This window comes from Scardinius erythrophthalmus, assembly GCF_964197995.2.
Source record: "Scardinius erythrophthalmus genome assembly, chromosome: 2".
NCBI lineage: Eukaryota > Metazoa > Chordata > Actinopteri > Cypriniformes > Leuciscidae > Scardinius > Scardinius erythrophthalmus.
Genome location: NC_138222.1, coordinates 36,087,318 through 36,629,076, shown reverse-complemented (window position 1 = coordinate 36,629,076; position 541,759 = coordinate 36,087,318). Strand labels below are relative to the sequence as shown.

General features: G+C 38.3%; 13 protein-coding genes across 21 annotated transcripts; 9 read left to right on the top strand and 4 right to left on the bottom strand.

Annotated features, from left to right (window-relative positions):
• Window positions 1-12,862: 12,862 nt before the first annotated feature.
• On the top strand, window positions 12,863-20,415 carry ptpn5 (protein tyrosine phosphatase non-receptor type 5; the record flags this gene model as incomplete). The annotated part of the gene is made up of 12 exons (XM_081352767.1): window positions 12,863-13,030; window positions 14,032-14,142; window positions 14,283-14,360; window positions 14,544-14,782; window positions 15,232-15,418; window positions 15,511-15,595; window positions 15,702-15,781; window positions 16,173-16,310; window positions 16,781-16,891; window positions 19,239-19,399; window positions 19,962-20,075; window positions 20,322-20,415. 12 exons carry the CDS (start codon window positions 12,863-12,865, stop codon window positions 20,413-20,415), a joined length of 1,566 nt encoding a protein of 521 aa, XP_081208893.1.
• Window positions 20,416-26,456: 6,041 nt separating this feature from the next.
• Window positions 26,457-43,372, top strand: kiaa0232 (KIAA0232). The gene is made up of 8 exons (XM_081351486.1): window positions 26,457-27,129; window positions 33,814-34,361; window positions 34,794-34,934; window positions 35,413-35,482; window positions 35,586-35,673; window positions 36,082-39,394; window positions 39,602-39,710; window positions 39,896-43,372. The coding sequence occupies exons 2-8, from the start codon at window positions 34,128-34,130 to the stop codon at window positions 39,910-39,912; spliced, it is 3,972 nt and encodes a 1,323-aa protein (XP_081207612.1). The 5' UTR covers window positions 26,457-27,129; window positions 33,814-34,127; the 3' UTR covers window positions 39,913-43,372.
• A 2,094-nt stretch (window positions 43,373-45,466) lies between these two features.
• Window positions 45,467-74,940, top strand: tbc1d14 (TBC1 domain family, member 14). Of its 2 annotated transcripts, XM_081348882.1 has the most exons (15): window positions 45,467-45,711; window positions 45,999-46,125; window positions 51,633-52,341; window positions 54,618-54,744; window positions 58,422-58,540; window positions 60,355-60,437; window positions 60,795-60,912; window positions 61,402-61,508; window positions 65,849-65,935; window positions 66,140-66,234; window positions 66,325-66,396; window positions 70,929-71,057; window positions 71,150-71,259; window positions 71,363-71,621; window positions 72,401-74,940. In XM_081348882.1, exons 2-15 carry the CDS (start codon window positions 46,068-46,070, stop codon window positions 72,455-72,457), a joined length of 2,130 nt encoding a protein of 709 aa, XP_081205008.1. In that variant the 5' UTR covers window positions 45,467-45,711; window positions 45,999-46,067; the 3' UTR covers window positions 72,458-74,940. The 2 variants fall into 2 exon arrangements, with proteins under 2 accessions (XP_081205008.1, XP_081205009.1); XM_081348883.1 differs by lacking the exons at window positions 45,467-45,711; window positions 45,999-46,125; window positions 51,633-52,341; window positions 54,618-54,744 and adding an exon at window positions 56,743-57,142.
• Window positions 74,941-88,390: 13,450 nt separating this feature from the next.
• cfap184 (cilia and flagella associated protein 184) lies at window positions 88,391-90,976 on the bottom strand. The gene is made up of 2 exons (XM_081357594.1): window positions 89,717-90,976; window positions 88,391-89,388 (listed from the first exon to the last, which is right to left on the bottom strand). The coding sequence occupies exons 1-2, from the start codon at window positions 90,827-90,829 to the stop codon at window positions 89,047-89,049; spliced, it is 1,455 nt and encodes a 484-aa protein (XP_081213720.1). The 5' UTR covers window positions 90,830-90,976; the 3' UTR covers window positions 88,391-89,046.
• Window positions 90,977-91,117: 141 nt separating this feature from the next.
• tada2b (transcriptional adaptor 2B) lies at window positions 91,118-93,818 on the top strand. The gene is made up of 2 exons (XM_081357579.1): window positions 91,118-91,408; window positions 92,175-93,818. The coding sequence occupies exons 1-2, from the start codon at window positions 91,139-91,141 to the stop codon at window positions 93,360-93,362; spliced, it is 1,458 nt and encodes a 485-aa protein (XP_081213705.1). The 5' UTR covers window positions 91,118-91,138; the 3' UTR covers window positions 93,363-93,818.
• A 1,765-nt stretch (window positions 93,819-95,583) lies between these two features.
• grpel1 (GrpE-like 1, mitochondrial) lies at window positions 95,584-104,807 on the bottom strand. The gene is made up of 4 exons (XM_081357565.1): window positions 104,711-104,807; window positions 103,365-103,521; window positions 97,019-97,100; window positions 95,584-96,917 (listed from the first exon to the last, which is right to left on the bottom strand). The coding sequence occupies exons 1-4, from the start codon at window positions 104,782-104,784 to the stop codon at window positions 96,571-96,573; spliced, it is 660 nt and encodes a 219-aa protein (XP_081213691.1). The 5' UTR covers window positions 104,785-104,807; the 3' UTR covers window positions 95,584-96,570.
• A 3,696-nt stretch (window positions 104,808-108,503) lies between these two features.
• sorcs2 (sortilin-related VPS10 domain containing receptor 2) lies at window positions 108,504-321,064 on the top strand. Of its 4 annotated transcripts, none has more exons than XM_081358435.1 (27): window positions 108,504-108,885; window positions 182,072-182,139; window positions 227,095-227,194; window positions 271,744-271,908; window positions 272,928-273,001; window positions 290,060-290,124; window positions 293,719-293,837; window positions 297,325-297,414; window positions 302,558-302,737; window positions 303,102-303,248; window positions 304,877-304,979; window positions 305,940-306,016; window positions 306,411-306,502; window positions 307,358-307,465; window positions 308,463-308,583; window positions 309,135-309,268; window positions 309,433-309,561; window positions 310,827-310,998; window positions 311,165-311,351; window positions 311,647-311,780; window positions 312,069-312,192; window positions 314,398-314,510; window positions 314,621-314,743; window positions 315,396-315,495; window positions 316,280-316,382; window positions 316,905-317,050; window positions 317,744-321,064. In XM_081358435.1, the coding sequence occupies exons 1-27, from the start codon at window positions 108,526-108,528 to the stop codon at window positions 317,806-317,808; spliced, it is 3,399 nt and encodes a 1,132-aa protein (XP_081214561.1). In that variant the 5' UTR covers window positions 108,504-108,525; the 3' UTR covers window positions 317,809-321,064. The 4 variants fall into 4 exon arrangements, with proteins under 4 accessions (XP_081214561.1, XP_081214560.1, XP_081214559.1 ...); XM_081358434.1 differs by having other exon boundaries at window positions 316,905-317,062; XM_081358433.1 differs by having other exon boundaries at window positions 316,830-317,050.
• Window positions 321,065-321,948: 884 nt separating this feature from the next.
• Window positions 321,949-333,346, bottom strand: shrprbck1r (sharpin and rbck1 related). The gene is made up of 14 exons (XM_081351038.1): window positions 332,211-333,346; window positions 330,996-331,170; window positions 330,763-330,846; window positions 330,422-330,563; window positions 329,351-329,441; window positions 328,884-329,211; window positions 328,550-328,662; window positions 328,157-328,330; window positions 325,276-325,436; window positions 325,068-325,179; window positions 324,113-324,292; window positions 323,873-323,971; window positions 323,553-323,696; window positions 321,949-323,322 (listed from the first exon to the last, which is right to left on the bottom strand). Exons 1-14 carry the CDS (start codon window positions 332,478-332,480, stop codon window positions 323,242-323,244), a joined length of 2,154 nt encoding a protein of 717 aa, XP_081207164.1. The 5' UTR covers window positions 332,481-333,346; the 3' UTR covers window positions 321,949-323,241.
• A 100-nt stretch (window positions 333,347-333,446) lies between these two features.
• maf1b (MAF1 homolog, negative regulator of RNA polymerase III b) lies at window positions 333,447-339,392 on the top strand. The gene is made up of 8 exons (XM_081351051.1): window positions 333,447-334,037; window positions 334,675-334,759; window positions 336,821-336,952; window positions 337,035-337,197; window positions 337,526-337,647; window positions 337,782-337,901; window positions 337,984-338,079; window positions 338,251-339,392. The coding sequence occupies exons 2-8, from the start codon at window positions 334,677-334,679 to the stop codon at window positions 338,273-338,275; spliced, it is 741 nt and encodes a 246-aa protein (XP_081207177.1). The 5' UTR covers window positions 333,447-334,037; window positions 334,675-334,676; the 3' UTR covers window positions 338,276-339,392.
• Window positions 339,393-339,955: 563 nt separating this feature from the next.
• On the top strand, window positions 339,956-344,800 carry LOC308707696 (leucine-rich repeat-containing protein 14). Its single transcript, XM_081394312.1, has 5 exons — window positions 339,956-340,046; window positions 340,244-340,333; window positions 340,421-340,698; window positions 341,347-342,210; window positions 343,596-344,800. The coding sequence occupies exons 3-5, from the start codon at window positions 340,421-340,423 to the stop codon at window positions 344,167-344,169; spliced, it is 1,716 nt and encodes a 571-aa protein (XP_081250438.1). The 5' UTR covers window positions 339,956-340,046; window positions 340,244-340,333; the 3' UTR covers window positions 344,170-344,800.
• A 23,173-nt stretch (window positions 344,801-367,973) lies between these two features.
• Window positions 367,974-382,299, bottom strand: dync2i1 (dynein 2 intermediate chain 1). Of its 4 annotated transcripts, none has more exons than XM_081351978.1 (22): window positions 382,142-382,275; window positions 381,790-381,843; window positions 381,076-381,712; window positions 380,906-380,961; window positions 379,208-379,396; window positions 379,014-379,082; window positions 378,377-378,454; window positions 376,171-376,387; window positions 375,983-376,079; window positions 375,695-375,824; window positions 372,690-372,801; window positions 372,492-372,586; window positions 372,113-372,242; window positions 371,408-371,580; window positions 371,126-371,288; window positions 370,787-370,894; window positions 370,037-370,098; window positions 369,884-369,935; window positions 369,559-369,719; window positions 369,310-369,441; window positions 368,904-369,127; window positions 367,974-368,723 (listed from the first exon to the last, which is right to left on the bottom strand). In XM_081351978.1, the coding sequence occupies exons 1-22, from the start codon at window positions 382,154-382,156 to the stop codon at window positions 368,552-368,554; spliced, it is 3,126 nt and encodes a 1,041-aa protein (XP_081208104.1). In that variant the 5' UTR covers window positions 382,157-382,275; the 3' UTR covers window positions 367,974-368,551. The 4 variants fall into 4 exon arrangements, with proteins under 4 accessions (XP_081208104.1, XP_081208105.1, XP_081208106.1 ...); XM_081351979.1 differs by having other exon boundaries at window positions 379,062-379,082; XM_081351980.1 differs by lacking the exon at window positions 381,790-381,843 and having other exon boundaries at window positions 382,142-382,299.
• A 904-nt stretch (window positions 382,300-383,203) lies between these two features.
• Window positions 383,204-431,344, top strand: esyt2b (extended synaptotagmin-like protein 2b). Of its 2 annotated transcripts, XM_081355096.1 has the most exons (24): window positions 383,433-383,977; window positions 387,857-387,898; window positions 388,921-389,055; window positions 394,430-394,506; window positions 394,593-394,665; window positions 397,526-397,615; window positions 408,438-408,493; window positions 419,735-419,855; window positions 419,969-420,145; window positions 420,259-420,341; window positions 420,438-420,486; window positions 421,284-421,373; window positions 421,469-421,549; window positions 422,144-422,245; window positions 423,051-423,107; window positions 424,035-424,109; window positions 424,193-424,279; window positions 424,840-424,989; window positions 425,089-425,453; window positions 426,513-426,611; window positions 427,300-427,431; window positions 429,394-429,499; window positions 429,592-429,641; window positions 429,721-431,344. In XM_081355096.1, the coding sequence occupies exons 1-24, from the start codon at window positions 383,585-383,587 to the stop codon at window positions 429,764-429,766; spliced, it is 2,736 nt and encodes a 911-aa protein (XP_081211222.1). In that variant the 5' UTR covers window positions 383,433-383,584; the 3' UTR covers window positions 429,767-431,344. The 2 variants fall into 2 exon arrangements, with proteins under 2 accessions (XP_081211223.1, XP_081211222.1); XM_081355097.1 differs by lacking the exon at window positions 422,144-422,245 and having other exon boundaries at window positions 383,204-383,977.
• An 862-nt stretch (window positions 431,345-432,206) lies between these two features.
• On the top strand, window positions 432,207-451,188 carry ncapg2 (non-SMC condensin II complex, subunit G2). Its single transcript, XM_081347106.1, has 27 exons — window positions 432,207-432,273; window positions 432,602-432,692; window positions 433,024-433,212; window positions 433,621-433,735; window positions 434,265-434,422; window positions 434,552-434,686; window positions 434,781-434,875; window positions 435,076-435,232; window positions 436,375-436,467; window positions 436,621-436,746; window positions 438,647-438,826; window positions 439,318-439,470; window positions 439,631-439,853; window positions 440,006-440,100; window positions 440,517-440,690; window positions 440,826-440,896; window positions 441,298-441,451; window positions 443,814-443,987; window positions 444,423-444,533; window positions 444,919-445,047; window positions 446,198-446,297; window positions 446,488-446,678; window positions 446,846-446,986; window positions 447,299-447,402; window positions 447,488-447,588; window positions 450,019-450,121; window positions 450,236-451,188. Exons 2-27 carry the CDS (start codon window positions 432,615-432,617, stop codon window positions 450,303-450,305), a joined length of 3,420 nt encoding a protein of 1,139 aa, XP_081203232.1. The 5' UTR covers window positions 432,207-432,273; window positions 432,602-432,614; the 3' UTR covers window positions 450,306-451,188.
• The last annotated feature ends 90,571 nt before the right edge of the window (window positions 451,189-541,759 follow it).

The following is a 541,759-nucleotide window of genomic DNA, read 5'->3' as shown; positions in this document are numbered from 1 at the left end:
ATTTCTGCATTTGGCAGACACTTTTAACCAAAGCGACTGCATTCATTTTATCAGTAAAACAACCCATGACCTTGGTGAGGAGAAACTTTAAAACGTAGCCAAAATATTGATGAAGTGCAAATGAATAAGGATCTCAAAACAAGTGAGACTGAACAACAAGACCATAAAGTTGTTGTTAATGAGGGGAGGATGGAAATAGATTAGATGGAAGGGGGCTCTCTATTCATAAATGCAAGTGGTCATGGTAAGCATATGGCACTGTTTTGTCCACTGATTTGTTCCATTGATTTATTGACAAGTGTTGTGATGGTGATCAGAGATATTATAACATGTCATCAAGACTATTGATATCTATATTAGATATCAGAATGTAATCATTTGTGTAGGTGAGAATAATTACAGTAAATCTAAAAATCAAACCAGCTCCAAATTTCTGTTGTCTCCATCAATATTAAAGAGAGTAGAGTAGGTGATTTTTCTAGAAATCTTTTTTTTATGCTGGTTAAAAGTCTCTTCATATCCTGATAGCAATCAAGTTAAGTGGTCTGTCATCTGTGAGAGGCGTAGGACCATAAAATGTTTGTCCAATCATTGCATTCGGTCCGAATGCAACAATACGTTGTCCTACCTGCCTGTCAACGTATGTATTTTCATATCTCCGTGCATCCTGCTTGCGCAGACTTCACACGTCATCAGCACGTTTCATGCTATGCAGAGCATAACGCAGCTCTTCAGTGTGTTCATGTTTTCACTAGCAGACGTCTGATCTTGACGGATTGGACAGAAAAAATTAACTTTTGTGAAAGAAGGCAGTGCCTCAGCGCACACCTACATAATGTAATCGCCATGGACCAATGGTAGTACAAAGGTGTTTACCAGCTGAAGCGAACTTTCCCGGAAAGTTCGGCTTAGCAAGCTGTTTGAACTCCCAAAACAAATTCCAATCAAAGTTAGTTTTGGCCTGATTTTGTTTGAAATGACATAACATCAGTTCGTTCTTTGATTTCGCTTGAAGTATCAGGGCCTTTAGACAGACATCAGTCACCGAGCACCGCAACCTAAACAGCAGCCACCTCTTACAGTTCCTCCTGAACCAAAATAACAAGCTTATGCTGCGTTAATGCCATAACTGCTGCAATTTGGAAGAGATAAAATCCTGTGACGTTATAAGAGCAGTTTGTGACTCAGGTTGTTCAATGGCAACACTATCATTGCCGAAATTAATCTGCAGCAGTCAGGTGATCCAGGTCAGTGCTCTTTAAGTTGTTTATGTTCATTATTATTGTAATGCTATGTGCTTTGAGGGTGGCCATTTCCATAACACCAAAAAGGAGGACACTTTAGTAAGGCATTTAGTGAAGCAAGAATAATTGCATAGGACTCTGGTGTACTCGCAACTACAATACAATTTTGTCCATCATATCGATGGTATCATGATACAGTGATTCTGAAATAGTCTATTTGTTGCCAGACGATATATCTTGATGTAGACCTATGTGTAACAGAAGAGGCAAAAAAGTGTTTGTTCACAGTATTTGTATTTATTCAAGACTTTGTGATGTCTGTTTCAAAAACTGACCACTGAGATAAACCTGTCTTGAAAAGTGCACAGTGCCTGAAAACATAACATTTCTGGACTTCTGGAAATAACAGAAATACATAAATAAACAAAAAATGAATGCGAAAAATAAATAAATACACATTTCAGCTCTTAAAAAAGTTCAGCTCCTCTAGGGTCATCATGGCCAAATTCGTGCTCTTTTGTCCATTTCGGATTAAATGAGGTCTGATGTTTCGGCATGTTAAAGTTATAATATGACGTAGCCAGCACGTGGACTCCACGACGTGGAGGCTTGTTTACGTTTTTAACCAATGATATATCAGATATTTATTTGACACCGCTTTCAGCCAATCATTTGTTTGACCAGAGATCTTATGGCATTAGACGCTATGCTGCTGCGTCCCAATAAAAAGGCCGATTCAGCGCAAATCCAAAAAGGAGGACAAACGAGTGTCTGGCTTGAGGCTGCGCCGGACAGGGGGCTTAAATCTCGCTATAGCTAGTCTCTCCGAAAATTGCCTACCCTACCTTTTATTTACATATCAGCCTCCCCAAACAATTACTTTATGGACTGCAACTGTGCATGAATTGCTTTTAGAATGTGACAATACCACAACACTTACAAAGCCACAAAATAGCATCAACATCTTTAAGTCTTGCTATCAAGTCTTGCTTACCTTAGTTGTGCTTTGTTTGTAGTTTTAACAAACTGATCAGCTGTAATGTGAATTGTAACAATAATTTTGTTGCATATATAGTTCATTGTGTCACATTACTTATGTGCCCAGCATTTCAGCCTTCCTGTTTCTCAATTAGGACTGTCGTGTTTCCGGCTTCTAAACACTAGATTGAAAGATTACTTTTCCATACAAATACTACTATGTAAGTATTTACAGTAAGTAGGTCTTTGAATTGCCCACACAAGACTTTTTATTGGCAATGATGTGGAGCCGTTTTAAAAAGAAAGCTGAAAAACATATCAATCCAAAGGCCCTTCCAAACATCAGATCATATTATAGGAGCTATTCATGCAGAAATCCAGATAATCAAGAGTTTGCTAACTTTTTTCCCCACAACTGTAAGTTTTTATTTTGTTCATAAACAGTTTAGCAGCAATCTTGATGATTTGGTACATCTGCCCCATAACAGTGTTGTATTGTAAATGCTTGTGGGTGCAGTTTTCTCTGTTTCAAGTTTCACTGTTCTCTGTGTTGCAACAGTTTTTCTTTTTTGGGGGTGGGGTGGGGTGGGGGGTCTCAGTCCTGTTCAGTGCTATGCAGTCTCATGGGTAACAGAAAGCAAGAAAGAGTAGGGCAAATGCAGTGACTAAACAGGAAGTGGTCATACATAGAGATCTCTGGTGGATGAAACAGTGAAACTCTTATCTCCCCGCTCACAATGGAAGCTTTTTTTTTTTTTTGACTGCACTGATCATAGCACTAAACGCTTCTGAAAGCTGCAGTTTTATTTCCTTTGCTGAAAACTTTGCATATGTATAAATAGTCTATGGATGTTTGTAAATTAATTTTGCAAGTCTAAAGTAATCTTTTACATTTTCTTAAAATAGAGAAAGTTAACTTGCCACCACAATGGGTGTTGTGGGTGGTTGCCAGAGCATTATGGGAGTTTTTTTTCTTTCTTTTTTCTTTGTTAAGTGGTTTTAGGTTGTTGTTGGTTACTGTTTGTCCAAGTCAAAAACAGTTCAGTTTTGATATTCTGGTTCCTAGATATGGCTGGCAGTATTCATTCAATGTAGGCCTACATCTTTTTTTAATCTTTTTTTTTTTTTTTTTTTTTCAGGTAGGCCAATAAATATGATCATTTATAAAAGTAGTACCATCCTCCACAACAAGTCACAAATTTAAAGAATCACCTGTTTAAGTTTCAGCAAGTAAAAGGCCTTTTAGTATAATACCAAGAACGTTTCTCTTCAAGTCGTGGTACATTTCTTGTTGCTGTGAAATCTTTACTGATTTTTATAAATGTAAGAATAACTTTTATATTGTTAGTATAGTATAGTGGAGAAAAACCTATACCAAAATGTATTTAAAATACATTTATTTCATAATAAATATACTACAAATCCATTAACATATTTACTGACATATCGTTTGAGACTTACTGATATAAATATTAGAATTAAACTTTATTTGGAGTTCTTTATTGCACAATGCACATTTCTTAATATTAAGCCTAAAATGTGTTTAATATCAATATTAGTAAGGATAGTATGATCTCTGTATAATATCAGTCTATAAATGCAAGAGATTTTAAGTGTACCTATAAACTTGCAATAGTTCCACTTTAGCACAATCAATAAGTATTTCTTTAGTTGGACCTCAGCAACTAAAGTGCTGTCACGGTGTGGTGTAGGTTGAAGAAGACAACGAGGCCAATGGCTCCAATACAAACGTTTTACTAACTCACTCACATACATACAGGCAGAAGGTTTACATACACCAAACATGACGTAACTATGACTATGACTCTGACTATGACTAACCATAGACGAGAACGGAAAAGGACTAACTGAACTGAGAGAACTAAATACAGACACTGATGAACACTAATTACAGAAACACAGGCGGAACAGATAATTAACTAGACACAGGTGAATTAACTGAACTGATAATGATGGAAAGACAAGACAACAAACTAAACAGAAACACAACACTGACAAGTGCATTAAGTACAAAATGAGTTGTTCTAATTTAGCAGACTTTAAGTATACCAATTTAGTATACTAAAAGTACTATTGCAGGGTATTTATATTAAGTACATAAATATGTAAATGTATTTGTAGTATATAAAATAAAAGTAGGCTGTACATTTTAGTATATTTATTTTTCACAAGGGTAGCTGAAGCAACTTAGGTTTACTTGATTATCCATACATAATTTTTTAGTGAAAAAATCATGTTAAAATGTATCAAATGATACATTGGGATTTTGTGCATCTCTCAATCATCATTGTATTGCATTGCATTATATGTTTTGCTACTTACAATAAAAACTACAGATCTTTGATAAAACTAAGCATTTCAATGTCATCTTACTGACATTATTAGGAGATATAGAGTGACAACTGATATTTACATACAATTTGTGTTAGTAGTGTGCTGTTCTGTTATAAAGATCTCATTGGTTTACATTACAAACAATTATCAGAATTCCATCAATTGATGAATAGAATTTTCATCTATTTCATCAGTGTTTTTTCTTACTTAAGGCCTACTCAAATGATTCTCAACTAAATATATATATATATATATATATATATATATATATATATATATATACATATACTGTGTATGCAATATTTTTATATAATAATTTATATTTCTAAATAAAAAACATTCTCTTACATTAAAAAACTAGATTTTTTCATATGTCAGGTTTTACAGGGTTTGAAGTCAAACTTAAGCTTTTTGAACATATAAATAAGTGTAGAAATAAAATTGCCTGGGGTTTTGTTCTGTTTGGACAGTATTTTTTAGCAGCAGCAGCATCAGCTATAGCAGCTGTATCTAGGCTTATAGCACCCCTTCCACAGAAACAGAAGCCATAGCCAGCCTATACCTGTGCCATTCCTCCCACAGCCAAAGCTATGCCAGTATAACAGCGCTATAACAGCAGCAGCAACCACACCAGCCTCTGTAGAGAAATGCCACACAAACCACATAAATATTTACATGAGAAATATTTCTAGAGTGTGACAGCTAGTTATATACATCTAGATGCACATGGTTCTTCAGAGTCTCATAACCAAAGTGCCAAAAGTGTATTGTTACCCAGGTCCCCAAAACTCATGCTACGATTGCGTATGATGACCACGAGTGGCGCTGCTAACGTTGTTATTAATGCAGCATGCAGGCTATAGTTTAGCACCACTAGATGGAAGCAGTTACTTATGGAAAATTAAGTCTGTGGGTTTCCAATAATAGAAAATGATGAATACAGTTTTTTCCAATTGCTAACACACTAAAATGACATACACAGCACAATTATTTAAACTGACACACAGAGTGTCAGTGTGTGAAACCTCTTCTCAAGTCTCCAAAAGTCTAAACACATTTTCTGCTTTACACACATTTTGCCATTCAAAATGGCACTTTTTAAGACACAACAATCTGACATAAAGTCACATGTTTGTCATTTCAAAACACTACCATTCAAAATGACACTACATGAGCTAATTGGCCAATACATGTGCCACCTGGCCAAACACCTCAATGGTTAACTGTTAACACTTCAAACTTTTTTGTGAGCATATTTCAGTCCAGTGTAAATATATCTGCTGTGCATATGTTGCACTGATTTGTTTGGTGAAAAATAAAAAATGAAATGTTTCAAGAGTATGTGTGTGTATCTGCAAATATTTCTGTGCATGCAGTGAACAATCTGAAGAATTTTCTACAATTTGAACTATTTTAGTATTAGCCTATGGCAAAGCATAAAGATGAGAGTGCTTTTCATTATGCCCAACAGTGTGTAGTTGGTTAGACAAAAATCTGGTAATATGAATGAAGTGTGTGCCATTTCGTGCAAAAGTTTGATTTTGATAATGCTATATGTAGTTTTGGTTGCAGTGCTTCATTTTGCAGGAAAGAAAGAAAGAAAGAAAGAAAGAAAGAAAGAAAGAAAGAAAGAAAGAAAGAAAGAAAGAAAGAAAGAAAGAAAGAAAGAAAGAAAGAAAGAAAGAAAGAAAGAAAGAAAGAAAGAAAGAAAGAAAGAAAGAAAACATTTTCACGTGCTTTCATTTGCTTATCTGGTGCTGCTCCTGTGGTGGTCAAAAAATGTACTAATAATTGTTTTAAAGTGTGTTAAAAGTTGTATTGTGAAAATAAGTAAAAGCACGAATATACTTTTCATATATTTAAGGATAGTACAATTTTTGTTAGTATACTTGCAATGCACTATTGAAAAAGGGAATATATTTCAAGTACAATAACGTATACTTTTTTTCACTAGGGTTGATATCTCAAAAATGAGATTTTCTTTGGGCTCAGTACCAAACGTTTCCACTAGATGAAATTCGCTTCCTATTCGTTTCCAATGCGGCCATTTTTGACCGCGAACATTACAAGTGTGACTAATTTTTATTTATTTTTTTCAGGGCTTTTTCGAATCGTGATTCGTGTCCATTATTATTATTGTTTTATTTTAATTTATTTTTTGTTTACTTTGCAAGTGCCAAAAATGTTACCAAGTTTCGTACAATTAAAAATTCTTCACACACACACACACACACACACACACACACACACACACACACACACACACACACCAAAAAAAAGTTAAAATTTTCAGTCAAAAATGACCGGACAGTACCAGATGGTTATGAAAATGACGCTGTTGCTAATGTGATTGCTCACGGGACCGGAGAGAGCAGAGGGCACTAAATCCCTCCATCCCATTCTACCCCGAGATACGTTGCCTAGGTTACACCTCCAGCTGCCGCCTGAAGCGAAGCATCGCACCATCCGCCTCGCGAAAGACAATACCTCACACGTCAACACCTATTGAAAACTCTACAAAAGGGATCTCACGAAACAAAAATATACTCGGAAGCGAGAGTCAGAGCATATTAAGACACGCGCGCGCTCACGCACGCACGCACACACACAGACCCTCCTCATTGTGAGAGAGGCGGGCTCATATGGAGGGCCGCTTTTCGGCTCTGCAGCGACTGCAGCGTCTCCCGCTGCCTGTTCTTCCTCCGCGCGCGTCTCCGCGAGCGCTGTGATGTGAATATTAATGATGCTGCGCGAATCTCCGCGCTCATTTCCATCGCTTTCACCCATCTGAGAGGTAAGAGCGCATCCTTATTTTTCCGTAGACGGCGCGGTTTACATTATTATTCAGTGTCCATTTCATCCCGTGGAAGCGCGTGTCGTGTTTTTGAGGATGCTGAGACGCTCGCTCGACGCAGTGTTGGTATCAATGAAGAGGCGAAGCGAGTCAATGAGCGAGTCAGCGAGGCGTTTCAGTATGGTGCATGTACTCCTGTTTTTACGGGCTGTTTCGTTCTTTAAACAAAAAACTAGCTCACCGTTGGGATGTGTCATTCATTCTATCATAAGTAATGTAAACATTCGGTTGTCTTTGGTTGGTGAACACAATGACTGGTCGGAAATTGAAGTAAATGGTCTTCATGTTTATGATGATGAAGAACTGATTAATTTTATCAGTTTGTTATGTAGTGGATCATTTTACAAAGCCCATTTGGTGGGTGTTGGAAGATGGGGAGGAAGCATTTGGGATCCTTAAATGGCATTCAACAAGTGTAGACTATCTCATCCCTTTTGCTGTGTGACTGATGTTCTCCAGATAGACTGCCATATATATAGGCAATATATATATATAACTGATGAGTGTATGGAGATATGGGGGCTATATGCAGTCAGACTAATATATATATATTTTTTTTTTTTTGAGTGTTTGTTTGAATAATGCAGACTTTGGATCAATGTTATGACTGTTTGTGCAGGAATTAGTATTAAAAAGGGATGTTTGCTTTAAGTCAATTCATTTAGCCAGTGAGACAGACTATATTTCATGGGGAGTGAGATTGGTCTAAATAATCCCCTGCCCGTGATTTCAGACTCTTACGTTTTCTCTCGCTCTTTCTCACAAATGATTTGTGGCCCTGTCTTTGTCGTTCATTTCTGAAATGTATACAACCAGTTAATCGCATCAGCTATGCGTTTCAGAAATGGAGAGTGAGACAGAGAGGTGGGTTCTTTGGAAACCATGACAGCTTTCATTCATGGAAATCCAAAGGTGCAGCAGCACAAATATTGGGCCCAGTCTGAAGAACAAAAACACACCGATTTAACTCATCCAGCATAAAGCGTAATCCTCTCATACGAGCAAGCACAATGAAATACCGGCCTTATAGTGTAGGGATGCTATTAAGCAGGTAATCTCTCTCTCTCTCTCTCTCTCTCTCTCTCTCTCTCTCTCTCTCTCTCTCTCTCTCTCTCTCTCTCTCTCTCTCTCTCTCATGCTGTTTTCTTTCATTAAAACTATTAGCATAGAAAAAAGAATCAGTATTACCATTAGCTAATTATTTGCTGAGGGGAATTAAAAATGTTTATTTTATGGATATATAGACTTCGAATGTATCCAAAATGAATATAAATAAGGCCATGCTAAATTGCCAACAGTTATTACCCTCCATTGTTGTTGTTAAAAGGATTGCTGACATATTAACTTTGATTTAGTTCAGAATAGTGTGTAGGATGTAAAGTCTGCCTGATTGTACATTGCGGAGGTGTGCAATATGTCTATGTTTAGTTTATGCTGTTTATATGTGTTTGTATGTGTTTTGGTTAGGGTTGGCTATAGATTATGGCTTTAAAAAGCCCTATATAATGAGTTTGCATCTCATTAGAACTGTGGAAAGAGAAATGGATTTCATATTTGTTTCGAACACAATAGGCAGGAAATGTCTATGCCAGATGGGAACTGTGGTTCTCCTTTTATTCCACTATGGATTTTGTCTGCTGCATGATCCCTTTGCGTGTCTGTATGTGTGGGTGTCAGAGTATGTGTACCTTTGTGTGTCTGTGTGTGGAGGGGGGTGTTGATTGTGGTTCTATATAAACCGTTTGCTGCTGAGTGTATTTGTTTCCATGGTTACCCCCATGCCAATGTAGATCACGTCATCACCAGACCAGACCTCTGCAGCTATTGTTTACTGATCGTAGAGAAGACTGAGAGTGTGTTCGGGTTTTAGATACGTCTCCCACAGACCTTAAGTTCTTCATTGTTTTTTAGTCCTTTTGTCTAGCCTGTCGCCTGCACTGTGTTTGATTTCTGGACATCTTGCTTGGATTAATCATATCTTCTCCTGCAATATTTTGACCACCTGTCATTTTTCTGTGATAGACACACATGGAGGGCTATTCATTCGATACTGCTCAGTGACTCCATACTGTTGGTTGACTTGGCACGCAGTGTCTTCTGCTTGTATCGCCATCTGTAGCGCCCTGTACAGAGCTGCATGAGTAAGAATGATCATCTACTGCTATATAAATACGGCTATTTAAATTGATATTTTTAATTCTGATCTCACTGATATCTATTTCTCTTTTCCTTCTCACTACTCCTAGTTTGTTTTAGGTCCTGAGAGAGGCGTTTGTCACTGTCATGTGAGCCTAACTTTGCTTTTTTTTATACAGTAAGTGCTCTATTGTTTCTTCATGAAGTATGTCTGTTCTTTCTCTGAGAGTGAAGGGTATTTTTGATCATGCTTTGGTTTATGAAAGCAATGTGTTTGTGAGTCTTTTTGTATACACACACAACACTAGCATGCATATATATATATATATATGGCTCTCTCAAGCCAACATATTAATAAGATATAATTTCAATAATAAGTTCATTATTGATATGTGCTATGCAGCTCAGTGAGAAAGGATTTGAGTTTGCAAAGTTTTACATTTTGTGAAAATTAAAAAGTTTTAATAGAAGTTATTAGTCTTAACGGAGTTTATTTAATAAGTTTTAAGAGTTTGACCTTAGATTTGAATTCAATATTAAGTTACATTTATGTGTATATACACTACCGTTCAAAAATTTAGAATCATTAAGTTCATACTTTTATTTAGAAAGGAAGGATGCACTACATTGCTCATAGGTGTCAGTAAAGACATTTATAACAATATAATATGTTTCTATTTTACAGTAAATAAATGCTGTTCTTTTGAACTTTCTATTCATCAAAGTATCCTGATTTTTTTATCACTGTTTCCACAAAAATAATAACCAGCACAACTGTTTTCAAGTTTTTTTTCAACTGCTTACACACAAAATCCTTACTTGTCACACAATTTCTGAAAACTGACACTCAAACACCAGAACCACACGCCAAATCTGCAAAACCATACAGCCAAAGGTCAAGTTATAGGTTTTTCGGACGGTGTAATACTGTATTCACAACCACAAATGCTTACTGTAAAAAAATTAAATAAAAAATAGTTTACTGTGAATTTTTCAACATCTCTCTGCCAGTTACAGAAATTATAGAAGCTCATGAAAGAAGAGCTTTAGGTTTTGAATAACTGTGTGTATATGATATATCCAAAATATAATATTATGGCAAAGGTGTTTGATGTGAAAGAGATGTGAGGCATTTATTCTTGGATTTGTATTTAAAGTTTTGAAAAAAAGAGGCAAAGTTTTGAAAATGTGTGTAAGCAGTTGAAAATCCTGTAATTTGTTTCTTGAGCACCACATCATCATATTAGATTGGTTTCCAAAGGATCATGAGACACTAAAGACTGGAGAAATTATGCTGAATATTTAGCTTTACCATCACATTAATAAATTGTAATAATATTTCATGGTATTACTGTTTTTATTGTATTTTTAATCAAATAAACACAGTCTTGGTGAGCATAAGAGACTTTTTTCAAAAACATAAAAAAAATTGTACCAACCCCAAACTTTTCAATGGTCGGAAATATATGTAGTTATCATTGACAAATGACACAGATATTGTCAAATCGTTCAAGGACAAAAACATAATTTCCATTACTAAATAGTTTGTTTATGGCCCATTTAATCCTTGGTTTCATTCAGATACATGCCTTTCTCCATCTCTCCCTGTCGGACAGTTTGTTGCTGGGAATTGAATGCTGATTTAGCATGTGGCTTGAGATGATTATGCTTAGGTTTGATGAAAGACAATCTGAGAAGGGTGTGTAGTTGTGTGTATACGCACGCATGTGTGTGTTTCCTTCAACACAGCGATCTCTGCTCTTTATAGCTCATTCTCATAATTCAAGAGCATCCAGCTGCTGCATGAATAGAGTACAGGGATAAATAAATGAATGATATTCATCACAGAGGAGAGGTAAAAGAAAGGGGGAAGTAAAAATGGATAAAGGTGAAATGGATAGAAGGAGACCGTTCGAAGGTGAGGGTCAGAGGTATGAAGAGAGAGGGGTAAACATTAAAGAAAGATAAAAGAGGAAAAGAATAGAGAACAGGGGAAAGAAGAAAAGAAGAGAGAAATGCAGAGAAGAGAAGTAATGAGATGATGGGCAGAGGGAGATAAAGGAGTGAAAGAAAGGGGGATGGGTGTATTTTTTGCTGAAGTGACTGTTTTTCTTGTATATGCAAACTCAGTGTGTGTGTGTGTGTGTGTGTGTGTGTGTGTGTGTGTGTGTGTGTGTGTGTGTGTGTGTGTGTGTGTGTGTGTGTGTGGAGCTGGAGTATTGATCAGAGTGATCCACTCCAGCCCTGAGTGTTGACTCTGCACTAAAGGTGACACAGTATGCTCTGTCTGACTTTTGCTTGTATGTGTATATATATATATATATATATATATATATATATATATATATATATATATATATATGTATATATACTGGCTATGTGATTATTTGCTATTTCAACCGCAAAATTAACTAGTATTTTACACATTATTTGACAAGTTAAGCATTTTTAAATTTGTATCCAATACAATATTCATGCAAAGCAGTTTGAGTGAAAACTGGAATAAATTGGTGGCTAGGTTCCATTTTCTATTTATTTATGGATCATGGATTTAACAAAATGATATGGCTGGTTTATGTTTATGTATAAGTCGAAATGTCAACTCTATCAGCGATATTGTACACCTTTAATGCTTTTGAAAACTGATAGTCACTATCAGTGCACAGTAAGTGGTTAAATATTAAACACAGTGTGTCATAAGCATTTCTCCTATGAAAAAAAGAAGAAAAAAGTGATACATTTTTTATCGGCAGTAACTCTCACATGATGTGGGAATATTTCAGTTTAAATAAGCTGAATTGAGCTCATGCCTTAACATGCTTTGAAACTTGAAAATATGATTCCTTATTTGGTCAATGGTTCTCATGTAATGAATGAAAAATAAAGCCGTAGACTAACAGTAATCAAACTCAAAAATTTGATGGTGAATGTAATGTAATTAGAAACATTACTCACTGCTCCTCAAACCTTAAATATTTTCTTAATGCTGATCATTATGGATCTTGTGACAAGATTGCTACAGTGCTGTTCACACTGTAAATGGCATTAGCGTTATGTCCGCAGCACTGTCTCATTTGCATAGTCCACCTCTAAATGTGTCATTCCTCCCACAGCAATGCCATGAATTATGAGGCTGAGTGTACTACTCTCTGATTACATTCAGCTGCATTCTTGCTCCTGTTTGCTCTAGATTAGATTCTATTTATTCTATTATTTATTCTATTCTGCTTCTAGTAAATATGGTTTTGTCTGTGTCTGTTTCAGTTGTTTAAAGACAGGACGTTTCGCGAGCAGCATGGCAGAAGCCCCTGTTGGAGAGGACGCACCCAAAGAGCAGGAGAGTGCCACCTCACTTACTCACGATCCCCTGCCAGGGGTCGGTGGTGCTCTGTGGGAAAGGGTATTGAAAGCTAGTGTTACAGCTGGAGCTTTCCTCCTGTTGTACACACTGTCTCAACTCACAGTGAGTTCATGCACATGCTCTCAAATAATGAAAAAATAAATCCTTAATACACACATAACACACTTTATGCAGTATGCATTGCACACCATTGACTGTCTACTGATTTTGAATCGCTGTATGTATGAGAATATTTCATTTATTCCCATGTTCTGGCTTTGTCTAAAAGTGGCAAATTTGGCTTTAGCTAAAATTAAACAGTTGATAATGATGTCGTGTAGCTGAATCATTTTTGAAACCAGGAGTGTTTTAAATTTATAATGAAGGCTTTTGTCATGTAAACGGCTATAAAACAGTTGTTGTGGTGTGCCTGTCTATCTGTGTGCTTGAATATCCTTCTGTTTGAGTGTGTTTGTGCATAAGTATAGAAAGACAGGCTGTTCCAGGGTCTGCTGTGATCGACCCTGTAGTCAATAACTGCACCACATGCTTTCCTGTCTGACAAACCAGCAAACAGCTGTGTGAGACGGATATATATAAACTACCATTTTAAAGTTTGGGGTCAGTTTTTTAAAGAAATTGATACTTTTATTCAGCAAGGATGCATTAAGTTAATCACAAGTGACAGTAACAACGTGTATAATGTTACAAAAGATTTCTATTTCAAATAAATGCTGTTCTTTTGAACTGGGGGGGGGGGATGCATCAAATATATAGCAAATATATTCAAATAGAAAACGGTTATTTTAAAATGTAATAATACTGTTTCACAATATTACTTTAGCCTTGGTGAGCATAATAGACTTCTTTCAAAACATTTCAAACATCTTGCAGACCCCAAACTTTTAAACGGTCGTATATTTAAAAAACAATATTCTTTTATTCATTTGACATTAAACTTACCGAAACGCAAATGACAGTTTCAGACAAATTTTGTGATTCAAATAAAACATCTCATATCTTTCTTTGCCATCCCTAGTTATGTAGGCTTGGTCACTTTTACCTTTTGAAGGGTTTGTGTGTGTGCATGTGTAAAAATAAATGTGTTTTGATGATGTGTTCAGGGTTTGTGGGTCCTTTACATGCTGAATGGATACAGGGCTTTTCCAGCGGCACATAAAGTTTTGGATCTCCTTCAGTACCTTCTCTCCACCAGTGATGCCTATGATCAACAGGTGACGGATCTAGAACTGAAATGACTGAATAAAAAAAGATTGATGTGACAGAATAATATTGTAAAGGAATTCACTGCTGCATGTCATTCATTTTTTGAAGTGACAAAATAACAAAAAGACATGAATGCACTTGTCTGCAGATGGAGATATGGAGGGTGGAGAGCGTGTTGCCCCTCATAGCCACACTCTTCTTAGGTGTAGTCATCCTTGGTACTGGAGTGAGTATTTTTTATGTTTTTGCCTACTCAGAGTTTTAGTTGACAAACCTGTTTATACAATAACTTGTGCTCAAGATAAACTGTGTTGCAGCAGCTGATTTGAACCCTACATTGTTTAGCATGCACTCATTCCTTTGTGTAAAGCTTGGACTTTCCTTTTTTCCCCTTTTGCTGTCACAACAGACGCTGTTCTGCATTAGAACCCTGGTGCCTGGCAACCCATCTTGCTTCCCTGACGACCGTCGTCAGTCCATGAGCAGGCAGCCCTCCTTTACATATTCAGAATGGACAGATGCTAAACAGGAGTATTTCTACGAGCTGGATGCTGTTCCGGAGACGCCTGTGTTCGACTGCTTTATGGACATGAAGACCGAAGCTGACCCTGCCACTCTCACTGTCAAACCTGTTGGCTTGCAGGAAAGGTAATAAAACGGGCTATTTTTTCTGGATGCTTCACATTTGATGTATTGTACGTCTCATAAATAATTTGTTGTTGTTTGCTGTTAGAATATTCTATGATGGCTTTGTTAGGTAAGTTGTTAATGTGACAGTGTGCTAAATATTTCAATGAGGAAAGAATAAATGCAGAAGTGGTGAGGATGGAAAGGCTAACCACTTGTGTCATAATTAAACATTAAAAAGCAATTGTTCAATATTTAAAAGGCAATTTTAAATAAATATTTAAACAACAGATGAATTCCCACTTCATTTATGCAGGATTATATATCATAAAGTGCATAAAACAGACTCTTATAAAAAGAAAAGTAGTGAAAATAGTTTTAACTTTAACACTTGAAAAACTCGTGAAATCTGAAATCAGTTGTGATGTGAATGATCGCATCGCACAAACTCTGTTGTGATTTTGTGACAGGAGAGGTTCTAACGTGTCGCTGACGTTGGACATGTGCACCCCTGGCACTACAGAGCCCTATGGAGCACTGCTGTCCCCTAAAGAGCAGGGCACACAGGAATACCTGCAGAACGCATCCAACCTGCTCACCCCCGAGCAGCTGCACAAGCGCGCACTGGACGACGCTGTACTGCAGGCGGAGTTCTACGTGAGTATCATTCACAGTAACAAGCATATACACAACAAAACATTGATCGTAACGTGATGTCACTGCTCATCTTGGGATTCTGCTGGAAACAGGAGACACCCATGAACTTCGTGGACCCAAAAGAATATAATTTCCCCGGCGTGGTGAGGAAGAATCGCTACAAAACCATACTACCAAGTGCGTATAACACTCTGTACACAGTTATATGTGGAAAAGTCTAATGAGGTTTGTTCTTGATATTGGCATACCTTTGTATTTGTAAGGTCTTATCTCTAAATTGCAGACACACATAGCAGAGTTTGCTTAAAAGCAAACGAGGAAGGTGATTTTCTCAGCACCTACATCAATGCTAATTATTTGAAGGTGAGTCTGTGTTAGCATCAAATTGTAAATGTTACTTTGCTGGTTGATATAGTATTTAAGTTGTTTTAATAAAAAAATGACAAAATAAACAAGTTTGTAGTGTAACGTTCCATTTTTTTAAGGTTGTTAATCATTTAGCATTTTTGTGAGGGCTCTAAATATTGCTTAATTCTTGCAACATTTCTGTAACATTCTGTCATTTGTCCTCAAATTTCAGCTAATAAATATATGAGCCCTAAATTATATTTAGGAATAGACAATTATGGAGTTAGCTTTTTATTACATATATTATGGGATCACAAACTACCAAAAGTTTTTTGTGTTTTTTCTCAAAATAGCCATTTAAAGTTGTTTGAATTTACATCTTTGTTTTTATCGGATGCTGTTTTAGGGCTATGGTGAGAAAGAAAAGGCTTACATCGCCACACAGGGTCCCACTGTAAACACAGTGGGGGATTTCTGGAGGATGGTTTGGCAGGAGCACTGTCCCATTATCGTCATGATCACCAATATTGAAGAAAAAAATGAGGTCTGGCTATATCTACAGTACACATATACCATATGCATACTATGCGCACACGATTGGGATGAATCAGTCTTTCATGCTGAGTGGTTAAAAATCCTAGATTATTCAGATGGATTTCCTCTTTAAGTATCAGGGTTTTGTAAACTTGAATCAACACTAAATTGCTCTTCTTGTCCAACCTCTGGTGCTGTCACTATTTAATACTGAGCAATAACTCGGGATGAAACCACATTCCTAAATGTTTACTTTGTAAATTTGTAGCTTAAGCCATTTTGCAGTCGTCAAAAAGTTAATAAAGGCGCCTGTTTCAGGTGATGGTGACTCTTTACTTGCCTAGAAATATTTCAGTGAATTAGGTGAATTTCAATGAGTCATCAGGAATCGTGAATGGATTTTTGTCTGAATGGGTTAAAATGAGCTGTGCTGGATATCAATATGAATTAAATAAACATATTTGTCTGTGTGACCCACAGAAATGCACAGAATACTGGCCAGAGGACAGCGTCGTCTGTGAGGGTATCGAGATCACTGTCAAACAGGTCATCCAGGCAGATGACTACAGTCTAAGGATTTTCACTGTGAAGGTCTGTTTGGTGTTTGAGTGTGTTTTGGTAAAATAACTGACTTGCATTTATATTCATTTATAAGTGAACTAATGATTGATGGACTTTTAATGTATTAACCGACTTAATTAACATTTACATTTGTACCAAAACTTTGAGAGAAATTTTATATTTTCTCATTATTACTTTATCTGGCACACTGATACCAACTGAAGGGTTAGCATTTTGAGACAAATTGTGACTAAACAAAGTTAACAATAGCAAAGTATAGGAAAGTATCAGGAAGTATTAAGTATATCTTAGTAATGTTTTGGTCTATTAACAAAATGTAGCATGTCATTGTCACGTTACTGAGCAACTTGACCAGCCCACAACACGTCATTTTACTGACGACCGCTTCTCAAATCTCTGAGTTTAACGCGGGATTCGCAAAACGCTTGCTCTTGAAATATGGGTTAGTACCCAGTTTATTTGGACCAGCTTGCTTCTCAGAATCACAACCTGTAAGTATGAATAATTATTGATGCATATATTTTCTAACGGGTGTTCAAAATATGTAGTTTTGTGTTTTATATTGTGTAAGTTTCCGGCTAACTGGCTAACTCACGTTATTACTGTCTTACTGAAATACTTCTGCTAATCAGCTGTGGGCCACTATTACTGTGTCTATTGATGCAGATTGTCTGTTGTTCTCACTACTTTGAGTAATGTTAAAGGATGGAAAAAGATTTGTTTTGCAAACTTTAATCTTACAGTCATTCAAGTTAGTGCTTGGCTAACATATGCACTGTTATTGATACAGTTCCTGCATGTGCACCGCAATAAATTAGAAATATACACACACACATGGGTTTGTTGATGGACATACACTTGTTAATGCTGATAGTGAGGAATTACAGTTGCAACATCTCATAATGTACCTCAAACTGAGTAGCGTTTCACTGAGAAACGTCCTGCTCAAGTCGTCCTTGCGATGAGTGTTCGGGTTTAATAAGTTCTTCCAATGTTTTATCATCAAACTTGTACTCAGATTAATTTGGTAAAATCAGCGTCATTGTTGTTGTCTTTACAGTGTTTACATCATGGAATCATGGAACAATGTGGTGATGTGCAATGTATATTATGAGAAAATGAAAGTGCTTTTTGACCTTCGATGCATGTAAGCCTGTTGTAGGAGACCTCGAAAAAAAATGAGGAAACTTTAAAATAGCATAATAGGGGCACTGTAAATAATTTCAAAACCCATGAAAATGAGACACATTACTGTATCATATTTTGCATCCTCTTTTCAAGTAGAATTCCCCACAAACCTTGAGAAATGCAGATTAATTACTGTTTAAAAGCCATCACTTTTTTAAAGAATTAGTCATTTAAAAGTCAATTATAATATAACTTAATATAATGTAATTAATAAAGACTAGTCCCATATTTACTGAAAAGTCTAACCTCCTAAAAGTTTGCATGAAAGTGGAGTAGAAAGATAATAGGGACAGAAAGTGAGAAGTCCATGTTGAGCGCAATATTTTTCTGCTTCTAGGTGTGTTTTCTGCTGTTTCCTCTGGAGGCATTGCTGTCATGGCAACAAATATTCTTAGCAATGCAGTGTTTCACATAATTGAAGGAAATGTATTTAATCACAAAATCTGCATATATGATATCTTAAAGAGATAAATCAAAGAATGTGTGTTTGTGTTAGTATATGGGCAACACATGAAGCAGCTCTTTAGTGCATGTGCAGCTTGTAAACGAGCAACACGCTCTGTACTGCAGGTAAAGACAGGTCATTTTCTATATATCTAAAAGAGGAACAAAAAAGAGTATCAAAATAAAGGCCAATTCACAACGCACAGATTGATGGCAATAGACACCTCGTCAGATTTTGTCGTATCGGAGTTAGCCCTGACAAATCTGTAAGAGCTTGTTTTCACCTATTGATCATGCTGAATAGGAATTATGCAGAGTTCATACTACACAATATCAGCCCAATTTGGCCACAGTGCATTTGACGTGGTGATTCCTGGGCTGCAAAAATCAATCGTTTCATCCCGTATAGTGTGTCATATTAGGCGACAACCGACACCGCATCTGTGATGCTTCACGGCGTCACAACAAGAATTTAGGAGTCAAAATCGCATAATCTGACACAGTGACTACCCAGCATTTGAATGTCTGAGAAGTGATGTGCTATAATCTGGTCACTGCCGCCATTGGTAAGCGTCTGTCTGTCGGTGTGGTGTGAAATGGCCTTAAGGGGACACTTTTGTAATTGGGCTGTGCCCCAGTACTGATTAAAAGGCTAGAAACACACTTGTGTATACATGTGTGTTAATGAACTGCAAATGTGCAATGTGAATGTTTGTGTGTGTAGAGTGAGGGTGAGGAGCGCACTCTCAGACAGTACTGGTACACATCCTGGCCAGATCAAAAAACTCCAGACAAGGCCCCGCCTCTCCTGGAGTTAGTTCAGGAAGTGGAGGAAGCGAGGAAACAGGCTCCATCCAAGAGTGGCCCTGTCATTGTCCATTGCAGGTAACACACACGCACACAAACACACATACATATAATATAATTTAGAATATATATATATATATATATATATATATATATATATATATATATATATATATATATATATATATATATATATATATATATATATATATATATATATATATATGAGGTATGTGCGCATTGACAAATTTTAAATGGAAGTTTTGTAACCGACTATAAGTAAGAAACCCTCTAAAGACTTGTGTATATATGATCTATTCTTAATCTATTAATCAAACAGTCAAATCCCATAATAAATGCTGCACACTTGGCAAATAAAGCTTTTTCTGATTCTGATGCTCAGTTATTTTTTTGGAGTTGAAGTGAATATGTGATGGGCATTTGCTTGCTTCGGCTATCACACCGACCTACGTGCATGTCCTGAATATGGTTATTCATGGCTCTAGTGGAATTATGCCAGTTAGAAATGGCACAGCTTACATAAAATGTTTCTGTTTTATTTCATTTGTCTTTTGACTGGTCATCTCTGTGCTCTCCGTGACTGACACATTTTTTTAAACACCATTTCCTCTACTCTCAGTGCAGGGATTGGACGCACTGGCTGTTTCATTGCTACCTCCATCTTGTGCCAGCAGCTAAGCAATGAAGGGGTGGTTGACATCCTGAAGACCACTAGCCAGCTACGCTTGGACAGGTAAAATATATTCACTGTGTGTTCTATTAAACATGAGTGTCAGTTTTGAGTACTGAGACAGCAGCAGAATAAAGATGGGCTCTTTGGCCTCAGTGGTATCCAGGCCACCCTAAAGTCATAGATATGGTGTTATAATAGTCTCTTGTTAAGTTAAGTGCTATAAAAGTGGACTGCTAGATGCTATTCTGTGGATGACGTATATTAACAGTTGGTCTCCTGCTGTTGTTGATGTTGTTGTGTGTTTAGAGGTGGGATGATCCAGACAGCGGAGCAGTATCAGTTTGTTCATCATGTACTCAGTCTGTATGAAAGGCAGCTTCGAAAGACCTCAGAAGAGTAAAGCCTCCATGAGCGCACAACCTTCACATCACTCCTCAGAGCAGTTGACCTTCATCCGAACACATGGGGCAGGGACTGACCCTCAGTTCCTCAAGTCTCATGTATTCAAACACAACAGAAGTTTAGGCTGAACCGTCCTTTTAGAAGCAGACCCAATATTACATTTTAGCCGACCTAAATTCAACATCACGACACCAATCAGTTATTAAATATACTTTTTTCTTTATTCTTTACCATAACAGTAACACACCAAACACAAAGGGATCATATATATCATAACACAAGTGCTGCCCTCATAATGACGTTCAGCAGGCCATCAGTGCTCAAATATGACAAAGTTTATATGCGTGTGTACTTCATATGTGGTGGGATGAACACAATAACAAGCAGACACCAAGGCCTCCATTTATGATGTACACTTAACATTAGGTTTAGGGACCTCTTCAATTTCCGAGCCTACAAATACAGCAATTTTCCTTTTACGCTAAGACATTTTTACAGGATTTATAACTCAATGTAACAATGAGATTTGTTTTAAAGTGTGTACATATAGGGGTCTCACATGTTGAAAGATCAACCTCTTGGCAATCTGAAGTGTCAGTATATATGTGTGTGTGTGTGTGTGTGTGTGTGTGTGTGTGTGTGTGTGTGTGTGTGTGTGTGTGTGTGTGTGTGTGTGTGTGTGTGTGTGTGTGTGTGTGCGTGTGCGTGTGCGAGTGTGTGTGTGTGTGTGTGTGTGTGTGTGTGTGTGTGTGTGTGTGTGTGTGTGTGTGTTGCAGAAACAGAAGAAGAGAGAGAGAGATAATGTTTACGTGTTACATCGTGTTGATAATCATCGTGTTACGATGATTATCAGACTTTAACTCCGGATGTGTGGTTGGTCTCTAGAAGAGGTTAGCCTAATACATTTAATACAAAATGGCCTTAATATGTGTCTTTCTGTTCGTACCGGGGTCCGTATGGTTGTTTGTAGATGTTGTCGGGCAGATCTAAACGCAGCGTGGCGTTACAGCCTGTCGTAAGTCTCATTCAGTAAGACTGAGAGAGGCTGATCTCCGTACAGAATGATGTACATTTTCCCTCAGCATACCTTTGCCTTCTTGGTTTGCGTGTTGTTGGACGCTATATAATGCGAAATGGTTTAGTTGGACTCTTAAAAGCATTGATGCTGCACCTCAAGGTTTTATGTATCAAAATGCCGAAACACTGTATCCAACTAATGTTAAATTTGTAAATCACAGCTTGTATCAATAGCAGAAATCATGACAATGGGACATATATAGTTGTGAAGTTTTTTGCTAATTTCTATTTATTTTATTAGCTTGTTTTACTCTGGTTACATTTAACATTGTTTATATGTGGGTCTGCATATCTGATTAGTTAAGATGTATAATCAGTATTTGCCCGAATTGGCAGCTCGTACAGCTTTGCTGAGACTTGCAGTTTGCATGAGCAAGTACATTTTGAACTTCTTTTTAATTATGAGCAAGGAAATGTTTAAGTTACAAGCAGACATCTGTGTGTGATTATGTGCAAAAGCTTCTGATACGGCAGAGTCTCTGTCTCTCTGCTGTTGGAATAAGCATCTTCAATCAATGATCTCATGTGATCCAGCTGGAAGTACCAATGCAAGTTCTCCTCTGAATTTCTTTAGACAGTACCGCTACCACCCTAATTGTCTCCAGTTGTTCTCGATTCAGTCATATGTCCTCAAAACGATGTTTCCTTCCAGGAAGTTTACAGAAGCTTGAAAACACCACCTTGTTACACAAGAGATTGTACTGTTTTTTTTTGTTTTTTTTGTTTTATATATAAGTGTTGTTAGTTGAAAGCCTCATGATGATAGTTTGCAAGAAATGAGAATAACTTTCATTCACATGCTTTAATTGCTGCTGTATAGTCTTTTTATTATTGCATAACTGCTTTCGTGTTTTAGTTGGTACTAAGTGAATTTTATTATTTGTTTTTAATGAACTGACATATTCGTCATATTTATTGAAAGAGTTTTGTCTCTATGTTTTTGTGCTGTTATCACACTGCCAAAGACTGTAGTGATTGGTCCATATCGCAAAACCTGAACAATCCTAATTCTATATTTACTTGGAAACCCTAAACCAGTTTTAACACCAACATGTGAAATTGTGTATATGTATGAAACCAGAATTTATATATTTTTAACCCGTTTTAAAGGGAAGAATCTAAATTTCCACAGTAAAACCTGTTCTCTCACTTACCCAGCCTTTTCTAATAATGAATTAATTAAAGTTATTTGGAAATGCGTGATTTGCAAAAGATCTTTATTATTTTTTAGATTTAAATTTAGATTTAGTTTTGTGGATTTTATCGTTGTTTTTATATTATATATTACCATTTAAAATTTGGGGGTTGGAACTTTTTTTATGTTTTTGAAAGAATGCTAATGCTCGGTCTAATGCTCACCGGGGCTGCATTTATTTGATCAAAAATACAGTAAAAACAGTAATATTGTGAAATAATATTGCAATTTAACAGTTTTCTATTTTAATGTTTGTTTGTTTTTTAAAGAGTAATTTAGAGAATTTTCAGTATCATTACTCCAGTCTTCAGTGTCACATGATCCTTCAGAAATCATTCTAATATGATGGTTTGGTGCTCAAAAAACATGTATTATCAATGTTGAAAACAGTTGTGCTGTTAAATATTTTGTGGAAACCATGATACATATTTTTTTCATCATTATAAAGAGCATGCGAGGTGCAAGTGAGTGAGAAAACAGGTTTTTATCCATAATGATCTATTTACTCGTTTAGGGGAATGTAAATACAGGCTCTATCTACAGCATTTGTCAATTATCAAAAATATAAATCACTAAAAACAGAAAGCAAACAGTTTTGTGTGAATCATGGACTAGAGTAACAAAATCGTTTACTGACAATCTTTCAGTGACTGGTACAACCTGTAAACTCATTAACTTTCAAATGTCACGTGTAAGCATGGAGCAAACTCCACTCTTGGCATAAACAAAACTTCATCCACCTAGAAAAGTATTTTCTGTGGTAATCAATATAATGGCACAAATGCTGTGGACAGCACATAAATGTATTCAAACCAGGACATTTCTTAGAGGAATCATTTTTAAAATGTTGAACCAAATGTGTGTCTGTTACAAGCTGTTTGTCATGGCCATTTACTGGTTTTGTACATTGTTTGAACCTTTCCAAAGTCAGCAAACTTGTCATTTTCAGGACTTTACTGTTTTAGGACGGTTGTTATTCAGTGAGTATACCCACAGGAAATCCTATTTAAAAAAAAAAAAACATTGTTGGATTAGTGTAAAGGAGGCCGTTAGTAGCCTTAATCACCAGTGATCACACAAATAAATACTGTTTTCATTGGGTGTACCAATTTATTATTCCGATGCATGCAACAAATGTGATCAGGGTAAAATAGTGTGATTTCATGTTAGCTGAATAATCTTTCGAATCATAATGTCATAGTTCAGACTGAGAGAAGGGCCGATATTGCAGTTTAGAGAAGTCCTATCCCTCCTCCAACTCGCTGCCCACTCACTCTCAGTCGGACCCCACTTCCTGAACACTCCATCTGTCAGACCTTGTCTGTGTTGCCAGAGAAGAGTAACAGACACACAGGCACCAGCAAATGAGGATATCATTATATCATACACACAAATTAGATCCTGGGCCAAACTAGCTTGGATTATATCCATGTAACCGTGATTTTAATATATTTAAAAGCGAGTGTACTGTTTTATGTTTAAATGGATATTAATTTAATCATAATGAATGACTCACTACCAGCATAGTATGTCTTTATGCACTAATGTACAAAGCTAAAACAAGCACAAAGATGAAATACTGATTTTTGAATGTGAATGCAGAGGCCTGTGCCTCGGCTGTCTTAATTGCTCAAATATTTCAATGCCACCTGAGTATTTGACCTTTTGCTTCTTCATCTCACTCAAATATTTTCAAGATTTGTTTTCAAGAAACCATGCGTTGATCAGTGTTTTGATATTTTATTCTTATTTATTGTCCTGTGATTTTGGTTGAAATGTTTGGCACAGACCCTTCAATCTAAAAAAGAAGAAGAACTGTTTTGGTTTCATTTTAATACTGTTCTATAGTGAAATAGATGTGGTTTGAAAAATACAATTTGCCTCATTGCTTTTGTATTGTTCCTCTGCTGTTGAAATCCAAATAGAATGTAACATGACTACGTTTACAATATCATGGCTTGTATTATTGGTATAAGCTTTAATTTTGAAATAAAAAATATTCTTCTGTTAATCAGGACTATGGGGTGATTGGACTTTGATTGCCATCTATGGAACCAGGTTTTACCATGTGTTTTGCTCAGTGATCATCTCAAACATATAATATTTAATATTGACCAAAAGAAAGGATGAGTGAGTTGTGATTTGGGTGACTACAGTATGCTTGGAATAGCTTGTGTAAATAGTGAAGTGACGTGTAGCACAGTATGGTGTCTCATACTTGGAATTTGTGCTCTACATTTCACCCATCCAAGTGCACACACACCATGAACACACACCTGGAGCAGTGGGCAGCTTTTTTTTTTTTTTTTGCTGTGGCACCTGGGGTAGGTTGTGGGTATTAAGAGAGTGCTGTTCATTCACTCCCCCACCTACATTTCCTGCTGGTACTGAGACCTTCGGTTTTCATTATTTATTTTGTTGAATGTGTAGTAAAATGTGCATGATAAAACCAAAAATGTTTTCGGTTGTAAATGAACACATTCTGGCTTTATATATATATATATATATATATATATATATATATATATATATATATATATATATATTTTTTTTTTTTTTTTTTTTTTAGTTGACAATAGGGGAATAGAGAGTCATAAAAAAACATTTGAATCTATTAAAAAATTATAAATAAAAATAAAAAAAATAAAATAAAAATAGATCACTCAATTCAGGATTGAAGGATGGCGTATATCATTTTTTTTTATAAAAGTCTGAAACAATTTTGATATTCTCTCATCTGATACAACAGTAGAGATGAGATTATATGTATACAGTGGGGAGAACAAGTATTTGATACACTGCCGATTTTGCAGGTTTTCCTACTTACAAAGCATGTAGAGGTCTGTAATTTTTATCATAGGTACACTTTAACTGTGAGAGACGCAATCTAAAACAAAAATGATTTTTAAATAATTAATTTGCATTTTATTGCATGACAGTATTTAATCACCTACCAACCAGTAAGAATTCCGGCTCTCACAGACCTTCTTTTTCTTTAAGAAGCCCCCCGTTCTCCACTCATTACCTGTATTAACTGTATTATATATATATATATATATATATATATATATTTTTTTTAAGAACCAGATTTCCAGATTTAAAGGGATAGTTACCCAAAAATGTCCTAATTTAATCACCCTCAAGTTGTTCCAAACCTGTATGCATTTCTTTCTTCTGCTGAACACAAATGAAGATATTCTGAAGAATTCAGAAGAAGAAGTCAATGGGGTCCATCAACTGTTTGGTTACTGACATTCTTCAAAATATCTTCTTTTGTGTTCAGCAGAAGAAAGAAACACATAGAGGTTTGGAACAACTTGAGGGTAAGTAAATGTCAGAATGACAAAAGAAAAAAAAAAAAAAAAAAAAAAAAAAAAAGACAAATCACCACCTATAGTCTAGCCTTAAATATGGTAGCCTACTATTTGAGGGAACAGCCATTTGTAGTGGTGTGACGAAACCATAGTGTTCTCAGATGTAGTTTCGTTCTCAGATGAACTACTACTAGACGATGCCGCTAGAGGGCTCCAGTCGTCCGTGTCATGACGGTCATGACAGGGAGCTCGTGTGGTGGGCAGCCTGCAGCCCAATCGAGCCCAAAGCCAAAAAAGCTGCTTGATGACACTTACTGGGGGAGATTTAAAAAATAAAAAATAAATCTTAATATTACGGAGTACGGTGATGGAAAAATATTTTTTCTGAATGCTCTAGAAATGCCATATTTCAAGCACTCGATTAACTCAAGTAACGTTAGGCTTACTGACAGCACATGCTTTGCTATTTTCAGTTACCAATGACGTGCAGTTATTATACCCTGTATACGCTCACTAAATGAGGCTTGTAGTTAAGATGTTTGCAATCTAACTCTAATCTAAGGGATGACAATAGAATTATGTTTTTATTTTATTTTACTTAATTTAATTGTACGTAAAGTTATAATCAGCAATATTCGAAATAATGCTGGTTGCAAACATCTGCTTTTTATAGGAAACAGTGTACGCTGTACACTTTATTAAAGGGCTGCTAACCTAATGGTAATAATTATTTAACTGTAAATAGACCGACAAGAACTCGGTCGTTCTGATGCAACTTCTCGCGGATGGATATTAGCCATGGCGACACATTTGTAATCTGTCTTGTTGCCTAGAGATAAGTAAAATGGAGTCTGAAATCGCCTTTAAAGTCCTTCCTTCTCAGCCATGTTGGCTCAACCGGAACTGTCAGATGATGTTTGGAGACATATAATGCAGGTCCACCTTGATCCAAAATGTCGTCAGCTGCGTCCTAACCCGAGCTAAGGACGTAACATATTTTTACCCCGCGCCTGATATCTGTGACGCGATTGCGACGGACCCTCGGAGCTCGAGCTCGGAACGGCAGCGGGAGAGAAGTCATCGCTTCTCCTGCTGCTATTTAGCACACTGCGTAGGGTTACAGCAGGTAAGATTATTTCACCATGTTAAACTGCATTTCAATATGTTGCGTATTATATATATTGGTAATGCTCCACATTTACGACTTGAATTGAAAGCTGATGTTTTAGGCCGTCTTGTCAAGTATTACAAGCGTCTGTAGCCAGGCAAATCAGCCGCGCCTCCTCCCCGGTTTAGCTACAACGGTGCACTAGCCTAGCTTAACGCTACCTCGTATTATTTAGGTTACTCCCGTCCTTTTTCCTATTGCAGACATATGTGCTTTTGAATTGAATCCACGAAGCACTCATTTGGACCGTTTCATGGCGGTTGTTGTGAAGCAAAAATATTTACGTTGCCTGTAGTTTTCGAGGAAGTGATAAACCGGGACTACGTTAGCGTTTCACTCTTGCGTAAAATGGTGTCCGAGTTAACCAGTCAACAACACTGTATGAGCGGACCGGTCATCTGTTTACATCTCGAATGCGTTAGAATGACACTTTAGACGACGATAACGTTGGTTTTGCCCGCTGGATAAAGCCGAATCACGCGTTTCATAACATGAAAATGAAGCTTATTGTGCATTGTGAGGAAATCGTTGCAAGGAATCACTTTGTAACGTGGGCTGGTTAAGGAGCAGAGCGGCAGCCCGAAAGTTACTTTGCGCAAGATTATATCTTGCACTTTCTCAGTGTCGTTTAGCAGCCGGATAACATTAATGTTAGCTGAATCATGCTGAGTAAGGGAAAGCGGTTTGTGCTTCACTCATAGATGATGGCCCGTGGAGAGAAACCTTTATTGAAATAATAAACTGTGTGTCCTCCTTGTTCATTTATTGTATCGTTCGGCTTACTGAAATGACAGGGAGATATAAACGTGACTTTGGCATTCAAATTCTTCAGTATTCAGTTTTCTGGTCTCTGGTCTCTGGCTTGAGTCATGTGATGGTTAGCTCGTAGCTAGTCAGCTGGCGTCCTGTCATTCCGCTGTTTTCCTGTCATTGTCAAACAATGCGTATTATTTTGATGTCGTTAATATTCTTTAAACAGACATTATAGAGACATCAGGGTCCCTGTCGCCTTCAGGTGGTCGTTTATACATGACTATAACTAATCGTAAAGCTTGCATTCTAACTTGATTAACTTAAGCCATATGAAGGGGCAAACGTCAAGGGCACACTGCAAGTTTGCACTGCGATCCTTTAAGGTTATTCAAACGAACGATAAGGTGCATGATCTGGATTGTCCTAGAGAATATTGCTGGTGCGCAGTCTTGTCAGACTTTTTAAAGAGCCATTTGTATGACTTCTGCGTCCATTTCAGATTATTAAGATAGCCGTCATATGAATGTAAACATTGAGGCCTCCGTTACTAATGAGGGCTGAAAGCTAAACTAAAGTGTGTTTCTTTCTGGTCGGTGACAGTCAATGAAAGCGCTGTTCAATACACTGACACTCAGCACTCACTGTAAATGACGAGGAGTGACGACAGAAGATGGGCGTGACGGACCTTTTTCAGTTTCAACTGAGTGGAAACAAATGTCTTGTCTACTCCAACACAACAAATGTATTATGTCAGACAGCGAGAGTTTTTTTTTTTTTATTAGGTTATTTTTTTCTTATTATAATGTCCACATTTAGTTGTAGCATTTCCAAACTTGGATTTTCTGCTTATGGTGAGAATGAAATGCTGGGGTCATGCTTTGGGAACAGATTAATCTTTAACAGTCTGAAAGTGAAAGTGCATTGATAATTACAGTGCTTGCGTTTTTTCTTAGGCATGTAGAGTTTGTCTTATTCAGAGTGAACCTGTGTGTAGAAGGCATAAACCTTGTTATAAGTTAGGTTGTGGGGCATAGTGTAAGCATTTGATAATTGTCTCGAAATGCTCATCATACGTAGTCATGACATGTAGGACCTGTTTCTTTTAAACTGTCTTTTGAAACTCATGTATTGTCTTGCATAACAAGAAGAGCAGAAAAACTCATAATTAAAGTGGCATTCCAGACATGCTGATCATTCTGCTCACGGGCAATACCAAAATGGTTCACTCAGAAATGAATATTGTCAACTTCGTTCTCACAAATAAGGGAGATTTTGAAGAGCTGCTGTTTTTCATTCAATGAAAGATTTAAGATTGGGATTTTTACTTAAACTTGCGCACGTGGATAAAATATCATAATTAGGGCTGGAACTAGCAAAAAAAAAAAAAAATTCAATTGATTATTTTTCCTGGATAGATTGATTAATCTATTGTTTATTTTCAGAATAGTCAATTGATCCTTTGGTTAATTTACCAATAAATAATAACTGGTCCGTAACTAATCTAGGCCTATGTATGAACTTTTGCCTAATGATATTATTTATGACAAGATTTATGCAGTTTAGGCCTAATTATTTAAAGCTACACTGTGTAATTTTTAGCATTGATTGATTGTTTGCAAAAAACACTTTGTTCTTTCAAAATGATATGTGCTCATTAATGTGTAATTACTTTTACCAACTAATCAAGTATTCGCGTAAGCGTAGAATCTGCCATTTATAATACATACGAGCGAGTCGCTCGAATGGCGGCAGCCATGTTGCGCCTCCATCTTGAAAATACATTAGCCAAAGAGGGACATACCTGGAAATTCAAGCTTCGCCTTTCACGTTTTCACACTCAGTGGCACCGTGACGAATGCGAGGGGGAGATTACTCACGACTGCCGGCAGATTTGATATAATATGCCACCGTAGGAGTTAAAACGCCCTCGGAATGGGAGGGGCTCCAAAGTAATATTCATTTGGTAGTCATAAACAATTTCACCGCTAGATGGGAGAAAATCCTACACAGTGTAGCTTTAAAGTGTAACTATGGCAGCGTTCACAGTCACTTTATGGGATTTACAGCAGCAGTAAGATTGCTTAGATTGCCTACAAGGGCTTGGGTTAGGATTAGGCAATTAGGTACTGACTTCAACGAGGGGGGTAATAATTTGGCAGGGGGTCGAAATTCGGCACAACACCGGGATGTTTTCTTTTTTCTTTTACAGCCTCGATGCTGTAGTATACGCGTTGGTTTTCATTTATACTTATGTGTCGTTATCCGGGTTGACGTGCAATTATACATGCAGAGGGAGCATGAGAAACCCGAGGGAGGGGTTCTAGCAGACCAATCACAGCGCTTGCGTCCGTGTAGAATTGACGCGTTGTTACATTTTTGGAGATGTGCACGTCAGGGTACCCCGAAGGGTACGCGTGCTACACACAACCTACGAGGTAGCTACGGTGTGAGTTCGACGCAGAAGTATAAATTGGGCTTAATGATTACGTTGACGCATCGTTCCAGCCCTAATCATAATGCCTTTAAAGTTATTTTTAGAATTTAAATTGTAATGTATTGGAAGTGGTTTGTGAGTTTTCAAAATGAGAACACTATTCATTCAAGCTATTCTTATTACAAAACACATCTTAATAATTACAAAATGCATATTTCCTGTCCTGGTTTACAATTGGTCAATACATCATGCCAGATGTGCTAAAATGAACAATATAGTTACAGCTACAGGGGTGATTTATTATTAAATGAAACCAATTCAAAGATAAAGTGATGATAAATGATTAACAGATAAATAGATGCTTCCATGAGAGCTTGTTACTTCCGTTTGACAGTTTCCACTTTCTGGTCTCATTTAAAATAATTGGTGAACCTTTCACACACAACCCATAAAGGATTTTTTTTATAATGTTGAAGTTATTTGTAAGCAAGGAAGTATTTTCTATAGGAAACTTCTTTGATATGTATCTTGCAACAAAATATTTTTTATTTTTTAAAGTCAACCATGTTCAGGAAAAGGAGGATAAAATGAAATTCACACAAACTGATTCACAAACAGAACTCTCCTCAGTGCTCATTTGTAGAATCACATGCATTTATTTGTGGACCTCTTGTAGGGCTGCATGAGATATCATTTTAGCTCGATATCGCGATGTGCGCATCCAAGATAGTCACATCGCGCAGAATGTGCGATGAAAAGTATAGGGATACGCGATCTGTACGGACCAGGCACCAAGGTTCAAAACGCACTAGCCTAATTCTGATTAATTGCAGAGTTTATTCATCATAGAATAGAAGTTCATCATGTGCATGTGTTTTAGGTCCTGTCAGTTTAAACATTCAAGCGTTTTTAAAACGTTGAGTGCACAAAGGGGCTCAAAAGTGCACAAAGAGAACTCAATTTGGAACTTGTGTGCGAACACCAAATTATGTTCTCTTTCTCGTCTATTTGTCCTAACGAACACACACACAAAATTGTCAATTCCCATCCCGGCGAGTATCCTCGTAAACACAGTCGCTTATGGCTTACGTGAACGTAAACAATTGAAAAAGAAAATGGATGCATATCATTAAATTTATAGTTTTCAGTCACGTGAGCGATGTGGAACCCTGGAGGGCAAAACATCCATAGAACTGCAGCACAAGTTTGTTTTAAGCCACACATATTTAGATCACAAAAAATATCATGAATATCTGAGCAAAATGCATGCATGTTTTGGGCACTTGTGATCCACAGTACCTGCTGCAGTATTCAATCACTAAAAACAGCGGGACATTCTAAAACACCTATTATGTGAAAAACACTTAAAGTGCTTTTATGTACTAAAACAGTGATATTAAAAGATCAAACTCACTCACCTTATTGATGATGATGCATAATATATGCGAGCAGATGAGCTAGAATATGAACGCAACGGGCTACATGTTTGTTTTCTATGGATAAACGCTTGATGAGAAACTGTTGCGTTTATATTCTGGGTTCATCTGCTCACTGGCTTATAGTATGCATCATTAATAAGGTGTAAATTGGATGTGGTCTCTAATACAGTAGCATTGTCTTACTACATTGGTTTTTAATACAAACCTGGTAAAAATGACTGACGGGCAGGAAAGCCTTGTTTTTGCCCTCCAGGCGGGCTTAACTTTAAGGATGTGACGTAACGTGAAAACTATGAATTGGATCCCTTTCAAGGAAGGTCTGTTCACTCTGCGGCCATATTTGCAACACCTCCAGGCAGCTATTTCGGTCATCCAAGTCATATGTATTTGAATGGGGGGAATCCTGAAATCTCAAAAACTGCTTACCGAACTCACAATCAAGTAACATATTTCAAATCAGCAACAAACTCTGACATTAACTCTCCCATAAATGACATTTCTTATGCTCAAATAAATAGTGTTAAAGGGTAACTCTCGCCAAAATGCAACCTAGGGTTAGCAATGCACAGATCCAATCAAAGACTATAGATATAGAAAGATGGTTACTTATGAATAGGAGTTACTGCAACACACAATATGGTGAAATGCGTCCCGCCTACTAAATAAGAGCCAATTGCTGATTGGTAAAGTCATTGTGTCACTGCAGCTGCCGTTAAAAGCTCCGTTTCCCATAGAAACCTAAGACTCGCACTTGGGACTGCACAAATGCGCATTGGCTTGTCTAGCCTGAAAAATACGCTTTTTTTAAAGGGTAACTCTCACCAAAATGCAACCTAGGGTCTTTTTGTTAATCTACCTGAGGCAAACTTTCATTTAATAGCAAATAAGAATTTTTTTCAAACTTGAAGCTTGTCAAAGTTATTTCAAACTTTCAGACAAGGCTTTTTCAAGCCAACCTCAAAGTTTAAGAACTTTACTCATCTAGTTATTATTAGTAGTAGGCTATTATATGATTAATAATACAGGATGTTACAATTAAAAGAAATCAGAATCACAGAACTATAGAAGAAAGGCATAGTTACAGGATACTAGTGTTTTTCAAAAGTACTGACTTCGGTACCAAGTCGGTACTGAAATACAATGATCAACGCTTTAAAAACATGTTAGGCTTGTTCGACTTGAACTGGCGCTGCACAGACCGATCGGTGAACGACATCAAAGTACCGTGAGAGCGAATAGAAAGTAGACGACTCCTTATGCTTTTGATTTGCTCTCGCGTTACTTTGATGACATAAACCGATCGGTCTGTGTAGCGCCGGTTCAAGTAGAACAAGCCTGTTGTGTTCACTGACTTGGTGCTGAAGTCAGTATTTTTGACAACACTACAGGATACTGATACTCTCGTCTCATTTCATTATCAATTTTGGGTGGATGCTTCCAATGTTATGCTCAGCTACAGCACACACTGGAAATGAAGCGCTGAATTTATTAATTAAAACAACTATTGCAACACGCAACATATTTTTGTTAAACTTGACTTTTTAAATATAAACATATAAATATATCAAATATCATGTGCATTAAAAGTCTCAAAATATCAACATGCATTATTATTTTGTTTTAAATATTTGTATTTTCCTTTGAATGCCATGACACACTTAGTTTCAGAAAGGGCTTTCTGGGTACTTTCATAACACCTAAAGAGTTTAGGTTTGTCCCAAAATCTACACTGTGAAAGCACCTTGAAATACTTTGCATTATGGACCACTATCTATTTTAATGTATTGTCTTCATAAGTCTTGTGGTCTAAATTGGTTTATCAGTTTTTGCCAAGAGCCTGTCGCCAGCTGAAGTTCTGAACACTCTTTGCTGCTGTGATGATTGACAAAGGTCTTTTCTAGACTAATATCTTGAAAGACTGTGGATTAGGCCTATAATAAGACTTGGTATATTAATTGCTCTTGAGCAAAAAACATTTAGTATGAAACTAAATGCTTTTTTTTTTTACTCTCTCAGGTTGAGCCTGGAACCAGCTGTCCTCCAAGATGAACCCTTATGAGTGAACGTGAGCCTATTCAGTAAGCTGTTAGCTTCCAGTGGTCAAAGCCATGCCTGAAGATTAGAGCCTCTCTCTTGCTTACAGCAATACAAATATACAGAAGAATCTACATGACTCTTCATGTAGACCTTTCTGTGTTTGTCCTGCTGGATTGAGTCCTTCCTCCCCTACTATAATATCAGCTCTGTCCTTTTCATACCACTCCGTCTTGCACTTTCATGTCCACCTGGGAACATGCAGCTGCATTTAAGAATGGCTCCAACCTAGTCTCATGCGTCCAATGAGTGGAGAGTCAGACGGCCCTGCTCCTGAAAGAGTCTCGCGGGCCTTCCCTTTGACAGGCCCTGTGTCCTCCTCAGAGATGTCCTCACTGCAGTCACTAGGGCCAGTGCAGAGCTGGCTGGGTCAGGAGTTGGAGAAATGTGGCATAGATGCAATGATCTACACCCGCTATGTCCTTAGTCTGCTACTGCACGACAGCTATGACTATGACCTGCAGGACCAGGTATAGTGAAAACGAAAAAATTTGTTCTTTGTTTTTAATATTTTCAGTGACTTGTTTTGTATTTTAAGCGACTACAATTCTATTAAAATATCTTTAAGCATTAGTTTACCCAAAATTGTAAAAGTGTATAACAGGTGTGCAGTATTTTATGAAGTCATACAATATATTTGTTTTTAATGTAAACCAACTTTAATGAAATCATTCTAGCAATTTTTTTGAATTGTGGTTGATCAGTTAATACAGGAGCATTTAATACATTTTATGTATTTTGTAGTACCAGTAGTTCTCTCACTTTTAATTTTTTTGCATTCAGTTTAAGGCTTCAAGTAACAAATGTTTTGATACTCTATTAATCTGTAGATTCTTTCTGCAATTATTCAGACAAAAAAACACCAAACCACATGTATACTAAGCAACTTTCCTTGTGCACAGGAAAATGACATCTTCCTGGGCTGGGAGAAAGGAACAGGGAAGAAATGGGGGAAGAGCAAGAAGAAGGGAGGGCCTGATCTTAGTCTTGAAGAGATGAAGAAACAAGCTGCTGTGCAATGTTTGCGTTCAGCATCTGATGAAGTAAGACCTTTACTTCAAGGAATTTATCAAATGTGTTGTTTTGTATTCCTACAACCTTTTTCACACCACTGTTGTGAGTTTGTGTTGTGAGATTAGTGGAGCAAAGAATGGTTAAACATCAAGAATAGAAGACTACAAAAATTCCACTTAGGGCTCTAGTAATGTGGCTTTGCACTCATTACTCAAAGCCTTTAACAGTGATTATGCTTATTTCTGTAAAAAAAAATCACCAGAACTAGTTCACACAGGTATTCAACAATGTGGTTAATGTTATCGTTTTCTGTATATTTGGAGCTTTCAAATCAGAGTAATTTTTTAAACAAATTTTATATTTAGTTCCTATTTTTTTATGAAAACTATTCCTTTTTCTGTGATTTTTATATTTATCTATTTATTAATTTTTATAAATCACACAGAAAGGTGATTTGTATAATTTCCCCTGCAACTAAGTTTAAATTACTGTTTTGTTCTCCTTCAGAATTCTGGAATTGAAAGCTTGGTCGAGGAGCTTTGCTCTAAACTCAAGGATATTCAAAATAAACATACAGGTTGGTCTCATGCAGGTTATGCAAAAATTGCATTGTCCAACTACAGTTGTAACCGTGTATCACAGTGATTCAATTAAATTGCTTTGCTATTACTGTCTTACAGAAAAAGAAAAGCAAGGAAATAAAAAATCTGATATATCTCAGTCTCCTGAACCAGATGAATCCCTTTCTTCTAAGGACCAGGTTGAGATGTAAGTCAAGTCTGTAATTAATAATGTGGATTGTTGCACAGCTGGGGTTATGATCATTATGATCTTTATGTAAATAATGAATAGTATGACTTAATAGCAATGTAGCCTTTATTAAACCAGAAAAGGCTGTGATTAAATATATAGTCTGTGTGCTGCATGCTTCAAGTTAATGGGCAGTGTTTTATTTTGAGAACCTAGTGAGTGTACTTGCATAACATAATAAATAAAGATGAGAAATTTCTGTTGTTGTATGATTACAACAGCAGTCTCAAATAGTAACATTAAAATGACCTAATGTAGTATTTGAAGTTATTGCTCTTATTTAATTTTCTTATTATGATTTATAGTAAAATAATAATAATTGTTATTGTTGTTATTATTATTATTATTATTATTATTCCCTCATAGGTACTATGAAGCCTTTCCACCTCTGTCAGAAAAATCTGTTTGTCTCCAAGAAATTATGACAGTGTGGAACAAAGCTAAAGCCTGCGCATATTCCAGCTCATCATCATCTGCTGTCCCTCAAACAAGCACAGACACATCCTCTCCAAAAGACTGCACCAGCGAAGGTGAAGCCTTTAAAGACCGAACAGTTGATGCACCCAGTTCCACCTTCACAACCAGCGAGAGGGCCCAGCAGCGACGCATTAAGAGGGAGAAGGAAAACCGATTCCATGGAAATGCAACAGGAGTGCCTGATGATCAGGTTGCACCTCATAGTAAGAGGCAGGCCAGACACCGATCTGAGGGAAGGTTCCGTCCCAGATCATGGTCATCTGGCTCGAGTGAGGCTGGCTCAAGCTCCAGTGGTAACCAGGGTGACCAGACCCCTAGTTGCAAAGCAGTCCGCATAAGACACAAGTCTCGAGAGGTCAGCAGCAGAAACAAAAGAGGCCGCAGTGGCAGTGGACAGGTCAAACTGGCCCTAAAAGTCATCGACAAAGAGGAACGGAAAAATGCACGTGGCAACGTCAGTACCACTGGAGGCCCACCTAAGCAGCAGCACTACATGAAAAAAGGCAAGAGACCTCTGAGGGAGATCCGCAAAGATGCTAATCTAGTTGAGGCACAGGAGTCAGGAGGAGAGGCTAATAAAAAGGAATATATGGAGGAGCCTCTTTGGTACACAGAGCCCATCTCGGAGTACTTTGTCCCTCTCAGTAGAAGTAAATTAGAGACAAAGTATCGGAGTACAGAAGACTCTTCCAATGACTTAGCTATGTCCATTGATGTGGACTGTCTATCGGAGAGAATTCAAGGAATCTGCATTGCAAATTCTTGTTTTCAAAGGGCATACCTTGCAGCAGGCACTTTTGTGGATGGCCACTTCATTGAAGTGCCCGGTGAAGGTGACGAAGAGGCTCCTGAACTGAATGGGATTCCAAGCTGCCATCCTCCTGAAGATGGTCAAGATTTAGATGATGAGCATCTGTCTGAATTCACTCACTTCTATGAAGTTGATCTTTATCAATCCATATTGGATCCTAGTGCCTCAGATGCGGTACAAGAAAGTCGAATCCTGAACATGATTCGACAGAAGAGCATTGAGCGAAAACACTTTGAAGCAGGATGTGTAGTTTTAGATGGCCTTGAGCTGCAAGGGGAAAGTGCAATAAGGGTTGATTCTCTGGGAGCTTCAGAAGCAGATGTTTCTATCACTCAAGATATGGAAAACATTGCTCAAGTCTGGGAGTGCTGTTCATCTTCTAGCTTGGAGGATTTGGAGGGAGAAAGTTGTCCTGGTGACTCTCCAGTCAGGCTCTCCCCAGTGTTGGATAGTGTTCCATTTAATTTTAGCAAACTATCTGGAGCTTTTGTAGGGCATCATCTCCAAGAAGCCAGTGGTAGCATCTCTGACCTAAACTCCTGCTTTTCACTTTTTGAGTTGCAGTACGATAGCCCTTCCTTTTCTTTTCCCTGTGACTCTCTCACAGCAGGTCAGGACAATGTAGATTCAAGTAGCTGTTTAGATCCACAAAGAAACAAACAATCCCGTTTGCTAATTTGGACCAAAAACAGTGCCTTTGATGAAACAGAACACTGCTCTAACTTATCAACGAGGACCTGCAGTCCATGGTCCCACTCAGAGGAGACACGGTCAGATAGTGAGCAGATCAATGCTCTGGCAGATGAATCTGTTTTGTTTGGCAATGAAGAGGTCAGTTGTATCTCCCTTATCCCACCTTTATGCCTAGAGGAGGAGCTTTTAGATTTATTTCAAGAGAACTCGAGTCACCAGCAGGAAGAAACAAATATAGGCGCAGAGTCCAACCAGCCCTTCAATAAGAAATCGAAATTGGAGTCTGTTTGTGGCATAGCATTAGAGCAGGATGAGAGTAAACTCTATAATGCTGTTGTGTTTTCAGATGTCCCAAATCAACAAAGTGATGAATACACCTCAGGGATAATAAAAGACATTTGGATGGCTATTGGAGACAGAGACTGTGTCTTAACACTTGGGGTAAAGAATACAGGGGAGCACTTCTTTTCAGAGGAGGCTCCTGGCTACCAATGCAGCTGTCTTGACAAGGATGTAAAAGGTGAAATTATTCAAAAGAAAGCTGTGCCGTGTTCGGAGTATCATCTTTGGGATGGGCAGAAAGAGGATGAGGGACTTCCTAAAAACAAGCTCTCTAAAATAAATGATGGGGATTACACAACACCGGCCAAGCCCTGGAATTGTAATTCGCAGGACAGCACCTCATTCATCCTCGGTGGGGTTTATGGAGAACTGAAGACTCTAAGTGGCGACAGAGAATGGGCTATGGTTCCACCTGGTGATGCTTGTGGCAGTTTGTTGCAGTGTGCAGCAGCCGCATCTTCTGACATGGTAACCATTGCAGGAGCGGATGTGTTCATGAACACGAGCAGTCGCTTTGCTCCTGGCCACAGGCCGTTGTGGAGACCTCTTGTGTCCCTTGGTCAAAATGAGCAGACTTCCAAGGGACCAGGGGATGGTTTGAATAAGGGATTTTCTGTTGTCTTCCATGAAGATTTACTGGGATCATGCGGAGGGTTCCGTGGAGAAGAGTCAGGACTAGATTACCCATTTTCATCCTTTGATTTAAACAACCCTTTTTCCCAGGTCCTGCATGTGGAGTGCTCCTTTGAGCCAGAGGATATGGCCTCGTTCAGTCCGGGATTCAAGCCAAAATCCATATTATGCTCAGACAATGAGCCCTTTTGCCCTTGGTTATATGGCATCAATCGGACTCAGTATCGGGCCATTCGAATTTCCCCAAGGACCCATTTCCGGCCAATATCTGCCTCTGAACTGTCACCAGGTGGGTGCAGTGAGTCAGATGTAGAGTCTGAGAAAGAGGAAGCAAGTCTTCCAGTTGGTCAAGCAGACCTCTTTGATGACCCACAGGCTGACCTCAAGCCTCTTGAGGAGGACGCAGAGTGTGAGGGCCCTTACTATGGGAAATCTGAGCTGGAGTCTGGGAAGTTTCTACCAAGATTAAAGAAGTCTGGCATGGAGAAGAGTGCCCAGACGTCACTCGATTCACAGGAGGGTGGGAGCACCCTTTTGCCGATTTCTGAACAAGAGATTTGCGTACATTGTGAGGCGGCAGTGGTTTCGACGCCATGTTCTCATGTGCAGTCCTCTGTTCAACAAGAAGAATGCAGCAAAGAGACAGAGTCTTGCAAATGTGCTGCAACTGATCAGATTCCTAAAACTGGGAAGTCACTTGATGTTGCTCAAGATATGCATGAGGTAAGTGACTACAGAGCGAGTCTATGACCAAACTGTCACCTTCAGATACATGCATATGGACAATTGTACAATAGATTAGCATGTCTTTAGCTGTTAATATAGACATTGGTATCACCTGCACTTACTGAGTTCACATATACCATGACTGTACTTGATTTTGTTTAGTGATTAAAAAAAAAAACTTACTTTGTCTCCTTACTTCAACAGTTTCCTCTGTTGAATTTTGGAGAACAGTGCTTAACTAATATGCAGCAAGAAGAGTGCTGGTGGCAGAGTACTCTATGTTCTCCTTTATTTCCAGGTTCTCAGTGTGGAGGTAAGAAGAATACAGCATTGAATTGTTTTAGATACTGGGAAGTTAATTGTACTCTGCTTTGACAAACCCATTAAGTTATAATAGATAATAATCATGATCAATTTAAATGTAAAGTTGTAGACACTACATTGAATGGAATTTGCATAATACTAGATGTTGTAATTTTTCTTTTTTTTTGCTTTTAGGAAGCGGTAATGTATGAATCTGCTGCTTGACGTGGAAGCATACCAATGCTATTCCTCCTATCACTTTCAACCATAAACCAGAGGAGGGATAGGAGGAGCCTGACAAGAACAGTGAGCCCTGGGCCTGCAGTGGGTTCTTACTTAACCACCCTGTCCTAAGCCCTATTATTCCTCAGTTCATCTAAAATGGTGTATCAGCAAGAGGAAAACATGGCAATAGGTTGAACATACAGATAGATGATTCTGGTCAACAGCATATATTATAGACCTATTTTGAGTCTGTTAAGTCCAAGGTTGATCAATTTTGAAAAGAATAAAAGGCATAGTTAAGCATTAAGATTTGTTCTTTATTTACCCCTTATAGATTTTAGCTTCACTTTTATGTTTGATCTAGGATACACTATAACTGTGGTCCTACTGATTGTGCATGTGCTTGTGAACCTAGTCTCAGTCCTTCTAATAGTCAAAGTTTCTGTGACCGAACTATGAATACTCAGAAGTCAGGTTGAAAGCACTACGATTGCAACACCCCCTTCCCCTGCCAGATAATTTTGCTTTTTGTCTTATTTTTTCCTTCTAAATGACTTGTAGAGGATAGAGTTGTGTGAGGTTTGGTGTGTTGAAAGAAAATTGCTTTTGTCCCCTACCATGCTGCTTTGAAAGCATCTTAAAGAAATAAAGCAGGGTAATATATAGAAAGTGTAATAAAACAATAAGCAAACTGAAATAATTAAAACAGAAGGTTAATGTAAAAACAGAGCTTTGCCCTTGAAATCTGAAGTTGCTTTCTTTGCTTGAGTTTCCCTTTTAATACAGCCATTTTGAAAAAGGTTTAACAATTTGCGAGGTTATTTTTTTCACTTTAGGTTTAAACATTTAAAAAAAAAAAAAAATTGTCAGTTTGGTTTGATTTGATTTGTGAAGTTACCTTTCATAAAAGTTAATTTTGGAGAGAGTTGTGGTGTCAAAGAATAGTTTACATTTTCCTGAATACAAGTATGGCAAGATATCTGGAAAGCATGTAAAATATAAATGCTGCAGATAATGGAAAAATAGTTAACAGAATATTTTGACCCAAATATATAATTTCAAATAAGTTGTTTGTCTTTAAAAAATATATTACACATTACAGTTGATAGTGTATATCTGTTGCAGTTTGGCATTATAGCCATAACTTTGTATTGTTTCTTTAAGGTTAGTGTAAATTTTGTGCTTTTAAGTTCAATTTTTTCCCCTTTCTTTAATCAACAAGATTGTGACCACTGATTATTCATATAACATGGCTTGATTACTTTATTTTTTTAACAAGAAAATTGATCATTTCCAGTAACAGCATTTGATTGCTTGAAGGTTGTTTATTTCATGTTCTTTACCTCCTACTTGTTTTAGAAATCTGTGGCTGTTTCAGTGTGAACTTAGGCATCATACTCGTGGCATGGGCAGTGCCTATAGCAAGATCTAATATGAAGAGGGGTTTATAAAAAAGCAATATAGTATTTTGGCACACAATAACTCTACAACCTTATGATATTGATGTATTTTTGTGTTTAAGTCTAAGAGGAACATACATGGGGTTTATTTTTGAAATGTTACTTTAATTTAATCTCATTCCCCTCTGTTTTCCTATGAAGAAGGCCCAAATTACTTTTCCTGCAAAGTTTGAAAGGTTGCTTGCCTATTTAATTTTAATGGCTGTGGAATGAAAGGTGGAATTGGGGTACGGTGTAACGCTTTTATGTTCATAATGCAAAATCCAGTCCATCCTAAATTTGTTTTGTGATCTAATACCATCTTTTACACCTGTGACTTATCTATTCCCTTTTGTCTGCTTCTTGACCTTAACAGATCGAACATAGCTTTAATCTGGCCTGGATGATTCAGTTTTGTGTTTTGTTACTAATGTTACAAGTGAGAAAGTACAAAATTGACATTTAATTTTTTTTTTTTTTTTTTTTTTTTTGAAAAATGTTAGTGTGCTTTTTTTTTTCTTCTTTTTTTTTTTTTCTCTCTCTCTCTGTACCAATGTGGGAAACTTTGTTTTAAAGCATTACTTGTTAAATATTTTCAGGGGGAATTTGAATGTGACAATGAAATGGGAAATAATAATGCCCCATCAGCACTAACTAAAAAATTCCTTTGAAAAACCGATTCCTTAATTTGGCACAAGGATTGAAGTTTTTAAACTTGCTTTGGCATCAATTGTCCAAAAAATGCCCCTTTGCAAGAGAGTTTATTTTGTTGACCTGTTCTGAGATGCACTTAATTTAATTTGCAAAAAAAAAAAAGTAGAGTTTTATATATTGGTGCTAACATTCATACACCATGTCTAAGATGTAATCTTTAGATGTGTATAAGAAAATTGTCTGCACTCTTAGTCCTTCTAAAAGATTTGTGCTTATTTTAACAGAAACAGGTCTAAGGTTTGAAGTGTATGATCCTAGACTGTATGGAAATGGCTGTAGACCATAACCTTGGAGAGATGATTTTGTATGACCCAGTTTGAAACGGCTTGTGTGTTTGTGTTTCCCCACATTATTTCCTCATTGTGGTTATGGGAGTGTGATTATTGTTTTACAAAGAACCTAAATATCCAGTTGATAAGAAATGTTTAGTGGTAGAAAACAAGGCACTAAGAAATGATTTTACTGTATGGTGTAACTGGGTAGAGCAGCACCTGGGTGCCTTTATTGGATTTAGTTGACAATTAACATGTTACAATTCACTTTCATTTTTCAAATTTAAAATACTGTCAGAGATTTCAAAATGTGCAAAATGGCATCATTTTTGGCATCACTTTCTCTAATCAAAATCTAAATTAACTCTCTTGTTCTGTCGAGCCCTTGGAGTGAAATGTTGCCATCCTCCAAAGTTGTTTCTTGTATTAGTTGGACTTTTGTTCATTAAGAAACTTAATTGTTTATGGTGGGTGGGTGACAGAGGACAAAAGCATTTTTCAAATTTAAGCATTTTGAGAAGATGCATAAATATTATAGTGAATGTGTGATGGTGAAATATAACAAAACAGCATAAGCAGATTATTTAGTTACATAAATTTGAATCAGTTCCTCTTTTAGTTTGAACAGACTCATTTTAATATGAAAAAAGTGACATACTTTATCTTTCAAGTCTAGTTCTGTGTGTGAGGTGGCATGATTGCTGGAGAAAGTACTCATGTCTGTGGGAGAAATTGAATTATTTGCATTCTTTTTCTTAGGTTTTGGTTTGGTCAATACATTTGGAGAGGATGACTTTCAAGTCTGTACTTGCAGGTTTAAGTTTTGATTGCAATGTTGTATAATTTCATATCTGTAACAGCTCCTTAATTGGAGCCCAAACCTGTATTTTTCCTCTGAATACCTAAAATGAAAGTCACCGAACCCAAACACAGACAAAGTTGGTTGCATTGTTCTAATGCCATGTACATCTGAGTACATCATTTTGTTTCCATTGTGAAGTTCTAAACCTTTAATAAACATCAAAAAAGTTCATAGTAGTTCTGTTTCTTAGTGACGGCTAGAGATATTTCTGAAAAATACTGATTTATACAATCAGTAACCAGGTAGCTAAATGTTGAATTGCCCTGGTTTTCTAGGTACACATTAAGTTCTGAACCTGAGCCAACCTGGTTATGGATCCCTGACCTTTCCGATACGACTTGTCACAGAAAATGACATTACAAACTAATTTGCCTTTTAAAGAATATTCATACTATTTTCTCTCAGTGCTTTGAGTAAGCCTAATAAATTGTTATAGCCAGCAGGCCCAGCACCATGTTATAGCCTAGGTGCTCCAGAGGTTGAAAGTTTTGTAGCACAGGCCACACAATTGTAGCACACGTATTAAACATCTGTTCCCATCTCTGAAAACAACCACAAGTGCAGTTCATCACTTAAACAGGCATGTGACGGACAAAATACATGAATGTTCCATACAGGGCACACAAAATCCAAACCTTAACAAGAAATGTTTTCAGCCAAACATTGACTGACTGGCAGACTGCCCTTGCTTAAAATTAAATCAATTTTGTTTTTATATAGCCCAATATCACTAATCACAATCACAACAACACTCATCATTTTTGGCCGAGTATCGCTTTTTCCTATAAATCATTAGAAAGGTCTAAAGTTTTATAAAAAAATTATAAAAAAAGATCTGTGATGCTAATTTAAAAAATTGTATGCATCCACAGAGAAATAAAAAAAACTCCTGCACACTTCTCTATAATAATAATAATAATTTGTTACATGTATATAGCGCTTTTCTGGGTACTCAAAGCGCTTTACATGGAAGGGGGGAATCTCCTCAACCACCACCAATGTGCAGCATCCACCTGGATGATGCGACGGCAGGCATATTGCGTCAGAATGCCCACCACACACCAGCTTACTGGTGGAGAGGAGACAGAGTGATGAAGCCAATCAGTATTTGGGGATGATTAGGAGGCCATGATGGACAGAGGCCAATGGACAAATTTGGCCAGGATGCCGGGGTTACACCCCTACTCTTTCCGAAGGACATCCAGGGATTATTAATGACCACAGAGAGTCAGGTCCTCGGTTTAACGTCTCATCCGAAGGGTGGTGCCCTTTGACAGTATAGTGTCCCCATCACTATACTGGGGCGTTAGGAGCCACACAGACCACTGGGTGAGCGCCCCCTGCTGGCCTCACTAACACCTCTTCCAGCAGCAACCTGGTTTTCTCAGGAGGTCTTCCATCCAGGTACTGACCAGACTATGATTTATCATTTATTTTTCTTATTCTGTGAATTGTTAACGAGTTTTGATTTTTGAATGGATTTTGTTTTCATGAAACTGCTGGCTAACAATAAATCACATTTAACTTATCTTAATTGTCAAATTAATTTGATCTGATGTATTAAAAAATTATGTAATTTGAGAGTTAGGCTTTGGTCCACCCTATTTCACTGGGTCCACTCACTTTAAAATGTGAGGCCTCGCCACTGTGTTGCACTGTACAGCCTGGGCCCCTGGTATGCTGTACCAGCCACAATAAAATCCAGCTACAAATATTTGCATGTTCCAGATGTATTAATTCATAAGTTGTCACCTGGTAGTGGTGAAATGAAAGTAAAATTTTAAGGTCTGTCAGTAACATCAAATGCATTTACGAGCAAACAGCGGGCTCCTAATATTGCTAATTCTTTCTGAAGTAGCCTAACTGTATTTTAGATACAGTAAACAGTATTTAGACAGTACAACTGATGAAATACTGTTATTTTCACCCAATGGTCAGACGTTTTCATTGTAAAGATGGTGTGAGGAATGAGGGACGTTCACTTTAATCAGCCTGATGCAGGTTTGGGGGTTGTTTTAGTTACTATAGCAACAGTCTGTCTACTGGATACTGATAAAACACCACCTACTTGGATTTATTAAAACTAGCATTAAACCGTATCTACGCATAAACAAACTTTAACCTCACGCGAGGCGACAAAACCATAATCACTCATGGAAGATTGCTATATGACACTGTAAGCAGCTGCGTAGATGCAGTTCTATCGCGTCGCGCAGTGTGTACAGTGTTGATAGGGCACTGAAGGTCACTTCCTGATTTACTGACTGTCGCATTATGTCCCAACACATTCAAAACGCTCTGCCCCTCTTTTAGTGACGTTTTGTATCCCTGAAACGCGACATTACTGCTACAGGTGGAAATAGCCAGTTTTCTTACTTTATTTGAGGCAGACCTGCACCTCATTCAGTCAGGGCAGGTGAATTTATCGACTCGTATGCTTTCCTGGCACGTTTATATCGGCGAGGAGGTTTTAAAATGGCGGTGGCAGCGTCACAACAGGTAAGATACTTTTCATTAGCTTTTATAACGTTAGCGCTTTTAGCGTTACTCGTGCGCAAAAGTTTGAATAAAGTTTGAGCTCTTTGCAGTCAGTCACTTGCCTGTAAAAAAATGTAACGTCTCCTGAACCGAGGAAGTGTAATGTGCACTAGCAGCAATGAGAAAAGTTGTGGGTTTGAGTTAAGTTTAGAGGTTAGATGAAAAATGAAATGTAGAAGTGTTCGTAAGCGGACAGTGTGATGTTATAATCATAATAATAATAGTATTTGGTGTATTGTTTGTTGGAGGGTAAGGACTCTGGAGTGAAGGTGAGGGGGTGATGGACGCACATACATCCCTTCACCTGCAGCAGGAACATGGCTGAAGCAGAGCTTACGAACAGTGAAAGCAACACAAACTGTCAGAACAACGATGGTGAGTTCAAAGTAACTTTGTTGCCCTGTGTATGTAACAGGTAGCCTAACATACTTTTCCAAGCTGTTTGTTTAGGGTCTTGAATGTCAAAATGGTAACAGCATAAGTAGTATTATTACGGTTATGTAGTTGTGCATAAGAGAAAAGGTGTTTATATCACAGAATTATTTTTGATTTGATTTGTCTGTTTAACATGTTCAGATGTGTTTTAGAACACAGAAGATAAAGCATAACAGAAATTATTGACAAATTAATAAATGTAGCATGCACCTCAATGAAAGAATGAAATGAGAAAAACTGATTTTCAGAGCCATCAATTGAAATGTAACCAGTAAAATAGAAAACCTTGTGATATTGGTGGTGGAGGTTGCTATCAGATATGTAGCTACAATATGTTTACAATAACATTACGATGTCCAGAAATCAATTGTAGTAGGCTACATTGGGTTTAATTGTCATTTAATGAGATATGCAAATATATTGTTAGTGCTAAGACTTTTCACATGAATAAATCCATAGATCCGCAAACTATTCTTGTGTAGTTTAATGGTCTAGTAGTATAACTTTTGCCGAGGGTGTCAGAGGTCTGAGTTCTAATCCGTACTCGTATCGTTTTTTTTTCTCTCTCATCAAAACCGAATGTTCATCAGTGGTTATATATCAAGCAGGGACATGTTTGTGAGCATTTTGTGTTGTGATTTCACTGGAATGAATAGAGAGTCTCTGCAACAGTGTTTAGCGATAGATTGAACCACACGTCCGAGTAAAGGCTGTGCTCGAGCCACAAGAGAACACCGTATCCATGCCACTGATAGCAGTGTAAAAACAACACATTTCAGCGCTTATTTAAAAAACTTATGAAATCAGTGCTCTTCTAGTTAACTGGAGATGTTTTATTTATTTCTATTAGGTACATCCGTGCCGCAAGATGTTTTAAAAGTGGTGGGGACAATAACGACCCTGGCAAAAAGTGGTGGGGACATGTCCCACCCGCAAATTACTCCCATGGGTACAAGTACGGTGGCCAAGAGAGCTCAATGCGCTGCAACTGAAGAAAACGCATGCAAATAGAAAAAACACCCGGCAATTAAGAAAACATCTTCATCAGTTTCACAACACATGTTCATCAGTTCACAACACACGTGTGCTCCAAATACACAACCAAATAGAGAAACGTGCTGCAAACAGCACAGACCACAACAGAAATGTATCCAGGGGACCCCAAATAAATAACGAACCCGGATGGGACGTGCCTACAGCTCAAAGATTTCTTTTTTTATCTTTTTGCAAAACATACAGAGATGGCATGTTAAGGACATACAACTTTGTATAGCCTACAATATACAAAATTAGAAATGAGCTGAAAACTAAAATAAATAAATAAAAAGATAGAGAAAAAGAACATGAGGGAAAGATATTACTCTATACATCAGTTAATTAGGAATTGTCTTTTTTTGCTCCCTTCACCAAGTGCGTTCCAAACGGCTACATAATGGCACTAGGCCTGTCGCGATAGTCGATAAGTCGATTAATCGCACGATAAAAAAAATTTTCCGGCCGCGATAATTCCATTTGCATGCTTGTTTGTTTTCCTCGTCTCTCTCTCTCTCTCCCAAAGAGACTGGATGACCACTCTCGCTCGGAGGAGTGAACCCTCTTGTCAGTTGCATAGTCTTTGTGTGGGGAGGCGGCGCCGCGGCGCTTGTCAGTCACATGGTCTTTGTATGGGAAAGTGCCGGCGGGACTGTGTGCGGCTACTGCCGGGAGAGAGAGAAGACGCTAGTCGTGAGTTGCGACAGCGAGCCCGATCACATGAAAATGCGTATCTATACCACGAATGTTATTTCTCGTGCCATTTATACACCAATAATAGTTTTTGCGTGCATATGATACGCTCTTTATGGCGTGTAATACGCACGCACTCCTCACCCCTAATCCTAACCAAGTATTTTCAGTGCGTAGCATGCACGCAATAAAGTGCGTCTCCGGCTTCCCGACAGTACACAATCACTTGACAAAGTAACAGGAGGACAAAGTAACAGGAGTAACAGTGCAAAATTGTGTGATATGGCTTGAGGCTTTTTTTTTATTTGTTTACAAAGGTCCTAACTGTCAGTTTTGCCTGTTATGGAATGTATCACTATTTAAGCCTAATGTCTAAAGCCTAATGTTTAATATTTTTTGAAGTGCAATTTTGTTTACATCCATTTTATTTATTAACAGACATTTATTTTGTTAACAGACACTAAGAGTCCATTGCTTTCATTGTTTTTGGTTGTTTTGTTCATTTTTTGGATATTTAAAATGTTTTCCGTTTTCAATGTTTAATATTCTTTAGAAATAAAAGTTTATAGATCGTTGAAAAGGTGTACCTGCATTATTATGCCATTATAATTATATTAAATGAAAATGGTCTCAGAACGACAATATTATCGTTTATCGCGATAATTTCTTGGACAATTTATCGTCCAGAAAAATTTGTTATCGTGACAGGCCTAAATGGCACACAAGTGCCGTGCTCACTCCAAAGTCCCACTTCAAGGGCTCTGCCGTCTGCCCTTCGAAGGGAGTAGGGCATAGGGATGCTCACGAGCAATTAGCACGTCCCAGCCGGGTTCGTCACTTATTTGGGGTCCCCTGGAAACATTTCTGTTGTGGTCTGTGCTGTTTGCAGCGCATTTCTGTATTTATTTGTGTTTTGAGTATTTGGAGCACACATGTGTTGTGAAACTGATAAACATGTTTTCTTAATTTGTGGCGTTTTTTCTATTTGCATGTGTTTTCTTCATTTGCAGCGTGTTGAGCTCTTTCGGCCACCATATACAAGACTCTAACCACTTCTATGAGGGAATAAACTACAAACACACGAACATTTACAGTAGGGTCAAGACTGCAAAGTACAAATGGACACTTTTGTTCATTGTTATAAAAATGTTGTAGCCTGATGTTAACTTTTGTCAACATATAATCTCTGACATGAAATTGCAGTTCCTTAAAAAACAGTTTGTCTTTGGTGCTTTTGAGAAATTTAGAGGATGCTGATTGCCTTATGAAGGATTTCATCAGAGAGCAACAGTCTCATTTTGCAAGCATTAACAGCACATGAGGTACTTCATTGCTCTTTGGTTGAAAAAGCTAATTATTCACTTGGAAATTTAATCTTAATTTGTTAGCCAGGCTATTTCTCTGTGACTGCAGGAACACAGAAACCTTAAAACACAACGACCAAAAATAATTCTTTGTATTTGAGAAATATGTGGGCTGGGTCACCATTGAAATTGTGAAAGCATTGTTATTGTTTAAGGTGTGTATTGTTGGGCAATTAAACTATTATTGTCCTGTCAAATGCAGCAGTTACTGATTGCACTTTCAATTGAAGATTTCACAGCTTTGTTAAGGCATGTTCTGTCCACAATCGAGTATTGGCTTGTAGATTATTTGCAATTTTTTTGTTTCTATTGCAGTAGATGAGTGGCTACACACACCTGTGATGCACACTGAACCATATTCAATTGGGGAAGAAGAACCTGTAGAGCTTGTATTATTCGTTGCCTTTCCCATTGTATATTTTGGATCCTTATTAGGCACAATATAAACATTTTGTTTGTCATAGTGAGCTGATGCTGCTCTATTTTCCACTTTGTTTTTGATGTGCTTTTGATGTGCTACTGTGCTGTCCTCAGGCCCTCCACTCTCCAATCATTCATCCTCTATCCTCATTAAGTCAAAGAGCTATTTTGGTCAAATTTTGATGGAAGATATTGTCCGGTAAATTATCAAGGACGTTTGAGGACAGCTGTCTCATAGTTTGAGGGAGTGTTGACGTGATGTCTTTGGGTCACGTTTTTAGTCTGGTTTCAGCTTGCTTTCTCTACTCCTGGACAGTTTTCATGTCACTCTATTATGTGGAGATAAGCTGGTCAATGGGGTGTTACGACTAAAGGAGGATAAAGGTTGTTGTACTGTTTTACTCAGGCAAGACTCAGAGAAGTGTTTACCCAGCCACACACATTGAGTCTTATCACTCTTCAGGACATATTTACCTGGAACATTGAGAGCACAGACCTGTCACCCAATGGAAAATCTGCAGTACAAAAGTACATAAAAATAGGGTACAATCATGTACTGTGGTAATTTGAAGGAATTTTCCGGATTGATTATTGCACAGGTGTTTTATCCCTATTTTTGAATTGCGCATTGTGTTGTGTTTCGGGGTTGAAGGAAAGTCTGTAAGATTTCCTGGCTGAAAATTACCAGTACCCTACCGTTTTTGTTTTTCTATGTTTTTTTTTCATGCCATGTAGGGTGTTATGTATAGAGAGATGTTGATTTTTTATTTTTTTTTGATTAGGAATTATTTCTGTCCAATTGACCCTTCGCTAAGCCACGCACAAAAACCGCCACAGGCCAATCGTGGCTTAGCAACCGTAGGACTAGGCGCTGGAGGTCTGGCTAGCTTTCGAGCGAGGGAAACATGCCGAAGCGTTGTGCGTATGGATTGTGCAAATCTGATACCCGGTATCCTAAAAGTTTGGACCAGGGGTGGAATTTTTTCCTTTCCTGAAACTTATAACCCAAAGGGAGAAATGCCGGGTGTGGATCAAGCAGTGTGGAAAGCCCAATTCACAACTAAATGTCGACGGGATTAACAAAAACACCTACGTTTACTCCATGATGTGTGAGCAGTAGCCTGGCTTGCTAAAAATATAAGCGGGAGAATGTTATCATTGCAAATTGGTCAGGCTAATGTCTTGTGTTTATTCCACACGATTTATGGATAAGCTGTTTGATTTATAATTATTAGATTATTTTCAAATTTCACTTACCCTGCTGTGCATGAACATAGCTGTTCTTCAATTTGTGTGTTTCCCATTTGAATGGTCGGCGTATGAGGCAGCTGCTGCTTGCGCTGAGACCTATAGGCTTTAGCTTCAATTTTGATGAAATTATTCTCTAATCGGTTGCATATTATGTTGTGGATATATTTCTCTAATTCATACTGCAGTCCCTTTTGTCTTGCTCTCTCAGATATTTCACCTGTTCGCCAAAAATTACTAATTATCTCCTTGGTAATGCATACTGTAATAGACGTGCCAGGCACAAAGGCTTGTCAGGCATAGCAACAGTAACTATGGAGGGCGGGGCTTAGCGAAGGGTCAATTGACCCTGAAATATGTGATGACGGCTAAAGTCAAAAGTAGAGATGGTATTTTTTGCACAAACTGCCTCTAACCCTAACCCTATGCATAAAATGCCTTTTATAAAATTAGAATTATCAAGACAAAGCAGTCAGCCATTTTCTTCATCATTGTCATTTCCACCACAGAATGCTATCAAACACTATATTGTATGTAATTTGATGTAGTGGAAGTGACATCTGTTAGCTTTAGAAAAGTGTCAGTTTATTTTCTAAAAGGGAAGAAACACCCATATGACTTGATGCTTACAGATATTTAACAGCTTTTTACTTGTAAGGACTGATCAACATTTGTAATTTGCCTTTCTAGATTCCCAGGTATCATCAATAATCAAGACTTCACAGTGTTTGCAGAATGTCCCCAAGCCTCTCACCCAAAACTATGCCAACCATTTTATGCCCTCATGCTCTCAGCCCCCACATGTCTCTCTCGGCTGCAAATTATTCACTCCATGTAACGGCACTGGTGATGAGGATCGCAGTAGCCTGGCCTCTCAGGACTCTGGTATCCCCACCCTTGAGATCAACCCACCTGAGCACATTCATGCTCGGGTCAACACAGCTGAGCTGGTGGTTCCACCGCCACTTGATGATAATCCAGCAACACTTAACTTGGATATTTCAGATAGCTCCTTACTCAAGTCTTCCACCTTCCCCCGTTGTGACTTTGATTTGGTACGTCTCTACGGTGCAAGTGGGCTTTCCAGTGCGGCAGGCAAGGGTACATTGAACCGCAGTGATGATATTTCAGTGTGCAGTGTGTCCAGTTTAAGTACTGAGTTTTCTGCCACATTGTCAGTCAGTAATGAGGACTTCCTAGATTTCATGGTTACATCCGAATCCAGCGCCGTTGTTACATTTGAGAATGATGATGTCCTGCACCGTTCTGATAATTCACTCTCACCCCCTACTAACCTACACGGCAAGCTGAGCAGCCCACAACGGCAGGCAGTGGGGGTCTCTACGCCTCATGAGGCTAGGCCCAAGAGACTGGGACCACTCGCCAACTTCTTCCACAGGTATTGTAGCATTTGCATTTGTATTGTTGTTAAACTTACACAAAGAAACCAGATTGGTTCAGTTATATCGTGATATGCCTGTGCAAGTTTATCCAAATGTTGCCTTTCAAATAATGTTGCATTAATTTTATTCAACAAGCTTCAAGCTTTGTTCCTAATTTACCATTTTTGATTGCATTTTATTTTCTTGGGTACATTTGAAAATCTAACAATGCTCTTGGCAATAGATGTTTGTTTGTTGTAGATACCTTTTCACTTTTCACATTATCTAAGCTCTTTTTATCATTGACTTCTGTGGTTTGTCAAGGGGTAGCACCCTAAAAGTATTTTTTTTTTCTGTTTTCTGTTTTTAAGTATGTTTTTTTTTTTCTGATTCAGCCTTTATTTTAGTATAACAACACCTACAGCACAAGTTGAAATACTGCAATTGCTGCAAGTGGTGTTTCCTTAAGAGTGGAATATACACAACTTTTCAAACCTGAACAGATTTTAAAACACTCGACATCATACACTTGCTGATTTTGTAAATGGTTACAGAGGGAAAAGCCTTTAGTGGAACTGCCAACAAAAACATTCTGAGTGTACTTATGTGTACATGCCAAATTCTTGCCAACATCCCTTTCTATCTGAACTTCCAATTATAGAGTATCCAGAGTATCTTATAGAGTATCCTCTCAAAAACAACAATCTCTTGCTGCCTCAACCCAGTGCTTATTTGACTATAATAAACTTCAGATCTTGGCCCCATAATATTCCATATCACCATCTTCCACTAAATCACTCCGTTTCAATGCTGCTGAAAAGCTCATGTATTTGTATCACAATTCACAATCATTTTGGAACCTAAAAAATGAGTTGTTGACCAAAAGTGTTGTGAAGCCACTGAGTAGTGTGGAGTAAAGGGTTCAAAAGGTCTTAAGTGACTTCATAAAGCTCGATCACTAATGACTCGTTTTCTACCAAACAGTACAGTACAGTAGGATTCAGGACTGTAAACCCTGATCCGGCTTGCGTTTCCACCGCCAACAGTACCCTTACTTTATAGGTTTGGTGTATGCCGGAAAGTAGCGAACTACGTCATTCTCGTGCAAGGAAGAAAACAACAACTTGCGCACAGTAAACAACAATGGAGGACATACAGCAGTTCTTGTTCTTGCTTCTCGGCATGTGGCTCCTTGTCACAAGACCAAAAAAACAACATTGTGTTGCAATGGTATTGTGTCATATTAAAAAATGGCGCCTCTTGTGTTGTCATTCCCGTTGTAGCACACGCAAGTGACAATTCTCTGTCAACCAATCAACGTTCTGCATTGAGTCTAGCTCCAACCTTTAGGTACTGGACTACTGTACTAGGTACCTTAACGGAAGGGTACCAAAAAAGTGGTACGGAACGGTTCGGTATTTTGGTACCATTCACAACTTTTGACAATCGAAGCAGAAATAATTGTGTACCGTACTGTACTATACTGTACCATATTGCTCGGTGGAAACGAGCCATAACTGGACCTTGGCTTGTTCTCTAAGATTAAATACTGTCCTCTATGTCCCCATAACAAGATTCTGCACTGTGGGTGATCGCGCTCATCTTATGACCCATGTCTCAGAATTACCTGCCCTTTATTCATTGTGATGTGGACTGTCTTGAAGCTCTCAAGAGATATCTTAAAACAGCTCAAATATTTTTCCTTTCCCTTAATCTCCACTATAGTGCAGTATTCAATGAAAAGTGCTATAAGTAAGAAATAAGGTACGAGAGGCTGTGCTGTATCGTGAATAAGTCACAACTGAAGACGTCGCAGAGCCCTTCAGCCCTGACTTATTCATGATACAGCACTAGCCTCGAGTACCTTATTGCTTTTATAAAACGGTTACCACACAATACAAATATTAAAGCCGAAAATCATATATCAATGCAACTTTCATGAAATAAAATCACTAAGCCCTTTTTCCGCTGGAAAAAATAGTCCCTGACTGTGAACAGCAGCAGAAGTTACATTATTTCGCTATTAGATGGCGGCAAAGACTGTCTTTATGAGTGAGTCAGTCAGTAGAGAAGACTTTTATATTGAAAGGACTGAAGCAAGACGCAACTGACAAATGACCAGTGGTCTATTAACCAATCAGAATCAAGGACTGGAACGAACCGTTTTCTAATAATAAATAAATGTCTTGAGTTCATATTGCTTAAAATATAGGGCCAAATTTGTTCATTTTCTGAACTGTTCATTTTCTGAACTGTTGGCTCAGTTCTGTTATTTCTTTTCAATATTTGTAAGGAGTCTTTTTGCTAAGAGGATGAAGGACACGGGTGCACTGGAAGAACAGCGAGAGCCTGGGTGGAAACTGTTTGGTAAAGTTCCACATAAAGAACATTCAACCAAAGACTCCAGGAAAATACCAAAGGTATGTTAACTTTACACACCTGCACTCATTTTTACAAGACTTTAAAAGACAAAATGTGCAATGTACTTGCTTTTTGAGTGGTTTTGTATGTAGTAAGGTTGAACTGAAATTATGAAAAAATAGTTTCTGTATTCAATGTCGTCATTAACTCTATTTGTAAAAAGTACCCTTCACTGAGCATGGCTCTACTTATTTTGAATATTTAGTATCTCTGAATTTTTTTTATATTTAGTATTAAGCAAGTCATATGAGGTTTAAAACTAAAGGCTGGAATATTCTACACAACTTTTGCCCCTATTTTTGCTTCGATTTGCAGTCTCAAGGAGTCAACATTTGTTGTTGAAAGTCAGATCCAATCTGAGTCTTTCGTTACATCCAGTTGGATGACATCAGATATGTTTCATATTTATTTTAAGTAAATTTGTTTTAGAACTCATTGTTTTAATTTGTCATACATCTCCTAGCAACGTTGATGTTAAGTTGATGTTAAAAATGTGCAGGGTAACACTTTCCTCCCATGACTGCTGCAAATATGAAATTAGATATTAACCAAGAAATAGCACTTACAAGTGAAATATTGATAGGCATCCCATAAAGAAATTATTAACTGTCAAGCTATGCTTTAGAATACGTGAAGTTGCCAATTTACCCAGGAAAATTGTCGAATGTGTTTTTAATTGTTGATTTCTGTTTTTAATGTATGTGAGGAAAGTATTTACAATAGCGTTCAATTTAACAATGAAGTCATATAGTGCTACAAAAACAATGTTTATTTAAGTTAAATCAAATGGAGGTTTATAAAATGTGTATTTATGCACATTTATTAACTATGTGAAATAAGGTCAAGAAGTAGTGTTCATACTTTGTCATGTCTTAGTGTCTGTATTGTTCATGTTTTGGCTTAAAGTTTAAGCAAACTTGCAAAATGAATGAAACTGGTTTCCCAAAGCTTCCCCGATCAGATGTAGTCCCGCCCTAAACCCACGCCATTGGTTGAGCTGTTTTGGGGGTATCAACGTGTGAATTCAAGTCACCATAAAAATGCAGTCTCCATCAAAATTGGCAAAAATAGTTTTTGTATGGAATATTGTAGTGTTTACTATAAATTATTTATCAGTGCATATTTTTTAATTCATGTGGCATCGTAGTCTTCAGTCAAAAGCTTTACCTTCCTCTCCTTCTCACAGCAAAGTCTCTTCTCTAATGATGTGTGCATCGGCGTAAGGGCAGGACGACAATCCCAATAGCTAAAATATTCTCTGCTTGGAAGAAAGTACTTTAACAATGAAAAAAAAAATCATGTTTAAGGATTTGTTTATATTCGTTAAGATTTTTCTTTTTTTAATTGTTACGCATGAATCAATCAAATGGCTTTACATTGCAGTCTTCTTATGACATTGTTGTGAATGGGGCTTTGTTTCCTATGTACAGAGAGACAACAGGCCTGCAATGTGCTTTAGGTAATTTGAACCCCCCTGATTCAGCCTCCCTGTGTCCATCTAGATTTCACCCACCTCCAACTCCTGCCTTTATCTCTCGTTTTTGTTCTCTGCAGCTGTAATGGAAGATTGAGGTATTGGGTGACTGGTTTAGAGTTGCTGTTTTATTTATGCTCTCTAGCAGTGGCTCCTTGGAAGAGATGAGTTAAGATGAACTTAATATTACGTGCTTTAGTCCTGACTTTAAACATTGCAGTATTCTACCTGCTACCATTACTTGTTTTATTTGTAAAGTCTTAACAGACTAAAAATGTGTGGGATTGTCTGACAGTGTGTTTTGGATGTGTTTCTTTATATTTTATTTTAATCAGTGGAAGCTCATGAGAACTGATGACACACAGTAAAACAGATTATGCATCATCTTTGTACATGACTCAGGCATGCACAGTGGAACACAGAGCGCACTGATCGCATGAAACTGCAGTGCAGAGTGCCCTGTGCTCCTAATAGCTGGAATCAATTAGTATGGCTGCCTGTAAATCATGGATCCTCTCTCAGCACTGTGATGACGAGTAACATTAGCATGCACACACGCATATGGACACAACAGGAGCAAGGGACAAGATCGGATCCTCTGCATCCCTCTGATGTAGGCCCTCCCAGTTTGGTGCATGTTTGTTTGGACGGAGTTATAGAGAGAAAGAGGGCAAGGAAAAACAGTGTCAAGTAACTTAGCAGGAGTGAGACAGCAATAACAGCAGAGGAGCAGGAGAACATAAGTATCATGCTACTGTTTCTCAGGGTGTGTCCCATATTCCTTGTTGTCTTCCTCTGCTACTGTGCCTTGCCTTTCTGTCTACAAGGCACTTAAGCTTATAGTTAGGAAAATACTGCAATGGTAGCGTGTAGTGTCTGAAACGCTGGATTCTGAATGTCTCAACAGCACTGCAGCGTTCATGGTGAGTTCATGCCTTATTCATTTTTTTCTTTCCCCCTCATTGTTTTCCGTCAGATAAATAAGAAAATGTGAGGGGAACGAGAAGAAAGAGAAAAACAAGAATTTGTGGGGAGGAAATGACGTGGAACGAGAGATTCTGTCGTAGCAGGTGTACCTGGTGTGTGAACACATTTGTGTGTTGGTGAATTATATTTTCATTGTTTTTTTGGCTGTCCCACATTTACTCTTAGAACTAATTAAGAGTTATCCGTCTCATCTTACTTAATGTCCTTTTCTTAAACTTATTTGGCTCATTGTTGGAATGTAGGTCATTTTGTCTCGTTATCTCTGAGAAAGTGCAGTGTGGGGGCAAATTAAGTATTGATATTCACTCAGTTCAGTGTGCAATAGTGTGTGCTTTTTAACTGCATAAATAAAACAAAACATATTCCTCTATTATCAACTTGGTTGGATATACAAATTCGACCGAATATAGTCCAAATCAGAGAATTTAAAGATGGATGCAATGCAAGATAGCACAGATTTCTATTCAGGCAGGGTGCACAGTGTATAACATGAAACTTTGTAAAGGAAACTCATACTGTAACAGTAGCAAGTTGTTCTGATTTCATTTGACCCGTCATGACATATTGTGTTCTGTTAAGACATTTATTATTTTCAGTTCCTGCTGGTTTGAGAACTTCTGCTTCCATCTGTGCAGGTTGTGAAGAAAGTATTGTGTGGCAAAAAAAGCTGGATGTTAAAACATTCTAACATGTGTAAGAATGAGTTCCATCAAGTTGTCATGCCTAAAGCCTTGAAATGTATTATTTAATTATAATTTTAGGGTGATTAAGCCTTGTTACCATAAACCCAAAAAAAAAAAAAAAAAACTCAATACTCTAATATAAAAATATATGTGTGTATATATATAATATCTTAATTGTAAAGGGATATACGTAATGGTAGTATTTGTTCTGTTGCTTTTCTTATGCAGATTTCAATGAAATACAAAAAATGGTTACATTAATCAGAGGTAAATTAGACTTTTTATTGAGAATAAGGAGAATTACAAAAAACTTAACATTACAGTAATGGGCGAAAAATGTGCAGTATTGTCATACAAATAATGTCACATTTCAAAAACAATTTTAATAGACCTCAAAACAGCACTGTCAAATTTCATTTACTGTTTTTTGGTGAAAAGTGACTATCAAAATTATTTTAAAAACTACATTATTATTTATTATAGGTTATTTATTTATCTATTTATTTATCTATCTATCTATCTATTTTTACAGGAATATGAAAGCAGGAGTGGACACACAAGCAATTCCACATCTCCCAAGAAGAATGTAAGAAAGAACCTGGACTTTGAGCCACTTTCAACCACAGCCCTTATACTGGAGAACCGTCCAGCGTGAGTGTTTTTGTGTGTGCCTATGTCTCTGTAAATGTGTTACATTTATCCCCTCCTATCCTCAAACTTCTTATTCCTGTATTATCGGTAAAAGAAAAAAAAATATGAGGTACCATCAGTGGTATGCAGTGGTGTTTTAAAATGAGCCATCAAAGTCCTCACTTTTTTTATATATATAAATCAAATGTAAATGTATGTCCCTGTTACACTTCATTTTCCTGGTTAAATAAACATTGCATAAAAAATAAAGACCAAATATAATTATATTTTTACACTAAATGTAATTTAAAACCAAGTATAAATCATCAAGTTTGGTGTTTGCATTTTTTAAAAACATTATAACTAAAGGCAGTAACAATTTAAACAATTTATATTATTTGCGAACTAATATTCAGCTTTTCTTTTTAATAGTCAATTTTCAGCAGTCATCAAGCTTGTAAACACTGGTCACAGACACGAAGTACCACCTTTAATTTCACCAAGCTGATTGCTCACTAAAAACCCCACAGTCATCATGTTTTCAGGCCAATTCAAGTTTGATTTTGAAGCGATATAAAGTGGTGATATCTAAATGGCTGAATTGTTTACTTGCTACATTTATGAGAAAACGCTTCCCTACCATTGACGACTGTTTTTACATCTTTCCTCGTTATTACTATTATAAGGTAGGGGGCGCTATTACTCATCTCCTGAACGAGTACAGTTTCTCCAAATCAAAAAACACAGGAAAAGAAGCAGCAGAAACGAGCAATCTCATATGTAAGCAGATGCATATTAAAAATAATGCTAACTATAAACAGCATATAAATCAAAATGGCCTAATGTTACTGAATGAAATGTCAACCCAGGATGAGCTACAGGGCTGTACAAGCTTTGGGGGTGTTGATGGACTCGAATCTACTCCGTCTATGTTTTGATCATCTTACAGATTCTGATCCAGACGCAGTCTTTGACAAAAACGCGATTTCCTCAGCTTTTTACTCAGAATGTTGCTTTTTTATGAAACTTACCCGTATTCAAGTATTGATGAAAAGAGAAGCTAGAAACTAGCTAGAAGCAGAGGCTCTGTTCTTTCTTTTGATATTGCATGTTCAGATATTCATACAACAAAATATTCTGAAAATTACCAAAATGTTGCAAGCAACTTTTTTTTTTTTTTTTTACGCTGGTGGGAAAAGAGTTAACAGGCCAATTTGGAAGTGCACACAAAAACAAGGGGTAAGATCTATCACACGAAACAATCATATCCAATTATAACCGATCAGATCCAATCATAACCGATCATATCCAATCATAGCGCGATGGAGGCATTGCCTCCTCTCACGTGGCTTTCCCCCATTCATTCTCAATTACACCCCATCAAACATTAGGGTGTCTGTTTTATGTCAATGGGGAAGCCTCCCACTGTAACTTTACCTGCGAGTGTTGCTTTTGGGCAATGTTAATTTAGAGAAACAAGTGACTTTTACACTTTTTAATGTCATGTTTTGTAATGTGTGCATTGTTTTATTTTGCAATATCGATTATTTTCTCATCTTGTTTTTTTGAGGAGACGCTGCTTCCCTTGCCTGCTCCAAGGAAACGCCCCTACATAGCACTGTCCTAAAACAAAAAGAAATCACCTCTTATCTTCCATGCATCATTATACCATTCTCAGACAGCAGCACAGGAAATGTTGCATACTAGTATGGATTAAAGCATAGGGATCATTAAGATCAAGAAATGAGTTGATAGATGTAAAGTTTGACAGAATGTGACTCTCACAGGCAGTAATGTAAACGTGAATTGACAGTTATTTTTTATCTATTGTGTAGGAATCTTCCTGCAAAGCCTGAGGAAGAAGCCCAGAAACACAGACAAGAATATGAGGAGATGGTGGCTCAGGCCAAGAAGAGAGGTGACTTTCTTTTCATGCATGTGTTTGTTGTTTATGTGAGCGCAAGGTCCACGGTTAATATGCATGCAACAACACATCTGGAAGTAAAAATATTTGGAGAGTGTATAGGAATAATATCTTCAACCATAATGATTAAAAAAATACTGTTTCATGGCTGGTAAGAAATATTTATGGCCAGTAAATATTGTCAGTTCATCACTGGCAGATGTTGCAAAAAGTTGGATCTTATTTGAACTTGACAGCTTGATTGTTTATGTCTTTAGTTTTGTGTGCTCTAGAGGGCGCTGTTGTAAAAGAGATAGATTTCCATTTCACTACCATTCTCTCTCTCCTCACACTGTGTGTGTTTCTGTGCAGAGCTGAAAGAGGCCCAGAAACGTAAAAAACAGCTAGAGGACAGGTGTAAACTAGAGGAAAGCATCGGCAATGCTGCGCTTACCTGGAGTCAAGAGATATTACCCAACTGGCAAAGCATGTGAGTCAGCACACAAAAATCATTGACACACTCTATAGCAACATAAACAAATGTCACTTCTTGATATTCCATATAATTAATTAACAGTCAATAGATATAGTAGCCAAAAAACATTCTAAAAATAGTAATGTTTGGCAAGAGGTGTATTGTCCAATGTAAGGTTAGTGAGAGACATGGATTAGAAGTTAGTGCATGATATTTTGTGCTGATATTTTGAGCTTAGGTGCTTGTGCAAGCTATGTGAGTTTGAATTTAGCTTGCAACATTTTCAGCTCCAGTTCTTATACTTATTAAATCCTATAATCTCTCTTCTGTCCCTATAAATAAAACATTAAAATGTCTAAAAGTCCAAAAATGAAATAAACAATGTAAGAATTAAAAAATGTGCTCAGAGAAACACAGTAACGATATAAACACAGTCACGATATATACACAAATATCTGAAGAGAAATAACTTAATTCACTCTGTCTTTCTTTTCACCATTTTAGGTGTTCATCTAGGCGGGTGAGAGATTTATGGTGGCAAGGTCTGCCACCAAGTGTGAGGGGCAAAGTCTGGAGTCTAGCGATAGGAAATGACCTGAACATCACAGATGGTATGAATGTGTGTTTTGTATGTTTTTACACACAAAACCCATGCATACCGCATATAAGCACATACAGGAAAAGACTAAAAAAGACTTTTACACTTTGGACAATCACTTTAGATTTATTTTTTAATTTATGAATGAAAAAGAATACCAAATCTAAAAAAAAATTTAAATGTGTATTTTGTGGCTAATTATATAAATCGCTTTGCATTAGGGCTGCACGATATATCGAAATATCGCAAATGTACATCACGATATGCATATCGAAATGGCTTACAATAACTGAATGATTTTAATACTTCAAAAGATGATGAAAAGTCTAAGCTTTAGGTCAATGCAGACAGCGGAGAATAGACTGGATACATGACTGTTACATACGTGTGACATGCTTAACGTTAAGCGCTATAAGCAAAGTACTCATGCGTTGTAGGAAGATGCCTATCGGTCTGGACAGAGCGTGATGCTTAATTCAGTTCTCTTTCACAGTTTATATGAAAAAATACACAAAGTATGTCAAAATGCCTGTCTTGGCGAGTATTCACGTCAACACAGTCAACTATGTCTTAAGTGGAGTAAATAGTTGAGAAAGAAAGAGCGGATGTAACAGTATATTGGATCCGTGCAGCTCTTAAAGTGACAGCAGCCTACAATACCGCGGGAAGTAGGGGTGCTGAGGGTGCTGCCGCACCCCCTGGCGTAGAGCTCAAGAAAGAGTTAAGTTTTTTTTTTTAATTTTAGATATTTCCTTTTCTTGAAACAAAATTAATGCTTAATTCAGTACTATTCTTAATGAAAAAACACAACAACAATAAAATAGTACAATGGCAAACTCGCTTATATGAAACAGAGAACTTTAATTAACAAAACACATAAGACTGATGACATGGTATGCCCACTTTGTAACACAAATAAATGAAAGGTCTTTGGATTTTCCCCTTACTTTAAAACGAATACTTAGTTTGTGGTTCATTATTATCAATAAAAACACATCCACAATAAAGTAGTACAATGTCAAATTTGTTTATAGGCCTAATAAACATAGACATTTATGATTTTGTTAATTCTCTTGAACCTTTTTTTAACTGACAAAAGTACAAAGAAAAGTTTTCCAATGTTTTCACTGACCAACATAATTGTATTTTGTAAATTTAAACAAATGTGTATATTGATGGCTGCAACACACTACAAAAAAGTTGGGACAGAGGCAAAATAAAAGTGAAAAGATTATAAAGGTTAGATTATCCAACTCTTTTCCAACAATTATCCAACAGTCCACAATGAGTAGGTGAATTGGTAATAGGTGAGTGAATCGTAATTGGGTATAAAAGACCTTCTCGGTCTTTTCAAGCAAAGATGTGTCATGGCTCACCACTTTGTGCCAAATATCACGGAGAGAATTGTCAAATAATTAAAAAATCACATTTCTCAATGCAAGATTGCAAAGAATTTATGTATTTCACCATCTGCCATGCATAATATTGTGAAAAGATTCAGGGAATCCAGAGAAATCTCAGTCTGTGTAGGGCAAGGCTGGAGACCTCCGTTGAATGTGCGTCACCTTCGAGCACTGCATGAGAAACCCTCATGCTACTCTGTTAAATACAGCCACATACTCGGGAGTACTTTGGAAAACCGTTTTCACTTAACAGAGTCTGACGCTGCATCAAGAAATGCCACTTGAATCTCTGTAACTCAAGGAGAAAGCTATACATCAGTTATATACGGAGATGCCAGCGAGTTCTGTGGGCCCGAGCTCATCTCAGATGGTCTAAAACACAGTGGAAATGTATGCTGTGGTCAGATGAGACCATGTTTCAGGTTGTTTTTTTCAACAACGAGAGGGACCAACCAGACTTTCATCAGTGACAGGTGCAAAGGCAAACATCTGTCCTGGTATTGGGGTGCATCTGTGCAAACGGCATGGGTGACTTGCGTTTGTGTGATGGTACCACTGACATGGAGGCATATATTTGGATTGTACAGAGACATAAACTGCCATCAAGATGACATCTTTCCTGGGAAGCAAGACAATGCCAGGCCTCATTCTGCACATTCTAAAACTGAGTGGTTTCTACACACTCTTTACCATAGAAGGGATGTGCCTGACTGCCTGCCTGCAGTCCATATCTTTCTCTTATTGAAAATGTATGATCACCCATCATGAAAAGGAGAATCAGACAGTGACGACCACGGACTGTTGAGCAGCTGTCTTGTATCAGGCGAGATTGGGCAAATATTCCACTTTCAACACTTCAACAATTAGTATCCTCAAATTCCCAAATTATTAAGAAGTGTAATAAAAAGGAAAGGTAATGTGACAGTGGTGAACATGCGTCTGTCCCAACTTTTCTGGAGTGTGTTGCAGCCACCAAAATCAAAACGTGTTTATATTTACAAAATAAAAATAAGTTGGTCAGTGAAAACAATGGAAATATTTTATTTTAAGTTTTTCATTTGTCAGTTAAATATAGGTTCAAGAGAATTAACAAATCAGAGATTCTTGCATCTTATTGCATTTTACAAAACGTCCCAACTATTCTGAAAATGGGGTTGTAATAAAATCACATCAACAATAAAAAAGTACAATGACAAAATTGCTTATTTTAATATGACATGATATTGCTTTGGATTTTCTCCTTACTTAAAACGAATGCTTAGTTTGTGTGTGTGTTTTTTTTTTTTTTTTGTTTTTTTTTATGAAAATACATCAACAGTAAAACAAAGACAAACTCACTTATATTAAAGGAAGAAATTCTACTTTTATTAACAAAAATGTTCTTGTGCTTTTGCCTCCGCTATCGTCCTGTCAGTCATCACGCATCACTTTCGTCACGTGACTCCTGCGGCACTGCGCTGCTTCTCTTGCTCTATGGAGCAGAAGGGCCTCACTTTGCGTCCGTTGTCCAACCAAACTAAATTGTTTTTATTTCTATAAAAATGCAATACGATGGTAGGGGCGGTGGTCAAGTAATGCAATCACCCTGCCTCTTTTTCTCAGCTCCCCCTGCTCAAATTATGTTCCCACGGCTATCAAATAATCAAACAACAAAAGACCAAGAGGAAATCACTCGCTGCTCTTGATGCGATAACTTTTGTAGCTTTAATAAGAATCAGTGTATATTTAATTCATACAGTGAAAACTAAGGAGTCTTTTATTTTTAGATGTGATTATTCAATTTCTGTTGTTAAATAAGCCTAATGTAGCCTACCTGAAAACCTAAACCACCTGGTTTGCACTGACGTTAAAATGACACTTACTTTTATGTAATGCTACATTAAACCTCTGCTGTTCAGTTTCAGAAGTTGTAGGGATGCTTTCTTCTCACAAAAAGAATGTGAAACATGTATGTTGGTTATATCACTTTCAGTTTTTAAATATATTTAAATATAATTTAAATTTATTTTACACACTTAAAGTATTATTGTAGCGCATATTGAATATCATTATTTAATATTGTATTTTCTTCAAAATCGTGCAGCCCTTCTTTGTATTTTTTTTTTCATGGTATTTCACAAGCAGCATCCTGTGGTTTGATTAGTCTTTCATTTGAAACTTTTCTCCCACATTACAATTGCCCCGTTAACAAAAACCCATTGCATGCGTAATTTATATCATAAATTGGCAAAACAATTTATTTGAACGCTGCATTGACATCATATGGTAATCAAAGCAGCAGTAACAATGTTTTTGTGGGTGTTTACTGTGAGAACTGTGTTGTGGTTTTAATGGGGTTTTTTTTGCAACAGTCATTGGTTGTAATCATGAGTGTTGAAATAAAGAAAGTTTAGGAGCTATAATGTTGAATAGCAAATGATTCTTGATGAGGACAGCTAGGTAGTTATGTTATGAGAACTTAGTTTTACATTATTGTTTATACATTCCCTGTATTTAAACAATGCACTTACTTTTTTATATTTAGTCAATAAACACTCATAAATCAGAAACACTCTTCTAGTCATTTAGATGAGAGCAAATTTTATTCATAAAAAGTTACATGTAATAACGTTACTCTATCACTAAGGCCGGGCGATGACATCATGGTTTTCTCCAAAGCAGCTATATATATGAATTGCCTAATTTTTTTACAACAAAAATGAAACCTCACTGAAATTACTTAAGCTGGACTGTGATGCTATTTTCTTTTGGAAACAAACTTTGTTGCATTATTTTTTTTTATCTCTGTAAAGCTGCTTTGAAACAATCTGTATTGTAAAAAGCGCTATATAAATAAATGTAACTTGACTTGACTATGGGGGTCTAATTAGAAAGCAAATAATGATTTCATATTTACATTAACATTTAAATAACACATACTTTTTTCTACGTTTGTGTGTGTTTTAAATAGAGCTGTATGACATCTGTTTGGCAAGAGCTAAGGAAAAGTGGAATGCCTTTGTAGCCCCAACGGCTGCTGCAGAAACAGAGATTGAAGGTGATTGTTATGCATTTTTCTTTTTCAGTTTTCCATTATTTAAGCTTTGTTTCTCTCCTTGCACTATTGCTGGAATTGCTTCTTTTACCTCATATAAAGCAATCTTTATTATCCTCTTTTATGCTATTTTGTTTTAACTTCTTTCTGTTAAACTCTTTTCCAGCTCTTATGTTCTTTTGTAACTAATAATTGCTTAATTTTTAGATACAGGTTTGTCTCATGCTGATCGAGAGGCCAGTCTAGAACTGATCAAGTTAGACATTTCCAGAACCTTTCCCAATCTCTGTATATTCCAACAGGTAGGGTGCATTGCTGTTTCTGGTGTTTTATATCATCTGCTGACGAATGTATCGTATTTTTTGTTTGTTTGATTTTGCGTTTATTTTCAGGGAGGCCCATACCATGATGTATTGCACAGCATTCTGGGAGCTTACACTTGCTATCGTCCCGATGTGGGATATGTAAGTACACATCTTGTTTACTCAAGTAATGTCTAGTTTTTAAAACCACCAATGCACCACTGCACTGTTTACAAGCAAAACCCCTTCTTAACCTTAGTTTGCTTGAGTATTGACTCATATGAAGAGATCTTTACAGAGTAAAACAGAAACTGACATAGATGTTGTGTTGTACAGCTGGTTTGCTGGGGTATGATGAGCAATATTGTTCCAGCTATTACGCACATTATTCACAGAACCCTAGACCTTATTCTGCTGCACAACGCCACAGCAATGTGTGCTGCACAGCTCTCTTACATCCTGCTCACATCCTGCTCACTGCACCACAATATCATTAGTTTGGCCAAAGTGCTCTTGCACTTACATCTCGACTTAGAAGCTGGGTGTAAAGGTCACATTGTAAAAACTCTTTGTCATACTCCCAAAAACACCTCCACTGGTATGATGCAACAATTTAAATGAGAATGTCTGTAATATAATTTAGCTGCCTAGTTTAGTACTTCTGCATTAAGAATCTTTTGAGAGAAAAAATCATTTTCATTTGACCCTTTAAACAACACATACCTGTTGAACAAGACAGTTATCAGGGAACAGTGTGGTTACTCTGCGTTACTATGCTTGTTATCAGGTTGAATATAGAAAGGTGGCACTGATCTGACATTTATGTAAGGAATAATTGACGACAGGCCATTGAATTATTAGAAAAATAATGCACACCCGAGGTGGTAATACGGTCACGCCGTGAAGCGGAGTGGCCGTTCACCTCGGGTGTGCATTATTTTTCTAATAATTCAATGGCCTGTCGTCAATTATTTGAGCCACTGATAGCAGACTAATGCTGGGCACACACGACTAGCTGACACATTCGTGACTGTTTTCATCGCAGCATATTTTAAACACCGACTTTGAACACAGACTGAACGCGCTGAACACGCGTTTGGGCATGATCAGTCATCAAATTACATTCATAACCGGCCTTAAAGTGTGTCCTCGGCTCGGCTTTATGCAATTATTAGAGAGAGATGTTGCAATAATGAGACAGAAAAGCATGTGCGTCAATATTATTATTTATTTATTAATTCAATTCGTTTTAATTAATTCGTTCATTCTTTTTTTTTCTATTATTGACAGATGACAGTAGACTAGTCAAATAAATGAAAAAAAAGCCTTTTAACAAGTACTAAGGCCTATCAATAATTATTTATTTGTTATATTATCTGCAATAAAAATCCGTGCTGCAGGACTATCCATTTATTTAGCCTATATTCAGTTTAATTTTCTATTGATTATAGATAGGACTATATACTTTATTTATTCAAATTAAACTGCATGTTTCCATTGATTGTGAAGCTAGACATTGAAAATTGCAGATCAAGCGCATGGGGCTAAATGTTTTTTCTTGTTATGAATTGTATCCTATTTTCCGTTATTACGGTTGACTACGCGAAGTGATATGGAACTGTAATGCGGTCAAGACCTGCCTGGAACTACTTTAGCCGTGCGTTTCCCTGAAAATAATGCACACCTTAAAACGTTCGTCAACCAATCAGATTCAAGCATTCAACGGCCCTGTAGTATAAGGGGTAACGTGTGTGGTTTTTTTTTATTAAGAGTAGATGCTAGGAGTGTAACGATACCCTCATGTCACAATTCGATACATATCACGATACTGAACACACAATACAATATTATTGCGATACTCCAAGACATATGGTAAAAGTTTAACAAAAAATGACCTGTTGATTAAAATACTACATTTGGTATTACATTGGGGGTGGAAATGAATAGGCTTGGATTTGGTGCTGGTAACCCAATGCATAGGACAATAGTGACACCAAAATAAAAATATTTATGATTCTGATGCTGAAACCAGAATTATTTTAGATGAATATGCTTGCACTCTTTCACTGACTAGATATGTTTAAAATAATGTAGGCCACTTTTTACTGGTAACATAAGACTTTTTGCATTATAATGTATAATAATGCAATTTGGCATTATCAGGACCCACAAATATTCCCCCATTGCATTATTATACAATATATTCAACATTTATATATAGTAGTTTAATGTAGTACTGACATTACTCTGTAAACTTGAAATTTTTCACACACAGTAATTTTCATTTTGGGTGAACTATTCACAAAACATTTTGTCACTATCCACGATACATATTTTTGCATTTTTGTATTGCGATATATTGTGACACGATACATTTTTACACCCCTAGTAGATGCTATTTTTGAGCTGATAAACATCACTCATTTATCAGCTCAGCATTAAAGTCACAATGAAATCCAAATGGACAATTCCTTTGTGTTTTTATTGAATATTGCAGTGTCTGTTATAATTCATTTTTTTTTTTTTTTTTTTTTTTTTTTTTTATTCATGTACACTCGTAATCTTAAATCAAAATAACCCCCTCCCTAGCCTAGAAATCTAGATGCACCCTAGTGGCAGCAAATTTTATTTTGCAGCCAGGGTGGTCTAGCAACTCTCCGTTGGCTTTCGAGCTGGAAAAACCAAACTCTAGTCAGGCCAATCACATCATGTATAGAGTTGGCGGGCGGGCTTAACATAATGACGACAGAGTTTCGACGGTTCCCTGCTACTTGAAAACAAAGAATGGCGGCTGCTGCTGGCGAACAGCGGTCTCTCAAATCGGCTTTGGCCGCGACTCTGGAGGACTTGGAGTTAAGCTTTTCTTAGAGAAAAGAACAAAGAACGGCAATAGCAAGCTACAATAATCCAATCAATTCCCAATGGACAGAAGGGACAAATTCTCACCCTACATTTTTTTTGTTTTCATGTTCGATAAGCCACTTCACTTATACAGTGAGGAAAATAAGTATTTGAACACCCTGCTATTTTGCAAGTTCTCCCACTTGGAAATCATGGAGGGGTCTGAAATTGTCATCGTAGGTGCATGTCCACTGTGAGAGACATAATCTAAAAAAAAAAATCCAGAGATCACAATATATGATTTTTTAACTATTTATTTGTATGATACAGCTGCAAAAAAAGTATTTGAACACCTGTCTATCAGCTAGAATTCTGACCCTCAAAGACCTGTTAGTCTGCCTTTAAAATGTCCACCTCCACTCCATTTATTATCTTAAATTAGATGCACCTGTTTGAGGTCGTTAGCTGCATAAAGACACCTGTCCACCCCATACAATCAGTAAGAATCCAACTACTAACATGGCCAAGACCAAAGAGCTGTCCAAAGACACTAGAGACAAAATTGTACACCTCCACAAGGCTGGAAAAGGCTACGGGAAAATTGCCAAGCAGCTTGGTGAAAAAAGGTCCACTGTTGGAGCAATCATTAGAAAATGGAAGAAGCTAAACATGACTGTCAATCTCCCTCGGACTGGGGCTCCATGCAAGATCTCACCTCGTGGGGTCTCAATGATCCTAAGAAAGGTGAGAAATCAGCCCAGAACTACACGGGAGGAGCTGGTCAATGACCTGAAAAGAGCTGGGACCACCGTTTCCAAGGTTACTGTTGGTAATACACTAAGACGTCATGGTTTGAAATCATGCATGGCACGGATGGTTCCCCTGCTTAAACCAGCACATGTCAAGGCCCATCTTAAGTTTGCCAATGACCATTTGGATGATCATGGGAGAAAGTCATGTGGTCAGATGAGACCAAAATAGAACTTTTTGGTCATAATTCCACTAAACGTGTTTGGAGGAAGAAGAATGATGAGTACTATCCCAAGAACACCATCCCTACTGTGAAGCATGGGGGTGGTAGCATCATGCTTTGGGGGTGTTTTTCTGCACATGGGACAGGGCGACTGCACTGTATTAAGGAGAGGATGACCGGGGCCATGTATTGCGAGATTTTGGGGAACAACCTCCTTCCCTCAGTTAGAGCATTGAAGATGGGTCGAGGCTGGGTCTTAATGACCCGAAGCACACAGCCAGGATAACCAAGGAGTGGCTCTGTAAGAAGCATATCAAGGTTCTGGCATGGCCTAGCCAGTCTCCAGACCTAAACCCAATAGAGAATCTTTGGAGGGAGCTCAAACTCCGTGTTTCTCAGCGACAGCCCAGAAACCTGACTGATCTAGAGAAGATCTGTGTGGAGGAGTGGGCCAAAAGCCCTCCTGCAGTGTGTGCAAACCTGGTGAAAAACTACAGGAAACGTTTGACCTCTGTAATTGCAAACAAAGGCTACTGTACCAAATATTAACATTGATTTTCTCAGGTGTTCAAATACTTATTTGCAGCTGTATCACACAAATAAATAGTTAAAAAATCATACATTGTGATTTCTGGATTTTTTTTTTTAGATTATGTCTCTCACAGTGGACATGCACCTACGATGACAATTTCAGACCTCTCCATGATTTCTAAGTGGGAGAACGTGCAAAATAGCAGGGTGTTCAAATACTTAGTTTCCTCACTGTATGTCACAATAGGGAAGAAAAGACTATTCTGTTTCATGTTGACTTTAGAGATAAATCCTCAAACATGTCTGTTATGTATTTGTCATTTTTTTTCCCATCTGTTTTCTTGTGTAGGTGCAGGGAATGTCCTTTATAGCAGCAGTGTTAATTCTCAACATGAACACTGCTGATGCCTTCATTGCATTTGCCAATTTGTTGAACAAGCCTTGTCAAATGGCTTTCTACAGAGTGGACCACAGCCTTGTGAGTTTTATGAGCAGTTTTTTAAGATGTGCAATCAATAAGATCGTAATTAGAAAAAACTCTGTATATGCTCCTTTTTTTATCTTCCCTAGATGTTGACATACTTTGCAGCATTTGAAGTGTTCTTTGAAGAAAATCTACCAAAGCTTTTTGCACATTTCAAAAATAACAATCTGTCCTCTGATATTTATTTAATTGACTGGTGAGTTACTTTGTTTCTTGAAAAGTTCAGTTCATAAACGTACCCCTGAGTCTTGTGAGGTATAGATTTATTTATCAGAGGTCTTCTTTTTTGGTCTGTGTAGGATCTTCACCTTGTACAGTAAATCACTCCCACTGGACATTGCGTGTCGTGTGTGGGACGTGTTCTGTCGTGATGGTGAGGAGTTTCTCTTCCGCACTGCACTGGGTATCCTGCATCTTTATGAGGACATCCTCACACACATGGACTTCATCCACATCGCTCAGTTCCTGACACGCCTGCCGGACTGTATCTCTGCTGAGGAGATCTTCTCCAGCATAACCACCATCAACATGAACAGCAAGAACAAGAAATGGCCACAAGTATGCATCTTTTTCTAAACAATCACACATAAACACGTCACATGCATTGAAATGATTGCATATACACTGAATTATGCAGAATGATATATATATAGTTACAGTACTACCATTCAAACGTTTGGGGTCTGTAAGATTTTTTTAATGCTTTTGAAAAAAGTATCTTATGCTTCCCAATGCTGCATTTAATTGATAAAAATACGGTAAAAACTATAATATTGTGAAAATATTACAATTTAAAGTAACTGTTTTCTATTAAAAAATATTTTAGAGTGTAATTTATTCCTGTGATGGTAAAGCGGAATTTTTAGCATCGTTACTCCAGTCTTCAGTGTCTCATGATCCTTCAGAAATCATTCTAACATGATGGTTTGCTGCTCAAGAAACATTTCTGATTTCTGACTTGTTAAATTGATGTTGTGCTGCTTAATATTTTTGTGGACATCTTGATACATCTTTCAGGATATTTTGATGAATAGAAAGTTCAAAATAACAGTATTTATTAGAAATTGGAATCTTTGTTACACTACTTATGCCTTTACTTTCGCTTTTAATCAATTTAACTTGTCCTTGCTGAATAAAAGTATTTCTTAATTTAAAAAAAAAAACACATTTTATGTTATAGCCTTATGCGAAAAACAAAAATGCTTTTAAGAAGTTTATTTAACATTTTAACAAATATATATATATATATATATATATATATATATATATATATATATAAATGGTCAATCTGATGGGACTCTACTAGTCTTTTTTTTTCTCCTCGTTTGTTCCTCTAGGTTCTTCAGGCTTTGCAGAAAGGACAAGACCGGGGCAGTCCACTACTGAAACGCTAAGGATGCATCCTCGTGTGTTCTCTTCCACCTTACAGAGACTAAGAGAGAAACCCATGTTGACTGTGCATTGGTATTCCTGCATACCTCTGGTACCTCATCAGAGAATATCAGTTCCAGTGGCCACTCTGTGTCCTCTTCCATACAAACGGATGCTTGGGAATACAAACTGATCTCGCAGGGCTGGAACGGAGACAACACATCACATGAATGTACACTCCATCTCTCAGTTAGGTGTGGCAATGTGAGCTTGTGAAGCTCTAACTATTCCATGTCTCTGTCCACTATTTACTCCTTCACCCTTTATCTTTGGCTTTATCCTTTTCTCTCGCTCAGCTTAAACGTGGCATTTCCATTTTAAGCGAAATAAAGTAATATATATTTTGCTGTGTTTTTCTGAGATTGTTTTTGTTTGTTTGTTGGTGTTGTTTTTAATGTGTGGAAGCATACTGACTTCAAATTACCTCCGTGTCCTTAAAAATCTTGGAGTCTCAAAGGGAGTTTTATGTGGTAAAAAACTGGAAGTGCTCAAAGCATGAGGTTAATTTGTTTTGCTAGGATGCAATGTCAGTCAATCCCACACACTGTTTGTAAGGCTTTTTGCTCACTTTTTTAATCTAAGTTTCTTATCAAGAACTATCATTTATTCTACCTCTTACTCCTTCTGTCCTCTATCTCACAAACGTCTTTATTCATAGATTTGAGTGGGTACTGAAAGATATTAGTGTGTTGTGGTATTGCTATTGGATTCTTTCTCCCTTTTCTTTCTTTTTATAGAAAATACTGTGCCAGTTTAAAACCAAACATGCTGTTTCTGATACACCCATTTCTGAAGTTTGGCTTCGTTCATGCCTACACAACAGGAATTTAGTGAGATGAATGTGGCTTTAACATTGCGGTGCATAGTGGTTGAAGTGTTGAGTAGAAAGTTGATGAAAGATTACGTAGGAGAACCTGTTCAGAGATTCTGTCATCATTTACTTTATGTTTGACATATTGTCTTTGTTAATAACAAAGAAACTGCAGTAAATTATTAATGCATTATTAAGATTCAAATCAGGCAAAACGTATTATGAATACAAAATAGATTTTTAACAAATAGAGTACTTCATGGTCTTGTTTCATGTAAATAACATGCACTAAAACGGCCTAATTTATGGGACCACAATGTAACAGCAATAACAGCGTTTTTCACTTTTTTAAGTTTGTCATTTTTGTGAATATTTTTCATTGAGAATTTTATGGAGAAATGTTTTGGTTTGACAGTATAACGTTAAACATCCAGATGCTTATTTATTTTGTGTGAGAAAAAGATCTTAATCCCCTTGGAAATTGTGTATATCATATGTGTGCAATGCATGTTCACATGTACACACAGTAATATGTAAACAATCTATGAAGGCACTGCAAAGAATATTGAATGGCACGTGTTATCTTGCACACTCTGTCATAAGTTTATAGATATTATCAAGATAATGTGGTGAGATTTTGCTGCTGTGTGATCACTGTGATCAAAGGAAAACCTCCCACATTTTTTGTGGTTTAAACCAAACTACTGCAATAAGCTGCTTTGCACAATTTTTTTTTTTTTTTCATAGATTTCATAGGTCTTTTATACTATATGCTCTCTGCTATTTCATGTTTTGTTTCTTGTTCATTACCAAATAAGAACCCCAGGAATTAATTTCATGTTAATGTTGGCTGTTTGCATTACCAGCAATCTGATTATTCATTGCCCTCAACTTACGATATTAACAATCTATGTATAACAATTAAAAAAAAAACTGTTAATAACAACTTGTACATCTGGGATCAAGCACCAGGAGTTGTTGGCTTTGTTAGTGGCTTTTTTCTCTCTTTCCCAATCTTTGAAGTAACTTATGAAAATATATACATAACTCAAAAAAGATTTCAAAAGACGTCATATGTGTCTGGTTGTGCAATCAGCTGCTTATGACTTAATGTACAATAAAAAAAAAAAAGTCATTACAATCTTAATTGTAATGACAGAGCTGACTTGTGTGTATAACCAATGTCATGTTATGTTGTGAGTACTTGAGTGCGTACATCATCATGAACAATTCATGTTTAGAAGGGCATAGGGCATCCAGGAACACGGGAAATGTTGATAATGAAGTGCAATAATGTATTGTGCATTGTATTTGTTATGTTCATGTATTGTTTATGTGGGAATTAACCGAATCGGGTGGTAAGATGAAGACAGCAGAATGTTCAGTGTATCTATGCCTATGTATGAATAGTTTGCCAGTCAGAACTAGCTTTTTTCCCCCATCCATTTCAACACTGTATGAGCATTCAAATGCAGACTGTGTGCATGCAACCCCACACTTGAGGCTTTCAGATGTTATTTGAGCATGCATTGATGCAGCTCACACAACACGTTTTGACTATGTCCTTTTGTCATATAATCCTGCCTTTGCTTTTGTTGTGTCAATATAGAAATAAACTTATATATATTTATGGTCCATTGTCTCATCACCTTATTAATGTTCACATTGAGAATAATGGCACTATAGACTTAAAATTAAGATGGTGAGTCATGTGAGCTGCAGTTGTGCTACATGAAATAACCGCATAACTGTTTCCTGTGAGCACTCTTTTTTTCAGTTATGATTCGCAGTGGAACATTTTCTCACCTATAACCTGCCCCCTTACCAAAACCACACTCGCCCCCTCCCCTTCTCCCTTTAAAGTCCATGGTGAAGTGTGTTGGCCACTCTCCTATTGTTATCAGTAATATCTCGAGAAGCAAAATCTGCAGTCATGCGTCATTATTGTCTTTGTCTTTTTGTTGGACTTCTGGCGGTTGCATTCCTCCAGTCTGGTGTACTGGCCAACAGTAAGTCAAACAAATCCTTCATTATCTGGTCAATGATGTGAATTAACATGTATCGACAAACATTTATTTGTCAGTGTGAAACTCTTTTCTAAGAGTGAATTAGTGATGCAATGTTTTTTTTACTATGTTTATATTAACTTAGATGATTAATGTTTATGAGAAATCAATTTATTACATAAGTAAATTACTTTTTTCAACACAGATGCCAATATGCCAGACGAATGCTGTTTTCAATATTATCAAAGAAAAATCCCCATCACTAAAGTTATTTCCTACACGGAGACGAGAGTGGATTGCAATAAAGCTGGAGTCATGTGAGTTTTGCCAATTGCCTGTTTTAATTTAAATTCCTCTTTCTGTAAACAATAGAGGCAAATAATTGTACTAAACTTTCATAATGTGTAATTTGTCATCATAAATATTGCGGAATAGAAATGAATAGTTTTGTGTATGTTTGTAAACTGTGATCTTTTCTTTCCAACAGTCTTGTCACACAGAAGGGTCTTCGTATCTGTGTGAACCCTGTGCTGAGCTGGGTGAAGAGTGCCCTTAAAATGATCGATGATCGTGACTTATAGTGATGCAGTTGTGGCAATGATCTGCATACTCAAAGGAGTGATTTAACTTGATTCTTAACCCAAGAATTAACTCAGTAACCTTCTTTCTATGATCTGTCATTTTTTTCATTATTATCATGCGGCATCATGAAAAATTTGTTCTGCCTTGCTACTGTAATGTTACTTTTACCGGAAAGCAATACATGTAAAAAGACAACATGATTCATGATTGTTCATTTTTTTTAACATGTTTAATTTTTAAGAAATTTGCATTAACAATTAAGCTGTCTTATATGATGCTCTTAATTCTAATAAAGTAAAACAGAAGACAAATCCCCTTGTGATGAATCTTTGAATCATTTCCCCTGTTGTACATCAATTTAAATGTATCGATTTAAGTGTCAGTAATTATTAATCTCTTATCTTTGTTCATAAAAAAAAAACTTTTCCCGGTTTCACAGATAAGGCTTAAAGTAGTCCCAGACTAAAATGCATGTTTGAGCTGTTTTAACTGAAAGCAACTTGCACTGACATATCTTAAAATATGTGCCATTGTTTTGTCTCAAGATGTACATCAGTAATGCTTTTTCTAAGGCACATTTGTTAAGCTACTTGAACGTCCTAATTGAACTAAAGCCTATTCCTGGCTTAATCTAAGCCCCATATATAAACCAGGCCCTTATATATTACATTTTTACTGTTTTGCACTCAAGAACAATTAATTCAACAATATCCTTTAGAGTAGAGGACAGTATTCAGTAAAGCAGACACAACACCACACATCACAGACAGCAGAGACAGTAAGTGTAGTGTGACTTAAAGTATTAAAAAATACTGCAGTTTAAATTGAACCAGGAGAAAAGCTTTAGACCGGAGTTCCAGTATTTACGATTGCAAAATAAATGCATTGCTCATTTTGCGCACCTGAAGTCTTTTAGTCAAAAAAATAATAATAAAAGAATACTAGTAAGAGGTTTAAGTTAAAGACAGAACCAAAATATGTTCCTTCTAAATACAACCTGTCAATGAGTTGTCATTTTTATGAGAGATCATTAATATGGATCTCTTATAAGTTTCTTAGAGCTAGTACAGTAGACCTTAAATGGCTCCCTATATGAAGTTACTGTGACTGTCAGCACTAAAATAAATTCACATAGTATTAATAAATTACTTCTAAAAGCAAGATCATTCATAATAATAATAATAACAATAGTGATATTCATGCTACTACATTAGAACCTCCTGTCAATGTGAATTCCAAAGTAAAAATCATACATGATTATTAAAGCATGACCTCAAACAAGACAGACTTATCAAATGGAATACTGTAAGGGTGACTCAGATACAAGCCTGTTTTCTCTAATAACTCTAACTTCATATTAGAAGAACAGCACAGTATTGCATAACAGATTTTATCTTTTACAGAATGCGATGATGGTGTTGTCTTATAATAGCACTAGTTTCTCACCTACATACAAGGTGTCACTAGAACATAACACCTAGTCAGCGGAACACTTGAATTTGTGGTTGGAGGCTTATGCCCATGACCCCTAACACCTCTAAATGCATTTCCTATCGAAGGCCATGAGCTGTGCATAGTTTTAAAAATAGATTGTGTAAAAAATAAAAACATCACCTATAATGTGAAATGGAAAACATTTTTCTTTAGTAATGGAATCCGGTCTTGTAAAAATTCTTTGAATGTTCCAGCATGAACTACAGCAACTAGCAATAGCAGGGAAAATATAGCTGAAGCACGTTTTCCATCTGACATGCATGCAAAGTCATGTGCTTAAACTGAAACGTTCTTTGTTTGCTGAGCACCAACCACTATAAGAACTTGTTTGATTCAAATAGACTCACAATGCCATGAAATCGATTTCTTTGTTAGACGAATGAGACAGAGCTGGTCACCTTTGCTGACTGTCGGCCATCTGCCGGCACTGCGACAAACCATTCAAATATAAAGACTTTCACTGTTTCGCACATCCTGTGGGAATAAGTTCCATAAAAAATGAGCTGCATGAATATAGAAGTGCGAGTTCGAGGGAGAACAAAAGTAAGTGCAGAAGATGATCTTACAGTGTGTAAATATGAAGAAGGTCAGATAAGTATGAAGGGGCAAGATTATTGAGTGCCTTGTGAGTAAGAAGCAGCTTATGATATTTCAATATGATATTTAACCAGGAGTTGATTCAAGTGTTGTAGTATGGGAGTAATGTTCAGTTAGAGAAGTTCTGCAAATAATTCAAGCAGCTGAATTCTGTTCTAGCTGGAGTTTTGCAGAGAAGCTTTGAAGGCAGGCCATAAAAAAGAGTGAAACAGTAATCAAGGAAGTGACTAAAGCATGAACAAGAATCGCAGTGCTCTTTACTGAAAGAGCTGTAAGAAGTCGGTTAATATTACGTATGTGGAAATACACTGTTTATATGTGCTTCGAACAGCGGCGGTTTCTTCATTAGGGCGATCGGGCGACGCACCACCAAAGTGTGTAAGGGAGTAAGGGACTTTTTCAATCACTATCTCATTCAACCACAGAGTTACGCTAGCAGTCACTCACTGTTGTTCTGCCTCTGGATATAGCAGCTAGTCCAATCAGCGCCGAGTCACGTTCTGTGGAGTACCGCCTCTTTTTGGGCGATTTCACTCTGGCTGAGAATCGCCCAGAGTCTTCCCATAGACTTACATTCAAAGATTTTTTTTTTCGAACTGCAGGCACTGCAATGCATTCTCTATGGGTTCCGGGAGGGCTCGCACTAACGTGCTTTCGTCATCATACGTAACCTTATCTTGTGCAGCGATTGGTGGAAACAAATGTTCCTCTAATAGTATTTAGCCATAAGCTGAAGTGACATCCAATAATTTCCTCAGTGCATAACTTACATTTCACGGACATATTCTCCATCTGTAAATGTTAGAAAGTCCAGTTTGCTGTCATGAGTGGGCGAGCTTTCTGCAAGCTATACTTCCGTGAACGAGCGCCCCCGCGTGCATGCGCGCCGAACAGACGGAGCGCAATAGAATAGGAGCGCAATTATTCTGACTAAAATATACATTAGCACTAAATTATAAATATATTTAGCTAAAACATTTGTTGTTGAATATTTGTTGTTGTTGGTGAACATAAATGTGCTAGAGAATTTCAAACCTACATGTGTATTTTTATGATATTAGCTTTTTTTTTTTTTTTTTTGGTTTAGTAAATTTAACTACTTTAAAAAACATTATTTTGTTTTTAGATTGTAATGTTGCAATGTTAGAATGTAATGTGATTTGACCCCTTTTTTGGATAGACTGCAGATAGACAGCAAGGTTACACTATGTTTGTTTTTATAACCTTCAATATAAACATTGTTTGTAGGACAATATCGATCTGGATATTAAATATTAAAAAAAAAAAAAATTAAATACAGGTTTTTTTTTATTCAAATAGAAAAATAATAATTAAATACTCAGATTATACTATACATCGCCATTTAGCCCAAAAATTCAGATTTATTTGGCAATTGGCTACCCTACCGGCTGAAGTTTTAGCTAAACTTTAGGCTAATGATAGCTACATTATTATCACTGTTAAATTGTTATTTAACAATAAGCCTACATTCAGTCCTGAATTAAAAATTCAGTTTGTTGTGCCCCCCCAAAAATTTTTAGCACCAGCCGCCACTGGCTTCGAATGATAGAGTATTGTCAAAGATGACACCCAAACTTTAACCTGTTTAGAAACAGACACTGGAAAGTTATCAATATTCACAGAGGAACATTTAAATTGGGCCAGATTGGTTTTTGAACCAACAAGAATAATTTCTGTTTTACTGCTGTTAAGTTTATGAAAAACCACTCTTTAATCTCTGCTAAACAATCTGTGGGGACAGATGGAGGAAGAGTAGAGATAGCAGCCATATCAGCCTGTAGCCCAAGACTGGTTGCCCACTGAAGGTAAGCAGGGCTGAGCCTGGTCAGTACCTGGATGGAAGACCTCCTGAGAAAGCCAGGTTGCTGCTGGAAGAGGTGTTAGTGAGGCCAGCAGGGGGCGCTCACCCAGTGGTCTGTGTGGCTCCTAACGCCCCAGTATAGTGATGGGGACACTATACTGTCAAAAAGCTCCGCCCTTCGGATGAGACGTTAAACCGAGGACCTGACTCTCTGTGGTCATTAATAATCCCAGGATGTCCTTTGAAAAAGAGTAGGGGTGTAACCCCGACATCCTGGCCAAATTTGCCCCTTGGCCTCTGTCCATCATGGCCTCCTAATCATCCCCACATACTGATTGGCTTCATCACTCTGTCTCCTCTCCACCAATAAGCTGGTGTGTGGTGGACGTTCTGGCACAATATGGCTGCCGTCGCATCATCCAGGTGGATGCTGCACATTGGTGGTGGTTGAGGAGATTCCCCCCTTCCATATGTAAAGCGCTTTGAGTACCCAGAAAAGTGCTATATAAATGTAACAAATTATAGGTTTGGAGGATAGGTAAAGTTGGGTGTCATTTGCATAGCAATGGAATTGAATACCAAATTTCCTAAAAATGTATCCAAGGTGTAAAATATACAGTAAATAATAAATAAAAGAGGACCAAAAACTGAGCCCTTGGAACACCCATATTGATGTACGAAGGCTTTGATCTAAACTGCTTCAGCTGTACAAATTGAGTATGATCCATAAAGTAGGATCGAAACCAAGTCAAGGGGGTACCAATGATTCCAATAGACTTCAATCTGTCTAACAGAATGCTGTGCGAGATAGTATCAAATGCTGGACTCAAAATGAGCAGAATAAGTACAGATAAAAGTCCAGAGTCAGCAGCTGACAGTAAGTCATTAGAGATCTTAACTAATGCAGTCTCAACACTAAGATGGAAACCAGAATGAAATTGCTCATACAATTATCAGAAAGATGATCCCCGACCTGGGCTGCAACAATCCTTTCCAGTATTTTAGAAAGAAACTGTAGATTTGAAATGGGGTGAAAATTATCAAAGCAACGATGACTGGAGCGGGAGTGTAGAGAGAGCACACACCTCTTCACAGGAATATGGTGAATAGACAGGTACGGGTAATATTCCAAAGAGTAGCTTTACAGGAGATTACTGGAGTATCACAGGGAGATCCAAAAGGAAAGTAGAGTGGGTAAGTAGTCTATTGTCCGTAATTGAGACAAAGAGTGAGTGTGAGTTGTGTTCTTACATTCTGGTGCAGATTGAAGTGCTGATGGGAAATAGGTGTGGGTGATGGCCGAGTGAGTGCAGGCGAGGGACAGGAGGGATGCTGGGAAATGTAGTTTCTGATTAGATGTCCGGGGTGTTGAAGATAGGCAGATAGGGAGCATAATTATGTGACATTACCAACCACTCCTACCAAGTGGAGGAACCACTCAGCCACAGTACGTATTCTACATATCGTTTAAGGGTACAGTTGGTAGTTCCCACTGGTAGATGTTTGAAGAGATGAGCATCCAACCCACTCCAGAAGACGGTCTTCAGAGTGTCGTTGCTTCAGGACACCAGGTGGGACAGCTCGAGGAACTCCTCCACATGGTCTTCTAGACTAGAGGGCGGCCAGCTTATGAGAGGGATAGGAGCAGGTCACTGGGGTGGACAGATGAATACCCTGATGGGTTCATGTTGGTACAGTCTGGTCTTCTGTCAGGGAACACCAGACTCGGAGACAGCGATAAGGTTAAAGCCAAACAGGGTATTTACTGACAGTGATGAATTTACCAGCTGGCAGGTGAGTAATGGAACAGTCAGAATAATGGTGAGCAGATGAATATGAACTAATTAAGTCTCTTTTCATTTACCAGGGTGATAGCGGACGGAGTAATGATGTCTGGTGCTGGAGTGTAAAGAGAGCACACACACACACACACACCTCTTCACAGGAGTATGGTGAGTAGACAGGTACATTAATGTAAGACACGGATCTCTAATTTCACGGTAAAATGCAACGAACTTGAGTCACTTTACTTTTGTTATCAACAACGTATTTCACTTCAGGGAAAAACAATCAAAGAAAACATGCCCCTACCTTCTAGTGGTCATGATATACACAAAGGAAAAACTGTAAACCCTACATGAGATTGCTTTATAACTTAACAGCTTTAACTAAAAATATAAACAAGCTAAACAGAAATTGTTCTGATAAGAGTGTTTTCCAACAATGATATAATGAAACAGTGATAATTTGAGGTTGAAGGGAGTAAAGCCTGTGTTTAGGCTATTAAAGAAATTTAATTTAGCCCAAGAAGAACTTTTATACATGACAATCTGGGGCTCAGGTCAGGAAGCAGACTGACTGGCTTAACCGACTGTCTGCTAGCGGCCTCGCGTCACCAAGGTCAGATAAATCCCATCACATAGAGCCTCTTTCACCTAGCTATCATCATATAGAGACTGTGTCTGTTCCCCGAATTTGGAAATCCAAAAAACGTTTAAACCCAACTAAGGTTAAAAATTTTATTGATGTTCAACAAATAAAAAACAGCTATAATACAGATGAGCAAATGCTAAAGCTTGGGTTGCTGAATATTCGATCGCTTACTTCAAAAGCACTCGTTGTTAACGATATGATTTCAGATAATAACCTAGATGTGCTGTGTTTGACAGAAACCTGGCTAAAACCAAACGATTACATTACTTTGAATGAATCAACCCCGCAAGATTACTGTTATAAACATGAGCCTCATCTGAAACGCAAAGGGGGTGGTGTTGCTGTAATTTATAGTAATAGTTTCAAAACCACTAAGAAATCAAGTTTTAAATATAATTCTTTTGAAGCATTGGTGCTTAATGTAAAAATATATAGTGTAAACGATAAATCACGTTTGAGATTTGTGCTGGCTACTGTATACAGGCCACCAGGGCACCATACAGACTTTATCAAAGAATTTGCGGACTTTCTATCAGAATTAATATTGACTGCAGATAAAGTACTAATTGTTGGTGATTTTAATATACACATCGATAATGAAAAAGATGCATTGGGATTGGCATTTAAAGACATTGTAAATTCAATTGGAGTTAGACAACACGTGTCAGGACCTATTCATCGTCGTAATCATACTCTAGATCTAATATTATCACACGGAATAGATGTGGATGCCGTTGAAATTCTGCAGCAGAGCGATGACATCTCAGATCATTACCTAGTCTCGTGTAATTTGCATTTAGCCAAGGCTGCAAAGCCGACTCCGTGTTACAAATATGCGAGACCTATCACTTCTGCTACTAAAGATTGCTTTATTAATAATCTTCCTAATCAGTTTCATCATCTCAGCATCTCAGATAGCTTAGAAGAACTAGATATTACAACAGAAACGTTTAACTCTCTCTTTTCCAGCACTTTAGACACAGTTGCTCCGTTGCGCTTAAAGAAGATTAAAGAAAATAGTCCAACGCCGTGGTACAACGAGCACACTCGGGCCCTTAAGAGAGCAGCCAGAAAAATGGAGCGCAACTGGAAGAAAACAAAACTAGAGGTATTTCGCATTTCGTGGAAAGAGAGCTCAATTACTTACAGAGAGGCTTTAAAAGCTGCTAGATCTGCTTATTTTTCAACCCTATTAGAAGAAAATAAACATAATCCTAGGTATTTATTTGAAACGGTGGCTAAACTAACGAAAAATAAAGCTTCAAGCACCGAAGTTTCCAAGCAACACAGCAGTAATGACTTTATGAACTTCTTCAATTATAAGATTGATAATATCAGGGACAAAATTATAACTATGCAACCGTCTACTACAGTATCACATCAGGCAATGCATTGTAGTCTCCCTGAGGAAAAATTTGATTCATTCGTTGCTATAGGAGAGGAAGAATTTACTAAACTCATTAAATCATCTAAATCTACAACATGTTAGACCCTATACCGACTAAGCTACTGAAAGAGATGCTTCCAGAGGTCATAGATCCTCTTCTTAATATCATTAATTCGTCTTTGTCTCTAGGATACGTACCAAAAAACTTTAAGCTGGCTATGATTAAACCGCTTGTTAAAAAAACGCAACTTGATCCTTCAGAATTAGTCAATTACAGGCCGATCTCGAATCTACCTTTTCTGTCAAAGATATTAGAAAAGGCAGTATCCTCACAACTGTGTTCCTTTCTTGAAAGAAATGATATCTGCGAGGATTTCCAGTCAGGTTTTAGAGTCACAAATGATTTGCTCTTATCATCCGATCGTGGTTGTATCTCTCTATTAGTGTTACTCGATCTTAGTGCTGCATTTGACACCATTGACCACAACGTTCTTTTAAATAGATTAGAACATTATGTTGGCATTACGGGAAATGCACTAGCATGGTTTAAATCATACTTATCTGACCGTTATCAGTTTGTAGCAGTAAATGATTAGATGTCTCATCGATCACAAGTTCAGTATGGCGTACCACAAGGCTCAGTACTAGGACCGCTGCTGTTCACTCTGTACATGCTACCATTAGGAGATATCATTAGGAAACATGGCATTAGCTTTCACTGTTATGCCGATGATACTCAGCTCTATATTTCTTCAAAACCTAACGAAACTTATCAATTCACAAAATTAACGGCATGCATAGCGGATATAAAAAATTGGATGACTTGTAATTTCCTACTTCTAAATTCTGAAAAAACAGAGTTTCTAATTATTGGACAAAAAACTTCCTCACGTAATAATCTAGAATACTGTCTAACACTTGATGGCTGCTCTGTTAAGTCTTCGTCGTCGGTTATGAACCTGGGTGTGCTCTTTGATACCAATCTTTCATTTGAAAGTCACGTGTCCAGTATCTGTAAAACTGCATTTTTCCATCTTAAAAATATATCTAAATTACGCCATATGCCCTCATTGACAAATGCGGAACAATTAGTTCATGCGTTCATGACCTCAAGGCTAGATTATTGTAATGCTCTACTGGGTGGCTGCCCTGCACGCTTAATAAACAAACTACAGCTGGTTCAAAACGCAGCAGCTCGAGTTCTTACCAGAACCAGGAAGTATGACCATATTAGCCCAGTTTTGTCAAAACTGCATTGGCTCCCTATTAAACATCGCATCAATTTAAAAATATTGCTGATTACTTACAAAGCACTGAATGGTTTAGCTCCGCAGTACTTGAGCGAGCTCTTAACGCATTATAGTCCTTCACGTCTATTACGATCTCAAAATTCCGGCCAGTTGATAATACCTAGAATATCAAAATCGACTGCTGGCGGTAGATCCTTCTCCTATTTAGCACCAAAACTCTGTAACAGTCTTCCTACCATTGTCCGGGAAGCAGACACACTCTGTCAGTTCAAAGCCAGATTAAAGACACATCTCTTTGACCTAGCTTTCACATAATACATTATAGACTTCTATAATTTAATGTTAGGCTGCATAGATTAGGTCAGCCGGAACCGGGAACACTTCCCAAAAATCCTGATGTACTCGTTACATCATGAGAAGAATGGCATCTACGCTAATTTTAGTGTCTGTGTTTATCCCGAGGTTTTTCCTGCAGCCTGCCGGATCCAGGCCGTATCCAGATCTGACGAAGGACCTTCGCCTGGACCGATGACAACGCAGTGCTGAAGTGTCAACTAGTCTCTCCCTATGGAGGATCCCTCTACCACTATACAGATAAGGCGTTGTCAGGAAAATTCGTCTCGCGGTCCTACCCCAAAGCAACAAATAAAATAAAATTCCTTATCAAAATTTATAAGGAAAGACAAGTATTTTGTTTAGGCTTGGCTTGTAGGAATTCCAAACCTGTGTATATTCAAACGCACATAACTATAGAACCCATTCTAAATGCGCATGTGAACGCCATCAGCGTTTCTCACAGGTTCGCGTTTAAAGTCTGTGTAGAGGGAATGGTGTCGTCTTAGCGGCCCCTAATTTAATAACATATGATCGTTGCGACGGAAGCAAATCAATTAAAACTAACTTTAGATGGAAAATAACTTAATTCTGCTGGAAAGCCGAAACAGTCTCTGTTACCTTAAATTATACGCTTATCTCTGTAAAGCTGCTTTGAGACAATCTACATTGTTAAAAGCGCTATATAAATGAAGATGACTTGACTTGACTATTTTAAATAAATGTTCATTTAAAAGCAGCCTACTTCAGTGTGATTATGTAGGGGATCATGTAGAGCGAGGCGGTTGTTATAGCCAATACAACCCTGACAGGCTGTTCTTGAATCAGCCTGAAGGGGTTGTATTCGCTATAACAACCACCTCGCTCTACATTATCCCGCTTATTACATGGCTACCTACCAAATAAATAAATAATTTGACACAAAATATTGATTTAAAAAGGAGTTTATTGATTTATAAACGATTGTATTGCTTCCACTAAAGAAAATAGTCCATTCTGTCTACGATTAGAATCCTGCGTCCATAGCAACGCTCTGTTTTTCATGGCAACGGTGTGTCATACTAGGAGCGGTCTGTTATAGAGAGCCTAAGTCCCGCCCCTCCGCTTCCGGCTCATGGGACCTTACTTCGGAAAAAATATGTATGGAAGTCAATGGCGAGAGATAACTTATCTTTTTATTCCGTCTGAACTGTGCCCTGAACTACACATATGATGTTTGTCAATTTAAAAGGTAATTATGAAAGTCAAGAAAGTCGCAGTTTGTCATAAAACAGAAGAGTAACGTTTAGTTTTATGAAAAAATCGCTCAATGAACTACATCTCTCGTCTCGCACTATGTACGTCACAAGATCCGTTGCTCGTATGTGTGTATTCTGGCTCAAAACACTCAGGCATGACGGCGTAACGTTACGATTATAATGTAAGACTATAGAATAAAATGACAGACGTTAGCTTCAGTAAAGTTAGCTTCATTCATTGAGAGAAAAGGTATGACGTCGCATGTGCGCCTTCTGGGTTTGTAGTCTTTGTAATTACGTATTTTCACAGTCTTATACCTCAGCAGTTTTACATCAAGCTGCGACTTTCTTGACTTTAAAATGTATCTTTTAAATTGACAAACATCATATGTGTAAATCAGGGCACAATTCAAACGAGATCAAAATATTTGTTGTCTCTCGCCATTGACTACCATACAATATTTTTCCGAAATAAGGTCCCATGGTGGTCGACCGGAAGGGGAGGGACTTAGGCTCTCTATTGTCAGGTATTAATGGACGACGGCGAGGCGTGAACTGTCCGACGCGCAGCGGAGGACGGTTGCCTCCGCCGAAGATCAACTAAGTTAGTTAGGGGTAATCGGTCTTACTGTTCGGTGTCATTAGACCAATCTACGTTTTTATGTTACTGACTTTAAAAAGTTATTGACAGTCTTAAAGAATAAAATTGGATGACTAACTTGTAAGACTAGTCTTAACAGTTTATGCAACTGGCCACAGATGCAGATATCTAAATCAGAGAATGTCATAAATTTGAGCAGTTGGCGGGTGGATGATTTATTTTTAACAGCGGATTCAGGTGACGTTAGAGCTGATCTGCATGTGACAGGTTGAGAATCTGTAATGTTCGTTTTGGCTCTTTGGAAGTAGCAGTAGGTAACTTTTAATGGCTGCGTATATTTCAAATGGCAAGACACGCCCACTGGCGTTGAACCGCAGCTTGATATTTAGTGCACCTGTGCGGCGCAATCATGGAGGTGCGTCAGGTTCTAGTGGCGTGATAAAAAGCCTGTCTACGTGGAGCATCGTCATTCTACTCTGAGCTGTGTGTAGTAAACGGCTACCCATTTCGATTTGCGTTGCCCTCCCTGGAATGTGTGTGCGCGTGAAGTGGCGAGCGCAGGTAGCATAAAGTTCACTATAGCTTAAGAAGTTCCCTTACGAGGTACGGCCCAAGAGCGCTAGCTGCTGGTTTTTTATATCTGTTTGTGTCACTGTTTCATTGTCCTGTTCGCACGACTGACTGCAGCGGACGTTGCGGTTTCGAACCGCTGTATCTACCGAGCTCTTTAACGAGCCCTGCTCGGTATGAAATGTGTTGAAGCACTGGACATGCGTGCTCTATGGGCTATTATATCAAACTAACTTGCTGGTAGCTGGGTCCATTTAAAGCAGCTTGAACGATCTTATATTAGTATTAGTTGTGATGTTACATATTATGTCATTTTGACTGTCTGTGTAATCTTTTTTCTTTTCTTTGTTTTTCTTTCTTTGGTATTACAAAATTATTTGCTAGTGTATATCCACATGTGACTACTTGAACTGTGATATTGAAGCTTAACAGAAGGGGAGAGTGTATTTGTTTTCTTTTGGTAGGCCTATTGTTTTTTTTTTTTTTTTTTTGTTTGTTTACTTGTTTTAAGAAGCTTTGTTCACTGATTTGCTGTGTGGTTTGTCCTTTTCAACAATCTAATTAACTTATTGTTAAATAACTAAAATATTTGCTTGTAAAAAGTGGTTTCTTCTCCACCTCATTTTGAGCCATGAAAAACCTTGAATAAAGTATTGTGCATTGTCTGTTAGTTTTAGCCTAATGTGGATGTTGAAGGAGTTCAAGGCAGTAGGATGTTTAATATATCTGTGTCCAAGTAATAATTGGCCACAGTGGCCAGTCAGACTATATTACCTTTTGGTGATGTTGTTTTTATTCATCTATATCATATATCTGGATATGAGCATTTAAATACAGACATGTTATCCCTAAATTGATGCGTTCAGTTATTAGAGCATGCACTAATGCAGGTTGCAAGTTATACACATTGAAGTAAAATCTTCTCTGACCATGTCCATGTTCTTACTGTCTTTGTACTTTTGTCAAATAATGCTGCCTTTGTGAATTATTGATATGGTAAATTAGATCAGAAAGGCCATTTAAATTACTTTTGCTTTGCACCGAAGAATCAAGAATTCAACAGCATCCTTTAAATTAGTCAGTAGTTAGTCATGTGCATAAACCAAAACTGGCATCCATTGTTTGTTGACCACAAACCTTTATAAGCACTTGTATCGTTTAAATAGGCTTAAATATCAACAGATGCCAAAATATCAGGTAGTGATATCAGAACACATAGACAATTAGCTGGCAAGGTAAATATCGCCATCTGCTGGCACTGTAACAATCACAATAAGAAAACAACTTAGACTTAAACTTTGAATGCTAAGATGACAAATTTGATTATTTCTTAGTATTTCTCACCAGACATTTTCACTTTTGTTTATGTTACTTTGTCAAGTTACACATTACATTTACAATTTAGGGGATCGAAGTGCACATGTGATGTCACTGGGACTCTGGTTTGCTTTGCTCAATCTTCTGCTTCACTCCGGCACACTTCAGTGTGAGCTCAGCGTGACGTCTTTTTAACATCTCCAGTCTCTGCTGCAGGCATTCAGAGGTGTCTACCTTCTCCTCAAAGTCCCGCAGTAGTGTGGTGTTTCCCAGCAGGCCACAGCGCTGCTGCAGCTTTAGATTGTCTGCGCGTAGGCCGTCACGAACCTGTCGGGTACGTGTCAGTACTTCACGTTTAAGAGCCACCAACGTGTCTTTCTTGGCGAGTTGAGTGTGTTTGGCCTTATTCTCCATCTGAATGAAATGCAGCTTCTCTTTCACATGAGAAATGCCCTGAGGTTGTGGGACAAAAAAAAAAATGTGTAGAAATTACATTAAAAACTTCTAAAACAACACAGTTCGCTAAAATAAATACTAAGAATAGCTTTCTATACACAACAACATTTCAAAAGACATGCAGTATTATGTGTACAGTTGTGCATTTAGCTGCTTAGCTATATTTGAAATAATATTTTATTTATTGATATATAATTCATTAAATATATTCATTTTTTTAACATCCTGATGACCACAAAAACTAATTTCACTCCTCAATATGAGTTGACATAAAGAAAGAAAGATGTTTAGGTGATGTTTTCAGGAATTAAACAAAGTGATTTACCTGCACAGAGCAGGCAACCTTCATTTTTAGAATACATAGCTCCTCGTTACGGTCATTCATTTTGTCTTTAAATGTATTGTTCTCTGCTTTGAGATGCTCAAAGTCCATCATCAGCAAGCCATCAGCCAGCTCCCGTTTGGATCTTATTGCCATCTCAAATTGCCATATTTTGTTCTTGAGCTTGACACTGTTGAGACGCACACATGCCAGCTTGTCTTCCTGCTTCAGCCCGTCAGCCTGCAGCTGCTCCACCTTTGCCAGGGCTGCCTGTTTGTCCACCTTACCAGTCAGCGCTGTCATGGCAGCCTCATATTTCAGTGCAGCAAATGATCTCAACTCCTGCTTCACCTGGTTCAGTTTCTCTAAGCTCTGCTGGCGGAGCTCCTCAATCTGCTGTTGGTGGAGCTCTGAGCAACGGTGGTGCTGCACTCTCAGGTCCTCCATGAGCTCCACGTACTTTTGGTACTGCTCCTGTTCTGAGATATCTCCTTCCAGTTTGGCACTTGTCTTCTTGTTGAGGTATTCTGCAATTTTGGTCTGCAGCTGAACATTTAGCTGTCTAAGCTCTTCATTCCTAGCCTGTAGTTCATGTAGCAGATCCATATGTTCCTTATTGTTGATGCATAGGCCAAACTCTTCCTCTTCTGCAGGAGCCAGTGATTCATTATAAGGGCTGGTCCTCTCATTTTTTGGGTCAGGGGTTGGAAGTCTCTCTTCCTCCTCCTCCTCCTCCTCAGTGTCCTCACGTGATAAAAGATCATCAATGAAATGTTCTATTTCAGGACCATCAGTGTCCTCCGAGTTCCCATTTATAAGGAGTTCTGTTTCATCCTTTTCTTCTGTTATCATATGTTGCCTAGACTCGGTTTCTTCCTGCTGTAGTCCACTTGTCTCAGCACTGGACGTGTCTTCTGTGAGGACGCCCAATGAGAGGTGTGAACCCAGCTCGACCACATCATCCTCAACAGCTTCTGAAATATTAGGAGGTTCAGTGTCTTCAATTTCTTGTGCACTTGTTGCCTCTGTTCTATCCTCAAACGTTTCAGTGTTTTCCACCGGCGTGTTATTTTCGAAAACAAGGCTTTCTTCATGATCTAATGACCCCTCTTCCATTTTATTTAGCTGAATTTACACACGATTTTTTTAAAGTAATATTTTTTTATTCACCTAAAAAATAATTACCTGTAATTTATCTAAAATAACCAACGTTTATCTCACGAAACAGCGCTTGCCTCAACTATTTTGTGTCTGTATGGAAGTGCGTGTGTGTTGCCATGGACACCCAGAGCGAAAGCCAATCACAAGCATTTGCTGTGTTACTGTTAATATTAATGAGACGCAGCGGCGTGACCAGTGATACTCCACTGCGCATGTCCCCCCCCGCGCCACTGCTGCTTCCAACAACAAGCGGTAGTAAGCAATATGGCCGACCTAGGGAAGAAGTACTGTGTGAACTGCCTGGCAGATGTTACGAATTTGCGGATTCGCTGTGCCGAATGTCAAGATATTGAACTTTGCCCGGAGTGCTTCTCCGCGGGTGCCGAAATCGGCAACCATAGACGATGGCATGCCTATCAGCAAGTTGACGGCGGGCGCTTTTCGCTCTGGGGTCCCGAAGCAGAGGGAGGATGGACTAGCAGGGAAGAACAGTCGCTGCTCGATGCCATCGAGCAATATGGATTTGGTAACTGGGTACGATTCTCTATTGAGTCCATATTGAGGGGTTTTAAATAAACGTCCATGTATTGCCAAGTGTGCACCTCCACACAAGTAGTCTGATGCATTGCAATGCAAACAAATGATGCATTGCTCAATGAAGAAACTTAGAGAAAGTATTTTTTTAAAGAACCTAGCAGATTCCCTAGGTCTGTGGTGCATTACAGTTTTTGTCATTCATAAGATATGAATTTATAACTTAATATATACATGGAGAGAACAAACTGTACTGTGTGTGCACTTGTACCGAAAGCAATTTTGTTGATTCAGTAATATTTGCATTAACTCAATAGTAATATTTATTTAATAATTTATAAGAACTATTTATGTTTGTGTTTGTAACTTTCACATTATTATGACCTGGCTCAAATTATACTTAAAAAAAGTAATAATGTAATCATTTACTTGCTCCTATGTTGTTCTAAGCGCATAAAACTTTTGTTCATCTTCAAAACACAGATGAAGATATTTTAAATGAAACCTGTGAGATTTTTGCTCCTTCAATGAAAGGAAAGTCCATGTCATCAAAATTTATTAAAAATGTTGCAAACGTATTACACATGATTCGCCCTCTTTAATCTAAGTCTTCTGAAGATACAAAGTCACCTCATCTTTACTTAGCCTATGTTTTGAAGATGAACGAAAGTCTTATGGATTTGAAACTACATGAGGGTGAGTAAATGATGACGATTTTTCCTTTTTAGATGAACTAACCCTTTAACTTTGATTATTTCTGTGTTAGGAGGATATGGCAGCCCATGTTGGTGCATCGCGCACCCCTCAGGAGGTCATGGACCATTATGTGAGCATGTATATCCATGGGAATCTGGGCAAAGCCTGCATCCCTGACAGCATCCCCAACCGCGTGACAGACCACACTTGCCCGAGTGGAGGTCCGCTGTCTCCTAGTTTGACTACCCCGTTGCCCCTACTAGACATATCTGTGGCGGAGCAGCAGCAGCTTGGATACATGCCGCTTCGGGACGACTACGAGATTGAATATGACCAGGAGGCAGAGAAACTCATCAGTGGGTTGTCTGTAAACTACGACGATGAAGATATTGAAATTGAGATGAAGCGAGCCCACGTGGACATGTACGTGCGGAAGCTGCGTGAGCGCCAGCGCCGCAAAAACATTGCTCGTGACTACAATTTAGTGCCAGCCTTTCTGGGACGGGACAAAAAAGATAAAGAGCGAGAACGACCAGGTGGAACAGGAGGGGTTGGAGGTGCAGGTGGTGCTCTTGGATTGGGGGGCGTTACTACCATCATTCCAACAGGGCCGCTGGGCTCCTCTGCAGCAGCAACCCCGAAACGCAAAATCACCAAGGAAGAGAAGGAGCAACGGACCAAACTACGTGGTCTTTGCCAGTTCATGCCACAGCGTGAGTTTGAAGAATTCTTCGATAACATGCATAAAGAGCGCATGCTGCGGGCGAAGGTTCGGGAGCTTCAGCGTTATCGGCGAAATGGCATCACGAGACTCGACGAGTCGGCCGAGTATGAGGCAGCACGCCACAAACGGGAAAAACGGAAAGAGAACAAAAGTGTTGCTGGCTCAAAGAGAGGCGGCAGTGGTGGTGGAGGAGCGGCCGGGCTTGGAGGAGGGGTTGGAGCAGGAGGTGGGCTTGGCGGCGGTGGAGGAGTCAGTGCCATTAAAGAGGAGGGAAAGGACAGTGAGTTCTCAGCTATCGAGAACCTGTCCGGCTTTGAGCTGCTGTCGGATCGGGAGAAGGTACTGTGCAACTCTATGAACCTTAGCCCTACGCGCTATCTGACTGTCAAGACTATCATCATCAAAGATCACTTACAGAAACGGCAGGGCATTCCCTCGAAAAGCCGCCTACCCAGCTACCTGGACAAGGTGCTGAAAAAACGGATTCTGAATTTTTTGTCGGAGAGCGGCTGGATATCCCGAGAAACCTCTTAACGACACTGTCCAAAGATTCGGCTGTATGAATAATGACTGTAAATATATTTTTCTACTGTTTTATAATGGATCTCAGAAAAGCCTGTGAGAACAAAAGGACTGTAGGTGCCACACTACTGGATGTGGACCTTCAGTCAGTCTAACATGTCTGTCTTTGATCTCAGATCTCCTCCATCATAAACATAGGGACATTCCTGTTATAGAAGGTACATAATCAGTATCCATCATAGGGAACATTCCAGTATGTTGTCCTCCTGTGTAATACATCAGAATATAACACAAAACCCATTGCCCCTTGTTAAAATGGCTCAGTTTTGAATGTGATTTTGAGTGGCACTCGAATGTTCCCTGCCAATAGAGTTTCAGCAGAATGCTTAACGTTGTACAAAGCAGATATTTGGTTCTGAGTTTCTTGTTTTGTCATAAGAAGGAATTTAAGACAGATCATTGCTTGACCACAGCTTGCCAAGTCTTATGCTAACCTGAATTTGCCTGTTTCAGTTGGATATATTCTGTTGTCAATGGTGGGAATGTGAGACACATGAAGCATGCTCGATGCTATCTTAAAAACAGCCGATGTTCATGTTTGATTATGATTTTTTTTTTTTTTTTTTTTTTTTTTTTTTTTTTGGAGTTGACCTTTGTGAGGTTGTTACTATAGCTGTTTATTGAGCATGCTTCAGAAGCTCGGGTTAAAAGGCACACAACCAGGTTATATAAAGTATTAGCTTGATGAGTAAAGCAACAAGCTCTGAGTGAGAATATTTACCATAATGCTCCTGTTTCAAGAGGGTATTATTCCTGTTTGTTTGATGGATAAAGCTAAATACAGCATCAAGGGTTCTCATCTCAAAGTGTACAACAAAATTTGTAAGCTGAGACTGTGTTAGTGTTTCAACTACATACTAAAGGTTTTTTTCTTTAATTTTCAAATGCCTTGACAAAATCGTCAAGCGATACCAAATCTTAGATTACAACTGAGACGAACATATTTTTCCATGATTTTTAATGTTATTATTGCCTGCTCGTGTCTACCCCAAAGCTGTAGAAAACTAAGAAAAGCACTGTTCAAAGAGGCAAATGCAAAGGTTTCAAATTTTTACATAGTTTTGAAATGATTAATATATTAAGAGTCAAATAGAATAGATACAGTATAACTTTTAGCTATTGTTTTTTTTTTTTATGTATACGATATTGGAAATAACTGTTTAGTGTAAATGTGTTGTAAAGGCCAAGGTGGTCATCCACATACGTTGGTTTGTCATTTTTTGCCCCAGACATTGGTACATATAAAGTCAGTCATGTTTCAGTATGCTCATGTAGTGTGCCTTGAAGCATATTTGCCCTGGTGGATGGTTTTTATCCCATTCCCTTTAAATTAATATTATATTTTAATCTTAAATTGTACCACATCAAAAATGTACAAAAGGTTATTTAGGTGTCGGTTTGATCCTGTTTTTTCCCCCCATATTTCTATGCTAGACATAATTGCCCCACACAATATTTGTGTCGTCTTATGAGTAAAGCCATTAAAAGTAGATGTGCAGTTGCACTGGGAGAGAAACTCACCAATGGCATATGTGAGATGTAAATTGTCTGTCTAACCATTTGGTAAATATAATTGATGAATGTAGGTCTGAGGACACTGTGACTTCATGGTTATAAGAAATAGGATATTTGGTCATCTTTTGGTTCCCAAGCCATTCTTCAAGTCTAGTCATGCTCACCAACATTCAATTGTTGAGAAAAAAATAAGTGACCGGTTCATTTAAAGCTTAATATTTTCACTGTAATATTCATTCAATATGCTATTTCAAAGAGTATAATTATTTTTTTAAAGTAACTGAAAATGTGAGAGGGGATATGATTCTGAAAATGACATCTTCACAGAAAGACACTATCTTAAGTATGTTTTTAGATTTTTTTTAAAGACAATGTGACATTTAAAAATGATGAGGAGACTTTTTTTCTGCTTGGTTGTGACATGTTCTCTGGTCAAATAGTCCATTTTTGAAGGATATTTGTCAAAATATTGAGTATGTGGAAAGTATTTTATTGCATATGTCATGTTCTTTCCTACTTTGTATTAAAGTGTTGAAATATACTATTGTCTGTTCTAAAATGGAAAAAAAAAAAATGCCCTTGCTTACATTTCAAGATGTCAAGACTGAAATATCAGAAGGCGTAATCTAAATAAGATCTGTAAGAAAACAACAATTTAGGCATTTTAAAATATTAATGGGTTTTATTAGTATGAAATGCCATTTAAAAGAATATGCCCACGTATTACACTATATTCTTTTATTCAACAGTAATAACCAAAATTAAGTATTAAATTTACCATTGTATCCTTAGTTGAACTCTTGTCCTGACAATTTCGACAAAAATTAACTACAAACTTATGGAAGATGTAATAATGACAGAGATCTACTTTGAAAACGGTATGCGATTTATTGTCTGCTTGTTCACATGGATGGAAAAGTTTATTCCAGATGTAAACCTTTAAATCTGACAATCTCATATTTGTATGTTCGCTTTTCATCATTCTACCCATATGGCCACCACCATTTCTAATGACTTTGTAGGACACATCTCTCTCAGAATGCTCGCCCCTTCCTCTCCCCAAAACTTCACAGAAACTCATCAGTTCTTATTATAATTTCTGTTGACTGATGTGATATTTCATCAGGTCTGCACACTATGAAAATAATAGTGAAATAGTAGGAAGTACAACTGCTGTTAATTAAGTTATTATAAAATTATACATATTTTATTTTTGAACAAAAAACGGAAACAAAACAAGTGGAATTTAACAACTGCTGTCAACACATCATACATGTAGGGGCCAAATTGGTAACATTTCTTCAGTAAAGTATTTAGTGTAAGAGCAAATACGTATATTGACCAAAGATGTCCATCAGTATAATGTGCTGCAGTGTTTCTTTAAAAGATGGAATGGTGGTGGTGATTCTCAAAGGAATAATGTTGCATCCAATCCAATATTCAGTAAATCTTCTACTGCATACGCACTCAACTCTTATAATATACTCTTGTAATATTTATGTTGATCATTATTAATACATACAGATTAGTCTGGCATTGTCCTTCAGTTGTCAACATATTGGACTTCGCCTCTCAGAGGCACCTTTAACAAAAAAGCTGTGGAGCCTAAGACCAGGCAATGACCCACCGTAGAGTGTACGAGTAGTTAGGGGGCCTTGACTACACCCACCAGAGCTGGCCGGAGGGTGCGGCCATGCAGCTTATAGCCTACTTTAGTAACTACGGCTACGGTACCCGGCTCCTTGCCCTCCACAGGTGCGTGAAAGACAGCCTCGTGTTCATAAGGATCAAATTTCTGACTATCAGGATTAAGCTTAACAAGGCCGTGTTTTTTGAAGACCTTTTGGATCTGCACCTCAGTCATTACAAGGCCATCGTAAAGATTTTTCAAGTGAGGATTTGCAGCAGACACTTCTGTTTTCGGTACGCTTTCTGTTGCCTTCTCCAAGATGTCAGCCACCTCCAAGAGATCTTTACAGAAGCCCTGAATTCCTGAGAAAAAACAAACAAACGAGTGAACACATTAAACAAAATTAACTAGATGCAGAAATGTCGGTTAATAAAACAGCTTATAAACTAATATAATAGCTTACCATATAGCTTAGCATCATCAATCATCTTTTGACTTCTTTGCCTAAGGTTCTCAGTGTCTGCTAGTGCCCGCTTGTATTTATCCTGCAGCAAAAGGCGATTTAAAATGATCAGACAAACTACAAACAGCATGCTGAGTTCTCTAATCAAATTACACACAATATTTAAACTGCTCCCCTCAAAAACACTTCTGACTCTCAGAAGATTTATGTTGCACAGAAATAATACTGTTTACAACGTGCTGGATTCACGGTATTGATTTATCCGAATGCTTCAAAGTAAAAAAGGTCAAAGCTGAGGCCGACACTCAAAGACACATTTAAGCCGGGTTCACACTGTGTGATTTATTTAATCTTTTACGATTGTTCCTTGTCAGACTGTACGAACATGATCCTCGCTGTAAGCCATGTCACAGTATAAGATCTCAGTTGTCATTAATGTCAGACTGTAAGAGTCAAGACGCGTTAAAAACGGACGCACGCAAGAAAACTGTTCCGGAGTTTTACATCAATCAATGACACATTCGGTGACAGTGAGCTGCATTACACGCAGGATTGAAATGGTGGCTACAAAGAAATCACTAACGGTCATTTTGGTCATGGCTTCTCTTGAAAAACGAAGACAATTTGAAGGTCGTCGTAGCAGAAGTCACACTGCAGGACTGCGAGTCAAATCTTCTGACACGGACAGAATTTTGTCGGAGGTAAAATTTGACCGCAACGGTCATTAATCGGCTGTCACTGAACGTGTCAAACTAATGATCAAATACTTCAGAATGTAGCCAAGGATCAGGGGAATCTTTTAGGATTTGCAAAATGTGGCCAAAATCGCACAGTGTGCACCCGGCTTAGGTCTGGGACACTTTACAGCTGATTTACAGGCAAGTAAATCCTCTGAATATCACTAATCTGAAACATGACCAGCTCCAGTTCCTACAAAACTAGTTTTATAAACAAATATAGAACAAGTGGATAGTCCTTGGGGTGTCCTTGAACTGTCAGGCTGTGCAGGAGGAAATTACATGATTTGGTGAACCGCAAGAAAAACATTTACTGTTGGTACATTTTAATCTCTGTTTAAGTGAATTTTTGAGTGAACTTCTATACTAGGGTTGTGCCAGTAGACAATGATATCGTGTCTCATGATAGTCAGTGATATTGCAGATGGGTGATGCCTTTAGAGATATCAAGATGCTAATTGGCTTGTTTTCACATTGACGTATTAAATTATCGTTATTATTATTTTTATAAAATCAGGCTAGAATTTAGGGCTGGTCCGAATACCATTTTTTGAGCTTCGAAGCTTCGGTAGTAATGAACATCGAATATTCGGCGCTTCAGAGAGAGGGGGCTGAACATATTCTTCTCTTTAATAAAGGCAGTATTCTCAGTGTCTGTCTGTCCGTTTGCATTTTGATTATTTCGAGAGCCGTTCATCCAATCGACTTCACAGGGAGTGTAGTGTCGCATTTGGTAAAAATATAGATGGACACGGGAGACGCGACACGTTCAGAATTAATAAACTTTTAGTAAACTACAGAACAGCGCGAGCGGGAAGCGACGCACCTCACGCGGGCAGGGCTTATATGCTCCTAACGGACACTGCACTAGTGATATAAAACGCACACACACAGCAGCAAAATGCGATTTAAAATGATCAGACAAACTATAAACAGCATGCTGAGTTCTCTAATCAAATTACACACAATATTTAAACTGCTCTCCTCAAAAACACTTCTGACTCTCAGAAGATTTATGTTGCACAGAAATAATACTGTTTACAACGTGCTGGATTCACGGTATTGATTTATCCGAATGCTTCAAAGTAAAAAAGGTCAAAGCTGAGGCCGACACTCAAAGACACATTTAAGCCGGGTTCACACTGTGTGATTTATTTAATCTTTTACGATTGTTCCTTGTCAGACTGTACGAACATGATCCTCGCTGTAAGCCATGTCACAGTATAAGATCTCAGTTGTCATTAATGTCAGACTGTAAGAGTCAAGACGCGTTAAAAACGGACGCACGCAAGAAAACTGTTCCGGAGTTTTACATCAATCAATGACACATTCGGTGACAGTGAGCTGCATTACACGCAGGATTGAAATGGTGGCTACAAAGTAATCACTAACGTTCATTTTGGTCATGGCTTCTCTTGAAAAAGAAGACAATTTGAAGGTCGTCGTAACTTAAGCAATACTTTTAAGGTAGTCTAATATTTTTCTGACTAACAAATTACTGAAACAGTAAAGGGTAGATTTAAATAAATAAAAACGAAAATTAAATAAAGAAAAAACGTAATTTAAATAAAGAAAAACGAAATTTAAATAAAGAAAACGAAATTTAAATAAAGAAAACGAAATTTAAATAAAGAAAACGAGATTAATTTAGATTGATAATAATGGGTAAAAAGGCTAATAGCTACATTTTGTTTCTATTATTCCAGTTTCCACAATGTCAAAGCATCGCAACTTAACCCAAAACACAAGCTCAGGCATGCACTTCTGTCCACACACACTCGGCTGTTCTGCGCTCTAGCCAGAGAACACTCCCGTTGCTGGAACACTTTTAGGCGTCGGTTCTATTTCTAGCATGTACGCGTTTTCGTGTCTCACGCAGGCAGTGTGCAAACTCCAACCTGTTAACATGGGAGCCGAATCAAATCGAATACCAACCCACCGAACGAATATTCGACTATTCGGGTCCAGCCCTACTAGAATTATTATCAAATTATTATAATAATATAAAACAGACTACAAAAATACATCCCACAACAAAATGTAATTGCAAGGTTATTATTCACAAGTTGTCAAGAATGCTGGTTATTAAAGAGAAGCATCATTCATTTGAGCCTAGGCAAAAAACGGCATCTGTTCGTCAGCATTTTGTTTTGTTTCCATAGCACATGACATTAACAAAACATTTTAATGACGCTAATAACAATACAATTTCAAATTATTATTATAAATAATAATATTATTATTACTAATATATATATTATACATATTTTTATTTTTATTTTTTTTTATTTTATTTTTTTTATTATACAATAAGTCTTTAGGTCCAGACACAGCACAATAATAATCGATGGTCAATAGTCATCGCTGAAAATCAAAAGCAGCTTCAAACACCGACTTTAAAACAAAACAAAACTTCTTTAACAGGAAACATTTTTTCTTCTCATTTTTTCCACTATCATTAACGTATGGTCCAAAAGAGAAATATTGAGCCAATAATGACGGCTCACGACAACATACTGTCAGACGACGAGTACAGTCAGTCGCAGATGATCCACACTCCAATCTGTACATAACTGTTTCCGCTGTTATAATGAGACAATTTTTTCTTTGGAAGTCTCATTACTTCAGTCCAGTGATGAAATATTTGTGTCCTGGAAACGGGAAGCCTCAGGTGCTGCTTCACTCGCTGTTTCCTTGTGGAAAGGTGAAGTAGACTCAGATGACTCAGACGGTGCTTTTTCTCCTTCTCGCTCATCTTTCTATGATTTCTCCTTGGAAAAGCGTAATATTGAACTTTGTGCATCCGCCTTTGCCACCGCATGTAAATGAACTCCCACGTGCAAAGAAAACTAATCTCTGCACAAGTTTTATTTCTCATTATTCTATTTATTTTGTACTTTTATAAAACAAGAGATACTTTTCAGTTTTGTAGCTGATTGTGACCAAATACCTTATGTTTTTTATTAGCCCTACAAAAAAATATGACCTATGCAAGAGTGCATACACTAAAGGAGGCTGTACTGTACCAAATAAGGGACTAAATGCCGCTAGGTGGAACAAACTGTAATTTGAATTACTGTCTGTTCAGAATAAATGAAAAGAAACCTAGCATTGTATATTTGTTGCTTTTTTTTCACCCAAAACATGACATTTCTGTCATTAATTACTCACCCTCATGTCGTTCCAAACCCTTAAGATCTTTGTTCATCTTCGGAAAACAAATTAAGATATTTTTGATGAAATCCGAGGTGTTTTTGAACCAGCCATAGGCAGCAGCGTCATTGCAACTTTCAAGGCCAAGCAAGGTTGTAAAGACATCGTTAAAATAGTCCATGTGACTACAGGGGTTCAACCTTAATGTTATGAAGTGACGAGAATACTTTGTGTGCACAAAAAAAACAAAGACTTTATTCAACAATTTCTTCTCGTCAGTGTCAGTCTCATACGCGTAGTAAACACAGCGCAGCACTTCCGGGTTCTACGGCAGATCGCAGGCTCATTATTGGCCGACGCTGGTCACATGAGCACTACGACACATTCGTGTGATGCTGCCGCAGGAGCTAGCCAATACTGAGCCAGTGTTCTGGTGTAGAACCCAGAAGCGCTGCACTGTGTTTACAATGTGAACAGCATCAGAGACTGACACGGAAGAGAAGAAATTGTTGAATAGTCATTATTTTTGTGGGGTTTTTGCACACAAAAAGTATTCTAGTCTTATGGGTTTGAAATTACATGAGGGCGAGTAATTAATGACAGAATTCTCATTTTTGGGTGAACTAACCCTTTAAACATCCACATTTTTTATATCCAATTATCAGAGAAGTAGAGGTGGGCGATATATCGTTTAGACGATAATATCCAAATTGTTGTCTGGACGATATGCAAAATTGGGATATCGAATATTTCATAATTTGTACAATCCGACCCCCCAAACATGAAACGAGCTGAAAGAAGTTAAAGAGAAAACAAATAACGCACACAATAACCTTCTAAACAATTATATGTTGCGATTTTAAATAATGTACAGTAGGGCAGTACTATTTGCGGAAGCACCCTCCGAGTGGCCCAGCCCATGGTCCCGTCCCGTGTCGTCAAAAACTCATACGTAAATTCGAAATAGTGCGCGCAGAAGCACATGCGCAAAACCGTTTTTAAAATGATATATGATTTATTTTTATTTTATCATATGTCATTTTACAAAAATACATTTTACAAACCGTTTGCGCATGTGCTCCTGCACGCACTTTTTCAGTCAGAACACAGCAATCAGAGGAGGACGCGCTGAAAACTGTAATGCTGTTCTCTTCCTTCATAACTCGTACTGAGAAGGTTTGAGTTGCAGAGGAATTTGTGACTGTTTCACCTGTTCAACCACATCAAAGTTTCGTAATTAGTAAGTCCGTGCTTTTTCTCTTCTTTTTTTCTTATGTGCTGAAGGGCCGCTGTGCCTTGGTGAAACGTTACGTGAAGAGCTCTTTTCCAAAACGCCATAAACCTAAAAAGCTGCCTCAAAGATCCACCAAAAGTAATGATTATGAATATGTAAAATATTGCAATAAGACATTTTAATTGTTTATTAATTTCTGTGTCGGCTGCAAAGATGAAGTTGACGATAGGCTATAATGACTCGCGATCTTCGCAGTAGGCTGTGAACGCAACGGAGAAATGCACATTTATTAGGCTACATAGTTTTGTTTTGTTTTGGATGGTTTTGTTTAGAACCAGTTTTCTGTAAATATATTTCACATTTTTTAGGCCTGTGAGGCGAGTAGGCTACGGTTCGGTTCATGATGATATAATCTCCAGTTCAAGCACGGCGCCTTATGTTGTGATAGCTAGCCTATATTTATATTTAATTTTAATGTATTAATCCAGGAAATTGGTTAATGAAAAAATTATTAAAATTAAGATACAATTAATACAAAACGAAATTCGTCTTAAAGAAAGGCTTTGTGCTTTTTGTTTTGGTTTTTGTTTGGTTGTTTTGGCTTTTGTTCTGGCTTTTTTTGAGGTCTCGGTGAAAGTTTGAAAGTCTTTAGTCTTTTTGCCGCTTTCAGAGCACTCGCGTCCATAATGGAGAACTGACATGTAATATTGTTTTTTCCTCATAAATGCAAACACGAAAAATAAAAGACAAAAGAATTTTTTTAAAAGACAAACCATCAATTTTTATTTGGGGGGGGGATGGATGGATTTATAGCGTTTTGGGGAAAAAATTGATGGATTTATAGCGTTTTGAAAATATTTTTTTTTACTTTGAATTTATCATCAACAATATTGTTGTTTGATTTAATAATCACTGTTGCAAAAGGTGCCTAGTTCCGTTTTTTTTTTTTTTTTTGTAAGTGGAAAAAGATAGGGGCTTCCTCAGATTCTGTTTAGTTAGCTCCTTTATTGTTTCTTCTATAGCCTACATAGGTCAAATGCAGCAAGTCAAAAGACCAATTGGACCTTCTTTGCCAGTTTGCACACATGTCTTTGAAGGATGGCAAAAATATCGTCTGAATATCGATATCGAGATATTGGAAAAAAATATCGAGATATCCATTTTTGTCAATATCTCCCACCCCTACAGAGAAGATTGCATCCTTCTGAAAATGAAGCATTACCGTAACATCTTTCAGCTGTTCTTCCAGTTGCATCTTTTCTTCTGTGAAGGCTTTCTCAGCTGCACCGGGCTCTGGTTTCTGAGCCCCATTCTCTTCTTCGGATCCAGTTCCTGAGCTTTTCTGTTGGGCTGCTGTGCAAAGGAGGCGTGGGGTCGCCCTGAAATGTTAAAAGATGGGAACATTCACCAATACAGCCTTTGCACTATGGGCAAAATAAACATTGAGATTACGCAACCTGTCTTGGATAAGAGACGTTATGCCTTTTTCTTACATAAGGCATGATAAAAGAGTTCACCCAAAAAAATTAGTCATAATTCTTTAAAAAGAGGTTTACCAGCAGAATGTTATTCTTTAGCATTGATCTCAGCGGCTTCTGAAAATCAAACTTTTATCCTTTTTGGAACTGAAAGTCACAATGAAGTGAAAGCAGTGACAGATCTTTTCTTCCATATTTTGATGTAAAAGAAAAAACAATGTCAGGTGGGAGTGGGCCTTGCTTCTATGCATCTGTTGTTGATTGGATGTGAGATGTGGGAGTTGCACTCAAAAATGGATGCAGATGAACGTGAGCTTGCAGGATCAGAGTTTAAGCGGAGTTTTAAGTCCTGTACATGTCACCAAAGACAAGTCTGTCATGAATGATCACTGTATGGAAAGCAAAGCAGCCTTAAAAAAGACAAGTTCTATAAACTAGTTAGTTGATTTAAGATAACTGCTTCTTTATGGGTAGCAGTGAACACTGAATGGGTGATGAATGTTTTACTTCTAAAATAAAATAGGTTTATCATCTTAACTGCTTAATTCTTTGTAGGACATAACCTTTCGAATGACATGGGATTCTAGATAACTTGACATAACAAAATAGTTAAGAGTCCAGTCTGCAACTAGTTAAGAGATAGTCTAAACCAATCAAGAGGTGAAACAGAGGCAGTACGATTAGCCTAAACTTCAGTAAGTCTTCAGAACTAGCAAGTGTCTGAAAATGAGTCTGTCATTGCAATGCCAACGTACGAACACTATTTTTAAAGGCTTAAGGAGATCGAAACAAACATCCTGAACTCAATGAAACACATTTTCTGTCTGTAACGACAGAAAGAAGCATCGATGATCACACGTAACAAGTATGCACAGTTATAATGTTTCTGGATGTTCATATGACAGGACAACAAAGCTGTCTAACGATACTGTCATCTGAAGCCATAAGTGAGGGTCCTTAGGACATCAGAAAGAATCATTCATTTCTAAACAGCTTACGCAACGGAAAGATTATTAATTTTCATAAAACCAAAATGTTTACCCAAGCTTGGACACCAACTATACACAATAACTCTGCCCGGAAAGCCTACCTTACAAGTGAAGGAGACGCTATGATAGAAGAGCTCTGTCTGATCACGCGCACACACCAGTTCGCCATCTTCATCTTCACTGCTGATGTCCACGCTGAGAGACACGCAGAAAGAGCAAGTCTCATTCAGCCAATCGCAGCTTCTGTTTTTACACGGTTGTCTTACACGACCAATCCTCGCTCTAGTCAAAACTGACGCAATTCTGTAGTTTGGTTGAGAGAAAGGTCGAAACATTTTGTACGTAATAAAGGACGGCGTCTTTTCTTGGCCAAGTGAAGGTTACCGCACACTTTTATTACTCAGCTACGCCGAGCTTTTACATCACTCCAGGTTCACCAATTCAGACAACACACACGAATGAATTTAAAATATGTTGTTTAAAATTGCATTTAACCGGCATTGGAAGACAAATATTGGCAAAATGCTTGCCTTGAGTAGGTTAGTCAGAGTTCACTTCATGAGTGATGGAAATTCTCTATAATAGGCTCATAAAAAAAAAGCCCACATTTATCTATAATTATCACAATTTGAACTTTACTGTTTCTTTGTACTATAATCAGTTTATTATATATTCAGAATCAAAGTAGGAAATGCGTTTGTGATTTTTTTCTTTCCAGACAGCTGACAATGTTTAGCCTACTCTTTAAATTTAGTCCAGTAATCCTCTGACTCTCAGTCAGCCTAGTGTGTCTCTTGGACAATAAAGTCATCTGAGAGGTTGAGGTGAGGAAATCCTAACTTGTATCTTGATTTAGGCTCAGAAACAGTTCCTGCTTGCATAAGGATTTTGGCCCAGAAAGGGTCTTTGCTAAGCCTGTTCTTTGACCTGACGAAGACCTTGTCTGGGTCCCTAGAGGTGATAAAATCCTGCTATGAGCAGTCATATGTGTCACCGTTCAAAATGTTTGGTTCAGTAAACATTTTTTTAAAAGGAATTCATACTTTTATTCAGCAAGGATGCATTAAATTGATCAAAAGTGACAGTAAAGACACTATAAGTTACAGAAGATTTCTAATAAATTTTGAAAAAATAATAAATAAATAAATGTTACAGGATATTAGAATGATTTTCTTAAAAAAAAATTATGTGACACTGAATACTGGAGAGTAATAATGCTGAAAATTCAGCTTTGCCATCACAGGAGTAAATCACATTAAAGTAATATTAAAATAGAGAACAGTTCTTTTAAATTGTAAGAATATTTCAATCTTTACTGGGGTTTTTTTCTGTATTTTTGATCAAGTCGAGTCACCTTCATTTATATAGTGCTTTTATCAATATAGACTGTTTCAAAGCAGCTTTACAGTGATAATAGGAAATTAAAGTAACAGACAGTTTTGGCTTTACAGCAGGATAAAGTTATTGTCCAGCTAAAGTTAGTTTTGATTGATTCACTTCCGTTGAAAAGATCATTAGTTATTAACTTAGGGGCCGCTTACACGACACCATTCTAACAGAAAACCTTTAACACGCTCCGGCACAACAACAGTGCATGTTGGCTCGAGAATGCAAACCTTGAAATAGGGTCCAAGGTGCAAGCCTTGCAGAAGAAAAAAATATATATATTATTATTATTTTATCTCTGCACAAACTTTAAAAATGCAAACCTGTGAAAACGCTGACGTGCACATGCACATTACGTGTTTAGTCTTTAGGTATTCGCGTTTGAATATGTGTGCAGGCGTGTAGTCTTTCTTTACAAATTGACCTAAACAAATTACTTGTCTGGCCTTAAAAATGTATAATACAGAATTATTTATCGCTTCTGAGTAGCCATGTGAACCAGAACTATTTTGACAACGTTTTATCTAAAGGGAAGGAAAGGAGGCCTTCACAGGGAGACTAGTTGACACTTCAGGACTGCGTTGATCAAATAAATGCAGCCTGTGTGAGCATAAGAGACTTCTTTTACAACTATTTAAAAAAGGTGTAGGTGTGTTTCACTGCCGTCAGCATGAGCTTCAGCGTTGCCCTGTGACGAATTTTAGAACTCAAAACATATAATATTTTTTAACTCTTTTTACAAGTCTAAAGGTGTTAAATCAATTGCAAAGTTCTTGTTTAGTGTTGCTTGTTTGAGGAAGGATCTGAAAATGAAAATCTACCTTTATTTATTAGAAAACTTGGACAGCATGATTCAGTGACCACACATCAGCTCGCTTGAATGTAACTTGAAATACTTAGCTGTGCATATAATTTTCATGCTTCATCTTCTGAAATTCTAGATTTTTTAGATTGATTTCAACTGAGTTAGCTTAGTGACACTGAATAATTGGTCCATGTTGAATATTTTAAGTTAAAGGGAGAAAGATAAAAATGAGAAAAAAATATGCATATATTTACACACACACACACACACACACACACACACACACACACACACACACACACAAACAGGCGCACATATCTTTGTGGGGACTCTCCATAGACATAATGGTTTTTATACAGTAAAAACTGTATATTCTGTCCCCTTACACTAACCCTACCCCTACACCTACCCATCACAGAAAACTTTCTGCATTTTTACATTTTCAAAAAAATATCATTTAGTATGTTTATTAACCCATTTCCCTCATGGGGACCGCTGGCTGGTCCCCACAATGGAGGTGATCTCAGGTTTTACTATCCTTGTGGGGCCATTTGGTTCCCACAATGTAATATAAACAAAAACAGACACACACACACACACACACACACACACACACACACACACACACACACACACACGCACACACACACGCACGCACGCAACAAGTACACAGGGGTATCATAAAATATAAAAGTTAGATTAAATTAGATTAATTAGATTAATGTCAGATTTCCCCATGCAGGAGCCCAGCTAAAGTGATTTGCATACCTTCTTTAAAACAGTTTCAAAAAAGGTTTACCCCTGGTTTCACAGACAAGGCTTAAGCTAGTCCCAGGCTAAAATGCATGTTTGAACTGTTTAAATTTATAACTGGCCTTATATTTTATTCCTGCTAACAATTGTTTAACCGGTACTGGACAGAGTCAAAACAGCTTGAAGGCAAATGGGGGAAAAGAGAATTGATAATCCAAAAAAACAACAACCATTGTTTCATTTAATATAACAGTTCTTTAAAATCTATTTTGTAAATCCAAAGTGTTTTCCTGCTCACAGATGTGACATTTTTCCATGCATTGTGATTGTGGTTTATTTAAAACAGAGCAACCTTAATAATACTTCAACAATAGGCCATTTAAATATTGTAGGCTAGGCTATATCAAATAGTAATTGTGCATTTGAAGTAGTTTACTTGCAACCAGCTCTGGTCATGTGACTGTTTACACTAGCCATGCAAAAAAAAAAAATTCCCAATTCTTAATTCCCAAGACTTATGTACATATATAGTTGACACAAAAATATATTGATTTAATACATTTATGAATTAATGAATAAAATGCATCAACACTTTTAGACCCTTCAAATTTTAGTCACAAATATGGGGGATTAAATTGAATTAACTGGATCTTAGAAATGAAGGAGAGACTTTTTTTGTTGTTGCATTATTTGATATGCGATATTAGTACAAACATAAACTTTTCTAACAAGCAAACCAACACTTGGCTCGTAGCTCCACTAGGTGGCAGGCAAATACGGCTGATCTTCTCATCGGTCTCGGCTGATTTGTATAGGTTACAGCACATGAGCGCGCTCGGTGTGTAGCTCTGTTTTCCCCACCCTCTTCCCATCTCTCTCTCTCACTCTCTCTCTCTCTCCCTCCCTCCCCCTCTCTTACATTAGAGCTTTCCATCTTTCGCTTGCATCGCACACTCGCTTTGACAGTGTTAAATGAAGACGCTCATCATGGCAGTTTTTGCGCACCTGTACCCAGCTGTGTTTTTCGCCTGCGCGTGGATGTCACTGTTCGGACCGATTTCATGTCACAGCGGCGTTATACAGCAGATAAACGAGCAGGACCGAGAGCTTGACAGCCGCGGTGGGCATGTCATTGGCAGAGATGAAACGCTTATCTCAGCACACAGCCGCGGAGATTACAGCGGGGACCCGGGCGGACCGGCCATGGGAGTTCCCCGAGTCCGGAGGGCATCGACTCCGGAGAAAGTCTCTCTACTCAGCAGCTCTTTCGTCCTTAAAGGGGATGCCACCCACAACCAGGCAATGGTCCACTGGACGGGTGAAAATAGCAGCGTGAGTACCCCCCCTTCCCCTGTTCTCCATTGTAGTTGTCCCAAAAACTCACAAGATTGAACGTTGAGTTGTTTAATCTGCCAAGTGATGTCATAAGGTTCGTAGATGCTCTAATAATTTATTTCGGGTTTGAGCAACTGGTAAATGAATATGAAGCATGCGCGCACAATGTTTGTACGGCAGGTAAGGTAACATAACGCCCAGCATTCATCATCACACAAAACACATCTGCATTGTGTATTGAGAGGTTTATAGGTTCAGTGTTTACCAAACCATGTAATGTGAGTCAGAATGACAGCTGATGCCGAAACGCTCCGACGGTGCACCATGCACCTGCACGCGCCTAGCTGGCAGAAGTTCACTTCAAGTCTTCGTTAGTATAAAGCTGGGTGACGCAAAGTTTGAAGTGTGACTATGTTTACTTGTGCTTGGTCAATTATATAAACGATACAATGTGATATAGTTGTTACAAAAGCGATCAAACGAACCAGCGAATCCTCGAGCGCGTGCAGCGCGGATGCGCTCTGAACAAACGCGCGCTTGTCTGTGTAATAGTTTGGTGAATTGTATCTTCAGGAGATGTCTCTCATTCACAAAGCTGCCAAAAGATCTCATGAGATGTTTACAGAAAATAAAAGCGCCCTGATAACTTTTGAATACCTGTTAGAAGTATCATAGGATTCTGTAACCTACTTTTTTTTGTATTTTTTTTTTTATTCAGCTTACAATGATATTTAACATTAAGCATAAGACAAACAGATATTTGGGAAAACATATAACAGATTTTACATTGTTCAGAGTAAAACACACAATTTTACAAATTATTTTTTTTTTAGTATAAGAGATGTTTTTTTTATACACTTGTTATTTCTAGTGATTTAATTCAATGAGTCATGGAATATTTTAAGATATTTACAAAGAAAATTAAAGGAGGGTGTTATAGACATTACTTTAGCTTTATGTATATGAAACTTGGAAGAATTATTCACTTTAATGTGCTATCAATTATATCGGAGCCAGTATTACCGTCCAAGAAGAAGATCATAGCCTCATCTATTCTGATTATTTTGTAGAATGTATCAAAAACCAACATCGGCTACCTGCTTCCAAAAGTCTTCCGAGTATTTACAATTACAAAATAAATGTATTTGAGTTTCAGATTCATGATTACAAAAACAATATTGTGATGAGATGTCTTTTTTAAACTTATCAAGAAATGCATTACACAGAAAATACCTGTGTAGTATTTTAAAATTATTTTCCTTGACCTTATTCGGCAGTAAAAAATTATTACTTGCTGACCAGATTATCTCAATTGAAGATATTGAAAAAAATTGTTTACACTTCAGAATTGCTTTTGGGTAACAGCTGATAAGACACTTTCTGATGTAAGAGTTATTACACTTCATATCCAAAATAGGAACTCCTCCAATAACAAGTTTAGGAGTCTGCCGGAGTTGTGAGTTGTAAGATGCGCTTTCACAAGCTGAAGCAATTAAATGGAGACGTTTTTAACAACCATATGTTAATCTCTACATGTAGATTCAATCCCTGAGAGAGCAAGAAATTGTTACTTAACCTAAAGTTAAACGTTTAGAACTGAGAAAGATTATTGCTCAGATCTTTCATAATTTGATTAGTTAGTTTTAACTTCATCTCAGATGTTTGTCCTCAAATTGTTGTCAATAAAGAGTGTAAAAAATGTTTAGATAAGTTGGTTTTTGATGAATTTGATGAGAATTTTTTTTTTTAGAACTGTATTCTCTGACTTTTGATTGTAGACTTTTGGTATCTTGGCAAATTTGAGGGTAGTTTTGAAACGTTGTTAAGTTGTCTCTTGTGTAAAAGGAGCACATTTTAGCATGCTTTTAAAAAGAGTACTTATTGAAATGATATAGCCGATACTTGAAAAGAATATGCTTAAGTGAACTGAATGTAATGTTTTCAGACACTTAATTGCAATTCAATGAAATGCATTATAGTTTAAATTTGTTAAATGCAATTTGCTGAACTTTAGATTGACCCTCTTAAGTAGGACAAAAGTATTCAAAGTAAACTAAAATATACTTAAAGTTTCTATTGAAACTTGCATGCATTTACACATTTGTAATTATAAAGTTGCAATTTAGCCTAGTACATATAAAATATAGTAATTTTAAATGTAATGCTAAATAACACACTAGGCTGCAATCACAATAGAACAATATAATCAAGTACTTTACGGCCCAGTTTCACAGACAGGGATTAGGCCTTAGTTCAATTAGGACATTCAAGTAGCTTTTTATAAATGTGCCTTAGAAAAAACATTACTGATGTGCATCTTGAGACAAAACAATGCCACTGACATATTTTAAGATATGTCAGTGCAAGTTGCTTTCAGTTAAAACAGCTCAAACATGCATTTTAGTCTCGGACTGCCTTTAGCCTTACCTGTGAAACCGGGGGTACAGGTTTTAGTATGTTAGTCAACACATTAAATGTGTATCTTTAAATCAAAACAAAAAATGATTTAAAAAACAATTGAATGTTCTTTTTAATCTGACATTATTACAAAGCACAGGTGTGTTAAGAACCATAGGCATGAAAGTGTATACTACAGCAGCAGCCTTTAAGTGGGCTTTTATTTTATTATATTATCTGCAGGTACCGTTTAAAAAAAATATATTTTACGGATTTGAAGTATACCAAGTGCACATTCAACACAATTAAGAGTCTCACAAAGATGAGAAGCAGGAGACAAGTGAAAGTCTCGTATTGAGATATTAAAGAGTTCTCATTTTCCTCTTAACCACGGATCCACTGTGTTTTGTGGAGATGTAAGATGTAAGTGTATGTGGTCTTGTTGCTTCTTTCAATTACTTTAGGACCTTAAAGTAGCTGATTGAATTGTGCAGGTCATGGCTGCTATGTCAGATGTCCTACAGTGAGGAGAGCTGTAACCGCAATTGAGCTGAGCAACAACAGACATGTACTAGATAAGCACAGAGATCAACAAGCACTGATACAGCTGCATATGGTCGTTTGAGAGGTTTGTTATGAGACTGCAAAGGATTTTACCAGAAGCACTGGTAAAGATCTTTGCCTTTTATTTCAAGTCCACAAATCTCCAGTCCGTTCACAACAGGTTTACTTCACCATTTAGTGATTGATCAGAATAGATTGACCACAGTGCCATGTGGGAATGATGACACACAAAGGAACTGACGGCAGCAAGTATTCTGTGTTGTGAGAATGCAATGTGAGACTGTTTATGGGAAGTCTCCTTGAAATTGTCTTCAACCTGAGACACTTGGTTTTCCATAAATTCACCTTACTGACCTAAATTAAAATAGTCAACACTCTTAAAAATAAAGGTTCCAGAAAGTTCTTTTTTTTTCAGTTCCCGAAAAAGTTTTCACTATAAGAAGAACGATTTTCTTCTTAGGGTGAAGAACATTTTATTAATAAAAAAAAAAAAAAACGTTTTTCCACTAAAGAACCTTTTGTGGAATAGAAAGGTCCCATGGCTGTTTAAGTTTCATCATGAAATCATCAATGCCAGTAAAGAACCTTTATTTTTATGAGTGAAGGCAATCCACTGCAGATGTGTGTACCGATTTTTATTATTTATAATATCATCTGCTGTTTTAGGAGGACGAAGAATCCATGTTCACTCTCAGTTCAAATGGATAAGCAAATAAGAGGAAGAAAGATATCAACAATGTCACAATCCCTCATGCTGTATAGAGATTCATAATTAAGGATAATTCTACATGTGTTTTGTTAAAGTCTAATTTTAGTTTTAAAATAGTGAGGCACAAATAAAGAGAGGCAAATATTTCATGTGCTTCAGGTGATGTGTAGAATAGACTCTAATAAAGGAGAATCCATCATTAACACCAGAACCTATAGTTGTCAATTCCTGAAAGCTAGTCCTGGAGAACGATACTAGACTCCTAGCATATTGCCAGCATTAGAGCCCATGTGCTGAATGGGTTTTTCTTTGTGTTTTCCGTTCTACTGCGCTTGTTCTCCCTCACTTTCTCTGGGGAGTGCGACCATCTTGATTCATTTATTTCGCCCTCCTGCACTTCTGATGACATATCTCTTTTCTGTAAATATGATGAGATATAGTCATCTATCTGGTATTTAGCAGCAGTCTCTGCTGTTGTTTGTGTTTGCAGTGTTGCAGGAACCATCCATCTGTTTGCCTGCTGATAGCTGTTTAGTTAAGACAGACAGAGAGAGGAGGGGAAAATGACAAAAACAAAACTAAGATACTGCATTTGAGAAAGTGATAGATAGACAGACAGACAGACAGACTTTATTGATTCCCAAATGGATATTCCGAATAGAGATACATAGAAAAGGAGTCTAAGGGAGCAATGGTAGAAAGATTGATAACAGTCTCAGTCTCATTTTGCTGAGTGTGTGCATGTTGTTCTCTTGCCTTCATGCTATTAGCAAATCTGATAAAATGAAAGACACATGGCTCACTGACATGTGCACTTCCCTCCTGAGTCATAATTTTCTTGTTTTCCAAACCCAGTAGAGGGATCTTAATTTAAATATAACATATGATGCATACTCATAAATAACATGAGAACGTTGAACTCTAATACATCAGGTACAGTTGAAATTTGTCTCTCTAAACTTTCTCAAATACTTGTCATGTGATGTGGTACATGATTTTGACATTGTGGGAATTAAATGGCCATATGTTTTGTACACAGTAGATTATCTACACACGCAGATACAAACACACACCAACACTTTTTCAGTCCACCAAAATATGTGTTCAAGTGTTTAAAAGATGGATGAGCCATTTAAGGTAGTCCCTGGCAGCACATAATTAAAATATGGCTTTCTTTGCATGTCATTTAGGAATAGTGTAAGAAAATTGCCATTAATATACAGTACATAGCAGGTCTGCATTATTTCTATCTCCTTGTCATGTCTTCTTGAAGGCTTACTTCATGAAACAGGCATTCATTCATGGTTACTTAACAGACAGTTTATTTGGCCTCTCCTATTGCATAATTGTTAGCACATGTCTTGTCTGTCTAAATACATTTTTTCTAGTTGTTTCTGAATGTTTCTGTTTTGCAATGAGTCAGATTTGGCTTTCAAACATGTGGCAGAATGGACAAAGTCCATTCCATCCACATTTTTAAAGCCTCTCCAAATCCAGTTTTCCCATTCCAATCTTCTTTTAAATATCAGTACTGATTACTGGCCTGCCATTGGTGGTTTTGCTCTTCTCAGCACTGAGACTTTAGTTTCTCTACTTTTTCATTCCGCCCCCAGTGAGGATTTCTTCCTTTGTTTTCTGGGAGACCTCATCAGAATCTGGAAGGACAGCTCAGGCAGAGTTCATGTGCAGCATGCAGAATATGTTTTTGTGTATTGGCCTGCATATGTCGCACATGCCCCTATACATTGGTGTTTTTACCCACACCCATGTCATTCTAACTTTGTATTTGTTAGTTTTTCTATGAAAAACAAAATTAGGTGAATGTCTGAACTGTTTTTTGTTAGTTTTTTCACCATAGAATGGATGTGGATTGTGACTTATGTTGAAAGTAGCACTGGACTGATACCATGTTCTGGTATCTTGATATTGATACATAAGGCAACAAAAACAGCCTTAGTTAAAAACATAGTTAAACAAGTTATATTTAGAAGAACTTACTTGATGAATATTATGTTTTGCCCTGTGGTTGTCTTTTTACACCATATCTGAGCGGATTTGACAGACTACACCAGCTGATTCTACACCAGAAGTATTGTATTTTGGCTTAGAAATTAACATGTGGCACGTGTGGAACGTACAACAAGTGCTTTTATGCTCACCAGTGGACTTCAGCAGACAGAAAGTGAACTGTTACATAAGCGAGGTGATGGATTTTCATTATGAAATTGATGCATTCATACACCCCTAAACATAATCTTTGCTTTAACATCTCATGTCACAGTTCTAAACTTTGCTGAATAACACACAATTAACATTTACAGTTCTCTTCGCCGTGGTACACTGTGCAACTTCCAAGCTCCAAAATGTCCCATAAAGCACCATATAGATATCATGAAAGTAGTCCATTCGATTTGTGCAGTTTAGTCCAAGCCCAAGTCTGAAGCTATCCACCTTATTCCTACGCCCCATGACGCTTTGCGCGAATTATGGGTGTAACTTCCGTTAAGCTGTACACAATCAGTGAAAGGCTCGCTCTATGAACGCAATTCGTTAAAAAAAGTGTCACAATGAGATGACATTAATCTACTCACCCTTCAACCATCGAACATTAAAAGGAAATTTAAAAGTGTAAAAGCATCAACAAGGTACTTTCAACAGATCAAACAACCCTAAAAGCGCGAGTCTTTGGTTAAATATCACTGTAGTAATATATATCTGTATTATGAAACTTATGTTGCCTTAATCAAAAATGTTCATTAACTTCAGCATTACGTGATACTATTTTTAAGTGATTTCCGTCATTTTGACTGATAATAAATTGCATTTACCTGGGAAAACAAACCTGGAAAGAGACGTGAGGATTTGAGGAGAATAACGAGAGATTCTTCATGCATTCCAGTAAATTATTAATGGAATATATTGTAAATTAAATTCGGGAGAACAGACCACAAATGTGCAGTATATGTTGTCCTTTTTCATACTTTTAAAGCGGATTGCAAAGGGAAAAAAGAAAATGATCATGAGGAAAAGAAAGCAGCGACTGCCATAGATATTCTTGTTATAACGTCACGTTAAAATACCAAGTATAGCGTTATTCTCATGATGTCTGAAAATAAATCATGAAGGAAAATTGACAGGTCATCCAGACAAACTGACAGATCAGCTTTATTTGTAGGGCAACCTTATGATTTGAAATGATTAGTTTCAGCCTTTTTGAATGGAAGTTCCCCAAACCGGAAGTGACGCCCATAATTCAAAACGCAGTAAACTCGTCAGGAATAAGGTGGATATGATAGCTTTGTGTGAGGAGGAGACTGAAATTTAAACCGTTATTTACTGATAATCGTTCCCAGAGAGCTCATCAAAAGAGCTCCCAAATCTTCCTTGTATGGAAAGCAGCTGAGACCTTCTGCCTACAATCTTCTTTCATATTTCACAAAAAAAAAAGAAAACAACATTGTGGATTAGAACAATATGGGTTGAGAAAATGATGACAAAGCTTTATTTTTTGGGTGAACAATTCCTTTAAAGGGGCTATATGCAACTTTTTCCCCAAAATAAACGTAACAATAGCCTTTTTATTTGACCATGTATGACTCAAACATCTCCTGATGAGCATACTGACACCTTGTCAGCTCACAGTGGGTGCACCTATAAGCCTGTATCCTATTTTTCCTATTTTCTGTCGGGTCGGATTTTTCGCGCGCTGTCTGCGGATGTGACGTCAAGCGCGTTCATGTTAAACGTTTCAGATCACTCTGCCACCACCGCTAGTCAGCAAACAAACGTAGTTTCTCAAACAATATATGTATTTGACTGTTCTTACCTCTGTAAACATAATGTTGACTTCTTTGCAGCGGATGACTTGTGAAGTGTGCACGTATGAGAGCGAGCAGAAAGGAAGAGCAGTTCCGTTTTTTGACCACAGGTGTCAGTCGCGAGTTTAAATTTCAGAAAAAAGCATATAGCCCCTTTAAAAAAAAACCCACACAGATATGGACTTGCTGTATGAACTCATTAAACAGCAGCTATGAATGACAGTAGATGTCTGAAGCATGTTCATAGAGCTCAGTCAAGCAGACATCTGCCATCACAGCTTTAACGCTAGGCTACAGTGAACTACTGGTAATAAGACATCTTTATTGCTTTAGTCCTCTAAACCTTAAATGGACCTTGTAGGAGAAATTACTCTGAGAATGAAATAATTGGTATGATGGTACTGAAGCGTGTTTTCTCTGTTGGAGTGCATCTATGTCATGATGATTCGGGTATACATTCTCTTATATATCTCTCTCTTCCTCCCTCTCTCTTAATCAGTGTGACTGTGCTTTAATGAAGTCTGTTCGTAATGACTCTCTGTCCTCGTCTCTCTAACCTTCAGCTCATACACAGACAAATATAAAGGATGATGTCTTTCATATGTAATTTTCAGCAGGACTGACAAGTACCATGATGAAGGTTCTATAAGCTCTATCAATTTTAATTAGAGAGGCACTCAGATAGTTATTGGGATCGTTTAGGTCAGCCAGGATGGCAATAAAATTCACACATGGGATGTCAGTCACTATATATATACCTCGCACTTTTTAATCTTGGTCATTTTAAATACTAATAAAAATTGAATATAGACGGCATGCTTGATTTATTGCCTACCGTCTGGATAGGCATATGAAATAAGAGTGTTGTAAAGATTTATGCATAAAGACCAAACTGACCCCCAGAGGAGACCAAGAACAAAATCTTGATGCTTCTTTTCCATTCTGATCTTCCCTTAACCTCATGTCACCAGGAATAATCCAGCTGTTATATAATAACTGGAGGAAAAATTCTGGGAGCAAAGGTTGACACTGAACCTCATTTATCATGCATTTTCTTACTGAAAATAGTACGCTGTTAGAAAACAATCTGTAGTAAAACGGATAATGTCCTGCAGAAAATGACCTGTCCTGTACCTTTTCCGTCAGGTTTACGGACATTTCCTTCAAGCATGCAATACATCATTCAAAATACTCTACTACAGCAAAATTCCTTCATATTAACACTGTAAATTGGACCGTATTTTAATGGACTTTTCTTATAGTGTTGATGTTCATGTCTGCCTCACTTTCTCATTTATTGAGCTTGCGATTAGTTGTTCAAGATTGAAATATTGTTCATTCGGTCACCTTCATTTAAAAACTTTGAATGCCCTATTACTGGCTACATGGGAACAGAGACATTATATCTGCACAATAATGTACTCTCTATGCAGCAAGGCTATAGGATGATGGTCTTTAGGAAATAACAATACACTGCCATTGTGAAGCAAACAAAGACTCGCTGAACTCCCATGGATGCATCGTCACTCTCCATTTATATCTCTCGTTTGAAGGTCAAATAATATCTGTGTGCTAGGCTACATTTATGATTTGATGCGTATAGGTTTTTAAAGTTTATACAATTAGCATATGCTAATTTAAATCAATTAGCTGTTATTGTCTGCCTATGGGGCACAGTTACATAATTAGAACTATAATCATAATCATCATTATGTCTGTTATCATCTGACTGACTGGTATAACCAGGACTACTTTTAGAAAAATTCTATCTAAAAAATATCCAGATTATATTCTAAAATGTAACTATACAATTATATTATTTATAATATAAATATAAAGGATTCTTACAAATGTACAAAGTGTTTCTAAAGCTGTAAACACTATGTTCTAAATGCTGTAAGTACATTCATAGTGTATGTTTCATTATATTTCCAAATGTACAAAAATTTATACAAAAGTAAAGTACAAATACCTACTATTACAAATGAGATCAGGCTGCACAATCATCAAAGAGGACTGTGAATGTGTTTCAATGATCTGTTGTCACTAACCTGGCAAACCTGGGTAAATCCATTGGGTAATTTTTCCTTAAATGTGCTCAGCCTTGTGCTTTTGTAATCTTAACTTTGTTTCAGGAGGTCTGTTGCACCACAACTGCTGTAAAATTGTGTCGGAGGAGCCAGCCAATCAGATTAAGGCTTGCCAAATTGAGAAAATGCTTGCCAGTTTTGCAATATCAGACGGTCATAATCTAATTGTGGGCGGTCTGTGGGTGTGCCGTCTGAGGCTGAGACTAGTACCACACTAACAGTTGGATTGTTAGCATTGACTAACATGCAGATAGAGGTTTGTTTTCTGGCATAAGAACGAAGAAAGATAATTGTCTTCCTGTTTTCGACATTACACTCTTCAAAACTCTCACAGGAAAACCCATTCAGCATTCTAACGTGAATTAATGATTTAATATATAGTATTTCCGAGCATTGTAGCTTTTCAAAAGTGCTAAACGATAGTAAATGTATTTTGTCAAAATTCTTCACTGGTGTGTGTGTGTGTGAATGAGAGATACTATATCGTGGTGTAAGTACAGTGTCTACAATGTGTGGGTGCGTCGTCAATGGCGACAGATTACATATGACTGCAGATTTACAGATTTAAATGTTTTTGTTTGTTTTTTCACAGTAAGAAGCCATACGCTGATTTCACGCAGCCGTTATTTTGAAATCGAAAGCGAGGCTCCGGTGGGAAGAAAACCGGAAGTGTCGCCTTTAATAATAGGAGAGTCTTGAATGCGATGGCGTATTGTTGTGTTAAATGATGTTGTGTCAATTCTAAAACTGTACATACATTTCTTTAATACTTTAGACTATATACAGTGAAATTCATTTATAAATAAAAATATATTTTTTATATAATTCAGAAAGTAAAAAAAGAAGCAGGAATGAACTATATACATATCCTATATTGGATATTAACATCCAAAAGTGTAAATCGCGGCAGCAGCTTCAGGTTGGTAGTCCAAAGGCATTGTTGTTTATCTTTACTTCCGGGGGTTTTCCCACCGGAGCCTCACTTTCGATTTCAAAATGGCGGCTGCATGAAATCAGCGTATACAGCTCTGTTATTAGTTTATATAACCTGATGTTAATGTAGAGAAAAGCAGATTCTCCATTTCATTTAATTTATCTTTCAGTTCTTGCCAGTGCCACTTTACTATAATCTTTTGTCCAGTGTTATGTCTTTGAGCCCATTTTAGTTTAAGATCTAATCTGTTGTGCTTTGCAGACTCATGGGGCGTTTTGGATTACAGGCGAGCAAAAATTTAATTTCCCTATGAAAACATGATTGACTTTGATATGCTTAATGTACCCATGATTGTATGTTTATCATACTGAGAGTGTTGCACACAGAGCAGGATAGTGGCAAAAATACCCGTGACCAGCTGCTTGCATAGAGAGGTCAAGACCCTGGAACACACACACACACACACACACACACACACACACACACACACACACACACACACACACACACACACACACACACACACACACACACACACACACCGTTATGTCATACCATAATGCACAAAAGTATCACAGCCATATGTCTCTTGTTTTCAAGTCTTAGTCATCTTATGAGTGTATATTTGCACCTTTAGCTGTTGCCATTGTATGTTGTAAAACATTAAACATAATTACCCGCAGAACTGACTGTTTGGTGTGTGTATGTGTGAATCTGATGGACTACATGAGTCACTCTCTCTCTTTCTCTCTCTGTCTGTCTGTCATGTGAATCCCACAGACCTGCCCCCTCAAAGCCACCAAATGCAGCTTCACTCCATACATCATCCTCCATATATTAATCTGCTATTTTTGTCTGTACTCAATGCATGCGTCTCTTCTGTTGTCTGTTTTTTTTTTTTTTTTGGGGAGTGCTCATAATAATACTGTATATGTAATGTATGCATGTATATGTATGTATGTACTGTGCTTGGGAACTGCTTTTTCTCTCTTTTCCTTTTTCCTGTCTCTGCTTCTCTTTCTTTGAATTCAGTGCTTGCTTCCTCAGGATTTGTAAAAACTCAGCTCAGATTGAGTATGACTGAAGAGGGAGGCTTTTGGGTTTGGTTGTATAATCTCTTGTCTTGATCAGTTGTTGGGTTGTGGTAAAGAGGGCTGCTTGTCACAGATCCACTGTCTCTCTCTCTCTCTCTCTAAAGCAGACCCATTTATATATAGCTGCAATGCACAGAGCTGACAGGGAATATGACATGGGTAATTCAATCAATGGAAAAGAAGGACAAAATTCTCTCTCGCTGACTTTATCTTCCTCAAAGTGGTTTTCCTTTAACAGTGGCACTTAGTTCCCAAATTAACATTTTGAGATCTGTCTTTTCTGCACTAATTAAATGTGACCAGAGTCAAATCTAAACACTAACATTAAATTTGGTACAGTATGTGCAAAAGAATGTATTTTCAAAATCAACTCGGTGGGTTATCTGAATGACTGATCGATTAATCTATCTTAAGGAATCCTTGTACACACTGTAAACCCCAATGTTGTCATTAATAAAGAAATCAAGTTATCATAACTTAACATTACTTATAATAAGTTTAAAAAATCAAAAATTAAAAAGGTGTGTTTAATGTACTAATTTGGCAGCAAAAATCTTCCGGATTAAGATTTTAAGTGTAATGAACTCAAAATTTCAAGTTATTTAAATGATTAGCTATGTCTCTGTTTAATCTGATTGGTTGTGCCTGAAATTCTGCCTTGACAACATGCTGATTGGTCAATACACAAGGCAGTAATTTTTTTGTTTATCGTGAATTTGCTGATGCAGGCTGCAAGCCAGAGGTACTGACACTGCATAAAAACAGTAATTTCAGGGTTAAATCTGAGATTGAACATTTCAGTGAAATTTATGGTGTATCACCAGAGCCGGCCCATCCATCACGTACGGACATTTCAGACCTCACATTTGGAGCTGAATCACAGGAGACTTTCAATTCCTGACGCCAAATGGAATCTTTTTTGAATCGACTAACAGTTACTGTCTGGACTCTCGAGCCTGTTCTTCCCCTCCCCCGCAGCCTCACTGACTCACTGCAGTTCTTGCGCACGCAAAGAGCGTCCGGTATTTTCTGAGGCTGAGAAAAGAAAACGTATATGGTAAGTGTGAATTCATAAAACTATTTTAAATAACATGTTTGCCAGAACATAACATAAAAATTTGTTCAATGTTGTAACAGTTTTTTAACTGTATTTTCTAGCCCGACGTTGTTTTCGAGCTGTTTATTCCCAGTCCTGCTCCATTCAAATCTTGCGCACTGACACCGTCCGGTATTTTCTGTGAGATTTACATCAGACAAAGGTAAGTGTGAATTCATAAAATCATTGTAAATAACATATTTGCCATAACACAACAGCAAAGTTTTTCAATGTCATATTTTTTCTGAACCGTATTTTCTAGCCCACAGCCTTCAGTTACTGCATGCGCTGACAGCATCCTGTGTTTTCAGACATTTATATCCGACGAAGGTAAGTGCAAATTCATAAAGCCTTTTTAAATAGAGTATTTACCAAAACATAAGATTAAGTGTTGTTGATTTAAATTAAGTGTGTTAATGTTGTAAAATTAGTCTAGCTATCTTAGCTTGTTTAGTAACTGCTAACTGGTACGTTACTTAGCAACTTCTACATACATTTATAAGAAGTTAGTCATTAGTTAAATATTCACGTTTATTAATTAATGTTAGCCTAGCTAGTGTGCTTGAGTTGTTAACGTATTCTCCTTTGACAAATCAAAGCCCATAGCCCGGCCTGGGATGCAAGATAGCCTTAATGTCGCCTGGAGCAAACTCCAGGCACCCATGAGATATAGAGAGCGCCTGAAGGTCTCCTACTCTCCTCAGAGAAGTAATGCCTAATTAAAAAAGCTACCTTGAGGGAAAGTATCTTGGCCTCATTCGACTCCAGAGGTTCAAAGGGGGCCTCGACCAGGCCTTTGAAACCACTGCCAGGTCCCATGTGGGAACTCTGGTACGAGCCGCAGGTCTCATCCTCTGAGCCCCACGGAGGAAACGTATGACCAGCTGATGTCTCCCCTGAGGCCCATCACCCAGAGAAGCGTGGAAAGCCTTAATGGCAGCCATGTACACTTTGAGTGTGGACTGGGTAAGACCAGCCGAGAAGCGATCTTGGAGGAGCTCCAGCACTGAAACCAACCGGGCAGTTAACTGGGTCCACCTCACGCTCTCTACACCAAGTGGAAACACATTCCCCATACAATCTCCTCGTGGAAGGAGCTCTGGAATTGAGTATGGTCTCAACCACTCCAGCCGACAGGCCAGCTTCTAGGTACTGAGCCCCCTCCGTTTCCACAGGTCTGGTCGAGGTTGAATATTGAGCCCCCGGCCTGTGGAAGCAGGTCCCTCCTCAAAGGGATCTGCCAAGGCTGGCCTGCCAGGAGTGCTATGATGTCTGAAAACCATACCCGGGCCGGCCAGTACAGGGCAACTAGAAGTAAGCTGATCCCGTCTCCAGAACTCCCGGGAGCAGAGTGATCGGGGGAAAAGCGTACAGGCGTAGCCTCGGCCCGTCTGTACCATGGCATCCAAACCCAATGGGGCTGGATGGGTGAGAGAAAACCCCAGTGGACAGTGGGACGTCCCTTGAGACGCAAACAAATCCAATTCCACTGGGCTGAACCTCTCGCATATCGTCTTCACCACCTCGGTGTGAAGTCTCCATTCCCCGGGCCTCAGCCCCAGCCTCGAAAAGATGTCTGCTCTCTGATTCTGGTCCCCTGGGACGTGCATTGCTCTGAGAGATAACAGTTTCCCCTGGGACCACAGGAGGATCTGATGCGCCAATCTGGATAGAGGGCGAGATCTCAGAACCCCCTGATGAATCAAGTAGGAGACCACCGACACATTGTCTACGTGGTGACCCCTTAGGTCTGGGAGGAAGCTCCTCAAAGCCCTGCCATCCATGACCGCGCCCCAGCCAGTGAGGGAGGCGTCTGTCGAAACGGCTTTCCGGCGACATGATGCTCCCAGCACGGGGCCTTGGGACAGAAATTAAGCTTTTTTCCACACACAGTAGATAGGGAACGAAGGCATCTGCGCGTAACCCTGATCATGCGAAACGAGTTCCCCTTCAGGGAAAACCCCTTGGTTTTCAACCACCACTGCTGGGCCCTCATGTGCAGCAGGTCGAATGGAATGACTTTGGACGCTTCTGCCATGAGCCCTAACACTCTCTGAAAATGTTTTACAGTGATGGCTTGGCCTAGCTTTATCCTGGTCACCGTGGCCAGGATGGACTCAATCCGTGCAGGAGACAATTGTGCCTGCATCGTGACCGAGTCCCACACCACTCCCAGGAACGTGGTTCTCTGGGCTGGTGCCAACACGCTTTTTTTCGTGTTGAGTCTCAACCCCAGGCTCTGGATGTGGGCAAGGCTCTGGATCTCGATGCCGAACTGCCAGCTCTTGTGACTGGGCCAGAATCAGCCAGTCGTTGATATAATTTAGCACCCTGATACTCTGAAGCCTCAGCGGAGCTAAAGCTGCATCCATGCATTTGGTAAACGTGCGAGGGGAGAGAGCTAGGCCGAACGGAAGAACCCAATATTGGAACGCTTCGCCCCTGAAAGTGAACCTCAGGAACTTCCTGTGAGATGGAAGGATGGATATGTGGAAGTATGCGTCCCTTAGATCTATCGTGACAAACCTGTATTGCAAAAATTCTGTATTAGAATGTAGACCTTTAATCTACGCGCTGCCTCGGCAAACGCAAGATCTGGGCCACTATAGATTCTGTATTGCAATGCAGACCTTTAATCTACGCGCTGCCTCTGCAAACGCGAGATCCCAGCCACAGAATTACAGCCGTCACATGTTACCTCATGACGCAGCACCAATCTGGATTGGATTAGTTTCATTCATACTTCAGCGTTCCCCAAAGTTTCGTAGTCGACGTAGTTCGAGTTCCCTCAAAAGGGAACTGCAGCTGACTTTTGATTCATGTGAGGCAGACAAGGCAGAAAAGGTGTGTTTTAGCAACATACTTATATATATCATAATATATAAATCATATTTGTTAAAGTGCAGTGTAAATTTCGCTCCTTTTGTTTGTTTCAATTTTCTAGTAAGTGTAGTACTTAGTTTTATTATGATGTAATTTACTGTGTATATATACAGTATAGGATTGTTTTTAGGCCAGGTGGTAAATGCTGCCATTCTTCTCGAATACTGCTGCTCTTCAAAGAACAGAGTCATCAATAAGGTAACGCACACAGAAAGAGTTTTTGTTTGAATACCATTCAGTTTCCCAAGTTATCTTGTATTTTATTTAGTTACTGAAACAACAAGAAAGCACTTTGACTTGCTTTGATTATTTCCATTCTTGTTGCTGTCCAACTAACAAAATTGCTTTGTATTGTTACATTTTTATTATTATATGTCATGTTGCATCGTGCTAACCTGTGCTTAAACAATGAGAACTGTACAATGTATTTAGAGAAAACGTGTCTTAATTAATTTTTTTAAATTTTAATCACAGGATCCTCCGTTCCCAGCCTCAACCATTCATCTGAAGGACTGTGGCAATGAGAACCCTTTGAACCAAAAGTGGCAGTTTCCACAGGATGAGATCTCACTGATGTTAGCCTGCAGTACTGACTCTATCACACACATACAGTTGTGGTCAAAAGTTTACATCACATTGCAGAATTTGAAAAAACTTAAAAAAATAAAAAAATAAGAGGGAGTTGATGTTTTTTAAGTACTGCCCTGATGAAGCTATTTCACTTAACATGTTTACATTTTGTCAAAATTATAGCTGAATAAAAAAATAAAAAAAAAGGATTTAAAAGTGACCCTCTTCATTTTTTTTTAAATTTTCATTCTTAATTCTGTCGTTACCTGGATGAGCGACGACTTTTCGACTGAGCAGTTAAAGTGCACTGTTCTTAAGAAAAATCCAGGTCCTGTAAATTTTTGGGTTTTCCAGCATATTTTGAATATTTGAACCCATTCTAAAAGTGACTGTATGATGTTGAGATCTATCTATTCACACCGAGGACAAGTGAGGGACTCGCACACAACTATTACAAAGGGTGAAAATAAAGTTAAGTTAAAGATAAGTTAAAGTAGATGACAAACATGTCTGTTGTTGTTCATTACAGTGTGTTTTTAATTGCTCTGATCAATTGTTCTGATCGGGTCAATTTCACTTTTAAATGATCGATTTCTAAATAAAGTTTTAATCAATTGATTTAATTTACTGCAAGTATTTTAATTGTATTTTTTACTGATTAAATGTTATACGATGTTCAGTCAGTATGCATTCTAGAAGTTAAGACATGTAATGTTACCCTAATAAAGCTGTTGATGTGAAAAACAACTTGGTTTAATGATTTATAATTTATTTAATAATAAGTAAACAACAAAATATAAACTGGCAAGTTTGAATTTAGTCCATTAGCCTTTTAAGTTATCTTTACTTAAATATTTAAGTTAATTCAATGAGAAGACAACATTAGGTCAACTCAATTAATTGAGTTTTTGTAGTCTCAACTTATTAGGGTTTTGACTGTTTTCAATCAGATCTGTTTCTTAGGGGTGTTTTATGTAAAACACATTCTTGCATTTAAAATCAGCTAGACAGGTTGCAACAGAATGAAATGTAATTGGGAAAATGATTGGAATAGAAATGGAATCATTTTGGTAAAAAAAAGTCAAGTCAAGTCAAGTCAAGTTTATTTATATAGCGCTTTTCACCACACAGGTTGTATCAAAGCAGCTTCACAGTAATAAATTAGAACAATACATCAATGTTTGTTTCTAGTGGAACGTCTACGTTTGGTAATGCTGATCAATAGTATCGTTGATTGATTAATTCAATTAAATATCCCCAAATATCCCCAACTGAGCAAGCCAAAGGCAACAGTGGCAAGGAACCGAAAAACTCCATCAGGTGACCTAATGGAGAAAAAAAAACCTTGGGAGAACCCGGGCTCAGTCGGGGGCCAGTTCTCCTCTGGTTTTTATGAACTAGAGGTCGGATTTAACTGTAGGATTAAAAGTATTATATGAATGCCTGGCTGAAGAGATGCGTCTTTAATCTAGTTTTAAACTGGGAGAGCGAGTCTGAGCAACGAACAGTATCCGGAAGACTATTCCAGAGTTTTGGTGCTAAATGTGAAAATGCTCTCCCTCCTTTGGTGGACCTAGATATCCTAGGTATGACCAAAAGCCTCGAATTTAGTGACCTTAAAGAGCGCGATGGATTATAGGGCGATAGAAGATCCGTTAAATAGACTGGAGCTAAGCCGTTTAGGGCTTTATAAGTCAGTAGCAATACCTTGTAATTAATACGGGACTTTATAGGTAACCAATGTAGAGATGATAAAATCGGTGTTATATGATCATATTTTCTTGATCTAGTTAGAACTCTAGCGGCGGCATTTTGGACTAACTGTAGCTTGTTTATTGAGGATGCAGGACAACCGGCTAATAACGCATTACAGTAATCTAGTCTCGAGGTCATGAATGCATGAACTAACTTTTCTGCATCAGAAACAGATAGCATATTACGTAGCTTAGCAATGTTTCTAAGGTGGAAAAAGGCTGTTCTTGTAACATATGAAATATGATTTTCAAAAGACAGGTTGCAGTCTAATATAACACCCAGGTCTTTTACTGTAGAGGATGAAGTAACAGGACATCCTACTATGTTAAAGTTGTATTGTGAGAGGTTTTGTGGGTGGTATTTTGAACCGATAAGTAGTACCTCTGTCTTGTCTGGATTTAATAAAAGAAAATTATGCGTCATCCAATCTTTTATATCTTTAACACACTCTGTCAATTTGGATAATTTAGCGTTTTCATCTGGCCGTGATGAAATATAGATTTGAGTGTCATCAGCATAACAATGGAAACTAATTCCATGTTTCCTTATAATATTTCCAAGTGGCAGCATATATATTGAGAATAATAGAGGGCCTAACACAGATCCCTGCGGCACTCCATAGTTTACTGGAGTTATGATAGATTTTTCTCCATTTAAATAAACAAAATGGTAGCGGTCAGATAAATACGATCTAAACCAGCTTAATGCTTGTCCTTGAACACCAGTATAATTTTGTAGTCGATCTAAGAGTATTGTATGATCTATAGTATCGAACGCAGCACTAAGATCAAGTAAAACTAATATTGAGATACAGCCTTGGTCAGAAGCTAAAAGTAAATCATTTGTGATTTTAACGAGCGCAGTTTCAGTGCTATGATGCGGCCTGAACCCAGACTGAAACTTTTCATAGGTGTCATTTTCTTGTAAGAAAGAGCCCAGTTGAGCGGACACAACTTTTTCTAGTATTTTAGACATAAAAGGTAGATTTGAAATGGGTCTATAATTTACTAGATTATTCGGATCTAATTGTGGTTTCTTAATGAGAGGTTTTATAACTGCCAGTTTAAATGTTTTTGGAACATAACCTAAAGATAAAGACGAGTTAATAATATTGAGGAGAGGCTCTTCCACTACAGGTAACACTTCTTTCAATAGTTTAGTTGGTATAGGATCTAGTAAACATGTTGTTGTTTTAAATGAAGTAAAAAGTTTATTTAACTCTTTTTGTTCTATAGTTGTAAAGCACTGTAATTGTTCTTGCGGGGTGATAATTGAGGCTGAATTATAAGGCGCGATTGAGGATTGAACGTTTACAATTGTGGTTCTGATGTTTTCTATTTTCTCAGTGAAGAACTTCATGAAATCATTACTACTAAACTGTAATGGAATATTTTGTTCAGGAGACATCTGTTTATTTGTTAGTCTCGCCACTGTGTTAAATAAGAACTTAGGATTGTTATGGTTGTTTTCTATTAGTTTGCGTAGATGCTCAGCCCTGGCCGCTTTTAGGGCCTTTTTATAACGTGACATACTGTCTTTCCATGCGATTCTAAAGACCTCTAAGTTGGTTTGTTTCCATTTACGCTCTAAATTACGGGTTTCTCTCTTTAGAACACGCGTAGTATTGTTGTACCATGGTGCTTTACTTTTCTCTCTGACCTTTTTTAATCTAATGGGCGCAACAATATCCAATGATCCAGAGAGAATGGTGCTCATAGTGCTAGTTAATTCCTCAAGTTCATCTGTTTGTTTGGGTTCACTGAGCAGCTGAGACAGATCCGATAAGCTGTTTGAAAAATTATCTATGGTGGAAGGAAGGATTGTTCTGCCTAATCGATAACGCGGCGCAGCATGATATATTACAGGAGTACGTAATATGCAAGTTACCATGTAATGGTCAGTGACATCGTCACTTTGTGGAATGATATCTATATCGGTTGGATCGGTTCCATGTGATATAATTAAATCGAGTGTATGATTAAATCGATGAGTCGGTCCGGTAATGTTTTGCTTGACCCCAAAGGAGTTTAATAAATCAGTAAACGCAGCCCCTAACGCATCATTTTGATTATCTACATGGATATTAAAGTCTCCAACAATTAATGCTTTATCGAAGTTAACTAATAGGTCTGAGAGAAAATCTGCAAACTCTTTTAGGAAATCAGCGTAAGGCCCAGGCGGTCTATATACGGTAGCCAAGGCTAGAGATAATAGGGATGTTTTTCGAACATCTAAGAGCGTAACATTTAGTACAAGTACTTCAAATGAAATAAACTTATAACCCGTTTTCTGAGTAACATTGAGAAAATCTCTATAGATTGTTGCAACACCGCCGCCACGACCATTCAGACGGGGCTCGTGCTTATAGGAGTATCCTGATGGAGTAGACTCATTTAAACCGAAATAATCATTTGGTTTAAGCCAGGTTTCAGTAAGGCAAAGTACATCGAAGCTATTATCTGTGACTATTTCATTTACAATAACTGCCTTAGGTGTGAGTGATCTAATGTTTAGAAGACCTAGCTTTAAAAATTGTTTTTGATTACCAATAGCAACATTTTCTGGTTTAATAACAATTAGATTTTTTCTAGATCCTGCAGTAGATTTATGATTTGATCTCACTAAACGAGGAATAGACACAGTTTCTATGCAATGTTCTAAACTATTTATATCAGTTAAATTGGTGCAGCAGAGACTATGATTTGGACTTTTGGTTACTAGTCAAAAGGTATTTAACATTTTGGAGATGTTATCTGACAGAAGATCCGATCCGAATCTGCTTGGGTGTAAGCCATCAGCACGGTAAAGCCTAGGACGCTCCCAAAACAGATTCCAATTATTTACAAAGAGAAGTTTCTGCTCATTGCACCATGACATTAACCATTCATTAAGCGCAAATAATCTACTAAACTTTTCATGACCTAGTCGGTACGTGGGAAGCGGTCCTGACACAATAATCGTTATATCAGGCGATGTGCTGCGTACCGTATCGATCAGATTCCTGAAGTCTTTCTTCAGAACCTCCGTCTGGCGCAGTCTGATGTCGGCCCCTCCCGCGTGCAGGACAACAGTTCCGACGCGCTCGTTCAAAATCTCGGGAACGTGAGCAGCGATTTCAGAAACACGAGCACCAGGAAAGCAGTGACTATGCACCTTACTTTTATTTAACGTAGCGTGTACGTGTCGAACGATGGAATCGCCGATGATCACAGCATCGCGTTCTGTTTCGCGAAGAGGGGAGAAGCGGTTTTGTGTGGATATCTCGAAAACCGGGAGGGTCGGAGAGAGTTTTCTTGGTCTAGACCTGGCTCGCGTCTTCCGCTGCGGAAAAATCCAGGCTTCGTGATGGCATGTTGGAGCCGGAGTGAACGAGACCATGGCTGATCGCGACCTCGACGTTCGGGACCGATGTTGAGGAACGCACGGAGTAGACGAGGTCGGAGTCATCGGGTTAGTAACGTTAGTCTCTGATTTGTGTGCCTCGGCACGTGATGTTTCAAGAGCTAACCGCCGGTCTATCAGCTCGGCTTTTCTTACTAAAAGGTCGTGGATCTGTTTCTCAACAGCTTCCAGCTCAGACTGCACCGCGTGCAGCTCAAATGTGTCCTCACCTGCACCAAAAGGTAGACTACTTACATTTGATATATTCGCCATTTTAACAGATGGACAGTAAGTTAAGTTAGCAACGACGCTACCAATGGTGCTATCAATATTAATACTAATTTATGGCTTAAGTCTTGGATATAATCCGTCTTTTCAGTGGTATGGGTGTAGAGTAGACGCACGATAGGCGAAAAAATGTTTGTTTGTAAATGAGTGCGGAGAAGACGCGTTCAGCCGTGATCCACGGACGTAACCTATAAGAGTATCCAGCGTTGGATCACTAGGCTTGAGACGCGTCTGCTCAACAATCCGCGTTATAACTATGAGGTGAGGAAAAGTAGAAAATGTTCGTTGTAAGTGAGTTTAAAGAGAAATCAAGAATTATAAATCAATCGATGGAGCTCCAAAGACAACAACGCGCTCAGACGCGACGCATGCGCATTCGAAACAGGAAGTCCCCTGTAAGGTAACTTTAAAAAAAAAAAAAAAAAAAGCATCTTTAAAAAATGCAACTGATGGCACAAGATGCACAGAAATATTGTAACTTGCATATTTGCTTACGTTATTTGTAACTATAGTATTTGTATGGCTGTAGTGACAGATCCATTAAAAAGAATGAATTTAAAGATGCAAGTTTTCTGAAGTTTTAAACTGTCTAAAAGTAAAAAAAAAAAAAAAAAAAAAAAAAATAGTAAGAAAGAAACTTTTTTGGTCTGGTTCTCAAGGGAGCACCACTTATCTTACCAGCTGTCATCATCACTTTCCTCCTGACTGCTCCCCTCCCACACTATAACACTATTTGCTGTGTAATTAAATATAGATTCATCTCTGTTAAAGCTCTGTTTTAACTTTATTAAATGTGACGTTGTCCATTTAACATTTATTAAATGTTATGCCCCTTTTCACAAGATGTAATATAAATCTATGGTGTCCCTAGAATGTGTCTGTGAAATTTCAGCTCAAAATACCTGATCATTTATTATAGCTTGTCAAATTTGCCCCTTTTTGGGTGTGAGCAAAAACGCGCTGTTTTCGTGTGAGTCCTTTTAAATGCAAATGAGCTGCTGCTCCCCTCCTCCGTTCAGAAGACAGCGGATCCTTTACACAAGCTTCGGATACTCCGGCAACAACAAAAAACGCGAATATCAGTCAAATCTCAAATAACCAGTAGCAGAGTGCAGCCTTACGGAAAGAGAGACTCAGGAAGAGGTTGCAACTTTTAGACTGCACCTGAATGTTTTTGAATGGTTAGTGGATACATTTATGTAGTTGTTGTGGAGTTACATTGATTAATCTCATTGACTTGCATGTACCGTCATGTTTAACTTTTACACAAGTTGACACAGTTCCCTGAGTTTTTTAAGACAACTGTGGCATTTTTTGGTCAAATAGTGTTCTGTGCTCGTCTGTGCACCCAACGACAGAACAGTTTTGATACTTTGCTCGAACTTTTGCCATTGCGGTAGAACTGGTTACACTGTTGTCGCTTGCGAAAACCAAATGATGGTGCCATGGGTGGAAACGTGCAGATTAAGGGGTAATATTATAATAAGATCCCCTTCCTACGTCAGAAGGGGACAAAATCTGATCATTTTATTTTTTGACATGCTTGTAGAGAAAGGCTTACCAAAACAAAGTTACTGGGTTATCACTTTTCACGTTTTCTGGGCTGGTAGATGCACCGGGGATCCGATTATAGCACTTAAACACGGAAAAAGTCAGATATGTCCCCTTTAACATTAATGACACAGACAACAGCAGGGATATTAGGCTGCTGTCACTTTAAGACCGAATGCACAGACCGAATATACTGACACACATCCGATTTCTTTCTCAACTGTTCACTTGTGACATAACCGAGAGAATACTTGCAGAGACGGGTATTTTGACATCATTTTGTGTGTATGTGTCCATTCAAGCTCAAGTAAATGCGAAAGAGGAATCAATTCGGTGTTTGAGGGTTGTCTGAAACATGCCTCTCTCTCTCTCTCTCTCTCTCTCTCTCTCACTCTGTGCGCGGAGATGCGTATAGATAACAGCGCAGGAGTCCCGATTTTCACCTCTTCTTCCGTGTTTAAAACCATTTGAATGTGTAAATTGGCAAGACAAAACGCGTCCAAATGATGAACTTTTACTCTATGATGGTTAAAGTTCGCAGTAAATTCTCGAATCACATCATCATCATGATTGCTATCTTACCAGAGATGGAGAAAAATCCTACTCCAGTAGGTAACGTGTCCCTGTCCCCAAAAATCCCCCCAAAAATACTCAAAAGCGCTTCCCTCCACATTTTCTGCTGCGCATTGTTTATTTTTACCACACATGCACACCTGTGCATCAGTTATGTGCACCCCTGATTATAACCATGCCTACCTTAGATATTCAATATTTTAAATAATATTTTAAAATCATGCCTATTCTTTCTCATCAAATTGCCCTAAAGGGCTGTTCATAAATCATAGCCTCTTGATAGCCACAGTTCTCCAAAGCTGTTGTTGTTACAGTTGCACTTAACTGTTAATAAAGCGTATGAAGTTTGTGTCATGGCCTTGCTGTAAAATTATTTTGCAAGAATTCAAAGAGTAAACTTTTATCGGGAGTGAGTTACTTTCAGTTTCTAGTGAAGGATCCAGGGCGTTGTAGGCAGTGACTAAAGGCTGCAAAGAATCATAAATATGGAGAGAACCTGAAAAAACTGGATGACCAGGAACTCAGTGTTTTAGGCCAAATGGAGGGGAAAACACTGAAAGAAACTGCCATTCTGTCAGTTCCGCCCAACCAAGCAAAACACCATTGGGTACAGAAAGAAAGCTGTTGCCATAGTGTTCCACTTTACCATAATGCTGTTTAAAGAGTATAAGTATGATACCTACTCTTACAATAACTGTTCTGTTAACAACCTTCTGACTATCCGACTATCCAAAGACTGGGATACAAAAATGCGCAAGTAGATTTCACAAAAGCCCAGAAGCTGTCAAAAGTCTGCTGGTGTTGTGCTGAATTTTAACTCCCTCGTTTAGGTCGCTACCTGATTGCCTAATCCTAATCCCACCTGCACACCTAATCCTAAACCTATACTCAGGAGTCGGAACTCAGGGGGAAATAATCTGGCAGGGGTCAGAATTTGGCATAACACCTGATGACACGTTTTGTGTCATCCGGTGGACTTTTGCTGACAAATAAACGTGAATTTCTAGGTCCAGGTAACACAAAGAACTAGTAAACATTGTTCATAGATATACTACTAAGTACGACATTGTAACAATTGTAGCGGGTTGAAAATCAGCGAAGTTACACTTTAAGAAGATAAACATCCATTTGTGAATTCTTTCAAAATTCATATCAAGATGTTTGATATGTCTGGTGTATTGTTTTGTCATTGGGAAATGCAATGTTTGATAAAACGTATCACAAGATATAATTCACAAAATTTGAATTTTGCATTGCATCAGTTGTTACTTAAACAAACCTATATGATGCTGAGCACCTGCTGACTTTTCCTTTGCTTTAAGAAATTTATCTGGTTTAAAAGAGTTGTGCTTAATGTTCTCACTACATTTGCCCATGGCTTCTGTTGTGGTCACTGATTCCCTCTGCAATGAAGAACATCTGTGGTAATTGTTGACTGTATTCAGCATGCATGCATCATGTTCATCTTCTGGCTGAAAACTGATCAGTCAAGCCGAGCAAGCATTTAGACTTTTGCAAATCTCAAATGAAAGGTTTATGTAAACAAAACATTTTGAGTTTTTACATTTTGATTGGAGCTTTAAAACTGATTTTTATGATATGTGTGAGCGGAGAACTGACAGGGCTGGTTATCTGGCTTTGGTTTGGTGTCATTTCTTGCACATTTTTCCACTCATATTTTAGAGATTAGCCGTCTTTGATACTTCAGACTGTGAAATGTAGCTCAGCCTCAGCATGTTTCTGAACCATTGACAACAGAACCAGTTTTACCTGTGAAAAGGAGATGCCCAAACAGTTGTGATTATCTGATAATGAAATGCAGCAGAATGACCTGGGAGAGGGTTATTGTGTGGCCCACAGCATGACCTCTGTAATACAATTGTGTTCAGGCTACAGTGGAGATATGTGAGTGCTGTGTTCAGTGCACTAAACTGTTGACTTATTTAGAATAGACAAAAAAAAAAACCTTCCTCATTCAAACTCTCAATGGGATGATCATGTCATAAGTAATAAATGGTGACTTAGCAGAATCAGTAGAAATCCTAAAAACAAATTTTCAACTAAAGAGACTAAACTAAAGGCAGATTAAACTAAAACAAACAAATTTTCAACTAAAGACCGATCATGTCTGATAAAAATCTTTTTACAACAACAAGCATTCTGCATCAACTAATGCTCACTTTTTTTTCAATGTGCATATATTTGCATAATTATTAATAAAAAAAAATTTTATACCTTAAAATAAAATATCCATACATTTCAGCAACAAACTAAATGACATCAAGAGAAAATCTTACTGCTACAGAATCAACCACACTATACTACAGATGCTTAAAATAGCTACACACAGAAAAGAGTCAGGAATCAAGAATCGTGCTCTCCTGTGTGTGTGTGTGTGTGTGTGTGTGTGTGTGTGTGTGTGTGTGTGTGTGTGTGTGTGTGTGTGTGTGTGCTGCTCAAGGCTCCTTTTTGTCCTCGTCTGGTAGAAGCTGGACAAAGGCCCTCAGCTTTCTATATTGTTGTCTTCGCCTGACTGATTCCTCTGCAGCAGCACAGGGAGACATTTTTCTCTTCTTCTTACTATGTTCTTTTTAGCCGTTTGTTTCTCTTTCTCTTTTCTTTCTATTTATCTCAGCGTATTTCTGTATCCAATTATCTTTTCTACTTTATTGTTTCTCTCTGTTTTAAGCTAGTTCTCATCCCTTCTCTTTTTTTCCCTTTTTCTAGCCATATTTTCCTCTTCTCCCAAGATTTTATATTTTAGGCAGTGGTGTCTTGTGTTCTGACTGAATCTTGACCTCAGTCATTCTCTGAGCTGGGCAAATAACTGAGACATCCTCTTTCCCTGGAGCCATTCCATTTTTTCATTCCCATTCACACACAGACACACACATTCTCCCTCCTTCCCCCGTTTTTCATTCTTTCTCTCCATCTGCCTTTTTCTTATTTTCTTTTCAACTCCCTCTCTCCATTTTGTTACAACAGTCTGGGGAAAACCACAAAAATCCTGAAAGATTCTTTTCTTCCACTTATTTTATTCATTTAGGCAGTGGAATTTACAGTAAATCTCTCTCTGTGTTACTGCACCGCATTGGCTGTAATCTCCTTTCAATCTTTCTCTTCTCTTTCCCCACCCTGATCCCGTGATCACAGTGATGTTCCAAGTCTTAAGTGGAGCTGAGCGTTTGTGTAATCAAATTCCCAATGGTTTACCACATCACTGCGGTTATAGTCAGATGTACAAGCTCATGACCCGTGACCCCACCTTAGATTTGGGACAAAGCCAATCACAGAGCAGGGTCACCCATTGGCCATTACATTTCTCACAAGCTTTCAGCTCTGACCTTGTGTGTTTCTCTAAGAAGAGAATTGTCTTCTGTTCTTTTAGAATAAGTGTGAACATGTTGTATGTCAGTGCATGTTTGTATTTCTATAGTGAGTCATTTATATTAAATTTGATTTTAACTTTTCAACTTGGCTTTCGTTTCATTCAAAACTAAATTCTCTCCAAAATTTGTATTCATTTGATGTGCTGGAAGTGCTTGCTTTTGGATTTGGATTCCCATTCCCAGCAGGTGGAAAGGAGTGAAATCTGACTGATTAAGTAGAAAATTGTAATCAATGAGCAGTGTTGACTCTTTCCTTAGTAGTTCCCTTTCAAGGGAACTCGAGCTGTGTTGAAACGCTGTGGGAACGCCCCTGCGTGATTGCGTCATGAAGCACATATGGAATATGTCCAATGGCAAGACGGAACGTCATAGGCAGGTGACATCATCGACCAGGAAAATATAAAGCACCCCTGAATCACAACAGTGCTAGCTTCTGTGCCTTCAGCAAGCACTCTTTGTGAATCATTGTCTGAAAAGTGTTTTTTTCTGTCCTTAGATGATTCTAGGCAGGGGTTTTGTCACTCTTCGAGTAGGGTGGTTTGGTTCGCGCTCCTCACGGCTTGGGTACCTTCCGCCCAGGCTGAGGCCCCGGTACTGCAACTATCCAGTTCTGAGGAGTTGGATGTTGTTAGTATCGGTACAGGAGATACTGAAGACTTGTCACCTCAGTCTCCTGCATGTGAGGAGCTAGTGGAGGTGCTCACGCATGCGGTTGAAAAATTAAGCATAGTGGCCAGCTGATAAACAAGAGTCATGGCAGAAAAGTAAACTTGATGAACGCTTTCTGCCTTCCCGTATGCAGCCTCCACGCCGGTGCTTGCCGTTTCTCCAGACCTCCACACAGAGGTGTCGAAGTCCTGGATGTATGGGTCTAAACAGCATGGTTATGGATGATCCCTAATGCGGAAGAGACGCTTGCGAGCCATCTCTCCCCTGATTCGGCATTGTCTTTTAAAGCACTGGCATTACCCTCCAAGCCACTCAGAAACACCTCGGCTTTGGTGGGTAAAGCTTATTCGGTGGCGGGTCAGGCCGCGGCATGCCTGTGAGGAGGTCAGCAATTACGTCAGGCAGCAGATTTATCTCTCTGTGCCACCAAGGAGACAACCAAGTCAGTGGGCCGTTCTATGGCAGCCCTGGTGGCCATGGAGAGGCATGTATGGTTGAACCTCTCAGGAATGAAGGAGAGAGAAAAGACCTTCCTTCTGGACACCCCGCTTTCCCCTGCTGGCCTATTCGGTGACCCAGGAAATACGGTCATCGATAGGTTTCAAGAAGAGAAAAGGCGTTCCAGAAATTCCTGCCACTCTGCGTTCATATCTCAGGGACTGCTGGGCAGGTGCAGTCCCGGCCATCGACCAGCTCCTCACACTGGGCGCAGCAAAAGCAGAGTGTCGCGTCTCGCACTCCCCCACAAAAAGAATGGGACACGGCACTCTCAGACGAAGTCTTCTAAGGGCAAAACGGATCTGAGGACCGTTATTGTTGCGAAGAAGGCTTTGTCTAAGAAGAAGTCTTGAGGCTTCTGAGGGTAGTTCCCGCCGAGAGAATACTGAGTTCACCGCATTACATGGTGCCCGTTCTCTCTCGGTGCCCTCAGGGGACCGTTCTGCCAGCCCTGCCTTTATGCCGGGGCATAGACAGTCCCGAAGAGCGTTTTCCCGAGGGGTGCTCACTCCTTCCGAGGAGGGGCCTAGAGCAATCAGACCAGTTGTTCCCTGCCTGTGTGCCGTTAAAGGGCACTGTGTCTGCTGCTCGAAATACTCCAGAGGCCAGTCTCGAGAGACTGGTACCTTTAGTAAATTTTCTGGCAAAGAATGGAAAAATCTTCCAAATATATCTCAGTGGGTCCTGCAGACGATCGAAAACGGTTATACTATTCAGTTCAGGTCTTGTCCACCACGATTCAGAGAGGTCCTAAGCGTACCAATATCATGTTCTTCCATTTGGTCTAGCTTTACCTTCCCACACGTTCACAAAATGTATGGATGCAGCTCTGGCTCCGCTGCGACTCCAGGGCATCCGCATTCTGAACTATATCGATGATTAGTTGATTCTAGCTCAATCGGAGCATCAGGCGGTCCAGCATCGAGATGTCGCTCTCGCTCACATCAAGAAGTTGGGGTTGAGGTTGAATGCCAAAAAAAGTGTGCTACCTCCGGGGAATGGGGAATGGAGAGAGGTGGTGGAGCTCCTGTGGAAGAGTTTCGGTCATGCCGAGGTAGACCTGTTCGCTTCCAAGGAGACATCACAATGTCCACTGTGGTTCTCTCTCAGCCATCCAGCCCATCTGAGGTTGGACGCTATGGTGCAGGTGTGGCCAAGGTCATGTCTGTGCGCATTTCTCCCGATTGCTCTGCTCCCAGGAGTTCTGGAAAGGGTTCGCCGAGACGGGGTCAGTCTACTGTTGGTACTGTTGTCACCCCTTTCCAGAACTGTGGAAACTGTGGGTTTGGCCTCTGAGGGGGCCTAGTTCATGTCTCTCAACCGAGGTTGTGGAGACCATCCTCCACTCCAGAGCTCCGTCCACAAGGAAGTTATATGCCTTGAAGTGGAAATTATTCACTTCCTTGTGTGGAGAGCACCTGTTGAACCCGGTTAACTGCCCGGTGGGTGCAGTGCTGGAATTCCTGCAGGAGCGCTTCTCCGGGTTATCCCCCTCCACACTGAAGGTGTACGTGGCGGCACTAGCTGCTTATCACGTCCCTTTGAGTGGAGTTTCTCTGGGGAGACACCCATTAATAACATGTTTCCTCTGTGGCACTTTGAGGCTGAGGCCAGCAGTCTGCACGAGGGTGCCAACATGGGATTTGGCTGTTGTATTAGAAGGCCTCTCCCTAGCTCCGTTTGAGCCCATTGAAGAAGTTTTTGAGAAATAAATTACTCTAAAAACTATATTTCTTCTTGCTATTTCGTCTCTTAAAAGAATTGGAGACATTCAAGCACTCTCGGTTTCTCCCTCGTGCCTGGAATTCTCGCCTGGCATGGTTAAGGCTTTTCTTCATCCTAGGCCAGGCTATGTTCCTAAGGTCCCTACTAATATGTGTAGACGAATAGTACTGCAGGCTTTCTGTCCTCCTCCTTTTTTGACGTCAGACCAAGAGTAGCTAAATCTGCTCTGTCCGGTTAGGGCCCTAGATGCTTATGTCCACAGAGCTGCCCTGTGGAGGAAATCTGAACAACTGTTCGTTTGTTTTGGGTCACCCAGGAAGGGGTGTCCTGCATCTAATCAGAGGATGAGCAAGTGGGTGGTTGAGGCTATCTGACTTGCTTACGTGTCGGCTGGTCAGCCTTCACCTTTGGCTGTACGAGCTCACTCGACTAGGAGTATGGCTGCTTCTAAAGCTTTATGTCAGGAGTTTCCCTACATGATGTTTGTGATGCGGCAGGCTGGTCCTCACCGCACACATTCATGACGTTCTACGATCTTGACTTCAGCTCCACTCCAGGGGCGTAGGTGCTTTGGTCCGAATGTGCGCTCTGACTTTACACGGACGGACATATGCTCTTATGGTCGATGTTGGTATTAGCGTTCCCGCAGCGTTTCAACGTAGCTTGAGTTCCCTTGAAAGGGAATGTCTCAGTTACGTATGTAACCCTAGTTCCCTGAAGAGGGAACGAGACGCTGCGTCACCCTTCCATACTCCTGGCATGCCAGTGATCGACTTGCTTCAGCCTATCAGAAGCTAGCGCTGTCGTGATTCAGGGGTGCTTTATAGTTTACTGGTTGATGACGTCACCCGCCTATGACGTCCCGCCTCGCCATTTACATATGTAACCGAGACGTTCTGTGCTTTCTTAGGTAGTTAATTCATTAATTAAGTCTGATTTCTTGATAACCCCTATTGCCACAATTGTTTTGCCTATTTATGGACTACTTATATTTGATTTGTGATTCGGACTCTATAATGAACTTTGCATGTTTTTATTTTGAGTACTCTGGGGCGTGTGTGGGACGGGGCGTGTCCATCATGGCAATAATGAAAATATTTTAATTAAAACACTGTTACGAAAATTAATGTTGGCAAATGAAAAAATATGAAAATATGACTAGAAAAACACTGCTAGATCAATAATGCATCAATGTTTTTGAAAAAGAAACATCTAAAAGAAATATCTGATAGGTGAATAGGTGAAGATAAAGAGTGAATGAACATCAGTAAACTGAATTACATATGACACATCCTATATGACATTAATCAGACATTCTAGATACACAACATAAATGCAACATTACAACGTGTACTGTATTTGCACAAAAGGATGCAAATGCAAGTGAACTTGTTGTTACGTGCTGCTAACCAGAATGTGTTACTCCAGTTGTGGATGTGCTCTTCCACACATTCTTTTACAATCGTGTTCTCATTATAATATTATGTATGGCAGATCGGTGCTGTAAATCTTGCACTTAACTGTATTTCATGATCAAAGTGATTCCAGGCATCACTGCATTCACATTCATAGTTCACAATGAAATACTAAATTCAATCTGTTCATCATATAAAGCGACCGAGTCTCTTCAGAAAATTTGGACTAAACCACTCAATTCATATGGATTAGTTTTGCGATCTTTTTATTAACTTTTTGAAGTGTCAAAGTGTCAGTTGTGTTGATGGTCAATGGAGGGACAGAAAGCTCTCAGATTTAATCAAAAAGATCTTCATTCATGTTACAAAGATGAAGGAAAGTCTTACGGGTTTGGAACAACCTGGGGGTTAGTAAATGATGACAGAATTTTCATTTTTGGGTGAACTAACCCTTTAAATGTTCTGACTCTCATTGCATCCTAATAAGTAGGCGCTATGTGTATTGCATTTCCTTACTCATACTAGAGGAACCTCGAGTACTAGTCATGAAAACTTTAAGTATCAATGAACTGTAGATTTATCTGGGCCAAAAACACGTGTCATAAAAGGGATGGCCACTAAGCCATGATGAAAGAGTGAGATCTCAATCAATGCTGCAGAAAAAACTCTCTCCTGTAACAGACTAACCAGCTAGAATGAAAGATCAAAAGAACAAACATGTAAGTTGAATACAGATAAAAAGGGACTCTTTTGCATAACCATTTATCATTATGTAGCTATTCATCCATTACTAACAAATCAGCATTAAGTTAATCTTAGTGTAAGAATGTATCCATTTGGATCAACAATGTCAACGATCGAGCAGAACTCAGTGCTGAACAAAAACTCTGACGTTTTGAGCGGTGAGTGGATTTTGATTTAAAACACCTCTAATTTGGCCATTGCGTTTAAGAGATCAACAAACATGTCTGTGACTGGCTACATTGCTCACCGCTGCAAAACACATTGTAAATTGAAACATTAGTTAGTAGCAAGTAGGCCTAGCTAATAATCACATTGACTGTATCGTACATCCACGTGACTGCACATGGAGCAGGTGGATGCATGGGCTTTTATTAAGCTGTTATTGTAATAATCTTTTAAAAAACAAATATATTTAAATTAGACCTTGTGATGTTCATTTTACTAATGTTTTAATTTTCTAATAAAAAATGATTTATGATTAAATTAATTGGCGGACCCCCGGTTGAAGACCCTTACTTTAATGCAGCACAATCTCTGTGCAAATGACTAGCTGTAGATGATCCTCTAGGATTCTTTTAGCAGGGTCAATTTTCTAGAAGAGAGAGGTCAACACAGGGCCAGATCAAGGTGAATGAGTTCAAGAGAACTTGTATATGATGGGGCAGAACTGATTTAATGTTTTGACTGCAGCTGTCACAATCAAAAAGCAGCCAGGAAGCTCATTAGTAAGAAGTCAACACAATATGCCATAGTTTGTTATACAGTTGTAGGCTTTTTCACTTTTTTTTACGATGACTTCCTTTGTATGATCTCCAACCCAGCAGCACTGTAATTAGTGTGACTGACCCCAGGGTCACCAGAAGCAGGCCTGTGTTGATAGCACCTGGGCAGGTAACTGAGGACACTCCATCAGCACCCTTTCAGCTTTCATCGAGCATTGCGCTTGATGAGAGAGGGGTATGGATTGCGAGCGTTTTACTGGGCACTCATATTAAGGGTCAGTGTGGTTTGCCAGGGCTGTTAGTGCAGGAATTTTGATCTAGTCTTGCCAAATGAACACTAAATGCCCCTTTTAGGGGACATAATTCCTTTCTGTAGCATCACCTTTGGCACATCGCCTAATGCACCCTTGCCCTCTTCCATCTAGAGTGAATTCATGAATTTCTGTAATGTAATGAGGCCAGTCTGAAGTTAGGATGTTAGGATGGAGTTCAAACACAACTATTTTTTTTGGTGTTTAGTAAGGTGGAATTTACCATTAAACAAAGGCTAATAAAGCAGGTTTTCCTGTGATCAGAAATTTGATTTTGAGCTCACAGATTAATCAGGGCTCAGACACTTCTCCACCACTAGAAATATTGATATTATTAAATAATATCTCCACCTCTAGTTTTTGTTACGATGCCTATGAAGGGAAACTTTCAGAATACAAAGCATTTCCATTTGGCTTTGAAAAGAGTGTGAAATGCCAGGCACCTCTCCGTCTAAGAATAGCGGAGTGTTTGACGTCAAACACGACTTCACATGTAGAAATGAATAAACAGTAAAAGGCAGAAAGTGCTTTTGAGAAGTTTACTCATCCAATCTTTACAGTGACTTTCTATTCCTGGCACGAATTGAGGATGTGAAGAGCAAGGGGCATGTAGGCAGATTTTTTTTTCCTGTTGCAAAAAATAACAAAGATATATATAAAAATCTACACTACTGTTCAAAAGTTTGGGGTCGATAAGCTTTTTTTAATGCTTTGGAAAGAAGTATCTTATTCTCAACAAGGCTGCATTTATTTGATCAAAAATACAGTAAAACCAGTAATATTGTGAATATTATGAATGATCATATTTGATTATATTGTAAAATGTCATTTATTCCTGTGATGGCAAAGCTGAATTTTCAGCATCATTACGTCTTCAGTATCACATGATCCATTAGAAATCATAATAATATGCCGATAGTATATTTATTATATTATATAAATTATTTTTGGATGGCATTTAATGTTTCTGCAATGAATCTAAAGTAGAAGAACCTTTTCTTCTTGACTGCCCATATTTGCAGTGCTTTAGTGCTTTAGAGGATATTTCAAAGAACCACACATAAAATATTGTGTATTTCAATTTAGAATCTCATTGGCATGATGGGCACTAGACATCGGAATGACAGGAATAGAAATTGTGCTCACTCAGAGCCTGTGGTGAAGGCTGGGTATTCAGACTCTGATTGGTTGTCATTGTGATTGGATGGTCATGTGAATACATTTGGAGTCTACAAATGTGAATGCATATCATCCCATGCATATCAATGGGTTAGTGGTTAGCCATCCACAGTTTGCCATAAAAAGGACAGGTAAAAAATCTACACAACTTTGATGGGGAATGAGAAACAGACAGAGACCAAGGAAAAAATTGTCTAGAATGCAAATTGCTGTGCTGCATCCTTTGACCTGAGAATGACCTGTCATTGTGGGAATTGAATGAATATGATAATAGCCGTTAAAGAAAGCATCTGTCTTCCTGATGGTAAAACTCTACTAAATGCAACTCTCTCACACTGAGATGTGCTGTAATTGAAAAGCTCAAGCAACTGGATCAGGAGCTTTTCAGCAAGGGGGTGTTTACACTTGATTGATTGATTGATCTGATATATGTTCATGAAAAGACCAATATTTATTTGTGTAGACCCTTGTGGAGACTACTGTCATTTGAGCTTTAATTACTCACTGCCCTCACAGTCATACAATCAGGTGTATGGAAGGAAACGGTGCACCTTGAAGTTGCAGAGGAGCTCATCCAACTTCCACTGTTCCCCAGAACCTTCCATTCCGATACATATACATGATTATTATTGACCCTCAATTTTTGAATGGTAGTGTTGGTTGAAATGCTCCTTGGGGAATGGGAGTTTCTGGGGTGCAGTGAAGGTTGGAACTGAAGGCAATTTAGCAAGGATGCATTCAATTTTGAACTGTCTATTCATCAGAGAATTCTGGAAGAAATGCTTCACAGTTTCCACAAAAATATATAGCCACATTGTTGTCAACACCAATGATGATGATAATAATAATAATAATCATCACAGAAAAAATTTGCATTGTAAAATATATTACAATTAAAATTGTTTTATATTGTAATAATATTTCACAATATTACTATTGCAAAACATTGTGTTTACTGTATTATTGTTTAAGTAAATGCAGCCTTGTTGAGCACAAGAGAAGCGTTTGAATAATCTTACCGGTTTCAAAATTTTTAACAGGACTGTGCAACCTGTTTGTTTTTAGTCATATCTATATATGTTTACTAGAAAGCAAAAAAATAAAAAATAATAATAATAATAATATTAATGTAGCTCTGTTGTCTCCAGATGGCTTGTTGGCATAGTGATATGATCAGCCATAAGAAGAGTAGGCAACACAGGTTCAATCCCTGCCTGCATAAAGATTTTCTTTAAAAGCTGCAATTGTATGTTTCCTGATCATTTTTAATGTTTTAAAGGGGTCCTATTATGCTTTTCCACTTTTTCATCTTTAGCTATTGTGTAGCCTAATATTGCTGTTTGAGCATAAAAAAGATCTGCAAGGTAACAAAGCTCAAAGTTCACTCCAAAGGGAGATATTTTATTCAACAGAATCCTCTTTTCAAGAACTACAACTAATGGCTCATTTGGACTACAACGCAATTTTTTCGGATCTTATGAAGTCACAATGTTACTCATTCAAATAATCAGCACCCACATAATACGCAAAAAAAGGGGCCAGAGGCCTGTCTGAGCTGCGCTAGAGAAGACGAAGAGACGCTTTTTTTTCCCCACCCCGGTTCAAAAAAAACTTTGTTTGGCCTTTTTAACACTGTTCTTAAACATTATAACCCAACATTTATCTGTGCGCTACACATTTTATGGAGAATAGCTTGTTTTCTGTTGCTTTTGTAAGCTCTTGCTTTTGTAAGACGGTTCACCGCTCCTTGGGAAAATTAAACGGTTTTGTTACCGATTACCTTAGTTTTCTGACAAAAATCACGATTAAATGGTGGATAACATCGTATCTATAGGAAAAATATACCACCCTGGAACGTCCTGTGAAATCCGTGCTTGCAAAGTCTGTGCATGAAATCTGTTTTGCACATTCCTCTTGTTAGTTAACATTGTCAGGGTCTGAATCTGTAACAGTCACCAGCTGGAGTGCCCTCGAGAGCCACCAGAGGGCACTCCACATCAGACTATTGTCACTCCCTCACAAACTACATTTCCTATAACTCCCTGGAAACCGCCAAGGTAAACGCACCCTCGAAGAGCACATTCATATTTTAGAATAGAATAGAAAAACTTTATTAATCCCCAAGGGGAAATTGCAGTGTTGCAGCAGCAAAATTGACACAGAATACAGACCAGACATATTACATAAACTGACATATAATGTCATGTAAAAATTTTCCTTAAAAAAATGAAATAAATAAATACAATATATTTACAAATAAAGAAGTATACACAACTGCAACAGTGCGCAAGGATGTGCAGTTTAGTATCACATGCAAATATTAAAAGTGTTGAGAATAATGTTAACAATAATGTGATGTCCTTTATCATTCACGTGTCATTGAGGGGCTGTTTACACCTGTCCACTTCATGCGTTTTCTCAGATCGGATAGCTATCCGATCGTGAAAAGACCAGGTGTAAATGCCCTCCGAAACGCATTCGAGACGGATTTGAATCCGATCGCTCAAACCACTTCAGGAGGTGGTCTGGGCCGCATTCCAGACGAAACTGGACAAGTGTAAATGCATCTGGTTGTTGAAACCACATATGTAAATTGTACTCCTCCCAAAAATGGTAAAAAATAAACGTGTGAGAGCGTGTTATAGGCTATATGTAATGTAATAGCCAGATATGACGACGCTACTGGAACACTCGCGTCACCGCAGATGAGAAGCAGAGCATCTATTCATTAATCCAACGTGCAAACTATCGCAAATCAAAGTGAAAGTAAGTCGCAGATGCTTAACACACAATCATCATCATTAAAATTAAAGAAACGAAATGATCTTACCAGGGCTGTTACTGCTCTCTCTTATTGCGGTCTTTGATTTTTAAATTTTAGCTGATGATCAAAAAAATGCAGCTCATATCTGTTGCTTTCATGACGTGCACTCCATTAAATCTGCATATAGCGCGGGAATTGAAGATCGGATTTAAATCCGTTTCGCAAAAACACATTTATGTGACCAGGTGTAAATGGAATCGTTTTGATAAATCAGATAGCTATCCGATCTGAGAAAACACATGAAGTGGCCAGGTGTAAATAGCCCCTCAGTCTCCTCAATCCCATATCCCTACCCAGAGAAGAGTTGTTGTGTATTGTTATGGCAGTGGGTAGGGGAGTCTCCAGCTGAATACACTCTGCTGCCCGACCAGCATGTTGTGCAGCGGATGTGAAGTGTTGTCCATGATGTTAAATAGTTTGTGTAACATTCTTCTCTCCACAACCAACTCCAGGGGTTCCAGAGCAGACCCCAGCACAGAGCCAGCCTTCTTTATTAGCTTGTTCAGTCTCTTACTGTCACTGGCTCTGATGATGCTGCCCCAACAGATGGCTGCAAAGATGGCTGCGCTTTCGACAACAGACTGATAGAACATATACATCATCCTGCTGCATACATTAAAAGACCTAAGTTTCCTCAAGAAGTAGAGTCTACTCTGGCCCCCTTGAAGATGGCCTCAGTGTTGTACTTCCAATCTAGTCTGTTGTCAAGGTACACACCCAGGTATTTAAAATTCTCAGCCACCTCCAACTCCTCTCCCAGAAGGTGAATGGTGTTTAGTGTTGTTGTCCTGGTCCTCCTAAAGTCCACTACCAACTCTTTCGTCTTTGTCACGTTTAGGAGGAGGTGGTTTTTCCCACACCACAACACAAAGCGGTCAACCGGATCCCTGTACTCCGTCTCATCTCCACCGTTAATACACCCAACAACTGCAGAGTCATCCGAGTATTTTTGGAGATGACAAGACTCTGAGTTGTGCTGGAAGTCTGAAGTGTTCAACGTGAAGAGAAATGGTGAGAGAACAGTCCCCTGTGGTGCTCCTGTGCTGCTGACCACCCGTTCAGACACACCACCCCTCAGTCGCACAAACTGTGGTCTGTCTGTCAGGTAGTCCGTAATCCAGGAAATTGCGGAGGTATCCGTCTGCATCTTCTGAAGCTTCTCCCGCAACAGTAAAGGCTGGATCGTGTTAAAAGCACTGGAGAAATCAAAGAACATGATCCTCAAAATGTTGCCAGCCTTATCCAGGTGTGAGTGAGCTCGCTGAAGCAGGTAGATGATAGAATCCTCCACACCAACCCCAGGGCGGTAGGCAAACTGCAGTGGGTCAATGTAGGTGGTCACCTGTGGTCTCAGATGGGCCAGAACCAGTCTCTCCAGAACCTTCATGATGTGAGATGTTAAGGCAACTGGTCTATAGTCATTGAGGGCAGATGGAGAAGACTTTTTTGGTACCGGGACAAGGCAGGATGTTTTCCACAGCAGTGGGACCTTCTCCAGTCTCAGACTGAGGTTGAAGAGGTGTTGTAAAATCCCACATAGCTGGTTTGCGCAGACCTTCAGGACTCTGGGGCTGATACCATCCGGACCTGGAGCCTTGTTCTGGTGCAGTTTCTCCAGCTGCCTCCTAACCTGACAGCTTGAGACAGACAGGGGGGCGGGGGAGGTAGAGGGGGGTACGGTGCTTTCTGCTGGGAAGAAAGATGTTGATGTTGAGGGGTGGGGGGTGGCACCATGTGTGTCACCAGTCCTAATCACTGAGGAGGTTTGAGAGGGGAGCAGCTGAGGGGTCAGGGAGGATTTGGGGCCCGTATGACAGGGGGCAGGGGAGGGTGCAGCTGAGCTGAACCTATTGAAAAACACATTCAGCTCATTAGCCCTGTCCAGGCTTCCCTCAGCCTGATTTCCGTTCACCTTGAACCCTGTGATGGTCTTCATTCCTGACCACACGTCCCTTGCGTTGTTTTGCTGGAGCCTATTCTCCAGCTTCTTCCTGTACACCTCCATGCTCTCCTTCATCCTCACTTTCAGCTCCCTCTGCACAGTCCTCAGTGACTCTCTGTCCCCCTCCCTGAAAGCTCTCTTCTTCCTGTTCAGCAGCTCCTTCAGGTCGCTGGTTATCCATGGTTTGTTGTTGGGAAAGCATTGCACTCTCCTAGTGGGTATAACAGTGTCTACACAGAAACTAATGTACCCCGTAATGCAGTCTGTCATGGAGTTTATGTCATCTCCATGGGAATCACAGAGTACATCCCAGTCCGTGGATTCAAAGCACCCCTGCAGAGCCTCATCCACTTTCCGTGTCCATCTCCTCACAATCCTAGTGGTAACTGGTAGCCTCTGAACAATAGGTGTGTATATGGAGATAAGAAGTACCAAATTGTGATCTGATCTGCCGAGAGGGGGAAGGGCTGTGGAGCTGTATGAATCCTTGATATTTGCATAAAATAAATCCAAAGTTTTATTGACTCTGGTGGGGCAGTTAACATACTGCTGAAATGTTGGGAGAGTAGCAGAAAGAGACGTGTGATTAAAATCTCCAGAAATTGCAATAAAAGCATTCGGGTGTTTTGTTTGTAGTCCAGCAGTAACTGAATGAATGACGTCACACGCTGCGTCGGCATCAGCTGATGGTGGGTTGTAAACAGCCACAATAATTTCGCAAGTGAACTCCCTCGGCAGATAGTATGGACGCAGACTCACAGCTAACAGTTCGATATCTGGGCTACAGAAACGCTCCTTCACAGTAATATGTCCGGGATTACACCATCTATTGTTTACAAGCACTGCAATCCCCCCTCCTTTCTTCTTACCGCTCAGACAGCGATCTCTGTCCGCCCGTACCGTCTGGAAGCCGGGGACAGTGGCGTTGGAATCGGGAATAGGTTCCTGCATCCATGTCTCTGTGAAACACATAACACTGCACTCACGAAACTCCCGCTGTGTCCTCGTCAGCGCGCTCAGCTCGTCCATTTTATTTGCCAAAGACCTCACATTCCCCATTACAATAGAGGGGAGAAAAGGTTTATATTTTCTCCTCCTTGTTCTCTGTAATGTGCCGGCCCTGCATCCCCTTCGTCTCCTTTTCAGTTCGACGGGGATCCGGGATCTCGCTTCGGGCTGTAGTAGTGTGGGCCTGGAGAGCCCAATCAGCTGATCGCGAAGGTAAACAATAGGCCTACCTCCAAGCCCGTTGGCAAAGTGACCCGGCACAAGAAAAGTTATATGTGCCAGGAAAAAACAGAAAAAACGGTAACTCCACAAAATATCCATTCCACTATGATGAGTAACCAATATAGTTTTACAAACAAAAACGCGACAAAGCAAAGTCTCAGCCTATTTAAACCATGTACACTCATTCATTCCCTGCGAAGTCTTGTTTAGTGTCTCTACTGCATTTCTGAGCATGTTTGTATCCTGTTTCTCCCGTGTCCTGGTTCTCTTGATTCTCTGCCTTTTCCCTCTGATTTCTCTATTTGCCTCGGCCCTGATCTGTTATTGTTTGCATTGTTTGTGTATGACCCTTGCCTGTTATCTGGATTACGTCTTTAGATTACCCTGTTCAATAAATACTGCATTTCCTCAATATTTACATTAGAGAAGAACTCGCAGTTATGGAAGGGCGGGACATTTCCCGAACACACGCTAAGCGCTGCCAATCACAACACACTGGGCCAACTAACCAATCTTAGAACATTTCTTATTTCGGAAGGAGGGGCTTCATATAAACAGGACCTAGACGGCACATTCGAGACAAACTGGGGAGAGGTGCTGTAATAATGTAAAATATGTTAAAAAAAATCGTTTTTTGAACAATCAAGCATGAAAACATATTCTACACACCTAAAACAAAATCAAGACTTTGTAAAAGGGCATAATAGGACCCCTTTAACTCCTGTTTGTGTGTGAATAAGTGGCCGGTGCATTGTGGATGAGTGTGTGTTTAATGCTAAAGGTATAGAAAGGCAGCCTCATGAGTGAGTTGCAGAGGGGACTAAACTTCACCTTCACACACAGAGACTGTTAGAACGTCCTGCTGTGAATCTACTGCTGAATCTGCTACACAAAGATGTTCTCACTCTCTCTTTCTGGCTATCTTCTCATTTGATGGGGGATTAAAACACACACACACACACACACACACACACACACACACACACACACACACACGTGTGGCCATGTGGCATCTGGCTATGGTAGATAAGGCACCTGTTGATTAGTGCTATGAATGTCATCTTTGACAGGGAGCAATGAGATGAGGGTCATAGAGAGACATGGTGACTCTGCAGTCTGACTCTAGCAATCTCTTTCTATCTCTCACTTTTTTTAAATTAAAAAAATCTATATTGGCATGATTGTTTACAGTAGATATATTTGACTGCTTGACATGTCCTTTGACAAACTTTTAAACACTGTTTGAATCCCACTGAGTCACAAGCTGAGATTCTCAAATAAAAGTAATTCTCAATTTACTGTAATAACAACAAATTTTCATCCCAACTGTGTTCATCATCTTGCTTAGACTTGTGACTAAGTGAATGAAAACATCCTGCAAAGTTTTAAATCTGAAAGTGCACCATATATAAAGTTATTGTCTTTCAAAAATAAGAGTCGACTCTGAGTCAATGAAATGAATTATTTTTCAAACGAGTCATAAGCCGTTTCATTGTGACGTCAAGCCGAAACATTAGCATATTGCCCGCCCACTTATTGCGCGCGCAGACACCAGGGAAAACTTGAACCTCAAACACTGCAGCTGATTCCTGTGGATACTGGATAGCATCATGTCGAGAAGACGCTGTGCTCTACAATGTGAAGGTAAAGCCATTTTTTTTTCACTGCTCAAGGACGAGCATGTGAAGAATCAGTGGTTAAAATTCATCTTTACCACGATACCACAGCAGTATAATCCTAAACTTTTGCTGTGTTCTCTTTATTTCACTGACGACTGCTTCTCACATCTCAGAGTTCAATGCAGGATTCGCAAACCGCTTGCTCTCGAAAGATGGTGTTCAAAATACTTTTGAGTTTTATATTGTGTAGGTCTCCTGCTAACTGGTTAACTCAAATTATTACTGTCTTACTGAAATAATACTGCTAATCAGTTGTATATGGAGGCAGAATAGTCTCAATTATAATTCACGCAAAAAACATGATTCACATATGCGTAGACAATTTCACATGCATGAAACCGAATTCACGTACACACAAAAAAAATTCACGTGCCTGAAAAAATATATATTCACAAAAAGCAATTCACATACGCAAAATTAAATTATATATTCATAAAATACATTTCACAAATGCAAAACACAATTCGTAGATATACAACTGTGCACAAAAACCTTTGAATGTTTAAAATGAGTTTACCCTTGAATGTGAATGTGCAAATCGTCATTCACGTGTGAATAGCCTTGGATTTGTGTGTGTGTGTTTTTGAGACTTTCCTGGCAGTGCTCTCCTCCTACACAGATGAGTCGTACTATTTAGCCAATCACATTTAAGCTTATCAATCGACTAATCAGTATCACGTGAGGGCTGGCCTACCTGCATGTTACGTCATCAGCTTTCGACCACAGTTCATGGCTAAGCAGAGGTATGTGCAGTTGAATGGTTCATTTCTGTGTTTACTGAAGTTAAAGAATACAAAAAATATATATTTTTTGTGTGTACGTGAATTAGGTTTCATGCATGTGAAATTGCCTACGCATGTGTGAATCATGTTTTTTGCGTGAATTATAATTGAGACTATTTTGCCTCCATAGCTGTGGGCCACTATTACCTAAAACTGTGTCTATTAATGCAGATTGTCTGTCGTTCTCACTACTTTGAGGAAAGATTAAGCATGGAGCTTTATAAACCAACGTTTATGTTACATCAGTCATTCACGCTAGAGCTCGGCTAATGTATGCACTGTTATTGATACAGTTTCCACATGTTCACCGCAATAAATTAGAAAAATACTCTGTAAATAAATAAGTACAAGTAAAATAATTGGTTTGTTGATGGACATGCAGTTGTTAATGCTGATGGTGAGGAATTACAGTTGCAACATCTCATAATGTACCTCAAACTGAGTAGTGCTAGAAACGTCCTGCTTGAGTTGTCCTTGCGATGGAGGTTTGAGTTGAATAACTACTACTTCCAATGTTTCATCATTGCACTCGCACTCGGATTGATATGGTAAAATCAAAGTCATTGTTCGTTACTGTGTTTAGTTTATGGTGTAGGAAGCCTAAGGACAAGCAGAGCTGACGTTGTTATAGGAATGGGTGTTTTTGTTTTCGACACGGAAGACCAATCACAACAGACTGAGCTGTCTGGCCAATCAGAGCAGAGTAGCTCGTGGAAAGGAGGGATTTAAAGAGATTGATTAATCTGACGAGTCGTTTGAGAGTCGTTTTTTGACCTTTGATGCATGTAAACCTGTTGTAGGAGACTCCAAAACAACATTAGGAAACTTTAAAATAGCATAATAGGGGCACTTTAACTTAAGATGAATGTGATGCTTTAGAGAGCTATAACAGTGGCTTGGTCCATTAGTACCTAGTTGTTTGACAGAGACGGATTGAGAGTGATATAAATTTTATTTTGATTCATTTTATTTTATTTTATCTTATACTAGAGGTTTGTATGTAAATGTGTGTGTATGTGTATATATTTTACTTATGCTTTGGCAGTGTACGGCTTCTTTTCATTGTTCCAATAAAACTCCTCTAATCTGAATGAGCGAGAAAGAGACGGAGTGTTTGTGTGTGTGTGTGTGTGTGTGTGTTTGTGTGTGTGTGTTATTACCTGTGTCAGTTGCGGCTCTCAGCAGTGTTGTTGATCAGTAGCTCCGCTAAAAAATAGTGAAGCTATTAGTTTAACTATATTTCTCTCTCGAGATGATGATAGTGTCAGTATTTCTAAAATAAGGTAGCTTTCCAGAAGCAAAACTATATTATTGATGTCGAGCAGCAGCACTGGCAATAAGGTTCTATGTGTGAGTGAGAGATGAAGCATTTGACTCTGAGCCTTACATAAAGATTATTAGGCCTTCATATTATTACAGTATGACTGGACAGTTGCCCTATTTAACGTACTCTCGGCTGCAAAATTGTCTGTACTTTCCAAAAATACTAACTAAATTATTAGATTTTTATTAGATTTGCAGAAGTTCATGGGGCCCTATCAAGTGTTTTTTGCTAGTTTCAGCCTGACGCAGTTATCATTTTCACGTCCTGCGCCACGTTGTTTAAATATGTTGCGCCCATGGGCGTGCTGGTCTGAAAATTAGGAGTGTTCAGGCGCATTGTTGGAGCGTTGCTATTTTGAGGAGCGTCGCAATATTTTTTTTGTTATTTAAAGAGCGCGTTAGTAATGTGTGCCTAATAGGCGGGTCCACAATGCGCATTACACGCACAGGGATGTGCAGCAACACACAAACATGCCAAATATTAAAAATAAAAGGATTACAATGTAAAAGATTAATATTGTGTACATAAAGATATGGTGGAATTCGGCTTGTCCCATAGATGGTCTGCTTGCGTGCTTTAACCTTGCGCACAAGCTGATCCGCTTGCTCTCTGGAGACGCGTTCAGCAAATCTGCCATGTCACGAGCACCACTGGCTTTTAAAGGGAATGGGAAATTACACTCTGATTGGTTTTTTGCATGTTACGCCCAAACCACACCCATTTCTTATTAATAAAATAGGGACAACCCTTTTAGACCATGCCGACCATTTTTCCCGTCGTTAAACTAGCAAAAGTGGATTCGGACACGCCCTAAGTGCACCTGCGCCGTGCGTTTTAGACCATGCGCTTAGATTGTCAAAATAGGGCTGATGGAGTTTGTTGAAGTGAAGCGAAACTACTTCATAACTGTGCTTTTTTTCCCCCAAGTGTTCAGTAGTCCTGCAGTGCAAGTTTTATAATCAATAATTACAATTTTAAATCAAGTGATATATAGTTATGGACTCTTATTTTGATATTCTGTTATGTTTCCTTCAGTTTCTGTTTCCCTGCTCTGTTTTGTTTCGGTTGCTTTGATTTCTGATTATGTCCTTGTTTGTTTCTGTGATTAACTAATTATCATCAGCTGTATCTTATTTATCTTTATGTATAGTCTCTGGATGAACTAATTGACTCTGTTATCTTTTCAGTTAGACATATTTAAAGTTTTTCCTTGTTGAGGTCAAAGATTCCTGGCGTCAGGTATATCTAACAACATGTGTTCCTTGATGTTACATTAGAGACTAACCTGCACTCAGCACCAGGAGTCAGATCCTCTTCCAGGGCTTCAAAGAAACAAGAGTGTGCTTAGCTGCATGAGGAGACTCAAGCCTAGAAGTCAAATCAGATCTCACTAGCCCTGGCCAAGACTTGTGGGTTTGTGTGTCTAATAACTTGGAAAGTGACAAGTGAAATTTCGATAAATAATAAAGAGCATCATTCATCTTTATTGATGACAAACTGTTATCTTCATTCTTCTCCCTCATTGATCTTTGAAGATCAGATGCTTCACTATAAGATACATGGTGATGCTATGGTGTAATTTCTCCTCTAATGCCAACTGATTTGATAAAGTCATATTTTCTATTTTTTAGAAAACCCATGACTTTTTTTTTTTTTTTACCCATGACCGTTGTTTTTGTTTTTAAGGTTTATTGGGTTGTTATCCATCTGCTCCAGTTTAGACTTCCAGATGGACCACAGCTCAAAAAGTCTCAGCGCTAAACAATTGTCATATACAATACAATACAATACAATACAATTATTTTTACAGAGTAAGCATCAATTCAGAAAGTAACAATGGCTATTTCCAGACAAATCTGTAGACTCCATTCTTATGAAGCACTCTCAAGGAATACTAACTGTACTGTGTCATATATAGCCTATAGTATTTTATAGTGTGATTCAATGTTGAAACATTTCTCCAAACTTGCAGCCAACAATGTGAGCAGCTTGTGTCAACCTTTAATAATTTTTTGAAACAAGATCATTCTTCTTTCCAAAACCTTAATTTCCCCCTTTAGAGCAGTATAGAAATACAGGCTGCACTATAGCAGTCAGAAATTCCATGCTTTCACTAACTTCCCTCCCACACTTAGGTTTGCTTTTCCAAAGCCATCTCCCATTTTCCAAAGATATCTTCCCTGAGGATCATTGTGCCACATTCCTATAAGGTAGCCATTGGTGTCCCTATAGCATGCTGTGCATATAGTGCATGATGATCTATTGTGGTGATACAATTTTTATTTATTTATTTAGAAGAATATTTTCAGACTCAAACTCTTACAACTCAGTTTGTAGACTACCTTTCAAAAGTTTAGGGTTGGTAAGATTTTAAATGTTTTTGGAAGAAGACTCTTATTATGCTCACTAAGGCTACATTAATTTGATTAAAAGTACAGTAAAAACAGTAATATTGTGAAATATTATTTCAATGTAACTGTTTTCTGTTTTATTATATTTCAGTTATTCCTGTGATGACAAAGCTGTATTTTCAGCAGCCATTACTCTTTAGTGTCACATTATCCTTCAGAAATCATTCTAATACGCTGATTAAAAATTTTTTTTTCAGGATTCTTTGATGAATGGAAAGTTTAAAAAAGCAGCATTTATTTGAAAATATTTTTTTTGTAACAATGTTAAAGTTTTTACTGCCACTTTTGAGTGAATTTAGTGTGTCCTTGCTGAATAAAAGTAGGTATTACAGGGTTAGTTCAGCCACAAATGAAATTCTGTCATTAATTAAGTCACCTTAATGTCATTCCAAACCCGTAAGTATAGCTTCATAAAATTGAGGTTAAACCACTGAAGTCACATTTATGATGTCTTTACTAGCTTTTTGCAGCTTAAAAATGGAGGGACTGAAAGCTTTCAGATTTAATTAAAAATATCTTCATTTGAGTTCTGAAGATGAACGAAAGTCTTACTAAAGGGTTTGAAACGACATGAGGATGAGTAATTAATGACAGAATTTTCATTTTTGGGTGAACTAACCCTTTAGTAATACCTCTCCCCCCTGACCTCAAATGTTTGTAAAGTAGGATGTCTCATTCGAATCTCTTTATTGCTTGGAAAATAAAAAAAAAGCTCTTGTCCAACAAAAGACAAAAATCAGAGCGTTTACATTTTCTGTTAATTCAGCTACAGCTATAGTGTGATGCCCATAGGGATTTCCTGTAATGATGTGTGTTGTCTACTTCTGCTTATGACTTTTTTTACTTTGGAGTTTCTGCAGGAGAGCGCCCTCTGGCTTTTAGATGGAGCAGCATTTACCACTGATTACAGAGTGATTGCTTTACTGACAAGCTGCACATCAAATAATCACAGCCTTTCCCAAATCACGTGCGGTTTCATTTGGATTAATCGTAAAAATATATATATGTTAGGGTTGCATGATTATATATAAACAATTTCATTATAATATTTTTTAAACGGTTAGACAACAAAGGAAGAGCTCGAGTGAGCAAACTCTCATTTTAAAATCTGCATTTTGATTGACAGTTCGTCATGAGCTGCAGTTGTCACATGAGGTCTAAGTGTGTGTGACTAATCTACCTGTCAATAGATGCACGTTTATTTTACCATTAATAGACACTGTGGCTTCCACGAGCCAGTATATGTATGCCCTGTCATGATGAAGAGTGTGCGAATGATGTGTATGTGTGTCTGAGATTTTGACTGTTTTCACTTTAATGAGCACACATGAATGCCTGCATTTGACCTTCAAAAGAGCTGCTGACAGATTCATCTCTGTCTCGCTCTCCTGCTCACACACTGACACACAGGCAACATTTACAGAGGCTTGACACATTTTACTTGACACAAACTTTACTGATCTTAGTCCTGCATGTTTCCCAGAGGGAGACTAATGACTATTTGAATGTTTTATAGCTATAGTTGAGATGGTTTTTGTTTTTCTATTTCATATTAGAGCATGTCTTAAGCATTGATTTATTTTTATTTTCCAAGCACAACTTTTCAGTGAGGTTCACAGCAAAAGGGAATGTAACAACTTTTTTGTACAAAAGTCCCCTGCCAGCAACTTGACTGTTAACTTTTAATATTTTTTGACTACTTTGGACTTTCACTGTTGCAATGGTTCTTTTTGTCCCATGGCAACAATGATGATTCCCAACTTCCCCAAATTCCTAAAAAAGGGATAATTAGATTAACCTCATTGAGCTTATTTATTTTCAAGGAGCTTTCACTGTTTCTTTCCCTTCTCTCATAAGTCAAAAGATAAACTGATAATATCATCGCTTTAACATGTGATTTGGATTTATTTTCTACATTACAACATTATATATGAATGCATTTAACTATCAGGGCCTGTGTGAGCGTCATCGACTAGCGCTTACATCCTTTCCCATCCAATTATCCCATTTTCTCCACAAAAAAATCACGAAATTGAGCAATTTATGTAACTTTGAAAATGCGTTTGTCTCTGTTGTATGATAGCCTAATGAATCACTTACCGAAGACATCAAACTGGCACCGTAACAAAGCTTCAGGATTTTTATTTTTTGACGGTTTTGCTGGAATAAACCAGTCATTTTCATTTTAGGTGTAGCCTGCTTCTTGAAGACATGCTGATAGATATTGTTTTGTTTATATATGCCAAGTATTTATAGTAAGAGTTTATGCTAATATGTCAGATATTGAACATATCACGACAACACAAGAGCGCCTGGCCAATGAAAACAAACCAGACGCTCTACAAAAACACACTGAACAAGAGACAAACCATGAATGTCCGAACCTCGACACTGAACTGAAACCGAACTAGACAGAAGTGTCGGGATCCGAACACCATACATGTGCTCCGCACATACAACACGCGGACGAAAGAGCGTATGGCCCGAGCGAATTTGGAACCTCAACGTCAAGACAGTAGGAGTGTCAGGGCTCTGTCACCAAACTAAGAATAAACCAGACCGAAGTGACAGAACCCTGACAGTTTTAGTTTTAGGTAACAATACCAACACTGATCATTAATAGACATTATAAAAAAGAACATTATGAACATTGTGAATCAGAATATTTAACTGCGTGAAACCAAACTCACGGTATAAAACAGCCAGGCTCTTTGCTCATGTTATTGACAGCCCACCTCAGACTCCATAATTACCAGAGGGAAAACTCCAGCACACCACTATCTCACACCTGAAGCCCCCACGTGCCCCCCTTTAACAGACACTAATGAGGAGATCATTAATTAAGGCCAAAACAAGCATCTCTGAGCTCTTGCACCATGAGGAAATCAATTAAATGCTACACACTGGTTTAATTAGGCTGTCGAGCACAGGTATAGAGACACCCACTACATAGGCCTCTGGAGGTAATAAAATGGGGGTCGTCTTTTAGCCAAGATGTGCATGTGGTGGGGGTGAGAGGAAGACTTGTGTCACTCCTATTTAAAGCCCATCTTCGTGAAGAGATTAAAGCACACTAACAGTCCCGACCCGCTGCTGTTGATGAAATCTTGCCACCCACTTATGGGACCTCCACATCACTGATTAAACATGGAAGACGGGGGATCAATTAATTGGCTGTCTGAAACATTTCTCAGTTATTCCCTGTCACATTTTGATAGCAAATCAATGTGAAGCTCATAAAACAGTAACAGTGCACCTAGGGCTATATTATTATTACTATTTTTAATAAAAGTAAAATGAAAACTGAATCTTAGTAGATATATCTTTGGAGTTTGAGTTACTTGTAAAGTGCTTTTGTCGTTCATTCCTCTCCCATTTCGACTGGTGAGAGGTGGAGTGTGCATCTTTGCTTATGCCTGGCATGTACTGCAGCCAAGACATTATATATTGCTGGGATTATGATTAATGTTAATATGCCATACTTTCCTCCACTGGGGCCCTCTCTCAGCGTTGGGTCCATGGTTAAGACTCATGTAAGCCTGTGCTTTAGTCCGACCCTTTCCACACCACACAAAGCATTGTAATCAGTTGAACTGGGGTGCAATCATTGTATTCCTATTCCATAATAATATATGGAATACATTTTGACCCCTTTTGTGAGACGTGTGTAGATTAGTATTTTCTGTTTTGATCTGCATGCAGGGCTTTCTGCAGGGTCTACAGAAAGCCAGGCTTCATAAAGCATTTTGATGTATGTCTGCTTCTGTAAGTTAAAGTTGGGGTTCAACCTCATTTGTCGTAGAAGTGCCACATAAATGATCACAGTGTAAATGTCTTCTGTACAAGTGTTTTTGGAGGATGTCCTGGAAGACAAGGACAGGATAAGTCACAATTTTCAAAGCAGAGAATTGTCATTTCTCTTGTGCAATCTTTCATAATTGAAAAAAATACACAAAAACACATGTTATGATATTATTGACACATTCCATAATTATGAAACATGTTCCATGGCTATAATGCTTTAGAGGCACAAATGTCATGTTTTTGTTGTGAGACTATATGTTGATAAACTATTATCTAACACACAACCTACCTGCTATGAAAACTAATTGTATGTATTATTTATTTATTAAATTTTGGTAAGAAGATTGCATAAAGCTCTGGAGGTTGTGAATCTCACAGATAATGAATAGCAGATAAAACAGCTCATACATTTTATCTGACCTCCTGAGGATGATGATCAGCATTTCCTGAAGGTTAAACTCCTCATTTCAGTCCACTCGTTGCAGATACTTATTATTTAATTTGTTGTGGAGAATGCCTTTCATCTTTAACAATGAAGACCTCTGTTAGTAAGGCATGTTTGTTGATATCATTTACAAAATCCTGAATACTGAAGTTGAAGTATCTAAACAACCCTGTGAATAATTTTCTGTGTGTGTGTGTGTGTGTGTGTGTGTGTGTGTGTGTGTGTGTGTGTGTGTGTGTGTGTGTGTGTGTGTGTGTGTGTTAATTACATCATATCCTAAAGCTCTATTATGTAAAATGATTCTTTTGTTTTGCAGAAATGCTGAAATCCTTAGATTCCAACAGCCTCATTTCAGAGAACAAAGAGAATGTACAGTATTGTCATGTCAGCAGCTATGATTTTTAGGGTCACATTGGGTTAACTGTCCAGTGACCTCTGACCTCCCTGACGGTGAAAGATTAATGCTGAAAGACAGTGGTTTTCTCCATTTTTAACTCATCCTTTCATCTTATTTCATCTCCTCTTGTACACGCCTCCTTTCCCTCTATTGGGTTGGGGCATTTTATTTTTTACATTACCTTTTCTTTCTGTGTTTTGTTATAGTTCCTCCTGCTCCACAACACTAAAATGCACTTATTAATGGATTTCAGAAGATTTTCAAAGATATCTTTGTTCTTTGTGTAAAAGACCATGCAGGTTCTTTTTTAATCAATTATGCATGTGACAGTATGCAATCACAATCTTGATGAAGCTGATGAATTATGCACGCTCATCTAATTAAATCTCTCTCTTGTTTCATCTTTTCTAGCTCACTTAATCTTAGTTTATTCCAATCTCTTGACATCTTTTTAGCTCTTTATCATATAGCCTTATCTTTTCCACTGTGAGGGAGTGGCTGAATCTTTTGTTTATTAGAGCTAGATATCTTGCATGGGCTGTTTTGTCTTGAAATTAATTAAAGAAAATAATTGTTTGGTTTAATGCAAGCTCTCCGTCTTATTTAACAGGAACATAAGCAGAAAGAAAGTCCCTAGAGAAAGGAACTCCTTGACATTCATAATGCTTGCCCTGACTACATTCATACATTTATTAGGAAGGCCTTCTTTTTAAAAAAAGATTAAGATATGTTTTCTTAGAAAATAGCAGGTACCCATGCGGTGAATTACAGAGATTTCTGCAAGCGCTCTGAAAGTGCCGATTAGACAAAATGCGTGAATTTGTGTGTCAGAGACTTTACTTGGACAAATTAAGAACAAGCTTCCTCACGTCTACTTTAAAGCAAGTAAATATGTTTCTGATTACAAGGAAGGATTCAAGTGTTTTTTGTGATTACACCTGCATGCTTTTTTTTGTTGCAGACACTTCATCTGGGTGTAGCAGCTCTTATGATTTCTCTCTTTTTCTCTTTCAGCTACTGTAATCAATAGTAACATCTGCAGATTCTGTCTGGCATAAAAGGATAAACACAGGCTGTGATGGTCACTTCAGTCTCTCTTTCTTTCTCTAGATATGTCATATATTTATATATTTCCACCTATCTATCTCTCTGAGCTCCCCTTTTTGTAAACTTTATTTCATTTTTAATCTGCCATTCCACCTTTTCAGTTCTTATTTGATTAAAATCTTTTCACACATTCTTCACACTCCTTTATACTTTCATTTTCATTTGTCCTCATTCAGCATTGCTCTTAAACCAATTTGTTTCCTTTCCTTTCCCATTTCACCTTCATCTCTGCAGTTTTCTACCTCTGTATATTTGATTTGATCTATTTGATATGACTGTTTTCTTTTCATGTGTGTAGCATTTCTTTATACTGTTTGATACCGCATGTTTTAGGGCTAGATGCTTTGTATTTTAGTTATTCGTCTCGTTTGTTCCTTGTAACATTAGTTTCTTGTATTTTTAGTCTGCAAGCCATATATACAGTATGATATTTATAAATACTGTATATAAATAGTAATGGAAGAAGTGGCAGAAGGATGGAGAAAAAAACATAAATTGGCATCCAATTATCTCTCTTTTTTATACACTTTGAATATCTGTGAATTGGATCTTTTAGTGTAGCATTAATGAACTAGATTTTTTTAATCGATTTTTTTTAATGAGTGGTGTTTTTGCATACATGGTTCAGATTGTTTTTTTTGTCTTTTTTTTGGCTATACTACGCAGATACTTACTGGCCCCTAGATAAGGTTCAGGTCCCTTTTCAATTAAAGTCAATGGATTTATTTTATTTTAATTATTTTCCATAACCAAAATTTTATATTTAATGTAGGGTTAGGCGTCTGTCTCTAAGTGTGATCTAGTATTACTGATGCTACTAATAAATGTCTGCAAGCCACAGAGCTGGAGCATATGCAAACAGCAGTTTTCAGATGTAACATGATGTGGTGTTTCTTTCTCTCTCTGTCACACATACACACAAATAGTTTCCACTTGCTTGTGATCCACACAATAGGACATTTTATCAATGCAGCTGATGTCGACAAAACTCTTGTTCCTTCAGCTCACCTACAGCTGCTATTGACCTCTGTTAAATGGATTCTCACACTGGAAGTGCAGTATTGTGTGATTTCCTATTGTGTAACAAATTGGTTGGAGTCAATGAAAGATTTTATTTTCACTTTATGGCATCTGGATAGAAATACTGATAAATATTGATAGTAGTCTTCGTCTCCTGTGCTGCAAGATGCTCTGAGATACTGGTCTAAGGTGGGTTTGCATGGCTCACTTTAGTTTTTTTCTGCAGATTCTTACATGTCTGAGGTTGGTTTAGTTGCTATAAAATGAGTAAACCTCTCAGGGAACAACTGTAATAAAACATAAACTTGCTGTAGATCAAAGCTGAATGTCCACTAAAAAACATGGTCCAAGTATGAAATAAGATCTTTGTAAAGTAATCCATCCAAAGTTTTAAAGGGCTTGTGTAGCTGGAGAGCCAGATGGAGCGAATCCAATAAAGAATATGGACCTCCTCTGTAAATTTTTAATAATGTGGAAACAATCACATTCACAGGCCAACAACAGCCTCCAAGAATGCGATAACTCCCATCACGGACATCCACAGAGTTAAACCAAAAATAATTAGACTACTTCATAAATGGCTCATTTGTTATATGCTCTTTTCCACTTACACATAATTTACAAGCTAAATATGTTTTATACAAAAAAACAAAAACAAACATTGTTTAGATCAGTTAAAATGAAAAATTTTACTTTCAGTGGTCATTAGTGGTCAAAGCAAGCTTTCCAAGACATCTGACAGCTTTGACCGGTGACAGAGTGCCAAACTCATTACATAGTGAGAAAAGTGATCATTAAAAAGGAAGTACAAAGTAAAGAATGAAATAAAAGCCAATATCAATAACATTGTTATTCCAAACAAAAACTAAATTAAAATGAGCATTTTCCTTTTCTTTTTTTCCCCCCACTGTCTCTACAATTCTTTTGGTTTCAGCCAAGAATTAAATGCATCAATAATTCCATTTAAAATGGCTAATTATTTGGCAACTATCTACAGATAGTCAATGTACTATATTATTGGCGAAATAATAATTTGTTCTCATCATTATTAAGAAATGTAACTATTTATTTGTCTTTTATCAAATGGCGGTAACCAATAAGCAATATGATGTGTTCTTGGCCCATGGTGACTATTTCTTCAGTCTACATCTGTTAATCAGATGTAGAATACACCCATTGTTTAGTAAGTTAGAACTGTAGATTATTAAATTGTGTCTCACCGGGAAAAAGCACAACATTGAATTGCTCCAATTTAGTTTTACTTCCAACTAGCCTTCAATTTCATTACTTACCTAGATTTATGGATTACATTTTTCTCCTGGGTGTTTATTTTTTATCTATTATTTCTTTTTGTTGTTGTAATTCCGTGCGTCTGACTTTTTGTAGATGATAATTGTCCGATGTGTCCTCAGCTTACTGCTCTCATCATACCGAGGCCAGTTGAATGTGTGTTTATGTACATCTTACAGGAAGTCATTTTTAAAGACGGGCTGGTGTAGTTGTGTAAATTAATCTGGCTGATTTATAATATTTTGACACAGCAATGCACAACATAGCCCACTGAGTGCTACTGGTTTGGACGTCCTCCCATTAAGAGTCTCACTGAGGCTGTTTCTCTCTGTAAAAGCCCTGTAATAATGTCTTCTCTCCACTGGTGTCATATAACAGATTATGGTTGTGTTAACCTGAATCGCCATGGGAACATTTCGCCTCGCTGACCCAAGATCAATCATCATTATCTGTGGAAAGTTAACACTGGCTAAGAAACACAATATAGAGCCTCCTAGTTATGCAACCTGCAGACCATTTCATGTGGTTTTGTTTTCTGCCATGGTGATAGAATTAAGTTTATATAGTTAAAAAATGTCCTTATGCTATACGTCATTAAAAGCAAAATATGTGAATTCATCATCAAATAAGCCACGAATCTGATTACTTTCCCTGAAAGCAATTACATTTGGCAGTGAATATTTATAAAACCAGCCATTAATCAAATTTCTGTGTAAACCTGGTGTCTTTACCGTATGTGCCATCAGTCCTCTTTAGTGGATGAAAAGAATGCTTGAGGATGCAGTTTCAGCTAGATGAATGTCAAAAAGGTTTAGCTACAAAATAAACCAAAGGCTCTCTTTTCATTCACCCCCGCATGATAAACGCAGTGTAGTTTTCAGTAAGCATTTAGCCTGCGAGATACACACAATGTTTGTGTGATACTCTCTCATTGCGGCCGTGTCATTAAAGTTCACTGAGTAAGGCAATGTGTTCTGCTTTTCAAATGAGAGTCATTATGTAAGGCCTTTGGAAGGCCAAACTCTCACCCTCTGCCTATTTTTCTGCCCTCTTTCTCATTTGTTCACTTGCTCATTCATTTGCTCATTCACTCAGCTGGAGTTTCTCTTTTTTTCTTCCTATCTGTCACTCTCTCTCGTTCTGTCTCTCTTGTGCCCTCTACTATTTCATCTGTTGGAGTAATGTGTTCTCTCTCACAGCACTGACACTGACATACTTACAAGAGTTTGTAGATCAGTTGTGGGAAACTGTGAAGTTTTATCAATTTTGCACAGTTGTGTCCTATGTCAAGTCAAATACACCACTGTTCCAAGTTTGGGGTCGGTAACATTTTTAATGCTTTTGAAAGAAGTTTCTTGTGCTCACCAAGGCTGCATTTATTTGATCCAAAAGCACAGTAAAATAAAAACGGTGAAATGTAAATGAAATGAAAGCTGCATTTTCAGCATCATTACTCCAGTCTTCAGTGTCACATGATCCTTCAGAAATCATTTTAATATGTTGATTTGCTGCTCAAGAAACATTTCTTATTATTATCAATCAAACACTATGTGTTTTTTAAGCTGTGATACAATTTTTAGAATAACATCAGCATCCTTGCTGAATAAATAAATATATATTAATAGTTCTCCATCAAACCTTGACTCACTCACATATGCAAACATGGTGTTTATGTTTAGCACTGAAAATATCGTTACTTCTTGCTTCTCTACCACTGAAGTCCTAACCAGTAACTGACAGGCTCAGACCTTTGCTTCTTTTTTAAGCACTGACAGCACTTCTCTGTTTGTTGCTTTTTTGATAAGGTCAGCACTGCTTGGTTCTGGGGCTCTTCCAGTGAATGTCAGCGTTATGTTTTGGCTTTAAGTCATGCAATCTTCTGATAGCATAGGGGTTGTCCTTTTCATAACTTTATTAAACTAAGTTAAACTTAAGATTTGTTGTGAGGGTTATGAGGGTGGTCTGTGAAGAGGGTGGTCTATAAAGTCTGAACCAGGTTTCTTTTATGGTAAATGTGATGATTTTCAATGTGGTGTTGTTACAAGGGGAAGTAAAGCGAACCTGTCCATGTGCTTATATATTAACAGATGATTTCAGAGTATATTTTTATGTTATACAACCTGTGTGGCATGTTAGGAGGGTTATGCTGTAACATCATACAGAATTTCCATTTTAGCCATGAGGAATTGGGGAAAAAAAGTGAAGTGCACATCTGAGGTTTAAATATCTGTGGATAGTGATGATCTTTTCTTTGGTTTACTGTATGATTCACTTGGCTGTTACTCAGCATTGGCTGACATGGATTTCTTTCATATGAGAAACTTATTTGATGTCTACTTTATTATGTCTTTTATCTTTATATGATGATGTTTTGTGGTTTTGTGCATATTAAGTTTGGGCTCTTCCTAGAGATGCCTTAAAGGGTTAGTTCACCCAAAAATGAAAATTATGTCATTAATGACTCACCCTCATGTCGTTCCAAGCCCGTAAGACCTCCGTTCATCTTCGGAACACAGTTTAAGATATTTTAGATTTTGTTCGAGAGCTTTCTTTCCCTCCATTGAAAGTCAATGGACGGCATACTGTCCATGTCCAGAAAGGCAATACAGACATCATCAAAGTAGTCCATGTGACATCAGTGGCTCAATCTTAAGTTTATCAAGCGACGAGAATACTTTTTGTGCACAAAAAGTAAACAAAAATAACGACTTTATTCCACTATTCATTTCCTTCTCTCTAGGCCTCGAGTGAGTTCACGTAGTGTTTTTGCGTAGCGCGTCTGTGTTGTACGTCACACGCATCACACATGACCAGCGTCGGCCAATAGTGAGCCTACATGTGACGTACAACACAGACGCGCTGCGCAAAAACACTACGTTAAATAGCTCGAGGCCCAGAGAGAGAATGAAATGAATAGTGGAATAAAGTCGTTATTTTTGTTTACTTTTTGCGCACAAAAAGTATTCTCGTCGCTTGATAAACTTAAGATTGAGCCACTGATGTCACATGGACTACTTTGATGATGTCTTTATTGCCTTTCTGGACATGGACAGTATGCCGTCCATTGACTTTCAATGGAGGAACAGAAAGCTCTCGGACTACATCTAAAATATCTTAAACTGTGTTCCGAAGATGAACGGAGGTCTTACGGGCTTGGAAGGACATGAGGGTGAGTCATTAATGACATAATTTTCATTTTTGGGTGAACTAACCCTTTAATTCATCACCAGTTAGAAAGGCACCACTAGACCAACTGCTCACACTTAACATAAAGGCCCATAAGTGCATTATGAACTGCCTGCAATCTTTATTCTGTTCCTGTAGAATAGCTGTAAATTGTTTTCAGATGCTCATTTTGCTATCAGTGAGATTCATTTGGAATAGAAGAATTGAGAAGCCTTTTAAAGAGTTTTAGAGTAGAGATCAATAATCTGTTTGACCAATACTTTTGACCAAAATCATTTCTTCTTCTTGTCACAGTTGAAAACAGTTTTTTTTCAACTTTCAACATTTCAGTTTTGTAACATTTTTGTTGAACCCATGATTGGTTTTTCTTTCATTCTTTGATGCGTACAAACTTCAAAAGAGCAGCATTTATTACTTTTAATCAATTTAATGCGCCTTGCTGAATAAAAGTATTCATTTTTTTTTTTTTTAAATCTTACTGACCCCAAAATTGAATGGTGGTTGTTGGATAATTACTCAACATTCTGAACGACAGCCATTCATTTTCAAGTGAGAAATCTGTAAAGTATACTAACAATAGATTTGCTCCAAAATATTTATTGAAATAAACTAAAAGATTTAAGCCTTAGTTATTTTTTTTCTGTGTCTCATGCTGCAACAACATGATCTCTGTTCCTGTTAGGGTATTGATCCTTTTTGTGTGCTGTGATGCAGGATGAATTCTGGATGAATTCTGAGTCTGTGTGAAGACTGTTGTGCATGAGCTCAGTGATGGGTGCTGCTTCTTTTAGAACTCACCACCCTTTCTCTCTAATGAGAGCAAATGAGAGCTGTTTTACCTAAGACGATTTTCTTTCACAATAGAAAAATGACTAAATGAAAGCAGCAAAGTACCTATTAAAAATGGACATTATTACATTGATTATCACATGGACACTACAGTAGGTATATTTGGTTTTGTTTTGGTCTTTTAACATTTGTCTTGTATTTACAAATGCTGACCACCTTGAAACATACTGGAAAAAGACCTTACAGGGTGGTCCCACATTTACAAAGCACTGCTTGCCAGTAAACATTCTCCAGCCTGTTAAAAAAAATATCTATCACCATATTTCTTTCCCTGCCATATGTTATAGAGGCCATGATAGGAGATTGCATAAGGCTATAATGTGAACAAGCTATAAACCAAATCTCTAGCTTTACACTGTAAAAAATTTGCTGTAGTTTTGCAGCTGTTTGCCAGTAACTTACTGTAGATTTAAATTTATGTTATTTACTGGCAACAGTTTGTTCAAAGTTAAATGAACATTAAACATTAACAAGTCTTTGTCTTTAAAGAATAAAATTATAAAATAACAATCTAATGTAAAGCATTCTGGGAACCAGAAATCTTCATCAACCTTTTTCTGTTTTTTTCCTTCAGATTTTGGTTCCCAGAATGCTTTGCATGAGGATGTTATTTTAGTTTTATTCTGTAAAGATAAAGACTTGTTAATGTTTAATGTTCATTTAATTTTGAACAGTTTTTGCCAGCAAATTGTTGCCAGTAAATAACATCAATTTAAATCTACAGTAAGTTACTGGCAAGTAGCTGCCAGTAATACTGTAATTTCTACAGATTTTTCTAACAGTGTAGGAATAGAAGAAAGTTAAAGGGACAGTTCACCAAAAATAAAAATTCGATCATCCTTTACTCACCCTAATGTTGTTTCAATCGTGTATGATTTTTTTTTTTTTTTCTGTGGAACAAAACAAGATATTTAGAAAAATGTCCATGTTTTTTGGTCCATACAGTAAAATTCATTGGGGTTCAATGATACTAAGCATGATATTTGGATGTGTTCATGCCGAATAAAGAAAGTTTGGAATGACCAATTTTTTATTATTTTTTTGGGTGAACTATTGCTTTAAGAAATACCCTTTACATTTAATAAATACATGATTTGTTTATGTGGATTAGTCTTAAATGGATTTAATTGAATGATTTTGTAGAGAACCATCAGGCAGATGCTATGAAAGAATATGAAGAGGAAAAATTGAGTGAGAGGAAAGTTTTTGGGGTGAGAGTGCAGCAGTGAGGTGCTTTACTCTTGGGAGTCAGACAAGCTCGTGTGCACAGTTTAATGGAGTGATGAGGCCAAACAATACTTGATTCAATTAGCCATGAGAGCATTAGGCTGAGCTATAGAGATCTCTCTATACTCAACATGTTTACATTGCTCTCCTCTAAACCTTGTGTGGCCAGTATATCCCTCTTAATTACTCTCTCATCATCAGATGGATTCCTTTCTAGTGGTCAGTGTAATTTCCCCTAATCCAGATAAAGGCTCACATTAAAGTAATAGTTTCATATGTGCACGGCCAATCTAGACTTCTTGAGGCATCACCAGTCCACATCTAAGACGACTCCATTAACTGAGGCAATGGCTTTTGCTTTGTTTGGAAAAGATTAGAGGTTAAAGCAAACACTGTGGGTTTTTAAATCAGAGGTTTTGTGTTTTCTCATGTCATCTGAAGCTTTTTTTTTAAATATAGCTGCATAATGAGTTTTTTTGTTCCGTCATATTTCACACAGTTTAAATATTACTTTTGTTAAACCCAAAAGAAATGAAAACTTTTATTCAGGAATAATCATTTATTATGTTACAAATGATTTCTATTTTAAATGAATGCTATTCATTTTAAATGATTTTTTTATTCATCAAAGAATGCTGATAAAATCACAGTTTCCCCCAAACTAAGCAGCACAACTGTTTTCAACATTGATAATAATAAGAAATGTTTCTTGAAATGTTTAAAAATATATTTTAAAATATATTAAAATATAAAACAGTTATTTTAAATTGTAAAAATAAAATAAAATCATATAACATTTATTTTACTGTATTTTTTATAAAAAAATAAATGCAACCTATAGGTGAGCATAAGAGACTTCTTTCAAAAACATTAAAGAAAATTACCAACCCAAACTTTTGAATGGTAGTTGTATGGAATGTTGAATGGAATGGTTGTAATTTGATTAAATGGTGTCTTAAATCTGGCTTTTGCTTTTCTGGACCAGGTAGGGTACAATGGGGCTGACAGGCGCATTTGACTTTATTCCCTTTTAAACCACTAGATGGAAAAAAAATTCAGCTCAGCACTTTTCTTAACCGCTTTTGATGATGCACATGGAAATTTTGCTGATCCTTGACGTGATCGCAGACAGCAACGCAAAGCTGATTCTGTGCTAAATTAATCTAATATTTAATATTTGTTTAAATGTTGTAGTTTTATGTAGCAAATGAGAATCTATAAAATTATTGTCTATATTTTGAGACAAAGGTCTTAATGTTTTGTTCAAGGTAATTAAAGCAGCAGCTTTTCAATGACGGAAGAATGTGTAAAAGTATGGTGTCTGCTGTTGATGGCACAATAATTAACAGCTGGCTTTTCCATTAGTTGACATGACATGGTTAGATTCAGATATATATAACAAGTTGGGTGTCCAGCTTAGAGAATAATCACCATATTTATAATGAAACCATCATGTTTAAAAATGTGATATTAATCATATAATTGTCACTGTTGAGCTGAATACAAAGGTCTAAAGACAAAGATGAACAGTTCAAAAGTTCATTTAATAATATCCACAGCGTAATTCCAGGCGAAGACAGGCAAATGGGACCAGACAAAGGTGAACTGAAAACACAGGACTTAAATACACAGGCAAACGAGGTGATTAACGATAACACAGCTGACAGTGATGACAAATCAAATCATTAACCATGATGACAATTAGTGGCAGGAAATGGTGCAAACTGAGTGCTAACAGGTTGATATTGTGACAATCATATAATAAAACATCATATTTATTTGTTACTACTGTAAAGCTATATTCAATTATTATGGGATCTCATTCAATGTTTTGTTGGGTCAGTGGTACAAATGTTTAGACACAAGTGAAATATCAATTATTTATTCCAATTTTGATACTACAACAAAAACTACAGTAATCAATCAAATGTGAAAAAAAAACCCACTGCATATTCATTACTGTATAAATTAAATATAGATGGATCTTTTTATTTAGTCAAGAGCAGTGAGTCATTTATTTGTCCTTTGTTTGATTGAACATTAAACAATGTTTGAACATTAAAACACAGCAGCAGGTTTATTAGACTGCTGCCCCTTTAAGACCGAACACACGCACTCCATTTGAATATACTGTCTACTTTCACTTGAGATGTAACCGACTATGTTTACTTGGATACTTGCCAAGACAGACGTTTTTACATAATTTTGTGTGAATTCGTCCGTTCAAGCGCAAGACATAAAAGACAATTCAATTCAGTATTCGCCCGCTGTCTGATACGTTGGTTTTTAAGGGCGCGCGCTTTGGATGTTTGTGTTGGAACTTCTTGTATGTGACACTTCTTGGCCTGCAAACACCCTGTAAGTAAAAATGTAGTTACACATTACTCGTTATACACAAACAGGTAACAGTTCATGTTTTACTTACATATACAATTTAGTTTTAATCTAAATAACACGTGCTGAGTGAACGATCAGCAATCAAAAGCATTCAACAGAAGTTCTCTCTCTCTCTCTCTCTCTCTCTCTCTCTCTCTCTCTCTCTCTCTCTCTCTCTCTCTCTCTCTCTCTCTCTCTCTCTCTCTCTCGTTAACGTTAATAAGATACATGCCTCGTTTTACTTTCTTTGCCATTGATATCCGACTGAACTACACTCTTTTCATTGATGTCTGTGAAAAAGGGATGCGCTCGTCCAGCTCGTGCGTCTGTGCCGCTGCGCGCTCAATCCATTGCACATTTTTCTCTTATCAGCTCGTGCACCACCGCTATAGGTGTTCCTAATATTCCACTTATAAGATACATTTACTTCATAGACAGCCTTCTTTTTTATCCCCATTATACTCTGTTGTAAGTGTTTCTTTGTCTGGAGTGGACACGTGTACAAACGCTGCCTGGTCTCGGTTGTTGGTATCAGCATTTTTACAAGTAGGCTACGAGTAGCCTACATGAGCTCAGTATCGGCCCGATACTGCTTCCCTAGAAAATAGTGCAAACTTTGCTAAAGTTATTGTTTTGAACAATTATTAACTTCAGATATGATTAAAAACATATTATTTTAGCTGAGGTATTTGTATAAACAATGTGTAGCCTACCTTTTGCCCCATGCTGGTGAGCCTTTTACCCTGTGTGTGGTCCACTTGCCACCTCATACATTTATACGATTTTTAAAGAGACAAACAAAACACTTCTATGGTTTATTTCCACACAGAATCTGTTTCTCCATCAATGTGCAATAAAAAAGTACTTTTTTCTGTCTGCAATCATACACCATGGGAGTACTGAAAAGCAAAAAAAAAAAAAAAAAATTAAGGTGTGCGTTTATCCTCATTGTACTCTTTAAATATCAGTAGGACCACCCTGGTTAAAGGTTTAACAATAACTATATTGAATATCATCTCTTTTAAAGATTGACATCCATTTTTTAGATTGATGATTGCATGATTGAATCTTAAAAACTGTGATTAACTAAAGTGTGAATTTACAGTCAGTATGGGTATTGAAAGTCAAGCAGCCCTTCATCAACATATACCAATTTGCCATAATTTAGTTAGTATTTTTTAAATTAAGTGAATATTAATTATTTTTTAAATAATCTATTTTGTTACATTTCTGTCATCCTTTCTCTTTCTTTGTTTCTCTTTCCCTTTGTTAATGTCTTCCTTGTTCTGGTCCCACCCACAATTTTAACCCCATGAGTTTTTGTTTCTTTGACCTTCCATGGTTTCTTTGAATTTTAATTGTTCCATTCCAGTCATTATTTGTGAATTTATATGTTTGACTGGAACCTGGTGATCTGCAAACATTTTTGTTAAGCAGCGCCATGGCACATCGCTTCAGTGGAGCATGCAGCTTAATGCGGTCCGCCTTAAGGGGTCTCAGACGGAATGGGGTTCACATTCCACTGCTTCTTAAGACAGTCAGTTTTCAAACCAGCACGCAAAGCTTTGTTGTCGAGTCTGAACCTTTAGTATTTATGCACAATGTATTACAATCCCTTTTAATTCGATCCAGGTTTAGTCCCACAGCTTCGGAAACTCGTCCTTTGTATCCAAGATAAAAGTTATCTGCCCTCTGTTCACTCCACACAAGTACACAAATAAGTGAAGACAGATAACATTGCCAAATTTGTCAGGATGATGCTTCAGGCTCTGAATGCTGATAATGAGACAGGACAGTTTCAGTGGAAGAATGATATTGGGATCATGTCGAATTTAAAGAATGTCAAAAAGAAATATAGATGGAAATGTATCGTCAAAAAGGAATTATTGCCATGCAGAGATAATAATCTATCAAAACAAGAGAGAGTTGAGGGTGTGGGAGGGGTAGATACAGACAGAATAATGGAGAGATATGGGGAATTGGGAATTATCACAACATAAAGGCATGATTGAGAGTAAAGGATTACTGTGTTGCAAAGGTGACAGCTGTTATGCCAGTAATAACAGCTGTGTCCACTATGAGCCTCTCTCACTGTGTCTGGCTGAGAAAAGCCTCCACTGTCAGCGTGCCAGGAGGCCTTGCCAGATCTTCTATCTGCAGAGTTCATTATAAGCCTACTTTTCCTCTTAGTTCATCAATGCACCGCTGCAGGCCATTCAATCAGGTCTCAAACGCATGCACACCACACTCACAGTTAGACCATCAAATTCAACAGTCTGGCTGGATTTCCAGAGAGTGGTGGGAAAAAATTCATTGGGAAGAAACAACAGCTGGACAGTGGGTTTGCGGTCACTCTTTTCCTGCTTTGCCTGTATCAGCTGTTTTTATGTGTCACACACATGCCGGGCATTTATTGGCAGTCAGTACTTAGGAAATGTAAGATATGTTGTGTTGATGCCGTACAAGGTATGTGTCAGAAACAATAATACAAAAAATCCAGTGAGACTGGTTTTTAAATGATTAGGTGTGACCTTTTTGTGTTCACTTCATGTGATACGATCTGTACAGAGTGGATGCTATATGGCAAAACAAACTTTGGACATAAAGCTATAGTTATCTTGTAATTCATTTATTTATTTATTTATTATTTTTTTTAAACCAAAATTGAGTAAAAGAGTTTCAACCATTGTGCTCATTTTGGACTTGCACTGCAGAGTCGCTGTATTGCAAATACATGTAATTAATTGTTATGGCAGTAAGAATAAATACAGTGAGAAAAATAAGTATTTGAACACCCTGCTATTTTGCAAGTTCTCCCACTTAGAAATCATGGAGAGGTCTGAAATTGTCATCGTAGGTGCATGTCCACTGTGAGAGACATAATAAAAAATAAATAAATCCAGAAATCACAATGTATGGTTTTCTAACTATTTATTTGTATGATACAGCTGCAAATAAGTATTTGAACACCTGAGAAAATCAATGTTAATATTTGGTACAGAAGCCTTTGTTTGCAATTACAGAGGTCAAACGTTTCCTGTAGTTTTTCACCAGGTTTGCACACACTGCAGGAGGGATTTTGGCCCACTCCTCCACACAGATCTTCTCTAGATCAGTCAGGTTTCTGGGCTGTCGCTGAGAAACACAGAGTTTGAGCTCCCTCCAAAGATTCTCTATTGGGTTTAGGTCTGGAGACTGGCTAGGCCACGCCAGAACCTTGATATGCTTCTTACAGAGCCACTCCTTGGTTATCCTGGCTGTGTGCTTCGGGTCATTGTCATGTTGAAAGACCCAGCCTCGACCCATCTTCAATGCTCTAACTGAGGGAAGGAGGTTGTTCCCCAAAATCTCGCAATACATGGCCCCGGTCATCCTCTCCTTAATACAGTGCAGTCGCCCTGTCCCATGTGCAGATAAACACCCCCAAAGCATGATGCTACCACCCCCATGCTTCACAGTAGGGATGGTGTTCTTGGGATGGTACTCATCATTCTTCTTCCTTCAAACACGTTTAGTGGAATTATGACCAAAAAGTTCTATTTTGGTCTCATCTGACCACATGACTTTCTCCCATGACTCCTCTGGATCATCCAAATGGTCATTGGCAAACTTAAGACGGGCCTTGACATGTGCTGGTTTAAACAGGGGAACCTTCCGTGCCATGCATGATTTCAAACCATGACATCTTAGTGTATTACCAACAGTAACCTTATTGTGATTTCTGGATTTTTTTTTTTTAGATTATGTCTCTCACAGTGGACATGTACCTACGATGACAATTTCAGACCCCTCCATGATTTCCAAGTGGGAGAACTTTCAAAATAGCAGGGTGTTCAAATACTTATTTTCCTCACTGTATGTAGCTGCAGGCCATTCTCAAAAAATAATTGCATTTTAATTGCACATTACATGTCTAATTATACTTTAACATGAACTCTACAATGTAAAGTGTGACATTATGTTAATATTCTTGTCAGTTTCTTTTGTTATTAAACATTGCCTGCATGCTTTTGATTAGTGGACCTCCTTGACCAAAGCAGATCGTTTTCTACAGACACATCTTTACAGTAATCCTCTCATAATCTCAAATTCCTGAGATTACCTAATCAATCAGCCTAGGATACTGTAGATCAGCATGTGTCACATTTTAAACTGGATTTCTCTCCAGTTAATGCTGAGGAACATAAATTAGACTTGTTCATCATTCATTGGTATCCCCATTCGAACCGATCAGTCGTTAATTTGAGAGACAAGATGCAGTCATTTTAATTGTGAATGCCTTTCTATGTATCTTTTTGTATGCGTGTGGTCTCACTGCATCCGACGTGTTAGTTGAGGGATCGTACATTTTTGCAGAGTGATTCATTTCCATGTCTGGCTTTATAAGAATGACTTTCAGTACAGACTTGGTGAATTATTTTCCCTCTATCACTTGATTTACTGCCCTTCAATGAAACGCCAAGTTCATTGGAATGTCGAATAGTCAACTGAAGCCAGTGCTCTGTGCAGTCACAGTTCACATGTGGTATGTTTGCCATGGTGCTTTTTTCAATGGTGCCTCTTGTGGCATTGTGTTTGTTCATTCAAGGCTCGTCACAGGCTGGTTGACTTTTCCCTAATAAATGTCACCAACTGGTTGAGAAATGGCATTCTCCCAAAGCTACAAATAGAGAGCTTTTTCTTGGCATTTTTTGGAGCAAATTTCAGGGAAAAACGTGCGCTTTTTTGAAGGATTGTCCTCTCTTTCCTCTTTGGGTTTTGAAGCACTTCAGGCATGAGAGAATGAAACATGCAACATAGCCAGTAGGAGGAGGAAACACAACCGCAGACAGACATGGGAAAGTCAGGCGGTTCATCAGTGGCCCCCCTTGTGTCCTATTTGAATGCATCCCTACAGAAACATCATTTATTCAAAGACTCTCCTTTTAACAAGGTTAGAATCTTTTCAGATGTGTCTTTTTTTTCAAGGGCAAAACAACATTAACATCAACACATCCAAAGAATCGACAGAAAACTCTAATATCTTCAATAAAATGTAGTCAGTAAGAGCAAATATTGCTTCCCTAATTTATATCATCTTTTTTATTTATGATTCTGCACTCTGTCTCGCCCTCTAATTAGTACCAGATTTATGGTGTCCATAAAAGACACCCTGCAGAAGCCTGATGTGGAGGCACTGTACTTGCTGTCTTTCAAGCAAATTGCATTTTTTTCCCAGCATGTGATGTACTGCAGATATTTCTAGACTAAGATTTAGATGTAGCTAAAACCAGTTTGCCAAGCTGATATTCTGGGATGAGGGCCAGTGTGTTGGTATGAATGCACTGGGATCACAGCTCTTTCCCTCCGAAGGTCTCCGTTAGAGAGCCTGTCTGTTGCTGTGCGGTGGACTGATTGATGGCTACCTATCCTCCTGCTTCTATCGCCATTACTCACAGCAGCAGAAATCGTTCTCCCCCCAGAAGAACTGTGACCCCTCGTCTCACAACAGAACAGATGGAGAGACAAACTGTAGACCTGCCTTTTCTTTAGTGACAGCTTTTTCATGTCACTAAAGAAAAAAACATTTTGACTTATGGATAAATGATTTATGCGCAAAGGCTTCTGCGCCGCTGCTGGAAGGGTAGAAGAGGCGCTTTTATACTTTTTGTATCTTGGCAAGCCAAATCTGTGTGTGTGTAATGCTCAAGGCATTTATCTGCTTTTATGCAGGACAGTGATAGTGACAAATCCCAGGGATCTCTGCTGAGGTTTGAGAAAAAGCTCCAATCTTTCCTTTATCCTTTTTTGAAGCGCACATAGTGCCGTTGTTGAGCATATTGTACCGTCTCAAGTGGTGTGTATAGAAGAGAACTGATTTTACAATCACACTTTTTCCCTTTTCACCCTGTGCAGCTTCTGCTCTCATTAATCCACTGGAAAGTTGACATTTTCTTATATAAATGATGTATTGATATTATATTGGTTATTGGGCAACATTAGATATTTTAAAGGGGGGTGAAATGCTCATTTTCACTCAATCTCCTGTTAATCTTGAGTACCTATAGAGTAGTATTGCATCCTTCATATCTCCAAAAAGTCTTCAGTTTTATTATATTTATAAGAGAAAATAGGCTGTACCAAGTCTTTCCGGAAAAAAACGAGCGTCTGGAGGCGGGCCGTGTGGGCGAAGCCAGAGCCATAGAGAGAATCCGTCGATCTGGGCTTTGTTTATAAAACATTCATCGTCGAAATGCAGGGAACAAACAGTCTACACAACTCGTTTCTGCATCCACTGTTCCTAACGCTGGGTTCTTTGGTAAGCTTTCCCTCACCAAAAACACTTTGGAGACACTATGCAGCGCTGCCGATGATTTCCTGTTGAAGTGCGTTGAGGTGCGCGGTCCCGCTTTTCCGGGAGAAATGCTCATATAAGGAGTTCCACTCTGGTCTACGTCATTAGATCCACGGTCAAAAAAAAAACAGCCGAAACTTGTACCAACCCGGAAGTAAGATTTTCGGCACAGAAATTCTCCGTTATTCGTCCAAAATATTTTTAAAAAACTTTGGCCATGTTAAGCATGAGAATCCATCTCTTTAACACTGTAAACAACTCTGAATACATGAAATACCATTGTACCCCCCCTTAAAAGTTGGCATGAAATGAAAATTCATTCATTTTATTTTGTAAATGCATGTTATAAAACTTATTCTGAACAATTCACCCATTCGTCTTTGAGTGCAACAGCCATATCTCAAAATCCAGTCAACAACTGATGCATAGAACCAAGTCCCACCCTACTTTTTTCCCCTTTTGATAATCTGTTACACTCAGATGTGTCATTTAACACTCACTCAAAGTTAATCTTAAAAACAAATTATTTAATTACACAGGCAAATGTGATCTTTAGCTAATCTCAAAAGGAATATCCATTTTATACTGTACATTTTAATGCGGTGATACCTAAAACCACCTAATGCAATTAAAATTATTGATATTTTCAGTGTCTCAAAACAGAATTTAAATATCAGCCAGAAATTTAATATTGGTCAATCTCTATTTAAAATATATTCCATAATTGTACTTTTTGTGTTCTGGATCACTCTCAATAGCATGTGTAGACTTTACTGTTGTTTTTCTCCCTCTTCATCTTTTCGTCTGCTCTCTCTTCCACTTGATAAACTGATAAACTGAGAGGCTGCCACCAGAGTGTGTGTATTAAGTCACTTCCCATCATTCTCAGCTGATGTCAGCTTTGTTATTGCTCAAACTAAATGATGTGAAGATTATTCTCTGCATGCTGATGTCAGTAATGAGTTCAGTGGGCTTTGCTCTAAGCTGCTGATCATCAGTTGTTCTTTTCTGAGTGAAAGGCTTTGTTTCCAGTGGTTCATTAGCGTTGTGCTGCAGACAGCTGGGTGCAGACAGATTCTTTCCAAAGGCCACCATCTGACGCCTGTGCGGGGGCACTTGACCCCCTGGGTAGACTGGGAAGACTGTTCGCTGTGTAGCCTGATGCCGAAAGAGCTGCAATGTTCTGCGGCTAACTAATACGTTTGATTAGCTTCAGCTTAATTAGTTCAAAGAAATTGTCATAATGGTGTCTGTGTTGATGAATAGGGCAAATTCAAGCACAAATCCAACTGGCTTGATGGGTGAATGTAGGCCGCCTATCCACTGTTTGATGAATGTTTTATTCATCACAGGCCTTCAAAAATCATACGTAGAAAAATTTTCTTGGTTATTCTTCCAGATACAGCTGTGTTTGCAGTAACAGTAAGCCTAATTTTCTTCAGTATTCCCAGAGAGAAAGGTTCTTTAAATTAGTTACAGATCACATCTGGTAAATAGTTATATTCTTGACAAATTATGGCATGAATTGCCAAGAGGGTGTTTGGGGTGCCTGATGCCTGAGATGCTTTTCAGATTTGTTTGGATGATGGAAGTTGATGATAGACAAAGAGAACAGGACCAGACAGAGAGAGAGAGAAAGGAAAAGAACACGATATGTGGAATAGTAAAACACAAGAAGCAGACTCTGTTTTAACAGTTTCAATAAAGGTCAGATTGCTCACAAACAAACCAAACAAACATTACAGTGTTGATTCACACATACTATTTGCACAATTACAGTAAAGACAAAATTATTGATTTGGTTTGTTTATCTCTGGGGATTCATCAAAAACAATTAAACATATTAAGCAGCACAACTGTTTTCACCGTTGATAGTAATAAGAAATGTTTTTTGAGCAGCAACTCAGCGTATTAGAATGATTTCTGAAGGATCATGTGACACTGAAGACTGGAGTAATGATGCTGAAAATTCATCTTTACCATCACAAGAATAAATTACATTTCAAAAAATGTTTTAAATTAAATAAAAATTATTTAGCAAGATTTATGTTTTCACCATATTTTCGATTTGATCAATTCAGCCTTGGTGAGCATAAAAGACTTCTTTCAAAAACTTTAAATAATCATACCGACCCCAAACCTTTGAACGGTAATGTATTATTTTTTGTATTATTATTTATGCTATGAATGATTATGAATGTGGAACCTTAAAGAATGATTACACTGACTTTTGTGCTCAAGCTCACTTATATTACTAAACTATACTAAAAAAGTTCATTTAAGTTTATTTAAATAAAAAATGTATTAGAACAAAAAATATTTGGCCTACAAAACTTCTTGTAAAGTGCATTAAATACTGAATCTTTGATTTCAATGAAAAAAAAAAAAAAAAAAATTCATTCCGGCTTGATTGAAGGCACTTTTGAAAAATATATTGAAGTGACTGCAGGAATAATTTATTTTTTAATGAACTGGCTTTGGGTACAGCAGTTCAGTTTGAATCCTGCTATAAATCACTGTAAAAGCTTAAAATAGCTTTTCGCCCATACACTCCATGCTATTAAAAAACCTTTGCTTTTTGGCCCCTGGTCGTCTACAGAGAGAGGGACAAGCTCAGGACAATAACCCTATCAGTCGATCCCCTGAGCAATGCCCAAGGCTGGCCCGGTCCACAGGCTTCCTTCCACATTCCAATACCGACCTGTCAGTCACCCTGCCAAGGCCCTGAATCTCTCTGACCCTTTTTCCTGGTGATGCTTTTCCAGTGGGCTTTGCTGTCAGAGACCCAGTGTGTGAGGCAGCAGAGAAGATAAAGGAGACACACAGACACAAGTCATCCTCCTTCACTCACATTCTACTGATTTGTTACTGCAAACTCAGGCGTCCATAAATAAAAGATAGGATTGACTTTAAGGGATACACCTGACCCTGGCTTTTATACCTCAACCAGAGGAAGGCATTGCATGTGTGCACACACGTGTCTGTGAGGTATTTCCTTTTAATTCACAAAATCTTAATGCACAAAATATAAAGCATTTTGCGTCCTTTACACAAACATAGTAAGTACTGGAAATGAAACCAGTTTTATAGAGAAATAGTGGTTTCATTGTGAAAATACTTCAAGGCAAGTAGAATCACATTGCAGAAAGAATCTTTTGGTGGAGCTACCTTTGCGCTTGCTAAAATCCCACAACACAAAAATACATAGAGAAAGCCTACAACATAAATTATAATTATCAAGATGTCATTAAGTGCTTTTTCAGAGCTATCATTCATGTTTGGATTAAAACATACTAAAATGCAACTGATGTATGTATGGATTAGCAATACATATACATATACTGCTTGTTAATACTGTTGTCACCCTACTTGCGTTATTTCATGTGATTTTCAATACAATTTTATTACACTCGTTTTATGAGAAACACCTCATGAAGAAAATATATTTAAAAAATGCACTTTGGTGATGTCATCACAAAATCTGACTTTAATCTGATCTTCATCATCACCAGCTGGCACTTTAGTGACGATTCTAATCCAAACCAGTTATGAAAGTATTATATTGTTATGAAGTTACAGGTTTTAAAATTGGTAACCTGTTTTAGATAAAATTCCAATCTATTGGTCGTCACTTTAAAGGAGAACTCCGGTCAATTTTAACATTGAGCTCATTTTTTTGTACATTTGGAGTGCTGTCAATACAGAGAACAACGACAAAAATCGGTGTTGCCTACACCGTGTTATCCTCTTTTTAAAATTTGCACCCTGTTGACTTCAATGGGGCAAGTACTAAACCTGCTTTTAGCCTCTTAACATCCTTGATGTGTCATTACAAGTGCACAGAAAATGTGAGTGATTCCTTCAGAGTGAACACGAGTGAATCTGACTGCAGTAGATGTGAAAGATATGTATAAAAATGATGTTATTTAAGCCAGCGCAAATACCTGTGTTTACATCCTGTTTTCAGTTGAAGTCCAAAGTAATCGATTGCCGAGTTCACGCGCGTGATCATAGGTAACTAAACCTATGCGCGAGAACTCGTTGTTCTCTGTATTGACAGCACTCCAAATGTACAAAAAAATGAGCTCAATGTTAAAATTGACCGGAGTTCTCCTTTAAGTTATCTATGTTTGATTGCAAATGCATCACAGGCCAACAACTTCTGTCAGCTCTTTACTGCTAACTACTTGCTGCCAGTTGAAGACAGTAACTTGGCATCATGCCGATGCGTTCATCAATACTATAGCAACTGCTTGCAGTGCAGTCAGTCCTATAAGAAAAAAAACAGTAAAGTTATTAGCATAAGTTAGGAAGATGATGTCCAGCAAGTGGTTAAAGTTTGATGGATCTGTCAAATGAGGTTAGCATATGTCGTTTTTAATACCACAAACACATCATGTCTCTGTGTATGTCTGAATAACATTTTCCAGCAAAGAGAGTCTTTGCCAGACTAAAAAGCATTCTGAATGTGTTCAAATTGCTCCATCTCACATACATTTTTTTTATGGAATTTTTGGACAGCACTATATTTTTTTAATATGTGATAACAATTGTGAAAATATTTCAATTAATGTTTAATGACACTTTTTTTCTCTTTATAGGTCATCCTCATCCTCACTAAATATTACCATGCTGACTCCAACAAAGTTCTGGAGAGTTCCGTTTGGAGGTAAGTGACACGAGATTTTTCTTTCCGATCAAATTTTGGTTAAAACGGTTCAAACCATACAGACTCTGAGACAAAAGACTTCAGTCGCAGTAGGAGCAAGTTTTTTAATAATGATGGATTATTCCCATTCCACAAATTCCCTTGTGGCAAATTTAAGATGACAACAGTAAATTTGTTATTCATGTGATTCTCCCTTGGGATTCCCCAGATAATCTTTTCAAGCTTTTCTATTTATTTATTTTATGCCAAATTTAAAGATTTCTTGTGGAAAATATTAAATGCTTGCCTTAGTCAGATCAAGTTAAGCTTTATCACTCTTCAACCACATGTGTGCATTTTGTGGGGGAACAAAATATTGTTAATCGTATAGGTTGTGCTGCTAAATGCATAACAATTGAAGTTTTAAATTGTATGTCTAGACATGTACTTTACAGTATGTACAGTTTGCTTTACTTTTTTTACTTCCAAATTTAGATTCTCTATACATCTTCGAACATATCAATTTATTCTCAAAAAAATTAAAAAATAAAAAATAAATTGTAAAATAACTTTAGAATGTATTTAATATGATCTTCAGCTAAGATTAGGAAATACTCCTTTAGCTACTGCATATGAATATCTGGGTTTCCAAATTGCAAATGATTTGTCAGATATGCTAATTTAAAATGCTAGTAATTAGTTATAATTTGTATTTATTTATTTATTACAATTTTCAGGGTGGTTATTAACTGCAGTGGTTCTTGCTGTATAGGGCTGGAATGACTAAAAAAAGGTTAACAGTATGATGGTATAAAATGGCATTTCTTGTCTATGACCACTTCTGCTGCTTATTCTGTACAAACAACGGAAATAAGCATTGCTAGATATTGCCAGTAGACGTCACGTTTTGAAAGAAAAAATGGTAAATTAACGTGACTGCTCAAATGTACTTGATCACAAATGTGTTTGATCAAATGTACTGATTTAAATGGTTACATAGATGAAATTATTCTATATATATATATATATAGAGAGAGAGAGAGAGAGAGAGAGAGAGAGAGAGAGAGAGAGAGAGAGAGAGAGAGAGAGAGAGAGAGAGAGAGAGAGAGAGAGAGAGAGAGAGAGAGAGAGAGAGTCATCTTATACAGCATGAATGATTAATCAAAATAAAGATGCATATGAACAATTTCCTGAGTGAGAGAGGAAGTAAAAGAGAGAGAGCGCAGCTTCGACACATGGACTAAGTGGCATACAGCTCAGAAGAGAGAAAGCGAGATGCCAGTGGGGGCTGCTGTCTGGCCGGCCTTTAACACAGTTGTCCAGGAAGACAGAGCTCAGGTAAAGAGGAAGAACATAAGGCATGAGCAGATGCTAGTGAAAAGAGAGCTTCTTTTATCCTTTCCTTCACCACTAAACCACAGTTCAAAACATTAAAACTGACCATCAGCAGACCACAGCTGACCCTCATTGTAAAATATTTCACTCAACAGGCTTTGACTCTCAGCGAGCTTTAAAGTAAAACACTAACCAAAAGGTACCTTCTGGAAAGGAAACGGTTGTAAGACGTAAATAAGCTCCTTTGTTCTTTTTAAAGCATGCAATTTTACAATCCAAGAAACAAAAGTTCAAAGCGAGTACATCATTAAGAAATTACCATTGTTTGTGCCTGGATCTCTCTCTTGTGTTGGTTTCTGCTGTCCTCTTGGGTTTGATAAGAGAGTCCATTGCCCTAGCAGTGAACTTAGAGATGACTTAATTAGGCCTGCTGAGGGCATTTCTGGACCATGTGCTAATTGCCTCACACTATCCACTTATTAGCAACTAACCCTGACTGTATAATGACCGCCAGCCAGGTCTTTGTTTGTTTTGCTTTGTTTGGGTCTTTATAAACCTTTCTGGGTTATAGGCAAAGTTAGGCTAAATTACCCGTCTATCGTGAGAGAAACGTTGTTGTTTCAGTTTTTTATATTAGTGTTTAAAATTGAGACCACTGAAGTGTGAAAAGAAGATGGAGCTAAAAATATAGTGCTGCATATGGAATAATTGATGCCATGTTTGTTCCAATGCTCTCATTAGCCTGTCTGTCTGAGGTTGATACGAGGTTGGCATTAATTTTACATTTGGGCACAGAATATATCAGTTGCACAGCTGCCTAATGACCAGGTGGAATGCTAAACACTGTCTTTTTCCCAGCTAGAGCTACAGCATTTAACACAACCCATGTTACATGCAGGCAAACATGGCATAAATGTGCACTAGAGGAGATAAAGAATATGTTTTGAAAGAAAAGGCTCAAGACTGTGCTTGACATGTGTTTGGGCAGGTAGGGTACCTCTATGGCCATCTGGAAATTTCTTTATGGCAGGAAGGCAAAATTACAGTGTACTGTTTCATCCTTTTTCCAATTCACGATGGTACTTCAAACATCTTCATGCCCTTTTTCGTACAGTTATTTGAGTCATAAGGATATCATATTACTCATCCCACCTGGGAGTTCTTTTTATTTCATGAAAAAGACTCACTTGAGTTGCCTTTAAATTAACACATGGTGTTTGTCCGGAACAGTTGGTGAGAATGGCCACTCCACTCTCATACCTCTCATGCAGGAATATGTTTCAGTAACACAGATGACTGTCCTAAAAAAAAAATCTATGTTCTAGAATAAATGAATTGAATTAGTAAAAATTTATCTTAATTTATTCATTATATTCAGAGCTGCCGAATACCAGACTTCAAAGTCCAGTCCATCATTAACCAGACAGACAGTCTTTCTCTTCCAGCCATTGCATAAATTATGTAGAGTTTTCCGTGTTGATGTTTTAATTGTTGTTCAACTCATAAATTATGCACTGACGTAATGATGGAGCGGTCTGAATTCAAAGACACAAGGAACAGATAAATCGAATTAAACTGGAGATTTATGTTCAGTTCAGGCAATGCGGCTTCCCATTTGTCGGGTTAAAGGCGAACATCATCTGCAGCATCGAAGAAAAGTGTGTGAAAACCTTTCGGTAGCTCAGTTATGAAGTAGTTTATTTGCTTGAATAAATTAGAACACAGATACTGTCTTTTTAGACATTATATGAAACATTATATGATAGAGTTTCTGGCAGGGCTGTTGATGGAGGGTTATCGAATAAAATTTTACTAAACTAATAACAATAAATCACATCTATCAATATTTGCTGTGAAAAGCCCCCTAATAAAGATTTGTTACATTAATATGGCAGATCAGAAAATCATTGAATAGGCAGTCACCTTACAAAATGTGGCTGATTTACTTTAATAACATCTGATTTACTTTAATAGCATTGAACACAAATGGATAGAGTAGCCAAAATGTAAATTCTGTCATCATTTACTCGCCATCATGTCATTCCAAACCTTCCTTCCAAAAATATCTTCTTTTCTTTAGAATGACATAAGGGCAAGTAAATGATAACAGAATGTTCTTTTTTGGCTGAACTGTCCCTTTAAAACATCACAGTTTATCGGTCTGTCTGAGCTATTTTTTAATGATCGATCTATATGTACTTACAAAAACATGAAGGTGGTACTTCAAGCTTGAATTGCTCAGATGGTAGAAAAATTCCCTATTACATTGTCAGGGGCATGAATAATTGCATATTTTTATTACATTATTATTTTGAATAATTAATCACACTAAATTAAATTGACAGCATTAGTTTCTGGATGTTTTCTTGATATATTAAATTGTCCTGTTATTAAAGGTCTGTGGTTGTTACATGTATATTGAAGGTGCAGAATCTGGGCCATCAGGGTGCATACATTGTAGCCTTTCTGTAGCTCAAACAGTAGAGTGTTGGCGCTAGCAACGCCAAGGTAATGGGTTCGATTCCCAGGAAAAGCAACAACTGATAAGAATTTAACTGTGTACCTTGAAATGCGATGTTAGTCGCTTTGGATGAAAGCGTCTGCCAAATGCATAAATGTAATGTATAATGTAAAAAGAAAGACATCAAAAATACCTAGAGAGGCACCTTAAAAATTCATGATAGCACTCTCAGTTAAAGGGGTCATGGCGTGGATTTGTTTTTTATTATTTTAATTCAATGTTCCTTGATGTTCATTTATAATGTTAATAAAGTTTTTTGCACAAAAAACAAATATATATGTGGAAAAACCTTCATTCTGACCCTGTCTAAAATAATACATTTTTAATTGGCGGCTCCTTTAAGGCTTGTCAGGAAACGGCCACTGTTATGAGTGGCTGACGTCATTCATTGCATAGGAAACAGTATCAACACCCACTCGCTATTGCATGCAAGTAAGTGTTTTGAAAATATTATCCATATGAAACGTAATTGACAGAAAAAGCATCATAAAATCGTTTACTTATGATTTGCGATGCAGCTGCTGTCAGATCCAATATAGCTGACTGCTACATCTGTCAACCAAAGTCTCTTTACAAACTCTCCATTACACTGTGCTTCCTTTTCAAAACAATCTACGGTCAAATTCTCTGTGTAATCATATAATCCTCAGACGTGATCCAGGATGCCATTAAAAATAAACCATCCAGTTGTTCCTGAGTATCATTACTGGTATTATTCTGAAGACTGTACAGAGATGCAAACAAGCTTTTTAAACAGGACATGTCAAAACTTTCCTTTATGCTTCTATTTACTTTTTATTTATTCTTTGAATTTCCATTTGTCCTCTTGTCGGCAGACTCAAGTACGTGTAGTAAAGTAAATGGTCTCTGTATATTGCATTCAGTGTAGACAGCGTCAGTGATTATGATGGGTTCTATTTGCTTTTGACGTGACGTGGCGCTTGCATCTGGTGTGTGTGCCGTTAAAGGAGAACTCCGGTCAATTTTAACATTGAGCTCATTTTTTTGTAAATTTGGAGTGCTGTCAGTACAGATAACAACGACAAAAATCGGTGTTGCCTACACCGTGTTATCCTCTTTTTAAAATTTGCACCCTGTTGACTTCAATGGGGCAAGTATTAATTAAACCTGCTTTTAGCCTCTTAATATCCTTGATGTGTCATTACAAGTGCACAACCATGTGAGTGATTCCTTAGAGTTAACACGGGTGAATCTGACTGCAGTACATGTGAAAGATATTAATCAAGTCGAAGTCCACAGTAGTCGATTGTCGAGTTCACGCGCGTGATCATAGGTACTAAACCTATGTGCGTGAACTCGACAGTCGACTACTGTGGACTTTGACCGAAAACAGGAAGAAAATACAGGTATGTGCTGGCTGAATTAACATCATTTTTATTCATATCTTTCACATCTACTGCAGTCAGATTCACCCGTGATCACTCTGAAGGAATCACTCACATTAGCTGTGCACTTGTAATGACACATCAAGGATGTTAAGAGGCTAAAAGCAGGTTTAAAACTTGCCCCATTGAAGTCAACAGGGTGCAAATTTTAAAAAGAGGATAACACGGTGTAGGCAACACCGATTTTTGTCGTTGTTCTCTGTACTAACAGCACTCCAAATTTACAAAAAAATGTAAAATTGACCGGAGTTCTCCTTTAAGCGTCTGAATGCCAGTAAGCAGTGCTTAGGGTGCGATGATGTAAAACTAATTGTCAGTGTCTTGCTCTGGGTGCAGACATATGGAAATGTATTTGCCCATGTGACATCACAAATACCACAATATACATAGAGCTTGATTAAATAAATTCTTTGTTTATAATGAGGAGGCTTTAAACTTTGTACCATTAAAAATTCCTCTTATATGTCGAAAGATCAAGGCAAATTTGATTTCTCATGTCATAATCTCTTTAACACTAGTGTTTGCAGACTCAATAAACCTGAAAATATGCTCTCAAAATGGCAGTGAGATCAATTTATTCATTAAACTTTATTTGTATGATGGTGTAATTTGTACTACTCTTACCACTAGGATGTAATAGGGCAGGTTGGAGTGGAGGAAGGTTTCTGGAGGAACTGACATCGCATTGCATTGTGACACTTCATTTTACTGATGTCGTCTTAGCTTAGCAATTTATTTTTGTTTCTATTCCACTATAGCATCTTTAACGCAAGCTATTTTTTTAACGCACTCTGTTTGTTTCTACACTACTGCTCTTTATTTGTTGTTATTGACCTTTATGTCAGTAGAGAGAGGACAGAGAACACAGCAAGTCCCAGTGATCAATGAATATGTGATTATGTGTGTGTGTTTCCTCTGTGGTCTTGGCTTCATTGAGCATGATCCCTAGAGCAGAAGAGATGTTGATGACAGCTGTAAACCTCTCCTGGGGTTCTTTACTGTGTTTGAAAATGTGTGTCTTAAATTATTCTCTCTATAAGGTGCATTTAGTATTTATTGCAACATTCCTTTTTTATCCACCAGTCTATCCAGTCTTTCTGTACGTGATACTAACTCATATCTAAATTATCCCACTCTGAAGTGGGAATCCTACTCTCTTTTGAACTCAACTTTAATGCAGAGTCAGCAGCTAAACAAGCGTTTCTCAACCAGCAGCCCACAGCTGGCAATTTCTGAATTGTGTTCCCTAATTTAACCTTTTAGCATTGATGGTGTTTCATCTCTGCTGGTGCTTTCACCAGTGCACATGTATGGGATGATGATGATAAAGGAATATTTGTGTATTTTTGCATTGTTAAAATACTATCTGGAAAGTATTTACTGTACTTTCTTAATTAAATTGACAGCTATGTGAGAATAACACTGAATGCTTTTTCTCAAAATTACACTTCTGTATTAGAATAAAATACTGTTAAGTTACCGATATATGGTTAGTCTCACATGGCCTGACCTTTGACTGACAGCATACTGGTCACTCTGGCTTTGGCTTTGACTGGTCTGAGCTCTATAGGCGCGTCAGTTGGCGAAAGACTCCCCACTTAGGTAGGCAGAGGACATCTGACTGACATGTAAAGTGACCAATAACAGTTAGTTTTGTTCAGTGTGTCATATAGGGGCAGGTAAATGATGCTAGCCTACAATAACAGAATAACAATAACGCAACCTTACACACTTCATATTGACAGGAGAGTTCTGAGAACAAGCATTAAAGTTTTTCCAGTTCAGTGTACCATATGCATCTGATGTTTAGCAAATGGAGTGAGGCTGACACTAATATCTCATTAATTTTAACAGCCCTAAAACAATTTGTAATATCTTTTTTTGGACCCCTTAGCACCCCCTTGTGGCCCCCTGGGGAACCCAGTTTGGACTACGAACATAGTCAACGTTCACACAGCATTAGATTCAGGAGTGACGACTGCATTATAAAACTATATAAATATCCAGGGCTCATTTTAAGGGTGGACAACTAAGCTGTGTTCTAAATGGCCCTATACCCTTATTCACTATCATTTGAAGGAGTGAATGAAAACTAGTGAGCGAATTCGAACACAGCGTGCTGGAAGGGCTGGCACTTTTGTATAGTTTGCGCTTGCTGTTTAATGGTAGCTCCAGTAGTAATGAAAATATGTATGTTAAACTCTGTCATGGAAACGATATGTATAAACCTTAATTAAACAATTTAATAATTAAAAAGGAATTTATACCTGTAACCTGTGTGATATTACGCTGTATCCACATTAGACCAGCAGTGGATGGATGGATTGAGGATTCAGCTGCGGGTGCCTTCTTCTGGTGAGACGGGGGATTTCATTCGGTGTGACTCTCATGGTGCACAATGGGTATTCTCTAACTGTTGAGTGTACATCGGTTGTGTCACGGGGCGAGTGAGCGAGAGACGAGGATTCAAGTGCAGAGGAGATTTAATTAACAAACACAGACAAAAATACAGAAAACTCAGAACTCAGATAATCAACAGACAGGAACAAAGACAGGGAACTCGGACAACGAACCAGCCCAAGACTACAAACACAAGGAGGCTAAATAGGGGAACAAACAAAGGAGGGTAACGAGACAGACAGGTGGGACAAATTAACCAATAATCACATAACAAGATGGGAGGGGCTAGACAATAGACAGGAGAGCACATGGCACAAAACAACAAACACCCATGTGCAGCACAAGACTGGACAGACATGTGACATTACCCCCTCCTTAAGGAGCGGCTACCAGACGCTCCACAAGACTCGGACGGGACGGGAGGGACAGACCAGGGCGGGACGGGAGGGACAGACCAGGGCGGGACAAGGGGAATGGACAGTTCAGAAATCCAGGGCGGGACACAAAGTTCGGGAGTCCAGGGCGGAGACGACCCCTCGGGCGGCCAGGGCGGAGACGACCCCTCGGGCGGCCAGGGCGGAGACGACCCCTCGGGCGGCCGGGGCGGAGACGACCCCTCGGGCGGCCGGGGCGGAGACGACCCCTCGGGCGGCCGGGGCGGAGACGACCCCTCGGGCGGCCGGGGCGGAGACGACCCCTCGGGCGGCCGGGGCGGAGACGACCCCTCGGGCGGCCGGGGCGGAGACGACCCCTCGGGCGGCCGGGGCGGAGACGACCCCTCGGGCGGCCGGGGCGGAGACGACCCCTCGGGCGGCCACGGCGGAGACGACCCCTCGGGCGGCCACGGCGGAGACGACCCCTCGGGCGGCCACGGCGGAGACGACCCCTCGGGCGGCCACGGCGGAGACGACCCCTCGGGCGGCCACGGCGGAGACGACCCCTCGGGCGGCCACGGCGGAGACGACCCCTCGGGCGGCCACGGCGGAGACGACCCCTCGGGCGGCCACGGCGGAGACGACCCCTCGGGCGGCCACGGCTCGGGCACTGGAACTGGCACCACCGTCTCAGGCACTGGAACTGGCACCACCGTCTCAGGCACTGGAACTGGCACCACCGTCTCAGGCACTGGAACTGGCACCACCGTCTCGGGCACTGGAACTGGCACCACCGTCTCGGGCACTGGAGCTGGCACCACCGGCTCGGGCACTGGAGCTGGCACCACCGGCTCGGGCACTGGAGCTGGCACCACCGGCTCGGGCACTGGAGCTGGCACCACCGGCTCGGGCACTGGAGCTGGCACCACCGGCTCGGGCACTGGAGCTGGCACCACCGGCTCGGGCACTGGAGCTGGCACCACCGGCTCGGGCACTGGAGCTGGCACCACCGGCTCGGGCACTGGAGCTGGCACCACCGGCTCGGGCACTGGAGCTGGCACCACCGGCTCGGGCACTGGAGCTGGCACCACCGGCTCGGGCACTGGAGCTGGCACCACCGGCTCGGGCACTGGAACTGGCACCACCGGCTCGGGCACTGGAACTGGCACCACCGGCTCGGGCACTGGAACTGGCACCACCGGCTCGGGCACTGGAACTGGCACCACCGGCTCGGGCACTGGAACTGGCACCACAGGCTCGGGCACTGGAACTGGCACCACAGGCTCGGGCACTGGAACTGGCACCACAGGCTCAGGCACTGGAACTGGCACCACAAGCTCCGGTTCAGGAACAGACAAAGACACAGACAAAGACACAGACAAAGACACAGACAAAGACACAGACAAAGACACAGACACAGACACAGACACAGACACAGACACTGGCTCCGGCTCAGGAACAGACACTGGCTCAGGAACAGGAACAGACACCACCGGCTCAGGAACAGGAACAGACAAGACACCACCGGCTCAGGAACAGGAACAGACACCACCGGCTCAGGAACAGGAACAGACACCACCGGCTCAGGAACAGGAACAGACACCACCGGCTCAGGAACAGGAACCACCGGCTCAGGAACAGGAACAGACACCACCGGCTCAGGCTCAGGAACAGACACCACCGGCTCAGGAACAGGAACAGACACCACTGGCTCAGGAACAGGAACAGACACCACCGGCTCAGGAACAGGAACAGACAAGACACCACCGGCTCAGGAACAGACACCACCGGCTCAGGAACAGGAACAGACACCACCGGCTCAGGAACAGGAACAGACACCACCGGCTCAGGAACAGGAACAGACACCACCGGCTCAGGAACAGGAACCACCGGCTCAGGAACAGGAACAGACACCACCGGCTCAGGCTCAGGAACAGACACCACCGGCTCAGGAACAGGAACAGACACCACCGGCTCAGGAACAGGAACAGACACCACCGGCTCAGGAACAGGAACAGACACCACCGGCTCAGGAACAAGAACAGACACCACCGGCTCAGGAACAGGAACCACCGGCTCAGGAACAGGAACAGACACCACCGGCTCAGGCTCAGGAACAGACACCAACGGCTCAGGCTCAGGAACAGACACCACCAGCTCAGGCTCAGGAACAGACACCACCGTCTCAGGCTCAGGAACAGACACAGGCTCGACGGCGGCCATCTTGTCAGAGGACACAGGCTCGACAGGTGTGACGTGGACACTCTCGGTGGCGGCCATCTGGTCAGGGGACACAGGCTCGGCAGACGTGACGTGAACACTCGCGGCGGCGGCCATCTTGTCCAAAGACACAGGCTCGGCAGGCGTGACGTGAACAGGCTCGGCGGCGGCCATCTTGTCCGAAGACACAGGCTCGGCAGGCGTGACGTGAACAGTCTCTGTAGCGGCCATCTTGTCCGAAGACACAGGCCCGGCAGACGTGACGTGAACAGACTCGGCGGCGGCCATCTTGTCCGAAGACACAGGCTCGGCAGGCACCACCGGAACTGGGACCACCGGAACAATTATGGAGGGAACCCTTCTCCTCCTCCTGTGTCTTGAGACCACCGGAATTGGGACCACCAGACTCGGAACCACCGGAACTGGGACCACCGGAACTGAGACCACCGGAATAGTCACAGAGGAGGTCTTCCTTCTCCTCCTCCGTCTCCGGACCACCGGACCACCTCCTCCGATCTGATCACCGTCTGACATGGTGCTCTCCTCCTCCAAAGTCCTCTGAACACATCTGGAGAAATATTCAAATAGGGAAATGGAATTTCCCTTCTCCTCCTCTGAAGAAAAAATCTCACTCCGCTGAATCCACATTTTGGGCTGGTTCGTTCTGTCACGGGGCGAGTGAGCGAGAGACGAGGATTCAAGTGCAGAGGAGATTTAATTAACAAACACAGACAAAAATACAGAAAACTCAGAACTCAGATAATCAACAGACAGGAACATCAAAGACAGGGAACTCGGACAACGAACCAGCCCAAGACTACAAACACAAGGAGGCTAAATAGGGGAACAAACAAAGGAGGGTAACGAGACAGACAGGTGGGACAAATTAACCAATAATCACATAACAAGATGGGAGGGGCTAGACAATAGACAGGAGAGCACATGGCACAAAACAACAAACACCCATGTGCAGCACAAGACTGGACAGACATGTGACAGGTTGTTCACTCGTTATTGCTTTATGCATTATGGGATTGAATGAGTGTACTTGAAAACATCCACTGTGATTTCGGACACCAATACAAATGGCTGTTCCCTCAAATAGTGCCCTATTTAAGGGTATAGGGGGCGATTTCGAAAACAGCCCTTGTCTCGATTAGACTGTCTCCATCTTTGCTATTTACATCGATCACTGTTGCTATAGTTATTTACAGGCTTTGCAAGAACAGAAAACTGGGTTTGACTTTGTTATTTGTTATTAAGATGTTTATGAACAGGACAATTGAAGAGTCACACCTGTTGTCAGTCTCAACTGACTGTACATGGCTCTGTTAAACCGACCAAAAGATGCCTTATTTGAAAACCCCTTGTTGCTTTGTGTAGCTTTTATGATGATAAGAATTTTGTGCTCCACTTCAAATAAATAAATATGATTTCTGTCAGGCTTGTAGAGGAGCCAGTTGAGCTTTCTTTATTGATTGCATTTTTCTTGATGTATACAAATGACCGCTTCTCAGAGTCTCTTTAGCAAACTCCCAGTCGCGCGGAAGCTGATTGTGCAGTTTTGAGAGCACAGACGCAGGCGGCATGAATACATTCTGATGTGTTTATCTGGAGTGCGCCACAAATAACAGGAGTGTGCGAACGGAGAACTGACAGGGAGCTGTTGTGTGCAGGAGTACACCCACATTTACACGCTGGAAGCGGAGCAGCACTTCCAATCACACCTTTCAAATGCATTTTGTGTTTCACACTCTCTCACACATACTCACACATGTCTTGTGCAGATGGGATTTATAATTCATGTGTTCTTCACACATCTTTTGAACTGCTTAAGAAGGAAGCCAAGAGACATTCCCCCCCATCATGCCTCACACACACACACACACACACACACACACACACACACACACACACAATTCACAAGGGGATTCACTCCTCCATAAAACATGAAGAGATTCTCCAGCATCCCATCAACCCCCACCCCTCTGACCCCCTGTGCCTCCGACAAGTGTAATTAAGGGTCCTTGGGGGAGGAAGAGGGAGCGAAATGAAATCACTTCAGGCAATGCCTCCCGGGCCACCAGTCAGCACTGTTTTTTTTTTCAGAGACTTTAAAAACTGAGTTTAGTATCTCAATATCCCAGCTGTTTATGTTTTCTCTTTACCCTTTTTTTTATTACCAGCTTTGTTCTACTTGCATTTATCGCAGCTGCTGCTTCTCACCATCTCTGTATCTTTGTTCATCCAGTCACCCATCACTCAGCCCACACAGAATCAGCACTGAAAGCTCTGCAGATTTCCACACAATTGGAATGTCTGTCATTCACAACAGAGTTCTACACATCATCCCGCCTCTTACATGTTTGTTTATTAAATATTTAGGCTATTTTGATTATCAAGAGTGTACTACTGTAGGTTTCTCTTTAGTCTTAAACAGTACTTTAATAGTTAAAATGTTAAAACCCTTGCTTTACGCTGTACTCCTGTACATTTTTCTTTCATGTGTTTCTCAGTGATTGAGATTTTCTCTACTTCAGTTTGTAAACTTTGTACTCTTCTGCTAGACTCTTCCTCTTTTTTCCTTCTCCACAGACTCATAGTTGTTAAATAGTTAATACATGCTCTGGCTCTTCTCCTGCATGTATATTGATTAGTTATGGGTCCTGTGCACTAGACTGGTGTTTCTGCAGAATCTTGGAGAAAAATAAGATCTTAAAGAATATCACAAACTGTAGTTCTGTGTCTGTTAGGGAGTTGCACCAAAACCTCGAGCCAGAGACCTGTTTCTGCCTTTCTCTGTTTCTTACTCTCACACATGCACATACACAATAAAGGGGGGAAACATGTAGAAGGCTAGAAAATATGCCTTGGCGAAAAGGGGAGAATAGTCCATGGAGGTAAAATATGAAGTGTGCCGTTCTCCACTGACAAAACACCATGAAAAATATGTTCTCAAGAATGTCAACGAACTGACATGCTTTTCTGGCACGTCCTAACTAACGCATGTGTCATATGGGTTTAAAGCAGCAGTTGACAAGTGACTCTATTAACACCTCAGAACTGCTAATGATGATGATGGGAAAAAAAACAGACAAACAAAGAGAGTAAAATACTAATGCGCATGTACATGTTGTTCAAAGTAATTTAATATCAATACCTCTGTTGTGAATATATATGTGTATGCATGAACAATCTTTGGTATGATTTGTGCAATATACCATTGTTTATTATGACTATAAAGCTTCTTTGAGTCTTGAGAGAGACTTAAGATTGAGAGAATGAAGTTTAGCAAAGTATTGAGTAAATCACTCCACACTCAGCTAACTGATAGACTGTTATTCAACATCATTTTAGTCCTATAGCTGATTTCTTGCACTTTTCAGGTGGTTTTGCATTCCCTACATTGTCAAGGCTGCTGACTCATAAATACTTTCATCCACTCTGCTGTTTCTGTTGCAGTGGAAACAACAGGGTGTGAGGCATGACAGAGGGCCCTATTTTAACGATCTGAAACGCAAGTGTCAAAGCGCAAAGCGCAAGTAACTTTGTGGGCGGGTCTTGGCGCTGTTGCTATTTTCCCAGCGGGATAAATGACTCTTGCGCCAGGCGCAAATCTAAAATGGGTTGGTCTGAAGCAGCTTCATTATTCATAGGTGTGGTTTGGGCGTAACGTGAAAATAAACCAATCAGAGCGACATCTCACATTCCTTTTAAGAGCAGGCGCGCTTGTTGTAAAGCGGATTCCTATCATAACGGCGGATTTGCCAGGCGCGCGCCAGGAGCGGTTCACAGCCGAGGAGAGCAACGCTCTCGTCAGGGACGTTGGTGATGGAGAATCCCACCCTATCTATCGTAATAATGTATGATTTGCAAAAATGAAAACTGCTGCTTCTGTGTAGATGAGAGAATCAAAGTGTATGCGCGTTGTGCACACGCTACATTGATTATGGCCAAGCATGCGCCCTTAAAATAGCATATGAATAACATGCGCAACGCGCCACTGACTTTAAACTATTTTTTTCCTGGTTAGTGCCGCAATTGTTTTCTAAACCTGCAAAATAGCATGAAGGAACGTTTGCGCCGGAACACGCCTCCTTTTTTGCGCTGAACCGCCCAGGGAGCGCAAGTTCATTCCCTAGTTTAGCGACGTGCTTCTGTAGAGGGAAAAGCGCGCTTTGCGCGGGTGCAAAATAGGAATGATACATGCGTCGGTGTACAAAGTCAATTGCGCTGGGTGCAAGATAGGGCCCAGATAGACAGAGAGTCTGATAGATTGTTCTCTGAGACAAAGACCGATATGATCTAATCAAGTGAAATATCAGTTAAAATGTTGGTTTAAAGGGGTCATGACATGTATTATATTATTATTTTAATAGGTTCACATATAATGTTAATAACGTTTTTGCACTAAAAACAAACAAATATATACGCAGGAAGTGTCTCAGGTTACGAATGTAACCATGGGTCCCTGTGATGCGGAATGAGACACTGTCCTAGGACGCTTATGGGGAATGCCTCCGGCGTGACCGGTGTCTGAAGTACGCACGGGGGATATGGGGACAAATACCCACTCCGCCATGCTGAGGGGATGAATGCCATAACAGCTGACATAAATCCAATGACTCAACGGAGCTAGGTCCAGAGTCACAGCTGTCGTGACTCTATTCCTAGGGTCGGAAACTCTGGCTACATACCCCATGGGCAGAGCTCAGGCCCTGGCAGAGGCCTCAGCAGAACGAATCTCTAGAGCGAGAGGAAGCCTAGCAACGCCCACCTTGAAGACAGTTAACCAGTGAGGCTCAAAAGAGAGCCTACAAGCTAGTTCACAGCTTACGCAGAGCTCTCAGAGTTGAGGCTTCAGCATAAGGACTGTAGGCAAGAGGAAGCCTAACTACACTCTACACTAAAACACCACCTCACCAAGGAAGTCTAATTACATTCTACGCTAAGGACTGCTTACTAAGGAGGCTTACAGAAAACTCGATACTGCTATCCAAGCGGAGCTCTGGGAAACAGAGGCCTCAACAGGATGACTGTCTAGAGGAAGCCTAACAACACTCCACTTAAAGGAACACGGCGACTTTTTGGGACTTTAGCTTATTCAGCGTATCCCCCAGAGTTAGATAAGTCCATACATACCCTTCTCATCTCCGTGCATAGGTTAGATGGAGCCGTTTACCTCCAGTCTTTGTGCTAAGCTAGGCTAGCGGTGGGTGCGTCAGACAGAGTTACGGCACACACGGAGATGAGAAGGGTATGTATGGACTAATCTAACTCTGGGAGATATGGTGAATAAACTAAAGTCCCAAAAAGTTGATGTGTTCCTTTAAAGACAGTTCCACCAAGGAGGCTCACATAGAGCCATACCACTCGATGTCACTGTCTATAGTGGAATGATGCTTAAGTCAGAACGAGCTCATAACAGGGAGTGTAGGACCTTGCCCATAACTGGGAAGTTTCTACTCCATGCTCATCCTAAATGACCAATGGGAGCTAACAGCTAAGGGTAGCTATACCATTGTAAAACCTGTAATATGAATTGGTCTCTATAGCTCACTCCGAGTTGCCATACAACCGGAGAGGTTTGCTTAAGGCGAACAGACCACTTCCTGTTGGAGTCCAGAGACCAGAAGACGCAGAGCCTTCCTTTGTTGCAGATCACAAGAAAGTATAAGGGGGCTAGGCAAAATGCTACCATTATAAATGCTCAACTGAGACTCCAATCTTCAATCAAACCCAAGGAAAAACAGGCTCTCTAGACTCCAATACATACAAAGGTGCCTACAACTAGGAAAGGTTCACAAACTAGGGCATCCGGTGTAGGCAAGTGTCAGCTGTTAAGTGAGTGAATGCTAAGGGGCCTATGGTGCAATGATGCAAAACTGTTTGTTGATGTCTTGTTTTGGAGGCAGTCATATGAAAATGTATTTGCTTGTGTGTCGTCACAAATCCCACAATATCCAAACAAGCCATTTTTGGAGTTTGATTAAATAAATGCTTTGTTTATAATGAGGAGGATGTTTTAAGCTCTGAAATTTGCAGGATGTTTTAATGGTCCAAAAAGACCTCTTATATGTCAAAAGATAAAGGCAAATTTGATATCTCATGTCATAACCCCTTTAAGATTTATAGGTGTGAAAATTAACTTTTTAATTACCGAGCCATATTTGCCCCCTTCAATAGATTTTTAAAGACATCTTTTTGGCCTTAATGGCATATTTTTAACCTTATATAGAAACATGTAGTTTGCCATTTATGTTTAGATACTTAAGCCGTATCAATAGATTGAAATAAATCCTCAATCTGAGCAATTATGAACAGTCTATTTCAAGATAAAATGCATCATTACAACATTCAACAACACTCATATGACAGCTGCCAGTCAGTAGACAGTATAAACTCAAAGCTTGAGCAGTGTCATATCATATATTAGTAAAAATATAACCCAAAAATACTTTGTGTTTCACAATGAGGTTGATTTGCCTCCACATTTGAAATAATCAGAGATCTTTTTGTCCCTTCCAGTGGCATTTTTGCCCAGAGCCCTAGTTAGTTTCTGACCGTGGTGTGAACATTGTCTGAATGAAAGATTATGTGAGCAAATGTACTGCTTTGAATATGTGCATAAATTAATGTATGTATGTGTGCCAGTTTGGGGACAAAATTGTCCATAGAAATGAGCTGAATCAGCGATTCATAAAGAAAGTACTGTATATGTTTTAGTTAGCTTGTAATCATTATAATTCACTTTATATAAAAATAATAGAAGTGTACGGTTTGTTCTCGTTTAGATATCTGTGTGTGTGTGTGTGTGTGTGTGTGTGTGTGTGTGTGTGTGTGTGTGTGTGTGTGTGTGTGTGTGTGTGTGTGTGTGTGTGTGTGTGTGTGTGTGTGTGTGTGTGTGTGTGTGTGTGTGTGTGTCTGTGTGAAAAAGGTGAAAAGAGAGAGGAAAAGACATGTAAATCTGGAATGTGAATGGTTTTCGAACTAGCTGAATGGAGTCAAACGAGTTGCCATCTGGAGAGAGTTTCGCATTTCTGTGGACATTCCTTCAGTGACGAAAAACAGGCCTGAACTAAATTATAGGCAGCTGCTGCTCTGAGAAATGCATAGGGTAGTGAAAAGAGGAAGAGAGAGTGAAAAAACAAGTGTCTCCACTGAATTGTTCTTAATTTGCTGTTGAGAAAACTGTGAATGCTTTTAGAGCTTTAAAAACAATGACGCTTCTCTTTCCTCTCAAGTTTTCCTATTTACCCTCTCCAGTTAAAGCGCTTGGCTCAACACCAGCAGGATTTCACCCTCTCTTTTTGTTGCTGAAGTGACCGGACCTCACAGCTCAGGGGCTAAATGGTGCTGACAGAGCCTCAGTAATTACAGGACACACGGGAGTTGTAGTTCTCTGGATCTTGCCCTGCTGCGTCTGAAATGATCTATAGGTTTGTGCAGGTTAAGTACTTTAAAGCAGAACCATAAAGACGTTTCTGACAGGTGATTAAGAGAAGATCTTTCAGGCATGTCTTTGTGGTGTAGACATGTGTCTGTAGCTGCTTAGATATGCATATGCACACACTTTTATTTCTTTTCATCAATCCCCACTGCTTTTCTCTTTCCTCTTCTCTCTCCTCTCGACATGAATAATACATTCCTTCATTTCCTTGGCCCGCTCTCTGACCACACACAAGCTCACCACTGACCGTAACAGTTTATTTCATACCAGATTACTCAGATCTCACCAGACCATGTTTCTGTAGTGCACTGCACACGTTTTACAGGTTTCAAAAAAACTGTTATCGTGCTATCTCATGAAGTGCACTACTAACCATCGTACAGTTTAAGGCTATGTTGTGCTCTGATTTGAGTGGTCTCACACAGGTCTGGCTTTGAATCCAAGCTCTCAAACACAGACACAAGTAATGCCAAAGAGTGAGTATTCAGCACGTTTCAGATGCGAGTTTACCATGGTGCTGTAGGCTCAGTGGGGAGCTCTGAGGATATACAGTCACACAACATGACACACCACAGAGACTATCCATCTCTCTTCATTTCCAACAGACAACCTGCTGCGTGTGTGTCTCTGTGTGTGTGTTTGGCAAAGGTGCTTGGCAGGCAAGCCCATCAATGCTGTGAAAGTGTTTGCCAGGCTTTTATCAAACACCTCTGCTGGAGCTCATTGATTCAGCCCGGCAGGGTGGTCAACCGAAAGAAATCCTTGGTTTAACTTCAGTGCATGCGCTGTGCTGGTCTCTTGTATAATGACATGCTGTCTCGGACTGGTTTTTGTTTAAAAAGAACAATGTAAGACATAGTCAACCTCCCTAGCGATACAAAGCCGAACAACTTCTGTGATAGAATTAGATTTTTTTTTCTTTGAGAACTATTTGAGAAAAACAAAACATTTTTATAGAGGTTCTGAATGTGAAGAAACAATGTTGTGCTGACGAACACAGTGTACTTGGACAGCGGCCTAGCTTCAGGCACAGATGCAGAAGCTAACTTAGCTTTGATCTCGTTCTCTCACTCCTTCTCTTGCTTTCTTTAAGGCCAACACCTACACACACTTGTGCACAACAAGATGGAGGCTTGTGCAATCAAAAAGGACAAATTCATGGTGGTTAAATGTGGCTGTAGGGAGCAGGACGAGGCTGAGGGCCGTGGGAGAACGGGGCGAGGCCAGTGGCGTGATTGCTAATGCGCGACAACTGTGAGACGCACCGGTCTCGAATCTCTCACGGACAGTGGAGATCGAAAGAGGAAAGGCTTGGATTTTATTTGTGTTTTGTTATATGTGACAGCAGTCGTCCATGAGGGGCTGCTGTCTGTACTTTAATTTTGTATTTGTTTATTTTATTATTAAATTCTTTAAATGTTCACCGGTTCCCGCCTCCTTCTTCCCATAACATCTGAGCTGCGTTACAGTGGCATAGCACAGCAACAGTTATTTAGAAAAAGTCACAATAATATTGCACAACATATCAGGTGCCATCTTTATTTAAAAAATATTAATTCAACTTTCTTATTACATAATACAAAGACATTTTTAATTGTGGCTTAAGTATTGCCACTGTATATACAATGTATTTCTCTTTTTGATATATTTAAAGCTGTGGTTCTCAATTGGTTTGGCTATGGGACCCATATTTTCCCATGGTCATTAAGCTGCGACCCAAATTTTTCAGTCATTTGAATTTATTTCTCAAAAATGGTTAACACACACACAAGTACCGTCCCACTTTACTTAACATACACATAAACTAAATATCTCTAACACTGATGAATAAACAGTATTATAAGATAGGGCTATTAAATAGCAATCCCAAACTAGTTTTTTTATTAGTAAGTTGGTATGAGCCTCCACAGTCATCAAAAATATAGAATTGAGGTTAAGGATACCGAAACTACAGTTACCATGGTAAATACACAATACTAACATGAAATGTGAATAAAACAGATGGACACTGATTTTGAACATCATGCCTGCATGCAAATCCTTCCCAGCTAACACGCAACGTACCAGTTACATAATTTATTGGTACTTTTTGGTCATTTTGGTACGGAAGACATTGTATGCTGTGTGAAGCGGTCCCTAACAAGTTACAAAAATAACATTAGAATAATGACAAGTTGAACTTCTTTTAACCCTTAAACGCATACCTCGGGTCTTTAGTGACCCGAGTTGTCAGTCGCTACCCTCCTCCTCATTCATTTTTTAAAGTTAGACCTTCTTAGTATCAATCAATTTATTATAAACAATATGACAATATTTTTTTTTATAAAAGAATGCCTGTATTCCCAGTCAGTTTTTGTAAAAAATTGTATAGGGTCGCTAATGACCAGAGGTGTGTAAAAGTGTAAGTGTATTTTTTTCTGCAAAGCAATAATTGAATAGGAACTATCATCAGCAAAACTTAAAATGTCTCAGTGATTTACTGCAGAGCAAGAACTGAACGCAATCAGATATTAGTGTCACTGTCACTTGATGGTGGAGAAGCAGTCAGCAATCAAAATATTGATTTTGAAGATACTGAAAATTATATTTTTAAGGATGAGCCAGATGCTGAATGTATGGGAAATGAGCGAGGATGAGGATGATTGTACAAAACATCTGCTCAAACTAAATCCTTCCAAAATCCAAAAGGAAACAAAATATGCTTTATGCTATTCTTCTGTAATTGCTACTCTAATATCAGGAGAGTTTTATATTATCGCAACAGGTAGAGATCCATCCGTGTTAGATATAGATCCGGGTCGCTACAGATCCGAATGTGTAATAATGCTTGGCGTAAAATTAATGCTTTTAAGGGTTAGCTTGAATACTTTTAAGAACTTTTTATATCTCACAATTCTTCTTTCCAAACCCCCCCATTTATAAAGTTTTCATACAATTTGCTTATGCCCCACTGAGGATTAAGTTTACGGTGGATCCATCATGCTTAGTCCCCCCCCCCCCCTCCTTAAAAATCATGCATTTTCATATGAATCAATTCATTCGAATTCATATGAAATTGTGAGTGAAATGGGGTTCGATATTCATGTTCAAAGAGATCATTTGGTCTCTGTTATACATATGAGCTCAATTTGACAAATTATACTGCAAACATAGCATGATATAGTAAATAAGATAATAAATTAGTCACATCCTGTATACTGTAATTGAAATGAACAAGTAAAAAGAGATTATTATATAATAGCTCATTTTAATTTCTCTGAGAAAGCACTTTCTTATCATACAGGCGCAATACCATAGAGAGTTTGCTGTTTCATTCAGAAACGCTCGCTCCGATTCCGTGAACGACTTCAATGGTTTAGAACCCAGCAAAACTTTCAGTTACACTTTATTTTAAAGTGTCATTGTTACACTGTAATTATACATTTATGTACTGAGTAATATTAAGTAACTTCAAATACTTACTATAGGGTTAGGATTAGGGTTTGGTTTTGTTTAGAGTTTGTTGCATGTAATTTGGTTATTACTATAGTAACTGCATGTAACATATGTAACAATGACACAGTAAAATAAAGTGTTACCAAACCATTTCCCCCTTAAACAATGGTGTGGATGACCTCCTGTGATCCTTCACAATTTCATTCCAAGCCACAGCGCATTAAGAGAAAGACAGGGATGAGGAAGGAAATGGAAATTTGGGAAGAAATCCACACTGAAAGCATTGAAGAGGCTTCTTAATTAAAGCAAAAGTGGCCAACACAGATGCTGTCAATCTTTGCCAAGCCCCTGGCCTCCTCCTCCTCCTCCTCCTCCTCCTCACTCATTCCCTTTCACCCCCACTATCCCACACACACTTCACACTATGGAAGCCCATGGGTTGCAGGGGAATGAACAGTCCTGCGGAAGTTCTGAAGTATAGGAAGTCCTAGAGAGAGCCAAGTGTGCTGCTCTCTCGCTAGCTGGTTGCTGTGAATGTGCTGGCACTCTGAACAACAGACAGTCAGTTTGGGGCCTAACATGGAAATCAGACTGACCACACCATAAATGAACACCAACAAGGCACACATTCATTAAAATGCTTTCATTACTCCTGAATGCTGTTGAGGAAGATGCACAATGTACAATGCAGGTAGAAGAAAACTGAATAGATATTGCATGTAAAACTTTTAAAACTTTCAATTGGTATTTTTTACTTCTGGGGCACATATTTTCGTAGACTTAATTGTAAATTCTGCAGCCTGCCATATTTGCCCTAGACTTCAAGAATATTAGCCGGTCTTATCAAGCACTGCGTGCTGCCGTCTGATGATTCAGCTTGTCTGGGTGTATGTGGCAAGGCAAACCAATGAAGACATGAATACAGACCCAAGGAGACCTTGACTTTCGTTGAGAATAACTCAATGGCGTACAGGTTCAGGCATTGAAATCCGGCATCACAAGCAGTTTAGGCAGCTGAGAACCAAGAGGAAGACAGACCACATGATTACTGAGTTACCCATCCAGAAAACAATCAGGGTTTCACTTCAGCATAACAGGGCTATCACATAATGTGGTTAATGTTGTAACATGTGGGCATATTAAGTTAATTAGTCCTTAAACTGTAAGATGATTTAACCGTACTGAGCTGTATGGCATGTAGAGGGAGAGAATAGATTGACTGTATCTATCTCCCATGCTCGTTTTATTGCGTTGTTAATGACTTGCATTATTTGAATATAAACATAATTGATAAGATGTGAGAGATTATTATTGAATGTAAGGTATTTATGCTCATTATATTCTTAATGCTACTTTGTAGGCAAAACCAAAATTAAGTTTAATCACATACATTTTCTGAAAATTTGGAGTTTTTTTTCTGGTATTTTGGTATTTCAGGTATTGTCTCAACCTGTTTCCATTTACATTTATCGAGTTTAAAGCTCTCGGATTTCATCAAAATATCACCTTAGATAAATAACGTACACCCGACGGACAACGGCCGCTCCAATTCGCATCCTGGCAGCATTACCACCTTGAGTGTGGATTCTTTTTTTTATTAATTCATTGGCCCATCGTCAATTATTCCTCACTTCGAACACATGACAGTAATTACTATAAATAATCCTAAGAATTCACAGATGGCTGTGGCATATTCAGTATGCATTACATACAGGGCCAGTCTGTGTTCTACACCCACAGCATCAAGCGTGTTATCCTCTTATTATTATGAAAATATTATAACATCCGAAGAAGAGCCCTCTGTCCATGTGATTCTATATTTAATCATAATTTCCAGACACACTGTACGGGCACACTCAGCAAATAGACCGCACACTGCCATAGCGCTAATCCTTTTAGCAGATAGCTTTGTTGTGTCCTGCTGGGTGCTGAGAGGAGGCCGGTGAACGAGGCCGCTGTGTTGCTGTTGACCACTGCGTCCTGGTGGGGAGGGGAGATGCTGGCTGTTTTAATTGAGTAATTGATACCTGCTGGCTCAGAGTGCGACTGATGGCATTACTCAACATCATAGTGCATGCTTAGGTATGCTGTGAGTCCAGTTCTTACTGGCCCATTTTACGGTTCTGTAATTTGCTGTCATTTCTGTAATCCCTGTTTTATTTGGAATTGTATTTCAACACTGAAAGGATTAGTTCACCTAAAAATGAAAATGATGTCATTATTTAATAACACTCACATCGTTCCAGACCTGTATGTTTCTTAATTTCGTGGAAAACAAAAAACATTTGTAAGAATTTTTATGCTGCGCTTTTCCATACAAGGACAGTTCAAGCTCCAAAATGGACAAAAACACCATTAAGATAATAAAGACAGAATTTCCCTGAAGTGGAGAAATGGTGATGAATCTTGCATAGTAGAAATTGTAACAGCAGGTTTTATTTGTTTAAGATTTTACTGATGTAATATTTATAAACGAAAATCTAATAAAGACTAATTTTATCCCGCCACTTATTGAATTTCATTATTGAGTCTCATTAAGTCTAAACTCGTAGAGAATGTGTTGAAAACTTAATTGAAATTATTTAAAGTGCCAATTATAAACCAATATATGTCATGTTAAATCAGAGAAACTTTGGGTGAGAGAGAGAGAGGAGCTGAAGACGATAAACTGGATGTGTGCCAGATTGAGCTCCCACTGTTGTGTAGGGAATATGAAATTTAGGTAGCTTAAGTAGGAGGTGTCATATTAAAGTGAGAAATATGGCTTATGGCTTTTTCTTATTAACCATGGAGTTATTGAATTGTGAATTCATGAAAACAGTAAGAAATTTGAGAATTAAATGAGAGAAGTAGAGGAGGACCATCGGAAAACTCTTTACCCAACAGCTCGTGTCATTTCTTAAAAGAGATATAAGAATATGTCTTTCTTAATGGCCCTCGATAGAGTATCAGGGAATTCCCACAAGACACATATTTGTCTTTTTATTTGTTGATCAAAAACAAGAAAATACAGGCAATGATTGTAGCTAATGTGATTGGCTGTTTTTTTTTTTTTTCTTCAAGCTCCATATTGACAATGTGGTTTCTGCCATTTATTTTTCATTGTGTGGTTTGTCTCCTTCATATCTATTAGCCATGATGTGTTCAGTTATAAGTGCATAGATACAATTGATTTCTGGCGTAGTGGCAAGACATAGTCCACACGTTTTTCATACTTTTGACATTATATCAATTTAAAAATGTAAAACAAAACAAACCCAAAAACAGAGAAATGCGAAACATGTTTATTTTCTAACAATGAATAATGTAGTAAAATCTCACACTTGAACATCCTGAAATTAAGAAACTGGGAACTATAGCAGAATTAAATTTCAGTGACAGGAAATGAATGGGCTTTTCCATAAATTACCCCTCAGGCCATCTGGCCCTGGGGTTTTTGTTAGATTTCATTTCTGCGAGGCAAACAGCAATCTAACTCTCTGTTTGTATGGTATATTAATACATGAGAACCCAGCAGCTGATCTACAAACATCACCATCATGACTGACGGGAATAGTGATAAAGCATCATCCTCATTTATATTATTCTGTAATTATTCTTTCCTTCCCATCAGGCCCACACAGAATCTGCGTTCACCAGAACAGGAACATCCCCCGGTCTTGGCATGTTAGTTTATTTAATATTGTGACTAATTTGAATTTATGCTTTTAGCTACCAATATAAGTGTAGTATTTCCAGCTACGATTAACGCATATAACCATGTTTAAATCCATTCCTCTGAAATGCAGGAAAGTCTGCCTGGACCTGCTTCCCATCAATAGACTGTATATACAATGTCTGTTTAGCAGTTTCTGTAAAAGTTCTGTTCTTCCAGTTATTACCCTTTAATATGTCCCTATTATGCTATTTTAAAGGCTCCTTATTTTGTTTTGGAGGTCTCCTACAACAGGTTTACATGCATCAAAAGTAAAAAAACGAGTGTCATTTTCTCATAATATACATTGCACATCACCACATTTGTCAATGATTCTCAAATGACTCGATGGATGAATAAGTCTCTCTAAATCTCTCCTTTCCGTGAGCTTGCTCTGCTCTGATTGGCCAGATGGCCCAGTCGAGATAGTATTTTATTTTCAGGAATACATGGCCTCTCGGCCCATAGTTCCAACGTTACAATAGCATGATAGATGCTCTTTTTTTCATTCCATGATATATGTACAATGCTAATCTCCATGCATGCTTTGACTCACAAACCTGTGACACATCAACACAAACATCACCAACAAGTGTGAGATCACTCAGATATTTCTTACGCAGATCCATATACAGAGAACAGTCATACAAAAAATGCTTCTCATCTTCAATCGCAAAGATATTAGCTAGTTTACAATAACTACAAATTCTTTCTGTCATTGGTGTATTACTCCATCTACCCGTTTCAATAGCCAAACAGTGTCCAGAGCATCTGAATAACAACAGAGATCGTAACAACTCTATGTTATATACAGATGCAATGTAGCTCTCCTGTACCACCGTTGACTTGCATTGTGAATATATATTCAACTTATTATTATCTAAGACTGATGTGTACCATGCATTCTGTGCTCTTTCTCTTAATCGTTGGTTCAGAATAGATGTAAATATTCTTGTATCACCTACACTTTGGGCCTCCCAAGCACTAGAGAAACCATTGAGATGCAAAAAAGTAAAAAAACGAGTGTCATTTTCTCATAATATACATTGCACATCACCACATTTGTCAATGATTCTCAAATGACTCGATGGATGAATAAGTCTCTCTAAATCTCTCCTTTCCGTGAGCTTGCTCTGCTCTGATTGGCCAGATGGCCCAGTCTGTTACGATTGGTCTACAGCTGTCGGAAGCTACACGATGATTACCATAACTGAACCCGGAACTGAACCTCCGGATGCTTCCTAAAGCTCAGCGATTGTACACACTCGGTGTTTCTCAATGTCAAGGATACTTCCTTGGCAGGACTGGTCCTTCCAAGTCACTTCCTTCAGAGGCTATGCGAGGCTCCTCTTTAGCATTCGGAGAACACGTAAATGGAACAGGCTTGCAAGTGCACGTCAGTGCGTCATTACGTCAGTGAAAATGAAAAACAGAGCGTTGCTATGGACGCAGTTCTGTTCACTCAGGCAATATAATCGTTTTTAAATCAATAAACTCCTTTTTAATCATATTGATTATTTGACTGTCAAGTGTGTTTAAACAGTGCGGGTCAATTTGATCCATAACATAATGGATGTAATTATTTTTTTTAAACAAATGTTTGGTAACGTAAAAATATTTACATTTGAAAGCATATTGACCCGTTAACGCTACGACTCCGTTAACGTCCAACATTTGAATTTTTTGAACAAGATAGCAAAGCTGCGCGCATAGGATTGTGGGTGATTTGAGAGCGCGAAGAGCGCGAAGGCTACACATATGCATCCTTTCCTGTATATGGGATATTTTTCGAACGAAGGACTCAGTCCTTGGTGGAAATTCCGAGGATCCTCGACATTGGAACAGTCCTTAGACGGATGTCGATGACGTAGCATCCTCGAAATTCTGGCTTCCGAGGATCCTTCCTTGACATTGAGAAACGCCTACTGTAAAGATAGTAAAGATAACGTTGATTTTACCATATCAATCCGAGCGCGAGTCTAATGAACGGTGAACATGCAGGAACTGTATCAATAACGGTGCATATGTTTGCCCAGCACAAACGTGAATGACTGATGTAAAACAAATCTTGCTCCATCCTTTTTCTTTACTCAAAGTAGTAAGAATGACAGACAATCTGCATTAATAGACACAGTTTTAGGTAATAGTGGCCCACAACTGATTAGCAGAAGTATTTCAGTAAGACAGTAATAACGTGAGTTGGCCGGTTAGCCGGAAACTTACACAATATAAATCACAAAGCAAAGTATTTTGAACAGCCGGTAGAAAATATATACTGACTCATCTTTCAAGAGCAAGCGTTTTACTAATCCCGCGTTGAACTCCGAGATTTGAGAAGCAGTTTTCAGTGAAATTACGTCTTGTGGGCGGACAACATAGGCGGGCATTATGCAAATGTGTCTTCTAGTGACGTAGAACCGTAAAGCAGTAGGACTCGGAACAAAAATGATTTGTATAGGCGGTTCAGAGTTTATTCTTTCTTTTGGGAGAAAGATTTGATTCAGAGTTTGCGTCATCTGAAGTCCTTGCAAGAGCTGGCGCCGTCTCTTCACAGGTGTTGGGGCATCTGAAGTCTTCATAAGAGGATCCAAAGTGGAGCTGACGTACTCTAGTTACCTCGGAATGGGCATCCCGAGATAAAACAGAAAAGCAAATGGAAAATAATTAGCGTAGCTGCTGTTCATAACATTAAGCACAATATGTATTGGATCTGATATAACTGGAGTACGGTTATGAGATGCATTATGTGAATGCTTGACTAAATAGATGCGTCTTTAATCTAGATTTAAACTGGGAGATTGAATATTATCTGAAATATATATATATAATTATGACAGAATTTTAATTTTTGTCAGAACTATCCCTTTAAAGCTAGGGAAACACAGATGCAAATGTACATATACACTGTAGTTTTTCATGTCCATCAAGTCAAACTCATTGATTTCAAATATATTGCTGTTTAATTTTTAACAGTTTTAATCATTTTTATGCAGAAAATATTTCGCGATTTGCACCATCATAAATCGTTTCCTACCAATGTTTAAAGCAGGCTAATCTTACTTTTTCTTGTGCACGTTGCATCAATCAGAGAGTCAGAGAGAAGACGTCTGTTCTCTGTTCACTTTTATTTAATCAGGTCACACATGAACTTCCCTTTCTACTTGCTGATCCTGGCTCACCATGTGCTGTGCTTTGAGATTGATCAAATCTGACCTGATTTCCCAAGGGTACGGTGGCATGCAGTTTAAGGAGCATCTGCTACGTTTCCAAAACACTGCTCAAGTGGACAGGAACAACAGAAAGTGCACTTAATGAACTTCTGCTGTGTAAACGGGTGACTTGACACATCATATCCATGTTTATATTAAAGTCAACTTTTAGGAATGTTTTAGATTTCTGCCGGTAATGCAATTGACAACAGATTGATTTTGAGTTAGGTGCATGTTGATTCAGAGTTTGCGTCATCTGAAGTCCTTGCAAGAGCTGGCGCCGTCTCTTCACAGGTGTTGGGGCATCTGAAGTCTTCATAAGAGGATCCAAAGTGGAGCTGACGTACTCTAGTTACCTCGGAATGGGCATCCCGAGATAAAACAGAAAAGCAAATGGAAAATAATTAGCGTAGCTGCTGTTCATAACATTAAGCAAAATATGTATTGGATCTGATATAACTGGAGTACAAGGTTATGAGATGCATTATGTGAATGCTTGACTAAATAGATGCGTCTTTAATCTAGATTTAAACTGGGAGATTGAACATTATCTGAAATATATATATATATATATATGGCAATAAGCTTATTGTACAGCTTATTTCCATATGTTCATAAAGTACAGTAACTTTAATAGCAAGTAAAATTTGTAATCTTGTGAGAAGTGAGATTAACATATTTTCCCTTCTGTTATGTCTCTTGCCATCAGTCTGAGTGTGGCTGGAAATTGTTTTTATAAAAACATGCTTTTTGTGTAGTACAGACTGTCTGTATGCTTCTACTGATATTTACTGGTTTGTGAGTTAATATAAAAATATATAAACCATTACGTCTATGACATCTCACTAATGTAGTGAAACTAACGTGTGTGTGTGTGTGTGTGTGTGTGTGTGTGTGTGTGTGTGTGTGTGTGTGTGTGTGTGTGTGTGTGTGTGTGTAAGAGTGTGTGTTTGTGTGTGCGTGACCTTCCTGTCACCCCTTGTCTAAGCCTAATCCAACCTGACACATAAATGTGTGTGTGAGTTCTAATGGATGCCTTGCTTTGCTTTGACTGCTAGCTAACAGAGACCCCCAGGGATCAGAGTCACACACGCGCACACACACACACACACACACACACACACACACACACACACACACACACACACACACACACACACACACACACACACTCAGATGCAAGCAATACTGTGGGTCAAGTGGAGCTGAAGTAAAATATCTCTTGTGGAAATTGTAGAGGTCATTTTTAGAGACACAAACCTTGTACACACAACAGTTACACCATTGTCTGACCTAAAAAGCAACTGAATATCCTAATTTGTACTTAATATGATATATTTTGGCTATGTCCGAGTTGTAAGCTTGCAGTATTAGTTGAATGTGAATTAAAAAGGCAGGGTTGGCTAAAATAAAACAAAGACACAAACATATAGCACAGTGTAGTCTGGTTCACAAGTTAATGATTTTTAAGGCCGTTTATTTTAAATTAATCAGTCTAAAAGGTTTCAGGAGCTCTGAGTTCATCACAGTGGTTTTCTGAATTAACAACTGACCTACTTACTGAACCACCATGTCAGAACCTAACTTTTTTTATTAAGGGGCAATATTTGCACCCTGCAAATGATTTTCAGGTGGCTTTTTTCAGTCGAAGCTAGAATGTTATCGTGTTATGTGTACTTAACAGTAATTAACTTAAATGGTGGTTAAGTAAAATAAAAACATTCAAATATTTTACAAAAACATATAGCTTTACAAAACGTCTACTTACACTTGGTCTGTAGTCATTGCACAGGATGTAAGTCAAAGCCATTTTCCTTCAGTGTTTACTTTGTTTCAGATCAGGACGAATCAAAGAAGCCGTGAATCTCTTGATGTGTTGCGTTTCAGGATAAAACACAGTTCTTTTGAGGATGGATCAAATAATGACGAAAGTGAAATAGATCACTCCTCTCTCCTAGTTAGGGACTATGTATTTCAATTATGTAAAGTGGACTGCTGATTAGATTACCTGTCTCTAGAGAGAGAGAGAGAGAGAGAGAGAGAGAGAGAGAGAGAGAGAGATTAGATGGAGATGTGTAAATGGTTCTCAAAAGCCCCTCTCAGACAAGTTGTCAAGTGTCTTAGTACCCGCTAACCCCAACCATCACAAATACATTGATTACCTCAATGAGGCTTCATATTTGTATCTGATTAAATTTCATTAATGGATAGACGCATGTATTTCTTCCTTTTTGTGTTGCTTTTAGCACCATATGAGACAAAAAAGAGAGCAATGCTGCAAAAGAGCACCCTTGTTTATCTGCCGTAAACTATTGCACTCGCAGACCAGACAGCTATTGATGTGTGTTGTTTCAAATTCATAAATATACATATATAATACTGTATATGCTTTTGTATATACTGTATATACACATACACACATATACATATATGTTCCTTTGTATAAACCATTAGAAGTATACAGTATGTCCTCACTTAAATAGCTCAGTAAACGTGTGTATTTGTTTGTTTGTTTGTTTGTTTGTTTGTTTGTTTGTTTGAGTATGTGTGTCTGCTTTTTTAATGTGAAATTTTGACGAGAGTCCCTAGGGGATGAACAGATGTACTTGTCTCTGAACTAACAGCCTGTTGACAATGTGCAATGTCTGGTCACATGTGGGCTCTGTCAGAAAGAACACACACACACACACACACACACACACACGCACACGCACACGCACACACACACACACACACACACACACACACACACACACACACACAGAGACCTTGTAAAGACATCCTCTTTGGCCCTTAATTGGATTGTTTATGGTCTTCAGAAGTGTGTGTGTGTGTGTGTGTGTGTGTGTGTGTGTGTGTGAGAGAGAGAGAGAGAGAGACAGACAGAGACAGAGACAGAGATGCTCCTAATTGGGTGTATTTGTGACTTGTGTACGATGAATGTTTTACATTATAGTCAGCCCTCATCAAGTGTTCTCTCTTTCTCGCCCTCTCCTCCACGCTGATACCAGTGTGTCTTATTGGAGTGAGTAATAATGGTAATTTTACTAAAGTCCGCGTGAACCGGAAGTTGCAAACGACTTTTCTCCTATGTTGTGACGTATTTCCCAGTGAAAAGGAATATTGAACAGAGGGCAGGGTTTTACTCTAGCGCTCCTCCTCTCCATCTCTGCTCATAGCAGACTAACGGTTTGAGGGGAGTGGTTAAGCGTTTCCCAAACCAAGCCGTCAAACCTACGTCATCAGGGAAGGTCCTCAAATGCAGAGGGGAGGGGCATTTTCAGATTTTGATTAAAGATTCCGAAGCCAAAAAAATTTTTTGTGTGGATTGACTTGCATGGATGAATTGTTCACCACAAAACAATCAATTTAGGCAAACAAAGTAAATATGGTCAATTTTGATTTCATGTGGACTTTAACCCTCAGAGGTCGGCAATCACGCCGGCGTGATCTGCTCGCTTTTTTCCTTATGAGTTGAATTGAGACCCGAAATACTCTTTTGACTTTGATTTTACAAAACAAGTTTCATACATCAATCGATTCTGTTAAATGTGTATTATTTTTGTGTATACTCACAATAAAAACAAAGTGTTGTGCTTTTTGCCAAATAAAGAAAAATAAACACGAGGCGAGTTCTGCCTTCTCTCTGCCAGTGTAGTCCATTCTGAAACGCGTCCGAAAATGAACAATAACTCAGCAAATACTCAGTCAAACAGACATACAGACGCACAGGCATGAAGCTTGAATTCTCTTCTTTTAAATGAAGTAATTTATATAAAAAACAAATATTCTCATCTTGTGAAATCTGTATTAAAAGAGAGCGATTCCAGTCGAGCTAATTACAGCTGATTCTGATGTAATGTGACTCCGCCCACGGAGAGCGTGCGCTATTCAAACGCAAATGGCTGAAGCAATCCGCACAATCCTGTGAACGCCCACATATCAGCTCGAGAAAACACAGAAGTTTATTCAGATCATTACTTGTTTACACCGTCTTGCAGCTGTGAGGAATAATAATAATGGAAAATGTCCCTCAGAAGTGCGGGTATATAGCGGAGCGAGCTGAGGAATACTAGTAAGTTTTTTCCTTCTCACGTGAATTTCTTCACGTGGGTTTCTGTTTATGAATGAATGAACGGCAGAGATGCGCACTGTTTACCACAGCTGGCAAAGACAGTTTAAATTTAAATCGCATGTGTGAATGAATGATGATGTTTCAGCAAACTGTATTGCTATACTGAGATGAATAAAAATCGACTGAAATATGTTGAAATAAAATGTAGGCTATTTGTATAAGCAACGTATTAAACTGCAAATTAACAATATGCCCTAATATTTCATGAAAACAACGTTACAGTCAGGCGAAATATGAAAGTAATGAATACATAGATAAAATGTAGGCCTATAATCATTTTTTTTTTTACCAAGAAAGAGTACACTTGAAATATTGTTGAAATTGTAATTATTTTTGTAATTGTAACCTTTTTAATAAAATAGCAAAACATATTTACAAGATAGATGTAAGCAAAATCTCAAATGGTCAATATAAGTCTTCTTCTAAATATATCTTTTGTCCTTGCATTGTGCCTCAGTCAGTGTCACACCTGAATGAATGGCTAATTATGCAGAGTCATTATGCAGAGTGGGTGGGACATTGTATTCTAAGGTGTAAACCACTCCTCGTTCACGCCCCCTCGCATATTGGCTTTCCAAGCAAAACCTGTTTTACATCAATTTAAATCAATGTATGGTTTTATGTGAACGATAAAGCAAGACTATTTTCACATAATTTTGAAGAAAAAACACTAGGTGATGACATCCATTAGTCAAAAGTCTTATTGACACATATTTATGTGTTTTGTGGCCTTATTTCAGAAATTTTATTTTTAATTTTTTTCAATAACCATGCATAAACATTACTCTCTCAAAAATGAAAACATGTACATACACGTGGCTCACATAGCCCTGTTTGTGCTTTATAGATTGAATTTACACCTTTGCCATTAATATGTTTAAAAGCAACTGAAAAAAGCACAAATGTCAGGGCATGTCAGAACATCTCAAGGGCCCCAAAAACAGCCCAGACCCCAGAGGGTTAAAGGTGGTATCAGTGATTTCAGGCCCAAAAATATTTTTATCACATTCATCTAATCTTTCCTAACGATCCGCTAGCTGAACGCCCCATAAGCATGCCGTCAAAAAACTGCGTCTCTGTAGGCAGCCTAGGCTCTGAGATCTGCACACAAAAACAAATGGTTTAGCCAAACACTCAAAACCAAAACAAATCCAATCACCGACAGGGGGAGGGTGTTGTGAGGTTTTGAGCCAGCTTTTTCTTCAGCTCTGACTTCGCGTGCAGCCGTGCACGAGCACAAAACCTCACAACACCCTCCTCCTGTCGGTGATTGGTTGGAACACTATTTGTTTTGGTTTTGAGTGTTTGGCTAAACCATTTGTTTTTGTGTGCAGATCTCAGAGCCTAGGCTGCCTACAGAGATGCGTTTTTTGACGGCATGCTTATGGGGCGGGCAGCTAGCGGATCGTTAGGAAAGATTAGATGAATGTGATAAAAATATTTTGGGGCCTGAAATCACTGATACCACCTTTAAGTCTTATATCCAGTTGTCCTTTGCTTTGTTAGTGTATGGTGTTACCACATAAATATAAGCTCACATCAAATGATGGCACGTTTGATGATGGGCCAAAAACTGTTTTATCTCTTTCACATACACAGCCCAGAAGCGCCAGCTGTCGGCAAATTTAGACATTATGAGTCTAGTATAAAAGCAAGTGTGCTTTCAATGCAATTACATAAATGAGCAGCCTTTTTAAATCACACCCAATAAATTTCACACTTATGAAAGACAAGCTTGTGACAGAATGAGGTTTTCAGTCCAACTATGCTTTCAGCAATCTCCGTTTTCAAAATGGGCAGCACTGTTAAATGTTAATGGATGCTATAATGTGCAGTAGCTAATGGACAGCTACAAGAAGCTGCTGGGCTGTTTCAAAGGGCACATTTCTTGAGTGTTCAGTAGACGCATGTGGTGATATAGCAGGGTAGATATGAAGACCATGTCATTTCAGTTCATCATTCAATCACATTTATAATATTTATACTCAGCAAATTTATTCAGCATCAAAATGTCAGAGGCAGGGGAGATCAAGTAGTTATATGGATGATTACACAGTTACTTGTCATGTTTGCTATCAAAAATGTATTTGAAACCATAGAAAGAAGGCAGAGAGATACCAGATGAATCGTATTGTATTTCTAGATACTTTATTTGTGAATTCATGTTGATCCCATGCATTGGAAAAGTGAAAAAGCTTTACGATTGCGATATATTTATGAGCCATTTCTTTGAGCCAGTTTATTTTTTGCTCTGTTTGTTTCTATCACAGCTTGTTTGAAACAGAGCTCCTTAAGCTTAGTTCCCATTAGGTGTTCGTGTTTTCCTCTCAGATTAGATAAATTGTGAGGAGTGTTACAGATGATACATTGTGGATTCCTCAGGCAAACAGAGAGATTTGTGTCAGGGTACTTCTTCGTAAACAATTACCAGGGAAATAAACAAAGGACACAATCAAACACACACAGTTAGTATAAAGTATCTCTTGCCTTCTAAGCATCCGTCAAACTGAAACACGAAAGCTTTGACTTGCTGTTAACTGCTTTCTCATCCGTCGCTGAACCTGTCATGTCTCCTTTATTTGAAAGATTGGTTCCTAGCTGTCCAGTGATGCCCTGATGGGGAGTTTTCCCTAGCGAAATGACCCTTGAACCTATAGCACACAAATAGTCTTTTAGATCCACCATCAGTGGTCAAAGGTCAAGTAGCATCTCTGAGATAAGGGAAACAGAGATTTAGTTGGATTGGGCGGTAGGTGATGTTAAAGGTTATGGTAGCTGATAAAAGAAGAATTATGTTGTATCACAGAACAAGCTTTTACTTGACAGATCAATAGCATCTTAAGGAGGTATAATGTAATATATAAAGAGAATAAAGAGAACAAATACAGCATTCCACTAAAAAACTTCAATTTTCTTTTTATGTAAGGCAAATTACTCATGTTATTGGATGGACTATGAATTGATTGATTGATACATGTATTAAAGTACTGCTCAGAGGACAAACACTCTTAGGGTAATATTAAGGTTTCATTTGTCACACGCAAATTACAACAATGGCAGGGAAATGCTTTTTCTCTTTGTGATTCTAAAGAAATTATATATATAAAAAAAATAGATTTGATGTATTAAGAATATTTAGAATACATGTTAAATGTGAAGTGGCGTAAATTCTGAAAATTAAACCATCTGCAAGTGTTTGTATTTTCATGTTCATGCTTTTTAAATATATACACTGAAGCAGCTTTATTGACCAATTTCTCTGTAATGTAAAACAATAAAAAGCTCCAGCTTACCTATTACTGACCATAAATCAATATATCATGTCATTTTAATGGTTTTAATGTACATTTGATTTTGTAAAGATTTGTCTTAGATGAAGGCCTAGAGTGAGTTCATAAATGTTGCTATATACAGTATTACATATTCCTTCATTTACATTATGTCCATAAAAATACATTTAAAAAAAACTCTAATACTATCTGCATAGATATATGTGAATTTAATGTTACTTCAGGTTAGGTTATTGTAAGTATGAAAAATTGAATAACTACATTTTCTGATTTAAAATGCAATTATAATGGCCTAACCCTAACCCATTTTACTGACTTGTTGTTTTGTTGCTATAATTTTCACAAAAATCGTATGTTTCCTGTCATATTTATATCTAATGCAGGAATACAAAAGTGTAGTGAGAGAAAGAGAGTATAAATAAAATATGTCTCTGGTGTGTGCTGAATTCTCAGCCTGGTCCCAGTGGTCCTCATGAGGGTGTCATTTAGATAAATGCTCCCAATTACAGCACTGCTGCCCCGACTCACAGGCACAAGACTCTTTCTGTGTTTCTGAGGGTGTAAATGAGGGGTTTTCCCTTTGTGTGTGTGTGCGCCTGAGGGTGTTTATACACAGTATTTGAAGTCATACATTTTTATAAATTAAGGTTTCTTATTGGCATCTGTGGTTCCATGAAGAACATCCAATGAACCTTTTCATTGCGCAAAAGGTTTTTTATAGGGCAAAAAGATTATTCTGTAATGTTCTTTACATGTAACATAATATTGTTTTTTTTTTACACTGAAAACTTTTCACTGAAAGGTTTTTTGGGAAGCCAAAAGGCTTCTTTTTTTGGCATCCCTCCAGAAACACCCTTTTGGAAACTTTATTTTTTTCGAGAGTAGCATGATTTTTGTTTCAGAATGTTTATGTGCTTTGGTTGTGTCTGTGTCTAACCAAATTGTTAAATAGTTGCACGAGTCAGAATTATCTCTGTGTTCCCAGCCTCACGCTGGCAGCTGACCAGGCCCCCTTGCAGCATTGAGTCTTTGAAACTATAGATACATATTTTTCTAAAATCCAACCAAACAGATCATCCCTAAAGGTTTCTGATGACTGTTGAGCCATGTTTCCCTCTGATTCAGCTCTGCTGTTGTAAAAAAAAAAAGTCTGTGTGATAAGGATAGGACAAAAACCTCAGTCATAAACACAACGTGGTCAGTTATACTCCCTTGTCCACACCACTAAAATATGGTCTAAATATTTGAAGTCCAAGAAATAATCATTATTTTCCTTTTTCTTTACTCTATATTTACACTACTGCTTAAATGTTTAGTCAGTAAGATTTTTTGTTAAGAAATTAAATCTTTTATTCAGCGAGGATGCTTTAAATTGATTATTTAAGCTGATTATCATTAAATGATTTCTATTTCACATAAATAAATTCTGTTTTATAAAGTCCCCCTGCAGTCAATAATTGTATCCCTTTGATAATCAAAATGACATTTAAACTTATGTATTTATGTATCTAAACGTAATGGTAATTGATACGATTAGCCTTTGGCTTGACTATGTTATCAAACAGTTAATAATGTGTTGCTAATGTTACACAAACCATGTTCCCGTTCATCAGACACAGCTGCCTTCTAAAAATCCACACACACCAGACATTTAGACAACATTAAAATCTCAGCGGGTTTCACCACTGGGGGTCTTTAACTTTCTATTCATCAAGGAATCTTGAAAAAATTATCACCGTTTCCACCCACCCACACACACACACACACACACACAAAATATGTAATCAATAAGCACAACTGTTTTCAACATTGATGATAATAAGAAATGTTACTTGAGCAGCAAGTCAGCATTTTAGAATGATTTCTGAAGGATCACGTAATGATGCTGAGAATTAGCATAGGAAACTTCAAACTATCCAATCCTACTGTCTCCAAACTTTTGAACGGTAGTGTTGGTTCAGAAATAAATGTTATAAAATAATGTATTGTACTGTGAAGTATGACAGTTGTCACGAATCCCTTGAGCTATTTGTAAACAAAATAAGCGTTCTGGTTAGCTTGAATGTTGTTATGCTATTTACAGAGTAACAGTGAGGTAAAGCCCCTTGGGAGGATTGGAAGGTGGTGTACGGTTTGAGAGAGATGTCAGAACTAATCAAGACAGATGTTGTGAGTCATTTTAACTTTCATGAACATGGATTCAACTAGACTTCTCTTTTTCTCCCTCTACTGGATTCCTTCAAATGAAATCTCCTTTTAGTAGGTGAACCTTCCCCTTCTGATTGCACAAACTGCTGGTTTGCTCACTCTACGTGTCGGCCTCTTCAGGTAATAAAGACTCAAGACTCTCAGATGTGTAGCGTAGGTATGTGGACTGGCTAAACTGCCCCTCAATCAGATTGTAGGCGATCTATTCATTTAAAGTCCGCGTGAACCGGAAGTTGCAAACGACTTTTCTCCAGTGTTGTGACGTATTTCCCAGTGAAAAGGAATATTGAAGAGAGGGCAGGGTTTTACTCTAGCGCTCCTCCTCTCCATCTCTCACTCAAAGCAGACTAACGGTTTGAGGGGAGTGGTTAAGCGTTTCCCAACCCAAGCCGTCAAACCTACGTCATCAGAGAAGGAACGCCATTCCAGACCGGAAGTAACTTTTCAGACTTTGATTAAAGATTACGACGGCAAACAATTTTTTTCTGTGTATTAACTTTCACGGATTAATTTTTCACCACAAGACTAGTAATATGTGCTAACAAAGTAAATAGGTACAAATTTTGATTTCAGTTGGACTTTAAATGGTTTCTTAAAACAAAACAAAAAAGCAGAGCAATCTTTTCGGTTGACCAAATGTATGGCACTAACCTAATATTTAATCTGAACACACAGATTCCTGAAAAGCCAAACGACAAACAATCAATTTACAGGGAATGATGTGCCTTAAAATAATAACAGATTTGAGTTATGGAGTCTGATGATCTTTTCCTGCTCTCTGTGCAATAAAAGCCGTATGATATCCTTTCATAATAGTAAGTGAGAAGGCATTAGTGAAAATTAATTGCCCCCTGGCAGTATAATATGAGGGGTGTACATTAATCAGTGGCTTAATAACCACCTAATGGATTTCAGGTATATATCTCTGAATGGTGTGGGCATTTCTTTGAGTTTAGATCAATACACACAAATATTGTAATAGGATAACTTGCATTTATTAATCTGCCACAGTTTGTTTTGTAGCATCGGGTTCATGGGTGTTTTCTTGTATTTTGAGACATTATTTATGTTTAATTCTGTTCACGACAAATCCATGAACAGTTGCTGCATTTTGAAGTTTATGACATGTTAGATTTACTTTACACCGATCACTGTGATTTGGCCTAAAATAAATCTCTGTCTCATTTGACTACAACTCATATATATATATATTTTTTTTTTTGCATTCAGACATGCTTTCCCATTCTCTGCTACTGAACATTCAAAGTGATATTTTTGGCCGGTCTATGGCTTCTCTCGCAAGTCTCCTTGTTCGTGCCGAGAATTTTGATAGACGACCTTTACTAAACTGAGTGGTTTGGTTTTGCTTCCACTTTCTGATATTGGAGCCAACAGAGCCTACTGGGACATTCACACACTTGGAAATTACTTTTTCCTAATTTCAGCATTTGTTGTGTTTATTTATAATTTGGTATTCTCTTTAGAATTCATTTGAGTCTTTGAATGCTTTAACTGTTGGGGTTTTTAGCCAGAAAATGATTTTAATGATCACAGGTGGAAGGCAATTGAGAGGCTGTTGTGTACTTTCAATTGTTTTTCTTTGTTTTGTTTTCTCTGTTTGATTGTTCAAATGGAATATTTTCCTTTTGTTAAGAATATCATAAAGCAATGTCATATTAAAATAATGAATGTTTGATTTAGTGCTTAGGAATAAATAACACAGCGAGCTACATTTCTGTGTTATTTGCATTTCATTAAAATGGGTGAATTCGGCCTAAATACATTTTCAAGGCACTGTGTGTGTGTGTGTGTGTGTGTGTGTGTGTGTGTGTGTGTGTGTGTGTGTGTGTGTGTGTGTGTGTTGTGTGTGTTGTGTGTGTGTGTGTGTGTGTGTGTGTGTGTGTGTGTGTGTGTGTGCGTGCGTGCGTGCGTGCGTGCGTGCGTGCGTGCGTGCGTGCGTGCGTGTGTGTGTGTGTGTGTGTTGTGTGTGTGTGTGTTTTTCTATCCCGATGGGGACTTCAACCTAAATGCACACAGACTCATGGGGACACAGTGGGGACTTAAATTGAGGTCCCCATGGGTACACAATCTTATAAATCATACAGAATGGTTTTCTTTGGAAATGTAAAAATGCAGAAAGTTTTCTGTGATGGGTAGGTTTAGGGGTAGGTTTAGTGTAAGGAGATAGAATATACAGTTTGTACAGTATAAAAAACATTAAGTCTATGGAGAGTCCCCACAAAGATAGTGAACCAGACGTGTGTGTGTGTGTGTCACCTTTGTTTTCAACATCCAGCACCAGAGCATCTTGTTTCTTAAATGCTGGAGAACTAAAAATACCTCTCTTTTTCACAACAACAAACATTGATAATGGAAAGCAGCATTATTAGGTTATTGTGAGGATATCTGAATGGTGGCACAGAAGCCCCTTTTATTATTGAAGCATTGGAGTAAACACTTCACAGATCCTATTGATTGCTGATACCTGGCTCCTCACAACCTACTTTAACATTTTTGTGTTTCTTAATGATATTCTGTGTGGGGTATGATAAACTGATGCAAAGATGAATCAGCAAACATGTTGGACCCTATTGAATTGTTCATTCAGGGGTCCTGAATGAGTAATTAATCAGTTGTTGTTGTAATATAGTTCATAAAATATGTTGAATATGTTGTGTAAATGTTCAAAAAATGCCACATTAATTGTAATTTTGCCATCCAATGGGACGAATTCATGGGCACTTTTTCTGTTACACTGATGATGATTTACTAGTAGCCAAGATATTTTGATTTACAAACTGTCATTTATGTTATGAAAATTAACAGTCATTTGTGCAGATGAAAAATATTTGCTTAAGCTTTCATACTTTTGTTCATATGTTCATATGAGTATACGCATACTGGTTTACATGTATGCATTTGGCAGAAACTTAACTTGCATTCAAGGTTTAACAAACTGTCTCATCAATTCATGCATTCCCTGGAGGTCAAACCTATGACCTTGAGGTTGTTAGCACCATGCTCTACTGTTTGCGCTGCAGGACTGCTGCGCTGCTTTAGATTTTCAAATGTGGGGGAAATGTTTTTGATTTATGTAAGATTGGTTTACCTTTGATCTTATTTACATTGTAAATTTGGAAAGTGCTAAAATTTACTGCAGTGGCCACATAACCTTTGAGTACCTGGCTTATCATAAGCATATTTGAGCAACTTCACAAAAGCATTTTGGGAAATACTGTACGTAATTTTGTCACTGCATTGGACAGTGAATATGAAATGGTGAATGATGCTGAAGTGTCATCAAACAATACAAATGAGATTGATTTAGTTTGGAGTATTGGATCGAGATGTCTTTGCATACATGCATACATGATGACTTGTCTAAAAACATAAAAGAAACAATACTTTACTGTTGCTACGGTTAACTATCTGAATTATTATACTGGATGTCTTTGTTTTTGTCATGTCTATTGCAGTGAATGACATTTTCTCCTCTGACATTTCATGTTAGCAACATATCTCTGGAGGAGGTGAACTTGTCGTGACTTCACAGGAGGAAAAAAATGATTCAAAATATTCCTTGCTTAACTGCAGATGAAATTTGGAAAAATTCAACAACAACAACAACACAAATTCACTTAATTATTATTATTTTTTTTTAAATAACAAAGAGCATGCCATTGTCAGATCACCAGGACAAGATAAATTGCCTGTTTAAAATGCAGGGAGTCTATTAAAAGTGATGGTCATGGCCAGTGTCTAATTTCTGGAAGACCAGTCAGAGAATATTTATGACACCACTCCACATAAATTATGTTTGATGGTAATGCTAACACGCCGTGTCTCTAGTGGTGGTCTGAAGGATTTTACACAAGCACAGAAATCAAGTATGTGTGTCAAAGTATGGGTTATTTTCAGAAGAGATCCATCAACAAGCAAAAAAGAACAGTCAAGGACATGTTCAAGGCTTCGGAAAATAATGTGCGCTTACTTCGACGCATTAATGCTTTTGTACATTTTTTGATCTTACTGTTTTCCTTCAGCGATTCCCTCCAAATGCTTAGACTGTTCTCCTTAAACCGTGATTCAATGTGACAGTGAATGTCTGCATGGAGTATGACTCATGATCCCAAATCAATACAGGAAGTCACAATGTTTTCTGTTCATTTCCAAACTTGGAAACTTTCCTTTGTGGCAATAATTTGATTTATTCTAAGATTTAGACTTGCTAATTTGACTTTATACAAGCTTTATACATAACCAAAGGCTGTGAATGATTTACTATTATCATTAGATTGGCAGAAGGTGATGATGGGGTTTCAGTCGTACACCTCATATTCTTTTTCTGTTATTTCATTTAATATGGGTTTGGTTCATACAGGGATAAAAAGTACCCCATGTGTAAAATGAAATACTCTGCTGTATCTTTAATGCTGTGGGCCTAATTTTCTGTCAGAGGTCCTGGACATCTTGTCCAGATACATGGCATCATGGATTCGACCAAATGCCAACAGATAAAAAAATCTAAACCTGACAACCTCTGCTAGAAATCTTTCAGTTCAGGTGGTTCAGGGGTTTATACGCCATTCAAAAGTTTGGGGTCAGTTAAGAATTATTATTTTTTCTTTTAAAGAAAAACTTTTATTCAGCAAGGATGCATTAAATTGATCAAAAATGACAAATACGTATATAATTAAACATGTATAATGTTACAAACGATTTCTATTTCAAATAACTGCTGTTCTTTCGAACTTTCTGATCATCACCTGAAAATTCTGTTTTTCCATTACAAGAATAAATTACATTTTAAAATACATTCAAATAGAAATAGTTATTTTAAATTGTAATAGTATTTTACAAATATATAAGAAACGTACTGAAAATACTGACCCCAAATTTTTAAATGGTAGTGTATACTGTATAGGTGGAAGAAGTCATTGACTGGAAATCAATTAGATTGTTTTTAAGTTCAAAACAGATTATTGCCCCGTTCTCATTCTCCATCTTTTCTTCCCATCATGTTTCTTTATTATCCACACTCCTTCGTCACCGTCGGCACTAGTCCTGTCAGCTAATCAGTGGCATTAAATGAGCCATCCGATTAAGTTAGCATCATTAGCGAAACGTTTGGCAACCGAAGCGCGGCGTGCCAAACAATCCTCCAAATTAGCTTTATTAGTTACATAATGTTCCTCTGAGGCCTCTGACATTTTACTCTCCACGAGAGGATTTACTTAATGAGTTGGCTGTTTCTTGCACTCGCTCCACCAACTCCGCTGATGACCTCTGCCGAGTTTTACTACTCTTTGGAGACGCTGAACACCGTCATTGTCTGATTGTGTATTCTAATTAACAGACTCGACTCTTCTGAATGAATGGCATGTATTGTGAATTTAATTCTGATTTCAAATAATCATGGCCTTTTCTGTAATCAATTCCATTTTGAGGACGTTTGGTAATAATCAGGTTATTTTTAAACAACAATAGTAATACAAAAAAAACACTGTCTTGTACTTATACATCTATCATGTTAGAGTGGTACTGGAGATTGTGTTAATAATTTTAGCAGATTTTAGGACGTTTGGATAACAAACACAAGTGGCCTTAACACTATGTAATGATGACATCTCTTTTTTTCTGATATGGTCTATTATCATGATTATGAGTGGGTTAACAAGCATTTCACATTATTCCCGTATTAACATGCTGCTTTGCTCATAAAAATGAAAAGAAAACTCTCAAAAATTGTTTTGTTGTTGTTTAAAATGTGCTCTTTGGAAAGCACAACCCGTCATGTTCACTATCGTTGTGCTTATAGTTGATACTGTTTTTAGTATGCTATTCCTCAGACCTTTAGTTCCTCATCCTGCCATGATACCTCTGTGTGATGTCTTGGAAACATGGCGCCTGGCATAATGATCACCTCCCCCACCCTGCCTTGCCTTGCCTTCCCTCCCGCTTTCATTTAAACCTCTCGAGCTGAAACACCTCTGTTCTGCTCTGTTCTGTCAAGCAAGGAACAAAAATGTGAGCTCTGCAGGAGCTCCAGAGAAGAGTTCTGTTCACTTCTGTTTTTTAATTAGTTCTATGGGGGAAGTCTTTAGCGCTGTATGTTTGTGTTGAGGAATAGTCTTTGATCAGGCATTTTGCACACTCTATCTGCTGCCAGCAGCAGTATGCTTTCCCTCAGCCTGACTGAGAGGTTCACACTGTGTGGATGTATCGTTTTGAGTTAAAAGAAAGTTGACAGTCACTTTAAATGTAACCCTGAGACCTTGACCTTGTTCTCAAGCGCATTTCTCATGTAAGTGTGTTGTGTGAGAATGATTTGTTCTGACAGTGTCAGGCTGGTTTAGGCCACAGCTCTCTGCCTGATTGATTTTTTGCTAATATTTCCACACCTGTGATGCTGCCTTGTCATTCCTCGTATCTACAGCAATTCAAACTAGTCTCTGACTAGTTTACCTCACACCTGAAACATCATCTGCTGTTGCGGTCAGAATCAAATCTTTTTGTAAGGTTGATATTGTTTTAATTTAGTTTGTGTGTGTGTTTATCTGTTTCTCTCTTTCTGTCATTTCATATAATAGCAGTCGTTTAGTTTGCTGCATACTGCTAAAACACAATGGCATGAACATTTCAGAAAGGCTGCTCAAAAAGCATTCTTCTCTACTTGTGAGTTTGCAAATGTCAGAACTGCACTACCATCTTTCCCAATGCAGCTGATTTGCAGAGTTGTGAAGTTACTTTTATTTATTTTTATTTTTTTTTGCTGACTGGTTCTGCTGACTCCAATTCAGTCAAAAAACAGTCAACATCCTCATGAGATCACTTTAGCAATCAGAGGCCAAAAAACAGTCTATTCTGAAAATTGTTATTTATTTTGTGCTTGCTGTGAATATTTCAAACCCCAGTGTTGTTATTATTTATGGGATCTCAACACAGATTTGAGGTTAAAAAGACATACGCTATGCCATGTTCATGAACAGTATCTTAACATTTAACATCCTATAGCAGTTCAAAGCAATTCCAATATATGTACAAGGTACAGTATGTCCTTTTATTTTGCTGAAAATATTCTGTTGGAATCTCAGAAATAGACATGACAATACACAGTGAGTCATATGTTAATGTTGCCTCTCAGCTCTATGAATAAATCTAATAATCTGAGAATGTGATTCAATCTAGATCTGTATTATATCCCGTCACATCTTTTCGTGTGTGACTTAGTAATTAAACAGAGAGATGATATTAAGAAGATGACATTTCTCTCTCTTTCTTGCTCTTTCTTTCATGCAGATCCAGTGATTATGGGTCAACCTACACCAAGCTCAACCTGATGCCAGGGACAACCATCATAGTCACAAACTTCTACATTTGTCCCACCAATAAGAAAAAGGTAAGAGGACCATAAACACTTTTCTAAATCCTTTTACAGATCTCCATTCTCACTAGAAAAGGAAAGTTTAGATGGTGAAGCAACAAATCTACCAATTCCTTTTTGATTTTGCAAAGAATTGCATACTCACTTTCCCCCTTTTTACTGCCATTTGAGTATCGAGATGTGTGCATTTGATTGTGATATAAAACAAATTTCACCACATATGTTAATGAATATGTGAGTATGGTTATTAATTATCATGCACAGACATTATGCAATTAACACTCAATTATAAGTTATTGGCAGCAGTGGATGTTTAAGCACATATCAGGGATTTACAAGACTTGGTACTTAAGAGCTCCATATGGTTCTTCTCACTTGATATTAGAATGTATTCAAATACATCTAATAAATATGTCCTGTGAGTGTGTGCAAGTATAATTAAATGTGTGGAGTTTAAGGTCATGTGATTTTTTTTTTCCCTCCCTTATGGAGATTGATGGTAATGATCACCCCAGAGCAGCTATGACATGTTCAAGCGTGTCAAAGTCATCCTAATGGAGTTTACAGGGATCTCCTGCTCATTAGTAATCTCCTCACAACCTCTTAAACATGAACACACACAGACGTCACAGCTGAATAAGTGCTAGCTGTCTGTAAAAGGCAATTTAGCAGAGACACATCAAAGCTTGTCTGCTGTCCTCAGCTCTATAGTCACAATGCACAATACTAATAATTAACAGGAAAATAATTCAAGGAAAGTTATTCAAAATGAGATGCAGTATGTTTGAGGACATGGCTGTGTTTTGATGTTTGTGTCGGTGAAGTGAATTGCACATGAAGTAACAACTGTTAGTGTTGACTTCAGGAGACAAAAGGAAATGTAACTCCACAGTCACTCCTGATGGAATCTCTTTCCCATGTCAGACTCCTTTATCTTTAAATCTCGGACGACCGTACCTTGACTGTCGATACAAAGAGCGTTTTGAACGGGGCCGGACAATGCATGCACTTTCTGCAGTGTCTGGGAAAAAAGTGGCTTTTGTGAAAACAGACACTTTCAGGCTTCTAAGGAACAAAACTTGAGTGTCCTCATTGATGGCGCTGCCGTCTGGGCAATTTCAGTGAGCCGCTGGGAAAGCCTCTGTTTGCTGTTAGCTGGCAAAACATTTCAACTCTGCTGGACAGTGGTTGTCATATTACGATGCTATTCATCATAATCACACACTTCTCACAACTCTCTGCTTGGCTTTATATCATTATGATGCTATTATCTAAACACACAGAAATGGTAAAGTGTGTGACACAAATTTCCTGTAGCTCAAACAGTAGAGCGTTGGCGCTTGCAACGTCAAAGTCATGGGTTCGATTCCCATGGAATGCAAGAACTGATAAGAATGTAAATGTTTACCTTGAAATGCAATGTAAGTCGCTTTGGATAAAATGCATAAATGTATAAATGTAAAATGTATAAATGTAAAGGCATCTATAAATATGTATATTTTTGGATCCCTGGGAGATACTGTATGTTGAATATTTTGATAATAGTATAAAACTAATCAACTAACCTGGGAAAACCCAGACAACTTTCGGCAAATTTAGATTTTTAACATGTATTTTTATTATGTATTTTTGAAAACACTCTTCCTGTCTTGCATTGGGTGGACAAAACAGATAGTCCCGCCCTAAGCACCATTGGTTGTGTTTAAGTTCCTTTCTGGATCGTTCTGGATGCTCAAACAAACAAATGCAATGTCTGATAACACATAGGACCACAGTGTTTATACTTCAGCTGTATTACTTAACCCTATATGGGTGTGTATTTATAACTAAAAATGTGCGTCTGGGTTTGTGAGACAGAGAGAGAGAGTGATAGTGAATGCGCTGCTACACCCCACAGGTCACCGTACAACTACAAAATGTCAATCAGTGTGGCGTTAGACAGGGTCCCAGCGTAGAGGAGCAGGATCAAACGCCACTGATCCAAAACCAAAGCGTCTGGCCCCCTCATTTCTACAGCGCGGAGCTCAACCGAGCGTGAATGAAAGCAAGAGACAGAAAGAAAAAAAAAAGCGTCAGAGGGAAAAACAGAAAAGCAAGTCCGAAAGCAGTTGCAAATAAAGCTATCCTTGCCTCTAATATATCTGACCTCCATTAAATCACATTTCTAAGTCCCTTAACGAAGATGAGCAGTATCTTTTCTCAGTCTCTAATTAAAAATATTCAGCAGTGGAATTAACAGCAGCTGATTCTGTAGTAATGGATTCATTGGAGTTCAGTGCCGCCTGCCTTCATTTTGTTAATAGCTTGCGCGGTTCAGACAAAGAGTTTAGGCAAACAGTTTAATTTCAAACGGCATAAATTTCACTTCCTTTGTCCCAAGTTATCTCTTGCTGGAACTCCAGCAAGTAATTACTCTGGAAATAATGTGTGATTTGTCCACTCTAGAGATACGGAGAAAGTTCATTAATGGGAAATGGCCATGAAAATGAGAAGGCAGGATGTTTCTATTTTATCAGAGAAACAATGTTGTTATACTGTACTTTGATGGTTTTTTTCCGATTCTGCATTGCTTGAAGCATTTACATATTTATATCCTATACATTTTCAATATTATTAAAATTGTCTTCATTGCCTTTACCTGCTGACTGTCATCCAAACTGGATGCTTCCATGATTTGAAGGTCATAACAATTTTTGTGCTATAAAACTTATATCATTTTACATTATAGTGTTTATGTGTTCAGCTAAATGGTGTAACATAGTCTTTCCAGATATAATTCTCACCCAGTGCTGTGGTGCGTGTTTTATGAACGCTTGCAGCAGAGAAGTCCTCTCACATTCTCAGGGACTCGTTCTGTTGGAAAAACTCCCATTACTTCAGCAGCTGTAGTCAGAGCATGAGGCCCGAGATTAAAATCTCCTTGCTCAGTGTCCTGAAACCGAGCTAAAACAGATATAAAAGACAGTGGCTATTTCTGACATTTGGTAGTTTAATACATGCATTGGAAAGTGAGTGAAGCAAAGCAGTGTTCACACCCTCCACTCGGGAAAGCAGAAAGGAGTGAGCCACAAGCGTGACTGACTAATGGAATGATGTTCCTCTGGGTGAAAGTTCTCATAGAGCCGGGAAAGAGGGAGAAGAGATAAAAGCCAAGAGATGTTCACTTGTTTCTCATAGCTGCTTTATCTTTAAGAATTTAGCAGGATTTTCTCACATTTTCTCATTCTTTGGTAAGGGATTTTTAATTGTACTATCTGGGTTTATCCAGACATGAAGCTCATAGACTGTGAGACTTTACTGTAAATTGGCATGCTAATCCACTGTGATACAGTAAATGAAGCGCAGAGGGATCTTGATCTGTTGATCATGGTTTTATAAGAGAAAAACGAATGTTGAACTATAATTCTTTGAAAGACTGTTTTATAAAATGAGAGGTAATTCCCATTTATTCATTATTCGAACATGTTATTATTTTTATTATTAGTAGTAGTAGTAGTAGTATGCTAGATCTTACATTTCAAAATATGAACATTGGCATTTCTCCATAAAATCAACTGAAAATCACATTTTGTCAATTATTAACTACAGACAAATAAACACCCTTTTAAGCCTTGACATGTTAAAGCTTTTTTATTAATCTTGTCCTCAAATGCTGAAAACAACGATTATTTATTTATTTACTTTTTCAAGCTTTAAAAGATTATGGAGTCAATTAAGTAGTCCATAGTTTAGCCAAAAAGAAGTATTACAAATTGCTTCTTTGGTCATGGGCTCTTTAACTCATAATGAGCTTCAGGGCCAGATTTGCTAACTGCTTGCTCCAGCGTAAACCCTCTTTTGGCATTTTAAAAACTACTGTCAGGATTTACTAAAGAAACTCTGTGAAAAATTAGCACCGAAAAGGTATGGACAGGGTTATTTTTGCGGCTGACCTTATTGCATATGCATTTGTAGGCGTTTTCCTTTTAGACGCAAAATTTATGAATTATGCAAGGTGATTTACTAAGGTGTGCGCTAGTCAATTTACTGGTATTTGTGCTGTTATTTACCACTCAAAAAAAAAAAAAGCAAGTTCTTAAACCAGACGCTAATTTGCGCTGCTCTTAGTAGATTGCGTTGGTCATTAAGGAAAAGTTCCGGCTGTGTCTGTGTATCCTATTTGCGCGTCGTCAGTAGGTCATGCGCAGAACTTTCCACTCCCATCATGCTGTTTTGAAATTGCGCTCTCGTGATAATTTGTGCTGTTCTGTGCAGTGCAAATGCCATAAAACATGTTAACACACACACACACACACACACACACACACACACACACACACACACACACACACACACACACACCACTACCTCTTTAAAAAAAAATATATAATAATATATATATATATATATATATATATATATAGTTGTGTGTGTGTGTGTGTGTGTGTGTATTTATTAAAGTAAATAAACATAAGATGTCCAAAAATGGGGGAAATAAAGTGTTAAAGGGGATCTGGTGTCCTCGTTGTGCCAGGGAATCGTGAAGGATGGGTAGTGAAGAGATGGAATGGGTCCAGGTTAGGGGGCAGTGTCGCATGCACTTCTCTCTCTCTTTGGTCTGAGGCACGGCGGCTTCGGCATCGCTGCTTGTCCTGTCTAGCCTCATGTTTCTCCATTCCGGGCCGCGAGTCCGGCGACTCACATAATGATGTTTTATTAACAAAGTTCGGGAGGAGCACGTTCAGATAATTAAACCTAATTAAACACATGTGGAGCACATTCAGACAATCAAACCTAATTAGACATGAGTGGACCACACTCTGTTAATCAACCCAGTCAACGAGGTAAGAGGTGTATATATACTGCAAACTTACCTCCGTTCATTGCCAGTTTTCACAGCACCCCACCACCCAATCTCCTCACTTCTAGTCCTAAACACTCTTACAACTACGGGGGAGTACTCTGGCTTCGGGCAAAATTTCCGAGCCTGGAGCCCTCTCCCAGACAGCACGCCAAATACGCATAATTTTACTCTGTTTAATTGATGTAAGGGTGAACTCCCTTCCTGGAGCCACGAGGACACCAGTGTGCATGCACGGGGAAAGAGACCGGTCTCTAACAGCGGCGGTAATGAGGCTTCATTCTCGTCAGGTGTGCCTCATCACACGCCGCCAATCCTCTTCAGCGCCCATCCTCTCCAATCACACCCACTCGTCGGGAACCTGGCAAAGGGCGGCGATAGGGACGGGGTGGCGCTGATTACTAGGGAGAGGCAGTCGATCCGTCACTATATATTATATATATTTTTCCTTTAATCTTCCCTTGTCTGGCTACTCTAAGCAATGCCTGAACTTTGTATTTTGAGCACTTCTTGCGTTGTTTTTGCCTCTTCATGATGACTGCCTTGCTGTAGGCTATTCCTCATTTCTAAGTCACTTTTGACAAGGGCACCTGTAAAAATAAAGAATACTTTCTTACACCCATAAACCAACACACTCAGACTTACTAAAACACACTGCTTGAAATTTTGAATTGGATCTATTTTCTTGGATCACTTCCGTAATCATGCAGTCGATGCATGAGAATATCATCAGACCCTATAATAAAGTTGTTGATGTCACAGTGACCTTGTTTATGCTCCTGACATAGTGTAGAGATCGATAACACTGATAAATGTCGCTGATTTATTTTCACCCGTTACATGGAATTTGTGACCTGATTAAATGGATTGGTTTGACCTGATTTACCATATCCAGTCAATAAAAGACAAAATTCAGTACCTTCACTGCATTACAGTGTCTGATTCTTTTCATGCTAAATGGAAGAGAATGCATGTGCCATTTCAGCTTTGGTTTATTGAGGGAGTTTTTCTTCATCTATTTATCCCCCTTGTGCTCAGTCTAGGTATCAGACTAAAAAGTTGCTTTGAGACAATTCCTGCTTGACACAATTCTGCAAACTAAATCAGAACTGAAAGCTGAAGTGTTCCACTTCTGTAGCAGTAGCCTCACTAAACATATGCAAAAAAATAATTTTGTTTTCCTAAACACTTCTCTTGGTCAGACAGACTTTTTTTTTTTTTTAAATGTCATCATCCCCCACTAACCCATTTTTTGTGTCTGTCATTAGTTTGCTTGGTTTTCTATAATTATCTGTTGACATTAGATAAATGCGTGTTAATTATACCCACAACACTTTAAAGGTCATGTGTACACTTTTGAGTTTCATTTTGTGGCTCTGATTCGTGAGAGCCTTTATAAATCACACTGCTGAGTACAAGCCTGTAGTATGCAGAAGAGCTTTAATTGGATGCAGTGTTTATGAAACTGTCTTGTGTAGAACAAAAATGTTGATTTAAAACGTAATATATATATATATATATATATATATATATATATATTATATAAATTAGATTTGTTTGTTACTGTAATTTTGTCTTCATATACACATCATAATTTTATTTGAAAATGTAGAAATTGTCTGCATGAGGTTTTAAATGAAAGCCCCCCCCCCCACACACACACACACACTCACTCACACACACTCACTCCCCTTGATTCATCATCCCTCATTAAGATTCATTTCATTTCATTTACGCTATCCTGGCATCCTGAAACGGCAGCACATCGTTGAAGATCTGCCAGCCGTGTTTTTTTTTTTTTTCATGCTAAGAATCTGCTGATGTTTTTGCTTAATGATGCATGTAATAAAGTGTACAGTAGTTAATACGTTTGCCTTTTGCATCAGTATCTGTATCTTTATGTGTTAATGTATTAGCTTAAAATGCATTGCAGACTGAATACAATAAATAAACAGGTCAAATTAAATAGGTAAAAAAAAACAAAGCAATATGATTCATGTAGTAAAAAGAAAGACAGGAAACTTGCAGGACACTGTACTGGAGCTCTTAATTTATTTAAAAAATATATATGTTGTGTAGTCTGGTAGTCTAACCTCAGACCGTCAGATCAATACAACAGTCAGTTTGATGCACAAGAGCACCCACAAAAGCAACATGTAACACATTTTGATTCAGTGTCTAACTATTGATTCAGTGTCTATACTGTCTATAAGTGTTTTAGTGTCTCAAACTATAATACTCTCTACTTTCTTACCTCACTTTAATTTCTAAGCTTAAAGTCTTACAACCTCTGCTGGTTGGTGCTCATGTGTATGACAGTGATAACTCAACCCCTTTGGCTCATTTCTAATTGGTTAAACTGACAGTGTTACTGTATAATCATGCCCATTCTCCCATACACATTAAAGGAACATAAGATGCACTCTTTGAACATACACTGAAAATAGTAGACCATCCAGGAATTTTTCTAATTCTAATCTCAATACTTTTTTAGGATGGATTGTATGCAAATTGGGACCCAGGGACAGTTCTGAAATATTTGATTGATTTATTCTTTTCTGAGATAGATTGACTGTGACTGCACTCTGAAATAGTTTAATCACACCTGGATAGCGGCCAAAGTGTTTGAGGATAAAATGATTGTAGCTATAAAAAAAAAGAAGGTGATGGAGGTTAGAGATAAATTCATGATGACGTGGAGTGTCTTTGAGGGCTTACAGATGGATTGATTGTGTCTGCTCTCAGCTGATATGGAATTTTGGCTGCAGCGTTGAACTGAACCGTCTCCTCTAGTGAAAGGGAGATGGATGATGAGAAACGTTTTAATCATCTTGCAATGACACAGACACACACACACAAGCACACACACACACACACACACACACACACAGAGACACATCTGAAATGCATATTCAGTGGGGTCCAAAAGTCTGAGACCACATTACAAATCCTATTTTAAAGTTAATGATTCATAACGTTTTATATTTAAACCATAAAGGATTTTAAATGAAAAATAAGCAGATTTTGCCCTATTACTTGGTAATTAATCCATTTGTGACATGGAGACTCGTATTGAACCGGGTTCTAAACTAGTTTTTTCATAGTGTGAAGAACATTTTATTAATCTGGAGGAAAAAAACAACGTTTTCCTCTATAAAGAATGTTTTGTGCGATGGAAAGTTTCTATGGATGTTCTTCATGGAATCATAAATGCCAATAAAGAAGCTTTATTTACTGTGTGTGAAATAAAAGATGACCAAAAAACAAACACACACTTTCTAACAACCTTCTTTGTGAACATGTAAGACATATTTCAGAACTTTGCAATGTAAATTGTAATAGAACAACTAAGCATTTTGACTTGCTCTCAGGCTTGTGGATCACACTGCCTGTTTTGGCATTAGCATGAGTGGATTTGATTTGCAATCCCAAAGGATTCCCTATAGACCTCGCTAATACACAAATACTTGCCATTTCTGCTGAGTTAACAAAGAGGTAATTTTCCTCTTTTGCATGTCATGACACAGGAATCCCCAAGCCATTTGTTTTGCGAGTGCTTGAGCATCCTCTTTCTGATGTGCACTCTCATTTCCTGTGACAGATGGTTTAGTGCTAAAGTGCATTTAGGTCACTTTCAGTTGATTGACAGTTTGTGATTGTGCTGCTGTGTTGTTCTCTGACATCCCCACACTGATTTATGACATTCATCTTTTGCTTTTGTTTCCCTTGTTATCGCCAAGTTGATGTTTGAAAAATGACAGCTTGATGGCAGGAGTCTACGTGTGCGCACTCATCTTTGGCAAATGATATTTTCTGGCAATCTGTTATTATTTTTACAGATGATGTCAGACAGAGACAGAGAGGGTTTATCTGCTATGAATGTGCCATACACTCATACATTCACCAGAAAGCTTGTATGAGAGGATGAAAGAGAGTGAGACTGCCAGAGGCAACATATCCCATCAGAAAGATTCAACTCTCTCTCTCTGTCTCTCTCTCTCTCTCTCTCTCTCTCTCTCTCTCTCTCTCTCTCTCTCTCTCTCTCTCTCTCTCTCTCTCTCTCTCTCTCTCTCTCTCTCTCTCTCTCCCTCCCTGTGTTAGGATAGTTCAAACATAATGCAGGTGTGCTGATGGAAGTCCACAGACTTCTGTTGCATTTTGGTAACTTAAAATACATGGTGGGGAAACTAAGGTCCTCTTATCCATTTTAGGCATAACTATACATGTTTAAAAAACGTCTATGGTGTCAATTCTTCTAGATGTCCTATGTTGTAATTTTATAGCTGCTAGGTTGAAGGTCCCAGCTGTGACTGAAGGTGACAGTGAATGCTCTTTCATGTCCTGCACCACAGGTTTACACGCTGATTATTCCACCCCTTTCCTCTTTTGCTCCTGGCTCCATTTTTTCATCTCTTCCTCTCCTCACAAGAGGAAGACAATTTTATTGTATGTTATTTTGGGTCAAATCCATATGTAACTGAAACACACACATGCATATAACCTGTCTGTTAACTCTTTCAGACCCAATGTTCATTCCAATGTTTTTTCAAAGGATTTTTGTGTTGAATGCTGCATAGTTAAAGTCAACTAGTCAACTGTATGAGCAACATATCGAGACAACAACAAAAAATCTTATTTTGAAAAGCATGGTGGCCTCTGAAACAATTAAAGAATATGGTATAATTTGAACTATTATATTTATATCTAGTCACACAAATTGATAATTAAAGTTCAGTAATGGACAGTGGTGCAACCCTCAGATAGACAGAAGACGAAGATGATTATAAAATAACATAAGATTTATTACAAACTCAGAATAACAAGCCAACATATGAGACGGTGTGCACAATGCATAAACAACAATTGACAATGACCAGCACAAAGGGAGGAACTTAAATACACAGTGATGAAAAACTAAAAGACAAACAGCTGTGATGATTAGTGTCAGTGTCCATGGTGACTGATCAGTGGCAGGAAAACAAACAAGAAGTCAATGAACTCAACTAAATAGAACATAACGGTGACAAGTGGGTCTTTATGTAGCATATGAGGCAGCCTACTCTATATACAACATTAAACACTAAACTGCTTCATGGGATTTCAGTAATAATCCTCAAACAAATTTTGTCCAAAAAAATGCTGTTACTCTTTGCCAACTTTTTATATGATAATAAGCTATTTTAGTTGTTATTATAATCGTGTATAATTCTAACAATGAAATTGAAATATAAAAATAATAAATAAAAATATATTATTTTGAAAGTTAATTATGACTAATGTATAATTTTAAGAAATCATGTCTTAAAAACAACATGAAACTACATGATACCGCTATAATTTTGCTAATTTGTTTTCTTAAAGCAATTTAGAACAAATCCATGTGTTTAATAATGAATTAATAATAGTGAAAAGTAAAGTGTGAAAGTAAAGATATTTATAATGTTTTTCAAATAAATTCTGTTCTTTTGAACCTTCTATTCATCAAGAAGCCTGAAAAAAGAATTTCACGTTTTCCCCCCCCCCAAAAAAATAAAAAATTAAGCAGCACAACGGTTTTCAACATTAATAATAAGAAATGTTTGAGTATCAAATCAGCATATGATTTCTGAAGAATCATCTGAGACTAAAGACTGGAGTGATGGCTATATGAAAATACATTTTAAATTTAATACATTTTACAATATTACTGTTTTTACTTTAATCAAATAAATGCAGCCTTGGTGTGCAAAAAAAATGTTGTTGTTTTTTTGTTTTTTTTATTGTAGAAATGAAAAATGTCCCTATATTTGTGTCCCTAGAATTTAACTCTGTTCTGAAAGGTTTAAGAATCTCAGTGCCAGACCACTACTGCCCCTAATTGGACTTATACACACACACACACACACACACACACACACACACACACACACACACACACACACACACACACACACACACGTCTCAACAGAGGTACAGAACAAACAGACTCAGTTGGAGACTTGTCCTCTGCATCTCTCTTTCTCACACACACACACTGATACAAATGCAGTGGAAGCATGTGTCATTTGTGTAGCTTCCTGTTGCTCTTTCCCATTACTGTGTTCCATTACCCAGCATGCACCTCTTTTGTGAACATCTGAGGAATTTTAATGTCTCCCTTTAAACTTGTTCTTTCTGGTTACACATTTAGCTTAAACCAACTCTGTCTCATTCTTTACAAATTAAGCAGCAGACTAGAAAGCTGATTTGGGGAAATTGGCTTGGGACGGAAGCGCTGAAGTATGCTAATGATGGTCTCTGTGTGTGTGTGTGTGTGTGTGTGTGTGTGTGTGTGTGTGTGTGTGTGTGTGTGTGTGTGTGTGTGTGTGTGTGTGTGTGTGTGTGTGTGTGTGTGTGTGTGTGTGTGTGTTTGTGTGTTTGTGTGTCTCAATGACAGCTGGTTCATATTCCTCATATCCTTTATTCCTTCAGTCAGTAAGGATTCACTGATTCAAAGAAGAGTGGAAAACAATGTATCCCCAGAGTTTTTGCTTTCAGAATAATGAAGATGATCAGAAAGACTCTGCGACCTCCAAACCCAGTTGTTTATGTTTGCATGTGGTTATATGTGTGTGTGTGTGTGTGTGTGTGTGTGTGTGTGTGTGTGTGTGTGTGTGTGTGTGTGTTATGTTGAATATTTGATGAACTTCTGTGCAATTGTTTGTTTAATGCAAATGCGTGCCTTGTTCCTTTCTTGTGATGAATGCAGTTGCACTTATTGAATTGAGCCTGCTGTTCAAATCTCACATTCTCAAGCCCACATAGGCTGCATGTGTATATATATATATATATATATAAATGATGGCACACATTTACACATCAGTGTCTTCTAATACTGTAGGGCACTGTGCAGTCAAACATGTCCTTTGCATTCTCATATCTTAAAGCTAGTTTGTGTGCATGACAAATTGTTTGGCCTTGAATCTTGCTCAGCTCACTGTATCTTGACAAAACGACTGAACATTAATGCCCCAAATTCATCTTCCAAAAGCTCCCCCACATACACTTGGTCTCTCTCGCTCTGACTGCCAGAAAGATAAAAGTTTGGATATGAAATTAATGTGATGGCCTTGGCTTTGCTATTTATTGTTTTGTCATCTTTTTATAATGTACGTTCACCTTGTCTTTGTATGCACTGTCTTAAATAAGGCAAATCCAGCTGTTATAGAATAGACTACAAAATACTGTAATATGCTATTGCTCAGATATCAAATACATTTATGTATGCTCTTTAATTAGAAGGGTGTTTGTTGGGATTCGGGAATGATTAAGTTTGGTTTTGGAAGAGTACTTTAGAGTAACTTAGTCGATTTTCAACCATACAGTTAGTAGCCTGTATGTAATTAAAAACTGCGTACGCTTTATTTGTCAGCAAAAGTATGCCAGATGACGCAAAACACACTTTTGACAGCTTCGGGGGTTTTGTTTAAAAATTACAGATCATACTTTACTGTATTTTATATCCCCACTCACAATTGAGGCCTTTGCATAATGTGTGTTGAAGTTTTTCTACGTTTTTGGTAAAAAGGAGTGCCACCGCCCATTTTCTTTGATTTATCTAGTGGTGTAGCACCAATTTCACCTGCAAGCTCAGTTTTATTAAAAGCCTATCTTGCAAGTGTTGAATTACCCTTTTAATACACATTCTGGGCTTTTTTTTTTTTAGTAAAGCCCTAAATATTTTTATAACTTTGTCTTTCTAACTAGTATTTCCATGTCTGGTATTTGTCACAATTAAAATCATTCCGAGCCGCACCTGCATAAATAAGACATAACATCATGCATAAATGAACCTCAAATTGTTGTTTATTCGGCAACAAACTCTCATTTAAATGATTGTTTTTTTCAAGCCATAGGAAACTTTAAGGTTTTATTGCAAAAAAGTCAGTTAACCTTATATAATATAAAGGTTTTTTGCATGGGGTAGTTAGTGGAAACGTTTTGTATTATCTCCAGTGACATTTAAACATTTAGATTTTTCACCTAATTTTAAACTTAACATTTCAACATGCATTTAAGTATATAATATTTTAATATTTATTTAAAAGATCCCTGAATATCCACTGCCTATAATCATACAAACAAATCCAAAGTTTCCACATCATCCCACAGTCATGGAATCCATTTTGACTGGACAGTAGAAGGTGTTTGTTCACCTTCATCTTTCTCTCATTCTTTTTCTTCATCAATCTTTATGCATTAGCAAAATACCATCAGCTTGATTTAGACCTGGAATATGTAAGCACTTTCCACAGAACAACATCCGCATCTTCTCAAGAAAAGTAACAGCGATTTGACTGAGAGCAGGTTGTGTGTGAACATGAGCCGGATCCAAACAAGAGTTGCGTAGTTGTCTCTTCAGTCTAGATGAATGCTTGCTACAGTCTGAAATCTGAAAATAAATATAAAAAGCTTAAATAGATGAGGCTGCCAAGGGGCATGCCATGAAAAATTGTCCAATTTGTTCCTGAACTGGAATCATTGTGCGTGTCTGGGAGGCTAGAGCCCGCCCTGCTCCCGTCACTCGTCTTCCCTCTCTTTCATTCACCATCATTCTCTCGCTCTCCCTCTTTCTCTGTCTACCCTGTTTTTACTCCACTATCCTCCAGGCTCTCTTTTAGTGCCTATCCCCATGTTTCCCCATGTTGCAGTAATTTTTTATATCACAAGCTTCACAGACAAGAATAAGAGAAGGCTATAACTAACAGCAAAAGAGGCTTTAACAATGTAGTGATGTTGCTTTTATAAATGATCACAATTAAGTGAATAACGGAAACATTTAACAAGTAACAGAATTAATAAAAGCATGCCATGCATGTCCATGTTATGGAGGTGAATGAAAATATATTTTTAATGAAAAGAGCTGTAGGAGGAATGAGAAGGAGAGGCAGAGGGATGTAAGAAGGGAAAAATCAGTAAAGCAGGTTTAGTTTCTGACAAGCGCTCTCATTATTCTGTTAAATGTCACATGCTGAACTTCAGCATGTCTGTTTGAGCATGTTTTTTTTTAACATACCAGCATATGCCCTCCTTACTGGTTACTTCGAAACATGCAAGAGTAATCCCACTGTATTTACACATTTCTGGAGCATTGGAGACAATCCTTTAGATATACTGGAATAGATTCATTTCAATAGATTTTTAGAAGAAAAACAAATTAAGGTCCACCCCTAAACATAACCCTCAGTAGAGGGTACTGTAGATTTTAAGAAAACATATAAGTGTTATCATGCAAATTCCTCTCCAATTTGCCAAAATAGTTACAAATTACCATGAAAGTGTGTTGGATCACTGCTATTTATTTGTTGAAACATGTTAAGCAAACTATCATACATCATGTTCAAGAAGTCACAATAATGGCCAAAATAGTCAAATAAATCACAATCAGCCTTACAGCTTCTGTTTCATCAGTAGGGCGGCTATAAACAATATCTGCATTTACCTTCATTTGCAGCTCCATTTGCATCAATTTCTGTCACGTTTATCACTGATGTCTTCTGGCCTAAAGGGAGACAAAATGTCAGCTTTAAATATGTCCTGTCTGCAGTGCTGCCATTATGTGAAACTCTTTCCATTCTGTCTTGATCCACAGTCTGCCTTTGATTCTAATGGTCAAACAGAGGCTAATGTGAAAGGGGACTTTATATTCATCAAGAAAGCAAACGGTTTTATTGGTTCATCCTGATAATATAAATACTGCTTTTTAAAAGCTCCACTGAAATCCTAGGGCTTTTATAAAAACACAGTTGCAAAGTTTACATTTATAAGAACTAATTTTCTTCATCTCAGACTTCCTTTTTTATCTGTTTGCTAGTCATTGAGTTTTTCTCTCTTATGCCAGCAAGTTAATGTAACAGTTTTTTTGAGTTTCTTCATAGAGTGGATTTGTCTTGGAATCATGTGCACAAAGATGAATAAACTGGAAGTACAGTATAGAGAACAACAGTCTTCAGTGTAGACATTTGTTTTGCTCTCTTGAAATTCACTTCCAGTGTTTGTTGTGATATCTGCATACAGTATGAAATTATAGATCATGTAACCAGTGCTAGTGCGCAGGCATGGGCGGACACAGACATATTGCTTACCTCTGTGTATCTTGCATTCATATCAATGTCTGTTGTTAATAATGAGTTTGTAATTCTGTTAGTTTAGATTTCCAGATTCAGACTTAAAGACAAATTAAAAAGAAAAGAAAGAAATTCAATAGTATTTTCACGGAGCTCTTTTATCACTGAATGCTATCAATTTTCCCTGTTGAATATTTGATCAAATGTGTGGAAGGATTTCTTTGGATTCCTCCTGTTTCGAAAACCTCTTAGTGTGAAATTCCTGTACGTGTTTAATGACTTCTTGGACCTGCAGATGAATCTTATGAATGTTATATGAACATGATCATTGGATTGCGTGCAGAGGGTCTTTTGATGTTCCGCACATGCTGCAGTGAGCGCTCTCTCTCTCTCTCTCTCTCTCTCTCTCTCTCTCTCTCTCTCTCTCTCTCTCTCTCTCTCTCTCTCATTTTGTGTAACATTTTGTGCAGGAGATACAAAGTCTCCATGCTCCATCCAATGGCAAGGGGTCTTTTTTAATCCTGTTCAACTTCAAAAGGTCACACATTTATTTTATTTGAATTAATATTCATTTTATTAATATTATTGTAATATTTCCTGTTTCATTCTAATAATTGTATTTTCAGATTAATGTCACATGTCTCACATTTGGTGTAACCAATGGCACATTTTCTTAATAATTAGCTCTTAATGTTATTCCTTAACCTTATAGTGCAGATCATTTCAATTAGTTCTTCCTTTTCTTCTGAGTTTAAATGTGTTCAAGAAGTGTCGTCGAACCTTATTGGAGACTCTACACTCTCTATAGTCCAGACCTTGTGGCGAGTGAAGACACAATGCAACCAAACCGTTTACATGCAACCAAATAATCCGTTAGTAATCGGATTGAAGGCTCAATCGGACTGAAAAGCCAGGGGCATCGGACTGGGGGTAAAACCAGTATTACCAGGGCCCCAAGGGGAGAGAGGGCCCTTGAAAAGTCTGGAATATATTTTATTTTACCTGGATATTTTCATTTCCTAATTAAATTTCACAATGAATGTCAGATGAAATGTAAAGTTGGTGTATTCGCTGAATAACTTGGTTGATTGCATGACTGGTCCCACCCCTTGCTAATGCGCCAAATGGTTTAGTCTGCACGCATTTTGTTTATGTTAGTTAGTTGAGCATCTGGTGGAGCGCAAACTTCTGCTGTAGAAATGTCTTTCTCAAAGAAAGCCAAATCAGACCACCAAAAAAGAAAGGAAAGACAGGAGAAGGAAAGAAAACAAAATGAGGGGAAACAATTGGTAACTGACTTCTTTTCAAAGAAAGGTGAGCACAAACTAGATATCAAAATCTATAATGCTAAACTGCTTGAATATCTCCGCGATCGTTAAAGCTAAAAATGAACCGAGACAACCCATTGAAAGAGCAGAACATGCACTTTCAGATGATAATTGGTTATACATGTAATCTGAGGTAAAAGCTAAATAAATAAACTGTACACTAACAATGTTGTTTGCATACAACACACCATTATAATAGCCTAAATTGAAACCTGTTTAATTTTAAATTAATAGGCTATAATATCGATAATTAGCAATTTTATAGCCTACATTGGTGTTATATATACAATCTAAGGAACATTGGGGCCCATCAGGACTGCCTATGCATAGGGCCCGGGATCCTGTGCTACGCCCCTGTGAAAAGCCTTCATGTAAACACCTTAATCAATCCGATTGAGCTCGATCCGAATTAAATTTCGATCCGATTGAAAGGGGTGGTTTATTCCTTCTCTAATCCAATCGAGAGAACATGTAAACACTTGATCAGATTGAAAACCGAAACTGAAACTGCGCATGTGCACGTGCAATGACGTTGAAATAGCATAATGACTTATGACGCGCGGAGTGAGCTGTTCTTCCTGTTGAATAAAGTGTAATATAAATGAGTGTTCAGTCATTCTAAAATTCTCCTTTCCCTCAGCGTCTGTGAAGTGGAGCAGGACAACGTCCCACCAGTCCTTGTTTTGGATTCCCATCCACAGACGACTGGTTTTGGGCATTTTTACAGCGTTATAGCACAACGGTTCATAGGCTATGCTCATTGTCTCCAAATTATGACCAGAAATTGATAAATATTAAGTCTGCTATTTAAAACAAATAAAGAACCAATGTAGGAGAATGGTTATTATGGGCAAACAGCAGGAAACTCTGTATATTCGTGCAGTGTGCGAGGCAAAGTAAAAAAATCTGTCCCGATTAGAAGCTTGTGACATATATCCTTAAGGCGCACATCAACCCGATCACGTTTAGCGTTCATGTAAACACTACATTCAGATTCATCAATCGGAATGAATTCAGTCCGATTGAAACAAAAGTTGTGCATGTAACTGTAGCCAATTGACACAAATACAATACATTAGGAACAAAATAAATAAATAAATAAACAAATGAAGGGATGTGGGTGCTGGTGGAAGTGCTGGAGTTGCTCCAGAAAGGTGGGGGTTGTTTCTTCAGATATGTTGCATCAGACCTGGCCTTGAGGACACCTGATTCACTCTGGGAAGATCAGTCTCCACAAAGGAGAGATTTAATGCTGGATTCACAGCAGTAGTGACAAGGCACAAGGCTGGAAGCTTCAGCACAAGGCTGCTGTCCTGAGGCTCACTGACTGCTGTGCAGAGTGTTGGAAAAGAAGGGCAAGTGCTTTCCTGAACTCGATTTTTCTTTCTTTCATTTTTGGTAAATATCGGAGATTTTTTCACAACATACAGTGTACTGGTCTACTGCTCTGGTCGATAAGATTTTTTAAAATGTTTTGGAAAGAAGTCTCTTATATGCTCACCAAGGCTGCATTTGGTAAAAACTACTGTAGCTTTCGGGCTAATTTGGGTACATTTACATTCACGAATGTTGATTAATGTACACTGTCCCTTTTCTAAATAAAAAAATAAAAAATGTAATCAATCAAAAACATAGTAAAAACAGTAATATTGTGGAGAATCTTTATATCTGAATGTTTTTTTTAAATGTATTTTATCCCTGTGATTGCAAAGCTGAATTTTCAGCATCATTGCTCCAGTCTTTTTTGGTCACATGATCCTTCAGAAATCATTCTAATATGCTGATTTGCTGCTCAAGAAACATTCATTATTGTTACCAATGATGAAACAAGTGTGCTGCTTAATATTCTTTGTTATTTTATATTATTTAATAAGTAGAAAGTTCAAAAGAACAGCATTTATTTGAAATACAATTATTTTTATTTATAAAATGAAAATTAATAAATAATCTGCATCTGGTATGCTGCTATTAATTATATTTAACCTTATTGGAGTAACATAAGTGTACATAAACCAGTAGGCCTACTGTAACAGTTTTCTACTATTAAAAGTCTGTTTCTTTAGCATTTGCATATTCATTCTTATTTCCTTGTCCCCTGAGAGCCAGATATTAGCATAAACAAGATATATGACAAGATGTATGTCTTGGTTTAGACATAGCTTTCTGCAGAGGACTTGGCTCTGGCTCCCTAAGGCTTTGCTCCTGAGCAGTACATATAAAGCTCTTAAGTTACAAGCATTTATAATAATGATTTTAGGAATTTTGAAATGTAAAAAATATCAATAAATGACAGTTTAACACCTTCATTGTACATGTCTTTAATTTCCCATAAATCTTTTCTCAGCCAAGAGTCAAAAGCCTGAATCCCTTCAACCAAGTATGAAATAGTCATTATCTGATCTGGCTAAATAGAGATAATTCTGATGGTTTGTAACACTCTAAAACAGCCTCAGACTGACCTTGACTATTGTTTATGGCTGTGGACTCGGACACGACTCCAGTGCAGCTAAGCACGCTTTACACCAGTTCAATATTTCAGCAGTTCCAAATTCAGACGAATCAAGAGCGCCAAGCAAGATGAATTATTACTCATTTCATATTGGACTGGATACACACACACACACACACACACACACACACACACACACGCCACACGCATCAAAATCTTTTGTGTCTACATGAATATTCACCCTCTTACTCAAATTTGCACATTCATCTGGCAATCAAGTTAGCCTGTATGTTGTTATTGATATTTGTAACATCAGATTACCGTCGGCACCCCATACTGTGCTATACACCTTCATTATTCCACTACCTGACGGAGGTACAGCCTACAATGACACCTTGTGACCTGTCATAACATGCCATAGCCTCCTTCCTGCTGTACACCATAATACCACCGCACCTGCCATAGTCTGGCGAAACATGCCTCTCATGCATAATGCATATGCAGCTGTCTTACTGACCAACAAACTACACATAGGGAATATGCATAACAGAGAGTATTAGCATGCAGCGCGAGACGCCCCACCAGACGGAATAAGACAGACCACACGTGTGCTTAGACACAACTATGTGGATGTTTTCCATAACAATGCTATGCACTGGCGCATAAACCAGCATTTCAACATGTATTTGTGTGTGTGTGTGTGTGTGTGTGAGAGAGAGAGAGAGAGAGAGAGAGAGAGAGAGAGAGATGTGGCTTTTGCCTCTGATGAACAAAAGGAGGATGATGTTGCAGGAGCGGAAAAGAGAGCAGTAGGGAGAAAAGTGGGATTTCTGGAAGGTGTGTGAGGGATAGGCTGAGAGACTGAAAAGATAAATTAATAGCAGAGATGGGTGCTTATCTAAACTCATTTATTTGTAACTAATCTCTCACCAGAAACAGCTAGACATGTTTGTTTTGTGAGAAGATTGATGGTTTGGGCTTTTCACAATTGTTTCTGCATAGCCTATATTAAGCATTCCACTAACTCTTTCAGGGTAAATTAAGTGTAAACTTTCTCTTTTAATTACTGTGCATAAGTGTTTTTATTTTGTGTGCAGGTTTTGTACATTTTCATACATTTCTACAATAATATAAAATGTTTGAATATTTTTGTTATGTATGTTTTGTGCACTTTTTTGTACATCAACTGATTTAGATTTAATTTTAGTTATAGTATAAAAGTGACTAAAATAATAAAAATTACATGACAAAATATTGACTAAATTTAAAAAATATAATCATCAAAAGAGCAGATATGTAGACATAGTTCATTATACGTGTGTGTAAGAAAGGAAAGAAATGCCGTTTTGCAGTCTATTTTTTCTCCATAAATCAGTTAAAGGGGACATATCATGCTAAATGCACTTTTTTAGCCCTTAAATGCATTTTGTTGTATATTTGGAGTGTTTAGAAGTACAGAAAAGATTAAATTATTCTCTTCAGGTGCTTCGTTGATATCTTTATATTCTGTTTTGGTCATATTTTTCAACCGGTTCAGATTTTTCTGTTATCTATGACGTTTTTTGAACTATCACGTCACAGTATTTGCAGCGGAACTGCCAAATAAGGACATTGACTTCCGGCCCAACACTTCGAGCAATCCGCCATTATTATTTCTCGCTGCAATTTTGTAGTCCAAGCTAAAGGATGCAGAAGTTACGAGAGGGTAAGTTAAAATGTTCGGTTGTTGGATGTAGTAACCCACACGCTTCATTACACCGTCTAATTTAGATGAACTGCCGCGCTTGTGACAGGAGCATGTTTAACTGAAAGAACGAGCAGAGAGAGAGACCCGGTCGCGCGCGCGCTCACTCTCTCTCTTCAGAGCCAGGCGAAAGTGTAAACAAGACATCACCGTCTCCAAACTAGACGCTGTCTTGCTCTCTCTCCCTCGCACATATTAATTAAAATAAATCGACACGGTGGTAAAAGGTCGGAAGACCAAAGTTTCATGTGTAAATACAGTACACACCATTGCGATACATCCATATGAAGACGTTGTTCTGCAGGTTCGTCGTCTTCATTTTCATCTCGCTCCGGCTCTGGCTCGAACATGTAAGGCTGGCTGGACAAGTCTTCCGTTGTTGACATTTTGTTAATAACGTGTGTATAAAAGTTTCTGTGCGCTAGATAATCCTATCTCTGCTACCAGACTACAAAAATGGCCGAACGGGGTGGAGTTGAACCGAGTGTCACCGCTACAACCTGGAGAGGGGGCGGGGTATGAAGTGTCTCAATATTATTTAAAGAGACCGCACCAAAACGAGTTGCTCTCAGAAGCACATTAGAAAAGGGGTAAAAAAGGGGCCTGTGGAGCTATAATAATGAGGAATTCAGACCCAAGCATTGCAGTTCCGCTTTATATAGACTACAAATGTATGATTTATATGTAAAAAGGAACAATTTAAAAGCATGATATGTCTCCTTTAAAGCTCCAGATCCAAGCCAACCATCTGAACTTCCCTTTGTGAAGCATATGAAAAACATTCTCTGAAGTTCTTTTCTCATGCCTCCCTTTCATATAAGTTGTGAACATGACTCAATCAAGTTTAACAAGCCTCTTGAGAGCTGAGTCATGTTTTGACTTTAATGAGAGCAAATATTGTCTTGAGAATAAGCCTGTCAAGCCTTAACGTGGAAAATATTGCATCATTTCCAGTTTTAGTGTTTTCATTTGTAGTCAGAGAAGCACTAAGAATGGAGCTGTATGCTGCATAGTTATGATAGTTCTGAAAGTGGTGTGTTATATGGTGGTGTGCTCCACTGCCAGACTTTACTTTGTTTTAGTGCGCTTAAATATGTTTCATCAATCCTCTGTCACCATCTTAATTAGCCTATTCAAACTGCATGACAGCCTCTGCTGACCTGAAAAACAACTCATTATAAAGGCCATGCCACCACCAATTATTCTTTCATTTTATTTCCTCTTCTCCACTGAATCATACATTCACTTTTCCAAGTAAAAACTATTAAACTTTTTTTGTCCATTTTTGTGTCCTACCATGATATAATACATTTCTATTTTTAGCAACGTATCTTGGTGTCAAAAAAACATATTTATATTTTCCAATAAACATTTTCTTTGAAAAAAATATGTATTTATAGTGAAAGTTACAATATAGCTTTACATCTCAATGACATTCACATCTGCGAAATTTGACGATGTTCAATACAACATAAAAAGTCCAAATGTTTACACTTGCAAGTTATTAAAACACGCAGATGAAAATAAGATATTGCGAAAATGCAGAAGTGGCCAGATGGGGATTCTTTTCATTTTGATGAGCCCTGTTAATCTCAAGACAACTTTTGTCTGCTCTGTTGCCTCATAAATGAAATCCATTTTAGTGGGACCAACAAGTGTCTTTGTGTGTCTATCTCCTGCTTTCTTTTCAGCATCAGGCTCTTGCTTATTCATTTACAGTTTAAAGAAGCATAATTTTATTATCTGCGTAATTAAACATTCAAGAATAATGTTGTTCAATTGAATGCAGTTCAGATAGTAACCTGCAGAGGTGGGTAGAGTACCCAAAAACTGTACTCAAGTAAAAGTACAAGTACTTATAGAAATATTTACTCAAAGTAAAAGTAAAAGTAATAATCTTAATAGTTACTTGAGTAAGAGTAAAAAAGTATCCAATGAAAAAACTACTCAAGTAGTGAGTAACTAGTTACTTCGGATCATATAGGCCTATATATATATATATATATATATATATATATGAAGACTTCATGATGCAAAAGCCTCTGAGTGCCATCTGAAATTTTCTTCTAAAACAATTATTTGTATCAAGCTCGTATATTTAAGGTTAGTAATTTCACTTTAATGACAATTAATAGGTAGGCTACTTTTCATTGCCATTTAAGTGTGAACATAAACATACAAGCTTGATAAAAATGCTCTTTTAGAAGAAATTTTCAGATGGTACTTAGAGGCTTTTGCCTCTGAAGTCGTAGGCTATATATAAAATGATATATTTAGATTTTGTTTATTTAAATGACTATTATTATCAGCTATCTTTGCAACAAAAACAGAGGAGAGACATAGCCTAAGCATTATTTCTGCCATCTGTATAGCTCGAAAATCATTGCCTGTCCTCTGGTTTGTAGAATATTAACTTATACAACTACATTTGGATTATTATAAAATTTCGAAATAAAATGAATCTGCAGTGTTGCATTCAAAGGTATTTACAGAGAAGAGTTAAAAACTCTTCACATGTGCTCGCGCTCATGACTGCTACTGAACATCTGAACACACACACACACACACACACACACACACACACACACACACACACAAAAAAAGTACATCGACGGTTCTTCTTCTGACTGTTCTCCAAAATATAATCAAATGTATATTTCTGCAAGCATGTGGTTTAAACTGGTTAACTGTCAACGGCAGGCAAAGGCATTCGTTTTCAAGTCGAGTTCGCACGCCACTGCGCAACAATACACACAAACTACCGCGGGATGGCGGGTGTTCATTAACTGTGAACAATGGTAACTTTATTTAATGTAAATTAATTTATATGTCCAAAAAACGGGTAATGTCATACTTTCTAGTATCGTGGCGTAGTAATCTGTTTGGTTGTAAAATGTATTACCTGAGTGAAATGAAATCGAATAGCCTATATCGTCCTGTGGAATCATTCATTCACAGACAGCTTACGAAGATGTTCAACTAATAAAGATCTTCATCGCTGGCAAAAAGTTGATGCATTTGAAGATTTGCTCTCACTTGACTGTAGCTAGTAGCTACTGTAGGTCCACTGCCACTTCATCTAACGCTCTTGATGTGCTTAAATCTTCCTGTTACGAATCCGAGTCGAGTGTGAATTGAAAGGGCTTCAGATGATTCAGTGCGTGCAGGAACTGAACAGATCATTCAAACTGATTCGCGAACCGATTTATACAGATCTGCCAACTTGTTTGACGAAGTCTTTGAACAGAATCGACTCAAAAGAGTCATTCATTTGTGAATTGAGCATCGCTCAAGTCCAGAAAAAAGATACAGCGCGCTTGGAATAAACTACGCATTTAACAACACATATTGCATTAAAATAAAGTAACGAGAGGAACGTCGCCCAATGTAACGAAGTAAAAGTACAGTTTTTTCATTAGAAATGTACTCGAGTAAAAGTAATAAGTACCCACATTCAAATCTACTCTTAAAAGTACAATTTTTCTAAAAAAGTACTCAAGTAAATGTAACGAAGTAAATGTACTTCGTTACTACCCACCTCTGGTAACCTGTTGTAGGTTATCCAACTAAAATTGTCGTGCAGTGACTCTACTCTTTACTCCTTCTAGATGTTCTTAGTTTGGCCCTTGTTTTGAGTCATTTATGAGCAGTAGTACATTTTCACTATGAAGAACTGTTGATCACACAGGTATATTTTTAGGCTATGAGTAGTTCATGTAATGGTTGAAGACAGAGGAACATGAAAGTTGCAAAGTTCCCTCTATTTCCTCTCACTTGTGTTTTTTTTTTTACCTGCTCATTTAAAATGCATTATAAAAGGCAGGAGGTGAAAAAGGGAGATGGTGTTAAAGAGAGTGCTGAGGTGCTTTAAAAGATCGCCTCTATAGCAGTCTAAGTATTTCAGTTAAGATGGTCCTTCTATAACAGCCGAGCGACTAAGACACACAAATGCACTTACTTGCGCATGTAGAGGTGACACTCAATCTTATGTGATACTTGACACATATCAGTATCACACCGCAGCACAGCTCTGTCTCTCACTACATGCTTCCAATCCTCTTATTCCTTATGTGATGTTTCTCTGAAAAGCAAATTCAATATGTCACAATCCAGACTATGACAATACGTGATAGATAGATAGAATGGATCCTCTGTGTGTGCATGAAAGATATGAGGGATGTGCAGTAATCAAACCATAATCACAATCATAAGGTGTATTATTGTTTGTTGAATATCTCCATTCACTACAATATTTACCAGAACAACAAATTAATTTCTTGTGTGTTTGTTTGAGATGAAGAAAGGGGGTGGTAATGTTTCGATGTACATGAATGGACTTGCTGACTGTGTCTGACCCATTTATTAAGAGGTTTGGTCTGCTAGCCCTCAAGCTTCTCACCTCATTAAAGATCTACAGGCCTTGAAGGACATTACTGAAATAGCTCTCACAACACCTACTAGATGCCTCATTGGGCTTCAGTCAACGTTTATAATGGCTAATGTCTCTGGAAGATTAAGAGTCTGTTAAAACGGAGAGGTAGTTTGCATTAGCTCACTAAAGCAGGTTTGCAGAGAAGATTTCAACCAGTGTTTCTTTTATTATGGGGACAGATAAAATAAAAACAGAGACAACAGCCATCCAATGTAAGTAGTGCTTGTAGCTAAAGCTAATTTGCAACTCTCTTAGCCACATAATAGCTACAGGGAAGAAATTAGTGTGAAATTACACTTCTAAAATGTTCAATGAACTCAATGAATATTAACTCAATGAATAAAGCCTGTGAATAAAGCGTGGGATTTTTTTTGTATTTTTTTTTTTTTGCAAAGTTGAAACACAACATCTGAATACATAATTATCCCAAAGAAATGCTGCACATTCATTTTTCAAAATTAAAATTAAATTAAATAAAAAAAATAAAAAATAAAATAATTTAATTAAGGTTAATCTGTTCAAATATACTTATCCATACAAAGAGCACCAGGTCAAGAGCATTGTGTAAACTATTAATGAACCTTTGTATTCCCCCTCCTTTTATTTTTTCAGAAATTGATTACATGCAACAGTGAGGATGAGGGATTAGGAAGATTTACAGATAAACAGCAATGTTGGCACTTTCAGACACATTTAATTCAGCAAAACATTTGTGCAACACCAGCAAGCATTAATGCAGCATTACCCTGAGAGAGAGACATGTTCTGTTCAGACATCCTTGGCCAGCAAAGGGTCAAATGAGGGAGGAGGGGACGACTAAAAGAGTGTAGTGTTACTTAGAGTTAACCCTTGTACTGCATAGTTGTTGTTTTTTCTTAATTTGGAGAGAAAGGCTAAATAAGGCTGCTTTCTCTTTTAGTTTTACATTTGGTCTATAAGTATTTGCATTGTAAAGCAAATTCTGTCTGACTGCTAGCTGTGTACAAGGTGTGTGTGTGTGTGTGTGTGTGTGTGCGTGCGTGTGCGCGCGTGTGTGTGTGTGTGTGTGTGTGTGTGTGTGTATGATGCATATTCAAGTGATCAAGTTTATACATGCAAGTTCGCCTACTGTGTGTGCTGTACATTTATCTCTACTTGTGACTGGTACGTTTTGTTCTCACTCTGTTTTTTGTGGCACAATCAGGATTTTTCCCAGTAGTATTGCCCAATATGGTCTCTGGCAATGCAGCACTGTACTATTCCGGAAATCAATAATGAACAAAGGATGAATGAGGCAATTATGATGACAAAAAAAAAAAGAGCAGAACAACACGGCCTCCAGTGGGCTGCTTTTCAGGACTGGCTGGGAGAAGATAGAAAAAGAAAGTACATCATTCAAGCACACTCACTGAACATGACGTGACTGACATATGATTGACCTCAAACAACTTTATATATAATCTAACAATATCTACTATTATAGTGTCTTCAGAATTCCTGTTTTGCCTTCAATTTATTGTGCATTACTTAGTTTTTTTGTTTCTTTCTTCTTTTTTTTGCATGTTGAAACACACACTCTCTTCACTGTGAGGATTGTTCCCTTTTATCCCTGAGCTATTCTGGGCTCATCTTACTGATCTCTTAATAACCCCCTCTCATTTTCTCAATGGCAGATTCAAAGCAGAAATCAGAACAGTAATCACACTGAAACATGTGGAAAGACAAGCATCATACTTATAGGAAAGTGTGTGTGTGTGTGTGTGTGTGTGTGTGTGTGTGTGTGTGTGTGTGTGTGTGTGTGTGTGTGTGTGTGTGTGTGTGTGTGTGTGTGTGTGTGTGTGTGCGTGCGTGCGTGCGTGCGTGCGTGCGTGCGTGCGTGCGTGCGTGCGTGCGTGCGTGCGTGCGTGTGTGTGTGTTTATTTTCATGTGCCCCCCCTGCTGCTGTCCCTCCAAGTACTGTCATTTTCACAGTGGGTTGCTGGTGCTATGGAGGAAAAGAGGACAGAAATGAAGAAGAGGGAAACCAAGAGATAGATACAAAGAGAGCATGTGAAAGAGAACCTGATAAGAAAAGCATGGTGGAAAATCACTGATAGCAAATAACAAGTTGTTATTCTTAACTCATTCCCACAGTGGTAGACTCGGGTATGCATTTGTGTGTGGAAAAAGTCCCACACAAAGAAATCTTTTTCATTTGGGCATTTCTCCAGCTTAAGCATAATGCACACTGTATGATTTTGGCCACAATTTTGCTGTCTAAGACAAATTTCTGCAATCATAAAAGATTTCTTTCAGTGTATGACAAAACTGTACTTATTGTGACATGTTCACCAACATCTGATTATTTTGATAAGCAAAATTGTGTATAAATGGAAAACTATAAAAATACATAATGTTTATGTGAGGGTTGTGTTCATGGGTGAGCTATAGATATATCATTTAGTTTAGTATAAACACGATAGAGGTCAATGGAAAGTCCACACCGTGGCAAAGATACAAACGTCTGTGTGTGAGAGAGAGGTTTATGTTAAAATGCTGATACTAGCTCATAAAATATGCAACACAAACATCTCATTATTCACATTACTATTGAACTATCAGCGTTACCTTGAATCTGCTCTGAAGAATGATCAGCAGTTCAAGACTATAGTTGCCCAGCCACATAATTTCTTTTTTTTTATTTTCCAGGCAAAACATTGCTAACAAAGACAAAGACTTGCTTGGGTTTGTGCAGTATAATTTCACATGTAAATGAGAATGTCAGAATGGATGTGGACCGTGACCTAAAATGACCAGTCAGTGCTGTCAATCTGAGCGAAGTCCTAGTTGTTGTGCAATCTGACAAGCTGTAATTTTAAACAGGAAAAAAACTGACATTAACAACTGGCTTTAGCTGGTTAGCTAACTTGAGAAGCTGCCCCTACCACGAGGATAACATGGAGCAGCATTAAACGTCTTATGTTATGGCATGATAAACATTGAAAGCTGATTTGCTGAAATATATTCTAGAAAATGGGCCCTATTTTAACGATCTAAGTGCATGGTCTAAAGCGCAGGGCACAACTGCACTTAGGGCATGTCCAAATCTACTTTTGCTAGTTTAAAGACGGGAAAAATGGTTGGCGCGCGTGGCGCATTGCCTAAAAGGGTTATCTCTATTCTGTTAATGGGTGTGTTTTGGGTGTAACGTGAAATAAACCAACCAGAGTCTCATCTCCCATTTCCTTTAAAAGCCAGTTGCGCTTGCGCCTTGGCGGATCGCTATTTACATGATGGAATTTGCAAGTGAAAAGACTGAACGCGTCTCCAGAGTGCAAACGGATCTGCTCGTGCGCAAATAACAAAAAAATATTGCGCCATTGACTTTAGACCAGGTTTTTGTTGATCTATTTCAGTTGCCTCAAAATAGCACGCACCAACAATGCGCCTGAACACACCTTGTTTTCAGACCAGCACGCCCATTGGGGCATAAATAGGCTTAAATGCAGGACTTGAAAATGATAACTGCGTCAGGCTGAAACTAGCAAAAAACACTTGATACAGCTTGGCGCTGTATTGCGCCAGGTGTATGATAAGGCCCAATATCTGTAAATCCATGCAAAATTGCAATTACTTTAATTCACTGGAAACATCCAATGGACACAGATGCTACCAGAGACAATTTTTGAAGATCGAAGGACATTGAGTAAGCTAATTTTAAGTTTGCAAAATAGCTTATATATCTAAAAAAAATTGTAAATTGTAATGACACTGGGACACACCTCTTGAAAGCGGGACTGTCCTGAGTAAACCGGGACATCTGGTCACCAAGGCCTTTAGGCTCCTGTCAGCCTAATTAATCATCTGAATGAATGAAGCATGAACTTGTATGACATTTTCTGGTCTGCAATGCATGCTATTGCAGCTGATGTGCAGCATGAGCAGATTGAGAAAGTGGAGTTTTAAGGAAACTAAGCAATATTTCTGCAGTGATCAACATGAAATCAGCTTCAGACTGGAGGCTGTTGATATAGTTAAACAAATGTGTATATGCTGTAATTGATACTCTGTGCAGAGTGAATGAGATGAACGCAAACATACAGTAGCTTCACTCACGACCTTAGCACCATCATCTTGACTGATTGATTCCCGGCTTTCTTCTGTAATACCACCATTGGTGTTGTGGTTCACTGCATAATATTGTTAGTGAAGCAAACCAAAGATGACATGCACCAACATTAACAGAAATGAAATGTTGCTGCATGCAAATTTTGATCTCAGTTTCCATTTAGATTTTTCCGGTGGAAGCCAAACCAATTGCATATTACATTACGGCTAGTGATTTAGCACTTAGTGTTTGAGTAATGCTGTTATGTTGTGTCCTCAGGGGTGCTATTTATATACTGATCTTTCTCTGTCAAATAGACAGTAAGCTGTTTCAGTCTTGCTCGGTCGTCTGCTCACGGTGTGCTGGGTTAATAGGTGTTTTTACTGTCACAGGTTATGATGGCTATTGACAGAAGCCATCACCCCATTGTGGGCGATTTTCATCATGTCATGAGCTCTGTGCGATTTGTCAAACCATTGTGTTGTTGTAAAAGATCATGTCACAGAACAGTGTGTTCATCCAAAAATGAAAATTCTGTCATCATTTACTCGCCCTCATGTCAATCCAAACCTGCAGGATTTTCATTCTTCTACAGAATAAAAAAGAAATTTTGAGATTTTTTTGTCCAATGGCACAACATTTTTTTATGTTCTTCAAAAGGAATAAAGTCATACAGGTTTGGAACGACATTTTTTGAGTGAGCTATCCATTTCATGTGAAAATGAGGACAAATTGTTCAGTGTTTGGCACGGAAAAATATCAGGAATAATGAAGACAAGTATTCTGTACTAAATTATCTGTGCATTTCAAATCTTAACATTTGACTTTTTTTCCTCTTATGTATTTGTTTAACTATTTTCATATGTTTTAATGTTGCAGATGCTTATGTACGCAGTGAGATTTTATGTTTTATATGAAAGGTCCAATATTTAAATGAATTGGTTAATTTACACGGAGAGTTACTCTATTTTAGGGAATGGACTGGATTTGACTTCACCTTACCTCACCTCCTTTTCATTGTATAAATCATAGATGTTTTCTCTTCACTGAGTCACTCCATACCATCGTAAAACAACAGCACTTTGGTATTCTTTCAACTAATAGATGTTCTTGTGTACAATTCAAGAATAGAAAGCAGAACTCTTCATAATTGACTTGCCTTAAACAGCACCATGTGTGCGCTCTGCAGTTGCATGAAACATCCTAATATTCACTTCTGTGGAAAAATGCCTCTCTCCTTGGACTCTTTCTCTGTATCTGCCTGTGTGTCTGACTCTGCTTCTCTCGTCCTCTCGGTCACCTCTTCCAGACACTGGCAAAAGTTCCTCTACCTACTTTTTTCTATTGACATCTTCTAATCCCTTTACAGCTGTGAAAATAAAAAGAACATTTACCATATTTCCCTCCACATACAGACATTAAAAAATTTATGAATGGAGAGAGAGTTTGGCTAATGATGCTTCCACGTGAGCTAAATTCCCCATTATTGACACAATAGGTAATTATTCCACCTATTCCTCTCCTTCAAAATGAGCAAGAATGTTTGAATTGGGTCGTCTCCCACTCACTTGACTGGTGAAGAGTGCCTGAGGACAGCTGTCTCCACGGAGACCACATGGTAACCAGGGTAACCTGGCCTTTGACACTAGATCAGCTTTCAGAGGAAATGGGATGAACCTTTGGGGCAGAAAGGAGGGTCTCTATTGCCTCTCTTAACTGTAAATCATGTGTGGTTAACATCACTCACATTAGTTTAACTTTCAGCATCGTCTGTTTTGAGTGTGTCTTGGACCGTTATTCTGCCCGCAGTCCAACACAGAAGCCTCCTCTCTTAGGGTGATTCATTCAAGTGCATCCTCGCTTTCTTTTTCAGAGGAGCTCTGAACTCTACTCCTCATCTTCTCGTCATCACTTGCCCTCTGCCTAAAATGGGAACCAAAAAAGTGCAAGAGGGAAGGCACAATTGTAATAATGCTCATTGTTCTTATTAGTAGGCTATTGTAAGATGTTACAGCTCAGTCCAATCAGGACACAGAAAGCATATATTTCATGGAGCAAAATGAAGAATTGTTATTTTTATTGATTTATTTAAATGATTTAAGCAAAAGACAGAAAATCAGGAAATGTCCCATTAAAGACAATTCTGTTTAATTGTACAGTTGTTATGTTTTGGGGTAACATCCTCTGACTTTTTATACATCCTCTCACCATGAGACAGAGTGAATGATTCAATTGAATGAGTAATTGTTCTGGTTCACATAATACAGCATGAGGAAATAATCCCATTTTCTCTTGCTTTCTGCCTCCCTTCTCTGTAAATATATGCCTTCCCCAGTAAATATATGTCTCTTCAACCTCTCTGTTTTCATTATTGCCCTGTCTGGAAGTGGAATACAGCAAAATAATCTCGCCATTCTCAGGTTTTAACATGATGGTTCAATAAAAGCTAAATGAAATGGAAAAGCTTTTTTTTTTTTTTTTTTTTTAAATAGAGATTTGCTGATACATCAAGCAAACAGCATTCTATTTCATTTTGGGGAGAGTGAAAGGTCAAACTCTCATTTACTCCATCTTCTATTTACTCATCTCTTTCCTTCTCTCTCTCTCTCTACTACCGCAGTGTTATTCCTATATTCTGTGTGCAACCATCAGGATTCAAATTGACCGTGACTACACAAGTCTGTGGCCTCCAAAATAACTGCCACATTTATCCATGAATCATCAGAGTCGAATAACAGCAGCCATTTTATCATTATGAGGATCCATATCTTGTCCTTTGAGACAGAATTAAGCAGTTGTATTCATATTTTACCCATTTTGAAACTATTTGTGTCAGACAAACAAATTGAAATGACATTTACTCATGCAGCATAATCCTTAATGGATGATGACATTACGAGCGCAGCTATTCAAACGTGTACTTGTGAATGTGCAGCCATTTGATTTCACCCACGGTGAGTGCTTGGAATATTACTGGCAAAGTTTGTGTGTGCTTTTTAATCCCCAAAATACTTCAGAGGAGAGAAGTCCTGCATTTACGATAATCAATCAGACATGCTGAAAGGTTTGAGCATGCACAGCCCCGTCCAAAAATATTAGCTAGTGTGCTTCTCTGCCAACACATACAGACTCTGGTCTTAAACTATTTGCTCAATGCCTCTAAGATCAGCGCAGCACAGAAAAAGGTGTAAAACATTTCATGATGGGTATTGTGTTGTACAGGGAGAGGTTAACTAGACCTCATTCGCTGCAATATTTTATGTTCACTTAAATCTTAGCAGTAGTTTTGATAATAGGCAAATGGTCACAGAGGGCTACTCGCATGTAGTTGACCTTTTGTGATCAAGTAGTCCTGTTCTTTTATAGTTGTGCCCTTGAGCAAACCACACTTGGTGCTACAGGAGCAGCCTACTGTTGCTGTAATTAGTGTAGCTGACGATGAAAAATTTTCTGTTAAAGGGCAAAGTCATAATCTCTACCTAACTGAGCTCTCAGTGTGTATGGAGTAGGACTCAGAACCAATAGCATGCTTTTTATCAGAACAGAATAATTTTCATGACGTTTCATTCTCGCACAGGCATTCCTCGCGTTCCCTATTACTTAGAGAAGGACTCTTATGAGCAGGTTCTTTTTAGTGAATCACAGATGCTAATGAATCAGTTGGAGCAGTTTCTCAATTAATTTAATTCCCTTAATGAACCGCAAGTCATTAATGTATTTAATAAAAATAAATGAGTTCATTTCTTCTATAAAAAAAAAAATGTATTCATTGTTATTGAAATGATCCCATCAATTGGCACCGGAATTGCATTTCTGTTTTCCAAACATCCTTAATGGAACCATTGTGGAACTGGACTTGTAAGAGGAATCATAACCAGATCATTAAATTCCTTACAATTTCCATCCCTAATAATTAATTTAAAAGGACTGTTTGACTTTTATTTCAAGCTTTAAGAAACGTTGGATTTTTTTTAACCGATTTCCATTTGACTCTTGCAGTTGGTACATTTATTCATTTAGGTTATATGTGTAAAATTATTCTAAAATTAATTTAAAATTGAAGGGCCAAACCTTTATATTACGTTTGAACAGTGACTGCTTAGAGTAGCAGCTTTTAAACGAACTGCTGTTTTAAAATCCTTCCGTCAAAGCTGCTGTAACGTTGTTATCATAGCAGAGACAAAAGCCCAGATGGTGCTTTTTGCACGTTTAAAGTGGTAGGCTGAGATTACTCACTCAGATCTCACTGGAGTCAGAACCAGAGAGTCCCTGCAGAGACGGGGAAGGAGATTAAGCTTTCCCTGTGGAGAATCTGTGCCGTTTTGACCCAAACAAACTGTTTGGAATTAGTGGCTATGGAGAAATTTCCACATTCGGTCCGTCCTACTGTTTTTTGATAGACAAAGGTCCATTAGGTCATTGAGATTATGTGATAGTTCATCACTACTTGTTATAACAGTAAGTTTTAAAGCTGCAGGTCCACATGGACATCAACAAGTCCACGAGTGCACAGAACTCATATTTTTCCATATCTATTTTGGCTAATTTGATTATATTTTCAATGATCAGAAACAGTGTAGTACAAAGCTCTGCGCATGACATTTGGAATAATTTGTTTTTATTATTTTAAGTATAAAAAAATAATTTATACTTATTAATTCCTTATTGATTATTCCCTTGTTGTAGTTAAATGGCCACGATATCATGAAACAGAGTATTTGTTTTCAGTATTGTGCATTTAAAAGGGGGAATCACTGAATCATCCAGTGTAATTTCTGGCTTCTTGCTTATTAATGAAACAGAAATGATTGATCCCACTGTTGACTCTAAGTGGCATATATCAGTGGCATTAATTAATCTACCTACATAATTCAGCAATTCCTAAATGCCCCAATTCAACTTCATCTCTAGCTTTTAGAGATGGGATCTAAATCAGGGCCGGAACCACCAGAGACATTAAAGGCCCTGATATACTTCAAGCAACATTGAAAAATGAACTGATGGGACGTAATTTCGGACCAAATCAAGGGAAACCGAACTTTGTTTGGAGTTTGTTTTGGGAGTTCGAAACAGCTTGCCAAAGCAAACTTTCCGGAAAAGAGGAGGCTCCGCCTTCTTTCACAAAATCTCCTCTGGCTCATTTCTCGAGTTGTGTTTTCACTGTTTTTCATGTTTAATACGATAAAGCTGCTTGATTTTAAGCTATCAATCTATTGTATAAAGTGTTATATAAATAAAAGTGACGTGACTTTACTAGAGTGCCGAATTGCAGAGCTTGTCAAACATCCAGATCGCTATGATCAGATGCTTTTCTTATGCTTTATTAAAAATGCTTCTCAGTTTTGTTGTGTGTTTACTCGGTTATTGAAAGGAAAGCATGCGTCTAAAGGCTGCTCTCAGCTGCTCACATATTTCGAACTTCATTTTACCCCTAAACGAAGAACGAAAAAGAACTTTGCCGTGAGTAAACAGGGCCTTAAGGGGGATAAGTCTCCCCTAATATTTTATATTCTTGATGTTGCTCTGCTGCACTGCACATTACGCACCGCTCTGTTTAATGCAAGGATGACAAGACGTTTAATTTAAAAGTTACATTTTTAGGCCTCAGCAGTGCTCATCAATGTCAAAATGATCAAGATGGCCAATCAAATCAAAGGAGGCAGGCCTTACTGAGTGCAAATTCCAACGCCCCGCTAAACAATTCATATTTTCAGCGACCGACAGTAATATCCACCAGTGATGCAAACAACTTTTTTAATGTAATTTCACTGGTTTCAATTGAACATCTACAGTATCTCCAGGAACACATCTACATCAGTGATTAGTTACAGTATAACATTTATTTTGAAGAGACTGTTGTGGAATCACATATATAGACATGACTTTATTTTGCAAATTTTATTATGAGTAGCATAAGTAAATTCAGTTTAATGGGATTGTTTCCCACCAAAGTAAACTAATATGATGTATTACTGACTAACTAAGAGACTGAAGGCTATATCAATACATATTGATAATCATATCAGCGAACTGTTCCCATAGCTAAAATGTGATGGATTATCTTGATATAAAAATAGTTTAGGATGAGACACTATTTCCAGGATGTGCTTTCCGAGACCTACTTTTCTTTCAAATATTGGTCCCTCAGAAACTTTGATGTAATTTGATGTACTGTAACTGTAGTTAAGAGTAGACAGCCTTGAAAGAACATATATCAAACTTGACCTTAATACCAGTTTCAGTCAAGTCCAGGTTTGATATGTAAAAAAATCAACATAATAATCATGTTTGAAGAGCTTATGGTCACAAAGACATCACTGATTTTTTTTCCTAAAGACATGCTTTAATATGATCAAAGACAATTATACACATTATTAAGCAAAACGATGTAAAAGCTATCTCAGTGTAACTATTTTTCTCCAGTTATCAGCTGTGACCGTGACAAGCAACAGGACATTTTGTTGATCACATGGTTTCTATTCACGCAGTGTCATGCTACATTGTTCCGCCCAGTATGAAAACTCATCAGTCCAAAATCACACTCCTCATAACTGTTTATTACAGGGATGTAACAATAGATTTATTTGAATCAATGTATCAATCAAATGACTAACAATATGATATATAGATGCTATGCATAAAAAAGAGGAATATATATTTTTAAGATGAACACTCTCATGTTAGCCACATCTGCATACATTCTCCTAAAGAAAAACTTCTCGAAAGAGATCAAATTGATTCAAATGTCAAAGATGTCAAATAAGTTTTAACAAAGTTTATTTTTTTTTAAATAAATGTATTTTTTCAACTGTTAGGTTAATACCTTATTTTATTGTGTATGTACTAATGCTGATACTATAATTGTACATTTTAGAGGGTCTCAACGTCTTTCTTGACTATTGTCATTGCTTATCAAAAGCCACTGATGAGCTGTCATCAGACAACTGATGATCTCATGTGCATCTTGATTACTTATTTTTATATATTATTTAAAAGACTGAAGTGTATTTTTTGCTGTAGATTTTCCAATTTGGACAAAGGATTTGTATATCTAAAAAATGTAAAAGTTATATTTTGGTTGCATTTTTTGCAATGTGTTAATAAAACTGTAACTGGTTGTGAAAATAGGCACATAATATCGTAATATTGATACATCGATCAGTGGCCACTGAATCTAATCAAATTGTAATTGTATTGCGTTATGTTTTGAAGTAGGCCTATTGTCAAATATTATATCGATGGCTAAGAGAATCAATGTCCGATTGTATCGTGATGAAACATCCAATTTACACCCCTACTCCCCTAGTAAATTGAACATTGAATATCTTCTGATTGGCTGAGATTGTGTCATGTCTTTTCCTCAGGGTAGACAAAGTGATTGTTGTTGTATAGAACATGGTGTAGTAAAATGTATCCATTGATCACCCATACAATATACATATTAACACCACTTAACAGTTTAACACTTAAGTCTAACTGTCATGCTTATGATAGTTTTTACCATTCTTCTGCCAACAGTCAAGGTGTACAAGATTATACCTTCCTTAGGTCATGATCAGAGAGCCAAGAAACAGCATATAGCCAAGAAACAGCACCTACAGAGCAAAAATAAATAAATAGTTACATAGCCTTAAGCGCAAAGCTGTGATCATGCTCATAGGGCGAGCATTGTAATGCCTCTTTCCTTTTGTCCTCAGTGTTTTCATGGGTCCTTGTCCCTGGTGTAGGTGTTTGATGTGTGTGGGCTGTTCTTTAGTCTGAGCTGAGCCATTATGACAGGCAGGAGGGACTTAATAACAGTGCTTTCACCCCAAGCATGCTCCTGACAAATTACCTGTGTGAGACCTGGATTTAGAGAAGGGTCAGTGGAAAGATCACGCATACACACACACACACACATGCACAGACAAACACACAATTCCTTTGTCTCCCTTGAAAAGGGAGTCTCTTCACTGGCCTCTGCACTTTCACGCTATCACCTAGACATAATAGATGCTTAATGCCTATTCAAAGTGTTTGATGTGTGTGGGAGAATATTTCCATATTCCATATGTGGAGAGAAAGAAGCAGAGAGGGAGAGTCTCTGTATGTGTGTGATGTCACAAGCTTGCCTATTGGCAGTGGAGCTATCTTAAAGGGATATTCCATCCAAAAATGATTTACTCACCCCTTGCTTATTTTGCAAAAGGATGTATTTTTCACATGTTTTTGGCCATACAATGATGAAACAGTGATCATATCTGAATACAGTATATATCTCTCATTCGCTGTATTTAAATACTTTTGATGTCTTCCAATAGCTTTCTGAGGATGCAAATGCATTTAAAAGTCAAGTGGAGTCAAGTCACTTTTATTTTTATACAATATAGATTGTTTCAAAGCAGCTTTACAGTGATCAACAGGAAAATAATGATTCAATGATGCAAACATAGATCAATTTGACTGTAAAGCAGCTCTAAAAAGAGAAAAAGTTCAGTGTTGATTCAGTTTCATTGTAAAGAACATCAATTATTGAAGTATAGTTTAATTTGAAGCAGCTCTGCAGAAAACTCATTGTCATTGTCCGGCTCAGTTCAGTTCTCATCAGTGTCAGTGCAGTCAGATCAATAATATTGTTGAATATTAAGTTTCCCACACTAAGCACGCCAGAGGCGACAGTGGCAAGGAACAGTAACACAAAAATAATACAAATAATACAATATTCTAGCCTCGAAGTCATGAACGCATGAACTAAATATTCTGCATCTGACATTGATTTTACAAATACTAGAAATGTGGTTTTCAAATGAAAGATTGTTATCAAATAGACACCCAGGTTCCTAAACGACGACAAAGACGTACAGAGCAGCCATCAAGTGTAAGAGAGTATTCTAGATTATTACTTGCGGAGGTTTTGGTCCAATCATTAAAAACTATGTTTTTTCAGAATTTAGTTGTAGGAAATTACTAGTCATATAATATTATATCAAACATGCATTCCGTGAATTGGTACATGTAGAATGTAGAGCTGAGTATCATCATTGTAACAGTGAAAACGAATGCAATGCTTCCAAATAATTTATCCACAGACACATCTAAAACGGGAAAGAGCTTTGCGATTGACTGTACAACTAGATTTCACAAGAAACCGGAGGTATATTTTTACAGACTGCCGAAAGCTACAGAACAGAGAAGCAAATGGATCGCTGCAATTCTTAGAAACAACTGGACTCCAGGCAGCGAAAGGTGGATTTGCAGTTATCATTTTGTGTCAATATGCTAAATTAAGGGGTAAAATCGTACCCTATATATTGTATTGTTGGATATTGTATTGACAACTCATCAATTAAATATTTACCATCGATATTGCATAATTGGACTTTTTATAATAAACACTGTCAAAAAACTATACAAGTTTTAAGGCTGAACGATATGACGATATATAACATTGATATTAGTGATCACATGGATTTAAAGGGTGTGACGAGAGACTTATCTCATGAGAAGAGACATGAGATTGGGTTCACGAGAATGAGACGAGATGAGATTTTTGCACAATATTTTACTGAAATCCTCAATGACAAAATTCATGACTGGAAAAATAGTCTGCAGGTGCATTTTGAAATGTTTTAACTAATAATCTTCTAATGAATGTCATTTCAGTTGTACTTTACGAGTGCAAATGCATTGAAAGACAGCAATATACAAGCACTGTAAAAGGTTTTTCCACAAACTCAACTGACTGGCTTTTCTCCTGTATGATTTCACATTAGTCTCTTCAGACCTTACTGTACATGAATTATGAGCTTCCAGAACTTCTGATTGAGGCTGTGTGTGACCTAATTAAACTCATTTCCACAAATTGAACAGCAATAAAAAAAATATAAATAACAGTTTTCTCTTAGTCTTATTAAGTGCAAACAATAAGTAAAAATGCACAGACTCTTTATAATTGTTGTGAAATTGCTGTTTTATTTTTCACCGGCAGTTATATGGCCCTATTTTAACGATCTGAAACGCAAGTGTCAAGCGCAAAGCGCAAGTAACTTTGTGGGTGGGTCTTGGGGGCTGTTGCTATTTTCCCGGCGGGATAAATGACTCTTGCGCCCGGCGCAAATCTAAAAGGGGTTGGTCTGAAGTAGCTTCATTATTCATAGGTGTGGTTTGGGCGTAACGTGAAATAAACCAATCAGAGAGTCATCTCACATTCCCTTTAAGAGCAGACGCGCTTTTTCCATAGCGGATTGCTATTGTAACGGCGGATTTGCCAAAAACCGCAATTGCCAGGAGCGGTTCACAGCCGAGGAGAGCAACGCTCTCGTCACGGCCATATAAGAGAGAGAAGTTACATTGAAATGGAGAAACCCACCCAAATTAACTTCTGTTAAACAGGCGTATGATAATTTGGGTAAATGTGTAAGCTAGATGTATGCTTTTATAATAAATTGTCTATCTATCTATCTATCTATCTATCTATCTATCTATCTATCTATCTATCTATCTATCTATCTATCTATCTATCTATCTATCTATCTATCTATCTATCTATCTATCTATCTATCTATCTATCTATCTATCTATCTATCTATCTATCGTAATAATGTATGATTTGCGAAAATGAAAACTGCTGCTTCTGTGTAGATGAGAGAATCAAAGTGTATGCGCGTTGTGCACACGCTACATTGATTATGGCCAAGCATGCGTCCTTAAAATAGCATATGAATAACATGCGCAACGCGCCACTGACTTTAAACTATTTTTTCCTGGTTAGTGGCGCAATTGTTTTCTAAACCTGCAAAATAGCATGAAGGAACGTTTGCGCCGAACATGCCTCCTCTTTGCGCTGAACCGCCCTGGGGACCGCAAGTGTATTTCCTAACTTACCGACGTGCATCTGTGGAGGGAAAAGTCCGCTTTACCAAAATAGGAATGATACATGCGTCGGTGTACAAAGTCAATTGCGCTGGGTGCAAGATAGGGCCCATAGAGTTAATGCGGCGAGTTCGGAAAAGGCTGGATAGAGAGCAAGTGAGTTAGGCTGGTGCGTTTGTGTACAGTTGTTCTTGCGTTCCGATTAAAAGTTCAGAAACGGAGCCTCCCTTGTCTGTCGTTCTTCAGACGTTACAGTACTCTCTCAATATTCAAAGTACAAACAGAGACCAAAACAGAGACCAGAGCCACAACTGCACGGTCCAGAGATAGTTTTGATATTGGGAGACAGACTAGTATGCAACCTAATTTGCGCGCATCAGGGAGCTCCAGTTTCACTTTCGGATTCGCGATCGCACGTAGGCTACTCTGTGTAAAGGGAGCGGCGGTGCTGAACGTGCATTCTACAAGATAAGACATTATCATACGTCTAGGCCAGGGTTCACCAATCTCGGTCCTGGAGGGCCGCTGTCCCTGCAGAGTTTAGCTCCAACCAGCTCCAATACACCTGTTTGAAAGTTTCTAGTATGCCTAGTGAGACCTTGATTAGCTGGTTCAGGTGTGTTTAATTGGGGTTGGAGCTAAACTCTGCAGGACAGCGGCCCTCCAGGACCGAGATTGGTGAACCCTGGTCTAGGCTCTGTTGCGCAACGAATCATCCGCCATCGTCATGCGATCAGTGAGCCGTGATTCCTTCTTTACTGTGTGTGACACGCGACTCGTGCTGGATGAGCAGAGCAGACGTTTAATAGTTTACAAGTTTTTTTTTTTTTATGAAAACATCAAAACGACAGTGAAGGCGGTGCCGCGGTAGGCATCATAATGTAATGGGAATTGTGATTGTAGCGGTGTCATATTCTGTGCTAATTTCACCCTCACCCTCACGTCATGGCGATCATAGACATAATAGAGAGTAGATTTGATTTGATTGGTCTACTCTCTATTCTGTCTATGATGGTGATATTCACTCGACGAGAAATCTCGTCACATTTTAGTCTCACGAGATCTCGTCACACCTCAGACCTACCTATATGTGACCCTGGACCACAAAACCAGTCACATGGGTCAATCTTTTTTAAATTGAGATTTATACATCACCCGAAAGCTGAATAAATAAGCTTTCCATTGATGTATGGTTTGTTATGATAGGACAATATTTGGCAGATATAAAACTATTTGAAAATCTGGAATCTGAAGGTGCAAAAAAATCTAAACATTTACGATTGTGTTGCATCCACTCACAAAAATAAATATTTTATTTATTTACGGTAGGAAACTTGAAAATATCCTCATGGAACATGATCTTAACTTAATATCCTAATGATTTTTGGCATAAAAGAAAAATCAATAATTTTGACCCATACAATGTATTGTTGGCTTTTGCCACAAATATAGCCTACCCGTGCGACTTGTGACTGGTTCTGTGATCCAGGGTCACATATTGTATTTATAAAAAGCGTTCACAGGCAAATTTGCTATGTATTTCCCCAGCGTCGAAATCAGGCATATTAAATGTCAGGAAACATGATTCCTGGCTGTATGTCAATATCCATGGATCACTGGATCTTTATTAAGTTGTAAAGAACAACCAACCTTTAGTTTAAATCTTTAGTTGTCAATATTAAATCTTAAGTATGATTATGACAATGAGTGGGCCCTCACACATGTTGTCTAACTCCAATAGAGTTTAGAAAGTCTATAAATCTTTTTCATTTTCTACATATATAATTAAATTACCAACAATTAAGACATTGCCTGCAACCAGTACTAACTCTGACAAAAAAAAAAAAATAATAATAAATTCTGAAGATTCTTTGATAAAGTCTGTATGGTGGCCTGTTTACTGTAGTTAGAACAAATGTCAAACGGGATTTATCGTTTCAAATATGAAACTTCAGGCATGTTGTTCCAAACTTGAATGATTTATTTTCTTCTGTGATACATAGAAGATATTTTAAGAAATGTGTAAGTAAAAGGTAACCAAAAGGATTTAGTTACCAGCATTCCTCAAAATAAGTCATTCAGGTTTTGGAATCACATGAGAGGGAGTAAAATATGACATTTCAAATGTGGGTGACCTATCCCTTTATGATAATATTCATTACAGTGAGCTGTTAACTTGAAAACCACTGAGTCTGGATTCAGTCGGAGAGTTGAACTTGAGCATTGGGCAGATTTGTGGATGAATCAGTTTTTAAAAACCGTTTTATCAACCGGGTTTATTGGTTTAAAAGGATGATAAAAGTTTCTGTTTAGAACAATCTGAGGTAGATTAAATGATGACAGAATTGTGATCTGCCTTTCATCTGTGCCACTGACATTTGACCTATCTCTTCTAGGAGAATCCTATCTCTTTCTCTCTTTGAGGGGTGCATCAGGGACAGCTACGCTGGAGTGCAAAGCTGAACAAGTCTTGGAGAAGCTTTCAGCATTCAAACAGTCCTCCACAATTCTCCCCTTGGCTTTGTTTGGTTGAGTTTTGAAAATTTGCAGTTGCCGCAGTCAGTTTTCTTCAAATTTGTCTTTTGTTTCAGTGGCTGAGCTCAGGTGCACAGAACAGACCTCTCTCACTCTCTTCCCCTCTTCATCTCTTTATGCTTCCCATTTTCCCACTCAGCACAGACTGGATATCAGAACTGCCAATTTGCATATGAAATTGGGTGGAAAGCAAAATTAGTCGAGCTGCATTGAGTAAAAGCAGTTACACACAAATTTGCACACAGACATGTTTGTCCTTTTCACAGACTGTTCTGTTTACAACAATTTCATACCACATGATCCATAGGGCAGAAAAGTTTCAGTTTTGTTTCATCGCTCCACAGAACAGAATCCCAAAACCTCTGTGGCTTATTTATATGATTTTTAGCAAACTGGAGCCGCCTTTTCTTGTGCTTTTGGGTCAGTAGTGGAGTTCTGGCATGGAAACTGCATGTGTTTAGTACGCGCCTTACTGTGCAGGCTGAAACCTCAGTGCCTGTTCCCACCAAGTCTTGCTGCAGGTCTTTTGCAGTCACTCAAGGGTTTTTCTGAACCTGCCTTCTCAGAAATCTGGTTGCAGCCGTTGATAGCTTCCTTTTTTTGCCCCATCCAGGAAGTGTAACCACTGTTCCTTTAACTTTGAACTTGAGAACTATGCTTCCAATGGTGTCACTTTAGGAATATTTAGCACCTTCGCTATCTTTTTGCATCCGGTTCCTTGTTTGTGAAGGGCGATGATATCTTCTTTTAACTTTTTGGACCATTCTTTTGACTTATTTCTAAGATGCAGTCAAACGTGACACTCTCCAGCTCAGATATTTCATGTGACCTAGCTCAAACACACCTGGTGCAACTAATGAAACTGAGCTGAGCCATAATGAAATGTAAAATTTGCAATGGGGGTCAAATAATTTTGATTACAACTGTAGCACTTTCAGAGCAATAAAGAACGGGATGATTGTTCTCTCATTTAAATCCTCCAAGCTGTCCACAGTGTCTCTCATCCAATCATAAATGGACATACAGAGCTTAATTCTTAATGACACTATGTAACTTGCATATTGTGAGAGAGGATCCGGTTGGAGATATTTAAGTAGATTATCTCATAAACGATTACATGACCTGCAGACATTGACTAAAACCTCATTACAAAGTGGCAGTCAGACATCGTTGAAGACTTGTGATTGCGCTTTTAAAGTGCCATTGACCACTAAATTCTGCCCCATGTTATTGTACTGGCCTCTATAGCCTCTTCCAGCCCTGCCAGCTCGCCGTACTCCTCTGGGACAGGCGCAGGATGTTGTTTGATGGCTTTTATCCACAGACCACAAAGGAGGCTCTGTGCTAAACTCTGCGAGTTATTGCTTTAAGAGGGAAGTTTTACAGAGAGGAGATTCTTTCCTTTTTTCCCCCAGAGTCTTTGTTTTGGGATGGATAACTTGTTTCACAGGGATCCCTTTGAGGGTCTCTCTGTTTGGCAATCCCCATGAGGATTCCAGCTTGTTTTTCTGTGCTGGTAGCAGGTAGTGAACTTGCCTCCCGTTAGAGACACTTCACTGCGCAGATGGTTAAACAACAGCGCCACTCAAAGGTGTTTGAAGGAAGTGAAGCTTACAAAAAAATTCAGGCTGTTCAGTGAATTCGCACAACTTTGGGTCATTCAGGGGCGTAGCAATCATTTTAAATGCTAGGCTATCGACTTCTATTGTGTCTTTATGTCTCTTTATCTGTTATTTATAGCCTACATGTTTTGTCTTAGGCTATATGTGTTGAGCTAAATAAATAAAGGAAAACATTAATGCACTTTAAGAAGTGTCTAAAGGCCTTGTGTTGGTTAAATTCGTTGTGTCAGTAAAATATCACATACTCTACAGTAAATTGATGATCTTGACTGGGATTGGGTATATAATAATATCTAAACTATAGAATTATTGATGTGAATCTTGTCTGTTTAACGTTTAATACAATATTTCAAATATGTAATATCTAAATATTATGTGGCAAATAGCTGTATATTTAAATTGTAAATGTACAAAAATGTTGTTTATTAAAAGGTTTTAATGCGTTTTAATGCTTATTTTTTTACTTTTATAGTTTATTTTATTTTAGTTTTTTTTTTTTTTCTCAGACAAATCTGGGTCCAGGCAACCATGCTTCATTGTCTAATATATGTAAACTAAATAACCAACATACATCTTGACATGTAGTCACTAAAGATATTGTGTGTTTTGTAGGTGATCTTGGTGAGCTCCAGCATCAATGAACGTGACCAGATGCTCTTCATCAGCACAGATGAGGGTTCATCCTTTCAACGGCAGCCTGTCTCCTTCACCGTGGAAACTCTCCTCTTCCATCCATCCGAGGAAGACAAACTTTTGGCTTACAGCAAGGAGGCGAAGGTCAGTCATGAAAGTGGCGGCCAACACAGAATAATACAGTCAAGAAAATGACTATTAAAGACACCAATTGAAGTCCGTGTTTTTTGGCAGCTTCAAACCGGTCGCTCACAAGATCATAATATATCTTAATGCAGCTGCATGTTTGTAGCTTTTCTTGTCAGGCTCAACTGCCTGAATTAGTCTTTGTGGTTGTTTTAGTGTTAATGATTTAGGTCTCGGCTGGATGACTTGACCAACTGTTCTCAACACATTTCTCACCCAGCTGTGTTTATGGTAATGCTTTTTGCTCTCCAGCATATTGGCATCCTCATTATTAGAGTTATGAGCAGCACTGTTTGGCCTTCAGGCCATGGTTGTCTCTCACTAAAGAGCATGTTTACATTGTTAACGGCTGGGTGAGCAACAAGGCAAGAAACACTCTGTGTGTGTGTGTGTGTGTGTGTGTGTGTGTGTGTGTGTGTGTGTGTGTGTGTGTGTGTGTGTGTGTGTGTGTGTGTGTGTGTGGGTGTTTGTGTGGGTGTTTGCGCGTGTGTGTGTGTGTGCGTGTGTGTGTGTGTGTGTGTGTGTGTGTGTGTGTGTGTGTGTGTGTGTGTGTGTTTGCAGTTGATGAATTGCTAAAACACTTAGACACTGCTTGCAACATGCTGCATTTATCATCTCTGAGATTAAACGGAAAAGACAATGAAAAAGCACATCATGGCAGGTTGGCTGTTTTGGCTATGAGTGTGTGTTTGTGTTGTTATGGTGCAGTTTGGTGTGTATTTTCCAAGCAAGTGGTGATCAATATAATCTCATTATAGAGATGATCAATTAGAGACAAATGCACACACACAAACACCCTCAACATTTGAATCGCTTTATATGGACAGTTTCCCACAACCTAATCGTTATATACATTGTACAATGAATCGCTTATCTAATTATCATGATCCTGAGAATTTGCAAAGTGTGCTTTAATCTAATCCGGCCTGAAAATCAATGTGTAACTTGTGATTTATTTATGTTTCTCTGTTTTTCAGCTGTATATCTCCACCGATCTGGGGCACAAATGGACTCTGCTACAGGAGCGTGTTACTAAAGACAAAGTTTTCTGGTGACTTTTTTTCTTCTTCTAAAAGACACTGTACACTTCTTAAAGAGAACCTCCTGTTGTTTCAAATCTGTATCTTAATTTTGTGGAACATCAAATCAGATGTTTAGCAGAATGTCTGAATTGATGTCTACCATACAATGGGACCAGGGGCTGTAAAGCTCCAGAAGCACCAAAGAAACATTGTAAACATGGGCCTGTATGGTTTCTGACGCCATATAGAGAACTGTTATTCACTGAAAATATTGCTTGATGGCTGTGATCGCCATTTACTTTCATTATATGGAAAAGAGCAACTTGGACATCCAGCAATTAATAACTTATTTTGAATTCCACGGAGGAAAGAAAGGTCTTTCTAGGAGTCAGTACTGGTTTACTTGCCCTCTAAGACTTTCTCTTTAATCTTTTCCATTCCCTCTTTCTCTTCATCCTTCAACCTTCTTGGTGGAATTCAAACCCTTTTTTATTTTCCACTTCTTCACTCCTTGGTTATGGTTCACTGCTACCACAGCTGGGATTGAAATCCTGGACAGAAGTGATTTATTTCTCCACCCCATCCAGTCATTCTGTCTGACCCTCTCTTTCTCTTTTTTGATCTCTCCTTCCTGATCTTTCGCTCTCTGCCGCTTATGTGCCATCCTCCCAGCACACTTTACCAGATTCACTTACAAAGCAGTAACAGTTCTGTTCAGTTTGTGTGTGGCTGATAGTGATAAAAGATGAAAAAGTCAGCTCCCTGTCAGCATCTGCCATAATAAACCCCATCCAGCACGTTTTATTTGGCTGGAGGTTTTACAATGACACTGTAAATCTGAAGCTGTTCTTACTCTATTCCTCAGCTGCAGGGGGTTTGATAAGGGTCGTACCCCTTCCCTCTCTACTGTCTCCAAACCTCTTTAAAACATCTTAGAGAATTGCCTCAGAAGACGTGACAGAATCAGTTCATATTGAAGGTTGCGTCTCTCTTGTCCTCCCCGTCTGCATGTCCCCGGTCTGGAGAGGAGAGAGCATAAATCAGTGTGGCTTTAATGGACAGGGATGTTGTCTGGGAGGGTGGTCAGTATCGTGTGGTCAGTAATATTGTTGAATATTAAATGCTAAATGTCCCCAACTAAGCAAGCCAAAAGACAAAGGCCTAGGCAAGGCAACCAAAACTTGCTATTACTATAACTAACTATTAACTACTACTTTTGCCTCAATAAACTCCTAATTACTGCTTATTAATAGTTAGCTGTAAAGTTTAGGTTTTGGGAAGGATTAAGGGGTGTAGAATATAGTCATGTAAAATAAGACATTAATATGTGCTTTATAAGCACTAATAAACAGCTAATATCCTTGTAATATGCATGATAATAAGCAACTAGTGAGAATTAAACCCTAAACTAAAGTGTTATTTTTTATTTAATTTTTTTCTTAAATGCTTTAATTTTTCTCTTTTTTGTTAAATAAATTCTTGTTAAAACACTTGTAAGATAATGTAGCTGTTGGGGAGGATTACTGAGCTAGAACTTCACTAAGCAGTTTAGTAACTATTTTCTTTAACACAACTGGACACAAAAGTACACAAAAGGACAGTGAGCTGTCTGCATTCCTTGAAACCAAGAACTTTTGTGTGTGCGTGTGTGTGTGTGTGTGTGTGTGTGTGTGTGTGTGTGTGTGTGTGTGTGTGTGTGTGTGTGTGTGTGTGTGTGTGTGTGTGTGTGTGTGTGTGTGTGTGTGTGTCTGTCTATATGGCATCATTTATACACTATGATTTATGACTATTCTTCTATGGAACACAAAAAGCGAATTTCTGAAGGCTGTCAGAGAACAGTCTGAAATATAAGCTGTTCACTGGTCACTACTGTATGCGATTAAAATAATGGCAGTTTTAAAAAGCACAACAGCACAATAATATGGAGCTAGAAGAGTCTCAATAAAGATAAATGCACAAACTGCATTCACATATGCACACACAGGATACACAAATGCACACACATGATTCATAAATACACACACAGGATACACAAATGCGCACAAAATTCACAAATGCACACACAGAATTTAAAAAGCACAGAAGATTCACAAATGCATACAAAATTCAGAAATGCACACAAAATTCATAAATACACACACAATTCAGAAATGAAAACAAAATTTACAAATGCACACAAGATTCACAAATGCTCAGGACAAGATTCAGAAATGTATTTCTGATGCACACACAAATATATCTTGATTTACAAACTGCTTGCGGTCTGTGAACTTCACTGCATTTGTGTGTGAATTTTGAGACTCCCCTGACTTGGCTCGACACACAAATGCCTTTTTTTTAAACAGGGAATGACCTGTGACCAATCAGATACCTCCCTTGTTTTAGCCAATCACAAGAACGCACCCCACGTGGGGGATTGTTTACTTGTAAGCCAATCACATGAAGTGTGGGCGCGAGCGAGCGAGGTGGGTGGAGTTCTGCCAGTTGGTTGAGACCATTTTTTACAGTCTATGGTTGAGGCGGTGGGCCGGACCTCGAAATTACGAATTTAATACTTACCTCTCAGCTGTGTACGTTTTTTTTTTTTTTTTTTTTGCTGAGGCCATGTAATAAAATCGTATAAGTAGCTACTGCAGACATTGTTTCCAACTTTGTTGTTTGCACATTTGACGCAAAATGTCCTTACAAACTCTTACTTTTTTAAACCGGCAAGTAAGCAGGAGTACTAATCATAACGTTAGAAAACCTCCCGTTTCCTTGACAACCAATAAATAATGAACACAGTTTCTACAGCGGAGGCAAAGTAATCTTTGTCAGTGACCAAGAAGCTGCGTTCTTTAAATTTTAATTTTGCTTTAATCTTAAAAAATGTAATTTTAGTAATGTAGTTCAGTAATACTGAAGTAAAAATGAGGTGTTTTATCCGTTTAGCCTCAAATGTAAAAAGCCCTGTAACTCCTTTCCCAGACAAGTTGGGCAAAGTCTGTTCAATGTAGCCTAGGCTACACACAAATTATTTTTATTAATGCAACTGTTGCCTATGGCTTGCTCAGTTGGGGATATTTAATTTAATTAATCAATCAACAATAATATTGATCAGCATTACCAAACGTGGACGTTTTCCACTAGAAACAAACATTGATGTATTATTTTAATTTAATACTGTGAAGCTGCTTTGATACAATCTCTATTGTGAAAAGCGCTATATAAATAAACTTGACTTGACTGTAACGGCACAATGCACATCCGTATGTCATATTTTCCTAATGTCTGGTACTGTTAAACATGTTTTCACGTGAATGAATAATGATATGCAAGTGATGCATATGACATACCCCCCCCCAAAAAAAGGTTGTTGCTCAGAAGTCATTCTGAATAGACACATAACCAACATATATTTAGAAATCCAACCCTTGAGAGTTTACATTTCAAGTCTCAAAATTAATATTGATATATATATACACGCTTAAACACAAACAAAAACAACAAATATTAAGAATATATTTATTAAATGTATAAAAATTTTATGTGAATTTAGGATTGCAACTTATAACCACAACTAAAACATGGGGATTTTTTAAAGACAATCATCCCGCACATCCTATTCTATAATAAAATCAGCTAATCGAATATTTGAAAATCGTGCCTTATCCCTAATTAATATAGTATTATTGTGTAAGTGCATGACATGACAAGTAGCAAAGGCAGTGTAAGTGGGGTCAAATGTTCATAGCAAATTTAAAAATAAAACAATGTAGCAGCATCATAGTGTAAACTACCAGTGTATTTGTGCAAGAGTCAATCAGCTGCCCTTAGGTTACTGGAGGGTGGGGGTGGAAGGAAGAGGCTCTCTATGATTCCCCTATAGAAAGTTAAGAGGATGGATTTTTGAGAGATGAGCCTTCCTCGACTGTGGGAGGAAGTGCAGAGGCTTTTGGAATTTCTTGGCCAGGTTCTGTTGGTGGTGTCGATAGATCGAGATGGGTCATCTGTGATGTGGATACTAAGCAACTCTGTGATCTTGACCTGCTCCATCATGGTGCTGTTGATGTGATGATTGTCAACGATCACCTCTGTAGTCATTTGGGTGTGGAGAGATATGATGTTGTCCTGTCCGTGTTAGATAAACAACTGAATTATATTCAGATAAATAAACACAGAAAGCGCACATTACTATATAATATTCAATCACATTTTTCATCTTGACATTTGTATTAAGACTACTGCAGTTCTGACCACAAATAATTTTGTTAAATAGCTCAAAAACAGCCATCTTTAACTAAAATATTTTTCCACCATATTCCATCTTATACCTGTTCTGTTGTGTAGGTGAAGCCCAACCACTGACAGATGTACCATGCACAGAATTGTGTCATTGTATAAACTGACAATCAACCATAATTGGCTTAAATAACTCCATGACTACCACTATAAAGTTGATTTGAAATCATTCTTTATTTTGGTTTGCACTCTTTTTAGCTGATAATTAGTCTAGCTTACTTGTAGCCTAGGTAGCTTGCTGTAACCAACCTCGACATACCCTCCCGTTTACCCCGTGATTCTCCCTTAGTCAGACTTATTTCCTGCTGTCTTCCCGTTTAAAATTTTTCCCGTAATAATCCCGTATTTGAAAACTCTTTGCTTAGTTTATTGTGTATGTACCGAATTATTATTTTGGATTAGCCTAAGCAGCATATAGACCTAGCTTTACTGCTCCACTTACCAACATTCTTTCGTGGCTAACGTTACTGTTCTCATCAACAACAACCAGTGATGCGCGGGTTGATCCGAAATGAGCGGGTGCCTGCGGTTACGAGTCATCCAAAAATATTTTTAATGATATTCGGATCGCGGTCGGTCGGATCGTTTGAAATAAAGATGCCAATTAAACCTTTGTAATTGATATAGTTCTAGACACAATTTTCTATGAATACGTTTTAAATTTAATTTACACTTTATTGGCTGAATAACTGGCGCGAAGATGACGCACGAGCTCAGTCTGCAGGTAGAGATGGAGGCGGCAAGAGAAAAGGTGAAGACTGGGGAGTGGAAGCTCCGCAAATACACAAATAGAAAGAGCAAAGTGTGGGAGACATTTGCCGAAATAATGAAAGATGATGACCAAAGTGCTGGCTTTGTCATGTGTAGGCTACTTCTTGCGATGCTATTTACACATTTGATAACCACAAAACTGGCACGACCAACCAGGCACGGCGCCAGGATTCCAGTTTTGGATAAGCCAGACCAATTGTGGGTGGGCCTTAAATTAAAAACGTTAAATAAAAATAAAATAAAAAAACGTTATCCAATCACTGAATAAAAAAATATTTACTAATATAGCCTACTGTTATATTATCTGTGCGTATACATAATATAGATTGTAATAGCTTGATGCTCTTTAAATATTGTGTTGCATTGTAAAAGTAAATCCGCGATCGCTCTCCATGGTTCTGACCAAAGAAGAGAGCTTTGGAATCTCCATTATGAATATACCTGGGCTGCATTTTCCGACAACATTGTCTCTTAGCGCGCTGCGATAACTTAACTAAAGGTATACTACCACTAAAGGTACATCATTGCTAGGCGTCTTCAGGGCTATCATCCACTCGCGAGGCAGAGGCGCTGAGAGGCAGAGGCGCTGGCGCCCTCCTAGCAACGGCGCTGTTTTTGGTAAAACATGATTTTGACGACTTCATTAAGTTTTGTTTTATAGAAAACTCTTTTTAAAAGATTTTCGTTTTGTATAAATTGTATCTTAATTTTGATCAATGTTTTATCAATCAATTGCCCGTATTTATTAAATAAGAAGCATATAGCAGACAAAATAAGGCGCCGGTACGCGATCACTGCATGTGAACTGGAGGGCGCCGAAACTCAACTTGTGCCTCACAGATTTGATAAATATAGGCTATATATTACAGAAAGCTTGAAATGTCTACTTTTAAACGAAAATATTCAAACCAAAATAAATAGGCTATACTCTCTGATTATGTAGGCTAATCCATATGAAATGTGCATTTCTCTCTGGCGTTCATGGCGAGTCGGCAATCTCCGCATTGTCAACTTCATCTTTGCAGCGACACAGAAAACACCAGTTTATTACTAAACAATTAAATGTCTCCTTGCTAATTTAGACACATTCATAATCATTACTTCAACCGGTTCTTTGTGGCAAGCTTTAAGCGTGCGGTCATTACGCGTATTCCTGTAGGCTAGCCTTTAAGTAATTAATTTAATATAAAGGGGCGATTTGTCCACGAATGGCTTAAATGAGCAACTAGTCGACAAGAAAAAAAAAATAGTCGGAGGCAGCCCTTATTCCACATATTTTCGAACCAGCAGGCCATCTGGGTTGGGCGAGCGACCATGAGCGGAGCGGAATATTCAGAAATGCGCTCTCCGCTCACGAGCTCTGATCGGAACAAACCCGAACCTGTCTGCTGAACTTGCGCAGAAACATCAAAATAGACAATGCCAGCTTTTTAAAATTGTTTTTAAAACTAAACATTTAGACTATTTTAGTTCAAATTATGAGCTTATATTGACGATTTTTTATAATTCTTGACAAAATTAGAATATTAAGTTATATTAATAGCTACGATGAGCATTATAGCTACTTAAAAAAAAATGCGGGTCAGGAAGCGGGTCGGGTACAATATTTTCTTTTTCGTTTTTTGCGGTCCGAGTTGCGGGCGGGTTAGTTGAAAACGTCGGTCGGGTGCGGTTTGTTTACATTGACCCGCGCATCACTGACGACAACACTCACGGCGAACTATAGCTTGCAGTCTTAAATACAACTTATATGAAAAGCATTAAGATATAGGGGTGTATAATCATTGTAAAACAAATCTTACCTTGACGTTGTCTTGCCGAGACACACCGGTCTCTTCACGTTGGGTTGTAGACTGTACTAGACTCAAAACTGACGCGACGTCGGTTCAACGAATAACGTGATTGGCCAAATCTATTCAACAAGGTAACAACACAAGCGTTGATTGGATCTCACTCCGGCCAACGTTTGTGATCAGCTAGCGAAATGAAATCTATTTTTATACTTTAATGTGCAACAATTGGCGTTGGAAACAATCATTAATCTTTTTGTGAATTATTCATACAGACAAAAATGAGCCACACAGCTGCTGAGTAACTGTCAAATCAAAAACTAAACGAGATAGACGGACTTGGCCCACCGCCTAAGAAGCCGGTCTAAACCAACTGGCAGAACTCCACCCACCTCGCTCTAGCGCTCGCGCCCACACTTCATGTGATTGGTTTACAAGTAAACAATCTCCCACGTGGGGTGCGTTCTTGTGATTGGCTAAAACAAGGGACGTATCTGATTGGTCACAGGTCATTCCCTGTTTAAAAAAAGGCATTTGTGTGTTGAGCCAAGTCAGGGGAGTCTCAAAATTCACACACAAATGCAGTGAAGTTCACAGACCGTGTAACAGAGACAGGGGTGCCACAAAGAGGCCCCAACAGCAGCAGCACCACTGCTCTGTATGTACCGGCAGATGGAGGCGAAAAAATGAAGTGACGTGATGATGAGGTCAAAAGTTCAGTGTTTAATCCAATAGGTGCAACTGGTATTTACAGTGAAAATCCAAAGAAAAAAAAAACTAATCAAACAAAAATAAATAAAATAAACTGTTTAAAGTTATCTGCACACAAAATTTGGCTATACCAGTAAATCGGCCCAAAAACAGAGCAATAACTCCCAAACACTCACTCTACGAGCTTCCTAATCACACTGAGGCGCCTTCTTAAAAAGGCTAAGCCCCTCCTACTTGGACCAAACCATTTGGTAATTAAAGATAATAAATGACATTTAAAGAAGACAAATCAAAATAGATTTAACAGTAACAAAGAGATAAGCAGTTTGAATAATATAAAAATATATAAACATTGAAAACAAAACAACTCAATTAATTATTAATGTTGAACAACATTTATCAAAGAATCAAACAGAACTCCAATCTCCCCCTCACACATGACAACAATTAACTGTGCCTATAGGCGGGAAAGAGACATTCAAAATGGTGGCAGTTCCTGTGACCGGGTTTCGTCTGTATGGTAAAGTAAAATGTTCCTATACGTAAGTATGACAATTTATTATTATGTAAGAGGTTAATTGAAATCAATAAACATATAACATGGTTACCGGTCTTGTTTGAGTTCTTTACAATATATAAATCAACAACGAGAAATTAATAACTCAGTAAATGAAAAAAAAAGGCATGGTGAAGACAGGTACAACACGAAACAATACACAATCAGTGACACACATATATCTGCGTTAACTGGTGTAAAACTGCGCAAAACAGATAATAGCTGTGTCCCAATGTTGAAGGCTGCATCCTTCGAAGGACGCAGACTTCAAGGATGCAGCCTATGCGTCCTCTGAAGGACGCACCATGTAGCCTTCCTAGGATTTCCTAATTGTGCAACCAGGTGTTCCCGATCACCGCTCCTGGCGCCAAGCAACGGTGCGAGAGGACAGCTGCTATCCTGATCATTCATTTTGATAACTGAGTAAACAGCTATGGAACCAGAATTGGCTATTGTCATTTTTATGTTTTATATTTTACTGGAGGTCATGGTGTGCCCCGGCGCTGCCGGATCATGTATTTTCGGTTTAGCCCTGTTTGAATACAAAACCCAATTTAATATAAAAAGTCCAGTATTTCTCGCGCTCGTCATCTGCAGCTGTCACGGTTGCCAGGCGACAAGAACAATCCTCGTAGGCTAGACCGGTCCAAGCGCTTCAGATGCGCCCTTTGATATGGGACGCTGCTGTAGTTAGCAACAATTTGTTAATATTGTGACAATAAGCCTACATTTTGTTACTTTAATTTTCGGAACTGCATATTTCGCTAAGTATTCACTTACAAATGTGAAGTAACCTGAAGTACTTTTTTCCCTCACATCACAATGTGATTACATTACACTACACAGAAGTATATAATGTAACAACCAGATATTACTGTATATTGAAAATATACAGAAGTAAAATGCAACATAGCCTACGCAGTAATGCAGTAGTAGCCTAATATAAATGCAGTAGTTATTAAAAGTACTTTTTTCAGAAAGGCGTCGATTGAATCAGCCCTGCAAACCTGTTGGTAGACAACTTAGTGGATAGTGGAAATATGCACTTAAACACTCTGGAGACCATCCCAGATGATGTCCCACCAGCAGGAGGCATTACCAGGGGCAGCCCATCCCGGTCCAGCAGCTCCAGCGTCTCCCTGCTCAGCTCAATAGAGTCTACATCATTTTTTTCTTATTTTATGTATTGTAAAATTAAATGTTTATGTTGATTTTGATGTTTAACGTATTTTGTAAATAGTTGGAAAAAGTACTTTTAATGTAGCCTAAAGAACAAATTATTTTCATTTACCAATTTTATTTGAAAAAATAAAAAGGTATAGAATTTGTTTCATGCAGAAAGTATTACTGTCATTACAAAAATAAACAATGTCCAGAACAATTCATTCTCTTTTATTTACACAAATAAAGTTGCATAAAAATAAATGTACATAATTTTTCTTTTAAAAAATAAAAGTGAAAAAAGTTAAACAAGAACATGTAGAAAATATATATATATTTCAATCATTCTCTCAAGAAGAGAAAACAGCCTGTCCATCCTCTCCCTTCTTTCCTGTGCTCTCCTCGCCTCTGCCTCCCTCTGTAGTTGCATTTCTTCTCTGATCAAGTCCAAAAACTCGTCCTGTCTCGCCGCCTTCGTGCTGGTGCTGCTGCCCCTGGCTCCTCCTCACCGTGGGCACCCACTGCTGAACTCGGCCCTGTGTGTCCTCAGAGATTGAGGCGATGAGGACAGGGGGGTTGGTGCAATGCATCTGTCCCAACACCTCATCCATGAGGACAAACCAGGGCCAAGCTTCAGCAGTGGGTTTCCCACTCACACTCTCTCCTGTCCCAGGACACTTGCAATCCTAAAGGCAGAGCAAATGAACCATGGCTTGTTAACAACAACAGGACAATACATTTCAGCAAAGATGTGTGTATTACTTCTCTTTATATATATATATATATAGACCCATTTTTTCCTGAATTGTTCTAAAAAAGCAGAAAAGGGTACTTAACACAGAGGAGCAATCTTAAGTGCATTGTTAACACTGCAAAATATGACACATCAAGACATGCATACAAAATACTTAAGAAATCATATTTCTGTATACTAAAATTTGGTTAAAACCACATATCTTGCATGACAGCACTACAAAAACACATGAAACCCCATTGCCTTATCTACTGCTTTTCTTATTGTTTTGGGCTTTATTGGGTGAGTGATATTTCTTATAATACACAAGTGCAAATATTACAAATAGGTCGTTAAACTAATAAGGTTATTACCACAAGTTTTGCCTAAAACTACCTGATAAATGAAGCCACGCGATGGTGACAAAGGAGTTAAGAAGAAGTTTATAAGAAAATTTAACTCTGGTTTCGCTAGCTATTTGTATGAAAACATAATACTTACATTTAAATGTGAATTTGCTGTCCACCACGGATCTTTAGTCTCGGCCGCCTTTAAAAATAAATAAATAAATGCTGTCGTCAACGGCGCGCAATGACTTATGGGGTAGAATAGGCCGCTAAGTGTCCATTTATGTATCCTTCTTTTCACGGGGAAACGAAGGGTGCATTTGGCGTCGCTTTTGAATCAGGGAAGCCTTCGTCGCAGCGCGATGACGCCAACCGGCCTTCGAATACGGCCATCGAAGGATGGAGAATTGAATTGGGACAGCCTTCATCGAGCCGCGGTGACGCAATCGGCCTTCAAATGCGACCTTCCAAGGATGCAGCCTTTGAATTGGGACGTCCTTCGTCGCGCCGCGGTGACGCAATCGGCCTTCAAATACGGCCATCCGGCCTTCAAATACGGCCTTCGAAGGACGCAGCCTTCACTTTGGGACACAGCTAATGTGTTAAGATGTTAGTGTGAAAGTGTCTGTATGTATGCATTTTCTCAGTTCAGTGTCATACTAAGAGTCTTTTCCAAAATAAGAGTCTCTAGTCACAGATCCTCACTGTGACATTTCCCCCTCCTTCTCCAGACACCGCCTATGGTGTCCTCGAGAGAAAGTCTGCAGTGTAATTTTGTGACCCTGATCTGTACAGCACCTCAAAGTCAAACGGCTGCATGGCCAGAAACCACCTAGTAATGCGAGCATTTGTGTCTCTCATGCGGCCTAACCAGGCCAATGCTCGGTGGTCAGTTTCCAACCGGAATTTTCGTCCAAGCAAATAGTACCTTAAAGAGTCCAGGGCCCACTTAACAGCAAGGCACTCCTTTTCCACAGTGGAATAGTTTACCTCTCTGGGCAGGAGTTTCCTACTAATGTACACAACTGGCTTGAGTTGACCTTCTTCCTCTTGAAGGAGTACAGCACCAATGCCACGTTGTGAGGCATCAGTCTGCACTGTGAAGAGTTTCCCAAAATCAGGACTCTGCAGAACTGGTTCCTGACATAATGCATCCTTTAAGTCTTTAAAGGCCTTTTCACAGTCCTCCGTCCACACTACATTGTTGGGCTGGCTCTTTTTTGTCAAATTTGTTAGGGTTATTGCCCTGGCTGAGAAATTTGGAATAAATTTCCTATACCAGCCAACAAGTCCAAGAAACGCTCTAACCTGCTTTTTTGTCACAGGCCTTCCTGCTCCTTTAACGGCCTCCACCTTCCCCACCTGAGGTCGGATCACACCGTGTCCCAGTACGAATCCAAGATATTGGGTTTCTGGTTTGGCGAGGGCACATTTATCAGGACGGATGGTTAGTCCTGCAGCTTTGATGCGATTCAGCACCTCCCTAAGTTGCTCCAGATGCTCTTCCCAGCTTTGGCTGAAGATTATGATGTCATCAAGGTAAGCTGCAGCATAGTCCTCTGTACCATGGAGGATTTTATCCATCATCCTTTGAAATGTTGCCGCGGCCCCGTGGAGCCCGAAAGGAAGGACTCGGAACTGAAAGTGGCCAAAGGGAGTTCTGAAGGCAGTAAGCTCCTTACATGCTGGTTTCAGCGGTACCTGCCAATATCCCTTGCAGAGATCCAGCGTACTCAGGTACTTCGCCCTTCCCAGCCTCTCCACCAGTTCATCCACCCGTGGCATTGGATAAGGATCAAATTTACTTACGCTGTTCAGCTTCCTGAAGTCTAAGCAGAACCGCAGGGTACCATCTTTCTTCGGCACCAGCACTATGGGACTGCTCCATTCACTTGACGATGGCTCAATAACACCCAGTTGTTTCATGGTTTGTAATTCCTCTTTCATAACAGATAGTAATTTCTCTGGGACACGATACACCGACTGACGGACAGGTTTAGGGTCTGTGAGGATGATAGAATGTTCGACCAAGCCTGTTCTGCCAGGGGTATCCATGAACAGATGTTCAGGTATACATTCCCATAGTTGATGTCTTTGCTCTTCACTCAGGTGCTGTAAATTCAATTTGCTGTCACTGCGACAGGTCGGTAAATACTGTTCTTCTACTTCCTCTTCACCCTCTATGGCTCTCACCAGCATAGCAATGTCATTGCTCTCCTCTGCTTGACCTGGAGTTCGATGCGTATGCCATTTTTTCAGCATGTTCACATGAAATGTTTGCAGAGGCTGGTTTCTTGAGGGGATTTCGATCTGATAGGTCACCGGACCTACCTTCTTCTTTATCTGGTATGGGCCTTGCCACTTCGCTAACAGCTTATTGTCGGAGGTTGGAAGCAACAACAGGACTTCATCCCCTGGTTCGAAGCTTCGAGATCTAGCCGTCTTGTCGTACCAGTGTTTCTGCTGTAGTTGGGATCTTAACAGGTTTTCTCGTGCCAAGGCAGTACTCTGTTGAAGTTTCTCCCTCATTTTCATCACGTAAGTGAGGATGTTCGTTCTCTTTGGATTGTCTGTCGCCTCCCAGCTCTCTTTCAGGACATCTAGAGGACCTCTTACTTGGTGGGCGTATAGCAATTCAAACGGAGAGAATCCTGTAGAAGCCTGGGGTACTTCACGGTAAGCGAAAAGGAGGTACGGCAGCCATTTATCCCAGTCTTTGCCAGAGTCTGAAACAAACTTTTTCAACATATTCTTTAGAGTCTGATTGAATCTTTCAACAAGACCATCAGTCTGAGGGTGATATGGGGTTGTTCGTACTCTCTTAATGCCCAATAGCTGATAAACTTGTTGTAGTGTGCGACTCATAAAGTTAGTGCCCTGGTCTGTCAGAACCTCTTTTGGTATGCCTACTTGCGAAAAGAATTTCAACAAGGCTGAAGCTATCTGCTTAGCAGTAACATCTCTCAAGGGATATGCTTCAGGGTATCTCGTGGCATAATCTGAGATTACTAGAATAAACCGGTTTCCTGCCTGACTTCTCTCAACTGGTCCAACAACATCCACTCCTATTCTCTCAAAAGGTACGTCAATCACAGGCAAAGGGATTAGTGGTGCATAAGCAGGAGTCCGACCAGTAGTGAGTTGGCATTCAGGGCATTTTTGGCAGTATTCTTTAATGTCTGTGTACATTCTGGGCCAATAAAATCTTTTAGAGATTCTCCAACATGTTTTTGCGAACCCTAAATGACCTGACCATGGAATGGAATGACCTAACTGTAACACCTCACTTCTTTGTGCATTAGGTACAACAAGTCGAAGATCTCCCTCTTTAGTCTGCTTATACAGGAGTTCATGTTTCAACACAAAAGCATCCTCAAGTAATACATCAGAGTCTTTCTTCTTCTTAACCTGATCAAAACATGTGGCTAGGGTTGGGTCTTCCCTCTGCAGCTGGGCTAGACCATTCGGAATCACAATGTCTGACTCACATAACTCAGGTTCAGCAATATCCTCGTTAGCCTGTTCTGAGGTGCCCAACAAGTCTGTCACCCAATCTCTACGCTGTTGCAACCTGTTGTCTTCTGTTGTTCCTGACTCAGTCTCAATATCAGCTGAACAAAAAGGCAAGGTTTGTAAGGGATCGTCTAGGTCTGGGTTGTGTGTTGTCTGCACTGCCTGCTTTGACTGAGCCCTTGTCACTACCCCACACCATTCTGTGTCCTGTAGTAATTCAGCCAACACTGGCATATCTGTGCCAAGGAGGATAGGATAGGGAACAGTCTCAGCAATTCCAACCTTCATCAGATAAGACTGATTCAAGACTTCAATATACACTTCTGCAGTAGGCAATGGAGTGTTGTCACCATGTACACAACAAACAGTAACTGTTTCTGTGTCATTCCAGTCTTGTCTGGGCACATATCTGCTCTGCACTAGCGTATATGTACAACCAGTATCTACCAAGGCTAATACTGGTCTACCATTTAACAAGACAGATCTAATTGGCTGTGAGTTGCATTTCATGGGGGATGACTGAACTGAATGAGGAACATAACAAAGGCTTGCCGTTTTCGGTTTCTTCAGGGGGCAAAGAGGTCTAGTATGGCCTGGCTGTCCACAATGATAACAGACAACATCCTCCTTAACTACACTTTGTGAAGTTACATGCGGAGTAGTGGCTTTACTTTGTGTGAGTCTTAGGATTCTATCTTGAGAGTTTGAACAGCTCCCCAACCCCTCAGACTTACCCCTGGCCGAAGGGAGGATTCCTGCATAGCGGAAATTTCCTGCTCCTTTACGGGCTGTGATATATGCCTCTGCTAGTCTTGCAGCCTCAGCAGCAGTCGTTGGATCACGCTCCTTGACCCAAGTCCTCACGTCTGGGTACAAAACCCGTAAGAACTGTTCCAGAACAAGGGCCTCCATAATATCATCTTTATTGCTGCTGGAATAGTGCACCCACTTGCAAAAAAGGTCCTTCAGTCTGATGTAAAGCTCCTGTGGCGACTCGTCGACCGGGGTATTTAGGTTACGGAACCTCAGTCTATAAGTTTCAGCATTGATTTCATACTTTTTCAGTATTACTGTCTTAACAACATCATAGTCTTGTGTATGTGAAGGGTCCATTGCAACAAACGCAGCTCTGGCCTTACCAGTTAGCAACGGTATAAGGTGAATGGCCCAGTCTTCTTTAGGCCACTGGTACACCTCTGCCAGTCTCTCAAATGTCAGCAAATAGTGCTCAATATCATCGGAGTCCTCCAGTCTCGCAAGCCGTGGCTCCCGGTCTATCACCCTTGGTGCTGGTTTGTCGGAAACTGCTCCATGACTGATACGTTCCATGTCAAGTTGCATCTGTGTGACATGGTGACTGAGCACTTTAAAATTTTGTTCTCGTCGGACTGTCTCTCTTTCTTGTCGATCGTCTCGATCCTTTTGATATTCCATAAAGGACTTGAACATCTGCGCCAGAGCAGTAACAGCAGTATCAGCTCCAGCCCCAGAAACCATTGTAGACTTTACTCCTTCATCTGGATCCTCCTCCACTTCACTCTGTTCCACATCCGGCCTTGTGCTCTCATCAGGCTGATTCCTTGTCTTTGGTGGCATTGCATAAAAACAAGAATGTCCACGTCACCTCAGCGGTACAAAAAACTTCTGACACCAACTGTAACAGAGACAGGGGTGCCACAAAGAGGCCCCAACAGCAGCAGCACCACTGCTCTGTATGTACCGGCAGATGGAGGCGAAAAAATGAAGTGACGTGATGATGAGGTCAAAAGTTCAGTGTTTAATCCAATAGGTGCAACTGGTATTTACAGTGAAAATCCAAAGAAAAAAAAAACTAATCAAACAAAAATAAATAAAATAAACTGTTTAAAGTTATCTGCACACAAAATTTGGCTATACCAGTAAATCGGCCCAAAAACAGAGCAATAACTCCCAAACACTCACTCTACGAGCTTCCTAATCACACTGAGGCGCCTTCTTAAAAAGGCTAAGCCCCTCCTACTTGGACCAAACCATTTGGTAATTAAAGATAATAAATGACATTTAAAGAAGACAAATCAAAATAGATTTAACAGTAACAAAGAGATAAGCAGTTTGAATAATATAAAAATATATAAACATTGAAAACAAAACAACTCAATTAATTATTAATGTTGAACAACATTTATCAAAGAATCAAACAGAACTCCAATCTCCCCCTCACACATGACAACAATTAACTGTGCCTATAGGCGGGAAAGAGACATTCAAAATGGTGGCAGTTCCTGTGACCAGGTTTCGTCTGTATGGTAAAGTAAAATGTTCCTATACGTAAGTATGACAATTTATTATTATGTAAGAGGTTAATTGAAATCAATAAACATATAACATGGTTACCGGTCTTGTTTGAGTTCTTTACAATATATAAATCAACAACGAGAAATTAATAACTCAGTAAATGAAAAAAAAAGGCATGGTGAAGACAGGTACAACACGAAACAATACACAATCAGTGACACACATATATCTGCGTTAACTGGTGTAAAACTGCGCAAAACAGATAATGTGTTAAGATGTTAGTGTGAAAGTGTCTGTATGTATGCATTTTCTCAGTTCAGTGTCATACTAAGAGTCTTTTCCAAAATAAGAGTCTCTAGTCACAGATCCTCACTGTGACAGACCGCAAGCAGTTTGTAAATCAAGATATATTTGTGTGTGCATCAGAAATACATTTCTGAATCTTGTCCTGAGCATTTGTGAATCTTGTGTGCATTTGTAAATTTTGTTTTCATTTCTGAATTGTGTGTGTATTTATGAATTTTGTGTGCATTTCTGAATTTTGTATGCATTTGTGAATCTTCTGTGCTTTTTAAATTCTGTGTGTGCATTTGTGAATTTTGTGCGCATTTGTGTATCCTGTGTGTGTATTTATGAATCATGTGTGTGCATTTGTGTATCCTGTGTGTGCATATGTGAATGCAGTTTGTGCATTTATCTTTATTGAGACTCTTCTAGCTCCATACAATAAAGTATCAAAAATAGTTATGCACTATATTTGAGGTCTTTGTGTGAGAAGATAGCTTTCAGAGTTTCCCTTTTGTGTTAAATAAAGTCATTGAAACAGCATGGGGGTGAAGTAATTGATGACAAAGTTTTTGGGTGAACTATCCCTTTAAGGTGTCCTTCTGTGTGTGAATCAGTCTTGTTTGATTCTCTTAGAGTGTTACTAACTGTATGCTTTGTTTAAGGGCTGTGACGGGGGTGGATGTGGATCCTGATTTGGTTCATATGGAGATTCAAGACATCGGCGGTGGTAAGAGAGGGCATGCGTTTATAGAACAGTGCATTTTCATTCAATTCTACATACCTTAACAAACAACTACGAAAGAGGGCAGATGGGATGTTTTGAGGCTTTAGTTTTGCCTCATTCACACAAACCTCTTTCAGTAAATTCCTCCTAGCTGAGCTGTTTTGTGATGATTGTGTGTTTGTGTGTGTGAAAGAGACCAGCCGTACAGACGCAAACTGTTGTACAGAGCACACACAGTCACATTGCAACCTACAAACATGTACATTCAAACCCTAAGGGAGGTGAGAGTTGCGTCTAACCAGTATAAAAGATCACACTGGACACATACATCCAGCCCTTCTCCTGATAAATGAACTTTCATTTCTCTATATTGGTTGGGTTTGTGTCACACAAACAGATGCAGACCTCAAGTGTTTTTGCTTCAGCTCAGTGGCTATGGGGTGAGATTTCGGTCACAATTCTGCGCGCGCAAGATCACATTTTGAGCGTGCAAAAGGGCATTTCGCACGCGCGTGAACTGAGTTTTGCGGAGAAATGTTCGTCTCGCAGATAAGAAAATATTGCGAGGAACGAAAATCAATTTTGCATTTAAAATAAGTATTTGGATGTGCGCGGTCGTTCTCTTTCGCGTGTGCAAAGTTTCACTTTCTTGCTCCTTTCATACCAGCCGTGAGCGCTCTCTAAGCCCAGACGGCTCGCTTGCTCAACACAACCCAGCGTTACAATATGCCATAATTCCAGCCAATCAGAGATAAGACTGCTAAATTCTGATTGGCTGGCTTGAAAACCAATCACAAGACTCCCTGCAACACCGACTGCGGAAGAGAACTAGTGCAGTTGAGTTTATTATTTATGAAAAATATTCAAAAACTTCACTGTAATTCAATGTATTGTTGGCAAATTCAGTTCACACATCACCGCTGTCCTGATGGTTATACTACAAGACTTATTTTGTATAAATATCGTTTTGCGTATTTTTTACGATTATTATTTATGAAAAATATTCAAAAACTTCACTGTAATTCACTGGCAAATTCAGTTCACACATCACTGCTGTCCTGAAGGTTATACAACAACACTTATTTTGATAAAATATATATTTTAAATTGTATATACAATTGTACTGTAAATGTATAATTTTTATGATTTTTTATGAAAAATATTCAATAACTTTACTGCAATTCATTGTATTGTTGCCAAATTCAGTTCACACATCACTGATGTCCTGATGGTTATACTACAACACTTATTTTGAAAAAAAAAAATAAAATAAGTTGTAAATACAATTGTAAATTTATGATTTTTTTAAATGATTTTTATGAAAATATTCAATAACTTTGGACATCAGTAATGTGTGAACTTAATTTGGCAACAATACAGTGAATTACAGTTATGTTATTGAATATTTTTCATAAAAATCATAATTATACATTTACAATTGTATATACAAATTAAAATATATATTTTTCCCTAAAATAAGTGTTGTAGTATAACCATCAGGACAGCAGCGATGTGTGGACTGAATTTGGCAACAATACAGCGAATTACAGTGAAGTTATTGAATATGTTTCATAAAAATCATAAAAATTCTACATTTACAATTGTATATACAATTTAGAATATATATTTTGCCTAAATAAGTGTTGTAGTATAACCATCAGGACAGCAGTGATATGTGAACTGAATTTGGCAACAATACAGTAAATTAGAATATTTTTCATAAAAATCATAAATGTACAATTGTATATACAACTTAAAATATATTTTCCCCAAAATAAGTGTTGTAGTATAACCATCAGGACAGCAATGATGTGTGAACTGAATTTGGCAACAATACAGTGAATTACAGTTATGTTATTGAATATTTTTCATAAAAATCATAAAAATTATACATTTACAATTGTATATATAATTTAAAATATATATTTTTCCCAAAATAAGTGTTGTAGTATAACCATCAGGACATCAGTGATGTGTCAACTGAATTTGCCAACAATACAGCGAATTACATTGACGTTTTTTTAATATTTTTCATAAATAATAATCATAAAAAATACGCAAAACAATATTTATACAAAATAAGTCTTGTAGTATAACCATCAGGACAGCAGTGATGTGTAAACTGAATTTGCCAACAATACAGTGAATTACAGTGAAGTTTTTGAATATTTTTCATAAATAATAAACTCAGCTGCACTAGTTCTCTTCCACAGTCGGTGATGCAGGGAGTCTTGTGATTGGTTTTCAAGCCAGCCAATCAGAATTTAGCAGTCTTATCTCTGATTGGCTGGAATTATGGCATATTGTAACGCTGGGTTGTGTTGAGCAAGCGAGCCGTCTGGGCTTAGAGAGCGCTCACGGCTGGTATGAAAGGAGCAAGAAAGTGAAACTTTGCACACGCGAAAGAGAACGACCGCGCACATCCAAATACTTATTTTAAATGCAAAATTGATTTTCGCTCGCTCGCAATATTTTCTTATCTGCGAGACGAACATTTCTCCGCAAAACTCAGTTCACGCGCGTGCGAAATGCCCTTTTGCACGCTCAAAATGTGATCTTGCGCGCGCAGAATTGTGACCGAAATCTCACCCCATAAGTGGCTTCCTCAACCTCTCATAAGATGCTCCATGTGTGTGTGTGTGTGTGTGTGTGTGTGTGTGTGCGTGCGTGTGTGTGTGTGTGTGTGTGCGTGCGTCTGACCTTGTGTGTCAGAAGACAGAAGCAAAGCGCTCAGCCATTCTAATTGCTTTTTAATGAATTTCTCTGCTGTACTGCTTTGATTAACCATTCGTCCTCTTCACTGAAGTAGTCTGCCCAATTGTTTGCCTAAAATTATTATAAAAAAAAAAAAACCACAGAGAATGAGAGGAAAGCACTCACTTTTTTAACTTTTGACTTTGATTTTTCAGAATTTTTTCATTATTTTCCAATTGGTTGTCATTTTTTATATACATTTAGAGAATTGATAAATGTGTTTGTGTGTGTACATGTTTTTCAATCCCAGTGAGGACTTCAACCTGAATGCACACAGACTCATGGGGACTTGTGTCACCGTGGGGGCCTAAATTGAGGTCCCAATGAGGAAACAAGCTTATAAATCATATAGAATGAGTATTTTTTTTAATGTGCAAATGCAGAAAGTTGTATGTGATGGGTAGGGTTATAAGGGGATAGAATATACAGTTTGTACAGTATAAAAAACATTACATCCATGGAGAGTCCTCACAAAGATAGTAAACCAGATGTGTATGTGTGTGTTTTTGTAGAGGTTGCTGAGCCAGCTTTTGTGTGAGATTCTAAACAGAAAGGCCACGTCAACTGGGCACCTCAGCACTGTTTTCCCATAATTAATTTTCTGCCATTCTGGAGCAAAGCAATGTGTCCTGTGAGGATCAGCTTCAGCTAATTTTGTTAAAAGCTCCCTTTTTTTTTGCAGATATCTTTTGCTCCATAATCACCTCTGGAATGGGATCCAAACACTCACTTACAAAAGCCATATGATTAGACATAGAAATAAAAGTTCCTTCAAACTTTTGAAAGTCAAATTTCTTCTAACCCTTTTTGTGTGTGTGTGTGTGTGTGTGTGTTTCCCACCAGGATACCTTTATGTGACGTGTCTCATCCAAAACTGCTCTGATAAAATGGTGACAGCACAGTTCTTGGGGAAGATTGACCACAATTCCCTCTCAGTGCAAGATGAATACATATTTGTAAAGGTAAAATAATGTGTAAATGATGGTGTGAAATATTATTACAATATGTGACCCTGGATCACAAAACCAGTCACATGTCGCACGAGTATATTTGAGGCAATAGCCAACAATACATTGCATGGGTTAAAGTTATCGATTTTTCTTTTATGCCAAAAATCATTAGCAAATTAAGTAAAGATCATGTTCCATGAAGATATGTTGTAAATTTCCCAACATTTATTTTTGTGAATGCAGCACAATCGCAAACGGAAATGTATAACTTTAAAGGCGATTTTCTCAATGTTCAGATTCTTTTGCACCCTCAGATTCCAGATTTTCGAATAGTTGTATCTCGGCCAAATATTGTCCTATCTTAAAGCAACAACATGGAACTTTTCCTCTGCGGTCGCCCTACAGGTTGGAAGCGGAATTGTCCATTACCGCTGTCGTAAAATGATTTACGGTTACTGTATATGAAGCATGCAGGTTTTTTTCATATGGGCAATGACAATATTATTAATCTTCCCCCTTTCATAATTTATACACGTTTAGTAGACTAAACATTTTAACTCAAACATTTGCGATTTGCATGTCGATTGCAATGCTCAAATCTGAACGAGAATGATAGCGATAGCATCCTAACCATCTAAAACTACCATGTTAGTGTTTACTAGCTACCAGATTGATAATTCGCTCATCTACTAGCTGATTCATGAAGATAAATGGAGGACCAGATAGTTTCCGTAACGTAGCCAGGCAGACAACAGATTAGAAAAACTAAAGATAGTATGCAAGCAATTTACAGTTACTTACTAGTTCAACAGCATGACGGCCAAGTCAGCATCGGTCTGGTAACTCTCCTCCTCCATAAGCTAACGCCAGCGAGCAAACGCTCGACCCATATTGATCCTCGTCCTGACTTTCAGTTTATCACTCGCCCTTTTCCTCTTCCGACTCTACTTCGACAAAACCTTGGACTTCTTACGTTTCGCTGCTGCTTCAGCCATGACGAAAACAGACGTACGAAAACAAACGCGCTGGTTGGCCACATTTGAGGAAGTGGTGGGGCAAAGTGACATATGCCGTAAAGCAGTCGAATTTTGTAGTTCTTTTTGAGCGCTGGTTACTACCTGCACCCCGAAGTTACATAGTGCCAGTAAAAGCGATACAGACCCCGTCAGGCTCTGGCAGACGTCTCATTCAACCTATTGTAAGTCGATGTACTATCACAAGGGTCTTGGAAATATATTATGAAGGTTGAAAAGTTACATGTTGTTACTTTAACAAACCATACATCAATGGAAAGCTTATTTATTCTTTCAGATGATGTATAAATCTCAATTTAAAAAAACTGACCCATGTTTTGTGGTCCTGGGTCACATATAAAATATCTGTTTTATATTTAATATATTCTATTTCTGTTAAGCAAAGATGAATTTTCAGCATCATTACTCGTTACAGTCTTCAGTGTCACACGATCCTTCAGAAATCATTCTAATATGCTGATTTGCTACTCAAGTATAGCATTTCTGTGTTGCTAAAAGTGTTGCTAAATATCTTTGTTTTTTTCTGGATTCTTTGATAAATAGAAAACTCACATTTTAAAGGAAATTAATTTGTTGATTTATAAATGATAAATTAATATTATAAACTGTTTTACTGTCACTTTAGATAAATTGAATGTGTCCTTGCTGAAGAATATACAGTATATACGCACATGTAAGGCATAATATACTTTTAGCCAGGCAAAATCAACCCGGGTCAGGGTTTTATATTACCCTATAAGGTTTTATCTTGTGATAATGACCTTCTGAATGCACATTATGCCACTTATTACACAACCGCTTGCCAGATAAAAAATGGACATTGAGTTATTATTAACGAGCACAGCCAGAAAATCTGTTGCCAGGGACAATAGTCAGTTATCCAGTTTTCCGATTGTTATTCATAAATAACTGCCTGCAGTATTGACCGATTAGAATAAAAAATTCCAGCCAGCCATACGTTGTTACCAGATGATGAAGGTGAGTTCAAAAGGGTTCTTTAAGGAAAATGTGACAAATGACACAGGCCAGGCAATGTTGCCGTCAACGGGCAACCAGATGAGACACAGGGCCCACGACCGATCTAAATTATCCAGATAGAAATGTATTGCCCATTTTCAATGGGAAAGTGCCCAAGCAACAATCGTTCGGCAAGATTGGCCAGCAACATTGCTCAAAAAGTTGCCCTGTGCATCATCACCTTAACAGCATGTCTACATGCACACACAAACACAGAGTGAAGATAAGGTGATAATGAGGAGATAACAAACAGGTGTGATGATCTGATGAGTGTCCATGACAGATGATGACTGGCGGGAAACTAAGACAAAGAAACACACATGACATGACTGCTGAAAAAAAAAGAAAGTCCATGAAAACACAAACTAAGAGCAACCAAAAATGAGTGTGTGTGACAACAGTGTAATTTATTTTACACTGCAAGGACAATCAGTGCACCTGGAGGACTCTGGGTGTTTAACCAACATTAAAAGCATGACCATCAATTAGCCTTGTCCCTTTGGCTGCTATCGAAATAACTGTTAAGTGATAGACCTCATGGGCAATTCACAGCTCAGTAAATGTTTTCAGAAGTGCAGAGCTGGGCTTTTTTCTCAAGAGCATGGCAGTCTATTTTCACATGTATAGACTGATGACATCTCTCATTTCTAAAGCAAAAGCAGCCACAACTATAGCATTTCAAATGCTGGGTGATTTTCAGGCTTTCATTTTGCTTTGGAGGAAAATTTCTCACCAGAGTGCTGAAGTGAACAATACACTTTATTAAGTTTAGATGTGATTCAAGATTTGATCGATTAAATATGTCTAGACATTGTTTGTCAGGATACACAAAATTATGTATATATAATATGACTAGCTAATTTGCAGCATGTCCACAAGATTGGCAATGTTTTTAGTCTCACGTTCTTTATTTTGACTTGATATCTTGTATTTCCATTCTTTCTGTGTTTTTTATTTTTTATCTCCATTCATTTTTTTTCTGATATTTAATTCCCTTTTCTGATCTTTAATAATTAGACAGTGACTCAAGGACATTTGCTCTTGTTCTGTATTCATTTCTCTCACTCCCCCACCCCCTTTCACCTGTTCAGTTGTTGTTTCTTTGAAGGGATTGCATCTGTTAAAAAAGGAATTCAGATATGCCCTTGAGAAACAGGACTGCAGTGTGTGAAATGTTTGTGTTCGGTCAGAGGCACGCTGATACAGACTGGACACAGTTCATGAGAACTATAGAGTTTGTACAAGAAACCAACAGACTAGTGCTTGTAGAGTCTGAATCTATTGGGATAATACCAGCCAGGTAAAAACAACAGTGTGAATTAGCAAAAAGAAAGAGTGGTTTGTCTCAAAATTGCTGACGACGAAGACATGATTCCACCATTGGGATAGTGAAATGAAAACTGCACTCGTAACCAAATAAACACACTGTCTTTCTTTTCTTTTTTTAGGTAACTACAGGAAATCGCACCAAGTATTATGTCTCACACCGGAGGAATGAATTTGTTCAAATGAGATTCCCTAAATACGCCCTTCCAAAGGTACAGTCCTCAAAAATGTGCCTGTTAAATGACCAATATTTACTCTCAAATGCCTTGTGCAGTTTTGGGTTGTATTCTTTACAAAAAATATTTGTTGTATGTTTAAGACAAGAAGAAACTTTTGACCTCAGAATCATAGTGTATAAAACACTTTTTGTGCTGATTATACTGCGCAGCATGATTGCAAGTGTGATATTGCTTTTATACTACAGTTCAATAAACCAGAAGTTGATATTGAGTACCTTTTGAGTAATATTTTAGAATAGCTGAATCTCCATGTAACACAGAGCAGTGGTGTTTCATTACTGATTGAATAAGTGTTTTTTAATTAATTGGTTGAGTAAATGATTCAGTGACTCTCATAAAAACAGTCAATTGATTCATTGCTGAATGAATCAGAGAGTTTAAATAATTCAGTTGAATTAATTATTCAATGACTCAATCACGAATACAGTCACTTGTTGCCATCTACTGGTGTACTGATGTAACCTGCAAAAATAGTCACTGAAAAATCTCCACTACTAATGCACAGACTGACAGCATGTGCATACAGGCGGAGTGAAACAAACAGTGAAACAGTCTGTGTTACATAGTAACAGACAGTAACAAATAGTGTAGCAGTATCACGTGCGTGTATAGTTGTGTGCTTGAAGTGACTGATTTTTTATTTATATATGAGCTATGTACTAACTGTGAATTACTGTTTGAGGGTGGTTATTGTTCTTTTATCAACTGCAGCTGTTGAGGATTTCACTTTAAAGCCAGAGACTGACTATGACGTATTGCGGCAATATGTATGAACCGAAGAGCACAGTTGGTGTCTAGCACTGAAACACTACACCATTACAACCCAGATGTGGGTTTAACCTACTGAGGAGCCGTGATGTATGGCAGTAATATGCTGGTAAAAGAAGACAGCTGGCTAAGGGTTACAGCTGATGACTGACCAGGCTGTCTGTGGCTCTAGCCCCAAGGGAGTGCTTCAGTAAAATGCTGGCTGACTGTAATTGAATAACATTGATTAGAGTGGAGGCCAGGGGGGCCTGCTTCATGTATATTTCACCTCAGAGAGAGAAAGGCAGGGAAAGGAGAGAGGCAGTAGGGCAGCTGCTGTCAATGGCATTTGTAACTATGCCAACCACTGATTCACTGTGACAGAGTGAAAGAGAGAGAGAGAGAGAAAAGTGTAAGAGAAAGAGTATTACTAAGAAAGATGCTCCAGATTACCAGGCATTCGCCTTAATGGCAAACGATAAAAGCTTTGAATGAATTACTCTAGATGTTGAACACGCTATAGATTTATTCTCTCAGTGCCTTCAAGCGCATATGCAAGGGCTTTTGAGAATTTTTAACGGATATATTTGTCATTTCCCTTACGTGGTGTCATTTTGAGGGTTAAAGCAATATTGATGTTTTTCCCATCTCAGACCCTCTTGTGCTCTTTTAGCCGTGTTTCGCTTGACTGAGCAGATGGGTCAAATTTTAGACACCTAGTTCAAGAACCCAGAGGAGAGCTGGAGTGTGTGAGAGAGAAATGGGGTTGGCTGATGTTGTGCCCATATTTTCCACAGTGAATAATTGAAAACCTTTTGAAAAATGCAAAACCCAATTCCAGTATGCAGTCTCAGATCTCCTCTTTCTTTACGTTATGGATTAATGATGGTCCTTGTCTCCAGCGGGATGATTTGTTTGTTGTAACACACCTATGGCACTGAATGGCTAAGCGCCACTAAACTTTCTACATCTTCCTCTCTTTTCCTTCTCTCATCCTTTGTCTTTCTTCTTTTAAAGCTCATCTCAATGATTTATTTTTTATTTTATTTTTATGAAATTTGCGAGAAAGTAAAGCCTGCTATATCTAAAAATTAAAATCTGAAGTTTAAGGGAATGGATAGCCAAGAATTTGTTTTCAAGAATTGCCAGAATGTCAAGAATGTTGGTGACTTGTTTTGGGTACCATTGATTTCTTAAAAAAATGAAATCCACAGGATAAAGAAAGTCTTTGGAAAGGTTTGGTAGTAAATGATGACAGAATTTTTCTTTTTGGATAAACTATATGGATGAAAGCATTTAGCACTCTATGTTTTAGGATGACTTTCATTTTAATCTCAAATGAAATCTGAGATGATAATCTAAAATGAAAAAAAATCAGAAGGCTCATTTCAATCTTCTTGATCCCCAATCATTAATTGAACTTAAAAAACTATATAATTCCAGAGAATTTAACTGTATGGCGCATCTATAATGTTGTAGGCCTGCTTTAAATGTTTTAGCCTTGGTAAATATTGGTATTGCAGTCAAATTGCAATCCCTCCAACCACACAAAATCACTTAAAAAGGGCCCAGTGTTCTTTTACTTGAAACAGACTGTGAATAGAAACAATACTATTGATTTTGGCCAATTAAGACCTGTTTCTCCGCTTCAGGAATGGCAGCATGACCAGAATTCAAATGCACCACTATTGGAGCACAAAGAATCCACCAGACACAGAGAAATTGTTTTTTTCCACCAGACACTTTTTTTTTTTTATATATATACAAATAGACTTTAAGGATAGCATGTCTGTAACCCATACCATCCTTTTTTTCTTATACATAGACACTCAGCCAGCCTGCCAATAATACACTCAGGGATTGTGGCTGTAGGCAGAGACACAAATGTCCTGCAGCTGTGTCATGGCTGATAGGGGTCCTGTGCCTGCTGTCAGAGGATAGTGCTGTCTTAAGTTCTGATAGTGCTGTTATCAGTACTATGTCCTGTCACACAGCATGATAGACAAAAGCAGGACAGATCCATCCATTCAGTGTTTTAAAATATAAGATCTAAAACTAAAAGTGCTTTACAGCGTTTTCCGTTTTAATCCTATTACTCTTTTGTTCTTGTTGCTGTTGTGATGATTTAGATGATCTAATAATCCACATTTAAAACTTCCACTTTCTCCAGGGAAACTTTCAGCAGCTGTGTTTCACAGCGATGACTTCACTGTCTTGTGTAAGCCTTGGTTGAAAGATGACCTCATCGTTAAAATTTTAATTCCCAACTAACTAAAAGATGTTGTGCTGTTCATATTTGACCCAAAAACAAACAGACAGGAATTACATTGCGATTCTAGACAAGAGGCGTGTTCAGTACCATCTCCAAATCTGATTGAAAAAAATCAGTCTCTCAGCTATTACAATTTGTGATAGATTGTTTCCAGATGTTATCATGAACCTCATGACAACTAGGATCAGTAAAAATAATGCCTCTATTCACTTTTACACTCCCCTCTATATAAGTGTAACATAACTGCTCCGAGACTCGAGGTTTGAGGATCCAAACACTGTTTAATGTTTAATTAATCCACAGACATACACAAATGCCAGGCAAAGGTCGGAACACGGATGAGCAGTCCAAACAAAGACAACGTCCAGAGCTAAGGCAAAACCAATGAGAGCCGGGGAACAAGGCTCAGAAATGCAGTACTTACAGACTAACAAGACCTACTGAAGAGTGACTGAATTAACCAGGTTTATATTGGCAGAAACTAACAAGCAACAGCTGAATACAATCAAGGCTGATAGTCTGGGCAGTGGGTAATGTGTAATGGGTAATGTAGTCTTTGCTAGAGTGATAATAGTCTGAGTTGGAGTACCCTCTGATGGTAATCAAGGGGCACTCTCACTGGTGATCGTGACAATAAGAGCTTCTCTGAAATTAAATATTTGCTTTTATTTCATCAGAATAGTCAATTGGTACATTTCAGAATTGTTTGCATGTGGATATAGGAGAATATTTTAGGAAGGAGGAGACCATAGGGATGAATCAGGATTAGAAAACTATAATGGTGAGTTGGAAGAGTTTTTTTTGTGAAGTTCTCAAAAGGTGTAATTGTTATTCATTTTTTAATTTAAGCCAAGACTTTCTGAGTTGGGTGTTTGATCATAATAAGTACCAATCTGTTTGTAAGCATTTTGTGTAGTGTTGATACAAATTGTGATAAAGCTTGACAGAGCAAACCACATACCCCGTCATGCTCTGTGGCACCACAAGACTAATAAATCTAATGTGTATTAGGCTATAAAAACTTCCAGCCTTTGTTGGGAAGTGAAAAAGACAAAGAAATATGATATTGTCTGGCAATTCTATTCAATTCTGACTAAAATCACTTGAATAAATGTCATTTTTATGATTTCCAAATTTCCAGAATTTCAGATATAAGATATACTGCATATGTAGAGTGGACTTATTACTCATAAAGCCTCTCTTGCAGTTTTTTGTGCCTAACATAATTTCTTGCTGCATGTACAATAATGTTAGTTGGTCCAAATGGACATGCGCACACACAAGTTACCGTTGCTCTTCAAGCGTGTTACTTTATCCTTAGCGTTCTTATTCTTATTCCTATAATTCTCCCAGCAAACAAGTGTTGTGTAACTGACCTCTCACAGAGGGGGCTCAGTGCCTCTAAACTGCTGTTAGTGGGACATAAGTGAGAAATAGAGTTTGGTCTCTGAAGCACATTAAAGCTGCTCAATGCTTCAGGGACTTTACTCGCTCTTCACTTAAGTTCTTATGAATGAATTCAGCTGGGGGCATGAGCTTGTACCCTTCATCTTTGTGCCTAAATTAATGCGACCCACTTTCACTTTATCGGCAAGAACAACATGGTTGCGAACTCCCCCGTCCTGACCCAGTCTTTGCCACAGCACCCGGATGTATGCTGCTAAGCTACCAAAACTCAGGAGCTTAGTGTTGATTCTGTATTTTAAAGCAAACCAAAGGATCTAATTATAGGGTGGATTTATTAATTGTTCATGCTTTCATTTCATCTAAATCTGTCTCTGCCCAGTTTATGTTCCAACTCAGTTCTTCACAGCAGCTCAAAAGAAACTTTTCATTTCAAAGCAACTAAGTATAATCACTATGGAATTATATGCAGCACTGTGTTTGTTGTTGTTTTATGTAAGCTCCAGTGAAAGCATCAAGCTTTTCTGTCTCTATTCACACAAAGACACACACTCAAAAGAATCGCTGTGCTAATTATTTGTACCTGCTAAGAAAACTGAAACTGCAATTTGCATTAAATTTATTTCATTTTTACCCTTACATGTTCTAATCTCCTTGTGCCATATCTTTCTGCTTTTCTCTCTTTTTGTGCAGGATGTGCAAATCGTGAGTACAGACGAGAATCAGGTATTCCTGGCTCTTCAGGAGTGGTATCAGACGGACACGTACAACCTCTACCAGTCAGATCCGCAGGGAGTCTATTACTCCATTGTGTTGGAGAACGTCCGCAGCACCAAGCAGCCTGAAGAGAATGTCCTCATCGACATCCTGGAGGTCAACATTTCACCCGACACAGTCCCTGTGTAATACAAGGCAGTGTGGGTTTTACATCCCACTTAATGCGTAATGAACTGAAAATAGCTCAGCTGTAGTAAAGTTTACATGACTGCATTCACACTGACAGAGACCTTTACCACTTAAAAGTGGAGGTGTTACACACATAAAAGTGCTTGTGATGTCTAGTAAGTCTTCAGGCATATTCACTCACTCATTATTCATAGCCAGTAGCGTGCTTTAATAAATAAGTGATTCTAGGAAGCTGATGTCCCTGTGCTACTAAAATAAGCTTGATCTAACACATATTACAGGATCTAAGTGATACTGAGTAGTGCCAAAATATCGTTTGTGTATTTTTCAGGTTCGTGGCATCAAGGGCGTATTCTTAGCCAATCAAAAGGTAGATGGAAAAGTGACGACTCTTATCACCTACAACAAAGGCAGAGACTGGGAACCACTGGCTCCTCCCACAACTGATATGAACGGCAAACCTGTCAGTTGCAAGCAGGTAAATATATCTGCTCACATTTCAAATGGCTTTTTGCATTGCTGTTTATCTATCAGTGCTACATTAACTTTAATCAAATACATTTTTTACAAATACACTACAATTCAAAAGTTTGGGGTTTCGAACATGACAGTAAAGACTTTTACAGAAAATATTTATTTAAAATAAATGCTGTTCTTTTAAAATTTCTATTGATCAGAGAATCCACGGTTTCCACCAAAATATTAAGCATCACAACTGTTTTCAACATGGCCAAAAATAAGAAATGTTTCTTGATCAGCAAATCAGCATATTAGAATGATTTCTGAAGAATCATGTGACACTAAAGATTGGAGTAATGACGCTGAACAATTCATCTTTGCATCACAGGAATAAATGACATTTTAAAATATATTCAAATAGACAACCGTTCTTATAGTGGTTTTGTAATAGGATACTATTTCACAGTATTAGTCTTTGATCAAATAAATGCAACCTTGGTGAGCAGACTTTTGGTAAGAGACTTTTTTTCAGAAACATACAAAAATCTTACCTTTCCCAAACAAAATAACATGCCTACAAACTAAAAACTAAGATACAAACACCACATTTGATTTAAATATAGGTGTGCTGATGTAATTTTACCAACAATTCATACCAACAAAATCAAGACTTTATTTCAATATACAGCTACGGATATAAATCCAGCCCACACTCTGCTTTTTTTCCTCTTCAAGATGATTGTACCACAACTGTCTCAGACACAGACGTGAAGTCATTGACCCCTCGATCTGACTCATCTCCCGCTGTTTGCGGTTGTGGGTTGGTGGGCAGAGCAGGCACTAGTTCTGCTGCTTTCTCATGAGACAAAAAAGAAAAAAAATGATCTGAGTCATCAATCTACAGACACACATACACACACACACACACACAAATCCACAGGGCTTACTCTTTACACACACACACAGCCAGAGATAATATGTAATATATGATATGAAATGTCCATTTTAAACACCTGTAACTGGTAGCTGGCCATTAATTAAGACACAGATTTGGTTTCTGGCAAACACGAGACGAGATACAAATCAGAAGCCAGCAGAGCTGAAAGGACATATATCGACTTCTCTCTCCTTTCCTGTCTGTCTAGCCACCCTTCTCACATCTGTCCCATCTCTCAGCCCTCCTTTTGACATGTCTTTTTTCCTATCGTTCTCCTCTCCTGCTCACTCTCTCTACCTTCCTCTCTCATTTTTATTGCTCATCTCCCATTTTTAGCCATTTCTTCGTCTTTTTTAATGCCACCCCTTTTGAGGTTTTCGGCACCTTAAATATGCTTTATATTCATGCCCTGATCCATCTTTTATCCCGGACGTTGTGTAGTATGACTTGTGAAGTGGTTTTAAATTATGGACTCCTTACTGTAGAATTTAGACTGTTATTTCTTTGTTAAAGCAAGGTGGTTTTGTGTGTTTGTCAGTGAGTCCAGATTCTCTACTAAGTGCAGACATTATGTTAAAAAAAAAATGATGGCGGTGCATCTGTTGGGTAATCACATTGGCGTGATTGCCAAAGTGTAAAAAAGTCGGAGCCTATACATATAGATACTAAAAGAGAGTAATATTTTTCTTTGTCTCTGCTCTTCTTCCTAGCCTGACTGTCACCTCCATCTCCACTTGCGCTGGGCTGACAACCCGTATGTATCTGGAACCGTCCACACTAAAGATTCTGCCCCAGGCCTCATAATGGGTGCAGGTCAGTCTCCATGACAACTATAACCCTTCAGTATTGTCACCATAGCGGTGAGGAGCCCAAAAACTCAAATCAAATGAAGCTCTGTACTCCTCAACTTTTCAATTACAAGAAATAATTATAGTCCAAATCCAAATCTGCACTGCAGCATGCTTAGGGAAATTATGATAGTGTGTACAAAGCAGACTATTTCTTCACATAAAAAAAAGGAAAGGAATGCTAAGAAGTGTTTTAGGGGGAAAATTTCAATGTGATGTACCATAAAAATAAATAAAAGAGAAACCTTGGTTTTGATCCGGTTTTCCCCATTTCTGAGTGCTGTGCAAAGCTGATGAGTCCACACTGAGGCACAAAAGGAGGCAGGCACAGGTATATGAAATATTTCCTCTTTATTGCCCCAGGGTTCATGGGGAATTGAAGAAGACAATACATTAATGTTCTTGATTCCAAGGCTAGAGCTGTTGCCAGTTTACAAGGTCAAAATGTATGTCTATTCCCCCAGGGCTAGAGACATGTACACACACACACACAAACACAGACAGTGTCACGCTGACTTATTCACTCTTGACTTATTTCACTTACTAACAAACATGAGTAGAGCCCTTCAGCCTCTGGATTTAAGAGTCATCAACACATTGCAGCTAGTTTTCACCATGTAAATGTATGTGTACATACACTGCAGAGACTGAGCACTGAGTCTCCAGATTTCTATTGCTATTATTGTGCACCCTCTCCGTAAAATGTTCAGCTCTAACTAGTTCTCAGCCTTTGATCCCCTGTAGCCTCCAGTTTTCTCACAGTTTCACTCTTTTTAAATGTAGCTCGCTCACGCTTACTCCTCCCTCTCTCTTAAAATCGAACAAAGTGAGGAAATTGCTGCTTTGCCTCAAGTTAAAAAGAAGAAAATTAAAGATTCTCTCTTTGTATTCATGTGAAGATATTCTGTGTGCATCTTCTCTTCAGGTAACCTTGGGTCTCAACTGGTTGAATATAAAGAAGAGATGTACATCACCTCAGACTGTGGCAAGACCTGGAGACAGGTGAGAATGAACACGGAGAAGAGACTAATGATCTGCAAAGATGTTTTACAACGATTATTCGGTCTCATAAAAATGCTTCATCATAGATTCTTCTGTGACTGTCACAAATCTTTAGATTTGCTCTTTGTATTCAGCACCCTCCAGATCTCTGTTCCTCTTGTTGTTCCCATTCTGCCCAATTTCATTTGACACCCTCTCATTTGCTGCCGTTTCACTGCTCAGTATGTGGCAGACTCATCTCTCTGTCTTAATGTCCTTTCAGTGATTTTCAGGATTGTTGCTGCCTCTCATTTGCTCGACTGCAGTTTTCTCTAACGACATTGAATCTTGATTCTGATATTTATTATGATGAACTTTTTTTTATTATTATTATTATTTCATTTTAACACTCTAGGTTTTCGAAGAAGAGCATCACATTCTCTATCTGGATCATGGCGGTGTCATTGTGGCCATTAAGGACACTTCAATCCCTTTAAAAATACTCAAGTAAGATCATTAGTTTCTGTAATGTATTGTCTGCATAAATGTAATCATTAGTAAGTGTAAACTAAACACAAATGTACCCAGTTGCGGACATGACAAAGACTGACAGAAGGACTTAGAAAAAGAGAAGAAGAGTAGTAGTAAACACTGAGTCAGACTAGTGTGAAAAACAAGAATTCAAGACTTTCCCTCCCTGGCTTTTGCTGACCTGATTGTGTTGGTAATCCTTTGAGTGAGTGCTTTAAGAAGCTCATTTGGCTTTGGAGGGCTCTTCAGACCACCCTGAGTTCTTGAGCAGCCTAAATCTCTTCCTCTGCAAAGGGTTGGTAAAAGCCAACCCTTAACCCATATAATATAAAGTGATTCACATGCTAGATGTCCAGTTCACCTTACTTCACAAATGTATGTAAAAGGGAAACCTATGAAGATCAAAGTGAAAATCATTACCATCTCTCACAAAAGCCTTGAAGCCTTTCATCGGCGTTGAGTCTTGGCAGTACAAACAACCGCCTCTGTCAGGAAAAGACTAAGAGCTTGTAGTGCTTATGCTGGCTTGTAGCCTTCAAACTGTCACGTTCACACTGAGAATCAACGGCAACTGAATGATATTTTTACATAACAGGATATTCACAATGTTTATAAAAGAGAGAAATGAATGATGCTTCGCGCTTATAATACATTTTAGAAGATTTTTTTTAAATGTGAAAACGGATCATTTTCATATTTGGTTAACAAATGTCTCACCTCAAAGCAGAGACTTATACAATAAGTCACATGATGTATGATATAATATACAACTCTCTTATATGAGTGATCTATACTGCTGATACAACATCACATCAAACATTTTTGTCTTAGATTCAGCATAGATGAAGGACAAACGTGGAGCGTCCACAACTTCACCAGCACATCAGTGTTTGTGGATGGACTTTTGAGTGAACCTGGAGATGAGACACTGGTTATGACGTGAGTATGTCCTCTGAAAATTGAACTGATTATTAGTCCACCTTAAAGGGATAGTTCACCCAAAACTGAAGATTCTGTCATCATTTACTCACCCTCGTGTTGTTTCAAACCTCTATGACTTCTGTGGAACATAAAAAAAGATATTTTGAGGAGTGTTTTGGGGTCCTGTATTGTTTTGGACCCCATTGGCTTTAATTGTATGGACAAAAATAGCCATACAGTTTCGGAACAATATGAGGGTGAGTAAATCTTATTTTTTGGGTGAACTATCCATTTAGGACTGTTTTATCCTGTGTTGGTTTTATGGCCCTTAGGACCAAATATAGATTTTTCAGTCATTTTGTTTGTGCTGTTTGAGCATGATCCCGACCTAAAGGTCAGGCCTTTAGTCCATCAAAATTCCTTGCAGAACTTAATTTAACTGACGGAAGTAGATTTATAAATTTAGACACAGCCCATACTTATGGTAAAGCAAAATGTAGAATTTCTTCTGTCTCAGATATGAGTGCTATGCCAGATGATCAAAGCATTTTTACTCGTTCATGACACCCGTGCACTGATTTCTCAAAAACACAGATACAGGGTTCATCCTTGTGGTGGTGAACAGTGCTTTATTTGGGATTAAGTGGAGAGCATCTTCCCATAGACGCCAAACAGCAGGTGGTCTCTGTATTATAAAGAGGCTTCGCTTTTGATAAAGGCAATGTGAGATTCAATGTCCTCAATTAAAGAGGCCCCTGCTCATTAGTAACACGCTGCTGATGAGCGAAACCATGTTTCTGTCCACTCGTTTGCTCCATTCCCAAGATGTGTAATTGTGTAATTTGTGACTTGAAATCAAGGTTACACTCCAATAGTCTCATTTTTTGGTGAAAGGGATGAATGGCCTTTATTTCAACATTTGCGGTTTAAAGGATAATCAGATGTTTATAGATGGAGGGATGGATTATTGGACGGGCGAAGGATTATGTTTATTTATGTTTACTGTTGTGGACAGGGTATTTGGCCACATAAGTTACCGTTCGGATTGGGAGCTGGTGAAGGTGGATTTCCGTCAGTCGTTTCCCAGACAGTGCACAGAAGCTGATTATGACTCATGGAAACTCACTGACCTACAGGTAACATCAGGCTGTTTTCTCTAGTTACGGCATGCTCAAAAACGCTAGAAGTTGAATCAGAGTGCTGTCTGTACAACTCATTTAAACTAATGAGAAGAAATAATAAGAAAAGATATGAAGACCATTTAAACAAAACAAAATAATAATAAGAAAAGACATATCTACAGCAACAAAAGCAAAGGAAATATGATTTTTATTTGTGAATCAATTTACCACTTTGGTAACACTTTACAATAATGTCCCATTAGTATTAACTAACATTAACCAACATTTTTTACAGGATTTAATCTTTGTTAATGTTATTTAATCAAAATAAAACTTTTCATTGTTAGTTCATGTTAGCTCAGGTCCATTAAATAATATTAACAGATAACATCTTTTTTTTTAAATGTATTTGTAAATGTTGAAACATTGACTAAGATGAATTAATGCTTAAGAAGTATTTTTCATTGTTAGGTCATGTAGTTTACTCATGTTAACCAAATCAACTTTATTGTAAAGTGTTACCACTACTTTTCAAATGGAAATGCATGACACGTCTTCTCCTACAGGGAGAGAAATGCATCATGGGCCAGGAACGATTGTACAGGAGGAGGAAAGAGACATCGTTCTGCATTAAAGGGAAGAGCTATACATCAGCTCTAACAGCTAAACCTTGCCAGTGCTCAGAGAAAGACTTTGCCTGGTACGAAACAAAGTGATAACCTTTTCAAGCCAATTGCAAATATACACATACGTCTTTGATGTAACAAGACACTCTTTACTTCACTTTCAAACCCCAGTGCAGTGAATTGTGCATTTAGATCTGGGGCTAAAAATAGAGCTTTACGTGCCTCTGTGTGTTCTCAGCGACTACGGCTTTGAGCGAGCTCCCAGCCTCAGGTTAGAGGGGGATCGCTGCTATCCTGACTTCTGGCATGATCCTGACGCTCCACCTGAAAGCTGCCATTTAGGACACAGCTATAAGTCCAGCACAGGGTAATACACACACACACACACACACACACACACACACACACACACACACACACACACACACACACACACTGCAGAGTGTTAGACAATGTAGGGTAAAATCACCACACCTATTGAATATGTCAGAAAACACCCACTCATTCATGCCATAGACACTTTATATGAACACACCTTTTTTCTTTTTCTTTATTCAGACAGCCAGATAAGATCAGTATCACATCCACATATGTTTTGAAATCAGATCAGATTTCAAGTACTGTTTTACATCACATATGTAAATGTCATAGTGGACGATATTTACCAGGAACTGTCCCCACGTTCATTTTTCACCATATCTGCTTGTTAAGTCGTGACTTATTGAATACTGTTTCTGGGTATTCAATAGGTTCTATTTTGTTTCAAGTGAGAATACTCAACAACAGCCATTTATGAGCACTATTTATTTATAACACATCTTTAAAAAAATAAATGTAAAAAAACTCACAGTTTACACTACAGATTCTGGACAGATGAATCGCTGTCTGACCAACTGAGATTTCGATATGGAGGTAAAGGTTCGGATCGTGACGTTTTGGTAGTATTACAGCACACCGTGTGTGTATATTAGCTCTATTTGTGGACTTATTTTGGCATTTGATAAAGCGGTTGGATCCACAAATGTGTCACGTCAGGCTTAACATCCGTATAGCAAACTATGTGATGATTAGCTTACTATGTGAATAGTGAATGAGTGAACAGTTCGGTGGTTTTGCAATGAACGTGTTACTTATGTTGTCTCATGCTTTGTGAACACTTAAGATGGACAGAGCAGAGGCAACATTTTCAGTTTCCATACTGACAGATACTCTCAATTATGACACTATTACTATAGCAACCAAAGCAGATATGCTGTATAGAGTACTGACTAGATTGAACAAACAGATCAGATTTCATTGCTTGCAAAATGATTTGTCGAAAAGATTCGATTTGTAAACCAAATCAGATTTGTGTCCATCAAATCCATACTGAGCTGTGTTAAGTAGAGCAGAACCTCATTCAGAAAAACCTCAGCTGTTTTTCTATGTTTCTGAACCAAGACATTTCTGAACATATTATACGGATGTTTTAGCCACCTCTTAGTTCGGTTATTTAGGAATGTATTGTGCCTTTTCCACAACTCTTCATTATAACTAAGAGTTTAAATCCAGGCAGCAACACTACAAGGATTTGTCAGTTTAAGGCAAGTAAAAGCAAGTCAAGGCTAACATGTTTTGTGTTGTCTGTTGAAGTTACCGGAAGGTCATCGCTAATGTTTGTGAGGGTGGCTTGAATAGAGAACAGAGCGCAAAGCAGCATTCCTGTCCTCTGCTGCCCCCTAAAGGCCTGCAGCTGGGCATCAAAGGACAGATGTTGGCCGTGGCACCTGGTGATGACATCACCTTTATAGTGCATCAGGAACAGGTGAAGTGCATGGATTATTTACACTACTTGATTGCTAAAATGTTAGACAACTGGAATGATATAAATATATTAGATTCCGTGTGCTAAAGATTTACAGGCAAATAAAAACACTGCTAATTTTAGGCATCTTTAACATTGATTTGTTTCACTGTATTTCCCTCCTCAGGGTGACACCACCAGCACCAGATATCAGGTAGATTTAATGGATGGGGTCAGGGCTATATATGAAAACCTGACTGTCATCGACGAACCCATTCAGCACCGTTATGAGAAGCCAGGTGTTTACCGTGTGAATGTGAAGGCTGAAAACTCTGCTGGACACGACCAAGCCTCACTTTACATTCAGGTCACAGGTCAGTGAAATATTCAGATTTGAGTGAGAGTGAACTTTTGGAACATAATGGTTAGTATTATCTATAATACTGTGAGATTGAAAGGGTTTTACTGAGTCATAACCAATAATCAGGCCCACATAAAAAACCTGAACAAAAAGAACTCCAAAGAAAACTAATTTCAATATGGACGCTCATTATTTACAAAGTTGTACGCACACCTTACACCATATATAAAGTTTGTATATCTCAATACCTGAAAAATAGACTTTTGATTTTTTATTTATCTCTGTTTTGTCCTCACTTTTCGCTTCAGCTCCTCTACAGGATGTCCATCTGGAGGTGGTCCCGATCGCTGGCAGAAATCAAGAAGTAAATCTCACAGCTATAGTGCTGCCCACTGAGGCAAACCTTACCGTGTTTTACTGGTGGATTGGAGATAACCTACAGGTACTCTGTGGTCATTTATAACTATACACATATTAATATATGTTTTTACGGCGCTGCTTTAAATGCTTCCTATTGCAGACGCTCATTTTCACAATGCTCACGTTTCAGTTTCATTTGTTTTTCTGTTTTATTATAGCTGTTTGTGTGTTTATTTTTTAAGTATTAAAGTCATTGTGCGGACTTTAACAAAAACAATAAGAAAACATTTTTTAGATGCTTATGCTTGAAGATTCAGGTGTGGCTGTTGAAGTGTTGCCTTTATACAAAACGTGTCTTTCCCCTCGACAGCCAAAGCTGACACTGGAGAACAGCCTGATTACAAGGTTCTCTGAGGAGGGCGAAGTTCCTGTGACAGTTCAGGCTTCTAATGGTCGCTCCATGGTGCAGGACAGCAAGACTGTCATTGTTTACGGTAAGATAAAACATCCCATGAAGGTGTTCAGCATCAGGGGATCAGGGGCGGACTGGTGGGCTGCTGGGCAATGAGGGCCACAACTGCTGCTATACAAATATATATATATATATATATAGAATGAATGATAGTTACGTATCCTTCCCTTCAGCCCAGGCCTGGCCTACACGGCCAAATTTTTGTAATTTCTATGAATTGATATCCAGTTCAATCATATCATGTTTAGACCCAGTGCATTGGTCTAACACTGCTCGTCAAAATTTTTGAGCTGCCCAATCAAATCAAAGGAGGCAGGGTTGACTGTATTAGAATAAAAGTATTATTTGTAAATAGTTCAAATGCATTATTCTATAATAAATAAGGACTATTTTATTTTATTATTACTATTATTATTATTGTATTATTTGAACAAGGAAACATCTAGTGTCTTCTTTCAGAAAAGACCATGGTTCAGTAAATACAAACATTTTATTTTTGTCCAGGCATGTCCATGTCTGGTCTGTGCTTAAAAAGAAGCAGCCAATTAAAGGGACAGTTCACCTAAAAATAAAAACTCTTTCATCATTTACTCACCCTTACTTCATTCCAAACTCATTTGGTCCAGTTTTTCACAAAACATAACAGAAGAATGTTTACACGGTGTTCCACAAAAGGAAAGCATGGTCTGTCAAGCTCCAAAAAGGACAAATAATACAACCACTAAAAGCACCATGAAGGCAGTCCACATGGCTCCTGTGCAACATTCAAATTATTTGATGGACTCATTTTGGTATAGTTAATCATTGGTGATAATTAACTGAACTGTGTAAAAACTATTTTAAATTCTATTTGCCTGGTAGCACTAAGAAAGACTATACAAATTATAACTTGTATGGCATAAGTATGCCAGTTGTTCATTACTGTAAGTGATGAGCACAAAAAGCAAAAATAGCATTTATATTATTGTGTTGTGTTTTTATGTTAGTAAGTGATGTTAAATTGCTCTAAACATTGTGTACCGGTGTGTTGTGAAACGGGGACAGAAAGTCCAGGACCAATTTTTGAACCCCAGTCTGCCCAGTATGTGTGATGAATAATCCAAAACCACAAGGATTTTGTGACAACCACAGATAGTAAATGATTAACTACACACATACACCCTAAGATAACCATCATTCAGAGGAACAATATATCAATACTACAGAGTTTGAAACAGATTGAGAACAATCAATGTACTGGTACTGTTTCATTTCTTGATTTGTGTGACATTTAAAATCTTTCTAAACCATATTTCTTTCTTGTTAAATAGAAATAAAATATTCATGTGATTCCCGAGCTGGATTGAATATTTATGAGTGTGGTGTGATAGGATGAGGTCATGCTTGGAAAGCAGAAATGACAGTCTTCCTCAGAGACAATGTTCAGCTTGAATGCAGAATGAAGAACTGTTGTGCACAACTGTGTCACTTCACTGGTTCATATTGTTTGTCCTCAAACTCAAATTGAACGTGTTGGGTTACGTAATTTAATAAATTAAGTTGGATGACATTGCAACCTAAATGTCTGTAGACAAATGACTTAGCTGTAAAATTTTCAATGCTTTTTTTTTTTAGATCACATCTTTTTAACTGGTTATGCGATTCTTTTTTACAGAATGTTTTTCGGGTCAGATGAAAAATCATCCAAAAATGTCAATTATGTCATTATTTATCTACTTAAACACCTTCATGTCATTCCAAACCCATTTGCTTTCCTTTGCTATAGTAACAAAAAAAAAATGTTGTGTGTAAGAGCCTGACTGATTGACAGTGAGAATACAGTATAGAATATATATAAATCTTCTGGGTGTTTTTGAACATATCAGAACCCTGTTTGTTAAAATAAAACTGTTGTTGTATGGCAAGATTCTTCAAAAAATGTTTGTGTTCCACTGAAAAAAATAACAGCATTTGCGTTTGGAACGACATGAGGGTGAGTAAATTAAAAATTGATTTTCTTGGTTAAACAATTCCTAACTGATTTTGAAACTGTTGCTGTGCTGTTTTTCTAGTCTTAACATAGAACCTGTCCTTTGTTTTTGATTGACAGCACATTTTTAGTTGCCATGATTCATAAAACATCTCTTAAAAACATCTCTTACTTTATACAGCCTGATTTTTTTTATTTTTTTTAACTGCAGTATTAACTTTTAATGTTCATCATGACACCTTAAACGTCTCTCTTCAGATCATTTCCAGGTCATCCCATTGAGTTTCAGTCGCAATTTGGACCGCTTTAACCCAAACATCCCTGAATGGAGACAAGATGTGGGACAAGTCGTAACCACGATTCTTGCTAAGGTTCTCGCTTCAGTCATTAACATACACATACACACACATTAGAGCTCTGTTTGTTTTTTATGTAAAACATTTTACATTGTACTCATCATATCGAACTCTTTGTCTAATAGCTCACAGGGGTTCCTCAGGACTCTTTGGTTACCATGGTAAAGCCTGGTCTTCCCACCACTGCAGACCTGTATGTTCTTCCTCCAGTCAGCACACCAGTGAAGAGGAGTGTGTTTGTGGATAAGGTAGGTGTTTTATGAAGAAGCCACTCGAATGAGAAGAGATAGATGCTCATTCAACAAAACATTAGTCCAGCAATAGAATTGTTGATACGGTGGCCTAAAATGGATATCCGCAACTTGTCAGAGCCTGGAGATACTATCAGGAATAAACATGATATAGAGTTTATTGAATCGAATGTAAACAGAGAGAACATTTTGATCTTAAAACTGTAGTCGGAAATTTTAAGATTAGCATTAGCTAAGATTAATAAATGCTGTAGAAGTACAGGGTGGGCCATGTATATGGATACACCGTAATAACATGGGAATGGTTGAAAACAAAAAGTCCGAAACTTTGTTTCCGAAAACATCGGAAACAAAAGTCCTGTTTGTGGCACATTAGTATATGTCATGGTCACCACCCATCTTGAGGAGTTTGCCCCCTCACATATTCTAATGTGCCACAAACAGGACTTTAATATCACCAACCATTCCCATGTTATTACGGTGTATCCATATAAATGGCCCACCCTGTATTGTTCGTTCTTATTCATGTTAAGTAATGTAGTTATCTAATGTTAACATATGAAACCTGATTGTAAAGTGTTACCAGTCATGAGTATTGAAGTGATGTTTGTTAGTATTAAACTTGTGTGTGTATTCTTCATTTCTGTAGCGTGTTCCCACCATAAAGCAGGTTCTGAGTGAGAACAATGTGAGCTTCATTGTGAGAGGAGGGTTACGAGTGTTGGTGACTCTGGCGGCCTCCGATTCAGGTGAGCAAAATAAAACAGATTCCACAACCTTCAACAACCAAGAGTCACTTAATAATTATAGTTTTACAGCAAGCCCTTCATCAATAATTACTAAAGCATACAATGTATTTCTAAGGACCTATAACTAGTGAAGTGTCTGCCAGCACAACAGAGACTGGTGCGTCACATTTACCTCTCGCTTTTAGAAGTGTCCTCTTCACTTTAAGATTATTGTCTTGCTAATGCAGAGTTAGAAAATAAAAGGGAAAATAATGGAATAATGTCTTGCTTCTGTTCTGTTTTCTGGTCTAGTCTTTACGTTGAGTTGACTTCATTTACTCTTTATGCATGCTTCTGTTGGCTTGCATTTCTGTTTGAGTTTTGAGCTTGTCAAAGTCACAGTGCTTCTTAATTTTAATAACACATGCATGTTTGAGTATTGTTTTTTTGTAAACTTTCCTTTAAAGATTTTTTGGTAATTTTGTTGTTGTTGATGTTGTCTGTATCACAGCCACACAAATGGCTTCATCCACACAAGGTGTGTACATTTGTGTGTGATTTGTGTGATTTTGGTTCTGATTTTGAATTGGTTTTATTTGTTTGTTTGTTTTTGAAGTGTTTGGTAAGTTTATAATAAGTGAGTCAGGTGACGATTTAAAGGATAGTTCACCCAAAAACGAGATTTCTCTCATCAAGCGTAAACTGTGCCTTTAAAGTGGTAAAAATGGGTATGAAATGAATGAGAAATGTGAGCAAGGGTTTGATAATGCTATATATGCTGATGACTGAAGCTGGTCTCCTGCAGGTTCTCGTCTGGCTGCTGCAGGTCCAGGTGTTTGGGCTCTCGCTGTCTTTCTCCTCATAAGCCTGATCTCTGCTGCAGCATTCATACTCTTCAAGTTTAAAAGGTTTGGCAGTTACTTCAGTTTTTTTTATATTCATAAAATACAATTCATTTACATTTTGAAAATGCTACAATTTTGAAAAGTATAGGCTATTTCACATATTTAGACAACTTTCCTGTCATTGCTGACGTGGGTTATTAGGACAAACATTTTATTTACTCAATAAATCCAATTTCCAAATGAATGGAGTGAATACAGCTGATATAACTTCATATCAGAGCTGTCTGTTTTGTAGGTATAACATGCACACACCCATTGTGTCTTGCTGCCCATCACTGAATTGCATGCTACACACATGCACAACCACATCCACAATGTTTTTTAGAGAAGCTTTAATCTTTCAGTTTCACTGTCCTGTCATACCCCATCACAGAAGAATGCATGCTCAGTCCCCCTGTCTAATTGACAGCCAGCTTATATAACAGAACATGAACTACAAAACTGTGACAGGAAAAACTACAAAAACCATGGTTCCTTGCTGAGGCCAGAGGAGAGCAGCCTAACGCGTCCCTGGCTGCGTTTCAGAAAACTGCCAGGGCGAAACGTCTACGCCCAGATGCGCAATGAGAAGGAGCAGGAAATGACCAGCCCTGTCAATCACAGTGAGGACACGCAGAATATCATTCAAGGCGAGGAGTTCATTGATGACGACCTTGACTCGCAGACACTAGGTAACACTGGAGGTAGAAGCAAATTCACAGTTACCCTAGACTAACCAGTCATTACTAACAAGAAAGGAGAAGTTGTGATCAGTCTAACATCAGTTATTCAGAAATGATGCCATTATTTGTTTTTTGTTTTGGATAACATTTCACAATAAGGTTCAATTTGTTCATATTAGGTAATGCATCAGGTATCATGGACTATACATTTAAAGCATTTATTAATTTACGTGAATGTTTATTTATATACAATTATTATTGTTCATTGTTAACTCATGTTCATTCATAATACACTAATGTTAAACGGAAAGCTTAAAAATATTGTATTGAATATGAAGAACTATTTTTATGTATATGTAGAAATTAACAATAACCAATATTCACAGTTCTTAATACATTGACAAATGTTATGAAATGTAACCTCATTGTAAAGGATTGGGTAAAGAGGCTTTATCACTTTTACCCAACATAAAAATTCATATTTTAATATTAAAAAAAGAATTATGCATATCATTACTATTTATCACATTGCTGGATTAAAATCTACACAACCCAAAAAGACTCAATTATAATTGATCCAGTATAATCTGTAGGTATTGTTATTAAATGTGTTACATTGTTCAACAACCTTGAGTGCATTTTTTTTTTTTTTTTTTCACCTGCTGTTTTAACAAGACCTGTTTCTGATGTTCTTGTTGCCAGGCAACCACTCAGGGGTGGTGTTGAGCATAAACTCAAGGGAGCTGCACAGTTACCTGACCAGCTGATGACCAATGTGGAGGTGCCAGTGATGAGCACAATAGACTATGCCTTCCTGTTCTCTCCAGATCTGACCCTTCAGAAGAGAGAGAGCAGAGACACACCTGCACCAAACCTTCTCCTCCTCCTCCTCTCTCTATCTTCTCTCTGTCTTTTCCAGCCTCCGTTCCCTCATTCCAGAAGGTGGATTTTGTAGCCTTCTGCTGATGACCACGTACGCTCACATATATTTCCTGTCTGTCTCTCATTTGCTCTTATCACGGGAGCACTTACTTATGCCCAGGGAGAAACTCGTTGACAAATGCTTTATTTTCCATCTTTTTCACTGGCTTGTTTTGTGTCCTCTCCTGTGTTTTTTCTTTCGTTCCAATTAGTGTTTTTTGACTCTCTCAGGCCACTGAGTTGTCGTGGTCACTGTAAAACTCAGATGAGACTGAAAGGTGAGTGAAGGCCGAGCAGATGTGCTGCAGATGTGCTGCGATGCACATAGAGCAGGATATGATACACATTTAATTCAGGGGAAGCAACGTTTGTTAGATATAGCCAAAGGGACACTTAAGATATTCTCCATCACCTTCTTTTTATTCTGTTGTAAACATTTTTTAAAGAACTTTTAGTTGAACCCATCACTTTTCATATGCAATAACACATCTTTTGCTTTAATTAATAACAAAATATATTATTTTGCCCTGTGTCGTGGATATGCTATGCAGTAAAGTAATTTTTGTCTGTGTCTCATCTGATTCTGCAACATGTTAGTCATACATCATTAATAGCTATGGTCAAATTAGTCATTGTGATGATGAACGATAACTGATTACTTTGCCCAAGAAATGCAGACATACATGTTTTGCCCTTTTTAGCAAGCAAGTAATGTCTAGAATTATGTCTAAAAGGCAGGTGCGAGAAATGAGATTCCAGTTACTGCCGAATCAGCACAGCTAGAATCTTGGTGTTTCTGGGAAAACCTGCACCAATTATCAGGGTCGGCGCTTACGTTTACAAGGCCCAGGGCTGCATCCGAAATCACATTCTTCCCTACTATATAGTAGGTGAAAAACAGTACGTGACAAAATAGGTATGTCCGACTTCACAGTACTAAAAGATAAAGGAAAAAGTACCCAGATTACCTACTACTTCCAACGAGATTGGCCCTGTCCCAAATGGCACACTTCATATGTACTTTCAGTCTTGTGGACTGACAATGGCTGCCACGTGCGTGCGTCCGTTAAATCCACGAGACCGTAGTGTGTCCCATTTGTCATTTTAGGTCTCAGAAGTGTGCTCGCGAGCGCCCCTTTGCGGTTGATTTGTGGCCTTGATGCGCACTTTTGTCGAGCCCGCACTGAAGCGAGCTCCGCGGTAGACTTCTTCCCGACAGTCAAAGCAGCGCTACGTCACAAAAGTGCAGACTCAGAGGAAGACCATGAGTGTTTAGGGTGCCATTCTGAAATGTGCAAATGATTGACACTTTACATGAGGCCACGGGAGAGGATTTGTGAATGGCAGTGAAGTGGTCACATGATACCTTGGCAGGATGGCGGATGTAGTACGTCCGGATTACACTCATACTACATTGAACGTACTTTTTTAGCAACAGGAAAATAAGAACCTACTCAGTTGAGCACGCAATTTCGGACGCAGCCCATGACATCTTTTTTGTGGGTGTCCCTACGATAGGGCCCGGGACATTGCCTCTGGAAATAGTCAGTTTGCCCCGGAGGCCTATTCCTGTCTGTTTTCTCCAAGAACTGCAGTGCCAAATATTCATCCTTTTAGATTATAGTCCATCTTCTAAGGCATCTTCACTGCATAATGAAACATTATCCCCTAAAAAAAAATCAAATCCCATTGTTCATCGTTGAAATCCTTTGTGAACGCTAGTTAAATTCATATGCTTGTTTATTTATTGGATTTTACATTTCCTCTAGCATCAGCCATCGGATCTTGACAGGGAGTCAACAACACAGGATGATTCACGGCGTAGCGTGCGCTACCTGTCAGGTGTATTGTGTGTATAAGCCTATATTAGGCGTAGAAGGAAGGACACAGTTACGTTCCCTATCGTTTGGCTTGTATATATAACAAAGTGTACATAGATCCTTCTGTATATAGCCCCTCCTAAATATGACACTTTCAATAGACCAAAATGTGCACTGTTTTCTCCCAAATGCCTCGCACTGGGTTTTCTTGAATTCAGGAGTTCTACGTGGACGTGAAATGATCACTTCTGCATCTTTGTCTTTATTCGGCGTTGTTTACTGAAGGGTATTCTTAATATTTCACATCTATATCTATAACATTCACACTCACACGACTAAAGAACTGTGTGAAAAGTGGTGCGCTCCGTCTGTGTGCATACTGATTTTGTTTCGTCATTTCAAGGGTTCAGCTATTTAAATCAAGGTGTCTGTCTGAACGGACAGTTTGTTGGAATCACTAGTGTTTTATGGATTAGGGTCTCTCACTTGCACTAATCACAGTTAATGGCTTGTACAGTGTTGTTCAGGTGGGTTCAGGGAACACGTCATTTTCAACTGAGAAAGACGCTGTGCATCTTACATCACACTACATCAGAGAGAATCAGTTCGGGAAGTCCTGACCAAATATGAATATGATGTGCAGGTTCACTGTCTCTTTAATACATTCTGTTTGGAGATTGAGCAGCCTATATTTTTCCAAGTTTGATTCAAACATTGACAATGTTTATGACGGTCTTGGGTCAATGGATTCTCTTAGCATAAACCAAAAAGACAGCATCTCTACACTGATCAGTTTATGTATATCAATTTCACAAGCTTGTTCATTTCTACACAATGCAAATGGTGTGGACTTATTGCACCAGAAGCTGAACTGTCTTTTTTAGCCTGTGTATGAAAAGTTATTTAGTGGCGTCTGGTGTGTCATCTATCATGAAGTGAAAATCATTGCTTGACTGTTATTGGAGAAACATCTCTTATTCAGAGATGTTTCTGCATCAGTTTAGCTTTAGGAATGGCACTCTCCAGCAACAAGGACACTTCATAAATGCACACCAGGATCCTTTCTGAAATTAAGACTCAAGTGTGGTGGAGAGACACAGTTGAACTGATTCTGTATTTTGTTCAATTTCATTTGTTCTTGTTCCTTTATAATGTAAATGTTTTTGACTCCACTGCAACAAGTGAAAAGCACTTAATCAGCGTGTCTGAATACAAACACACTAACTGTAAAGATTTGTTTTGTTAGTTTGAGCTGTTTAATAAAGTTTTAACATTATTCATTAAGCTGATACCTGTTTTTTTTTTCAGTCTATGGATTGAAACGTACATATATACAACCTTTGATGTTGATGCCTCCAACTTCAATTTATTTTATTATTATTTTTTATTAGTTTACGCATTTCAATTCCAGCAGTGAATAAAGAACAAAACAGTTGAATACAATGCAGTTTGGTAATTTTTATTTTTTTAAGAACCAAATATGAAGCATGTTAAATTAAACCAAATATGTAATGAGAATTTCTAAACAGCTTTAAATATTGTAACGACAGGTTCTCAGTACTGTAATCTGTAAGGCACTTTTAAGACTTGCAAACCCTGAGGTCAGATTATTCTACTGAATTAAAGTGTTAAGATTTCTGCAGATGCATGGACCTTTTCTGTCGTTTACTTTTTCTTCTGTGTTACATGCAGGTACACTCTACTTGAACTTCATAGTGCACATATTTGAACATAAGCAATTTATTTCACAGTACATGCACTTGCGTGTACTTACAGTGTACTTACCTAAGAACTGGTTAATATAAGGTAACTACATGGGTTAAGGTTAGGTGTAGGGGTAGGTTCAGGGTTAGTACCTAGTTAATACCCCTGTTATTGCAATTACTATAATAAGTACATAGTATGTACATGGGGAACAGGACTGTAAAATAAAGTGCTACCGAGGTTCTTGATCATTATCATGAGAACGGATGTACAGGCCCCTCACTGTTTTGCAATTGTACAAACACACTGCATACTTTCATTGGATTCTCAGTTACAATGTCAATATAAATGCTTTGGGGGTGGGGGGGGGGGGGGAGTAAACCAAAACCTTTGAGATATATATATGATATATATATATATCAATTTTTGTTGATGTTTCAGAGAATGACTTTGACTCATGGAAACATTCTTGAAATGTTCATTTAGTTGCATAAGTAAATGCTTTGGGTGCTGACATTTTTTTTTTTCAGTGCATAGATTCAAAGCTTTGAAAGTGACATCAGTCCTTTGGCTTATATCAGGCTTGTGAACTTCCCACACAAGCCTCAGGTCCCTGCTCTTGACCATTACTACTACTCAACTTAGCATAGCATTGAAATGTAACAATAAAACAATACTAAATAGCCGGGCTATTAACCACGTCCAACTTACAAACAAACTATTACATCTTAAAGAAGTAGCCTGTACTCAATTGTGTTAAACTTAATGAACAAATGTGTAACATACAATGCACAAAATACAATATCTCTTGGTTTGTAGGAAATGTGGAGGGAAAACACTGCACACACACATTATCCTGGATCACAAATCTACAACAACAGCAACATACAGTACATTATGTAAAATAATAATAATAATGTAACACTGCAAAACGATTGCTAATGTTAGTGGTTACATCACTTTGAGACAAAAACAGGCAAGAAAAGGCACTTTCAGTAACACGTCTTAACAGTGTAGTATAGCTTTAAGATTAAGATAAGACAAAAGTATTTGTGTAAGTGCATTGTAACGATTCCCTTGTTTTCATTTTCATCGGCAGCTTCAGATAGCTTTATTTTTGTCCTTCGGGGATCATTTGATCAGATTGGTAAAAAAAGTTTTTTTTTCTTTTAATTAAGAGATTAAAAAATGTTTTTTTTTTATTAAAATATATATGGTTTAGTTAATCACAATGTTTATGATTTAGGCTGTGTAGAATGTTCAATTCTGTGTTGCTTAAAGTTCCAATCTGCCACCCACATCACAGTTTTACATGAGTGATTTACCAGTGATCTGTGAACCTGTTGACTGAATCGTTAAAAAGAATTGGTTCGAAAGAATAATTCATTTCCAAACGCACCCTAATTCAAGTAACGATTCTGTCTCATCTGAACAGTTGTAGCTTGGTAACACTCGAAACGTTTTTGCAGCCGATTCGAAATAAAATGCTTTCATAGTAGTAGAGGTGATATTTGTTACGTAACATACAGTTGAGTGAATTTAAAGCTTTTCTGTGAATTTTTTAAATAATTTGCAACATTTGTTGTACAACATACCTACACATTTTTATATTTCAGCATCAGAAAACTGAACTGAAAGCTTACACAGGAGGACAGTATATGTCAGTTCACACTCAAAAGTGTGTGTCTATCATGATATAGTACACTTCGCTCTCTCTCTTACATGTACCTCCTTCTCTGTCGGCTACTCATCCCTTTAGTGACAATTTTGACATTTTGGGTGGCATCTCTGTTTGTTCACATTGCAGCGGCAGCCTCCACTTGTGTCTCCAGGACCCTGAAGTGAGAAAGACATGAATCTCTGTCTCCAACTATTAGATATTTACAATTAACAATGATTCTTTGAAATCTATAAGTCATGGTATTTATTGCCTTGTCATGATAACCGTCCATCGTGGCATGCTTTTTTAGAAATGAAACCTACATTACACACTATATGCTTGCTCTTGTTTTCTGAGGGATGATACCCAATGGAGCCAGAGAGTAAAGCTTATATCCCAGTCTTACTTTAGGCCCCCAGCGTGGTCCTCTGGTGACCCAGCAGATCTCGGTGTGGCAGACAGTACAGCGGAGCCAATCGCAGCCCTCCTTCTTCTGCACAATGATGCCGCACTGAGGGCAATGCATCGCCTCTCCAGAATTAACAAGAGTCTGTTCATGTGTGAGTGAGGGGACAGAAGACAACAAAAAGAGAGATGAACATTTAGCACTTTCAACTGCAGTAATGCAGTGGGTTTAAGATGATGGCATCTGAAGAACATGCCAAAGGACCTTTCTTAACATGAGCTTTGATAAAAGAAAAGGATCTGGATTAGTATGTGTTTGACCTTCAGCAGGTCTCTTGTTCTCCGAGCTGCAGAGTCATTGATGGCGCGAGCTGCTAGATCATCCTGATATTGCTTACAGTTCATCCCTTCATGAATGGCCTAAGTAAAGGAAAAACAAAATATGTTTTAATGTTTAATATGCCAAAGTCATTCACCTCCTATTATAATGAGAACCTAATAGAGAAACAGAGTAAATTGTACGCATAATTATTTCAGTGTGCATTTGACATGCAGACATACCTTGCAGAGCAGGCAGTTGTGTTTTTTGCACACTGGGCAGTGGAAAGTGTTGACAGTATCTTCATAAACACACCAGCCAGGACAGTCTGCAGTAGCACAGTGATAACTGCCCTCACATCGAGACTCTGCAACAGACAGACCCCTCTGCAACCAGCGCTCATAATCGTCTACTGACACCAGCTGTGTGGGAGAGAGAGCGGAGGGAAAACACGTGAGGCAGAAATTGGCATAAAAATACTTACAAATATCACTCAACGGATTCATAAAAATCTTTTGTTCCATGATGCTGTATAAGCACATTATTAGCAAAAGAACAGGCAAAGTGTAAAGCAGCGTTATTATAGTAATTGAACTAAAAACATAAAGAAACATTTTCGTTAATAAAATAACCGTTACCTCAAATGAAACATGAACAACACTTATGAAACTTATTTCAGCAAGGAAACATTTCTCATGTTCATTTAGTTTAACTTAACTAAAAATAAAACTGAAACAAAAAAATTATTAAAAACTACAACAATGATAAAACACAACAACATAACTAAAACTTCTAAATTAAAACTGAAATGAAAATATAAAACTAATTCAAAATATGAATAAAAACTGTAGTAGTGTCAGCTTTTGGAGATTATCATATTTTTTGGGTGAGTGTCAGGTGCTTGTTCCTAATAGGCAAGATATTTGCCTATTAAAAAACAGAATTTAGAAGCCATTTTTGAGATGGCACTTCTTTTAATTTGTTAATCTTTTTATTTGAGTAACTTTTCATTTGATGGGTGGAACAACAAAGATAAGAAACTGATGTTAATTATCCTAATACGGTAATTACAAGAAAACGGTTAAAGCCAGAGCCACCTACAGTTGCAGAATACCATCCATGACCATTTTATGTATTTCTCCTGTAGTTTTGTAGACATAGAGGCAAATTAAAAGCAGAACAAATGAAAGTTCTCACAGCTCTGATTTCTCTTTCTTGCAAGATGCAGTCGCAGGCGTAGGCCTCGTCTCTGTATGGACATGCCACCTGAGGGTCCTCCGACATCAGAATCATAGAGCGCAGACACTCTCTACCCATAGAAAGACAGTTTTCTTAACTACTGCATGACAAATACAGAACAGTAAATGTAAAAGTGCTCCAGCGGCACGCTCTCAGTCTTCCTCACTTGCAGAAGCAGTGAAGACACTCTCGGAGCAGGACTCCCTCGCCAGACTCGAGCTCCACATAGCAGATCCTGCACTCCACTCTCTCTGGGTTAGGAACCAGATCCTGTCCGTCCATCTGCACCAGACGTGCAAAGTTTTCCCTGCGCTCTGCTTCTCTGGCCTACAGACACAGAAAGAGAAGCTGTGAGAACTGAAGAGACAGCCTGTGTGAGGAAAACACACAGCACATGTGTCACACTCCTCCTGAGTGACGGGAACAGGGTCTAAATGCCTACCAGATCCCGATGGCATTTATAATAAATCAGCATATTAGAATGATTTCTAAAGGATCATGTGACATTGAAGATTGGAGAAATGGCTGATGAAAATTCAGCTTTGCATAACACAAATAAATTATATTTTAAAGTATATTAAAATAGAAAACCACACACACATACATATATATGTGTGTGTGTGTGGTTATTGTTATTATTACTGTGTATATATATATATATATATATAAATAAACAGTAATAATAACATCTATATAAGGATTTCATCTGAGGGGACACCGTTTTACATATTTTAAAAACATTTTAATTAAAATATTTTTTATAATGTAATATTACACATTACTATAATTAATTACTATACTAACAAGAGGTTTATGTAATTACATGTAGCTTCAAAAAATACACAAAGTACATGTGGCTAACTATAATAACTCTATTTATGTAAATACATGAACACTTTAAAACAACATTATAGCCAAATTACATAAAAATAAGTATATGTACTTGCAATAAATAAAATATAGCTTACGTACATTTTGTGATTAAATATATCACGTATGAAATACCTTACACTTTTATTCTTTAAAACATACCAGAACTGTAAATAGAAAAAACGTCACACACCTAGATCTAAATGGTTTGTACCTATTAAAAGACCTTTATTTGAGTTTGTCACATAGTTTGTTTGCATAGCCATTTGTCTTTCTTCATTTAAAGGCTATTTTACATGGACTAATCATAAAAGAATAAAGCCCACAGTCATGCAGACAAACAAGTTATGTTACATCACAGCCCTAACTCAACCAATGAAGACATGTCTTCTTCTGGTTCCTTCTCATTCACACTAGTTAGGCCTACTCATTAAGCAGATGTTTTATCCATAACGCATTAATTGCCAGTACTCATTGAGTAACTTACCGAATGTTCTCTCATTATATTTTTGTCATCTAAATAAATAGCATAAGCAAAAATTCTCTCTACCTACAACATTTTCACAAAGTCATATCTTCTAAGTGCAAAATTCTGTAGCAGAAAACATGTTTATCAGATGTATTTACTTAGCATGCATGCATTTACAGAGTCAACACTGTTCACAGGTTTAACATGTCAGACACTGTTCACAAACTATTTTGCTTCTCTTCTTCATTCCATGTTAGTTTTAACTTTGATGTAAAATGCATGTTGCTTGTGTGAACAGCTGCAATCTTGAAGTGATGTACGATAAGTTACTTCTGTGGACGTGGTAAGCAAAAGTTGGTGTTTAATGTTTAACAAACAAAAAAGTGTATTGTTGGATGACCCATCACAGAAAAAATGATGCTGGAACAGTTAAAAACAGTTTCTCTTAGTTAAGAGATCCATAATCTCTGAACTGACAAAATTCCAAGACTAGAAAATAATTCAGATCTTGAATATATGAGTGTCAAACTATTTTACAAGAATCTGTCAAACAATATTAGACTGCGCAAGAGCTGTGCAGTCATTTCTTCATTTCTTACATCTACTTACAAAGATATACAATACATCATCTGGTGCATGAGGCATTTGCCCATTAAAAGAGTCTGTACCTGAATAAAGTTGTAAACTTTATTTTAGTTGAGACAGCTCAACAATTGGGGGCATCTTATTAGACCAAGTGAAGTAACAGTAAGCATCATACATTTATTTGCCATAATATTATAAAAAATACTTCCTGTATGACTGAAACATGGAATATTTGCAGTGTATAATTACATAGATGTTTTTAAAATGGGTCAAAATGTTTAGCTTTTGCAAATGGTCTGAAAAGGTGCTATTTGAATAGATGAGCTTGACATGGATCAAATTGATTAGCAGTAAATTGTTCAGGCATATACAAGTTGTGCAGTATACTGGAGGATGTTGGTACGGAGGTTGCATTTGCAGTATGAGTGTGTCAAGACTATGCAGTGTGAGTGTGTGTGTGTGGGCGGGCGGGCGAGTCAGTAGTCCTGGTCGAGGTTGTGCAGTAGTGAGTTGTTGCCCCTCAGCTCCTCTCTTCTCCCTTTCTCCTTAAAAAGAAATAGAGACAAAAGAGAAGAGATTCAGACTGAGGAGTCAATCAGAGCTCACAAACCCTAAGAGATAGCTCCTGAATAGCGGTTAACCAATATGGGCTTTTCGATGACTGATGACAATTTCTAAAAAATATGGGTCGCGGATGGGCAATACAATCAAAATGATGGATAACAAATGAGATGAAAAAAAATTTACTGATATTAAATTGTTGAACACAAACACTTTAAATTGAATCTAATAAAGTCGGCATGAAATGAAAATTCAGTAAATATCAGTCAAATTTATTTCTTTAAATACAAACAAAACAACTATTTTGACCTAATGATTTTGTCCTAAACTTGGGTGTGAGTGAAGATGTAAAATGCTCGGTGTGCATGAGCCGTATGAGCCAAAAGCAAAAGAAAGATGCCAATCTCATCTGTTCTCACTGATTTCCACAAGCATCAAAACAGTGGAATATACTGGTGGAAGCAGGCAGAAGTATTGTGTAAAATATGCTCATAGCTTTCTCAATTTAAACTACTATCAGCTCTGAGTCTGGGCAATTATGTGTGTATTTGGCAAGCCTCACCTGTTGGTACTGTCTTATTGCTTCTTTTTCCTGCTGAATGCGTCGTAGCTCCAGAGCGTCTGGTCTGTAGTTGCCGGGAACAGTGTAGCCTTCAGGTCGGTCTGCGCTACACATTTCACAGCCAGGACGTGTCGGTTTATTAATATATGTACAAGTTGGGCAGGCCCATCCCAGCTACATACCCACAAAAACAATGATTCAAATAAGCACCATAATCTCATCATACAAGTATGCATTTATAAGCATTTATAATATACTTGCTGTTTTAATGATATGTATTTTCTGTTCATGTATTTCACAGAGTTGTTTTAAATATTACTAAAGACTCAATAGTATGAAATGTTAGCGCTTTATCTTGTTCTGTGTGTTAACATTATTTTGAACAGCATGTACCTGTGTGCTTGTTCTTTTGGGCGCCAGGGCTTCATTCAACTGCGGGAGCTCAAGGTTGATCAGGTCACGGATATCGCTCAAACCCAACCTCTCTGTCCCTCCAGGACTGTTGCCTGAGAGTTATATTCCAAAATTGTAAATTGTGCAAGACTTTATACAAAAAAGAATTGAGAACGAAATGATTGGTTTAGTAGCCGTTTCTTATAATTTAGCAGAAATATTGAGATTCCCCATTTATAATCAACTAAAATTGGTCTGTGTGTAAATGCATGTTATGACTTTGATTGGTGGCCTTTTGTGGTCACGGTGTGTATTAGTGTCTGTGCATACACACTCAGAGTATTATGGCTGCTATGAAGTCTCGTAGGCAGGGTGCTGTATGGCCTTGAGGCTGTGTTCAGTGCTGCTGGCCCATTGGTTACTGCTTCTTGGTGGGGCTGATTAGACGTTGGCACCAAAGCTGGCATGAGTAAAGCACTTTCCTGATCTTGTTGGTACATCCCTCGACTGACTCGAGCCTGACGGGAAGAAATGAGATAAAGGAACGCAGTGTCGCCATCTCGCTGAACTCCATAAGAAGCAAGAGAGCGATGATCGGAGCACAAAGACTGGCCGATGACCCAGCGCTGCACACGCGGATGAAAACCATAGTCTGTGAAGACCTTAGAGGGCAAAAACTGTGTGTCATTAACAAAGCTAAATGGTAATTACAGTAATTCTGAGAATCACATGGCATTGGAAGATTATTGATGAATGTTTATTTGATTGATGGTTATTTGGTTAATGTTAATCTGCACCTACCTGTTGTTTGAGAGCACCAATTGTGGAGTGGGGGAAGACGTTCACTGTGACACAACAAGAAGAGGATGCATCCTCTACCACCACAGCCAGGCTGCGTGATAAACCAATGCATCAGCTGAGATCAGAATGGCTTGGAAACATAACATATGTGTGTACATGTAAAAATGTGTGTATTTGAGTGGTTGGATGGATTACCAAATGAGTTGGTGTAAATTAAAGGGATAGTTCACCTAAGAATTAAATTCTGTCATTGTTTACTCATCTTGTGGTTCCAATCCTGTGTGACTTTCTTTCCTCTGTGGAACATAAAAGAAGATATTTTGAAAAGTGTCTAAGTATTTTGTATGTCCATTTTCAAAATATCTTCTTTTGTGTTCCAAAGAAGAACGAAAAGTCACAGTCAACAGGTTTGGAACGAGAGTTTTTATTTTGGGGGTAAAAGATCCCTTTAAATATTACTGATAAAATACAAAAAAAAAACAGATTTATGAAACATACTCTCAAACTGTGTCCTAACCAGGTGCAATGTAGCAAGATTTCAGCAACACGAAATGTGTCTGTCTACTCTGAAGGCAAAAACAGGGCATGATGTGACACATTCAATTACAAAATACAGCCAATCAAAATCTGTTTGCCTGCACTCTCTACACTTAATATGATGCTTTACCAGAAAGAATGTTTTTATGGTTTTTCAGGAAGAACTTTGGGTATTTGACATTTAGTTCTCAATTCGAAACTCCCCTCACCCTCGTTTAATTTGTTTTGCCTTTGACAGTGAAGAGTGGGGACAGGATGCAAAGAGGGAGATGGCGGTGGGCGGTATTAGAAAGGACCTCAAGCTGGGATTTGAACTCGGGTCACCCAAAGCGCAACCACTGCGGATCAGGGCTAACCTTCATAGAAATCGAAAAAAACAAGTGCCTGACAAAATGTAATGCCATTTGTCTCAGCAGCAGCTGAACAGAAGCATCGATTAACGTGCAACAGACGTCTTTTATCACTTGTCGCTATGAATCTGGTTAGGACACATTGTTAAACTGATGGGTCAATGTCAGTAAACATGTATTTTACCTAATTTCAGTGTCAGTGTAATTATGTTTGGAGGGCTGAATGCTCAGAGCAGCTCTCTGTTTAGCTAAAGATGATGCACAGACAGACGCCGCCCGAACATCACCTGCCTCTATTGCGCTAACCAGCTCCGCACATATCTCCTCTAGAGAGAAAAGAAGAAAGAGAGAAAATGAATAAGGACAAGAATGAGAAAGTTGGATGGGAAAGGAGAGGGATAGAGGGTAGAATCGGAAATGGAAGCAGTTGTCAGCATAATAGACAATTGACACTTTGTTTATTGTTTGGCAACAGGGTCAAGCTGATCGTGAGCAGAAAATGAATACAAGAAAACAAGTGACTACCTGTACGTGGCATGGGTGCATTGCTCTGTGAATCCAGAGGCTGGGGAGGTAGCTTTCCTTCTTCAGTGGAGGAACTAATCGCCACTGAAATAATGACCAAGAGACATTTATAAGGTTTATAAGCACAGAACCAACAGTAAAAGTCAAAGGAAAATGTATATAAAACTAGAGAAAATGAATAAACGAACAGAACTGACAATAAACAGTTGGAAGAAAGCAGAAGGAAGGCAAACCTCTATGCGCTTCACGGAGCGATGACATCACCACAGTGGCCCACTCCTGAGCTTCCTGCTCACAGCGGAAGTTGAAAGTGATACGGTCATGTGGTGGTGTTGCCAAACTCAGTTCATGGCACTGTGGGGACTTGATTTCATAACGAACAGTCTTGAGATCAAACTCAGCAATTGACTAAGTGAAAATAAACAGAGAGAGCCACAAAAATATGATGGGGACTTTTTTTACTTTAACAAAACTAGGCTAAGTGATTTGACTACTGAAATGCTATAGATAGTCCAGGAAATATCTCTCTCACAAGCAAATAAACGACCTAGCCTATTTAAAACTTATCATGTACTGATTCAAAATTAGGCAATTTCATTCTTCGCCCATTTCATTATTCTGGTTGTATCATAATTTGTTACATTCACTGGGTAGATGTTGTTTTGCAAAGATAACACTGATGAGAATGAAAGTACTGAGATTTCAAAATGATATTAATTCTCTTTGGGATCTCAAAGACCCTGGGTATTAAACATAATTTTCGCATGCTATGATTTTCTGAACTTGTAGTTTGTAAACTGTAGCAGGATATAGGATGTAATTGGATGTATAACTGGTCACAGTGTCCCCAAATAATACAATTTCTGGATAACAACCACAATTTTGAAAGAGTATGCCTACAAAGTTTTAAAACAGAGGGATAAAGAATTAAACATTACATTACATGTATTCAAAGCGAAATTATAGGTCTAAAATAGGTTTTATTATATTATATTATATTATTATTTAACATTAATGTATATTACCCGGGTATCTTAAACCCTAAACCATAACGACGTCCATATATCTACAAATTCAGATGATGGACAGTTTCACTTTCTTTCTATCAGTCTATTACAGCAAATGAAAGTGATTAACGTTACATAAATTAAACATGATTAAAGTGGACATAGGTAGCGTGAAGACCGTTAAAGTTCATTTATGACTCTTAGCTCTCAGCAAACTAACATATTTAGGGGGTGGAGGGTGGATTTCAACAACAAAGACTGGCAAAACAACATGTGATTCACTCGTGTGAACTCTATATCAGCCACAGGGAAGCGCTATTAATGACTACGCAGATACTTCTGGAATGAATATACTATCGATGTTGCGCTTTTTTCTAAGCTTTTATCCGGTGTTCGAAGCACAGCAGACTGAGACTTCGGGCAAGTTCGACATTTCCTCACCACACTGCGTCCAGCCGCTGTTCCGCTGATGTCCCGTAACGCAAGGCGGAATTCCCCTGCCTTCCCCGGGTCCATGCTCAGCTGAAGACGGAGAGATTCGTCTCCGGCGCCCGGGAGACAGAGTGGACGTATACCAGAGTGGCATACTGACACCTTCACTGACATCAAAACAGTGCTGCAGGCCGACTGCGAGGCCTCATGGCCGAGATGAGACGATGAGGACTGGGCCGGCGGAGGTGTGTGAGTCCACCCGCCTGAGCTCAGCGACATGCCGCTGCCGACTGACGGGATATATCGTGTTGACACCCCAGTAGCAGCCGGGTTTTGTTCGCTAATATGATGCTAGGAGATATCCTGTAACTCTCTGATCCGGACACTTACCCAGAAGTGGCGGCCTTGTCATCTTTGTTTTAGTTTCAGATGGAGGGCAGTCCAGCCAGCGTCACAGCAGGAAGAAACACGGCTCAAGCGGAGACAGACATTTTACACTCTATGAGAGACGCTGCGCCTCCTGTTGAAAACACACATTCAAACCACACTGCTCTCTCATCTGATCTAGGCTAGGGGATATCCCAATTTTCCATGTCAAGCTAAAAAAAAATTCTCATGAAACATAACTGTAATGCATCTGTGGTGATTACAGAGTAATATGATTCCACAAAAATACTGTTTCAGGTTCATGCTTTCATGATCACAACTACAAATACCACTGTTAAAGCATGATTACTGTAGTAAAACCATGGTAAATATTTAACCATGTCTAGCTACTGCCTGGTTTGTTCCATTTATCTATTTGCAGGTCTGTGAATTATCAGGTTACGAAACAGTAACATTAATGGATTTAGTTACACATCTTTGCATTTACATTTTGGAATGTATTTATTCATTATGAGAAAATTATTTTAAAAACGTTAAAATAAATAATAGTAAGAAATCTGCTTTATTTAGTCACTTTAATCATAAACTGGTTAACGTTACGTCATAATCGACACATTTCCACTTAAAACACCTGTAACTGTTAAACACCTTCTCGAAATATATATGCATACAGTGCCTAAATAATCTGTCTTTAATTTTATTTTATTTTTTTTACATTTAACTTTTTTTCGCTCGACATAAAATAAACACTTTACAAAGAATTCAGAAAGGGCTAGTCGCTCTTTGGATTTAAACTATGTGACCATTTCACCTGAATTGACTAGTACATTTAATTGACAGACTGAACAGCCAATAGAAGTGTCCCATGTTATTTTACTAAACACTTTAGTGGGCGTGGTCATTATCAACGGAAATGACTGCTAAGAGGCGTGGCTTGTACATTGTTTTCGGATATAGAGGCTGTCGTTAGATATTTTCGAGATTTTTACGGACATAACACAAGAATCAGAACGCATAATCGTTAACGATAGGTCTCAAGTGGTAATTTAACCATCGTTTGATCAAGTCGCGTCATTTAAAGCGACGCTTATCTCGTTTTCAGAAGATATATTTGTTCTAGGTCAAATAAGGGGATGCTGCTGCAGTTGCTGTCTTGGAGCTCGACACAATCGCTGAATTTTATGTTGCGTTTAGTCGAAATACGAAGCTTTGCGATAAGAGAAAACGCCTGCAGAATATGTCAGTCTCGACCGAGTCATTTTTAAATATACTAAATTCGCACTGCAACGCATTTATTGCTGCCCCGCACCGTGCGTAGGCGCCAGAGCATTTTAGCTTGTATTGTGTTTTGAGTTGGACAACAACTCAACAGATCTTTCTGTGTGAACTGATCCCACTGCTCTTTTCACCCCTATTTTTAAATCCGAAAGTGACATTGCAACAGGAAAGGTAAGCATAACAAAACGTACTCTGTGATTTATAAATCGTCAATATTAACCACCTAAGTTAGTTCGTCAAACGTAAGTCAGTAGATGCATATAGTATAGCTAATGTATTTATCACCTAAACCAATTTGCTCTTTCATTATCCAATATTGTCCTGTTAACTGTTTTGTCAGTAAAATGTCCCCGACTGTTGTCTTGTTTTTTTTTTTTTTAACCCAATATGCCCAGGTCGATTTATAAAGTAGGAAGTGGGTTGTTGGGGGGGAGGGGGCGGCAGTCAGATGTACTGTTCTTACAGTTTTCAGATGTGACGTCAAAAAATAATCCGTCGTTTTTGTTCCAATGATGCAATTTTATATTTTTTTTTTATTATTGTGTTCATGTAGACTTAATGTAGTGAATGTGCCCATATTTTTTTTCATAACGCACTAAACGGGAGTCAGTGAACTTTGTATGTAAATCAGCAACACTAGACGCAGCCGAACTGTTTCCTCTTGTCTTGAGCATCTCCATGGCAGTTTCATTTGAACGTGATACCACTAGTTCCTTTAATAAATTATTTGTTTTGTAACAGATTATTGACAGACAATGAAATACAGATACTCGGTTTCTGTTAAATGTGTGTGTGTTTTGTTTTCCAGCAATGAAGCTTTTAGAGAATTCCCTTTTTGAGGCCTTGAGCTCCCAGCTGTGTGTTGAAACTGGAGACGCTCACATCCTTGGCAGGTATGAACTCGGGGAATAATCTTGAGCATTTCTGTTTCCTTTAAACTTATTAGTCCAAGAATTGTGATTTATAAAACAGTGAAATATAAGGGAAAAGTTGTGTTGCAGACTTTGCAAAGTCAGAGGGAGAGAAAAAAAAATGAAAATAGTTTTTACTCCCCCACATGTCATTCCAAACTCAGAAGAAGAAGTTTGTTCTTGTTTGAAACACAAATGAGGATATTTTTAATGAATCCCGAGAGCTCTGTCCCTCATTTGAAAGTCCATTCATCCAGAACTGTGACTCTCTTAAAAAGTTAGCAAGATATTGTAACAATAATTCCTATGAATCAATGTTCTCTGTGTGCCATATGTTGGTCAACATTTATATACGAATAAATAATTAAATCTGTTCATATGAAGCAATCATGTCTCTTCAGAAGACTTGATACAGCAGATTAATCTGCTCAATTCTTCTGGGTTACATTTATGATCTCATAATGAAGTCTGATTTTTTTTGAGGGAGAAGGGACTTTCAATGAAGGATCAAATCTCTCAGGTTTCATTTTATTATATCTACATTTGTGTTTCGAAGATTAACGCAAATCATACAAGTTTGGAACAACATGAGTAAATGAAGACACATCTGTTTTTGTGAGTGCAATCGCTGTAAAAAATATTAAGAATCCTTATACGGTAATAATCACAAACAAGTGGAAAAGTCATGGAAATTCTTTGGTCAAAAAGAAGTGGATTTAGATTTTGTGTAATGGGATTTAGATTTAATAATGCGTTTAAGTTCAATTGTCTGTTCTGCTGAACATCCTGTCACACATCAACAAAAATGCATGCTTTCGTTCTTCCTGTGGTTATTGTAGTGTCAAATAAAGCGTCATGTGCATCAGTGTTTTAGCTTTTACTCCGAAAACAATAGCATGTTTGCAAACTGATAGACGCACTCAGAAGAAAGTTGTTGAACTGTTACCGCAATATTACCCACCACGTCAAAAAAAGTGCGAAAGTGCATCATTTTAGCCACTGTGTGTCTCTTAATATACCAGTAGTTTTAAACTTAACAACTTCAGATCATGACAGTGTAATGGATATTGGATCATTTTTATTTGGGTTTTCAATATTGGACACGCTTCTTGGTTAGTTATTTGCTGTTGGATTGAAAACTGGAAATGTATTTTCATTCACCTTGTCAAGGTGTTAAGTAAGGACAAGGGGGTCCGTTACCAAGATGATGATATACCCTGAGACGCGATTGTTGTTGCTGTGACGCAGATTGTAGTATCCTCTAACTAGCACATACCAGTGTGGTTATTTAGGGATGCATGTAAACACAGCTGAGTTTCAAATGAGCTGCCAGCCTCTTTGGCATTTAATCATGTTTCTGGATTAGCGCAGAGTACGGTACAGAGAGATCAAATGTGGCAGCCCTGCGCACAGATGTCAGTATCAGTATATACCTCTTAATAGTGCTCACAGTGGCATTGTCAAGCACACATAACTCATGCATTTGCCTTGGTACCATCTCTATTTTGCGAACAGTCACAATCAGTATCTTGTTACAGGCCTAATTTCAAACTGTCTAGTTTGGTGTGGCTTGTCTTCCCTCAAACGGGTCTTTACACGCAGCAGCCGAGTACACTCACATACACCACTGTTTGCTTTTTTCCCCACTGATTTGTTGAGCTTTAACACTGCTTGCAGTAAGCTGGCTACAGCGTCCTGAATCATATGACACTCTGTGTCCTGCTATAGCCTTTGCCCTTCAACTATAAATAAGCCTGTCTGTGGAGTGTTACTTGGACTCTCTCTTGCATAAGCCAGAAAGATAAACACATACGATATTCCCATGCCCTCCCTCTTAGCTTTACACTTGTAATATTTTAGCTGAGCCTAAAAGTATAGGTTTGAAAAAGCCCAGCAAGAAAGGCAGATGTCTTGAACACTGCAATACAACAATATTTATTATATTTTCTATAAAACCCAAGCATTATATTATATATCGCAATATTTGTGTGTAATGATTGTACAAATCATTTTCTTTTTCCCTTTCTCTTTTGCTACCTGTAGGATCGAGAGTTACTCGTGTAAGATGGCTGGTGATGACAAGCACATGTTTAAGCAGTTCTGTCAGGAGGGGGAGCCACACATACTAGAAGCTCTGTCACCCCCTCAGTCCAGCAGCGCTCCGAGCCCTAACCTGTAAGCCTTAACACACAACCATAAGCTTTACCTCAGCTACTGCAGTCGCACTACACAGTCTCTCTTGTGCGCTTTCTTTTAGATTGGGGAAGAGTGGGGAGGATGGAGAGAACCCATTAAGTGATAAGTGTTGCAGGAAGACCTTGTTCTACCTTATCACCACCCTGAACGAGTCGTTCCGGCCTGATTATGACTTCAGTGCAGCCCGCGCCCATGAGTTCAGCCGAGAGCCCAGCGCTAACTGGGTTAGTATGACTGGCTTCCATTGTATCATGATAACACATCTGCTTGGGTAAAGAAAAAAAAGTGCTGTTGGTAAAGAAAAAAAAGTGCTGTATCATTGCACTTTTTGATGATATTATATATCAGGTACAAAGGTGAATTGGATGCACTTTAAAAATGTAATTGAAATTATTCAAAAGTCCCATAAACTGAAAGATATGTGGTTTCTTGTAATAAAACTGGATTCATTTTAATTTTATTAATTATCAATTTGTTTGAAATTTCAGAAACTGTGATTTCTTTGGTCTTCTTACATGTTTGTTTCTTAAGACTCTTGTTTGTGTCCTCCAGGTGGCTGACTCTGTTAACAGCAGCCTTTATTCTGCTGTAGGGGAGCAGTTTAACTCTTTAGGCCCAGAACTGTGGAATGCCATTGACCAAGAGATAAACCTGCAGAGCTGTGACATCTATAGGTGTGTGTGAAGAGTGAAGAAATCATTTCTCCCCTGCCCTGCCCTCAGTTGTAGAGGTGTCTAACAAACATTTTCAAACCTTTAAATGTGTTCTGTACATCTATTTTAAAAAGTCATTGCTATTTTGTTTGTAGCTACAACCCAGACCTCGACTCTGACCCCTTCGGTGAGGAAGGCAGCCTGTGGTCCTTCAACTACCTCTTCTACAACAAGAAACTTAAACGCATTGTATTCTTCACCTGCCGCTCAGTCAGGTCAGTAATCACTCCCTGTACAGTACACGCTTTATTCATTTTATTATTATATATTTTCTTAACATCATCTACTTCTGTTCAGTGTCCTCAGTAGTTATGGTTGCAGTGGCCTTGACAATGAGTTGGACATGGAGCTGGATGATGATGAAGAGGAAGTGGACAGTTTCATGGAAGACAGGTGAGCTCATTTTCATGAAGCAATCTTTATTAACCATATAAAGATATGGTTTGCAGGACCCATTACAAGTAAGCAAGTTAGTATGTTACATTGTGCTTCAAGGTATTGTATTTCAGCTATGAATTGTTTGCCATAGACTTTTAAAGTGGTTTCTTTTGCTCTGTATTGCAGGGTCCCCAGAGCTCTGTGCGTCTAAAGCTTCCTCAGGGATGACAACCTGAGCTTCATCCAAAGGGCCTCGCCGATAACTTTGCACCCTCTTTCTTCTTGCTTTTACAAGGAAAAAAACAACAACTTTATTTTCTGGGGATTTTCTTAAATTTGTGTGTGCTTAATTTTTAATTGTTTATTGTGGACTGAGGAGGGGAAGAAATGAGGCATTTACACCTCCCTCCCATTTACCCTTAAAGAAGAATGCCTGGAGAGCTGCTTGGACAAGGTTTGACATGGACTCGTTTAGGCTTCGGTGAGGCTGAGAAAATAAAACCAGTTCTCCCAGGAATGAAAGATAGTCACATTTAAACACCAGCATTCTGACAGCGGAAATGGGATGTGTGACATTTTTTGAGCACACTTTGGACTACAAAGACTGCACAAGCACCATTTTTGCCCCTTCCGTTTTATTTGTTCTCCTACTGTTTTCATAATTTGCTGGCCGGGAGGGTGGGATTGGTTAAATGCAAGGTTTGAGGCTTGTGTATGTGAATTTTGTCATTTAATTTAATCTGTTGTCTGCCTATATGAAAGCTTTTTGTGTGTTTTTGTCAGATTATTTTATCTGAAGCAACTAACAGGTACTCCATTAATCCCATGAGTCATGACCCTGGCATTGTTGGCACCATGCTCTACCAAATGAGCTGTAGACATTTTAGACTTTTATTTGCCTGATATCTTTATATATGGTTGAACTATAAAGGTTTTTTTTTTTTTTTTTTTTGTAAGCTTAATTATCTGAAATTCATCTATTTTAGTATACACTGCACTGATCTTTTTTATTATTAAATGTCTGCAGATTTCACATTTTGTTGCTGCCATTTGTTTTTGACTTTCCATAATGTTGGCTTTGACATGAATTTACCAACTCTTGTTAATTTTGCATAGTTGAAAGGTAATATTGAACCAAATATTGTTGAAGCTTTCAAGGCTGATGTATTTGAACCCGTTTATAATCATTTCTCATAACAATGTGAAGTTTCAAACAGTGTTGACACGGAAAGAAATATGTGAATGGAATCTGTCTCTTGTAGCCTTTTAGGATTTAGATTAAGGATGATTGAGCATCTGTGACAATAAAACTTTAGTTTTGTGTTTGATACCTGAAATCTTCTGCTTTATGAGCATTCCTGAATTGATACTGTCATTTAAGAAATAATGCATGATTTGAATATAAGGAGGCTTCAATGAAAAAATATGAGTTATTTCAAAATTTGAAAAGTAAAATCAAAAGGTAACAAGGTATTGTGTGTAGTGACTGAGATAAATCAGACATGATTATTTGTTCTATTCCATAAATAAACAACCAACTACATCACCCAACAAACAATCTAGGAGTCTTTTGAAATGCCCCCCAAACGTCAACTAACACCCTCAACATAGGCCTGTACCATGATGGTAGTTAAACAAACTTGGGGTTTCAGGATTGGTTTCAAGTTGACAAAACTAAACCAATTCAATTAGTTGATTGTGGTATTAATTCAAGTAAAGTATCTACATATAATAGATTATAACTACGCATATTTTATTTTGCGCTGTGTTATTTTTGTGATAGTTTTTGTTGCCCGTGGGTCGTTTTTTTCGTTCTAGAAAGTTATTGTTGCTGTGTGCCAGGGATAGTCGCCAAATAAATGCTTCTTTTTTTTTTTTTTTGCGTCATCAAAGGGCGACTATGCTCAGTTTCTATGATGTCGTAAACATCGGTAGGGGATTCGGAGCGGCATGGAAAAGCAATCCAGAGATTACAACAATTTGTAAGATTCATACAGATCTCACATAATTGTATTTTTCTTGCCGTTGCTGATGTTCCACTTATATAAAGCAGACATAATCATCTACAACCCGCTTATGGTTGAACATATTTAATCCTATATTTAGGTTTACTAGACATTTAAGACGCTCGCTAGATTCAGATGCCTGTTAAACAAGTCTAATTGAATGTTACATGTAGTTATGCAGGATTACAGTGTGATGGGGGAGATCGTTTTGTAGTTGCTTTAGAAACACCGAGGTGCTTTGGAGGCGTTCTTAAAAGATAAAGGTATTTGATCTTTTTTTTTTAATTATTATTTAATAACTTATGTGATTTGCGTGTCAAGTAATGATCTCGGATGCCTGCCGTCCGCAGATGGTTCTGTCGCTGGTGAACCTGTGCGCCCGGGAGGTAGTGAGCGACCACAGCTCTTCGCCGCATTGGTTAAGTTGTGTGCCGAGGGAGCTCTACCGAGCGCTGCTGGACGCCGCCTTCTCTCACCGCCGTCCTCTAGCCGTCGGCGAGCTCGTCCAGCGGTGGCCTGAGCGGACACTGACTGTGGGAGGCAGCAGAAGGACGGGCCAGTGCCCTCCGAACCGCCTCTGCGTTCAGGCTCTGCTGCTGGCTGTGGTCAGGGGACTGACGGACGAGAGGTATATGGATGCTATCTCTAAATTACCCTTTCCATTTGAATGACAAAATGTGCAATTAAAGAGACGAGGTCAGTGCCATGCTATACATAGAAATTAATTTCATCTTCACAGCATGTCTCATGTGACATGTCTCTGACCTGACAGCATGGATAAATATAGGTAGAAATGTCACTGATGCCCCCTTTAACCACACTGGCAGTAAACATGTTAATAAAGCACATGTGGATGACAAATAAATATGGGTTATTGATTAGATGGTGACTTTTATTGTCTATAATATATGTATATATATATATATATATATATATATATATATATATATATATATATATATATATATATATATACTGTATATTATCACAGAATATCGTTACGTGAATATAGTTGTAATATTGTGAATATTGTTAAGAGTAAACAGAAAAAGGAATGTCACCCTTTAGCCATTAAAATTTAATTTGAAAAAATATATTTTGTATAAGTGTAGGGGTGTATTGTATACATAAATATATATGCATTCTAAAATAGATTTCACTTTAATTTTGTCGTCTTTGTCTCACTCTCTTTCTGTGTTGGTTATATCAAGTGTTTCATATATTTTCTCTTTTTTAAAACGATATTTACTAGCTCTCTACCTGCCTCCCTTTCTAGGTGTTGCCTTCAGGTGCTGGATCTCAGCGGACTTCAGTGTGAGGATGGAAGAGTTGAAGACTCAATGGGCGGATGGTCCCTCACTGTTGCCCTCTGCTCAATGGTGCTACAAGCTCGAGCTGCTGCCTCCAGGGCTCACAGGAGAGATGGTGAACGAGAGCGAAAAAGGGGGCTGGAAGCAGAGCGCGACCGGAGTGCTATCAAACGAGACCGGGGCACTGTAGGCTGCGGGAATAGTGGTGAAGGGAGTCGGGGAGGACACCAAGTGGAAGTAGTAGGGAAAATGGAGTGCAGAACTAATGAACAAACGTTACCAGAAGTTGAGTTAGTGAAGGGTGTCAGAAGGAGGATGGAGATCCAGAGGAGAAAGATTTCATCTGAGGTGAAATCGAACTCTAGCAGTAATAACGGTAGCTTATGTGACCAAGAATGGGACGAGGTAGCTGTGCTCCATGTCAGGGCTGACTTATTTATCAATTCCCGTTCCTGGGAGCGCGTCCGTGATGCTCTTAGTCAACTGGGACAATTGCAACTCCACTGCCGCTACCTTCGTGTGGAGGAACTCTCAGCATCCTCTATAGCTTCCTTATTGGGTCTGTTGCCTCAGCAGGATCTCCTCGGGGTGGACCTCCGCTACTCCAGCCTCGGGGTGTCGGGCCTGGCTATGCTACTTCCATTGTTAGCTCCCTTCCCTCAGCTTCACTCTCTCAGACTACATTACTGTAACTTGGACTTGCAACGCACTCAGCCTGGCCAGCAGGGGGCACTACAGGACATGTCTAAAGGACTGGGTTCACTGAAGAGACTGCAGAGATTATGCCTGACTGCACTACGACTTCCAGGACACTTGCGCTTGCTGCTCAGGTACATACACATGTGGGTTTACACACACATTTGGGTTTACACAGCTGTATTTGTCATACCTACTCATACACTCCTACTACACACACACTCTTTAATAGTTTTAGTCAGAGGGTCAATGGCAGCGATGCCCTTTAAAGGGGGGGGGGGGGGGTGAAATGCTAATTTTCACTCAATCTCCTGTTAATCTTGAGTACCTATAGAGTATTATTGCATCCTTCATATCTCCAAAAAGTCTTTAGTTTTATTATATTTATAAAAGAAAGATAGGCTGTACCGAGTCTTTCCGGAAAAAAACGAGCGGCTGGAGGCGGGCCGTGTGGGCGATGTGCTAAAGCTGTGCTAACGCGCCGAGCTAACAACACACAGAGACATTGGAAGCAGTTTTACTCACTGCCCGGTTCAAACGCACGACCGCGAACCTTTATCATTGTGACTGCTCGATCCTTAAGCATTAGACGATCTGCAAATCCGTTGATCTGGGCTTTGTTTATAAAACAATCATCACCGAAATGCAGGGAACAAACAGTCTTGCACAACTCCATCCACTGGTCCCTTAACGCTGGGTTCTTTGGGAATCTGTGCAGGGTTGTCTTGCCCTGGCAACCAAAAACCCACTCCTTTGGTGACACTGACTTCCCAAAAGCCGAGCAGAGCGCTTTGATGAGGTACTGCTTTCGCTCTCTTCTCTCTCTGGTCTATGAGTGCGCGTGCGCCCGCGAGTGAGAAGTGCCCTTAGGACCCATATAAGGAAATTCCGCCACATCTGACGTCACACATGCCCATACTCGAAAAAAACTTTCCGAAACTTGTGACAAACCGGAAGGAGTATTTTTGGAACAAAAATACTCCTTCAAACGTACAACTTAATTTTTGAAACTTTGTCCATGTTTAGCATGGGAATCCAAATCTTTAACAGTGTAAAACTCAGTATGCATGAAATAGCATTTCACCCCCCCCCCCCCTTTAAAAAAAAAAAACATTTCAAAATGCAATTTATACATACAATGATGAATACACCTCTTCTATGATGAGCATGTTTTTAATTCCGGAATTAAATTTTTTTTATAAAGCCAATGTCAAGGGGATGCAATTGTCATATATCAAAATATCATAATGAAAAAATACACACACACACACAACATGCATACATATATGCTTTCAAATATATATATATATATATGTATGTACATACATACATTATATATATATATATATATATGAAAGCGTTTCACATGTATTCAGGCTAAAAGGTTCTTATTACTTTTTGCATTATATTTTTAGAGTCAATAATTAATTTGAAAGCCCATTTTCAAAATGGTAATCAAAACCACATAAAAACAAGATTTTGATGAACTTGGCACATGTTTTCATTTTCTTGTTTGTAGCTCTCTTTCCCAGCCCCTGGAGGTACTGGAGCTGCCATACCTGTGCCTGACCTCCACTGATCTGGCCTACCTCTCCTGCAGTCAGCATGCTTCTTTCCTAAGAGAACTTGACCTGAGTGAGAACAGGCTTGATGAATCGTCCCTGCCCTCTCTGCGCCGTCTCTTAGGTCAAGCTGAAAGCTCCATGTCTCAGCTTTCACTTTGTGGTTGTGGCCTCTCAGACGCTCTACTGGGAGCTCTTCTCCCCTCCCTGTCCTGCTGTCGGGCTTTACGTAGCTTAAGACTGGCCTTAAACCCGCTATCTAGGATGGGACTTCTTTCCCTGGCCCGTACAGCAGCAGGAATCCCTTCTCTTCGTCTGCTTCTCTATCCCAATCCACTAGAGGATTATGAGCCTGGTCTGCCTGCTCTCCCCTCCAGTGCTCAGCTGCTGGACTGGCCTCTACTAGAGGAGCCTGAGAGCAGGGACTTGACGCTGAGATTGCTGGATGAGGTTATGAACTTGAGAGGACGCTCCCGGGACCTTCTTGTGACCTCTGACCTTCTGAACTATAGCCCAGACTTGACTGTGTGAACGACTAGGCAGTGGATGTCTCAGAGCTTGCTCTCATAAGCATTTGACAATCACAACTATGCTCAAACTAGTACTCAGCTTATGTTACTTTTAACCACTCATGAGTAATTTACTTGTGGTTTCCAAACTTCTACATGAAAAGCCAACCTAGGCTTAGACATTTTCTTATAAAAAAACAAAACAAAACATAGCATTATATTGTATGCAGCATCTCATATAAAATGATTTTGATTTGTTTGTTTTGTTATGCATTACATTTGGTTTTACTGCCTTATATCATGTTTATGGCCTACACTGATGGAACAAACTAAGACATCTCTTTAAAATGTTTTTTTTTTTTTTTTTAACTAAACTTGTGTTGACTTCTTAATTTTCTCAATGCTGGGTGAAAATGTTGAAAATGTTCAGGTTCAATATTCTCTGCTCTATTCTCTAATCTATACTCTGCCAGTCTAATTCAATATGTGACATGCCTCTTGAAGATAATCAAGACCTAAAGTAAGGGATAGTTTACCCATGAATGAAAAACTCATTTCGTTCCAAACCTGAATGGGTTAATGCCTTGATTGGCTTCATAAAGAACATTCAGATTAAAAAAAAATGTTTTTAGGTTAACTATTCTTTAATTACTATGATGTTTAAATGATATTCACAGATAATTACAGGGTTCCCTCGATTTCTGGAAAACCTGAAATCTTGCAGTATGGTTTTCCAGTCAAGGAATGAATAATGAATATAATTATTCAGGGTAAAATAATTATTCACCACCAGTGTGCAGCATCCACTTGGATGATGCGACGGCAGCCACAGAACAACTGCGCCAGTGCGCTCACCACACACCAGGTACAGGTGGAGAGGAGAGAGAGTGATAGAGCCAATTCAGTGGATGGGGATTATTAGGAGGCCATGATTGGCAAGGGCCAATGGGTGGAATTTGGTCAGGACACCGGGGTTACACCCCTTCTCTATATGAGAAGTGCCATGGGATTTTTAATGACCACAGAGAGTCAGGTCCTCGGTTTAACGTCTCATTCGAAGGGTGGTGCCCTTTGACAGTATAGTGTCCCCATCACTATACTGGGGCGTTAGGAGCCACACAGACCACTGGGTGTGCGCCCCCTGCTGGCCTCACTAACACCTCTTCCAGCAGCAACCTGGTTCTCTCAGGAGGTCTTCCATCCAGGTACTGACCAGGCTCAGCCATGCTTACCTTCAGTGGGCAACCAGTCTTGGGCTACAGGCTGATATGGCTGCTGGCGTAACATTAACCCTGTCACATACAAATATAATTTCTCTGCACATTTAATTTGCTGTCATCTCTATGATATTTTGACAAAACAGTTTTAAGTATTAATCTACTGCAGATCTAACCCCTACCCTTTTTTTCAAAGGACATCCTGGGATATTTAATGAACACAGAGAGTCAGGACCTCGGTTTAACGTCTCTTTCGAAGGATGGTGCTTTTTAACATAAGGCACGGTAAACCTGAGCCTGGTAGGTCAGAAGAATGGCATCCACAATCCAGTGGGCCTTTGTTTGTTTGGAGACAGCCTTCCCATTCTGCTGACCTCCAAAGCAGACAAAAGTGGGAACCTTAGGCACATAGCCGGCCGTGAACCACATGAGAGTCTGCCGGGCCAAACTCTATTTTTCGTTAACTGAGAGGGCTTGAAGGTCCCCCACCCTCTTGATAAGAGGTGAGCGCAGTCAGTGCAATTAATTACACAAAAATACGTTTTTTATTAAAGGTTGTTAAACTCTGTTCTAGAAAATTATGAACAAACAAATGTGCATCAGGTGTGCTTTGCTTTTTATGTTTTTAATTCATGAAGCCACTGCAAACTTTATCGATACATATTAAAATGTAATATTATAATGCCTTCATATTCTTCTGCAGGCAAATAGCTTACTGCGCTGTAAATAGAAAAGCCTGACCAAATACCTTTAAGTATTGTGGTATTCCGCCATGTTTCTCACTGACACGCCCCCAACTCGCAAAGATCTGGGCTTAAAGAAAATCCAGAGTTTCCCACTCATATTTACATCATTGTGGTGGTGTTCATGTGGATTCAACTCGTAAATACGATCTTTACGAGATGACTTGAACGCACCATAAGTCACTGTACGCACTGTCTGGACCACCCTCGTGCAGATCTCGAGAAATCTAGTAGCATGTTGATCTACCAATTGTGGGTTTTTCATTCTGAGAACTCTTATCATGTGTTTGCATATGTTGCATTTAAAAGTTAATGACCAAACGTATCTTTATGAAAGTTCACAATGTTGCTGCTGATGAAATATAATGTGGATAACATTGAATATGTTTTTCATCAGGTTAGAGACTGATTGTTAATCACTCAAACCGCTTTATCTAAATCTGTACTAAACCATTGGTCTAGCACTTTTTCTTGTTTGTAGTTCTAATCTAATCCTCAACGGGTTGTGGGCAATGTACACCATCTGGGTACCTTTTTAAGATACTAATTTCAGCATACTACGATTTGTGACACGCTAATCCTAATGTCAAATACTATTCAGGAAGGATAAATGGGATGCAGCTCAAATCTTTTTCTTGCCCTATCATCCATCCTAGCACCAAAACACTGATACCCATCAAGGTTACTGGGCTATTTAGAACTGTTTTCACAGCATTATGCTCTAGAGCCTTTTCTGCATCACAGCGGTGTATAAAGGTGACAAAACCATACCCAGAAGAGAGGTTTGTTATTTTGTTTCTGCACACCTGCACAGAATAAATGGGCCCGAATAAGTGGAATGTTGCATGTAACGAGTGTTCAGTTACAGCGAAAGCTTTCTGGAAGTGTGCTCATCCGTGTCAGTGCTATCAGACACCTATGGGTGATTTGCTTGGGCGAGGAGAATGCTCGCACTCTCTTGCGAGAGTTTCTTTATTAAGAAACTCCGCTCTTGTTTGTCCCTTTTCTCAAGGGAATTAAGACAATCAACTGTGCTCTGCGGATCAGGACCTGCTTCAGCTAAGGAGAAGAGGAAACTGAGATTGTGGGTTTCTTAGATGGAGCTAGCTGAGGAATTCAAGAAAGGTATGGCTATTTCTCATTCTTCTGTGGCTGACGAAGACGAGCTGCTGGACGAGGATGTATTATCGCTCGTATCCTCTGATCCGGCAGCGAGTGCGCTTCTGGCTTCAAGCCAAGAAGAGTAGGATGTGGCTGTTGAGGACAATGTTGTTTCTTAATCCTCGCAGCCTGCCTGCCCTGCGTACGAGTTGCTGGAGGTTTATGTCTCACGCCACAAACAGATTAGATCTGCCGTGGCGGCGCGAGAGATGGACGCTCGCTCGCAGTCAGTTAGACGAGCGATATCTTTCCGGCCATAATCTCCCAGCACTCGTGAGCCTTCCGTTTCATCCCGATCTGCACACTGAGGTGGAAAGATCGTGGAGGAAACCATATTCGGCTGTATTCACCCATTTCAGCTTGCAAATTATGCTAGAGTGGAGGGGATGCATGAACATGGATATAAGTTGATGCCACCAGTTGAGGAGACACTGGCTAGCTATCTCTCGCTGGGGGAGGCTCCCACACTGCCAACCAAACCGCTGCGTGAGACGTCACGTTTGAATGGCAGAGCGTACGCGGCAGCGGGTCAAGCCGGGGCTGCTCTGCACACAGTGGTTGTGTTGCAGGCTTACCAGGCCGATCTGCTGAAAGACCTGGACCAAGGTCAAGGCCTCCCCTCTAAGGCAATAGCACAACTGCGTCACACTACAGACCTTGCTCTTCACACCACCAAACAAACTGCTGCCACAATTGGAGAGGCATCTCTGGGTGAACCTGGCAGACATCGGGGAGAAATAGAAAAAAATGTGCCGGTTTCGCCATCTGAACTTTTGGCCACATCTGTTGAGACAGTGGTCCGGACGTTCAGTGGAGGCAAAGACGCAGTCTGCAGCCTTTAAGACCTATACCTCGCCTCAAAGGGGCCTGGCCCGTCTTGGTCTGGGTTGTTAGGTTTTCTCTCGATTGAGAGAGTCGTCATGCTGAGACCTCCACTACCCAGATCTCTTAGCGTAGAATGTAGAGGCCTCCTCTCGCTTAGAGAGTCTTCTTAGTGAGGCCTCCACTCTTAGAGCTCCCCTGAGTGTTGATAGGTCTCCCTTCTTGAGACCTGCACTCATCAGGGGTGTGTCCCCTGCAGCGACTGGCAGGATATTCTTTATCCACGGCCATATTCCCGTGAAGGTATTTTTTAATACCACGGCCTGAGCTAAGCTGCCCTTTGTAGCCAGGGTTTCTGGGCCTGGGAAATAGTCACGACGACCGCTGGTGCATACCGCTAGGACGAGGAACTGTAACTCCAGATTAGTTCCGTTCACAGCACTCATTCCTTCAGCATGGCAGAGTGGGTATTTGTCCCCATAAGAGTCCTAGGACGCAGTGCGAGTTCCCATTTGAAAGGGAAAGTCTCGGGTTAAGAATGTAACCTTGGTTCCCTGAGAAGGGGAACAAGACACTACATCCTGCCGCCATGCTTCGGGTATGCCTGCCCACGTCTCCTTCAGACATAAGAAGTAGCTGACGTGTACTACAGTCACCCTTTTATACTCTGGTCGCACCGGTAGTGACGTCATAGGCTGTCACCGGGCCAATGTTATTGTCGTGTTTTGACACATGCTTCAATAATACACTAAAGCAAACGCATACCATCCAAGGTGAAGATCAAAGAAAACAAATCTGTATAAAGGAGTTATGACCGCACACTCACGCACAAATACTTTATTTCTGTCAAATACTTTATTTTTGTCAAGGCTTGTTGCCAACAGCACTGCATTGAAATAAAGACTATAAAATGAAAGGAAAGTGTTATGGAAATTTTATATTTTACTCTTTCCCATTTACTTCTCAGATATTGTGTGGGTTTTCCTTTGATTTAGCTTGTGATTCTCTCTCAGTGTGCAAGTATGTCACCTGGCATGAACGAGTTCCTATTCAGGAAAAACAGAGAGGGTTGAAGAACCATTGTCTCGATCTGGTTTTACGGGGGGAGCAGGAAAATTACAGGAGAAGAGACTGTATAATATACTGTCTGGTTTCTGTGTGATTAGGTCTTGTTCCTACCACGAGGTAGCTGTCGCGGTATTTTTGTGAACAAACCTCTTAAAGAGAATAAACCTTTTTCTCTTTAATACAATTTGACTCTGAATGTTTCTTATGCCTTGATGCTGTTTGTTAACAATTGATTTTGCCACATCAAAAGAGAGAAAGAAAAAGAAAATACAGGCACCTAAAATACACCTAAATCAAGAAAATAAAAGGTAATAATTGTTAAGAAACTTGGAATTCTTATTATTAATGAGTTTAAGAATGTTACAATATGTGAAATTTCAGCAAGAAAAACATCAAATCTAGGCAGTCTTGAGAAATCTGTTTTTGGGAATAAAAACATTTCAATACAGAACAAATGAAAAAGTTCAATAGCATGGTTACTGCCAATAAAATAAAATATATATATATCTTTCAATGAAAAATTTCAAACAGAATATAAGAGTAGATAGATATAGCTTAAATTCCCACAAAGACATTTTTATCTGACTGCAATGATAAAATCAATGAAGCAAAGTTTATTCCTCAATTTTACAGAACACACATAAGATCATGACATAAAAAAAAGTAGCAATCTAGGAGTTGGTTTGATATATTATGCAGAATCTTAAAATGTACCTCTCTTATTTTGTTCGAAATACAGAATATTTAAGCTAAGACCATGCTATTTTCCATACTGCAAAATAAAGAGATAAATTTAATAGGAAAAGTGTGAACTCTATAATGTAACAATTGCTTTATATAGCGAGTTTGACTGGTAACCCAAAGGTTGCTGATTCGATTCCAGTACTGGCAGATACTGACTGAGGTGCCCTTGAGCAAGGCAACTAACCCCGGTGCCACAGCATAATGGCTGTCCACTGGGTGTGTATCTGGGTTTGCAGTGTGTGTGTGTGTGTGTGTGTGTGTGTGTGTGTGTGTGTGTGTGTGTGTGTGTGTGTTCACTACTCACTACACTGCTCCTAATGTATGTGCACTAACTTGGATGGGCTAAATGGATAAATTCTGAGTATGGGTTACCATACTTGGCCTTCACATGTCACTTTCATATATTTATTGTAACTTTTTTTATCAAGACTCAATCCACCCAGTTAAAGTTTAGGCATAATTGTTTTTCTCTCATTAAAGCAAATGAAAGTTTTAAATAAGTGTACAACTTTGAGACACAGCATTGATGACATTGAGGAAAATTATATGGTCATAAATTCTTTATACTCCAGTATACTGCCATCAAAACAATACCTCAATCTAAACCACTTGTCCATAAAAAATAATTTGTTTCAGATTAAAATGTTCAAATTATTCCCCAAAAAATTATTGTGGACAGAAAAATGTGCAATATCCATGCAAGTAAATGGAGCTAACTAATTCTTTAAAATCCAAGACTTCAAGCCCAACCTCAGCACTTATTAGTCAAAACAGATTTTCTAACTTTGTGCGATTTGTTCTTCCAGATCAAAGTGAATAATATTTTGTTCATGTCTGCACAGATTTTGTCACAAACAAATATAGATAAGGAGGGATAGACACAACGGTAGATGTACAGACTCTCGGTTTTAGATATAAGAACTCTAACATAGATTGACAGGTCTCGTTGTAGCCAACAATTAAAAATAGTTCTAGTATTTATTACTTTAAGTGAAAAATAAAGTTGCAGGTGCATCGATCTATCTTTGCTAAGAAAAATCATCAGGTACTTGACATCGTTTTTCACAGGTATATTATGCATATGATTCTTGAGCATCATAATGACAAAATAGTTCACACTTTGATAAGTTTCGATATAAGCTTGAGGCTTCAGAGAAAGATTTAATAATATCAAAACTCAAGGGAGTTTTCCCCAATTCTTTGCCAAATATAGAAATATCTTTTAAACAACTTAAAGAACAAGGAAATGGGGCAACCTTGACATACTCCTCTATCACAATTAAAATGTTTAGTAGTTTGCAAACCAACCAGAAGAGTTAATGTCATTATAAAGCATTAGCTTTACCACAAAAATTAGCTAAAAATCGTACTAAAAAACGTGTTCATCAAATAATTTCCACCGTTTAAAAAGCCACAATTAAAGCCGTTAAAAAATGTATCTTGTAGGGGTGATGATAGACTTAGCTCACGAGACGAGAAAATACACAATTGTTAGGTTCACGAGAACGAGATGATATTTTAACTCTATTTTCAAGAAATCTTCAAAGATTAAATTTATGACTGGAAAAATAGTTTTTTGTTCGAGTCACATTTAGTCACAAAATGCAAAACAATGAGGGTGCATTTTGAAATGATTTAATCATCTTGTTATGAATGTCACTTTAGATTTACTTTCTGAGTATGAGTTACCATGCAGTAAAAGACAGAATAACTGACCACAACAAGAACAAAAACAAGCACTTTAAAAGGTTTTGCCACAAAACCATTTTTGCCACTTTTTACCTCACATTATAATATTGTGAAATTTCATGGCACAAGATCTCATCACACCCCTAGTATGTTGTTTAACTCAGTCACAAATAAATTTAGGTTCTAATTATTCATTATGGATATGTGATTCCAGGAACCATGTTTTACATAGGGTTTAAATTCCAGGGAATGCTCAATTTGCAAAAGCACTTCTCAGTGTGTCTTTTAACTGACTGCTTTTCAAAGCGCTAGTATCTTTCCACATTAAAACAAGCAGTTTTTTTCAAACATTCAACTGTCAATTACTGCACGTTTTCAAGATGATAAAGGATTTGTTTGGAGAAACAAAGTTGACTAATACATTTAGATTTATTTTATGTCGTTAATGCATCATAGAGAGAATCAGGTATAGTAGTCTTTTAAAGCTTTCATGTTATGCGTTTTGTAATAATTCCTATCTATAATACTCTACATAGGAGTGTTCCAGGAAGAAGTATCTGTGTGGTGAGAGGTGTCTGAAGTTCTGAAAATCCAGAGAAAAGGGGAAAGGAGATAATGTGACATACGCCATTGGTAGAGAGAGGAACCGAGTGAAACCCATCAACGCAGGTCGATATGGCAATGGTGGCAGCAGATGTCCTGTTGGTTTATATGAAGATGCTAAACAAAATCTTTGATACAGTACAGTACAGTACAATTTCCATATTCCTTCTTTGAGGCTGCTTTTTGTTAAGGTTTCCACTTGAATTGAATATTAAAAACTAAATGCTTAACATATTTTATCTTTTAACATCCACAGACATAATGGATATAGAGTTATTATACAGTATATGCTACAAATTAATTCTGAAGGTCTACAATATATACTAACCTTGAGGCTCCCGTATTCTAGACATACTGTATGTCTCTCCAAGGCGCTGAATAGGCTTCAGTCTAAATAAAAACACAGAAATTTCTGATCATTTTAAACCCAAACAACACTTCTTGTAAAGAGCATTTCTTAGTTTTGCAAGCTATTTCAACACAGTATTGCAGTTGTTCAGTGTTTTAATTGAGGATCTTTTTTTATGTTAAACTGGGACATTGATCCAAAAAAAAAGCTGCTTGTTGGTTTTCTTTAGATATTTGTTAATCTTAAAGGGGACTGTTTTTTAACATAATTATGTGTCGACAGTGTGTTTACACAATCACCCTATTATGGTCCATCCACTCTGTTAGTTATTTTCCTCATAAATTAGAGACAGACTCAAAATGCAAGTGGTGCTCACTGCAGAACCAAATGACGTCCAGCTTCCCCTCTCTGGATGTATTGGGTGGAGCTTGACCTAGTCCAGCTCTACCTCTTTGGACCTAATTGGCAGAGTTATGTTTAGCGGTAGGGCTAAGGTGTGGTTGGACCATCTAGCTCCACCCATTATGTCCAGCAAGGGGGAGCTAGATGTCAAGCTCCACCCCTTGGCTCTGCAGTGAGCACCCTCTCTCAAAATGAGCCGTTCAAGACGTCATCCATTGTGACGTCACAGCGGAACAGGCCCAGCCCACGACTGGCAACGGAATCAGCTGTACACAGTCTGCCATGTTTATCTCCTCACTAGAGCATTTAACAGCAGCATTCAAGTAAGACATTTTTTCTTATTAAAGCTACTAAAGTAATTCAGTCAAAAGCAGTGAGTGATTTTCTGTTTTTCTTTTGTTTGTTTGATTCACATTAACGGCATAGAGAACAGAAGGTACTGTATATTAGGCTGCTTCTACTTTAAAGGCCCCCTGAAATCGAAATTTAAGTTTTTTAGCTTTTAGTTTGAATATGTTAGCCTTAAGGAAATGTAAGGTGTGTTTCAAAACAATGACAAAATTCGCATTTAGGAGATGTAAGCATTCAAAACTTACAGTCCCTCACTTCCGCTAAAATGGATCATAGATTTTTATGACATCACCGTGGACTTCAGCTTCTGTCCAATCAAATGCTCTTTAGAATCTAAAGCGTCCCGCCCCCTATGCTATAATACCACCTGGCCAAAGCGACCGTTGACATGTCATGGAGCAATATGGGTTGGAGACATATAGGGGTCCCCACCACTTTTTGCCAGGGTCGATATTTACAGCATGGTATAATAAATGATCTGTGGGGTAATTTGAGCTGAAACTTTGCCAACACATTCTGGGGACACCTGAGACTTATGTTACAGCTTGTAAAAAGGGGCATCATTTAATTTCTTTAATTCTAAAGAGACTATAGAAAAGGTTTGGATTTAACTGTAAGATTTTTTAGATACGCTTGAGGTACATTTTAAATGTAGAGAAGCTGACTGAAAATATATATCAGACAAAACCAATTGATAGAGGGTGTATTTGTATCAGTATGACATACCTATCCAAGTCTGAAGGCACAATAACAGTGTCCTTCCTGCTCTCTGGTGGAGGTGGCAGTGGTCGGGGCTGTTTGCTTCTTTGCACAGAGCAGAAATATATGAGCACCTCCACAGCAGTGCACATACTCTGTACTCCTTCACTCCGCAAGGACACAGACCCTTTGTGCACCTGTGAAGAACAACAGAAATGCACCTTTTGCTTTCCTCAAAAATATATCTACCAATTTGATATTTTCTCGTTACCCTGTACTTTCTGGTCCATGTAAGCAGCCAGTGGCTGGCCATATCTCGAAGAATGCAGTGCTGGTTAGGCTGATGCTTTGTCAGAGAGTTCCAGGACTCCAATTCTGGACATAACCACAATTCAGCCTCCTCCACACCCAACCTTTGTAATACACACAGAACTAAAGCCCTGCCAGAGATATAATGAAAGAATGGTTAATTCCCACAGATTTTTTTTTTTCATTTAGCATATTTTACATTCATACAGGAGATTTCCAATGGCAAACGGGTGTCACTTTTTTTTAGAAAGTGGTGGAAACAGTTTTAGGTCACCCAAAAACCCAAACATGAAACTCCTGCTCAATGGATGTTCTGCAGTTGATGCATCCCTTTCACAAGCAATTTCATAAAGTGTTAAAGTGGGCCATGAAAAAAAGTGCTGAAAGTACCTATGCAATGTAATATAAAACTACATTGTATTTTGTATTGTGTTAAACATGCATTATTCCTTACTTAAGATCAACTTGTTTATCTGCCAACATGGCGAGTAGCTCCACAATGGTGTTAAAACTGTCAGGACTCAGATACACCATCAAATTCAGCAGCTCACCGACAAAATGCTGTTCCTCCCTTGACTGCAGAACACATATTCACATATTAATATATATCATTATACTGAATACTTCTCTGTAGTGTGTATGAAGAATTCATACATTTTACATGTTCTGTATTTGTATATTAAAAATAAAATGATACTTTAGAAGTTGTTAGCAAAATGTATTTCAGTCATGTCTGTATGTATTTAATCTACTATCACAATTTGATTCACCATGTTTTTGTGAATGCAATTTTCCAGGCAAATTAGCAGTCCTTTGCTGAGAGATATTTTGTCCAACACCTCCTGCTGAATTAACATAAGTAATGCATTCACAATGCTATTCTTCTGAGCCATGCTGCAAGACATCATGAAGTCCAACAGAAGCATGCAGAATTCCTTGGGGCCTAAAGAACTGGAAATACACTGCAAACACATGCACAAATTAATGTAGAATGATGCAGAAATGAACTACATTACGGAGACTGATATCGTTGTATATCTGATATCGGACTGATATCAGAGTTCTTTTGTGTCATCTTACACTCAGATCAGGGAACATCTTTTGAAACCACTGCTCATCCACAAACTGCAGGAGGAACTCTGGCAGATAAGATGATGAGGGTGGAGGAGGCAAGGATGTGGGTTGTTTAGGTGGAGAAGGTGCAGACTCGGAGGGTGGAGTCAGAGGGGGCGTAGGACACTTTATTGGTGGAAGAGTCTTTGGTGGCTGTAAAGAGTGAGCATAAGAGAGCAAATTAAAAAGAGCAAACAATTAAAGTGGTTATATGACATCATCCCTTAACTTTCTTAAAGTGCGGTTACATTCACCGTTGAATGGCAAAATATAGTAATTTCAGTTGTAATCCACACAATTGGAAGTTTCAAATGAGGGCGAAAACGTTTTAAGATTTCATTCATGTTTAAGCTGGTCGCACAAATTCACCATGCTCACCAACAGAAAGCTGCTTGGTTTGAAAGTGACTTCTATGCAAGTTTTTCTTCTATGTGAGTTTTGCTTCAATAGCTATGCTAATGACAATGGACAATGTCTCAAAATGTCTGCAAAATTTTACTGATGTAACCGCTCAAAATTGCATGTGACTAGAATGAATATAAAAAACACAAAAACATCCTAACAGGGTATACGAGTTTCTCTGTTGCGGTTGTGGGTGGAAGAGGACTAGATGTAGATGGGGTCGCTGTGATGGGCGAGGGTGGTGCAGGGGTGAGTGAAGGTGGTGCAGACTCGGAGGATGGAGTCAGAGGGAGTGTAGGACACTGTATTGGTGGAAGGGGCTTTGGTGGCTGTGAAGAGTGAGTATAGAGCAAATAAAATAAAAAAAGAGCAAACAATTAAGTGGTTATGTGACATCATTCCATACCTTTCTTAAAGTGTGGTTACATTTACAGTTGCGCAGCAAAATTTTGCAGGTGAAATCCAGCCATTTCAATTGGAATCCACACAATTGGATGTTTCAAATGAGGGTAAAAAAGTTCCCCATGCAGATTTCGCTCATGTTTAAGTTGGTCGCACAAATTCGCCATGCTCACTAACAGAAAGTTCTGTGTGAGTTTCGCTTCATACATCGTTATGCTATTGACAATGTACAATGTCTTTTTTGCCTGCAAAAATTTGCTGATATAACCACATTTTTAGACAAGAAGTTAGCAGCAGTAAACTCAACACACAATCACAATATGAGTTTTGTTATTTTACACAAGGACACATGTGACTAGAATGAATAATAAGTAAAAAAACACAAAAACATCCTAACAGGGTATATTTTTTCTCTGGGTTTCTCTGCTGCTGGTCTGGGTGGAAGAGGGCTCTTCTTTGTAGATGGAGTCTCTATGATGGGTGGAAGATGTATGTCAGCATCTTCCCTCCCCTTCTTCTCCTCCTCTTCAGTACACAAGAGTTGCACTTCATCAAGTTCGATCTGCTCATGGCAAGCAAAAAATAACAACAACAAAAAAACAATTATTCTACTGTTATTCAATTATACACTGTGCATTCACACAAAACCAGAATTTTAAGTTGTTCAAAACCTGATAAAGACATTCTTAAGGTTCATAAAAATCATTCAGATCATATATTTCCTTTTTCTATGGAAAAGGTTTTTGATTATTTTTGTGGGCAAATATTGACTGAAAAGACAGTAAAAGTGAATGGTGTTTATGAACGTACTCTTATTTTGGGGGGTTGCCTGTAAATTAGATGCAGGTAATTATTGAAAGCCTCTTGTTTGGTTTGCATGGTGGCTGGTTTTCTCCTTCTGCACTCAACCTCTCCTTTTAGCAGGGATTCCAGATCTTGATGTCTTGCCATGAGTGCCCCAAAGTCCTTTAAGACAAACACATGGATGAGCTCTGACACAAACACATTCTTACATATATTTGTTACTTACTGAATCTTTTATCCTGTCGAGCCTTTCAGAACCATCCTTTTTAGCAACATGGCAACTCTCTGTCCTAGAGATAGGTGTTAAAAGCAAAGAGTGAGCTAACTGATATGTATTTATGCATGTGATTTTTTTTTGAGTAGAAAGTTACCTGCATTTGTGGCTCATGGTTGGGATCCAGGATTTGGGTAATTCAGGGTCTGGATCACATTTCTCAGTGGGTGATAAAGTGAATATATTCAAAATGAATGATTAATTTTGTTTGAACAGACTATACCTCCTCTGTTCTAGATTAAACCTTATTTTAGACTAGAGTAAACCTAGAGTAAAATATTTTTACTCACCCAAACCTCCGGCTTCACAGACAAGGCTTAAAGGGCTGTCTGTGAAGAGACACCCCCCCCCCCCAATTAACTACTTTATTCAACTGTTCATTTTCTTCTGTGTGGGCCTCTGACCTGAGTTCACGAGAGCGCCATGACACATGCGTGAGAACTGAGAAGATGACGCTCACAATCATTTGATGGGAAAGTGTGAAAGGTAAGCCATTCATTTTGCGGCATTGGTAAGGCACTTTTACGTATTCTCGTTGGTTTCTCATGATTCGGACATCCAGGAAATTCACACTTTAGAACCATTTTAAGCACTACATCTGCGACATCTTCTCAGTTCTTGCGCATGCGTCGTGGCGCTCTCGTGAACTCACGTCAGAGGCCCACACGGAAGAAAATGAATAGCTGAATAAAGTCGTTGTTTTTGGGGGTTTTTGCGCACAAAAAGTATTCTTGTCGCTTGATAAACTTGAGCCACTGTAGTCACTTGGACTATATTAACAATGTCTTTACTAACTTTTCTGGGCCGGCAGATGCAATTACCTAGCAGCCTATGGAGGAGTGAGTAATTGAGTGAGTAAAACAACATGAGGGTGAGTAATTACAGACAGAATTTTATTTTTGGGTGAACTAACCCTTTAAGATAGTCCCAGACTAAATTGCATGTTTGAGCTGTGTTAACAGAAAGCAACTTACACTGACATATCTTAAAATATGTCGTTGCCATTGTTTTGTCTCAAGATGCACACCAGTAGTATTTTTTTTTCTAAGGAACGTTTATAAAAGCTACTTAAATGAAGTCCCAGACTAAATTGCATGTTTGAGCTGTGTTAACAGAAAGCAACTTACACTGACATATCTTAAAATATGTCATTGCCATTGTTTTGTCTCAAGATGCACACCAGTAGTATTTTTTTTCTAAGGAACGTTTATAAAAGCTACTTAAATGTTCTAATTGAACAAGGCCTACTAAGCCCTGTCTGTGAAACCAGGCCCAAGAGTCTGACAACTCATCAAGAAGGATTGACAAAAAATTATGCTGTTTGATAGTTTAAGCTGTACTTGTGTCCTGCAGTCGGGAGGAAGTAGATGTGTGTGTGGGATTCTGTAGAGGTCTCCTGTGATGCCTAATAGCAGGTCTCCACCCTCACAGTACGCCAAACACTCTGGCTCTGCGTTCAGCTCAAGAATTCTGAAATTAACAACACAAAAGCACAGATGCAGAGATAATCAAAGTTTAAATTTGTATTTTACATAACACATACAACTAAAAACAAGTAGCATCTGTCCTGACCTAAGAAGGTGATTGTCCATATCCCAGATTCGTACAGTCCCATCCGGACTGCTTGAAGCAAACACACTGAGCTGATTACATGCACAGAGCCCTGGGGACACATAATCAGACTGTCTATTATCCTAAAAGGGTCAGGGTGTGGTATACTTGATTAATTAACTGACATGAATCTCATGAAATCTCACTGAATAATATATCATCCCAAAATTATGTGGGGAGTAGTTTTTGTTTACAATCCATTTATTACATTAAAATTAGCATAGATAAAAAAGCACTAAAAACTTTTGGAAAACTGGCCTATTGGTTGTATTTTCTCAATTTTGCTTGAGTGACAATTTAAGCTTTTTTTAAATATTAGATATCTCTACATAAGTGGTTCTCAAACAGGGGGCCGGGACCCACTAGGGGGCTAAGCACACTTCCAATGGGGCTGTAAAATGGCTTAATTTAAAATAAGGCAAAACAAGCTTAAAATAGGCTAAAAAAAATCTTATTTTAATTTTAAAAGATTTAAAATTCCCATAATTACAAACCACTAAAACGTCATGTATATTCATTGGTTATAAAAAGTGTGAACTCTGAAGTACATTGACTTCTGGAAACCTGGATTTATGGAAATAAATAAATTAAATTATTTGTAATTATTTTAATATACTACCTCTCCTATTTTCTGTAAATAAAAAGCAGTCTGAAAACAAGCAGCTTTGTCATTCCAGCAGAAATATCTTAGCCTTCAGATATTTTCTTTGACAGTGGGAGGCCTTCGAATCAAACAAGTAGAGAACCACTACTCTACACGGTCTAAATGTGATCTGAGGGTTGATCTAATTCACTTGAAGCATGACACCTTGTAACAAAAAGTTTTTACAGTCTCTAACCTGTGATTTTGCTGTGATGCTCTTCATTTGGTTGCTGGTCAGATCGGCTTTGGCTCTCTAAACTGTACTGCACCAGGCTATAAGTGTCATTCTCTGGATCTTGTAAAGCGAGGGTGAGTTGAGTTCCCATCAGTGCCAACAAAACAGGAGGCAGATCACACAACATGCTGAAATGGAGACTCAAACACTGCTGAGCACATGGGAACACACGCCAGACCAGCAGAGCTTTATCTTCACCTACAATATAAAGCCATCAAGATTATCATCAGTCAATCAGTGAATGCTAACAATCAGTGTGGTGATGTATAGAGTGTGTGAAGTGTGTGTGCACCTGCAGTCAGTAGGTAGCCACTGCTGGGGTGTGCCTGCATGCTGATGATGTTTTGGTTGTTGTGAGCAGAAATTCTGAACTGGACTTTGCCTGAAAGCATGTTGAGCACAGACACACATCCACCACAATGGCCCAGTATAACCAGAAACCTATGAGACACACACACAAAAAACTAAGTAAGAGACAGTGAAATGCTAGAAATGCAGCCACACTGCAACAAACTTGTAAAAATGACAACACACATAATGCTTATCTTATTAACATTTCAGGCATTTTATTATGAAATACCTTATTACAATTTCAGCAAAATAGACTCAAGTCACACAATCTTAAGAGTCAATTTAGATGCTTCAGGACATGCAAGCAAATGCTACTAACCACACACACACACACACACACACACACACACACACACACACACACACACAAAAAAAAACGTAAATTATATGTTCTTGCACTGATATAACTAGGTTGTATATTGGTGATGTCTGACACTTGTCGAAATTACTCTTCCTTGAATTTAGTTCATTTAATTGATCTTGCTATATAACATTTACATTATACTTGCAATGAAAGCTAAATAAATAGCCTAAGAAATAACCACTATTGAGAATACAAACTTCTCTTGTGTCTCTTATGACCAAACCCCCGATTTTTTCAATCAATGTTGGTAAAATTGGACACATAATTTTTTCCCCTCTTATGCAAGCTAGACAGGGACCTTTTTTGTTAGCAATATAGGCTTATATAAATATTATACATATTATTATTTGTAAGATCTATGGATATTAAGTAATCTGTAAACTTTTAAAGATTTACCTCAGATTTCTGTCATTTTCTATACCATTGCTTTTCGGTGGTTGTGAATTGAATTAATACACCCCTAAATGTGACATCATCAACTTAGGAACCACAAAAGATGAACTGTTTACATCCCAAAAGACAAACTGCTTATTTCCCAAAGAAAAATTTTGTGATGATTTTTTAAAAACCATTTATGGAAGTTCATTTGTATATAGTACAAGGGATCAAGCTTAACAGGCCCACTTTACCCATATTCAACTTAATTGCTGATAACAGCCTGAATCAACAAATACCTGAAGCACACAAACATACACTCTACCACAAATACAAACCTGTTTTTTGCAAGTTTATTCTTTTTTGGCTTCTGTGCTCTCTGTCTCTGTAAGGATCTCCATTCTTCCTGTCCACTTTGTGTATCTGTAACGTCACTGTATAACACCATGCAGCACACCGTGCCTATGATTGCCTCCACCTGCCCACCTGACCAATCCCAATGCTCTATCCCACGCCACTCATCCAGTATTGTTACTGGACTGGTCAAAGTACTAGCAATAGATACCACCCCGTCCTCAGTCAGGACCAATAGGCACTCCTTAGACACACAGTAATCAGCACACCTTACTCTTCCATTGGCTTGGAACCTAGTGAGCACTGCACCGGTCTCTGCTGCAACAACTGTGACATCGCTGTTTCCATGGATACAAACTACACATGCTTGGAAGGAAGGGGGGCTAGGTGGGGTCAAGATTTGACGGATAGGAGCTCCCAGGAATCTATCCAGTCTGCAGTGTAGATTGTAGAGGCAGTTGAAGGTCCAGAAGTCCACACTGTTGGTGGAGTATGAGAAGAAGGTGCCAGCACTGTCTGGGCCTCCCATGAGAAGAGGAGGTGAGCACCCGTTAGGAACAGATACAGTCTGAACCTGGTCTCCAACTTCAGGCCTCCAGCATCTCAAAGTGCCATCAAGAGAAGATGAAAACAACAGGCCAGAGACAGGACACAGAACTAGGGAAGTGACTAGAGCTGGAAAAAGGACACAAAACACTTACTCAATGAAGGAAGTACAGTCTATTCTCAGTTAAGACTTCATCCAAAATGGTCGGTGAACTGACAAAGTGTTGCTAATATATATTGTTCCCAGCTAACAAAAATATCTAAGAAAAACGTTTTGCTAATGTTCTCATTAGGTTATGAAAACGTTATTTGTCAATGTTTTTTGAGTGTTTTTTTTTTCTTGGTTATACGAACGTTAAGAGAACTGTGGTGAGCAGGACGAGGCTGAGGGCCGTGAGAGAACGGTGTGAGGCCGGTGGTGTGATTACTAATGAGCGTCACTGGCCTCATGCCGTTCTTTCACAGCCCTCGGCATCGTCCTGCTCGCCACAGGAACATTCCTTTATATTATTTTGCAGATATTATGAATGTTACTTTAGAATGTTCTTTTAAGCATTCTGAAACAAACATCAGACGTACAACCAAAATGTTTCAGCAAAAAAGTTCCATGAACAATGTATGTACAGATGTTTTTGTGCTAACATTTTGAGAACATCTTTATTAACAGGGAAGTTTACTGATTTTCTGACCTGTATGTCCCACAAAGGCCATCTGAAGCTCCCAGTCTAGTCCCCACACTCGGATTGTCATTTCTGATGCAGTAACTACAATTTCCCTGAGGGGACAGTAGACCATCCCTGTGATTTCCCTGAAGAAGAAAAAAAGAGAATGATTTAATAGGACTAAAGTTAAGTTTTTACATAGACATCGGTTTCATTTAACCCATTTTATCACAAATGTTTCCCAGCAAAGTGAATTCATGCATTTTACTCCTTAGACAGTCCAATGAAAACAAACTGCAATGCATGCCATACATTTTATTTCTGTTCAAATGAGTTGTAAAAACATGGCCAGAACAAGTGAATCAATCAAACTCTGGTCATGTGACTGGTATAAAAAAAGTCATGTGAATTCAGGGCAGTCTGCACTTTCATTTATTGTTTACAATACAGCAACAACTCTTTTCATAACCCTTCAAACTCAAAAGTAAATTTTAATGTTTTTATTTTTATTTTATTTTAGACGTTACTAGTGGGATTATTAATGTTTCCACAGAGAAGGTGAGAGAAAAAGTGAATTCTTTTGGTTGTTGGGATTTTTTATATTCCATAGCGTGAATTGAAATCAAACAGACCTTAAAGGGATAGTTCACCCAAAAATGAAAATTCTGTCATCATTTACTCACCCTCAAGTTGTTCCAAACCTGTATGAGTTTCTTTCTTCTGTTGAACACAAATAGTCCAGTCATTTTAAGCCAAAATGGGGGTCAACCTTGAACAAATTGCAACAGGCGCAAACTCAACTGATTTTGTATCCTCAATATGTCCTGAGTAAGGGGAAAAAAAGCCCAGAAGAATCCCATTAAGGGAAAGTTTTGAAAAAGACCCAAATATAGCCTATTCATACGCCTATTCATTCTTTTTCTTACGTGAATATGCGGTAAAATTTTTAACCTTTAGATATCACCATGAAAATTACTGAGTTGATTACTTACATCAAGACAAACAAAAAATGTATTACAAGTTTTTTTTAAATGGTTTGTTAACAAAACGGGGCATAATCTAATTACATATGTGCTAATTTGCATAAATACCACAACAGGTCTAAACATTGGGTATTAGCCAGGTGAAAATGTCTTGTTGAGTCTTGTTGACACATAACTGTAAAATACTTAATGTTAAGGTCTGAATGGAACCCATTTAGGCTACCCATGAGCATTAATACATAGAGGCAGGAAGAAGTACTTTAGAAACCAGCCTTTATTAATTTTTAAGAGATTGGGTTTGGGTCTGGGTCTGTGGGACTGTTTCTGGGGGACGAGTCTGAGGGAAGAACAGGAGACAAGGGTAAGGAGAATGCAGAAGACAAAAGTTACATTTTTTACCCTATAATCACATAAAAAAAAGAATGAATAGGCGTATGAATAGGCTATATTTGGATCTTTTTCGAAACTTTCCCCTAATGGGATTCTTCGGGACTTTTTTTTCTTTACTCAGGACATATTGAGGATACAAAATCAGTTGAGTTTGCTTCTGTTGCAATTTGTTCAACCTTTTTTCATAATATGACTGGACTAAAACGAAGATAAAGAATGTCGGTAACCACAGTTGACGGTTGACTTCCATATTTATTTATTTTCGTACTATGGAAGTCAATGACTACCGTCAACTGTTTGGTTACCAACATTCATAATATCATTTTTTGTGTTCAGCAGAAGAAAGAAATTCATACAGGTTTGGAACAGGTTGGTGAAATGTCCCTTTGATAGCTGCAAATGCCTGAATTATTACACAACATTCAAAACAAACCTTAAATGGAGGTTCTTCTTGTGCTCCATAATGCATCCCTTTGTAAGGTCCAGCACAACCACAGCTCGTCCGTATGCAGCCAGTGCTCTGCGGCCCTGCTGAGTCCTGCTAGGCACCAGTGCTAGATGTGTGAAAACAACGTGTCTCCCCAAACCCTCCACCACCCGTTTGCGACATTTCAACTGTGTAAGGCACCACACACATACATTTCCCATTCCGGCTGTGACAAGCTCATTAGAGTGCTCCAAAATCTGTGACAGACAAATGTATCATTAATTCAACAAGGTCCTACTGTCTACACCAGTGGTTCTCAACCTTTTTGACTTTTTCAATCGCCCACCACTGTCAGCAACAATAATTTGTCATCTGGAATTGATTGGGTCGTTTTTTATTAAAAATTATGAGGGCACATGAGTTTAAAAAAAATATGTGCATAGATAAATAATTTATAATAAATACTTTAAAGGTGCTCTAAGTGATGTTGGGTGACGTCACTTCTTGTTGACGTTTAAAGTATTGTCAAACAAAACGGAGGCTAGCTCGACCCTCCCTCATCCTCATCCGAGCACTAACCCCCCAAACCCCACCCCAAATCCTTCTTGTCGGTTATTGGCTGGAACAGTTTGTTATGTTTCGTGGTGCGGGTTAGCCCAGTTTGTTTTTCTTGCCGTTTGTGGAGCCTGGGGTGTGACACCGTGTTTTTTTACAGTGTGTTCAGGGGACAGGCAGCTAGCGGATGGTGAGGAGATGTTTGCTGTATGTGACAAAAAATGTTTTGGCCTAAAAAACGAGTGACATCGCTTAGAGCACCTTTAATTTTATTAAATCATATTGTGGCCCCATAGTGGGCCCCGTCTTCCTGTTTGAGAACCACTGGTCTTCACCATCAACATTTCATTCCATTAAGAAAACATTATTCCAGGTTTAATTGTATCAACCGTGGTCTGAAAAGTATTCTTTAAAGCCACACCTTGCACACTCTCACATCCATGGGTTCCACAGCATGAACCAGAGGATTCAGTTCTGCATCTAGTATGGTGAGAATGGCCCCAGGTCCCCAGCCAACCAGTCTGCCTGGCAGATGTGTGGAGGTGAGTCCAGCATAGTGGATGGTGTGGGATCGGCAAAAAGATGGATCTCTAAGATGGCCATCAGGATAATAGAACTGCACATTACCGCTACTGTGGAGACTAGTGAAGCCTGCAGCACCCTGACCACAGGTCATGTGACAAACGGGGTCTTTACAGGAGAGGTGGAGGATATGCCGAAGGCCGTGGGTGAGGACATTCCCATGATTCATCTGAACAGAGGCAGGATAAAGAGTGTTCAATAGAGGAGCAAAAGCAAGATGATGGAGTAGGTCCAAGGAAAAAGTGGGAATGAAAAGTGTGGCCAGTGTTCATGCATTATTGAACTTATGAATAAATAGGAAAATATGATATAGCTGCAACCAGAATGAGTATGCTATGCCTTTAAGTGGGTAGGTGAGGTGATAGGGCCGGCCGCATTTAAAGTCTCGCGGGTGTCAATGAAACAGTTTTTGTTCTCGTTCTCTGCTTGATGAACGAGTGTGTGTGGTCTCTCCTATACTGGCGCGTGGGAAGAACTGCTTGTGTGTTAATGCTGTGCCTGAAAATTCAGTGATTATTCCTGCTCTGATGACCTGTTGATCGGAGAACGCAGTGTGCGTGTCACTCTGCGTCTGGGCTCGACTACCTGCGAATGTGTTTTAGGATAATTCCTGTGCCGATGACTTGTTGATCTGAGAACGCCTGATGATCACTCGGGTCTATACTCGGCCGAGTTATGAGTCCCAGCATTTATGGACGTTTGTATGGAATAGTCTGCGTTACAACTCACGTTTGCCTTTCATTGAGACTGTTATGTCTCAGTCAACCAAGTGAACCATAGCGTATTGAGTACATTTCAAAACCTTCTTTGGGTAGTGGTCATCGTTTCTTTTCCCACTGAAATTGAGATTAATGTGTTTTGTTAAATATTTCGTTAATTGGATAATCATGTCATCTTTTTTGTGTTTTTTATGGTATTCATTTTGTGAAATCTTTCTGTCTTACTGGTGTACCACTGTATGGAAGGTCTTATTGGTTTGTGTGTTTGACATATGGTTTGATTGGTTTTGATTTTTATTTGGTTTGGATTTTTGTTTCCTCCCATGTGGCGTGTTCTCCAGTTTATGATTCTAGTTGGATTTGTTTTATTTTGAGTGCCATATCTATTATTGTCTTCTCTTATATAATTTAATTTACATTATAATTTGTCATCTTAATTAATCTGAATTCCAGATTCACCATTTGGTTTTCTTTAATTTATCATATTTCTTTAATAATTTAATTCTGATTGTTTGGTGTATTGGTTTAATTTTTTTTTTTTTTTTTTTTTGCCCTTTGTTTAGCCTAATGTTTTTCTTAAATTGAGTTGAGTAGTTGTTATGTTTTTGGTTCTTTTTGGGGTTTTGGTTTGTTCTATTCTCTTAAGTTTGTGAAATATTTTCTGGACAACATTGCTACCAATCAGCTTATTATTTCAACCATCATATCTGTGAAGGATTGTATCGGTCATTTTAATAAAGTATCAACTTTTTGTACTCCGGCTTCTAGTTCATTTATTTGAACCGCCTGTGTTAAAATTATCATTGTTAGGATCCCCCCTCCCAGAAAACTTGGGGTGGCGTAGTCAATTTGGTCGACATTTCTAACAGCCATTTGGTCAAGGTCACATAGCTTAGACATAAAATATTACTGTAGGTCACGTGACAATCAAGTGATTTAAGGTAAAGAAAACTTAAGACATTCCCTTACTTTATCCACGCTCTCCTTCCACATTTGAGAGCTATCTTCTCGATTCATTGCCTCGTCCAGGATATTAACTTTTTAGACACTCCACCGCCGAGGTCTCCGTCTTTTCTTTAACCATATCTTCATTTCAATTCACTGGGTTGATTCAAAATCACCTCAGTACTTCGGATTAATTTCTCTCGGAGTGGTATAATTCGACTTGTATAAAGCGCTATAGTTTAACGTTAACTTATATACTATTCAAGCACAACAAGCCACGTTTTGTTTGTTCGTAACAGTTATATATTTTGTAACGTGGTATTTTGTTATTAAAAATCTTTTTACTCAACTTGCAGTTGAAGGAGCTAAGTTACTTGTAATAACTCGGTCGCCAACTCGCCGTAGAGCCGTTGGGCAACACAGTAACCATGGAGAAAACGACAGACAGACAACAAATAATAATTGTCCACTCGTACAGTAACGTTACACTGTTCCTCATCAAGAGACAATACAGGTGAAGTTTTTCCTTCCCTTTTATCAAAATAAAACTTTACCCAGCAATAATATAGGTAAAAAAAATTATTTTAATTTGAGGATTTCATGAAAAATAGTTGCATGTAGAAATTTGATCTGTATCTCTATTTTCAAATGTTTTGACAAACTTCTATACTATTGGCAGGAAGTTTTACTGCAGTGCTTATGTAAAAACAAACAAAAAAACTAATGAAGTAGATCTTAAGTAAAACCGGCGAAAAATAATAATACTTGACACAGTTGACAGAAAAGACGGTGTCAAAACGCAGTTGGCATCTAAATGTGTGCTGATACCCTTTCTAAAGATCTATAGTGAGGTTTTACAGTTGTTTATCTTGTGAAGAAAGAACACCCCTAGATCACCAATAACATAAGTAAATAATGAGAGAAACCCCAGTCTAAATGTAATCGTCTTTTAATACAAAATATCCATTAATAATTACAGGATGATAGTAACCTTGATAGTAAATAAATGATAAGGACATAAATAAGACATATATTCCTGTTTAAATGCTACTCAGTGTAAATATTCATTTGTACATATTGTAAAATAATACAAAAAAGGATATAAAGTATTTCTATCCCTGAGGAACAGAAAGCTCATTTGTATGTTTCCTTTAGTATTTGATCTAACTTTACAAAATGCTGCCTACAGCAAACAAAACCATTATGTTCCAACCAGCGTCAGCAAAGTTTCAGGTGTAATGAATTTTAAGCCAGGAAAGTTCATTTATTATTTGTATAGACCAAAAAGGCTAGCCACTGTGACTGGTAAATAACCATTTCTCATCCTCTACAGTTCATGCCACAATCAATGTAGTTTTGGGTACCTTACTGATGTGACAAGGAAATGTAATTCACTACGCTCATCCATACTGTGTATGACATTCTCTAAACTCTCTTTGTGTTTTCCTTTGTTATTTGCATATTATCGATTTATCTAGATATTAATTGGAATCTGGGCTAAGATCTCATATCAAAAAGTATCGTGCAAAGCAGAATAAAGTTTGTCTTTATCAGAGGTGCTAGGCACTGTAAGTGACTTCTTGAAATACTGAATCTCCACCTTTCCGGACTGCTTGGCAAGCGCAACGCCAGAAAATGTGTTCTGTTTGGCTGGCTCACCAAACACAGCCATGGCTGTTACCCTGTGAAAAGAAGTTAGAAAACAGATAATTTTAAAAACAGTGAAGTGCCTGAGGTACATGCTCTACTTCTAGAATTACACATACAGGAATTATCTGACATATTAGCTTACTATATGACACTAACTGAACTTATTTCTATCATATTAAAAAGATCTAATGTTTGATGTCCTGGCTTTATACCGGTCATTGTGTATATTCTCAGTGATGTCTGGCACATAATCCTTCTCTGTCAGGTCCCAGATGAGCAGATCAGAGGCAGCATCCAGAACACAGAACACAGCTGGCCGTGTCTGAGACCACTGCACTGACAGAATAGGAGCGCCACTGGAACATTCAGACCACTCCATCAACGGATCTTCTCTCAGGACCGAGTGTAATCGAACAGTTCCGTCACTGCAGCCAACCTAAGGAAAGGAATCAAAGAGGTTAATATAATGTTCCCAGAAACGCATGTTCTAAATTTCAGCTAGATACTTTGAAAACTGGGAGTTAAAGACACTTGTCTTGTTTCATCACTAATAAAAGATGACTATGAACACAGAAATACTACATAATACACATACAAAGCAATTCAAGCTGCTTTTACCAAGAAAAGGGGTTCTCCAAAAGGACTGAAGTCAAGTGCTGTGACCTCCACTGGTCTACAGCTATCAAACTGTGATCTGTAGAACTTTGGAAGAACTTTCAAGCTATGCCTCGTACCATGTCTAACCAGACCCTTCGATAATAAAAGAAAATCAAGAAACATTTCAAAACCAAGATAAAAGTCTGTGATGGGAAACACCACCAAACCAAATGTCCACTATCTTCAACTTCAACTTCATGCAACACCCACCATGTTAGTACCAATGAAGTAATGGTTTGAGTCAGAAGGGAGGAACTTTAACTGAAGGCTCACAGGAGATCCAAATCCCATTATAATGTCTTGAGGTAATCTCTCAGTGGTCTGTAGAGAGGAGCTGTGGAGTAATTTAACTTTACCGCCAGGCCTAAGACCTGCCAAGGTAGAGAGCGTTATTAAAGTGAGAGAGGTCTAATAGATATGATTTCAGCAAAGATGATTTCAACTGCAATTTATTTGTATAGTGTTTTGTTTATAATACTCATTGTTCAAAGCAGCTTTACAGAAAATAGGAAAATAAATTTAAACTTAGGTTTACCTAGGTCTGTTTGAGATCCAGAATCATTTCCTTTGGGCAGCTCGACCACAACCTGTCAGAGACGAAACATACAACTTCTAATCAATCAATGACACGGCGTCAAATGAAAGTGAGTTTCTGTAAAATAAAGTTACTGGTAAAAATCAGACATACCCAGAGGGTTAATACCCCATTTTCATCCAGAGATCCTAACTGAAATGACAGTCCCAGAGACTCTAGAATTTGCACAAGTAAACAAGGAATTTCTTTTGGTGATTTTCAATATATACTGTATATTACCGTTTAAATGTTCAGGGTGAGTACGATTTTTTGGTACAACTTTACAATAAGGTTTCTTTAGTTAACTTAACTACATTATTAACTACTTTAGTTAACATAAACTAAGAATTAGCAATACTTCTACAACATGTATTAATCTTAATGTTAATTTCAACATTTACTAATACATTATTAAAATCAAATGTTGTATTGTATTTGTTAACATTAGTTAATGCACTGTGAACTAACATGGAACTCATACTATGGAAGTCAAATAATGACAAATGTTTTTGAAACATAAAAGCTTGTTGAATTGCACTACTTGGAAAAAAATATGCATTTTTTGAATTGAAATATTCACAGCTTAAATATACAACCATGTTGAATTTCAGCCCATACAAATGCAATCCCTAAAAAAAAAATGCATTAAAATGCAAGCAGGGTTCGTTCAATGCATATTTTTCAAAGTAGTGCAATTCAACAAGCTTTTTTGTTTCAAAAACATTTGTCATTATTTTACTTACATATATTTGTTTTTTCTACAAAAAAAAAAAAAAAAAAAAAAGATCTTCCTGACCCTAAACTTTTGAACTGTACTGTAGGTTTATTAAAAACAATGCAAGTCAAACACATGGTTTGTATTACCCTCTATGTCTGCAGTTAGTGTGCTGTTTGAACTTTTATCGGCAGTTGCCAGTACAGGTTCAACAGACACCACAGGAGAGAGATGACCCACCCCAGAAAGTACAGCATCTGCGAACACACACACACACACACACACACACACACACACACACACACACACACACACACACACACACACAAAAAGGTCAGTTTCACTTTAACTGTGACCTGACTCCAATTATCTATATTTAAATACAAGTTAAGTAAGATAAAGAATAAACAGTTTTTGCAAACACTTGTATATTTTATCTATTATTTAAATTGACTGCACAGCAGCTGAAGCTGTGAGCATTGACTGACCCGTAGAGAAGGTCGGGTAGCGTAGTGTCCACACCTCTTTGCCAACCACCAAGTTGCAGTGAGTGCCAGAATGTTCTCTGAGATCCCATACCACCACTGAACCCACTGCTGTGCCAGCAAACACCAACGTAACTTTACCTGGACTGAAACAACAACACCTCACCTGAGAGGGTAGGAGAGATGGGAGAAAAAGATTTGATTTTGATTGACTTTTGGGAGAGCATTTAATTTCAGAAACATCAATAATGAATTTCAGTCATACCATTATGTACTTCTACATACCTCAGATTCATAAAGAAGAATTTTTTGGGGTCTGGATGGCTCCCAGATGTTCCACACACAGATGACAGTCTCGCTGTCAAGCCGAACAGCACTGGTTTTGGAAGAAGGAGGATGAACAGAGAGAAGAGTCTGTCTCTGGACTTGAGAGAACTGCAGAAGACTCACCTGCCGACCTGCAAAAAGGTAGACACGCACATACAGTATACATGATTGAGCATATTCACCATCGTAATAAACAGTTTACAGTTCATATTTATTGACATTGATCATTGAATGTTTTGTTTGAAATTAAATATTGACCCATCATCATATAAAATGATCAAGTCTCTTCAGAAAATTTGGACTAAACCGCTCAATTCATATTGATTAGTTTTACAATCTCTTTATGAATGTTTTGAAGCGTCAAAGTGGTAGTTGCATAGCTGTCAATGGAGGGACAGAAAGCTCTCAGATTTCATCAAAAAGATCTTCATTTGTATTCTGAAGATAAATGAAAGTCTTATGGGTTTGGAATGACATGAGGGTGAGTAAATGACATAATTTTCATTTTAGGGTGAACTATCCCTTTAAAGAACATTTATGTACATTTATACAAGAATCCCAGAACTACAGCTAACACATTTATTCCACATCAAAATCATGTATTTGAATGTATACCTCTTAATAGCTGCCATTCATCAGTAAATGTTATTTATAAAATATTACCATGCAAAAATGGGAGTTTGGCATTGAGTTGAATGCAGCCATCACTGAAGGACAGCGCGTCTGTTTGAGAGCGAAGTCTTCGGACAGAATTACTCACTGCCATATTCTCCTCTATCAGAACAGCCATCACCTGACATGCAAAAAATACTTAAATAAATCACCTAGTGGATTATGGGGAATGACTGTCATGGTCCAGTCAAGTTCATATGCACATGTTGTGTATCTAAAGTATTTCTGTGACAGAATAACGCAAGACATGAGCAAACTTTTTGAGAGCTTTTTTGCACTTTTGTGGAAAATTATTTTAGATATGTGCAGATAATTTTTAACTGTTAAGTTGATAAAAAATAAAAATAAACCCATAAACAATATTCTTTACCTGTGCAGCAGAACGTAAAAAAGTAGTCAGACGTTGAGAATCAGAAGTTATTCTTGCAGTGGATTCCACTGAAGTGTTTTGAGACGCCTTAGATCCTGGTTACAGTTCAGAGAAGGAAATATCACATAGTAGACTATATTATTTTTACACTTCCATTGTTGTTTGTTAATAATGACAGAGACATTTTTAACACAATACCTCCACACGCTGCCTTTGCTTCTGGTGGGTGCTGTGTCCATTTGTCTGTCATGTCAACTTCTTCTGTTTGTATATCTCGATCAGTGTTGTCTTCATTGCACTGCACATAAGCCTGAAGACACAAGAATCTCATTGGATTTCATAAAAGCTATTTGAAAGAAAAACAAATCTAGATGACAGAGAATATGTGTAAAAGTAACTTAATAAAACAAATATGGTAGATATAGGGCCCTATTTTAACGATCTAAGCGCATGGTCTAAAGCGCACGGTGCAGGTGCACTTAGGGCATGTCCGAATCCACTTTTGCTAGTTTAACGACGGGAAAAATGGTTGGTGCGCCCGACGCATGGTCTAAAAGGGATGTCTCTATTCTCTTGAGTAATGGGTGTGTTTTTGGCGTAACGTGCAAAACAAATTTAATTTCCCATTCCCTTTAAATACCAGTTGTGCTCGGACCATGGCGGATTCGCTATTTACATGGTGGAATTTGCAAGCGGAAAGACTGAACGTGTCTCCAGAGCGCAAACGAATCTGCTCGTGTGCAAGGTTAAAGCACGCAAGCAGACCATCAATGGGACAAGCTGGATTCCACCATATTTTTATGTACACAATATTAATCTTTTACATTGTAATCCTTTTATTTTTAATATTTGGCTAGTTTGTGTGCTGCTGCGGGTCCCTGTGTGTGTAATAAGCAGAGTGTATGCGCATGTGGATCCGCCTATAGGCGCACATTACTAACGCGCTCTTTAAATAACAAAAAAAATAAAAATATTGCACCATTGACTTTAGACCAGGTTTTTGTTGGTCTATGGCGCAGTCTATTTCTGTTGCCTCAAAATAGCAACGCACCAACAATGTGCCTGTACACACCTCGTTTTCAGACCAGCACGCCCATGGGCGCAAATGCATTTGCTATTTAATCAACAACATAATATCTTGATGTTGCTAATCAGAGAGATAAGACAACATTTGTTCGAGGTTTAACAACATTTCTGAATTTTTCAGCCTTGCACTTCTTTCAAAATTATTGACTGCTTGTTACAATTGTCACCAAACTAACAGGCGGGACATCAACAACTTCCGCAGCACGGGCTCTTTTATAGTAAGGCTTTAGCATATTCACATGACAGACTTGAGTTTTCCTGCTGCGATCTGGAGTATGCACAATATAATCAGTTTCACTGCGCTTTCTCTCTATTTCATAAGGGCCACCAAATTTTGCTTGCATTGCTGAACCGTGAACTGAAAGAAAGACCAACGACGAGTCTCCAGGCTGAAAGTTGCGTTTGACACTTTCTTTTATCAAAGTAAGATTTCATCTTGTTCTGTGCTGTTACTAAATTTTCTTTCGCCATCGCACACGCTCGATGTAACCTGTGAAGGGTTACAAATTTAAGAATCTATTTCAGATATGCTTCCTTACATAACATCACGGTGAAGAATACTGATTTTAGCTTTTAAGGTTAAGATCTCAGCAAAGTTGCAATTCCTGTTCTCTCCTTATTGTCTTAAATGGCTCTTGAAGCCCCAGTTTCACTCAGACTGATGGGATTAGCACACGAATAATTCACTGAGAATCTCACCTTTTGTTCTGCAAATGGCTTTCGGACCCAAATGGCTCTTGTAGCCTTATGCTGATTGAATTAGGATTGGCCAGACCCTCAGTCTAGGGTGTTACCTAAACCTGTTACATGCTTTGTTTGAATTTGTCTCCACCTTCAAAAGTCCCTCCTCCTAAAATGCCTATAAGATACCATGTAAAGTTCCCATAGTTAGATTATGTTGGATTCCTGCAGCCATGTCAACACGAAGTCCTCAATAAAGAATAACTTTGTTTGAACGTGATCCCCAACGTCTCCAGGTCTGCTTTGAAGAAAGAAAAACTTTACAACACCTGTCACGAACTTTACTCACATAATCCAGTACAGGCACAAGGGAAACAGATTTTTCAAGTAACTGTTCGCGGTCCGCTGAGAATATTACGCGAACAGTTACTTGAAAAATCTGTTTCCCTTGTGCCTGTACTGTATATGTCCAAACACCAGGTCAGCTACGGATTATTGCGTGGTCTCACGAATCGCTAACATCAGCATGGGTCCCTCGTTCCATTCTCTGCCCATTTCCACACAGAATTTACGCAACAGTGACTTCAATATCTGATGGAAACGTTCTATTGCTCCCTGGCTTTGTGGGTGGTAGGTACTGGATAGTAGGCCTAGATGTTTTATGTTTAATTCACAAGCAACTTGGGTAAATATTTTTGATGTAAAATTGGATCCCTGATCAGTTTGGATCACTTTTGGTAGCCCAATCACATAGCAAAATTTGACCAATTCTTGGATCATCCTTTTAGCTTTAATTGTATGCAACGGAATCCCCTCCGGATAGCGAGTCGCAGCGCACATTATTGTAAGAATGTATTGATGCCAAACTTTTGATTTAGGGAGCGGGCCAACACAGTCCATAATAATATGCTCAAAAGGTTCTCCCAATAAAGGTATTGGATGTAAAGGAGCTGGTCTGATTGGGCTTACCGGTCAGTTGGCATAAATTACAAGACATCAGACTTCATCCCCGGCCCCAAAAAATAGCAAAGCACTCGCTTGTAGGTTTTTCTAATGCCCAGATGACTTGAAAGAACATGATCATGAGCAAGTTTAAGCCACAGGTGCTGCTGGATTTGAAGTGGCAGGCACCCCAGCCACGGCTTGTAGAGGAGCGAAAGAGGGTAATCCTGTAGACTGCATAAGTGCATCTTAAAACAATGTGGCATAGGATGTGAATTTGATAACTGCGTCGGGCTGAAACTAGCAAAAAACACTTGCATCGCACCTGGCGTTGCATTGCGCCGGGTATATGATAGGGCCCATAGAGTCAGATCTGTCCTGAGATAAGTCATTAATCTCATGCTGCCTATATTGTTCACAACATGGCCAAATACTTCAAAATATCACCATTTTCCTTTTGCAGGACACATAGCGTGGATTTCTAGATTTCTAACCTGTTTGGTATTGGCTGTTCCAAAGGTCTTGATGTACATGTCATACTCATTGACAGGAGGCAGGTCCAGCAGAGAGAAGGTAATGGAGAAGTCTAAATCAATCAGACGCAGAAGTTCCTCACTGCGCTTCCTTCAATTCAAATCAAATGGCTACTGATTAATTGATTAATTAGTCAACAAATGCAATTATTATTATTTATTTTTTTAAATGTGTGTACTTCAAATTAGATGATCTCATTAGATACTCATCAGATACTCATTAGATTATCATCAAGACAGATAACTTACTTCTGTTTCTTGGCCACTTTCTGGCTAACCTCTCGCTGCTTTGCTGATATAAAATCAATAATTTTGCCTTGTGTTTGACTTCTGTTAGAGTGTCTTTCTGTGAAAACACAACAAAACACTGATTTAGGTCTTCCTTTTCATGCTCAGCAGTAGAATGTGTGAATCAACATAAACTTTTGTTTAACTACCTCTCTGGGTGATAGCTGACTCTATGGTTGTTGGCTTTGATCTTGCAGTGTAGATTCTCTCATTTTCCTCATCAATGGCTTTCTGGATGGCTTCAATCTCTTCTCTTCTCCTGGGGCTCAGCTCCCTCTTCTTTTCTCTCACGTTATTGTCATCTTCCTCTTTCTCCTCCTCATCATCCTTCTCTTCACCTACATCCTCAAAGTCTTCCTCATAATCCTAAAAGCAGGAACAGCTCATCACTTTACAGCCAAATGAATAGCATAATAAAAGGAAGAAATAAATAAGGATTTTGTTGGTTAGATTTAGCATTAAGATCATCAGGGCAATATAAACCAAGAATTTATATTTAAGTTAACTTGTATTCAGAGCCGGATTAACGCAAAGGCAAACTAGGCACGTGCCTAGGGCCCGATTGGCGGGATGGGGCCCAGACAGAGGGACAAAAAAAAAAAAAAAATAAATAAATAAATGTTCAAATGTCCTATCTACAATTTATTTCAAAATTTATTAAATAACTAAAAATAGTGACGATGTTTATCTAAACCATAGACTGTTACATTATATCACATTAACGCGAGGCGCCAGCCAGTTAAGTCCGAGGGGACGTCAGCGGCGGTCAGGGGCGGTCAACGAACGCATCCATCAGGTGCTGCGAGTGCGAAGCAAAAGCCTAAATAGGCACGCAAAGAAGCACATTTCGTAATGCAGGTCATCGATTTTGGAGTGATTGCAATGTATTTTAAATATAAACTTGTGGGCTACTGTAGATCAGCGTCATTTCTGGAAAAATAATTCATCGCTTTGTTAGTCTACGAGTTTAAAAGAGCGCGAGCGTCATTAACGTGCCCAGACGCGACGCTTTGAATTTGCGCGTACAATGAATAACATCGCGTTGGGAGCTGACTAATAAAAAAGCTACAAAAGTAAAAGACAAGACGTTTGTATTCAAAGTTAAAAAACCAACACACTGCAACATTTTTAAATGTTTCAAATAAAAGATCTCATATCTATGGGTCTATCTTCTATATTCTGATGCTGATGATTAGATAATACCCTGACATCCTAGCCTATACGAATATTAGTTTAGAATTTTTTTTCTGCTCAGTAGCGATCGTATCTTTCTCTTCCACTTGGTTTGTGTATAGCATATTTAAGGTAGCAATGCAATACATAATATCATATTACTGATATTAATAATATGACAATATCTGCAGTCAATATTGATTAAATGGGAGGGAAACATCCTGCCCATAACGTAGCTATGAAAACATTTATAAAAGCACGTTCATGTTCATCTACTGAAGTGCTATTCTGGAACTGTGAATAAACTGAATAAAACAGCAAAATAACAAGAAGAACAATAACATCTTCATTAAACAAAAAAGAGATTACCTTAGATAAAGTTTGATGTAGTAGGCTACCAGTAAAAAGTCTGGACCCATTACTATTTTTAATGTTTCTGAAAGAAGTTTCCTATTATGCTCTTCAAGCCTGCATTTATTGGATCAAAAATACAGAAAAACAGGAATATTCAGCAAGGATGTGTTAAATATATAAAAGTGATAGTGAAGACTTTTTTAAAACAACTTTTTAATAATCAAAAAATCCTGAAAAAAAGTATCACATGTTATAAAATAAATATTAAGCACCATTTCTAACATTTGATAATAAATCAGAATATTATAAAGTTTTCTGAAGGATCACGTGACACTAAATTCAGCTTTGCATCACAGAAATATATTTTAAAGTATAGTAAAATAGAAAACCATTATTTTAAATTGTAATAATATTTCACTATATTATTTTTCTGTATTTTTGATCAAATAAATCCAGGCTTGATGAGCATAAGAGACTTCTTTCAAAAACATTAAAAATAGTAATGTGTCCAAACTTATGTACTGTGTAAGTAAAAATATACTAAATTTAAAATTAAATGTTGTATAAATAAAAAGGTTAGGAATCATATTTGTTTCAAGTGTTTTTTTATTGGGGGTGGGGGGCCTCCAACATGAATTTTGCCTAGGGCCTCCAAATGTCTAGAACCGGCCCTGCTTGTATTTATCATAAATTCACCGAAATCTTTGATGAAATGATGACCATGTCAAAATGACTGTTCTCAACAAAATCATGTGTTCACCATTCATAGAACTGTGTACTATCTGACTAATGTCATGGATGTAATGGGAGCACTGGGCTCCTTCACACCTCAAAATCCTCATCATAATCATCCTTATGATAATCTTTGCTTGATTGTTTTTCCTTTTCAGTATCTTCATTCCCCACCTTGAAACACAAAAGCATACAATCAGATTAGCGGTGGGTTTACTCTTTTACTCAAAATTTACAATGGGGCTAAAAAAAGTAAAGACATGCTAACTAAATAATTTAAAATATTAGCTAGTAACTTGTAAGAAACACTGAGTTCTAAGACTCTAAAAGGAAGTACTTTTATATTTAGGTTGATTTAGGCTGTTGTAATGTAGAAATGCAGCTTCTTGTGTTTATTTTGAGACCTGTTTCTGTATACTATATATATATATATATATATATATATATATATTTCCCTTTCCTAGTAGTTGCTGTTGTTTGAGGTCCGCTACCTGACTTAAGTCTGTTGTGTCTCAAAAATTAATCTTGTTAATGCTGGATTATCGAAATGTATTTTTTATTTAACGGACTATCGAAGAAAAAAAAAACATGTGGTCAAAAAACAAACAAACAAAAAACAAATAAAAAATTAAACATGCACAGATAAATCATTCAAAATAAGAAATTTCAAATCGAATTTTCATTCCATGCCGACTTTAACTTATCGTAACTGAACTTCAAACAGAAACCTTACAGGGATTTTTGGATCACTCATTTCAGCTTGAATAGACCTCCATGTTACCTGAGGTCTCTTGGTAGGTTCCTACACACCCACACACAAATACAAAACATATATGCAATGGAAATGTATAACCTTACAAACATAAAAAGCAAATGAATGTCATGAAACTTAAGCATTTAATTCAATTTAATTGACAATGTTTGTACCTCTTTGTCTCTAATTATCCTTTCATTCATGTCATGTCCTGATGAATCTTTTTGTCTTTCACTCTTGGAGTCTGAAGCCTCCTTGTGCCTTCTTTCACGCCTTCTGTCTCTCTCTTCCCTCTCCCTGGTCTTTTCCCTATCCCCATCTTGGTGGAGTTCAACTTCTTGAGAGTGACTTTTGTTTGTCACCTGTTGACAACAACAACTTTAGCAAGACTTTTAATGGTTTCAATGTTGACTAGCCACAATTCTTTTACATTCTTCCGTAATATCAGCACAGTTTTACACCACTGTTTTTTTTTTCTTTTCTTTTTTTCAGATTTACACTACTGGGCAAAAGTTTGGAATAATTAAGTTTTTTTTTTTTTATGTTTTTGAAATGCTCACCGAGGCTGAATAAATACTGTAAAAACAGTAATATGGTGACGCATTATTTCAATCTAAAATAACTTTTCTATATCACCTAGATATACATAAAAAACCGTTCCTTTAAATTGTAATAATATTTCAGAATGTTGTAGTATTTTTGATTAAAAAAAATCATACTTATTCAAAAAACTTTTGACCGGTAATGTACATTTTATATTATCAGTACAATATCTTAGTCCAGTCATTTTATGAAAAAAGGTTAAACAAATTGCAACTGAAGCAAACTCAACTGATTTTGTATCCTCAATATGTCCTGAGTAAGGCAAAAAAAAAAGCCCCAAAGAATCCCATTAGGAGAAAGTTTTGAAAAAGACCCAAATATTGCCTATTCATTCTTTTACTTACGTGAATAGTGTAAAAAATTTAACCTTTAGATATCACCATGAAAATTACTGAGTTGATTACTTACGTCAAGACAAACAAAAAAATGTATTACAAGTTTTTTTAAATGGTTTGTTAACATGGACAAACGGTGCATAATCTAATTACGTATGTGCTAATTTGCATACATACCAAAACAGGTCTAAACATTGCCAGGTGAAAATGTCTTGTTGAATCTTGTTGACACGTAACAGTAAAATACTTAATGTTAAGGTCTGAATGGAACCCATTTAGGCTACCCATGAGCATTAATACATAGAGGCAGGAAGAAGTACTTTAGAAACCAGCCTTTATTAATTATTATTGCAGAGATGGGGTAGGTCTGTGACAGTCCCACAGACCCAGCCCCAAACCCAATCTCTTAAAAATTAATAGAGGCTGATTTCTAAAGTACTTCTTCCTGCTTCTATGTATTAATGCTCATGGGTAGCCTAAATGGGTTCCATTCAGACCTTAACATTAAGTATTTTACTGTTATGTGTCAATAAGATTCAACAAGACATTTTCACCTGGCTATACCCAATGTTTAGATCTGTTGTGGTATTTATGCAAATTAGCACATACGTAATTAGAATTAAGTAATCTTGATGTAAGTAATCAACTCAGTAATATTCATGGTGATATCTAAAGGTTAAAATTTTTACCCTATTCATTGTAAGTAAAAGAATGAATAGGCGTATGAATAGGCTATACAGTATTTGGGTCTTTTTCGAAACTTTCCCCTAATGGGATTCTTCTGGGCTTTTTTCCCTTACTCAGGACATATTGAGGATACAAAATCAGTTGAGTTTGCTCCTGTTGCAATTTGTTCAAGGTTGACCCCCATTTTGGCTTAAAATGACTGGACTATCTTGCTCATAAATATCAACAATCTTATACATGGCTTACATGGCTTTCTTTATCCCTTTTTCTCTTCTCTTTATCTTCTCTATCTCTTCTGTGTTCTGAAATAAAAGAGATCATATTAATAATATCATATTACATTTGTGATTTTCTACTAAATTCAAATTGACATGAAAAAAACAAAACCTTTTTCTCTAGGCACAAACTGTTCATACCTTTTTCTCTGTGTCCAGAGTTGTCTTTATCCCTGCGTTTCTCTCTCCTTTCCCCTTCTCTCTGTTTTTCCTCATATCCATGTCGATTCTGATTACTGTCTCTTGCTCTGTGTCTTTCTCTTCTTTCTTTTTCTTTGTCTCTCTCCCTCTCTTCTTGTTCTCGTTCAGTTCTCTCCTCTTTCCTTCTATCTGTTTCACTTTTTCGCTCACCATCTCTCTCAGCCCTTCCTCTATCTTTCTCTCTTTCCCTGTCACGTTGTTTGTACATATCAATGTCCCTGTCTTTATCTCTATCCCTCCGTCTTTCACCGTTTCCTTTCTCAAACTGATCATGTATTTTTTCTTTTTCATCTCCATCTCTGTGTATTTTGTAATCTAATGCCTTATCTCGCTCTCTCCTTCTCTCTTTATATCTATCCTCCCTGACATCTTCCCTCTTGATATCCTGGTTTCTGTCCCTGTCTGGATCTCTGTGTTTACTCTCCTCTCTTCTGCTTTCTCCATGTCTCTGTTTTTCTCTTTCTCTCCTTGCATCTGGATCAGGGTCTCTGTGTCGCCGACCCAGAGATTCTCCATCCCTGTGTTTCCTGTGCTCCTCTTCTCGTTTGGATCTTCTTCTGCTCTCCTCATTGTGAGTCTGGCAACACAATCACATTTTTACGGGTTGTGCTTTTAAACCTCTTTTTTTTTACACACATACAAACGGGAGATTACCTGTATGTGCACTTTTAAGTCATCAGACCTCCATGTATCTTCTTTTGTTATTTTCTTATGAGAGGACGAATGAAACTTATATTAGATGCGTTAAAATTGTGCAGAATGAAGCTCATGACTCGATTACCTAATATAGCTAACGTTAACTAAATACTGCTTACTGATTCTTTATATACCAAGTGTTTAAATGATGAAGTAAACATTTTACAGATTTAACTTGAGTGGGTAAGCAGCAGTTTTATTTGGCTATCGACGAGCGGCTAATCGTGCTGTTCAGCTTTAAAATCTTCACGAAAAAACAACAACAATCGCCACACAACTGCTGATCCATACGGGATAAGTGTTGCTTTACCTTCCCAGGGTACATCACTTTAGAGATCCACTCCTCAGTTCTTCTTTTCAATCCAACAATCACAAGTTTGTGTTGACAGATTTCACCGCCATACCGCTATACAACTACAGCGAATGCGCAGTTAAACGCTACTATGGTAACCTGACAAGCCAGACTATGAAATCGAGCAACGAGCAATCGCTTAATACCAATGGCAACGCTGTAGAATTTTGATCATAATCGAAAAATCGAACTGATAAAATGCGACGCATAGCTCACAATATAAAACATGATATTTCTTTGTACTATACATCTGCCCATGTCTACAGTCATTACCTACCTTTTTAACACGGAGCTTTGTACTACATCTGCCAATAGCTATGTCTATAGTTAATGCATGTGTATGAATTATTTGTTTAAAGTCGTGCGAACTGAGCTGAAGACGACACAAATAAAATAAAAGCGATAACTAGACACGCAGTCGACACTTGTTTTTGACACAAACTATCTGTCCATCTGAAAATATTAAATAAAATATGAAACAAACAGCTTCTTGTTATTGACCCAAGGGAGTGGAAAAGTCTAGAGACAAACTAATAAATAAATAAATAAATAAGATTAATAAATTTAAAATATAGATAAAAATATATATTTAAAATAAAGAACACATTTAACAGTACATTTACAGAAAGTAGAAATTATATCAATTATATAATAGAATATATATGTTATATAATATAACTTATTTTATAAAATTATAAAAAATATATATATATATACAAATAATAATTTTAGATTTATAATATTAATAAATTAATATGAATAATATTAATATAAATGACATTTTCAGTGAATAAATTGGGTGTTTATAAAATATAGATGTCCCATAAGGATGGGGTCCCTGGTCGTATTTGGGGGGTCAGTAGCATCTAAAAGATCGAAAACCCCTGGTTGAATTAACAGTTAGACTAACATTTAGGCATAGCATCGCTGTCGACGCCTCATATTGTTTGTGTTTTTTCGGTTGCTCAGGGTGGCGATTATGCGCTGTTACACTGACCTCTCGAGACCCGCTGTGTGTGTGAGCGCACGCGCGCGCGTGCCAAGCTCGCAGCTGTCTGTCACAACAGCAGCAGCACGCGCTTCTTCTTCACCTTCACAACACACCAGCCACACAACCGACGACACACACGCACAGACAGTAGCAGCGACAACTCAGTTAGGTCTCTAGTAATGCACCGCTAGATATGTTTTTAAAATGAAAGCAATGCGAATCATCTGCGTCAAAATGGACTGGTGTACGGGCGAACTAACGTGAAACCATCCTCAAATTGATTTAGTTGAGCGTTGTACTTGAACGTGGGACGGGATGGTCTGAAGTATCGTGTTTACTCTCGAAGATTTTACATTGAAGCACAATGTTCACGTTTGACAGCAGTGCTTAAAATTTTATCAGTGCCGTTTATGCTGAATATGACAGAGGACATTATGACGGCTGTGCGCGGAAATCTTTCTCAAACAGCTGGTGACTCGGGACAAAAAGATAGCGGACAAACTGCTCCGATCAACGGGGCGATTCCTCCCTCCGCGGCGGAGCTCAGCGAGGACTCCTCGTCCTGCACCGGCGAACTGACCCGCACGTGGCTGCAGTTCGCCAAGACCTTCGTCATTATCTTCCCCATATATGTCTTGGGTTATTTTGAGTTCAGCTTTAGTTGGCTTTTAATCGCACTCACAATATTTTTTTTTTGGAAGAGAAACACGAAGTGTAAGAACACGAGGCTGAACAGAGCACTCTCCTTTTTTGAGCAAGAGGCTGTTAAACAGGAGCTGGAGGCAACTGAGTTACCACCATGGGTGAGTTAAACTCTTCTTTCATTGATGACATTGGCTGTGTTTCAGGACATCATAGTCAGCACACTAGGAGGACACAGACATGGAAACTAGAGGGAGTTTATATCTATAGTTGTTATAAAACTTCCCCTCATTAAAGCTAGAATCTTTATTGAGATTTGATGACCCTGGGACAACTTGCCATAACATCTTTCCATACTTCTTTTGGCCTGGATGTGGTGCATTATGTGTTAAGCAAAGTCTTATAGGAACTAAAGTTTGAAATGTGACAGATAAACAGCATTTCCTTGATCAAAGTGAATTCAATTGTTTTGCTTTATTTGAGCTTATGATGTTTAGTTTGCTGTCAATGTTGTGTCTATTCAGCAAATTGAGTACTTGAAACATAAATAAGTGTGGATCCATTCCCAGCTGATCCCAGGCTGTCAGGCATTAGGCAGACCAAGTCTTAATATATATACAAGCATTATATTGAGCCTCTGCTCTAATCTAAAGCCAAGTGGGTTAGGGATAGTAAATATATGTTATGTAATGAGATACTTGAACCTGAAGGGTGAGAGCTAAAGTCAGTCTGTGTAGTTTCAAATGAGGATTCAGTGCTCTGCACTGTGTACCTGTTAAAAATGTTTGTATCTGTCATTTTTACAGAAAAAATAAATAAAATAAAAATGTGAAAGTAAATAAATTAAGTGGTTAACTGTATTTACCTTACCATATACTGTAACAAACTGTGAACATTGCATTTTTTTTACATACATTTAGTTTTTTGCAAGTGAAAACAATGAATTACCATATAATTTACAATGAAAAACAGTAAAAGTGTCACGTTTTGGGTTTTGTTTCTTGTTCTTGTCATTGTCATGTTTCTGTGTCTTGTCATGTGATTCCCTGTTTGTCATGTGATCCTGCCGTGTCTTGTCATTGGTTAATAGTCTGATCATTGTTCACAGGTGTTCCTTATATTGTAATTAGTCTTTGTCTTGGTCGAGTATTGCATGTTTAGTGTTCTTGTCCTGAGTTTCCAGTTTGATTCCTCGTCATGCCCTTGTTTTATGTTTGATCCCGTTTTGTTAATAAATTGCATTTGGATTCTCACTTCACTTGCCTCCAGTGGACTAAATCGTTACAGAAAGAACATATGATTATATTTTATTTTAATAGTTTTGTTTCTTCTCATTTTTGTTCAGAAATGCTATTATGGTGCAGTACATTTGAATGTAAAAAGCAGATTTTGATAGTTCAAGTAGATTGGTAATAATATATCACTAAATTAAATGCATGATAATTAGCTTTAAAATATACAGGCACCATCCCGTAATGACTGAAACATTGTCAATGTAGCCTATTTTGTATGGTGTATTTCTAACTGGATATTTTTTATTAATGTAGATCAAAATGGTATTTGATGACAGTTGCTCCTTACCCCCCTTTACTAAATGATTGGCCACTCAATATGGAATTCCCAGTGATAATTTCATTTACAAAAATGTTTCATGTTTGCTTTCCCCATTCTTTAATTCTGGCTTGAGGCAACTTGCCTGTAGGCGATCTGATCAGATGTCTGTTGAACTGGTTTATGCTGATGAGTTTGAAGTTTTTTTTGTTTTGTTTTAAAAGAGAATGTTTCACAACAGTAGTGTTATCAATTCTATGATTATTCATTCATTATTTATTTCATGGCACTGGGCACTCAAACCAAAAATTGTCTTTCGAAACACAGATGACTTGTTTGTCCAGTTTCTCTCTGATTTCTAGGAAGTTTGTGATGTGTGAGGAAGATATCTTATCCTATATCTATAAACGGTTCTCTGGAAGTGTGCTGAATGCCATTCTTCTTAAGGAGACATGTTTCTATGACGTAAACCAATGAAAGAAATCTCTTGCAAATACAAATCTAAATTAATGTAATAACTTTTTAAAAATGTATTCACAAGGTAGTACCCCCCCCCCCCCCCCCCCAAAAAAAGTAGTCGATTGCCTAGTTCACGCGCATAGGTTTAGTTACCTATGATCACGCGCGTGAACTCGGCAATCGACTACTTTGGACTTCAACCCGAAAACAGGATGTAAACACAGGTATTTGCGCTGGCTTAAATAACATCATTTTTATACATATCTTTCACATCTACTGCAGTCAGATTCACTCGTGTTCACTCTGAAGGAATCACTCACATTTTCTGTGCACTTGTGCACATAATGACACATCAAGGATGTTAAGAGGCTAAAAGCAGGTTTAGTACTTGCCCCATTGAAGTCAACAGGGTGCAAATTTTAAAAATAGAATAACTCGGTGTAGGCAACACCGATTTTTGTCGTTGTTCTCTGTATTGACAGCACTCCAAATGTACAAAAAAATGAGCTCAATGTTAAAATTGACCGGAGTTCTCCTTTAATACAAAGACAAACCATTTACATCACAGGTTATTACATTCTCATCAAATTATGTCACTTTTAGTTCTCTATAGACTTAAAAAAAAGTCTACATTTTCTACATTTCTGTGGCAAGTGGCAACTCTACAATCAACAGTCTCATCTCTAGCCAGATTTTTTTCTCCAGTGAACATTCTCACAGATATCTCTCTAGTCAGTGAGGAGAAATCATGAGTGATCTCTAGTGACCATAGAAACATGGTTACCATGGGAACTTTCCGTGTCTTTCCCACATATCATTAATACTAAACTAAATATTCAATATTCAAGCTACACCAACACTGTTTTGAGATGAAAATAAATTCAGAGTGCACTGCAGAAGGAAGTCACACACATCCACTTTTTCTCTTGAGATTACAATGATATTACTTTTGTCGGATATACAGAAAGAAGTTAGCTTTATATGGGCAGGTGCCAAAAACACAGTCTCTTCTCAGGTAGCCACTGTAAAAACAAATCTGTGAAATTTACGGTAAAAAACTGGCAGCTGTGGTTGCCAGAAATGTACTGTAAAAAATATGGTGGCAACATATTAGGTTCTACAGATTTAACTTAAATATACAGTAATATACATGTACATGTTAAAATACCAACATATTCTAATATCTGTTTTATACCTTTGTAATGCACTGACAACCACCAAACACAGGTAGTGATAAGAGTCAGTAAGGCTAATGCAGAGTTGTAGTCAGTTATGACCACCACAAACAATCAGCAGCCACATTTTACAGTTCTTCCTGAACTAAAACAACGAGCTTATGATGCGTTCATGCTATGTCATAACCGTAATTATGAGATGGCAACACGTGATTTTCTACCCAGAGCTGTTATGTGCTTTGAGACATGAGGTAATTTAACGCAGTCTCTCATGACGCTTTGCAGACTCTGCTGTGTGCGTTTTGAAGGAGGCGTGGCTTTGGAGACACTCTAAAGGGAGGGTGGGATCTCATGCTTTCAAAGCTCCAAAATTGCCTACCGTACCTTTAATACTAAAACCTATTTTTGTTGTTGTTGCTGTTTTTAAGTTAGGAAATGAAAAAAGTGCAATGTTAGTGTGTCATCTGCAACCCCCCCCCCCCCACACACACACACACGAAACAAATGCTGGATAAGCAAGCATTTTACTCATGCAGGGATTTAACTGCAGCTACGCTCATCACTGATCCCATTGCTGTACATATAGACATGAAAATACCACTGTGGTGAAAGAAAAGGAGAGAATGCACATAAGTGCTACGGTGCTACTTTTTTTTTTGTAGAGAACCGTTCACAGGCTTAGACAGAAATTCCATTTATTTTTGTCATACATTGACTGTCTTTATTTTTCATACCATTTATGGACTAAGAGTGTGTGTGTGTGATAGCCAGAGGGGTTTCTTCAAAGATTTCAGCGCATTTACAATAGCAGTCTCGTTCCCTCTTATAAAGGTACATTTTTCTATTTTTTTCCAGGTTCATTATCCAGATGTGGAGAGAGTTGAGTGGCTAAATAAGGTGAGACAAGTATAATAATTCCCTGTCCTTCATCATAATAATCTGCAATCTGATACTCTCTCTCTCTCTCTCTCTCTCTCTCTCTCTCTCTCTCTCTCTCTCTCTCTCTCTCTCTTGCTCTATTGGTTTTACACTAGTGGTGATATAATCCAGTTCGCTAAGCTCATGTTATATTACACATACATAGCCATAATTTTTCACCCTCTGTGTGTAGCTGTGTAGAACCAGTGGCTTTTTAAAATATTAATTGTACATATACATTCAGTGACTCCCAGTCTTCATAAAACATGCCTGATTTGAATATTTCATTGGCATCTTGCCCAGAGGTGTAATTTATGTACCTGAATAGCCTCATTCTTCTGCAAAGTATGTCTGCAACATTCAAAATCATGCAAATCTATTTACATGAAACACTGCAGAATCACTCATGTTTTTAAACATGACAAAAGTGAGAAGGATAAAAACTCTTATTGTACTGTTTCATACTAATATTACAACCTAAATATTCATACACATGCATTTTGAAACACATAAATGTGATATACATACAAATGTAAAAATATTGTTCTATTCAGTCTCCTTTTTTGTTAGACTATCTACACCTCTAACTTAGTTCAAAGGTTTATAGATGTTATTTCTTTGCTTTCAGACAAGCCATTTGTCTTTCCAGATTTAGTTAATTCTGTTTGTGCCATGGAATCGTTTCCAAATGCTTAGAATATTAACAGTTAGTCAAATTATAACATGTTCTCAGGCCTGTTTAAACAAAACCTGTGTACCTCTGTGTGATCGGCAACCGTGTTGGGGAAAAAATATATACTGTATATTACACACAGTGAAGAATTTGTTTTTAATCAGATGTATTCAGGAGAGTATCAAACAACAGTTAAAGTGCTGTGGTGACTAGTGAGTTTTGAATTGACTTATTTACCCTATTCAAGTCAGTAGCAGTAAGGAATGAAGATGCCTTAAGTACCTCAGTTTTACTCAGTTGCTGAGCAGATACACTCTTTGCCTTTCAGACGGTGAAACAGATGTGGCCTTATGTGTGTCAGTTTGTGGAGAAGCTTTTTAAAGGAACAATCGAGCCAGCCATCAAAGAAGCCAATGCCCACCTCAGTACATTCAGCTTCACCAAGATCGATCTTGGAGATAAGGTACCCTTACGTAACAAAAATATATGGTAATATACTGCAAAATATAATGCGATAGTGTAAAATGCGAAACTGTTAGTGTTTAATGTTCTATTATTTTGGAATTTAAAAGGTTTTCTGGTATGTCTGAGTTTTTGGGGTTACCATTGTGCTATTGTGCTGAAGAGTATAGTCAAGAGAGAGTCAAGAGTCAAGAGGCATTTATTTGTCATTTGCATAGTTAACACTGGGGAAAACTGTGCATTGAAATGCTTGCGACGAAGCTCAGACATATAGTGACAATAACAAGACATAAAAGACATAGACGTACGTAGAGAGCACTGAGATTTTTGAGTGCCTTTAGTGACCATAGGCAGAACAGACATGGACAAAGCATTAAATACAAATAAGTGCAGTAACAGATACAATAAAGGTAGACAGTGTTAAGAATTATAGTATTCATAAGTAGTCCTGAGGTACTAATATGATTATTTGGGTAGAGGGTGATTAAAAAGTCATTGTAGAGTGACGCAGAGCTACATGAAGGAAAATTAAAGTGGCAGTGCAGATGCAATGAATAAACTTAAGAGCAGCACACATTGCGATTGTATTCCTGAGTAGAGCAATGTCCAAAATGTCATTGTAGAGTGTCACAGAGCTACATGAAGGAATATTAAAAAAGTGACAGTGCAAGTACAATAAAGTAAACATAAGAGCAGCATGTATTCCAGTTTTAGATGAAGGATAGTTGGTTGTTAAGCAGTCTGATGGCTTGAAAATAGAAGCTGTTCTTCAGTCTGGTATAGAGCCTGTGGTGAGGTTGACGATTGGCCGAATACCATAAAGACTATTATTACTATATTTTAAAAGTAATGGCTGTGCACTCCTCAGCAGAGTGATAGTCTCTTGGCTAATTACTTTAGTACATGCAGGTATGCTTGTGCTTTTGTTAACTAGCTTGAAAATATGAAACATTTACAATGTAAATAATTTTTAAAAAGAAGAAATATATTACATTATATATAGCCTACATTATATTACATTATATATATTTTACATCTTTATGTGTGTTTATGCTGCATGAGTAAATATATCTGCAATATATTACACATGCAGTACCATATCTGATCACACATCGATATATTGATATATAAATAAGTATATTACTGAATATAAAATTACGTAAATTATGATATATTATTAAATATATTGTCACATATTTTTCAATATATGAAAAGCGGCAATTCCTTATGTATTATTCAATATATTGTAATGTATTAACACAATATATTATTCTGTATATTTTCAAATATACTGTCAAACTATTTAATATATTGATCATTCAAATATGGGATATATATATTCTTTTCATAAGGGTATGCACGCTCACAGAGTTCTCAGGGCTGATGAACATTCATCTCTCACAGAGGCCATCCTATTAGAGAACATGTAAATGTCTGTTCATGATGTTTAATATGACAGCAGTCAAGCTTTGACCCAAGCTTCTTTTTTTTCAGAGCTTTGACCCAATATGACCTACACTTTATACACAAAAACACATCGCATATTCTCTTCTTTTTTTGTGTGGCTCCTTTCCCTCTGAATTAGCCTGTGATTTAACATACCCTGGTATTTAACCCCTCTGTGTGATAGACATGAGGCAGACGTCATGAGTCTGGCTCTAATCCCGGCTGCGTCCGAAAGTTGCAATTAGTGGTCAGTTTGTGTGTAAATGTTTTCCATTTTTGATGTAATTTCTAACAATAAATTACTATTACAGTAATTAAATATTCGCTTAGTTATCACCAAAGCTCGTTCTATTTTGCTGTAGATCATTAAACCGTTATGCTGCCTCAGAATTCGTTTCGTGAGCTACCTTCGTGCGCAAATACTGCCTGCATAGTCACTGCCTGATAAAGCTGCGAGGCAAAAAGTCAGCTGCCTAAGTTTTCGGACGCAGCCACTGTCTCTGCCCCCTCTTCCCAATATTTCCTGTGATGTCACCACTATTAATTATTAATAAAAAAATTATTAAAGGAGAAACCAGTGGATTCAGCCCAGCCCATTCACGCCTAGCATGCGTACACTGCACATGCGTATTATTGAAAGAATTATTATCAATTTGTTCAACTCAACCTCAGTCAAGGAGTTTATAGCCATAAAAATATTTTAGCTGTATATTTTTATACTGTGCAGAATATTCATATATTTGAAGGCACAATGGAAGTACAGAATGGCATGCTGTTGTACTCCATCACAGAAGGTTTTATTATCTCTAACTTTCAAAGACCAATAATTAGATTCCGTCTTCCCATCTTAGGTTAACTGCACATCAGAAGTGTTAACTTTTATCTAACCTGATTTTGTAGATATGTATTGCGTATATTTTTTTATTCATAATTTTTCTACATTTTGTCATGCCTTTAGTCAGGAAAATGGCCAGCTACCCAATCGGAGCTAATCACATTGTGCTGGTGTTTTTGTGTGAACACCTGAGGCCTGATGTATAAACATTGGTTATGCACAAAATGGGCATAAATATGTGCGTATGTAATTTTCCACGCACATATCGGGAATTATAAAAAATAAATTAGGCTTAATATGTGCGCACCGTACGGACACTCTAGACCGTGGACTGAGCGAAGTAATGAAGTAAACAGAATGATTTAAAAACTCAGATTTTTGATTAAATATTGATTAAATATTCCACTCTCATGGAGTTAAGCGCTGAAATTACATGAACTCATACAATGAGGATTGCTTGCTGCATGATAAATCCGCTTTAAATTGTGTTCTAAATAGCAGAACTCATATTTTGAGAAAATAGTTTTGGCCGAATAAGGATCAATGATGCGCACTTGATGCGCTCAGTAATCGAATGGTCCATTCATCCATTTGACTTGGTCTGGTGACACAGTACTGTACAACCTGTGCAGCATGCAGGTGCTGTTGGTGTCGTGTGCAGACAGACAGTAGCCTAATGATGAGCCCTTTCATGGTCTTTCCAATATTCTGGAAAATACCAATGTATTTGAAGGAGTTTGAAGGAAATAGTGAGATATGTACGTTTTATTTTTAAAATGTTTTGTCAGTGAGTCAATTATTTACACTGCAAAAATAAGGCCTATCTGTTTCCATTATAAAATATATAAACATCGTAATGTATATGTTTACCTTGTAGGCAAAATTGCATAAATTTGATGTTTTAAAACAATTAAAAATACTAAGAAAATAACTCTTTTTATACAATTTTATTTATTTATTCTAAAACAAGACAAGGATAGTGAATGATTTTTTGCAATGCATTTGGCATTTATAGCACAAATGGCATTTATAGTCATATTTTCCAAATATCTTGTATCGTTAAACATGGTATCACGTGGATGGGAATATTCATATGCAAATGATATGCAGATGAGGATATGCATAGTAAAACTAGGCGTTGTATGCTCCATATGGTTATTTCGGGGAGGAGACAGGCTGGAGAATGAGATACATGTATGCACAATCTCTTCTGCTGACTATGTTTTAAAAATGGAATTTTGCACAGGTTCTGGCGTACGCATGGTTTTATTAATCTGAAAATTTGACTTTTATGCATACGCACACTTTTAGGATGAAATCTACGGAAAGTTTTATACATGAGGCCCCAGGTTACGGCAGTGGACAGCCTTTCTGCTCTTAAAGGGTCATTTCACCCATTTGAACATTGTTTTTTATTTAAAGTGGGTCATATATGTAGTCGAAATGTAAAATAATTTTTGAATTTGGTGCCTTCGTGACCGAGAAAAGACAAAAAATAACTTCAGAACGCATTTGTATGAAAGACAACAACTCCCACAATGCACCACATTGCACAGCTCCGCAAGCCACTCCCACTAATCCAGAAAGCGCATATCTGCCTATAAGAGAAATCACTCTTCCGTCTACAAGGCTAGCTACTACCAGAGCTTGAAATTAATTTCACATTCACACAAAATGTCTAGTTAGTTGGCGAACTCATATAGTGCATTACTCCTCGTTTGTATTTCTTTCGAAAAGGTGAATTATTGCATGGTACCTGGATGTTCAGTCAGAACATATGCGGTGCGAAACTAGGATAGTTCTCAACACAAACGTCCGTGTCCTCGTCTGATTCAGAGATTTCGTCCAGGAGAAATTGTCATCGTTGAAATTCTTTGCCGCAGACGGACTCTATCTCTGTGTTCGTAGCGGTTCGTAGCTGCATAGTGAGATCACCGGCGCCACCAGTCCGCCCTAACTCGAGCCAGTCCGGGCTCCTCGTCCGCGGCAGGCAGGTCTTCTGCCTCGTAATGCGGCTTGTAAAGGTAGCCACAAACACCTGATTCAAGCATCAGACTTCCGAAATCCTCTTCTTCTATATCATATTGAGCATTCTCCTCCGCTATTGTCATAACTTTACATCTGTCTCCACAGCGCCTGTTAGCTTAGCTTCAAACAAGATGGAGGATATTGCTTTCAGTTTCAGAGAGTAAAGTCCCACCCACTGATCTGTAATAGGTCTGTAGCGTGAGCGCGCCCCACCCTGGGAAAGATGAGAAACTAGTGTCTGTAGTCTTAACAGAAATCCCCCCCTCTAACACTTCCTCCTACAATGACGCAAAATGACGATTTTTGCGTCATTGTAGGAGGAAGTGTAAGAGGTAAATAACAGATTTCTCCCGTCTCAGGGGAAAATGAGAGAGTGTTGCACGACCATTCAATAGTATGACTGGGTTTCTAACAATGCAAAGCTTAATGCAAATGGGTGAAGTGTCCCTTTAAAGCCTTTGTAAGAAGAGACTGTGCTTAAGCAGACCACTGCTATAAGAAACGATACACACTTCACACAACTGTGTAAATATAACTAAGCATTAATTCAAAAGCACCTTCAATCATTTAATTATGAAAATCATGTATTTGGCTTATGCAGCAGTTCACAATGGGATTTGATGCTGTTACACCCTATGAGGGCATGAAACAGGCATGCATGGTGTTGGCTTTTATTCAGCAAGTCAAATTTATTCACAAATTGTTCACATCATTTTTCCGAGGGAATGTATAAATAAGTTAATTGAAAGCCAATACGGTATAATTTCTGATAATAATACATTGATCTATTTAGTCTGAACGATGTTTCATTTAAAAGACTGTATGTTATGTTAAGACCATCTTGCATATTTTATTGAAGACAAGACATGGCTCAACTACTTGCATTAAAAAGCTTCATATTGCATCAGGAGTAGGAAGGTTGACGTAAGAAATTTAAACCTTTTGGAAAAGCTGACCAGCTGTCAGATGGAAATAGTTCATGTTGTCAGGGCTCTGTGGAGGAATGCATACGGTTAAAGAAATGGCAACCCCCCTGACGTGGCATCTGTGCTCATCTCTGTCTCAGCCTCTCAGGATCAACGGGGTCAAAGTTTACTCTGAGAACGTGGACAAACGACAGATCATCATGGACCTTCAGATCAGGTGACATCACTTTGATAAGCCTTTCTGACATCTTCTGATCATCCTGGTTGTGCCATGTTTTTTATTATTTGTCCGTTCTCTTACAGCTATGTTGGAAATACTGAAATCGATGTGGATATCAAAAGGTACTACTGTAGAGCGGGGATCAAAAGTATACAGGTATATTGTTATATTTTCTCATAAAACATTTAAGAGTGAGATTCTCTTCTCTTGTACCGCATAAAGCAGTAGGATTGCATTTTCCACTATTATTTATACACAACGGATATACATCAGCTCTGTTATGGCATCTTCCATTGAGTTTGTCTCCATGACCCAATGGATTATGCTAGCCAAGGCCAGAGAATTAATTTGTTGGATACAGAGAAGCTCTTTCCTATATTGTGATGCAACCACGTGTTTCATGGAAGGAATTCCGTGAACTGAACGGAGCCTATTTTTACAGAAAGGGTGTGTGTATTTATAGGAAGGCGTGTAACCAAATACTGAAATGCCCTTGTACTGTTTGTAATGCAGGATCAGACATATACATGCATGCTCACAAAATGACAGTTTTGTGCATGATTAATGGAGCTATTTCATTCTCTCGCATTAAACACGTAGTAAGGTAATCTCTTTGTGTGACAGCATGCTGTGTTTATGTATGATGTATTTTTTTTTCTCTGTACAAGGTCTAAAATACCTAGAGAGAGATATCTGTTAGCATTCCCATTCATGTCTATGATAGTTCTGAAGTATGAGACCTGGAGGCTACCATCTTTACTTCGTGGACACTCATTGAACACTTTCACACTTCGTGGAAACAATTGAAACAAACAATTGAGATATAATTTAAAAAAATAACAGTCCATTTCATAGTTTTAAGAGCCCTCATGCAGTAAAATAATTAGTCACTGGTAAAAGATGTACAATCATTTTAATGAAAAACTTTAATGTTACAAGGTGTCATGAAATTGTTGGAATACGTGTATTCAAATTGTATACGGCACCTTTCATACGCAATGGTAATTCAAAGTGGTTTACATATGGGTGATTAAAAATAATCATAAACAGTACCCAAGTAATAAAAAATAACATTTAAAATGATTTAAAATTTATTTAAAAATGATTAAAAATAAGCAATAAAAAAAGAGTAGTACAGTAAAACATATAAGAAAAATATTAAATTTCTGTTAATAGTTTTACAGTTCTGACATTTGAGGTTATTGGTTGCTTATTGTCAGTTCTTTTTCACTGATTATTATAAACACCTAGTGAGATTTTCACACTAAAGCCACTAATAAGTCAGAAAAAGCCCTTGTGTGCACTGTGTATATTGTACATTGGCTGATATAACGTCTTCCACTCGTGTTATGATTCCATAAAGACTGGTCGAGGAAGGACATTCCCTTGAGTTATTTGTTCTCAGCAGCTCTTTGGCAATAAATGATTGTTCAAAACACAAGCTCAAAATGATGGTTGTAAAGTTAAATGTCTTGGAGCGCTGTCAAAAGCAAAATAAACAAATGCATCAGCATCGAGATCCTGAAACATTCATCATCAGCCTTAGGCGCCTAGTGGTTAGTTTGACAATGCTGCTCTCCCACTGCAAAAATTATTCTCTTGTTTGTTGATTTCCAGAAAAGTTAATCATTCTTAGAACAAGATAGGTTTACATGAGAAACAATTTTGCATAAACCATTAAGACTTAAAGGGACTATGTGTAGCTTTTTAGGTATTTTATTATCTAAAATCAATATTTTTATTAATAAATATGCCCTCAATGGTGTACAAATACCTATGCCAATGATCAGACTAATCCTCGTAAACGAAGAATTTATTATCTTTATATACATGGGACGGGTAGGTCCACAGAGGCTTCCATGTAGTTCCGCCATCTTGAAAAACTATAATAGCAGAGAGGGACAAAAAGTACTAGGCCAACGCGTTTCCACAACGTGTTTTCGTTCAGAACCAGCGTCACGTGACTGAACCCAGCAGAAGCGGAGGCGCAGAGGCGCTTGACAGTGCCCCGGCAAGTTTAAAAGGATGCACTGCACGGTTATTTATACACCGTTCATTCATACATATGCTGAGTCACAGGATGAGTCCTCGTCGTCGAAAAAGTCCAAAATAGACCGTAAAAGGAAACGTGACCAGATATTACAAAAACAAGGGTTAATGTCGTGATAGCTAATGCAGGAGAAAGCTTTCAAAAGAGACCCTGAAGTTGCCTGCTTTCTTCTCGACAGGTAAGTCAATGTTACGGTCTTAATTACAAGCTTTTTTTTCATTGCTTGGTTGTGTACTTTATTATATAGACAGTCGAACATTTATAGTTAAAAGTTAAACAGGCTCTTTGATGAATATCAGCTATTGAGTAAAGTAACGTTAGAGAAGGCTCTGATGATGATGATATCTAACAATGCACGTACTTCAAAAAATATAACGAGTAAATAGGGCATTACTACTAATTACCATAGTTAATGTTTTTTACAGTCAGTAATTCATACTGTAACATTCTTTTTTTCGTTGTTTCAAGTTTCAGTTTGTTTTAAATAACAAACCTGTTCACCCGAAGAAAAACTCAAAGTGCTATTATAAGACATCCTGACCTGTCATAGCTTTTTGGTACATAACGGCTACCGTAGATGCAACGCGCATTTGAAAAAGTGAGGCGCTGGAGTGCATTATTCATTTGAATGCAAAATACAATTTCACCACTAGATGGGAGAAATTCCTACACACAGTCCCTTTAATGTTTTGTTTACTGAAAAATAAGACAAAAATATTTATTAAGAAAATGATGTCTTGTCATTCCATGTGAGGATTCCTAGGCTGATTGTGATAAAGTAATGAAATTGGGGTGTTCTTTATTAAAGCAGCAATGCTTTTATTAATATTATCTGATGAATTCAAGATATTTCATGTTGCCTTAAGAGAAGTAGGATACACACAAACCTATAGTGAGAATCTTTACCAGTGTCTCTCTCTCTCTCTCTCTCTCTCTCTCTATGTACATGGCCTGATGTATGAATAGCTACATGGAGTTCTGCGCGTGATTCTTGAACCACTTTTGGGGAATATGCCGCTGGTTGGTGCTCTATCCCTGTTCTTCCTCAAGAAACCAGTGAGTTTACAAACTTAAACAATTCTATTCCCTTTTTTGCTATATTTGCTGCCTGTTGTCCTGACTTGTGTTCAACTTGTATTTGAAATAATGTGCGCATTTTTCCAAAACAAAATCTATTTTACCATCACAAGCAAATGAACTTTGTCTTTTGAGTTGCTGTTGTTTGCAGTAATTTAGCTCTAGAAATAATGTTAATTACATTTATGGGCCCTATCTTGCACCCAGCGCAATTGACTTTGTACACCGACGCATGTGCCATTCCTATTTTGCACCCGCGCAAAGCGCGCTTTTCCCTCCACAGAAGCACGTCGCTAAACTAGGGAATGAACTTGCGCTCCCTGGGCGGTTCAGCGCAAAAGAGGAGGCATGTTCCGGCGCAAACGTTCCTTCATGCTATTTTGCAGGTTTAGAAAACAATTGCGCCACTAACCAGGAAAAAATTGTTTAACGTCAGTGGCGCGTTGCGCATGTTATTCATATGCTATTTTAAGGGCGCATGCTTGGCCATAATCAATGTAGCGTGTGCACAACGCGCATACACTTTGATTCTCTCATCTACACAGAAGCAGCAGTTTTCATTTTTGCAAATCATACATTATTACGATAGATAGATAGATAGATAGATAGATAGATAGATAGATAGATAGATAGATAGATAGATAGATAGATAGATAGATAGACAATTTATTATAAAAGCATACATCTAGCTTACACATTTACCCAAATTATGATACGCCTTTTTAACCGAAGTTAATTTGGGTGGGTTTCTCCATCCCCAATCTCCCTGACGAGAGCGTTGATCTGCTCGGCTGTGAACCGCTCCTGGCGCGCGCCTGGCAAATCCGCCGTTACAATAGGAATCCGCTTTAGAACAAGCGCGCCTGCTCTTAAAGGGAATGTGAGATGACGCTCTGATTGGTTTATTTCACGTTACGCCCAAACCACACCTATGAATAATGAAGCTACTTCAGACCAACCCATTTTAGATTTGCGCCGGGCGCAAGAGTCATTTATCCCGCCGGGAAAATAGCAACAGCGCCAAGACCCGCCCACAAAGTTACTTGCTCTTTGCGCTTTGACACTTGCGTTTCAGATCTTTAGCAGATGCCCTCTAATAGCAACCAAGCTTGCCGCACAAGCCCTGAAAAGTGAAGCCAAAACGTCTCGATTGTCCCCCGGTGACTGGTCCTACACTGTAAAAATAAAAGGTGCCTGGAGGAACCTTTTGGGGTTCTTCACTTTGCCACACCGGCGGAACCGTCTGTAGATCCTCTAGGCACCCTTTAAAAAGGGCCGGTTCTCTGAGGAACCACACAGGTTTCCTGAGGAACTCTTATATTAGGCACTGTGTGGAACCACTTTGGGTGCCTCCAGGAACCAAATTTCATTTTTTTTTAAATATTTAATTTCATGTTGTTACTATGGTTACCTTTGACATCTATTATAATAAACAAATTGAACCAAATACAAAATAAGAATTGTTTATTACATATTTGATATTCATTTTTATACATACACTTCCATGCACATGGGGAAAAAAGCTAACTACAGATTAATATCAATGAATACACAAAAAAATAGTATAATACATAAGCAACATGAATAATCAACCATGTATACAATAGATAAACAAGAAAAGACATCTCAACAAAATGCATGGAAACACATATGTTCCACGAAATAAATCAATGTAAATAAAATTACATTTGAACAAATTAAAAATGTCCATCATACTTAACTTTAAAACATTTGTGTTTCAGTCCGATGGTAAGTCTGACATCACTGTTTCCAAGTCCAAAAGCTCTATCAGATGCCAAAAACAAACAACAGTGCTATACACTCATTGTGCTGTAACCTTTATCTCTATACTGAAATCTCAGATTGTTAGTTATTCAGCTATTTTGAATCATAAAATGTTTAAGTCTGGGATGCCGTTAGACTGGAGACTGTAATGTACAATATGGCTTTTGAAAAGCTTAAATGTGTGACTTGAATCAACAGTGTTCATAAATGGTTGTTGAGTATTCTCATGAAACAAGATAGAGGAAGTAGAAGTAGAGGCTTTGACCCAGAAACAGAGTTAAGGTGCAGTAAAATGATCTGTTGTTCTGTGAATGTTCACTGGTGAATTCCAGTCATTAAGAATCCACACGATCAGCAATTTCGTTTGTGGTCAAAAATGTCACTATGGGACCAAGTTGGTGTGAGGTACTTAACGAGTTAGAAAAGTGAAAAGGTACAGCATCGTTTTCCGTTTGTTTTTCCTCTGTTCTGGTGGATGGTCCGGACACTTCAATGATTTTCAGGTCTACAGGAGGATTTTTATTCTTGTTCAAACTTGTATTTCAGCTTACTGAGATCCCTGCAAAGTACAAAATTTACTGTTAGTAATGTTATTAAAGTGATAGTTGTGAAATTGAAATAATTTCCTCAGCCTTGTGACGGTCCAAACCTGTTTGACTTTCTGTCTGTGGAACCCAAAAGCAGATCTCAGGCATAATGCAGCCCCAGTCACCATTCACTTTCACTGCATGAAACACAAGAAGAAAACAAATGTGTAAATCATTCATGAAACCATTCTTATGCACACTTGTCTAGTTCAATTCAATGCAACAATTTATGTAAAAATGGTTAAGCTCCAAAAATGTCCCAGAAAAGATCCTAAAAATAATCAATGAGTTCACAACTCATGTGTTATGGGTTGTGTTGCAAGTCTTCTGAAGCCTAATAGCTTTTTCCTTTTTTTTATTTTTTTTTTGTTGAAAAAGACTAAACTTGAAGTTATAATTCAGAGTTAAAATGTCTATAGCGTTTTTTGTGAATCAAACCTGTGATATTATTTTTCTGAGTAACATGAATGAGATTTGAGATCATGAGAAAAGATTTTCAGAGAGTAACTGATTAAAAAACACAAGTACACAGTCAAACAATACAATTGCACACAGAGAAAGTTCATAGTAATAAAGTACAGCATGTGGTGCAGGTAACTTACTGTAATTCAATGTTGCCACTGAAATGTTCAGATTATTTTAGAAATGTAATGGTTGTTCTGGGGAAACAAAAGAACAAAGCTGATTATTCACAACATAATATTTATTGACCAGTAAATGGCTTTAAAATGGTATTTGAGAGAATGAGGGCACCTGTAGTAAGTAAAGTTAACATTAGGCTAAACAAAAACAGAGCAAACTATAACCTGTTTTTGTTATTCATAACAAACGCCAAGAATCAGAGAATTTTCTAAATTAGTTAGGCTATATCAGCAATTTGAAGACACAGTTGTACAAAATATGTTGAATTGAATGACTAAATCAATCTAAGACAATAAGTCAATCATTTCCATTTGTTCATTAGATCAACGTAAGTTAGTTAGCATCGCGGCTAAAACCAGATACTGTGCAATAAACGAGTGGTAAACACTGTAAAAACGTAGTAATGTATAATAAATTTAGTTTATATATATGTGTGTTTAAATATATAGTGAGTAGACTGTATATTTATTTGGCGAGTTTACAAACCTTGTAATGGAGAGCCGAACAAACGGCGGAAGCTTTGATGAGAGGAGCCGTTACTTTCCTGATGACGATCAGCTGAGCTTTGTTGCGCGCGAGCAGCGCAAGCATATCTGAAGCGACGACAGCAGAGGAATAGGCTAGCAGCAGTTTCGTGACAGAATAAAACTTCTCTCCTCCTGCTTCTCCTATATAATATTATTATTATTTAGTGTTGTTGTTTAAGGTTTAAATGACTTAATAAAATAGGCCTATACTAAATATATGTAAGCTACCCAAGTGAAAAAGACTAGGTTACTGTTAAATGTATTAAAAATGCATTAAAGTATATTTGTATTGTAGGTCTACTAAAAACACACTCAAGTACATTTTTAATACATTTAATAGTACGTCTTTTTCACCTGGGTATGTATACTGAATCAAACTTAAGTAGCCTATAATAATTATAATAATAGGATAATAATAATAATAATAATAGAATAATAATCTAATTCTGGCCTCACTGAACCATTGGGTTCCTCCAGATGCTGGCTTTAACATAAGAGATCTTCCAGGAACCACTTAAATGTTAAAAGATCTTCCAATAACCCTTTTATCGCATTCAAGTTCCTCTATTTTCCCCCAAAGCACTTCAGGGTCTCATGGTAATGAAAAGGTGACTCCAGAACCTCTGAAGTAAATACAAAGTGCTTAAAGGATCCCATAAGTTCCAGCAAGAACCTCAAAGATTGTCAATGCTCCTCCAGTAACCCTACTATAGGAAAAAGAGCTTTGAGGCACCAAAATTACATTTTGAAGTTCCTTGAGTATCCAACAGGATACTTGAGGCTCGTTTAGTTTTTACAGTGTAGTATAGGTCATAAACCCCGTCTCCCCGTGTTATTCAACAGGACTTGAGACCAACTAGACAATTTAATTACACTTCAAATATCTTTTTTCCGAAGGTAGTTTCTGTCATTTACTGTAGTTTTTATAACGCTGATGTAAATTCAAGTGTTTGTTTTTAAAATAAGTTTGTTTTTAGTTAGTTATTTGATGCTATAAAAACGGTGATGTGACGTCATGATTGACAGCTGTGATTGACAGGTTCTCTGAGCGAAGTAGTCACTGCTCACTTAAAAATGTTGGGTTAAAAATAACCCAACGAATAACTCAACTGTGGATTGGTATAGCACCTTCCCAACTGTGGGTTATTTTAACCCAATGCATTGGGTTAAACTCCAGTTGGGTTAAAATAACCCAACAGTTGAGTTAAATATTTATTTTTATTTATGACCTTATTTTAATAAATAAAATACACATTGTTTTCAAATACAGATTGTTTATTTGTATAAACAATACATATGTTTCAACAAATATATTTTTCAATTTAATGTAAATTGTGTACATAAATTCAAAAGTGTACATACAACACAAATAAATTCAAAACCTATGCAAATATTTACAAACAGAACACATTCAAAACCTACACAAAAATGCACATAGCATACATACAATTGTACAGCATACAGCACACAAAAATTCAAAATGAACACTAAATTTAGAACTACACATTAATAACCTACATTTAATTCAATAACCTATACAAATATGGACAGAATACACAAATTAATAACAATAAATCCTAATCACCACTTTATTAAAAGGTCTTCACTGTACACTGAATGCATTGATGTGTTAGTGTAAACATACCTTGAGTAATACAACTACAAATACATATGTTGACTACTGGACCTAATGATGATGATGATCAAAGTTCTTAATGAGGCAGGAACTCCTCCAGATATATTGAAGTTTGCATGCTACAAAAACTCCCAAAATGGGTGCAGAGGTCTTGAAATAGTTTATGTCATAGATGTAAAACATTTTTGAAACACATCAAGTCATGTGGATCCGGGCTTGTCTCATTGTTTCTCACTTGTCTCCAACCTTAAAAGAATAAATAATGTTCAGTTGAGCATGCACTGTGACAACATCAACAGTGTTAAATTATGAAAAAGTTACATTAAAGCAGTGCTGTATTGAATTAAATTATGGTCACTCTAATTAGTCATTACACCTGCTGTTAAATGGTTAGTTCACCCAAAAATGTAAAGTCAGTTAATTACTCGCCCTCATGTCTTAGTCATGTCAAGATCTTTTTGATGAGTGAGAGATTTCTGTCCCTCCATTGACAGCTACACAACTATCACTTTTAATCCCCAGAAAGGTAGCAAACACATCATAAAGGTAATACATGTTACTCCAGTGGTTCAACCTCAATTTTATGAAGTGACATGAGTATATTCTATCCCTTAACCATAATTTATCACTTTATTTACAACATATTAAACTCAAACGCATGTTCACGAGAGCACCTCGACATTAACATGTTGTGTTAATGCGAGAGCAGACGACAAGAGCGTGAATGCAACAATTATGTATTTTTGCACAAAGCACTTGCGTTGGTTCATAAAATTGAGGTTAGACCACTGGAGTCACAGGGATTACTTTAATGATGTCTTTACTACCTTTCTGGGGCTTGAAAGTGGTAGTTGTGTAGACTGTCAATGGAGGGACAGAAATCTCTCAGATTTCATCTAAAAGATCTTCTTTTGTGTTCTGAAGATGAGCGAAAGTCTTACAGGTTTGGAATGACATGAGGGTGAGTAATCATGACAGAATTTTCTTTTTTTGGAAGAACATGAACTGAAGAGCAGTGTAATTTATCAAAATTGATTTGATAGTGTTGCTTTTACTTACAGGTCAAATGTCATTTAAGCTGCGCTTCATTTCAGCATATGTTGGACACACCATTTTTCCATTTGTGAGGTATGGCGATGATGGAAGGATGTCAGGCCATTTCTCCGGGATCATCTTTGAAAGACAAGAAAAAAAACAGTTTTCAACTATACCACACGTGTGTGAACCTAATTTCATATGCAGACACAGCGACACAGCCAAAACAATTTTCCAAAATAAGACACCCCTTCCCTATAGAGGGTATGCACTGACGTCACTTTCCCGCCGAAGAGCTGCTGCATGACTGGATTAAATAGGGGAAACTGCGAAAACGTGAGTAAAACAAACGCTTATCAGTTAAACTAAAGGTTGGACTCGACATAATGTTCCTTACAACTTAACAAAGATCCAGTGATCTGTGGATATTGACATGCAGCCAGGAATCATGTTTCCTGATATTTATATGAGCCTGATTTCAACACCCGGAAAAAAAAAAAAAAACTAATTTGCCTGTGAACGCTTTATATAACAACAATATAAGTCCGGGTGATCACTTCTATCAATGTTATACTGTATATATCATATCGTCCAGCCCTAAAACTTTTGTAGTTTTTTGTCAATGTTTATTTAAAAACATCCAATTATGCGCTCCATTTGTTTCTCTGTACTGTAGTGATGGGTCGGTCATGAATGATTCGTTTTTTATAATTATTTTGAACGAATCTTTAATATGACTCGGGACTACCGAGTCTGTACTGGAAACAGAAATGATTAGTTCATCTCTTGAGTCTTCGGGTTCGGGTCCGAGTCTTTTGTTCTTCCTGTCAGTCCCATAGAGGCTAATGCTGTCAGTAGCGGAAAGAGAAATGATTAGTTCATCTCTCGAGACTTCGGGTCTGATTCTTCTGAGTCTTTCATTCTTTTGTCACATGACAGCGTCACATAAACTAATCAATTCTGTATCCGGTACCGATTGCATAGCTCAGCTTATGTAGCTGTCACGTGTTGAAAGAAATGACTCGAACCCGAAGTCGATAGACTCGAACTAATCTAATTCTGTATCTGGCATTACAGACTGCAAAGCTCAGTTTATGAGGATGTCACGGGATGAACGAACGGCTTAGATTGGGTAAACTAACAGACTGCATAGCCTGAAGACCCAGATAAATAAATAAATCGTTTCTGTTTCTCATAATTTGGCCTCTTCCTTGCATTGCAATTTTTTTCTTATTCTAAATGTGATCAACATTTGATGTGTTTGGGGAATTTGGCTATTGACATGTAACATTTAAATACATTCTGCTGAAATTAATGAAATGACTTGAAAAAATATTTATTCATTTTTATGAACGAGATTAAAAGATCCGAGTTAGTAAAATGATCAGAACTTCCCACCACTGTCACGTGCATACATATTAAACTCACCATTCCAAGAAAACTGTGAAGTCTGGGATATTCTCTAATGATTTCTTCGATAGTTTTTGTTCCAGAAGATCAATTCCACGCGCTGCAGTTTGTTGAGGTGGTGTGTGTCTCATGAACTCCTCGACTTGGCTGTGAGGACTTCTTGCTTTCTTTTGCCACTGCAACAGCTCAGACTATATTGAAATTAAAAAATACTGTATTGAAATTACGGAACACAGCTGAAAAAAAAAACATAAGTAATTATCTGTACCTGGATCTGTAGTAGCCCCAGCACTGCACATTTGGTATCTCTAATCATTATTCAACTTACCAACTTGTTAGTAGAGGGACTCCAAGACCGGTGCCAGATAAGGAAGACATCCAAAATGTGTACTACTGTACACTGTGCAGGACCAGAGTTGAGAACCATTGTCATCCAGCAGCATAATACTTTCATTTACTCCTTTCTGTGTTAGAATGAAGCAGAAAAAAAAAAAATATTTTCAGAAAAGTAAACTAGTCCTTAAAAACTTGTTACTACAGTAAATCAAGGTAATCTGTGTATTGGAAAACATCAACTTTCTTTAACTAATCATGAACTAATCGTTTATTTGTTGCACAATGTTTCCCATTTCAATGTTGTTGAGAATATCTGCACTTTTTCACCTTTCTTTCATCTCGGAGATTTCAGCGAATTCAAACGCTTCTCTCACTGCACCTTACAGCGCTGTTGTGGTGTCGTGTGACCGATGTCTGAGCTCGCGTCGCGGGGCCGAGCTGATAAATGGTCCGTGCACTACGGTTCAAATGAGTAGAGCTCTTTCGTTCCGCATTTAGTGACAATTGTAGTCGCACCTGTACGAAACAAGTACGTTACCAGTCTGGAGCACTGCTTCAGCTGTGACAGCTTTAAGTCCCTTTCAGACATTTGCTATCACGAATAGTAGCCTACCGTAAAACAGGCGTAATGCTAGATAGCCTACGTTAGTGATTTCAGACTAAGGCCCACTTAGTTTATTGTAGTAGGTAACTGGTAGTAAATGGTTTCGCTAGTATAATGTTATAATTAATTACTTTATTACTCCTAGCGACCTAACGGCGATAGCTAGGATTAATTTCCAATCGATCTCACTTCCCGGAGATCATTAAAACGGTCTAAAGGGAACTTTCGTTTTTAAAAAATATAAAATTCAAATTTTGAATAATTATATTCAACGTCTCAGTACACAATACTTAATGTTATATATACATAAAAACGATATGACTTACCTTTCATAATCAGGATGCAGCAGCAGCTCCTGCGTTGACTGTCACTGGACCGTTAAAATTTGAACCGTCGCTGCAGAAACCGTAGGCTATTTAACCCAACCGTAGGGTTATTTCTAGAAATTACCCAACGATTTTAAAAATGACCCAATATTTTTGGAAAATAACCCAACATATTGACCCAATATGTGTAACCCAACGGTTGGGTTACACAAATAACCCAACGTTTTTTACTGTGTGAAGTACCAACAGACTTTTTTTCGGGATCTTCGGAGGCCTGAGGAGATTGGAGCTTCAAATTTAATATCTAAATTTCTATAATTAATTATTTCACACCGAGAGTGAGGGCGGGGCCTTGATTTCGCAGCTTTACTTCCTGCTCACTACTGCGCAGGTCTGGTCCCGAAATCGCTACTGCACAGACTCAAACCCCAAGATGTCAGCGCCATATTGGGACACTGGCGGCTTCACTTCTCACCAATGGAAGAGAGCGAAGAGGCGTCGTCCATATTTTTTACAGTCTATGATTACTTACAGTAACGTGCATGCGTGATCCAACCCAATTTTTTGTGATTTTGTTTGCAAGCTCAAAGGTGATACTCCAGGTTTCTACTGTACATACAAAGTCATGGGTGAGTGTTAGGCCTAGAAAGGAAGCATCTCAAGGAAGGATGGTTAAAGGGATGGTTCGGAGTAAAATCAACCTAGGGTCCTTTGCACCATGACCTCGAGCCAAACCCCCCCCCCAGAAGCTTTTTTTCCCTTGGTCAAACATTATTAAAATTAGAGCTTATTTAGAGATATCAGCCGAATGGCTTAGTGCAGGCGTTAATGGATCCAAGGATGTATCTCGTAAATTACCCCACTAATAATGCCCGGAATGGTACCAAACTTCTACAGTAATACAAATAGGTTCTCTACTCATAAAATGAGGCATTGGGAAGTTTGTAAGTACAACAGGAGTTTATTTAAATAACACTTGCCTGATGGCTTATGCTACCGCTAACCTGGACGAAGTTCCTAAAGACATTTTCTCTTGCAGAGCTGCATGATTGAGACTATTTAAACTTTGGTTTTCTAACCAGCATTGGTTTTCTAACCAGCATAAAATGATCTTAACAGCTCTACCACGTGCGTAGCAGTGGCAGACAGTCAGCGACAGAGTCAGCACTGACCCAGATTCTACTGTCTGTCAGTACCAGATTAGTAGCAGTGCTAATTTCACAGCAGGTCATCATAGCTCAGCCTGATTCTAGCTCAAATTCTGCTGCTGTTTTTGACTGAAGGCTTAAGGCAGGTGTAGGAAAACTAAATGGGTGTTGAGTGCTGTGTGAAGTGTCCTGTGGTCTGACTGTAGTTTTTGATGCACTGCAGAGGTGGCTTCTCTTCAGATATTCCTCTGCAGTGTGGGTGACACTGAAACATCTTGCATCTGTCCCCATTTTAATGGATGGCGTCTATTTCTTTACTTATTTTCCTTCCTTCTTCCTTCCTTCCTATTTTTTATGCTGACACAGGGACACAGATTGTTCTCATCACAGTAACTAATAGTAGATACATACTGTAGTGTTATTATTTATGGGCTGGCATCACAGTGGGGCTTGACATCCATGGTGATATTAAATTACTGCCCCAGGGATGTTCAGATGTTTGTTTGTTTGTTTGTTTTTTGTCTTTTTGTGCTATTTGTCCTTGTTTTTCTTCTCTGAACAGATATACCTGTATTTTCTCTACGTTAGCAGTGTGATCTGTTTAAGTTATCTATGCTTCTCTCTCTCTCTCTCTCTCTCTCTCTCTCTCTCTCTCTCTCTCTCTCTCTCTCTCTCTCTCTCTCTCTCTCTCTCTCTCTCTCTCTCTCTCTCTCTCTCTCTCTCTCTCTCTCTCTCTCTCTCTCTCTCTCTCTCTCCCCCATTCAGCTGCTGGACATAAACTGGACAGGCCTCACAAACATATTGGACATCCCAGGGCTTAAGTAAGTTAAAATTTTCCTCCTACAATGGATTATATTATATAATATATTATCTTATATAACCTGTTTTTTATTATTTATTATTTTCATGTTGGTCAGGCTTCTGGTTCTGTTTTGTTTGGATTTATTGGCCTCTTATAAAACGAAGAGTCTAGACCTCTTGTTTATTTCTTCTTCATTTAGTTGTACTTTGTTGTTGGCCTATACCCCATTTATTGTAGATAATTGAAAGAACCTTTGTAGAGCATTATTAGTACATAATCAGTGTAAGATATCCTTATTTCTCTCTAATGTATGTTGATTTTAATTAAATATAAGATTTTATGCATATTATATTTGGACTGTATCACTATTGACTACTGTCAAGTTTACATTTTTGGCCACTTCTCCGAAACGACTTATACTACCAGTCTGAGATACTTGACTGAATTCATGTTTCACACATTAAGGGTTATGCTTAAATGTATGAAATGTGTTTAAATTATTATATTAGTTGATTAGTTTAAAACCTTTTTACCTTTTAATAACTGGATAACATGGAAAGTCTGCTTCAAATTGTACAGAGAGTGCATTTTCCTAACCTCAGTAAAACTGTTCTCAAGCTACCTCGATAATTATTTATATATTGAATAATGTTTACTCTATTGCCCTGCAAAACATACACAGTTAAATTACAATAATTACATTTATGCATTATACACGTAGATTCAGAGTACACGTTTTTCCAGTTTGTGTTCCCTATGAATTATTTAGACACAAAAAAACAAATGTTTTCAAATTGCCTCTAAATGTCCACTGTAATGCCAGATTAGAAAGATCCTCCTTAATGTGTTGGTGTAACATACTGTCTGCAGTAAAAAATTGGAGCAGATCCATGAGTGTTGTACCTCAGGATGTGCTGATCATGCACACACACACACACACACACACACACACACACACACACACACACACACACACACACACACACACACACACACACACACACACACACACAGAGACGGGTGAGTGATTACACAGCTCTAGCACAGACTTATTTTGCTGATTGTTTTGTGTATCATGTTTTTGGAAAACTGAATAAATGCACTAGTTGAGGTTGTTTGGTAGGTTGATCTTCTAATGATCCTTATTGCAAGGAAATAAGCAACATTAGGCTGTGGTCATTAGCACTGCAGCATTGAGAGTCCTTGTTCTTAGGCTATTAAAGTTTATTGGTGCTGCTTTGGATCTTCACTGCACAAAGGAAGTACTGCTCCCATGTCAGCCATGCTCCTTGCATCATATAGCTAATGTAAGACTGAAGAAAAGCACACTGAGCTGAGATCTGTCAGTCCAGGCAACCATAATACCCTAATGCAGTGTAATTCTGTGCTGTATATCTGTAGTGTCATACTGTTTAGGACTGTTGAGTGATTGTTGTAGTCTCAGAGAGTGCTATGCTTGCATTATGAAGATGTTTTGGGAACTGCATCTGCTTGGCAAGCAAATCAATATGAGAGTTATGATCATCATTCTTGCTTTCATTCTTTTATGGTGTTTATTATTTCTGTTCAGCGTGTTGTGTTACCCGGTGGATTTTGTGTTCTTTTATTACAGAGTAAGTAATTCACAATGAATCTGTGTTTTACCATAGTACTCTAAAATTCGAGAGATTAAATGTCAAGTATTGCTGACAAGAGATATGAGGAAGTAATTTGGACAGAAATGGGGTGTAACAGATTGGAGGGGAATGTAACAGGGGAACAGGTGTAATGAATTACACAAAATAGGTTTTGGTAAATGTAGAGAAAGTATTTGATGAGTGAGATAAGTTAAAGTGCATATAAAGGTTTTAATCAGGTAAAAGAGGAGAGATTTGTTTAAAACTAATTGCTTTAATTTTACTTTCCATAGGGGTCTTACAAAGATTAAGTATTTTATCTTCTTGAAATTTACTTTTGCCTTGCACTTCCCCCATACAAAGCTTTTAATGGATTTGTCTAATCGCCATGGGGTTTAGGGACACCTTTAAGAAGGCTTTTATTTACTTGGACATAATCGAAAGTAGTTACTTAAGCTTAACTGCTTAAGTTTGATTGCAACTCGCATCTGCATCATTATGGGTCTGTATTCTTTGTTTGTTTTGTTGTTGAGTGTCATGTTTCCTTTCCATGTAGATGAGCTGAGTTCCAGGGAACTGATCAAATTTACCACTAAGCAAATTTACCACTTATGCCCAACAGTGCACACAAGGGTTAATTTCTTGTTTTGTTTTAGTTTTTTACGTTTAAATGCCAAGCTGTTGAACCTGTTCTGTTGCAGTGTAAAATCATTCAAAATGCAAAGCAAATGTTTTCGACAGAAATTTACATTATATGCAACTAAAATTGTGTTTTTTATTTGAAGTCTCATTCATTCATTTCTTCAAATGACATTATTTGTAATGCTCAGATATCCTGATGTTTTTCTTCATAGCTTCTTGGGTGACTTTTATGCTTCTTTTATGGCATTGACCTGCACATTGCCATTATGTGGATACTGATATTAATTTTAAATGAATGACGAAATTATATTATATTAATGGAATAAACTGAATGTAATATACACTGTAAAAGCAAACCTATAGAATCTACTCAATAAAACTGAGGTAACAATTTGCACTCAATTTATTTGGGTAGATTTCATCCCATGTGTTGAATGAACAATTCAAAGTAGTAGTATGCGCACATCCAGAAACTTTAGGCAATTATTAATTATAAACAAAAGTCGACAGACTGCCACTGCTGCTTCCAAGTAATCAATTTATTGAACCATATATGAAAATAAAATAAACAGAAAAAAACTAAATAGTAACCAACATTGACACAAAAAAGTTGAGAATAAAAAAATAAAAAATAAAAAAAACAATTCAAATAATAAAATTCGAATAAAAAAATAATAAAAGTCGTATAATTAGATCAGGTGTGACCGATCATGTTGATATAAATTGGACCTTGCTGTGTACTTGTTTTTAAGCCTGTCGAAGACCTTCAGGTCGAAACGTTGTACAGTTCAATAAATTGATTCTTTGGAAGCAGCAGTGGCAGTGTGCTGACTTTTGAATAAACACTTCCTCAATTTAATAGCTATGACACATTAAAATAAATTAGGTAAAGTCTTTCTAACATTTGTCAATACATTACACAACTAATTATTTAGTTGTAAAAAGTAATACAAACTCGTGTTTATTATTGTATGTTTAAAATAACTTCTGGAGCTTGTATAGGAAATGTTTGCAATTAACAAGTAGTAAGTAACTTGTCGTACTTCCATTAGTACTGTTATTGCTATGCTCATTGATAGGAGCAACGTATACACTATAAACCTAATGCATGTAGCCACCCACAACCTACCACAAACTATATTCTTCAGAATAATGGGAAACACAAAAACTCTTTTAATTATCAAACATAACTGAACTTTAAACACTAACAGGTTTTTTCCTTTACTCAAAAACACATGAAATAACACTTAATTATTTTAGCATTTACTCTTCTGATCCAGCCCTATGCAAAGCATGATTGGAACTAAAAATCCACTGCACAGTTAAGTAAACTTCATTTTTGCATATTTAAGTAGATGAGACACAATTAAATTAAGTACACCACTCTTTACAAGACCAACTAGTATTATCAATAATATAGACTTCTTTAGACTCCATTAGGCAGTTTTAGTTGCTTGCTAAGGGATTGCTCTCCATGCGGAACATTTTGAGTAGAGTTGAGGTTGTAGCAAATTAGCTCAAAAGAAAAAGATGCAGAGGAAGGAGAGGTCGCGTTAGATGTAAAGGAAAAACCTCCCCCAGTTGCGCAGCCTCCTAGCCCACGCTTTTTACCTCACTATCCAACTTTAGTGGTTTGGTTGAAAGAATAGAGTTGTAAGTAAGACGACAAGAGCATCAAAATAAGCTGCTATGTTTAAGGGAGTTAGAAATGGAAATGGAAATGAAAAAACAGGGATTTGATATTCGTGAGCATCCAGGTAAAGATGCACTTATGCAATCTCCAGGATTACCTAGGATTCATTCCTCTACCAGCCGGGGTGCCTGCCACTTCAAATCCAGCAGCACCTGTGGCAGACTCGATTGCAGCTCCCGTTTTTGATGTGGGGAAACATGTTAAATTGGTCCACCTTTCAGAGAGGCTGAGGTAGACTCCTATTTTACTGCATTTGAGCTGGTGGCCCTTAAATTAGTTGGAAAAGCTCAAGAGGTATGTGCATACCTGCCCACCGATACTAGTTTGGATTATGATATGGTAAAGGCGGCTGTGTTGCGTGCATATGAGCTAGTCCCAGAGGCTTACAGAGAAAAATTCTGACATCAAAAGGAAGCAGTCACACAAACATTTGTTGAATTTTCAAGGGAAAAACAGGTTTTATTTGACAAGTGATGTGCTGCCTGCAAAGTGACTATGTTCCAACAACTCTGTGAACTAATGTTGCTAGAAGATTTCAAGGGTTGCCTTCCTGATAATCTTGTTATTCATTTAAAGGGGACATATCATGCTAAATGCACTTTTTTAGCCCTTAAATGCATTTTGTTGTATATTTGGAGTGTTTAGAAGTACAGAAAAGATTAAATTATTCTCTTCAGGTGCTTCGTTGATATCTTTATATTCTGTTTTGGTCATATTTTTCAACCTGTTCCGATTTTTCTGTTATCTATGACGTTTTTTGAACTATAACGTCACAGTATTTGCAGCGGAACTGCCAAATAAGGACATTGACTTCCGGCCCAACACTTCGAGCAATCCGCCATTATTATTTCTCGCTGCAATTTTGTAGTCCAAGCTAACGGATGCAGAAGTTACGAGAGGGTAAGTTAAAATGTTCGGTTGTTGGATGTAGTAACCCACACGCTTTATTACACCGTCTAATGTAGATGAACTGCCGCGCTTGTGGCGCATGTTTGACTGAAAGAACGAGCAGAGAGAGAGACCCGGTCGCGCGCGCGCTCAATCTCTCTCTTCAGAGCCAGGCAAAAGTGTAAACAAGACATCACCGTCTCCAAACTAGACGCTGTCTTGCTCTCTCTCCCTCGCACATACTAATCAAAATAAATCGACACGGTGGTAAAAGGTCGGAAGACCAAAGTTTTATGTGTAACAGTTAAATACAGTAACATCCATATGAAGACGTTGTTCTGCAGGTTCGTCGTCTTCATTTTTATCTCGCTCCGGCTCGAACATGTAAGGCTGGCTGGACAAGTCTTCCGTTGTTGACATTTTGTTAATAACGTGTGAATAAAAAGATTATGTGCCGCTTGATAATCCTATCTCTGATATCAGACTACAAAAATGGCCGAACGGGGTGGAGTTGAACCTCTGCAACCTGGAGAGGGGGCGGGGTATGAAGTGTCTCAATTGTATTTAAAGAGACCGCACCAAAACGAGTTGCTCTCAGAAGCACATCAGAAAAGGGGTAGAAAAGGGGCCTGTGGAGCTATAATAATGAGGAATTCAGACCCAAGCATCGCAGTTGCGTTTTATATAGACTACAAATGTATGATTTATATGAAAAAAGGAACAATTTAAAAGCATGATATGTCTCCTTTAAATGAGCAGAAGGTATCTTCACCCGCAGAAGCTGCCATTCTTGCTGATGAGTTTGTGTTAACTCATAGAGTGTTTTTTCCCCATGCTGTTCGACGCGAGAAAGTTGTGATCTCGCATGCTGCAGTTCAGGGGAAAGATATTGCCAATGCTGTTAAAGCTGTACGTGGGGGTGCACAGGGCGGCCAGTTCGTGCGGCACAAAAAAAGATTTGTTTTTACTGTCTTTATACGGGTCATCTCATTGCGGACTGTAAGCATGGAAAAAGAAAAACACAAGTCTAAAAGTGTTGCTTTTGTAAAATCTGTCTCATGCCTGCTGAATCAAGTAAGTCGTCGATATATGAACCATTTCTATTAACTGGATCAGTAGGGTTGTCTAATGATTCGAGTTTTAAGCCAATAACTATGCTCCGTGATCTGCTTAGACACTTATGTTGAGTACAATGTTGCCGCTGTCTAATGAATCGTATACGGGAGCTAATGTGTTGCTCCGAGGTGTGGAACTGGGCTGTATTAAAGTTGCCTTGCATACTGTGTGTTTAAAGTCTGACCTTGTTTCAGGATGTGTACAGGTGGGCGTGCGATCTCAGCGTCCAGTGGAGGGGGTTGCCCTTATACTCGGTAATGATTTAGCTGGAGGTAAAAAATTTTCGCAGCCTGTCGTAGTGGATGCCCCTGAGTGACAGACTGACATAAAAAACGGAACAGTCTGCTAACAGTTTCCTTTTTGTGCGGTAACGCCCGCTCAAGCTCGTAAGCTCCAGGAAGTTGTTGACTTGTCAGATTCGTTTTTGGTATCTGATGGTAAAAAAATGGAAGCTAAGATTTTCGTTCAGCCAGAGCTGAAGTTACCTGTACAGTAGCTGAGAGTAAATCAGATCCTTCTTTGACTGCGTGTGTTGCAGCTGCGATTTACAAGGATAGATTTTTTGAGTCTGGAGTTGCATTTCATTGGGAAGACGAAGTGCTAATGCGTAGGTGGAAAAAGAATGACATCTTTTGTCAAGTTGTAGTCTCCTCTGTGTACTGCGTACAAATACTTAAACTTGCTCATGATCATGTTCTTTCGAGTCATCTGGGCATTTAGAAAAACCTACAAACAAGTGTTTGGCTATTTTTTTGGGGCCGGGGATGAAGTCTGATGTCTCCGCTTACTGCCGTTCGTGTAATGCATGCCAACTGACCGGCAAGCCCAATCAAACCATACCACCTGCTCCTTTACATCCAATATCTTTATTGGGAGAACCTTTTGAGCATATTATTATGGACTGTGTTGGCCCGCTCCCTGAATCAAAAGCTGGGGATCAATACATTCTTACAATAATGTGCGCTGCGACATGAAATTAAAGCTAAAAGGATGATCCAAAAATTAGTGAAAATTTTCTCTGTTTTTGGGCAACCAAAAGTGATCCAAACTGATCAGGGATCCAATTTTACATTAAAAATATTTACCCAAGTTGCGTAAATTCTGTGTGGAAACGGGCAGAGAATGGGACGAGGGACCCATGCTGATGTTTGCAATTCGTGAGACCACACAATAATCCGTAGTGTTTGGATATACTGTTCGCGGTCCGCTGAGAATATTACGCGAACAGTTACTTGAAGAATCTGTTTCCCCTGTGCCTGTACTGGATTATGTGAGTAAAGTTCTTGACAGGTTACATCGAGTGTGTGCGATGGCGAAAGAAAATTTAGTAACAGCACAGAACAAGATGAAATCTCACTTTGATAAAAGAAAGTGTCGAACGCAACTTTCAGCCTGGAGACTCATTGTTGGTCTTTCTTCCAGTTCACGGTTCAGCAATGCACGTAAAATGTGGTGGCCCTTGAAATAGAAAGAAAGCGCAGTGAAACTGATTATATTGTGCGTACTACAGATCGCAGCAGGAAAAAATTTGTATGTCATGTGAATATGCTAAAGCCTATGTCCCGCCTGTTATTTCGGTGGCATTTGTAACACCCCTTTCCCAGGTCTAGAAAGGTGAAGCAGTTAATAATTTTGAAAGAAGTGCAAGGCTGAATCTGATCAGCAACATCGAGATATTATGTTGTTGATTAAAGAATACCCTTCCTTGTTTGCAGATACTCCCTCTCAGACTACTGCGATAGTACATGAAATTGAAATTGAGGGATCAGCTCCCATACGTCAACATCCCTACCGTGTAAATCCTGTAAAACGGGAGATAATGAAAGAGGAGGTATGGTATCTGTTAGATCAGGGGCTTGCTGTTCCCAGCTCCAACCCATGGAGCTCCCTGTGCATCCTTGTGCCTAAACCTGACGGTACCTATAGATTTTGTACCGACTACCCCAAGATCAATAGTCTCACAAAACCTGATTCCTTCCCCATGCCTCGCATGGATGACTGTATAGATCGGGTTGGAGCGGCCCACCTAGTAACGAAACTGGATCTCTTAAAAGGGTACTGGCAGGTGCTAAACTTCATTCACCATTAACCTTGCTAAATGTGAATTTTGCAAGGCTGCGGTAACGTATCTCAGTAAGCAAGTAGGGCATGGTCAAATTTGCCCGGTAAATGCTAAAGTTGTCGCCATCCTTCAATATCCTGCACCTAAGACAAGACGGGAGTAACTTCGTTTTCTTGGGATGGTGGGCTATTACATTATTATTTTGCAAAAAATGTTGCTTCCACTTACTGATTTATTGAGTTCTTCCAGAACCTTTATCTGGTCACCATCTTGTGAAAACGCTCTTAAAGTGGCAAAAGATTTGATGTGTTTTGCTCCTGTTCTGGCTGCCCCTGATTTCTCTCGCCCTTTTAAACTTGAGGTGGATGCCAGTGCTGTGGGAGCCGGAGCAGTGCTGTTACAGAAGGATGACCGTGGAATTGACCACCCCCCGTGTGTTACTTCTCCAGAAAGTTTTCCAGACCCCAACAAAACTACAGTTCTATTGAAAAAGAAACACTTGCCTTAGTATAAGCGTTTTAACATTTTGAAGTTTATTTAGGCAGCAGTTCTCTCCCAATTGAAGTTTCACAGTTCATAACCCCCTGATTTTTCTTTCGCGCATGTCAAATCACAACCAGCATCTGATTGCAGGAATTTAATTTGAAAATACAGCACAAGAAAGGAACTGACAATATTATTGCCAGTATTATATATATAAAGTTCGGGAGAAGCACGTTCAGCATAATTATAACATAATTAACACGAGTGGAGAGCATTCAATTAATCAACGATAAGAGGGATATATACAGCAGTCTTACCTCTGTTCATTGACTGTTCATCATCATCCCTCCACCACCCCTTCTCCACACTTTTACTTCTAACCACTCCTATACACGGGGGGAGTACTCTGGGTTTGGCCCAAATTCCGAGCTCAGAGCCTTCCCCATGGACAGCACGCCAAATACGCGTAACGCTTTACTCCATATAATTATATGTAAGTGTGAACTCATGAATTACTTGAGTTTGTTTCTTATTAGTGGGGGTGTTGCGTCCTCGGACACATGTGGTATTAAACTGTAGTTTGTGTACGTTTTCTTTTCTCTCTCTCTACTGCTCCAGGTTCCGGCTTCTAATTACTGGGGAAAGCAAATTGGCTCCTCTTTTGGTATCACATCTTTTAAAAACGCATTTCTGCGCAAGACTGAACAACCGGCTATGTGTGTTCTGCCGGGAGGAATCGTGTGTTTGCGTTCCTCCGAACTGGTGACCTAAACTTGTTTAGATACGAAGTGTCCTGGTACTTATACGTACCGTTGTACTCACAGCCTTTTTTTATCTTTTACCTTGCTTTTGGTTAAATTATTTTAGCTAGTGTTATTTTATTATTGTATCATCGGTATTAAAAGATAATCTGTAAATAGAGTAACGCCACTATTTTGTAGGAGTTGTTGTTCTTTCTTTCTATTATTATTGTGTCGGTATTAAAAGGTAATCTGTAAATAGGGTAATTCCTCTGTCTTGTAGGAGACGGGAGCCTATTATTTTTTTGTAAAATTATATTTTCTCCTGGTTTGTAATAAACTAATTTAGGGAAGTGTGATGTATTTTGTTTTACTTTTACTTTGTTAGTGTCAGGGTTATGTTTGTTTTTGATCTGTTTTTGTTCATGCCTGAGTTTCACCTATTCCTTTGATCAGTTTCCATGGTTACCGTAATTTTTAGTTCATTGGTTTCAGCTGTCATTTATTAGCTCGTTTCAGTTTGTTATTTAAGCCTCGCCCTTGCCTTCGCTTTTTGTCCAGTCTCTGTTATGTTTAGATGTGTTTGCACTGCCTGTTTGATTGCTTTTTGAGTAAGAATTAAACTACTTAGTGTTTTGTGAAAACCTGAGTCTTCTGTCTTCAGCTTCCCTGCATGCATCGTTACATTTAGGTTATTGTAGCGCTTAAATAAATAGTTTATTTCTTTTTTGTTTATTTTGGCATACCCATTTCCAAAGCTCAGTAACCTATAAAAAGAACAAACCGAACACTCCTACAATAAATGAAAGAAAACCCACGCTTTTCTTATGTGATGTTCTTCAGTTATGTTACGCCACACCGTTCCTAAGACTGGGACGTAACATGATTTGGATGAGATTAACTTTTGATGGTCTTATTATATATTTCTCTGTGTGTAGTTATTTTTCAATTAGTTTGATTCTTATTGCCATGGCAAATATAGTTTGTCTTCCTGTACAGTACATCCAGGACTGCTCGCCTCTGTGTGTGTGTTTTAAGATGACTTTAAACCCAGGTGGCACTGACAGAACTACAGCCTATTCAACAAAGACAGGCAGCTGCTCAGAGACAGGAGTATGAGTAAAAGCTGAGGAATTTCAGCACAATCCTCAAAATGGCACTATTGCTTCTGTGTGTTTCCTCCCCATAGCCTCTCCCCCTTCTTGTGCTTGTATTTTAACAAGGTTGTAGTGTTTTTGTGCTGGGACAAGCAAGCTGTGGGCCATTTAGATGTGTATACTGTCACACCAAATCCTGCTGCAGGAGCCCGCCAAAATGTAGAAAATGTATTCATGCTAATGTTACAAAAACATACTTGATTAAACAGTGTCAGATGATCTTTTGTAAAATTGTTGGTTTAGTCAGCAAGTCAACATTTGAATGCAGTTTATGTGGTTAGCAATACATCCGGGAGGTACAGGATTATTATTATAATCTTTTTTTTTTAATAATCTATGTCAGTATATACTTTCAGTATATACTATATACTTTGTTTTAAGGCAAATTCTAACTTCATGTTTCCTTCAGTAATTATGCAACGCTTTATATTTTTGAATATGTAGTTAAAGATATTTTTATTACCTTTTCCTGTATACCGAGGTTTCATTTACATCACCAACTAATGCAGAAACATTTAGACTCCATTAAACAGGTTTACATTTCTTGCTGAGTCATTGATCTCTATGCTGAACATTTTGAGCAGGTTTGAAATGTTTTTTTCAAACTATTTTTGTCTTTTGTTTTCTTTCCAGTCATTCATAACACTGCCTCTGCTCTCTGATGCATTATTTATTAAACCACAAAGGAAAAGTATCCTAATGTTGTCTTTAACATCAAAACAAGAATTTGATCATCTTTTCCCCCTACCAAACTATTTAAGAATTGCATAGAGGAGAATGATTAAAATCCAGAAGTACTTCACCACTTTAGTACTTTAAAAATGAAAAATTCATGTTTATCATGATTTCTTTTTCATTGGCAGTGGCTTTTCAGACCACATAATCCAGGATATTATCAGCACTTACATGGTGTTGCCCAACAGGATCACTGTACCACTGATAGGTGAGGTTGAACTGGCACAGCTCCGTTTCCCAATGCCAAAGGTGAATGCACACACATACACAACTATCTCAGTGCTTATTATTTGGCAAACCTTCCGTTCATATTAATATTCAGTAATCTTTTGTTATATTTAATTCTCTCTCACACTCATTAGGGAGTTCTCAGGATTCATTTCCTTGAGGCTCAGAATCTGGAAGTTAAGGACACATATCTGGGCGGGTTGATCAGAGGCAAGTCTGACCCATATGGCATGCTGCTTGTCAGTAACCAACTCTTTAGAAGCAAGACCATCAAAGAATGCCTGCACCCCAAATGGAACGAGGTGTATGAGGTGAATACACGCGCACACACACACATAGATATATATATACAAACACTAATTTACTGCACTCATAAAACTCATGTACATACACTAAAATGTGCATTCCTGCGTTTTATTATTAGGCACTAGTATATGAACATTCAGGACAGCATCTGGAAATAGAGCTTTTCGATGAAGACCCAGATAAAGATGACTTCTTGGGCAGGTGCCATATTCATTTATGTAGCTGAAATGTAACATTATTTATTATTTATTTATTATATACCTTTTTAAAAACTTGTTTCATTTATTTTTGTTCCAGTCTAATGATCGACTTGAGTGAGCTTCATAAAGAACAGAAGGTTGATGAGGTAATACTCTACACTTTCGTTCTTGTTATGGCTAATTTATAGCTCACATCCCTCAACAAATGTCAGCACCCTCTCATTAATGAACTGACATTGAGCTTCCAAAGTTATTGAGATTATTCTGTATTGGCAGGCATTGATTCTTCCTTTATCCGCTGCCCCCTTATATACTGTCTATATATATATATATATATATATATATATATATATATATATATATATATATATTTTTTTATGTTTCTAATGTATGCATTCAAATGTAGATGTAATGTAGAAAATGTAGAAAATGACACATAAATAGTTTACAGTTTCAGTATTCATTGATATTACTCTTTACATTACCTATTAGTAGTATTAATCCAAGGTTCATTTAACAGGTTTAGTTGCTTGCTGAGTGATTGATCTCTATGCAGAACATTTTTGAGTTTTTTTTGTTTGAGTCTTTTGTTTTCATTCCAGCTATTCATAACACTGCCTCTGCTTTTAAATCACAAAGGAAAAATTTGTTGCCTTTTTACTTCAAAACAAGATATTTTTCCACAATTAATATCCAGAAGTACATTCTTGTTATCCTTAAACAAATGTCACCAGGTTTTATTTCAATTAATGAACTGACTTTGAGTTTCCAAAGTTGTTGAGATAATGCTGTATTTGCAGTAATTGAACTGACATTTTTTTCATTTTTCCAAAGAAAATATTATCATCAGTTTTTTATTTCATCATTGTTTTGGAATGAACTGAATGTGCTTTAAGCCCATAGCTGCCATTCCAGTGCACTAAACACATTTTTTTTTCTGCAGTGGTTTGACTTGGAAGAAGTCACGACAGGCAAACTTCATCTGAAATTAGAGTGGCTTTCATTGTACCCGAGTGCTGAAAAACTAGATCAAGTATGCACAAACTCTCTGACCGACACTGATAGAAATGATTTAAACATAACTAGCTAAACCTTTGCTCATTTCATTCTCTTTTGCTCTCGTATTAGGTACTGAAGTGCAAAAGGTCTAATGACAATCTCTCTTCAGCTCTGCTAGTTGTTTACCTGGACTCTGCCAGTAATTTGCCGGTAAGAATAAGTATATTTTTGTGTGTGTGCGTGTAGCCGTGTACATAAGCTCTGCCTGAGGATCTGCTGTAGAGCGACGTTGTTTTTTATGTTCTATGATAATCTGCTTGGATATCAGTAAAAATATGATAAAAATGCAATTTCTCACACCCAAATGATTTTTCCTTCTGCAGAACACAAAAGATGATGTTTTATACAATTTATATTTTATACTATTTTGTCCATACAATGAAAGTCAGTGTGGCCCAAAACAACACTGGAATGTTTATTTGGCACCTTTACTTATGTGACCATTGAATTATGTACTTAACAGAGTCAGAAAATGTAATTTAAGCAGTTTTCAGTAATGACATTTATATTACCAACAAGTAGTAATACAAGCTTCATTAAACAAGATCAGTTGCTTTCTGAGTGATGATCTCTATGCAGAACATTGAGCAGGTTTGAAGTTTTCAAACTATTTGAGTTTTTTATTTTCACTCCAGTCATTTATGGTCAGAAAGGGAGTTTTTAGACTCTTGACCCAAACATACAGTAGTCATCCAGTCTTGCCCATTTTTTTTAATGCATTGTGCCTTCCTCCTCTACTGTAAGAGTGTCTTTGAGGGCAGCTTTGGCTGTGGAAACCTAAAGGAGAGGAGGGCCTCTGGTCTAGTCTTTTGTGAGAACCCCGACTCTCTCTATAGAACGTTATTTGTGAGTTTGCCAGTAATCTGCATCCTGGTTCTCCAGAACTAGCTGTAGATGTTTACCTAACAGTGTGAATAGACATTTCTTCCAGTCAAGCTTTTCTTCAGTAACAAGCAAACAACGCAGATGACGTTGATCTAGTGCATGTGTTTTTTACCTGTTGGGCATGTGTAACGTGTAATTGTCATGCAATAAACCAGAAGTCTTCAACCATGCTCCTGGGAAATTTATTTCCAACCGTCTTCAAGCTATCCTGCACACCTTGATTAGCTTGTTCAGGTGTGTTTGATTAGGGTTGGAGCCCAACTCTGGTCCCCAGGAGCAGGGTTGAAGATAAACTATGAACATCACATTTCTTATATCTCTGTCCCATTCAAAGCTATCGTAATCGCTCAGCAACTAAGAATGTAAATTTTTTATTATATATAATTTGTGTTTTATCAGACTGTCAGAGGCCAAGGTTTATATATACATTTATTTCACCATTTATTTTTAACTGATTCTGAAGTCACATGATTGATCTAAATACAGCTTGGTCAGTCTTAGACATATGATTGACGTTTCCTGGTCTAGAGTAAGTAAGCAGTCTGAAGAGTTGGGACAAAACCTGGTTATTTAAAGGTCTTTGTATGGCTGCCAACATTGTTTCAGTGAAAAGAAAAAAATATGGTTTTCGATATGTATATGTATTTAATTTTAATACATATTTTTTAAGAATCTGTAAGATTGGACCGATCTAACTATCATTCTTGCATGTCCTTTTATAATAACTTTCCTGTTTTCAATTTCTCTCAAAACTTCCTGTGGAAAGACCAATCCTCTTGACTTTAACCCTGATGGCCCCAAACCCCCTTATAAAGGCCTGAAGGTACATTGGGAATGCATGCATTTCAAACAGTGACATGCATAACAGGCACTGCTCTCATATCTGGCATATTTGGAGCCTAAGCATGATTTCACATATTTTATGGTTTGTTTCATTCTTTTGTGATTAGGTTTATTTCTTGAATGCTTCTCCAATGTATTCTTCCCTCATGCCTCACTGCATGCATTTATAGTCCTTTGGATTTTGCAGATTGTCAATATAAATTTTTCTCATTTTTATGTATTTTATGGGTGCTTTTATTAACTTAACACCAAATTCATTGAGTTAATATACTATTGTATACTTTATTTTCTTTAACTTAATTTAAAGCTGCGTTCCATAACTTTTTTTGTGTTCAAAATGTGCAAAAATTTTATAATAAGCGAGTGCATCATGAATCCATTTTCCAAACTGTATTTTTTTTAAATCCTGAATCACTATGGTACATCTATTAGAAGTGCAATGTAAGTCGCTTTGGATAAAAGTGTCTGCCAAAATGCATAAATGTAAAAAAAAAAAAAAAACCTAAAAGTAGCTCCGGCTACAGTGTTCTTCCGCAAGACGCATGCAGTTCTGTTTATTAACCGCTAGAGCACCAAAAGTTATGGACTGGAGCTTTAATTATTATTTTTTCTTTATATATTCAAAGTAAAACAGGAGGCTTATTGTATTTACATTGCTGGTATTTTCATAGATGAGCTTAAAATAACCTTCTTACCACAAAGCGCTAGTAGAAAAAAACCTTAAATAAAGGCTTACTGAGTTATGATATAATTTGTAATCAATCTAGTACATGCAGGAAATATTGTATTATGTTACCAGAAAGCAGATGTTAAGTAGATTTGGTGACTATTAAAGGAGACAGTCATATATGGTGATTGTCATATAATACTGTACAATTGAAGTTTTCTTTCTTTTTTTGTTCAACAGTCTGGGAAGAAAGTGAGCATAGATCCAAATCCTTTTGTCAAACTGACTGTAGGACAAAAGATGTATACAAGCAAGGTAACATTCATAAATCAGCTTTAACCTGTTTGAAGACTAGCACATATACAGTATTCAGTCCTGTTTTGCTCCTGTATTTTCAGGTTAGGTATAAAACTTCTGAGCCGCTGTGGGAGGAGGCCTTTTCCTTCCTTATCAACAACCCCCGCACTGAGGAACTGGAAATTGAGGTATTCTATAAGGAACCACACCAAAAGCATGAATGTTAAAGTTGGCATGAAACGGAAATTGCGCTAGTTTTTTATCCTATTGCGTAGTATATTAAAGTAAAACGGCTTCTCGAACAAGAAAAAATGTAGGCTGGGACTTGATTTTGCCCATCTGGAATTTATTGGATCGTTGTATCATTGTGGTTTGCTATTGCTATGATCTCATTTGAGTGACAGGATGTCCCGCCCTCGCGCCAGTAAACATGTTAAACATCAGAGAAAAGAAGAGATGTCACTGCAAGTGGGAGTGGAAATTATTTTGATTAAAGATTACAAGGCCACATTCATATAAAAATAAAATAATGGTGTGCATGGATAAACCATTTATAATAAATTCCACAATATTTCATAACAATAATAATCGTCCATTTTGATTTCATGGTGTCTTTAAGAAATTAATACTTTTATTCAGCAAGGAAATATGAATGTGATCATAGACATACAATCCTCAAAAAGAGACACAAATTTTAACACATTGTATTTGTCAAATGACATGTATAGATGTTGTTTGTGTGTCTCAGGTGAGGGATAGTAAGCACAAGTGCTCTCTGGGTAGTGTGCGGGTGGCACTTGGTTCTCTCCTGAAGGAGGCGGACATGACGCTAAATCAGCAGTTCCCCCTGCAGAACTCTGGCCCCAACAGCACCCTCAAAATCAAAATGGCTCTCAGGGTTGGTGTGTCTGTGTGCGATTAATTTTTTATTTTTTTGTATGTTTCATTCAGCACTTCAATACACTTTGTCCATATAAATATGTGTTTGTGTAAACAGGTCCTCTGTTTGGAAAAGGAGGTCACATCCAGCCAACCATCATCTGTCCGAGTCAGACACACTAGTCAGAATAACACTTTCGTGTCCCCACAATCTCAAACAGCAACTAGCACCAGCAACTCCACAGTCATCCAGCCGTCACACAACCCACCATGTACCCCTCCACCAGACACCCCTCAAGGGAAAAGAGGATCGGATGGCTCCCCGGTGCGGCTTGCGGAGGTAGGCCGCAGTGTTTCCAGTCTAGTGATAAGCAGCTCGCACAAGCATCAGACTCACAGAGACTCTACTCCTAGTCTGGCCTCCGACATTTCACTGCCCTGTGCCACAATGGAACTGCAGCAGCGGTTACAGCAGCTACAAAAGTGAGTCTGTGTCCATGTCATATGACACACTGATTCCCTATATGCAGAAGTCATGTTTGTGGTTTGCTTTTTTTCTTGTCAATGCAATTACATTTTGTTAGAAGTCACACTGCTATTTTCTGTTGTGTATGAGAAACACCAAAAGCCAAATAAGTGAGTCACAACAGCAGTACCCAGTTCATTGAGAAACATTTATCTGCACGGCCCAATGAACAACACGGCATGCCTTACTGGATAGCACTGAGCAGATTGGTCTCTACTGAGGCGCCCAAAACAATTTGAACAGTGAAGCAGTGGAAAGTGTGACATGGCCCATTTGTATTTGTCACTGATTTCCTTTTACAAACGCCTATGGCATCCCAAATAGCTCAGCTAGTTGAAACTGTATTTCACTAACTTGAGTATTTTAGCAGTAGTTTTGCATTTTTATACTAAATGTAATGAAATTATTAAAATAAATCAGTTCAAAACTTCAAAATAAATTAATAATTTATTTAACAAGGATCCATTTCATTGATTAAAAGTGACAGTTACAAATGAAAAAACTTACAGAATGATACAAAATGTTTATATTAAAAAATACTTTTTTTTCTTTCTATGCTTCAAAGAATCCTGATTTCTGAAGGATCATGTGACACTGAAGACTGTTGTAATAGCTGCTAAAAGCCTATTATTATTTTCCATAAATTCTGTTGTTTTTATTACAAACTGTAGTTACATCTAACTGGTAATGAGGAGCTATGCGTCATTTTACCTGTTGATTGTGAAAAGTGGCTGTTAAATAACAGAATCTATCCAGGTTGTGTGAGTTGAGAGGAAAAACTAAGGAAAAAGAGTTAAAAAGTTATAATTATAAAGTTATAATTCAAAAAGTAGTTCAAATATTTTAAGTCAATTTAATTTGGAATAATGTGGATTAAGGAAGTCATGCAAAATCAGGAACATGCATTATGAAAGGAAATATAGTCAATTTTGAATTCATGTTAACTTTAAGAAATTGTTAGAAGAAAAACTTAGTCCCACACTCTGTCAGATGAACTTGCTGTTTCTCTGTTACAGCGGCTCTGGGCTGAGCCAGTATCCGCTCGGTGAAGTCCAGCTCACTATTCGACACAGCTCACAAAGGAATAAACTTATTGTAGTGGTTCATGCCTGCAGGTAACCTTCATACCAAAAATATAGTCCTCCTTTCTGTTTTTTAGTACCACTTCCAATCAGTTTGTTTGCGTAATTTTTTTTTTACACTGAACATGTACAGTATATTAGTGAGGAATTTTTTTATTTTATTTTTTTTGCCAGGTGATCAGTGGTTAACTCTTTTGAGCAGGGCTTGACATTAACATTTTTGCTCACCAGCCACTGTGGTTAGTGGGTTTTCAAAGTTATAGACACTCCGCATTTTCACTGGCCACAATTTTGACATCGATACCATGGGGAAAAACTGCCATATAGATATTTTTAATATTATCTCATTATTTGGCAGCCGGTATATTAGGCTGCTGTTGCTTTAAGACATGACTCACAATCGATCAGTATCGATATGTATCGAAAAATCTATATTTTTGACAACACTAGATTTCACTTAGTTTATTATTTCAGATGCCTTTTTAAAAGACTACAATTGAAAAATTTATATTAGGCCTATATAAAATTCAGTCCACCAAAGTGGCTAGTAGGAGTGACTGGGTTACACGCCACTGCTGAAATCCACAGTGTGTGCAAATAATGGGGGACACATTTTTGCATTTGTATGTTTAAATTTGTATAAATGTGACAAAACAGGTCTCTGTGAAAATACTTCTCTTGCTTTTGTGTAAATGTGTGTTTCCATGTGTCATAATCACAGAAACCTCATAGCACTGACCAGAGATGGCTCAGACCCATATATCCGCCTGTACCTGTTACCAGACAAGAGCCGGAGTGGCCGCAGAAAAACCAGTACACTCAAGAAGACGCTAAACCCTGTCTATGACCACTCGTAAGAAACTCACTGAGCACACAGTCAGACACAAGACCAAGAGTACCAAACAGCAAATCTCGAATTATTTTCTTCATAATAATTGGTACAAAAGCCCTTTTGAAAAAGAAGTACACATTTTTTAAACATGTAACATATTATGGAAATAACACTGAAGGAATATACTTAAAGTGTGACATAAATGTTAAGTTTTGTACACATTTGTAATGATAAAGTTGCAATTTAGTACATTTAAAATATATTAACTTTAAATGTAATATCGAATAACACTACAGTTACAGTATAACTATCACTTTACATGTGCTTTAGTCAACACATACATAAAACAAGTGTCCTTCTTTTAGGGGCTGTTTACACGATACCATTTTCAACTAAAAACTTTTTATGCGTTTAAACTAGACTTTTTATGCGTTTTGGCCATTTATTTACACGACAACGGTGTTTTCGTAGCCTGAAATCGCAAACGACACCCATGTAATTTAGTTATCACCTCTGTGTAAACTACAAAAACGCAAATCTGTGAAAACAGTGATGTAATGCACATGCGTATTACATGTTTGGTCTATAGTTTAGTCTCTTTTTTTGCAAATGAAAGGATACAGATATTAACAATAAGACATAAGGGAGGACATAAAGACATCATCACAAGTGGTTATAAGAATTACACAAATCAACTCAGTATAACATTTTGTCATCATGAAAAATGAAAGGTTCTTTACAACAGACTCAAGGATATGTTTTTGAAGCCTTTGTGTATAAGACTTTATATCAGAGGAGAACTACCTAAAATTGGGATTACAGTGAATGTTTCTAGCTTTATAAAGAAGAAATTTACCCAGAAGACAAAGTAATAATACAGTATTATCAACATTAACATCCTTAGAATGAAAATTGGACAAAAAAAAGGATAAATTATGTAATTTGTGACTATAGGCATGTGTGTTCGGCTTCAGTGCACTGTAGTAAAAGAATGCACGCAGGCGCGTAGTCTTTCTTTACCAAGTGACATCGCCAACTACTTGTCTGGCATACATAATATAGCGTTATTAGCCGTTTTCGCAGATCCGTGTGAACGGGGATTGTTTTGATAACGTTGTCATCTGTACAAAGAAGAAACTTTTCCATTTTTAGCACATCATTGTTATGTAAATGTACCCTAAAACACAACAAAAATTAATAAAACATTAAAACATATTTCATTGATATATTATCTGCAAGTAGTTTTTTTAAAATGCTTTTAAAATTTGAAGTACACAACAAATGCATTATAGCACACTTATATATTAAACACACTTATTTTTAATCACAACCCATGTCACATCTAGCTCTGATTAGCAGCGTTGTCATATGTCTACCTGTGTTCTTTTCAATTGACAAGTGCCAGTTTTGATGAATCAATTAAACTGACTTTTTTGAACTTGAACTTTAGCTTGACGCTGTACTTTAATAATCTTTCTTTTTAATGTGCAATATTGCGTAAGGTGGTAACACGGTGATTTTAAAGGCAGTTCATCGGGAAATTCGGAGGCGACCATATTACAGTGATTTATTTTTTCCTAACTTTTGCTAATAGTATTTATTTATTACTGCGCTCTTGTTCGCATGTAAAACCTAAAGCGGTTACAGACACAGTGACTTCAACTCATTGAAACGGCATTCAAATTAGAAGAGCACCCACCAATTCAAACTCATATCTGCTGTTTATCTTGCTTTATGCATTTGCATTTTCATATTAAATCCACTGCAGAGCTTCTTACTGGACAGATTTAGCTAACTGTTTTACCCTCCAAACCAAGTCAATCAAGGCTTTAAAATATATGATGCAACTGCCCATGTTACTGAGAAATCTTCTTTTCGTGTAGTTCCATTACTGAAAGTTTATTGATGCCAGTTGTATGTGCATGTTCAAGTGCACCAATAACAGTAGTAAGTTACAGTCTCTTGTTGTGTTGCTTTTGTCAGCTTTGAGTTCAGTGTGTCTATAGTGGAACTGCACAGGAGGACACTTGATGTTGCTGTGAAGAATGGAGGAGGACTGCTGTCCAAACACAAAGTGCTACTGGGCAAGGTAAAGACCCTGACACATTCACTATTCCTACTTTTTCTCATTTTTGTTGATCATTGGATTTTTATGGAGGCTTGCAAATGTCTTTGTCACAGGCACTTGTGGACTTGGCAAGTGAAGACATTTCTAAAGGATGGACTCAATGGTATGATTCTCATTCATTCATACTGTCACTCCTGTACATGTGCTTTTACTTGATTATAAAGGTTTCCTTTTTCTACCAGGTATCAACTGACTGAGGATGGATCAAAGAAGATAATTCAGATGTAGTGGTCCGTGCAAGAAGGCAGGAAAGAATGAAACGGGCGGATAACTGGGACATGTCACAGCCCGCACAGGATAACATAGAATCTTTCGTAGCAGAAGAGCAGCGTTGGACTAACTAAACCAGGCTACTTCTACTGGGATTTACAATGGCCTACAAAGTCTCTCTCTTATCATTTAATTCAGTCTATCTTTGAGTGTTTGCACACATTTTTTTTCTCTCCAGTAGATAAAACTGGTTACCCACAATGTCAATCTATAAAACAACAGAAAAAAAAAAAATCATTTAGATTCATGAATATACTCTTTTTATTGTATTTAAGATGTTTTGATAATATTCTGAAACTTTGACTTCTGGTTTTAGTTCTACATTTTTAATGCTACATTTTGTAAACTATTAGAATCACAACAGAAAAAAATGATGTTGCTGGAAAGGCAGACATGTTACTTTAACATTGTTATTTGTGTGTCAGCATATTACACAATACACATGGCCAAAGAGGTATAGGGTCACATTTGCAAAAGAAAAACACTACACATGTATGTATGTATGTATGTATGTATATACTGTATGTATGAACACATTTCCCCCCCCTGGATTTTATGCTGCTGTTTTTTTCTACCACATGTGGTAAAGGAAATTTTAAAAGTTATATTTCAGCTCTTCATAAATGATCCATTGATAATACTTTATTTTAAAAGTATTTCACTGTTTCCTGTTGCACAGCACAAAATGAAAAGCCTGTACAGAATTGTTTGATACCCATTTTGTTTGCAAGAGTTTTATCAGGTTAAGCAAAATTCTGTATGTTATGTTTGTAAGTAGATTGATAGCTTGGTTACAAAGTGTTTTGCTCATGGATTGTTTAAAGACTGTGAACTGGCTGTTGCTGTGATTTCCAGCCTTACTCTTCTCTATGCATCATGCATGATATCATTGAAATATGAAAATCTATTTGTATCACTGAACTCGTAATTTGGATTTGTGCACTTATACATTTTTTGGACCCAATCCCCTGGTTTCACAGACAAGGTTTAAGCTAGTCCCAGACTAAAGTGCATGTTTAAGATGTTTTAACTGAAAGCAACTTGCACTGACATATCTTAAAATATATCAGTGTCATTGTTTTGTCTCAAACACATCACATCAGTAAAGGTTTTTTTTTCTCTTTTTTTCTAAGGCACATTTATAAAAGCTACTAAAATGCCCTAATTGAACTAAGATCTAATCCTGGCTTAGTCTAAGCCTTGTCTGTGAAACCGGGCCTTGAGTATTTGCCCTGTCTCATATTATGTCAGAGACAATTTCAGAAGTGTGCATGAGGAATTTCTTCCTTTTGGGGTTTTCTGTCCAGTTTCATCATGTTTTTTTATGGTGTTGGTAAATGTACCATTTTATCACTCTGGGTGTGCAGCCCCCAACCCCACCCTTTCAGAGTTACAGAGCCTAAATTCATTTTATTATATTAATATTGTTTCAGCAGTTATTTTAATTTAGTCTCTCTTCATACATTTGTTTTTGATGGGATGTTTTAACAAGGTTATGTGGAAGGTATTGAAGCAACCTAATAAAAGATGATGCTCAACATTTTGGCCCTGTTTTAGGTTCAGCAATACTCAATTATTGAATGTGGTAATGATACGGATACCACAGTGGGGCAGTCGTGGTTAGAGAGAAAGGCTGTGGGTTCAATTCTCAGAAGGCAGGAAATGACTGAGGTCCCCCAGAGCAAGGCAACTAACCCCCAATTACTCCCCGGGTGCCACAGTGAATGGCTGCCCACTGCTCTTGTCTGTGTCTACGGTTTGCATTGTGTGTGTGTGTGTGTGTGTGTGTGTGTGTGTGTGTGTTTACTACTCATTTCTCCTATTGTGTGTAACTGGGATGGGTTAAATGCAGAGGACTAATTCTGAGTATGGGTTACTTACCATACTTGGCCAGTTGGCCTGCACTTCACTTCATAATAAAGAGCTATATTTTCTAATAACTCCAATCTGATGGCAGTTTGCTTGGCTTGGTAGTGCAAAAATAGAGAGAACAGATTTAAAAGACGGTTTATTTTTTATAAAAACATTTTCCTATAACAGAAAAGTAGTAAGCATGATGTAATTACAATAAATCCCAGAGTAACTTTACCTTTGTGCCTTTTATTGGGGGCTTAACATACGACGTGCTTTTGGCGCCAGCTGGTGGACATTAACTTAGTTGTTGTGGACTTTAGAGTGGTAAAATAACTCAGCTGACGTTGTGAAATAGTAGTTAGCGTCTGAAGCATTTTGAGAATTATAAACTATTTATACAGAAGATAGATACGGTTTTAGCATAGAGATGAAGATCGCGCGGGAATGCAGTACATAAAGCCCGTTCATCATCTCCACAACAGCAGATGGCACTGTCTCATGATCGGCTCGACGAGGACGAGGAACAGTACGCCTGCCTGACGTCATGACGCTTGTTTAACTTTGAGCGGGGAAATATTGAAACGGACTGAGCGGTTCTCCGAAGATCCTCTGTATGTAAACAAACTTTTTTTACAGTCTTTGAAACAAACTGACAGGTTTAAGGTGACGGAAAATGTATATTTACTATGTGCTGATATAGTAGAAATAATGTGCATATACAAAACTAAAGCTTTAACTTAACGTTTCCTGTCGTTAGTTTAACTTTGGTTTGACATGTAAAGTTAACGCTAGGAGAAATAAACTACATTGATACTTATGCTATTGCGTAACTTACATAACTGTAGCCTTACCCTGTGCACGGGTAACGTCATTAACATAAACTTATGGATCAGTGTTACTCACGGTATGTAGTAAGTGTGCTTCTGCTCTGTCTTATAGGTTTTTCAGCGAAATGTCGAAACGAAAGCAGTTTCTGGACTCGGTCCATCATGAGCACGTCCAAGATTTTCTGAACTTCATCAGATTACATGTGAGTCATGTTTTCAACGCTCGCTGTCAGTGTCACAGAATAAGTAGGTTTACTTGTTTTTCACTAGAGATTGTACATTAGTTTAATGTGCATTATTTTATATAAATGGCACTGGATACATGTTTGAAATCATAATAACAAACAAGACCTTTCTGACTAACGTTAATGATGCTGTTATTTTTTAAGTATAAAGACGATGTTAACATTCAGAATAAAGAAGGAAAGTCTTCAGAACTAGCAGTGAAAGCAGGGATTCAGAAAGAGCTGAAAAAGCCCAGTGTTTATTATATAGGCTAGAAGGTCATTGCGTTCACTACTGTTTGTGTTGCAGAAAGATGGAGCAGATCCGTTTGACCTGGCCGAGGTTTTGGCGGAGCTGCAGAGGAGTCAGAGGCAGGAGCTGTGGGAGAGACAGCTGAAGTTACTGCAGCACAGTCTCGCTGCTCACCCTGCAGAGCGCTGGATCACTGGGGCTGAGGAGGACGCGGGCGACATGGAGGTGGAGATCTCTGAGGAGCAGGTCAGGCTGCTAATGTTTAGTAAGAGACAGTAAACCAAGAGCCTTTTGGTAACATGTCAAAATGACGGTGAACGTGACACTGTGAACGACAGTGCAACATGTTCCTGGATCAACACCTTTGTTGGTCCTGGAAAAACATTTCAATCAACCAATCGGATTTGAAGGACAGGTTTTCAGTTAATGTCAAGATGCTTCTACGTTAATGTTTTTCACCTATCATTTCCTTCTGATTTTAGGGATAACTTATGGGTAGGGTTAGGTTTAGGCGTGGGATAGGATTAGGAGTACATTTTCAGAGAGGAATGTTGTTCCAGGATCAACAAAATGTTGACCCAGGAACACATCTGTCTTGGCAAAATCACTGTGACAAAAAATGACAGGTAGTTTGTTGTTCATGTTTCCTTTCAGATACAAACCATGGCAGTAATAGAGGGTGTCACCATTGTGTCTACAGTCTCTGTAGACATTTTGCAGGAAAATGACACTTATACTTCTCTTCTCAACTGTGCCCAGATGCTAAACTGTAAGTACTTCTATGCCTTGTTTCACAGACAGGGCTTAGATTAAGCCAAGATTAGGTTAGTTAAATTAGACATTTAATTAGCTTTTATAAATGTGCCTTAGAAATAAAACATTACTGGTGCACATCTTGAGATAAAACAATGGCAGTGACATATTTTAAGATATGTCAGTGCAAGTTGCTTTCAGTTAAAACATGCATTTTATTCTGGGACTAGCTTAAACCTTGTCTGCGAAACCGGGGGATAATGCAACTCTTTAAGCATCTATTCATTAGAAAATCTTTTATGACAAAATAATTGTTTTTATTGTCACTTTTTAACAAAATTTAAAATGTCCTTGATGAATAGAAGTATTTCTTTAAAACAAGGGGGTGTTATAAAGACAAATAGTTGCAGGTTTGATCTTATTTTTCATAATTGTCATTTTCTCATCACCATTAAACACTTGAAAATGAAATGTGTTCATAATTCAAAATATTTTTCTTAAATAGATATAGAATGTATTTCCTCCCATGTTGTCTTTTCCTCCAGGTATAGAGAGTGCTTTGCCACTGTCACACACCCCCCTCCAGCAGGCTATTCATTGGCTGTTTGAGTGCTGGTGGAGGCAGGATCTAAAAGGAAAAGAGGAGCTTGGTTGGACTGCTTTCCTTGTCTGTTTGGAGAACACTGTTACACTTGAGAAACCGGTATTAGAATTGCTTTATATGCATTATTAACAGATATGACATTATTATATTAACATGTGTATCATTTTATTGATATCATTTTCTGTATTGTAGATGAGCAATGTTGATGCTTTTTGGGTATGTTCCCAGGTCAGTGAGCTCAGAAGGCTCTGTACTCTTCGAGAGGTGCTTCTCAGTGTGGACTTTGCATCTGAAAGAGGTCAGCAGGTCATTGATCCACTGCTCCAGTGCTTCTTCAGGGCCTCTCATATCAAACAAGAAGAGGTTTGTGTATATGTGTTTGTGGGCTCATGAGTTTGAGACATTATTTTCTACAGGAGATCATTTTATATAACTTTGTTTATTGCTCATTTTTCAGGGGAAACGGTTCCTTGCCTTCCTTTTTTCTTGGAACGACAACTTCATTCGGATGATTCATGAAACTATTAAGAATCAGCTGCCGTTTTTCCCAAAGTATTTCATACACTCATGACCTCTTGTTTTATAATGCTAAAAAAGCACTCAGTATTTTTTTATGTGACGGTTCTGTAATAACCTTCCCATATTTATCAGACAAACAATATTAGAGTGGTGTCTGCAGACTGTTTGATCTGCTGTTTCTTTTGATCGTCGTGGTTATTCTTTTTTTTTTTTTTTTTACGCTATACCTGCAGAACTCTGTCTGTTCATGTGGCTGAGATTTACTTCAGAGCATGGAGGAAAGCATCAGGTCCTTCTCTGGAGGAGATTGAGTCCACCTGCATCCAGGACTTAATGCAGCATGCTCTGTTGCTGCACAGAAACTCACCTGTACACAGCAAAGTCAGACAGGTCAGAAACCATATCCTCTTTATTACATTGAAGTAGATCATTCAATTTAGGTTGTGAACTTATGAATGTTCTAAAGTTTGGGGTCAGTAAAATGTTTTAATGGTTTTGAAAGAAGTCTCTTATGCTCAAGGCTGCATTTATTTGATCAATATCATTAATATTAGTGTATTATATAATTTTACATTTTATTAAAATAACTTTTATTTAATGTATTTTAAAATGTCATTTATTCCTGTAATTCTCAATTTCAGTTGATCTTTATTTTGATGAACCAAATTTGATTTTTAAATCCCAAGATCGATCTTTTAGTCTATGTTGTTTTCAGTTATTTGTTGCACGCATCTCATCCAAAAATTGCAATAAGCTTTGTGCTTTGTTACTTTTGATATGAAACAAAATCTCAGCTGTCAATTTTATCACAATAAATCATCGTTTTGGCGCTCTTAGCTTGATAGATCAGACAAGTTTTTATTTGATTGCTGATTATGATTATTTGTTTGAACTTTAACCAACAGTTTTGATTTTAGCTTTTAATATTATTGTAATGTACCAACTGACAGAGTTCCCTGTATAGTTTACAACTTTAGCTGAACAAGATTTTTTTCTTTAAGAAAAATTGACATACTGTACCTGAATTGAATCGAATCGAGATCAGAATCAAATCAAATCAAATCAAGAGCTTATGAATCTGCATCTACCTGTGAATTTTCAGCATCATTACTCCAGTCTCTGGTGTCACATGATCCTTCAGAAATCATTCTAAAATCATGTGGTGCTCAAGAAACATTTATTATTATTATTATCAATGTTGAAAACAGTTGTGCTGCTTAATATTTTTATGTAAATAATTTTAAATGTCTTTGCTGTCACTGATAAATAATGCCCTTGCTAAATAAAAGTATGTCTTACTCCAAACTTTTGAACGGCAGTGTAAGTGAATATGCTTTGCCTTGCCTTATGTTCATGATATACTGCTAAATTTGTGCTGGTGCCATTGGAAGGATTCTGAAAATGACAGAAATAAAAATCAGAAGGCTCATTTGATATAGGGAAGATTTGACAACTAGAACAGATAAATTAGTGATCTGAATTTGAAACAATTCTTCACTGTAAATAAAAATTGTCACTGTCTCTCTATGTAGGTCCTTACTTATTTCCACAAGCAGAAGTTTCGCGAGGGAATCGATGAGATGCTGCACAGACTTTACAAGCCAATTCTGTGGAAAGCATTAAAGGTAGGTCAAAAAGTAGTTGACACTGTGTTGTTTTATTGTTATTTTGTTTTAAATATGCTGTTCTTTGAGTTAAAGCCTAAAGTTAATGAACTAATGCCTCAATGAAATATATCACCTTGTTCATTTCGACATGTTTCTAATCATTTTAAACAGGCCACTAATGCTGAGGTTCGTGCCAATGCCACACTGCTCTTTACTGAGGCTTTTCCCATCCATGACCCCAGCATGAGCAGTGAGATGGTTGACCAGGCTGTTCAGAATCAACTCAATTTACTGTTTGTATGTCAACAGCTGATTCCATTTTGCATTGTTATGCATTATTGATATTTTGTAATATTCAAGGATTTATGTAAAGGGTTCAGTGTGTGCAAATAGAGTGCAACAGGCCCCACCCACTTTTTCGGCAGCTTTGGTTCCAGCAGAATTTTTCCCATATGGATTTTAAGAGTTGTAAGCCATGAACCAAACCAACCAGCGATGAAGTTAATCACAGTATTACAAACTTTATTTTGAAGCAAATAAGTATTTAAAAATCGGACACAAACATACCTTTAGTAAGGGGAAAGAACTTCATTCTCAAGAAGCATTGTGAATGACAAATTAAAAACATGGAGAAATATAAAACTATTGATTTAAAGAATGTAGTTGATTATATATAGAAACAATATATTTTACATTTTGTTGCAAAATATGCATTTTATATATATATATATATATATATATATATATATATATATATATATATATATACACACATATACAGTCAAACCAAAAAATATTCAGATACCAGATATAATTTTTTAAAAAAAATTTTACTAGTGGGTGCAGGACACTATAGTTAATTTATGTCAGTGAGGATAGCAAAATAAAGTAAACTGACATATTATACACAAAAAGTGGACTACCAGTAAAATTAATAAAAATTTGGGACCAAAGATTATTTATAACCATTACTATTTTTAATGTTTTTGAAAGAAGTCTCCTATGCTCACCAAAGCTGCATTTATTTGATAAAAACTACAGAAACTATAATATTGTGAAATATCATTACAGTTTAAAATAATGGTTTTCTATTTGAATATACTTTAAAATATAATTTATTTCTGTGATGCAAAGCTGCATTTTCAGCATCATTATTCCAATCTTCATTCTCGTGATCCTTCAGAAATCATTCTAACATGTTGATTTATTATCAGTGTTGGAAACAGTTGTGCTGCTTAATATTTTTGAGATACTTGTTTTGGATCTGTAATTATTTTCTTTCTTTGAAAGAAATGTATAATTTTATTCAGCGAGGATGTGTTAAATTGTTAAAAAAAAGTGATAAAGATTTATATTGTTAGAAAGATTTTCTAAAGTCTGTTCTTTTTAACTTTTTATTCATCAATAAATCTCGAAAAAAAGTTTCACAGGTTATAAAAAAATATTAAGCAGCACTGATAATAAATCAGCATATTAGAATGATTTCTGAAGGATCATGTGACACTGAAGACTGGAGTAATGGCTGATGAAAATTCAATTTAGCATCATTGAAAGCCATTATTTTAAATTGTTATAATATTTCACAATATGACATTTTTTTCTGTATTTTTCAATATTCAGATGCAGCCTTGATGAGCATAAGATACTTATAAAACATTATAGTAATGTTTCCAAACTTATATATATATTGTACTGTACTGTATGTATGTCTATATACATACACACAAACTACTTAAATATTTCTATGTGTGTGTGTGTGTGTGTGTGTGTGTGTGTATATGTGTATGTGTATGAGTATAATATATATATATATACACACACACATAGATAAAAATATTTAAGTAGTTTAGGAGCGTAGGAAGACTAACCTTTTTCTTTTAGATTCTCTCTGATTGGGGGGGGCTTTCTTTGCAATTGCTGTATCATGGTTAATGTAGATTTTCACAAGGAATTCCACTGTTAAACATGATTATTTAAAAAAAAAGTTGAAATAATGCAGTCTAATGGCTTAAAAAACAACAACCTGAGAATGGTCTGTCTTTTACGCTTTAGAAGTTATTGTTAAAATCAATTCCCCTGTGGAGAAAATAAATTGGATTTTTACTGCTAGAACCCGACTGTTGCATTCAATAGCAGTCATCAAAAAAGATATCACTAACTTATATCGCTATCAAATTGTCTCTTTGTGTCTCTATAGGCTCTCCTTGATGACCCCCAGCCCCTTGTGCGCTCATCAGCAGTGCTCGGAGTTTGTTCTGTTCTGGCTCGTTGCTGGGAGGTCATACCCTCCACGGTCATCACTGACCTCCTGGAGAAGCTCATCCTGCAGCTTGCTAATGACACAAGCTCTCCAGATGTCCGCTGCTCCGTCTTCATGGTAAAACCCCTGACTGTCTCTCAGTCACTTGAGAAAAGTGATCAGAGAGAGAGAGATGGGGAGCAATTGCTCGGCATCTTTCCAGTTTTGCAGTAAAATGAAATTTAAAGCCATTTACAGCTCGAGGAAGGACACTGTCTTCTGCTCTGTGATTTCAGTGTAATTTGTTCGTTTAAGAGCTTCAAACTAAAAGGCTTTTTAGGGGGAATGGGCATACCCAATCATTAATTTATAGTTCAGAGGTTAGCAGTGCTTACAAAATCATTTTAACCTCAAAGTTAAGTTAAATTAATATGTTCACAATTCATTTGATATTTTGTTCTTATAATGTTCAGGGACATAATTATAGTTTTACATATCTTTGTGGCAGTAAAATAGTAGCTTTAATTTTTGTGTAATGAGATGGAGAACTCAGCATGGTCTATATATTTTTCATCCTCATTTTTTGTGCATGACTAAGCCTTATTATAGCCTGTTTGTTTGCTCTGCAGTGCATGTCTATAATTCTGGATAACAGTTTAAGCCATCCACTCATGGAAAAACTGTTGCCTGCATTGAAGAGTAGCCTCCATGACAGCTCTGAAAAGGTGCGTGTTGCCTTTGTGGGCATGCTCCTCAAGATCAAGGGTGTACGGGCAGCCAAGGTAACAGGGTTACACCAAAATTTATTTTATTGATATTATATGTCACATCGTTTGATCTCTCACTAAATATGATGCCTTTAATTGAGTTAAAAATGTTAATTTAAACAAAATATTTGTGTATTAATTTATGCCTATTCTTTCACTCCTTGTTATTCTACAGTTTTGGAAAGTTTGTTCCCTGGAGCACCTGCTGGCTCGATTGGAGATGGACTCTCCTCCTGTCTCTAAGCGAATTGTCAATCTCCTGTTTAACTCATTCTTTCCAGTCAACCAACCAGAGACTGTCTGGTGTGAGCGATGCGTCACCCTGATTCAGACAAACCCTGGAGCGGCTCGCAAATTTTACCAGCATGCCTATCTGTACACAGCTCCTGCTAATATAGGTTAGATTGCTTTAGATACCCCAGTAAGCTTTCTTAATGTAAATTCTGTTTTAATATTGTGTGTTGTGATGTGTTGAGTTACCAGGGTTTGGTTTTGTCATTTTGAAGCACAGTATGTGTCACTATTAACTCAATGTACTTTTTCTTTGTAGTCAAGCTAATGCTGGTGATCCGAAAATGTCTGAATGTGTGCATTCAAAATGCAGGAGATGATGAATTTGTATCTAGCAATAAAGAAAACAGCACGGTGAGATTTCATATACACTACTGTTTTAAAGTTTGTGGTCAGTAAAATTTTTGTTTGTTTTTAAAAGAAGCCTCTTCTCATCAAGTACAATACAGTAAAAACAGTAATATTGTGAAATATTATTACAATTTAAAATAAATGTTTTTCTTTGATTTTGATCAATTTAATGCATCCTTGCTGACCAATAGTATTCATTTCTTTAAAAAACATTCAAATGACGTACATTTTATATACCCTTTGCAAACTGAATCTTGCTTCCTTTTTACCATATATTGGAAATATATTCTTAAACGAGTAGAAAGGCCTCTCAGCATTTAGATTAAATGTTTTCCACAATACCCTAGACACTGCCGAGCAATGATGGAGAACTTCAAACGGCTATAAATAATAATGCGTATGTTTGTTATTGTCACTAGATGTTGGAGGATGTTCTCTCAGTGCAGGACACTGCCTCCATGGCCAGCCTGCTGGAGATCCTTGTCATTCTGTGGAAAAGTGTTCAGAAATCTCTTATGGCTAACCCAGAGGCCTTCAAGTACACCACGTCAAAATTTGCATCTGCTCTGCCCCAGTATCTAAAAATCTTTCAGGTAAGAGGCACATTCACACACACAGGGAACCAAAGGGCAATTCTAAGAGCAAAGCTGCACACTGTAATCACATCATTACAGCTGATGCAATATGGTTGCAACCTGAAGCGGTTGTCTGTATTTGTGTGTGTGCAGGAGGAGCGGTGTAAAGCCCCTCTCATTCTTCTAGCCTCTCTACTTCCTGTCACTGCTGTTCCAGCTCTGAGGTTAGTAGGACTCTCCCCTTGAACAACCCCTAAATGCAGCTCACATTGTTAAATGCCCCCATTTTAAAGGAATAGGGCAGCCAAAAATGAAAACACATTCTTCGAGAGATTCATTTTCTAAAATGTAATTTTTGGGGAAACTTCCTGTAAAGAACAGTTCGATGAAGAAAAGAGCTTTTCAAAACTTTCTTTCCTGCTGAGTGTCTTAACACAGTCGGCATGGTATCTCAGCCATCTCCCCAGAACAGCAGGTTGGCTCAAAAGTGAAATGCCAATTCCGATTCCCATTTCATCCGAAAGACGTCCTTTAATGCTGGTGGGATTGAGTGTGTTTTCAAGGCTTTAGAGCGATCTGTAGGACAGTCTGGTTGTACTGCATGATTGTGTGTTCCTCTCTGCAGGAGTAAAGTGATGTCTCACTTGAGGAGTTTGAAAGCGGGCACCGCTGTGACGGCATACAGTCAGTCAGTGGAGTGTCTCTGTAGCTGGGGGCAGATCAGCCATATTGTGGAGCTGATAGAGAACTGGCTTACAGAGGCTGCACCTGTAAAAGAGGTAAATGTTGTGTAAAGTGTCCTTGTCCAGGACTCTAGACTAACATTTAAGAGCAGTGAATTGCCGAAACCGAATTGCCTCGATACCATTGAGTATCAAAAAATGTCTTGTCGTTCGGTACCAAATTTTGATACCTGAGGGGTTAATCTTGTCAACGTCAGTGAAAAAATAAGCATGCAGTATGTATGATGTGCCCAAATCAAGTGCTGGTGATTGGCTGTGTCGATGCATCAAGGACAAACACTAGTTTACGCCGGCTTGATGGCAACAGCACACAATACAATGAACGGCGCAGACGAGCACTGCGTGCGTTGCACGTGCTGTGTAGTAAAGGGAACCGCACGTCTACGCCATTCATTGACGCAGAACATGCAGGATTTATATTTAAATAGTGCTTTTGCGGTTTAATATTCTCACTTTGACGACATTTCATTTGAGAGAAACTATCATCACATCACAGAAGAAGGTCTACACTACCCTGGAAATCCAGAGTTCTCGCGAGAGCACAATTTGAATTTGCTCAGTGAGTTACTCTGGCATTGAGTAATGATGCTCATTAACTATGCCCTTGTAGCCGAGCTGCACCAATCACATCGGTGTATCTGATATAGGCAGCCAGAGGCTAGCTAAACAGATGACAACAGCGCTAGTGACAGTGAATCACGACAGTGATTGGTCGTAGTGTTATCCAATTGCGTGCAGTGAGATTCTCAAATCTGTGCCGCCCCTCCAGTTGGGCGATTTTCATTACTTGATGCCAGACCCTTAATCTTTCAGATTTGGGTCTGGATTTCCAGGCTAGGTCTACACGGCAACCCGTCAAAATAAAAGTTTAGTTTAACTTAAAGAAACTGCGATAGAAATATATTATGCTTGTGCAGTATAATGTACATCTTACTACTACTAATACTACAACTAATAATAATAATACAATTATTATTAAAACAAATTTTCTTCCATGTTCCATGTTAACAGTAAACCTGTTGTGTAGCACTTGTTTGGCAAAAAAATTTAAGGGCTTGTTTAATTTTCATTTGAATAAAAGTTTATTTAAAAGAAAATGTAATGTTGTATACCTTAATAAAAATACCTTAATATCTTAAAAAAAAAAAAAGAATTCATAGGGCCCTATTATTGTATACAAATGAATCAATTAAGTTGTTTTTATACATTTTATTAATTAGATATGTTTTTGAATAAACCATTAAAATGGAATATAGACAAAATAAAACAGAAAGCACAGAACTGGGTAAAAATAAAACATTTTAAAATAAAAACCATTAAGAATGTAATTTTTGTAAAACTTTTAATAAATTGCTGTTAATTACAAATGTTTTTTTGTTAATAACATTTAATTTAACCATCCAGAAAAATTAAAACGGGGGAAGAAACGGAATCCAGGAAAATTAAAACGGAATTAACTCACTTAAATTTTGCTGCATTTACAGTTTAGCTTTCTTGTTTTTTCCCCTCTTCACATTAATGTTACAGCCTCTGCTATAGCATTATCTGTTCATAAAATTGGTATCAAAAAAAGTTCAGGAACCGGTATTGAAGTCATGGTATCGGTATCGAAATCGAACTTTTTATAATGATACCCAGCCCTAGCCACATGTAAAACCACGCATGACACCTCATTATCATGGTAAAAACTGTATGGATTTGCCATGAAAAACAGTAGCCTAAACACATTTAGTATAAATACGAATGCACAAAAACTAAACTATTATAGCTTAACAAAAAATACTGTAACTATTCAATTACTTCATTAATAAACAGGCTACACATCTACATTAATAATAAAACAAAATTCACTATTAATATCCCACATTTCTGCAACAATACCATGTTTACAGTTAGTGTTGCTACAGTAAATCCATTGAAAAGGCTCAGTGTTTCTGCTGTTTTCCGCATCAGTGTGGTTGAGAATGTCAGCACTATTTCATCTGGCTTTAAACTAGTTTAAACCACTGAGACATTTGTGGTTTACATCGGAGAACTCTGTGCCAAACCCGAACGCTTCTCACTGGATCTCACAGCGCTGTTTTTGTGGTCGCGTGATTGAGACCTGTCAGCGTGTAAACGCATTCGCTTTTGCACCGAGCTGATAAATGGTCCATGTAGCCCCGTTCAAACGAGCAGTGCTGTTTCGTTTTGCTTTTGGTGTGTTTTCTGTTTAAGGTTTTTCATACGCAACAGAAATGGCAGCGCTTATCAAATCGGATGTGGCACTAGTGCAACCTCTAACAAAATTCAGTTGCACCAGCAGGAAAAAAAGGTTGCAGTCTAGAGCCCTGTTGTGGGGGTTTATTAGCTGTTTATGGTGCTTTTATATCATCTATGATCACTCTCTAATCAACAGGGTGATGAAGATACGACGGGCAAAGTGCATTTTGATGGGCTAGAAGAGTCAAAGCCAGATCTGGGCCTGGACTATCTGGATTATCTGCTCATGCGCCCTAAAACACGAGACTGTCTTCTCACGCTGCCGCTGGATCAGATCAGACAGCTCCAGAAGGCCCTCAACAAATGGAAGGTACCTTAGACATGAGGTTTGATGATAACCATTACAGAGAATTGGTGCAAGCGTACTCGTATTGCGTGTCGTGTAATTGCTGTCATTAGTTACAAAGTAAACATGGTAATTGCAGGTTTTGAGCAGTCTTGCTTTGAAGATAAGGGTGCACGGAGCGGTTTGGCTATATGTCGTGATGTTTTTGCCCTTATTATAATAATAATAAAAGCACTGTGAGCTTAGAGAAGTATTGTTATACTCAAGGGAAGTTATGGTTACTGAGGTCTTTAGATATTACATCATTTTTTTTTTTTTTTTTGCTTCTACTTTAGGAAAAGGTAGAGTTTTTTTTTTTTTTTTTTTTGGAAAAGTTTCTAGGTTCTTTTTTCTGAACTAAATCCATAATGCACCTTTAATTCAGAGCTATTGTTATTGCTCTTTTGTATATGTGTCCAGTCGCTGCTGTTCTCCTCTCTGAGTGGATCAGAGGTCAGCGTGGCAGTCATTGAGACCGCACTGAGAGCTTTTATCTTCCATGGCAGACTCAGTATCCACCTTCAACACAAAGTGAGTATATAGCCATAGCCGTAACCGCATTGCATGAGCTCTTTGAGTCCTTTACACGCCAAACAAAGCAATCATTCACTGAACACACTGAGACAAATGATGTTATTAGGATGTGAAGAGAGGTTTAAGAGAAATAAATTGTCTCTCAGTACATACATTCTCAAGCACTGAGGTGACGTGGCATAAATCCATTTCAGCAGTTGAAGCAGGTCACAGGATCTCAAGCCAATACCACTGTATTGCACTGTTTTTTACATTCTGTGCTGAACTGTGCAAATGGTTTCCATTATAGACATAACTGAGATTTCATGAACTACAGATGCTCTGTAAGCTCACTTTTAGATTGAACAAATAAAACGGTTTCTGCACGTTTCTGATCCTACAGTACCCAGAGGAACGGGAGTTTCTCAAATCCCTGGAGCATTCTGTGTCCTGGGTAGAGAAGAGAGTCCTTCCTTTCCTGGCCAACTCCAGCAGTGAGCAACAGCTGTCTTTAAGCAGGAAGACCGTAGAAGTGAGTGACATGATCAGTGTGAAAGTGACAAATTTATCACCAATATCTCATTTTATTTAATATATGTCAGGAAGATTTTTTTTCTATTCATCGAAGAATCCTAGAAAAAATTTGTGCAGATACTACTGTAACAACATTGATAAGAATAACAGGGTTCCCACGGGTCCTTGAAATCCTTGAAAGTTTGTGAATCTGGAAAAAACAAATCAAGGCCCTGGAAAGTTTTTGAAAATAAACATACATAGATACAGGTCCTTAAAAGTGCTTGAATTTATTTTCTGCAAGATGTTTTCTGGAAAAAAATCCATATTATTCCCTCCGGTCCGCTAATGTGTTATTTTGCCAACACTGCGTGGCCTATGCATACTAGCTTGCTTGTTTTACGTTAGTTACACGCATTTGCCCAAATATTTTATTTAATGTAATGTTTAATTGCTTTGCTTTAAAATAATGTAAACCCATCAGGCAAGAAAAACTTAAAAGCATATTCATATACAAAACTTCTGGTTACATAAGCCTAAGCTCTTTTAAAAAGAAATCCATGCAAAAGTTAATATCAGATCATTGTAGAATACAGTATAGGATGTACCGAATATTCTTCAGTTTTATGTAAAACAGAAATATGACGAATAGAATATCAGATCTCTGTCATATGGCCAAAAAAAAAAAGACGCTTTTTTGCATAGTTGTGTTTGACACATGAAAACTGTAACAATGCATCTTGCAAGGTAACACAATGAGTTTTTGAGTCCTTGAATTAAGTCCCCACATTAAGTCCTTGAATTTGAGGGTATTGGACCTGGAAAGTCCTTGAAAGGTCCTTGAATTTGAAGTTAACCAAGGTGTGGGAACCCTGGAATAAGAAATGTTTCTTGAGCACCGAATCAGCATACTAAAATGATTTCTGAAGAATTATGTGACACTAAAGACTGGAGTTACAGCTGCTGAAAATTCAGCTTTGCATCACAGGCAACAATTTTTAAATATTAATATTAAAATAGAAGTCATTTATTTTAAATTGTAGAAAAAATGACACACAAGTCCTAATCCTAAAAATATACATTGTTTCACAATTTTACAATGAATTGTGCAGAAACATGCTTTTTCATTATATTCCTTTGATTTATTTCTCCTCTTGTGTCATTGTCAGAGTTGTTTAACAGTGTGCACGGATGTGCTGCGGGTTTCTGTAGGAGACAGTGATTTCAAAGACCACTTACTGCAGCACATTGCCTCTCTATTGCAGACAGGTGAGTCCTTTAGTATTCATACTAATCCAGGGCCCAGTGATAGTTGCATAAATCTGTCCCCTTTTTTTTTTTTCAGTTTGATAAATGTACATTTAATCAAGATGCACTATGTTTGACCCCTTCATGCTAAATTTTACAATAGCATAATGTTTTATTTATCACAATTGTGTGTGTATGTGTGTTCATATAGAGAAAGGATATATATGCACTCCTCATGTGCTCGCTCTGCTTACTGAGGTGGCACTGGGCTGCCTTTCCCATAAGGCTGAGGGGCAGGAAGATCAACTGTTGCTCACTATTCGCATTTTGACTAACATCTTCCAGAAAGTTGTGGAGATCATAGCACATCGACTGCGTAAAGACAAGGAAGAGGGTCAGGAGGTGAGGCCTTTGATAAGAGACATTAAAGTCTTCCTCAGCACTTTAATTTCTTTGTGTTTACCAAACCTTTGTGCTTATGTACATATTTAAATTGAATTTAGTTCAAATTCGGCTGACATTTCTGCCTGACAACATTTCTTTCTAACACTTTCTGTATGTATGTTTAGCTGTGTTGCTCTTCTGAGGAAGCTCTCCATGAGTTTCTGCTGGTAACTAAGTTTGCGACTGAGAGGTCAGAGTTTATCACAGGAGTCTTCTCATCTCTCTGTGCAGCAGTTATTATTGATATCAGCCGCACCTTGCAGAAGGTAAATCTGCTAATAATTTATTTTTGTATTGCTGTTAGTGTGATGTTTGGGTGGCATTTCTTCCTTGTCTTTGTAATTGAAACATTTGTTGAGCTCAATGCCATAGCATTTCCTCTTTTTTCTCGGGTGTATTGTTTGACAAAATGACTGATAAAAAAATAATTGTTTTGTTCTTGAGACAAAGTAAAACCACAAACAGCGTGGAAGAGCTGTCTAAAGCCATGTATAAAAATAAGTTAAAAAATAAAAGAAACCAATTGAGACACTGAAGATTAAATGTAGAAAACAGCAATTTAATGTTTCTACATGCAGATCTCTCATGTGGAAGAGGTGCTGACACCAGAGACAGTTAATGACCTTCCACATCTTTCGAACACCATTCTCAAAGTCACACTCAGATCTCCTGCTGTTACCAGGTAATATGAAACACCAGCTAGAGCTAAAAGCCCTGTATTTTTACTTAAATTGAACATTTCTGATTGATATTCTGGTATGTTCTAGGTTTTTTCTGTCTGAAATGAGCTCCTCTATAGAGTCAGAGGCTATCGATAGTATCACACAATGGGCTGCAGTTACACACATTCTGACCATCATCAAACAATGTGAGTTTTTTTTGTTACTCTGGTCATTTTTAAAGGTATAGTTCTAAAAATCATTCTAATATAAATTAAAGCAGAGTCCACACTGACTATTATAATAACAACACCAAGAAACAATATTGTTGGAATCACTTTCCGATCGAGGGCTTAAAAATGTTTCTTTCTTTTTTTTGAGGAAGACAAAACACAAATATCCAACATTCGCTGGTGAAAAATCTCGTAACTACATTGGAAATGTTTTATTAATGTTAATATAACTACATGCAAGTGTCTGCCCATACATAAAGCCACAATACTATCTTTGACAACAAGGTGCTTAATCATTTAAAAACTATTCTAACCTTTCTACACTACCAACCTGCAATTTTCACTGGTTTCAAAACACCACTCTGGATTTAAAGGGTTAGTTCACCCAAAAAAGAAAATTATGTCATTAATGACTCACCCTCATGTCGTTCCAAGCCCGTAAGACCTCCGTTCATATTCGGAACACAGTTTAAGATATTTTAGATGTAGTCCGAGAGCGTTCTGTCCCTCCATTGAAAGTCAATAGACGGCATTCTGTCCATGTCCAGAAAGGCAGTACAGACATCATCAAAGTAGTCCATGTGACATCAGTGGCTCAATCTTAAGTTTATCAAGCGACGAGAATACTTTTTGTGCACAAAAATTAAACAAAAATAACGACTTTATTCCACTATTCATTTCCTTCTCTCTAGGCCTCGAGTGAGTTCACGTAGTGTTTTTGCGTAGCGTGTCTGTGTTGTACGTCACACGCATCACACATGACCAGCGTCGGCCAATAGTGAGCCTACATGTGACGTACAACACAGACGCGCTGCGCAAAAACACTACGTTAAATAGCTCGAGGCCCAGAGAGAGAATGAAATGAATAGTGGAATAAAGTCGTTATTTTTGTTTACTTTTTGCGCACAAAAAGTATTCTCGTCGCTTGATAAACTTAAGATTGAGCCACTGATGTCACATGGACTACTTTGATGATGTCTTTATTGCCTTTCTGGACATGGACAGTATGCCGTCTATTGACTTTCAATGGAGGAACAGAAAGCTCTCGGACTACATCTAAAATATCTTAAACTGTGTTCCGAAGATGAACGGAGGTCTTACGGGCTTGGAACGACATGAGGGTGAGTCATTAATGACATAATTTTCCTTTTTGGGTGAACTAACCCTTTAACCTGCTATGGTAACAGATCCTCGGATAAATTCCTGCAATCCAACAGCTAATGCACATTGCCTTGCGACTCACATAGGATGACTTGACAACTGAGCGTGGGCATTTAACTCACGTTAGATGTGTCAACGTCACATTTGCATAGGCCGTATTTGTATTCATGGTTGATTAACTGCCAAATTAAAATCTTAAACCGAACGATAAAATAACATTATTAACCGGTTAATGGTCATTTCAAATAAGCCTTTCTGTTAAGGAAATTTTAACTTAATTTCATTTTTATGTTCTTTAAAGGGATAGTTCACCCAAAAAATTTAATTAGCCCATGATTTTCTCACCCTCAAGTCATCCTTGGTGTATATTACATTCTTCTTTCATTCGAATACAATCGGAGTCACGTATATTAAAGGAACACTCCACCGTTTTTCATATTAAACTATGTTATTCCCTTGACTAAGACGAGTTGATACATACCTCTCTCATCTCAGTGCGTGCAACTCAATCGCTCTGGCGCGCGGCGACACTTTGATAGCACTTAGCTTAGCCCAGTTCATTCATTAGGATCCAAACAGAGATGAAGTTAGAAGTGACCAAACACCTCCACGTTTTCTCTATTTAAATACAGTTACACAAGTAGTTACACGACCAAGTATGGTGACACAAAATAAAACGTGGCGCTTTTCTAAGCGGGTAAAAAGGATAACATAGTTTAATATGAAAAAACGGTGGAGTGTTCCTTTAAAAAATGTTCTGGCTCTTCCAAGCTTTATAATGGCAGTGAATTGCTGTTTCTGTTTTGAAGTCCATAAAAGTGCATCCATCCATCATAAAAGAACTCCACACGGCTCCGGGTGGTTAATAAAGGCCTTCTGAAGCAACGCGTTCGTGTAAGAAAAATATTACTATATAAAACGTTACAAAGTAAAATTCTAGCTTCCGGCACAACTTCAGCACAACGCGTTATCTTCTGCTGGTGTCGACGCTAATATAGTTATCGTTGTAGTTATCTTTATAGTTATCGTCCTTGGTGTGAACGGGCCTTTACTTGGTTCCAACACCTGAATATTTGATAGTAAAACTTTAAGCATTTTATAGAAAATTATTCCACTAGACATTCTGAAAGACGTGCTATCAAAATTCATTTGACACTATCCAGTACTAAAGCGTACAACAAGTCCAGTTGAGTTGGACCAGTTGAGTTGGACTACATTTTTACTTTTCTGCTTTGTTTATTACAGCTGATGCATTTGTTGTGGAGTTGAAGGAAATTGCTGTGTCTGTACGCAGACAAATACAGAACTTTTACATCTTCTCTGCAGAAAACTCTGACAATATACAGAGGTAAAAAAATAAATTGTCATATTGTGAAAGCATGCCGTCTTTGTACTACAGTATACACTATAATAGCTGTATGACTGTTAATGTTGCTTTGCTCTTTTTTTCTCTCAATCTTAGGACCATCTATGAATCCACTATCAGGATGCTGAATGATATCCTAAATCCATGCCAACAACCAAACAGTTAAACGGGCAAGCTAATAGTTTAGAGCTTTTGCATACTCGCACAAAATCCATTGGTCACTTTTTCATTTTCTCATCTGTATATTGTGTTGCATGTTTTTCACTCTCTACATATGGATGGATTTGATATACAAGGGCCTTCACTATATAAGTAAGCAAGACTTCCATAAAACATCTTGGTTCACTAAAAGCAGAGTGCTCACACTGTCCATCACCCTTGATACTTCATTGTATTTTATTTTGTATGGTTTCAAACAGTTGTGTTCTAATATAATTGTAGGTTAAAATCTTCTCAAAGGCTTTTATTTTTTTAAACATATCACTGTGTCTGGTATGTCTTAAGATACGATTATTTATTTCATCAAGTGTCTTTGATGAAATATGTCCCTCTCATTCACATATTCTGTGTTATATTTAGATCCAACTAGGGTGTGACATGTTGTCAATGTTGTCATGTCGATAAAGTAGTTACTAAATGTGTTCTGAGCTATGAATATGTGATTGAAAATTTCCCTAATCTGAGGTCTATACAGTATCCGTCTAAAATCATGGTATAAAATAAAGAAAAGGCACATGAAATTCAGATTACTTGGGAAAAAGCTGTGTTGCTTGTTTGAACTTGAACCTTAATGGTTGGGTGGACTGTCAACTTCTGATTCTACAGTGACAAGATTACTCTTACATTACTTTTTCTCCATTTTGATTTCTGCTTGGATTTTGTTTCTTTTCATAATGGTTGGAATACTTTCACATCAATGCACTATTAAAATTCCATCCCTTGTTTTAATTAATCATGTCATAGCTTAAAAAAGTGAAGTGTGTATGTGTCTATATAGGCATTTAGTCTTCCCTTATCAGTCCATGGTTTAAACTTCACTTTCTGCTTTCTCTGCTGGGTGGTTATTTTAATATGATAGATTATGGCATAACTTTGACTTGCTCATTCATCACACAGGTGGCAGGCGATTTATTATTGTAGTGTGTTGTTTGTCAAGTACAGCATTCCAGCGTCTCGGTAGAGGGCACAACCTTTGAGCATAATAACTGCGCTGGAGAGCAACATAGATAACACTTCCTCAACCTCTTCTATCTGATAAGAGAAAAGGAGAGATGAAGCGAGCTCCATCTCTGCAAACTAAATTCAACTGACCGCGCAGAAGTCTTAAAAAACAGCGAGAAAGCGCATGTAGCGAGTGACGTCAGTAGCTGAGGCGGGGCGCTGATCGTGGTGCTGAATGCGCCTCGCGCTTTTAGAGTTGAGTGCAGGACACGGGGTACCAGAGCATCACTCATCTAACAATCCTCCATCACATTTGCCTCTGACCTACTTCCGCTCTAATCACATCACCCCTGAAACGTGAGAGCCGCTATGCCGAATTAACGGGAGCTGTTTGCGCTCGAAGGGCAGGATGGCTTCTGTGCGCGCGCTGCTCCTCGCCTTGCTATCTGTCCACGCGCTCGACGTTGCCATCGCGGACAAGAAATTCGGTAAGTTAGTTCGACGTGACGCCCCACTAAGTGAGTGCCGTTTGTCGTTAGACGGCCTTACCTTTGAAAAAAACGAACTGTGGGTTACTTTACTTACGTGTTACTAATTTGGTTAATCACAACGGCGGTTTGACGTGCAGAGTGTGATGTTCGGTTTTTATGCAAATTACCGTAGCCACCGTTTATAAATGTATCCAGCTGGTTGGTTAACAGTATGGTCACAAATCTTTCACCCTTAAGTTTATGGGTTTTGACATTACATTAGAGATGTGCTTCTGAATAATCAGAATTACATTGCTCATTCCCCATAAACCAATAAGGTTTTAGGGATGATATAAGTTGAGGGCTTGTAGTGCACCATCAAACTATTTATTTCTTACACAAAAGAAGAAGAACAATGCAAAAATCTTTAGGGTTAAAGCTGATTTTTACTGGGGCAGTTTCCTTAAAGGGACAACTGTATTTCCCCCTGAAAGGTTCATATTTAAGTATATGCACCTTTTACTGTTTTTTATAGTGTACTGCCCCAGTGACAAGCTGTTGTAACTCTAAGGGTGAAATGTTTGCACATTCAGTGTATTTTAGTGGTAGTTGAGGGTCAGGATTAGTGTTGGACACTTTTTTTGATAGGATTGTTGTTCCAGGACCATCAAATGATACTGACTAACAAAATGTGCTAGTCCTCTATAAGAAAAAATGTGTTTAGGACAGAGATTTGCTTCCTTTATCATAGAAGAGCACATAGGACAAATGGAAGATAGTTCTAGTGCTCCTCACTGACAGTGGATTACATAATTGCGTTACGGTTTGCTAAAGCATCTTGGCAGGCTTCATCTTTCAAAGGCACGGGCCGAGAGCAAGAGCCAGCCTCAGATGGGAAGGACCCGACTTGAGCTGTAAACAGATACAGCTCTACACGCTCCATGAACCTGTGCATTCATACATGGATGGTGAGGGAGCTTTGATCTTTGAAGACATGAATGACTGCAAACTTTAAAGACTGCAGCCGTAAAATACTTGATCTGGTGTGCCTGTGACTTTTCCAACACATGCCATTGTACATCAAAATCTTGTTGTAGGTCAGAGCTGTGGCACAGTGGGCAGTGTATGCGATCACGAGGATGCAGGTTTGAATCTGGTCTGCGTCAATTTCTCGGTCTCCCTATCTCTTGGTGTCTGTTTTCTACTCTCATACAGTAAAAGCACATGGCAATAAATACAATTTAAAGCAGAACTTTTGTTATAGATTTGATCATGTGGATGTATATTGGTAATTTAAAACTTTTGGATTTAAAACTCTCACAAATAAAGCTTCCAAAAGATGGTTCTTACAGTGATGCCATGGAATAACCATTTTAAAACTCTAAAGAACCTTTTTCCATTATACAGAATCTTTTGCACAATGGAAAAGTTCCATGGATGATACAGTTTCTTCATAGAACCAGATGCCAATAAATAAGCTTTATTTTTTATGAGTGTAGGATTGATTTATATGACATGCTACCCTGAATGTTAAGTTCATTGTTAGCAAGCCAAAAGCCAAATCACACAGGCAGCTTGTGATGCTGGTTCTGAAGTTTTCTAGAATTCACAAAGTGTTACTAAATGATTAGCAAACACTCCGCTGGGTTTGCTCAGGATCGTTGTTAAGTAAGCTGTGGTTGGAAAACAATGCATCATTAGAGGCAGGCTCTCTCTGCGCCTGGCATATGAGCTTGGCAGAGGCTGGGATGAGCGAGTTCAGTGAAGCCCTGATGAATAGAGCAGTTAAGCATCTCCAAAGAGTCTGTTGGAGGCTTATATATCACTGCACATTCAAGCTGATTCTGGGTCTCCAACTTTCTCTCTTTATTTTCCTCATTTTTTAGGTTGTTTTGTATGAAAATATCTGGTAACACTTTCTATGAAGCTTGTATTTAGTATGCATTATAATGCCATTCTTAATTCATTATAATGCATGCATAACGCCTTATAAGAACGTCATAAATTACATCTCATAAATCTCATGAATGTCACAACAACAGTTATAACACATAGGCCTGGTTCCATATACAGGGCCAAGATTAAGGCAGGATTAGATCTTAGTTAAAACAGCTCAAACATGCATTTTAGTCTGGGACTAGCTTAAGCCTTATCTTTAATACCGGGGGTTGATGGCCTGGTTTCACAGACAGGGCTTAGATTAAGCCAGAATCATGAATGGGCTATATGACACATTTGCTATATTTATTGTAATAGCAACAGAGCCTTATTGGATTGTTTTGTAAAAGGGTTACCAGTGATCTTAAACCAGCTCACATTGAAATTAACATTAGCCTAACACGAAACACACAAATATGATCAACCACTCATAAGATGTAGTGAGATACTGTTCAGATCTTAAACAATATCGAGGTGTGAGACTTTTAATACATTATAACTATGGGGAATATAATCCATTAAAACTTGTGGATATAGCCTAACATGCTATACATTGTTTGTTTAAACCATTATACACTTAAACGTTATAACGTACTTCTCTAATCGTCATAATTATCCAATGGCATGGACACAGAATGTGCAAAGCTGGATTTGTTGGATAGGAAACAGTGAGTCACTGTCCTGTGAGATATGCAAATGGTCAGAGTTTCAGAATTTTTAAGGTTTTGTTGTAGTGTTGGTGATGGCTGATTTCACAGTCAGTTTGCGTCTACATGCACACACAGAAGCACATTGTTATTTTTAATAAGTCCCACTGTGCATTACGTTTACGTCAACTTGATGAACATGATATAGGAGATGGTAATTTCCCTGCATCCTCTTCAGCAGCTCCATGAACTTCCTGTGAGGAGATGGGGAGCGTGGGAGATATGGCTCGTCTCAAATATACAGGAAACAGCAGAGATACAAACTGAGCTATTTGAACAGAAGAGATTATTTAAGGCTCAGTTAGAATCTCTGATGCTTCCTGTACATTGGAGGTGAACAATATCTCCCACGCCCGACACACCTATAGCTCAAGGAGCTGCAGAAGAAGATCACACAACAGCTGACATTTTGAAATACACATAACTGACAGCATTCTTCTCTAATCTCACTTAAAGGAATCTTCCTGCAGGCAGGAACATGTCATAATCACCTATGAAAAAATGCAGTTCTGTTAGGATCAGCATAAGTGTATGTAATACAGTGAGCTTGATATTTCATTGTGGAACTTTCCTTACCACTTTCAAATAATGTGCATAAATGTGAATCTCTGAAAATTCTTAAGTCATGCACAGATCCTGGCCATTTTGCTTTCACATTTGTGATATGGAAGATTTTAGTCAACTGCCTTTTTTTTATTTGATATAATATTACTAATCTGGAATATTAAGAATCACAATAGTAACTGGGCTGCACATTTACATTGTGAACCCCCTTTCTGTTCACATAATCCCCTTCACTGAGGCCTTGATGGCAGTCTGTGGTCTAACCTATTGGCTATGGTACCAATCACGTTAGTGAAGCCTGAGTGACATATACTGTAATCGGCATGGTCATGATTGCATGATCTTCATAAAAAATTATGATAGCCTAAAAAAAAAAAACTGCTTTAAAAAAAAACTGCTTTACAACATTGTGTTTTAAAGGGGTGGTTTACTGCTTTTTTTCTTTGCATGATTGTGTTTATGGGGTGCAATATAACATGTCTTCGGGTTTTTATTTTATTTTTTAGTCTTATTTTTCATAAATTTAACCTTTATTGTAAGCCGCTTTCTCCTCTGTCATTTGAACGACCGGTTGACTTCCTGATTCTATGAAAACACTCCCTCAGAAACAGGCAATGGGCTCAGATTGGTTAGTTGGGCCGGTGTGTTGTAATTGGCTAAACTGCGTAGTGCATGTTGTCCGGAAACTTCACGCCCATTACCTTACCGGTCAAATGTAAATATCAGACCCAGAAAGCGGCAATGAAGAGAGTCAAGCAACCTCCGCAAACACGGCTCTTACAAAACGTTTCTGAATGGTACATTTTTTTTTATTATTATTCTATTCTAATCTACTATTATTATATAAGAATTTCGATATGCTGTTACTTGAAAATGCTACTGCTGCTTGTTAGCTTTTGAGATACGGTTTTCTCCTGATTAAACATTTAATATAACTGAATAAATGACTGAGTAATACCGTTTTTGAAAGTTATTGTTTTAACTTCAGCAGTTTGAAGTTTGCTGTTGCGATTAGGCTACATATTTTTTTTTTTAACTTTATACACGTTTGTCTTATACACACAAAATAGCATCGAACTAACTGTCTATAAACAAACAGCGTTGGCATTGGTTTACGTTCTTGATCAAATCGATCGTCATAAAATATACATGGAAAATACATTTACAAAATTAGTGCATAATTACAAATTCAGGATCAACATGTTTGTACGCGTTTGTACGTGTAAGTGGCTACTAAAGCCAGCGCTGGCATTTGTTTACGTCCTTGATAAAACTAAAACATTATGTCTGAAATTATACATGCAAATACATTTCAAATTATTAAGTCTTACTTACAGGTTGTAGCCCAACAACTGCTGCCTCTGGTTGTAAAGTTGGAACTGCTTCATGTTTTAGTAACAGTTTCTTGTTGAATCCGGCATTGAATTCGTGGAGATTCTGGAAGTTGTCTTCCGTAAAATGCGCAGCACAGAGAGCTATTACGATTGAAATTTTCAGGAACATAATCAAACATAAATTTTAGCCATTGTTGACGAACTACAGCGTCCGTATGAAGCCCGAACAGAGAAGACCTGACAGCTGGGTGAAAATAACACTTTCGACAGCATGGCTACAGCTCTCCACTAAAACTCCTCCTCTTCGACAAAGCCGAAGAAGTATGGCCTAACCCATACTTAAGAACCCATACCTAAGAACTAACCCTTTTTTGCATGGGTTAGTTACGTATAAAACCCGGGAAGTACCTCGTTGTAGTCCCATTCGAGTCGTTTTTGTAGGCATTAAACTTCCTGATTTTTAAAAGTCGATATCTCTGCTTACATTGAACTTTCAGCGCAGCAACTTTGCAGATAATGTTCATGCACCAACAGCAACATTACACACCTCTTAAAATGAAAAAAGTGAAATCACAATCAACCACCCCTTTAAGTGGCTTGGAAATGCCACAAAAAAACCTAAAACTGTTTTTTAAACCTCAAAGCGCTAGGTAAACTCCGAATGACACGACAGACAGCACTTTCCATCAAGTTCTCCGCATCTCCAATAGTGTAAAGGAAAGAGCCACTCGCAAATAATCTTAGGGCAATGCAAACAGTTTGTGCTGTAGTTAAAGCCCGACTCTGACAAGTAGAAAATAAATGTGCGTTTCCAACATATTAATAATGTAAACGACAATCTCATGAGTCACGAGAAAAAATATATATCTCAGAAAGTGCACTATCGCGCTGCGCTGGACTTCCCGTATCAGCTCCGCTTGAAGCCACAGTCTAATCCTGTTTACATGAAATAAGCCTGCTCCCAAGCAGGTTTAAGCTTACGCACCTGTTACTATGACAGCAAGTCCCGGATGAGCGTCGAAGAACCAAACAATCCAAGATCATGCCAAATCGCCAACAATCAAATCCAGCTAACTGAGTTAGCGACGTACGAAGAACAGGCCCCAGATCCCATTAATTATCGCTTTAACCAGTTGCTTATGCAAAACAATGGAGAGGATGGTTAATGACATCCTGGTCTGAGTACTGGAATCTGAACATCTCATAAGTAATGCCTAATGTGGATTCAGGAAAGGTCGAATCACTAGTACAGACCATCTTGTTTGTCTTATAAGTTATTTTGGTGATGTTTTTTTTTTTTTTTTTTTGAAGAAAGCCTATGACATGACATGGAAACTTGGAATTTTAAAGGATTTGTGCGAAATTAATTTTAGAGGTTGAATTTCTATTAAACAGACTTTAGAGTAGGAAACACCCTGTCTGGTCTGCATAAACAGGAAGTACCTCAATGAAGGATTTTATCTGTATCTCTTTTTAGCATTAAAATAGACCGCATTGCAGTAGCCTAGTCATTGGTTCTGATGTTCTCTGTAGTTCATAGATCTGCATTTGTTACAGAAGCAAGTAGGCTACATGAATACTATTGAGCGAAAAATCCAAATGAAGATAAACAAAATACAATCTTGCTCAACGCAGAACGGTTTAAAGTTTTCACAAGCAAAAACTGTCTGTATGCATTTCTGTCTTTTTTTTTAGCAGTGACATAAAAATCTGAAAGCCGTCCATCATTTTGACAGATTACACTGAGAGTGTGATGTATTGTACCTTGTAACTGTAATTCTCACTCCTGTCCACTTGGTGGTGAGTGCGCTCTTGCTGACTATCAAGTTAATGGTCAACGAATGGCATTTCAGAGTGTTTACAAGCTGTTTTATTGACGTCTTTCTGCGGTTGAAACACTGATTGAGTGATTACATGAGAGACATGATGCGGATTTCGGTAAGTTGGACTGTATCTTTCAACATATTTTTTGATGTTCATTTATGTTTATTTCATTCTGTAACGTAGTAAAGAGGAAGGAATTGATCGCGTTCACTCGTGCTCCGCTTCACTTCAACTTAGGCGCTACAGTGATCTCTCGCGCCATATTAAAGAGCGGCAAAACGGTATTTATTTTTTAAATTTTGTGATAAAATAGACAGAATGTGAAAGCTGAGACTTTGTTTCATATATAAAAGTAACAACGCACAAAGCTTATTGCTATTTATTGGACAAACATTCATGATTAAACCTGAAAAGTGACGTTCAAGTCTGATAAATTGTCTCTTCATAAATAAAAAAATAAAAAAATAGATAATCTAGCTAATATGCTTGTCCTGTAAGTTCGTAAATGAAAATGTGAACTAAAACAGAGCCTATTAAATGGCTTAAAATGATGGGTAATAATAGATTATGACGGAATGTTTACGACCCAGAAGTCTATCTCTGCTCAAGACTCAGGTTTTTTTTTTTTTTTTTTACTATCAGATTCAAGACAAAATTCCCCAATATATTCATATTGTCAGAATCCACTGTCCGTTGAACATATTTTGCTGGACTGTACTTCTACCCCTTTGGGGAACTAGTTTCGTTCTGTTGATACGTTTGAAAAGGTTGTTAACCAAATAAATCCATGAAGTTAATCTTAAGGTTTTTCGAAAAAACAAACAAACAAAAAACAATCTTAAACATCTTATTTAGTTTAAGATTACTTTAAAAAATACTTACCGTTTCAATAGGCACAAAGCGTAATCAGCATGCGTGTTAACATGATTTCAGTGTGAATTACTTAGCCTACTAATGTTTTCTGTGTAAAGTTAAACAAATCAAAGGACACATATATAAGTATTATGCTGTAAATTGAGCTTAACTTATCCTTAATACATATATAGCTATATATAGGCTATTGTAAGTCCCCCCCCCCCCCCCCGTTTAAACATACATGGATAAATGGAAAAAGTTTGAGATAGACATGACACACAGTCATTTATCTCATTCAGTTTTGTATTAAATAATTCATTATCTACCTCTATCTCCATATCTCATCCAAGCCATTCACTGAGGTCTGTTTAAGAGAGAGATTATTTCTTTGAGCCCTGTGAGGTTCAGCTTTTCAGTGCATTTAATAAAGGTGCTGTCAGGAAGGTTAGAAGAAAGAGATTATATGGTCAGATGTGGACAGCCTGGCTGAATTCACAGCCTGGGTCTCATCAGGCTTATCTAATGGTGGGGGCTATGGCCTTCAACATCAACACGTATTTTAATTTGTTTAAATTATGATTAGCAAATAAACAAGACCAATCAAATCTCCATTTGAGATAACCATGACAATAAATAAAATTGGGTGAATGGTAGCCTTCTCCTAATATTTAGAATCTAATGATAACAAATCAAACTTGACTGAATGGACACAAAGGTGTAATATGTCCTCATTGAATAGAGTTTGCTGTTGAGTGCTATATTTAACAATAAATATAACTGATTTGCCCTTCCACAAGCTTTATTGATTTACACACACACACACACACACACACACACACACACACACACACACACACACACACACACACACACACACACACACACACACACACACACACACACACACACACTTTATTATACTATTATACTCCATATAAACTCCATATAACTCCATGTAAAAGCCAGAAACTAAGCTTTTTTTTTCACAGGCCTATGTAAAGGGTTAATGGTGCTTCTTGGTTATCAACAGTAAAAATTACAAATTTTACCTCTTCCCAACAGGGAAAACCACCAACAATCAAAAATGCATGATTATGGTGTCATGTCTTTGCAATCAAAAAATGTGGTTATAATGGAAGTCAATGGGGCAAAAACAGCCACGAACAGAAATGAGGGAGAAAAAGTTCAAATCTGATGCTGCACAAAAACTAACAATGCATCAAAACCAATGTTGTTTCTAATCTTTGACATGTCCAAGACTGTGATAAAAGGTAAAAAAAAATCCAGTCCACAATCACATTTTATATTGAAAATGAGTCATTTTGTGTGTGTTTTTTTTTTCCAAATCAGTGACATCATTTACAAATTTGGCAATTAAAGAGTTAAAATCCTGATTTTTTTTAAACATTTAGTATTTTTGAGCAGGACTGAGGTTGATTAATAGATTTATTCAAAAAAAAAAATGAAAAAAATATTTATCTGATACATTTTTACAGCAGTTTAAAGTAGTGGCTGTTTTCAGCCACGAACATAACAAAAGGGTAGTGAATTTGAACAATGCACAAGGGTTAATTTGGTAATTTACCTGTATTTTTTAAGTTATCATTACTATTAATCAAAACAACCCAGCTGCAGTTTGATATTACTTTAAAAAAAAAACACGATTTATGAAAACGAGAACAGAGTACTTGCAAATGACCTCTTCTGTTGTAAATGTCCCAATTGGGAGAGGGTGTGCAATTTTCATTTTGGTTGCATTTGTGAGTTAATAAAAATGTAACTGGTTGTGTGAACATAATATCTAAATATCGATTAATCGATCGATATAGCTCTGAATCGAATCGAATCGTAATCGTATCGCAGAATGTCGTATCGCTGGCTGAGAGAATCGATATTGTATCGTATCGTGATGAACTGTCCGATTTACACCCCTATTAGGAATGTCTATGTTTGTTGGCTGTTTCTCAATGAAACTCTCATGAAGCTCTGAGTGTCACTGCTAATTGTCTCAGTATGAAATCTCATTGTTTTTGAAGCGCTGCTTGAGCTGAATGTGTCTGTCATCCCCGTCCTGTTTTTGCTAGATGAGCTTTTGTATCTGCGTGCAGTCTTGTCATTTGTCTTTGTTGAAGTGTGAGATGGAGATAAAGTCCTCCTTTCTGCTTATGTGTGCAGACACAAGCTGTTATCTGTGAGTGTATCCCAGCATCCTTTTAGCACCCCACAGTGTCTGGCATTCTGGCACACACAGGTAACACAGACTGTCATTATACCACACTTAGCCCAAATAGTGTGTGTGTGTGTGCATCTTCTTCTCTCATATATCATCAGTGGCATAATCTATTTTGCAATAGCCTAATCAGTGATTTCTCTCTTGGCAAATTACTCAAATCTCATCCATCAAGTGATGGCATCACCTCACCTCCCACCTGCTGTCATTTTAATGTGTGTTTTCTCTGAAACCAAACTCTTTAAATCGCATGAGATCAACGACTGAAAACAAACGTTGCAACCACTTGAATGTACTGTTCCCCTCAGTTTTAATTTCACTGCGAAAAATTAAATATTCCACTTACCCTGACTGAGGTCCGTTCGAGTCACTTTACCCTAGACTTGAATTTCTAAACCATAAAATAACAAACAAAGAAAGACTGTAACCACATATTCATTATTGGGGGGTAGCCTATATAATAGTTAAAGTCAGTAGGTGTCCCTCAATGTCTATGGTGGTTAAAAAAATCTCCTACTATCAAGACTAGTGGCCCAGAGCACATTTTAACATTTGAAAAGACATTGAGAAAAGACCAAATCATAATCTGTGGCAATGGCCAGTCAAAGAACTGTGTTCACAATCAAGAAACACATCCATATGTTCAATGTATTATTGAAGAAACTCCCTGTGGACAGCAGCTAAGAGGACTGTTATGCATTTTCAGTCTTCATGTATTTCTGAAATTCCATCATGCTTGCTTCAACAAAATTGTGTGCAGTAATTGGGAAGTATTATGTAAATTCTTGTATTATTTCCCTAATGACCTAGATGTGGATGTGTTTTTCACAATCCTTTCTGAGCAGATCTTGTATTCCCCACTGACCTACATAAAACTGCATCCAAGGCAAACGTCTCGGTTACTTATGGTAACCCGCGTTCCCCGAGGAGGGAACGGAGGCGTACGTCATAACTGACGAAATGGTGATCTCGCTTGAGAGACCAATCTACTTCGAGTGTAAACTAAACGAGCCAATGCACATTGGCATGTGATATTTGCACCAGCTGCTGTGCATCGCGGCCCGAGCATCTTTGTTTTTCCGCTGAGGAGCCTGACTTGTGAGGAGCTCAGCAACTGTGGCGTCAGGACGTACGCTTCCGTTCTCTCCTCGGGGAACGAGGGTTACCATACGTAACCGAGATGTTTCCCTTCGTCAGTTAACTATGGCGTATGTCATAAGCTTGAGTCTCCTGGCCTGACCGCAGTGTTGGGCAGAAAATAGGAGCTCTAAGCAGAGAAGGTCAGTCACTGATGTTCCGCAAGTCCCACTCAGTGTGACTTATTGGATAATGCTGGAAAGCGTGTCCTTGGAGAAGGGGATGCTGCAGAAGCCACATCCTACCCCAGAGGGAGGCACTGTGACGGTTACACATATTGACTAGCCAAGCAGGGTAGTACAACATATCTCTGGGGTGGTTCCAGCCTAGTTATATGGGGGAAAGAACACCTGCAGAGACGACAGAGTAGACCCTGTCGAGGGAAAGACAAGGGCTCGTCCGCAGAGGAGCTAATCGTGAAGGAATACACATATGGGGTCGCCGCAGGGACCGCTACATGGACACCCAGCCTAACACAGGTTCCACAATGCATATGAGTGTAGGCCTGGCATCAGACGTCAGGCAATGTCTGACTGCCGCAGGGGTGACGGAGGAACTTAACAGGGTTAGCCATTTCTGGAGAACCCTACTGGAGCAATAGACGCATATATACGGTCCAGCGGGGCGGGAGTGGCATTGCAAGCCGACACTAAGAAAGGGTCCTTCGCGCTACTGGCCACTAGGGGCGAAAATACCGGCTCTACACGGAGGCTATAGAATCTAGCGATGTGTTTGGTGTTGCCCAGCCCGCAGCTCAACATATATCTGTCAGCAAGGCGCCTTGAGCCAGCGCCCAGGAGGAAGAAACACTTCTAGTCGCGTGTGCTCGCAACCCGAACGGGCAAGGCATGTCTTGGGACTGGAATGCCAAGACTATAGCATTCACTATCCAGTTGGCTAACCTCTGCTTGGAGACAGCCTTTCCCCTCTGCTGGCCTCCGTAACAGACAAAGAGCTGGTCTGAGGTCCTAAAGCTTTGCGTTCTGTCCACGTATAACCGCAAGGAGCGGACAGGACAAAAAAAAAAAACAGGACTGGGTCTGCCTCCTCCGAAGGCCGTGCTTGCAGGTTCACTACCTGGTCCTGTGGAGTGGTAGGAACCTTGGGTACGTATCCAGGCTGGGTCTCAGGACAACGTGAAAGTTGGTCGGCTCGAATTCTAGGCATGATTCGTCGACTGAAAATGCTTGCAGGTCCCCTACCCTCTTGATGGAAGCCAGAGCAGTCAGGAGTCACTGTCTTCAGTGACAGGATCTTTAACTGAGCTGACTGCAGTGGTTCAAAGGGAGGTCTCTGCAGTGCGCTGAGCACTAGAGACAGGTCCCAAGAAGGTACAGATCTGGCCTTTAAAAACGCGCGTTTTCTCCCGCGGCATTCGGCAATTCGTCTCGTAGAGTCTCGCAGAATTCTACAAGTGCTTCGGGGGGGCCTACTTAAAAAATCCCTCAATGTGTTTCGCTTCACAGAATATCCACCAGGTGGCGCATAAAAAACAACTTTACATTAGATTTTTTCTTTTACTTCACATTACGTCATGATTGTGAGAAAACATCCACAATAAAATATAAATTATAAATAGTAATAGACACAAATATTTACAGTAGGCTACTGTATTATACAGACATTTGAAAATATTTGTAAATGCAAAAGGTTCATTAAGACAAGAAGGGGTATTGGACAACGTTTACGAATTTTTATATGCTTTGTCATTGCTGTGGTTTCCAGGAGATGAGTGCATGCAGAATATTTAACATTGCTTTTATTAAAACAGCAAAGGGACGTTCTTGCCAGCGCATAACTTTTTTGTACAACTATTAAGATGATTGTGCATGCAATGCGCATTTATATAAGTGCAACAGAGAATTTAGTGTGAGCATAATACACGTGACTCTGCCTGTAAAAACCCAGCAGTATTTTAAAATCATCCTAACATAATGCAATTAAATAATGCGACTTACCCAGATTCTTAATTCGTGCAGATATTTCTTGTGTGATTGTTCTTGTGCAGATATTTCTTGTGAGGTAATGTTGCAGCACAACGCGTAGCATTTATATTTTGGGCGCATCTGATTTGCCATTACATTATTAATAAATATTTTAATTGAACTGTCTTAATGCATTAAGCATAAAGATTTTTCCACGTTAGTCTCAGAATGTCCGGGGTTGGCTTGAGGTCTTGCCGACAGTTTGTAAATCTTCTAAATATTCATATTCACAAATTCCATACAAAGGGTGATCAACAGTTATGACTTCTAAAATAAAATAAAAATGACCAGATAAGAGGTATCTGATTGACAGTTTGACAGATGTTGTTTTAAAAAAATAATTACAACATTATGGGGAAGTGGTATAAAATATTCGGTAACACATAGCCTAATACAATTATTTTAAGTATGCATTTTGTTCAGTTTTGCTTTTACAAAATGTTCCCTGTTTTTTATATAATTAATTTAACCTAAGATGTGCGTTATATCGCTTTTTGATCATTATTTGTGTTGTCGAATTTTGACACAGTTTCATTACTTGTTCATAATAATTTGATTCATAATTATGTCGTTTTTTTTTCTAAAAGTAAAAGTAAAAAAACTAAAAGTTTTTCTAAAAGCAATATTCTAAAGAGATACAAAGACAGTGTACGTGTAACCACCAGATTTCGTCATGAGTCATTTTGTACCCACCACTTTTAACTTCCGTTGACCGTTTTCAGTGGTTATGAGGAGCAATATGAGAGAAATTTTTTGTAATCATTGTCTGACACAACAAAAAAATTATAATATTCATTTTATTTTAATTTTAGTGTTCGCATTTATGAGGGAAAAAACAACGTGTCAGCTTACGGTTATGGACGTGAGCGCTCTAAAAGCGGCAATAAAAGTCTGCTTTAAAACTTTCACAGAGACCTCAAACAGAACAGCTGCCTTTCTTTAAATCGAATTTCGTTTTGTATTAATTATGTCTTAATTTTAATCAATGTTTCGTGAACCAATTGCCTGGATTTAAGAAGTAAATATAGCAGACAATCACGACATTGAAGGCGCCGGCGATATCTCATAAATGAACCGAAACTCAGCGTGTAATGCACATTCACATTTACAGTGTATTTAGACACATTTAGACGCATTCATAATCATTACTTTTACCGGTTCTTTGAGTGCGGCTATATTATAGTAAATGCTCATTACTTAAAACAAAGCATAATCTTCCTGGCATGCAATGGAATCTACAATGTCAGTTGGTTATATCAACATATGTCAAATTAAGTTACGCGATATCAACAAATTAAGCTATAAACATTCATTTGAAATAACTTAAAGCGTATGTATAGTATATTTGCTTAAATAGCATTTAAACAAAGGAACTGCAAGGGATTAAAACCCTGCCCACGTGCTGGTGAAAACTGGAAAAACCGGTTTTCTTTTGATTCCCTGAGAGGAGATCGATTAGCATTGGGGGTTGAATCGGCAGACCTGGGGGGTGGGTGGTTGTAATTTCTTGACTCTGTGCAATTGGTAGCAGCTAAAACAAGCAGCTAAAACAAAGACTGTGCAATTAATTACATTTTGGAAATAACTTTCTTCATGTCGTTTTATTTATACACTGTAAAACATATTTATTTTTTGAATTTGTAAATATTAAATATGTTTTACAAACAATTGGTTTACAAACTCTTGGAGGTTTGTGGTTACCATCATTCAGAAGGTGCTTGTGTTTAGACTTGTGTTTTATGTGATTAAATCAGGAAGATTACATTGGTTTCTGTCCACATGGAGACGCATTTAAGACGATTTAATTAGGAAATGGAGGCACCGGCGCGATATAACTTGCATTGCTCGTGAACTGAGCTCGTCTCATAAATGAACCGAAACTCAGAAATGTATCTAGAAAGCTTGAAATGTCCACTTTTAAACAAAACAATTCAAAACGAAAATAAACAGACAACTCTCTTATGTAAGTGTGCATTTCTCTCTATAGGCACGTTCACAATATCTGCGAAGATGACGAGTCAGCATTGTCAACATCTTTGACTGACACATAAAACACTAGTTGATTAGTAAACAATTAAAATGTCTCCTTGCTATATTTGACACATGATTACTTTTGCCAGTTCTTTGTGGCAAGCTTTATGCATCCGTTAACTATCGAATATCGTGACTCATATTTTGTACCAGACCATTTATGGTTGTTCATATTGTTCAACAAAGTTCTTGATAAAAAAAGAAAAGAAAAAAAAAGAAGCTACTGTGCCTAATATTATTGTTGTATAGCGCGCAAGGTTTATGCGCATGCTTTAAGTCTTCTCCGTTTTTAGTGTATGTCTGTGGCAGAATTACAGTGCCTGGTCTGGTATGTATACTAGGCTACATCGTTTTGAGTCGGTTTCAGTGGTTTAGTGTGTAGCAGATATTTCTTGAGACGACGCCATGTTTTTATGTTTTTATGCACTTTTACTCTTTAATTTTGTTGCAATTTCACCAAAAGCTTATAATTAGGAAATACACACAACACGCTAAACTTATATTCTCTATATGTTAAAAATGTTGTAAAAAATACGTATTATTCTTATATAATAAGAATAACAATATGATACATTTATATTGCACTCGAAATGATTTAGATATGGAAAGAGGAATTCTTCTCAACTACCACCAATAAAGTTTTAAAATTCTTCTTTAGAAAATATTATATTTTGATGATTCTGCAAGTTCAGCAGACAGTGAGGTTCGGGTTTGTTCCGTGAGTGAGCTCGTGAGTGGAGAGCACATTTCTGAATATTCCGCTCCGCTCGTTCATTCCGCTCAGGGTCCTCGGCCTCGCTCAACACAGATGTCCTGTTGCCTGGTTCGAAAATATGTGGAATACGGGCTGCTTTCAACTAAAAGTTTTTTTTCTAGTCGACTAGTATACTAGGCTAGTTGTTCATTTAGTAATTCGTGGACAAATCGCCCATTTATATTAATTTAATTAGCCTACTTATATCATATGGATCATGAGCGTTTACGTAATATAGCCGCACTCAAGCGCACGACCGCACGCATAAAGCTTGCCACAAAGAACCGGTAAAAGTAATGATTATGAATGCGTCTAAATGTGTCTAAATACACTGTAAATGTGAATGTGCATTACACGCTGAGTTTCGGTTCATTTATGAGATATCGCCGGCGCCTCCAATGTCGTGATTGTCTGCTATATTTACTTCTTAAATCCAGGCAATTGGTTCACGAAACATTGATTAAAATTAAGATATAATTAATACAAAACGAAATTCGATTTAAAGAAAGGCAGCTGTTCTGTTTGAGGTCTGTGAAAGTTTTAAAGCAGACTTTTATTGCCGCTTTTAGAGCGCTCACGTCCATAACCGTAAACTGACACGTTGTTTTTTCCCTCATAAATGCGAACACGAAAATTAAAATAAAATGAATATTATATATTTTTTTGTTGTGTCAGACAATGATTACAACATTTTTCTCTCATATTGCTCCTCATAACCACTGAAAACGGTCAACGGAAGTTAAAAGTGGTGGGTACAAAATGACTCATGACGAAATCTGGTGGGTACACGTACAATGTCTTTGTATCTCTTTAGAATATTGCTTTTAGAAAAAACTTTTTTTTTTTTTACTTTTAGAAAAAAATGACATAATTATGAATCAAATTATTATGAACAAATAATGAAACTGTGTCAAAATTCGACAACACAAAGAATGATCAAAAAGCGATATAACGCACATCTCAGGTTAAATTAATTTAGCTCCTCATAACCACTGAAAACGGTAAAAAAAATCGAACCAAAAGTCAAATTAATATGGACTGAAGTTAAAAGTGGTGTGTACAAAATGACTCATGACGAAATCTGGTGGGTGCGTACCCACCGTCCCCACCGAAATCGACGCCTATAAGGGAAACATGATAGTATAAAAAGTACTGTGTGTAATGCAGAAAAGCGCATTACAACCATGTTAAAACTATTTAAAACGTTAAGATGCAAAAATGAACTAAATGTAAAATTAGATAATGATATTTCGCAAATGATCTCGGTCTCTTTAAAGGTCTTCGCAAATTATTGTGTTATAAGACTCAGTTATCTACATCACATCTCTTCTACTGTAAGTACACAGAAAAAAAAATAAGACAAATGATGCGCGTTTGAGTCGGATTTTTATGAAGAATATGTGACTGTTTATGTAACTGGCAAAAGAAAACATTGTATTCGTCATACTTCGTCAACTCAGTATGGCTACATGAAACACGACTGCCATCTACAGGTTTTAGTATTTCCTGCGTCCAACACCTAATCCCCCTTCTGCACGATCCCGCAGAATTTCGGAAGTGCTCGTGGCATTCTTTTCTCTGAGACGCGCATTTTTAAAGGCCACATCTGTATAGAGGGGGGGGCGAGGTGGATTCAGTCTCCTCGCTCCCCTCAGAAACCTGACGATCAGGTCATGCTTTTCCAATGACTTGCCTTCAACTGCATCGTGATGTGTGGCGATAGCTGTAACATACTTTTTGAGGGTGGAGGGAGACAGCCTTCGCTCCAACCCATCTTGTAGGAAGAAAGCACGACTCTGATCGGACATCTTCGGGGGTCTTCCCAGCGGGAAGAACATCATCCAATGAACAGGTTCCACTTCAGTGCATAGAGGTGCCTGGTTGAGGGGGCTCTAGCGGAAGTGATGGTGTGTGCCACCGCCTGGGGTAGGTCACCTAGAACCTCCGCATCCTGTTCAGGGACCAGACATGGAGATTCCGGAGGTCTGGACGCGGGTGCCATAGAGTGCTCCATTTCTGAGAAAGCAGGTCCTTCCTCAGAGGAATGGGCCAAGGAGGGGCTGTCGCGAGGACCATGAGTTCTGGGAACCAGGTCCGGTTGGGCCAATACGGCGCAACTAACAAGACCTGCTCCTCGTCCTCCCTGACTTTGCACAGTGTCTGTGTGAGAAGGTTCACTGGGGGAAATGCATACTTGCGTAGGCCCCAGGGCCGGCTGTGCGCCAGTGCAGGGAGTAAAACGGAGAGGTCGAGTCCGGAGAGGCAACACTATGTGTGCGGCTCCGAAGAAGTCCCATATCAGCTGGACCACCTGGGGATGGAGACACCACTCTCCCGGAAGCATAGGCTGTCATGAGATCTCGTCAGCTGCACGATTGAGCACACCAGGGATGTGAATGGCATAAAGCGACCTCAGATGCTTCTGACTCCATAGGAGGAGATGGCAGGCGAGTTGCGACATGTGGCTGGAGCATAGGCCACCTTGACGGTTAATGTACGCAACGGTCGCAGTGCTGTCCATACAGACCAGTACGTGCTTGCCATGTAACGGCTCCTTGAGGCGGCCCATCACAAGGCGTGAGCAACTCATGGCAATTGATGTGCCAAAGCAGTTGAGGCCCCGTCCACAGACCTGAAACTGCATGCCCGTTTTACGTGGCCCCCCAGCCGGTGGCAGAGGCATCCGTGAAGACCACAGCATGCCTGGACACTTATTAACACCTACCCGTAGAAACAAAGGGTCAGACCACGGGCTGAGGGTTTGGCGGCAGTGCGGGGTGACGGGCACATCTCGGGACTCGGCCGTGAAGCCAGTGCTGAAGTGGTCTCATATGAAGCAATCGGAGCGGCGTGGCTGTGGATGACGTGCCCCAGGAGCAAAAAGTTTCAGTGGGACCGCTGTCCTGCTCTTGATCGTACTCCGAGGTTCAGCACCGAGCTGAGGCGCTCCTCTGTGAGTCGCGCTGTCTGATTGACTGAGTCCAACTCCATAGTGAGAAAAGAGATCCTCTGCACGGGGGAGAGTTTGCTCTTTTCCCAGTTGACCCGAAGTCCCAACAGGCTGAGGTGACGGAGCACCATGTCCCTGTGTTCGCACAACTGATTTCGAGACTGAGGTAGGATCAGCCAATCGTCGAGATAGTTGAGAATACGAACGGAACATTCTCTGAGTGGAACAGTGGCTGCCTCCACGACCTTCGTAAAGACTTGAGGCGTCAGGGACAGCCCAAAGGGTAGGACTTTGTACTTATAATACTGTCCCTCGAACGCAAAGCGTAGGAATGGTCTGTGTCGATGGAGAATTGAGACATGAAAGCACGTGTCCTTCAGGTCAATCGCTGCAAACCAATCTTTGGGACCGATGCATTCGAAAATGTGTTTCTGCAATAGCATCTTGAACGGGAGCTTGTGCAGGGCCCGATTCAGGGTTCGCAGGTCTAAGATTGGCCGTAACCCACCGCCTGTCTTGGGTACAATAAAGATGGGGCTGTAGAATTCTGTCTTCATATTGGCTGGAGGGACCGGCTCAATCACGTCCTTTGCCAGTAGGACATTGATCTCTGCCCGCAAGACATCGCGACTCCGCACAGAGTTGAAGTAGATGCCCCTGAACTTGGGTGGGCACCGGGCGAACTGAATCGCATAGCCGAGTCTGATGGTATAGACGAGTCAGCGAGACAGGCTGGGAAGTGCTTGCCAGGCTCCCAGACACAGTGCAAGCAGAACCAACAGGACCACGGGGTGGGGCAGCGTGGTGAAACACAGGGACTCGGCTTGGGAGGCACTGAGGCGGCCCGAAGCTGAGTCTGAGTTTGTCATGCAACACTTACCTGGTTCCAGGGTGGGGCAGAAGGTGCGTGGGAAGGCCTGGTGGCGTCCCCGAACCACACACTGCTGCCCACTGGCGATAGAGGGGGATGGGAGTGGCAAGGCATGGAAGCGTCGCTCACTACCATCCGTACTCTCTTGAGACCCAGAGATAGAGAAGCTACTCTTACTGAGAATTTGTGTACCACTGACTGTGATGCCAGCGGCGGAACAGAATTTTATTAAACAAAAGATTCTCCGCCAGGCTCTCCACCAGGGAAGAGCAGCTGACTCTGGGTCGCATGTCTCAGGGCTGCTGAGACAGGTAGCGCCGTCTTCCTGCGAAGGCTCGATGTCACAGTAGAGCTGGCTGTGACAGAGGTTTTTTTTTTTTTTTGCAGGGGACTGACACCCTTGGCCACAAACAGACTGAGGGGAATCCCACGAGTGACTCTAGTAGCACATTGGGACAAGCTCTTGGTTACCTCAGCCTGCTTCTGAACTGTGGAGAACCACTGGGCACAATCTCCAACAGTGTCGCTGAAAAAGGCCACCTCGTGAGATGGGAACATCAAGAAAGCGAACTTTGGCTATGTCTCGCATCTCTGCAAGGTTTAGCCCTGGGGCGCTTATGGACCACCAGTGTGGACATCGTCTGACCGAGGGCCAGCGCTGTGACTTAAACCACAGTCAGTCACTATGCGCAGCTCAACCCCGACTCAGAACTACCCTCGTGCATTGAATGTTTTGGCTTTCCACAGACTTGTAGGGTGGCCATCACATGCAGGGAAGAGGCAATTAGCAAAGCCGCCCCACCACTAAGGGTAGTGAGAGAGGAAAAAAAAATTCTGCAGATTTTGGCATGTCTGGCTTGCCATAATGGCGCCAATATGCTTACATACTGCCAAAGTTTTTCACACACATCCAGGCAGGCACAGAGGCGGGGCAAGGCGATTACGCGTCACACAGCGCCCACAGAGTAGCCCGGGAAAGTGTGCCTGTCAAGTCTGAATCTGATTCAGCATGAGCACACACACACTATTATAGTGGGAACTCAGCATCATCTTCATTTCCAGAGCGTAACAGCCCTCTCTCCGATGCAGAGATTGACATCTGATCCTTCCCTGGAGCCCTGAATGAAATGCTTGGTCCCTCATGAGAAGGACCAGTAATCCCATCCGAAAGCTGCCAGGCATGTGAGACAGCGAACGTGGCCGTCAAACTTGATGGCACATGGCACGTTGAGCGCTCAAGCCCTCGTAAGAAAGGCAAGATGAACAACGTGCCGACGTGCCCACGAACGCAGTCTCAGCATGTTTGCGATGTGCTAGAGTAGTGAGGGGCCCAAGGAGGTGGTCTCGTCGGGGACCGCTCACTGTAATCCTCAGATCACCAGTGCTATTAACCAAAGTAGCCCTTTTCTGGTGGCCACCGGGGAATAGGCAAAGAGACTCCACCTCGTTTGAGGTACTTGAGTCTCAACCATGCATCTAGAGCACCAAACGATGCGCGCTGGGTTGCCGTGACAACCCGCGCTGTCAGCCGGCAGCTCGACGGCACATGGCACGCTGAGCGGCTCAAGCCTTTATGAGAAAGGGGAGACGAACAACGTGCCAATGTGGTCATGCTCTCATGAGAGAACATGAACCACCCACAAACGCAGTCTCAACACGCTTAAGCTCAGGCATGTGAAACAGTGATCTTGGCCATCAAATGAGGACAGAAAACGGCTGCATCCAGAAACACACGGTTTGAATGACATCTTGAAAAAGACGCAGTGTCAAATCAGGAAACTGAAAGCACCCAGACATGACCGCGGCTACATAAACAGGATGATAGTGCAAGCCTGATGTGAGCACTCACATTCTCATTGAAGGCGTAACATTCTGAGCTGTGAAAACAGCTGTTTTGCTCTCTTTGATTTCGCAGCCAGCGCTGTCTGTGCTGTAGAACCAACCAGGGTCCGAAATTAACTTTTTGGTTCACCTGCCACGGGGACTGGTAGATGAAAAAATCCACCAGCGCTTGGCGGGTGTTAATTTCGGACCCTGGAACCAACACAAGCTTGAAGAAGCTGAAGAAGCGATCTCAGATGCTTGAATAAGCAGACTCGTCTTTTGAAGTTAAAACACTCTCAGATAAGATTGCAGAGCAGGAACAGCATTCACTGTCTGGCTCCGAAGCAAAAGACAAAGATGCAACGCACCTTCTGCTCATTATATGCTCGTGCTGCGATGCACAGCAGCTGGTGCAATTATCTCATGCCAATGTGCATTGGCTTGTTTAGTTTACACTCAAAGTAGATTGGTCTCTCAAGCGAGATCCCCATTTCGTCAGTTATGACGTACGTAATAGTGAACTGACGAAGGGGAACTACAGAAGTAGTAATTTCATTAGACTAGATTCAGTCCAGAAGTTTCCTTAGTTTTTAGATAGTGCCAGAGTTGTTTTGCAATTCAACTCAACATAACTATATTTGTAGAAGGAAAGTAATGAACCACTCGCACAAAACTTTAGGACTTTTGCCATGCATCGCGTGCAAATGCCCGGGTTGACATCAATTCATCAAACTTAAGCCTAGCAGTGCATTTATTTCACTTCTCATCCAGGCTGACTCACAACTTTTGTGGTTTTCAGTTGGTAAGTCAGAACAGTATGTACATACTGACAATTGCTATTGTAATTTTTTGAGAGCCTGTGTGATCTTTTCTACACGCTGGCTGAGTAGCAAGACATTTGCACATTTTGCCTTCTCAATGAGTCACTTTAACAGATATTATTTTGCACTATGGCACAGTGTTCTGAAATAGTTGGGTTCTTATTGAGGACATTAGGTAATGGACATTCAGGCCACTGCTGTACTGGATGCAAATTCATTTTTACCTCAGGAGAATCTTGAGGAATATTCTGAGTTCAGTAAATCTCAATCGACAGCACTTGTGGCATAAATATTAATTACCACAAAAATAATAAATTTCCTGAATAATTAAAAAGCTTTTTTTTTATTTTTTTTTATTAATGTTCTTTTTTTATTTAAAAAAAACAAAACAAAACAAAAACAAAAATAATAATGAGGCATTTATAATGGAAGAAAATGGGGACAAACCCTAAATGTTTAATACTCAGTGTTTCAATAGTATAGCCTAGCTATAGACATAATGCATGTTTTCTTGGTTCAAGTTACATCCAATTTAACAATGGCGTTGACATGATATTAGATCAACTGTAAAAAGTACTTAAACAGCTGTACAGCACAAAATAATGCACACATTTTAACAATAACAAAAATATTGTTAAAATGTGTGCATTATTTTGTGCTGTAAAGCTGTTTAAGTACTTTTTACAGATGTTCTATGTTAGTGATTTTATAAAAATTCTAATGAAATTATAAGACAAAGGACAGGTTTAAAAATATATAATTATCCCATAAACGCTTTCGGTTATTGAACCCTTTATTTACACACAATTAACTTGTATTATTCCATACACCAACTGGCAAGATATTGCAAGTGATTAAAACCTTTCCTATCTCTCTCAAATAAATACACAGAACACAAGCTGGACGTGATACACTCTGACCTTTCATTTGACAGTTAGTTGGTCTCTCTTGTCCTTAATGATTGTCGCTCATGTCTGAGCATGTGATTTGACTTGGCTAATTAGAACGATAGATCTCTCTCTCACATTCCCCGCGTTGAGTTTCACTTCACTCTGTTTAATCTCTTCCTCTGGTTTTGATGGTCTGTCAGAGTGTGTGTGTGACCACAGGTATTTTTTCCCTTGGAGAAATAGCTCTTGTCACTCCAAAATGATAGCAAAATCTCTCCCTGTCCGTCTTCTATCCTCCATTTCTCTATTTTGTGTATACATCTAAATCATTCAGCAGGACAAAGGGAAAGGTCACACTGTCTATTCCTGACTCCCATAGTCCCATCATGTCTCTCACATATTTAATTCATACTGATAGGTTGATGCCTTGAGCCCCCTAGTGGGTAATTGCTTTCCCTGGTTCAAACGTATATTATATACATTTGTGGTCAGCATTAATGGCAGCCCTGGTAAATATGATCAAAAATGGCTGTAAAAAATAAAAATTGTTGATTGAAGTTTATTTCGAGCAAAAAAAAGAAAATAATATACATATATACATATATATTAATACAGTATCTCCCATATACATACATATGCATATATATATGAAGAGTTCAGATGCAAAAGCCTCTAAGTGCCATCTGAAAATTTCTTCTAGAATGATCATTTTAACCAAGCTTGTATATTTAAGTTCAGTAATTTCACTTAAATGGCAATGACAATTACCTATTTATTGTCATTTAAGTGAAATTACTGAACTTTAATATTCAAGCTTGATAAAAATGATCATTCTAGAATGGCACTTAGAGGCTTTTGCATCTGAACTCTTCATATATACATACACACATACATTACAAATAATAACTATACGCATACACATATATATACATACACATTTACATATACACATGTGTACCTGTACACACACACACACATTACAATTTTGATACACATATCCACATAGGCCTACATTATTTACACTAATAATAGTTGCCCGAAAAGGAGTGGAAATAAGTATAACTTATTTGCTCCCACCCCCAATTCCTTCCCATATATTACCCCATATAGCCGCTGCCATTAACAGTTAAATTAATAATTATTTATTTGTTTTGATAATATTTATTTGATATTATAGATTCTTACAGTTATATTAAGCTGTCTCAATAATCACAATAATGCTATATGATAATCCTCATTATCGTAAACATTCAAATTTGTCCCGATATTTATAATAATCACATCATATATAAAATAACCATATCATAGCACATTGTTTAATCACAGTTTTACAATAACAACAGTAATGTCAATAATAAATAATAATAATCATCATTATTTACTCAGCTATGTATACATATCCCGCTCTATTGTAATTGTCACCATTTACAATATCAAGATAAATAATAAGAACCATCTATAATTATCAATACTTCCGTTATTTTACAATAACCAGCACCCCCTAATCACAAACACAAGAACACCCAGATCCCTCACTCAGCCTTATATTTCAGCCCAAACCATTCCAAAGTCTGACACCACACACAGACACACACAAACTTTTCCTGGTGGTTCTCACCGCCTGGACTTAAAAGTTACCACATCCCCTCAGGTTATAGCCCCTTCCTATAAAGAACTTTTGAATATTACCCGGCAGATCATTTTTGTTGGCTTTATACAAAAATTGAGCAGTATAAAAATCAACTAGATCAAAAAGTTTTAAAATTTTAGATTGCAGAAATAATATGTTTGTGTGATCAAAATATCCCACCCTGTGTATGATTCTAACTGCTCGTTTTTGGAGTAAGAAGAGGGTATGTAGTGAACTTTTATAGTTATTGCCCTATTCCCTAGAATTTAATTTCTGACACTATTTCTAATGCAACACCATCAATACTTAATAATATTTCTGCGTTTTCTTTATAATTACCACACATCATTACCTTCGTTTTATTTAAATTATTAGGCTAGGCTATGCAAAATAGGCTATACATATACAAAAATTTGCACAAATCTAGGCCTAACCTTTCATTGAAGTAAAATAATTGAAAGTGTGGGGGAAATCACATTATGAAATAGCCCAAATGTTTTTCTCCAAAACACGTTTGCCACAATTATTGGCACCCTTTTATTAAATACTTTTTGCAATCTCCTTTTGCCAAGATAACAGCTCTGAGTTTTCTTCTATAATGCCTGATGAGTTTGGAGAACACCTGATAAGAGATCAGAGACCATTCCTTCATACAGAATCTCTCCAGATCCTTCAGATTCCCAGATCCATGTTGGTGCTTCTTCTCTTCAGTTCACTCCACTCATCAGGTCAGGGAACTGGGACAGTCATGGCATTTTGTGCTTCGTAACACACGTTTGAAGATCCAGTCGTGTCTGACAACTGAATATGCTGGAGTTTGTTTTTGGATGAATGAGGAGGATTTTTCTTGAAACCCTCCCAAACAACATGTGGGGATGTAGGGGTTGTTTGAGTTTTATTGAGGCTTTCTGGCCCAAAGACTCAACTAGTCTCTGCAATTCTCCATCTGTGATCCTTGAAGAGTCTTAGGCCACTCAAACTCTCCTCCTCACCGTGCATTAAGACAATATAGACACACGTCCTCTTCCTGGCAGATTCGTAACATCTTTAGTTGATTGGAACTACTTAATTATTGCCCTGATGGTCAAAATGGGGATTTTCAATTCTTTAGCTATTTTCTTACAGCCACTTTCTAATTTGTGATGCTCAACAATCTTTTGATGCACATCAGATCTATATTCTTTGGTTTTACTCATTGTGATGGATGATTAAAGAAATTTGGCCTCTCTTTAAATATGTTTCCTCATATTTAAACTCGTCATAGCTATAAGTCATAAATAAGTCATAGCTAGACAATTTCATGTTTCTAGTCACCCTGGTGCGCTAAAAAAAGGTAAATTTTAATGGGAATATACTAAAGAGATATTTTACTTCTAGGGGTGCCAATAATTGTGGCCAACGTGTTTTGGAGAAAAAACTTTCAATTCTTTTACTTCAATGAAAGGTTTGATTTATATATGTGATGAGTATGAAACCCGATGAACATTATACTCATCTTTAAATGTTTTAAACTTGTTCTGCAGTATAGGGTGAATTAAGCAAACAATTGTGAGAATTCATGCATGTCTCCTTTCATTTAGAATATATGTATGTATCTCACAAAAGTGAGTTACTTGCGTTTTGCGTTTGATACTTGCGTTTCAGATCGTTAAAATAGGGCCCGGTATCTCACGAAAGTGAGTACACCCCTCACATTTCAGCAAACATTTTAGTATATCTTCTCAAGGGACAATACTATAGAAGTGAAACTTGGATATATTTTAGAGTAGTCATGTGCTGCTCAACATACAGCCATTATTGTCAAAATAGCTGGCAATAAAAGTGAGTACACCCTAGGTGATAATAGCTGTACGTCATTTAACCATGCAATGCATCATGTCCTATTCATCATGTTCATGTTTTTGTCTGCTTGACAGGACCATACAAACTGTTATATATTGTATTAGAGCAGTTAAAATTTGTGCTTTGAGTACAATTATCTCATACTGACCACTGGATGTTCAACATGGCACCTCATGGCAAAAAACTCTCTAAGGATTAGAGAATTAGAATTGTTGTTCTCCACAAAGTTGACCTAGGCTATAAGAAGATTGGTAACACCCTGAAACTGAGGGTTCTCTTACGAGAGGTTCTCTCGTATTTGCGTAAGCTAGCTTACGCTACGGGAAAGTCATCTTTTCTCGAGATACTGAAGCCAAAAATTATCCCAATTTTTCATATATTGTCAACGCAGTGCAGCAGGCAGCACAGCAGAGCTAGAGCGGGCAATACTGCGCGCTCATTGGCTGCCGCGCGGCAACTGCTTAAGCCTACCAGTGAGCCCCGCGTGACGTCACGCCCAATGAGGGCGCGCGCGCCCTCACGCGTCACAGCCCGCCATAAGGGGCGGCGTCAGAGCGTATATAAGGAGGGCTCGGAGGCTGAAATCTCTGATTTCTGTCTCTTCAGCGAAGCGCTCGCATCGCTGTTCTCCGAGAGAAGCCGCCGCCGTCGAAAAAGCACCGAGCCAGCTTAGGACAGCGCCTGAGGAAGCCGGACGATCTCTCGCCGCCTTCAGCCTGCCATGCCAGCTCAGCTATCCGGCGACATATATCCTTTTCTCTGCTCTGTGTGTGTGTGTGTGTGTGTGTTCGCTCACACGACACTACTAAAAGAGCAGAGGTGTTTGTTGCAAAATGCCTCACAATTCCTGTGTGCGCTCTCACCTCAGCGACAGAGACCGCCTGTGTTCTGTGCTCTCTGCTTGGGTCGTGACCGCGCAGCCGTCGCCCTTACTTCGGGCGGCGGCGAACTCTGCGAAGAACTGTTGAAGTTGACCCCGCGGGCTCGACTCGCCACGTTCGACGCTTCCGCTGTTTCTCCGTCCGCGGATGCAGCAGCTGAGCGCTCGCTGGAGCCCCTCCCGCGAGCCTCGCTATCTCCTTCTCCCCCCCACCTCCCGACGCGCAGCGGCCGGTTTCGGCCGCACTGCCGTCGCCTCAGGGGATGAAGCAGACAGCGCTGCTTCATAGACAGCTGCTTACTCCCCTCTGTTAAGCCGCGCAAACGGCGCCGCTTACAAGGGATGTCAGAAATGGACGGTCTCGGGCTATAGCTTCCTTTACGTTACAAGAAAGCTACCCCCCGCGGATGACGCACGCCCCTTCCTGCGCTCTCCCCCTCTGTTCGAGCCGCGCAAACGCGCCGCTCACAAGGGATGTCAGAAGTAGACAGTCACGGGCTGGTTTCCTTTACGTTATAAGAAAGCTACCCCGTGTGTCGGTCGCGCGCGTCACTCTCCGGCCACCTCCGTTCTCGCACATTTCTCAGTCCCCTCCTAAGCTCAGGCGACTAGAAATATCTATATTGCAGTAAACGAGCCTGTTTTTATACACGCACGCCTGCAAACAAACGATGTCTCCGCATGATGACATCTTCCCGCTCTCTCTCCCTTTGTTCGAGCCGCGCAACTGCGCCGTTCTCAAGGGATATCAGAGCGGACGTTACGAGCACCGGCGAAAAGAGGAAGAGTGAGTGTTTTCGTCCCGCCTAGGCCAGACTACCTCCAATTCTTGCATATTTCTCAGTCCCCTCTAAGTTCAGGCGGCTGGAAATACTATTACTGCAGTAAACGTGCCTGTTTTAATACATGCGCGCCTGCAAACAGACGCCCTTAGAGATAGCGAATCTGTTGCGGAAAGGGGCTATAGAGAAAGTTCACCCTTCTTTAAACGAGGCAGGCTTTTACAGCCGTTATTTCCTCGTTCCCAAGAAGGACGGAGCGCTCAGACCTATATTAGATCTGAGATGTTTGAACAAAGCTCTCATGAGCCGGCCGTTCAAGATGCTCACTACCAGACAAATTCTCGCGCATATTCGCCCGAGGGACTGGTTTATCTCTCTCGATCTGAAAGACGCATATTTTCAGATTCAGATTATACCCCGTCACAGGCCATTCTTGAGATTAGCCTTCGACGGCCAGGTATATCAATACACCGTCCTTCCGTTCGGTCTATCCCTGGCACCCCGTACATTTACGAAGTGCATGGATACGGCGCTCGCTCCCCTGAGATCACAGGGGATGCGAATTCTGAACTATCTGGACGATTGGCTCATTATAGCACAGTCAGAGGAAGAGCTCACTTCCCACAAGATGACGCTACTCAGTCATTTAGAAAGCCTGGGTCTTTCGGTGAACTGGGCCAAGAGCACGCTATCCCCCAGCCAGTCAATATCCTTTCTGGGATTAGAACTGGACTCGGTGGCCATGACGGCCAGGCTGTCGACACAGCGCGTGTTGGGCCATATGGCGTCAGCCGCAGCAGTTCTGCAGCTGGGTCTGCTACGAATGCGCCCGCTTCAATGCTGGCTGAATGCGAGAGCGCCCCGCAGAGCGTGGGTTTCAGGCTGTGCCCGAATCAGAGTGACTCAGGGCTGTGTTTCAGCCCTGCAGCCCTGGCTGGCAGCCGACTGGTACCAGCAGGGAGTGACGCTGGGAGCGATCTCTCACCGCAAACTGATCTCAACAGACGCATCCAACACGGGTTGGGGAGCGCTTCACGAGGGCAGACCGGTCTACGGCCACTGGTCAGACCAGGAGAAAAGCCTTCACATAAACTGTTTGGAGATGCTAGCGGTCGAGAAGGCGCTCAAACACTTTCTCCCGTATCTGCACGGGCACCACGTGCTAGTCCGTACGGACAACATGTCAGTGGTGTCTTATGTGAACCGTCAGGGCGGAACCAGATCCAGAACTCTGTGCGCTCTGACAGAGCGTCTTCTGATCTGGGCGCAGGGACCGTTGTGCTCGCTGAGAGCCGCACACGTGCCCGGTCGCCTGAACGACGGACCAGACAGGCTGTCCAGAGACAACGTTCCCCCCGGGGAATGGGCTCTACACGGCCAGACAGTACAAATGCTGTGGCGTCGCTTTGGCAAAGCAGAAGTCGACCTTTTTGCCACGAGCGAGAATGCTCAGTGCCAGAGGTTCTTCTCAAAAAGCGAGGACGCGCTGGCCCAAGTCTGGCCCAGCTGCCCGCTGTACGCGTTTCCCCCGATCTCGATGCTGCCGCAAGTGTTAGCAAAGATCAGGGAGGCACGCTCCGCGGTGCTCCTCATAGCCCCGCGCTGGGAGAACCAGTTTTGGTTCCCAGAGCTGACGGCGCTGTCAGATGCAGCCCCGTGGCCGATCCCGGTGAGGAGAGACCTTCTCTCTCAAGCCCGGGGCTCAATTCTACATCCCCACCCAGAGCATTGGTATCTGCATGCGTGGGTAATCAACGGATATTCGTTGATCTGCCAGAAGGGGTAGTTAACACGATTGCGCAGTCCAGAGCCCCCTCGACGAGGCAGCTCTATGCGTCTAAATGGTCGGTGTTTAACGGGTAAGGGCTTGAATGCTCAATCTTGTGGAGTTCCACAGGTCTTCAACTTCCTCCAAGAGCTTCTGTATGCGGGCAGGTCCCCTTCCACGCTCAAGGTTTATGTTGCGGCGATTGCTGCGCTCGCCGACTCGGCGTGCGGCCGCGCACTGGGAAGAAATGAGCTCATTACACGCTTCCTACGAGGGGCCAGGAGGATGAATCCTCCACGGCCGCCTTCAGTGCCCATTTGGGATTTGTCTTTGGTCCTAGAGGCCCTGAAAGCTCATCCCTTCGAACCCCTAGACTCGGCGGAGTTGAAATACCTGACGTTCAAAACCGTTTTTCTGTTAGCCCTGGCTTCAGTGAAACGCGTGGGTGACTTACACGCGCTGTCAGTGAGCGCTACGTGTCTTGAGTTTGGTCCTAATGACTCTTTAGTCATTCTCAAACCAAAGCACGGTTATGTCCCCAAAGTGTTGGGTACTCCGTTTAGAGCTCAAATTATTTCCCTGTCTGCCCTGCCGTCAGGCAGTAGGGATGACAGCAGTCTTCTTTGCCCTGTTAGGGCTCTAAGGCATCACGTCACACGCTCCGCCGCCTTCAGGCTTTCGGAGCAGCTCTTTGTTTCGTTCGGAGGGCGCACCAAGGGTTCCGCCGCCTCGAAACAGACGTTATCCAGATGGATAGTCGACGCTATTGCTACTGCCTATGCGTCCAAAGACCTGCAATGCCCCTTGGGCATACGGGCTCATTCCACCAGAGGCATGGCCTCGTCGTGGGCATGGTCCAGAGGAATTTCCATTCAGGACATTTGTATGGCGGCAGGCTGGGCCTCCCCCTCTACATTTGTTAGGTTCTATAACCTGGAAGTTCCCGCCTTGCAGGCTAAACTTTTGTCAGTCTAGTCGAGTATATGCCCTGTTCATGTGTGCACAGGCTAGCCACTCGATTTAGCTCTCCTGGTTGAGCTGCACTGAGGAATGTCAGATATATATTAGACCGGCTGCGCCGTTCTTTCTTCCCTATCAGTGCTTCTGAACGTGTGCTGGCCCGCCCCGCTGGCCACCCGTTTTTTCCACTTATGCTTCCCGGGCTCCGGGAATGTTATGTGGATGTAAGGCGCGCACGGCGTTGACAATAGGGTTCCCGTAGCATAAGCTAGCTTACGCAAATACGAGAGAACCTCTCGTAAGAGAACGCTACTAGGTTACTTGCGTAACCACGGTTCTCTCTAGAAGAGGGAACGAGTATTTGCGTTCCCTGCCGTGCTCACGCCTCGAGCTAATGTCGCTTCATTCGACAGAAACCAGAGATTTCAGCCTCCGAGCCCTCCTTATATACGCTCTGACGCCGCCCCTTATGGCGGGCTGTGACGCGCGAGGGCGCGACGTCACGCGGGGCTCACTGGTAGGCTTAAGCAGTTGCCGCGCGGCAGCCAATGAGCGCGCAGTATTGCCTGCTCTAGCTCTGCTGTGCTGCCTGCTGCACTGCGTTGACAATATATGAAAAATTAGGATAATTTTTGGCTTCAGTATCTCGAGAAAAGATGACTTTCCCGTAGCGTAAGCTAGCTTACGCAAATACTCGTTCCCTCTTCTAGAGAGAACCGTGGTTACGCAAGTAACCTAGTATCGTTTTTACAGAGGTTTTCCAAGACGGGTTCCACTCATAACAGGCCTCACAAGGGTCAGTCAAAGAAGTTGTGTCCTTGTGCTGTGCGTCAGGTTCAGAAGCTGACTTCTAAAAACAGACACATGAGTTCTGCTAACATTGCTTTAGAGGTTGCAGAAGCGGAAGATCAGCTTGTCAGTGCTCCGACCATACACCACACATTGCAACAAGAGAATAAAAAATGATATATCATATATTCTCAATGAAAGGAGAAATGCATGAATTTCTCTCACATTTGTTTGCTTTAATTCAACCTATTCTGCAGAACAAGTTTAAAACATTTGAAGATGAGTATAATGTTCATGCAGTTTCATACTCATCAAGAAAAGGCGATGCTCTGTGTACATGCCCACTAGCAGCAATTTAATCAGTTTGAACTCCCATAGAGAATTGTACTTATTGTGTTTATTTGCTTCAATTACCAAGGAAATTTACATGTGAAATTGTTTTTATACTGTTTTGTTCTTTTAAGATTGCTTTGTATCCTTTTGGGTCGCCACTTTTTAGGAAATTCATGACCAAAGAAAAAGCAAAGCAAATATTTAAATAACGTGGTTCTGGGTGGTTCAGGGTGGATTAAATGCATAAATCATCATAAAGATTTAAAGAGTTAAAGAGACCCTGATTAACTATCACTCCAGTTTAAATTTAACTAAATTTATAAGTACAAATGTACAAAACTGCTTACTTTTTTATATACTAAAGCATAAAAAAGTAGAAGGACCTGACTTTTTCGCTAGTTGCACGTGGCCGCCATTTTGGATTTCGAATCAGCGAGGGTATGCTAAGACACGTCCGGTTTTGCATTACGCCCGGTGCAGGGAGCTGGAGAAAGACGAAATGTATCTTTTATAGTTGTTTATAGAATCAATTATCACTTAAAATACTACTTAAGATCCATATTACTATCATGCGAGCCAATGGCAATTAAATGCACGGACGCATAGTCAGATTAATGAATGAAATACAACTGTTCACGAACAGAAGATTGTGTTTGACTCATGCTGCATACGCATACGCAATGACAATTATGCCTACTGTAAATATAGAGTTACAACTACGACTAGAGTTGTTTACATAAAATGCACCGTGAACATTCACATGTTTCTCCTGTGATCGGCTACAATTTGCTCTGTGCACGGCGACCGTTGACGTTCGAACTTGAGTGTCTGAGGCCAGTACTTCCAGTGAAAACTACGGTGATCTGACAGCGAGAGCAAGAGACAACAGCGACGGAGTTCCATTACCACAGAGATATTTTTTTTCACAAGTTTTTAGGATTCAAGAGAGGTGACTTGCCTTTCAGAGGGTGACAGCCTCAGCACTTAATCGTTGTGTGCCGGTACCATTTCGTCACGTTACAACAGAGAAGTCAGCTTTCATGCGGTCTCCGTTGACGCCGCGGGACGGGCTGAGTGGATACAGAAGATCCGGAGGAATGACTTCAACCCGATCAGATTTTTAAATGCATTTAATTTTCAGTGTATTTCACCTGTGCGTTTATATGCTTTCTATTACTGCATTTATTTTATGCAAGTGAGATGAGTAAAGATCTGTTCCATAAATAATAATAATAATCTGTCTGGTGTTTATAAGCAGCACATGCATTGTGTAAAATATACACAAACTTACCTATATTAAATTGTTTGTGGTACCTACCGTAAAAAAGGAAAATATAAAATATGTGATGATAATATTGATTGAGCAATTGATGTAAGAAAGTAAAAATATATGCGCAGAATTGAGAAAATAGTATTTATGGAGATAAATTGTAGCCGATCACAGGGCAAACATGTGAATGTTCACAGTGCATTTTATGCAAACAACTCTAGTCATAGTTGTAAGTTAACTATATTTACAGTAGGCATAATTGTCATTGCGTATGTGTATGCAGCATGAGTCAAATTCAATCTTCTGTTCGTGAACAGTTGTATTTCATTCATTAATCTGACTATGCGTCTGTGCATTTAATTGCCATTGGCTCGTGTGATAGTAATATGGATCTTAGTAGTATTTTAAGTGATAATTGATTCTATAAACAACTATAAAAGATAAATTTTGTCTTTCTCTGGCTCCCTGCACCGGGCGTAATGCGAAACCGGAAGTGTCTTAGCATACCCTCGCTGATCCGAAATCCAAAATGGCGGCCACGTGCAACTAGAAAATTGGGAGTATTGTTCTTTGCCGATTGATATAATTGATTCTTAATTAAGTAATTATCCTCTTTTGAGGATAGAGGGCTTATATTACTATTTATTAATGCTCACTCTATATCATTTTCTGATTTTCTTTTGAGAATTAAATATATGCATGATTTGCAAATACGTATAGTACAAAATAATTGTTAATTGGGAGTTTCATTCTGGTAGTGTTATAATTTAACTGTTTAACTGTTATAATTTGTCACCACTAAACTTTTTAATGTTCTGCTGTGGTTGTCATCAGTGATGGATCCTGGTTCAGGGTGGCAATGTTCTCTCTAGTACACATTCTTTACAATCAACACCTTAAAAAGCAAAACAAGAAACAACCAGGGCAGTTCTCCGAGGAACAAGTCTCTGCAAGAACTCCTGCCACTGGTTCTTTCAGTAACAATGAATACAGTGAACACTAGAGAGCTACAGTGAGGAAAATAAGTATTTGAACACCTTGCTATTTTGCAAGTTTTCCCACTTAGAAATCATGGAGGGGTCTGAAATTGTCATCGTAGGTGCATGTCCACTGTGAGAGACATAATCTAAAAAAAAAAAATCCAGAAATCACAATGTATGATTTTTTAACTATTTATTTGTATGATACAGCTGCAAATAAGTATTTGAACACCTGAGAAAATCAATGTTAATATTTGGTACAGTAGCCTTTGTTTGCAATTACAGAGGTCAAACGTTTCCTGTAGTTTTTCACCAGGTTTGCACACAGTGCAGGAGGGATTTTGGCCCACTCCTCCACACAGATCTTCTCTAGATCAGTCAGGTTTCTGGGCTGTCGCTGAGAAACACGGAGTTTGAGCTCCCTCCAAAGATTCTCTGTTGGGTTTAGGTCTGGAGACTGGCTAGGCCACGCCAGAACCTTGATATGCTTCTTACAGAGCCACTCCTTGGTTATCCTGGCTGTGTGCTTCGGGTCATTGTCATGTTGGAAGACCCAGCTTCTACCCATCTTCAATGCTCTAACTGAGGGAAGGAGGTTGTTCCCCAAAATCTCGCAATACATGACCCCGGTCATCCTCTCCTTAATACAGTGCAGTCCCCCTGTCCCATGTGCAGAAAAACACCCCCAAAGCATGATGCTACCACCCCCATGCTTCACAGTAGGGATGGTGTTCTTGGGATGGTACTCATCATTCTTCTTCCTTCAAACACGTTTAGTGGAATTATGACCAAAAAGTTTCTATTTTGGTCTCATCTGACCACATGACCTTCTCCCATGACTCCTCTGGATCATCCAAATGGTCATTGGCAAACTTAAGACGGGCCTTGACATGTGCTGGTTTAAGCAGGGGAACCTTCCGTGCCATGCATGATTTCAAACCATGACGTCTTAGTGTATTACCAACAGTAACCTTGGAAACGGTGGTCCCAGCTCTTTTCAGGTCATTGACCAGCTCCTCCCGTGTAGTTCTGGGCTGATTTCTCACCTTTCTTAGGATCATTGAGACCCCACGAGGTGAGATCTTGCATGGAGCCCCAGTCCGAGGGAGATTGACAGTCATGTTTAGCTTCTTCCATTTTCTAATGATTGCTCCAACAGTGGACCTTTTTTCACCAAGCTGCTTGGCAATTTCCCCGTAGCCCTTTCCAGCCTTGTGGAGGTATACAATTTTGTCTCTAGTGTCTTTGGACAGCTCTTTGGTCTTGGCCATGTTAGTAGTTGGATTCTTACTGACTGTATGGGGTGGACAGGTGTCTTTATGCAGCTAACGACCTCAAACAGGTGCATCTAATTTAGGATAATAAATGGAGTGGAGGTGGACATTTTAAAGGCAGACTAACAGGTCTTTGAGGGTCAGAATTCTAGCTCATAGACAGGTGTTCAAATACTTATTTGCAGCTGTATCATACAAATAAATAGTTAAAAAATCATATATTGTGATTTCTGGATTTTTTTTTTTAGATTATGTCTCTCACAGTGGACATGCACCTACGATGACAATTTCAGACCCCTCCATGATTTCCAAGTGGGAGAACTTGCAAAATAGGAGGGTGTTCAAATACTTATTTTCCTCACTGTATATGGCAATTTATCTGTTCAATAAAATACCTTACTCACATGTTGAGTAATAAAAACGGCATCTCTGTGTACTTTTATAACATTTCAAATCCCTCTCTTATCGCTATCCTCTGTTGTGTTCTCTCTTTTTGCCAGTGGACTCTCCTCTGTTCTTTGTTTGTTTAAAATGGGTGTTTCCTCTGAGGTTTGAGATTTAGCTGATCAACCTTTCTCACTTGTTGTGACAAATAACCTATGACACTTCCACACCATACATGCAGCTAAGTAGCAGGAGCAACTTTTCTCTGTTTATAGAAATGACAAGACACGCGCGGGCAAGTGACATACAGTATGTACACAATTTATTTTTACATGGTCCGACAGGTCTAAAATATAACACTTATAATAGGCTTACCATAGTGAATCAGGGTAAGACAAAAACATGGTTTGGGAGAAGGATTAATAATGTACTGTCTTAATATTTAAATTTTGTTCATTTTGAACCAAAAAAGTTACATAGTGTATCTTTAAAAAATGTTTTTTTAGCTATGACTTTTTGTTCTCGCTTTTCATTGTGTTATTAAATGTTTTTTTTTTTTTTGCCTTCACCTTGACTGAGGTGGCTTTTAATGAGACTCAGTGAGCACAAAACTCTCCTATTCAAGATGCGCTATTAATTTACACTGAGGTCATGTACCCTGTCTGTGTGGCAGAGTATGCAGCTGCAAACAACACTGCTTCTTTTCCATTCCACTCTCATTTCCCCTTTCCCTCTCTCTGCAGCCCCTTCCTCTCTCCCTTTCTGTCTTTTCTTGATATGCCTCTTTGCTTTACCTAAAAGCTCATTCAGTAAGGTACACCAAGGGACAGTGTGATTCCGAAAACAAGCCAACATAAGGTTGTAGAATGAGAGAGTTGTGTCCTTGGCATATGTCACGATTGATTTAAGATAACAAGAGAAGAGATAGTGTCTCTTAATTAAATGTTTTGTATGATTGGTACACACTTAAACTGTTACATATCATTCCTCCAGTAAGGATATTAAAAAATTGAGGGTACAGCAGCTTGTCACTAGGGTAGTACCTTAAAAGAGACGCCTTTGTACTTTATCAACCCCTAAAGGGAGGATATTTGTAACTTAGGCTATAGTAAAAATATGTACCCTTTCGTATATTCATTGGCCAAATTTGGAGGATCGTCAGGATGAAGTGACCCTGAAAGATGACAGGTCAGCTTCTACTTGTTGGTAGAATAAAACATCTAGACTCTTTCTTGAACTATTTAACAATTTTAGCATATTTAAAGCAATATAGCATTTCTCAGATTGAGTTTATAAATCATTTTGGATATCAGCATCAGTAGCTCCTTAGATCTGACCCTAATCCATATCATAGTATTGAATGAAGAAAGTTTAATAACAAACTAAAACACAAAGAGTATGCTTTTATTGCTTTTGTGGTTCAAGAAGAAATCCATATAATTCCAAAGGATCCATGACATTTTTACCTGTAGTCGTCATTCATGACCACTGCTTGTCCGAAGCTCAAGTTCAAAATGATTTTATGCTTAAAGTTTAAGTCATCTTTAAGTGTTAAAGAATGTACAAATATTTGAGTGGGTAATTATAACATATTAACATACTGTATGTGGACCTGAATATTTTTGGTACTTCATACAGTAAGTCATACAATGATTTACCATGTAAGTTTACAATAAAATGATATAAGGAACATATATTCAACACTTCCATAAATATAGTAGACTATATATTGTTCCACTTATTAAATATTTATAGAGCGCAACAAGCTGTTGGTTGATGAATGTCATATTCATACCAATAGTGCTACCACGTCGTAAATATGCTGAGAATGACAGAATTTGTAATTATATAGCAGTTAGTTTAATTTACATCTACAATGTCTACAATGATACCAGGAGAAAAATGATTAAACAAGTACAGTCATAAGTGAATAGAATCCCCTATCCTCCATGGATCATAGTGATGTGAATTAATTTTTCAGAATTCAGGTCACTTGGCACCGGTTATTTTTAACCGCACCAAAATCCATTTCCACACCACATGTAGTTAAGATGGTAGAATTAGTATGTAATGCATATAAACAATTATTTAGCATTAAAAGGCATTGGATATCCATAAAAGACATGTAAGTGTGTATAAATCTTCCAACCCTAATTCATACTATCATCATTCAGTATGCAGTTCTGCAGGCTTGCTTTAATCACCATAGAATGAGGCTTCACATACACTGCTGTTGTTGTTCATCCTCAAAGACTGAACCTCTGGGGAAATGAGGCACTGTGTGAGTGGTGGGTGGGTTAAATGGATTCTTCATAAAGATGTCAGCCTGTAGGCTTCAGTCAAAGGATCTTTCTATGGGAGGGGTGAAGACTCAGATGTACTCAGCACCTGGTGTGCTTCCTATGGCTCAGAGTAAGAAGGACATTTTCATCAGACTCGAGCACAAAATGTAATCTGTACTAGAGTGTTGCTTGCTAGAAAAAGATAACTGTAGAATTAATTAAATGTTTGTTTAAAATTTATTTTGATCTTTCTGTGTGATACCGTGCTGATGCAATTGGCATCTCAGGGTTTGTCATCTCCATTGAAACTTGTGTTTTATGAATACTTTAAATCGACAAACAGCTCCTCCTAAATTACTGCAACCGGCATGTCTGAAAGCATGATGTTGAAAGTCAGCAGTCAAGTTCTGGATGTAAAAAATCACATAAATTTTCTCCAAGGGAATTGATTTTTTAACAATAACTTAAACCTTTATGGACAGACCTACTGTGAGCCATGAAGTTGTTAATCATCAGTATAAACTTGTTTAAATTCACCATGAAATTTACATTTACATTTTACATTTATTCATTTAGCTGACGCTTTTATCCAAAGCGACTTACAATTGCTATATATGTCAGAGGTCGCACGCCTCTGGAGCAACTAGGGGTTAAGTGTCTTGCTCAGGGACACATTGGTCAGTGGATTCGAACCTGGGTCTCTCACACCAAAGGCATGTGTCTTATCCATTGCGCCACACCACCCACACATTTACATTTATTCATTTAGCTGACGCTTTTATCCAAAGCGACTTACAATTGCTATACATGTCAGAGGTCGCACGCCTCTGGAGCAACTAGGGTTTAAGTGTCTTGCTCAGGGACACATTGGTGTCTCACAGTGGATTCTCACCCGGGTCTCTCACACCAAAGGCACATGTCTTATCCACTGCGCCATCACCACCCTGTTATTATATGATTTAACTGTGCATTTTTATAATCAAAATTACTTTCCCTCCCTCTTGACATCTCTTCTCTGACAATGTGTTTAATGGCACGAAAACGAGAAAGCCTGTCACTCACATGAGATCACACCAATAGCAAACCACAATAATCTAACAATCCAACCACTTCTTAATGGACAAACTCAAGTCCTGCCCTACATTTTGCCCTACATTCTGCCCCTGCCCTTTTTTCTCATTCCACAAGCCATTTTTCTTGGATATACGTCACAATAGGGAAGAAAAGACTATCACAGCTTTCATTTCATGCCGACTTTAACAGTGAAGTTCCTGATGAAAAACTGCATTATGATTTTGCGAAAACTCTCCATCAATAAGAGGATTTAAACAAGCAAATTGCACCTAGACAACTTCTTCAATCTTGCAATAAGCAATATATTTTTTCAGTATATATAATCAACATTTCATCAGTCATTCACAAGGCTTCAAAGAATTGTAGTTTATTCCCTCATTAAGGACACAGTCTTGTACCTTTGTCTTTTCACAGATTTTCAAATACTTTGTGCATCAGTTTGTAATGTTGTGATTCACCTTATAGCTGGTTGATTTGGTTCATGGCTTATAGCTTGTTACAAATTTTATTCCAATGGGAAAAATGTATATGAAAAATACTTTTTGTTTTATTATGCAGTAGACAGTTGATGTAGACCCAATATTGAGGTAGGGATCAATTTCTCAAAATTCATGTCCCTTGTGGCTTGCGTCTCATGTATCGTTTGTAGTGAAAGTGAAAAATGAGCTCATAGGACTTCAGTATTAATAATACTAAATTCTTGTTGCTAGACCAATTGATTTGTACATGGTCTGGACATTTGTTTTCTTAGCAAAAGCTTTAATTATATTATAATACCTTGATTATCTTGTCTGGGTTTTAGTTAGTCATAATCACCCCAAAAAATTAATGATACCTTACATATTGTCTTCTCATTATATAGTATTGTTACTGACAATTTCTAAAATGCACAAAACAAGTGTGGAACATGGTAATCTATTGCCTAAGTGTTAACTCTTTAGTGCGCTGTGCGATGGGAGACCCTTGTTATCCCTATGATGAAGAAAAGAAAAAAAGCTATTACTGTTTAATTATGTTTCCTTTTAGTCAACCTCAGGAGCCAACAAGCACAGGCCGCCTGCGTGAGTGGACACTCTTCCGAGATAACAAATGGTTTTGTCGACCTGATTTAGGAGCTAGGAGCAGGCAGAACGCGCTTTATCCAGACAGACGTCGGTGTGAGGAACGGGGGTAATTAATATGGAATGCTGATGAGAATTCTGACAAGTTCTAATAAAAGAGGCTGAGTGGTTTGATAAGACTTGAGTGCCCAGGAGTAATTACAGAGCTTTAAACAGTGTGTAGAGCAGAGTTTAGTGTGGGACTGTCTTCATGTTTAATAGAATCTTCCCCTGACTCTCCCCCCACCATTGACAGGCCATTTATTACAGCCAGCTTTCTGATTCAGCATGCCAATAGCTGCAAATCACTTCAACTCTAATATCTTTTAGGATGATTTTCTGAGTAGATAGGTGTTTCGCAGACTTTATTTTGCTCTAGTTTGTTGATTCTTCATTTTTGGGTCGGCAACAGTGACATGGACCTTGGCTCTTTTATGAATTATGATTTTTACACTAATGACAGCTGTGAGGGCATACAGACAGGAAAAGAGAAAGACGGATAATAAAGCAAATGTGTAGGTTATAAAAGTCATCTCAGAGGCTTGAGAAAGGAGGACAAAAATGAAACATTTCTCTATTGTGAACAATGTAATAAATGTATGTGGTAATGAAAAAGGGAAAGGCAAAATGAGAGCTCTGATTTTCTCTCTTTCTCTCTCTCTCTCTCTCTCTCTCTACCCGTCAGGGACATTTGTCTCTCCCTTGTGCTTTATCAAAGGACAGCTGCTAAAGAGTCCCTTGGCCATGTGCACGGACACACACACATTGGCACATGTACAAAGCTTTGTAATCTTTCCTCTTGTCACCTAAGAGCTCCCTTTCAGTCCTGTCTCCATGGAGACAGCAAACTGTTTTGTGTCACAGTTTATGTTCTGGTCGGTTCAGCCTCAGCAGTCTGTGTTCGCATCTAATCCTGCCTAATCTCTCTAGAAATGATGTCCTCTATAATTACAATATTTTTTTTGTCATTTTCTTTTTTCGTTATTTCTGAATTATTGAATGACTCTATATTGAGGTCAATGAATAGAATCAAGAGCTCCTCTTTGCACTGAACCATTAAAGGGTTAGTTCACCCAAAAATGAAAATTATATCAGTAATTACTCACCCTCATGTTGTTCCAACCCCGTAAGACTTTCGTTCATTTTCGGAACACAAATTAAGATATTTTTGATGAAATCTGAGAGCTGTCTCACTCCTTCATAGGCTGCTAGGTAATTGCATCTGCAGGCCCAGAAAGGTTAGTAAAGACATCGTTAAATAGTCCAAGTGACTACAGTGGCTCAACCACAAGTTTATCAAGCGACGAAAATACTTTTTGCGCTGGTGAAGCAAAATAGATTGATGATATTGTGTTACTCAAATGTAAGTTACTCAATACTAACTTGTTTTTTTAACTATTGTATAACTACTGGAAACAATATCACACTCGCAATCGTGTTGTTGCATGCGCTAAAAGTGACAGCCATCTAGTGTTGCACCAAAGCTTTTTTTTTTTTTTTCAAAAATAAGGTTATTTCAAAGGTTGTTTACTGCACAAATTAAAAGTCGTACATGGCTGATTATTTGCGGGTTGCATTCCAAATACTGATCAGCAGAAAACTGAGGGGCTGAACAAACCGTTTTTATGAATTCCCTCACAATTTTCACTATGGCTTTCCATTCCAATGATGATTTTATTTTTAATTTTTTCACAGGTTGTCTGTTTGAAGATGTGGTATGTGAGTCGTATGAAGTCTGCATTAACGGTGAGTCATAAAAATATTACATTTTGCGCCAAGTATTTTTAATTTGAACTGCAAAAAATAAAGTCTCTTCCAAAACGAGCTGTCACTCTACTACCTACAATGAGATGCACAGAGTGTAACTATCTTTCATTTTTTTTAATGATCTGTTAAGATTTTTTGGGGGCGGAATATTTTCTCTTATCATACTGACACTTTAAAAACTGCAAAACATAAATGACACAAAAATAAAGTTTAGAGATTAAAGTAAATTGTTTGTGTGTGTGTGCACTCAGTGTACTATTATTGAGAAGTTTTTTTTATTTTATTAACAGTATCCTATTTATTTGTTTAATACAATCTAATCAAAGTTTAGTTTGAAATTATGTTTTAATTAGGCTAAATTGTGAAATTCAACCAGCCTTATATTATGTATATTTGGAAAGCAAGACAGTGCTTCTCATAGAATCTCGGAAATATGGAAAACTTGGAAATATGGAAAACATATGAGGAATGGTTATGGATGGTTGTAGCCTATTGTAGTGAATATAGGCTATGGGCTGGATTGTCCATATTATGAAATGAGGCCAGGCAGTAACTGTGTAGGACTAGCTATCAACATTTCTCATATTGCAAATCAATGTCTTTGAAGCCTTAAGAGAGAAAGTGAGGGACTGAATGGGGACTTGGCTGCGAAGAAGACCTATCAAGTCAAGTCCTTTTAAGTGCAAGCAGGTGAAAAGATCCAATCAAGGTTTAGCTGTCAGAAAGATGAGATTTACCTTGTGCCACCTGATTGCAGATCGTTTTGTTAGACTTGAGCTTCAGCATTGAAATTCTACTCTTCTTGGCTTTGTGGTTTCATGATTATCAAATAATCCAAAAAGTGTTTTGGTGAGCCAGACAAATTTCCATCCCGTTCTATTCTATTGTAAATGGTGCTATTGTCAACATCTAGTGCTTAAAGTTGGCATGAAATGGAAGTTGCTATAGTCTTTTCTTCCCTACTGTGATGTATGTGCAAGTGTAACAGCTTCTTGAACAAGAAAAAATTTAGGGCGGCACTTGATTTTGTCCATCGGGAATTGATTGGATCATTGGATGATTGTAGTTTAATATTGCTGTGATTTCATGTGAGGGACATTTTGGGTGTTTCTCAAATGGACGGCTGCATCCTACCGAGACTGCGTCCTTCCTAGTAGGATTGTAGGCTAGTTTCCTCCTCAGCAATTAAACGCTAGAATGAGGCGGTCCAGTAAGAGTGCATGGCTATGTCACACATGTTCCCGCCCCCACGTCCATGACACGAAAATACTATTAAAACTTAATTTTGGAAAAATACTTTATTACAAATTTTATATTAACCTGCTTTCAATTAATGCAATACAGTGAATGACATTGTCTGTGGTATCCCAGTGGCTTACATTGGTGTACAATGTAAGCAATGGTGATTTAAGACCACAAAGGATACATACCATGCATCCTTCAAAACAGGCCGAATGAAGGACATGAAATGGAGGCTGCCTTCCAAGGATCGTTCAAATTGAGATGGCCTTCAGCGACGTTTGATGACATGGCAGCCGATACATGCAGCCTTCCGTTTGAGAAACACCCATTGTCTCTCCCTTGTGCAAGTAAACACGTCATCAACAAGTGTGCCGCACAAGTCCTGAAAAGTGAAGCCAAAATATTTCGATCACCCCCAGGTGGCTGGAAGCAGTATAGGTTATAAACCCTGCCCTCTCCATGTAATGTAATGGTACGTAAGAAAAACTAAACAATCAAATTACACTTCAAATATTTTTTTCCAAAGATGGTTTCTGTCTTTTTATGTAGTTTTTATCACGCTGATGTAAGTTCAAGTGTTAATTTTTTTTTTTTTTTTTTTTTTATTTGATGCTATAGAAACAGGGGTGTGACGTCATGATTGACAGGCACCATTGGGGCACTAACAGACTTTATTCATGATCTTCGTGAGGAGATTGGAGCTTTAACTTTAATTTCTACATTTACATAACTGTTTATTTCACACCGACATAATGAGTTGTTCTGCAGTAAACTGCACTAACCAATTCTGCACAAGTGTGTTCGGGGACTTGATACCGCGGCTACACTTCATGCTCTATACTGCGCAGGCTCCAAGATGTCAGTGTCATATATGGATACTGGCGGATGCTGAAAGTTCTGATTTTGACAGTTTGATGTATTGACAGTGCATTGACCAATAGTTTATGATACCTGCAAATTTGGTCAAAAGTCAAATTACATCCAAAATTTAAATTCTTTAATTTCTGCGATGCTATATTTGGAACCCTGTGTGTGATGATTTTCTCTTGACGTGGAATACATTTGGAGCCCTGCACCAAGTCATTCACTTCAATTAAACAAATGCAGTGGAGAGTGAAAACCTAAGCACTCAGGGAGTGCTGTCAAACCTCAGGTCTTATGAAGGAAAAATCCCAAGGACTGTCAGGGGACTTTTATCTCCCCTTGGTTTCTTTCACCTTCTCTGGTTTTGTGTTGTTGCACAAGCTGTTCTCGTGAGAATGATTTGGAGTGACAAGCTTTGTTTATTTTTAATAGATGGGCCCCTTCACTTCCTCGTCAGCACCCTGAGACCTCTTAGAGCTAGGAAATTAGGAATTAGGAAATATAAAAAACTTCCAAACCCATCTAAGGGTAAACATTTAATTGATGTTCAACAAATAAAAAACAGATATTGGGTAAGTGTACCCATTAAGCCCATGTACCCTTTAAGCCCACTTTCAACTCTGAAGTCAAATTAAAAAAAGTAAAGAAAATAATATTTTATGCTGCTTATTATTTTAACCAATCCAGTGATTTGTTACTTCCCTGGCATTTTCTATTGCATACCAATCACATTTGGCAATGTTGAGTTAGCCCCAACCATGTGCATGCTGTCTCAGGGGACCTCACACAAAGTCACCCCAAAACTGGTGTTTCGGGACCCTTCAGAAATCAACACATTTCTGCAATTTTCAGCCATTTTCTTTGGTAACTACATTGATATTATGTCAAATAAGAGATAAATGTATTGTTTTTTGTGTATGAACAAATAGTAATTTATCATTTCATATCATTTTCCTTTAAAGGGGTGGTTCGGGATTTTTGACATCGGACCTCATTTTTAAGTCAGCCTGGTTGTTATTCATCAGTGGAGACATTTTTTTAAAAAAATTATCCAGTCCTTATATTTGGATAGTTAGCCGATGCTAGGCTAGCGCGAGTCAAGGGTAGATGTTAGCCAGCCATTAAAAACCGTTTTACCCACTCCACAGTGCACCAAACGCAAATCAATTATAACACTAGACTATCGATGCAAATGTCCGTTGAGAGAATAATGTTAGAAATCAAACTTACCTTTCATCTCAATGATCCCAAAGGAACTAGTTTCTCAGCAGCTGCGGAATTTTACTTTGCTCCAGTTAGTAATGCGGCAAAAAGTAAGCACAGAAAAGAAGCGCACTACAGTGTGTGCAGTACATGTGTGTACCGGCTCACTCGGTTGCCTAGGTAATCAATATCACTCCGCTGCTGCTGTAGACAAGGCTTATGATTACAGGGAACAAATTATAACTAATGCAATGTGATGAAAGGTAAGTTTGATTTCTAACATTATTCTCTCAACGGACATTTGCATCGATAGTCTAGTGTTATAATTGATTTGCGTTTGGTGCACTGTGGAGTGGGTAAAACGGTTTTTAATGGCTGGCTAACATCTACCCTTGACTCGCGCTAGCCTAGCATCGGCTAACTATCCAAATATAAGGACTGGATAATTTTTTTTTTTAAATGTCTCCACTGATGAATAACAACCAGGCTGACTTAAAAATGAGGTCCGATGTCAAAAATCCCAAACCACCCCTTTAATAACTAATGATCTTCGCAATGAAAGTGAATCAATCAATCAAAACTAACTTTAGCTGGACAATAACTTTATCCTAGAGCTGTTGTAAAGCCTAAACAATCTGTTATGGTAATTTCCTATTATCACTGTAAAGCTGCTTTGAAACAATCCATATTGTTAAAAGCGCTGTATAAATGAAGGTGACTTGACTTGACTGAGAAGCTGGAGTAGAGTGGGAATCACTCCCTGGGGGCTATTCTGCAGCACCTTACTGTCAGATAATATTGTGGCACTTCAGGTAATTGTCCTGTCTCAGTCCCTGTTTAATCTCTACACAATAGATGTACCAGTAAAATACCTGCTCATGCCACCTCAGACATTCACAGATGACTCCTCCGTTGACAATGAAGAGCGGTCTGGAGACAGGGAGCTGCTGCTGGACCAAGTATTCTGGCACAGGTAAAAACAGCCAGCAGCAGAATAAATAACAGCCGGAACACAGGAGTTGTGGAGAAAACTTGGAGCTCCGGAGGACTGTTAGGACCAGTCATCAGTCAGAAAGAGGTGGTACAGTCTGACAATTCAATTAATAATATAGACTGTGTACGAACAGCCAGAGATTTGAAATGTGGACTGATTCAGTGCTTTTTTTTTTTTTTTGCAGTAGTTTGTCAGCGAGTCCTTAAAGGGTTACTTCAAACTAAAATGAAAACTCAGTCATCATTTAGTCTTCTTCATGTTGTTCCAACCTCATGAAACTCTATTTCACCTTTGAAACACAAATGAAGTGTGTCAAGCAAGTACACATAGGCTTAGCCTTCCTCTGGCCACAGACTTGAGACTTGCGTGGAATTGTATGGCTCAAACCACTGATTGCTGCTGCTTGTGATTGCTTTCAGTGGGAAAAGCTGCCCATAACTGCTGGTCTAGGATCAGTTTTCTCCGTAATAATATCATATTGGCAAACAAGATGGTATTTGCGTTCTTGAGCGTCAAAGGTTTCTATTTACAACATGTTCTTGCAACGTTGAGCAATGTAGCCATAGCCAATCACAAACATATCTGTTGATTTCTTGAACACAATGGCCAATCAGACGTTATTAAGTTAGAATCCACTTATCTCCCAAAATGCCCGAGTTTTTGTCCTGTGCTGGGTTCTGCACTCTTGCAAATCCTCTCGTTATAAGTAGGGATGCACCAATGCACCAAAATTTCGGCTACCGAAATGGTTTTGGAGAGCCGAAATCAGTGACAGAATCGTTTAACCAGATGTTAGATTATAAATAAATGATGTACATTTTGAGCCATAGTCATGTCTGTCAGGAGGTATGTGACAGCCTGACAATCATGAGTGACAAGCCTTAAATCTTGTGTATATACTTAGGCCTGCAATTAGATTTCTCTTCAGACTTTGATGTGAATCTTATGTGAGTTGTGTGGCACTCCATTTATAAAAGGGAAAATAGATGTTTTTTTTTTATTTTATTTATGAAGTATTATAATTAAATAAAAATAAACAACATTATAAAGAGAACCAGGAAGAGCACATCTACAACAGGAGTTACACATTCTGACTAGCGCGTAACTTAGTTCAAGTTCACTTGTGCGTTTGCGTCATTTTGTGCATAAAGAAGTTGTAATATTATGTTTGCATTGATGCATTATAAATAATAACTATCAGTTTTATTTTTCTCTTATTATTTTCATCAACAATATGGGTTAATTAAAATAGTTTCATTATTGTCTATGCAGAGGCTTTGCCATTTTATTTATCCATGGCACTAGGGGTGTCCCCGACAATGGATTTTCATAGTCGAATCAGAATGTCTTGCCTATAGTCGACTAATAGTCGAATCATGTGTATGGGGGTGGGGCTTTAACATTTCAAAGCCGTGATGTACAGAAAATCACACAAAGATATAGAAGAAAATGTATAAAAACATTTTGGATCAATAAAACTAAGAAATAACATAAATAACTCCAGAAAGGCCACACTGCATTTCATATGCAAATCAAATTAAATCGGCTAAATTACCTGTGCGAGCAGGCTTACAGCACAACATCGATGCACCGAAAAAATAAACAATTAATTTACTAAATTAAATTAGAACAGAATATACCTTTCTAATAAATAAAAATACAAAACGAAATAAATCAGAATCACAAGATGAGCAAATGTGTGCAAAATGCATAAAGTGCAGGGGAACATATTCAAAACACAAGCCACAAATAGTTAGATAAGATAACCCTGACAGATCAATAAATAAAATAAAAATAAGGAAATTATTAAAATAACGATAGTAGCCAGAATTTTCAACTTTGTCTTTTTAACTGCAGAAACAATAAATGCTAAACTGGAGTGGCAGTCTTTTTAGCTAAAAAAAATTCACAGCATCCAAAAATCAAATTAGAACCGGCTGAAAAGTTTTTAAATCACTTGTACCCTACCTGATCGAGAGAACAAATCCAGTCTTTCACTCTGTCTGTGTCCGTTGGAGTCTTTTCAAATTGTGCGCGCGGATAAAATACATTCTAACGTGAAACGTGTTAACGTTGGCCGGCAGAAGTGCGATCATGTTTTTTCTGATGCTAAATCCAGCCTTGGAGAATATCCTTTCTGATGGTGTACATCCACACTTTAGATTTTATTATCCCAGACATTGTTAAAGATTTAAATCCTTGCCGCCAAGATGCTCCTCTGTCGGTCACGGATTGAAAGTGAAACTTAAATCTGTCACGGGGTGTTTGGATTTATTCACACACGTTAAAAATATTTATTAAAAGCTTCTTTCTTTGCACATTTTTATATACAGCATTATCATAATAGGCTGAATATTAACGTATTGACAGTTCTATGTGAAAACAGACATTGAGCGCTCTCATATAGCCAAAGTGGCATGATCCTCGTTTCATAACACCTCTGCGAAGATTCGACCGTGAGATCGGTAGTCGAATCAGGCTCCTCCAATCGAAGCATCGAATCTTCGACTATTCGGGGTCACCCCTACATGGCACATGCATTTTTATTCTTTATACCCAAGCATTTGTTGTCCAATTAATTGTTTTCATTATTTAGGCATTATTTTATTTATTTGTAAAGCAATAGATATTTTTTTTATATATAAAGAAAGTTGGTCATAGGAGTGTAACGTTAATTTTAAAACTTACAGTGGAGAAAATAATAAGTTGATCCCCTGATGATTTTGTAAGTTTGCCCACTTAAAATGAAATGAAGGGTCTATAATTTTTATGGTAGGTTTATTTTAACGGATAGAGACAGAATATCAACCAAAAAATCCAGAAGAAAAAAAAACACATTATATAAAGTTTATAAATTGATAAGCATTTGATTGAGTGAAATAAGTATTTGATCCCCTTCTAACCAGCAAGAATTCTGCCTCCCACAGATTGGTTATGTGCCCATGTGAAACACAGATTAGCCCTGTCACTTTAAGAAAGTACTCCTAATGTCAGCTCGTAATGTGTATAAAAGAACCCTGTCCACAGAATCTGTATCTTCCATTCCAACCTCTCCACCACCATGGGCAAGACCAAAGAGCTGTCAAAGGACATCAGGGACCAGATTGTAGACCTGCACAAGGCTGGAATGGGCTACAAGACCATCAGCAAGAAGCTTGGTGAGAAGGAGACAACTGTTAGTGCCATTATTCGGAAGTGGAAGAAATACAAAATAACCATCAATCACCCTCGGTCTGGAGCTCCATGCAAGATCTCACCTCTTGGGGTACGGGTGATCATGTGAAAGGTGAGGGATCAGCCCAGAACTAATGCACTCGCAAGGTGCACTTGAGCACCTGGTCAAGAAGGCACATGTACAGGCCCGTCTGAAGTTTTCCAATGAATATCTAAATGATTCCGAGAAGGCTTGGGAGAAAGTGCTGTGGTCAGATGAGACCAAAAATGTAGCTCTTTGGCATCAACTCAACTCGTCATGTTTGGAGGAAGAGAAATGCTGACTATGACCCCAAGAATACCAGCCCTACAGTCAAGCACGGAGGTGGAAACATTATGATCTGGGGCTGTTTCTCTGCTAAGGGTACAGGACGACTTCATCATATTGAGGGGCTGATGGACAGGGGCCAAGTACCATAAAATTTTGGACGAGAACCTCCTTCCCTCAGCCAGAACACTGAAGATGGGTCGTGGATGGGTCTTCCAGAATGACAATGACAATGACCCAAGACATACCGCCAAGGCAACAAAGGAGAGGCTCAAGAAGAAGCACATTAAGGTCTCCAGATCTTAATCCTATTGAAAATCTGTGGAGGGAGCTGAAACTTCGAGTTGCAAAGTGACAGCCAAGAAACTTAAGGATTTAGAGAGGATCTGTAAAGAGGAATGGACCAAAATCCCTCCTGAGATGTGTGCAAACCTGGTGACCAACTACAAGAAACGTCTTACATTCGCCACCAAGTTTGAAATTATGTTTTGCCTGGGGGTTCAAATGCTTATTTCACTCACTGAAATGCAAATTTTATAACCTATATATAATGTGTGTTTTTTCTGAATTTTTTGGTTGATATTCTGTCTCTATCAGTTAAAATAAACCTACCATAAAAATTATTGAACCTTCATTTCTTTGAAAGTGGGCAAACTTACAAAATCATCAGGGGATCAAATAACAATTTTCTCCACTGCACTGATTTCGAACTAAGTTCGAACCACTGTACTGTATATATGATTTACTATATGTTGAAGTGCTTCGGCTTTCAAATATAAATAATTATCGTATTGGTTTCGGCCAAAATTTTCATATCGGTGCATCCCTAGCATCATTGTTGTTGGAATTTCTATTGTATGCTGCTTGAATTGATTGAATGCACTAAAGTCAATGATTTTATTATTAATCACTTAAAACAAATACCACAATGCACATGAATTAGTTTCCAGATAAATGGCATGTCAGTTCCCCAGTAATGCTGGAAAAGAGGCAGAAATATGAGCCTGAACATATTCTTTTCAAAGCATTTCAGTTTTGATTTATTTGTTCTTGTTTAGCTGCCAGCTATTGATCCTCTGTGGTCTCTCTTCCACTCTGAATGATAATTACAGATTGAGATCATCCATAAAGTAGAGTCTAGTTTTTGAAAATGCTTCAGTATCAAGGGGCATTATAGTAAGATATAATGTTATATAGGCTAAAGTAAAATTAGACACATACAGTGTGGTACAACACAATTCGTATTTCCAGTGTGTTTGAGGACATGCTGTGCTAACAAATTTCCTCTCCCTCATTTCACATCAAACTGCCTGCCAAATGCAATATTTCTGGCTTGCATTGTTATAATGGTATTAAATAAGTTGACAAGTGAAATAATTCAAAATAAGAAAGCAGGATAAACTAACAGGACAATTTAAGGGACAGGCGATCACATTTATAGAGGCCATTATTTACATATGCAATTAAATAGATAAGAGTTAAACAAGCTAAACCTGTCTCTGTAAAGGGTAAGTGACTGATGGTTTGACCATGGTTGCCCAGGGTTTTCAGAAACTATATAAACTTGCAGAAAATCTGCCAATTAGTCCCTTGACCTATTAGACGACTCTTCCCAGAGACAATTGACCGTTCGCAAAACCCCGCCCTTGAACGGTCCTCGTCCAAACCTAGCTCAGCAACTGTAACTAAGGAGAAGGACCTCCGTCAACGATGCGCCTATGGCACCTGCAAGTCTGACACTAGGTACCCCAAAAGTTTAGAGGGAGGGGTAGTTTTTTTCGCCTTTCCAAAGCCCAAGACCCAAGCGGAAAGATGCCGACAATGGATTAAGCAGTGTGGGAGACCTCACTCACAGCTAAATGCCTCGAAGATTAATAAGCATACATGTGTCAGCGTATATATAAGCGTCAGTCACGCCCGTTTCACATATACTCGTAGTCCGTTTACAGTGCGTTTTTTTTTTTCCGCACCCATGTTAACAGGTAAAGCTTTCACACTGCACGCGGATGCTGCAATCGTTTCTGCACCGAGTCTATTTTTGCTGTGCTGCACGCGCTGAATTAAAGTGACAGCGCATGGTTCTTGGTCAAAACGAACACAGATTGACATGAAAATATAATAATCTCACCATAAATGCATTTAATAAAATAAAATGTAGTAAACTCACAATAGCCTAAATGTATTTTTGGACTTGCAGACTTGGAGGAGTTCCGTTTGCACACAAGCACACACACACATGACTTGTTTAAATGCATTTATATTGTTAATAAATAACAATAAATTGTTGTTGTACCAGCAATATCTTCAAGTTTTGTTTTTCACTGTATTAATCTCAAATGTCATGATTTGCCAATGCAAGAGAGTAACAGTTAGCCTACTGGCACCTTTTTTCCACCACTTCAAGCACTGGCCTCGATTGTTGTAATATTCCCGTCTTTGCTTATTTTAACATTTTGAACATATCCCTCCACTGCATATTGCAGCCCTTTCTGTCGTGCCCTGGAGGATATGTCTGCTGCATTACTCCAAAACCAATCACTTATACCGGTATGGAGCTCAACCCAGCCATGTGTCTGTTTCTCAATTGTTTGAGGGGCGTAGTAACAATAACTAGGGGGCGTGGCTTTTGCGAACGGTCAATTGACCATTCAAAAAATATCAAAAATGTCTTGCAGACTGTAACTGTAAGTCTACACAGGACACTCTGTATTTTCAAGATTAGAATGCAAGTCATTATCTGCTTAGACAATCTAACCTTTTCTGTTTGGACAGGAGTAGTATGTATGCGTATGTATGCGTATGCTTCCTACCATTAGACCAGCGTCTGTTGTGTTGGAAGCATAACTGCTGAAGGATGGGATATTGTAAGATCCTGAAAAAGCTTCCAATGCCATTTTCACTATGGCTTTGATCATTAAAAATCAATACTAGACTTAATAAATTCATTGAAGTTTATGATGATCATGTAAAAGTTCCAAATTTGAAAAATGACAAGTTTTTTAATGAAATACTTATTTTGGTATTATTGGCTTACTGTATTGTACCTAAGCTCTCACTCTGATGTGTGAACAAAAGTCCTCATAAAATGCCATATCTATTTTAAAATTGACAAATGTTCAGTTAAGCATGCAGAAATGGGATTAAGAAACAGAAAAGGAAAAACTGACTGAAAAAATTAAACCGTATTGTATTTCGTGCTGTGATGCTGGTGAAATGAAATTTTAGTAAGGGGATTCATTATGGTGATTATACTACCAGTTTGAAGAACAGAGATGTATTTCTAATTAGTAAAAGGCAAAGGACCTTTGGATCTGATCGTTAGAAGGAACCTGTAGTTATGCTATATTTTGTACGTTCTGTCTTAGCTTGAGTAATTTTGGCTTTCATCTAGAATAACACTGAAAAACCACTTCATACACAAATAACACCTGCACCGCTTTAATATTTGTAGTGCTCCTTCATAGGAGTTTGCTTTCCTGGTGAGACAAGTATTGATCTGTTGTCATATCTTTATATCAATTTACATTTACATTTACATTTATTCATTTAGCTGACGCTTTTATCCAAAGCGACTTACAATTGCTATATACGTCAGAGGTCGCACGCCTCTGGAGCAACTAGGGGTTAAGTGTCTTGCTCAAGGACACATTGGTGTCTCACAGTGGATTCGAACCCGGGTCTCTCACACCAAAGGCATGTGTCTTATCCATTGTGCCACCACCACCCCATAATATCAATTATTCAAATATTATAGTAGTCATTTGATTTATTTATAATATTATGTAAATAAATATAAATTTCATGCAGCATCCTGTTTATCTTTAAAGAAATGGTGTGATATAATTTATGCCGGCTTTATATCAGCCATCGACCACCCTGATATCAGCATCGACATCTGCTATCAAAGACTCCATATCGTTCAAACACTATAATATTGCATTGCCGATAAGGTACATAATGTCTTAGTAACCATGTTGTATTGGCTTAACTTTCAGTGAGATCTGCAAATGAACTAATTGCCTCAATAAACGAAGGCCTCAACAAATCCAGATAATCTACTGAATTTGTGGTTCTTAATGCTGCAAAAATGGACTCCTCTTCTGTGGCACCGGCTGTTCTTTATCTTCATTAGTATCAATCTGCGCGCCGAAATCGATTTTCTGCGGCGATCCGTGTGGTCTGTCTGAGACTCATTATAGTAATGGTTTTAACATCTTTGAGCAGCTGACTGGGTATCTGAATAATTTTCAAGCTCTCTGTTGTTCATTGTGGCTGTTGTCTCTCACACACAACCACAGCCTCCTGTTCTGTCATTATCTGCCCATCGCATGACTTATACACTAGACCTCGGTTGACCAGCAGACAGGGAAAAGGAATTCAGGAAAAAAAAAATCTGAATTACTATCGATTTGGTTGCAACATCGTGTTTCACTTGTTTCATCGATTAGAATAATTGCCTCAGCATTGTCAATGGGAGACATGCTTCACTGCCTTACTCCCAAGAGCTCCGTTTGCATCCACACGACCTGCTTATTGAAACAACCATCGAGGAGGAAGTCATGAGTTATTGTTATTTGTGAAACTTTGGCTATATTACAGCAATTCATTTCAGATCCTCGCGCATTTTGTGACGGCAGCTCGGTTGAATATGGGTTTAATGTGATGGGCTAAGAATCATAACTTGAGAGGAGGACAGGAGACAGGAGACATTTCAATAGTTTTGTATTTTACTCCATTAAAGATGTCTGAGTAAAGCAGATCCAATGACCTCATCTGACTGGAAAAGCAAAGACAAGGTTAAACACACTTTGTGCTGTAATATTGTCCTGTCTCCTCCCAAAAGAAGTGCTTTATAATCTGTGTACTCATGGGGAAACGAAAGATATGAGAAAAGAAAGCCTTTTAGCAAGTCTGGTGTTGACAATTTACTTTCAATGCCACTGCCTCAAAAAAAGAGAAAATCTTAGATATGTGACAGAAGTTTAATGTCTCACTTTTCTCTGTTCTACCTTCACCAAATGCACTTGCAGACTACATATCTGGATATCCTTTATGTATGTGCACAGAAGTGTGACATAGTAGAACATACGTTTTTTTAGTTACTATGCATTTGCATTTTTCCTACAGTTTGTTTCAGTTCAGTAGTTTCAGCGACTGATTTAAAATGCCATCTTCTTTCTTGCTCAGTCTGTTCAGTTATTTTTGTATATAGAGGCCTTTGCCCAAAATAGTTCTCTATTTCATTTGGCTGTGCACATCGATCCCAGATCCACCAGTTAGAGTGATGCCAATATCAACAACTGGCCTCTTGTCTAAAGCCCTATTCGGACGGGACTAGTTTTCCAAACGACATTTGAGTTACAATTCTTATCAACCTACGTCTGTGATTTCATGTACGGATTCGGACGGGACTAACATCTCCGTGTTTATTAACGAGGTAGGAGTGTCTGTGTTTTACATGTGGGCATTGCAGAAGATCACGTGTTCAGAATGAATTGATCAAATGTATTTTGAAATTAAGTACTTTTAAAATTAAGCACTTTGAAATATAAAGTAAAACGTCCTAACGTATTGTGTTTTGTAAACATTTGATAAAAATTGTAGTATACAAAAACTAAACATACATTTATCATCATGATTTTATAGAACTGTGTTCTTATAATAAACCCACTGGAATAAAAAGTTTTAACTTATATAATTTACACGTTATGTAATTAAGTGCAGAAACGAAAGTAGGCCTAATCTTACCTGAAACTGATATTACAGTAGCCAGTCTTAACAGTTTACGTGATTTGGCTCTTCTTGTTGATTTCATTTTTTTATTTCTTCGCAGTGTACCGAACACATCTACATCCATTATCGGTGCGCAAAAAGCAGAAACTTGAATACCGGCGCAATAGCGAGAGATTGTACGGTAGTTCACATTGACCAAAACACACAAGAAAAAGCGTTTTGGAAAAAAAACATTTTCGGCAATCACAGACATTCGCATTCGGACGGGATTAGATTTCTCTGAGGACCGCCGAGTTTGACGAAAAACAGTAGGTAATTTGCTCTGGAATTTTTACAGAGGTCGTGTGAGAAAAAGACAGACATGGCAGATTCGGACAGGATTAAAATCTCAAAGTACGTCTGTGAAACAGAAATTTCTCTAACGTCCCCCTGTGAAACTAGTCCCGTCCGAATGGGGCTTAAAGCCCTATTCGGACGGGACTAGTTTTCCAAACGACGTTTGAGTTACAATTCTTATCAACCTACGTCTGTGATTTCATGTATGGATTCGGACGGGACTAACATCTCCGTGTTTATTACCGAGGTAGGAGTGTCTGTTTTACATGTGGGCATTGCAGAAGATCACGTGTTCAGAATGCGTGGATTGCGTATGGTCATTTGAAATTAAGTACTTTTAAAATTAAGCACTTTGAAATATAAAGTAAAACGTCCTAACGTATTTAGTGTTTTGTAAACCTTTTATAAAAATTGTAGTATAAAAAAAAAACTAAACATAGATTTATCATCATGATTTTATAGAACTGGGTTCTTATAATAAACCCACTGGAATAAAAAGTTTTAACTTACACGTTAAATATAATTTACACGTTATGTAATTAAGTGCAGAAATGAAAGTAATCTTACCTGAAACTGATATTACAGTAGCCAGTCTTAACAGTTTACGTGATTTGGCTCTTCTTGTTGATTTCATTTTTTATTTAATTTTTTCTTCGCAGTGTAGGCTACCAAACACATTTACATCCATTATCGGTGCGCAAAAAGCAGAAACTTGAATACCGGCGCGATAGTGAGAGATTGTATGGCAGTTCACGTTGACCAAAACACATAAGAAAAAGCGTTTTGGAAAAAAAATGTCCGGTAATCACAGACATTCGCATTCGGACGGGATTAGATTTCTCTGAGGACCGCCGAGTTTGACGAAAAACAGTAGGTAATTTGCTCTGGAATTTTTACAGAGGTCGTGTGAGAAAAAGACAGACATGGCAGATTCGGACAGGATTAAAATCTCAAAGTACGTCTGTGAAACAGATATTTCTCTAACGTCCCCCTGTGAAACTAGTCCCGTCCGAATAGGGCTTAAAGTAAGAAATGTGTTTTACTGAACTATTTTTAGAATGCAATTGAAATAATTTATTTTTAATTGTGTCTAGTCCTTCCTTTCAGTGGAGTTATATTTATAAATTAAACAACAAAAAACAATTGAAAATCAATTAAAATAGCGCCTTGTAAAATCACTTTAGTTTATTATTATATATTATACAGTCATTCAATATTGAATAATTGCAAATCAGGTTTATTGGCAAAATGTACAGACTTTCAGCTGTTTGCAATGAACAAATCAAAATCAAATCAAACAAAGAAATTGAAAAAATAGCTCAACACAACAATTGTTTCCAGTGATTTCCCCAAATTCAACTGAAAATGCAACTTTTTTGATGACTTCTGCGGTCTCAAAATTATTCAACCCCTTCATGGCAAGCATCTTTAGTATTTAGTAGAACACCTTTTGCTTGACCTGTTGCAAACGAGATGTATAGCCAGACACCAGCTTCTGGGAGCGTTTCTGAGTAATCTTAGCCCATTCCTCATGAGCAGTGGCCTCCAGTTCAGTAATATTCTTGGGTTTGCGTGTTGCATCCGCCTTCTTCAAATCCCACCAGAGATTTTCTATGGGGTTCAAGTCAGATGTCTGTGATGCCACTGTAGAATCATCCAGGACTTCTTCTGTTTGAGGTATGCTCGGGATTGACCTGTTGGAAGGTCCAATGATGCCCAAGCTTCAGCTTCCTCTCTGACGGCATGACGTTTTCTCCTAGGATTTCCTGATACGTCAACGAATCTTATATTTTTCCCTCCTGCTGGTGAGGTCAACTAACAGCTATGGAGATTATTAATCGTAATCTACTGCTATTCCTGCCGTTCCCAGATGTCAAATGTCAAATTTGTTGTCAAATTTGAACCACTGAATTTGTGGAAGCGAATTTGTAAGGCGAAATAAAATGGACTGAAAATTGCCTGTCTTAATATTATAGGTTGTATTTTAACCCTCTGGGGTCTGAGGTGTTTTCTGGGCCTTGGAGGTGTTCTGACATGCTCTGACATTTGTGCTTATTTCTGTTACTTGTGACATTTTCATGGCTAAAGTCTTATTACACTGTATTCAGCACAAACTCTGCTACAATAATATGTCAGCAGCATGTAGTTTTGAGATAATTTTTTTGTTTTTTCACAAACCACGCATAAACATGATTGTCACTGAAATAAGGTCATGAAACCCATACTAATTATTTCTTCACAAGACTTTTGAAAGTTGTATCACGTAGCCTAGAATATTTGCTCCAAAACTATGTAAAAATCATCCTGACAACTTATTCAGATAAAACAATATATCGATTTTAAATTTGTAAGACATGTTTTGTGTAAGAAAGCTTTATGCGAGGAGGCGTGAACACATCATGAATATTAATGTCTTTCACACCTGAGAAAGACAAAGACCCTCCCCTAATGGCCCTATCAGGTGTTATCAGGCCCTATCATTCTGAGGAACCTTGCACAAAGAATGAGGAGTTTTAAAAAAGAATGGCTTTTTGATTGTTTGGATTTAACACACTGAACTAACACACTGAACTGAAGACAGAGACTTAACCAGTCACACACCTTTGTGCCATTCATGAAACATAGTACATACCTGTGTCATTTCCAAGGTGTTTGATTTTTAATTTACCATGTTCATGTACTCAAGTGAATGTTGAAGTCAGCAGGACTCATCAGTGGGGCATCTGGTCTCTGTATAAAAAATAAAAATAAACACCTGTGAACATGCTGATATCAAGAGAAACTATAGGGCTGCACGATTTTGGGAATACATTTTAGATTTTTCTGGTTAAAATTGTGATTTAAAATGTACAAACACACACACACACACACACACACACACACACACACACACACACACACACACACACACACACACACACACACACACACACACACACACACACACACACACACACATATATATAATGAACACCAGGTTTGTTGTGCCTTTTAGACATATACGTGCAGTGCTGCATAAAATAATATTAACAATAGCCTATAGCAGACGGCCTATACATCGTTAAAAAGGAACATCAGTATCACTACATTAGAGAAAAATATATTGATTATCATATGTTACTTCAAATGTTTCCATTCGTTATGACGTTATGAAATGAGATTGGAGTAAAAACATGAAACCTAATGCACAGCGCGACTGACTCAAACTCAAGCTGCTCCAAACTATGAAACATTATTGTTACCATCTACGTTTGAGCAGATATCCACAAACAAAGTATTTAACAGTAAACACTGGTCTAAACATTATAATAATCACCGTATTACAGTAAACACTCATATTACAGTAAACACTCATACTAGCCTACTTTTATCATGCTGTGTTTTATTATCGAAATACATCCTTGTGTCGTACATGTATATACATTTAACATTGAAAGGTTGCCTCTAGTTCACATTTCAACATGTTTCTGTCTATAGCCTATATAGATAGCCTACATATATGTACGACATAGGCTTCATGTTTTTACTCCAATCTCATTTCATAACGCACATTTTATTCTGGCACCAGTTTAACAAGTAGCTATAATGTAAAGTTTCTACAACAATAACATGCTTACTATTAGGAGTGGAAATGTCTTACCTTAAAAATCTTCTCATCATCAAATCGCTTTCTAATTCTTCTGAGGTAAATCCAAGGTAAACAACACAGCATAAACACAGTCTCGACGAAAAGCAGAGAAGTGTGTTACTGTAGTCTCTGATTCTTTGTTTTGAGGTAATGAGGGCATTTATAAGCCCGCATGGACTATTTGCATGTCAGTCGCTCGTGCGCGTGTGGGCGTGGTCACAGTAGAGGTAATTAGCTCGGACTGAAGAAACTGTACATGTCGTTGCTTTCATACGGATTACTTAAACATAGAATATTTGTTTCTGATATGATTTACATCATTTAAAAATGGAGACTTCAAGCTTTGTAAAGACGTGTTTCATGTCACACTCATTCGCTGAGTTACAGATCATTTTCTGTCGTGTTTCAGAATGAACTTCACATTGAGAGAGACGGGAGAACGTGCATCATGTTTATTTTCTTTATTTTACGAAAAATACATTTTGTTTTTATTATTAGTGTATTATTAGCTGGCGCGATATCCGACCCCAGGGGGTAAAACATAATGGATATTTTGGAAGTGAAATCTGAAAGGTGAATGGATTATTGAATTTTTAAAAATGAAAATGTGTGTGAAATGTTTTGAATTGAAATATTCATGTTGAATTTCAGCCCATAAAAAAAAATGCAAGCCCTAAAAATACAATGCATTAAAGGTGGTATCAGCGATTTCAGGCCCAAACATAAATGATCACATTCATCTAATATTTCGCTAGCTGCACGCCCCATAAGCATGCTGTCAAAAAAACGCGTCTCTCTAGGTAGCCTAGGCTCTGAGATCTGCACACAAAAACAGTTGGTATCAACATCACTCAAAACCAAAATAAATAGTGTTCCAACCAATCATCGACAGGGGCGGGTGTTGTGAGGTTTTGCGCTCGTGCACGGCTGCCTATGACGGCTGCACGCGAAAATCTCACAACACCCGCCCCTGTCGATGATTGGTTGGAACACTATCTGTTTGGGTTTTGATTGTTTGGCCAAACAGACTGAAAACAGCTGTTTTTGTGTGCAGATCTCAGAGCCTAGGCTACCTAGAGAGACGCGTTTTTTTGACAGCATGCTTATGGGGCGTGCAGCTAGCGAAATATTAGATGAATGTGATCATTTATGTTTGGGCCTGAAATCGCTGATACCACCTTTAAAATGCAAGCCTGGTTAATGCAATGCATATTTTTTTCAATTAGTGCAATTCAGCAAGTTTTTTTTGTTTCTGAAACATTGTCATTATTTTACTTCCATAGAAACCTCAGTGCCTGTTGCCACCAAGTCTTGCTGCAGGTCTTTTGCAGTCACTGAACCTGCCTTCAGCAATCTGGTTGCAGCCATTGATAGCTTTATTTTTCTGCCCCGTCCAGGAAGTGTAACCACTGTTCCTTTCATTTTTGAACTTACGAACTATTCTTCCAACAGTGTCTCTAAGAACATTTAGTGCCTTAGCTATCTTTTTGTATCCTGTTCCTTGTTTGTGAAAGGCGAGGATATGTTCTCTTAACTTTTTGGACCATTCTTTTGACTTAGCCATATTTCTAACATGCAGTCAAACGTGACACTCAGTAAACCTATCCAGTTCAGATATTTCATGTGTTCTAGCTCAAGCAAACCTGGCGCAACTAATAAAGCCCTTGATTAGTTGCCTCAGGTATGCCTTAGGGATTGTATTCAGGGGGTTGAATCATTTGGAAACAGCAGAAGTCATTAAAAGTTGCGTTTTCAGTTGAATTTGTGGAAACCACTTGAAACATTTGCTATGTTGAGCTATTTCAATTCCTTTTGTTTGATATGTTCATTGCAAATCAGGTTTATTGGCAAAATTGACAATTTAAGCTGTTTGCAATTTCAATTACAACTGTGTGTATCTTTATCATTAACACAGGGTTGTGCTATGTATGTATGTGTGTGTATGTATGTATGTATGTATGTTTGTATGCATGTGTCCACATATCTATTTTAGCTGTACAAAAACAGATCAATGCTACTTGATATTGCAAACTGATATTTCTTACCATATTATTTTAACGTATTGTCATAATTATAAACACATTGGTTTGTAGTGCAATTTTTTTTTACCATTTAAGGTACTTTGTTATACTTTTAGTTATTTACCTATAGTGGCTAATGAGTCTCACACATTCACAGAAAATAGGCCACCTATAACTGTATATATCATTATATTATATATATTAATATAATTTGAGCCATCATCTTTAATAATGGATGTAGACAGTATTTACAGCTCATATAGACCATATGTTAAACACATTCATTTCCCAATAGATGGCTGTGCTGTGAACTTTCAACAGGAGTGTAACAGTCTTCCTTTTTGCTTGTTAAGTCACCTCCTTGTGGTAGATAACAAGAATTACAGCACATTAAGCTTTGTGTGTTGAATTACGTGTTGTCATGTTTAACACTTTGAGAGAGAGTAATATAATTTTTTTTCACTGTGTCCGCCAATATCTTATCTAAATAGTATCTAAAGTACTTTTTAAAAGTTTATTGGTTGATTATGGCATAATTCTACCAATATGACTTATTACAAGCTTTAGTTTTTTTTTTACATTATCATTTATTTATTTGAAATATTTAACAGTCATTTTCTGTAACATACTAAGCAGTTTTAGAAATGCTGATGATTTGAATATAATTGATTTGATTGTGTTTAAGGTCAGTGTGGCCAGACATTTGTCTCTGGGTGGCCAGATATTTGATCAAATGACAGAGGAAGATTGAGTGATCCAAACCTTCTCTGAATAAGGTCAAATGTTGTGAAATGTCAATCTATATTCTTCATTTTCACTTCAGCTCTGATCTTTCAAAGGACATAATGGCCACAATAGTGATCATAGAGCAGTCTAAGATTTTCTTGACGACGCACCTGCCAGGAGTCTCAGAGCTGTTATTAAGCAGTATAAAGAGCATTTTGCAAATGAGTGACAAAGTGCAGAGTTCTAGAAGCATATCATATTCCCACCAAGTGGGAAGCAAATGTATCATGTTTGATAATTCAAACTGCCTGACAGATTTTATATAACCACTCACTCTATTTCCCTAAGGCTCTGTTTTATGGTTGTACAGTGTAGAGCTCGAGGAATCGTAGGATAGAAGAAAGCGCAGCCGAGTCTATATTTGAGTGCAATGACTGTAATTAGAGTGTGATTATTCCCGGAGACGGCTAGAAAAAAAAAGGCAGCCGACAGTGAGGGAGGTTGCTATGGAAACCGACACGGAGGCAGTGAAAAGGTCCGTTCGCTGGTGGTTATGTCATGTGTCTGGTGTGTATGTAAAAAGTTTGGACATGGCAGGTTTCAAGTTAAAAGGAGGCAGAGTAGGATGTTTTGCCTGCGTAAACTGAAGCTGCTTTTGAAGACTAAAGCTTTATTTGTTGTCTCATTTTAAATTCTTATTCTCTTGATTGGTTCCTCTCATTGCATTGAATTATTTTTTTGTTGCTCTTATTCTCGCTCACTCTTCCCTACTGTGTTCTTCTAACATGTCTAACAAATATCATTCTGCTAAAGACCTACATGAATCCCAGAATATACCAAGTGAACCAGTCTGGAATTTACAATGGCGGAATTATTTGCAATTAAACAATAAGGCAGATTGTATTGACTGTCTGACCGAGCTCATCACGTCATGGCGCACTTAAATATATAAAAAATGCTCTTACATGGTGAAGGAACACTTGTGGTCATTAGTATTCCTCGTGAGGACCATGGCTATACCCTGCATCCTCCCTGTTTGCCCAGATAGCCATTGAATTATGAAGCCAATCTGAGCCATGGTTTGGGTTGCCTAGCAACAGACTATTGAGTGGCACTGGGTCCCTGGTGATGGGGAGATAAACAAGGGGCCAGATAATGTGTGTGTCTCTCTATATAGGTGTGTTTCCTGATGGCTTGTGTGCTTATCTTGAAAGTGTCAAAAAAAGAAGGAAAGAAAGAAAGAAAGAAAGAAAGAAAGAAAGAAAGAAAGAAAGAAAGAAAGAAAGAAAGAAAGAAAGAAAGAAAGAAAGAAAGAAAGAAAATGCCCTAAACCCCAGTGGCTGTTATGACTCCAAGCAGAAACTTCAGCCTTAAAAAATAAATAAACTGATGGCCAGTAGACACAAACAGTTGTGCTTTTCCCTTCAAGCCTAGCATGGGTGAGCAGGTTTTCTGTTATAATGGTCTCTATCACAATCTAGAGGAACAGCACTGCATTAAACAAATCAGACTATTATGGTTTCTTCTTGCCATACCTGATTATTGTCATACCTGATTATTTGATATTTGCACCACATGATGTCTTTTATCAAGGTGATTTGTATACATACTGTTTGGTTGATACCTTTAGTGTAATAATACAAATATAATAAAGATGATTTATTTATTTTCTTTATTATAATTGAGGGTGATTAATGTACATGATGTGGTTGTAAGAGGTGTGTGTTTATTTTGCAGATCGGCTGTTTGGTGGATGTCAGAGTTATTTGGGGTCATTTCCTTACACTTACGACGTGACTCCTGCAGCAGTGCAGCGTTTGAGGAATGTTCTTCAGAAGCTGGCCCACAGAGGTATCACTTCTCTTTCTTTACCTGCCTGTTTTTGTCAACCTTTCTACCAGCACTCTTGTGTGCTTATTTATCACATATCTCATTTAATTGTTTTCTTTTTATACAGTGTAAGATACATTTCACTGTTGAAATTGTTTATGTATTCACAAGTCCATTGTCTGTTTTCTAATTACATATCTCATTGTTTACCAGATTATTCAGTTCTTATCGGCTGTCAGTAACTTAGCTTTTAGTCTGTTAACATTTTTTTAGATCTGACATTAGCTTGTTGACTTTTCATCTCACTTCATCTGTTTATTTACTGCCAATTATTTACCTTTTGCACTTTTATCTACTGTAACAAAACTGTGAAGTACATGAAAACATAGGTTTATCTCCTCTAAATACTTAGACTACCATTGAAAAGTTTGGGGCCTGTAAGATCATAATTTTTTTCTAGTAAAATTTTTAACATTTATTCAGAAATGATGCATTATTAAATTGATCAAAAGTGACAAAGACTTACATTGTTACAGAATATTTCTATTTCAAATAAATGCTGTTTTGCATTTAGATTCTGGAAAACTTTTGATCACAGTTTGTACAAAATTATTAAGCAGAACAACATTGATAATAAGAAGAAATGTTTCTTGAGCATCAAATCAGCATATTAGAGCATCAAATCAGCATATTAGGATCATGTGACACTGAATAGTGGAGTATGCTGAAAATTCAGCTTTGACATCACAGAAATAAATCACATTTTAAAATGTTTTCAAATAGAAAAGAGCTATTTTAAATTTTAATGATATTTCACAGTATTACTGTTTTTACTGACCAATATTTGGATCAAATAAATGCAGCCTTGGGGAGCATAGGAGAAACATAAGTAAATTAACAAAACTCATACTTTTGAACTATAGCATACTTTAACTGTGTAGTTAAAAAAACACACACACAAAAAAACATATATTTACTCGTTCATTATTGTTTTGTGCCACCTACATCTCTGTACTAGTTGGTATCTTTCTAGCCAATATTGAAGTTTTGTATTACAGCACATCTATGATACTATCTTCATATACTATCTTGCTAATATGTTGTAACATTGCTCAGTAGCAATAAGTTGCGTTGGATAGAAGTGTCAGCCAAATTAATCATGTAAATGTAATCACTGGCTACTTTAGCTATATCGACCTTGATTGCAGTGCACAGCTTGTTGACATGACTAAATGCTAGGGCTGTACTGTCCTAGTCGATTAGTCGATTAGTTGGTCGATACGTTCTGGTTCGACCAAAATTCTGATTGGTCGATTTTCTGCCGCGTTTATTTCATCAGTTTTGCCGCGCTGAGGCGCGCTCATTTCATCAGGTGGAAAGCACTAACTGCTAATGGGGGTGTTTTCAGAGTACCCTTGTTTCACTGTAACAGTCTGTCTTCAAAACACCCCCCTTGTTTTCACCTTTTTTGGATTAGTCCAACCCAAGAGAGAGCGTCGAGCATAGAAGGTTTGATGCTGAATATTATTTATTTAATTGTGAGAGCGTTTAATAGTCAGTCCTCTTCTAACATGTCAACAACAAAGAAATCGACAGTGTGGCAGCATTTTGTTAAAATTGATAACATGAAAAAGGTCGAATGCAAAGTTTGCAAGCAACAGTTTTCCACAGCTTGACGACAAACATGACATATCATCTAAAAGTGGTAACGTTAAGCTCACTTGTCTGCGTTTGCCCTGTCTGTTTTGAGTAGGCTATGAACATATCAGAATTTGCATATTTCAATGTTTTAGTGTGATAACCTAACTTTTTTATTTTTTATTTGGAGCCTAATGCGCAATTGCGCTGTGCTGTTGGTTGTGTTAGTTTTGAGCCTAGGATGCTTTATTTTTCAGTTATGCACTTTATTTCGTTTCTGCTCTTGATCTGGTTTGTTTAATAAATATTATTTTTTTATTAAAGTGGACGTGCCTTTTGTGTTTATTAAGAGTAAAATCTTTAAGTTAATATTAATAGTCTATTCGTGTCTCAGCTGCGAAGCTGAGCTCATGTTCAGCCTCGCTCGGTGCGAGGACATGCACGGTGAAATGATAGTGTCTGACAGTTATAACTTATTATTATAACATATGACAAAAATAATTGTCTAATTTTTGTTGCATATTCCTCAACAGTTCTTGTGATGATATCACTAGTTGACAACATAGTACTATTTTCGGAAATCATGATATTGCGCAGGTGCACGTGATGCAGCGCTGTCAGAGCTGACAGACTCGAGTGTCAGACTCATTTCAGTGCAAAATAATTAGGTCAAAAACGATTTAATATACTGCAAATAGCCTACTAGTTGTTTGTTTATTTATAATTCATTTAGGCGGACAACAAGGCTACCAAGTACTGCGCACAGTGCGCATCTAATTAATTTAATGTTTTTGTTTTTTTCTAACGTCATTTTTAGTCGATTTTTAGTCGAAAATTTCAGGACTTCAGTCGACCAAGATTTTCTTTGGTTGAGTACAGCCCTACTAAATGCTGGCCAAAATCATGAAAATCTTCATAACTTCACTGATAGCAGTTTCTGGTTTCGTCAGTGTTCTTAGCTAGTAAGTTTTATCCTTGGCAGAACCGTGTCATGATCAGTTCCAGAGCTCGTCAACTCAAGTCAAAGCTGACACACAGCCAAACGTGCACTCAACTTTTGTGGCACGATGTTGCTGTCTGTCACATGGACAGATGAAAGAGAGTGGGATGAAAGGATGAGACTGAGCACTCATCCACTGCTCAGGGGCTTGAAATTGGACATCTGAGGGCTTTCGTGACAGAAAGGTTTCTCTGTAATACAATGTGTTTGCAGGGCAGGACTGAATGTACTATCACTGATAGAGGAGAACTTCTGCAGAGATGTGAGTCTTAATCTGTTCAAGCTGAACATATTGTTTGAACAGACCTCTGATATGTAGATCTGTCTTACCTAAGACATTTGTGCTTACACACCAAACTCTGGGTACTTACTGTGTTAGAAGTGTTGAATGTGTTGCAGCTTTGATAGAATGTGGTTTCATCACAAACATTTTGATTTTGATGCTCAATGGGCTGATCAGTGGGCGTTTTGTGTGTGTGTGTGTGTGTGTGTGTGTGTGTGTGTGTCTGTTCACTCCCAACTGTTTATCTAAACCAGTTCATTGCAAACTATTTCCTATTAAGCTCTTTCAATTCATAGCCAAACCATACATTATATATGTTACATACAAACTATAGCAATTACCTCTGGTTTCACAGACAAGGCTTAAGCTAGTCCCAGACTAAAATGCATGGTTGAGCTGTTTTAACCGAAAGTAACATCTTATGTCAGTGCCATTGTTTGTTTGTTTTGTCATGTTTCTAAGGCAATTTATAAAAACTACTTAAATGTCCTAATTGAGCTAATGTCTAATCCTGGCTTAATCTAAACCATGTCTGTGAAACCAGGCCTAGACTGTCAGTCAATCATTTGTAATTTTAATTCAGAGCATTCAAATTCAGTTCAGAGAGTACAAACAATGGTTTTATGGGATCAGTCACATTTATTTAACTACATTAATACAATTTACAAAACATTTTATATGAAATAGATCTGTTGAACTTCAAGGTAAGAGGACTTAATAAAATGGATAGCTCTCCTAAAAGATGAAAATCTTGTCATCAATTGCTCACCCCTCATGTCGTTCCAGACCTGTATGATACAAAAGAAGATATTTTGAAGAACATTGGAGTCCAAAACAACATGGGACCCGACTAAATACTTTTTTTTTTTTTTTTTTTTTTTTACCATTCTTCAAAATATAATTTTATGTTCTGCAGAAGAAAGAAAGTCTTACAGGTTTGGAACAACATGAGGATGATTTGGTGGGATGTAAATTAGAACACCAGCTCATGCTTTGCTTTTTTTAGTGCAGTGTTTATTCAAAGCAGCTTTTTGTGATGCCAATCAGAAAACAGACTTATTGTTGTCAGTTTCCAGCATAGCCATTTGGGGGCAGCATGCTCCATCCTGTCTGTCTCGGTGAAGGATCTGAGCTGTTAATAGGCTGCAGAGGCTTGCTCCCAGCTTGATCTTTTCAAACAGCCATAAATGAGAGTTGAAAAGCGTGGAAGGCACGCAACCGTCTTTGGGTAAATTACCAACATGGTAATGAATATTAGAGAGCCAGAGAGATGGCCGACTCCAATTACCCAAGCCAAATAAAGAGAGAGGGATCAGGAGGATGAGAGGCTGTGTTCAGCTTACTCTCGCTCTCTTTTTTTTTTTTTTTTGGATGCAGATGGTGTCTGAAACCTTGGCTTTTGATTGACGGGCTGTGTTGCAGTGTTTTTATTTTAATTTCAGAGCGCTTTGCGAGGGAGATCTCAGACGTCTTTAGATGTTCCTCTTTGTGCGTTTGTGTGTGAATGAACGGCTGTGTGTTGTGTGCATGTTTTGTGTTTTTGTGCGTCCGTCTGTGAATTTGTGCCCAATTTAGCAGACAGATGACAAATGTGTGAATCATTAAGTGTTTGCAGTTATCTTGTTCTCTGATCCGTGTACATTTGTATGTGTATCTATGAGATAATTTAGTACACATTTTTTGTGTGTTTGAGATAACTAATCACATTCGCCTCGCAACCATCACATTGCACTCTGTCATCCTTACAGAACCCTTTAGCAGACCAAGATCCTCCATCAACATCCTCCACGTTCCTCCTCACAGGAGAGATGTAGATAGGCAGATAGATGTTGAGAACGTCAATGCCATCGACTCACAATTCTCTTTATTACGCGTTTAGAGTAGCTGTAGAAATCGTGCAATATGTGGAGCCACTGCCGCACACCTGCACAATGTCATTAGATCGATGCCATTGACCGGATGGCAAGAATGCTCTCTCTTTGTCATACGGGTCCATTACGGCAACTGACAGCCCTCCCTGCTGTGAGCTGCCCCATATTTCATGCCATTGTCTTTAGAGGTTCTTCAGATTTCCCGGCTCCTGGATTTGAACATTATAGCCTGCTTGAATGCGGCGTGCCATCTCTTTGATCTTCAACCGTGGTCAGTGTGTCTACAGATAATGGGAAGTTACAGATGTCTCCTGGTATAGACCGCTATTAATGAATAGAGAGGGACAGATAGGAGGTGACAGACAGACAGTTTGGTAAGGAGCAGCTGAAAGGGAGAGTGAGAAAGAGAGGGAATTAAGACGGATTTAATGGCTGAACTTGTAAGTGCAGTCACACAGAGTGGACAGCTGAAATACCTCAGAAATTATTCTCTAAAATAATGTAAAGTTATTTTTTCTTCAAAAATAAAATAAAAACTCAGTTGCATGTCTAAGTTACATAAAGTATAATGTTTCTCATGCTGTTTAGAGGCTCAAAACCAGCATTGTTTGATTATAATACTAGGTCTGACAATCAACTTTCAGTAAAATTTGATTTAATTAATTTTATGAATCACAATTATTTGCTTATTTGCTAAAAAAAAAAAAAAACATCCAGATGAATGATTATATATATACTACTTAATACTACCCCGCAAGAACAATTACAGTGCTTTACAACTATAGAACAAATAGAGTTAAATAAACTTATCACTTCCTCTAAAACTACAACATGTTTATTAGATCCTATACCCACTAAACTACTGAAAGAAGTGTTACCTATAGTGGAAGAGCCTCTCCTCAATATTATTAACTCATCTTTATCTTTAGGTCATGTTCCAAGAACATTTAAACTGGCAGTTATAAAACCACTCATTAAGAAACCACAATTAGACCCAAATAACCTAGCAAATTATAGACCCATTTCAAATCTTCCTTTTATGTCTAAAATACTAGAAAAAGTTGTGTCTGCCCAACTAGGCTCTTTCTTACAAGAAAATGACATCTATGAAAAGTTTCAGTCTGGATTCAGGCCGCACCATAGCACTGAAACTGCGCTCGTTAAAATCACAAATGATTTACTCTTAGCTTCTGACCAAGGCTGTATCTCAATACTAGTTTTACTTGATCTTAGTGCTGCGTTCGATACTGTAGATCACACAATACTCTTAGATCGACTACAAAATTATACTGGTGTTCAAGGACAAGCATTAAGCTGGTTCAGATCATATCTGACCGATACCATTTTGTCTATTTAAATGGAGAAAAATCGATCATAACTCCAGTAAACTATGGAGTGCCGCAAGGATCTGTGTTAGGCCCTCTATTATTCTCAATATATATGCTGCCACTTGGAAATATTATAAGGAAACATGGAATTAGCCTAGTTTCCATTGTTATGCTGATGACACTCAAATATATATTTCATCACGGCCGGATGAAAACGCTAAATTATCCAAATTGACAGAGTGTGTTAAAGATATAAAAGATTGGATGACACGCAATTTTCTTTTATTAAATCCAGACAAGACAGGGGATAATACTTATCGGTTCAAAAGACCGCCCACAAAACCTCTCACAATACAACTTTAACATAGTAGGATGTCCTGTTACTTTATCCTCTACAGTAAAAGACCTGGGTGTTATACTTGACTGCAACCTGTCTTTTGAAAATCATATTTCATATGTTACAAAAACAGCCTTTTTCCACCTTAGAAACATTGCTAAGCTACGTAATGTGCTATCAGTTTCTGATGCAGAAAAGCTAGTTCATGCGTTCATGACCTCGAGACTAGATTACTGTAATGCTTTATTAGCTGGTTGTCCTGCATCCTCAATAAACAAGCTACAGTTAGTCCAAAATGCCGCCGCTAGAGTTCTTACTAGATCAAGAAAATTTGACCATATAACACCAATTTTATCATCACTACATTGGTTACCTATAAAGTTCCGTATTAATTACAAGGTATTGCTACTGACTTATAAAGCCCTAAACGGCTTAGCTCCAGTTTATTTAACGGATCTTCTATCGCCCTATAATCCATCGCGCTCTTTAAGATCACTAAATTTGAGGCTTTTGGTCATACCTAGGATATCCAGATCAACCAAAGGAGGGAGATCATTTTCACATTTAGCTCCAAAACTCTGGAATAGTCTTCCTGATACTGTTCGTTGCTCAGACTCGCTCTCCCAGTTTAAAACTAGATTAAAGACGCATCTCTTCAGCCAGGCATTTATGTAATATTTTTAATCTTACAGTTAAATCCGGTCTCTAGTTCATAAACGCCAGAGGAGAACTGGCCCCCGACTGAGCCTGGGTTCTCCCAAGGTTTTTTTTTCTCCATTAGGTCACCGGATGGAGTTTTTCGGTTCCTTGCCACTGTTGCCTTTGGCTTGCTCAGTTGGGGATACTTAATTTAATTAATCAATCAACAATACTATTGATCAGCATTACCAAACGTGGACGTTTTACACTAGAAACAAACACTGATGTACTATTTTATTTAACAGTGTGAAGCTGCTTTGATACAATCTGTATTGTGAAAAGCGCTATATAAATAAAGTTGACTTGACTTGACTTGACTTAAAAGTTTGGATGTAAGTTTTTTCTTCCACCTAAAAAAGTACTTTAATTCAGCAAGAATGCATTAAATTGATCAATAAATGCTATACTTTTGAAATTTCTATTCATTGAGGAATCTGAAATAATGTGTCATGTTTCCACGAAAACGTTAAGCAGCACAACTGTTTTCAACATTGATAATAATAAGAAATGTTTCTTGAGCAGCAAATCAGCACATTAGAATGATTTCTGAAGAATCATGTGATACTGAAGGAATAAATTGCATTTAAAAATATATTAAAATAGAGAACAGTTATTTTAAATTGTAATAATATTTTAAAATATGACTGTTTTCACTCTATTTTTGATTAAATTAATGCAGTCTTGGTGACGAAAAATCGTATGGACTGCAGACATTTAACGGTAGTGTAATTCAAAAGTATTACATTATAGCAGAAAAACAATATTTTGAAGGGAATATATTACTTGTCTTTTGGCGTATAACTGGCCTACAATCCATAAATCTATTTTGCAGTCTGTCCGAGGTAGACTTACAGGTAGGATGTGTTATTGTGTTCAGTCTGTGCTATAAAAAAAAAAAAAAAAAATTTAGTAATATGCAGACAGGCATCTTCGGTTATTTTGTCACGTCTTATGCCATGAACGCCACATTTTTAAGATGCAGTGTTGAAATAATTGAACTTTGAAAACCGTGTCTCAAGATCCCTGTGTTCTGTTCCACACTAGATAATATACTAACTACACACAGATACTCATGCATACTTGTCCTCATACATTTTGATTTGACATGACATATGTTACATTCTTAAATTAGTGACTGTTTTTTCTCCAGAATAGGTGTACTGTAAATATATAGATTTGTTCTTAAGTATATGTTATGTGGGTTCTGGTGGGCGGGTTTCAGGTAACACAGCACGGGGTGTATGAACAGACACTGCTGCCCTGAGATGTGTATTGATGTGTAACATGGCCCTTCAGGCTCACCAGTGACCTCTGGCCCTACCATCATCCAGGAAGAAACTCTATGTTCAGATAGAAGCTCAGCGAAGCAAACTGATTCACCTTGACATGTGCATTAGAGCTACTTACTCCCATAGCCCACTGAGAGATGAGACACGGGGGAGCAAGAGTGAGAAAGACAGAGAGAAGGAGAGCACGGGATTGAGGAAAAAATGCATTAGTCACATTGGTGCACTACATTTTTGACGTATAACACTTAGCCTCTGCTAAAACCATCCATAACACCTGTGTGGTTGTTTGTGTGCAAGTGAGATGTTCGAACAGCCCTTGGGAATTAATTTGTTTTACAACAATTTAAAAAAAAAATATCTTTCCACAGTAATGTGTGGAATAAAATAGTATAATAACTTTTAAATGGTCAGTTTGTTTGAGATACTGTGATTTGTGACCTGTAGGTCCATAACAAATACAGTTATTCGTAGCTTAGTATTTTAACATAATTTATTTCACATTTTAACCTCATATTTAACTTTATAGCTTGAACTGAAAATGAAAGACATGACAAGGCGAATAATGAACTGGCACATTCTGTGAAATTATAGTAACTAGCAGTAGAACGAAAACACTGTTATAAAACTTGCAAGTGTCATAACAAATAACATGAAAACAAACACAAACAAACAGGAGAACACAAATGAATACAACAGTACAATACAACTGAAATAATAAGGCAACAAATTAGATTTCAGCAGTCACAATGCATCCTGGGAAAATGCTATACTCTGCCAAGCAATCTTGGGTGTGCTACAAATGTATTTATATGTGGTGTTTATTTGATAGTGTGAGAGAAGCACTACTGTATATCTGACAGATCAGGCTATGAAAAACACATTTGATTGGTACCTGTTAGCCAGTATGTAAACCCTCCAACATGCTAAGTAACGAGTCCTATATTTTACTTACATTTCTTCATTGCACACCTTAAAGTTAACTGTCAGAAGGGATGGTAAAAACCAATATTGCAAAACAGGGACCAGGGACAATTACATTGTCATTTCAAATAACAAATTGTTGGTAATTTGTGGAATCTTTGCTTTATCACAGCAGAAGTGCATGTGTCCTTGTGCATATTTTTATTTATCTGTCTTTAAAACATTTTATCAAACAAACCTGCCGATACAATTCACAATTTATAGCAATTACTTGCATTTAGTTTTAGCGAATTGTATGATTATTATTATTTTAACTCTCCAGAAGTGGTTTTCAGTACAGTAAATGTCAACAGTTTCTACAGAGCTCTTGGCTGAATTAAATAGGCCTTTAATTATATTTCAGCATCTGTTGCTTTGCAGCAAAGTTCACATCATTTTGCATGTGCTTCACTTCACATAAAGGCAGTCTTAATCTGTCCAGAAGCCCTCTCTTGAGGAATTTCTAAATGTTGTTGTAAACAGATGTTTGACTAGCTTACATTGCCACAGTGTTTTCTGTTTTTGCCATTTTCTGGGCAATGATGATGACTGTTGCAGTAGATCGGGCTGTGTTGTTGTGTGTAGGAGGCAAAAGAAGTTTAGATTACCTTTCGTCATAATTGGATAGGGAATATTAGATCTCAGATCCTTGGTTGTCAGGATAAAATGGTACTAATAAAGCTTTCTGGGCTTAATGGAGACCAGATATAGCCAACATTGACAAATACTAAAATCTGTTAATTAATCTTTGTTCTGTAATTGTTAATAGTTTTGTTACTTTTTTTAAGAATGGGGTGAAAGCATGCAGAAACAGGGTTGTACACCAAATGTGTTTGATAATTAAAATGAGTTAATGTTTAAACATTTTTTGCTACAGTGAATTAAGACTATAAATTGCAGTTTGTAGATGGGTGTGTACCATCATTTAATCTTTTTAAAATAAGCTACTGTTCATGCTAAATTCATTGTATGTTAGATAATAATTTATCAAACATATCTACTTGATCTCTCTACAAAAAATATTAGATTTGTGCCTCTAATGTTTAAAGTAATGGGATAATATTGTGTACAGTATTTGTGCAATGTGCCACCTGAGTTAAATTAATTAGATCATGAAGATACTATGGAAATCCCATATAATACAGGAAAAGCCAGCCTGCCCCCTTGTCTAATTTATGCTATTATACTATCACAATAAATTAGGCAATTCATGATGAACAGAATTGAATCAATGTTTGTCAGCTTCACTAATTGGAAGATGGTTCCACATTAACTTGTGCACCCATTTGCGTATTGACCTGCACAACCAAAAGGCAGTCAAAACAAAGAATGGATGGCATGTCTGTTGCTGAATATTTGAAAGTCATGGTGTTCTCTTTATAAAAAAAGAAAAAAGAAAAGCAGTAGATGTCTAGAACAACCCCCCACCACCATCACCCCACACACAATTTTATTTTATTTTTTTTGATAGGAGAAACATCAATGGCCGGGCTGCTAATTAGTAATAGCACATTATATAAGGCTCCATCCAAGACCTAATGAGGTGGACCTTTGCTGAGGCAAAACGGTGCAGTGCTTGTGGGTGACAGGAAGGTAACAATGTGTGTAAGTGTGTGTGTTTCCATAGAGGGTCAATTCTGGTGTAACACATTAATGTATAGCTGTCCTTGTGCTTGTTATTTCTCTTATGCTGTTCACTTAATATTTATGCAGTTTTTTCTTTTAGTCAGAGTTTTGGTTTTTGGACAAAAATCACCTTTAATTTTAGTATGTCATTGTGGCAAGCAGGGCGGGCCGAGAGCCGTGAGAATGGAGCGAGGCCAGTGGCACGAGTGCTAATGAGTAGGGATGGGCATTTTTTAAAAAATATTGTATTTGAACATTGGGGCTCATAAAAATCAAATATTTGTTTATTTAAATTATTTTTAACGAGAAAGAGATTTTTTTTAAGAAGCTTACGATTAGGCAATATACACAAGCTATGTTTTAAGGTTTTCTTTTAGTTGAAAACATTAAACTAAACTAAAAAAAAATGTAAAGAACAAAAGCATTTAAGCTCAAGCAGCACAAACAGGGGGAAACACTAATAAAGCAGACTGCGCCAGTTATCGTACAGAACGTACATAGACACTCGAGTCAGCATAATGTTATTGTGTATATATTGTTTCACATGCTCTTGTTAATAAAAACAATTATATCCACATGCTCGGGTGAGAAAATGCGCTGCACTGACAGACATTGCAGAGACACAGATAACGATGTGCTAAGCGAAGGTTCTAACAGCACTTTGTGTTTTCTGTTCTTAAATCTATCTCCCTCGACGAAACTTAAAGGAAGCGTATGCCTCTAATAATTTTGCCATCTGATACAGTTGGTACTCAACCAGAATAATACTTTTACCACTGCCGTTTGCTGCCTTTTACCGATAAGAGGCGCTACAATCACAGGCTTTGTGAAAAGTGTCAGTTTATTCTCTCCATTGCGTAATCTGACGCGGCTCATTGAGAACTGGCCAGCAGATAAATTCAAGTGAAACATTGTAGTTAAACAAATTCATAATCCCAATACTGAAATTACAGTACAAATTTAGAACTGAAACAAATGTAGGCTTCTACTATTGCATCATATTTAAGCAAAGTAGACTAAACGTTAACATTATGTGCCCAGTTTTTCTATATCTAGAAAGGCAATGCATGCAAAGGTTATGTGTCTTATACTTCGTGTTATTTTAATTTGTCAGTAGGCCTAGATTTATGAACTGAAACATAACAGTGAGATAAATTAAACTTAATGATCGTAAAATTAAAACATTGTCAGAACTTGCTAACTGATATTAGTCGGCAGCATTTGTGTTTTAGGATTAATTAAGAATTAAACAGGCTTACAGTAGGTTGTTATGATTAGCATAATTTTCTTTAATAAATAATGAAAACATTTCAACATAAACACTGCAATAAAAAAAGTCACATCAATGAGGCTTTGCGTAAGCATAAGACGTTAAATTCAAGCTTTCCAGTTTGACACAGAATCTGATCCGGATGGAGAAGCACCTGAAGAAGTTGCAACTCAGCGGCTACAGCAGGACGTCTCCGAATGGTTAGTTTAAAATATTAAGTGTTAAGTATAATAAGTGTCTGGATACTTTAGTTGGTTTGTTTATATTAGAGTTATTATCATGTAGCTAACGCTAGCCTACGTTGTTAGCTTTTCATGTTGCTCTGTTTGCGATCGTTCTAAAGCTGTATTAGCCTCTATATCAGTAATCTTTGTAGTTTAGAGAAGATTTTTTAATGACAAAGTTCTCCATGTCCACGTATATTGAAGTCATGTTACACATAACCCATGATTTATTCCTGAAGATTTACCTCTACTCAATACCTGCTTGTCCACTCTGTCATATATATATATATATATATATATATATATATATATATATATATATATATATATATATATATATATATATATATATATAATAAAATAAAATTAGCCCACTGGTTCTTCAGAGGCTCGGATGAAGTAACAAAAAAAAAACTTTTTTGTTCATTTGTACATCCAAACATTGAGCAACTGCCATACTTCGCTCGTTTGAAAGCCATGATGTCTCTCGAGGAAAAAACAATATTTCGCTTGCACGGTCGTAGCTCATTTTCTCATGGGCGGGCCAAATTCTCTGGCCGGGCAAAAGCAGAGAAAGGGGAGGTAACCTTTCCCCATAAGATGACATATAGGGAAGATTCCAGATTGGCCCATGTGAGCTTTCATTTTCTCAAAGGCGGAGCAGGATACCCAGGGCTTGGTTTACACCTATCGCCATTTCTAGCCACTGGGGGACTCATATCATTGTTAAAAAAACTCATAAAGTGACATTTTCATGCCATGGGACCTTTAAGCTCATGCTCATAAGACAGCGTTCAGACGATAGCTGTGTGGTCAACGCTTCAACATGCCTTGCGGTGCTTCAAATGGTCTTAGTTCGAATCTCAGCTCTACCATCTTCATCATGTTGTTTCTAGTTTAATATGCTTTTTGTCAAAAATAAAAACTTCTGAAATGTTAATTTATTGATTCGAAACACTTTTCTGAGCTTTGTTATTCATTGTCTGTCATTTTTTAAATAGGCGTTTAGATGATAACTTTGTAGCCTTCATGCTCTTAACCGATGTTGGCTGACAGCGTTTATGTTTTACCGTTCTTGATGCTTAAATAGGTAACAGATTATTAAAGTCAAGCGTTTTGTTTAATTAATAATGGCACATTACAACCCAAATTTTTTACATTCCATTTGAGCTCCTGTTGCGCTGTACAGACGACAAAACCCAAAGGTGCTGTTGAAGGAGATTGTCAGCCGATCGCATCAGAAAATCACAATGGCCTGAAGGCCTCAATGGCTAAATTATTGTTTTGTGAATCATTCACGAAATTGAGACGATTGACACTGATACCCAGCCATAGCAACGAAAGAAAATTTTCAAAACAGATCCATACATTGAACAAATCAGAAAAAAGACTGATTTTGTTGACTTGGCTACAAAAAATAACAGACAAACTAAATAGTATTGCTTTCAATATAAAAAACAATGAAAATGTAAAAGAACAGTTTAAATTCAAATTTAATCAAAGTCAAAATTAATTTAGTTTAAAACCCCATCACATATTCCAAGGTTTAAATAAAGAGTCGGGACAGTTTATTTATTTAACCCTCTGGGATGTAAGGTGTTTTTGGGGTCCTTGAGATGTTTTGACATGCCCTGACATTTGTGCTTTTTTCAGTTGCTTATAAACATATTAATGGCAAAGCTTTCATTACACTCTATTTAGCACAAACAAGGCTACCATAATATGTGAACATGTATGTACATGTTTTTATTTTTGAGAGAATAATGTTTATGCGTTGTTATTGAAAAAAAACAAAAAATGTAAGTTTCTGAAATAAGGCCACAAAACACATACTAAATATGTCCACAATACTTTTGACTATTGGATGAGGTTGCCTAGAGTTTTTGCTTCAAAATGATCTGAAAATCATCCTGCCTAATCATTCACATAAAACAATACATTGATTTACATTTTCTAAGACTAAGACTAATTTTGGAAAGTCAATACGCGTGGGGGCGTGAATGATCATGAATAATGCCATGATTCACACCTGAGAAGACAATGCCCTGCATAATGAGCTGCATAATGAGCCTTTCATTCAGGTGTGTCACTGAGAGGGTACCACAAGAAAGAATGCGAGGACAATATATATGTATATATATATATATATATATATATATATATATTCTTTTTGCCATTAATTGTAATAATTCAGTGAGATTTGTGTATGCACAAGGAGTCTGACAACAGCCGGTATGATCTGATCTCACCATCATTGAGTCCGTCTGTGATTACATGAAGAAACAGAAAAAACTGAGACAGACTAAATCCAGAAGAACTGCGGGAACGTCTCCAAGATGCATGAAGAAACCTTCCTGCAATAGGATTTATTTTTTCATATTTCTTAAGTCTGTATTTCCATAAATTATGGAGTATTTTAAGTCTATTTTGCTGCTATGTGAAAAAATCGAGCAAACGACCCCAGAGGGTGAAAACAAGTCGAGTTTAGCGTTTCCCTTTGCGATGCAAAATGAGAAATACAGAATTTTATTCTTGCGTCATTTTAAATTTGTATTGTCAAAGAAATTGCAGATTTGCTGTGTACAATTAAAACAGTACAAAATGAAAATAGTAGCTCACAAAGCCACATAAATTAAGAGCGGGTGTTTTTCTTTGCCTCTCTCTCGCAGACGTGCTGGATCTCTTTTTAGCAAGTTTCTTTTGTCTCCCTCACTGCGTGCGCCTCAGAGTCCTGCACGGGTCCGATTTTGTAAATCCGCACCCGCCCGTACCCGCAGTGCTTAAAACCGCATCCGACCCGTTTTCCGACAGCAGCATTAGGCTAATTAAAATCCGCACCTGACCCGACCCGCTTAAACCTCTGGGGTCTGGGCTGTTTTTGGGGTCCTTGAGATGTTCTGACATGCCCTGACATTTGTGCTTTTTTCAGTTGCTTATAAACATATTAATGGCAAAAAAAAATTACACACTATTTAGCACAAACAGGGCTACCATAATATGTGAGCAACAAGAATGTACATGTCTGCATTTTTGAGAGAATAATGTTTATGCATGGTTATTGAAAAAACTAAAAACTAAAGTTTCTGAAATAAGGCCATAAAACACATTCTAAATATGTGCCAATAAGACTTTTGTCTAATGGATGTCATCACCTAGTGTTTTTTCTTCAAAATGATGTGAAAATCACCCTGTCTTATCATTCACATAACACAATACATTGATTTGAATTTTGCAAAGCACTTTCTGTTTGGAAAGGCAATATGCGGAGTGGGCGTCAACGATCATGCATATTTAGTGGTTCACACTAGACATGTGCCGGTATTCGGTAATGCGATAAATCGCGGTAATGAATATGCACGATATTGTTATCACGGGCACTTCAAAATATCGTGAAAAATAATAGATCAGAATTTAGAACGCGCATTAGCTTACTTTCCATCAACCGCTTAAACAAACACTGCGTATATGCTGCGTGAAACACGTGCGCGCTCTGATGTAAACAATCCCCACATGAAGCACTGTGTGCATGCGGCGCAGTGCGCACTCTAGTCTAATGTAAACAATCATCACAAGGAGAAGCACGGCGGAAGGAGGAACGCTGCCGACGATTTATCCATAGACGGTAAAATAAAGGATTTATTCCCCTTCTAAAAGCAGGGCTGCCAACTCTACGCATTCAGCGTGAGACTCACGCAATTTACACTTTTCACACGCTCTCGCGCCCACCTTTTCTCACGCAGAGAAAAATCACGGAGCAAAGAGGACACTGACACCCGACAGACAAAAAACTCTCAGCTCTCAGGTTCTGTCCATTTTATTACGAAATTCAGACAATAAATACCGTTTTGGCGCTTGTAAATGTGACGTGACCGATCGTTCAAGCAAACCGATCATCTGTTTTTATTTAAAGATACAGTACAACTTGCCGAAAGGTATTTATGCCTCATACATAATATCGATCAATCAGTGTTTTTCAACCACGAAAAGAGGTCAATAAAACTGCAGGTGAACAATTGTCACAGAACGTTACATTTACCTCAGGAAAGCCATTTAATGACCAACACGTTAGTTGACTAGAAAAAATAGCTATATAGAGGAGTATTTAGCTAAATATGTGCACTATATTACATTTGTATTATATTTTTTACTTGTGTCATAATTGTTATTATAATGAAAACCAAATTATATTTAATTTAATTTGTTAATTTTTAACCTTTAATAATACCAGTTGACAGGGCTCTCCATATGTTTACAGCATTATGTGAGATATATTTTTTCTTGAGAAAAATTAACATGTAGGCTATCTACTGTAGCCTACCTAATATTTATCCAAAGAGTCAATATTGAATCAAGATTGAAATCAAATCCCAAGAATTGAATTGAAATCGTGAAAATTGTGTAAAATTCTGTTTAGTTACCAAATGTTTTGACAATCACAATTACACCTATTGTGATGCAAGTTGTTTTTTTTCTACATCCCCTCCCAATCCATCCATTTCTCTTGAGCAATTAAAATATCGTGATAATACCGAATACCGTGATAAAAGCTCAATCAATTAATCGCAGCACGAAAATTTGATACCGGCTCATGCCTAGTTCACACCTGAGGAGACAATGGGGCCTGCATACTTAATTAGCCATTCATTCAGGTGAGTCACTGAGCCACAAGAATGCAAGAGCAACAGTTGGAAGCATCTCAATTCTTTTTTATTTTTCCACATATTGTGCTTGCAATTTGGCCTATAATATCCAAGGAAAACATGTCTAGTAATTGTGCAGTTAATTCTCATACTGTATTTTCAGTTTTGGAATATTTATCCTCTCCCCAAATTTGTCACTAATAAAACACAATAAAAATTATTTAAAGAAAAGGCTTATATTTACCTTTTAATAGTTTGTTTACATCTACCTTGTAAATATATTTTTTTATTAAAAATGTTACAATTACAACAACAATTCAAGTGTAATCTTTCTTTGTAAAAACTAAAGTATACATTTTATCATACATTTTTCAAAGTTAAGGATTTGATTGATTATTTGATTATTTTTGACAAAACATACTATATTTAACATGAGCAAATATTGGCAAACAAAAGCTTATTTGAGGTGGCAGATATTTTACAGTAAAAATGTATAATCTATCCAAAATTAATCAACAAAATCTTGTCTTTCATATGTCTGTAACATAGGTCTTTCATTTGTATTATAAGAAATATAAATGTTAATTTGCAGTTTAATACGTTGCTTATACAAATACATTTTATTTCAACATATTTCAGTCGATTTTTACTCAGTATAGCAATACAGTTTGCTAAAACCGAAACATTCATTCACAAACAGAAACGCCTGACTGTAACGTTGTTTTTATGAAATATTAGGGCATATAAATGTTAATTTTCAGTTTAATACTTTGCTTATACAAATAGCCTACATTTTATTTCAACATATTTCTGTCAATTTTTACTCAACTCAGTATAGCAATACAGTTTGCTAAAACATCATCATTCATTCACACAGAGACGCAATTTAAATTTAAACTGTCTTTTTGCGAGCTGTGATAAACAGCGCGCATCTCTGCGGCTGCCGTTCATTCATTCACAGAAACGCGATTAACTTGAGAAGGAAAAAAAACTTACTACATATTCGGAACCTCTCTCCTGCAATACCCGCACTCTGAGGTAGATTTTCCATTATTATTATTTCTCACAGCGCTGCCAGATGGTGTAAACACGTAGGCTACAATGATATGATTAAACTTGTGTTTTCTCGAGCTGATATGGGGGCGTTCACAGGTTTGCTTGGATTGCCTCAGTAATTTGCGTTTGAATAGCACGCGCTCTCCGTGGGCGTCACATTACATTTGAATGAGCTATAATTAGCTCGACTGGAATCGTTCTCTTTTAATACAGATTTCACAAGATGAGAATATTTGTTTTTTTATATAAATTACCTAATTTAAAAGAAGATAATTCAAGCTTCATGCCTGTGTGTCTGTATGCCTGTTTGACTGAGAATTCGCTGAGTTACAGTTCATTTTCGGACGCGTTTCAGAATGGTCTTCACTGACAGAGAGAAGGCAGAACTCGCATCACGTTTATTTTTCTTTATTTGGCAAAAAGCACAACACTTTGTTTTTATTGTGAGTATACACAAAAATAATACACATTTAACAGAATCGATTGATGTATGAAACTTGCTTGTAATATCAAAGTCCACAGAGCAAAATTAATTTCTTTTGAACTGAACTGAAAAAAAGCGAGCCTATCGCGCCGGCGCGATTGTCGACCCCAGGGGTTTAAAATAGAACCGACACCCGACCCTCACCCGAAATAAAATCAGTTTAGCCAATCACATTATAGACACACTTACAAAAATGTTTATTGCCAGGTCATACAGAAGTTATTACACTTCAGCCGAAGCTGTCAAAAGGCCAGTACATAAAGAACATGAAATGTTAACGTTACCACAAAACTGAGTAACCTTAACATTTTACCAATCGAACAGACGCGGCTACAACGCTATATGCCACACAATTTCGTCTAGCCTACATTTGACAATTCTGGGTTCAAACCATAGACTGTAAAGGTTAAAACACGCCCTGCACACCACACATACTTAACAGTGTTAAATTTGAAAAATACTGTTCGATAGAACTGCTTGGTTTGTTACCACAGTTATCTGCTTGCTTCCTCTGCGATGAAGTTCCACATTTGCGGCTATCCAACACGAAAATGCATGCAGCAAAGCCTTTCACAATATTTTCTTCAGATAACTCCAAATTTCTCCCACACACTGGACTTGATTTTTGATGACGTATTGTCGACAACTTTACAATCTCCACTAGCTATTCTTTTCTTCAACTCCTCAGCATCCATCTCGACGACTGCAAGCAGATCGCGAGCGCGGTTATGGTGAATTTTTAAAACTGAAAGTAGTTTATAGGTAACGTTATAGATCCTAGGAGGGCGTGGCGCGTGGGCACAAATAAACTGACGTGGATTTTAAATTATTTTATCAACTTTAAATACAGGCATATTTTTGTAGATGTGTTCCTAAAAATATGCATATATTTTTACTAGGGCTGTCAATCGATTAAAAATTTTAATCGATTAATCGCATGATTGTCATGAGTTAACTCGTGATTAATCGCACATTTTTTTATTTGTTCTAAATGTACCTTAAATGAATACTTTTCAAGTTTGTAATACTCTAATCAACGTGGGCATGGATAAATATGGATGCTTTATGCAAATGTATGTTTATTATTGAAACCATAGTCAACATAGAGCATGAAGATGAGACATGTTTCAAAGGTCATAGATGTTTTTCAAAGAACTTGTTCATGTCTATTAGACACATGTAGAAAGAACAAAGAAATACCAGGTTCCCATTACTTCTCTTTCTTTGCACTGAGCAATTAACACAAACATGTTTAGATTTTTGCATTACAGGGTAGCTTTTCTGAAAATGCTAAATGTACATTTATTATTTATTATTAGGCTACATTATAGTTTGTCTCTCTCTGTGCCCATTTTGATGAAGCTAAATTCTCAATAAAACTGTTTTCATTGGTTTATTTTACTGTTTCTATTGTCAAACAACGGAATGAATATGAAATGGTGACTGAAACGCGACCCATTAAGACATAACCAGCTCTCCCTTCCAAGACGTTAATCTGCACAAAAATCCTGATAATCGAGCCGTCGTCTGATGAAATCAAATACACATAAGATAAACACAATATCTGTTTTGCGATTTCGGCTATACTTGCATGTAAAATTAGAGAAGCAACATCATATCTGTGTTTAACTGAATTAAAGCGCTGCTCTTCTCTCCAGAGCGAGACGCAGAGAGAGAGCGAGAGAGAGAGAGGCGCGCGCGCATGCTGGGAGAGCAGTAGGCTACCGGCGGTACCGGTAGGTTCTCAGAAACTAAATAAGGTTTGGGCGCTTTGTTGAAGGAAAAAAAAAACGCTAAATGGGTCTGCAATGTCGCTAAGTTGGCAACACTGTGTATCTCCATTTCTCCAACTTGGTTTTGGGCCACGGGTCAAACAGAAAATACGCGCTGTGTTAATCGAGAGTTAAAAAAAAATAGTGCCGTTAATATGATTTTGCGTTAACGTGTTATTAATGCGCTAACTTTGACAGCCCTAATTTTTACGTTTGCATGTGATTGTTTTAAACCCGTGTTTAGACCCGTGTTTCCCCCATGTCCGACCCGCACCCGTATCCGACACAGTTTGATATTTTTCACCCGTTTGAGCAAAATTTGCGGGTCACCGTGGGTACCCGAACCCGTGCAGGACTCTAGTGCGCCTGTTCTCTATTGAAATGAAATGTTTCAGGGTAGAAATACATCATACAGCTGAATAATACTGTATATGTCACTGCGTGTCATCCACACCAATTACAAAAAAACAACTGTAACAAATTATTTAGCTTTAGTTGCTTCAAAGAAAAATAATGGCTTGTTGAATTCACCTTAGGCTACAATAAAACGAGGTTGATCGCAAATTAAAGCGCTCTGTATTGTTTAGTTGGCATGAACGCGTTTTGTCAACAGTTCATGTTTAGATAATGCCAGATTGTTGACAATCATACCCACTTGCTCAAACATTCTAAAACTTTACAAAACCACTTGAAACAACTGGATCGAACACTTCAATTGATTTTTTTTAATGAAAAACCTTTAAATACATTAGCTACAATATTTATAATTTAATTAAGATCTATTTGGACACATCGAGAGATTTATTCTGAAAGGAATTTTGCCTTTGCCTGTACTGTATCATCAGGCTGGCTATCTGACACTCTCCATATGAAAGATGGGACATTAACACCTTGTCCTGCACCCCCATGATAAAGTCACTGAACTGCCCCTCAAAACCCCCTTATAGGCGATCTGAGAGGTGCTCTGAGATTAAGAGAAGTCGCAATTCACACTTAGACATTAGCATTATTAAAGTGTTGATAATGAAGGAATATTTCATTAAATATTTCATTATTTCAAGAATTAAAACGCTACTTTGGTTTAGGCCAGCTTTTTCCAAGCAAAACTAAATACAAACTTCAAACTCATGTTCATTTGTTGTCATGAAAAAATTATGGAAGGATGATTCCAGGAAATAGTCTTTTAATTAAAACGTACTCGGTTACTAACGTAACCTCGGTTCTCTCTAGAGAGGGAACGAGTAATGCGTAAGCTTACGCTCGGGGGAAAGTCTCTTTCCGCGAGATACTGAAGCCAAAAATTATCCTTAATTTTTATATAATGCAAAACGCGTTGCAGCAGCATGCAGGCATAGGCGAGGCAGCTTGCGCGCCTATTGGCTGCCCTGCGGCAACTGCAGCAGCCTATCGAGAAGGCCCTCTCGTGACGCCTAGACCAATGGGGGTGCTTCGCGCCCATTGCATCACGTCCCGCCGAAATAGGCGTGGCCTAGGGCTATAAATATAGCGTCGAGAGGCTGGTTCACTGGTTTTTCATCGCCGGAGCGAACCAGAGCGAACTGCAGGCACGGCAAGGGTACGCAGTACTCGTTCCCTCTCTAGAGAGAACCAAGGTTACGTTAGTAACCGAGTACGTTCTCTTACGAGAGGTTCTCTCGTACTGCGTAAGCTTATGCTTGGGGAACACAATGTAAAACGCCGTGCATGCTGAGATCCAATACCAAAGCCCCAAGGGCACGTGCCCGGAGTCCATATGGTACATGATCATCAGGGACTCACAGAGAGTCCAGGAAGAGTGGCTAAAAGCATCATTCCTGAATAAGTAGCAACCCACCAGGGTGCTTTAAGATAATAGTGTTCCACACAGTCAGGGCGAATTTCGGCCTGATCTGATGAAGATTATGGGTCTTACAATTGCCCACAGGGCTGCATGATCGATCGGCGAGCATTGCTCGAGCAGTTCCCAGTATTCTGAGCCGATATCGGGGCAGATAGCACTGGCTTATTAGACCGAAAGCAGCTTAGCTTGCAAGGCGGGAACTTCCAGTTTATAAAACCTGATAAATGTAGACGGGGAGGCCCAGCCTGCCGCCATACAGATATCAAGTAAAGAAATCCCAGTAGACCAAGCCCACGATGAGGCCATGCCTCTTGTGGAGTGCGCTCTGACACCTAACGGACATTGCAGGCCCTTAGAGGTGTAAGCCAGCGCTATGGCATCAACTATCCACCTGGATAGGCTCTGTTTCGTTACAGCTAGCCCTTTAGAGCGCCCGTAGAACGAAACAAATAGCTGCTCTGTCTGTCTGAAAACAGACGAGCAAGACACATAGGCTCTTAATGCCCTGACCGGGCAGAGCAAACTGGCGTCCTTCTCCTCGTCAGGGACCGGTAAGGCCGACAGGGAAATGACCTGGGACCTGAACGGTGTGTTAAGGGATTTAGGAACATACCTGTTTCTCGGTTTGAGCCTGACTATAGAGTCATTCGGCCCAAACTCCATACATGTCGCACTCACTGAAAGCGCTTGCAAGTCCCCCACACGCTTTACTGAAGCGAGAGCCAAAAGAAACGCTGTCTTGAAGGACAAGTGTTTGATATCCACAGATTGGATTGGCTCAAATGGGGCACCTTTCATGGCCTCCAAGACCGTGGAAAGGTCCCATATGGGAACTGAAGGGGGTCTGGGAGGATTTAACCTCTTTGCTTCCCTTAGGAAGCGAATGACCAGATCGTTCTTCCTAAGTGGCTGGCCTAGCGTTGGTTTAGCAAACGCCGCTATAGCTGCCACATAAACCTTGAGCGTGGAAGGGGTTCTACCCTTTTCCAGAAGCTCTTGTAGGAAGGAAAGAACGTCCGTCACCCCACAGTCCTGGGGCGATGCGCCACGGGCTGTGCACCAGCTAGAAAACACAGACCATTTCGAGGAATAGAGCCGTCTCGTAGAGGGAGCTCTAGCCTGCGTGATCGTGTTTAGCACTCCCGTAGGGAGGTGAGCGGGTACCCATTGATGGCCCACACGTGTTGGGCCCAAAGCTCTGGGCGAGGATGCCAGATCGAGCCCTTGGCTTGGGTGAGGAGGTCTCTCCTCAAAGGTATTGGCCATGGGGCAGAGCTCGCTAGCTGCATCAGAACTGGGAACCAAACCTGTTTTTTCCAGAACGGAGCTACTAGTAGCACTGAGCATCCAGTTTCCCTGATCCGCTCTACTACCTGAGGTATGAGCGTGATGGGGGGGAAAGCATATAGCGGGCAGCGGGGCCATACGTGAGCCAGCGCGTTCCTGCTCTTGGAGAAGTATATCGGGCAGTGAGCGTTTCCTTGAGACGCAAACAGGTCTACTTTCGCTCTGCCGAACTTCTTCCACAGCAGTTGAACTGTCTGTGGATGTAGAGACCATTCTCCTGCTGGAACATTGTTCCTGGACAGTCTGTCTGATCCCAAATTCAAGTGGCCGGGCACATGGGCTGCCTTCAGCGAGCGTAAATTGTGCTGGGCCCAGACCAGAAGGTGTTCCGTCAGCCTGTGAAGGGTTCGGGATCTGACACCTCCCTGGTGATTTATAAAGGCTACCACCGCCATGTTGTCCGAACGGACTAGAACGTGGTGTCCTGCTATCTGGGGATAGAAGCGCCTGAGCGCTTTGTCGACTGCCGTCATTTCCAGGCAGTTTATGTGTAGAAGCTTTTCCCGTTCTGACCATAGGCCAAAGAACAGTCTGCCCTTGAGCAGCGCTCCCCATCCCGAGGTGGAGGCGTCCGTAGACACCACCTTCACACTCGTGGAAGTCCCCAGGCTTACTCCTGACTGATACCAGGCGGTCGGCGTCCAAGGTTTCAGAGCTGAAACGCATTTCTGATCGACCTTGAGGCGAATACGACCGGAAGTCCACGCTCGGCGCGGCACACGCGCTTGTAGCCAGAACTGTAGTGGGCGCATCCGAAGGAGGCCCAGCTGAAGCACTGGCGATGCTGTGGCCATGAGGCCCAGCATCCTTTGAAACTGTTTGAGCGGGACCACAGCGCCGCAGCGGAAGTTTTCCGCCATGCGCTGAACGGCCAGTCTGCGTTGTGGCGATAGCTGAGCTGTCATAGACAGCGAGTCCAGATCTGTGCCCAGAAAAGATATTTTCTGACTGGGAGACAGCGAACTCTTCGCCCAATTGACTTTGAGACCTAAATTCTCGAGGTGCTCGAGTAAAATAGTCATGTGTTCTATGAGCTCTGTACGAGACTGAGCCAGAACTAGCCAATCGTCCAAGTAGTTCAAAACTCGCATCCCCCGAATTTTAAGGGGAGCGAGGGCCGCGTCCATGCACTTCGTGAACGTACGGGGTGCTAAAGACAGGCCCAACGGTAGGACCGTATACTGATATGTCTGGCCCTCGAAGGCGAATCTCAAAAATCGCCTGTGACGTGACGCTATTTGTATTTGGAAATACGCGTCTTTCAGATCTATCGACGCAAACCAGTCCCCCTGGCGAATTTGCGAGAGGATTTGCCTGGTAGTGATCATCCTGAAAGGGCGCTTTAAAAGCGCTCTGTTCAGCCGTCTTAGATCAAGAATAGGTCTGAGACCCCCGTCTTTTTTCGGTACCAGAAAATATCTGCTGTACATGCCCCCTTCGCTCTGAGCTTGAGGTAAGGGTTCTATGGCCCCTTTGCTCAATAGTGTCGCTATTTCGGCTCGAAGTAGATGTGCTACTTCCTTTTCTACCGTAGTTTCGATTCGCGCCTCGCAACGGCGAGGGTGTTGAGCGAACTGTAGCGAATAGCCTCTTTTTATAATGTTCAGCACCCATTCTGACACCCCAGGAAGCTGTGCCCATGCATCCGCATGAATAGCTAGGGGTTGAATGAAATCCGCGCTCTGGCCGTGACATTGTGGCGGCTGAAGAGCTCTTATGTGCTGTGACATAGGTGCTGTGCTTGCGGCAGTCGAGGCGGGGGGCGCGCTGATGACAGCGGGCAACCTGCCCGCGCTTAACTCTGTTATAGCGGGTAGCTGAGAGAAAGCGAGCGGGCAAAACCCCTCGGGTTTGACATGTCTGTGAGTGCATGTGGGCGCGACACAGCGGGCACATGTGAAGCACTGAATACACTTTTGGTCTGTGACCGTATGTGTTTTGGTTTCGTTTTTACAGAAACCGGAAGACATGCAGTGTGCAGTGTTTGTGGGCACTGAGTTGTGGGCACATTCACTACATTTAATGCGCAATCGACCTGAGTCGATTTTATGAGCGTGAGCTCTGTGAGACGAGCTGTGTTTGTGTGTAGGAATGAGCACGTGATAGTGGCCATTTTTTTTACACTCATAACACCATCGGCCGTGGCCGGAACACCAGGAAATACACTCTTTGAGGGATACATCTGGGTCGCCGTGAAAACGGCGTTTGTGAGCAGGCAAGCGGGCTGTGTTACCGACTTGTTTACTGCTAAATAAGCTGGAACAGTCACATTTTCTGGAACTGAGCGAGCTGGTAGTTTTGGTGGAAGTCTGGCTGCGGCGGGACTTGAACACCGTCGTTTTCCTAGAAGGGCTAGGACGACTTTCCGTTTCCCAGACGACCCACGAGCAGGGGGTGCGAGATCCACAGAGCTCGACCAATCCTCACTGCCTGACGC

What these genes read in the sequence shown, in the direction of transcription:
- kiaa0232 (XM_081351486.1), top strand. Translation starts at nt 34,128, where the DNA reads ATGCGTCCAATGAGTGGAGAGTCAGACGGCCCTGCTCCTGAAAGAGTC. An exon ending in ACTATGACCTGCAGGACCAG is followed by an intron (nt 34,362 to 34,793) that starts GTATAGTGAAAA and finishes CCTTGTGCACAG; the next exon opens with GAAAATGACATCTTCCTGGG. An exon ending in TCTAAGGACCAGGTTGAGAT is followed by an intron (nt 35,674 to 36,081) that starts GTAAGTCAAGTC and finishes ATTCCCTCATAG; the next exon opens with GTACTATGAAGCCTTTCCAC.
- sorcs2 (XM_081358432.1), top strand. Translation starts at nt 108,526, where the DNA reads ATGAAGACGCTCATCATGGCAGTTTTTGCGCACCTGTACCCAGCTGTG. An exon ending in GATTCAAGACATCGGCGGTG is followed by an intron (nt 290,125 to 293,718) that starts GTAAGAGAGGGC and finishes GTTTCCCACCAG; the next exon opens with GATACCTTTATGTGACGTGT. An exon ending in CAAGACTGTCATTGTTTACG is followed by an intron (nt 312,193 to 314,397) that starts GTAAGATAAAAC and finishes GTCTCTCTTCAG; the next exon opens with ATCATTTCCAGGTCATCCCA.
- dync2i1 (XM_081351978.1), bottom strand. An exon ending in AAAGGGATAAAGAAAGCCAT is followed by an intron (nt 379,397 to 380,905) that starts GTAAGCCATGTA and finishes TGTTGTCAACAG; the next exon opens with GTGACAAACAAAAGTCACTC. An exon ending in GGATAATTAGAGACAAAGAG is followed by an intron (nt 379,083 to 379,207) that starts GTACAAACATTG and finishes GTGGGTGTGTAG; the next exon opens with GAACCTACCAAGAGACCTCA.
- ncapg2 (XM_081347106.1), top strand. Translation starts at nt 432,615, where the DNA reads ATGTCGAAACGAAAGCAGTTTCTGGACTCGGTCCATCATGAGCACGTC. An exon ending in CTCATATCAAACAAGAAGAG is followed by an intron (nt 434,687 to 434,780) that starts GTTTGTGTATAT and finishes CTCATTTTTCAG; the next exon opens with GGGAAACGGTTCCTTGCCTT. An exon ending in TCCGCTGCTCCGTCTTCATG is followed by an intron (nt 438,827 to 439,317) that starts GTAAAACCCCTG and finishes TTTGCTCTGCAG; the next exon opens with TGCATGTCTATAATTCTGGA.
- LOC308707696 (XM_081394312.1), top strand. Translation starts at nt 340,421, where the DNA reads ATGGTTCTGTCGCTGGTGAACCTGTGCGCCCGGGAGGTAGTGAGCGAC. An exon ending in AGGGGACTGACGGACGAGAG is followed by an intron (nt 340,699 to 341,346) that starts GTATATGGATGC and finishes CTCCCTTTCTAG; the next exon opens with GTGTTGCCTTCAGGTGCTGG. An exon ending in CACTTGCGCTTGCTGCTCAG is followed by an intron (nt 342,211 to 343,595) that starts GTACATACACAT and finishes TCTTGTTTGTAG; the next exon opens with CTCTCTTTCCCAGCCCCTGG.
- esyt2b (XM_081355096.1), top strand. Translation starts at nt 383,585, where the DNA reads ATGCTGAATATGACAGAGGACATTATGACGGCTGTGCGCGGAAATCTT. An exon ending in AGATCGATCTTGGAGATAAG is followed by an intron (nt 389,056 to 394,429) that starts GTACCCTTACGT and finishes TCTCTGTCTCAG; the next exon opens with CCTCTCAGGATCAACGGGGT. An exon ending in TGTTCTTCCTCAAGAAACCA is followed by an intron (nt 397,616 to 408,437) that starts GTGAGTTTACAA and finishes TCCCCCATTCAG; the next exon opens with CTGCTGGACATAAACTGGAC.
- shrprbck1r (XM_081351038.1), bottom strand. Translation starts at nt 332,480, where the DNA reads ATGTCGCTGAGCTCAGGCGGGTGGACTCACACACCTCCGCCGGCCCAG. An exon ending in TGTCTTCACTGCTTCTGCAA is followed by an intron (nt 325,180 to 325,275) that starts GTGAGGAAGACT and finishes TTCTATGGGTAG; the next exon opens with AGAGTGTCTGCGCTCTATGA. An exon ending in ACAACTGCCTGCTCTGCAAG is followed by an intron (nt 323,972 to 324,112) that starts GTATGTCTGCAT and finishes TCCTTTACTTAG; the next exon opens with GCCATTCATGAAGGGATGAA.
- maf1b (XM_081351051.1), top strand. Translation starts at nt 334,677, where the DNA reads ATGAAGCTTTTAGAGAATTCCCTTTTTGAGGCCTTGAGCTCCCAGCTG. An exon ending in GACGCTCACATCCTTGGCAG is followed by an intron (nt 334,760 to 336,820) that starts GTATGAACTCGG and finishes TGCTACCTGTAG; the next exon opens with GATCGAGAGTTACTCGTGTA. An exon ending in AGCGCTCCGAGCCCTAACCT is followed by an intron (nt 336,953 to 337,034) that starts GTAAGCCTTAAC and finishes GCTTTCTTTTAG; the next exon opens with ATTGGGGAAGAGTGGGGAGG.
- cfap184 (XM_081357594.1), bottom strand. Translation starts at nt 90,829, where the DNA reads ATGGAAGAGGGGTCATTAGATCATGAAGAAAGCCTTGTTTTCGAAAAT. An exon ending in AGGTTGCCTGCTCTGTGCAG is followed by an intron (nt 89,389 to 89,716) that starts GTAAATCACTTT and finishes CCACAACCTCAG; the next exon opens with GGCATTTCTCATGTGAAAGA.
- grpel1 (XM_081357565.1), bottom strand. Translation starts at nt 104,784, where the DNA reads ATGAAGATGGCGAACTGGTGTGTGCGCGTGATCAGACAGAGCTCTTCT. An exon ending in GCGTCTCCTTCACTTGTAAG is followed by an intron (nt 103,522 to 104,710) that starts GTAGGCTTTCCG and finishes TTAACATTTCAG; the next exon opens with GGCGACCCCACGCCTCCTTT. An exon ending in TGATGATGCTAAGCTATATG is followed by an intron (nt 96,918 to 97,018) that starts GTAAGCTATTAT and finishes GTTTTTTCTCAG; the next exon opens with GAATTCAGGGCTTCTGTAAA.
- tbc1d14 (XM_081348882.1), top strand. Translation starts at nt 46,068, where the DNA reads ATGGCTGAAGCAGAGCTTACGAACAGTGAAAGCAACACAAACTGTCAG. An exon ending in ATACTGGAGAACCGTCCAGC is followed by an intron (nt 58,541 to 60,354) that starts GTGAGTGTTTTT and finishes TCTATTGTGTAG; the next exon opens with GAATCTTCCTGCAAAGCCTG. An exon ending in GGCTCAGGCCAAGAAGAGAG is followed by an intron (nt 60,438 to 60,794) that starts GTGACTTTCTTT and finishes GTTTCTGTGCAG; the next exon opens with AGCTGAAAGAGGCCCAGAAA.
- tada2b (XM_081357579.1), top strand. Translation starts at nt 91,139, where the DNA reads ATGGCCGACCTAGGGAAGAAGTACTGTGTGAACTGCCTGGCAGATGTT. An exon ending in AATATGGATTTGGTAACTGG is followed by an intron (nt 91,409 to 92,174) that starts GTACGATTCTCT and finishes TTTCTGTGTTAG; the next exon opens with GAGGATATGGCAGCCCATGT.